The 576,716-nt window shown below is 39.3% G+C and overlaps 4 protein-coding genes and 2 long non-coding RNA genes across 10 annotated transcripts; 3 read left to right on the top strand and 3 right to left on the bottom strand.

Moving 5' to 3' along the window:
* Positions 1 to 172,371: 172,371 nt before the first annotated feature.
* Positions 172,372 to 188,271, top strand: IGFBP3 (insulin like growth factor binding protein 3). Its single transcript, XM_042806945.1, has 4 exons — positions 172,372 to 173,075; positions 177,835 to 178,064; positions 180,683 to 180,802; positions 185,460 to 188,271. Exons 1-4 carry the CDS (start codon positions 172,703 to 172,705, stop codon positions 185,583 to 185,585), a joined length of 849 nt encoding a protein of 282 aa, XP_042662879.1. The 5' UTR covers positions 172,372 to 172,702; the 3' UTR covers positions 185,586 to 188,271.
* Positions 188,272 to 195,674: 7,403 nt separating this feature from the next.
* IGFBP1 (insulin like growth factor binding protein 1) lies at positions 195,675 to 201,753 on the bottom strand. Its single transcript, XM_042806815.1, has 4 exons — positions 201,067 to 201,753; positions 199,327 to 199,505; positions 197,497 to 197,625; positions 195,675 to 196,310 (listed from the first exon to the last, which is right to left on the bottom strand). The coding sequence occupies exons 1-4, from the start codon at positions 201,539 to 201,541 to the stop codon at positions 196,179 to 196,181; spliced, it is 915 nt and encodes a 304-aa protein (XP_042662749.1). The 5' UTR covers positions 201,542 to 201,753; the 3' UTR covers positions 195,675 to 196,178.
* Positions 201,157 to 202,369, top strand: LOC122154810. Its single transcript, XR_006166891.1, has 2 exons — positions 201,157 to 201,239; positions 202,039 to 202,369. It is a non-coding gene; the product is annotated as an uncharacterized LOC122154810 (long non-coding RNA).
* An 11,825-nt stretch (positions 202,370 to 214,194) lies between these two features.
* LOC116963163 (coiled-coil domain-containing protein 201-like) lies at positions 214,195 to 216,021 on the bottom strand. Its single transcript, XM_032998854.1, has 3 exons — positions 215,985 to 216,021; positions 215,204 to 215,772; positions 214,195 to 214,281 (listed from the first exon to the last, which is right to left on the bottom strand). Exons 1-3 carry the CDS (start codon positions 216,019 to 216,021, stop codon positions 214,195 to 214,197), a joined length of 693 nt encoding a protein of 230 aa, XP_032854745.1.
* Positions 216,022 to 228,538: 12,517 nt separating this feature from the next.
* Positions 228,539 to 397,777, bottom strand: ADCY1 (adenylate cyclase 1). 5 transcript variants are annotated; one of them, XM_042806793.1, is made up of 21 exons: positions 396,722 to 397,777; positions 353,459 to 353,608; positions 333,907 to 334,025; positions 317,539 to 317,650; positions 300,856 to 300,983; positions 290,700 to 290,858; positions 288,861 to 289,002; positions 272,373 to 272,528; positions 268,417 to 268,611; positions 266,564 to 266,661; positions 263,073 to 263,157; positions 259,067 to 259,156; positions 255,909 to 256,165; positions 255,168 to 255,294; positions 246,580 to 246,696; positions 245,335 to 245,481; positions 244,849 to 244,947; positions 240,700 to 240,814; positions 238,937 to 239,061; positions 238,031 to 238,062; positions 228,539 to 237,740 (listed from the first exon to the last, which is right to left on the bottom strand). In XM_042806793.1, exons 1-21 carry the CDS (start codon positions 397,388 to 397,390, stop codon positions 237,638 to 237,640), a joined length of 3,225 nt encoding a protein of 1,074 aa, XP_042662727.1. In that variant the 5' UTR covers positions 397,391 to 397,777; the 3' UTR covers positions 228,539 to 237,637. The 5 variants fall into 5 exon arrangements, 4 of the variants coding, with proteins under 4 accessions (XP_042662727.1, XP_042662728.1, XP_042662726.1 ...); XM_042806794.1 differs by having other exon boundaries at positions 228,539 to 236,388; XM_042806792.1 differs by having other exon boundaries at positions 228,539 to 238,062.
* On the top strand, positions 396,855 to 399,633 carry LOC116963167. Its single transcript, XR_004407981.2, has 2 exons — positions 396,855 to 396,965; positions 398,544 to 399,633. It is a non-coding gene; the product is annotated as an uncharacterized LOC116963167 (long non-coding RNA).
* The last annotated feature ends 177,083 nt before the right edge of the window (positions 399,634 to 576,716 follow it).

Here is a 576,716-nt window from a genome sequence, read left to right as displayed (position 1 = left end):
CAGGGAAAAATATACACTTAGGGCAGATGATCTTCATTGCATTTCTAAATCCAGCTTCAGAAGCACACTTCCAGGCAGTTGGAATGAATGGAAGATGGAACCCAATGGAGAGAAGTTAGAAAAATGCTACCAGAAAAAAAAAAAAAAAAAAAAAAAACAAAAAAAAAAAACAGAAGACGTGAAGTATGACATGCAAGGAAACATTAAATCGAAGAAGTGTAAAAGTTTAAATTGCAAAAAAATAAAAATATGCAGATAAGCCATCAGAAAAGATGTTTTGACAGTTAAGGAGTAGTTTTGTGAAGGTAAAGGAATATAGTACTTGAAATGGCTGTGACACCTCTGTCATTGAAGATCTTTAACAATAGGCTAAGAAAATTTCTGTCAAGGGTAACATAGATACAGCCAATCTGCCTCTTGACAAACAAGTGACTAAGTAATCTCTTATGGTGCAGTACTGTCCTAATTATTTGTACTTTATTGAGTTTGCAGAAGCCTTTTATTTGACTCTACATTTCCCCCAAAGTCTTCCTTTTTCTTACAACTTCCATTCAGCTCTAGTTCCAAAGATTGCCCTCAGTGATTTTATCCACTCTTCAGCTAACTGGCAATAATGACTGTCATGTTCTCCTACTCCTACAAAATCATTGAAGCTAATTAATTCCTGTAGCTAATGTAGGATCACCCTTCTGATGCACAAACTGGGGCATTTATGACAGGACTTTCCTTGTGAGCAGATACCTGGGGGACAGCTTTTCTGAGACTCTTCTCACAGCTAAAGGAGGCATAAGCAAGGCCTGATCAGTGCTGTGAAGGACTGTTAGTACATTTGGAAATGATGAAAGCAAAAATAGTTTTCAATTTGCACGTTTGTCTTTTATTTTGGTTTGTTTTTTTTTTGTTAGTTTGTTGGTTTTTTTTTTTCACAAACAACATGATACTTAACAAGGATATTGAAGAACTGCTTCATAGGTCAGCTATTAAAAGTTCAGCACTTGCAGTTTCAAATGCTTGTCATAGTGTTGCAATATTCTGTTAGTGAGCTACCAAGAAGAGTACATATTTTTAGTCTTGTTGGTCTGGTCTTGGTGGGCAAGTAACTTTCTTAGTACAGACATGTGCTGCATGACAGATGGCATAAGAACAAACCTTCATCTTGGCAAGAGGGTAGGAGACAATTCACTTTGATAGACCCTAAACTTTTCTTTCAGCTTTGCAAATTGATAAGAAATGTCATAAAATTAACATTTCAAAATGAATGTGTCTACTCTTCTCTCTCAAAAACAATAAAAAATATTTATAGCTTGTATTTCAATTATTTTAGATTTGGAGTGGAGAAGAATCTAATTTTCACTGACCATAACGCCATTTATAAACTGTCCCTTATTAACCTCTGCTTTTATGTAACTTATTTATGTGTTTTGCTTGTATGTATATTTGTACCAATATTACAGAAAATATAATTAGCCATACATTCCCTCCAACTATACTACATGGTGGTCTACTATTGTGCATAGTTTGAACACCAGTTTTTCAATACATGGTGTTTCTGGAACCACATACTTAAATCCCTTTAGGGCTGACTCAGTCTTTAATGTAGTTCACTCAAAAAAAAAATTGAAATTAGTATCACCCAGTATGCTCTGTCTTTCATATGAGACCTTTAAAACTAAGGATGAGAAAAACATTCCATCATTTTATGTAAAATCAAAGTTTTTGTGGTCTAATTTGTACGTATAAGTGCTTTTGTTGTTGCTCAGTATAATGTCAGTTCATGAAAGTACATGAAAAAGGAAAAAAATAACAATCTAAGCCTAATTCTGTAAAACTGCTTCTCTTAAAATTATGACTTCACCCAATAACAGTTGAATACTGGGAGCAGGATCTAACTTATGGACTTGAAAGAAGATAGTAATATGCCCATGTAAAAACAAGTATATGTTAAGTGTTTGTGGTGTTGGCACCATTGAAGGCGTCCCTTCACCTTTCCAGTGGACATGGAGTCTTAAACACCAGTTATTGATATATTTCCAAATTAGTGTTCTAGTCTGGATACTTTTACAAGCTACTTTTGCTATTCACTGTTCATAAACATTTGGGTATTCCACATTATTCATGAAGCATTTACAAATCCTGGAAAATCCTTAAATGTTTAGGATGAACAGTCTTTAACATTGAGATGAAGAGTTCCAGCTCGTTCCCTCTGGAGTCTGAACTGATTTTTGGTCTAACCAGGTCCTGTCTCTTTACTCAAGGAAAATTCCATTTGTGTCAGTGGAAATTTTGATTTCCGAGTGCAGCTAGACTTGACTCATTGAAATTAAATAATTGTCTCTTTTGTTTTGCTAAGGCTAGAAAAATACCCTTGCTCATGCTTATTTATGTGTTGTGTGGTCCCATCAACTTCAGAGGGGTCATTCATTGAGTTGAAGTTTGTGTTTGCCATGAGGATGAGTAACAAGACATAGTCCTTATATAGTACGTAACTGCTGTGCCTAGTCATCAGACCTCCTTTTATATCACAATTAAAAGCAGTAAAAATTGAACACAGAATTAAGTTGTTTTTAAAAGCAAACAAGTGTGTCACTATCTCAGACTTGTTCAGATGTCTTTTATATGACATCTTTATGTTGTTGGGTAGTTGCTAATGTGTTAACGTGGTTAATCCAACTACTTTTTCCCAGTTTCAGTAACAGAGTTAACTGGGATCAGTTTTGGAGAGGTCTGCAGCACATTTGGACGCTAGCCATTAAGATCTGGCACTAAAACTGACACTAAGAAATTGTACGGATAAGAAAGGGTAGGACAAAAACTGGTATAACAGTTACTGCTAAAGCGCACATAGAACAAAGTGTCAGTCCTGGAGCCCTTAGTCACACAAAACCACACTCTGATATTAGCTCACAGGGCCTGTAGGAATTATGATCTGTGGGAATTATTCTTGAGAACCAATTCTACAAGAGAGACTATTTCTATGTCAGTGTTCATGTAGCCTACGCACTTTCATCTTCCAGTGTAGAAACAGGCTAATTTATTAACCTTGTACAGACCTGTTAAAACCTATTCGGATTCCCTGGGTTGAATGCTGAGTCAGTGCCCCAGCATAATAAAAATCTTGGCTACTATGCAACATTTACTCGTTTTAGATGTGTATCTCCTATAACAGATAAATACTTTTTAGACACACCTAACAACTATTTTTTGACTGCACTGCAAACCAAATTTTGCTGTTTGGCTTATACTTTTTACTGTGAATCACAGACCACTGTATTTATAAAGCAGCCTGTACTTCACAGAGTGACTGTTCTCAGTAGTATGGAAAATTAACTATTTGACTTCAAATGCATTGTCAATGTATTTTAAAGATTTTTATGCTCATACTGAACATTTCTCAATGCTTTCCATAGCTACAAACTATCCATTGAAATGTCATATAACAAATGTGGAGGGCATATATAAGCAGGTTTTAGAACATTAAGCCATGCATAATTGTATGTGCAATTTTTTTTTTTTTTTTTAGAGCTATTAGTTGTGATTCTTATCAAGTTTGTAATGTGACTTGTCTTTAAAAACATTGTCTCCAACAAAGCTTTGTCAATTTACACAAGTTGATAATTCACCCCATTACGTGATTCGTTATGTTCTAGAGGTTTAAAAATCATTTTGAGATCTAAATTTGAAGGAGTTTTGGATGTGTTCTAATTCATGAAAATCCAGTGTCTGGGATGATAGTGAAGCCTAGCCTAGTTTTTTTGTTCTTATAATTCATAAAGCTACATTTTTCCTATCCATGTAACAGTGCCCTGCCTTCACACCAACCAGCTCATTTTACTTCTAATCTGCACTGTATGCAGAACAATTTTATGCTTTCTATGCTTATAATATTATGATAAATTACAATGGTTATTTGTAGATTACACTGGGATTCTTGAAGGTGAATGTGCTCAAAAGTCTGTATGTGTTTTCAAGCAGAAGGAAACCAAGGAGCAATGGTTAGTGCATATCTTTGGAAAATTATTATTAGAATAAGGTCTCAAATTATTATTTTTTTTTCATAAGCTTGCTAATCATTCTAATTTACTACTGTGCATTTATTTCCAATTAGATTTCCTGACAAATAAAAAAATTGCCCCACACAAACCAGTAAATAATTCATATACTTCAGTCTATTTGGATCTGGATCAGTGGACCTACTGTACTGCACATAGAGCTGTAGAGAGAATGGACTACAATAGACAGATCTGTTAATAGATTGTTAAAGTGATTGTGTACTGGACAAGATAGAACAAAGTACTGAATAGCATGGTACGGGCTTCATATTAACGCATTTCTTTTCCAGCTTTCATCACCTTTGGAATAATGGGAACCAGCCACATACATGCTCCTTTTTTTAAAATTATCCCATATGGGAAATACCTTAAAATGCAATGAAAGTTGTTCACCAAAATGTATATATTTATACAAGTTCCATATATAAATTTGAATTAAATGTGATGGGAGGACTGTTGACTCCTCCTGCCTTGATACTACATTAAATCAAAGGATTAAGCTCTCTCTCCAGACATGACTTCAGGCTACTGCATCTGTGAAATGACAGATTGTGAGTGTTGAGAGCTTAACAAATCTATCATACTTGACTCCACCCAGAATTGGATTAAGCCAGGGAATTCAAACTAGCTAGGTTTATGGATAATCTCATTTAGACAAGTCTGAGACAGGCTTCTGTCAGTTCCTATTCTGAACCTATTTAAAATCTTTATTTTCTGGAGGCAGATATGGTTTCTGCTTTCCCAGTTACTGATCATTAGATCTGTGTGAAGCTTGAAAATGTTATGGTCTGAGGCATTTCAGGACCTATATTTACGATATTTTCTATTCACATCTTCTTGAAGTGTATGTTTTTTGCCTTAAATTTGAGGGTTTTGATTTTTCAGTCTTGGGTTAGGGTGTGAAGATTAAATGTAAGGAACATAAACTATTCATATTTCCCCAACTTTCTCAACAGTCAGCAATCTTAACATGCTACACAATCCTAAAAATTAAGAGATTAGCAATCCCTTAAAACTGATATAAACTTTTCTAAATTAAGAAATTCTGTTCCAAATTATTATCCTTCTTCAGATATGTTGTCCAAGATATATTGCTTGGTCTAAATACTTTTTTAATATTTATGGGATAAAATCCTGATCACATGAAAATCATCAAGAACTGATTTTCTTGATTTCTATAAGGGGAACAAAGTTTTCCTGTAATCTTGATATAAGATGGGATAATATGTATGAGGGTTACTTTATATAATACAAGGTACATAAACCACACAACAGTGGGAGGAACTACAACTCAGAGTCATTCAGTCACAGTCACTTCCTTGTAACTTTCTCAGTCTGCAATTGGAAGGGTAGGGGTAAGGACATGGTGGCATTTTCTGATTGTCCTATGCAAGTAATAAACCTGTTAGGCTGCTGTGGTGGACTGCAACAAGTTATGAGTAGTAAGTAGTAAATAAATAATAAAAGCAACCTAAATAGTGCCTTTCATCATGAAAGATCTCAACTTATTTCATATGTATAAGAAAATTTACAAAATACCTGTGATAGTACACATAGAAAGACAAATGCTGTAATTAGAAGAGCCTCATAAAATACATATATTACTGTAATAGATAAAGATGTATGCAAAAATTTTAATAATCTTATTAATATTTATACTACTTCACTACAATACAATATTTAATGGATGCACGCTCTGGATCTTCCCCTCTGCCTTTTGTCTTTCTGTGACTGTAAGTGCAATACCTTAGGAAAAAGAGCAAACTGAGGTATGCAGAAATTTTGAATTGTCCATCACACCACATAATACATGGCTGGAGAAACTAAGGCAATTAAGGTGAGTAGCAACGTGAGATCACTGACAGAAGAGAAGGGTCTGCTTGATTACTGTTGGGTTCATTTGGAGTAAGATGATTGGAAGGAAGGTACCTACATTATGCGGAAAATGCCAGAACGACTCTTAGCTTTCCCTTTTCTTATACGCACCAGAAGGCTTGACCTCTATCTAAATAAGGGTTTGACCCTAGAAGGCTGAATACAAGTTCTCTCCGTTACTTGCAGAAGATACAGCTTTCACTGATTGTGAAAGGTAGACAGGATTACTCTAAGAAAAAATAAATTATGGTGCTGGTCAGAGAAGCCTTTCTTAGATAAGAAAATAAGTGAAACAATTCTCTTGGGAGAGCTGCCTTCTTGGGAAAGACTGCCTTGAGCTAAAATTCAAAACATTACAAAAAAGTTCTGTTCATAGCCATCACAAATGCCTATAACAACTTCAAGAAAGGACTGGAATATGAACAATACTAAACAAAGCCATTCTTGAAGTCAAACAACACTCTTCTGTCAGGATAGAGCACATTCTTCAGTGATGTGCATCGTGATCATCATCATCACTTTGTACTTGTCCACACAGCTTGGAGTCTGTTTGTGAGCATTGGCTGCACACTGATACAGGTGAGGGCATATCACAATCAGCACAGATCTGAAAATAATTTCAGAGTTCTGTCCCTGCAAATAGCTGCACATGATGCAATGCATTTAACACCAGTAATAATGTAAGTGTATGTGGAAGATGAGAGAATCTACTTTATTAAGGTTATCCAGTCAAGGAGTTCTTCAATGCAGAGGGGGTAATAAGTGAAGTGGAAAGTGATAAACAAGAACACACAGAAACACAAGTCTGGTATACAGGGGATAACGGAGACAATGCCGAAGACCAGAAGTCTCTACCCATTGAATGATGGGCCATTAAGAAACAACAGGTACAGCTTTGGAGAAGGTCACCTGGATTTTCTAGCTGATAAGAGGGGGAAAACAAGAGAAACATGAGGATTTGGGACATTAGAGGGGAAATCTGTGGGGCTATGCAAAATTATAAAACAATGTTTAAGGGAAGGGGATTGGAAAGGAATAAAGGGAACACTTTTTTACTGTGAGGTTGATCAAGCACTGGCATGTGTTGCCCAAGGAGGTTGTGGAGTCCTTGAAGATATTCAAAAGCTGTCTGGACATCGTCCTGGGCAAACTACTCTACATGGTTGAGCAGGGTTGTTGGACCAGGTGACCTCCAGAGGTCCCTTCCAACCTCGACCATTCTGTGATAGACATAAAGAGATATAAAAGTGGCTGGACACATGCAAAAGGTGGCCGGTCAGTACACTTTCTGAGCCAGTCCTAAAGGCGATCGCTACAGTTTGTCCTATCTCCTTATTAAATGATTTCTTAACTATCTTTCTGTGTAATCTGTGTCATTTTCTGGTAAAACAGGCATAAGTGAATGTGGGTGTGACCGGAGTCAGACCAGGGATGTGAGCACCCCTAGGCTTTTGATAACACCAACTAATGCTAGGGGGTCTCAACATCAGTAGTTAGAGGGGCCATCACACTCTAGATTGTCTTTGTGGGTCCTATAGGCTTTGTGCCTTGAATGCCAGCTACACAGGGAAACAACATGAGTGGGATTGGTGCCAGCTGCTACAGACAGACCGGGGTGTAGGTGATCCAGGGCTGTGGTATCAGCTACTGGAGCAGGGTGGGGTCATTAGTTTCCAGTCAATAGGGTAGAGGAATGGTGTCTGTCCTGAAAACCAGCTACAGGGTGGGGACTGGTGTGAGGCAAATGCAGGGCTCAGTGCTGACAGCTCGAGTGGAACCACAGGTCACAGCACCAGTACCTGGTGCTGGCTGCTGGGGATGGACCAAGGGTCTGTATCTTCCCCAAACCAGATGAGCACGGGGCATGAGTGTGTGTGTCTGCTGGCAAACTTCAAGCTGGGTGAGCCAGTAAGTAGGAGACCCTGGGTCTGGGCTGGGGTATTGGGTGGGCAGAGGGGCCATACTGGTATCTGGGGTGACCTGTAAGCATGGGATGCTTGCGGTACAGGTGTTTGAGTGCTGTATATTTGCTAGTGATCACCAAGCTGAACCAGTCATGAGCATGGGAACTGTGGGGAAGGTAAGAGAGCCAGGATCCAGGAAGGGGTATTGGACATACAGAGGGACCATGCCAATACTTCAGGGATCTGCAAATATGGATGTTTGTGAACCTAGAGGGTGTCGTGTGTGTGGCTGCACTAGTGACCTTGTGTCTCTGCCAGCAGAAGAGAAGGAAAGAGGTATGAGTGTCTGTGCTTTTTTTTTTTTTTTTTTTTTTTTAAGTTGGTCCTGTATGCAGATGTTTTTGAAGGCAACCCCTTGTCTGAGTCAGTCTATGTGATCAGCTATGCCAGCATCCTGTGTGTGTCTCCAGGACACATGCTCAGTTTTGCTGCAAGTGGGAAAGCAGCAGGCACATCCATCAGCTTGTGGATGAGACCTCCAGGTCTCTAGGCTAGGCTCCAGCATTTGGGTAGGAGGAATCCACAGACTCCCCAGCTGCTGGGGGCAACAGGCACCTATAATTTCCCTTACCATGTAATAGTCTTGATATGGTACACGATTAATTTTAATACGTATTAATGAGGTCTACATGTGACAAACAGCTGCAGATCTGTGCACAGTAATCTGCAATCACTGACTGGATGGTAAATGGGGATCATCTGGGTTTGACTGATGGTCAGCAGGTACAGTTAGTTGGGAAATTGAAACATTTCTGAATTTTGTTACTTCTTTTTTCAGGTGTTTATGACAGTGAAAGGTTAGAAAAAGCTTATGATAGAAAGTAAATTGGTTAGTAATTATCCAAATAATGATTAGACAAACAACTTTGTTACCATTGTTAAAGAAGGAACAAGAGCAACCTCAGAGTAGCAACCTCAGAAAAGCAGGCTCAATTCAGCAAACAACTGGAGAAGATAATATAAGGGTTAAGGGGATGATGAGTAGCATCTGTCAGGCCTCTGAGCACACTAATATGCCTTAATGGCCCTGATCAGCCTCATCCACACCCATGGGCCCAGGAGCTTTATTTCAGATCAGCCTGAGGCCTTCAATCCCTGTTTGGGCTGTGTTTGGAGGCTGGGACCAGGATTAAGGCCAGGACTACTGGTCTCCAGCCCAAACATGTCCCTTTTAAATATGGTGCCTCTTGATCCAGATCTCAGCCAGTGGGTAGGACTCCTGGCTTGACTTCAGTCCTGTCTGGTTACTGTGGACCTGCCTAGTGATCACTTGACCTGATCTTAAGCCTGATCTATTGATTGACTTCCTGGCTTGGCCTAGGACATGCCTCATCACCATGATTGCCTTACAACCTCTCGTCCTGGGTGGACCTGGCCACTAGCTCTGGCTCCTGCTCATCTCTGTGCTATTATTTTAGTGACACCCAGTGACAGGACTAGAAGCAATGGACACAATGAACGCAAACAGAAATGCAGGAGATTCCCTCTGAACATAAGAAAACATTTTTTTTTTTTTTTCTGACAGGGTGACCAAGCACTATCACAGATTGCCCCGGGAGTTTAAACATCCTTAGAGATGTTTACAAGTCATCTGGTCCTGCCTGAGCAAGGAGGTTGGATGTGATCTCCAGAGGTCCCTTCCAACATAAACTATTCTGTAATTCTGTTCCCAGCTGCACCCCAATACCCCTACCACAGCTACTCCTCACTGGTCTCCAACAACATCAATCACCGGAAAATCATAATGGCAAGCTATTTTAATGCTGAGAAAGTATATGATATATGCTGTTGGAAAGCTTTTATTAGGGACCTCAAAATTGGAATTACTTAAAAAAAAAAAAATACTAATGATGAGTGTGAAGGAGTAACACAATCAAAATGAGAAAAAAACAGTGAATTTCATTAGAAAGGGCCAGAAAAGGCAACAAAATTTCTGTAATTTCACTAGTAGACAAATCATATATAAAGACCCATTACTCAATAGGAAAGAAAATAAAATAATGGATGAGGTACAGAAGGTAGATATGGTCCATTCTTTCAGGGAGGTTTGTTTGTTTGGTTTTTATTTTCTCTTTGCATATTAAAAAGATACAGCTATATAGGCTTCTAACACTTCCCAGGGTAAACCTCTGGAGCATGCTTAAACAAGCCAGTGCAATTTGGAAACCTTTGTAAATACCTTTGTGGGCTAACAGAGCATTAATGTGGTCACAGATAAATGGTAAAAGTGAGAAAGAATTAAAAGAAACCAGGGAATAATAACTCAGGCAGACTCACTTTGACAAAAGATACTAGAACAAGCCATTAAATAAGCAAATAAAAAGCATCCAAAAGAAAAGATGAAGCATACCTAAGACTGTAAAGAGAAAATCAGGTCAAATCTATATTTCAAATTTTTTGTAGATTAACTGTCGTTGTGAGTGAAAGATATATAGATGTAACATACTGCAACTTTAATAACACACTGAGCTTTTACTTACTCATTCTAATACATCAGGCCTACTCAAATCTGGGACGAAGACTGTGCTACACTGTCCAACGGTGCCTAAGATGTACCATCTGCTGTGCGATCTCTACAGCTGCTGCGGTGCAGAGTGTGCCTAACTTAGTAAGTAATAGGGATGCATAGTGAGCTAATGGCAAAGTTCAGATTCCTTGTCCAGAAAGTCAGCATGTGTTAAGTGGTTAGCTGCATCTTGGACACATGTGCTGCCCAACTGTAGTGCAAACCTGATGAAATTGGCGATGACAGTCAGCAGCTACGCAGAAGGCTCCTGTGTCCACCTATAGTAATCAGACTTGCTATGGATAGTGGCCTAGATGTCCCACCAAGGATCCAGGAGGCAGAAGATGATGTTGAGCAGGGAAGTATGAGAGAAGGAGAGGTGCTGTCAGGGCATGGTGGTGTACCAGTAGACAATGCTGGGTTATATGGTCGTGTACTGTAGCATCAAGTTTGAGTAGTGGTTCAATATTGTAAGCTGGATTTTTCTATGACCTACCCGTTAATTTGGTTTGAAAATGTATGCCTTAAACAAACTAGGGAAATATAATCTGTGTGGGCAATGTTCTGTCCTGAACCCAACTCTTCCATATTTTTGTTGACAGTTTGAATGATGGACTGAAGGTTAATTTTCAGAATTTTATATGCTAGGAGAGGAAACTTCAACAACAGTGACAGGCATGACAGATATTCAATGAATTGCTGACTAATTGGAATGAATTCAGAATTAGTTAAAAAGAGTAAATAAAAATAATAGTATATATATCTAGGAGAATTCAAATGTACAAAGACACAAGGAAGAAAAACTGGCTGGGCAGGAAGATATTTGCACTTATATTGGTTAAAAAACTATGAGTTAACAACATGACAACTAGCCACATTTCATGTTGGAATTAATATTAACAAAAAGAAATTTAATTATTAGCTAAAATAACAGCCAATATTGTTTCAGAGAATAGAATTCCCAAAATCTCTTGATATAAACTTGGTAGGAAAAGGTGGTTCCTGCTGATTTCAAGTTTATTGATTTGTATGTAAAGAATACATTAAAACAACAAAATTCTGGCTGTATGAACTGAGCATCATGTCTTTCTTACAGATAATTACAGTGTCATTTTAATCCCTTTCTCTGGAATTACATGTGATGGGAAAGAAATATCTAATATGATGCCAATGAGTGATTCCTGTATGTAAATGTGACAATTATCCATTCACACAAAAGCCTGCATTCAATAATATTATCAACACTTCTTTCACAGTATTTTGTATGAACCAATGACATTAAGAGGAATAGAAAGCACTCAACAACAACCCTAATGAACATTTGTCCATTTATGAGTATGACTAAATTCAAAAATTTCCATCAAAACTTTAAATTTGTAGTAATTTAATTTTTTCTCTGTAAAATGGAATCCTATCTTTTCACACAAACTATCTGTTTTTAATATTTTACTAAAAATTAGATTTTTTTACTTAAACATACTTGCCAAAAAATGTTTACATTAAAGTTTTCTTCAGAAACAAAATTTTACTTTCTGTAAAGCTATTCTTGAAAAACCTGGCTTCAGGAAGAAATAAATGCCATTTGACTTGTGTAATTAGTTGCATGGTTATATGAATGAATTCCAGATATTTGAAAACTGAAAGCAGAGGTACATCTAGTAATTTGATGGAAGTTTGTAGACTCAAATATAATTGCTCCACAGTCTAAGTTACTTTGTTCACAAGCTGTAGATATAAAGAAAAGCTAAATTGATAAGATTTTTGAAAGAGTATTAATTAGCCAGTAAAATTCAGTTGTGATCACATCAATTGTAAGATCTTCAGTGAATTAATACTTAAAAGTTAATCAAAAAGCACTGAAGATATGGAATCAATATCTCATACTAACTTCTGTTTCTCCTGCTATATTTACTATTGTCGATGTATTAATTCTGCTGAGTTTCATTAAGTTTACACAGTCAGTGATCTCTTTATCTTGGTGATTAATCACATTATTCTTCAGATTGCAACAGACTAGGAGAGGATACAGCCATCTTCTTTTTCTCAGATAAGAAAGAGTGATTTCTTAACTCTCTGTAGGCCAAGTGTTCATGTGCAAATACTCCAGCCCTTCATGTGGTCCAGTGAAAAAGTAGAAGCACTACTGTTAAGTGCAGTATTACTAGAATTATCTGCTTTCTTTGATTTAAAAGATGACCTGACTATGGTGATTTACACCCATCACAGAATTTAAGATAGGAAGGGATTAGAGGCCAGGTAAGCTAGCACTAACCACGGGGTCTTCCAAATGCCAAGATTATGTGCATTGAAAAGCCCTCCTTTCAGCAGATGCTAACTGAAGACTATTGAGAGATGTCTATTTTGGCATTGATAAATGGAACGCTCTGACTTCAGTAGTGTCACAGGATTTTGGTTTTTTTTTTTTGCTTGTGAAGGAATAGAAGGGAACTAAAACACAAAGAGAAGTTCTATTAAACACAAAATTATCATTAAATTGCATTTTAAGACTGGACTACTGATCCTCAGGCATGGCATACACTGCCTATCTGGGCTCTAAAGACAAATCTAATTTAGAAGTTATAAGCCACGTTTTTAAGAATGTAAAAATATGTGTAAAGAGGCATAATATATTTGTTTTGTTCACTGCTCTGTAAAATGAGAATTGGTTCCTACAGCTATGGATTTATAACCTCGCATTGAATTAGTATCTTCCCCTCTAAATGCTTCAGAGAGATTGTCATCAACAGTGGCTTTAAAATAGTTGTCTCTCTATAAAAACAAAATGGAAGAAAGAGGGCCGGACATCAGCAACTCTGTTTTTTTCCCCAGCAGACATATAAAATGTAATTTCTTGGTAGCAAAACTGTGCTTAGAAAAATATAAAATGCAACATATGAGAAAATTTCCTACCTGAGAAATTAATTTATGTCATGCTGACTTTTGGATTTAGGCTGAGATAAATAAATAGGTATTCAGAATACCACATCAAAGGCAGACAATTTAAAAAGGTGAAAAAGAATCAGACAGACTGTTTCAGTGTAAGCACTTTAATTTTCCAAAAGTTTTTGTCACATTCACTGTGTATTTTTAATGTTGATATTAAGTTAGGACACAATACCCAGACAATGGAAATGTGATAAATTTGCCTTCTCCAGCATTGCATCAGGTTAGATGAATGCTGTTGTACCTCAGTCATTCATGACATTACATCAGTCTGTTTGGTGTAACATTGCTTTCTAGTGACAAGCAAACTTAATTTGGAAAAAAATAGAATGTGGACCTTTGACAAATTTCTTAAAGGTCATATAAAACCATTTTGATGTAATTATAGTTCAGGACACTGGGAAGAATTAGTAGTAAACACTTCCAAGTCTCCATACAAATATATTACAATGATTTATATATATATATATTACAATGATTTATATATATATATATCTATATGTATACATATAGATAGATAGATAGATAGTGCGAAAAGAAGATTGAAGGTATAATTTGGTTAGTTCAGTGTCTATGAGTAAATATGCAGGTAGAGAATGTATTTGTCATAGTTGCTACAGGAATACAAACACTAATTGCAAAAGACTTTGAGAAGCAACAATGATGTGATATCTAAATGAGCCCTATGACACAGGTGGGAAAAAATATCACTTGCTTTTGATCCTGGCTTTCCACATCCCACTTTCACAGCCTATTCAGCTGGGCTGGTGGAGTAAAATGTGAATTCTCTATTTAGGTTGAATCTTGGTTTTGACATCTTTAGGCGCTACATAATCCAGTCTAACATATTTCTTAATATGTGCCCAAATTGGGTTTTGATTCTGAAGTTTCATGTTAATGTACTGTTAAATTTTGACTTTACTCTGTCCTTTCCAGTCTCTCAGACTCCTTTCTAAACAAGCAAATGAGCTTATGGTCTTCCTGGCTGCCAGGTTTCTTTATATCTGGAGTCATTACTGGACTTTAAGCTTCCATGCTGTGCTTGATGAAGAGGAACAGACATTCTTCATACGGTTAAGAAGGCAACATGTAGTTCTTGCCCATCAAACATTTGACTGTATCTGTGGGAGGTACACCGTCACTATTTTTTTGAAAGAACCACTAAATATATCATATTCAGTGATACAAATATGGCCTAGCAAATACGTAAATATGGTAGTGCCCATGTGAAGCAAAGGAATGCAGTGTGCCTCCACGTGATGAAAAACAGTGACAATTGCACTCAAACGTGTTACAGGAACAGTTTATATATATAGGATATATGGATTTTTTTAAAAAGGAAAAAAAGGAATTTTCTTCTAGATTGGATATTATAGATTGGGTATTATTGTGATTGTCATTAGCCATCCATAGCAAAAAGTAGCTTTGTTCAGCGGAACCTCTCTGGGAAAGCAAAATTATTATCCACTTTTCACAGATAGGAAGCCATGGAAGGGAAATCAAATGGTTCAACAGATGTGTCAGAGAAAATCTGTAGCCAAAGTGTAAATTAAAGTCAGTTTTTTCATGTCCTTGTCTAAGGTGAGTTCCTTCTTCCTTGTTATGATTCTCATCTTTACAAAATACTATTCTAGCCTTATGGAAGGCACTAGAAAAAGTGAAAGAGAGGAAAAGAAAAAGACATGACCGGGAGAAGAGAAGGAATGTTCTTTGTGGTATGTTTTGGGAAAGGAGTCCAAGAAGGACAAATATAAACAGTCATTTAAAAAACAGGCTGCCTGCTTTTCTTGCTTTGTTCTGATTCCTCCCACTCATCAGTAAAATGAAAATATTATACAAAAAAATTCCAGGAAAGTGATTTCAAGGAAAAAAAGAACTAGTTGGCAACTTCTATAAATAGGCTTTTTTATTTCTTTCAGCTTTTCTGCTTTGTGGTCAATGCTTCTCCCCCATCAAACAGGTTTGTTTTCCCCAAGCAATCTGCTTTAAGTACATGAAAATTAAGATTCTAATGCAGATTGTTTAAGGACATGACTGTGTTTAAAGTTTGCCTACAGCTTACTTGGCGTCATTGTAGATAATTTCTATCTAAACCAGGCTTAATGTTCGGACACATGATAGAAGGCAACTGTTAGCAGCAGGCTGACAGAACACGGCTCGCCCGCAGAGTGTCTGTAGGATCTGAGGCCTGCGGCTGCTGCGCCCCGCAGCAAACAGCTGCCAGCTGAAAATGGGAATGACCTCGGCTGTCTGGCCCTCCAGCCGGGCTGCTGCTGCCCTCACGGAGCTGGCAGGAGCTGACGCTCGCTTCCTCCTCACTCTGCCCCAGGTCACACACTACTCTTCGGCACCCAATTTCCCTGGCAGTTTGTGTGAATGCAGCAGAATATGAAATGGTGCAGCTAACGCGTGTCGCGGTTTCCCCTCTGCTGCTCTTTTACCTTGGATTTGACCCATAGCAGGGGTTCAGACAGGCAGCCTGGGGAACCGATACCTTCGACCGTTGCAGCCATATCAAGTATCACCCACCTAGGAGGACCCTTGGCCCAGGTCAGTTATGAACTTAAAGAAAAAAGGCAGACATTTGTTAACATTATACATTTTTTTTCCTTCATAAACTGATATAAGGCTATGAGATAATAAAATGCAATAAAATGGAGGTGAATATGCATAAGGAAATAAAAAACCCTGTGGTTTAAAATATGTTATTATTACTTTTTTAAAAAAATCATAGTATATATGAGATTTTAAATTACTTAGCTTATCCTACAGCTGAAGTTTATAATAATTTATTTAATTATTTTCAATTACAAAAAATATTAAAGTGGAAACATTGATTACAATTTTTTCTGCTGTTTATCAAAACGAAGTATCAAATAAACTATAAGACAAGATTTAGGGCAAGTAAGTTTTCCATAGTTATCAAACTAATGTTAATGAGAAAATAATTCAAAAATCTGCCAATAGAAAACAGCAGTAGAATATACTTAAAATTTAAGTAATAATCCTTGCTTGATTGATAGTTTCAGTTGAGAATAGAAGTAGTCATTTATTTCACTTTGATTCAGAGAAGTGGTTTTCAAAATATGGTCCACAGATCTTTGCTAATCTCCAGGTTTTTTTCTATCAGGCTTCAATGATAATTGAGAAAATAAATCATTAGTAGGCTTAAATCTGGCTTTTAGGGTCTGTATTCATGGAGAATTTGAAATCATGTGACTGGTTGACTAAGAACTGAAACTAAGTCTCTGGGACTGGTGCTGGAGAATAATAGCATTGCTCTGAGAGAGATGGTGCAATGGTATGAGGGAGTTTTTGGAGGTGCAAATAAGACCCGAGATGAAACCAATAGGTGATGTTTGATGACTTTTCATGTTGGAATTCTGATACTGTTACAGAATTTGAAGATAGCCCTGTAATTTATACTGACAAAAGAAGACTGGTCCTGATTTTCATCCAACTTGCATTACATTACCACACTAATTCCATGAAGTGCCATGTTTACTTCTGGTTTATATGACTGTAGGTAAGGCATGAATGTAGCTCACTCAGTGAAATGGATTCTGGCAATAAAGTTCTAATAAATTTTTGTTGTTTTGTATATCCTATGCTTGTTTGGCTGGTGACTAAATTATTTGGGGCAAAGAATTGTTGTCCCACATGTTCATAGATATCGCCAATAGAGACTCCAACACCTGCTCTAGGAAATCCCTTCCCGTGCTTCACCATATTTTCAGCTAGGCACTTTTCCCTTATACATTTTCTTAATCTGCTTTGCCATAAATTAAGCCATTATATCTTTGTTTATCCAGCAGATACGAAAAACACTTTATTGCTTTATTTTTGCAGCAGCTTGTAATCATTTCCTCCATCAATTTCAACTTCCTTCAATTAACCAGCCACAATTTTATACATCTTTCCTTGTAAGTAATTTTCTTGAACTAACAATTTTTGCTTCTTTTCTCTGAACTCTCTCCATCTTTGTTAAACATGTGCTGTCAAAACTTGGATGCTGGATTCCCACTGATATCACATCACTTCTGCACAAATAGTTACTGCAGAACTGCTACCTACTTTATATTCTATATTTGCACAGATATTATCATATTGCAACATTTTATTGTTTCATCTTTTTTTTACAAATGTCACACCAAGCTGACAGGAACTCTTTAAATTGTCTAAAAGTAGGCTATTTTTCCTAAAAATGTGAAGTGTATTACTGTAGTTCAGCTTGGTCTCAGTAACTGACTGCAATTATATTTGGTATGTTTCTTGCTATAAAAAAAAAATGTAGAGATGATCTTATTGTCTACAGCTGATACAAACAATTCTTGTGAAACAAAGCAGCATTAAGAAAATAATCTAAATCAGATACAAATATTTGTTTAAAGACCCATTTTACATTTTGATAAGAATACAATGGAAAATAAAAAAAGCTCAGTCGTTCTCTCGATGACTTTGAGAAAGAGGTGCTCCTATATGTAATTAAGGTAATGCTCCAGATTACGTTTTCCTGGGGGCCTTCCTGGCTAGGAAACATTCTCCCAGTAAGTAGAGGCATTTCAGACTATCCTAAATGTCAGCTCTGGTGTTGCTTTCTCACTTTCTATGGAAGTTAGAGTTTGCCATGAAAAAAAGCACTTAGATCTTCTTCCCCTTCCTTTCAGCAGCTTCCACAGAGTTTTTCTCCCTTCTCCTTTCCTTTATGTAAATTCTAAGATGGCTATTTTCAGTCCTTTCCTCTCCTTTCCTACAGCTTTGGAACTAGACAGGAGAAAACCAGGCTCAGCTGATCATTTCCCATGGTGTATGGAAGAAAGGGAAAAGCTACTACAGCTCCTAAAGAAGCAGAAGTGACTGCTTGTGGATGGAAGTGAACTGGAAGCCAAAAGAGTGCATAAACATGTGATGTTGAAGTTGAACTCGAATGAGTACTGGGTTGATCTGAGAGTTGGAGGATGCGGTGACATCCTGAGCTGAGAAATGGAGAGCCGGAAAGGTTGGGTACACAAGCCGTTCAGTTAAGTAGACTATTGAACTGCTAGGGCTTCAGAAAGATATTTTTATATCTTTAAAATTTGAAAGGCTTTAAATTACAATTTTTGAAAGCTTTTAAGTATCTGAAAAATAGGCTATCCTACTGATTTCAATGGAAATTTCAGGGGACACATGTAATTTGAAGGTCAATGAAAAATTGCTTCATCTTTTCAATTGTAGTTCTAGTTTATTCTGAAGGTTTACTTAGAATTTGGGACAAATACTACAAATACTAGTGAGTCTCTCTATGTAAGTGTTTATTTCAGGGAAAGCAGTTGAATTGAAAGAAACTGTAATATGATTTTTTTTCATGTTTATAGTTTTTATGAATTGGGGGGGGCTAGTGACTGTTATAAGGCTTTCCAGGTTTCTTTCCTCTGTGAATATGTACACTATCTCTGTGTGATGTGAACATTAACCCGAAATACTTCAGAATTTATATGGTTTCAGTTTAACAATCAAAAAAAATAAACAAAATAAGCAAAGTTCCCAAATTTTCATTTCCCTTGAGATATTTTTATTCCAAACAAAATGTTCATTGTGCCTCATATGTTGCAGTTATTAATTAATATACGTATTACAACTTGGTCAGGAGAATACAAACAGTAAGAGGCCCCAGTTAGGAACAAAGGTTTTAACTTCGTAAGGCTTGTATTCATCTGTCTAACATTAGGTTTCTTTAGAAACTTTGCTGTAAACTGCTCTAATCAATAGAGAGAAAGGCACTGCCATTTATTTCAGAAATAAAGCTGCTTTTGAAATTGTCTGTTGTTTTTTTTCCTACTCAGTATAGAAGGAATTTAGGCTACTAAGCTTCATAACTTGGATATCTCAGTTGAAGTCTCAGATTCAAATGAATCTGGACATCAGATTTTTACTTCCAGTGAACTATTCTGATAGTGCTGATGTAAGAGGTAATGAATTGGTCTACTAATAAAAATTTTGAAATATTCAAGTGCCTTGTACAATTAAAATTGACAAGACAGCTGGTATTTAGAACAGTACTGGCACATGGCATCATTCAGCAGAATCTATTCCAAACTCACTTGGGATCTTAATCTTAAATTAACTTTTGTATAGATATAGGGTGAAACTTTGTTAAATTCTTGTCACTTCCCATGTATATACAATAGTCCATTCCACTTATGTTACTTGTTTTCTGGTACTTGGGGCAAATTTTGCTTAATTTTCAAATGATTATATTTCACACAATATCTGTTGAAAAAAAATAAGGGATAATTGTATCATTTGATTCCTATTGGATTTCTAATTGGAGAATACCCAGGTATTCATTCAGATAAAACAGTGGAACTACTTCAGCATCATACTTTTGAACATTACTTAAGAATATGAGATAGTAATTTAGAAATTTCTATTGCTTGCATGTTTTACTGGCATTTTCTACAATGTAGTATTTGCACTGAGAATGTTAATGTATAACGTGACAGATGATTATGAAGAACCCATTGCCTTAGTGAGCAGTACCTTAATACATGATTAATTTCACTGAAAACAATCTGTATGCTTAACACATTAACAAAGAATGAGTAAGGGCAGCACAGGTGAGTTGCGTATTTTGAATAATTTTATAGAAAAAAATATAAGATAAATGTTTGTTCTGCAGTTATTTCTACCATGAGCTAACACTACTCACTACAGTAATTCAACTACATTTTCTAGTTAAATTGCCATGATAATTACTGATAAAGAAACTGAATAATCTTGAAGGTTTAAGTCAAAATAGCAGGACCTGCAAAAGGAAGTAAAACATGGAAACTACCAATGAAGTGAGGAAGGATTATTCAGTGCCAGACTTCCAGGTACAAAAAGCAACTGAACTATAAATTTTAATAAGAATGTCTCTTGATAATACCTTGTTCACATGGAAGTCAGTCAGTTATTTTCCTGTTTTCAAAGCAGAGAGTTAAAATACCTGAAATGAACCTCATCTTCTATTCTCTCAGTCATTTCCATCTCCCATTCCCTTGCTACAATCTTGGACCCAAATAGGCAAAGAGTGAAACTGGATAGCAAAGTTTCATAGCATTGAATCCATGTTCTACAATTATTTAAAAGAAACTGTTACTACTTTTTCCTAAGCACTTATTACTTCAAAATACTATGCAAGTGTCTGATATTTTCTGCTTTTTAAAACCCCTGGGTAGATCTGCTAGCAGTTTCTAAAGTTTCCTTTTTAGGTTAAGTTTGATGCCCACCCTGAACGCTAATCTGATAACACTGAGATATCACTTGTCACTTGAATTGGGCCTAACACTTGAAAGGATGAAAATTTTGGAGTCAAATTTCTGATTTTTAATCACAGAATTGCAGCTGAATCAAGTAAATGCATATCTATGTTACTGTAACCATGATGGTGAATGGGACCTGTTAAAACCATCAACTTACATCAGAAATTTTCTGTGGGCCAGATGCTTCCAAGTATGGCCTTGCTAAGCCATTCTCAGCAGAAATCGATACCACAATTTCACTATAATGTTAATCCTACACTTATAGTCACATAGAGAGACTACTAATAAAAACTGAACACGAGCAGGATGCAGTTATGCAGTTCGGATTGCTTTTACCATGATTGCTTATTCCACAATCTCACAATATGTACACATTGTGAGTTATGTTTTCTTACTATCAATTCCTTTGTCTTATCTAAGAATCCTTCTGGAAGCAGGAAGGTGTAAACCTCACTGTTTCCCAAACAAAAGTGGCTGTATTTCGCTTGAACTTAAATCATGTCCCACAAGTTGTAGGAGGTTTCTTTTACTGCATCCCCACTCTTTCATTGATTATGCTTGGTCAGGTTGCAGAACCTGCTGGGAGACTACATACAAACTGAAGTAACACAAGTCATAAGGACTAATCTGTAGAGGTATCTCCCTTCTTGCAAAGCTAGGTAATTTAAAAAAAAAAAAAAAGAAAAACAAAAAGAAAAAAAAAATCTTTAATTGTTCTAATGTGCAGATGAAGGCAATTTCCTTATGTTAGATGTAATGGAGAGTAAAAACCCAGCAGCACTTGCCAAGAATTTTGCCTTTGTCAAGAATAATATCAGAAAAATACAAAGTCTTTTCACATGCTTTGATTTGCAAGACTGACATAGCTGAAGCATCTGAAAATGACCACTGGAGGAGTACATCCTTGGCACAAAAGGGAACCATCATCTGAAATGAAGTACTGAGATCACCCTTTGGTGATCTTGTTTAGCTTCAGAACTGGTGATTTGCAATTTGGCCACAGGCAAAAGGCCCAGTTAGATTGTATCCAGAAAGCTGGACAAGGACCATGACCAGACAGCTAAAACCTCCTTCTTCTTAGAAGTTGTTACAGGCCTGTCTGTAGGCCTTTCAGCCTGTCAAACACCTCAGGCCAATCCACCACTCCAGGAAGAAAAGCTGTATGGGTGAACCTTGCAGAAACACCTTTTCAGTTAGGGGAGAAGAAGGTCTTCCCTTCCAGGGAATAAGTAATAGGTCCCAGCTAAGATTCCATGGAGAGCTGGAGTCACCCCTGCGGAGCATAACGGAAAGTCATCTGCTCCCTTTACTCTCTTGTAACCTACTTCTAATGGAGCTTTATTCATAGAGTAGGATAGTTTAGAGCTGCGTCTCCTGAAGGACTACTCACACATACTCTTGGCTATTCAGAGTACAGGTCTTCAAAGAATCTTCTAATTTTATTTACCCAACTGCTCTGTTCAGTCTCATTTTTGGCTGAGGACATACTTTTTAGCTGTAGATTTAATGTTGTGGTGAGATTCTGGAAACTTCTTGAATGTTCTGCACAAAGAATATATGACTGTGAATTTTTTTCCATGAATTGTACTTTAGGTTTTAATTAATGACTGTATTATATTAAAACCTGATTTTGCACAGGGTAATTACAACAGATGAATGAAACATTTTACTGAGCATGAGGTAATGGAAATTGCTACGGTGTTTATGAGAGAAAGGCATCTCTTTTCAGAGGAAGAAAAGGAAGAGAATCACGAAGGCTCTCAAGACCAAATTATTCTGACACAAAACAAAAACCAAGTTTATATGGTAATGCAGAAAAATCAGAGGTGGCAAATACAGTACTAAAGGGAGAGATAAAAGTTTCAGAGAATCAGTGACCAGTGACAGACACATTTGAGAAAAGTGCAACAAAAGCTTTGAGAGAAGTGGATTTGTGTCTGGTAGTTGAGCTCCAGCTTGAAGTCTCTGATGCCTAAGATTTAAAGTTTGAACTCTTGAGTGCTGCCATTCCCTCAGTGTAGGCACTGGGAGGGTTAATCTTGTTTACACAGAAAACTGTTTTCTTGCAATGTGGAGGAACACTGTACTCTGGAGATTTCCATATCATTGGTCAAATTTGTCTGATTTTGGTCCAGCAGTTCAACATGTTAAGAGTCTGATTTTGACACAGAAGGGAAAAATGAGAGATCGTATTAAGCCACATTTCATTAATAAACCAGGCTAAAAATAGGTGAGAAAGCTTTGACACATGAATTGTGAACTAATCAGATTTTGCACCTTGCAGGTAGGTCTAAAATGCCAGTGACACAAGACACAAAAGAAAAAGTCAGAATTTCTTTAAGGCTATAAATTTATTTAAGAGGGATATAAAAGAAGTCAGCCTTTAGAAATATTTTTTTTGAAGTACAAATATGCATACTGCCCTGGCATAATGGAATTTCTTAAGATTTGCTGTATCGCTTATGCCCTATTTGGTGAGAAGAGTGCATGTATTGTAAAGGTAGACTGTGGTCTAGTTATCACTGTGCAATGAGAACTAGGCAGATGTCTTAAAATTGAAGGAGTTAATGGGAAAAGCAGCACAGAGAGGAAAGGAGAGAGAAATTGTTTATGGTTACTGAAAAGCATCTCTTGGTTAAACTCTTCTGATAACTTCAGGACAGTGTATCTGTTGTGATTAATTCATTTTTATGTCATCTATAAGGGAATTATTTAAATGCATACAACAGAACAAATTAATAAAGATTTTTCTAACAGTTGTAATCCAGATTGCATTAACTACTAAGGAAATAATCTCCTTTTACCAAATTTTCCTTAAAATCTTCATTTCCTTTTCAGAACTCTGTTTACAAAAATGGCAAGCCCAGGACATTCGGCATGAAAATTCTACTTATGCAGACATCTAAATAAGTGGTTAGATTTTCAAAACTGCCAGGTAATCTAACAAGTCACCCAGAAATGAATGTTCAGTACTTTAGAAACTGTTTAGCATGATACACAAATATGTAATCTGGAAGTATATATAGCAGCATGATTTAGGGATAAATATTTGATTAGCATATTCTAACATTTAGATTTTTCCTAGTATTCTGAAGATCTTTTTCTAAGGATAGCAAAAAATGCTGGTTTGGAGCAACAAGAGAATATATGAAAAGAGATCAACTATGCAAAGTTATAAAGAAAAAAAGATCTATTCTTTAAAAATAATTTTTGAAAGGATTTGTAAGTAGTAGGGGAGATTGATTAAAACCCTTTCTTAAATTCAAGATTTTGCATTTGCAGAGCACTGGTGTATATGCAAAGATACACAAAATACAAATTAACATAGAAATTAATTTAGAATGTGGTAAGTGATACATAAATTTGTCAGCCATGGTAATAAAAGACAAAAAACTTCAAAGGATAATAGCTCAAAATTGGACTCACATTCCTGTTTGTAGCATATTATTGAATTATTTTTTGCATATCACATGTGTTGATCTCTAAAATTTTTGGAGACGTAAATCAGTGTAGAAAAGCACAAATACATAGCTATGAAATAATCAGACTGAAAAAACAGTGAATCTCAGTCAGCCAAGAACATAAAGCAAATTTAAGATACTACAAAGTATATGTAAATATATATATATATATTTTTAAGTAAAGAAATAAAACCTAGAACATTGACATGGTACTGATATGGACATACGTTAACATGGACAAGAAAGAAGCTGAAATACAAGATGTTTTATCTCCACAAAGAAAGTTAATTTGACCAAATAATTACTTTTAACAAGTAGATGTCAATTGAAGCCAATGAATATTAAATAATATTTAGCCAAGATAAACCTTCAAGTTGGCATGTTCTGATGTAATTTATACCTGAGTACTTAAAGAAGTAGATAAAGTAATCCCTGAAATTCTTCATGATTGTACTTCAGACTTGTGAAATATGAAGAGAGGAGAAGATAAGGGCAAACATTTTTTATTTTTATTTTTTTTAAGAGAAAATAAAGAATGTTAGGGATTGTATTTCAGACATACTTTGACATTCTCTTAAAGATGTACCATTCAATTATAACTGCTGGAAAGAAGGTGGGAATAGGTTTAAAATTACTTTGACAGAACAGACAGACTGAAAGGACATCTGAAGTGGTATTTGTTCACATGCTTTCTCTGTTAACTCAAAATGGGGAGTAATTGGTTAGGCAGCTAAAAATGATGTCCGCGTTGTTATCCAAGGGAGCATACATTAAATGTAGAACAACAGCGTGAACATACTGGTAAAATGTTGGCTTTATTCTGGGCTTCATTAACAGGAATTTTTCTGTAAAACTATGAAAGAAGTTAAGAGGCTTGAGTTTGTTTAATCTGGAAAAGAGAAGCTGAAGGGGCGTCACGGTGACTGTTTTTCCTGTATGTTCTCCATTGCCACTGAAAGAAAGAGGAGAAAAGATTGGGTCAATTTGAAGAAAATTAGATTTTGTCTTGTTATTAGAAAAACTATCTAACTACATAAGGGTAGAGAAACTGCAGAGCAGGCTAGGTCTGGAACTTGTAGAATCTCTTGGAGATTTTTAAGACTGGAGATTGTGTACCTTTTGAGAATATGCTGGTAAACTGTGACATGGTGCAGACAATCAAACTAGATACTCCTTGAAATGCTTTCAGAATCGACATTTCTGTGATTCTCTAACTCAGAACTGCCATATTCAAGACAATGATTAAGAGGCTGCAGAGGACTATTTGCAGGTGAAGTCATGAGGCTACTGACCATCTTACGGACATTACCGTTCAGGTCTTTAGCAGAACCAATTGACAATTTCCCTCAGTGTGCTGAAAAAAAAAACAGAAAGCAGTGCTTGGCAGAATAATAGGACCTGCCACTCAAAGTAGGAATGAGCATATAGTCTGTCTTCTGGAAATCCTGATCCCTGACAGCTGTAGAGAACAAGCACACAGAATATGAAGTAGGATTTAAGAAGTCACTTTTTACAGTGTTAATCAAACTTTCATGATGATTGTACTTCCTCTGAAAGCAAACATCCTGTCTTCTGGAAGTAGATGCTATACTCCGAAAACTGACTTACTGGATATTATGTGAAGTAAGACCTCATTTCTTTGATGAAATAATTTTATTTGGCATTTAACCTGTATATTGTAATAATGTATTTTGTAACTCCAAGTGTCATTCTCTCAGTGCAAGTTTTTGTTTCAATGTGTTGAATACCCTAAAAGCCCCACAAGACACATGAATGTTTTTTTTGGTAATGTGGGAATAAACAATTTAATGTTTATAGACTGATGTGGTTGTAGATGATGATGAACGTGACAGAAATACTTTGGAAAGCTGCCTGTCATTGCTGCATTTGACCAGACACAATCAGAAATACTATGTGACACATGATGCCCCGAATAATTTTACATTTTGAATAAAGAAATGAGTAATTTATTGAGTAATAATAATTATATTTCTCTTATATCTCATTCAAATTAGGTGTATGAACACAAAAAAACTTAACTAAACCCTTATTTTTTTGTAAAATACTTTCATTCTTCATGTCCAGATGCAAACTTAGTTTTTATTACATTTTTTTACAGAGAAATTAATCACCTGATATTGGCCTCTTTTCCTGCCTGCTCACTAAATACAGTACCTGATTCACTGTGTAGTTATTATAGAATTTTTGGTTTGTTCAGTGTTTGGGAGGTTCAAAAAAGGAGGGTTTCCTGATTTGTCAAGATTCTATTTTATTTATAGTCACAGTGTCATAGTGTACCTTTTCTTAATCTCGAGTTTGCAGAAACAATCATTTTTTTGTGGTACTTTTACTTTGCTTTCCTTCTGCTGTAAAGTTTTGGTGAGGGAGGCTTGTCCTTCACTTGTGTTATAGCTCTTTTCAGTCTTTTGTTATACACTATCACAGGTATTTAATGAAAAACATTTAATTGGAAACTGTACTTTTTTTTTTTTTTTAATCCATTAAAAAATATAAAAAGCCAGAATAATACAGTAAAGAATTCCATGTGTCCTAATTAGGATGTAACCCATAACTCTTTTTTTTTTGGCAATTTATCAACGGGCCATTCATGATTAATGAATACTCTCCTTAAGCTTGGCACAGCCTAAATGAAAATGCTGTGACACATAAGTGAAATATTTAATTATTTATTTTTTAGAGCTCTTAGGAGCATGAGGTGCACTGCAAACAGATCTCTGATTTCCAGACTTGTTACTTATCGGTCTGATATAGGTACTTTTTGAAAAGAAAAAGATATTTAAATCAGTCTTTATTCTGCTAAACAAAACCAACCAACCAAACAAGTGAATATAAAGTTAAGAGATATAATTTGAGGAGGGGGAAGTTTCCTTGTTCTATGAATTTACAAAAGTAGAGGCTAGCAGAAGGCAAATGAAGGCAATGGAAGCACATCGGTAAGACTTTAACATCACTGATGGTCTGACCATCTTCTTTAAGATGCCCCTCTCCAAGCCCTGGGACTCTGTCACTCTTACTTCCTTGCAGACAAACAGCAGTTGTTATTTCAGCTTTGTTAAATTGCCAAGCAAAATTTGGTAGGCTGGATGTGCGTATAATATGCCACTGTAAAACGGTCTGCTGTTTCATTCAAAAGTTTATTTTCCCATTTATCCTGTTTATAATTCTATACATTAATCCTTTTAAAGTTCAATTCCTTTTTTTTCCCTCTGGACAAAGTATGAAAACTTGAGCAGCATGGCATAAATAGATTCAGGGTTTTTTAAATACTGTGATGCGCTGGCTGATTGCAATGTAATAATTTATTTAGACAGATTTTGGGATGAGTATGATGAGGCATTTCACACAAGAAACCTTTTATTTCTGCTGAAGGAAAATGAGTTATTCTTTCTATACTTTCTTCTTCATTACTATTCTAGCAAAAATTTCTGAGTCAAAGGGGTAACTCCAGAATAATCATATTCTCTCAACAGAGTCCTCATTGTCTCTCATACAGATTTGAGGAGTAAGTCCAGAAACCCCATATTGGTTTAAGGTAAAGATACAACCCAGTTCTTGTGCATAGCTTCATAAGCATAAGAAGTTTTGTCTTAGCTTTGTCCATAGCTGCTGCTCACTCCTCCTTTCCCTCTAGTCCAGCCCCTTCTCAGCACTTGTAATTTTTACATCCTCAGTTTTGCATAAAGGATCAAGACATGTTTCTATTGTGACATTCTCATGGTTTATCATCTGATTCCAGAAAGGGACTGAATAGTTTAGGAGAAAAAAAAACCTACAACCTGATGATAGTGATCTGTCTGAATGCAAAATACAGCTTATTGGATTTGAGAAGCTCTGTTACAGTACTCCAGAAGGTAGTGACTGTTGCCCTTGCCTTTTGCTTAGTCTAATATTTAGCACTTAATCAGAAAATGGAAGCTCTAAGAAAGAACTGAAGTTCTCAGAAGAGAAACCTAATTGCCAAGCTATTGGCAAGACCTTCGTCTTTTTGGCACAACTTTAATGAAAGCAGCTATAGAAGCACTGGAATCCATTGCACAGTTGTTAGGACATTCTGCTGAGAGAAGAAAATGAGAGTCTAGTTCCAAATCCTGAAACAAAATATTCCTTTTATCAACTTAAACTAAAATTTTCTCAAATACAATGTAAAAACCACCCATAGAATATACAGGAGAATCCCTCCCAAGTAAACTCATAGGAACCCTTCTTTATTCTCCTGTTGGTCAGCATATTGAGTGTTCATTGGGAGAGACTATCGTCTTGAGGCATCTCATTCTTCCCCTTCGTTGTGGTAGAATTATAAGTGTTTAACTCCTAGACTTTCTTACTCAAAGATGCTGAGGCCCTAAACAAATCTCCCTGAAACTGGGTGGTCTCATGGAGAATCAGATTTCCCTTGGCTGCTTTAGAAACAGAGGAGGATAAACATATATATTTTTAGCAATAAGTCCTCTGTCACTCTCCCATATACTAAAATGTATTTTCTGGAGACTAGAGGGTTTATAACCGTCTCCTCTCTCAGATCATTCTGCAGTTCAATACGTACTCCATGGTTCACAATGGCAGGGGGAGCTGGCTTCTCATTCTCTCCTCATCAACACATGCCTGGATACAGCAATGCATGTTTTCCCTAAAAGTCATTTGAGAACATTAGGAATCACACTAGGAGAAGTCTGACATAAGTTAATATTTCCAAAGACAGGCTGAACTCCAAAGCCATATGGGTTATGAACCCTAAAATCTGAAGGTGGTGACAAGAAGAGATTGTCTGTTCACTAATAGAGATGTTTTTAATAGCTTCTCAAGAAATAAGCAGAGCCATTAGAGGACTAGAGGAAAATGAACATAAATTCATTGTTTAAGTAAGGGATTAGTGAGGAGACAAGAAACCATAGACGAATAAGTCTGAGTAATAGACATGCTTCTAATGACATCAATAAGCTTCTAATGAAAAATAAATAATGTTAAAATAAACCAAAATAAATACTGTTAGTCCAGTTGTCTGCAGCAATAGTTTCAGAGGGGAAAAAAAAGGGCCTGTGAAATTCTGTTACAGCAGATCGGATAAATGAACACTGATCTCAGGATTAGGGTCATCTTGGTAAGACATAAAATAATAAATTTCCTGAGTAACATCCTTTCCTCCCACCCTGTTTTCCAAATGTCATCATACTTCTGGCAGATGACACTGAACTTCCTGTGGTCTCTCCATCTCAGTGGAAGTTATACACATGTGCACACTGGACAATAAGACCTTATTTTACAGACCAGCTTGTGTATGGCAGATTTAAACTAAATACTAGTAGAATCATTAGGAGATTAAGACATAGTTTCACTGAGTAACTTAACTAATAAGTAGCTCAATATTATTATTGTGGTTTGAGTTTAGAGGGCAACTGATCATCATACAACTGCTCATTCTGCCCTTCACCCTAGTGCTGAGAAGAAGAAAATAAGCTAAGGGTTGGGATTTGAGATAGGACAGGGAGGGGCAAATCACCCTTTCTGGTCATGGGCAAAAGGCAGACTCGTTAGGGGAAGAAAAAAAGAACATAGATTTATTACAGACACTAACAACACATAACAGAGTAGGACAGTGAGAAGCATTGCCACATCTTGAGAACACCTTCCCCCCACCCCTCCCTTCTTCCCAGGCTCAGCTCTGCTCCCGATATCTCTACCTCCTCCCCCAGTGGCGCAGGGGCAGGGAATGGGGGGTGCAGTCAGTGCTGCAGCTTATTCCATCTGTGGTGGGAGGATCTTCTGGAACTTGTTCTCCCTGCTCCATCGTGGTGCCCCTCTCACAGGAGACAGTCCTCCACAAACTTTCTCTGACTTGAATTCCTTCCACGGGCCACAGCGTTCCCCACACTGCTCCGTCATGGGTCACTAACTTCCTCTGACTGGATTCTCTCCCACAGCTGCAGCCCTTCCCGAGCTGCTCCGGCGTGGGACTCCCCCGCATGCTGCAATCCTCCCAGTGCTGAATTACAGCAGCGGGGCTAACTTTTCCCACGAGACCCTGGCCTTCTTTGGTCACAGAACCTTGATCATCCAAGCCGAAGCCACAGGCCATAAATCAGTGTCTGCCCCACCGTAGATCTCCATGGGTGGCGGGGGGGGCCGCCCTGCCATCTCCCCACAGGATCCAGGGGGGTCTCTGCTCCGGCACACCTCCCCCCTCCTTTTTTCCTCCGTTCCTCCACTGACCTTGGTGTTCACGCAGCTGCAGCAACTCCTCCTCACAAGTCCAACTGCCTGTCACCACGTCCCTTCTTAAATACGTTATTGCAGAGGCGCAGCCGATTGGCTCAATTTCCCAAACAGAAGTGGATCTGACGTGGAGCTGGGGGAGCTTCGAGAAGCTTCTCACAGGGTGCCACCCCTATAGTCCCCTCCCCTGCTACCAAAAAACCCCACCATTCACTCAAACCCAGGACAAATATGAAGGAAAGCTAGAAGGGAAAATAGGTTAAATAATGAAGTACTACCTAGGGCTTCCTGTTAAATCATCTCATAGGAGTAAAGTGATGTCTCCATAACCACTGTGGAAGTGGGAATTCTCTGATCTATAGAGGCTGCAGTATAATATACAGTTACTGCTGTTCTAGAAATTCTTAATTTAAGCTTAATTTAAGATGATTTATATTGCATTTTTTTTACTGGGAAGAAGTTTTTTTGTTCTTTGTATATTAATATTTTACTTCTTTCTCTGTGGACTTAATTGGTAGTCTGGGGAGAGTTATGATGATATATATAAAAAATAAAGAGTACTATTTAATGGCTCATAGTTCCTTTTTCAGAAAGATAGTTAAGGCCAGTTTAGTTTTGGCTCAATATTGTATTTATTCAGTAAAGTACATACTGATTTTTAAATCATTAGGTTTTTAAATGTGTTCAGAGTTGAGCATTGCTTACATCTTTTGATACATCAATGCTTAGGTATGAACTACAAACTCTGTGGTTAAAAAGATTAGAAAATTACGGTGAAAGGCATAATTCCTTCTCCCTAACCTACCTAATATACCACAGTTTAATAATACATCAGGGTAAGGTGTTTTCTTTTCTGGATGATGTTTACTGTATGGCAAAGTGCACTGGGAATAGACTGAGGAAATATGAAATATTTACTTTAAAACTTATTGTCTAATTTTGAGGTATTAGGTGCTTGGTATTTTAAATAATTGTTATTGTCAGTGTAATTGTCTAGGTGGTAGGGTGTCTGAAATTTGTGTGACTATCATTGTCCACTAGTCAGGACTTCTCAGACGAGAAGAGCGCTGTAGAAAGGATGTCTGGGGGTGTTCATTCATTCAAACCTCCTTTTAGAGTGTCCTCTTAGATGTTGCCTGACTGTTGGCACAGAGAAAACGCTATTGGTTGTAGCTGTTTTCTTGGTCAACTTAATGACTTTATTACCTCGTCTTTGTGGATGAAACTTTGTAGTAAACTCTTATAACAAGGAAATCTGGTCACTGGTAACATTTTTTATATTTTCTGTTCCAGTAGTTGCATTCCTCTTATGTTCCCGCAGTCACACAAACTGTGCTGTGCAATAGTGTTGAAGTAGACATGTTTTTCATAATCAGTGACCAGGTTCTATGCAAGAGGCACCCTGCTAGAGGTTATCTACCCTTAATCCAGCCAAAAGTCTATAATCTGGCAAATTATTTTTAACTGTTGTATGGCAGCATACAATTATGAACATATGAATGTGAAGATTTGTAAGAGAAAAGGTCTATTCAACCCAGCACCCTGTCTCCAACAACAGCTATCAGCCTAGGAAGGAGAAAGAACAGTGCATATATGTACAATAGTACTCTGTAACGTTGTACCAGTCTCCAAATACGTTGAGATCAGGGATATCCTAAGACTGATGCATCCTCTGCATGTTTAGTTAAACATAGCCGTTTCCTTTTCCATATTCTTCTCAAGTTTCCCATTTTGGCCCATGTAAACCTTCAGAATCCACAACTTGCTTTGGCAAAAACTACAGATCTGTATGTTGTGTCAGGAACCACTTCCTTCTGTTTGAATTTGGCACTTCCTGGCATTATGTGATGTTCCTGGGGTGCTGCGGGAGAAGGTCTGATCTTTCTACTGCACAGAACAGAATTGCTTTGGGGGCAAACCAGAAATGCTCTGTTGAAATACCTAGAGAAAAATGGTTCATATCTCATGAAGCTTACTGCCAAATCTAATGAAACTAAGACTTCTGTCTTTATAGAGTTTTATGTGTGCATCATCTTATGAAGGATTGCTTATGATAAATACTGCATCAATCTTACACTTGAAAAAAGCAGAGAATAAAGTAAGTATTTCAAATGCTGTGTTATAACCGTGATTCTTTGCTGATATATGTCATGGGATATTTCAGTGTACATTTTTTGGTCTATTTCCCTGGAAACATATATATTTTAAAGTCTAAGCCTCAGTTTGCAAAACCAGACACACTTTCAGAACCTTTAAGAACATAGTCATATTTAAGCATGTGCTATAGTTATTCTTAATCTCATGTGCAGGATTCCTCCAAATCAGGGCCTTCCACATCTGTCAAAAGTGTTCACTGAACAAAGCCTAGTATTCCCACTGAACTCAGAGCTGATGTCTATTGTACTCAAGTGAAGTTTTTGGAGCAGGCCCTTAAGGTTTAGGAAATTCAGTGCAGAACAGCTCAAATAACAGTCACCAATATAACTAAATCAGAGTCTTGGTATATTTTTATTGCAGCAAAAAAAAATCACTATCTTTGTGGTTAATATTTTGCAGTCTTCCCTTTTCAACTGTAACTGTTAGCAATTAACTCCAGTAACAAACATTGACTTTTGGTTCTGGCAGAACTTCAGTTCCCCTTTTTCCTCCTCCCCTGTCTGTTTTATGCTCCGTGGCATAGTTTATGCCTTCCCATTTGAAAACTTTGCAAAGCACTAACTTACTGTTACAACACTTGCAAAAAAACTTAAAAAGCAATAACAATCCAATCAGATTTTTTTCCCCATTAAATAATAATTGCCCTTTTTCTTACAGACTTTACAGATAGAATAATAACTTAAAAATCTCTTACCTGATCTGGATATAGGTAGTAGTAAATAAACAGATGCATTCACTAATCTAACAAAATGCAAGGCAGTTGTTTAAATACAAAGTACTCTCTGGAGATCTTTTACTGGCATAGCTATGTGTTTTATTTCTACTTAAAATTTTTTAAAATTGCTCCATGAGATGAATACTTAGTAAATACTAGTGTTAGATTATTTTTTTCTGTAGCATTTGTATACAGAAAGTTCTAGTTTTTATCATGTTATATTACCTCCCTCGAAATCCTCTTTCGTCATGTATTTTCCATGGAACTAGTCCTAGTATTGACTTTAGGTCTAAATAGTTTCATTTTAAGAGACCACTTCCTCTATTACCATGACAGACACAAGTAATTAAATCTACCCATCATACTTTCTATACTGTTGCCATAGGCCACAAAGACTTCTGAAAACTTTGCTGGAATGTGTGCATCCCTATTCTACCTGCATCACACAGATTTCTTTCTACTTGCTAAATTTCATGAGCAAGAGTCCATTTCTGTAAGTGCCTGGACCCTACATATCTAAAATCTTACTTTTCCATGTCAAATCTCTACATCTTTCCCTTCATTTTGCAAGATTCTTTTATAATTCATTATTTATTTCACCTGGATTATATGTATGAAGGTTATGCAAGGAGGTCACTCAAGTTTCACTGTTCTCCTAAGCATGGTTCCTCGATCCTCCTGGAGAAATAAGCAGCTGAATAATACAGGTGCAGAGCAGTGAACAACACACTGGTTCTTATTCAGCATTCTAGGCCAACTGAACTGCTCTTCACTCTTAGACCAGTCAGTTCACAAGAAAACTTTGAATAGTTACTGTAGATATATTGTAGCTCCTGTCTGTACTGCATTGCATCTATCTTGGGAGAACGGCTGGAAGAGACATCAGCATGAAACATATGAAAGTTTGTATGTGGCCTAACAGAACCTAGCTTTGATTTTAAAGAGATCAAGTAGAAAAGCTATACCCTAAATTTAAGGGTTAAACTGAAGATATCTCTAAAGTTCAAGGTCTTGGGCTTAAATAAGATAGTGAATGGATAATAAGCAACTATGAATAAAATTGGGATAGATTTTATTTTTGCATGTTGTTCTATTTTCAATTACTTGGATTGATTTGGTCCAGTTATAAATCGTATCTGTTTGACATATTCAAGACAGGATTAGGTCAAGAAAAGTTGGTTAAGAATTTATTTTTTTTATGGAATTGCTTTTTCTTTGTTACACAAAACTCTGAAGAAATTTTCCAAATGTCTAGTTTTACTAGAGCTGTAATTTAACCACATTTTAGCCAAACACAATCAGAAAAACAAGTATGAAAGAGCTGATTTTCACTAATAAATATTTTAAACTAAATGATATTTTAAGAAAAATCTATTTCAGTAGTGATATTTTGGGAAAGGATCACAATTCATATTTGGTACTATAAGAACACATTTTGATGCAAAGGTGAAAAACATTCACATACACAATGACCATGTCACATATAGTAGACAACATTCATCTGTTATGTTCCAAACATAATCTTATTATTCAAGCGATAATTGTAGGTGTTTTTGAACATGCTGAGTACTGACATATTCCCTCCAATATGCCCTGATTGAGTAAAGACTTGAAATTCTACACTGAAAGGGGGACAATTTGAAGAAGTTTAATTGCATTGCTGAATTAACCTGTCAAATATTCAGAAATAAGCTGATTTAATTCTTTTTTTGTTTTGTTTGTTTTTGTTTTTTTGGTTTTTTTTTTTGTTTTTTTTTTTTAATATTGCTCAGAGCCTGGTCCAGTGTGAATTTCTGCTCTAAGAAACTGTCAACAAAACATTGGATCAATATAGGTGAAAAATATTTTTTTTGTAGAATTATGTAATCCATAAAGTATGACTATTGTTGTTTTTTGCTCATCTATGCAGTGTACCAAATCTTCCTGTGTTTCTGTTCACCATCACCATCAGGCCATAAGACCTCTGCTGGATTCCATACAGTCTAGTTCCTCTCCCTCTCACGTCTCCCCTTAGACCTTAGTACAGGAACCCTTAACCATGCTGAGTATCACTTTCTGACATGAGTAATACTACTGATTTAAGTGTTGATTAACAATAGTAAGAGTTTTGTTTTGGCACACCTTGATTCCAATTAAAGATACAATCCGTCTTCAAAAGCAGTTAAGCACACAATCAAAATGCCTACATCTTCTTTTATGAATGCATTGCTGTGTTTTTTTCTGTACCTGGAATTAAGACATAAAGGATCAAAGGGTAAAGTCTTGTTCTCTTAGTAACAAAACTCCTAGTGACTCAACAGGACCATTATTTTATAGCTGGGCCATCTCTATTGGTAGTGGTATTCAAGGCTGATATGTTTATCCTTTCTATGGCTATCTCTTTGTTGCCCTTTTCATTTAGTTTTAATGTTAAAATCTTCACTGTTGATATTAAAATTGTCCTAAAACTGGAACATACACAAGTATATGTGTGTGCTTAAGGCCATAACTTCAATTTTCCTTTGTTCATCACTAGTGAAAGAAAAAAAACATCAAACTAATTTCACGTGTGAATGAATTTGTGTGTATGTTTCTGGTATCCAGGAAACAGTTGAGAAACAGATTTTCCGAATCAGTTGTGCACAAAAAAATACCTTTTATAATACTATTAGAACATCAGATATAGCTAACATACATAGTTTTCCATGTAAGGATCTGTTTTTGTCAATATCCAAAACTGTGCAGCTATAGAAATAAGAACATGTAATACCAAATTTCTTCTTCCTCACTAATTCGCCACTGCCAGTCACCAGGCATCATACTTTTCATCTCTATTCTGAATGTGATTAGGAAGATTAAAACTGGAGCAGATAGGGCACTAGACATATTGGCAGGCAGTTTAGGCTTTCTTCTTAGCACTTCCATGGACCTACTTCATGCTCCTGGGAAAATCTCTGATTTTTTTCAGGTCCCTATTTTCCTTCTGACTTACATTATCTCTTTTATTTAATGCCATAAGGTCTTTAAAGATCATCTCTTATTGTGTTTGTATAATGGAAGAAAAAATGTAGTTCTGATTTTAAAAATCATGCTGAAACATCATTGTCCTAGAATTTCCTTTCCTATAAAATCTGTGATTATTTCTATTTGTGATGATACTGATTCCTAAAGATTTTCTGGAATAGGGTTAAGTTGCTCTATGCTCCTCAGTCACTTTGTCGGTTTAACACATTTTCACACAGAAATCATTCACTTCTGCATTTTATTTTTTTTTTTTTTTATAAAACACAATTTCATCATGATTTTCAGAAACTTTGTTTCATGAATCTCTCTGAGACACCTTGTTAAGATAATGATTTTAGATATATATTATAAAATATATTTTTTTAAATTTACATTTCAAGTGAAACTTGCTTCCTTGTCCTTATTATGAAGATACACATTCAATTCTCTTTCACTTTTAATTTCAGTTGCTGAAATCAGTGATTAAAAAGTTGATTTGCAAGTCTTTTTAAACTGAACTCCCTTTTTTTTACCCAGCATTTGCACATTGAAGATTTTATTCTAATGCATGCTGCAGCCATCATTCACAGCTGTTCTAAATTTAAACTATTGAATACTGTTAATCATGTTTGCAGCCTGTAGCTTTGGCCTTTATTTGAGCTAATATGTTATTCAGTAAGACACATAGTTCACTGTTCTGGTGACATCAGAAATTTTCATCCCTCCTTCTTTGGAAAATACAAGTCATGAAAATACCGACATATAAAGAAATCCTTACAACTTTTTCATCACTGAGTTTTTAGTTTCTATCACGTGCACTGATTTTTTTTATGTGAGTACGTAAGGCTTCTGTAAAAGGTCAGTACAGCAGCTCAGATGCAGAATTTCATTTTCTAGCAGATGTACTGAGCTTTTACCAGTTTCCAGGAAATTATCTACCGTTCCTTTTCTCTTTGTCTCTTGGGAATTATGGATGTAATCCAAAATACATTGAAAGTCAATGCCCCCTCTGTGAGGCAATTTCAAGGAACAGGCCTTTTATACTAGGTCTTTTCCATCTCTAATTACCATGCACCTATGAACTCCAGGCCCATGGTGAGGTCTACCAGGTAATCTCTAAATGGCCTAAATAGCTGTAAGCTATTATTTTTCTTGAAAACAAGAGCTTGGGACATTTAAACTCACAGCAGTATATTATTATGACAACACTGGCATGTTATCTCCACTGTATCTAAGCATCAGTGAAACAAATAGATCAAAAACTGGCACTGATTTATTTACTTAATTAGTCAGTGCTACTTTATCATGACCCATATTGAGACGCTCCTGCATACTCTATTAATCTCAAATGGATGGTCCTTTGTCTGAATGTCAGTTTTGCACCTTTCATCCTCCCAGCAGGATCAGCATTTGATGAGAAAAGAGCTTCAGTGTTTTCTGAAAGTCTAGGAAAGGTATTTCTAACGTTGCCTGTTTGCTCTTGCCAGCATGTAAATTAGTTCACAGCACACAAGAGTTTTAACAATCCCTGCTGGCTATTCAGAGATCCTTTGTATAAACAATTAACTTGTTTTCTTTAACCCTCTTGTCCTCTCTGTCATGAGAAGAACAAATAAGGGCAATACAATGATGACTAAAATTTGCAAATGCTGCTCTGTAGTGAAGAAGCCAAATAATTTTCTTCTCTTAAGTCTGGAGAATGAAAAGTAGCTAACTAAAAATCAAATGTTCCTTAATTTGGGAAAGATACAGTCCAAGTAAAGCTAAAGCAAGGGCATTCTGTGTATTAAAATATTGGCACATTAATAACATGGTTTGAATTTTTATATATAAAATTTAGGATTGCCCTGTTCAAAAATAAATAATGCTGCCAATCCAAGTAAGAGAACTGTGAAAAGTGCACTGAAGTGCTGTTACTTTTCCTTTTCCTACAAGGATGTTCACAGTGGGCTTGATATTTTTGGATGCTGAAAGTCTTTTATCCCTTGCTCCTGATACAGGGAGTAATATGGTCAAGGCTATACAGGCAGTACTGAAAGAAAAATACAATTTCTGTTCTATTCAACCAGTTTTATTAATAGATAGCTGTCAAATATTTAAAGTTGGAATAGATTAATAAAATTTAGTGCATCGCAATATAAAAATAATTCTTTGTACAGATGAGACTCGCCTGAACCAGAGAAGGAATCTCAATCTGTTGATCAAGTCTTGATTATGTGTGAATCTGCTAGTTGTGCCCCATATAAAATTACTTTGTGTAAAACTGTACAGTCTCCTTTAAGGTGGTTTGGTAGTCTAGAGAGGGATATGCGTTATACTATCTGTTAGCAATACCTTGCTATTTCAGAACACATGAGCAAAAAGTCCCTTTATCTTCTATGAATTTTTTTTTTTTTTTTTTTTTCTCCCATATCAGGGGGATGTTTTCCCAGCACACAATATTTACTGCCACAAGCTAAATATCTGGGGAGAGATCCTGTCAGATGCAGATGTGCAAGTCCTGTCAAATAGGGTCATAGGCAGAATTGTTCAGGCTGAAGAACTATAACTATTCACGGGTAGGAGTAGTCCCTTTTCTCATCTTGCATGAGTGAATCACCAAAACTGATGCATTTGTACTTGGGGGACAGCTGGACCATGTTATGTTCCACATCCTGGTCCTTGAGCCATTCACACATCAATTGTGTTTAATGTTGCTTCTCCACAGGATATATGCAGTTATTCTCCATTTATTCTCTTTTCCCTGTCTACAACAAAACAAGCAGAATACTATTCATATTGAATGCTAGTATCTTTTTGATGGTTACAGCAGAACTACATGCAGCAAACAGACATGCAATTTAAGTTACTTGCTGTCATAAGTCATAGTGACACTTTTTCACCAATACTAATTTGCTACTGTGACTGTATTTTACTACCTGCTCTCACCATAATTAATGAATCACACCTAAATTACATAATAATTAAAAAATACATGGGAAATTATGCGTTTTATCCACTTTTCATTCCATATATTTTGTTAACAGATCAATCTAAGATTGCAAGGCAATATGTGGAAGAACTGATATTGGCAATGTTGATGCTGGAGTACAATCAGACCACTGAGTTTGGTAAAATGGTTCACAAAATTTGATTTTTCCTTATAATTTGACATTCTGTTACAGACACCTAAATTTTGTGGCAGGGCCTGGAACACAAAGCCTTTTCTTCTTATTAGAAAAATTTTGGTGGACCTTAATTCCAGTTATTTAGTGACTGCACAAGGTTTTAGTGGAGATAACAGTACATGCTAGTGAATTGTTTCTACAAAAAATTACTAACTTTGTCAAGAAGGTGCTGCGCAAGATCACAAGATGGTTACTCAGGGCACTAGCTTTTGAAAATAAACTTGTATTGAATATTGCAGTCTGAGCTGTAAAGTTTCTATACACCCTTGTGCAGGGATCTGTTTTTCTCTTGGGGAAAATAATCTTCTGTTGATGCTTGGTCTACATGGCACACCTCTGTTATGCATCAGCTAGCAGAACGCTGCTGATTTTACTCAGTGATAAGGCCTAGTTTAACAACTCCTTGCTCATAACCAAATAAGTTGCTTCACAGAAAGTTCAAAAGAACAAGCAGTTGCTGGAGAAAAAACATGAAGGGCCTGTATCTGAGGCTGATTGCTGTTAAGATTGCAAATGGAGGGATTGTCAGCTCTAACTTGGCCCTGTACTGGCTTAAGTGGGAAATTACCCATTTAACTTCAAAAATGTTTCACAATTTATATAGGATGAACTTACCAAGTAACTTTCAATGGAAAAAAAATGTGTTCTTTTTTCCTAGAATGGCAGAGAAGACTTCCTGGAATGCTGGGAGAACTGGAAGAACTCTCTATAAATCTGTTACTAGCATCGAAAAGCAGCAGCTGAAAATCTGTATGAAGTATATGCTTGATTTTCACACTATCTGTATAAAAGGATCCATGTTGAATGACTCCAGAATGTCTTAAACATCCAATAACAATGGAAACAGCCAAGTGGGATCCCCCTTGAAATAAATTAAAGTCCCTTCTCGAATATAAAAATATTCTTGGAGAAAATTGTCATGCATTCCTTCCAAAGCAGGACTTCTGAGGGTAAAACATATTCAGTCCAAGCGTCATTCCAACTGCTTTTTTGGACTGTTTTGTTGCAGTATCCAAGGAAAAGCAAAGATAGATACAGTACTATTTTGCCACCTAATATCCTGCAATTTATTCAATCTGAACATAAACATTTGCTCTGGACTGATGTTCTGGCAACATTTGCTGACTGGCCCAAATAAGACATGCTTGCTAATGGTTCAGAGTCAAGTTATTTTGCCCATTCATTCCACTTTAAGGTGGCTCTTTTACACCAGGGAATGGTAGTTAAACACCGACACCTGCTGCCTGCTACAAGCCAATTAATCAATACTGTCCCACCACCATTTTTTTTTTTCCTTTCTTTTAACTTGTAGCCTAAAATAGATAGCTAAGCAGTTCCCTTTCACAAGCCAGACTGATATGAAAAAAAAAAAAAAAAAAAGGCTTACAAGATGTGGAATTCAGTTCAGCAGAAGCTGGCATTTATAACACAACAAACCGAGTTTTGTTCTTGTTCACGTAGATGGGAAGCAGTACTATGTGGAATCATAAACACCTACTCTCAGGAAAGTTGAGGGTGCCTAGCTCTTTGCCTTTCAAAAATCCTTAACGGATTCCATCAGCTTCAGTCAAGTTTCTGTATTTATATCAGTGTAACAAACTGGAGTCAATCAGGCTCCAGTCCAAAGCACACTTAACTAATTGTTAGTGTTAGCATTGAATTTAATTGGATTTGGACTGATGCCTAAGAGAGGATCCACAGAAATATGTTAATTTTAAATGTATTTTCCAGCTGTCCATTTTCATTTTATCCTTTGTTCATATGTCGAAAGTTTAGCCCTTGAACTCTGTATGTTTTTAGAAATGATCTATTATAACTTAATCGGTTGTTTATGGGTGGTTTTGCATTAATTTTTATTCTGTCTCAGTTGCCCAGATTGTGTCCATTACTTGGTTTGAGTATTTGACCCAGTGAGACTGAATGAGTGACCATGCTTCGGTTCACTCATGGTTATTTTTAAAATGTGTTCAGTAGGGAGGTAAAAACATCTTACCTTACACCTCATAGTTTTGTGCTTATGGCTTTTCTCAACTCCTGTATTCAGCCCCATATTTTGTAAAGCAATTTAGCTGGCAGGATTGGAAACACCAGCAGATAAGGCAAGTTCCACTCTATACAAGTTCCTATTAAAGTCTGCTTTATTTAATTAAAAAAAAAAATTCTAGGATCTTTGGTCACAATTTAGATACTAGTAAGGTAGTTTGTGACTAGAATATTTAGCTAGAGTATTGTTAGATGCTAGTGGATTTTTTTAGACTTAATCCTAGAAATAAAGATAGTAGGATAAATGCCAGCCATAAATGAAACCTTAGCATACACATGACACCAGATTGAGTTCTAGCCTAATCTTTTTACCTGTTTCAGTTCCCCTTAGAAGTTTATAACGATGAGATAATTTTTTTGTTTTCTGGCTTTTGGAGCATTACTGTCTGCTGGAGAACTATTAACTTTTTGATATAACTCATCCAAATCTGAGGTGATATTTTGTGTAGTCCTGTAAAACTGATCTGTATTTTGCAAAATTTGTGTTTTACAGAAGTACTGTAAATCTGCCTAAGCAGCAGCAGCAATTAACTATCCTGTCGTTGCAAAACTGTCTTCCTAAAGTGTGTCAGTACCGAGTTTGTGAATTTGGCTGATAGATTACATCTTAAGGCATCCTTCTGACATTTTTAAATTCCAGAAATTCTCCTAACAGGCCTATGCAAGATCGAGACTCTTAAAAGTAAGCAGCCCACATAGTCTATAAAAAAGATCAAAGCTGTCTTCTATTCACCCTATCTTTTCCACAAGAAACAGGTGCAAGGGAGTTTTTTCAAAGCATTCATGGATTCAGGCATGAAAATTAAGTATGACACCTTTTCAAATATGTCAGTAATTCACACATTAACTAAAGTCTTTGTGTTGTTAGAACTGGTTTAATAAGTATAAAGATGATATATAATGATCAAGATTTCTTGTGGAACTGTTTTTCTTTTGAGAACACAAAATCGAGAAGCGTTGGGTGTCTTGTTTATTAGGGTTGTGTTGAGAGAGAGAAAAATAAATTCTGCTTGAATTCTGCTTGAGAGCATTCCATTCTATACTCTGTTATGAGACATGGAAAAAGCAACTGGGAGTGAAAAGACTATCATCCAAGAGAAATGATGCACCCTTCTATAGTTTGGTTTTGTTTTTTTTTTTCACTTTTAGGGCTGTGTCGAGCATGAGCACACATGGCTGTAGGGGATATAGTTGGAAATAGGTGTTGAACTCAAGCTGATGGCAGTAAGCTGCAAGCAGCTGACACCGAACAGCAGATACACGCCCTCTGTCCTCTCCGACTGAGTCCATCTGTAGTTCTGCTTTGTAGCGCTCCTTTCAAATGCTTCAAAGATCACCTGAATAAACAGTTTTTCCACTTTCATCGTGACATATCCACATTGATCTACTAACCTGTCTCGGTCACAGACTTCAAGGTTATGTCATTCCACCCAATAACTTTGCTGATGTTAAAAAGCAGCCAGTATCCAGAGCAGAAGCAGGCACTGGCTTTCCAGACAAACTGGCCAGCTGTTATTTCCCTCCCTGCTCCCACTGAGCACTCTGTGTGTACTTCTGTAGTACAAAACAAGCCAAACCAACTTTCTGTTTGTTTTAGAGTAATCCTCTGTTTCACCTATTTGAACTCTTCTTCACCATGACATCTCAGATGCTTAGGCACACCCATTGCTGAGTAGCTCCAGCCTGTCCTTTTTCTGTGTCTCGGTGAGAGTGATCGGTTCTGTGTGGTGGTACAGCTGCATGTAGAACAAAGTCACGCAATAAAAAAAACAGAGTTAGTCTTTGTATGTTATTACTATAAAATGTGGTCCTGGACATCAAAATTGAGGCCCGAGAGGTTGTTGCTCCCATTCTGTCTCTTAATTACAAGTAGTCTGGCTCGCATAACCCAAGGCATAAAAAACAGAGGGCATCTACCTCATGGTTCAGTCTAGTCTCATATCAGCTCTAATGCCAAGTTAAAAAAAAAAAAAAAAAAAAAAAAGAAAGGATAAATGCAAACACTAGTAGGTAGGCTACTCACATGTTAGATACTTACAGCCAAAAAATAAATTTGTTGTGTGTAAAAGACATTTAACTAACTGTAAGAAAATTACAGGTTTCAGTAAGTTGGTCGATTTCAACAAGCCCTAGTTATCGGAAGTAAAACTTAGTCAATAACTAAAAATTAGCAGAACCAATGAAATAAAATAACCTTTTTTCATGCAGAAAATGATACTTTATTGAAGTCAGTTTCAGAAAAACATGTTGGTTTTTTTTTTTTTAAAAAAAAAAAAAGATTGCTTTTGCAGTGCTGAAATGCTCTTTTAAAAATGTGGGGAAAAAAATGGAAACTTTAGTATTTAATCCAGTTACTAGAAGTTGAAATCTGAAATACAGTCTTTCAAATGCATCAAAAAAGATGTTTGAGCTGGTCCCATATTATATACGTATATACATTTTTGAAGCAGTTGGGTTTTGGAATGATTTGTAATTCTTTTTGAAAACAAAGGACAAAATACAGGTTTTTCCACAGTTGTGGCATTTCTATTATCATGCGTCTCCATTAAAATGCAGATGATACAGAATTAGTATGTGAAACTTCTTTGGGAAACCAAACTGACTCTGTTTTTATATAGGTTAGATAGGTCCAAAATTGAAGACAGGTTCAAGAAAGACAAAAAGGTCTTCAGAAACTAATTTAGTAATTTATGGTTTGACTGAGTAATCGAGAAAATCTGGTATTTTTGGCAAGGTTTAGTATATGAATATTATTAAAACAGAAACACTGAAGTGAAATGCAAATGAAGAGTGTACTTATGAAGCTTATACAGCAATGACCACTGTAGTTGACATAAGTCTCAACCTGCTGAATTGTACTGGACATCTATGTCACTGTATCAGAGGTTAGATTCTGTAGAACCTATTTCATAGCAAAATTTAGAATGTTTGTTATGTTGTGGCAAGCCAACCAAAACGCTCTTGAGGGTGAGGAAACAGGAAAAATAATACAACCATCAATCAGAAAAAGGAGGGGTGACAAAGGAAAATAATTAGGCTGTAGCTTCAATTGTGCATTCCCGTGCAAGGTGCCCTGACTTGTCGCAGCGATAGCAGTTGATGGTCTTGCTGGTCTTGCTGCAGTTGATGGCTACATGGCCAGTTTCACAGCACCTATAGCATTTCACTTTGGTGCAGTCTTTTTGAATGTGTCCAAACTCTTCACAAGAATAACACATCTGCTCATCTGCATGGATTATGTATTTAGCAGGTGTTAAAAGAACAGAAAAAAAGCAATGTCATTTTAATCAGGTTCAAAGCCTGTTCTGCATAAGTGTGTGCTCTGTTGGTATATACCATCTTAGAGCAAACTCATTGAGTGTACTTTTGAGCATTCTGAGTTCACTTCTCTGATTTTTCCCAAATGAAAAAATTAAAAATAGGAAAGTAGAGGAGAGTAGACATGTAGGAAGACTTGATTAGAGTGAGGTGGAAAAAGGCCCTCTGGATTTACACACTCTGCCACTAGAAATTTGCAGCTGTTACCCATTTCACACTAGGTCTTTTTACTCATTGTACTCATCTTTGGAATTTATCTCTTTTGTCTTGAATAATTTACATTTGCACATGTTTCAATTTCAAGATGCATGACTATTTCCATTTGCTCCATATTTGCTATTTTAGTCTTTCCCATAAAGCGTATTAAAATTTAATCCACTTTTCTTAGGAGATAGTATGCCTGTTTTCATTAGGACATGTATACCTTCATTCCTTCACTAGATTAAATATTCTTTACTTATTACTGAGAAGAACACACACTGTAAACCAATTGACCTTTTATATACAAAGTAATTGCTCAAATAAACCCCAAACCGCTTTTCTACGTAGGTCCATATCTAGTGCTCAAAGTTGCAGAGTGTCTTCATTTCAATGTACTTTTCACTAAGATATTTATTAAGCTGAAGATTAACTATAAATAGTGCTCACTGCAAAATTGTCAGCTTTTTTTTCTGGCTGGTAAGTCTGAAATGTAACACAATTTTGTGTTGCTGTTGTTGCATGCTGAATAGTCAGGACCAATAAACTAAGACTGGGTTTTTTTAAACTTCTTCTTTTATAAGGTTTCTATCCTCTTATACCGTTCATCTTTCCCATTTCCTTTCTCTCCTCTCTTCTCCTGTAAGGTATATCTTCATCCCTTTAATTTTGCCTTTGCAAGACAAACTACGTGGCTACACACTAACAGAAGAAAGAGGGGAAAACATGGACAATGTTACTTTTTAAAAAACAAAAAACAAACAAACAAACAAAAAAAAAAAAACCAAACAAAAAAAAACCCAAACAATTTCCAAACTTATTTCCTGATGATTCTGTTGACAATGCATGATGAGTGACTATACTCTGGCAAAATTCTTTACCCATGTAACTATTATATAAAGCACAAAAGATAAAATTTAGCAATTAACCTACTCAGTTAATATTTTAGATCATTTTTATTTTCACTAAAATTCATTAAAATGTTAAAATTCTTTATTTTAATCACTATTTCATTACTGTCTGCTGTATGTAATATTTGTATTTAACAGTTCGGTTCACCATTGCTATGAATACAAAGCTACATAACATATCCACAAAATAAATTTAGACTCTTTTTTTTTTTTTTTTTTTAATTCAGATCTAGTTGTTACTAATCTGAAGTCTGCACTGGCACAAAAGAAAAAAAAGAATCCCTCCTCCAAGTCACAGACATGTTGTGACAAGTCCTCATGGAATCTTATGTCCATATAGACTTCTAAGACTTTGATCCTCAAATGTTGATTGGCCTAGATTGATAAACATCTTCAAAAGTCCTTCAAAATAAGATAAAATCTCATTAAGCTCTTGAAGGATCCATAACTCTATACCTAGTCATGTGTAAATTTCTGTAAGAAGCCATTCCAGCTGCCTATTTGTGCTGTGCTTTGTGCTGCCTTTGCTCTTCCCAGTTCTGACCAGACTGGAAAAGAAGCATGAAAATAATGAAAAATAGACTGTTTCCATGGCATTTGAAGCCCAAGAAGAACAAGATGTACAGGACATTTTCTGGAAAATTGAGACATCTAGTCAAATTACACTAGTCACCTAAACAGCTCCAGCTGCACTGGCTTTTATTATGACTACAGTACATAGGGGCCACAACTAGTAGGTGTTCCATATATGAATTGTTGTAAGTGCAAAAATAGAGTCAGTGCCCCTAACAGTTTCATCCAAGCTAAATAGCATATGAAAAAAAGTATGCAGTGTGCAAAAAGAGGAAGTTAAAGAACTACAGACTACATTTATATAATTATTCCTAAGGTATTTCTATTATTGCTTGTAAATAGAGTACCATTTGTCCACCTTAACTCAGCTCTGTCACACTCTCAAGTGTTCTTCTATCAGTCTGGCACCGAGATACAATTTCAAGGAAAGGAAAAAATATCTTGCAGATCCTTTCAAGGAATGTGCTAAGCTTCAAAATATTATAGGTAGGCAAATAAACTGAATGCTTCCTTATGGGGGTACATGTATGTGTATGGAGTCATGCCTGTCTTTGCTGGCATCAGGTAACCAGCTCAGCAGATAGTTGTTGGTTCTTTAACATGTATTAACTAATGATGATCATCTATATGCAAAAATACACATGCATATCTATCTTCTGTATATCAAATGAGTATTCAAAAACTGCTGTTAGCACTGAAGAATGTTAATATCAGCACTAAAGGATGTCTAGGTAAATTTAATGGATACCTTTTGATTGTTTGTGTTTTTGTGTTCAGTGTTATGATAAAATCCTGAACTGCTCTTTCACAGATTAGGGATTTTCCCATGACCTCTCACTTAATCATTAACTGTTGAGGTTTTGGTTTTTTCTCCTTCACTGCTACACTGTAGTCACCCCCCATTTTTGTGAGTTACTAGTTTTCAGACAGGCGTTGCTATGGCCCCCATCACAGTTAGCATTTTAGTGCTTCATAGCTATTCCTTTTTTTTCACAATGATACATCAAAGTAAGGCAGTAGTAATATTCCCCACTTAGAAATAGGAAGCTGAGTCAGAAAGAGGTTATGGTCAAAATTATTCCTTGATTCTGAGTGTTTAAATGAAATGTGAAGAACCTCAGTTATTTCAGCTGTGGCTATATAACTCCTTGTATATTCAAGAACAACTACGTTTGTGAACATGACAACATATGACTTCTGAAAATATTTCTGAAATCATCAAAGTTGCATGATTAATGATTACCTGTAAAATGTTTGGTTTGCATTTGAATTCTGTAGAAAAGATAAACAGGGAATACAGCACTCCAAGATATCATTGTTGCTTTAACCAGTAACCTATGTTTTCTTTTCCTTCTTTTACTCTCTTTATTTACTAACCCGTCTTTCAATTTCTGCAAATAATTATTGTTCCGGTAGAAATCGGTTTTCTTTCTTAAGCAAGCAAAATTTACTCCTGTAACAAATGTATCCTGTGACCTGAAAGATGTATAGCATCCATGGAGAGAATTAGTGGTCATAGTGGAATAATTAAAATTCTCAGAATAAGAATGCATTAGGAATGTAAAGACATCCTTAATATTGACATCCCCTGAATGATGCGTGCATAACATTTGTTAACATCATGTTACTATATAAATCATTCCCTAGTAAACTCAGAGGACTCAGCAAAGCTGTTAATGTGACACCTTTTTTATGCCCATACTGATGATCCTTGACATTAGGATCCTTAGGACCTCATCAGTCACACAGGACCCTGTCACTTGAAGAGGCTGTGTAAGACTCACCTGAGTAAGGAACAGCCATCTCCTATGTGCAATGCTACAAAAGAATGAAAAACTTTACTTTCAGATTTTACAGATATTGTGCAACAACAGAATTGTGAGGTTTCAGGCCTGGAGTTCAAATCCAAAGTAGTGTTCACTTCAGTGATTCAGATGGTTCCCTTCACTTTTTTCCAAGAAAGATTTTATCTATCCCAGCCAGTTTACTCATTATTTTTTTTGTCTCTGCCTCACTTCTATTTCTGATCTTTGTCCAACTGGTTTTGAATCTACACATTCTCAATCTCCATTGTTGTCCTGGTGTAGTTTCTGTCTTCTTGACCGTCAAGTCTTAGTCTCATCTGTCCAGACTCCCCATAACCTTTTCCTGTGCTTTAAGTACAACACCAGAAGACTGTGTGATACATTAAGGAGTTTTCTCTCAGCCTTTGTTTTTACCTTTCATCTCTAGTAGTTCACAGAGTCCTGTTTCCCCTTTGCTTGGATTTTGTCAAACTCTTTCTACTCCTCCCCACCCCCCTGGTTTCTTCTATTCCCAACAAATTCAATTTTGGTCCAAATGATGTCTGCAAAGACTGCCTCTGACTCCTGGTTACTTAAACTACAATAAGAAAAAGGTTGCCTTTGAGCAAGACTCAGCTCCACCCATCCAGAGATAATAACACTCCAGAGACACAACTGCAAGAACAGATTGTAAGAACATCAGTTCACAGTGTTTTGTAGATTCATTTCTTTTGATAAATGTAATAATATTACTTGTTTTGCTGGGTTTAACTTTCCAACCCAGCACATTAGAACTGTTGTTGTCTTGTTCCCGTGCTTGTCTGGATCTCTAGCTGCATAAAGTTTAACCCCCTGAGCCAGATCTAGCGTGTGTAGGTAGAGCTTGGGCATGTGAGGCCCATCTGTGAGAGGAACCACTCAGCTGAGGCATGCCCCATGCAAATCTAACTTTCTGGAATCGCTCCCTGTCCTCTCACAAGTTTGAAAAATATAAAAGACAATTATTTAAAGGTGTAGAACCTGCAGGAATGTGGGTGAGTTTGATAGCTTTCAAAAGGAATAAGTTATGTTCTTGGCCCATAAGATGTCATTCTGTAGCATGTCAAGTCCCTGCTCCAAAGAATGAGGACTCTAGTAAAAAAAAAAAATATTACCAGACTTTTCACACATGGACAAAAACTTATGTTTGTCACTGGCCTCATTCTTGGAAACAGCTGAGCTGGTTTTGCTGAAATTTTCCAAAAAAAGGTCATCCCAAGGCTAAAGCTCAGCATGGAGAATTTCAGTTCAAAAGATTTAATTTTTTCCATTTTATTAACAACTGAAAACTCAGTCTTACAATATGGACTACAGGCAATTCTAGAATATAATATATTACTAATCTTTTATATACATGTTTCTCCACATGATGATGGAACCTCTGGAAAACGCTCAGTTACTGCCCCTGCCGAAACCAATTCAAGTAGTACCTTCACTTTAGCAGAGCATGCTCAGACAACTGCTAAGCAATTGTGAATTCATCAATTCTGATAATATTTGCCAATGCTTTACAGTACTTTTTAATACAAATTGGTAAAACTCACAGTTTAAAGAAGTATTCGTATTTCCTTCAACTGGACTCTGGGCTAGTTTATTGAATATTACTGTCACAGTTTAGATGGGAGTGTTTTATGGTTTGAGTTTTTAAACACATGTAATTGAAGAGCAGATGACCATGTATACAGAGCTGTGACAAAAATTTAATTGTTGTATTACTCGACTTGCTTCAGGTAATAGTCTATTTCAGACTGGGAAAGATGTTTTGGAGAGCTGATCAGGAACATCCTGATGTACAGTAGAATGATTTACCAGATTTGTTATCTGGCAATGTTTACTGTGAAAGGACAGTTAGGTAATCTTCCTATTAGAAAATATAAAGGAACTTTTAATTAGGTCCTGCTTGCTTCTAAACCACTATGGCATATCTATGCTCACACACCTCATTAATACAGGTATTGTGTGTAGTAAATCAAACTGTATTCATTTGAGTAATCTAGTAATACCCACTTTTCTCAGCATGATTTACAGAATGCCATTCAGCTATGCTTATTGCTAAGAAAAATGGTGCCCTGTATATATTCATTTTTTTCCAGTATAATTAAGAGAACCTTGGAAGTGGAAAAGGTGTTTCACAAAAGATGCAAATTTTGGTGTAAAACATTCACTTCTGCATGAGTGAAGAAGAGAAGATCTTCACACCACCATGTTTTTCCTCATTTACAATGAATTAAGATGACCAGATTTTTTGATTTTTATAAATTGCAGCCTTTTAATATGCTATAAAGAAGCACACACAAAAATCATACTCACAATTAATCTAAAATTAATCCTATTCACAATTAAGTTTCTTTGGTAGAAATTAGAAGAGAAAAGGAATTATGTAATTATGCAGAGTGCAGTACAATGAAGAAAGAATTAGCAATTTTTTAACATTCATACATTCAGGTAATCAGTGCCTGATCTTGAAAACAACAATGGGTTTTTGTCCCTTAACTTTAACAGTCATCTCAATTTTAGCCACGTGTAGTCCTGTAGTTCATTATTTTCCAGTGTTTGCAAACGAGGGAACTCACTGACCACAAAGTGCTTCAAACTTTTCTGCTGTTGTGCTATGATAGCAGTCATAATAACTGCTGAACTGGTGGAATATTTTAACTTTATTTTGCTAGGTCTTTATCCTGCAAACACATTTACATTACATTTACACACATGCTTAATTTCTTCCATATAAATAGACCAATTAGTTCAGGATATGCTTTGCTTTAGTTTGTGAGTAGTCCCATTGCAAATATTTTCACAAGATTAGGGTCTGAAGCAGTAAAACATACCTTTTGTGGTTGTTACTTAGTCCCATTTCAAACTTGATTTAAGCTAGACATGAAGATTGATCATGAAGGCACGAACAGCAAGAATCAAATCAAATGCTCAGTAATATAAAATACTTCAGTTTAAATTTAAACTCTGTAGTTCTGTGTTTCCTGGGTGTGCTGTAAAACAAGAGAGAGCAAGGAGAAATGGGAGGTGCAATTAGGAGGGTCCAAAACCAGAAGAATTATCATTAATTTTATTTGTTTTGAAATCTTCTGGATGGTGCATAGCAAAAACCAGTGTGGCCACAATACACCCAAGCAGAGAACTTGAAAAGTTTAGTATTTGTTGTGGTATTATTAATCTTAGTCACCATGATGCAGCAGTCAATTGGCAGTGCAAATATCACAAACCATTTACATATCAAGATTCCATAAATGTAAGAGACTCTTCTGTCTAAATATTTGGATAACATGCTATACTTTACTCCTTCCTAACCAAATGGAGGAATTTTAAACAAGAGCAAGCTACAAATACTATGCCTTGGGCATTTTATGTGAGTAAGGAGGAAAGGAGGTGGAAAAAGTTCTAAGTTCAATAACAAAAATCAAGCATTTTAATTATTCATATAAAATAGAAGAATCGGCTTCTTCATCTATAATTTAAAAGCATATCTAATTTAAGACTATAAATTTAAAGCATACATAATTTCCAAAATAGTAAGTGAGAAAAGATAAAGCTTTGGTCTTTTCTCAGATTTTGTGCACACAAACATGTTTGTTGTCTCAAAAGATTGAAACTAAATTGACTTTGAACTAATAAAATAACTTCTGTAGCCCATGTAGTTGTATTCCTAGGGCTGAAGCTGTGGGGACCTTGTGCACCTGCACACTGTAATGTTCAGTTTACAGGCACCCTGTTCCCTCGGGAAGTCTGCTGTGTGGGGTAATCTGTCCTGACTCCTCTGGGTTCTACCCAAGAAAAGCAAAGACAGACTGCCTGAAAGCAGCTTCATCAGAATAATCCATGAATACGTTTTCACCCCACTGAATATGTGAGGTAGTTTCAAGTAGCTTGCACATGGGAGGAAAAATGCTTATACTGTACTAATTAGAGAAATTTCTGTAGAGCAGGTCTTACATGATGGTTTGGTTTGGGGACTGACACACCTGGGGACCTGGGAAGCTATAGGAGGCTACCTATATGACCATAAGTGCCAAGAAAACTCAGACAGAGCATAGCATGCAAGATGGAACAAGTGGGACTGGTAAGAGTCATGAAATAGTCAAGGAAAAATTAGGTATTTGATAAACTATTTTAAAAGTACCACTGTATTGTCTTAATCCCTAATTTACAAAGCAAATTAAAACAGAATATAGAAAAGATTGAATACTGAATATAGAATATAGATTTCTTTTTTTTTTTTTTTTTTAATGAACAAAAAGATGCTCTACTTAGCATCTTTTTAGGTTTTAATCAAACATGTAAACTAATTTACTAGCCAGGCTATCATGAAACCTTTTCAGCAGCTGGAATTCTCCCTGTTATATGTGTCAATGTAATTTCAATTCTACATGCCTATAGAAACTGTTAATACAATTTATTTATGCCATTAATGTGCTTTAGAAGTGAAGTACATATAACAGTGAGAACTTAGCTTCTATAGTTCTTCAGGGGATCTCTCCCTGGTATTTCTTACTCTGTTAACACTAATCTATCCAGTTTGAAGTGCTGAAATAAGTTGATGACCTTTGGCAAAGGGAGAGGCCTGCTGTTTTTCAGGTTTCTGCAGTGTGGAAAGTAAAAATGATTTTTTTTATTATTATTATTTGTTTGTTTGTTTGTTTGTTTATTTCAGACCATGATTCGGTAAATCTGACCTCCGTCCTGTTTTCACAGTTTTCTCAGGAGGCAAAGTTTTAATTTTTATTTTTTTTTTTTGTATCTCTGATCCTTAAAACCCAAGCTCATGTAAATAACATAACAATTGGATCAAATTGCTTTTGTGGAAATCACTGAGAGATATAAATACATAGTACTTAAATACATAGCTTTGTGGAAATTGAGTTGATGGAAGCTGAGCTGGAGGAATGCTTAAGCAATGTTTCATTCAGTGAAAATCATCAGTGTTTTCCATGACAATCTGTTTGAGAAATAAGATGTTTCGAAGATTTTACACTTCATCCCCTCAGGGTAAGATCACTTTCATCCAGAAATCTTAATGTGTTGCCTTCCATTTGTAAATATATAGTCCTTCAGTGCCTCAGCTACTGAGAAATGCATATTAGCTTTAAATTTATGAATAGTTAATTCTGCTTCCATAATCCATGATAACAGTTCCACATAGCGTCTTTCTGCCGGTTATTGATTCCCACCTTTCCTACAGTAAGACTTGGAGAAGTATGGATAGGCTTGGAGGGTTTGAGGACTTCTCTCAATAAGCAAACCAGCATTCACACCGGGATCTATGTATCTGAAGAAGTTCAAATTTAACTACAGCGTTCTCAAGAGATATACACAGTTAAATAAAAATGGTATAAAATGGTTAAGTGACAGTGAAAATAGAAAATGATACATGAATATCTTGTATTAGCAACCAGAAAATATACTTCCTAATTAAAGATTCTTCAGGAATTCTCCTTAGTAAAATATCTCATCCCCTACTTCTAAGAAAATGTAATCCATACACAACCCTTACACAGTGTTAATAGATTTATATCTCATTCCTTTATATATGTTTCTTAAGTTATTTCCTATTTATTTTAAAGTACAAGAAGGCTTTTTTTGACTTTGAAGCTTATTCAAATGAAGAACATATTTGTACCTATGTAGCTGTGCAAAAATCTTCATGGATTTTCTACTAGCAGTCAGATGTTGGTAGGTGGGGGGCCGGGAGGCAGTAAGAAAAGAGAGTAACCCCACTGATTTTAGTGGAATGAGGCCACCAGTATAGAACTTGGCTTTCTGTCTTTCAGTCTGCTTGTAAACTTGAACTGGCTGTGCTGACACACATGTTTTCTGAAGCTAGCAGAACTGCCAAATTCCCATTTCTTCCTTGGGGAACTAGACACCTTGTAGCTTCAGTATTTCAAAATGTAAAAAGAAAACATATCCCCAGCCCTCAAAACCCTGTACTCTTTAAAGTAGTCAGGGCTTTTTTAAAGAGTTCGCACCTAAGGCATGCAGCTACCACAACCATGCAGCACAGCTGGGAGAAAAATGTATTCCTCACAAAAAATCACTGTATACAGCACAACTTCAGTGAAAAGATTTGAATTTTCAGTATGCAGCTATGATGTTTCCGGGTTTCGGGTTCTTTGAAGCAAATCATTTAATTACTTCAGCTCACTGTATGGATTGAACACCTTAACCACTGTAGGAGTTCCAGCATAAGGTCAGGCCGCATTCATGGTTAATAGGGGAATAGGTATAGTTGCCCAAATACTTATATATCTGTATCAAACACATGCATATAGGTCTCAAACACTGTTAAGAAAGCAGTACATACTGAATATGCTTCTTTTACAAGTACACCTATGCAGAGAAATATGTATACCTAGTTTTACTAGAGTATCCAGTGTCCTGATATATTGCTTTTTAACATTTATATACTCTTAAGTTACACTACTGCATTAAGCCAGGGGATCAATTCCTGAAGAAGCCGGATCATGCTGAGAGCTTGATTTCTAAAAGTGTCTGAGGTTTTCTAAATGGTCTAATGTTAAAGCAGTAGAGAGAATAGGTTGTTAGAGTTAGCTAGTGATGACCGGATGATCAAACACCAGAACTGTTTGAATTTTAGGCTACAGTATGATTTTAGCGTTCAGGCAAGCCCAAGCCAAGTCTTGGAACTCCAGGAAACCACAGATTTACATTACTGCTGGACATTATCCTACAGAAAAGCTGTTTTGTATCTTCAGTAAGGTGGGACAGCTCTTTTTCTGGAAACATTTTTTAACAGTCACATAGGCCTCAGATGAGTAGCTGAGAAGAGAATGAAGAAAGCTCCTAGTAAGCCACAGAAGAACAGTATTAAGGGAAATGTTCAGTGTTTACTGCTTAACAACAATTTTTATATGTGAAAGATGGCCACTGCCACTCTAAGGAAATGTTGAACAAAAGTAATGTTCCTGTAAAGACAAGAGAGATGGAGGGCATAAATGTTCAGAGAGAAGGCCATCAAATGAGGTCCCCCTTTTTCATTTTTGCATCAGGATAGACTCAGAAGAGACTCTTGTATTTCAGTTGTCCCTCCACTGTCCCTTATCCATACCTGCAACAATTACTTTTGATGACAAAAATAAAGTTTATTTTCCACATTCATTCAGTCCTTGACTGAATTTCCAGGTGTGCCTGAAAACCAAGAAATTCCAGACAGAAAGAGCAAAGCATCTTTGGTTTCTACTTTCTTCTCTAGATATGTGGTGGAACTCATATCTTCAAATGTTTCAGTGTTCTGCTTTGAGATAGGACAGACTTTGTTGGTCTTTTGACCTTGACAGAAGTCAAACCGCTGGCCTCTTTTGGGAATGATTGTAATGCACATACTGAAATGTGTATATCTTGACAAGAGTGTTGAACTCCACAAATTACATTAAACCAATGAGAACAGAAAGATAACAATCAGACTATTACTTTGCCACATAACATAATCTAATAACCCTGTATAAAGAATGCAGAATTGGAGCATTTATGCCTTATATATCTTGGAAAAAATCTTTTCCAGTTATAATACTTTGACCTTTCAATGTTTTGTTTGCATTGTTGTTCACTCTTAATCTCTCTTGTTCAAATCAACAATATTCAGTAAGGAAAATGCAGAGTGACCAACAAATAGTAATGAGAAATATAAAAGTTATAAGCTAGTTTTATAAATTAATCGTATTTTATAGTCTTTTGTAAGGCATATAGAACTTCTATATCTCAATGCCTTACTCCCTTGAAGGCAATTGATAGCAAGGCTATGTATTCAACATTTTTATTTCCTTTTAAAATGTATGACAGAATCATTCACTAAGTATTCCTCACTATATGTCTTCAAATTGGTTTGCCTGGGGGAAAGGAAAGGCAAAATTGTGACTGTATGTGGTATAAGCTCATTAGATCCACAGCTAGATCTTTAGTGTCTGCAGTCCCGTTATTTCATCAAAATATCATTTTGACTGTCATCACAATATAACAAGGCCTGCTTTGCCACCTCTGCCTTTCCCAGTTAGGGAACAGGAATCCATGCAGTGTGGGTTTTGGACAGTGTTGTGGTGCAAGCAGAATTTCAGATCACCTGCAGCTGCTTTGGAAATGGGCATAATGAGCAATCTGAGACAGAAAGGGGAAGATTTTGCAGAAGTCTGTGGACAGACTGTGTCACAGACATGTAAAGACTTGAGAAGTCCGAATTTCCACACTCTAACTGGTTCATCCAAACTGTATCTCCTTAGATGGAATCGTAGATCGCTGTGGAAAAGATTGCAAGAATGGTAAGAAATGAGACTGAGAGAAAAAAAATGTCAGAAATCTACATTTTCCTAATGCTTAGCACAAGTGAATATGCAAGAGTGATCACCAGTGTTGATAGTCAGACTTTTTGGGGCCTCTATGTTGATTTTAAGCCGCTTACTTGCCCTTTTTGTTTTCATACAGAATAGACAAATGAACAAATAAATCCTCATTAAGACTATCTACCCAGCCTCTTGTCTTCTTTGTAGTGTGCTGTGCTGCCAGTGTTTTGAGAGAGGACTCCTTCATAGTGTTTTCCTCTTTACCAGATGTGCATGTCCTTGGAAAAAAAAAAAAAAAAAAAGAAGTCAAGAAAGAGGCTAGGTTTCCATTCCTTTCTGCTCCTATTAAAAAACCATGGGTATTTTTGGTCCTCTAAATCAAAACACTAAGCAAATAAACTGAGCTACACTGAGTTGGAAATGTTAGTCTGTGTTTTTGAAGTCTAATACCAACTATGCAGATGACCATCATATAAACTTGGACAGGGAAAAAGCCTACATAATATTGAGAAGGGACTCAATGCTGAGAAATAGTTTGAAGACAGTTATTTGGAAAACTTTGCTTTCCAAAAGCAAGCCTTTTCATATTCAGAGACTGACAGGCGGGAAACTTTCTTTTGTTTTCTCTTCAGAATAGTTTACTGACTGATGCTGGGAGTTTGAGTCTCTGGCTAAGTGGTTTATATTAAGGGCTCACTGATGTGGGGGTTTGAAGCCTAGGTTTGTCTTTAGTGATGTGAACGTCTTCTGTGCTTTATAATTGAGTTATGCTTATTTTCATTCTATCCTTCTGTCTTTATAATAATCATCCTGAAAATCATAATTCTTTACAGAAAATTCCAAGGGCACCACACATTTAATAAGTACAGCTAGCTGGTCTAAATATTTACCATGGTGTCAAAAATGACCATATCTTCTCAAGCAGGACAGTAATCAAAAATTAGTTTTCTAGCCACTGGCAGAGTGGTCTGTCTGGGATTTAATTTGCAAAGGTGAAGAAGCAAATCTTATTGCTTTGGCTACCTTATGGGAAAAGTCTGACACAGAGACAAAACTACAGAAAACAGTCCAGGACAGTTTTTGACTCAGATCCTCTCCTGAGAATTTTCTATGCCTAATGCAAGCATCTTCTTGTTCACTCATTCTTCTCCCTTTTATGTCCCTAATTTTGCCCGTGAATCTTTGTATCTAAGCTGAGACTTGTTAGGAGATTAAAACTAGTCCCACTTTAGCAAGATCTAAGATTTTTTCATCTCAGACTATTTTTCAGTAACCAAAATTCCTTCTTTGTACCTCAGCAAAGAAAAACCCCTGATCCTGGCTGCTGGCTCTTTTCCTGCAACTAAATCTGGTCTACGGTAGCAAAAGCCTGAAACAGCTTCCTGTAAAATCTTTGATTTTTCCTGAGTGAGGAAAACATCTACATGTGCTGATACCTAGTATTTCTACAATGCAACATCTCTACAGCAGCATTACATAAACCAGTGAGGTCATACACATTTTATTTCATTTTCATTCCCTCATTCTGTACTACTTTTGTCATCATAACACACAGACAATCATTTCCTCTCATTTAGAACATTTATCTTGGTACTTCAGGTGGGTAGACTGACCTGTTAGAAACTAAAAATGTGAGTACCCTCTATGTAAGTCGGAAAGAACTGGGATCTGCCTCATTACTGCAATATGTGACACCAGATCTTTGCTCGTATTAAGTTGTTAAAGTCACTGAAGTGACTGTCATTGCACTCATTGAATTAGATATTTTGGTTTATGCAAGCCCAATTCGAGTCCTGAATTGGAGCACAATTGTTGAGTTTTGATCCAGTGTTGTAGTATGACATTCATAATCAAGAACACAATATCCAGCAAAGCTTCTATCCAAAGAGATTCATGATAACATTAATCACATGGTGAATGAACATAATACAGGGCAATGCAGTTACATTCAATTTGAGATGTAGACAAATTTCAGGTTGATTCTTATTTTATCTGAACTGAACCCCTGAAGAAACACAGTAACTGTTGTAGACTATTTATTCTCTCATTTGGAAGAAATAATAAAAGAAAAGAAAAATTACATCAGTCACCAAAGCAGCACTTTTATTACACTTTTAAAGGGCTTGAGACCTTGGTTACAAAAGTGTTGTAAGGAGACTGAGGACTTTGTAATGCCTGAAGCACCAAGAGGTTTTATCACACACACATATACACAAGATCATTTGCTTTCAAGTTGAAATCTTTCCCTGAGACTGTGATTTATGGTAGGGTGTTGTCAAAACTCAACAGTTATAATTTTTTTCATACTGTTTTTCCTTGAGAGATCACAGTTCTGAAGCCTAAGCGTTTCGGGCTTCTTAGTGGATTTGCTCCTTTGTCTTCTTATAACACACCAACTCATTATAAAATCAACTGCCTGATCTTGCTCCCACCTGGGCTGCTCAGTTCACTTTTACATTATCTATTCTTCAGTCCTCTGACCAGATGTTACAGGCTTTACAGATAAAATTGAGAGCACATCTACACTGTATATGCAGCCAGAGATTTTATATTCTTTATTAGTGCTTTAATAGTTTTTCTTATCTCTTCCATAAACATTTGTATTGCCATTTCACAGATTAGGAAGCAGCAAAAATAAGTTTTTGTCAGCAGTGCCCAACTGATAAAAAGTGTGTGCAGTATTTATAAGTCACACTACTAAACATAGCTTTGACAAAGGAGTGGGGTTCCTTTTTCTCAAATAAATAAAATTAATTTTGTATTATTATGTTCTTCAGTCCTTTGACCTTTGGCATCCCCTTGTTATACATTCTGTCTTTCCTCCCAATGTAAAAGAAGCACAGACAAGTCCTCCTGACAACCCAGATTATTATCCCAAACAAAGAAAAATGCCTTCAAACATGTATCATAACACATAACCATCAGAATGCTATATACAGTCATTGAATTCTACACATGTTGCTTTAAGAACAATTTTACCATACAGAATTCTTAAATAGCACTTTAACTAAAACCTTCTCCAGCAGGACTCACTGGTGTGGAACTAAAGAGTATTCTTCTAGACATCCATAAGGTTATGACACACACAGTGTGTGCTGTGCTGGTTTAGGGGGCTGACAATTGTAAGGTCATTGTAATTACAAATATTTTACATGCAGCACCTGAAACACTCTCAAAGTTCACTTCTTATTTTGTCACTATTATTGATTCCCTGACAAAAATATCTTCAAGATGTCACTGTATTCTGGAGGTAACATCATGCATCAAATCAAGCTAAAATTTCCCTTAAAAATTTTCTTAGAAGCATTTTTTCCTCAGTAGCTATTTGCAACGTGGTCTAAAGTAGTGTTGCTTACAAAAAATACAGTAGAAAAAGAAAATAAAGTTTGGAAAATTAAGACCTCCATGTGTTTTTTTTCTTGGCTAGATCAAATTGGACTTTGTCACTGTTCTGTACAGTTTCATTAAGATACAGTTGGCTTTTAATTTGTAACTAATATAATTTTTTAAACTTATTGTCATTTGATATCTACATGCAAGAAATTTATTTTTGTGTAGCAAAACCACGAGAGTTTCTGTCCATTTTTTATTGACTTAGAGAGGATCATACAAGAATTTTATCACTGGGTTTGGGAGATCTTTTTGCAGATTCAATAGCTGATTTAATCAGTACTTGAATGATGTACTGTTATCACACCTGTATAACTATACATGAGTGAAAATAGCATTCAAGCTTTATTATTGGGTGTTTGCTCTTCAAAATAATTGTACCTGTTAAAAATTTCCATCAGATTAAGCAGGAAGAGCTCCACCCTTTACAGTCAAAGCCTGACATCAGCTCATTACATTAATAAAGATTTTGCCTTCTAGGATCAAAAGGTATTGACAGAAAAAAGTAGTCACTCTGCTCAGAGTAATTCCTAGGTTTTGGAATATCTGAATCACTACTGCGTTGCTGAAGGGAAGAAAATAATAGATATTTATTTGCTTATATAATATCTAGGAAAAATCATTGAGTGGGAAAGGAAGATTCCAGGGCATAGGGCTACATTGCTTACAGCCACTATAGACAATTTTCAGTTGCCTTAATGTTACCCATGCATCTTGTCATCCATCTTGTCCTTCTCAGCATGGTGTCAGGTTATCCACAAGTGTTACAAATAAAGTTTACCTTTGCAATCTCCCTACTTGCTTTACCTCTCAGATCATGATGATAATTTTTGACAAGTATGCCTCTCTATCCAGTTGCTGTTCATTTCATTATCTTCTCTGCAATATAAAAGAGAACATTACTGTGATCTCTGACATAGGAAATTTCAGGAAAAAAATAAAATTCTATTTTATTCCCAAATAAATTTCACAAGATAGGAATTTATTTAGGCGTCTCAGATGATACAAGGAACATATTGACAGTGATATCTAGGGCAGAAGTTGTGCAAAGGCATGGCAAACACTGCCACCACTTAAAAGTTATGTGGTCTCAGACTTTGTAAAGCAGTGGGCTGAGAAAGAATGTTTTCTAAAAATTATTTTTAAAATATTGGGGTCATACTGATTCCTTAGGTTTGCATGGTCTGCATTGCAAACAACCTGTTTTATTTCACTTCCATGCTGACTAACTGGATGGTGAGGTAACCTCTAATATGGCAATAATTAAAAAAAAAAAAAAAGTTAATAATAATTCAGCACATTCAGTGTGTAGCAGCTAATATAATGTATTACTGGGATGCCCATTCTGTTGAGATATCTTTCTTGTTGAATAATATTTTTACAATTGAGTACTTCCTGATATCGAAAACCTTTTCAACTAAGCAATGTGAATTTGTGTTCTACCAACACGTGTTTGAAGGTGCTCGCCTGTAAAAATGAATGTATGGACAAAAGCTTAGAGAAGTTTCTTTAAATCAGACACTAGATACCTGTCATAATATAATATATCCTCTAATAGGCCATATTCTTAAATCTCCAGGTGGAAGAATATAAAAATTGATTTTAAAAAGGCCCTGTAAAAATACTGTTTTTCTTACAAATGAAGATATCACCATTCATATTATTTAACGTAGCACTGAGGCATGAAAATGTAAATGTGCACACATATTAACAGAGCCACATAACTAGTTTCTAGATAACATATCAATTTAAAGCTTTGATTTAAATGCAGAGATATAAAAGCTAAGGGAGGCATGTTGCTTTGTTTTTAAATGAAAATGAAAATTCAGGAAGACCTAGCTTCTTGTCTCTAATGCAAATTATAGGACATGCAAGCAAAATGTTTTATCTATATAGTATGTGTCAAAATGGCATGCTATCCCTGAAGAGGAATCCGCTGGGCAAGTAGTTAGGATGTTAAATATGTTATTAGATTCAGAAATAATTTTCTTGGTATTAAGAAGCAACGTATTCCTGCATAACATCTTTGTTGGCATTAGTCCCCTTGAAGAAATTAATTAGTCTTAATGAAAAATATCTGTAGAGGAAACAGTGATGAATTGCTAGATGAAGTGATTCACAAAGAAATTATTGCTTACAGTGATAAGCCAAAGATCTGCAATGCGCAACAAGGTCTTACAGGTTCTAGTAAAGGAGACATCATCAGAGCAGAAAATTCCTCAACTCCATCTAGTTTTGCTCAGGGCTCTTTACCTACGTATCACAATATGTGAATTAGGTTCAAAATACTGATCTGATTATTACTATATATGTAACCATTGTCCATATTTGCCCTCAGTGTTTGGCTTTCAATTTTGGATTTTGAAAACTTTATGTGCTCTCTGCATGGGGGAATTCCTAAGTCTGAGCCACCTTTTTAACTGGCTCCAAGTGCCACAGCTCTGCTGGGGTTGTGGTTCCTTCTCCTCCCTTTTCAAATATTTACTTGAAGAGCAGTCGTGAAGCTTCTTGGTTTCCAGCTGGAAACAATGGCTTTCTCTGGACAAGGTTTAGAAGTAGATTTCTAGCCTTTTCTATAAAGCCATGATTGCTCATCCAGAACTACCACCTCAGGGAGGTAAATAGATTTTAGCAACCAAGACACAACACTGTTATATACAAAAAGGTAAGCAATGTTGCATTTCACAGCTGTGGACACTTACAAATACAGATTTCATTCCCACTCCCACCCCCAGTAAATTGGTTTCCTTATAAGGATCAGTAAAGTAAGCTAATACACATCTGTGTGCTTTTAGCTGTCAATTATCAAGTACCTTTAAAATGAAATTAATTTTTTTTTGTTAACCAGGAAACTCGAACACTACAAAATTGTTTATTAGAAGTTTTCAATGCAGCTTATGACATTTTAAGAGAAAGAGGTTTTAACCCAATTTTGAGTTTTGTAGCAAAAAATATTTTTTACTCAGCCACTTTAAATGCATGTTTCTGAAGCCAGAAGATGTGTCTTTTGTGCTCCACTGTCTGATCTAAGAGTAAAAGACTGACACAAGAATATGTTGCAATTGTTGCTTTATATTGGCCAGAGATTCTACTACAGAGTCTCACAATGGAATGTCTCTCTCCAGCAATATCTCCAGTTTGTATCAGTCCCTGGAATGAAAATGGAGCTGTAATTCAGTAAAGTACTGAGCGCTTGGATAACATTTAGTAATTCTTAGTCCCAGCAGAGTATGTATTTAGGAATTGTTTGGTGCTTAAAAATAAGTATTGCTGAACTTGAGACAATAAGCACTGTTTAACAATATATCAAGCATCATTATGGTGCTTATTTTATGCGACCTTGTTGTCCTTCCTTTCAGTAAGGAAACTGCAAGATCAGAAAAAAATCATTTGAGAGCATTCCAGTATTAAGGGCCAGAAGTTTATGATTTGCAGTTCATTATAAGTGTCTGGATGGATATCCAGTGCTGACCTGCCAGTATCATAAATGTTACACTGCTGAAGTCTAATGTGTCTTCTTGTGTGACTTCCAACCATATATCTGTATTGCACGATATAAGTATACAAGCTGGAAATTTCTGGTTACTGCAGAATTGCAACACGTTGTTTTGAGAAATACACAAAGTAACCCCACATCTTGGGCAAAATATCTTTTTGTGACAAAACTCCAGGCTATTGTGCACATGACTGTGACAAATGAGCTAGTTTATATTGATTATTTCCATCATAGCATGAGCAGTAAATTTATACCTGAGCACGAAACAGAATGTTCCTTGAGAACTGAAGAACAATCATTTTTATCTTCAACGTAAAAGGTAACCCGAACTTCCAAGAGCCATTAAAGAATAGTAAGATGTTTATGCAATGAGTATAGCATCAGTATAGATTATTACCTAGCCATTTAGAGCTATCACAGAGCTCCTTCAATTGGGGACCTCCTCAGCTGGAAGCGGAAAGTCTATGCTTCAGTATGATTAAAGTACATGCAAAGTCCTGAAGTTGACAGATTAGCTACAGCTGGAGAGATACCACTGGATACATGGTAGGTTTTCTCCTAGAACTATCAAAAATTATGCCCTGAGAAGGTTCTATTTATCCCAGGGGCCAAGTTCAACATTTTCCAGAGGTGATTTTTTTCTTTTAATGTTATTGTTTCTCTCATTCACGTTGTCTTCTGACAGAGAACGTAGCTGTGTTGTAAACACCTAGAAGTTGACACTTCTGGGGGTTCAGTGGCATGATGGAGCCTTCAGAATCCCTACAGAATGTACACAGGCTTCTCCAAAATGGATGATTTTGATGACAGGGACAGTGAATCAGTTATGATTAACGGCCATTGTATTTTTATTATTATGTCAATGGAATAACATGTCCCTTTGGGCTTCTGTGCTTGTGTCTGGTGGTCACAATGAGAAAGATTTATTTATAGGCTGGTAACAAATAAATACAGTGCTATTGCAAGGTCTGTTTTACTAATAGTCAGTTGGCTCTTAATTTCTCTAGGCTGCTCACATGTGGCAATAATCAACTTCCACATACAGCCCAGAAGCATCTTGGTTATCTGTAAGACAATCTTGCACGAAATAATTTTGCTCAAACCAGCTAGAGAGCAGCAAACTCACTGGAATCCAGAGTTAAAGATATCAGTGTTTATCATAGTTTGCATGGCTTCTTTTAGAAAATGAAGAAGTTACATTGGGTGTGCAGTTCTCCCTCTCTTTACTTAATGAACAGGCTTTATTTGCAAGAATCATGACGGTGGGGGAAATGCTGTGGAGTAAAACCATAGGGGGGTCCTGCACCAAAAGAGTGGAGATGGGGAAAAAAGGAAACGAACACTTGGAACAATTATCTTAATCAGGCCACTGCCTAGTTAGAAAAAGTCTCCCATGTCTCTTATTTGTTTGGGGGGTCTAGCCCAGACCGTGAAGGTAGGTTTCAGTTACCCCTTGCTTATGCTTACTGGAGACTTCCAAGTACATAAATAGATTCACACAGATCCACCCTTGACTGCTTTCTTCCTTAACAAGAACATATGAGCATCTTCTACACTAGGAACAAGTGGAGAACTGTAAGACTTTGCTGTAGTCTTCAGCAGGGACTTCGTGCTGTAAGTTTAGTTTTGCAAACTAACAGTTTTTCTCTCATACAAAAAGGAACAGAGTTTTTCTAGCACAGGCCTCATTCCTACTTGTGTCTGACTCTATTCTAATTTAAATGGGAACAAAATCCAACCCCTTACAGCCATCTGTCTTATGTTTTAAATGTATGACAAGTTAAGAGATGAAGCAGATGTACCAAAACAACACATACTAGCCTCTGTTGATGACCCAGATTTATTTCTTGCCCTATATTTCCTGACACTATTCACAGTATGCATTGCTCTACAGGATGCCCCTTCTGAGTACACTCAGTTCAAAAACGTCCTCTTGCTGAGTAACATGTGCACATAATAAATCCAGCTGCCAGATCTAAATTTTCTAGGAAATTTGTTGTTTTTCTTTTCTCTATGGAAATGTTCTGGAAAATATTCTTTTTAATCCAATGGATCTTTCAATACATTGGTCATTGTTTCTTTTTTAAATTTCCCTAAGGTTTCACAATGTAGGTTTTGATATCAAATATTCCACTGCAAAATCCTTCTGTATTTTGATTCACTTTGTATTCATTATTACTCATGAGTTTTGAACAATCAAGCAAAATAGAAAAGAAAGAGTTGGGATTTAGGAAAAAAAAAAAAAAAAAAAAATAGAATCTTTCAGTTCAATATCATGCATGCAATCATGATTTTTGTCAAAGCTGATATATGGAATACTTATACTACAGAAAGGATAAGTACTGCAATGATTTTGTCCACTGTCCAGGGTTGGAATAGTTGGAAAAACAAGCAAACAAACAAATAATTCCTTAAATCTTTGCCTAATATGATTAGTTTAGGTATTTTTTCAGTAGGTTCCAGTTTGCAAACTTAAAGCACCTAGGGAATCCCATGATTTTGATATGATTTACCATGTCTTTAAGTTCAATAATAGGGACTATAATGAATTGTGGTGTGCTTTCTCCTTGCAATGCCTGTCATCACAGATGTATATGACTGAGTAGCTTCATTCAGCTTTACCTAAATTATGTGCAACCAGATTTTAACCTGAGAATAGAGTAGTAGACAATACATGTCCAGTTTGTGAATTGGATTATTTAATAAGAACTACATAGGACATGGCATTTTTTCAATAATGAGTTTCTGATATTGAGAACTCCAGAAATATGCAAATTCTAAGAATTCATGTTTCTTCACTAACATTATCTGTCATAATACATATTGTTTACTCTCTATGGGAAACAATATGTGAAAATTTATATTTAACAAAATGGAAAGGTAAAAGAATAGGCTGTGAACCTGCTATAAAAAACAAAGAAACAAATTTCTGATTCATACATCCTCTGAAGAATGAGTTGTTCTGTTTTAAAGAAGCTTTTTTTTTTTTTTTTTTTTTTTTTTTTTTCTCCAGAAGGCATTCCTAGACCTTACTTTTGAGTAGTTATTGGGTGCTTGGCAATTGTTTCTTTCTCATGAAGAAAAAATGGAGCAAGGACTTCCCATAAGTATCTTATTTCTTTGACACTGTGTACTGACAATGAGTAAAGTGGCCAAGACACATTATTTCTTCAGAATTTCCAGATCTTTGAGTGCTTAATGTCATAATATTCATGATAGGACTTTGTATTTATTTCTTGGAAGTGTGCCTGGGGGATCTCTTTATTTTTACTTTAGAAAAAAGGTAAGAGAGATTAAATTATTAAAAACATCTGGCATTAATTAACTTATAAAAGTTCCTCATTAACTCAATATCTATGTTTCTTTCTCAATTTCTACAAGATATTCCTCTGAAACAGATTAAAAGTCTCATTGGCTCCTTCTTTTTCATTATTTTTTATTGAGGTGGCTATTTGTTTTCTGATTTTGATTCATGCATGATCAATCTTCACAGTTTCTGCCTGAGTTTTAGGATCTTGTGAACCTCAGGTTTCTGATGAAGTTCAAATGTTACTTTAGGATCTTACCTCCTACCGAAATTCCCTTCCTTTATATCAACTTTGATAAAGTTTCAATAAACTTTGATAAGCTTTTATCAACCTTAAGAAGAAAGACTGATTTAATCTCTAATGTTTCTACGTTGCCTGAGCTGAGATGGGCCCTTCTTTGTTTTTCGTGATCCATCCAAAAATTTCTGCAACCTAGAAATTCTGTTGCTTCCAGGAGGTGCAGAAGTAGCCGGAAGCTTTTGTCTTTAAGATGGTGAAGTGCAAACTTATTCTTTCTCAGCTATCACCAAGGACAGAACTAGAGTTATTTAAGTGCCATACTGATTTTCTGGCCCTCCCCAGACTGTCTGTCACATGTCATACTGCACTAGCTGACCCAATAACTACAATAAAATGCATCAGAAAGTTCCAGTACTGTGAAAATATAAAACAAGTAAGCAAGAGGCAAAATTATTAACTGAACTACAACAGCATTTAAAGGTCCTTATTTCATAAATGCTAGATCTACAAACAAGACAGTTGCTGATCCAATACATTATTGGGCCCTACAGTTGTCCTTCATATATGACTATCCTTATTATTGAATTCCCCTAAGATACAGTCTGGCTCACCTTCTTACTTCTTTCAAATTCAGTATTCAATTGTTTATTCAGAACTGTGCAGATTTAATAGCAGTGTTTTATCTTCAGACTAATGAAGGGTCAGTTGTCCATCTTATCATTAAACACCTCTTAATAAGAGCATTTACTCAGGAAATGGGAATCCAGTCCCAGTGCCATCCTTCACCTGCGGTTTCTTCTTTCCTGCTGGTGTAGCGTCAGCAGGAGTCATCTCTACCCTGGTGCTGACTTGAGATATGGATTTGATATTTTGCAAGCAAAGGAAGGTACTGAACTATTTCTGAATGAGTGTTCCAAGGAATATTTTGCTGTAATAGAAGATAATCTAAAAGAAAGCAGTTGTTATGTTCTTGGAGGATCCAACAGGACAGAAAAGTCCCTCAGTGATCTGGCTGCAGACAGGAGATATTTATGCTGTGTTACTCAGCCTACAACAGTTCCTAGTACTCCCAGAAGCAGAAAAATTCAGAAACTTTAAATCCAACAAGGTGGTACACAGGAAATGTACATACCATTGGGATAAAGTAACAGGTGGGCAGTTCTGACTGCTCTGGAAGTCAGACACCTAAATTCTTTGTTGAATTCAGCCACAAGACCACTTTATCTGTGTTCTGTGTCAGCGTCTTAACCAGAAATCTATCATTCCTGATTAAATATCATCTTGGAATTGATTATCATTGTCTCACAGGGGAGTTAAAAATATAGGATTTTTAAATGCTTGAGTGTTTCATACTTTAATATTTTCCCCATATTTAAAAAGTTGGTTTACTATTGATAGCATTTTTTGGCCTGAGTGCTAGATCAAAATTTTTCTCTTTTGTAACTTTTTCATTACATTTTTGACTCTAAATATTTTAGCTGATAAGGTTTGGAAATAAAATAATCTGAAAAGTTTAGCATTCAGAAAGACTATTACATAATGCAAATCCTAATACTGCTAAGGAAAATTAAATGGCAAAGGTGCTGATGTTAGCATATGCAGAAATTTTAAAATTGACATTCTCAAAAAAGTAAGTTATTTGGAATTTGAGCACTTATCCTTCTAGGAATAATTGGGAATAAAATATTAACAATTCTGGTCTATTAGTTAGTTAAAATTGTACCAGCTAACCTTTAACATGTATCTTAAATGTATATTAATGCACATTATAGGTTGTGTTTGAAATCCTTATGAAATAATTAAATACTATATCAAATTTGTCCTTTTCGAATACTTAGTTTGATGGATAATAACTGGAACATCAATAAAGGGATTCCAATAAAGCAGTGGTCTCTCCTATTCCTTTTTACCATGTAAAAATTGCAAAAATGGTATATTTAGCAATTAGAAGAAAACTTAACCTTTACCTTAAAAGATGTAACAGTTTATTTTGAAAACAAGATGCCAACTGTCAAGACTTATATTATTAATACAGGAATAAACTTTCTTAAAATTTGAAAAATATCATTTGAAATAATGTTTCTTCTAAGTACTTTAAGTCTGAAAAAAGCATGCATCTTGTTTGAAGAAGTCAGAGTTCCCAAGGCTTAAGTATGGTCTTCAGATCTAGCTATGACACCTAGAAATTGCTGCTGAAGGAAAACATGCTTACCCAGTATTTCTGAGATATCGGTGAGCAAACTTTGACAAGTAAAGCTCTTCTGTGGTTTATTAGTATGCCTTGCCTGGAAACAGGATGTAAGTAACATTGCTAGTTGCTATTCCAAAATCAGGACAGAGGTTTGCTCCCTGATACAGAATCATAGTATTATAGAGTCATAGAATCATTTAGGCTGGAAAAGACCTTTAAGATCATTGAATACAACTGCAAACCAAACACTGTCAAGTCCACCACTAAACCATGTTCTTAAGTGCCATATCTACACATCTTTTAAATACCTCCAGGGATGGTGACTCATCCACTTCCTTGGGCAGCCTCTTCCAGTGCTTGATAACCCTTCTAGTGAAGAAATTTTTCCTAATATCCGATGTAAACCTTCCCTGGAGCGACTTGAGGCCATTTCCTCTTGTCCTATCACTTGTTATTTGGGAAAAGAGACTGATGTCCACCTCGCTATAACCTCCTTTCAGGTAGTTGTAAAGAAAGATAAGGTCTCCCCTCAGCCGCCTTTTCTCCAGACGAAACACCCCCAGTTCCCTCAGCCACTCTTCATAAGACTTGTTCTTCACCAGCTTTGCTGCCCTTCTCTGGACATGCTCCAGCACCTCAGTGTCTTTCTTGTAGTGTGAGGCCCAAAACTGGACACAGTATTCAAGCTGTGGCCTCACCAGGGCCGAGTACAGGGGGATGGATGATCACTGCCCTAGTCCTGCTGGCCACACTATTTCTGAAACAAGCCAGGATGCTATTGGCCTTCTTGGCCACCTGGGCACACTGCTGGCTCACATTCAGCCATCTGTTAACCAATAGCTCCCCCAGGTCCTTTTCCACCAGGCAGCTTTCCAGCCGCTCTTCCCCAAGCCTGTAGGGTTGTGTGGGGTTGTTGTGACCCAAGTGAAGGACCCAGCACTTGAGCCTTGTTGAACAATTGGTCTTGGCCCATTGATCCAACCTGTCCAGAGCCCTCTGTAGAGCCTTACTCCCCTCAAGCAGATCAAACTCCTGCCCAATTTGATGTCATCTGCAAAGTTACTGAGGGTGGACTCAATCCACTCATCCAGGTCACTGGTAAAGATATTAAACAGAACTGGCCCCAGTACTGAGCCCTGGGGAACACCACTTGTGACTGGCTGCCAACCGGATTAGCTCCATTCACTACCACTCTTTGGGCCCTGCCATCCAGTCAGTTTTTTACCCAGCAAAGAGTACACCCATCCAAGCCATGAGCAGCCAGTTTCTCCAGGAGAATGCTGTGGGAAATGGTGTCAAATGCTTTACTAAAGTCCAGGTAAACAACATCCACAGCATTTCCCTCATCCACTAAGTGGGTCATAGAAGGAGATCAGGTTGGTCAAGCAGGACCTGCCTTTCATAAGCCCATGCTGACTGGACCTGATCAGCTGGTTGTCCTGTCCATGACATGTGATGGCACTCAAGATGATCATCACGTTCCACTCTAGATAACCATTTAGGTAACTAAAGCTCCCAGTCATGTTGTATAAGAACTTGATAACAGACTATAGGGAGGTTCCACAGTAAAATTAACAGCTCCATAGAGAGAATTTTAAAAGTGTCATGAATGGAGGGTAGACAGAAACTCATTGTGAACCTCCATGTAATGTCTGTAGTTTTGGTGATAATGAGATACTGACACATTAAGAACAGACACAGTATTTGGCATGCTAGTAGAAAGCATCACTAGTCACATGAGTTGTTATCCATCTGTAGTAATGAGAGCTGTCAGCATTTCTGACACTAAAATTTCATTTATTCATCTCTTACTGAAAATTATGCAAAATATTTGTTAAGAAATATCAAGAAAACTGGTGGAATTCTTAAAAAATTCAAAAAAATCTTAAAATTATAAGGGTGCACTGCATTAGCAAGACAAGCAAACTTTTTTAAGGATTAACTTTTAAAAGAATGCTTGTCCCAGGCAATGGGATTAAACACAGTGTCCGCCTCATGAAGTTTTCCAGTTGGCTTTTCCACTGGAAATGATAAAATGTTACAGTGGAAAATCAAAAAAGTATTTTAAAAAGGGTGTGTGTGGAAAATGTATCTCTCTCCTGTAAAGAGGTTGTTTTGTCATTGTTAATTGTATTTGACACACTTATAACTAGATCTTGCATTTCTTTTTTAAAAGGATAACTGAGTTATGCTGTGCAAGTATACCACAGTAACCACCTACTTGTCTTCAACTAAAATACCACAACAAAGCAGTCTCTGGCAGTGTTTCCACTTAAATACCACAGAAATGATCCTCCCTGTTGTATTTAGGTTTCTGTAAAAGTGGAGTAGCCAGAAGTGTCCTACTTTTGGAGAAAGAATGATTTTTCCATTCATTCTGATAAGTCACTAGAGGCTATTGCAGAAGGTAGTATAAACTCTGATTTTGTTTTAGAGTTGAGACTTCCCTTTTTCTCTGTGATCCGCATACATGGCAGTTCTATTACAGAGGATATTCCATAAGGAATTGTACAGTATATATGTCATGGTGCTGTGAGTTGCAGTGAATCCATTGAAAAACCTGAGGCAAAACAATCTTTTAATTAGTTAGAAAGCAATACTTTTTTTTTTTTTTTTTTAACTGCTTATTTCAACCTCATCATTATGACTCAACAGTCTTTTCTTGAAGTAATAAAGAAAAAAAATAAAAGGAGGATAGCTGTGTGCACTCTTTGCAAAACAAGAAAACATGCCAGTATCTGGGCTTGATAGTGTAGATGAGGCAATTAAGTGTTAACAGTTATGTAGATGCCCACCTGCTGGGAAAAGGAGGCCAAAATTTGCAGCTGAATTCTCCTGTATCACAAGAGTGATATTCCCATGTGCTTCATCAACTCCAGCATTGATAAAGGATCTAAACATTGCTGACCCAAGATGAGACATTATTTTCACCTTTAGATACTTTGGCATCCTGCAGGGATAGAAAACCAGGGGAAATAGATGCAATAAATGATGACTTGAGTAGGGGAATAATACATTCTATGTTTATATACTACCTATCATACAAAGGTTCTTGCCCTAGTCAGTATTTTTGATTACTGCATCTAAGAGAAAGGCTTAGCATTGGTAACAGAATGAAGGGGAATGTTCTGGAGAGTTTGGGAGAATTTGAAAAATTGAAAAAAACCCAGATGAATGGCTCAGAAATAACATAGAAAAATGGATTTGCAAGACACAGATGAATGACAGTCATTCATGTGAGGTCTTTCAGAATTTAGCTGAATCAAGACTTCTCAAAACTTAAAAGGTGATATGAAAGCATGTAGAACTGAAAATCTGCCAAACTAACTGTTAAACTGAGATTGACATTGTATTGGTGTGGGAGAAGAAAACTGCAAAAAAGCTTCTCCTCATCTTCTAATCCTTCACAGACACTGGAAATAATCCATGTGGATAGACAGCCTTCAAACTACAGAGGGAAAAATGCTGGAGAGGAGGTTAAAGCTGGTGGTCTCCATATATACCAGCATAGCAGGCTGGTGTGGAGGGGGAAATATGCTTCTGACAACTACCTATAAATGATTAGCTGACACGTTCTAGATATTTTTTACATTAGAAAAACTGCTTTATACATGCTTCTTTGAATAAGAACTGGCAAAAGGTACTGTAATTTCAGGCACGTCTCCTGTATTTCTAGATAGTTGTATTTTATTCATTACAGATAATGTGCTACAAAGAAAGAATTTCTGGAATACCTTTGCTTTTCTGGCTTTTTCTGCTAAATTTATTTGTGTGGTCTCTTTGCTATTTGTCTACAGTACCTACCTAGCTAGCTATCAATAAAACATCTGGTAATCATCGGAACACTTGCATCATTCGATTTTCCATTAAAACAACAGCTACAAATTTGTATTGGAAGATGCCCAATGTTTAACTTAAAACAGACATCTGTAGCAAAAAGAGTGCCAAAATGTGTTGTAATTGGATTAACATTTTCACTTATCCAATTTTGAATACACTTTGATGTCCTTTAATTTCTATTATGTCCTTTTGAAATTACAGGTCTTGATGGATTTGAGAAATGATAGTATGCATAGCTATGACAGACATCATAGCTAAAAATTCAGGCTTTTTATATCATACAAAATTTTCTCATCTTTACCCATACAAGAGGAGTAATCTCTTTGCAACAGACTAGGGCAAGTCAATGCTTCCTGAACAGTATATCATGGAAGACAGGAGGGGAAAGTGTTAGAAATTGTAATGATAGTTTGATTAAAATTCACAAGTGAGATAAGTTACTCCAAGGTGGGGCTGGAGAGGCTGTTAAATCCTATTTGAGATGTCACAGAAGGGATGACAACTTCAGTTCATCCTATTTGTAACTCTGAGAATGATGCTTAAAAGTTTTATCTGTTAAATCCCAAATAGCAAGCCACAGTTCTTGAGTATTTTGGACAGAAGTGATCCAGGCATTTTCAACAGAACATTTGGTCAATATATGAACTTTGTTAAAATCCTTCATGGGAAAGATCATCTCAACAACAAAATCTTAGAAATTGCCAAATATTCTTTTTGATTCTTTTAAATATTTTCACTTTTCATTCCGCACCACATTCTTCAGTCACAATTTTTAGTTATACTAAAAGAAGTTAAAGAGAATAAAATATTTGTTCGGATTTAAATTTTTTTCCAGATGATCTGTTTGCAAGACTATCAGGTTATCTTTTTAATTTCTTTCCAACTTCCATACAAACTCTGGATTATAACTGCAGAGCAAGTTCTGCCTTGTGAATTCAGCTAGCTATAGAGAAACTTTGTCACTCATCTATTTTTTTTTTTTTTATTTATTTTAGAATATCTTCTTTGTATAGATAAGCAAACATTCAATATGATAATGGAAGCCAGATTAATAGTCAAGCACTGAGACAACATTTCAGATATTAGGTACATGATAGAAACCCCTGCTCCTATGAACAAATTATCATTAAATGCAAAGCTAAAGAGTAAAAGCAGGACAGAAGTTACTAGAAGGCTAATGTTAACATTTTAGATTTGTGAATCAGCTACAAAAAACCTTTTTATGCCATAGGAAGTGATGGATGTTTATATGTAAACATGTAGAAAGCCAAGTGCATAAATATCCTACCTGAATCTATAGTCTGAAACTTTCAAGGCCATATCGTCTTAATTTCTGAAACTACTTGGTCCTCCACCAGCACTATTCCACAGCAGTAATGACAAGAGTTACAGCTGCCTGGCCTCATGGGGATTTTGAGAGGAGTCTGAAAGTCTCAAGTGAGCCATTTAGCACTGAGAACTCTCATTTTAAAGATCCAGAATTCTTTTGACTGAAAAACATAGTCTAAGCTTTTCATGTAAGTAACAGTTTATCAAAATATCTTCAAGGTCAATTTTCTCTCAAATGGAAAGGTAAAATGTTTGTTAAAAAGTTTACAAAAAAATTTATATGTAAATAATAACAATAAAAACAACAACATATATTATACTGGGCCCATAAAAAGCCACAGATACCAAAATTGTGCCTAATTGCCATCACCAAGTCCTGTGCTCTGTGGCTCCCAGTCCTGAAAATGCTGAAAAGTTTGATGTCTAACCCAAGCTATGGAAGAATTCGCAAATGTAAGGACTAGAGGATCCAACCTGCCAATCCCATTGCTCTCCTACTAGATGGGGTTCTGAGCCAAGGGGTAGCCACAGGGAAAGCCATCCCTGTTTTCTGCCTGAGGATGTGGTAGCAGGAACCTTTGTCTTCCTCATGCAAATTCCATCCTTCCATAGGGGCACTGTGGCTGCCTCAGGGATGGCCTTACCTGACATGAACTAATTGCAGTTGGGGGAGAGAGAGAGAGGAAGTATACCTAAGGAAGCACAAGCCTTTGACTTCATCTTTAGTCCATTAATGGAATAGCTTCTGCGAGCATTTATATATTTTATGTTAAATAGTGTGATGCAGATATTTAACTATTTGAAGTATGTTGACAATTCCAGTTAGCTATATGTTTCAATGAAAGTGTTCTATGGGAGTGTACTAGTAAACGTTTTCTTGTTTCTTCTCCTTCAAACAACTGAAATGAATTTAGCTGAAAAAAAAGTGAAAACATTTATTATCTGAGATATAAATTAAGAATTTTTCATGGAACTGACTAAATACGGCCTATAAAGTTGCATGCAAAGTTGTAACCATAGCTGACAACCAAAAGCAAGTTTAACTTTTTATTATTAGTGTTCATATGCTTCAAAATCTGGTGGAATTGGAATGATCCAAGATATATGCACCTTAAAAATACAACAGCACTATAAATGACTGTCTGTAAAATTTAATTGCATGGCAAAGATATTATATGGAATACGCAGTGTCTGATATTATAAAAAAAAAAAAAAAAAGCATAATCTAATAATTTACTAGGTTACTAGCTACTTAAAATCTCTATCATTGTAAAAGTTTAAAATGTCATAATATATTGCCAAAACTTGACAATAAACACTCCAAAGTTATATTATTTTTAACTATCTTTTTTTGTTTGTTTGTTTAATGCTAGTCCTCTAAACAGAAAGTACTTCCTCTGGATCATGAGTGAGGCTTTGGATTAAATCTCTAACCAACAAATACCACTATTAGAGAGCTCTAAGAGCAGATTCTAACACTTCTGAACATTTAAACAAAAATCACATTAACTTCAGTGGATCAAAATGCTCTATCTAAACTCTTTGCTACTACTATGCTATAGATCGATCATTGGGACATCCACCTAACGTGCTATTACTTGCTGAAAAGGTCAGCATATTTTAAAGATGATGACAGGAAAGCTAGATGACATTGTAGATAAGAAGAATTGGATTTTTTCCGTAGACAGGGAACTACTCATTATTTAAGAAAGCTGGAAAATTTTTTGTGTTACACTTAGCCTGTTTCTCAATCATTAAAATAGTAACTTTCCAATTAATTACTGTACAACCATGAGTCATTCCTTATTGGATAAAAAAACCTGGAGACATATGGTCACAACCACTTTCATATAACAGTTTTCAGACAGATGTTGATCAAATTCAGCCTAACACAGCTACAAACTTATTCATCACCAAATAATGGAATTAACAGTGAAGAGTGGTGAAAAATTTTGTGAAGCCACTGTAATGCTTTGTGAATATAGTTGAACACAATTGTCATTTTTCTTTGGAAAGTAGTGAGATGTGATTGTACAAAGTATCAAAGGTTGAAATATGGACTTTGGAAAGACCAAATGAATGCCTAATTTGATTTACTTTGTGTTTTCTAGTGATTGAAACAATGTATTTTAGCCATTGGAAATGTCTCAATACACTTTCTAAAGAATCATCTCCCATGTTGGAGAATTTTGCAATAGAGCTTTAACTAACAAGTGACTTACATGGCATTTTCTATGAGAACGACACTCCCCTGTGTCATCTATTTCAAGTGCAAGCCAGTCTTGTGTAATACCATTCTGTCGTGTAAGATGAAGCACTCCAAAAGACACAATTTATCTGTGGATACTAAGTAATGATTGTTATTTACAATTTGGAAGGATGAGCAATATGTTCCTTCTGAAAGAAAGAGAACAAAGGAGACATGCCCTCACGGACATAGTTTCAGATCTCGTGTGCACACTGATTGTGTTTGTTTTAGAATTTAAATTTGTGTTTTAGTCTTGTGTTTCTTCTTGCCATTTGTTTGCAAGTGGTGTGTAAATATTTCCAGAATTTCCTAGTGTCTAAGCCTTCCTTACTCTTTAATATTAAACAACATTTTTTTCTTGCATGCGTGCAATGCAATATATGTTACACCCAAATATGCACTCCTGATGTTTTTTATAACAACATTGCAGTAACTGATCATATAACAAGCCACATGTAATTAACCTGAACTAAAAGAACCTGTGTGTTCTACATAACACCTTATAACCTTTAAAGAAAGACGATTGTGAAATGCTAATAAATCTCTGTTTGAAAATCATTAATATCTAGCATAAATCTATGCTGAATTACCTCATATATAAACACGTAGGTCTTCTAACTGCCTGATTGATTGTCTCTGATGTCATGACAGCTGAGGTCACAGTTGCAATGATATATGGAATATAACAATATTAAATGAAGTCAGATGATCCACAGGACAATGGACATCATTCTGCAAACAGGTAGAGGTGCAATTAAACTACCAAAGATTTTTAAAAATTGCTTTTTGATGCTAGATATAGATTTTATGTTGTGGTTTTGTTTGCTTTGTTTTTCAAATGCACTGTAGGAATTTTTTTTTCAGTCATTGACTTGCAAATTCAGCATTTTAAGCCATACATTATCTTGCCTTGTAGTAAATTATATGCTTACCTGACTGAACTGATGCTATGTGTGCATCAGTCCATGACACTGATTGCAGATTAGAGACTACAAGGAGATCACTTATAGGACAGATTCTGATTGTATGTTTTCTTTTAGATGGCTTGCTGGTAACTGGATTCAGATGACAAGGAAAGTTTCCTAGACTTCTTACTTCACAGTTCTCTCTCTAAACAACATAGCAGAGTGGGAATTGTTTCTCAAAATGGTCTCCTTAATTTCTGTATTTAGGGCTATGCTTCAGATTCCCATTTATCAGGTTTGGAGAAAGATGGAGCTTTTCTGTGAAACAGATAATGCCCTTAAGTAATGTGACAGGGAGATTAGACACTAGGACTACAGACAACTACCAGTAAGCTCATACACTACTATATTGTTTGGGAATTTCCTTGTTCTGCAAAAGATTATGCAGAGACACGGATCTGATGGATGGACCACACAGTGGATAAGGAATTGGCTGGATGGTTGCACACAAAGAAATGTGGTCAACAGCTTGATGTTCAAGTGGAGACCAGTGACGAGTGGTGTTCCTCAGGGGTCAATGTTGGGACCAGCACAATTTAACATCTTTGCTGGTGACATGGACAGTGGGATCGATGCACCCTCAGCAAGTTCACCGACGACACCGAGCTGTGTGGTGCGGGGACACGCTGGAGGGCAGGGATGGCATCCAGAGGGACCTGGGCAGGCTGGAGAGGGGGGCCCGGGCAAACCTCATGGAGTTCAACAAGGCCAAGGGCAAGGTCCTGCACATGGGTCGGGGAAATCCCAAACACAAATCCAGGCTGGGTGAGGAGGAGGAGTGCATTGAGAGCAGCCCTGTGGAAAAGGACTTGGGGGTATCAGTAGATGGGAAACTGTCTGTGAGACAGCAGTCTGTGCTCACAGCCCAGAACCCACCCGTGCCCTGGGCTGCAGCCAGAGCAGGGGGGGCAGCAGGGCCAGGGAGGGGATTCTCCCCCTCTGCTCCGCTGTGGGGAGACCCCCCTGCAGTGCTGGGGCCAGCTCAGGGGCCCCCAACAGCAGCAGGACACGGAGCTGTTCGAGTGGGGCCAGAGGAGGCCACGAAGATGCTCGGGGGGGCTGGAGCAGCTCCCCTGTGAGGCCGGGCTGAGAGAGTTGGGGGGGTTCAGCCTGGAGAAGAGAAGGCTCCGGGGAGACCTTACAGCGGCCTCCCAGGGCTTAAAAGGGGGAAAGGAAAGGTGGGGAGGGACTCTGGGTCAGGGGGTGTGGGGATAAGATGAGGAGTAGTGGTTTTAAACTGACAGAGGGAAGATTTAGATTACATATAAGGAGGAAATTGTTCCCTGTGCGGGGGGTGAGGTGCTGGCCCAGGGTGCCCAGAGCAGCTGTGGCTGCCCCCTCCCTGGAAGGGTTCAAGGCCAGGTTGGACGGGGCTGGGAGCACCTTGGGCTGGGGGAAGGGGGCCCTGCCCGGGGCGGGGGGGGGTGGAACTAGATGGTCTTTAAGGTCCCTTCCAACACAAACTGTTGTATGATTCTATGATTATGCATTGTACCATGACCTTCTCTCATTTTCTGCTGGTTGATTATTATGGGAACATACTGTTGCATTGGGAAGAAGATATGTGGGGAAGCAGAGTGTCTAACCACTGCCTATTCCTCTCTCCCACCTGTGCTTGTGGTATAGTGAGGAAAGAAGTGGTCTGAATGCACCACCTTACTTAACTCTTCCTATCTTCCGCAGCGAAATGGGAAGGTTTCACAAAAGATTTCTCTACTCTCTCTGCATTCCTGTAGGACATGATTTGGCTTCATGTGAATATAACAACAAAACTGCTTTGCTAGCAGATTATAGCAGAACATTTAAATCAGGGCATGAAACTCATTTCAGAGGTCAGCTGCTCAGCTGCTTCTTCTTGTTCTCTCCAAGCAGTGTGTATACTTTTCTGGACTAAAAAAAATCAGAGATCTACCAAATAAGAAAGGCTTTCTGCAGAGGTACACCTGCCTGTACCAGATCTGACTTTGACAAAAAGCTGGTAAAGCAATTTACCATTTGGTGAAAAAAGTACTTCCTAGAAATCTGTTTCTAAGGAAACTTTTCCATATTTTATAAACTGGACAGTAAACTGCATGAGTGAACCAGCTGGAGACAATGTACTGCTGTCTTTCCACTGTGACTGAAATGAAAGTTTAAAGGTGTATCTTATGAACATGATTTTTCCCAGACAATAAATTTATTTTATTCCCACGAGTCATGGAAGTCTAGAATTTTATTCCCAGGTTTACAAATTAAAACCAAAAAGTTACAAGCTTCTTTTGAACAGAAAATTAATTTATTTTTTACATGTAGTTTTTAAATACCTCTGCTAGGCAAACTTGAGTTTCCAGCATGACACAAGTATAGCTCTGAAAACCTGTGGTGAAAATCTCTGGTTGTGTGCTCAACATACTAGAGCCTTTGGACCATGGCTGTTAGGGAATTCCCATAAACAGTAATGGCTGCTGAATAAAAGCGGATTGCTTTGATATTGTTTCCTATAAATAATGTTGGAGTTGGTTTGTACACAACTGCAAAAGACAACATGAGAAGAACAAATTTAGCCTTTGCAGATGTCTCATAGAGAGGTATTAAGGTGCAGGTCTGCCAGGAAATCTTATTCCAGTCTTCTCTTTCCTATCAGGCTAGAAGTTGACCTACAGAATAATGCTCTTATTATCAAATATATAAAATCAAGCCTAAATCTCATGCCATCCTCTGGTTGGGATAGAGTTTGTACATCACATCCTGCTTCCTCCAGTCAGACCCTTCCGTGTCGATGATCTTTTCTAACACAGATCTCCAGCTATCTGTACGCAACTACAGTATTGCATTCAATGAAAAACTTCACTCTATGTTTCATTTCCTCTGGCCTGAAGTACCATATGGAGTTTTTGATGAAATAGAAAATGAATAGTGAGCTGGCTGAAACTGACAGGTTAAAAAGTTTTATTATTTTAATGAAAAATTAAACAGGGCTTAGAAGTGTAATTGGTTTACAAAGTCTTTATTTGATCATCACTTTCAGTTTCTAGTTCTTGTTTTTTGAAAAAAATAAATTTAAACTTTTTCCCCAGAATAGTCAGATTACAGTTTCCAGTTTTGGAAGGCACAGATATCTTTCAAAAATTGGTTAAAAAATATCTGAAATAAAGGTGGTAGGCAGCAATACTTGCCATCGTCTCACAGAATAATGCAAATACGTATGTAGGGATCAGTTTTATGGAAACCTACTTTAAACTGTGTTACTGACTTCTTAGTTTGTTTGGATGCATCATTTTACTCTTTCAACACCTTTCAAATTTATTGTACTATTGTTCATGTTAAGATAATTTAAGTCTAACTGTTTTAATCATCAGTTGGTACAACTTAAGCTCACACAACAACATTAAGACAAAATGTATGTTGCTATTAAAATTCAACCAGTGAAAATAAGGACATTTGAAATTTCTTGCATACTTTTTTCCTACCTCATTTTTTAACCAAAACACAGTTCAGAAAAGGGAAAAGGTGAGAAAATAATGCATGTACTTTGACAACAAGATTTAAATTATCTATTGGAGCTTACAATTTTTGCTCAATACTAGCACTCATTAACCATTTCCCAGTAAATTTTGAGAGATTTATGTATCTGGGCTCAGTAGCTCTCACCGAAGAGTTGGATGTTGTGAAAACCTAGACATAAGCAGATCTACCTCTGTTATCTATACCCAGTAAGTGCAATGTTGCTCAAAAATGTTGGAAATTTGCCAGCTTATAGGTTTCACACTGGTTAATGAGACTACAATATCTTTCCTGTAATGCAGCACTTGCCAGAATTATTTATTTATATGTTGAAATCTGATCTGAAATTAAATCTTACTGATTTACTGATAGACATAGCAACAAAATTACAGTCAGAATAGTATGGGCATCATACAGGCTATGTACATTGCCCACAGTGTACAATTTAAGCAACACAGAAGCTCATGGGGCAAGTCAAGTTCCAGATACCATTTCCCTCCCCATTTCTCTTACGACATCCAATCATTCAAATAAATACCCAATTATTTTTGGACACCAGGTAACACCTACTTTTCTGGTCCTTGCTATTATTAATGGAATTTCACTAGAGCTGCTGGAGAAATCTCTCCAATTTGCAAAACTCTATGGTGATTTTTGTTAACATTTCTCCCTTTTTGTTCTTTTTTTTTAACCTCTGATGACTCAGATTTTTTTTCATTGAGTGACTTTTGATGGTTCCTTTGGGTGCTGCCAATATAAACTATATTCATTTCAAAGTTTCAGCATGCACAATTTGGGCAGTGGAGTCACACTCTGAAATCCTTCAGAACATTGTTTTTAAACATGTGAAAGGCTTTTAAAATGGATACCACTCCCTTGCCTGCACACTAGCTTCCAATCATCTGGAAGTATACTATGTGAAGAAAGAAATGTAGCAATTGTTTTGGACACAATAGTTATTGTCAGCTGCAAATACAGATAGGCCACTAGTGAGATATCTAGTACTCCAGGCACAGAAAGTTCCTAGAAATGTTTCCATCTGAGAATGATAAATTGTCTGTAGCCTCATGGAAGTATTGTTTGTTGGAGGAAGGAGCCCCCACAATGACAGATAGCAGCCTGGCACAGCCCTCCCTGTGAATCACTCATGCTTCAGGGCATCCAGACCAACTCAAGCATCTCACCCTTACCAAATGAATTCAGTTCCTTTCTCAGACACCCAAGCATCAAAGGCGTCTGGCCTTTGCTACCCTGAATCCAAGTGTCATATATGCTTTCACACCCACACATGGCCCTAATTTTCTAAGGTTGCAGGTTTTTGTTTGAGAGCTGTGCATACAGGTGAATGTATTCCTATAGCAGGTGTGCGATGTTAATGTCTGCGTATATTCACAAAGACCTGTGCCCTCTTACAGGGCAGAACATGTTACACTCCAACCAGTGTTGCTGTGACCGCCTGGGATCACATGTGTGTCCTGCTCCAGAAATCCAGAACCAATATATATCACATTTCCTGTAGTGCATCCACAGGTACGAACATCTGCCATCAGCCAGACCACGCAGTACAGCAAAGAGGATAGAAGTCAGGTCTATTAGTGCCCAAAAGAAAGGTCTTTGCCATTTGAACTAAAAGAGAATTAGAGGCTGCTTGCTATAGAATAAAGATGATTTTTTTTTTTTTTTTTTGTTCACCAGCCAAATGAGAAAACTTGGAATAAAATTTAATTAAACCAAAAGATTGTGTTCATTGGTATATGACATTCTCCTCTCAAGAATTCATCTCAATATTACTACAGATTTCAGTCCTTTGTTTCAAGAAGTCATTGGTGCCTGAAAGACTTTCAAAGGTGCTGATTCTCTTCTTACTCTGAGGTCAATTTTTTGAAGCCTGAGGCCATACTATGAATATCTGTTGCAGGTTGCCCAGACTCTAATGGCAATTCCCATCATTGATCAGTAGCATTTATGTAAAACCTTGCTCCGAAAGCCATGTTTAGGTAAAAGAGGAGCAAACAGGAGAAGCCAGTGTTTTCCACTCTTCACAGTGGCCTGGCTACCCAAGACAAAAATTTACCCTATTCTCTGCTTCTAAATTGTCTTTGATTTTCAAAGGACTACTTCAGCTACAAGAATGGCAGTTTGCAGATGGGGCTATATCAGGGAGATAGGTGAAGAGTTGGAGATTTAGACTGGGTTATAGGCTCAGAGGGCCATCTAGATCCTGTAAATACATGAGAATTAGCCAAATCCAAGGAGCCCTTGAAGGTTTGCAAAGCACTAAGGGAAAGTTGGAGGGAAAGCAGTAGGCCCATTTATTTCCTATGAAGAGGGCTGCTGCTGCTGAAAATAGAAACTGTTACCTAGGTGAGTGCCTAAACACTTTCATAGAAAAAGGAAAAAAATGATATACTTTTGACCAATAGCCTTCTTGGATTAAGCAGAATTGATGACACTCCAGCTTCATTATTAAACCTTTTCTATGTAGACCCAATAATTCTGTAGTGAATCTCTCTGCAGATTCTGCTTCCTCACCCCTCCTTTGCCTGCAACCTCTTCTTTATCTATGCCCTTAACTCCCTTCGTAACAGCTGTCCCAGCTACAATCCTCTGGCTGAGTCACACCATCTATCTTAATCAAAAGTGACCCTGCAGCAAAGAAACATGTTCAGTTTTTGTCAATCTGCCGTTGACATAATGATACCACAAAAGTGGTCCCAGCTAGGCCCCAGCTGGGTTTGGGGAGGGTGGTTTTGTGCTGTGTACTTTGTATGGATATACTCGTCAAAGGTTTGGGAGGAACAAGTATAAATTATATTTAGCCTCATTACAAAAAGGTTTGTAAAGGATTAATCAATAACCAGGGGATGTTACTATCAACTTTTTCAACTTACACAAATAGATGACAGACAATATCTAATCCTATATTTAATACTTAATAATTTATCAACATAATACTAATAAATGAAACCTTTGTGTGTGTGTGGACACTGTCTCAGGTCAGGGAAATCCATAGTGAGAGAGGAAATCAATTTTGTGGTCACCAAACTATTATTAAGGAACCATCAACTAACATTTTAAGAGCAATTCATTATTTTTAGACACTTATAGACAGCATCTTCCAATTTTCACCATTCTCACAATTCTTGCTGTTGCAAGCTTCCTTCCCATTTTCACCATTCTCACAATTCTTGCCGTTGCAAGCTTCCTTCCCATTTTCCACAAATAATATATTAGAATTAAAGGAAACACCTTACTGATTCCTCTTTTCTTTCACATACTTTCTTAGTGATTCGACATCCACCATGTTATTATGGAAGGATCCCTCAGGTGGATATTATCATACACAGTCCTGCAGCATTCAAAGGCACATAGTATAGGATGCTCATAGGCAGTTACAACAAACATCAGCAGATTTTCTCTCCTTACGTCTCAACAACTTATTTTGCTCTCTGGGGTCCAGAAATTTGGTCTGAGATTCCAGAATAAGGTTTTTCTGTGCAATTTGTGACCAGATCTGTTCAAGAGTTATTGAATGCAGTGTAAATAAATGAGTTACATCAATCAGGCTGTACTCCACACACATTAATCTTCCACTAGATGCTCTGTCCTGAGTGGCTGGAAAGGAGCCAAAGCTCACAATAATCCGCTGGTCTAACACTGGCAACCTGGAGTTAGTCCCTCTCTTTCTTCTTCTTATAAAGTTGGGACACAGAGAGAGATAGAGTAAGTCTTACTCAGTGTTTTCAACCCTAACTGCACTATGCTTGAGGATCATCAATGATCATTTGATGCTTTCAAGCCTGAAAACTTAATATTCTAATCTAAAATAGAATTACTGAGAAAGGCACATGTATTTTATTGACCAAGGTCTGCTAGTGAAGAACACTGATTCTCATTTTTTTTTTTTTTTAAGAAAGAAAATAAAAGGAAAAAAAAAAAAGTAACTCCATTAAACATTATCAAAATAGTGTTTGAAGCAATTGCAACCTGGAGGTTGGATGAGTGAAGGAACGGAAAAGGAACTAGGCTGGTGGCTGGTATTTGACCAAAGCATTTTTTTTCCAAGACTTGGGGTAGATGGAAAAAGACAAATTTCTTACATTTTTATAGTCCATATTTCATTTGACCTAACAGGTGAGATTTCATTTTCAGATTTAGAAGATCTTTTCTACATTTCTTATTTCCTCTTCTTAAATTTTACCTCATTTTCAAAAATTAACATTTTCAATTTGACTCAATAGTCAAAAAAGTATGATAAAACCCTGTTAACATTTTCACTTTTGGAAAACTGCTTTAATACTTTTTCAAAGTTTTCTTCTCTCCACTTCTATACTACACTTTCCTTCCTTTCACAACTGAACTATTGTTGAATTCAGTGGAGATTCATATATGCCTTTGCTCCTCTTTGCCCAATTCTACACATTAAAATATTACACCAAATTACAATATATTTTCAATTCATTGCTATTATGACTTCATGACAGTGACCACTACCATCAAAAATAAATTCCAATAGCGTTTAAATACACTTATCCCAAATTTTATTAACTAGGCAAAGATGACATGCAGTTTATTTAATTTTCAGCTAACAATAGAGAAATATATTAGCAATATAAAGTTGGTTGCACTGGGGGAGGCTAGCCAAGTAAAAATGATCAGTGCTTTCTTGAATCCTGTATTATCCAAGTTGCTAACTATCTTGAGTACGAATCTTTGAATGTTCTACATTGTTGAATAACAGAGCAAATTTTTGTTGGTTCAAATCACCCCTTAATCAGATTGTATTTCTACTAAACGCTGTATGACAAAAGGCCTATTTTAAGTCCACAATCACCACAATTTCTTAGAAATTGTACATCCCAACTTTACCTTGAGATAAATATGTAAACAATTTAGATATCTCAAAGGTATTTTTATTAACAGCAGTAATCCATATTCAGTTTTATTTTTTAATTCACAGCTAAAGGCTTTTCAGCTTTGCTACTTAATCAGGGAGGAAAAGTGTCACTTTAATAGCTCACTGTTATTCAGAACACTGCTCTTTACTATAAAGTCTAGGGCCACGATGTTTTGAAAAGTAGCATAATGTGAACTGACTGGGCATACAGACAACTGTAGATTGTGTGTCTTGGACTCAGCCACTACCATCTTCTGTTCCCCTGGAAATTCTTATTGTCTTGCCTCTTAAGAAAATAACTTCTGATTTGTAACTGCCGATTGACATGTGCACATGTGCACAGGTACATGTGCTGTGAAATGGTAATTGGAAAGAGGAAGAATAGGGCTTACTGCTGAAAGCTCTGGTAATGTCTGCTTGCATTAAAATTTGATCTCTGTCTGCTAGGCACTCATGATTTCCATTCTTTTGGTGTTTGAGCATGTGACAAATTTAATGTGTATATGCTGGTAGGTAAGCATTTTTAATCCCCACGATACAATTCAAAAGCTAAGGCACTCAGAGGTTAAGTGACTTGAGCATATGTTACAGACATAAACTAATTATGAGCTCCTTAAATTAAGAGAAAATTGCACAGCTAAACACACTAATAGTGTATTTAATCACTAACACATTACTCTGATCCAGAACCCACAAGATAATTTTAGCTGTACAATATCTACACCATATGGAATTTAGCAGCGGCCTCTCAATGTGGAAAGCTGATTGAGAGCAGGATAGGAAGTACTGCTGTCACTTGAAAAGCGCGGCAGTTTGCCACAGCATGACTTGACAGATAGCATTTTTCAGGCTTCCAAGAAAGCCAGCACTTAAAATGGTAATGTTAGTTCCAAGTGTAACTTAATAGCTTTCTCAAACTCCTTCTCCCGTTGTGGAGGGGAAGAGGAGGCTAGGTTTGCACTTGGTACTTCTGCTTGTTTAACAAAACCTTTTACAGCCATGGCCTGAGTATCCATGTCAAAAGGCAAGCATTTGGTGCCATTTCAATTTCAAATGAAACTATCATCTATCTTTTGCTGTTCATCCAACTCTCGGATGAGTATTTTAAACACTGGTTAAAAAAGAAGATTGTGTGCCTACCCAAACCTGTGGGACTGAAATAGTACAGCATGTTTGTACCATGCTTAAAGCAACCCACTTCTACTGACCTCAGGTGTAGACCTTTCTTTCAGCTCAAAATGACTGCTACTTGTGTCTTTCACCATGGGCATGTCTTATTTTCCACAGTAGATTTACTGAGGTAGGAACCAGGTTGACAATCTGAAAGACAACTGAAGCTAAATGGCTTTCACTAGTTTCTGCAGTTGATGTATCCATTGAAAATATGATTGAAGGAACAGAAGCTTGAAGATCTCAATATGTTTGCTGAAACTTCACTGCCTAGAGCCGCTAGAGAATTTCTCAGATAGATACCAAAGCTGTCTCCAAAATGGGCACAAAAGTCTTGGAGGACCTTCAGTCTTGAGCCCTGGCTGGGGACTGGGTGGGATCTTTGAGCATCTCACATGGTACCAGATGCCTTCCAGGTTTTAGGCCATGGAATAAAGCCCTGCACCACTTAAGCTACAGATGTTTTCTGTGGCAAATATCTTCTTTCCTCAAAATCTCTGTCATTTTAAAATGGCCTAAAAGATAAAACATGTTTCTTCATTGTTGTGACATAAATTTGATAAGGCTAAGCATAAGAATGACTTTTGTTTGTCATAACTGAAATATTACTTCATACGATATTTCAAATTCACCATATGATATGATATGAAGCTCAGTTGTAGTTGACAAGCTGAACTGTCATGAGTTAAAACACTGTGTTATTTCTAGATATATCTCTGGTGTATTTTTACTCTGCCTACTGGAAAGTTATAGTACATAACTATCTTTTTCTGCTTGTTAGATCACTGCTATTATAATAAAGATTCCTCTGATCTGGATAAGCCAATTCACAAAATGGTTTCTAACATAAGTAACGGCAGAATTTGGCCCTTCAAATGAACAGTTCATTCTTTTTGATTAGGGATAAAAAAAAAAAATTGAATTTAAGCACTTGACTTTTTGTTCTAAGATGTGGAAACATATCTGTGGAAAGAAAATAAGCATATTTGTCCTCAAGTAACCCAGGAAAAGAATTGTTGATAAAGAAGGTGCTATTTGTACTCGTATATTGTCAATGTTCTAACTCTCAGAACATTTAGATTACTTTTAAAGGAAAACTTGACATCCAAGAATTAAGTTCTTTTTTGATGATCATATCAGTATTAAGACTGTTTGAAGTTTATAAATTATAGGAAAATCCTAAAGCTGAGATAAGTGGTTGCAGCCTTAAGTTGTTGGGCAGACACAATATGCCTTTAGACATTTTATCAAGAAGTTTATTTCCAGTGCTTGGTGACACCAGAAGAATTTCCTATTTTACATCAAAAGTAAAAGTTTGGGATATAAACTGAAGAGCTTAAAATGTAGAACAAAATTCCTAGGAGAAAAAATATTTTTAAAGGCTTTTTTTTTTAAACAAAAAAACCCCCAACATTACATTCTGAAGTCTTATATTTAAATAGCTTGTAATACAGTAGTAACAATAGCTCCTCAAAATTCGCCGTAAATAGAGATACCTAGCAAATAGAAAACATATGCCACTAAGTATCTTCTTTCCCTCAAGATGCTTCATAAAGTTTAGCATATATATGTTAAAGAAAACTATAGTTTTAGTTTAGACAAAACTGGTGGCAGCAGGAGAGAAGCACAGTTCCTTAGAACCCCACTGAAAAATGGATGTGAAGTTTATCTGTCAGTCCATAAATAAGTCAGTCAGTCAGGGATAATACAGCAGGTGAGTAAACAATTTTAAAGTAAGAGTCTAGGGACCCAACCTTGCATGTGTTCAAATGCCTCAGCTCTCAGGAGCTGAAGCTGCTCAACTTCATGAAAAGTGGGAAATAACATTTTTTCATAAATTACTCTGTCCCTCTGTCTCTTTTGCTGCTGTACAGACTTTATTTCTGCCTAATCCATTTTACTGATCAGCAATCACTAGAAGGGTAGGAAAAGGTTTTGAAGACCTCTGAGCTGAAAGCTTTTTTGTTGTTGTTTGTTTTTTTTTTCTTTTTTTGTTAGAGACTGAACGCTTTGTTTTATCCTTGACAAGGGAAAAAAAAAAAAAAGTAGAAATAACATGGAGACCATGTGAAACAACTTCAAAATTTACCACAGTCAGGCATGTCTCAAAGTCTGATGGACTGACAGCCACACCAGCAAAGCCTTTGGAGTCTCATTTCCCTTGTTGTAGAACATCTTTGGTCATACCTCATGGGAAAGGTTTGGTCTCTCAGACTGATACTTGTTCTTCTTCCTGTAAGTGGGTGGGTATTTTCCGCATTTATGCTAAGTGTATAAACTGGATAACCTATCACATACACTGTGATGCTTCACCAACCACAGAATAAATGGGGAGCTGGAATATATTTGTTTATTTATATGTTTATGGGAATCATTGAATTCCAACCTTACCAACATGGATCATTATTTCCAGAATAACTAGTTCTGGAAATGCAGTGAAAGGGAGGAAGAAAAGCTGTATGTGGAATATAGGGAAGAAACAAAAGGGACTTAAAACTCACACACAACATATAATATGATGAGAAGGAAAAAATCAAACACAGAAAATTTCAATACAATATGGGGTAGGTAACTTCACAGTTTTCTGGGGATTTGCTGAAAAGTACTGTGCAAACAAACCTGCATAAACTGGTTCATTCCTGAATGTATTTTGAGCAGTGAGGACTTTGCTTATTTACAGTATCTAATTTAATTCCCTGAAAAACACATTCCAGGTTTGATCTGCATGTTATTTAAGTCCATAGAAAGATTGCCTTTGACTGTGTCTTAAGCCAGATACTTGTTTTCCTGTACAACCCTAATTAAATCAGATGACCAGTTTTATGAGCCATAAACCCCCCAAAACTTGAGTTGTCTACTAAAAAAATATTGTATGGAAATTCCATCACATAGTGTGTATTTACTATTTACACAATGTCATAGAACCTGAGGGGTTCATATTGCAGATTTGTATTCATCTCTCTTTCAGAGAAATGCAGGGTCATTAGGGAACTTCAATAATGCTTCAAATCATATGGCAGTCATAGCCTTCTGTGAATAGCAAACAAGGAAAAAAAAAATAATTTATAACTTTATCTCTCTTGTCATTCTACCACCTGAAATAGCAATTACTGGAGCATGTGGTCAGTTGATTCTAGTCTGGTCATTATGGGTCACATCCCCAGCTGGTGAAAGGTGGAAGAGCTTCACTAAATTAATAGATCTGTTTAGATTTATAGCAACTGAGGATCTGTTTCTTGCATAGTTTAATCCAAAGCTTTTTTTTTTTTTTTTTTTTTTTTAAAGTCAGGATATCACTGAATTCAAAATTATGCTTAACTCATTTTGCCTGGGTGCAAACTTCTTCATGCAAACTGTTTCTGCCACTTACTTGCTGGAAAACAGTACTCCTGATCTGTCAGCACAGATAATCTTGCTTCTTAAAATGAAGACTCCTTTGTAGCTTTTCCAGTTTAACACTCTTTTATTCCACTTCCATGCAGTTATGCATTTTTCAAAGGGGAACAATCCTCATCTGTAATCTCAAGGGTGTCATTATTCTACCTAATTTTCCTTCAAATCTCTAATATTCAAACAAATGAAACATAAAATCTTCAGGCATTATTTTAAATTCCTTACATGATATTTGGTCTTTCTGAATATTTACATTGACAGGATTAACTCCCTCCTGACTTTAAAATATCAGTACTTTTGAAAAAACTTTGTTTAGCCCCATTTTGAATAAGGATGTGCATTTTCTGTTTACAGTTTCATATATATTACAGTACTTGTGGGTAGTGAAACAGACTTAAGAAGCCAGTTCCTGAGCTATGAGTTTGTCCATGCATTGGGTAAGATGATGTATCAGTGATATCTGGCTCTGTATAGCTTGCTACACCAGTAAACTTGCTGATTTCAAAATCAGTGAAGCCATTTTCTGTGCAAGTCAAATTAGGGATGATATGGATTTAAAGTGTTTGTTTCTGAAAATCTGTATTCAGTTGTTTGGAACAGGACCTGTTATTTAATGGTATTCAGCTCCTGACATTGTTCAATCTAAAGTAACATCCCTCCAGTTGACAATTATGTCATGAAAGTGGGGTGTGTTGAGAGGGTGGAGATGATGGAATACATATATATATATATATATATATAGTTAACTTTGGCTCTTGAGCCTTTTGTGCCCATTAGAAAATAAGTGTCTGCAATTTTCTTTGGAAAATACAACATGAAAGTTTGTATATTTATGTCCCTGTGCAATGCTGTTTGTTGAAACTCTTTGGAAAACATTGTCATTGGTAAGTTTACCTTCTTAATTGTTATGACATGCATAATAGTTTTAAGGTGCTTTTAATTTAATGTTTTCAGTTGTCAGAAATTACAGAGCAAGGAAATTAAGTGGAAATTTATATATTAAAGTAGTTAACAGGTACAAGTAAGGTCTTATTTGTGTTTCAGTATTGCTTTCCATTCAGGCAAGGTGAATAAGTCATTCAAAGATTTTCTTTGGTTTGCAGAAAGAGAATAAGTGTATTGACCAGGTTTAGAGTGTAAGTCAGTGCTTGAGTCAGGGACACAATCAATGTGTCCTGAGTCACGTATTTGTGCTTGGCAACCTGATTCATCATTGACCATGGCTGTTAGTGGCTCCAAATGTAGTTTTAATCTGTAGCTGTATAAATCAAAGAATAATTTCTTTGTTATGAAGCCAGAAGTAGGGTAAGGTTATTAAAGTTAGGTTATATTTATTCTCTGAGGCAGACTGATGCCACTTATTTTGACATAGACTTTTTCATGTATTCCCCCACTGGTAAGAGATCGGGCCAGTAATTCACAGTGCAACCAAAATTCATCCAGATTCAGTATGAATGTAGGTTGGCCAGTATGTACCCCATTTCTTTAACAATTAAGGAATTGCTATTGACATTCAGCTTCTGAATAGTTCTGTTAATTTGGGGCTAAATCTTGAATGGTGATTCAGGTACAATGAATCCTAAGGAAATTATTTCTCTTATATTAGACATAACAGTTATGAGTTACCACAGCTACACAGTATGAAAGGAACATCAAGTAGCCTGAAAATAGGTTTAACAGATTATAACACATTGAGAAAGAAGGCATGAATGAGGAAGGAGAGAGAAAAAGTCAGGCAGGCAATTTATAACTATCAAATATAGGCAGGCAGCTTGTCTTGTGGGTCCTCAAGCCATGAACAGTTCTGGAGTCAGCTGAGATCTTACAGCCCTTCTCCTAGGATGTGGGAGGCTGGTGCTCAAATCCTAACCCTGTCTGATGTAGAGGAGGAATAAAAGTTTCTATATCCTGGGTGAAGGCTAACATTTTTTGATTTGTAAAGCAATAACTGTCGGCCACTCTTTAGCTGCTCTTCTATGAAGTCTGACCCAGGCACGTATGTTCTGAGGTGAGTCTGGTAGGTGAGGTGAGTGAGAGAATAGTTCATCTGAAGAATCATATATTGGTGCAATAACTCCATGGGGTTTAGCGTGTCCAAAAGCAGTAATGAGGAGGCTGACAGAGCAGAAGACTATTGGGATTAGGGTTTCAGATTCAGAGCAGGGCAGCATTTGAGTATCAAAGCTGAAGATTACGCTTTGGTCTCTCAGGTGCAATTCATCGCATGAATATACCATTTCCAATATTTCAGTCCTGTCCCTTTTTAAACAATCCAATAACATCAGTAGTGAAATCTATGGTAATCATCTAAACTTTAGTACATATGTCATGCTTCTAGTTTCAACCTAAATGGCTGTTATAGCAGAAGGTTAATGTTAGAACAAATCTTAAATTTATCGGTTTAAAATTGAGTCACTCCCTATATCTATTTCTCAAAGCTTCATGGATCACATAATTGAGAGCAGTTGGCAAATATTAGAATAGAGACCAAAGAAACAGTAGAAACCTGCCCAAATATCCTTCACCAACAAATCAAAGTTTGGATTGTATCCCACTGGCAGATCCACAGGATCTGAAATCATCTCATGGCCCTTTTTCCCTTCCTCCCTATGAATATATGCAGGCGATCAATCCATGGCTGAAATACAGCTTGCTAGTGAAAATGCATGTATCTATCCTCATTCTACCAAGGGTTCTATGCTGCTTGAAGTTTACTTCTGCTGAGCAGAATATTATTTTCAAAGCAGGCCTCCCATGTAGCAACTCTGAGTAGCTGTCTAGATCTAGAGTTCAGAACTGATTATATGCTAGGAAGACAGCCTCCTTCTGTACAAATGCAGAGGGGCTGCTTCTCATGCTGCCAGATGAGGAACTCACACCCATAACACATGCTGTGTGAAGCTTAATAATCATGGCTGTACAGGAGAGGACAGGTGTTGGCTGATAAAGTCAGACTTTTACTGTGAAAAAGTTAGGGACCTGCACTGGGTGCTTCTATTCTGTTTCCTTCAGTAAGATAGTCAAATACTAGAAAGTTTTTTTCCTTTAAATATATAGCATTTTTATTGGGTTTGTGCTTAATTTCATCTCCCTATTAGTATGCTATTGTAACTCATAGTGAAAGTAGAGGGAAACTGTCTATAATAAATTTATTTGGTCTATCTATTTGGTCTGTTTATCCTTTTGTTTTTCCTATCACAAGTTTTTTAAGGGAATTGCAGCCTTCTAAGACACAAAGACAGGCTTAACAAGCTATTTACTGTGACTTGGTTGAGTGTCTGTTGTTTCTTCAGCCCTCTGTTTTTTACACATCCTGCACTGCTCTCTCTGTCTTATCAATTTCTTGTATTCCTCCCTTGCAGTCCATTCCATACATCTGTGTTCTTTGCATATATTCCCATTTCTCCATTTTACTCCACTTCCCTGTGTACCATCATCAGGTTTTTGTGTAAACTCTTTTTTCTTCCTATTCCTGGTTCCTGTTCTAATGGGTAGTCCTCATTTTTTCCTTCTCCTTGGGTCAAATCTCAGTGTCCTCTTTTGCCCTGGCTCTGTGTGACTCTTTGTCCCACAATAGCATATTATTTTTCTTCTTTCTTCATTGTTGAGGGTGTTGGTAGGAGGATAGTCAAAGAGGAAAGGCAGTTTTATTCTGGAAGATGATACTAATTTGTGTCCTCATGTGAAAACTGGTCCCTAAAGGTGACTGACAGCATAACACTTGCAGCTATTAAATTATGAGTTCTTCCTCTAGTCTGATTTTTTCCAATAATCCTTCAATAAGTCGGTTATAACCATTGACTCCTAAAGTATTCCCTGAATTTTCAAAAGTGAACAAATAAAACCCTAAACCCCCAGGAGTGGCATTTCAGTATTTTTTCATTATATCTGAATTACCAGAAAAAATCAGCTAAGTGAAATACAAGACTACTCAGACTCACCCCCCCACAAAAATACAGCTACATTTGCACATGTATACAGTGTTTAAATCTACTGTTCATTTAATGATAGCAAAAGTAATTACTAAAGCTAGTGACTGAAATATTAGCCAATATAGCAAAGAGATACCCTAAACTGAATCTTGTGGTTAAATTAACATAATGACCCTCTCATAAGAAGCCATGAAGCACAAATAATTTCTTCTCTGTATTACTCTTCTCTAAAAAATACAGTTATTTTGCTAGTTAACCTGAGAGAAATTGTGCTGTTACAGCCACTAATACTGATACTGATTCTGCTAATTTGCCTGCATTTCTCATACAAGCCAAACTGCTGTGTAGTTCATAATCAAGAGTAAACATGAGGATTAAATCCTTTGTTCTTATTGATTACCAGCCTGGTTTTTGCCTGCTAGAGAGACTAGTATTGTAAACAAAACATCTTATCTATGAAAATCTTTAGTTCAGTTTAATATTATTGATATTTGTGAAATTGCCAACAGTTTGCTTGGTACTATACAAGAGACAACATACAAGACACATGCTGCCTCGAAAAACTCACAGGGTAAACAGTATAAGTTTTCTAGCTATTCAACACATAATTGCTTCTTTCCATTATAGATTTTGTCCTGAGCTTGGTAAAGTGGTTATTAGTTATATAGGAGTTGCCTTGCTGTTAGTTATGACTGCTTAATTTATTTACCAATTTTACTCACCGATTATCAGCTCAAGCAAACTGCCAGGCATTTGTGGGTTACAGCTGATGGATAGGCCCATTCTGTAGCGTTCTTTTCAAGGCCTTACATTGGGCTCAGAGGGACATTTTGACATTTGCTTATCTATCCTGTTTTTCTATCTCTCCTGAAAAAGAAAATTATGATAGGAAAACCATAAATGGATTTCATTTTGCACAAAGTACTGCAGACTAGGTCACTGCCCTATTTTTTTCAAGTAAAATCAAGAAATTATGTGTTTTTCTTCTTCCTTTCACTTTTTCTCCTGCTTTCTTAAACTTTATTTTTCTCTTTTCCAATGTTTAAATCAGGTTAGCATTTCCTTTCTCTTGCTCTACCACTCAGAACTAGCTCTTCATTGGGCAGAGGACACTAAGCTCCTCCTGGGTACAAGACAGGTTACCCATTTCAAAATCTACCTCTGTCTGAGTTTGCACACTCAATATAAAGACTGTTTTACACCAGAAGTTCCTTCTATACTCTCTCCCTTTCAGTTACCCTGCTGATTTTTTATGTTGTGTTATATATTAGTACATGGAAATGTCATTCTTAAGGAAGGAAAGTTCCAAAAAGGGAGGGGGGAAAAGATGTATGATATGCTAAGCATTTAGAAACTTAATTAAGATAAAGTACCTGTAAAACACATGTCATTTTCCTGCATTTAAGAGGAGTGAATTTTCTTCTTGTTCTAATACTTTAACACTATACAGGGGATACAATACCAGGAATGGAGTAAGAATAAAACAAAAAAATTAAGTTGCTGGGCTTGAAACCTCAAGGGGCATTCTCAAGCTTTTTCTTTTTTATTTCATTTTATTCTCCTTCGATTATTTTGTGTGTGTGCATGTATGTTTTTATTGTTACTATGATAACTCCAGCACACAGAAAAAACAGCCCTGTCAGTATCCTCAGAGCAAGCATTTTCTAAAGAGGTTTGGGGTTTTTTTTTAAGAAAAAAAAAAAAGGAAAAAATCAAAGGAGAGAATCGAAATCCGTTAGAAAAAATCTAGTTGGCATGATTCCCTTTTTACATGAACAGGCAGGTATCTGAAAGCAAGTCCACCGTTAATAGATGGTACAAACAGGTATCCTATTATACTGTTTACAGAATACCAATAATCTCTGTTTGCTAATTATTAAATACAGATAGGATACAAAGTTGCTGGAGACTGGAGTCACTCTATGATAAACATCGAGCCTTCCAAGCCTTGAGGCTGTAATCACTTGTTATGGATGCACTGAACAGGGTGCCTAGATATGTATTTTTTTAAATAAAGTATAAGCAAAGATACCAATCACCTGTAAACTGCACTAGGATTGATTAACTCAGTGGTTCTAAAAGCAGGTAGTATGTTTAGATGTCTTAAATTTGCATTTGAAGAATATACTTTTGGGTTGCAAGCTTGAAAATTCTGACTATGAACAATTTAAGATCTGCAATATGATTAAGTTATATACTGAGTTCTATGGATTAAAAAAGGAAAAATGCTTACTTATGTAAAATTTCTATCTAAACATGGTTATCCCCAGTTTATTAGGCAGCCAACACATTATTATTTTAACAAACAGAGGCAAGACTGATTGGAGCCTTCAATATACAAATACGTAATGAAGGGATTAGTAGACTTAACCTATGATTCAATGTAAGACATGCACTGGATTAGGTGCAGATTTTAGACTCTCTGGTAAACAGTATTTGAAGATTAATGTATCCAGTTTGTTGTATGTTAAATTTTACTGTGTTTTAGCTGGAAGAAACTCTTCTGACTGTGCATTTCTGGCAGGGCTCATATGTTCCATGAGCTGTGTCTTCCCATTTTTGTCAAGCACACAGAACATCAGCCCTGGTGATAAACAGCAAAATGTAGGTCAACTGCTGGGTTATCTTGCCCTGTCACAGAGGGAAATCTCTGAAAGGGTATGGGAGTGGGATGGGAAGGAAGCAAGGGGAGGACAGAATCTGATGGCCAGCTTTCTCCCCCTGTCTGTGAAGGCAGCATGGAGAACGTCTCCCTAATAGCACTGCAGTATGTATTATGGAAAGGTCACTGCAGGCAAGAGCTTGACCAAAGAACATTTCAGTAAAAATTAATCTTCACTGAGTTCAGATATTTCAGTGAAATATCTCTTTCAGCAAGCCCTGTCACAACAACTTAGTTCTTATGAAAAATTGGAAGAGAGGGCAAAAGGCAGGATAGAAATGAAGAAGTAAATCTTTACATGCAAAATTAAAAATGAAACATTGAATAAAAGGTTGTTTTTTTTTTTTTTTTTTTTTTTTTTTTTTCAAATGCCGTGCAACAGAAGGGAGAGTATCAATGATTTGAATGGTTTGTACACTGGAGCTTGGAGCACTGTGGCTGGAAGTGCTACACACAGATTAAGTGGCTTCTCATCTCATACTAGTCACTCAAGAATCACCTCTACCCTCCTGGCCTGCAACCGAATGGTGAAAGTAAGTATGGGCATCAATCTTAGTACTGAAACACAAAAAACAAATAAATAAATAAAAAGTTGACTTCTTTGACTTCAATTCCCTTATTTTGAGCACTTCTCATTATTTTTGCAGCACATTTCCAATGCGTTTAAAAAATTAATTGACTTCGCTGCTATGTGCTCTGTGTTAGGAAGAGTTCCTAAAATACTTCTGGTGCTAGCCACCTGTAGATAAGAAATGTATCTTCCTTATCGTAGAAAGTTTATATAGAAGAGCTGGATATACTCTTTAGGTACATGGAGGAACATAAAGATACTTTTATGAGACCTATTGGGTAGGGAGTGATCTAACCAGGAAAATCAGAAATTCTGTCAAATCTAGCTTAGATTCCAAAGAATAAAACAGACTTTGGAATGGTAATAAGTAAAAATGGAGAAAATTATGGCACATATGTAAAATATCAACATCAGTCCTTTGTCAATGAGGCAGTAACCTGCAAATGTATTATTATTAAGAAAATTAAAGTTGTTATTAAGAATGGCACACTGTCCAGCCAAACTCTCTGGTTTTCATTCGTTTCCTATTCCAGCTCAGTCCTTTCCTTATACTGCATTTAGTTCTATTTTTATGCCCTTTTGCATACTTAAGTATGTGTGCTGTGAGAGCAATTATCTTCTAGCATGCAGGGGTGCTTTTGTGTGCATATTTTGTGGCCAGAAACAGGAAGCAAAGTTTAGAAAATCCATCTCTAAATGTCTGATTGATAACATTAAGGAAAACATTGCCAGATGGCTGTTTTGAATCAGTCATCGTGAGAGTAAAATGATGATTGTTCCTCTCTCAGATTCTCTCTCATCCTGCTTTTATATAAAATTAATAATGAGTCTTCACATCAGTTTTTATGCCAAAATAATCTACCTATATTTAATGCAGCTAACCAGTTCAGAAGCTAAAATAAGTGGGAGAATCAGTTTACTGACTATAATCAGCTACCACACAGCATATGTTACACTACATATTGCTCAAGTATATTACTGTACTTTTATCACTTCATTCTCTGTAATTTTCAACTTAGTAAATCCACATTGATGAAAATTTGATCAGTGAATATGGTCTGTGGATAATTAGAGACACTAAAGCCTACCGTTCGGCAGCAGCAATGCACACAAATCTTAATGACACTCTGAGATAACTATTTTGTAGTATTTCTCATATGCAGGAATGTAAGTACTTGAAAAAAGAGCTTTGCACTTCATAGCTGAGGGAATAGTAGACAACCCCAGAATGCTCTAAGAAAATCTTAACATGTACAAAAAATTGGAAATATTTCTGGAAAGACAACAAGAATGAATCTAGGATCTGGAAAGTATGCATTATGGTCATAAACTAAAGAGCTCAGTCTCCTTGGATTAGCCAAGAAGAAATTCAGAAAGACAAGCTTCTTGGTTGCAGTTTTGAAGTGTCTACTTGTGTAAGGATTTCTGATAGCAACAACATTTTATTTTACCATAAAAAGACATAACAAGACCAGTGTTTGGAGATGCATTCAGACAAGAAGTGAGGTGTCAATGTTAGATAGCGTGAGTAATTTAACTATGGGAATACCATGACTAGAATGGATATCTTTCTAAAAAGATACTACTTGTCTACTATTCAAACAGGGAAACAATGAAGAAAATACTGATCTGCATCTACCACAACACAGGAAGTTCCAATTGCCTTTTGGACTAAAAAATTATCAGACTTTCCCTTCTCTATAGCATTTCCCTGATTGGACTGTATAATACTTGTAGTAACTTACGTTCAGGCTAGAGTGTAAATGTTCAGTATCATTTTTCTAAAACACCAGAATTAAGGGGTGTGAATGTTCACTGTCTAATTACAGGGGTAAGCTGTGAGCCTCTCCTTATAGGAGGTCCGTTGTTTCCATCAGGTATGAAGTGCTATCTAAAGAAGACTTATCTTTCTAATTGAGCTATTTTTCCATTTTTTTTTCCAGTGTTTTAAGCATTAGACGTCTTATCCAAGACTAGTAACATTTTTCTCTTTATCCCTACAGTGAAATGGCATTTGATTTCTGTGTCAATATACTAAAGCTGTGTCTATAATGCAAGGTAAAGAGTTGGCTCAGGCTTTGTACTCTCATTCCTGTGCTCTCAAGCAACTTGTACATGAGCTTTAGAGGGTAACTGTGCTTCTTAAAAGGAGCTGAGCTTTGGATACCTGCTTTTTGACGCTGATAAGCACAACCCCAGCCAAACTGATTCCAAAAAGACAGCATTTAACCTACAGCCACCACATTTCCTTCTGGATTTCTCTGAAGAATAAAGTTTCTTTGTCAGCTTTTGCTAACAGTAAGATTTAATCTAAAAAAAAAAAAAAAAAAGAAAAGCAGCAGCAGTAACAAAAAAAGTCACTGAGGCCTCTTCATTCAAAAGTACTCATTGGAAATAAAGATTTAATTTTGGTCACACACTCTTTAAAGAAACTATGTTGAAAGAATCACTTCTATTAGAAAAAAGGAAAAGGAAAAGGAAAAGGAAAGGGAGAAAAGAATAAAAAGCATAAAAAGAAAAAGAAAAAGACAAAGAAAAAAAGAAAAAGAAAAAGAAAAAGAAAAAGAAAAAGAAAAAGAAAAAGAAAAAGAAAAAGAAAAAGAAAAAGAAAAAGAAAAAGAAAAAGAAAAAGAAAAAGAAAAAGAAAAAGAAAAAGAAAAAGAAAAAGAAAAAGAAAAAGAAAAAGAAAAAGAAAAAGAAAAAGAAAAAGAAAAAGAGAAAAAGAAAAAGAAAAAGAAAAAAAGAAAAAAAGAATTAGAAATCAAATTAATTTCAGCCAGGGGCTGACTCATGATGCTTCCTTTTTAAAATTTATTTTACATAACTAACCAAAAGCATCATGCAAAGTTGATATGGACACAGAATTAATCCTGCTAAATTTTAACATGGAAAGTCATCTATGTGTAGAGAAAATAAAAATATATGATCTACCGTAAAGTATTTTCAGACTACTATATGTGGACTTGTAACTAGGGATTGTATTATTTTATAGGGTTGTTTTAAACATCATGAGTAACCATAAATGGACTTCTTTTTCTAGTTGCTGAGCTGTCTTAATGGATGTAGGCCAGAGGAGCTGACGCATTCTAGTAGGAGAAGAAATGTAGATTTTTTTGGCCACAGGTTTGCCTCTTGCAATGGAAGCAGTACCAATGAATTCAGTGGAATCACAGCATGATCAGATAAAAGACCTACAATTGAACTAACTTCATCTGGCAAATGTAGGGCACTTGGAGCTTCAACAGGTGTACAGAGACAAACAGGAGGAAGGGTGGGAAAGGGAAATGTGGAAGGAAAATGGAAGGACTGAATTCCAGCACATGAGAAAGGGGTGCAGAGACTCAATAGGTCAAAGTGTAGGAGGGTATCTGGCCCATATCATTTGGTTTTGAGGGTTTTTTGGGGGGTGGTAGGGGGCTGTGCTGATCCTTTTCACAGATTTTCCCTTTCTTTGCAACCTCTTCATCTTGGCATAAATGTAATAAACTGTATTTTATAGTGCCTTCTGTACAGGGATGGCAAAATGCCCGACAGCTAATAATTAATTTGACTTCACAACAACCCTCTGAGAAAGAGAAGCAGTATTTATAGATGAGACTCAGAGAGGTCAAGTGTCTTGCTCAAGGTCACAAGGACATCTATGGAAGAGCTGGGAATTTTACCCATGGCTCCTCACCCTTAACCCTCTGTCTCAGCCACAACGCCATCTTCTCTTCCAAGCATTATATGACTTATGTCATGTGCATTGCCACTTCTCCCTGACAGGCGCGTGAATAGCAGCATGATGTGATGTCTATAGATGCTTCTACAGGACTCTGAATTCAGAGTAATCCATGAAAAAAATATGTCAAAGTTTGAAGAGTTAAATAGATTAAACTGACTCAAAAAAAAAGTGCACGCCCTTTAACCACTCTTTTTAGTGCATCCAAAGTGCATTGCTACACATGCCAAAATCACATAAATTCCAAAGTTTTTGCATTTTTGAACCACCTCGCTTATGCTCCCAAGGAATGTCCTGGCCAAACTATAGGAATGTGGAATTCTTTCTTTTTTTCTTCCTCCCTCCTCCTTTTTTTTTTTTTTTTTTTGTTTGTTGGTTTTTCATGTGCTAGGTAGACATCAAAAGCAAAAAAGGAAGGGTGAGGAGGTTAAATTCAGCCTTCCAAAAGTCTGAATGTTTGTTCAGATTTTATTTCCAAGTTAGCCAAACTCCCCATTGCTTAAAAATATCTGTACTGGAAATCCCATGAGAAAAAAAGTTGCTCATACAGTTTTCTTCCATTCCCACTGAAAATATTATTAATGTTGTCTTAGTCATAGTATTTTTGCACTGTCTCTTCTGGTCCCAGACTGAGGAATTAGTGCAGATATGTATGAAACTGAAGAAAAATACGAAATTAACTGTATGCATTCAATTATCATAAAATCTCCATCTGCATTTTTAGTGAAGGTTTGGTCTGATCCCTATATTATCTTAACTATTTCATCCGTCTCTAGTATTTGTCCACGTTGTCAAGATCTGCCTCTCTCATTTGGATGCTGGTAAAACTTGAGGCTTTAAATTCTTTGTGGATTAAAGAAAATGAAGAAAACCTCTGTAAAACGGAGTTGACTGATTGACTAGACTTGATTTTGGCTTCTGTATCAAACTAGAATTTCCACATAAAAGGATACAAATGTCTTTTATACTTTTGTGATTTGGTGTGCTTTTAACACTAAGTTCTCCCTACCATTTTTAACATATTTCTCTTAATCTTTTGATGTATATGATACATCTCCTACTGTTCCCCTCTGTAGACATTTTAATGGGGCTTAAGCTTGCATAAAAAATCTTACACAAAGAGGCCAAAATATAGAAATTCAGAAGGTCTTTTAGTTCACAGTAGATCGTGTTTTATTCTCAGCAGAATGTGATTTTGCAAGCCTATGTGCCATGTTCAAAGCAGAACGGCCTGGGGAGGAGCACAGAACACGATGGCTGTTTTGCTCCACTCCTGGCCATTGCCCTTCTAAGAATCTCATCTTGACAGTCAGTGGTGTTGCTTAGCTGACCTCAGGAGTCCAGGGCACGAGCCTTTCTTGTCCAATTATTATGGTCCTGGTATGAATTATGTAGGCAGAAAGCTGCAAGGAGATAATTGAAGACTTTAGACTGGGCAATTTGGGGAATATGCATTTGTGTCCGTTTTCTGGATTGACTAAGACAACATCAGCAGCACAATTACTTATGTTACTGTAGAAAATGTGACTATAGTAATGCCCTTAAGACTGAAACCTGGGAAAGACTGACTCAGCAATAGTTGTATATAAAGTATTTCTCAATGTGTCAATTTTCTACTCAGGCTATATCACTGGGTTTCACTCTTTTCTGGCATCCCTCTCATTTTTTTCATCTTTGTTTTCAAATATTTACAAAGTTTCCTTGTTGCCTGTGTTGACCTCCAGGTTTATTTGGATAGGCTCAAAATGCCGTTAACTTTGCCCATTCTGGTCTCCTTATATAGAAAGTTACCCTACATCATATATCTAGTTTCTTAAATGTATAGTTTTTTTTCTCACATAGATTCTACCAGCTATAAAAGATTAAATGCTTTTTTGTATCTTTTCCTCCACCTTTAACAGGAATACTCTGTTACTGAAGTTTAAATGCTCTCTTGTACTATCTACACTCTTCTCTGTTTTCACACAGTTTTAAAGTGCTGCTTCAATATTTAAGTCTGCATACTGTGAAACCCCAATTCAAAGAAACACCCAGGGCTCTTCTTAAGCACATGTGAACGAAGGTGGAGATGAATTTATGTTTATCTTAAGATAGTATCAGAACATAAACATTTCTTAAATCGTAATATTTAAAACTTTGAAAACTTTACACAGATTGTAATTGCTCTGAGGCAGCAACTTTTTTCTTGGTTTGAGTCTGTAAAATGGTATATAGATTTATAGTAAGAAGATAACTCAGAACATCTGAATCTAACCTTCCCAGTATATTTTTCATGTTTACATTATTCTTTGTTATACAGTTGAGGAATACAATTATTTTTGTCTCCGTGAAATCAACCAAATTAGAGAGTTGTTACTTGTTCTAGTGACTTAGTTATTAATTTATAACCTAACAAAAGAATATGTTGTTAAAAATTACTTAATCTTTCATGAGATACGCAATAGCAACTAAACATTTAAATCCATCAAATATATTTCAGTAAGTACATTTTAAGGTAGTTCGGCACATGAGGAAGGAAAAAAAAAGACAAGGACAACGATTAATAAAGTGACTTATCATTTAATTTAACTGAAGATAACCATGTCCAGTGATTATGTTGTTGCATAAGGTCTGACTAAAAAGCTGAGTGCTATGGAGCCTTTGCATTGACCTCAATAGGTTTTGCCTGAGCTGAAACTTTAAATTCCAAGTCCATTTGTTAATGAGTCAAGTATTGACTCAGGCTAACAAATCACATAAATTTTAATGGCTTACACAAGTTCATTATATGTTCCATTTCAATACTTTAACTCACATATGGATATTTTTTTTTCCCCTTTTTGGATCTTTTGTGTGGCAGGATAGGTGCATTGGCTTCAGAGCTTTCACCAAAGTCCAAAATATGCAGCTGTTCACTGGCATCTAGTCAAGCTCTGACTGACACTGTACTTGGCTATGGATTTCAGACGTGGCCTGGTGCCTGGGGTATTTTTAACCATGTAAAGGAATGGCATAAACTGTAGCATAGTCTTGACGTTTTCGTCTCTACATATCCACCAAGAAACAGATGAAACAGTTCCCTCGCCCTGGTTACAAAGCTTCCTGGAAGCTCTGCCACTTGAAAGCTGTCACTGTACCCACTGCTTTTGATATCTGAAATGCTGCTTAACTTCTAGGCCACACTCACCTCCCCAGCTTCAGCTTCACAGATAAAATGGGGGGACTTTGTTCTCAGTTGGCCAGATTAGTGATGGTGCAGACCCTTAAATACTGAAATCTGTCTTTAGGCACAGGAACTTTAAAGAAAAAAATGGAACCAATATTTCAGTTTAGGGCAAGCAGACAGAATGGCGTGTGACCAAAACTGAAAGCAGGAGTTCAGTTTATTCTGTCTGTATTCAACATGGTGGTTTTAAAAAAAATGGAACAAGATGGGAATAAATGATGATGAAAATCACATACATACTTTAGAGACTGGTGAAATGATTCAAAGACAGCTCATCTTTGGAGAGACATTTATGCCATCATGTTGATGCAGTAGTTACATCAACATGAGCAATGGACCATGGCCCAATGCCTAACAAAGCCAGAGAAATCGGTCTGTCTGTGGAAAGAGTTTCATTCAGGTCGTGAGCTGGCAGAATTGTCTCTCAACACCCTGTGGTGATGCAAAATTGCAGCTACTCCAGTTGCCCTTCCTTCTGCTTCTTTATGAGGGAGAGAGCTTTGGGAAGTGGACATCCATATTCACAGACTCAGTGGTCAGCTATATTCCTGCATTGGTTTTGTTGGGATTTTGTTTATACTGTAATGAATCAAGGTCCACTATATCCTTGCTCCAGGAGGTGCTTTTTTCTTCCTACAATGAAGTATTCATGATCTTCTCAGTTTTCACTTCAATCAGGTATTTGTGTGAATCAATACGATAAAGTGGTATTTTAAAAATTAAGACCTGACTGACTGAAAACAAGTAAATTCCTGAGTGCAGAAAAAGGTAAAACCCCAACTAAACATCAGCTATTAATGTGTCTGCATAAAGTTATTTACTCGCAATCTGTTGAAGCAAAGATATTAAATGATCCATGCTTATCCTTTAAAATAATAAAATAAAACTTTAAAATAAAAAAAAAAATAGAACAAAAAAACCCCACACAATCTCTTTTCTTTAAAAACACAGCCTGACTCTTTGGTGTCAACTTATCAGACTGAAAGGAAAGTCTGAATGTTCTCTTGAATTTTATTTTTTTTTTTTTTTTTTAAATCTTGTCCACTGTACACAGGGACTTAGCAGGAAACGCATGCAAGGAAAGTTAATGGTAAAATAAGCATAAGCATGGTGAAATATATTGAAACATGGTAGTCTTATTCTTACTGGCTGTTGTAATAGAACAAACATGTTGGTTCTATTTAAATTTAAACAAGTGACACATAACTAAAAGAAAATAATTTTATGTAGAAATATAAAAGAAGGGAGCAGTGAAGCAAAGTGGATGGCTAGGAAGCTATGCTGGGGGTTAAGATACATAACAAGATGGAGTCCTAGACGTAGTCTACACAAGATGCCAACCCAGGGAAGTCAGTAATAGGATCAGGAGATGCACTGGTACATAAAACAAAAGGAAGTCTCTCCTGCCTTGGCTTTTAACACACAAAGATCTGATGTAGAGTTAGAACTAATGATGAAACAAGGAACTGCAGCTATTGATAAGAAGAAATAACTTCATGATTTTTCCAAGTTGTTTCCAAGATAAAAGTCCAGTTATCTTGTAGTAGGTAAGGAATAGCGATGAAAAAGAGATGTTCATGAGAAGCCCATGCACACAGTTACCTGAAAGCTGTTTTTTTTCCCCTGATCCCCATGATTCTCCTTATTATGAACCACCTCAGACTGTTAAGGCTAGGGGAAGACCAAGTGATTATTTAAAAAGTGAAATAACATTTACACTGCATTTAACCAGTCAAGAATATCTGGGCCTTATTTCATTATCTTCACATTTATGAGTACTTATATTTTTTCAGGACTGTTCAGACTGCATAAAATTTCTTCATGAATACCAAATGAGACGATACAAGAAGGAACAGGCAAAAAGGTTCTCCTGTTCACAGAGCTTTACAAAGCACAAAGTTTAGGTTTCTTGGTACAATGAGACCTATCCATAGCTCTTTAGCCCACCTCTTTAGTTTAAGTAATAACTATTCAGTTACGAAACATCTCATTATGGCTTTGAAGAAATTACCTAAGATATGAGGCAGCAGCAGTGTTCATTGTGTCCCAGGGAATTAATTAGGTGTGAGTATCCCCTAAATGCCGTTGTACTATAAACACTATATCTTACTAGCAGAGGATTAATCTACTTTGTTCTACCACACACACCTTTGAAAGGATGACTCAGACTATTGATGCTTTGTATTGCTTTGTTTAGTATTAATCCTTCCTTTTCTTATCAGCTTCCTTAGTGTTCTTATAATTTAAGACACATTATATCAAATCGTAAGTAGTCATATCAAGATTGGGCCTTATTATGATAAACACAAGGCAAATACAGTTTTAGAATTAATTCCTCTCTCAAGAGCTAAGGTGATATATACCCTACAATGGACTATAGCTGAGAAGAAAATATACGTATGATAGACAACTTATGCACAAACGAGCAGGTTTATTTCCTTGACTTTGTATCTCAAATGTCAGTTTTAACACAATGCCCCTAAAACTGTTATCATTTTTCAGGATGACTCTTCCTAGAACACAGAGCAGAAATGGGTATGATTCTGGAACAAAATTCCAACCCAAAGAGAATGTAATTAATATCAATAATTTGAAGACCATGCTGCAAGGGATTTGTTTTCTTAGTGGTTTTTGGTTCATTTCTTGGTCTGTTTCTTCTTTTTATAACCGTGGTTTAACTAGTCTCTTTAGAATTCAAAGGCCAACTGAAGTCTGAGTAAAGAGACACTCTGACACGCTTTCAGAGACATCACAATCTACTTCTGCAAAACCACTTGGCAGTGTTGGGCAGATGGGTGCAAATCATCAGTAGCACTGTAATGAGATTCCAAAATGTGTTCCTTCTCAGTGGAATATGCTGACTGTAGTCATTTATTTGGGGCAACAAAGGAGCAGTAAAGACCCATCCAGTAAACCAGTCTGAATTATGTGAAAACCCAATAAAAGTCCAGCTAGACTGACAAGTCCTTTCAAAAGGACTCACATGCTGTGGAAAGGAGGAAACATAGATACACATATCGAACAAAATAAATCTGAGAAATTAGTGCAATAGGAGTGGAGAGGAAGGTGATGATTCCTGCTTATATACTTATTCCACTTTCTTTCTGAGTTACTGACTTCAAAAGGTGCAGAGGAAATATAAAAGCATATGGCTCTTTCATGTATTCCTCCTATGACCTGATCTGTAAACTTTATGTGGTCAAGCTGATTTTTTAACTCTAAATACTATGTGGCTGTTCTGAAATGATCTGTTAGAATCATACTGTACCTCTAACTAACTGTTCTTAACAGCTGCTGTGTATCTGAATCTGAGGACCGCACAGCCAGGACCAGCACATAAGAAATCAATAGGTCATTGAGATGTATGTAACCAGACTGGCAGAGCACTTAAACAAAACTATATAACTGGAAGACAATGCAGAGAAAGTAGTATGGGAAAATACTGTGAGCTGTTATCAGACTGAAAGGAAAGAAAATGGAGTTTATGGTTGCTCTTTGCAAGAACCGAACATACTGATGATTAAAAAAATATGGTGATTTATCTTTCTTCATTAATATTTTGGCTCTTCAAGGTAGAAGGCAGAAACTGTAATGGAGTGTTGTTGACAAAATATGTGTTGATGCAGAAGATTTAAATATTGTAGTTAAGTTATACAGAGAATTGCACTCCCTGATTAAGTTGTAGATATATGTGCAGAATTCACTGAAACAATTAACTAGTACAAATGTAAGAAAAGATACATCGGCTCTCAACATGTGTTCAGCTGAGAGCCAGAAAAAACATGCTCATGCCAGTGTGAACCATAGTTCAAAGAGCTGGAAAATTCAAAAGACTTTGCCTGAAAGTTTCCACTATTGTTTTTGCTAAAAATACTTTTGTTTAAACTGGGAGTATACCTTATTATAAGGTACACCATTTCTTTTTTAATTCTTTCTTTGATTTAAGAAAACATATTTAAATGTCATATTCTTCTGCACAACATTAACATGCAGTAAAACAGCCAGTTAGATAAAAGACCATGTTTGACGTCAGTCTTTTCTCTTGAGTTTACTACTCTATCTTTAAACCATTAAATATGTATTCATCCACATTATTTTGAACCATATCTCAGCTATGGAAGTTAAATAGATGAACAACATGATTTCTAAATTAACAAGAGCTTTTGCTGTTTTCAGAGGCTAAGATATAGCTAAAACTGATTCCTCCTACTGCTATAATTAAAGAAATCATGCTGAATTTTTGTGTTAAACTGCATGGCTCTTGCTAAATGCCATTAGTATCATAGTGGCAGTTTATTTTTTTTTTAATGTTTCCTTCAGACTGTTTTCCAGTTATACTACAGCTACAACTGAAAGAGGTGAACTTTCAGCTGTCATCTTTTTTTGCACGCAATTCTCTACACAGTATTTTGGAAAACATCCACGTTCTGTAGGAAATAATCCAGATATGCAATGTACTCTCTGCGTTTTTCAATACTGTCTTCCATGGACATCAGAAATTCAACTGTTTGATTAAAACAGCTTAACATCTAGTGCACTCGTGGCATGAATGGATCTGGAGGAGGTAATTCTCAACAAAGGTGGAGATACTCACTTCTGCGCATAGAATTTTTTTAGTCTTTTCGCCCCTATTGTCATCCTCATCTTTTTAACAGCAGTTTTGGAAGTTGTTCATCCCACATTAATAGTTTGAGTTGAGAGAGCTTTAATTCTGGAAAAGGCAGATCCTGTGGATGATAATGCATATAAGACAGGGCAGAAAACTCTGGGAAAATACATTGAAAAGATGACAATTCTTGTTTATTGTGATTTTAGCTCCTTGCAAGGGTACAAACCAAATGTAACTGTAGGGAATTTAGAGAAAACTTATGAATCTAGGGAAACTTGGAAGAAAAGTGCCTTAATAACAAGTAAATTAAAAGATATATTTCTCTGATTCCACATGTCCATTCTTTGTGTGACTGCATATGTGTGTCCATCCTTGTTTGCACGCTTATTTCTGTACGTGTGGGTGCAAAAGAAGTCAGGCTTTCTATCAAAAACATGCTTTGGAATGAGTAACTCTTGTGCAACATTTTTTAAAATTATATATTTTTAAATAACTTGTTTACCTCACTTTGTTTTGAAATTGTCTGAGAGTCAAACTCATTGTTGGGAAATTAATTTAAATAATGATCCAGGCTAACTGATTCAAACACCTAGAAAACATGGGCAGACCATATTATTTTTAACTTTTCTTTTAGGGTAAAGCTAGGAATAAATATTCAACTGAAAATAAAAAGTTTAAAATAAACCCAAATGCAATTAATTTATGTAAACACCATAAACCAGGATCCAAAACTTTAAACTATAAATCACTAAATAACAAGAATCGTGCCAAGCTGGGTAAACACAGTAATATTTGAATTTCATTCTTTCCAAATTTCCTTTCGCTCCAAGCTCCAAATGGAACTTGAATCTTAAAAAACAGAAAATATTTTACAGCATTTTATTATTGGAAGGTGATCAAGAGGATGTAGCCTAGCCTTAACAGGCTATGACTGGCACCTGAGGTTAGACCTTCAAAGAACAAACTATTGGCAATGACAGCAAGAACACAAAAGTGAAATGTCTAGCGTACAAGCTTTGGATTATAATTATTTCATAAGTATTTTATGTCCAAAAGGAAACAGAAGAAAAATAAAAAATGTACTTAGTGGATACTTTCACATTTATGGCATTTCCACCCAAAACCTGTATTTGCTTTCTGTCTTTTATTATTTTGGGGTTTGTTTTTAGCTTAAAAGATTAGAGATGTTTCTAAACATGAAAGTTTAAGGAAAAGAATTATATTGTTGGCATTTATTTGCTTTCCTTAATTGCTTATGAATTCAGAAAGTATTAATTGCATGTTTCCTTGATTTTGCGTATTTACTGAAGTGTTTATTTGCTTCTTCTCTACATATAAGATTGCAGCTCTATTTCAGACACAAATTCAAAGTCAGATGCTCTTGTTTTACATAATTAGAACACTTGTTCAGCAACGTACTAACTGTAGTTTGGCCAAGATCTTCTGAAGCCATTAAGGAACACTCTTCTATTAATTATTTGTGTCTTATTTATGATTCCCATATGATTTCTGCTGACATTTCAGGGATGTGGTCAAGATATACCACTACTGTGTGTTGTATCACATTCATTTCGATCATTTTGCTGCTATTCATCTTGTCTTTTTCATTCCTGCAGAGCTTGTTGTGCAAGGATGACATATGGAATTTGGTCTCTGAGGATGCATCTGAAACAGTATGCTCCTGAAAAAGCTGAGAACCTCCTCTGAGTGAAAAGCAGTGACAATCTAGAATATAGCAGCGGCTTTAGACAAAAAGGAGGGAGCACTTATTCTGCTCTAGTCCATTGAGAGAGAGAGATGGAGAGTCTTCCATCAAAAAGATGAATTACAGTAGTCTTAGGCAGGCAATTTAGCCCTTGCCTTACCGCTCTTTTTTCCAGCCTCTCAGCTGGACAGCCTTGAGGGTGGAGTGTGTATGGTTGATGCTTTTTGATTGCAAGGGCTGGAGATGCAGAAGAAGGGATGCCTTTCTTTGTTTCTAGAAGAAAGGGTACTGCCAAAGTCAAGCTGAAACTTTGCAGCATACAGAGATAATGGGAAGACGCAGCCTTGTGAGGCTCGATATGTGTGCATGTGTATGTCTTTCCACACAAACATACCCCACGTGGTGACCAAAATTCTATTTGGATCCATGGGGCTGCCACCCATTTGAGTAGTAGATTTGAGGAGCTGCAGCTCCTTTTAACTGCAGCTGATACTGGTGTATTGTCAAGAGCAGAGGGAGGGAAAAGAAAAGGACCAAGTGTCAGAAGAAAGAATAGAGAATAGTCAGCTGTTGTAGATATAAATCTCATGTTTCACACAGGACTTATTTCTGAACATCATCTAATCTAGAGTCTACTCTATTTCACATACACCCACAATTTCCCAATGGCCAGGAGCTTTGCAGGGAGCTTCTGCTTGCTTAAGCCATAACTCATCAGGCCATTTATAATACAGAGCAGTGTAACATCCTGTGAGCTGAGCAAGGCACTCAAGTGACTGTCTCTACACTGCAGATAGAGGTTCAGTCTCTCCTCTTTTGCCACTTCACAGCAGGGACTGAAAGCTCCAGCCACAACGCAGTAAGAAATAGCTGAAGGGCAGGAACATCTGAAACTACTCCAGCTGTTTTCAAAATGATCGTGTGCCTACATCCTGAGAGAGCTGAACACGTGATGGCAGTAGGATGCTACAGCTGAGTGTGAGTGGTGGAATTCCAGGACTGTAACAACATGCTGCTAACTTCCTTGGCTATCTCTGGTAGTTTTATTGACTTGTAAAAGGGGATAGTTGTAGAGATCTACCATGTTCTAGGAACTGCTTCTAGCTTTCAAAGGTCACGACAGTAAAAATTCACATTAAGTTCATCACATCCATGGAGACATTTTTGTGTGCTTGCCACCAGGTCCAATTTACAATTGGGGCAGTGAGGAAAAACTCTTGCCACTGTCAATAATGTGAGGAATCTGGTCAGAAAGGATATCCCTATCTCCATAAATGCCCATGAAGCAAGCTAATCTTTGAAAAACTTCAGAATATAATGAATGAAAATTAGACTGGCTATAAAAGGTCCTCTTTATTCTAAATCTTATCTGTGATTATTTCAGCGGTGTTTCTAAGTTCTCAGGGAAAGTGTTATGACAAATTATGAAAAATCACCACTTAAATCACCTCCTCCATCATGCATTACAACTTTTTTTGTCAGCCATGAGGAGTCCTATACAATCCAGTCTCACTTGATACAGCAGCCATCCTTTACACCTCATAATACTCATAATCTTTCTCTCTATCCTTTATCCTATAGTTCTACTATATAGAAAAGGTCACCTCCTTTGGGTAGAGTGAGCAACACTGCAGGGAACTTCTAACAAAAATTTAAAATGTTATCAAAATTTTAAGTATAAAATGATGACTCACCATTACAATTCACTCCAACTGAAAACCAATCTTATTTGTCTATAGGATTTCTTAATCTGTAAACCACTTAAGCAAACAGCTAGGAAGAGAGGAATCTTGTTGCATGCTTCCAGGCTCAACGTCAAGATGACTTTCAAAAATCAGTCATGGAGAATCTTTGCAACTAGCCTCCTGTCATTCAGTCTGTGGGCTTATTAACTGTAGATTCCCTGCCAGGTGCAGGTACATCAATATTGCCTAAATACAAATGCAAAGCCACATTTTCTCATGTTGCAAACTTTTTTGACTTTTATGAGTTAAAAATCTAAAATTTCTACCTAGTTACCTGAAAGTCATGTGCAGAGTTTTAATTACCCAAATGATTCCATCATATTGTTAATTGTGGAACATATGGAAGAAGCATAAATTTTGAGGTAACAAAAAGAAGATATCAAGAAACATCTTGTTCTGTAGAAGAATCTGAGGATCCTGAAAGACTGTAGGATTTCTAAATCTGAATAACAAGTAACAGGGAAATATTATCAGATAAGGTGGCTGATCTGTGACTTTTCTCCTTGTTGCTGCTTCCAAACTGATAATATTGCTTCCATCATGCCCAAATAAGTTCTAACCAGCTAGTTTTGATCCAAGACTTAGTATCCCATAAATCAGTCTGTTGCAGCAATAAGGCCAAATGAAGACTGTAGCACCCATTACAAGGAACTGTTTTATTTCCTTCTAATGAACTCTAGAATGTTATCAGCTCCTCTAAGTATCTACCAAAGAGACAGTTGGATCATTCAGAATGGAGAAACAGGAGATCCTGTTTAGAATTTTTTAAAACTGTTGTGCAAACACATATATCATCTGTAAGATGCACAAGTTCCCTGGCCTAAGGAAAAAGTAGTTTCTTGAAGAGCGGCACTAAGGAAACTTGGTTTTTATTAAACAAAAGTCTGATTAATGTTTGTCCCATTCTAAAGGTTACTCTCAAGTGTGTATTCTCTAGTGCCGAGTAAATGGGATGGACCTACATTTGCAGTAGTTATGATTCTCTCCATCATGCCTTATTGCTGTCTTTCCCACAGTTACAGAATAACCAGCCTTGCTGCTATCTGCCCGTTCATTTATGGACCAGTAACTTTAAGAGTTTCATTCTCTTCAAGGTTCCCACTGTTACCATTCTAATTTGGCTTAAAAATTGACTAATACATTTTCAATTCCCCTTTTTTAAAAAGTTTTGGAAGGCAAACAAAGTGACCATACATGACTTGTTTCCACAAAACAACAGGATAAAAATAGTTTTCTTTCAAATTTTAATTTGTGTTTTATGAAAACAAGGCCTGGCTGATAGTTACACAAAATAATTTTCAAGCAAGAACAAGCACTCTGCTAGAGATTTCAGGATGAGTTAACAGCATATGGAAAGGTGTGATTGGGATATTTAGATTTCAAAAAGCTTTTGAAAAGATCCTTCACTAAAAGGACTTAAAATGAACTGAATCATCACAGAATGGTGTCTTCTTGTGGATTAACAATAGCAGAAAATAGGAAATAAAGGGTAGGGTGAGAAAGGTCTGGTTTTACAGTGAAAAAACAGTTATTCATGATACCCCTCAGGAATCACTGTTGAGACGTGGATACTTTAATTATGCATACACAATCCAAAATAAAGAGGTGAGAAAGTTTTCAAGTCATGCAAATTATTCAGACTTGTCAAGCAAACTGATCAAGAACTATCTCACAACAATAAATGACCAGGCAAGGGAGTGGCACATACAGCCTGATCGTGATAATTTTAAAATAGGATCATAATCCTAATTACATATCCCCAACAATGTGTTCTGTATTATTTACTACCACTCAGGAAAGAGACCTCGGTGTAATAACAATGATCTACGCACTTATTAAACATTGCATGCAATGTTGCTCACTTTATCCCAAGGAGAGGAACTTTTCTTTATAGAAGAAGGATTTTATTATTTTTTTATCTTTTCTAGAAGAAGGATGCAAAGATTACGACATTACTACGTACACTCAAAAGAAATATGGATATACCCATACGATTAATGTATATTTGTTGCTTGTCATGTCACTGTGACTCCTTTAGAACGTTACTTGCCCAATTTCAAACAAATGTTTATCTTCATTTTTAAAGCCAGATAAATGCTTCTCTTTTTTCTTGGTAGCTTCTGGACTCCCATCTCTTCCTACTGCACCAAAATTCACATTAGGCTGAGAGAATATTTTGTCCCTCACCACAATCTAAATATTATGCCCGATGACTTTCAAATCTAGAATAGGAGGTTTTCTCAAGGTAAGAAATTTTGCACCTTGTTTTAATTGATTTTACAATAATTGACTGTGAAATGGATTACAAATGTGAGTTGAATGTTTGGTATTTAGGTGAACTGTATTTGGAATGACAAATTTATCTGCACTGGAAAGCTGTAAATAATGTATTTACTGCCTTTTGGTTTCTCATTAAAATAAGACAGGACATAATACAAGATACAATACAATAATCAATAAACTATTTAAAATCTTACATTTCCCTACTTTTTTTTCCTGATAACTGATACAGTTCTTTAAAAAACAGTAAGATAGATTTTGTGTTTATGGTCCATAGAGTCCAATATGAATATGAAGTGTTATACACTGCCTTTCCCCACTGTTGTTATTGAGAATTTTACACAAAAGTTGAGTGATGATACATTCTTTAAGTAACAATCAGATGTTACTGTTTACTTTGGACTTTCAGAGTAGGCTTCTCACATAATTTTACATGTCTGAGCATGATATATTTAATAGTCAAAAGTTAGATACAAAGTTAGACACACTGGACAAAGCTTTATGTGACCTACTTTAGTTGTCTGCTTTTGGATGACATATATTGCTTCCTGGAAGTGTATCTTTCCAGTGACTATGAAGGGGTGACTAATTCATAATTTACCATACCCAGTGCAGCTTTCTATATTTGGTCAGTGCAATAACATATTTATTGTCACAATCCCAGTCAATGAGTGAGAAAAAGCAATTCCTTCTTAAATTCCTAGTTGATCTGAACTTTGTTTCTTCTTCCTTCCTTTCCTTCTTTTTTCTCTATTTTCCTTCTTCTTTGTCTCATTTCTGACATGTCATCTTATAAGATAATATTGTAGTGCTATTATATAATAATTACAATTGTTTTCAACTCCCTTTCTCCTCCTAATAATAACGTATGTGGTGGTCTAGAGAAAATCCATTTTCTTAATCAAAAGAATATTCTCCTCAAAGAAGACACTAAACCAAGTTTCATTTCTGAAATATAGCAGCTCTGTTTAAACTCAATCACAAAGGCAAATCTATTACATATTTATGTGCTTAAATCATTAAATGAGTATAATTAGGTGGACATCCTCCTTTACAGACTTTCATGAATCCTTTCTCTTCTCATTCAGTAGCATCCTCCCCTCCCTCCATTCTGAGGGCTTTGCCTTTCATTCATAATTAAAGTATTGAGGCCCCTTTCAACCTGGTATTCTATTCCCTAATGTAGCTGGGCCAAAAATGCTACCTTGTCATAACTCTAGTACTTTGTGTAAAATGTGCACAGCATCTGATTTAAGCTTTATAAACAATTTAATTATGCTAACCAGTTGGCCAAAAGCTGTCCCACTGGATCTTGAACAACATGCTTTGGTAAATCTTAATCTGATACTTTTACTGAGATTTACAAGATATCAAGGTCAAGCAATATTGCTTCAGAATAAAGAATGCAAAAGTATTTGAGGGACCTCACTTGGAAACATAAAAATGTAGTTACTTTTCTATATTCCTAAATTAAATTATTTGCTCAGTTAAGGCTAACTTGCTATTCACCATTTCACTTGTTATTTGTCTATAGCCTTCACCCTATAATTTAAAGGGAACATTACGACATCTAATTTTCAATGTCATTTTTGGAGCAAGACTCTTATTGCTCAACATTTCCTGTCATTAGTACGGAAACTAGCTCTTGGCTCTAAGTATAGTACAAACACAAGAGCCTTCCTGTTTTCTCTGCTGTGCTCATTGACCAGTGACAGTATCCTCATTCCCAAGACCTGTGGGTGATACTCAGTATCTTAAGAGGAAGCAGCAAACATCTTATTGAAGCATGTACTCATACTACGTAAGAATCTATATCCTGACAGCTCCATATCCTTAGTAGTAAAGCTCTTTCATTAGTCTTATAGTTTATTTGTATGCATTTGCTGTTGGGATATTAAAGTAGTTTATTGAGGAAGAATATGATAAGATTGAATATGAACGCATACTATAGTTTCTGAGGTACTGGGACACCTGTATGGAAAATTAGGAAGGATGCATCTACCTCTGACTAGGTGGTGAGGTTCAGAGACACACAACTATGCCAAAATTTCTACCCTCATCTGCAGGACCTTGCTTTGCAAGCCGAGATCTAGGCTACTATAGAAAGAACATACCTAACAGATTATCAAGGCTTATTTAACTCATGTGATAACAACCATAGTATTATCATGCCTTCAGTTATGAGCTTTCTAAAAAAAAAAACACAGCCCACATTCCCGTTTGAATTTTGCATGACATTTTGGTTATAATTTACAACCTCGCCTAGTTGAAGAGGGTATCATAATTCAGAAAGATTTTGGGCAGAATTGAGGTGTAAGGTAATCTAAACTTGGCTTCTTTTAAAACCTGTAGAGTTCGCCTACAACATCCAAATGCTTTAAATTTTGCAAGTAATTTTTCAGGGCCTGGGAACTTATGTATCAGCATAGGAAGTGAAGCCTAAATATTCAGCTAGGAAGAACTGTTTAAATTACTCAACCAACTACATCATCTAGCAGTAGGGGGCTTTTTTTTTTCCCCACAGGGCCACATAGTGGGTTGGATGGAGTCTGGTTGGATTTTCTCCAGATTGAAGGAAGTGATGTCGGGCAGGGGGATTTTTCCAGAGAAAAGAGTAATTATTTGGATTATATACTGCATTAAAAAGAAGAGGTTGTTGGGAAATTTAGGCTTTTCCACCCTCACGAGGAGACAGCCTGCTCTCAGGGTTCCCATTCAGCCTGACTGGTGTGTGGCCAGTAGTTAACTTGGCAGACTGCCAAAGGTCTTACTCATTATGCAAATACCAGGAAGGAAATGGGGATTTTCAGAGAGGGATGAGGATTTTTAAAAGAAAATGGGTATTCTTATCTCTTGGCCAAAGCCAGGCATCATTCTGTGGGACAAAAAGGGTGAACACCTCTGAATATCGGCTTTCTATCTGCCGGATTCTAAAGCTTCTTTACACATGGAGTGATAGGGTTTATTAAAAGGTTTACTGGGATCTTTACACTGTGCTGTGTTAGAGAAACTAAATAATTACAGTTCTTTGTATGTATAATATAAGAGGCTGTATTCAAAGGGATCAAATCAGCAAGAACTGTGGACAGTTTAGAAGCATTGCCAACTGTTGTGATAAAATACTTGTGATATATGTTGTTTTTTCTTACGCCTCATTTCTTCAACTCATCCTGTTATGTGAGAATGTCAGCTTTTGTTTAAAAACAAATATGTCTTGTCCTTGTAGCTAAAGCGATTAAGTAAAAAATATGACATTCAAAAGGTCAACATAAAAAAAAAAAAAAAAAAAAAAAGAGAAGTCAAACTAAAGGCAAACATTTTTTATTCACTGAAACCCCATGATTATAAGGAAAGAGGCTGACTCACTATTTTTCAGTACTTAAATTTGACCATCCTGTTCTGACACAACGCATTATACATATTCGAATACAGTGCATGGGGTGGAAAGTTCAGAGGCTTTGTCTTTTGCTGGAAGACACCAGTGTGGATCAGAAAATTGTGCTTTAATTCTTTCCCTTTCACTAAAAATGGGGAAACAGGTTATCTGATCTTGTTATTTTTCTTCTCTTTTAGTCATTTTTTTCCAGCTCTAGTGACATTCTGTTGGAAACCTGGCTTTGAGACTTGGCTTAGTTTACACATCAAGAAAGAGTTAAAATTATTTTTTAAAACTCAGGGCTGAAATTCAGCCCTATACAGATGGCAAACAAAAAGACTTGTGAATAACTTGCATAGGACCTTGTACAGGTGATATCGTAATGAAAATGTTCCAAAGGAAAGGAATGGTAAAAGCTTCCTGTGCTTAATACAATTCAAAACATTCACAAATGTGTTTCTTAGTCATATTTGAAGAGGCAGTTTTCAGGGAAGCACTGATCCAAAAAATTATGCTACATATTATAAGGTGAAGTAAGTGAGAGATTTGCCATTGATTTTGGAGGGGCAGAATTCAGGGTCACTGTGCTTTCTCCATTTATGCCGGTGGAAAAGCTTTCCTTGTTGCAGTTGGGCAGTATGAATCAGGCGGTGGTTTTTCCCTCTTTACACAATAGAAAGAGTACACACAAATCAACTGGTTCAGAAGCTGGGTCGCCAGTAATCCCTGTCTTTACTAAGACTACATAAATGTTTCTGATTTTCTTAAGGTTTAGCAGCTTCCAAAGGAAAAAAGTAACAGTGACAATACTTACCAGAGATATCAGGAATACTGAAAGGACTATAGGATTATTCTTTTGCACCAATATTAAAGCCTAGAAGTAGGGGTCAAGGACAAGCTGGTGCTCATTTTATACTAGCTCTTATAATACATCAATTATCCAGTTAAGAAACTGCAGTAAAATATGTACTTTATATATTGCCATTGGGCATCTGCCAGTTAACATGGACCGTCTGAGTAATAGTTCTAAGAATTGCATGAAAGAAATCAGTAGGGGCTGAAATGTTGAAACTTTAATAATACCTTGGGATTAGAACTGCCTTTGGCCTAACACCATGTACTGTATATTTGTTTTGAGAATTCATCACATCTTTAGTTTAATGACCAAATGAATATTAATTTTCCTTGGTGTGCTGGTGAAACGTGGAGATGTTCTGCTACTAAGTGCAGGCAGTTCATTTGGTTTCCAGCAGTGTCCTATTACAGTCACAGGACTAGATTTTGAGGAATGATTTTGAGTATGCACCTGAGCCCCCTGAGTGGGAGTCAATCAGCCTGCATTAAGCCTGTCTGCAATACTGCAGCAGCTGATTCAGACATCTTAGAATGGGGTCCAAAAATTACTAGAGGCCTGCCAGGAGGAATCAGCACTTTCGGCCACTGGTGGCTAGCCAGTAAGAAATACTCAAGACAGAGATGGAGAGGCAACTCAGGATCCACAGCACGGAGTGGGCAAGACCCCAGTTTTGTGGGTACTGACCTGGGAAGAGGGAATCTCAAATTGCAGTCCAAGGACTGCTCAAGTATTTTATTCAATGTCTGTTTTATTTAAAGTACATAAAGAGTGGTAGAATCCTCCATCACCAGACACCTCACTGACTCGAGCCACCTTAACTTGTCTTTTGCAAAGCAGAAAAGCTTCCAAAGAAAGAACTGAAAAGTATTCTATTTATTTTATCTCCCTTCTCTAGTCTGCAGGATCACACCAAGCACATAGATGGTTAGGACACTCCAGAGTATGGTGCAGGAGCAATGACCCAGTCAACCACACTGTGAGCCTCATATCATGCTTGTTACATTCTTCTTGTTGTATCCTGCCTGAGATACGCAGGCAGGCTCATGGCTGCAAAAGGGCAGCAGAAGTCCCTACCCCTGCAACTCTCAGCTATTTTGAGTTGCTGTGCTCTTTTTGAAGTGAATGTCCCTGTTTCAAGCCTCCTTGCTGACACTGGGTATAGAGGTCTGATTTTTGGAAAGGAGTGGTAAGGGAGGAGCCAACAAAAAACATAAGAAGAATGTCAGTCCTGGCCTCACATATTCCCCCATTTGCTCCTGGACACTTAGTGAACATGTCTCTCTTTCACATTCATTCATTTACCATCTCTTAGCGTATGGTTCCTCAGCTTCATTCAGCATGTCTCCATGTATGATTCCTTTATACTCCCGGTCTCCATTATCCATAAATTCTTTCTTACCCACTTTCCTGTCCCCTTTAAAAAATCATGTCACATTTGCAGGATGATCTGTACAGAAGTCCCTTTTAAATACACTTCCCAGAAGTGTATCCTTGCAAGATAACAGCCCTGCAGATCAACCATTTGCTGGCCATTCATCTCAGGAGCCACCTAGAAGGATAGCTAGTGGTGCTTCAGGTCTGCAAGTACTTCTTTTGAAAATTTATGACCAAGGACTGGTTATAAAGAAAACCCACAAAAGTTTCTTCAAAACCATTCTGCCCTCCCAAAGGTGAGCCAAAATGATCCCCAGAAGTAAAACCACGGTCCAGCTAATACTGAGAAAGAGATATACAAAGTTCCCTTGCTATCTACCCACCAGTATACATCCTACAGGCCTCTAATCCCTGATGTGAAGCAACTAAATTTCAGTCGGTGCAGGCACATACCTGCAGTATCACCTGCCTTTGCCATGTTAACTGCCAACCTAATCTTTTGCACTGAGATATCTATAAAGCAGCTGTCCCGGCCTCTCCAGCAGCTGCTTAGCTGCCATTTGTGCAAGCTGATGCATATTTTAGCTTTGCTAGCAATAATAAATCATACAGGCCTTCCATCACTGCATTAGGAAAAAAAAGTTCAATTTTTCACCATCTACAGTTTCAGTTGCCTACTTTTTCATTCTACCCTATTCCAATACTAGGCAATAGACTAATCAGGGATTTTTAGTGGCAGTTGGTACCAAATCACATAACTTCTACCAGTTACAATGAATCATTCAGTTTTAACAATCTCAGCTTTTGTTTCTAGCAAAGTTACTTACTGATTCCCGAGTTGAAATGTTTGGAATGAAAAAGCTGAAAGGGAATGCTCAAATTCAAAGAAAAACTATTTTTCTTGGATTCATAATAGTTATAGGAAATCAAAGTTTCCTACTGAAGTAGTGACAAGATGTCATTAAATATAAGGCCTAAGCTACCTGACAGCAGCCTTTGAAGTAAAATATTTTCTATATAAACAAAACAACAATGGCATAAAATATAAAAATTCCCTCTGAATTTCCATAACTGTGCATTCCTTTCTATTTTTAATAAATAATCCTCTGTATCTTGTTACAGAAAGTTTGAATCTACGTTATAGTTGTCGGAAGAAATCTGACTTGGGAATCTTTGGTGCAATTTTTCCAGCATGCCACGTTTTCTGTGTACCCATTTTTCAACATATCAGTGATTCAACAAGAACATTTCACTAAACTGTAGCAAAGACTGAAGATGATTAATAAGCGCAGATAAAAATTCAACTGCACTTTTAAATCTGGCAGATAAACAGCAGCCCCCTCGCAAAAGGGGAAACTGCTCGACAATAAATGGTAAAATGCATCTTCTCCCAGGAACCAGTTTTGCCCACTTCTCTTCAGGTAGAGGAGATAGATACTTTTTAATCTCACTTGCTGAAGCCTTGTAGGTGAACCGCATAATTTGACACAATTGGCAGTTGTCACTGAGGATAAGCCAAGACTGGAACAGCAAAGCTGTTGTGTAGGAAGTGCACTGGCAGAGAATATGTGGAGAAACTAGAATAATGGCAGGCTGTGTTATACTTAACTTTAACTAACACACTGTCTTTTGCTATAAAGTTCAAGATGTACTTTTTTTTTAAAACAAAACAAAACAAAACAAACAAAAAAAAATCCCAACCCCAATTTATTTAAACAGGAGTATAGCACTTCTTACATCAACAAAAGGTTTCCATACACAGGGCTGACCAAGATGTATTTTTGATTTAATGCCCCTCAAAAAAATTAAATGAGGAAATATTTTTACATGTGCTTACTAGGCTTCAAACATTTTTCCTCAAGCAAAGAGTATGGATTATTCATTAAAGTACTTTAAACAAATTGCAAAATGGTTTTGCTTGCCCAGCTAAATATTAAGGTTCTCTGGTAATTTTTATCTGGTCCTCATACAGGAATATCTGCATAGGGAATAGGCAAAACTTCTATTTCTTCAGCAGTTAACCTGAATAATTAGCACCTGAATAGGGCTAGTCTATGCCTTTGGACAGAAAAGCTGTATTGTGTTGCTAGAGTTCCTGCCTGTGGCAGACACTTCCCGAGGGTCACAACTGTTACCAGCTGCATGAGCTCTTCTCCTTGGCTTCGGAATAGGGAGAGTACGAGGGAGACAAGACCTGTGATATTGCCCGAGGTGTGCTGAGTAACTCCAAAAGATCAGCGGCAGGCAGAACATAACCACATGCCAGCACACGCAGCCCTGGTACTGAGCTGCAAGCTCTCTAACTTGGATTTCTGGGCCCCAGTCAGGGTTTGTGATTGACACCCCTTCAGTGCTTCCTTTGTAGTGACTCCCATATATCTCTACATACATACATGCATGCACACATATACGTATATGCATACGTATATCCATATGTGTGTGGATGTATGCACATTTTTCTTTCACAGAAACAGAAGTTGAAAGGATGATGTATATTAGGATTATGGCTGTTGTCACAAGCGTATTGTAAAGGACCTCACAGGTCAGATCTAGTCCTCCACTACGTACTAGGCCACGCACTCCCTCCATCAGCCTCTGTGCACCCCAGTGCAACTGTGGTCTGGAGGTTTTTGGCCAGGTTAAAGGAATGCAAACAATGTAGAACAATTCAGAGAAATCTGGAGTAAGATCTTCATACTTCCACTGAGCCCTAGCAACTTTGAGTTTTCACTGTTACCTTCCCACCCTCCCATTGCTGGTAGTCTGATTTTTTTTCCTGGTCTTCACAGCTCTTTGAAATAGAACTTATTGGGGAATTTTCCCAGGAGCATGCCTTTAGAAATAATCAGCTATTGTAGCCAAACTGTTTTAACCATTTGAGTCCTATAGAAAGAGTGGAGATAGCTCACTTTTTATTGCAAGATTTAATTCAAGTTTCTTCTCGGCAAGTCTGTTCTCAAACATTGGGATACAAGTGTGAGCTTAAAAAGTTGAAATAAGTTCTGACATTTTATATCAACTGAAGATTCATCCATAAAGTTGTAAGATTGAATAGACTTACATCATTTCTACAAATTGAACTACTTGAATCTACTACTTGATTTTGAGAAAACATTATTGGATGACGGATGAAGGAGAGGAAAGGGAAAGAAAGACTATTTTCTTCTTCTTTTAAAAGAAATCTCACTATTGAAAACTTGCAGCAGCAGTTCAGACTCCAGTGCACAGTGCCAGCTCTGTGCCCTTCAACAGCAGCTTTCAGGCTTGGGCTTTCATCACAATGCAACAGCAGCTTTTCCACAACCATTTCCATAGAAACATAAAGTAAATTCTTTCCCTGGGATAATAGGTTCTGGTGATTCATTGGTTGCAGAGAAGACTTGTTTCCTAAGTCTTCTGAATTTCTGCTGAAAGGTTTCCCTCAGTTTGCAGAGGGAAATCTTCTTGTCCTCAGACATCGGCACTGGCCACAGGGCCGTTCAGCGAGATTAAGGGTGCTCATGACACTGCTGACCTGGTAGGCTTTATTTGTTTCACCCAAAGACCTCTACTGCATTTTGTCTGTGTTCTGCAATCTCCTTGTTTTCCTTCAGATAGGATTTTTTCCCCCCACCCTTGCTACTTTCTTTGTGATGTGACTGTGACTTCAGTAGCAGTGGGCAACTTGAGCCTACCAGCTAGGTTTAACAAAACTATTTCACATTTCCAAAGCAGTGATCCCAAATTAATTTTGCACTTTCAAAATGCTGTGAGGTATTAGCGTTACAAGAACTCTGTGGTCTTGTCACTTGCAAGAGGAGACATGAGTGCAGAACTACTGGTATTTGAGCGCTTCATATCTGATGAACTATGTTAAAGTTGGGCCAAATTTTGTGCCCAGCAGTTACAATGGGCTTTACAAGCCTGCACTAAACCATTGACTTCAGTGCTGTGACTGTGGTGCCACTAAGAAAGGGATTCAGTGATGGAAGTAAGTATTGTATGGCTTGAAGTTGGACACCATGTTTGTCACTGTTTCTTTATGATACGTGGTTGGTGTTAGATGTCTCAATTAACAGTGGGGAGGGCGTTCTGCTTTAAGACAAAATTTATCATCATTTTTAACAGCTGTATAGTGGCAAAATTCAGTCCAATAAATTAGCTGTGCAGATTTAGCATTTCTTTGGCTTCAATTTAAACTAATCAAAGACTTGTTTAACAACTATTTTCTTGTTCAGCAAATTCCCAGGAGCTGAGGAACAGAACCCTCCTCTTGCTTTTCCTTGTTGTTGCTGTTATTCCTCAGAAATTTCAAGTGCCTTTCCTCCCCTGCTATGCAGTCTCACTGAGGGTCCTGCAGTGAAGACCCAGCCTCAGAGCAGCTGAAAAAAAATCCAAAGTTTTCCAAGTAGCTAGAGAACTTTATATACCTCTGACATGTCCTGCCCCTACAGACTGGCTGATTACAAAAGCCTACCCGCCTTGATTAATGCTGTCTCTTCATCTTTACCTTGTTTCAATTTATACTTGTCTCCTTAGTTACTTGTCTTCTGCCTTATTCTACCTTTAATGCCTTTTGCTTTTACATTCTGTTTCAGTTTTTTTTATTCTTCACTTGGGGTTTGTGCTACAAGCTTTTCTCTTACCTTGTACCAATACCAGCTATTTAGACCATAAACGCTTTAGAGCAGCTCTGCTCCGGGACTTTGCCGTGCTATGAGCAGTTCAAGCACATTGAGGGCAGATGTTTAGTCACTAGAACAAAAAACGCTCATATTTTTAAATGATAAAGCTGTCATATGGTATATTGAAACCTGTGATGATTTATTTGCTTGTGTATCCAGAAATAATCCCTCCAGCAAAAAACGTTATCTGGAGCTACCTGGAGCATATACTTTCTGCAGAGCTCCTGCTTGAAACTCCAAACATTTTAGCCAATCTGTTGCTTTTGGACAATGTCTACTCCTGCCGCTCTTTTCCTTTGCCTCCCCCAGAGACCTAGGAGAAATTGTAAACCCGCATTACAGGACACAGAAAAGCTCTTTTCAGATTCAGTGAGGTTTGCATTTCATGGGGTTTTTTTCTATGGGTTTCTCAAACAAGTGAGACTTAAAAATAAAATTTAAATTAAATTAAAAATTTAAATTGATAATTTAACATATATTGTCACTGACATACTGTTCCAAGAAAAGTCATCTTCCTATTTCCATTGTACTCAAGCTTTTCCCTCTGTTAAAACAAAGTATCTCTATAATTCAAAAAAAAAAAGAGAAATATCTACATGTGTTTAAAAAACATACATGCACAAACCCATGAGATTGACTGCAAGCATGCAAGTCTGTTTCAGAGTAAGAAATATCATCAGTAAAACTACAGTATTAGTCACATTAAATTTGTCCTCCTTTTAAAAAGATCTTTTAGTTTTATATTTGGTCTGGAAAGCTGGAATGCTGGAATTTCCTAAGGTCAGCAATTGAAGCTGGTTGGAAAATTTTAATGAAAATTTTCTGTCAGACAAAAGATAAGCATTTCTGAGGGAATTCACACACATTTTGATGAAACTTCACACATATATTTGACTCTTTTGCTTTGGAAGAGATGCTAAATCACTTTTTGTGTGATGCTCTGTCTCAAAATGTATTTCCTTTTGACTTTATTTTCTCCTGTGTTTACTTAGTGATAATGTACGGAGATGTGACAAGTCATTTGCTTGATTTTTTTCATTTCAGTTACAACATATAGAACTGTTTAGTTTCAACATAAACAACAAACAGTCTAATTTAGTAAAATAAGCAAGGATGGTTTAATATTAATTAGAAGGTGTTCTTAATGCCTTCAAAATTAAAAATACTATAAAATAAATAGATTAACTATTAAAACATATTGCTTGTCACCTGCAATATGTCATACCTTAACATATATTATATGTAACCAAAATATTCACTGAAATGAAAATTGCATTTTCATATTTGAAAGATCTTTTCTAAACTGAAACATTGCAAATAACACCTTTTTTTGCCAAAATTCCTTTTTAAGAAAATTATGCAAGTTGGAATCAGAACCCAGATTCTAAATGCTGGTATTTCATGAAACAGAAAGTCCAAGTTTGATTGGTTCTGTAAAGAGGCACATACTAATTGGGTATGGTCCAACATTCATAGTAAGTGGGAATGGATGCTAATTTTAAGACTCTACCTATTAAGAGAAGCACCTCCTGAAAGATGATGTCAGGGTTATCCTTGAAACTGACTGCTGGACAAACAAATTTTAATTCAAATATGCCTTCAGAACCGAGCACTGATTAATAACTAACAATGATTAGCAGGAGTAAATTTTTCATTTTTTTCCCAGTTCTTTAACTTGCACTGACTTTAAGATGCTATAATTCCATTGATTTCCATGCTGAAGTATCTGATTTGTAATGATTAAAAAAAAGCAAAATCAGGATTCCTGAATAATAAAAAATTTAACTTCTGGAGAAGATTCAACATTTAGAAGAAACTGAATATTGGCTGACATTCACAGGCAACCTGACTGCTGTGCATAAAAGCCTAGTACTTTGATTACGATGTCTATGTTTCCTGAGTGCTGGTCTGCTTTTAACTGTCCATGACTCATTATATTTCAGAATTTCAGAAAAAAATAAATAATTATACTTCTCTGAGGTCTCAAATCTCTGCTCAACCTCAGGTTATTTTAGTTATCAAACGATTACATTCCTTCATCATCTTTGTTCAGCTGAAATTTATCTTCTAATGTCCAGCAACGTTAAACAATTTGGGAATCATGAGACTTGACTTTTAGCAGAAATTGAATTCTTTTAATGTTTTCATAGCATTGCATTGTTTTGTGTCGTTATATGGAATACAATTAGGTTGATTTCCCTGGAGGATTTAGAATACCCTTATCACACAATCAGGAAAGCCTGGTCCTATCCTTTTTTCTATATCTAGGTTATAGTTCCCTTCCCTTGAGTCACCACCAGAATTACTTACCCTTTATTTCTGACAACTCCCTTCCACTTCACAGCTGGTACGTGTAATTGAGCTGGTGACCTACATTGCGCTCCTCAGGGCTTTGGATACTTTTTTTTTCTTTCTTTCTTTTGTGTCTCGTCAAAGTAGAGTTTAATCATAGGCGATCGTAACTGGTATCCGTCTCTTGTATTTCCTACACCTCTTTACCATCATTGGAGCCACATGCCTTCATGTGTTATTATTGTTTTATCAATTTTCACTCAACCTGTCTTTGTTTTTATTTGCTGTGTCTTCCCAAGGATCATTTCCTTTGATCTAGGCTTCCTGGTAGAACAGCAAGTATATGCTATGCCCATTTATTTTTCCTTGAATCTTTTAGAAATAACAGCCATTGTCAGCTTTGTATTTTTGATAATCCTGGAGTATACAGAGGTACAGGAGAGTTCTCAATCACTGAGCTCTTAAAGAATTTTTTTTTTCAAAAGTTTGAAAATGCTTAATTTTTCTTTATCACTTAATAAGTGCTACCTTCCCAGAAATATACAACTTGCACATCTTAATCAACTTCTCAACCAAAGGGACTCGTAGGTGTACTAGTTGGGAATACCACATGGGCAAGCTACATGTAACTAAAGTACCTTTTTTGTATCTTGAGGGCTTTGTTGAATGAATGTCTAATGTAGCTTATGAACAGTAAGAAATAGAGGCTCTAAAAAAGAGGCTTCCAGAAAGTTCTGCACTAACAGGCCATGTCCCTCTTAGATGCATATATAAATTTGTGGCTACTTTCAAGGTTTCCCAATGTTTCTACTCTGTGCTGGAACAGAAACAATATGTTTTAAAACTTTGGCAAAAATTACATTGTCAAGCTGTCCATTTTCAGAATTAAAATTGTAATTTTGTGAATTTTGAAAATTTGTCATTCTGACTTCATAAGTCAGAAACCTTGACGGATGCATAGGAAGATAAAAAGAGGGGAGAGAGAGATTCTTTTGTGTAACAAATCTGTTTAAATAGAGCTAAGATGTTTTACTATGACTGCATGCCATTCTGTCAAAAATATAACAAAATTTAATATTGGTATGTGATTTGCATACCCGTGTTGATCTTCCTCCAAAGATTGATATCGATTTTTATGAAGCAATTTTGTCTTTATTTGAAAGACAAAATGTTGAAGCCTTCATAATCTCTGATAGAAAGTGCTTGGACTGACAGTGTTGAACTTCTGGTCTGCAGACCCTGACTATCAGGGACTAATTTTCAGGCAGTTCTGGATATTGGTTAAGCAAATCCAGTTTGCATGTGACATTTTCAAATTCTTGCTTTTATTTTTCTAACTGCTATGAAACTCCTATACAAATGAAGTCTTTTTGATATCTACCTAAGTTTAGATAAGAAAAAATTGTTAACTTGCTAGATTCTTGTGCAGAATTGATGGCAATCACTGGATTACAAATATTGGGAATTATTTTATTGAAATGTGGATATTCACAGATTCAGATATTGCCCCTGGAAAACATATCAGCTTGTTCAGATATGGATGGAATATGGCTTGACATAACTCTCTTGTTTGAAAGCTTTTTGTTATATAAAAAGTAGTGTTTCAAATTAATTGCTTTTATAAATATCTGACATCACATATAAGTACTTATTTGATCTAAATAAATGTCATTTAAGTCATCTTAAGTCACGAGGAATACATTTTCCAATCAAAAAAATATATAAACTCTATTGTAGCTTACAATATAATCACCAAATTCATCTCAAATGAAGGTTATACCCAGGGAATTCAGACTTAAATGTACATGAAGTAACACTATACAAAGAATTTGAAACTATATTCTACCTTGAAGCAACATAATAAAATAAATGGATTATTATGAAGGCTTGTTCTTATTTATGGTTCTGAAGGATACATGATTTCTAAATCTAATTTTACTGAAGACTATAATATATTTTCTTGCTCTTTTTTATTCTTGAAACATAATCTTTTCAAATACGGAAACTTACTTCCTTAAATATTCTCCATAAAACAGTATTTCATATGGTTTTAGCCCATTTTTCAAAGTAGAGAAGATCTGTTGAGTTTTGCAAGTAATTACTTAGATTAATCATTTTTCCTTTTTTTTTTGTTGTTGTTATATCTGTCTTTTATTCTACTGAAATAAAATTAAATGCAATTCTTTTTCAAAATTGCAGTTGTGCCATTTGACTTACCTAAATGGCTCTGAGTAAGTCAGATTTAGCGTAAATGATGGCTTATTAACTGGAGTAGGTATTGTTATTGTCAAAATAGATGTGTGATCCCAAACCCACCGATGAGTTTTGGAAGAGTGTAATTCTTTCTGACAATTTCTGAAGGTTATTTTCAGCTTCCCCTGAAAGACAAAATTTCAGTTAAAAGCATGAGAATGAAAGGAATTACTAGGTTTTTTAGGCTTTACCTACAGTTACATACCCAACACTGAATAATCCTTGTATTGGCTCTGCGAAGAATCCATCATTAAGATAGCCACGGACAAAAAATGCAGATCTCATGCAAGACAGTAAATTGCTTAAAGGTAACATTTAACAAGCTTGTAGCTTTGTTGGTATAATTGTGAAAAGCGTTCTGTTGCCAAGAACTATAGAGAGTAATTTTGGAGAAATAGGCTCCTTTTGTCATACAAAACAGTGTGAAAAACTTTGTCCTCCTTCTAGCTGCCAAGCCCACCAATGCTTGCTTAGTTAATAATGACCACAGTTCTCTAACAGGGGATTTGTGAGCAGTCATTTGCATTTATATTCACTCCATATGTATTAATGGGCTTCTCAGAAGCAAAAGGGCACAGTGTCTATCTGGGTAAGACAGGGCCAGCATGCATAACAGGAGCCAGGTATTACTGCACTAAGAACTTGAACTAGTTTTCACTTACCTGGGGCATCAAAGATGAGCTACATGCTTGTTTCAGTTCCAAGGCTTTGCACAACTGTGCCTTCTGTTTACATTTCTTCTCTCATGTTCCCCAGGGTGCCAACACCTTTCCTACCTGAGGCAGGATCCTGTTCTTTATCTGCTCCTTTTTCACCCTTCACACACACTCCAAAGCTTGCATCTTGCTCTGCATTGCCCAGTTAGCTTGGGGGGAGGGCAAACAACAACAATAACAACAAAAAAAGCCTCCCAAAAAATCTCTGTCAGCCCCTTCCTCCCACTCGCTTTAAAGCTCCCAGATGGAGAGCAATTTCTCTGACATTCTCTGAGGTTTTCCAGGGAAGAAAAAGAATGTCACATCTGAATGCTCCTCAGCTGAAGGTAAGGTATGTGGCAGTTTCAGGGAGTGCCTGGTAGAGCCCATTACTACCTCTCCAACTTGCCTTGGCATGAAAATACATAGTGGAAGTTGCATATTTTTTCACAAGGTGAAGATTTTATTTTAGCACACAGGCCTGAATTTGGACATGTTACTTTATGGGCTCTTGAGGTGCTGGAATTGAACAATGAGACAACAAAACAGGTTGTCTAAATTAAGTCTAGGTATTCATGGTAATCCAACATTATTGTAGTGTTTTCTGATGTGTTTTATAGGGTAAAGACCACAGAGGCTTTCCAAAAATTATTTCATACTATTTTTTGGAGGCCTGCACTGCTTTGAATTGCATAGAAAACATCAGTAACTAGGATACACAAACTCATTTTTCTGCTTTTCAGCTTCGGAAAAGGTCTTACTCAAAATGAGCAGTTTCTTACCCCTCAAAACTTTCTACCTGTCCAGATAAAGAATTCCTACAACCTGAGGAACCCTATCGTGAAGGCAGACTCATCCCCACATAGCTCTTCTCTATTGCGAAGAGATTCACTACCTGGCCCCGAGAGGTGCTGTTTTTACCCATACAAGTTAAAATCACTTAAAAGCATTTAGGAGTGCCTAAACTGTGTTGAGAGGAGCCATGGGAGGCTCAGAAGGATTTTGTCAGGAAAATTTTCTCATGGTCTGCTTAGGGACCTTACAGAGCCTCCTACGACCACATCCGTGCCACACCTTGGCAGTTACCTCTTGCTCACACTCTTAACTGCTGTTACCTCTACTTAAGCAAAAGGAAAGGGAGAGAGGCAGGATGGTATAGGAAGGATTGGGAGAGATTGCTATGGAATGAGGAGAACTGCCAGGAAGCAAAGGTAGTAGGTTCTGGATATTTTATGTCATCTGGTACCAAACAGGCCTTGAAGGTTTTATCCATAGTTACTTTAATATCACTGACTTACTTAAGTTACCAACTTCTAATGCTTCTCTTTCACATAAACTCCTTTTTTATCTACAGGTGAATATCATAATTTTGCCCTCCGAGAAGAGTGAATTTGAAATGTTAGATTAAAATCTACCCATTCAGCTTTTACTTAGTCTTGAATAAAGTATTCCTGCAAAACAAATGTATATAATGCTTTCCTATCATGAATCTAATTAACTTGCTAAAATACTCTGTCTAGGTAAACTGCCCTAGCACATGGTGCACTTAACAATTTGGTTCATTTAATAACATATCATCAGGAACACTGAAAAACAGTATTGCCACAAACTTAGAAGTTTTAAGTGCCTACTTGTCAAGAAGAGAGGAAAAACTTTTAAATTATTTTCTCCAGTATGACAGATTTTGTTTAGTCTTGGAAATTGTATTATTTAAACACCAGGCGAGCACCACTGGCACAAGTCCAGCTATCAGTTATGTTGTAAATACTGAAGATCCTTCAGGACAGTATCTTTAAGATCTCTCTGCTAGCAACAATGAGCAAGTGAAGACATGCTTATGTGTGCTGATTTGTCTGTATTTCTGCTCTATATGTGAACTCACAGTCATTCCTTTTAAAAATGTCAGACTTCTCAAACTTTTTTTTTTTTTCTTGCAACATGAAGACATCTGTGTTGTGTTTAGTTTCCTTTCCGAAGATTTCCATATTTCCAAAGAAGAGATGACAATAAGACTGTGTGTCCATGATCTTTAATACTGGATCTTAGCATTTCTGCCATCTGTGGCAGTCCAAGTTCAACCCAGATTTCATGTGAATCCCCATCATACCCTTTCATACTCAATTAGCATGACAATTCCTGTTCAAAACAGTATTCATCAAGGGACTAATGCCCCATATCCCAGAGTGTATTGTGTCCACTTTAGTTAATTTATTTTGTTTGTTACTTATGTTTATGCATAGGAATGCTAACCCTGCTGCTTTGTGGGGATGATTCCCAAGGAAGCTGGCTTTCTGATTTTCAAAGGTTACTGAGAGCCACAACTGTGCATGGGGAGGAAGAATTTACAGTGTGGAGAAGGCAGGTGACTGGAGATGACAGGATGTGTAGACATGCTCCTAGGGATGGTGAGTCAGCCAATTGGAGATAATCATTCTTTGCAGACTAATATTCTGCTGGGTAGTGAGGAGCCAATCCATCCCATTTCCAGTCAGCAAAATTTCCCCTTCAAGCCGAGGGACCCCCCAACACATGCAGTCTGATACTTTTATTTCACATTATATTTGTGTATGCAGTGGAGTCGCAGACTTGTGCGGTTACAACGTAAAGGTGGTGCTATTTCCCTGGCTCGTGCTCAGTTCTTTAATCCCTAGTGAAACAGCTGAGATTAGAAGCATGATTCACACTTACCCATTTTCTGGAAGATGCCAAGGAGATGGATAAAGGCCATTGTTCTTTTCATTAAAATCTCTTTGGAGTAACAAATGTCTGATTCATTGTCAGTGCCAGTATCTGCATTCTGAAAATTGCTACCATCTGGCTCAATTATGAGTTTGGAAGATGCATCACATCCCAGAGCACAGAGGTACCTGGATGGAGACACGCTTACCACCGTGATGAGGTTGGTCATGTGTGTCAGCCTTTCAGGGTGAGTTTGGGAAACGTAGATCCACAAATTAGGAGCAGTTTCCAGCAAGTCAGGAATGCTGTGTTCCTGGAAAATTACTTGTTCCACACCCACTTTCTGACTTTGGCCCAGTCAGATGCAGTGGTCTGATAATTTTCCTCATGCTTTCCACTTTCTCAAGAGGGGTCTATTGTCATTACACAAGACACAGTTCCTGATACTTCCCAGGAATCCACCTGGTATCTGAAATCTCCCAGCTCAGGCTGCAGCCAAGCTCCTAGGAGGCAGAGAGCACCAGCTGTGGTTCCTCTAGGCTGACCTCAGATTCTTACTGTGTTCTCTGTGCTTGGTAATGAGTCTGTAATAGATGGGATTACTCCTTTTCACTGAGGACCTCTGTACGGATGCTTTCTCCAGAATCTGAGCAGGTCCAATGCCTCTGTGCAGACTGGTTGCACAGTTCTTCATGGCAAACAATGCCTGAAGAAAATGGTAAAACATCACTTTGGGGCCAGCGCTGACCAATCAATGATGCTATGATGTAGTTTAACACAGAAGAGACAATTTGTCAGGTTTTGTGGAGATCTGCATGCAGGGAAAGAAAGATCCAAGGTGAAAGAAGGATAGGATGAAACAGAAAGTATATTGTCCCAAGTCTGTACATCAGGGAAGGCAGTGATCTCAGAGCAAGATATGAGGACAGCGGTCTCATAACAGTAAGAGTAAAAAGGATAGACCATCCTGAAAATCTTGAGATAAATGCTCACTCACAGAGCAATACAGAAGTGTCATGCCCACTCAGAAATAAATTCTGCTGGACTCAGAATAACAGATTTAGAATTTTTAAATAACTTTCAAACTGCTTTAAACCATGAGTGGGGCTCCGTATTGCATTTTCTGTTTGCATTACATGTGACAGAATCCAACACAAAGACCTCTCAAAATTACTTTATCAGTAATTCACCATAGACTAAAAATGTTAAGTTCCCACACTTAGCAGTATCAAAGTAGCTGAAACTATTGTGGATTTCTGAAATCATTGCATTTTTTCTTGTGGACACCATAGGAAATGCTTTGCAGCCAGTACTCCCCAAAAGATTTCAAGTGATACATTCTATACCATAGCCCAGAAACTGATACCTAGAAAAGTGGTTTCTTGTCTCAAAGGGACTGGTCCTCCATCACTATAGTGTTCATGTCAAGACTTAAATATTTAAAATATATGAATGTGGGGAGCTGCAAGATCAGCAAGGCCACTTTATTGTAGCTATACTTGATGACAATGGCTTGTCATTGTTTGCTTCAAATGTCTGTAGCCTGTGCTTGGTGTCTTCCAAATTATGAAGGTATAAACTGTGCCCTAAAACAAAAACAATCCTATGTCTTGTTAAATTAAAATTGCTACCATGAATTTTGGGTTCACTCTGTTTTAATTGAGAATTGGTATCAGTGCAGCATGAACTGAAGAGCTGCTGAAGGGCCTAGCAATGGAACATACTAAGACATGTAGAGCACCACTAGATTTCCTTGTTAGGCAGGTCACAGAAGGTACATCACGACAGAAAGAGTCAGAAAATGAGTCCCAAGCTGTGTTTAAGGGTAACTTCTCTACCAAATCTATTTCACCATCTGCACAACTGAAAAGCAGTGAGAAAGGTGGCTTTAAGCAACTTAAGTCCATTCCTCTGATCCTAGGCCAGCTGGGGACTGTTTAACCCTCTGTATAATTCAAACAAGCCTAAGGCAGTGCTTTCTGTCCTGTGCTGACATGTCTTCTTCAGACGAGGTGGGGAGAGCAGGTGGTAGGGAGTAGGCATAGCCCTGCTTGGATTCTCCTCTGTCTGGAATGGCAGAGCTGCAGGGCAGCTCTCTGCCTGCTTTTGTGCTGTTGAGGCAAATGTTACACCAAGTGTTGAGTCTGCTCTGCATGGAGCAATCAGTTAACTTCAGAGATCTATTTATTTATTTTAGCATAAAACCCTCTTGAGGGCTTCTGATCTAGATAGGTCATGAATCAACAAATGCTTTATTTATTCCAGTACCATACCATGTTGCTGCCCTGGGCTTGTTGCTGATCTTAGGCACTTTAAGTGGAGCTTCGATAGCTGGGCAGCTTTCAAAATTGGCAACTCAGACAAAAGAATAAAACTAACGAAGGCGCAACACACTCATTCAGCATAATTGTCTGACATCTGTAGCAGTTAATTGCTGGAGATGAGAAGCAAATAAATCTCTGTTTTATGACTACACAGAGATCAGCATTACAAAGAAGGGTCTGTTTCACATAATGCCCAAGGAACAGGCACAAATTGATTTTCATTTGCATTGTAAATAATTTTGCACTGCTTTCCATAGCTCTTGTAAGACAAGGAGTTGGGCTCAGCCCAAGATGCTTTCAACTTTTCTTTCTCCAACTACGTAAGTTTAAAGTGCAAAGAATGACTAACCCATCAAAAGGACTTTGCTTTAGTCTCTGACCAGAGACTCGGCTCTAACCAACCATAGTAACAAAGTTTATTTATAAAGTAAATTTTGTTGGAGAAGTTCAGCAACGTCCTAGTAAGTCAAGCAGAAAAGGCTTACAACGTGTTAACAGGCCCTTGCAGGAAGGGGAGAGCTAAGACAGTTGCTCTTTCCCCTGCTATTTTTAAAGCATCTGTTGCATACAGAACAAAACTGCATGCTTTTTACGTAGGCTGAACTTCATTTCTATCAGCACTGTAAAGCCAGTCACGCTACTGCTGCTGAAATGGAGGGAGTCTTATCCATTGAAATCAATGGGAGTCTGTTCATGTACATGAGTAGACTTGAGGTTGAAGAAGAATCAGGCACCATATGTCTCATCTATTATTCTCCCTCTCTAAATATAGCCCATGTTATTGCTCAGAAGCTATGTAATGGGCTCATGCAAGCTGGGCAACCTTCCAATCTGATCTCATCACATAGGACATCCTGCCCACCACAGTGGGGGCCTTGTCCAGCCAGCTGGCCCTGCCATTCCCCTGCACGGGTCTCCTCCTGGAAGTGAGGGCCAGCATTTGCTACCATACTTGGGATCTCTTCTCGTGGTTTTGCTTTCCCTTCCTGAAAAAAGAATATTCTGAGGGACTATGGACTGCACTGGAAACCACTGGAATTGCTAGGAACAAAGGCGGCCTGTTAGCTTCCCCCAGCCCAGATGTCAGGACGAGTTCATTATAAACTCCATACCCCCGTCATCGAAATTCCTGTCAGAAAAAGAGGTTGGAAAGGGGCCCAAGCAGCTCCTCCAAAGACTATTCACAGATTGGCAGCCCCAAGTGTTCACTACTTAGAAATTAAGCCTATGAAACCATGTAGTTACTAAAAATAACCTATCTGGGTATCTTTCTATTTATTTTTCATTTTGAGGGGCATGGCAGGTATGTGTCACATTATAATTTTTTGGCTATGCAGTCTTTTTTTCAAGAGAACATGAGTTCCTTGCATAATAACTTGACTCCGGGAGCTGGGATGCTAGAGAACAAATCTACTCCAGTTACGATTCTCATGTGGCTGTGAAAATTGATTACCGTAGTTATGGCCAGTGCCTTGGTACAGTCTCCCCTTGTCAGGTGATCAACTTGTACCAATTTTGCTAATCAGAAGAACAGTAACAGAAAGCAGTTGGCTGGCCTTCGTAGCTAAAAGCTTGGATGTATAAGAGTAGGAGATATAGTTAAATCACCAGTAAATAGCTCAGTTTTTTACAGGAGCTACTCTTCAACACAGTGAGAAGCCTACAATGTAAGATTCCAAAAGCCACCTGGAGAAGTATCTTGTCAAGATGTTGTCTGACGTGAGCCACAATCTCATGTATACAGTGTGTGTATCTGGTCTTACATAAAATTGTTAATTTACATAACATTACTTTTTAAAATTTAGATATACCCTTTTTTCTGGCAGTATTCTTAAAATATGTATTTTAAAACAAGGCAATCAACTATTCTTAAGTCAGAAACTTTCATGTCTGACAAAGTGTAAATAGATCCTAAAGATTAAATCCTTGATCCTGCATTTATCCTTGACTTCCTGTATCCTAGATATCCTGTATTTATCATAGATGTCCTTTACACACTGGAACAGGATCTTTTGTTGTGCATTTTGTTAACAGCAAGGATCAAGAGAATTCAGAGAATGAACCGTCTCGTGCTAGTTTAGGTATGTTTAGAGTAGGAGGAATTTTCCTACCATGACTTCAATTCAGTAAGATGTATCATGTTGTTTCACTTGGGAAAACTCAATGAACAAACACAGGCTTTAGCAACCTCTAGTGTTTCAAGTGTAGTGCTGTGATTGCAGTCTGCTCCAGAAGGATCTTGTGGCTGTGGTGAATCCCTGTAGGCAATCACATGAGCCACCAAAAAAAAAAAAAAGCAGAAAAGTGAGAATGGAATAGGAAAATTGTGGAGAAGATGCCCTTGCATTGTAGAAGGAGTTGTGTAATTTATACTGAAATATAAAATAATAAAAAAAAAAATAATGAAGGAGCTAGAGCTGGCGTTATATTTTCAGATGTGAAGAGCTGCAAAATCAATAAATTCTTACAAATGCATGGTGAAAGATCGTTGTATTTTCAGAATAAATGTGTTAAAAATAGGTCTTAAAAGTTTTTCTCATTTCCCTATGGCTAAGGAAAAGGGAGAGAAAACTAGGGTGAGGTGTGGGATCTTTACTGAGGGAGAATTAGTGGCCCAGGAGGAGAGGAAAAAAAAAAAAAAAAAAAGCAACAGTAGAAATGAATGTACGTGCTTGCCACTTTCATCCAGGGGTGTACTGAGGAGAAGAAACTGTCAATATTGCAAATGTCCTTAGGGATAATGGGTTTTGGTCAGCAATCAGACCTCTGACAGAGTGCCACAAAGCAAGTAACGATTGAGAAAGAACTCTTTAAATGGTAGACTCAACTCTGCTGCGTCATCAATATAATATACGCAGTATATTGTCTGATTTTAATGTGTATACACCACCAGTAGTGAGACAGCTCAGTATCAAGGGATTTGAGGATGCTTTACTCTGACATATACTTTGATACTCTTATCTGCTCCCTCTAAGACTACCTTCTATTCCATAAACACTAACCCTTCACCATGTAGCATTGTTGCCATCCCCTTGCATTTTCACAGGCACAATAAAGGGTAGGAATGTTTTTCATGCAGAGTACAAGTCAGCTTTCAGAGTTTTTCATTCTCACTTTTGTGCCTGCCAGGATTTTTCTTCTTTTTTTTTTTCCCCACTCCTTTCCTGTCATGCCTTTTTTTTTCACACAGCTTGTGCATTAATCACTATTTATTGCACACAGGAGGTCTGAGAGAGTACAAGTGGATCACTCAAGGTGAGCACAGCCAGTCTTACCTGAACACTTCATCTGCAAGTGCCTTGACATCCTTGTAAATTAAAAGCAGCATTCACCCTGCTACAGGCAGAAGAGTTATGGCTGACAATAATCACTATGCAGGATGTACACACCCAATCAATCAATCCCTCAGCTTGTTGACAAAAATGCTAGGTATGGTAATTTACTGTTTAAATATTGTGAAATGAGCTGGTGGTTTCAGCAACTCCTAGTCAGCAGGTCTTGCATCACACACATGAACAAAATGTCACAATTGCTTCTAATTGGCAACCTTGTTGACAATCTCAGCAAAGGCTCCGGGTAACATGGGCAGAGAAACTTGACTGTTCTCTTATCACAATAATGTGGTATCTTGGTAGAGACATGTGGAAAGCTGTCAGTGCTGTCATCCATGCTAGTCTTCACCTGTGCTTAAAAATCTTCAACCTCCAAAACAATTAGTGGGTCTAGAATCCATCAGAGGACAGGCAAAAAGAGAGGAGAAAAAGGGTTGAATGAGTTATTGACCATATAAATCTTATGTGTAAAGTTCATTCATATATTTGAGCACTGCTTGTTTTCAGCAGAACACTGCAGTGTGAATTAATTTTTTAAGCTTGAGTACTGAAGTGGAACAGCCTACATATATATATATATATATATATTATACAGTTACACAGTCACTAAGTCTTTAGGGGCAATGAGTACTGAACACTTCTAGAAATCAAGCTATTTACTTGACCACATCTGAAAATATCATCCAGCAATGACAGCATACCAATTTTGGCAGTTAACCACATCACTAGATTCAGGTGGGTATCTGAGATCTTCTTCAAAGGCCTTTAAGCCTTTGAATTTTGGATCAGGCCTCAGTTAGTCCCAGGGGATCTAACCTGGTATAGCACCTTCTTCTGCCACGCTCAGCATTTAAAATAAACTAGCTTAAACTTGCTTGGGCTTGGTAAGAATCCCTAAGCCTTGCATCCACTCACTGATAGGGATCTTGCATCCACTTATACATTGCCTCTCAATTTGGCCATTGAGTCAAAACTAGATGCTATCTGCTTTACTCTCCTACCTTTTGGGATACAGAAAAGACTAACAAAAAAGCAACAAAAGGGAGCATGTAAGTTAAACTAGTGGGCAACTCTCAGAGAACAGAAGCAGACAAACTTGTCTTTCTGGAAAGTACAGGTTTTGGTTTGTTGGTTGTTTTTTTTTTTTTTGGTTGGTTGTTTGTTTTTGTTTTTTTTTTTTTTTTTAAAAAAAAAAAAAGCAAAGCAAACAAACAAACAAAAAAACAAACAAAAAAAAAACATAAAACCTTCTAAGGTCTCGTCAGATTGAAAGTGGGGAAGACAGGTGATAATTTTTGAATAGTTTAGGAAATGACCGGTGATGCTATCAATAAGCTTTCATGGCTGGTAGACAGCAATACTGAAATGATCACATTGATTCTACACATTTTGTATAACACACTGAAATAGTTTTAATTTCCTGCCAGCATGAAGAAGGGAGGGAAGGTGGGGGAAAAGGAGACGAGGGAGTGCTGACTCAGGGCTGTTTCCTCCAAGAGTAGAACATAACTCTCTGAAGATTTACTTTAATATGCTTCCGTGGCATAGAAGGTTCTTTGTTTATTGTTCCATTTTCATGTGGATTACCCTAGAAGCAAAGTAATAATAAATGACAAAACAAACTCATAGCTAGGAAACTCTAAAGGAGTTATAATTTCTTTTCAAAATGCACAGTGACATGCTGAGTTATTTATTCACAGATTGTCTATTATTTTATTATATTGTTATGTGTTCTGAAATGAGGAGATAAATAGTGGCAGAGAGAGCAGTAAATTAATCATAATTCTACTTCTGAACAGGCTGTGGATCAAATGTGATATTTAGACTTGTCTTGACCTTAATAAATTCTCTATCTGAAAATTGCATGGAGTCATCTAGTCACATCCCTCTTTGAAATCTGTATTCCAGAGACTGAAAGATTGGTGAAATTGGTAGCTTTGTGGTATCTTAACCACTTTTAAGCAAAAATATCACTGTTTTTGTTTATTTCGACATTTAGGCTTATTGCTAAAATTAGAGAACTTTGATTTAAAACAAATGGCTGTCATCTATGATGGATTACACCTTCTTTTCACTGTTCCTGTAAGTCAAACGGTGCTGGCATGAAGTTCAAAGACAAAGTTCGAGTGGCAAGTTACAGTTACAAGACTGGAGTCTGCTTCTTAAAAATTAGAAGCAAAAAAAACCCCTCAAAACACAAAATTCAAGATGACTTAGAAGATCCAGAACACTACCATGAAGTTAACTGAGAGTAGCTGGCAACTATTTTTTAAAAATTTTAAGACAAGTTCTTTGGGATAGGATAATATTTTGGCACAGTAATAGAGTCACACAGAATATCTCTTTCTCTTATATACAGTAATGACTTTCACGTAACATATTTGTTGGAGAAGTCTACTTCAAAATCAATGGCAGGACAGGACCTGCCATCTCTGTGGCAGTAGGCAAGATCATCAGTCTCTTTACACCTAGACTCAGATTCTGGTTCTAACTTGTAGACGAGATGTTGCCAAAGCAAGTAAATGAAATATTATTAAAAGGGGTACTATACATTAAGAATGTATATATAACTCATTGTATCATATGGTCCTTATTTTTCCACTACTTCCACGCCATGAATGGCTTTGCTAGTCGATTTTATCAAATTAATATGACCCAAATTAATATTATAACTGAAATTAAATTAATGTTATCACTGTGAAATGAAATATTATCAGTTTGTGCTTGGAAAAGGAGATCCATAACTATAATTCAAAACACATACATTTAACCAAATGGTTGATAAATTAGGGCCAAATTGTAATATTCCACCTTATACTGAACAGTAATGAATCCTAAAGTAGTCTTGTTGAAATGAGTGGGGTGATCTGGAGTAAGAGGAAAGTGATTAAGGACACAAGTGTCATTAAGACTCAGTGCAATTAAGGACAACAGAACACAGAACTCCTACCATCAGATGTCTTAAGATTGATTTTTTTTTTGTTTGTTTCCCACAAACATATGACAGCATTGTACAATTTGCCTTTGCACCATCTGCATTTCCTGTTTTGAAGTCCATGTCTATATAGTATTATTTCTTCTACAGGAACAGCTAAACAAAACAGTATTTGCGTCACTGCTATTTGGTTTCGTTACTGCTGAAGAGATTTGAAACTTGACTAAGTCTGTGAGCATGTATGAATGCATGTGATGGAGAAAGAAGGAAGATCTGGAAAATTTCCACATTCTTTTCAGTGAGATCTTAAAAAAAACTTAAGGATTTTAACTTTACAAATAAGGTCAGAATTTAATGACTGTGTACACAAGGGCTCCTTAGTCATTACTATTAGTATTACAAAGTTATCTCTAACTATTACAGCAAGGTTTTAGACTGAAAAGCTATAAAGCATTTTCTTGGTCCTTTGTTGCTCCATTCAGGAGCACGTCCCTGAACAGCAGGGAAACACAGAAATTTATTGATAATTCTAAGCATCCAGACCAACATAGATAACCTTGGCCTTCAAGATGTGAGTAATGTGCTTAATAAAAGCAGCCTAACGTAACATACCACAAAGGGAAATAAGATAAAAAATTCTAACACAGATTAAATTTCTGTGAATCAGCATACATTGTGTTGATTTACAGAACTATAAAGCAAAAGACCGAATGATTTTCAAATTAGGGTGCAAAACAAGTGACATGACCTGTCCTTGGCTGTGAAGACTTACACTTCTTAACATAGCTGTCACTGGCAAATTTGCCATTATAGATAAATATCCTCCTTACTCTTTTTACTACTGAAATAATACTGACAACTTGTTAGTCTGAGACTTACATATTCATCTGAAGGAATGGAAGATGGTGAAGATCCTTTCTGCTCTTAGCACAGGGTTGCAAAGCACATTCTCCATGGCACATGATAGGGGAAAAACAGTAGTCACCGTGATCATAGATATGTCCAATCCTCCTATACTTACACTAGTTGAAGAATCAAAGGGAGAAGCTTCTGTCCAACAGAAAAGCCTTGCACAGATTGCAGTGTGCTTCAAGAAATTTCCATTAAAAAAAATAAAATGTGAGATGATGTGGGGTCAAATTAACCCCAGTGTAACGTCATATGTCTAGAATTCAAAGACCCACAACACAGTGAGATGGGTTTCAAACTGACATATTAAAAAATCTCCAGATATTAATTTTTAACATTTGCCTTGGGATTTGAGGCATTTAGGGTTTTTCTTGTCCGTATTTTTCTTCATTATCCCTAAAGAATATATAACTTACAAAACCAGAAGCCATGAGTATCACATAACGGACAGATCTTGGACATGAAAATTCTAAAAAACATGAACATGCTAGGATCACAAATGTTGAATCTGACAGCTGATTGGTTTCTCTGTTAATGAATATAATGGTTCTGGCTGGGATGGAGTTAATTTTCTTCATAACAGCCCATATGGTGCTGTGTTTTGCTTTGTGTTTAAACCAATGTTGGTAACACACCAGTGTTTTGGCTATTGTTGAGCAGTGCTTGCACAGCATCAAGGTTTTGTTTTTCCTGCTCTGCACCCCCAAACAGGTAGGGCAAGAGGTGGGCAAGAGACTGGGAGGGGACACAGCCAGCACAGCTGACCCAAAATGACCAAAGGGATATTCTATACTCTATGATGTTGAGTGGGTGGATGCTTACCTGCTGCCTGGGGTCAACCCACCTCAATGAGCTAACCAGATTTCATACTAAACTTATTTTGGAAAGCAAAAAGTATCTCATAGAAGAGCTGGTTGTAGGAGGTAATGCTGGACTAAAGTGATTGAATCAGATCACTTTGGATTATATGACATACAAAACCAGATTTTTAGTTTCATAGGAAAAAAATTCAAGGAACTGGGTCCAAATTGGTGAGATTGACTAGGAAGAGCAGTTTATGGACTTGAATACAAGCAGAATTACATGAGGTCTAAGTGCCACTGCTACCCAGAGCCAGACTTCCAAGCAAAGAGAAAAAGATTGCTAGGAATGGGCTACAGACCTATCAAAGTGAATAAAAATACCAGGCAGGATGTTAAAAGGATAAACACAATTGGAGCACAGAAAGAGTGTGATAAACTAAGAGGGCTCTGTCTTGAAGGTTAGGAAAAAAAAAAAAATTAGTTAAAAGGAGAATTAATCTTTACCTTGGAAGGAAAATAAAAACAAATGCAGATGATGTCTTCACAAGCTATACAAGGAAAGAAAGACAGGCTGAGAAGAGAAGGATGATTAAAGATGACTAAGGGAATGTCTTATATACTAAATTAATACTTTTGTTTTCAGTAGAAATTAAGACTAATGACAGGGTACCTAATCAGGAATTAGAGTAGATATGGTAATTTCATTACCATATTCAAAGTAAAAGCAGAGTTTGGGCTGCTGACTGGTGAAATGAAGGAAGGAGAGAGGGAAAAAAGGACCAGCTAAAACACTAAAAGAAGTACTCATAAAACTGCAAGTTCAGTAGCAGACATTTTTAATGACTCTATCAGTTTGGGAATGTGTGGTGTGAAAATGAGAGAACCTGTCCTCTGACTGCAGACAGAGTATCTAATTACAGAATTTTTTTGTGGAGGGAACAAGTGAAATGATCTAGGTGGCTGTATTCCCATCAGTTTAGTCACCCTTACAGAGGCCCTTAGCACAGATTTTTAAAGTCAAGAACAATGAGCTGTGGAGGCAAATGGAGCTAAACTGTAATGTGTTTTTTTTTTTTTTTTTTAATCAGAGGTGCATATCAGGTTAGTCTGAAATAATTTACATTCAACAAGATAACTTTCTTGTAAGATAAGAGTAAATGTCATGATTCTAAGAGTGCGGATTATGGTAAATCATTCGATAGAGAGAGAGAGAGAGAGAGAGTAAAAGCTAGAATACCTAAAATCTAACTTTCTAATCACAAGTGCTGTGAAGTTCTTTTTCAAACAAGAGGGATGGGAAAAGAAGAGCCATACTCGATCCAAAACTATGCAAACATGTTGAAGGGCTCCATGTAACAGTAAAGGATGAAAATGGGTCAGTCAAGTTAGTGTCTTCCTATCAAGTTCTTGACAGACAAAGAAAAATTGCTTTATTTTTTGATAAGGAAACATACAACATCTTTTTGCAATGGTACCACTAAGCTATTAAAAGCTCTAGTGATTCAGGCCACTTGGGCACTGTGTTAAGGTAATAGTGTTAAACTGCATCTGGAATAATACTGGCTCGTATTCAGTCAGTGTCGATACTTCTCCAGTGTACTTACCCACATCCAGATCTGGGGCTAGGACAGGCAGAGGGATCTTGGGTGCATCTGTACCACTCCTGGGAGGGACATATCATCTGTGGGACATGCGAAGACAAAAGGGATCAACCTGAGCTGTGGTGTCAATGCACATAACTGAATTTGTGTTCAATCGCTATATAGACACACTAACTCAGAATGCAAGTGTCTTAATTTGAGGTAGTTTAATTCGCCACTAGGTTTGAAAGCACTTTAAGCATATCAATTTCATACCCTTTGCAGTTTTTCTTTGCTTTCCTGAGCATCTTTGCATCCTGGGTATGACTCCTTCCTTGGGCCTCCAGGAACATTCCTGTGAACATCTAAAAGATGTGCGGCTTTCTTACCACTCTGCATCAGCTGTGTTCTGCCTGCCCACTTTTTGACAGGGCAGAGCAAGAGGTCTTAGATCTCCCCCAGCTCCTTCTTTCCTCAGAGGGAGAAATAAACATGTTTTTCCTGCCTTTGCATTCAAGACACATTGCAGGGAGTCCTTCTATGGCTGCTGCAGTGGAAAGAGTAACTCACTGAAGACTCTTCTATTACGTTCTCTTGATAAGCAATACAACTTCGTTGTCTTTTGATTTACCTTTTTGCTATCCATTCTCCATGTTCTGTGCAAATGTTTATCCAGATTGCATATTTTAAATGTTTAAAACTTACGAGTCAAGCTCTTCTGACACATTATGGAATTAAGGCAAGCTGAAAACAAAAAAACAACAAAAAAAAGATCTTGGAGCTGTTTGCCTTTAGTTTCAGAGTCTCCAGATCTCCTTCAGGACATAACACCAAACTATGAAAGCTAGAGCTATATTTCTGCCTTTCTCCTCTTTTTAATAAAGTGTTGTTTAATCATTTGCCTAGAGGAATGAACGCTTTCAAATACAGCATCAGTACTGAGAGATTTCCAGATCAAACTGCAAAAGCTGGTGTTGCCCATTTAGTCATTCTGGCCTTTTCAGACTGAAGAGCAAATGCAGAAAGCAGGAGCAGTTCAGTCATCCTTGTGTCCCTACAGTGCAACAGGCAAAGGAGTAAAGGCAACTTGCCCAAGCAGACAGCCTTCAGTGGAGCAGAGCAAAGCCACCTCCATGCCCTTCCCCTTCCTACCGCAGCATCTGACTGAAGGCTACACAAGGAGAACAGGGGGTGAGGGGAGCTGGTTTTGAGCTCGCACACCCTAAAATTATTCTGCTCATTTGTGATTTCAACTACTGCTTCTGTGGGTTGGCATCGACATGCACAAGTTGTGCACATTCCCCTTTAATGGCAACCTCTTGTCAAGGCAAGGTGAGGAGGGGACATGATTGAAATTTATCCTCCTCTGTGCAGGCAAAGCTTTTTATTTTTTCACTAATGGAAATTCATCCCTCTTTCAAAGTATTTATGGTGCTATAAGTATTTTGGGAATATTATTCCAGCATAAATGAGATTTATCTCAGGTTAACTTTTCACCTAGTCTCTGAACTAGGTTCTCCATGAGACAAATGTAACATTATCCAAACCAAGTTTCTAAAATTCTTGACATTTGCCATCACTTTTACCTTTCCACAGATGACTGAAGCATATTTTATTTTAAAACTATAAAATCAATAAATTGGGTATTCCATTTGTTTGTGAGCAGTGGAACTGATGCAGACTGAGCAATCTGGTATCAGCAGAACATGGAGCTACAAATAACAGACCCTTCTTCTGGTAAAACACATTTTACATTCAAATATTTCTATTGACTACTGAATCCATTTGGAAAAGATATCTGAAATGTACCAGCAAAAAATTAGTGTATAACTACATTAACACGAATGATCTTTACTCACATAACTATGGCATCTCAACTCCGTTTTGTATACACTGTTACTGAGGAACAAGTGAGTACCCTACCACCAGCTCCTTCCATTCTTCGTGAATTGGCCTACCAGTTGGTAAGGGTGATGGGTATTCTGACTTGGATATATAGGTCAGTAACTGGGTAAAGGTCAGTCTCACACAAGTCACCTTAGTATTCATTCTGGGTAACAACTTCTGATTTGAGTAAGTCTGAAATTAGGTAATAGTTAAAGATTACCAAAACAGGACAGTTGTTCGGATGTACATTCTTCTAAGCTGTAAATTCTTAGGATGAATTATGTCTATAGAATCTCGTGTTAAAAGCCCATTTGCTGTGAAAAACAAAGAAGAATTTGCTATGAAAAACTCTCATCTTTGAAGTTAAACCAGGGATAACAGATTAAATACTTTGCTTGCTGTTTTTATTGGCTATTAGAAAGAGGGTATGACTATTTTAACTACATTCATCTGTCCAACAAATTCCCTCAAATAATTTTTACAATAAATGCAAAATGGTTGCAATGGACATTTTCAGTCCAGCTTGAAAGTAGGGCAGGTCTCAAAAAACCTAAACTATAAGTTTTGGCATCTGCAATGAAAAAAGGTGAAATTCAGCCATGACACAGTATTTGACAGTGCCTGCTAATCAGCATGTATGAACAATACAACCTGTCCAGCCAATCAAAACGAGTAATATAGGACTAGCTAAGAATGAGAGAAGTGTCTTAAAACATATGAAAACACTAGCATTATTGCTACGATTGTAGAAAGAGTAGAGTTTTAGTGAACAAAAATACAAATCTGTGAGGAAAAAAAATAATTGGTTTAGCTGATCATAGAGCAAATTCTTCAGGTTTTTTTAATACAAATGGTCTAAATCTTAAGGATATTGTGCAGGATTTTTTTTTCCCCAAAAGAATCTCTCTGCAGAATGATATTCAGTAATCGTATTATCCAACTGGTGTCAGTTTTCTTGAGAACCAATATGTCTGTCAGATTGATCTTTGCTAGATCACTAATATATCTTTAACTATATAGCTGAGTTACCTTGACTATTCAGTTAACTTCCCAGACTTATTTTCATTTCAGTTTTACCCAGCAAAGGTACAGAATTACAGTTTTATACTGTTTAGGTATTCTTATACAAGTATCCATCCTTCTCTCAGTTTCATTCTCAGATTTTAATGGTTAGTTTTTCAGAATTAGGAGCAAGAGCTAATTAAAACTAATTTATAATGCCAAAACTGAAATGTGTGGAGGCAAAAGTATTATTGAGTTTCATTAATGTAGATCATCTTTGGGTAACTTCAGCACATAAGCAATTAGGAATTTAAAGATAAGACTTCACAAAGTTATAATGCTAATTCATGCTAAATGTCTAGTAAGCCGTTTTCTTTCCCTTGGAAAACAAAGATAGTGTTGTAAGCACCTATGACTAATAAGGATCCTTTATGTACATTTCCAAGTTTTTGGCTATTGAATTGTAAAGGCTTTGGGGATTTGTAAAAACAGGGAATTAACTATATAGCCTACTGCTTCGCAGATTAAGATAGGAGGGATTTAAGGTTTGCCCTCCAATGTCTCCGGGTAGAGAAAGAGCGACTTTTAGTCACCAACCACTGACTGACAGGTTTAGCATCGCATGGGTGGGGATCAGCAGGAATCTCACCAGCACATGGGAGGCTGGGCAACAAAGGCAGAAGGTCCAGGTCTCCATTTGCAGAAGATTGCCTAAGAAAGCATGGGATGTCTAAAAGAGATCAGAGGAAAAAAATTAACTAGAGACAGCTGGACATTCCCATTTTTGACTCTTTACCCACCAAAAAGGCTGCATATGTTCTACTGTCCATTTTCAATACAATAAACAATTTGTTTATTTGGGAGAAGACAAAGAAATTCCTATTCTAGTCCCCCCATCTTGACTCTAAATGTTCCCTAAATTCACAGCCAAGGAACATTTAAAAATCCTCCTTATGTTTATGTGTGGTTTACATTATCATTTTTAAAATATACCACAACATGCTATTTGCTTTATTTTGAAATTTCGAGACCTTTCTGTGGCTTTTCCACGCCCTAGAAATTTCACATATAAACTATAGGAAAAAAGGACAATCTTCTCCTGTTTTCCTGTTCAACGTTTGAAAGAAAACAGTTAGGAAGAAAGTTGCCAGTCGCTAATGTAAACTTCTATGCCAGATCATCTCAATTATATCAGTTGGTAGGCCTGTGTCTAAAAATGGCAAATACCTGCCAACTGAAAATACAGTTTACCTAAAATGTCCCAACCTGTGTAGATTAAGGTTAGATGCCAAGGGAAATTGCATAATCTAAAGACAAATATATTCACTTATTTAAATTCCATTAAATTCCCCATGCCCAGTTTTTCCTATTGGCTAGACCTTTATGGCTCTTGACTTTGACTCTTTCTTGATTATTGAAAGCCTTCAAAAAGGGTGAGCAAGTGTATTTTCTGCCTTTGTTTCTCTCTTCTGAAGGAGCAAAGGCAATGTGCCCTTTCATTGGGTCTTCTGATATGGCTCCAAAGGAACCTTGCTCCATCCATTAATTCAGTGCAGGGCTTAAGTGCATGCCTGGAATGTGAATATGAACCACAATTAGATTTTTTACAAAACTTTAGATTTGGACAGTCCGCTGAAAAAATTCACAAGCTGCCTATCTGCATGTTTACATGTCCAAATATTTTCAAAACACTGAACCTGAAGACCAAATTCAGTTACCTACATTACTTATAAGCCTGACTTTCATATATGTCAAGTAATAGGAGGTGGGCACTTAAAAAAATGTGGCTAATTATGGGCTTAAATTTAAGATCAACTATTCAAGTTTGCAAATATTGCAGTCTGGTCTGTAGGCTTACACACACATTCACAGATGCTTATCAGGGAACATGCTTTTGTTTAGGGTGTAGTTATTGTGCAGTGTCATAATATGAACAAGTTTCATACAAGTACTGGCTTGTCTACAGACAAAGCTTGCAGTGATTATACAGTTTTTTTATGCTTTAAACAATCATGGCACACTGAACAGAGTATTAATAATAAAATTATTAGCAAAGTGAAAACAAATTACAGTAATAGTCTTAATGTCATACCTCAGTTTTATTGGTGTAATTAAAATCCCTTTAGAACACGCCTGTTCCTTATGCATCTGTATTTCTGTTCTCCCCTTATTAGTGCCATTTCATGGAGAGATGTCACTCATGTTGGCTCTTAGGGGAACGATTTATCATCTCCACTGTGAAGCTGAGCACGGTGAGTGGTGACTGCTGCTGAAGAGCAAGGGGACTCTGGGGGAACAGATAGCCAGCTGACTTACACCCTTTTGGGAAATATCACTTAAGGACATGGGCAGCTGTGCAGGATGCTATGGCAGTGTTGGTAGATGAGGTTATGTCCAATAATTTAATTTCAGCTGCTTTTAAGTGGTGTTTGCATGTAGCTTACTGATTCCCCAGCCCCTGGAGGACACATAACTGTTCCTGAGTCCACTTGTGCCAAAATGAGCCCCGTTACCTCAAATAACTGGTTTGTTACATCTTTGCTCTGGCTCACATTGACTGAGGTGAATTACTCCTAGTAAGAGCAGTTCCACTAGCAAATATGAGTTAGTGTTTTCAGTCATAAGCAACTACTGCAGAAAGGAGCTATGTCCAGAACAGAACACTTATTGAAAGCATAAGTATTTACATACTATTATCATTTATTAGTCAAAAAATGCAATTAGTTCAGAATTTAGAGATAAAAAGGCGAACGTGCATCACATTTACTGTCATAAGTTAAATATTTCTGAAGAAATTTGGGATTGTATTTAGTATCTCTTTTTTTCTCTAAGAAATGCAGCTCTGAATCTATCCTCACTAAATATGGCAGTTGAGTTAGTGGAGTTACTGCCATATAAAAATGATGCAAAATCAGAATGCTGCTACTATAATCGCTCTTGTCACTATAGAAAAGTTTCAGCTAATGCTTAAAGACCTATTAGAAAACCCAGGGCTACCAATTTACTTAAAGATCGCTTGTAGCAAGTGCCTTAGTATTGTCTACCAGTTGGACTGGAAATGTCACTACTGGAGTTGAGTAAATAGAATATTTTTTTTTTCTGTTTTAATTGTAATCAATAAGTCTACATTCTTCTGCCAGCCAGAGTGGATAAGAAATTAGACATTGCCTTCCCACCCTATTACACCTCTCAAAGAGATGGAAATATTCCTTCTCTTTCAATAAATTTCAATTCAATTCAAAACTCAATTCAATCCAATTTCAATACCTTCACATAAAGAAGGCAGAACGTAGGTTGGACATAAAAATATATACACACATACATCTTTCAATCAGATTATCTTGGCATATTTGCCTTTAATAGTTTGGTTGCCTCCTTGAACACCTCTGCTTTGCATACCTCCTGGGCTGTCAGAACTAGGATGTATCTATCAATCATACTTTACCTGTTTATACTTTCTCCTCTGAGTTATTGTTACTAAATGAGTAAAGCAGTTTCTGAGGCTCGGTATGGTTTTGCTTTATTTAATATTTTGAAAATGATAAATATCAGATATGACTCAAAGATGAGTTAAATGCCATGTCTCCAAATTTAATAAAGGTGTTTTGTTATTTACTGTTTTCTGTAGTCACTAAATAGTGGTCTGGTCCATTAAAGTGCTATGCTGTGTTTGATTCACTCTGACAGATGAGAATAGTTGCTTGCAGCTGGCAGTCTTTAGTTGTGATGAAAGTGTCATGCAGGGGTTAAAGATATGCTGGAATCAATTTACTAAGGTTAGATTTAACAAAAGAAACAGGTATGGTATGCAGTAAAGCACAAAACTTTAATGCATAGTCCAGAAGTGTTCTATGCAGGGTAAGAGAGGAATTGGGTGAATGCTTTGGTCCAGATGCCACTGGGATTAAGGAAGTGTAAAGGGAAGATAATGAAGAACAGTTGATCATTTGTCATCGGATAAAAGTTTAGAAGGAAAATTAAAAAAAAATGCTGCTGACTATTACTAACCATGGAAAATAAAACAGGTAGGATTTTGTTTTCAGAGACTATAAAGGCCAACAGCTCAGACAGAAAACATCTCTGTTTTCAGAAAATACCTGCCTCTAGTGTTGATCATGAAATTCACAGGGGTCACAGCGTCACTGAACAGCTGAGGTTGGCAGGGACCTCTGGAGGTCACCTGGTCCAACCCCCCTGCTCAAGCAGGGCCACCTAGAGCTGGTGGCCCAGGAACATGTCCAGATGGGTTTTGAGTATTTCCAAGGAGGGAGACCACATCCTCCCTGGGTAACAGTGGCAGTGGCAAGTCACCCTCACAGTAAAAAAAGTGTTTCCCGATGTTCACAGGGAACCTCCTGTGTTTCAGTTGGTGCCCATTACCTCTGGTCCTGTCACTGGGCACCACTGAGCCTGGTTCCTGGGAGCTTGGCTCAAACTCTTTGTACCCTCCCTTCAGGTATTTACATACACTGATAAGATTCCCGCGGAGCCTTCTCTCCTCCAGGCTGAACTGTCCCAGCTCTCTCAGCCTTTCCTCACACAAGAGATGCTCCAGTCCCCTCATCACCCTTGTGGCCCTTTCCTCGACTTTCTCCAGTACACAGCCCAGAACTGGACACAGTACTCTTAAGTTGTGGCCTCACCAGTGCTGAATAGAGAAGGATCACCTCCCTCGGCCTGCTGGCAATACTTAGCCTATGGCAGTTGAGGATACCACTTGCCGCCTTTGCCACCAGTGCATGTTGCTGGCTCATGCCCAGCTTGGTATCCACCAGGACCCCCAGGTTGTTTTCTGCCAAGCTGCTTTCCATCTGGGTGGCATCCAGCATGTTACTGGTGCATGGGGTTCCTTGCCAGATGCAGGACTTTGCACTTTTCCTTGCTGAATTTCATGAGGTTCTTGTCCGCTCCTTTCTCCAGCCTGTCAAGGTCCCTCCACATGGCATCACAACCCTATGTTGTATCAGCCACTCCTCCCAGTTTTGTGTCATCATCACACTTGCTGAGGGTACACTTTGCCCCATCATCCAGGTCACTAATGAAGACATCAAACAGAACTGGACCCAGTTTGGAACTCTTAGGTACACTGCTAGTTACTGGCATCCAACTGGACTTCAAGCTACTGATCACCATACGCTGGGCCCAGCCATTCAGACAGTTTTTAATCCACCTCACTGTCTCCTCATCCAACCCACACTTCAACAGCTTCTCTATGAGGATCTTGTGGGAGAGAGTGTTGAAAGCCTTACTGAACCCAGGCATAAAATATCCACTGCCTTCCCTTCATCTACCGGGCCAGTCATTTCATTGTAGGAAGTTATCAGGTTGGTCAAGCATGATTTGGTGAAGTCATGCTGTCTACTCCATACAACTTTCTTGTCCTTCATGGGCCTGGAAATGGTTTCCAGGATTAACTGCTCCATCACCTTCCCAGGGCTTGAGGTGAGACTGACTGTCCTGTAGTTCCCTGGGTCCTCTCGCTTTCTCTTCTTGAAGATAGGAGTGATATTTGCTTTTTTCCAGTGCTCAGGCACCTCTCCCAATTGCAACAGCCAATCAAGTATTACCGAGAGTGGCCTCGCAATGACAAAGCCAGCTCCTTCAGTGCTTGTGGGTGCATCCCATCAGGGTCCATGGACTTACACATATCCAGTTTGCTTAAGAATGCTCTGACCTGATCCTCTTCCACCAGGAGAATGTCTTCTCTGCTCCAGTCTTTCCTCTGGTCTCTGGGGTGTGAGATTCCTGAAGGCCAGTCTTCCTAATAAAGACAGAGGCAAAGAAGGCATTGAGTACCTCAGGCTTTTCCATGTCCTGTGTAATCAGGTCCCCTGTCCCATTCATCAATGGGCCCACATTTTCTCTAGTCTTCCTTTCGTCATCTATGTATTTACAGAAGCCTTTGTTGCTTTTGATGTCACTGTCCAGATCCAGTCCCCCTTTGACTTTCCTAACCACATCTCTTCATGCTTGGAGAGCATCTCTGTATTCCACCCAGCCACCCAGGTTACCTGTCCCTGCTTCCACCTTCTGTGTATTTCTTTTTTTTTTTTTTTTTTTGAGTTTTGCCAGGAGCTCCTTGTTCATCCACGCAGGCCTCCTGGCATTTGTGCTTGACTTCCTGCTCATTAGGATGGACTACTCTTGAGCTCGGAGGAGGTGACCCTTGAATATTAACTAGCTTCCTTGGGTGCCTCTTCCCTCCAAGCCCTTATCCCATAGGACTATACCAAGCAGATCCCTGATGAGGCCAAAGACTGTTCTGAAATCCAGTACTGTGATCTTTCCTTTTGCCCTGCTTCCTCCTCTCAGGGTCTGAACTCCAGCATCTCATGATCACAGCATCCAAGGCTGCCTTCAACCTTCACATCCCTGATGAGCCCCTCCTTTCCTGTTAGGATGTCTATCCATAGCAGACACCCACTACAATGCCACCAATACTAGTCCGCTTTTTAATCCTTACTCTTAAGCGCCCAGTTGGTTCATAATCCATACCCAGGCAGAGCTCCATGAACTCCATCTGCTCTCTCACGTAAAGTAAAACTCACCCTCCTCATCTTCCTGGCCTGAACATCCTGTATCCCTCCATTGCAACACTCCAGTCATGGGAACCATCCCACCACATCCCCAGGATCCCAACAAGATTATAGTCCTACAACTGCACACAGATCTATAATTCATTATGTTTATTCCCCATGCTGTGTGTATGAGTGTCCAGGTGCTTTGGAGAGGCATCCTAGCACGCTGATTTCCCAGAAAGGGTTTTGGGCACTTCCCCATTCCACATAATGGTACCTGTAGGCACTTCCTTGCTTACACGCAAGTGCTGGAGGTGGCACTCTTTCAGCCCTGTTCTCTTAATTTTGTGATCTCTGTCACATCACTCTAGGTCCTTTGCTCATCAGGCCTGTCCATCACTCCCTCACCAGGCTGCTGGTAAACATCTCCCTCCCCATCACTGCTAGGTTAAAGCGTTCCTTACTAGGTCAGCCATTCAGCTGACAAGGATGCACAGAAAGGCTGACAGAAAACAGCCAGTTCTGTGTAACTTTGGACTTATATTTTTACTGAAGAGAAAGAATCTAGTTCACATGAAAGGGATGTACACAGACTTCAGACAAAAGAATTTCCACAAATACTGGAAAAGCTGTTACTTAAACATGTGCACATATTTCCATGTTAAAATATGAGACAAAATGAAGATCTTTATAAACTACTATCTATTAAAATAATAAAATAATAGATCACATTTCTGATAGGTGAATATGATTTTTTTATGTTTCCAGTCCTTAGTGTATTTTGTGTTTGTTTATTCATATAATACTATTATAAAAGTTACTTATTTTCTGGATCTTGTTCAATTTCTTTCTCCATACAGTAGCACACTTTTGTGTCTACGGTTGCATTTTACTGTTGCTACCTTGTCATCAAGAGAAGCATCATGTAAACATTTTGGGAAGATGAAGGCTTTCTGTGTTATGCTCTTGCCAGGGAGAAGTATAGTCAGCCAAGGAGTCAGCAACAGAAAAAAAAATTATACGTGGCTAGGATCATTTTGTTAATCAAATAATGAGGAAAACGCACTGCCCATCTATGTAAAGCAGAAGGCAGGCTCCATCTCAGCAGCAGTTTAGGAGCTCTAGTTTCATATTTTAATTGATGTAACTACTCCATTGACAATTTATACTTTACCTTGAACACAATGCTTTCCTAGATAATGGCAAATAGGGCTCTGGGCAACACTCCTCACCCATGGGTGTTAATGTCTTTGTATCATGCCCTGATATTATTAAGAGATTTCTAGCCTTTAAAGATTTTTTTCACAGGTGGAAATTAAATTATGACATTGTACCACCACTTTTCCAGGTGCTGCATTAATATCCTTCTCCAAAACCTGACTAGCAGCCCCAGACAAGTGTCCAAAACCCATTGTACACAGTACAATTGATCTCTCACAAGTATTTTGTTATTATTTTTATTACTCCCATCCCCAAGGGGAGTGGCTCTGTGGGATAAACTTCAGGCTAGAAATATGTTGACTCTCTGGATGCAGCGGTTTGGACTCAGACCTTCAGCTTTCTGTATTCAGTCAAGAGGCTATCATGCACTTCATTCTGTGTCCAGATAAGCACTAAAAGACAAGTATTGATACATCTTCCAGGATTGCTCATTGACATTTACTTTGCACGAAGATTAGTGGTGCCTTGGAGAACAAAACTGTCTTCAAATTTGCCCACAAAAACTCAGCCTTTTTTTTTAAAAAAAAAAAAATAATAAAAAAATAAACTGCTGTTCAGAAGTTTACTGGCCATTGTTAGAGAAATAAAAACTGCACGTTTCGTCAAGCCTGCTGGTGAACACTCGCTGCACCTGCAGGACACGGCAGCCACAGGGATGCTCCATCCATGGGTGGGTTGTAGATCAAGAGGAGGTCCATTTAGAGCAAAAGGCTTCCAGCGGTGCAAAGGGAAGATTAACCACGATCTTTCATGCTAAAAGACGCATCCTGAAAAATCATGTCACTCTGCATGAAGGTCGCACCACAGCTCAAACACTGGTGAGATGCAGCAGCAACCTGGGGAAGAAAGCTGTGCCCTTCAGCGTCGGAACTGCAAAGTGGAGTAAAAGAAGTTGTGCGTGTGGCCAGTCCTGCCCCGGCTGCTCTCCGCTGGATCCGATTAATTATTAATCACCTCAGTGGAGGGGACACGGGGTTTATGGGCAGTCGGGAATTATTGGAATGGGCAGGGCTCGGCCTGGCTCGCCTCGGCACTGTCCAGCCCGCCTGGTTGGGCTTGGCCCGGCTTGGCTCGGCCCGGCCCGGCCCGGCCCGTCTCGGCCCACGGCCTCCCCGCCGGCGCTGCCTCGGGGAGCAGGGGGAGGCGATGCTGGCAGCCAGCAGCACTTGGCCAGGCTCCCTGGAGTCCCTCGGCCTTGCACTGCCGCTTCAGCGAGAGGCAGCCCCGGGCGCCCGGCAGTGCCGCCCTTCCTCTCGTCCCAGGGACTCACCTCCCCTCTTCGGGGAGAAGGGATCTCTGGAAGCCCTACACGGTGCCAAAGTGGGAAAGGTGCACAAATGATGTCTTACTCCATAGCCAGGTGTTGGATTTTTCTTTGGGGAATGATTGGAAGAATAGCATATTGACGTGAGTTAATTAAACAAAACCGCTAAAACATGACATTTTTCAAGCGGGTCCTCATCCTTCCACTCTCTCCACTTTCATAGCACATTTCCCAGTGTCACCAAAGCATTCAATTCCCTGTCTTTTCTTAATCCCAACTTAAAGTTATTTTATTGCAAACAAATGTAACACTCTGATGTATTTCTTCCTGATTTATGTGTAGGAAACTCAGTTAGGCTCAAATTTTGAACACCTGGCTGCAGCTGAGTACAAAGGTCCCTGCTCTGGTCATCTGCCTTTGAGATCAATGCCCGGATCCTCTGTGATTTCATGGTATCCTTGGTGAGAAGGAGGGGGTCTCCAAAAAATAAAATAAAAAGAAAGGTAGCAAATGCATGTATCTACACATACGTATAAAGAGAAACTCTCAGGCAGCTGAGCTCAGTGCCGCACTCACGGCTGGTATGACTCTTGAGAGCACAAGGACCAAAGGTCTGTCTGTCCGATTTCTAAGACCGGCCATTGAGTTCATTCCCAGGGAAGAGTGAGAACAGGACAACCATATATGACACATCTCCTGACTGTTCTCCTAATCTCTGGCTGTTTTTAGCTCTGGATTTTCTGTAGCTGATGTGGTTTCATTATTTAGCAGCTCTCGGTAGACCTATCTTCCAAGTACTTGTCCAATCTGCCCTTGAACCGATGTAACCCTTTTGTATGCAGAAGACTCTAAGTCTGTGTTTATACTATTAAACTAAACAGAGCCAGTTCACAAATACAAGCCTTGTCCTGTGGTGCTCGATACTGTCAAATTGCTAAGACGGGCTGTGGCACAAGCTGATCCTTGTTCCCCCCAAACCAAGCCTGGGCAGTCTAAATTATCAGCACACAAAGCACTCCCTGGTCTCCCCCACATCTGGGCCAGTAAGGAAATTGTCCACTGGAACCATTCCTGAAACTGTGATCACAGCAAGGCTCGGTGGTTGCCTGAAGGAGCCATACTGGGCAGTCTGGATGTGGCTACTCTGTTTTAGGGGATAGGAGAGCTTAGCACTGCAGATGTGAGTCTTGTCATACAAGTTAGTCTCAAGGCCAGAGAATGCTTCCTGGCCTGTTTTACTTACTAGCACTCATATAGCTAAAAGACTGGCATCATCTTTTGTGCCACAAAGGTGCTGGGAAACTCTGTTGCCCTCAGGACAGGAGCAGAATATTTAGTTTTGAAAGCACACAGGTATTACAAGCATCCCAGGAGTTTTCATGTCATGCCAGAGGCCAGTTCTCTTGATTCTTTAAATAAGAATTATTTCTTAACCCCAATAACAAGCCCTTCCTGTAGTGAGGGGAGCCCATCACTGGCTATAGCACGGGGAAGGGGGTATCCTGCTCAGCCCTGTTGGTATTCTTCCTTTTCGTCTTGCTTATTGCTTAGCACCTCAGCTCCCAAGGAAATACGAGCCCTCTAACCTCACTGCTGCAGTCCTCTGGGTGGCTCCCCAGATAGCGGTGCTACAGAAGCAATCACTCAGTTTTGCTGTTGGCTTTTTTCGTTGTTTTATTTACTTATATTAATAAAATACTTAGGCCTACTTCATACCTCAAGGTGGTTGAGACTCTTGTCTTTGCAAAAGAAAGGGACCACCACAGCACCCGTGCCTGGGTGGTAGAAGAAGGATCCTGTAGGAGGTTGGGATCCTTGTGGCACAGGGCAAGTACAACATATGGTAGTAGCTCTGCTCTACTAAAGGGCCTTGTCTTTAACGTGAGATCACATCAAGAGTGAGAAAAAACCTCACTGTATGCATACAGTGTTTGTTCACTGTTATGATATGCCAACAAAGATGCCAGTCAGATTTTCGCTACATAGATGTTTCTTAACTAAAATCCGAACCTTGTTGACCAGCAACTCCTTTCCCGTATGGCTCCATGCTGCCATCAAATAATATAGCTTTATGCCTGTCAAAGCAAGACTCTGCAAACAGAAGTTAGCCTATGACACTGTGCTAGTGTAAGAAGACAGCATTTTTGTTTAATAGAAAAATTTCACACATCGTGGCTGACACAGTTTTGTTAAGGAGAACCCCTGGTCTGGTCACAGCCATGCTGACAGAAGGCAGCTTTTGTCAATTCAGGTTAAGTCTTTTGAGAGAGCTAGTGTAATCACACTAGCAGAAAAATTCTGTTCTGTGGTTGTTTTTTTTTTTTTCTTTTTTTTTTTCTTTTTTTTTTTTTTTAATATATCTATACATACATATATACATATTTTATATATATATAAACCAAAGGTGCAGTTTAACATTACAGCTCCTCTGGCAGTAAAGCCTCTTTATTAAGTTCCTACCCTAGCAACCCCAGCACCACCACTGGGTTCCCCCCAAGCTGTGCTGCCAGAAGGGAGGGCAGACCACCCTGTAAAGGGACCGGCTGCTTCGCCGCTGCACAGCCTAACTCCCCCATCCACCCACTCAGCAAGATCCTTTTGCCCATCCACTTTGCCGTGTGAATGCACGGTTGCGTTGGTGCTTCTGAGCAGCTGACAAACTGCTCTGGATGCACAGAAACAAGGCTTTGCTAAGGAAGTGAATGTTTTATACAGGGAAGAAAACCTTCGTACAACTGTATGCAAAACCTACTCTCTGATTTAGAGTTTGGGGGACTCCAGAATACAGTGGACCACAGGCAACTTCTTTAATCCTCTTCATTCTGTTATTTGTTGGATGCCTGTGGCAAGGACTCTTTTCTTATGTTTGTACATGTACCCACACAACCAGGCTGCCTAGTTCTAGTTCAGAACTTTCTGTTATTGTTATGGAAATAATAATCATAGCACTATCATTATATCATGTAGCCAGGATGGCAAGATTAGGTTGAATGAAATGTTCTGCTCTTAAATCTCTCTCTTGCTAATACGGAAGATGCGGCAGACTCCTGTGAAAATAAGCCGATGCATAAGATTGTACAATTTGTAAATAAAAAATACAATGTTCCAAATTTTGGTGCAAGTACAACAAAGTGGTATATAAGCTCTGTCCGTGGAGTGAATTGTCTCTTTCTAATGATGTTTGTGGGCAGGAGCTCCGGAGCTCATGGTGGCAGCAACAATATGGCACAAATTAAGATAATTTTGCAAATGCTATTTTACATATCCTATTGAAAAAAATCCACAGACACAGAAACTGTGACAGTTTCATCTTTACTACATTGATCACAAATAACCTGGCCTAAACAGTAAATGCTAGCTTTTCACTTTTTTTTTTTTTTTTTTTTTTTTTGTGGGGTAGTAGTTTCATACTTAATGTAGGTGATAAAGGTTACTAGCCAATTTCATCTGCACATATAGTTAGAAGTCCAAAGTTTTTCTCTTAACAAAATATTATTCTCTCCAGAAATGCCACTCGCAGTCATTTCCAAAGTCTAACAGCAATTATCAGGTCCAAAATGTATGAGACGAGTGGCATTAGCATTTCAGAATTTCTAAATAATCCAGTATTTTGCCAGCTATTGATATGTTTAGTCAGGAGAGAGATTGTTTAAAACTGAATCTTACTTGGCCAACTCAGGGTGAAAGATCCTTATGTAACTTGGCCATAAAATTGTCCAGTCATCTCAATTTATGACACATTCTTCTGTCAATACCTCATCTAAAACCACCAACTTGCATGAATTTCAGAGCTGTGTAGATTTGATCCGAACCTTTTTTCTAAATATCATTCTGTACTTAGAGACTTTGATGTGCAGCCATGGGCTCAAAATTATCCACTTTCATTGGCTAAGTAGAAAAGGGCACACCTTAGCCCTAACCTAGCAAAGTCTGATCCCCCAACAAATAAATGTTGAAGTACTGATGATCTGTGGGGGATGACTTTGTAAAAGTTTAACAGAAGATTAATGGATAAATTATCAAATATTATAATTAATTCTCAGGAATTGATAAAAGGCAGCTGAACTCCTACAGACATGCCTTAAAAACGCCCTGACTCTAGGAACAAAAAAAAAAAAAAAAAAAAAAATCCTGCCGTCTTTTAAAATCAGTCACTCCTGAGCAGTTTATTATTTGGTAGAGGACCAGATGGATTTGTGGGTTACGGATGTTTTGGCTGGCTGACAATTCTTACTTCCGAGGCCCACGGAACTACATCTTTTACTATTTTGGAATTTTACATTTGCTCCTGTAAAGAAGAAGACGAGGCTATTTTGAAAGAGCTCGCCCTTCCGCTGACCTCCGTGGCCATTATGTGCCACACCTTGCACGATTCCCCTCACTGCCCCTGGGTCTCTGCCGCCATTTCCGTGGGCTGCTTGTTTCCCGCCCCAGTGCGTGCAAAACCTTGCTCCAGCAATGCCCAACCCCTGTGTTTGTGTGCAGCTCCCAGAGAAATCCCTCCACCCACACAGCTAAAGTCCCACCAGCCGGGCATGGGGCCTGTGTTTTGGGCGGTGGCTCCCTATTGTTTCAACAGTTTTGTTGAATAAGGCAATTTAACTACTCTTCATGTGTACCCCAACAAAGGGTGACTCCTCGGCTCAGCAGCTTCAGCTACATTTCATTCAGTGCTAACAGTATTTTCCATTGCGAGTAATGCAAGGATTGTTTGCTTTCTTATGCTTCAGCTTGTTGTTGGTCTTTTATAACAATGGAATTAAATGATATGCAAAGTCAAAACCAGCTCCCAGCTGCTTGGAGGACTGTAAGACTCTCTCTATTCTGTGCTGAACTAGGGCAGTGTATGAACAGTATTTATGGGATCTGATCCTTGGTATTTAAAGGTGTATATTATTTAGATGCCTGTAATACAATAAATTAAAGTAGGCATGGTTACCATGGCAATCAGTATTACAGTATATCATAATAGTGTGAAAGGTATTGCACCATATGGAAATAATAATGTCTCCAGAAGACATAAAATACTGCCTTCATCTTACTACTACTAGCATATTTTTAATGCACGATTGAAAATCATGGTGCTGTTGCTTTTGAAAGTGCAAAATTCACAGTTTAACAAATTAATTCCAAATGTAGATTTCTTCTAAGAACTTTGTGTTTTTCTATCGTCTGTTATTGCCACATCTTGCAGATCCCACAACATAGGACAGCAGATGACTTAGTTCAAATGATTCTCCATTGTTTTTAATATTTTTAACATCCCAAAGGGGGTGGGGGTTATTTATATGTTTAATAATTTCCAGATTTTTGAGCTGCTAGTCTGTTCAGTTGTCTGGAAAAAAATATGATGGCTATTATTAATCTTTTTTCAGTCAAAGATGGTTTTAGACCTCTAGTTGGATTGTTAAAGCAAAACTGCTCAGTTTTGTTCAGGCGTATTTTCACTTTTTGTTTATATCTAATTGCAAATAATGAAAAAGATAGTTTTTAATAGCATTCCATTGAGTTCCTTCTTTCAGTCACACATATGGATATGGGAATGACTGTATGGCCCACGTTTCCTGACGGCAAGTTTAATATGATTATATATGTCTATATCTGCATACATTTATCCATATAGTTATTTCTTATTACATAGCATTATTTTATTATATATAATAACATGCTATTCCTATAATAATAAGTATTGGGGGGGTCAGGTCTTTAGATTAATACTGAGGTTGCCAAGCTTAGAAAATATCACCTAGTCTCTCTCTAAAGTGGCTTTAAATTAATCCAGTCTCATCTGAGCAAATTCTCAATGTAGACTGTTATAAGGCAATTCAGTCCTTAAGTGGATTTAACTTAAAATACTAAATAACAAAAACTTCGATAGTAAAGAAGAAAAATATTTTTAAAGTCACACACTGCATTCAGATAAGCTGATTTTTTTCAGTGCTAAGAACATAAAGGAGCAATGAGGATTTTACAGGGGAGTATATACTGAATGAAACTGGCAGCATTAGTGAAAGTCTTGGGGTATGTTGGTATGTGTTATCAACAGCAAGGCTGCAATAGGCTTTTTCTTGAAGTTACTGTTCTCATAATTTGGGGTTTGAGAAGTTCTGATGCAGCCTCATCTGTCAGTAGACCAATTATCATTTATATTAATTATAAAATGCTGCTATGGCTTACTCCTTTCAAAACCACACTGAGCATCTATTTTTTATTCAAATGAATAGGGACAAAATATGCAGTTGTATATGCAGTCTGTGGAAGAAAGTGACTATAATTGTCATGCTGGGGTTTTCCTCAGAGACGCATTTATGAACTAGAAGCAATTTAAGGCTATTAAATAGGCTGGTTAAAATGAAAAGTAAACTTTTTAATGGGAACATGGAAAGAGACAGCCGTTTATCTTTGGCTCACGTCTGGAAAAATAAAAACTCCTGTTAGGAAGTTTGATTGTGGATGGGCCCAGAAAGCTCAAGAAGCATCTGTTTGAAATCACTTTTCTAGTAGACTGAAACAATTGTACATCATACAAAAATGCACGTAGAGCGGACACAGCTGCAGAAATAAGGCTATTATCATTACAACCCTTTCCATGTGCTCCTGTGATAAGAAAGCTATATGTGAGCATTTAAAACTATATATATCTCAGTAAAAATTGCTGTCATCATACTTCTGACCAATCTGGCCAAACTCAAAAAAATATTTTTAGTGTAGAAATAGTCTAAAGAACAGACCGAGATATAGAAGGCGATAAGGACAGGGGTGGCCTGATCTTTCTGCAAGTCTGGGAAATCTTTCCTGCTTGAGAGGGGAAGAACTGTTGGGCAATATGAAAAGTTACATCAGATTCTGTCAATTTTCATCCATCATTTAGTAGTTTTCTCAGGGAGACTTCTAGGACAGCTTCCTTCAGAGTTGAATTCTGGATTCAAAACCATCATCCCATACATAACAACTTCTTGAACAGGTTGTACTTTGAATAGCAACATGTAATAATAATAATAATAATGCCTAGTGTCCTTTACATATTCTAGCTAGTGAGGTGAGAGATGTATTCATACTCTTAATCTCCCTGTGAAGTGTTATTTTCCCAAATTTACTGCCCAGTGAGCTCTGATATGCAAGGCTTCATTCTCTTTCCCCTCCTGCCAACTTTTCACTGTTCTAGTGCCATTAATTTCAGTGGAGTTGTTCTTAATTCTTAGCAATGCTATGAAAGGGCAATTAAACCAGTGAGAGCTCAAGGTGAAATGGATTCCACAAATTACTTGACTGCCACAGTGTGCCTTCCTAAAACTAACTCCCCATGAGAAATTATTTTGTTTAACTGACAGCTAGTAGTGCTTCCTTTGTACAAACGTGCTCCACAATGACTTCTCTTCAGAAAACACAGAATCATTTAGGTTGGAAAAGACCTTTAAGATCAAGTCCAACTGCTAACCCAACATTGCCAAGCCCACCACTAAACCACATCCCTAAGAGCCACATCTACACGTCTTTTAAATACCTCCAAGGATGGTGACTCCATCACCAAACTGGGCAGCCTGTTCCAATGCCTGACGACCCTTCCAGTGAAGACATTTTTTCTGATACCCAATCTAAACCTCCCCTGGCACAGCCTGAGGCCATTTCCTCTCATCCTAAATGTCATCAGGTGAGTCCCAAGTGCCCACATTTTCAAGTGACTTTAAATATAAGGTTCAACAATAAAGAGACCACAGTGCTTTTCCTCTAATAAGCAACAGAAAATCTCCAAGGGATTGTGCTGTAACTTCAGGTGCCTATAAAAATCTACATTAACAAGTAGCTTGTTGCGGTGCTATCAGATCAGTGAGTTGAAGCAGTGAGTATAGAAGCTCCTATTTCTGCACTGGGTTCACGGTGGGGCTATATTTTGGACAAGTCCAATAGTCCTAATGTCTTTTTATGCACATGGATCGAAGGGCCACTTGTTAGTTCAGGCCCAAATTCCTCCAGGTCATCGGGAATACTGCCAATGACTTCAGCAGCAGGAACAGGATTTGATTTAGCCCCCTTGTTTTATGGTCACATCCACATATATGACAAAGAGATGTACATATCTTTCCAGCATCATTTGTGACATTTATCCTTCTGAGAAACTACTGTAGACAGAAGAAGCAGAATGTTTGTTTGTATGCTGTGATTTGACTTTCCAGATTCTCCAAAGAACTGACAGAGTATGTGGCGCAGAGCCAAAGCCAAGACATGCAAGCAACACTCTTGTGAATTGCAGAGATAGGCTTCGTGCAAGGATAACTATGCTGAAATTTGGAACCAGCTTATTTACCAACTTTTTTTAAAAAATCACAATAATTTTCTAACTAACCCTCAGGGAAACGGAATTTTGAAAAACAGGACAACAACAAGAAGCATCAGACAGCATGGGATACTAAGCATGCGTCATCAAATACGTCATATGTATTTCTGTTCTCTTTCTAGGTATGGCTTCCCAGACTTAAGAATGTGACTATACTAAAACAAAACAAAACAAAAAACAGAACTGTTTTTCTGTTGTGTTCCTGGGAAATTCTTCCTTTCAGTCTATAGCAAATCTGAGGACCCCTTTCTGCAGTTTCCACATCCAGTGAGAAAATTCATGCACGAAACTATACGCCAGCTAGAGACCCTAACTAATGTCTCCTAAAAGGACAGAGATTCCTATTATATTTGATGGATTTAGGATCAGATCGCTCATGGTAATACTACTGCCCTGTGCCAGTCTTCTGTCATCAAGAAATACTTCACTGTATTTCCCAGCAAGTGTTATACTCAACCATGCTTTGATTTTGTTATTCCTGTTCTGCTTTGGGAAAAGGCTGAAATACCCACCGATGATTTATTTACAACCAACAAAGCATCCATCAAACGAAACTGGCTTGTGAAACACCTCTTATCCATAAGATTTTCTCTTACATTTTCAAGTGTCTACACTAGTCCTAATAAGTATTGCAAACTTATTTTTCCTTCAGGAAGGCACAATTTTTGTACCCCGATTTTGCTCCTTTGTAATTCTGTGCATGGTCCTGCACTACTCTTGTTGCATAGCATTGTAAAGATAACAGTTTCAGACTGGAAACCTAACAGGCCTGTTAGGCATATATTGTGCAATAAGCACGATGAAGTACTTAAAGCTTCAGAATCTACAAACTAGTATCTTTTACTGAAAGTACACCCTGCACGTCCAATAGAACAATATTATTTCTGAAGTCTTCTTTAAAATATGGCCCTACGTTGGGGAAAAAAAAAAAAAAAAAAAAAAAAAAGACCATTGATTTGGTATTGATATTTGAGACATTTTAAAAGGGGTCTGCTGATCAGAAATTACTTATTAATTGGGTTCTGTCAGCATTCTCATGGTGGACATCAACATTATTTAATTAATTAGCAGAGGTACTGAAAATTATGAGTTGCTTATAAAACGGACAGTATGAACAACTAACTGTTGTCTTCCAGATTAACATCCTAGTCAAATAAATGCAGTAGGTGAGTAAACGTAAGTATAGTGGGAACTGATGGTGATAGAGTGTTTTTCCTGATATTGTTTGCATACCTGACTTACTGGTAAAAGTTTTGTGCATAATAATTGGTTTCTGTAAGATCATAACCTACCAGTTCCTTAGGCATTAGCACCTGGAGGGGTGAGATACATAACAGTAGACATTCATATAGACCTGATACCTGCCCAGTGTGATCAACAGAAGACAGGACCTTAACTCCTGTGAGGCCAGAGAGGCTTTGGGTATCCCATGCTGACCAACGTTAGACTAAAATGCATATAGTCTGATATCCAAGATAAAGCAAAACAAAAATGCAGAGTTGGAGAGAGAGAAAGTATGACAAACCTTGCCAATTTACAATCAGGAGTTCAGTGGCTAGGGCAATACATATGATGTTAGAGATGCCATTCTCAGCTGGAAATGGTTGAGACTTGTGTGGTTTTAACTTGGGTAATTAAAACAATGGACTTAAAACTATCTGTCTTCTTTTGCATACAGCTTGCCTCAGAAAGCTTCATGCTTTTGGTAAGGGGAAACTTCTCAACAGAACGCACAGCATATCCTTTTATCTCGAACACCAGTCTGTGAGAGATGATTTTAAAACTTGGTATTTTTCCTGCTTGACTTACATTCTGAAAAGTTTTGAAGATTTTCTTTTCTTTGTGACTTATTCTGAAGGTCACATGGTAACAAAGCCTCTAGATTTGCAGGCATTCAAATCACTGCCTTTTTTCTATAACACAGGTAATAGAGATGATATTTTATAAATATAGTGAGATATTATTATACTGGAGCACAGTGTCATTAAGGGATGGGATTGCTGAATAGAGAAAAGAATAAACTCATGCTAAATTAATTGCTCATGTATTTTCTCATACTTTTTGTCTTCCAACCCTGATTGTATGTAAATCAACCTTAACATGAGGTGTGTTCATGACCCACTAATTTATCAAATGACTCAAATCTTAATGTATTCATTCAAAACCAAACACACATAAAGAGGGTCAGATCTCCATGCACTCCAGTCTCAGCTGCAGTCTGCTTCCAGTAATCCAAAATCACTTATTTTTCCACTTCAACACTTCACTGAGGTTTTAAGGTAGGATGGTTGGTTTTTCACTTGCGGACAGAAGTTAAAGTGTCAGTAAATCTAGCTCCATCAGACAACACTTTTGAAGCAGCAGCATTTCTCCTTTTACCTCTTACGACACCCCCATTTTGGAACTTGCACAATACCCAGATTGATGGCTGTGGTGTGGGTATGGAGAACATCTGGTCCAGCAGCAATCTCTTCTCTTCTTATGAAGAAGTCCTGAGAGCTAGAACTTCTCCTTCATTTCCTCCTCCCTCTAATCCCCCTGTTCTCTTTAAATTCCGTAAGATTTTTATTGCCATGACACACTATATAATGTCTAACTAGTACATAAAAGAGATGAACACCTCTCTGGATAAGAGCTTTGTAATGGGAAACCTATCAGCTATCTTCCCTTCTTCTGTTATGGTTAACTAGACATCTCAATTAGTGGAGGGAAGTGTTTGGTAACTGTTTCTGTAATACCGTCAATATAGGTCCTTTGATTACATATGCCTCTGGTGGCAACAAAAGGAACAAATCCTGAAAAGTCTAATAATGTGTAAAATGTCTCAATTCAGTTGACTTCCCCACAAAGGATTTGTTATTTCTCCTTTGGTTTCCTAATTTTATCTGCTTCCAAATTCAGTTCTCGTTTGTTCTGTCACATTGAACTCAGATTGCCACCTTCAGTCAAGGAGCGCAGGGTGGCATTTGTGAGGGATCCAGTACAGTTTTCTAATTCGTAAGCCTGAACACTTGGCTTAAAAGGGGGAACTGGAAAACACCCGAGATGTTCATTTCTAGCCCCAAATCAGGAACAGGTCTGCAGGAAATTTTCATTAAACTATTTTTACAGACAGGTGACAAATAATGCTGAAGTCTTAATCCTCGCCTTTGTGAAAACAGTGATTTAGAAAGTATCATTTAAATTAAGTTTGAAGTACATATTGTGTCAACTGACTTCATGGTAAATCTGAGTATTCTTCCAAAAAACAAGAACATATTGAGGAAATGCTCCTTTCTGCTGACTTCAGAAGTTTATTGTACATAAAACTCCAAAGTCTGCAAAAAGAAGAGCAGAGAGACCCAAATAAAAGGATGCTTTGCAAATGTGGATTTAGCCCTCAACCCAAGATGCGCTACGTATCTCTAGATTTCTGTGAAGGTTTTGCTTTGGTCTGAACAAGGAAAAGAGTTGAAAAATTATACAAGTTTTAAAATGGCATTGTACAGGGAAGCTCACATTCTTGATAGTTAAATTTTGGGTAGTAAAGCCATATGCAGTACAATGGGACTATACTAAAAATTCTGGATTGCTCCAAAATGTAATGTGGCCATGCAGCGGAAAGTAGAGCTACTTCAACCACAACTCCAGTTCCCATGACTAGTCCTTGTAGCAAACAGAGCCACCAATAAACAAGTACACGGAAGGTGTGAGCTCAGCTAACGGACCAGAGAAGAGAGGGAGCTGAATTACGAAGGAGGCAGGAGGATAAAGTGGAAGGGGAAATAAAGCGCATCCTTTTTGTGCTTCCATAAATTGCACTTTCACTCTCTAGAGCAATGGGAGGAGTACGTGAGATTCTCTGAAGCACGGCACCTTTCGGTTGTTCCTCTTCTGCTCTCCATCGTCTAGAACAGATGGTAGAAGTTCAGTATAACTCTATATGACTTTTGTCTCTCCCTCTTCCCTGACAAAACTGAATAAACCAGAAAAAAATTGTAAAGCCTCTAGAATAGTAAGCGCGGAAGTTCGGATTTTGTACAGTATTATAATCATTGCTATGTTGCATATTTAGCCCTTGGCCTTGTCCACATGGGAGAGTTCCATCAATATTACTAAGGTTTTGTCTGTAAGTATAATTCAGCTGTTAACTCTGGGTGTGCGTTGGGAGGTTTTAGGGTTTTTCTTTGTAATTTTTTTTATCTGGCTTTCCAGATACATTGGTATTCATCTTCTGATTGCCAAGGAGGGCTTTGAACCAAATTCTGTCATTCAGATAAATGCACTGTCATGCAGTGCCCACTGGTTAAGACAGTGCAAATAGCTATTTGTTTAGCAAAAGCTGTTAGGCTGACCTGATCTTTGGCACATCGCTGGCTTTCTACTCACTTACTGCAAAGGTGATTCAGCCACATCTTTGACAGTGTTAATTTTCCATTTGGGTGCCCTGATGTTTCATTAACTTGGATTTATGCTATTTCAAAATATATACTAGGTTCACCAACCGCGTATTTAAAATAAAAACCAGAGCACTTTTATTTGGTGACATTGCAAACATCTCCTTCTACTAACAGGACTCCAAAATGGTATACCACAAAGTTTGTGGAATGTTATAAAAGAAAGAAAAAAAAATCTTTTTGTTGGTGGGAATCAAATTCCAGCTTGATAAAAACAGTCATGCCACAGTTTGAAATACAACTTACACTGGTATTAGCATGTAAGTAAGAGGTGTATGACTGTGGTGAAGGAAAAGGGTTGCTCTCTGTCATCCCTTCCATCCCCTAATTCTCTTTGCCCCATTTTACTTATCTTGTCAGCATTTCCCCTGCATCATCGTTTCAGTTTTGAAAGCAGTATGCTGTAAAAGCTCACCCCAACTGCAAAGATGCCCCTATTTATACAGTGTACAGTGCTACCCTACCGTGTTGGTGCTAGAGCAGAGAGGAAGAAGGCCTTCTCTTTCTGCTAGACCTAACCTGAGTTCTCATGATGCACACCACCAGACAATCCCGGATATTTTCAGACTTCACCACCTATAAACATTTATTAAAACCAAAGGAAAATAAAAAAAAGTGACAGCAAGCTTTCATGCAGTAGTCTAAAAAAACAACAACAAAAAAAACAAACAAAAAACAAAAACCAAAAACCAAACAAAAAAAACAAAACAAAACAAAAAAACAAACAAGCAAACAAAACCAAAACAAAAACAAAACAAACCCAACCCACATAACCAAACCAAACCAAAAAACCCCAACCCTGAAGCCAAACATGCAGTACATTGTGCTTGATCAATTCCTCCTTTGTAGATGGGCTCACACAGATTTCTTGAGTCTCTAATTCAATTCTGGACAACCTGCGACCTCTTTTGGTCAGTTAACAAAATGAGCAAGAGGACAAAAGAAGGCTGAAAAGCCTTGGTGCAGTCACCCTTCGGGTCATTGAGCAAGGCTGATCTCTCTTCCAACACATCTTTAATTTCCCGAGGAAAAGTCTCGACTCTTACACCATATTCTTCACACATAAAGTCAGATATTTTTTTATCCTGCTACGTACAGTGCCTCTTTCAAGATGGTATCTGAAAGGTATCATTACTGACTAAAGATCAGAGAAAACAAACTGAATAGCTGATTCTAATTATCTAAAAATTATCTGATTTGTAAAAAATGCAGTTTTCGAGATTTGCAGTATCATGACTAGTACCTTGAGCAGTAACGTATATACTCCACTCTTCCACTTGAGTATAGACACACGAACAGCCGATGAATTACTGGAAGGTGCGCTTCAAGGGGTTGAAAGCAGAGCAGTAGTCTGGCTCTTGCAATTCCCACGGCACAATGTATTTGTATAAACCAGTATCTGTAAGCATTATTGATTTTATTTGGCATGAAGTGCAGGCTCCAATGGCTGAAACACCAGATAGATGTCTACTGATATGCCTCAGCAGCCCCTTCTGCATCAGCTCGCAGGAGAGCTTCGGAAAGGATGGTCACAAATTTTGGCATTGCCAATTCAGATTTTCTCCATCAAAGTTAAGCCACGTTAAAGGGGGGTAAGGAGTAAACCAAGCAGAACAGGGGGGCTGAATCTGCAGTGGCTACAAACAGAATGAAAACGCATCCGCTGTGCAAAATCGACGCAGCATTTCACTGTTGGGGCTCTTGGGGGTTGGTTGGTTGGGTTGTTTTTTGTCTTCTCCCTCCCCCCCCCCCCCCCCCCCCAATAGAAACCGTTTTCTTACTGGACGGTGGGAAAAGCTTTAAGAGCTCAGAAAACACTTACAGAAGGATAGGGAGGCGCATCCCCGGGGCTGGGGCACGGCGTGGACCGGGTCCTGCGCCAGAGAGCAACGCCTGTGCGAAAGTAACGCACTTGGGCGCGTATGCCCCGCTCTCCGCACCCTCCGGGGGAGCGCAAGCCGCGCTGGGCACTGCCAAGCCGGCCCCGTGGCGCGGCCCGAGCCTCGGCGGGCGCGAGTGGGTGCGTGGGCGAGCGCAGGCACGCCTCCGCGATGGGCCGGGGCTCGCAGCCCCGAAGCGGGCAGGGATTGCAACTGGCGGTTCAAAAAAGGGCACCCTCCGCGAGCTTCGCTCCCGTCTCCTCTCCCGGGGCCAAGAAAACACACGCACACACGCACCCGGAAAGCACTTTTTCTCGAAACAAAAGGCACACGACGTACCCCCCCCACACCCTTCCCCCCTCCTCCTCCTCCTCCTCCTTTTCCTCCTCCCCAGGGCCATACCCCTTACAGCTGATTTCTAAGAAGTGCCCACAAACCCCCGGCCCCGCCGCGCCCCCCGCCCCCCCCCCCCCCGCACCGCCCTCACAGCCCTCCCTGACCGAAACCTGGATTTGGCGGGGGCCGCCGCTCCCCGCCGCGCCGCGCCGCTCGTTATTCATGGCGCGGGGCGGGCCGGCGGCCACGGGCCTATATAGGGCGGGCCGGGCGGCGCGGGGGGACAGATGGGCGCGGAGTGGCGGGGAGGGGGCCCGGGCGGAGAGAATAAAAAGAAGGGAACCTCGCTTTAATTTTTTTTTTTTTTTTTTAACCTCCTCTCCCTCACCTCCGCTCTTCTTTACTTTTCTGAAGCGTTTTTTTGGACCAAGTTTTCTTCAGACCGTGTGGGCTTAGCTTTAATATTTTTTAATTTTTTTTTTTTTTTTACTTTTGCAAAGCTTTTTTCTTTTTTTTTTTTTTTTTTTTTTTTGCTTTTTTTCCTGAGTGTTGTGTGTGGCCAAAAAAAAAAAAAAAAAGAGAAAAAAAAAAAAAAAAAAGTTCGTGGCGGGCCAAGTGATCCAGGCGCTCTGCAGGCTGCAGGGAGGGCGGTGGGGGAAAGAAGGAAAAAGTTGCCTTTGTTGCTCGCGAGCTCTTAATTACCTTGATGTGATTAAGGGCAGGCGGCGGAGGAAGGAGGCGCCGGCCGAGGGGGGGGTCCGAGCGGCTCGGGCGGGCTGCGGGGCTCTCCCCGGAGCGCGGGGGGCGGCCCCCCCCCCCCTCCGCCCCTCTTCCTCCTCCTTCCTCCTCCTCCGGCGGTTGCCATGGTGCCGCGGCCCGGCGTGCTGTGGGCAGTGGCGGCGGCGCTGGCGCTGCTGGCGCGGCGGGCGGCGGCGGGGCCGGTGGTTCGGTGCGAGCCCTGCGACGCCCGGGCGCTGCAGCACTGCAGGCCCCTGCGGCCCGACTGCGCCGAACGCGTGAGGGAACCGGGCTGCGGCTGCTGCTTCACCTGCGCCCTGCGAGCCGGCCAGCCCTGCGGCATCTACACCGAGCGCTGCGGCGCCGGGCTGGGCTGCCAGCCGCGGCGGGAGGAGGCGCGGCCGCTGCAGGCGCTGCTGGAGGGCCGCGGGCTCTGCACCAACGCCACGGCGGGCGGCAAGCTGCGGGCGTTCCTCCTGCCCGGACCGCATGCTGCAGGTAAGGACGGGGGGGGGGGGGGGGAGCCTGCGCCGCGGGGACGGGGGGCGAAGGAGCGGGAGGGGGCGGGCTGCGGGCGCGGCGCTTCGCTGGCTCGCCGTTCCCTCGCTTTGCCCTTTTTTTTTTTTTAAAAAAAAAAAAAAAAAATTAACTTAAAGTCAGGCGCGGGCAGGCTCGCTGCAGAGCAGTGCCTCCGGTTTCTCGCCGCTCCCGCGGGGGCTCCTCGGGCAGCCGCGTAGCCGAGATGGGTTGGAAGGAGGGGTGCCTTTGCCGAAGGAAAAGGCGAATTACCTGTTCTACCTTATTTACGTATCTATCCCTTTCCCTCGGCGCCGGCGCTAAGAAGTAGCTCCTCGCAAAAGTTGCTCTTTTTTAAAAAAAAAAATAGGGGGTATGTGTGTGTGTGTGTGTGTGTGTCGCATGTTGCTTCTGCGGGTGCGTGGGGCTGCCAGGCTGCAGAGCCTGGGTGGAGGGAGGGTGACATCCCCGAGGTTTGTCCCCAGTGTTCCTGGAAAGAGGGCGCGAGAAAAAGAGAGGGTGACATCCTCGAGGTTTGTCCCCAGTGTTCCTGGAAAGAGGGTGCGAGAAAACCGGAGGGTGTGGGCTAATTTACGCGCGGCAGCGTGACCGAGTCAGGGGAATGCTCGGCACAGGGCGCGGGGGAGGGGGGAATTAAAAAAAAAAAAAAAAAAAAAAAAAAAAAAAGGGGGTTAAATATTCCCCTGGCCTGGGAAGGTGGTTATTCAGAACAAAGAGTTTTGCACAGCAGTATTTAAGAGGACGTTGGGTTTTTTGCCTGCACTGCAAATAAATCTTTGGTCAAACGAAGCTTTCCCGTACCTCTTCCATGTCTTGTAAATGAGACGTTCACAGAGCGGGTTTTGTTTTGTTTGAAGAGGAAGGGACGGTTGGAACAAGTTCTGTTAGCATGCACATTTGGAAACTTAAGACAGGGAAACTTGGGATTCCGATCAAGAAAGCACAGTCCCTCTGTGCAAACATTTCATCAAACTGTTTGCTAACCAGCAGCGAGTATGTTAACATTTATTTAATAGAAAAGTATGTCAAACGGCTTTTCCACTGTTTGCTTTTTAAAAAGGCAGGAGTTTTTCTGTTAGGTTTTAGGGACTCTTTGGCTGGCCTCTCCTTAGCTGAGGAAGTGGCACCAGTGCTTCAGTTCACTGGCTGCTATGAGAGTAGGAGATGCCTTATTATAGTGATTTATGTGCTGCTCCCAAGCTGTGACAATTTGAATGAGCATTCAGAAGTGCTCGCCGGAGTTTTAAATCTCGTTGGAACGTGGGAGCAGCTTCCCTCATCACATGAACTTGGCTCTGCATATTCATCCTTCACATGAATAAGAAACGAGGGGCCTCTCCTCCATACTTGAGAGTTAAAGGAGGGGTAGTGCTTCTCACAGTGACTGTTAGAGAAGGGGAAAGGGGAAGGCAGAGCTGCACTTTGCTGAAAATCTTCCCACTTTCAGCCTAAAGAGTCAAAACGCCGAGTTCCTGTTTCTGAATTCTTGGCTGAGGGACAACTCCGATTTTTGAAATCCGTGGGAGCTTTGATTCCTTAAAAAGTGCAAAGTTAGGACGCTGACGGCTCCCATTCAAGTAGCGGAGATTGCAAACCTGAGGTGCCGGAAGGAAGAAGTACGCGGAACGTCTAGTGCCATGTAGTGCCCACCTCCCAGCCGGGGCCAGTTCCAGCTCTAAATCCAGCACTCCCTGGCACGCACCCTCCCGGAGCGGGATGACATCATCTCCCTTACACACATCTAGGTCCTGCATCACACGCTGCACTTTGGGTCGTTCCTAGTTCACCAGAATTGCTAGAAATCGGTATGAGGCGGTGTATATTACAGCAGCTCCTTTTGAGTTGGAAAAAGAGGGGCATTCCTCAGAGAAAGATTGTCGTCGCTTTACAATTACAGGCTAATGTCTACCCAACAAGGGAATTTCTAGCAAGGGGTAGGCAAGGGACACAAGTAAGATCGTGTCATCATTGTGGGGCGGAAATTGAGAGCTGTTCGCTTATCATTGGATATTGCCCGGTGGTGCAAGATGCCAGAATAAAAAGACATAATCAAATTTGTGAATTACTGAGTGAGGAGGCAAAGAAGAAGGAAGGGATTACATTCCAAGAACCGTTGATTCGAGACGAGAAAAAAGAACTATTTAAACGCGATTTGGTATTTGTAAAAGAGGAGACAGCAATTGTAGTAGATGGAACCATTAGATATGAAGGCAAGACAACATCCTTAGAGGATGCTGCAAAAGAGAAAATTTAAAAATACCAGCGTTTGAAAGATCAAATTCAGGAATTGACTAACGCAACAACTATTAAATTCGTGGGCTTTCCCTTGGGGGTGCGTGTGGTACCAGGGCAATTACAAATTGTTGATAGAATTGGGACTCTCTGGTTCTCGGCAAGACAAAGTTGCACGTCCATTGTCCAATTGTGCATTATTTTCCTCTGTTGATATTGGTCACATGTTTAGTAGTAAGGTAAGAACTGTAGTGAATGTCTAATTGGATTATCACCCTGTAGTTGTAATGTTTGTACACTGTATTACTTTTAAACAACAAAAAAAAAATAAAATGGTGGGAAGAGCCGACATGGAAGGATCGTAGAGGGATTAGATCAGGTGGGAAAACGATCAGAGTGATGGAAATCTAACATAGTATGTGGGGACTTGTTCTTTTTATGACGCGTCTTTAAAACTGGAAATGGACATTGATTATTGGATTGGACTAAATTTTTACCAGTTTGAACGCAGGTGGACGGGCCACCTATACTTAACTCGGAAAAGAAACGTACTTAAAATTATATGTGTTTGAGAAATAGCAACTACAGTAGGCCACTGACTTTACTTTCCAGTTGGGTTTTTTTAGTCACGAAAGTGTTAAGTGGTAGTGTGCATGTGCAGCCCTTCTAATCTGCTTTTTAAAAGAGAGCAAGTAACTCTCATAGCAGTTTTGTTGCTGTTAGGAGGGTGTAAAGCTAAAGTGGCACCACGTTTTGTGAAACTGACTTAATCAAATATGCTTTACAGTTTAAAATGTGGCATTACAGCCGTTCCAGATTGAAGTGTAAGAAGTGCTGTTGAAACATCATGGTCTGCCTAAAACTGAAAGGACCAGTCTGGTAGTTATTGAATGCACATAAAAATATTTCTACTTATTTTTGGTAGAGGGGGCAAACTAATGAAATGAACTGATTGCAGAAAACCTAGTAGACATAGTATTTACATTTAGGAGATTTGGGTTTATAACGTTTCGTTGTGTCATTTATTGCAAAATTCATTGAGAATGTGGAAAAATACCACTGTTTAAAAACAGGACATTAAACCACCAAAAATATGTTCAAATACCACCGAGAGTCTGAGTTAAACCCACAAAAGCCAGGAAATTTAGTCTTAAGACTTAAACTTCCTTAATCCATTTGCACTGGGAGTTGGATTTTCTGATCAATTATGTCCATTGCCAGCAGCGGCTACACAGAAACCACAGGTACCAAGATGTTAACTCGGATCCTTCCCCCTGTTCCTCCCCTGTCCCTGTGTATTGGCAGTGCCACTGTGCTGCCTGTGCTGAAATATTTAGTCGGTGGGCTACGTGAAGATGGGCTTTCGGGTTTGGCACTGAATTTCCTGGCTTTTGCCGTTTTTCAGTGAGCCATCAATGACCATACAAATTTCCAGGGTGTTCCTTGCACATCAGTTATCGTTGTGCACTCCCAATATGATTTCCTTGTAACAACAACAAAAAAAGTGGCCAGCAGCCAAGGCAGCAACTAGTGGTACTTAGTTACTTGGCTGATAGGAATATCCAAACTTGAAAAATTCCCTGGAGGAAATGCAGCAGTTACAGTTACACGGCAGGAGTGTTTGGGAGAAATGCAGTGTAGACAAATACCTTGGAGGGGACAGGAACACTGGGTTTATGCAGTATTTTGGAAAAATGTGTTTCTCCTGTATTTTTGTGGGTGGTAGTTTAAAGAGAAAATATTTTTGATGCTCGTGGTGAAAGCAGATGTTTTACCTTTGACACCGTTACAGAATGAAGCGTTTTTTTTGTCTTGTTACCTTTAACGTGTATTTTGTACACCTAGGAATGTTTCTGATTTTAATAGCAGAAGAATGAAAACATGCTGGGGTTTTGCCCTTTTTTTTTTTTTTTTTTTTTCCCCACTCTGCCTTGTATGTTGAATAAGATTAAGTGTTTAAAATAGCTAACAAGAACCGTGAAACAACGGGGTAGAATTTATTATATTAATGCCTCTTTGTGAAAAAAAAAAAAATAAAAAAAAAATTAAAAAAAATTACCTTCCCGGGGAAGACAAAGAGTTACAGTACAGCCCCTAAGTTACCCAAGCCAGCCGCGTTTCAGTGAAGCTGAGTCAATCAGCCCTCGGTCAGCAGCCGCGGAGGAGAAGGCTCCGCGCCCGCGGCGCCGGTGGGGCTGGGGCGGGCGGGGCTGCGGCGGTCCCGGCGGGGGGGGGGGGGGTGGCGATGGGGGGCACCTTGCCGGGCTACCGGCGGCGAAGGGAGGTGGCCTGGCTTGGCGAGGAGGGGGGTGCTGGATGCGTGCGGGAACGCTGGGCTGCTCATCCATTCTTCCCCCAACTCCTGTTTTTTGTGGGGGCGGGGGGAACTAAGCACATGGGCTGGTGCGGTGGTGGCTCGCAGCCCCTTCCGGGCACAGCTGGCAGTTGATTAACGCAGTTTCTTTCCTGCATTATGTTCTTCTCGAAGGAAATTCCAGTGATTCCGAAGAAGAAGACCGGAGTGCCAGCAGCATAGAAAATCAGGCCATCCCCAACTCTCACAGGGTGCCGGATACCAAATCGCATCCACCGCACATCAAAATAGATATTATCAGGAAAGTGCAAGCCAAAAATACGCAGCGCTATAAAGTGGAATATGATTCTCAGAGTACGGATACACTGAATTTCTCTTCTGAATCCAAACAAGAGACTGAATACGTAAGTACTTCTGTAAATGGAAAGGCATTTCCCAGCATCTGAGTGTGCGTGTGTATGTATATGCATGTCGTGTTGTGCATACGACAACATAAATAACCAAGCGGTGGTAATTGTCTTACCCATTTAGGGCATTCTAACTATTTCACCAGTAAAACTGTCGCATATGCAAATGCAGACAGTAGCAGACCGAGCAGATCACGTTCAGACAACACAGAGGCCTAACACAATGACACTGATACAAATATGATTTTCCCTGAATAATTTCTTAGCTATAGAAGGCCCTTGTTTCCCTCCTGTAATTGCCCCTCATTTGTGCAAGTGGCCTCAGGACACGTTTAGTAGTGTCATCGGACAGTTTGGTTGCAAACAGCGTTATTGGGTTGCAGTAATGGAAAAAAAGATGTTTCACGTTCAGTGTAGTGGCACAGTGTTCATACTCCGTGGCACAAGTCAAGGGAGGCACACTTAGGCCGGGATTAGGATCTTGACTGGCCAGTCACTGTTCATGTGATGTGCTGAGCACCACCTCCACTTGCAGGCCCTGCTTGGTGCCACTGCCTAAATGCAGAAAGCTCCTGGGCATAGGAGCTGCCATTCCTCCCGACCGACTGTGCCCAGTGGATTTGCAGGGCAGCCGGAGTGCGCTGAATCTGAGGGGAGAAAAATCCTTCTTCCTGGACATCCCAGCTGATGAGCCGGTGGTTATCCTTGTGCCTGTGCCAGACGTCTGGATATATGTTGGCGTTCTGTCAGGATGGTTGTGGTGAAACCAGTCGTGGCTTTCCCATCTGCAAAGAAGGTTTTGAAACCTGTATGTGGTGGAAAGTTGTGTCTGGAGAGAGCGTGGCCTCCAAGTTAATGCAGCAAGGGTGGCGAAGCTGCATGTGCAGTTTGTCACTGATGTCCAGCCACCTAGGAAAAACACTTCAGTATCTGCCTTCCAGCTTGTCCTCCTCCCCAAAACATGCAGTAAACTGCCCTGCAATAAAAGAATGAACTTCGGTAGCTCTGATGAAGTGGGGTCATGGTCTTAACTAGGATGAATGTTTTACTCGTGGTAGTCTGGTCCCATGAGCAAAAGCACAGCAGTTTAGCAAGGTTCCTGGTGTCTGCGAGAACCAGAAGTAAGTTTGTCAGGGGCAGGTGCCTTTGTCAGCAAATGCCCTTCTGGTTGTGTCTGCGTGTTAGCTTTTGATATCGATCTCTGACTTTGGAAGCCTGCTTCAAAATAATAATTAAAAGAAAGCTGTTGATCTTTTTGCAGGCCTAACTTGGGACCAAATATTTGAACGTGTGTGATTTGCAGTCAGCATGTCTGAGCAGTTTGGGTTTTTTTAAGGAACTGCCAATAAGAGCAGTAATATAAAGCGCGTGTTTGGAGCTTGTGAGATTGATACTGAAAGAAAACATATGAATGCAGCAAGGAAGGTCTTTGCTAACCAAAAAAAAAAAATAAATTTTAAACTCCAGTAGAACTGTGGAGTCTATATGCTTTCAGACACTCACATGAAAGGCACTTTGCGTGAGCAAACTACTAATATTACGTCTTGAAAGTATAAATGTCATTACTTCGCTAATTAAAAATTGCACCAAACGAGTCTTTGTGTTGATACAGCAACTTAAACATTTTAAACCCATGCAACCATGCAAAGGAATTTTTTTCGGGTCTCCGCTGAAGAAGTGGGACCGAGTCAGTATCGTGCCCAGGCAGGAGCGTAGGTGAGCACAGAGTTTGCAGGCTGCGACTCTGGGATCCCCATCCCGCTGCTGACACAGGCTGCTGCCTTGGCCCCTGGCAAAACGTGAACTCCTCCGTTCCTGGTTTTCTGACTGCAGAGTGGAGCTTGTAACACCTTACTCCCTACCCTGAAGGGCTGCAGTGAGAAATAATTAGCTGGTGTATGAGACATGCTCTTAAAAGTGCTTCTGGAAGTTCTTTTTGGCTCCTTGTCCTCGAGCTGATCCTCACTATGTTGTTGTTGCCTTTTGCAGGTGGAGAAAGTGAGGCAAAAAGTGACATGCTTACCTAATGAGACTGTTGTATGTAACCAGTGCTTTTGCATGGCTGCTTCCATTTAGTCCAGTTGAAATTGGGGACTGTTGTCCAAAGTTGCAGTACTTTTATACATATACATTACGCTAAACTACTTGTTTTCAACTAAATCCATTTCATTTAAACTTTCAAATCCAGCAGAATCGCAAAAATCAAATGCCATTAGGAAAAAAATCTACCAAGTATTGCAATTCTAGTTGCATACCCTTCTTTTCCCACTTGATGCAAGGCCAGCTTTTCCAAATCTAAGTTATGTTATATATGCTTGATTTACATGCTGGTTAAGCCTCCCTGTATGTATATGCGCCTGTGATTTCAACTGGAAATGTCAGTCTGTGCCTCAGCATAGCATAGGGCCTTCAGTGTTTAGAAATCAGTTCATCCTGAGTGAAGCAGAAAGTCAGAAGAATAGTCTGCCTTTTGCTGTATCCAGCCATCCCTTCGTTTTAATGTGTTTGTTTGGGTTTGTGCTTCTTGCCCTTTAAAGGATTATTAACTCTTGTGTGAAAGAGAGAACTTGGGAATGAAGTTTCATCTGTGCTTTCTAAAATGTGCTTGTTAACAGGGTCCCTGTCGTAGAGAAATGGAAGACACTTTAAACCACCTAAAGATCCTGAATGTCTTGAGTCCCAGGGGCTTTCATATTCCAAATTGTGACAAGAAGGGGTTCTACAAGAAAAAGCAAGTAAGTACAGAGTCTTGATCATTTCAATGAGTGTGCTTCACCTTTTCTGCATCTCTGCTGAAGGATCTTGCCTTCAAGATTCATTATCTATCATTTTACAGGGGAGCTAGTTCATTGCCAGTTTTAGGACCTGATCAGATAGATAGTGCTGAACCTTGTCAAGTGGGGACAGTGTTTTTATTTTCTGTTGGTCATGACAACAGATTCATTTGAGAAACTTCATACCTAATCACACATGGGTTGGCTGGTGTCCTAGATACCAATGCCCTTTGGTTTAAAAAAAGCAGTGCCTCTGTAATAACCCACAGAGCTAAATGTTGCTGTTACCATATGACTGCAATAGATCAATGCTTTGGCTTGTAAATAGCTGCTTGAGTGTTCCTAGAAGAACTGCACTGGATCGTATTACAAAAAGCAACTTGAGAGAGGTAAGTATCTGTCCTGTATGTGCTACGCAGATCGTTTCCAAAATCCAGGTCATGTTAGCGTGAAAATGATATATCTGGTAGTTACTCTGCAGCAAGGATGGCTTCTCAGCCCTCTTTGGTTCTGGTTTGTGACCTTCCTTGACAGATGCAGACTTAAACTGCAGGTATTTCTGCTTCGGTTGTGTTGGGTTGAGCTGGGGCAGCATTCTCCATTTGGTGCTGCCCTCGAAGCTCATTCAGGAACGCGGGGAAGTGCAAGACGTGCCAGGTTCTTTGCTTAGTGTGCACATCCCATCTAATTCCAGTGTTCAGTTAGTGACCTCCCTCCAAATGCGCTTCTTGGTATAATTCCAAAAATTCCTGAATTCAGAAGCTGCTCCTAAGTTTTTCCTCAAGGCAAACCCTCTGTTAGCACAGATTTTGTTTGTTGGACCATCTTGTCTTTCCCATTTGGGTTTACACGAGTCAGCTTCTGCTAGTAGGAAACAGACAGTAAATCCATCAAAAAAACGAGTGTGAGCTAGGCGGTTTTAATTCTGGAAACAGCTGCCCAAACCACTGCCTGGGATGATAGTGTAGATGGGTGTGTGATGGTAAGAACCCGATAAATTATGATCACCTTGGAAGCCGTTAAAACTCATTCAGGAGGCTTTTCACGTGTTAGTGTATTCTGCCTTCCTGGACACCTGCTCTTCCAGTCAAGTTGAAAGCAATTATTTTTCACTTGTGGATATCTAGAAATTGACTTTTCAGGAAAAACCATACGGGGTAATTTGCATATGTGAAGCCATTTTAAGAACATAAATTTGTCTGTCAGGGTATAACATGAAAAATATTTCACACTTTGTGTTTATATATAAACTTTTTTAAAATCAGACCTATTAAAGTAGAATTCTTTGTCTTAATAAATCACACATGTAAGGTTGTACTATTCAGCTGTGGTGTATAGGTATATTTACGTGGAATAGGTTGATGCAGGCACGTTTCTGCCTCAAGCATGGAAGAAAAGGTTTTGATGAAATTAGAATTATTATATGGGGCAATTACTAGAATTACCCCATATTTGTGTACTGGAGCCAGATACTCACCTAGATGCGAGTTGGCATTGTTCCACTGAAAACAGAGCTGGGCTTGACGGGAGCCAGCATGGCCCGAGGTGTATGTCAGTGCTGTCTGCAGTCTGTTCCAGGAGACCACAGTTGTAGCTCCACGGAGACCTCTGGGCTGACCAGGAATTTGGTGGGATACCATATGCTTTGCTGTGCCCCACGAATGCCTCTGCGGCACTTCTTTGTGGAAGGGAGAGGGGCAGGTGGCATGGAAGCTGGCAGCTGGTGTTTCTAGCAGAAGTAATTACTGGCTCCACCGCTTGGGCAGTCTTCCAGCTTTTCGGACTTCTGAAGCCATACAGAAGAGCTGGGCAGAGCCTTGAAATGCATGTGGAGTACAAAATTCGGAAGAGTGGATATTTATATTTTTTTTTTTCCATGCAAACTATCCACCACTTCTGCAGCGAATGCAAGCTAGCTACTTCAGGATTGAGCATCAGTTTCGAATCAGAAGTGCTTTCCTACTGACAGCATGGCTGAGCAGGTAGTACAAAATTGCAGATTGGAAAAGGTAAATTGTTTCCTCACAGCGCATTATTACAGCTGTAGAAAGATCTAAGCATTTTGTTTTCCAAATGGGTTGTCTGGAAGAAATAAAAATAGTAGAAATAGGGAACGTGTTCTGGCAGACTAAATTCATGTTGTAGTTAATTCCAAAAATTGATTATGCAACTGTAAAAAACAATCAAAACCTCCAGCAACATGAGATAACTTTAATTGATCATTTGTTTTGAGAGTGATGCAAGCCTATGAATCAGCAAGAGTTGTGTAACATATTTCATACAGTACTTCTAAAAGGGGAGGCTGTGTTACTATTACTAGCAGAAGTGTAGTTTCCTTGCTGGAGCATCAGGCTGGCAGCCAGAAGCCCTGTGCTCTAATTCGGGCTCCATCTGTGCCTGCTCTCTTGGGAAAAACAGCTCAAGAACTGCTGCCTTTTTTCCTCGTAAGTAAAATTTGAACTGTGGAAAGGCTGTTGTTTATGAATTTCTCAGTCACTAGATGTCAATACCACTTAAGTTGCTACCAAAATTGAAGGAAAACTTCCCATGGTTGGTGGACTGTGAGCAGCCCGTCACGGAAATCCCGGAGAATACGTGCAAGCTCTAGTCAGACTTTTGAGACAATAAAAATAAGTTGTAAAACTTACATTTAAAGATACAGTCCAAGAAAACCAGCCAAACAGGTAACTAGAACTCAAATGCAGCTAGCCACGTAGTTTAGCAAATTATTAATGTAGCTGTTCTCTCAGTAGGTTTGAACTTTTTCACCCTCTCCAAGAATAAGCTGGTATGTACTTCAAGCATGATCCTGCTGCCGTCCATTTGTATAGGGCTAATGCAGAAGGACTGCAAATTCAAGGAAGAGAAGGCATTCTATTATTTCTGCATAGGACTCGTTACTCAAAAATATATCACAAGGGTAATTTAACTTGCAGTTAGTGACGAACATTATTTCATTTGCTCTAAAATAAAATAAACAAGATGGAAGCTGGTTCAAAAATTAGTATTGAATGTGTGATAGCTGCTCCCATCTCTCATTCACAAGTTCCTAGTGTCCACTGACCGTCTGCCCTACTCCCTGCTGCTGCAAATCAGTAGCCTCAGGGGCCAGTGTGCTGGTCCAGGCTGAGTGTCCCATATTGACAGTTCTGTTCAGAATGCCACCCTTTCGCCTGAGGTGCTAAACTAGATGCAGAAAGGGTCAGGTGAAGCCCAGCACATGCTTGAGGTTTCCTTCAGTACCTGCACACGGAAAAGACACTTGGCTGTGCGAGCCACTGATGTAGCCACGTGGGAGATGAGGACGTGCCTGTTAGGTTCTGGAGAACAAGCAGTTGAGCAGTAGTGGCAAAGTTCACCTGACTTGTACCGGCCTGAACCTCTGGAATACTTGAATTGCCAGGAGTGTGATCTCAGGAGGCATTTACTCTGCTTGCATGATAGCCTTTATGGTGCTGAGGGCCGTAAGTGGCTTCAGTCTAGCCTATCTTCCTTCATGTTGGTGAGGCAACAGATGAAACCTTAGTCTTTGAAAGTCTTAGAAAAGTGAGGTGTATTTGTGTCACTGCCTCCTTTGTAAGTCTGTCTTGACTGAACAGCCACCTCTCTTACCATTTGCAGCGAATCCCGCGTCTCCAAATCTGAAAATTCAGCTGACACGGAGGCTGTGTGTCTTGGCAGTGAGGTTGACACTGGCAAGCCTAGGGAGATAATCTGTGTTCTGGACACACGTGTCTTTCAAATGGGTGAAGACCTTGTGGGGTCCTAGAGGTTCACAGTATGTAGCTCTGTCCAGGGTTGCATATTGAATGCAACCTGCAGGATGTAATCTCCTTTTGTCTAGTTTTTACCATTCTTGGTTCTTTGGGAAGAGCATTACTTAGCACATACTAGACTTCACAATGCATTTTTATGGCATTGTTGTTCCTAAAGAAGCTTGGTGTCGTCGCCTGTGGTAGTTTCAGGTTGGTCAGCATTGCTAGCAAATTCCACCAGGCCACTTCTAAAGCTGACACAGGTTATAGACTGTAGCCTATAGTCTACAGTATATAATCAACCTTATTTATAGGAAAATATACATGTAAAGTTCCAATATGCCTAGCAGTTGTTGAAGTGATAACTCTATTACGGAAGGATTATGTATCTGTTAATAAATGTCAACTACGGTATTGAAATTCTTCCAGCAAACAGATGGAAGCCGAGGGTGTTTATTGCTGCAGTGGCCGTCTTTGCCAGACCTGTGCTTGAGCGTAGAACAAATGTGTTAACTTTCTTTCCCAAACTTGGGCCCCAGTCATCAGCCCATACTGGTGTAAGTAGTCCTGGTATTCAAAGGGGGCAACTGTGCTGCCTAATATAATAGCGGGAGTGTAGTTCGTAAGGCTGTTTTCTGATAGTTCCCTGAGCAGCTTTATGGTGGGGTAATTAGACCCAAAGGAGTTGACAGGCAGAGCAGGGAATCTTTTTATTGTAATACCTCGTAGTGGTAATAAATACTCTGATTCTGTCAGACGCAGCCAGGATACGGCCAGCTATCAAATGAGCAGGTATCCCTGCTATAGAACGCTTAAGAGGGGAAAAAAAAAAAACGTTAATGGGGTCTTTTATTGTGTTTCAGTGTCGCCCATCCAAAGGCCGAAAAAGAGGTTACTGCTGGTGCGTGGATAAGTACGGACAGCCGCTTCCCGGGTACGATGGGAAGGGGAAGGGGGATGTCCACTGCTACAACTTGGAAAGCAAATGAGGGCGGGGTGCCAGCTCTTCTGGCATCTGTGCGTGGCCACCGGACCTCGCAGGGACCCCGGGGGGGCTGGGCAAAGGCCGCGGGCTGCGCTGGGCGCGGAGGACCGAGCTCTGCCTCCCGCAGCAGGCGGCTGGGGAGCCACCAGCCTCCACGGGCACTGGGCTTCCCGTGGGACACGCAGGGAGCTCCGAATCCCGACGTCAACCTGCACTATTGACACCCAGAGAGAGAAGAACGAGAGGCACTTCGGAATGGATTCAGGGAGTCTCCACTGACTTTTTAAAGAACAGCCTGTGACCAATCTGATCCCGAAAGATACTGGGTTTTTTTTTTCAATTGTAAAGAATTTATAGATTGTAAGCTTGTAAAAGTATTTAAAAAAAAAAAAACAAAAACAAAACAAACAAAAAAAAAATAAAAACAAAACAAAAAAAAAAACCACAAGGATTTAAAGGTTAAGCATTTTTTTACAGGTCTGAGGGGAAACTTCACGGGTAAAAAAGTTTTATAAAAAAATCTCGAACTTTTTAAAGAAACGTATTTCTAAAATAAAGACATGGGTATTTTTTTCTGTAAAATATATTATGAATATTCTGTTAGTCTGTATTTAATATAATTGTTTTTTAATAAACCTTATTTAAATGTCACATGTGAATACCAAATACTACACAATAATTCTAGTGTATACTTCTGTATGCAAAGAGAAAGTTAAGGGTATGGAATGATTTACAAATATGTATAGATCCATATGCATACTCGCTGACCTATTCTAGATAATAGAAATGAATTTGTGGAGCAAAGGAAGTGTTTCCAGAAGATACTAAGTTTTGTTGTTTGAAGTAACTACACATACCAAGATAATATTTTTTTTCTAATTTTTTTTTTTATTGGTATTTCTAATGTACCCATTACTGAATTATGCCACTGGAAAGGATAACAGTTGCACTGAAGCTCTCAGTAAAGCATTCTTCTGTCTGTCCTTCGCTTCAGTTTGTGCAACAGGGCTTACATTTCCTGCTCTCACACCAATAGAGAATATTCATGGACGAAAGATTGCCATTACAGTACCACCCTTTCTATTTGCTTATTTATTTTGAAAAGCTGTATCTATTCTGTGTTGTACACTCTACCAAAGCACATATTCTGTATGAGGAACTCCTGTTTGTGACAGTGCTGACAAGATGGGGGGGATGGTGGACCTGGGTGTTGAGACCCATGTGCTTCATTTACGCTGCACACAATTGTTGCTTGCTTTGACTTTGGTAGAAATTATTTGCCTGCATCTAAGCATAGAGTAAGAACCATCAGGTTTAAATATTTAAACCAAGTGTTCTGCCATGATATTATACGTCCTTTTAATTGGAAGGGAAGGGATTTGGTTTTGTGCTGGTATGTGATGCTTTCACATAAGGAAGACTTTGGCAACTTTTTTTTTTTTTTTTTTTTTTTGAGGCTGATTGTTTACTGAACTTCATGACAAATTCTGTATGACAATGAAATCTGGATAAGGAAAGGTGGCTTGTGAAATGTAACATCTCTCTGGAAAGTAATGCCATATTTTGTATATTTATTTATATATTTTATATAAATATTTTATATATTTATATAAATATATAATATATTCTTATATGTGTCACTATAAATGTTTGATGTCACTGTAGAAAAAAGAAACGATCAGCGCTGTTATTTCCTGTTGGGTTGGGAACTGAGGGCAGTGGGTTTCCAGCCTCTGGGACCAGGGCTTGTGCTGATGGAGGGGAGACTGGGGGGCCGAGGAGCCCATTCCTCTCCTGCCCCATGAATTGCAACCACCCTTGCTCCTGCCAGCAATGGAAAATGTCTTGAAACTCTGACGTGGAAAGGTTTGGATATGCAGCTTGCCAGGATTGAGGCAGCCAGTCACCTTAATGAGATGTTTAAAGCTGTACCCTGAAATGTATTAGCTGAACAGCCCTGTGTGTATTCTTGCACATCTTCCTAATTTCTACCTAATGAGTTCATATCATCGTTAAAACTGAATTTTTTTAACCTTAAAGAGTAAGGAAAAAAAGTGTACGTGAAGTGATGCTTACTCCAGGCTAATGCAGATTTCCTGACAGATGGCTACAGAAAGCTTTGTGAGGTCAAGATTCATTGCAATACTTTAACTGCTAATGCAATTGTAATGCCTGCAAAGATTTGTTGGCAAAAAAAAAAAAAATAAATGCTGAGCCTTTTTTTTTTTTCTAAAGTTGTAAACCAGTTCCTTTCAAATAGTTTCACAGAGGGAAGAAAGTTATATATACACCAATAGCTGGTCATGTAACCATACATAGGAAAATAAGGGTTGGATTCATGAAAGTGAGATAGTATTTCACCTTGTGGGTTTTTTTTAATTGCTATCTCATGAGCCTTCTGAAAGAGAAAAACAGCATCTCACCGAAAAGGTAGATAGCTGCCTTGCAAGGCACATTTTGCCAGTATGCAAAGAAATGCTGTAACAGCCTGTGGCGGTATTTCTGTTTGGTGTATTTTGTCAAGTTTTTAAGCTTTTTATGTTTTGCCCTACCCTTAAAAACAAATCAACATAGAAGAAGCTGGCTAGGACCTTGGGTGATACTCTGATCTGTGCAGAGCACCATCTTTGAGTTCCTTGAGATGTAGTATTTTTTTCAAAAATAAACTGACTGAAGCAAGCGATCTCCCACATGAATTACTTAAGAAATTGCATTCAGCTCCTTTACCGGTACTAATGGCTTTTGGTATGTAGCAGAGAAGACATACAACCATAACGAGAAAAAAAAATAATGATGTGGTTGTGCAAATCAGTTTGGTTATTTGGCTTCCAACAGATATTTAAAACAAAAACTGTGTCTAAAAATAGCCAAAAAAAAAAATTCTTGCCTGTAATTTAAAGCTTCCCCTTTTTCAGAAGTTGCCTTTTAGATATTTTTACAAGCACAGTTGCTAGCACTAGTATTGGATACTTCCTGTTGTCTATCTGGTGTTCTGGCATTCTTGGTATGAAATGCAAAATAACATTATTTTCCCCCCCCAAAAAAATCACTCTTCAAAATGAAAAGAATCAGAATCCTTTTTGTTTTTTAAACATTCCTATTTCTATGAAGACAAGTGTTCAATTCAATAGACAAGTTACTTGTCATTCAAAGATTTTTCTCGTGGCTGTGGGAGCCAAGCTGCAATTCAAACAAAAATATTTGTGGGCTGCATCCAAACAACATAATGTGGGCAGCACGAAGAAATTGTGTGGGTCAGTATCAGTTCAGGGCAAGATCTCCCTCCCCACACAGATTAGAAATGTTTACTGCTAAGAGCTGCATTGAGTGGAGGACTTTGGTGGCAAAAAATGGAACCAGTACATGAGAAAAATACCTCCTGTTTTGGTGCCTTCACTGCCTTCAGCTCAGGTGGCTTATTTTTTTTTAACATTTGTCAGCTTTTTGAAGAATCTCAGGTGCTCTGAGTGACCATTATGAAGTCTCAGAAAAATCCCTGTAGCTGCTAACATGTAGATGGCAAAGATTTGCATGGGAAGGCACTACAAAAGCTTAATGTACGTACTGCAAAAGCTGATAATGTCTTTTTGAGCCTATTTCATCTCTAGATGATACATGGTTACCATATGTAGCCCAGATTGATGTGGTAAGTACTTATTTTAACCAGTGTAATAAATAGTTGCATGTAATTGACCAGAATGCAAGTTAAAGCTGCCTGCAGGCAGCTCTATTATCTTTTGAACTATTTGAGAGTGTTCCCTTTTTTAATAGACCTACTGTGCTATAGTCTTTTCAGCTCAGAATATCCTTTTCCACCTTTTTGGCATGCACGCCCTTCAGGGCATAATGTTAGCTATTGGCACACAGGGGAGAGAGCCTTCAATGAATACCAAACCCACAGAATTAATTAGTTTTTAGTACAGTCTGAACTTTTTATTACTAAATTCCATAGAAACCGTAACACAGCATAATTCTTTATTGAACTGAGCCCTAAATTTAAGTAATGGTTTTGCAGACCTTTTGGGAAATCATTTTTTGGTATCTCTAGACACTCTCTTAAACTGTGTAAGCAAAGATGGCTCCATAGAGATTTTATGTATTAGCAATAGGAATTATATTGAAAGTATGAAAAGTGCTGAGCAATTTTCCTGGATGCCAAAGCATGTTAGTATTCAAAATGAAATGTTTATCTAGGTAGCTGTTTTGTATGTGGTCCTGCTGTGCCGTAAGGAACTCCTCAGATCTATTCATTTCCATCAGAAGAATATGTTTGCTTTATATATTAGAAATGACCCCTTTTTCTTCCCCTACTCCTTTTTTTTTTTTTTTTTTTTTTTTTTTTAAGAGAGCCAAAAATAAAATCCAAAATGAGTATCAGAGTATTCCAAGGGCAAGGTTTTCGTGGTCAGTATCGGCCATGCCTTCATCTGCAAGTGTGCAAAATTAATTTTGTTTAAGGCCATTGGAAGAGAAGAGTTTCGGTATGTCCAGTGGACCTGGTTATCCTCTTCCAATTGGAAAGTATTTAATCTTCATTTGATTTTGGAGTCTGCCCTTGGAGTTATTCAAAAGCCACATGGCCATGTTCCTGGGCCACCAGCTCTAGGTGGCCCTGCTTGAGCAGGGGGGTTGGACCAGACGACCTCCAGAGGTCCCTGCCAACCTCAGCCATCATGTGATCCTATGAACCCCTCAGGATGTGGTGGTTCAGTGTCCAGAGTTCCAGCACATGAGATTGTCTACATTATACAACACGTGGACTCAGAACATGCTACATCTGTTTATGTAATTTCCTCTAAAAATGGCAAGTAGTGTAAAGTTGTTGTTCACTCGAAGTTTTAGTTTTAAAACTCTTCATTTTATGTATTATTTCTTCCAGTTCAGATTTTGCAGCTGTAGAAGCATATCCACCAGCCTTAGAGAAAATCCCATTGTAAAAACCTTTGCTTTTGCTTTTGCCCTGAACAGCTATTAAAAAATGCAGATGATCAAGGCTGAAAGTTGCAGCTGAGAAAGACTGGAGACCAGGTATTAGCAGAAGCAAAGAGTAATGCTGCAAATCTCAGTTTATCCTTCCAGAATGCATGTCCTGCTGCAGTCTGTATCCTGGCTTTCCACTTCTGCTGACCTATCCAAATTCCTTAAGAGCCTTTCTCCGTCATGGCTAATTTCACCCCACTGCTCTCTCCATGAGTGGGGAATGGAAAGAAAGGCAGCAAAGTTATTGCTGCAGACAGCAGCTGAGATTTCCTCCAGAAAAATCTGTGAAGCTGAAGAAAATGTCATTGGGAAGGACTGCTTCCCACAGCCACATGTGGTAAGGCCTTCCAAAAAATGGGGTGGGAGGTGAAGGGATTTGCGTGTGAGAGCCAGGCTGAGCGTGCATTTCCCTCACTCCCTGCAACTGGAGAGCAGAGGCTATTTTTGCCAGCTTATGCCACACAGAGAATATTCAAGGTGAAGACTTGTTTCCTGTGTCTGCTATGTATCACATAACTTGCACCCAGTGAAAAAGACGTAACTGACAGAGCTTAAGAAGTTTATTATTGCTTTATCACAGGGGTGCCACATGCAGCCCTCAGCCCCCAGATCTCGCCGTACATTTCCACTGCTGTTATTACCCTGCTACCACTGACGTGTTGTTGCTGCTCTTCTTTTTCTGTTCCTTTGCTGGGGCTAAATGGTGAGGGCCCAGCTGCCGAAACAGCAATAAACAGAAGCCGCTGGCAAAGAGAAAATATTGAAGAAGATGATGATATAGCCAGCATTTGCTCTAGGCCTCCAGAGACATCCCACATTAAGAACGCTTTTCCAAGAAACCTCAGCATCTACACATCAGCCTGCTGAACTACAAAGCACCACCAGCGAGGTTGAAAAAAATCGCACGTCACCACTGTCACAATTATTCCATTAAAAACCTCAGCGTAGGCACAAATGGGCTGCTCTCTGAACAGCAGTTGGAGGGGACAGCACAGGAGGAAGAAGACTGCAGCGGGGTGGTTCTGCAGCTGGGAAACGTGGTTTGTAAGGAAGCAGCGAGGAGCTAAGTGTGTGAGCATCCCTGCCTTCCCCTGCGTGCCCGTGTCTCTGCTGGGCAGTCCCTGCTGCCGCGCAGAGGCGGGGACCCAACGCAGGGTCCGAAAAAGAGAGCAGAAACCTTTGCAAAATGACACGTCCATGATAGGGCATGGGCTGAGTTTGGATTTGTTCATTCGACGACCTTATTTCAACAGCCACGAGCACCCTTGCTCCCACGTCTCTCCCTGGGCCCTCGCAGATGAACTTTGCACCCTGAGGAAGGAGGTAGGTCAAGGGAGGAGGAAAGGAGGGAAAATAAAATAAAGCCCTTGTTTGTTGACAGAGCTATCATCACAGCTGTTTTCATTACTCGGAGTGCAAGCACTGGTATGTCTGGGCTCCTGCTCGACTGCTGGTGGGTTTGGTACTTTCTGGTAATACAGAACTAACTGTCTGAGCTCCCAGCAGATCTTCTCCTTCTTTGTCCCCTTCTGCCTTTACCCAAATGTGACTAGGTAATAGAGGGTGCCATGTCAGTAAGAGAAGACCTCCGCTTGCCCCAGCTCTGCTACTGTTGCTCACCATACACCATCCACACTAGTCTTAAAGAAGGAAAATGTGCTGAACACACGTGTTTGTTAAGATGCTCATACCCCACTTTCCTGCGCGGTCAGAATCCCTGCCTGATCCTCAATGCAGTGCACAGCAAGAGCATAAAATAATTGGTCAATAAATAGAAAATGTGTTGTCAAACAGAAAGCCAGGGACTCGTCTTCAGTGCAGCCTGCGGAGGCTGTTTAGTCTGGTGGTTTATCAGTGAAGTGATAGCCGAGGAAAAGTAGACCCATTTCAAAGGTGGTGTCTGAAAACAGAGACAGGACTTGTCCATTCGACGTGCAGCATGGACTGAGAGTCTAGCTTGGATTGGAATGAGTCACTTGGATTCTTTTCCATCCCACTTTTCTTCCCCTTGAGAAAAGAGAGCTATATGTGACACATTTGCTATTTGCTTTATTATTTTGTTATGTGTTTAGGACTCTTGTTAGCAAGTGCAAGGTCAAGGGAACATACTGGTTTTGAAAGGGAAAAGGCTAAATCTTGACATGCTTAGTATCTCATCATGTTTTGGGTTGGGTCTGTAGAAAGCTGTTCCCTGCCGAAGTTTTGCCTTTGCAGAGCACGTATGCTTACGGGACAGCAGTGACAGAGATGCTGATGAGCTTTCAATATTAGCGTTGGCTGCCCTCCACCCCCATTTTCTTTCTCTCCTTCTTTTTCTCCCCCCACCTCCTGCCAGAACTAGCCAACACAAATGTGTCTCTGCTGTACTCCAAAGCGATGAGCAGAATTGACTCAGCATGAGCGGAGCCCAGTGCCAGGTGAATATAGGTCGTCTTGGACAGCTTTAGGGGAAGAGGGGAGAAAATAAAGTGCAGAGGGCAGTGACCTCACTTCTGTGCTATGAGCGTTTTACAGCTGGCAGTAGGCCAGGGGCAGGAGGAGGCATGGCTGGAAAAAAACCCTGCTGCAGCAAACCTGGCCGGGTTTTGGCAGGAAGAAGCACAAACTGAGTAGGTAGTGTTCTCAGATAACGTGAACCAAACATTACACATGCTCACCTAAGACCTTCCCACCGATTAATTTTTTTTTTTTTAGGTGGGGCAGGAGGAGTGCAAGAGGGTGCGAAGGGAAGGAGCTGAAAGAACAAGGAACAGTACATCCCCTTTACACATCCAGCTGCACACTGAGCGACCTGAGCTGCTAGCAGCATCCTGCGGCACCTTCCCGGTTTCCCCACTCATTGCCGCCAGGCTTGGCTTGCCAGCACGGGGGGGACCACTGCAGCAGGCACACACGGAAGCCGGGATTGCCAGCTGACACATGCCACTAAAAAAAAAAAAAATTAAAAAAAAAAAAAAGGACAGAAAACCCAAAAGCCCCACAGACAAAAAAAAGGTAACCGAAACAAAGGAAAACTACAGACCTTCGATTTTTCACCCTGTTACTGGGGCTGATCACAAAAATCAGGACAAATCATAATGCGTGGCATCTGTGGCCTAAATGTAGTCCCAGCTCCTGGCAGCACTGTGACGGGAGATAAAATTTCCCTTCCTGGCTTCTTTGCATTAGTCCTAATCCCAGTAGAAGGAAGAGTCTGGCCCAAGTCAGACAGCCCATCCCAGAGCAGCTCAGCAGAAATCTGTCCTAGTGTGTTCTGGCAAGATGTCACACAAGGCCAGATTGCAGATAAGGCGGCACCCCACCCATCCCCTGTTGCTTTCAGTGGGAGGCAAGGAGCTAAACCCCTCTAAGAAATTGGTCTGTCATGCCTGAATGCTGTATGAAGCAACTTCTGCTCCTGGTACTTAAAGGAAAGAGGTCGCCTAAAACCCCGTTCCTGTTAAAAACTCTAATGTCTTGCAGCTAGGATGGGAACCTGCCAGCCTGCAAAGCATTCCAAGTAGCTATCCACTGGCTTGCTATACTGCAAATAGACTGTGCTACTAATAACAATTAACATGATGAACATTCCCCCTATGTACATAACAATCCCAACAAAAAGAACCCATTTCTGCTCTCTAGAGACCAACTTTTACACCAGGTCTATGGTGTGAGAGCAGCCAGAGCGCTCTTAAGCACCTGCTGTAGTTGTGAGTATATGCTTTCCCTTCCTTTCTTCCCCCTTTTCCCTTGGCAGTGCCGCATGACAGTTGTTCAGCGCTGGGCAGACCCCATGAAAGGACTCTAAGGTTCTGCCCAAATTTGCTGCTGCTGCATGATTTCAATACGATGGTTGCCAAGCGTTTTGACACAGCGAATGCGATGGTGTAACACGGTTTTAGCCAGGTCTCACTGTAAATCATTACAGGGAGCTCAGTTGTTAATTATGATACTAATGCCATCAACTGCTTTTGCAGTGCTTTTCTTGGGAAGATCTCAAGACACTTTACAAAGCTCCGTTTAAATCTGGAGCAGTGGATTAGACCCCAGTGGGATCCGCTGGCGCTGCCATGCAAACAGAGCCCACGCACCCAGCAAGCACGACGTGTGATGCCACAGAACCGTGATGCGGGGAGCAGAGATCTCCCCTCTTTGGCTTTGCAGTTTCTACAAGCCGCTTCTCGCTCCCATTTAAAACCCAAAGCTTGTGCCAGCAAACGGCAGGAGGATTTTATGCCGTTTCCCTCCCGCCAGGCTCTTAGAAAATGTTATTACTCTCCTCTCAGGCTGTTTTCGCAGGCAAGGCTGGTGCAGCCTGTTCCTACCCCTGGACTTGCTAACTCCCACAACAGTTTCTCCACGCACAAACCCAGCTTGAAGCCAGCAGGCCAGTCACTTGTTTTTTTCTCTTTTTCTTTGCAACCACTAAGTTGAAGGAGCATGAGGGGCAGGGAGAGGGACCGCACCGCCAGCCAAGGGGACCCTCTTCTCTGCTTTCAGTGAAAAGAGTAAGGCTGGACTTTTCCCCAGCCTCCCTATGACAACCTCTGACTTTCTGTGCGGCTCATTCTAGACTCAACGTTATCTTTTAAATGCACTAATATTGCTGCCTGGGGCTTTTGAGCAGAGAAAGGCACCCAGCTCTCCTTCCTACCGCTGGGACCGGCGAGGAGGGGAGAAGGGGAACAGGGCAGGGAGAGCAAGAGGAGAAAACTGATTGCAGGGAAACAGAGCGTGGGGTTCAGGAGGCAGATCTGGCAGAGGCACGTTTGGCTCTAGGTGCCCACCCACTGCTGCGCTGTCCTGCTGGGGTCAGGCTGGGAGAGCACGCAGAAGGCGAGAAACCAGGGCAGGGCAGAAGGCATTACTGATCAGCTCATCTTAAATAGCAGGGCAATGCCCACGTATGAACAACTTACACCTGTCAAAGGTGGCACAGAACATCCTGTTGTGTTCTGCCATTTATCCGCTGCGTATGTTTGGAAAATAGAAACAAATACTGTCCCATCAGCAGCTTCAGCATATAGTCGAGGTTTAGACTTTCTTTTTTAAGAAACAGCTTGACATTGAAACAGAGGTGCAAAAGCAATGTGATATATAAACAAAACAGGTTTTAAATAAGTTTCTAAGTGTGTTCTCTACCCAAAGCTATTATTTTTAATTCAGTTTTACATCTATAAATACACAGTACAAAAATGCAAGTTTACAAGCCATTTTTCCCAACAGAGTTATGCCATTTGAAGTTTTAAGTAGCAATGCTCCTCCGACATAAGATGCATATATTTTAGAGCAATAATATTAAGTATTTACACATAAAGTTATGAGGTGTTTGAGGATATAAATTAGTAACAACACAGAGAGACAAAAATACACGTACTGTGAAATAAATAATTCAATAGCTTTACATATGAAGGTATCCATAATATTATATAAACAAAATATACAAGACTGCAGGACTTGATCTTGTAGTTGCTCATATCTGTCACTTGAGCACCTGAGTAACCCCACTGCAGAAAAAAAGCTACTTTAAGGGGTTACTCATATACTGAAAATCGGGTGCACAAAACCACCTTACTGAAATGGCTCCTGACTAGATTAGGCTCCACAGAAAACTTGGTGTGAACGAATATGTTCAGTTTTATTCTTGTGAGTTGAGATACTGCTGGCAGTCGAGGTCTCCTTTCATTTCTGGAGCTCCAGAAATTCTTCTTCCATTTTTCGGATAGACACACCAGCATCCAGCAGCCTCTCCATCCAGTGAAGTTTCGCACTAGAATATTATTAGCGAAAAAAAAAAAAAAACAAAAAAAAAACCCTCCACAATTAGTAACTGTAATCAGATTACCTGTGAGATACTGTAAGTATAGGTGCTGGACAGAACTAGGATCAGAATGTGGGGGTCTGCCATGCACAGATTTCTTTTGACTGCAGTGGTTTCCGCTCTGACAGAGCCTCTGACCAACCACACTTGGTTAGGAAGCCATGGCCCAAGCTCAGCTACGACAACAGCAACTTCAGATTAAAAACAGTTTGCCCACTCCTTGGTAGACAGAGGTATAAACCAACAATCTCTTCCAGCATGAGAAACTGAAGGAAGGCAGAACAGACGAGCTGATCAGGTGAAAGCAATGACTGGATGGTGTGGCTCTTCACACAAGGAGGCAAATAGGGTGGGTTTCTTTCTTGGGGAGGGGGTTAAACAGATTTCTGTTTGGGCCTGATTAGATTCCAGGTCACCGTGTTTGCGAGTCACACAGCCGTGCCATGCCCCAAAAACAAGGAGTCTCGCTGACACAGATTTATGCAGACCTACTAAATTTGTGTGCATGACCTGTGGTTACAAGGGTGTGGCTTGAGGTTTGGAGCTTTAGTTACCTTCGCAGATTACTCTCAGTGTAGCTTGCAATGGCTTTTTTTGAGGCTGTAATGGAAATGAGCATATAACATAATCCATAGGCAGCACAAATCAGTATTTTTGTCCTCCTTTCAGAAGGCTAATTTTGCTCCAGAGAATTTTTTCACTGCCTGTGTGAGTTTTTCACTGCCTGGGAGGTGAGAGCCTCCTCTCTCCGTAGTGATTATTCAGCAGGCTCTGCAGGCAGCATGTTGGATATTATGAATTAATGTCAGCTGGGAATATGCTAACAAACCAGGTAGGTGGAGCTTGATTTGGCCTGGGAGCAGACAGGGTTAAAAGATTTTGGAAGAGGCCTTGCGTGCACCTGTTCCGTGAATGGAAAAGCCTCCTGCCTCCATTGCTGTCATCCCACCGCGTGCAGCTCACTTTTAAGAGAAGGACAAACCATCTGCTCCCACTCCTAAGTATCCCTGTTTTCACAACCTGCTTTCCCAGCAGCTGCAAACTTGTGAGTTTGGGAGCGGAGGGCAAGGAGAGAGCTGGCTGGGTCAGGCTAGTCGCAGCGCTGCTGCGAGCAGGCAAGGGAAAAAGCACGTACCTGTTTGCTGTGGTAAAATCCGTTCTTGTTGCAGTTGGGCAAGTAGAACTTGTAAATCTCCCCTCCGCTTCTCTGCTGAGCTTTTGCCAATTTATACAAGGCTCTGTAGAGCTCCTTCTGACAAGGTCCCTGCAGGAATACCATGCAAATGTTGTCAATACCAAAATCACAAAGAAACCAGCTCAACAAAAAGCGATTGGTATAAAGCTAGCAAAAAGCTGAAAATACTTATTAGTCATATAATCTGCACCAGGCTGCTTTGCATGTAGCCTTTACTTGTTTCAGCAGGAGCACAGCCAGAAAATTCTGGTGTTGCATTTAGGCCTTTTGTTTTTATTCTTTGAGGTATTTTCTGTCCTCAGAAACATGAGGATTTAAGTCCTTAAATTGCCACACAAGGAAATTTAACCTGTACTAAGTAAACACATTACTGCTCAGAGGGTACAATCTCTCCTATTATGGGGAGGTGCACGTTAGGAGGCTGGTGTACGTGAGACTAGCCACGTTTTCTGGGTTGCCATGGCCCTGCGCTCTGTTGATGTATGGAGAATAGGTGCAAGACATATATAGACTGTGCAAGAACAAACATCTGAATGTTTGTTATCTTTTGTGCAGGACAGAGCTGTCGCCAAAACAGAACAGAGAGCACCCCCGTGGCTCGGAGACCCAAACCCAAACTGCCTGGAACTGGCGATGAAGAACTGTTTGAAATATTCATGGTTTTCACAATTTGCTCGCTTCCTTTTTCAAAGTCACAATGCCGTGCATTAATAGTACCTAACATGTTTAAATGAGTGAAAGGGGAGGAGGAGTGACTGAACAAATATTTTTACTTTAGAGTGAAAATAATCATACCCTCTGCTTTTGTAAGACCTCCCTGTGTCAGCCCCTCACATAAGCGATCCTATTCAAGACAACACCTTTATCTCTGGCTCCGAGTGAGAAAAGCAGAAGCCTAAAAATCAGAACTGGAGCTAACAGCTCTGAAGTATAATAGTTCAAACTAAATCAGTGGTTAAGTCCTGTTCTGGATATGGAATGAGGCTTCCTAGGGTGGGGTGGCGGTTAGTAGGTTTTGGTTTTTTGGGTTGGTTGGTTGTTTCTCAGGGTCTTTTTTTTTTTTTTTTTGTGTTGTTTTGATTTTTTTTTTTTTTTTGTCTGCGACCATTATGAAACAGGGCTTCTGTGGTGCCCAACTTCAGGTCCGTGCGTGCTGGCTGCCAGGGACTGGTCTAACTGTGGTTCTCTGGTGCCATCAAGTGGAACATGGACCTGCTTGCAAAGGCCCCACACCCCCATTACCCACTGCGAATTTGCAGTGCCAGAGGTAAAACCTTTAACTGCTGAGCTTTCTGTCTTTGTACGTGCACCTACTTCATAGTGTTTCCTTGTGACCAGAAAGTCACATGTTTTGGTTTGGTGTTTCATCAAAAACTCTACGTAAGGACTCGTTTTATTTCGCTGAGCATTGAACCAGTGACAAATGCCTTTTATTTTTAAAATAAAACAGAAAAGGAGTCCAAGATTTTAATAAGGACACCTGCAAATTAAGAGCCCCTGTTATAACCTGACAGCAAATGCAGAGAAAGATTCGGCCACTGCATGGACTCTGTATAGGACATACCTGATGCTCAGCTGTTTTTTTTGCTTCTGCCATTTTGCCCGTTCCTCGAGCATCTGATGAAAGCATTCCAAAAGTCTGTTTGCTGGCTACCCAAAATACTGACATCCCAGTGTTGCTGCTAGAAATTGATGCACATTTTCATTTTGTGTTCTAAATCTATAGCATCTATTGAAATGGTTTCTGAAAGGTTTGCAAAGAAAACCCACCTGCTCTTTCCATTTCTTGAGTTCAGATATTCTCTTTGCTTTCATGTTTTCATATGCAGTGATGGCATTCCAGGGGATGGATTTGTCCTGGCCAATGGGAAACATCAACTGATAGTTCAGCAGCTGATCCTGTGTCATTTCAGTGCTTTCCAAAGGCATATCTTCAGGTTCAACAGAGTCTGGAAAGGAAAGATATTAAGGTGAACATCTCCAGTGAACATTTGCATTTATTTCCGCAAGTTAAAAAGGTGAAGAAAGAGAAGAAGAATCGACAACAAAAAGTAGCCCAAGACAGATCCATTGCAGTAGCTCTTGCAGGAATAATAAATGGTATATGCGGCACAGCAAATTAAACTTTTGTCATAAATTCATAGGAGGATGCATCAGCTGTTCTCTAACAAGTTGGTTATTTTACGATCCTTTGAAATCACTCTGATCCCAAAGATGAAGCTGCAGCCAGTCTGTTAGAAATGAAAAAAACTTTCTTGACGACAGTGGGTTGTCGAGACTTTGCTAAATGAGGAAAGCCTAGAGTTAAAGTTGTAATGAATTTAGATTTTTGTCAGCACGATGCATTTCAGTTTTTACTCAGGAGAGGAACTGGTCCAAACCTGATGCTGTGGCATTCTGGACTTTGTTCCGTGGCTTGCCTCCCACATCAGAAGGGATGGCAATTCACAGGAGCCAGCAGCAGCTCACACTGGCCTGCAGTCCATCAAGGAGCCAGGGGTTGGTGGGAGCTGTTTTGGGCTTGCCCGATCCGCAGCGCAGGTGAATGCTCACACTCGAGCCGACAGAAGCTCTTTCCAGTCGCAGGGACTCATCATGGGCTAAAAACTTTGACACATGGCTAAATAACTTGTTGGGTTGAAGCTGTAAGCAATCATCCAACGGACTACAAACCACCCGTTTTTCCCTTCGACTATGTTTAAGAACAGATGGAGGTAGAAAATTGAGGAGGGAAGGAAAGAAAGGAAGAATAAAACCAAGGAAAGAAGTCAAATCAAATACTAGACCTTTGTAACTGCAGGAGGCTTAAACACTCAGTTTAGTCACTGTTCTCTCCCTTCTCCGCCCCCTCAAGCACAAGAGAAACTCCACTTAACTGCTATCAATGGCCATCGCTATTTTGACCCAATGATTATTTCTGTGATGTTACTGAGTTACCTTAATCACCACTGCATGACCACAGCGGCAATGATGGGGAAAATAGCAGTAAGTTGTAAAACAATGAAATAAGACTGAAGAAGTTCCTAAGCACCATACAGCATCAGATGCTTGAGACATCTTTTTTTGCTCAAAGACAGCTTGGTTAGCACTGCCCCACTTCAGACACGTTATGTTCTTGAAGGGAAGCCAGGCACAAAGCCCGTATAGGGCTTTTCGTTTTCTGTTGTGACTTTTGGAGATGGACATAAAGTCTAGGAAACGCCCATCCGACTCTAGTTGCTGCTTATTACTAAGGAAAAACCTCCCGCAGCTTCCCCGACAGCTTGTTCTGGTTGTGCCGCATCGCCCCATCACTACACTTTGGGGTTCCCCGAAAGGAGCAATGAGGAGCCCGCTGCGGACGCCTCTCGGCTCCGCACCAGGCCGCGTCTTCCCTCGCCCAGCTCAGAGCCCGTTTCCCTGGGAAAATAATAATAATAATAATAAAAAAAAAAAAAAGGCATCCCTGTTCCCCCCGTCCTTCCCGCGCCCGCCCCGCGGCCCCGGCGAGGGGCTCCGGCCGGCCGGTACCTGCGGGCTCGGCCGGGCGCGTCCCTCCGGGCTGGCTGGCGGGCAGGCACGTCCCTCGCCCTTGGATGAGGGCGGAGAGAGGCCGCGGCTCCCCCGCGGGGACGTGGCAGCGGAGGCCGAGCCGGCAGCGAGGCGCGTAGACCCCGCAGGGCTGCCCCGGTCCCAAGGCGCAGGTTTGGCAGCAACCGCAACCGGGCTGCCGGGTCGCCTCCGGGCAGCCGGGGGCGAGCGGCGGGCAGAGGGCGAGCTTCTCCCGGGTGCAAGGGGAGCAGTGGAGCGGCGGCGGGGCCGGCCCGGCGGCCAGCCCGGCGGCCAGCAGCGCCGGCAGCAGCAGGCCCGGCGGCCAGCGGCGGCGCGGCGGGGCCCGCGGGCGGCTCATGTCGCCGGCCAGAGCGACCGCGGCCGGGGGAGCTCGGGCGGGCAGGGACGGGAGCCCCGGGGCGGCTGGCATCCATCCCGCCCGCCCGGGGGCCATTTATACAGCGCCGTGCCTGGCTATCAATCTTTAACGCCGAGTTAACGATTATCCGCGCGGGAGGGCTGGAGGAGCGGCGTGTCACTGGCGGTTCAAGTCCCTGACCACTCTTACCCTCCCCTTTCACTTTCCCCCCTTTGTCTTTTTTTTTTTTTTTTTTTTTTTTCCAGACATGCAGGAATGCTTTTATTCCCTCACCCCCTAGCACAGTTAACAAGGAAAAATGTGGCGGGGGGGTGGAGGGGAAACGGGCTGAGGGGAATGGATGAGTGGGACGGGGGAGATCCCGTCCCTGTTTGCCTGTCAAAAATATTTCCTGCCTCCTGTTCTTGACATTTGATAAAAATGTAAAAGTTTATTGGGTTTTTTTTTTTTTTTTTTTAAAAAGCGGGGTGGGGGGAAAGGGAGGACGGAAACCCCATTGCCACTGAAGCAACCGGCTTCATACTTGTACAGCAAAACAAACCCTTGTGCAATTTTCGCCCTGTTGGCTGCAGGTGAGGAGGACACCCACGTACCGAAGAGGAGGCCCCGAGGGCAGCAAAGCCACCGGGCTGGGGCCACCTCCGGCCTCTGGGTTCAGTTCTGCTGCTCCCGCCGGGATGAGGGGGGTAGCAGGCCTCAGGACATGCACCTGGGGGGAGCCAGCGTTTGACAAACAGTCTAGAAATCAGTGAGGTACCCGCTTTTCTGCCTGTCCTGTTACCCTCTCCATCTCCTCATATTTCACCTGGGGGGGGAACAACAAACAACGAAACAAAAACCACCGTTTTCTCTTTTGCATGCAACAGTTGTCACTACAATAAAAGCAAAAGTATTCAAACTTCACTGGGCTGAACAGATTATTTTATCGTGGTATTTGCAGTATGTACTGAGCTCAAAATAGCAAATTCCGCTGTCAAGTCATCTAATATAGCATGATTTTTGGTTGGTTTTGTGTTTGTTTTTTTGTTTTTTTGATTTTCATTTAGTTTTCCTCTTTGGTAAACACATCATTTGTGTGAAAGAAAGTGAAGCAGAACTGCAAAACATTGTTTAACATTCTATTATTCACTATTATTTGTTTTCTGGTATTGATGCTAAAGGTTTTCTTTATAATGTAGTGAATTTTTAACCCCCGATATCAATAACCCAGTTCTTAAAAGTATTCTCATTGGTTACAGTCTTTTACAACTTGAGACATTTTCACTTAACTAATCTATTTTTTTTTTTTTTTAATTCAGGTTGTTTTAGGGATCTCTATAGACAAAAGTTGTCAGCGCTTAAAACTCACTAGTGTTTTTAAGCATTTTAAACAAAACATTTTACAGATTTTTAAAAGGATTCTGTGGACTTCACATATCTGACTAGGTCAAAATTTGGCTGAAAACCTAGAGCATGACAATTTCTGCAGATAAACACAGTTAGACTTTTCAAGCTCTAATGCTCTTTTCCCTCTTTCATTTCTAATTTTTTCTTGCACACCTGTCTTAGAAAATCATGGTTCTCTTATCATTACACGTGAAGTGAAAAATATACAGAAATAAGTCTTCTTTCCTCCCTCAAAGAGAAGAAGAAAACAATGCAAACCAAAGTCCTTTTCATGAAGAAACATGAAAAAAAATTACAAATGAAAAGTAAGGCCAATTGTAAAATGACAAAGACCCAAAGATCTCATATGCATCTCTATATGTTTCAGCATGTATTCATTCGCTTATCTATGTATGTCTCTCTGCTGTGTTAGATAGCTTTGTATGAACAGAATTGAGCATCATTCAACTACTGACTGATTAAGGTAAGCTGCCTCCAGTTTTTCAGTCTGTAAAAAAAAAAAAAAAAGTGAACTGAGAGGTAATAGCTTTTAATCCTACACGTGAAATGTTTTTGAAAAGGTTTTTTTAATTCATCACCACCACTTTTAAGTAACCGGATGAAGAAAGACACTTAATGCAAGAACAGAGTCCTTGTTTGACACACAGGCCCATGTCGCAAAACTTCCATTAGTTTCAGAAGAATCTCATTCTTCCAAAACACCATCACGTTTTCAGGTCTTTGGCGTGTTTTCCCTTGCTGCCGGGCAGCTGGCAGCGTCTGAGCTGCCCAGGCAATCCCTAACAACTGGCGTTGCTCAGTTTACCCAGTAAGATAAACGAAAGATAAACAAAAAACACCCACAGATTATAAAATGTTTTGAAGGTGTTTTTGGTTTGTTTCCTTTATATTTGCAGGTCAACTCTAAACGATGGCCCAGGCTTTTTTTCCCTTGCTGTCTTTTGTACAATCAAACTGAGGAAGCCTAAAACTGCTAAAGCAGACTTTGTGAGCAGATGTTTTTCTGCAGAAAAAGGTAGATAAAAATCAGTCACTTCATATTTCATTTATATAAACGTAATGAACGCACACTAGACCAGGTTATGATAATTTAGGGAAGTATCAATCAGCAAGGCAATGCTTTTGTGTAGGCCATGGGACTTCAATGAAGTGAAAGTGGTGTATATGTTTATGTAGGCTCTGTTTGATGTAATACTACAACTCATCTACTGATCTCCATCTCTGACCCTGACATTGCTTTAAAGAACACAAACAGATAAGAGTCAGGAGGTTAAAAACATCCATGATGTAAAGTTGTGTTTACTGAAGACTTTTGACGGTAATTTTTAGGTGTCTCAACTGTTGTCCCCTAATTTGAACCACTTGTCAAAAGACACCACATGAATCCTAGGCAAGGGTCACTTTTCTACAAGACTTTCCACACTGGGTTCTCAGTAATTATTAGCCAATTACCTCGTTTTGCATGTTCAATAAAGTTTGGGATTTAAAAAATTTTTTTCTTTAAAGCCACGTGGAGTCTGGGTACAAGTCATCTTTATCCTCTAATCGCCAAAAGTTCAAGTGACTTGCCAAATAATTTCCTACTGGGACTGCCGCTCTGGATTTCTGTAAAAAACCCCAAAAGAACAAGTGGAATATCCTCATTATTTTTCTTTAGGTAAGAAACTAAGCCTGAATTGTAAGCTTAATATCCAAAACTACTGTGTGATACACTCATACACACATATATAGCATCAAGCATATGAAGAGAAACAGCCATGATAGAAATACAAAAAATCTATCTCCTTCTCTGTCGCTTATCCCCTATCAAAAATGCCTTATTTCATCTCTGTGGATTATTAGGAATTTATTATCCAAGTAATAGACAGTGCTTAGGTTATTGATGAATAATTGGATGCAAGCATTTATTGATTGATTGTCATCACTTTGTAGCAATGACATACATGCCATTTGATATTATTTTCCTATTCTGGTTGGGTAAGCATGACTTTTAGAATTAGGTTCTGGACACAGATAATGAAATGTTCTAAGTTTGTGTTTCACTAACTTTTGTAGAATGACTTTTGCTAATTTTTTCTTCCCAGCAATTAATTTTCCTAGGATGTGAAAAATATTTTAGAAATACCTAAAACTGCAGAAACTCCAGTGAGAGAAGAAAAGTGAGAGGCTGTCTCATGGCAAGTCTAGCTAGGGAAGGTTGTGGACTTTCTGCATCAAATCATGAGTCATTAGGTTCAAAAAAAGAGAGGAAAAAGTAATTTATTTCATTAGAGACACCCAATGTGTTTGGGCACGGAGTAAAACACTTTGTTCACAATCTTGTGAGTGCATAGACCAGCCAGATGATTATTTTCTAAGAACTGTTGAGCTCTTCTGACAAGACAGGTTAAAGTCCTTTGGTTATCCTACCATGGGCCAGCTGGTCCATGCAGCGGTGCACAAGTGTGAGTTTGTCTAGGTAGAGAAATAATCCAGAACCACGGGCTTGCTGTGCTATGACAAAGCTGAAAGCATGATGCAGAGTGTGAGTTCCTGTGCAGAGAGTTAATACAAAAAAGGCTTCTGCTTCACCCCTTCTGCTGTAGTCATCATTATTAACCCCTGGTAGCAGTGGAAATAAAGGCTTTTTGGTGCTTGCCAGAGGGAGCTATCAGGGACTTTGAAAAATGTAAATGATCCCTTTAGCACTGGCTCCAGGCACCTAAACTAGTATCAGCTGTTTAAATCTCTGTGTTCTTCAGCCACTGACTCTCAGGAGCACCCCCATGCAAGTAATGTGCCCTTTATGGCTGTGCCTGAGGGCTGCAGGCACTGATGACAGGAGTCTCCAGCCTTTACCACCATTCAGTTCACTTTCTTAAGTGGTTGATATCTTATGCTGATAAGGGAAAGGGTAAATTCTGCAGAGATTTACTCTAAATGTAACAGGGCTGTCAAATATGTATTAAGGCATCTCATGTGAAGGGCAGTTGGAGACAGCAACAGAAGGCTACTGCTTACTGTAATGTCTGGGTCTGTCAGATGGGTTAAATGCCAGGATGCACATGAAACTCCCCTTCCCAAACTAATACATGGCTTTCTAGGAACAAGCCTTTCCACATGCATTAGGGAGAAAAGGAGGGGGTACTGATGAAGAAAAAGTGAGATCCAGCTCCAGGCAAGGGGCACCATAGTTGCACAATTTAGGAGAAACGTGCCCGTGGGACAACAGCCAACAATAATTCCTTTTTATTGGCTTATACCTCACTACATGTAACCATGGATATTCTCTTTCCCAGGAGAGAGGCTGGATTTTGAAAGGAGCTTACTACTTAACCCAAAAATGGAGAAGACCCTGATGTTTCAAAGTCCTGCTCTTCTGAGGCTTCATGGAGGCTTTTCTCCTCCATGAGTACCTTTGGCTGTTAGTTCTAGAATCTAAAATGCCGTTCTTTTGCCTTCTTACCCTTCTCAAAATTACAATAAAAATAGGAATAAGTCATAGGACCCAGACCACAGTAAGTTAAGAGGTCCATTTTCTCTGGTTATCCATCCTATGAAGTGGGAAGCCAAAACTGGGGGACAAACATGCCTGAACTTTGCCTGCTACAGGAACAGGGGCTGGGCTGCAGGCAGAGCAGAAGGCAGCAGCCCAACATTCTCAGCAAGAGAGCAAGAAGACTGTTACTGACAGCAAAATGATACGCTGTTAAAACAGGAAGGCACTTTTCTCTGGATCATTCACAGTTGTTTTCCACATTCACTTCGGCACTTGTTCTTACAAAAATAAAAGAGTTTGCCCACCTGCTTTTGTCAATGAATCTATCCCTGCCTTTTGTCCTGGGGCATTTCTGATTTCAGCAATGCAATTACTATTAATTGCTGTTATAATATTGCTGCTAGTAATACCAAGAGTACTTTTTGTCAGGTTTCAGAGCCTCTACTGTTTCCCCAGAGAACAAGACAGGACTCTGGGACTTAAGTCAGTTCTAGAGAGCTTGAGGATTGCACCAAGAGCTGAAACCAGGTAAGCTGCTGCTGGGATTCAGGGTTGCCTGAGCTATTATTCAAACATCACCACTGTTGAATTAGTGTCCGGTAGTTATCAAGTGTGAAAGCTTTTGATGCTCACTGCAGCCTTAATCTACATGTATTTACTATTTCAGACTCTTTGCAGGGGATCCACAGTGAGGTATGGTCAAGTTCACACTGTCCAGAGGAACAAAGATTCTGAGAGGTGGTGGCCTCTTCTTGGGACCCCTGAACCTTTCTGTGTGGGGAGGGCAGGGCTTGTTTCTGTGGGAAGAGGTAGGAAAACAGCATGAAGACAAAGCACCTGTGAGACACAACACCCTTGTTCAGGCAGGTTGCTCTGTGGGGCACCTACTCTTGGGTGAATACACCCCAGCAAGCATTTTAGAGAAAACTGAAGCTGCTAACTCTACTTGTCAGCAGTTTTAAGGCTTCTTGAAGGAGAGCACGTTTTGCAAATAGAGATGTGAATGGGTTAATCCAACCTGTTATTATATCAAAATCACACTGGAGATAAGCTTGAATGTCACATGAATATTTGCCTGACCTACTGTATAAATAATCTCTGCCATCAAACACAGAGATCACACAGAGTTACTGGATTAAAAAAAAAAAATCAATATAATTAATGTATAATGAAACAAAGCAAAAAGCCAAGATTAGTTTGTCAAAGCACTTTGTTACAGATGAAAGCAGAGTGCCTCTCTTTACAAATAGGAATTTGCATTCAATAAATTACTGTGATTTTGCCTTCTGTAGCAAAGCCACATGGAAATTCATAAAACTTCTCATGACCCACAGCTTGGTGATGATAGGTTAGTTGTAAAAACTAAAACAGACACAGAGAAGCATTATTAGATGTCTCAAAGCTTTTCTCATGAAATCTGATTAATGGAGCTGTGGTAGAAATGCTTATATGATTAACTATAAAAGTAAGACTTTAATTTTATTTTTTGTTGTTGCTGTTGTTATTATGAACAGTGACTGGTTGACCATGACATAGTCAACATAACAAAAATAAACAACCCCCCCAACACCACCTTCTTTTTCATGTATTTTTCTACATTTTCATATATAGCACTTTTTTTTCTCACTTTGATTTGGTAATTTCTCAGTCTCCAAGATATATAGCTAGTGAAAACATGTTCTGCAGACTTATTAAGCATATACAAAAAAGTTAGACCTTTTAAAATATCAGTTCAAGTCATATTTTCCGTGAACTCCACTGATTTTGCCTTCTGAGAAACTGGAATGGCCAATTGACCTTTTTACGTGTCATGAGTCTCCTATTGTGTTTTTGCTTGCCTTGTTCATCTCTTCTCCAAAGGTAGTCATCACATTTTGCCAGTCTCATATAGGGGTCTTGCTCCGTGTTTTGTCTTCTTTAAGCAATTTTTATCATCACCCAGTTGTGGCCAAACTGCCACCCCCACCCCCCCCCCCCACTGAATATACACATCATATATGCTTGCATCATAACCTTTGTAGTATAAATTCCAATCCCACACCCTCAAGTGGACTTTTTCTCAGCTAGCCAGGGGCATTCAGGATGCCAAACAGCACTTCTTCCCCATCATCCCAGTTCTGCCTCTTCTTTGTTCCCTCTAGCAGTTACAATTATAACGCATATCCACTTAGCATGTGTTGTAATCTAAAGTTTTTGACTGCAATTGTAAACCTTCCATCTAATTGCAATGGCTTCCCTCCCATGGCAGCAAAGACTGTTCTTGTTGTTGAGTTATGGTTTGTACACGTTTTGGGGTTTTTTTGTGTGATTTTTTTCTCAAAGAGAAGCAACGAGTGATAAAGCACCCACCTCCTTTGTATGAATATTCTCATGCAGCACCAATTTGATTTAATTGCATGTTGTCTGATACAATAAATTGCTTGGTGCTATCTTGGCTGGGATGTATACTTTGAAACCCATTTTACCTAGGCATCTTGTAAGTGATTTTTTGGATCTAGTTCCTCTCTCAGTAAATTTGTCATCAGCACTGCCCATACTTTCTTTCCTATATCTGAATTCACTTCATCTTTCCATACTAGAAAGTCAGATTATTCCATTTCTAGGAAGAGAACCTTTGTTTTCCTATCCTAGCGGTATGAGATATTTCTTTTATCCTTTCATTCCTGGCATCTCCTCTTTAGGAGAAGATGTAAGATCCGAGCTTTAGGAGGCTTACAGTATCTGCCAGTAGAAGAGGGTCACTAGAGGGGCCAAACCTGCAATGACATGAAGATCTGAAAGCAGAAGCCAGTTAGAAGAGGACATGTAGAGGTAGGAAAGGCCAAAAGAATGGAATAGAGGACAATAAAAGGGATCAAAATGGCAGCGACAATAAGAAGCAGTGAAGAGATTACTTATTTCTTTATTTTTTTTGCTCCCTGGGAGTAATGAAGGAGGTTCCCCTCCTTCTTCTTACAATTTCTTCAATAAAAATGAATTAAAGCAGAAAAAATCCCACCGATAGAATACCACAGATGCAAGACTGTGAGTCACTCACCTACCATGCAAGTTCAGTCTTCATTTGTAACGAATAAGGCCGAGTAGAACAACGTTGACAGGTAACACCTGGAAGCCCTAACTCCACGATAAGTCTGGAGGTGGTGATTACTGCCTTGTGACCTGGGACACTTGGTTCCAAGGTCCTGTCTCAGATGAGAAGGGGATTAGAAACGCAGCCTCCCGCTTCCCAGAGTTTTATCGTGAGGACTGCTGAAACTAAAGGCAGATAGCTATACCTCCTGCCTGGCCGGCATCTGCTGCGCCCCTCCTGTGCCCGTGTCCCATTTCGGGGTGGGACTGACGTAAAGCACCGCGAGACCCTGTGCGTGGGCAGGCCCAGGAGGACGGCAACCAGGAGCTGCTGCCAAGCTCCAAGGGCCTTTGCATGCCCACTGGGACTGGCCGCACCATCAAGCAGAATTTTGTTGTACAGGGGCATTCGGTACCTACATAGCAATACAAAGGCTGAGCAGGAGATCTGAGGTTTTCTGGAGGGGGTGGAAGGGCATACATCCTAGGTGGGGTCCTGGGATCTGGGCCTAGGTCTAGTTTTTAATAACATTTGAAAATATTACCCAATAGCTTCAACTGGTCCAACTTTTCTAGGTGCTGCTAGGCTGTCAAAACTGCAGTATGATTGTTCGTTTTTTTTTCTCTAAGTCAAGTGTTGAGGAGTGAGCTGTTTTAATAGGCATTGCGGACTGCAACAACAGATGAGCTAAGGAAGACTTTTGTGCTTGTATATCTTATAGAAGAAAACACACTGGAGTGCAGGTCAGTGCCACTGCTGTGTGATTTGTTACTCAGGGTTTTGTCCATAGCAGGACTGTAACTATGTTTTGATTTGGAGAAAAAAAAAAAAATCTCTTTTTATTTAAGAGTTTTCCACTTTTCCTAGTTATCCTAAAATTGTCCATCTCTTATGAGCAAAGAAGTCACTCCGTTACCAGTTCTCTGTTGTTTAAATCTGAAATATGTTAAATATGTGTGCTAAACATTTTTCTCTTCGATCTGACCTCCTAGAGAAGCACTGCAGCTGGGCAGAGCACTCCCAGCTCTGTCAATAGGAGTGTTACCATTGCTTCAGTGGGAACAAGGCTGAGCTCATAAATCCAGGGTGAAGACATTTCTGTCTCTTCCCTCTGTTCTTAGTAGTGTTTTTGTTCTTCTCCATCCAACATCATGCTTAGTCACCATCAGCAGGTAGATTGTGTAATATCCAGAGACAAGTGTACTGAAAACAGTTCCCAAGGTCAAGGTCATAGCATAGCTCCTAAAGGAAAAATACTGCCCTAAAAGAACACCCTCAGTGGGGAGGCTGTTCTGAACTTACAAACATGTTCAGAGTTACATTGGAAAGCCAGGACAAGAGCAAGGCTCAAGAACCTGTCGCAACTCTGATTCACATTCATCCATGCAGAAAAGGGGCTTTTTATTTTACTGAACCTGGTGCCTCGGGGATTATCTTCTCATATGAATCTGGTGTCTGTAGTCCCTAATCTTTCCCAGACTCAGCACCTGCAATCCATACTCAAGGACGCTAATAGTTAGAGAGGCCTATTTTTTGGAGGTGTTGGACTCTATGGTTCCCTTTAAGATTTTTTTTTTTTTTTTTTTTTACACTGTGGTGACATTGCAATATAAATATGCATAAAAACACTTTGCACATGAAGAGAGTTGTTAACCAAAGAGTCATGTGCCATTGTCTGTACTAGGGGATGAACATTAAACAACATTGAAACTGCATACTACTTGTGCCTCTCTCGAGGCCTATTCTTTTCAAAGTATATGTATATACTGTAACAGAAAACTAGCTGTATCATTAAACTCCAGTAAACTTTAATAGATATACTTGTATGTGAAGTGCAATAATAGCAGTATAGTTTTGTATGTGTAGTTTGATATATGTAGTTAAATATTCCTTAACATCCTGGCTTTTAAAAATTGGGGACAAGACTTTATTTGGGAACATCATTCACTAGGGGATAACATGTAGTTTAGTACTATGTAGGTCTGGTTCAAGTCCCTTCATATTCTAACCTATAATTAGCAATAATACTGTTGAGGTAGAGTATCAGACACGTTTCAGAAAATCCCTGAAGCACCAATTAAGTGTATTGATATTTTCTCATGAAAGGCTATCAGAGCAATATTTAGGAAATACATGAACACCTAAATTACTGTGACATAAAGGCTATACAGTCTTTTGTATTTCTTTTTAAACATTCCGGAGAAAGAAAAGTGATTTCCAAAATCCCAAAAGCCCTTATTTTTTTTTGCATCTGTCTGTCTGATACTGCTTCAGGACTTGCAAAGACCCAAACTCAAACTCAATCCTGTGTTACCACTCTAGGCAATTTGTTTCCCTCCACTGAGGAAAGTCTCTGGGATTTTACTGGCACCAAGTGGTTCCATCAATTTGGCAAGGTGGCAGCCTTGTTCCCTGGAACACTTTCCCAGCAGTTACTGTGTTCTGAACCTTAGAAAGTTTTGCATCGCACTTGACACAAACCCAAAGACTTCTTAGATGTTAAGCAGCCCTATTCCCCAGATTCCTCTTGCATTTGATGTAGCCCAAAGCAGGGCCTGAGAAGGACTCTCCCAGCAACTATATCCCTGGCCTGCTAAGGGCTGGAACTTGGTCCATTTAACCTTCAATGACCTTTCCACTTGGCCTGGCATCGTGGAGGGGGTCAGCCTAAGTGGACAAAGGCACTTCGGGGGTACAGTAGCTGAGTCTGAGTTTTAGCAGAAGGCTGACACTGGATATCAGAGGGTATCAAATGGGCAAGCAGTGAAGAGCAAGCATGGAAGACAGGTGACTTCTGTGTCTTATTAGGAAGGAAGCCACTAGAGGCCAGATTGGAGAAGATATTAAATAGAGACATTTGAAGACCAAGGAACTGGATGGGCTCAGGCAGGAGCCAAGAGTGACTTCAAGAGGTGAGTGGGAGAGAGAGAAGCAGAAGCAATATCAAGACTTTCTGAGACCAGGATGAGAAGCCTGAAGAAAGAACAAGTGGAGCTGGCTATCGGGGAAGGTACAAATAAACAAGAGACAGAACTGGGTCATTTGGATTAAGCATTGGGTCATGTGGCCAGAATAATCTGTGCTTGTCCCAGGGGTAGAGGAAGGTTTTACTCTAACCTTGCACTTGCCTGATCTTAGTTCAGCCCCTGGCACAAATCATAGATGCTGATGAAATGCCTGCAAGCTCAAGGGGAATAGCAGCACATCTGCAACCATGCCTATTTTATCTCAAAAGCAGCTTGGGATCTACATCAGCCAGGAGCTCCCTGGTTGCCAGAGGAACCTGTAAGGGCCAGACAAGCAGCCTGGGTAACACATACAAACAAATACCAGAACATTAACTAACCATCAAACCGAATGAGCATGCCTTGTCTGGTGACCTGAGGGGCAACTTCACCCCTCTGTCTGGCTACCGCAAAAAGCCAGCTCTGAGGACAAGGCTGTTCTCCTGAGACACTTGGAAGAATTTGACTTCAGGAATCATCAGCAAAAACATCCTAATTCCTTTTAAATCCTGAGAGAGGTTGTAAAATTCTTGCATATCTGAGCATAACACAGCTGCTATTGGTTAGCCTGTCTCATAATGTTGGTTTGGGCTGTGCTTCTGCTTCTCTGCTGTCCTGGACATGAGATACTACAAGATTCAGTGTGAGAGAAGGAAATGCAAAAGCTTCCCTTGCCTCCATCTTTAATTTGCAGCTTCTTTTGAACAGGACCTCTCCTCTTTGGAGTAATTACATAGTGCCTGGGACAGGCTACAAAATGCATATAGCCAGGAAGGTGCATGTGCTAGAGCCACACATGTGCAGGAGTATGTGCATGCACATGGTAAATCTATTCTGGATCTCTGCTGCTGACACCCCACAGATCACGCAGAGGTGTTAAACCCTGACTAAAGAGTAAATAACAGATACCAGTAGGACCTAACATAAGCATTATGCTTTTCGCATGACTTTTTGACCGGTGCCTCAGAAAGCACTGCTGTGAGCTAAATTGCCCTTTGCCAGTACAACTGTCAGGGAAGACACCCTTCTTCCCTCACCCCTCTCCCGGCCTCCATGCAGCAGCTACAGGAAAAAAAAAAAAAAAAAAACCAAACAAAAACCACCAAAAAAACCCAACAAAAACCCCATACCCCCTCAGAGCACACAGCTGAGCATTAAGGATCTTCAGTGCAACAGCAAGGTGCATTTACAATCCAGGGCTGGGGCAAACTCATTTTGAGCCAAAACTCCAAAACAAACTGTCATTAATTAGTAATCTCTAGAGAGTGGCCTCCCTCCTTGGTGCCTCTCGCTATTTCTTCATCTCCCCAGCTAACAGCAAAAACATTACCGATTGCATCAGCTCTGATTACTCTTTAGATGAGGAGATTCTCCTTTGGCTAACCAGGATTACACTCTGTATGGCCACTAGGACTTTGTCACTTAAGGAACATTAGCAGTCCTAGAAGATTTGAACAGAACACAGAAGAGTATGGTCAGGAAGAGCTGTGGCAGGATGAAGGATGATTCTTACACCAAAGTTCTCCCTCCTTTCTTTGTTCCAGGCCTTCAGCCATTATAAATTAACATTGGCTCTCATGTAGAAGCACTTCTTAATTTGTACCCAACTCCTCCTAGATTTAAGGGGGGGTGTAAAAATCATAAACCAACCAAACAAACAAGAAAATAACATTTTGGAAGGAAAGAGGAAGTCTAACAGGCACTATAGTCAGGTGTGTGATTAATAAATCCTAGAACCAGCTATTCACACAAGAAGGATGTAATAGCACTAATTCCATAGGTAGTTCAGTCAAGCTTCTTCAATTGTCAGTTCGTGTTCAGTTGCTTCCTCAATGTTTTTAAGTTGACGAAGCACCCATTCTTTTTGTCTCTTTCTCTGTTACAGGAAAGAAAATATTATTTAGTCAACCTAATCCATTCAGATGCCACCTGCTTTAAAAAACAAACAACATATACAAAGGCATTATGAACCCAACTGAATTTTGGCTGGTTTTCTATTTGTTTTAAGCTAAGAAGCCTTAGCTTAAAGCTAAGAAGCCAGAGTGGGTGAGTTTTCCTGAGTTTCCAACCCACCCATGAATAGTATGGTACAAGGGAAGAACCAAACCAGAACAGAATTTGATGTCGTCACAGCAACGTGAGCTGGCTTTCAGAGTCTAACTCTGCTGCCTCCCTTTTCTTTTGTAAGCTTTCCACAGGGTTCTTTCCAGTAATCAGAGTTCTAGAAAACTGAGTTCTTGTGCTCCACAGAACAGAAAAATAAAGTCCTGCATTAGGTCTATTAATCTAAGCTTTCCTCAGGAAACCCTATGCTAGTCAAAGGACTGCACAGATGCTCCCATTTGCAATGACTGGCATTCTTTTTATAAAGCACTAAAATTCGGATTTAAACAATGAAATAAGAATATTATTTGTTTCTCCAGTTTTAGTTAATTTGCCAACATTAAGGAACTTGAGAATTTAAATCACTGATTTCTTCCATTCTTAAGTTTCTCTTAAATAAATCTATATTTAAAAAATGTACTTTTGCACTTGTGTACACAACTAGTCATGCAAGCTCACAAGCTGAAGCAAGTTCTAGTTTGCAAGACTGTATCCCATGCAGTCTGTGATTAGGAATGATACCACAGAGTCTAGCAGGCTATGATCCAGTTCATAAATACTGATTCTCACTGGTAAAGCTGTGAAAGTGTTCCATAACTACCATTTTCCCACATTACTAGGAAGACTTGTATATATTCAGCATTGGTAGGAAATTGTATAGTTTAGCTATTTCATAACTAAGGGAAAGCCATTACCACAAGAGCTTTATCGGTTTTCTTCTTTCTATTTTTTACTACTGGGACATCTTTTATCCCTGGTATTCCAGTAACAAGCCATGAAGGTCCACTCTTGGGGCTTACTGCAGCGTCCTCATATGCTTTGGTGGGAGCTTGAGTTTCCACATTTAGAACAACCTTGTCACTTGGCTCTTCATTTGATTCATCTGAGGCCAACACCGTGGAAAGCCTCCTTCTAGAAAATACAACCTGGGAGCTTTGGCTTATCTCTTGGTTTAGTTCTTGTGAGTCAAACACTGTTGAAAGCCTTTTCGGGGACATATGAGGGATGTATGCTTCAGCACCTACTAATGATACCCGAGATAATGATCTACTTAGATTTGATTTTGGCACTGGAGATCCATAAACTCTCTTACTGACATCTTGGTACTTGATTGACTGATTTGTCAGATCTGTAAGAGATGGCATTGTTCTTGAAAGCATCGAGTCCACTGGAGTGCTGTGTTTCACCATTTTCTTTTTCAAAGATCTTTTAACATTCAGAAAAGAATCTTCTTCCTCTGACATTTTGAAGTCAAGGTTATTGCCTTAAGAAAATAAGAAGATAAAATTATGTCATTGCTCACATAGCAAGAGATGCTGTGTAAGGTGTTAAGCTCCTGCAAAACCAAATTCAAGGTGTTCCTATTTTCATGTCTGCATTCTGTATTTACATGGAATTTATCCTTTGCATAGATCAGTGTTCTTCAAGGGTTTGGAAGAGCCATGTTGGAAACAGTTTGTTACATACAACACTTACTCTTGTCCCTGCTCTCTGCACGTGGAGCTCCATGCATGCTAGAGTTTTTTAAAGATATATCATTAACTGCAACATCATTAAGACAGTGTTTTCTCCTTCAGAGTACATGAATAATATACTTGCAGGGTTGCAGCTGCTAACACTGGGTAGGTAAATGAAAACTGTTAGATGCCAGAGGAATTACCATAGTATAGCAAAAATTGAACTGCTTTAGGGATGGGGGGAGAAGTTCTGGATTCAAGCAAAGCAACTTAGTCCAACTGCCATATTGTTTCTCTTATTTTCTTAAAAGGGAGTTCACAAACCTCTCACTCTCTCCTACTTACTTGACGTTTGGCTTACTTCTGCTGATCCTAAACTAAGAACTATGTTCTGTGCAAGCCTGTTTTCAACTGAATCTACAACAGTGGCAATGTTGTTTTTGTTGTTAGTGTTTCCCCTACCCACTTGCCAACCCCCAACAAAAAGGCACTTGATTTCTTACACACGAAGAAGCCTAAAATAAATATATTCAGTTTAAGATACATTTAACATACATATCTTAATTAGATGAGCAGTTAAGCACTCCTAGTAACTGTTGAACTCTACTTTCATGAAGCAGTTCGGATATTCCATGCAGATTGATTGCATGAAGTTCATCAAGGGGGACAGTATGCTTCAAGTGCCCCTGTTCTAAACCCTGTTGATCAAAGGCCTTGGCAGGAGTTGGGGGGGCAGACATGGGATGACAGGACTATGATGAAAGGGGGTACAGCAGGACGGGGAGATGCGTTTGCTGAAGTAAAAAGCATCAGCTCTCCACTCCTTGTCAGTGTTTTTCACCTGTGTAGGGTCTGAGTTTGTTTCACCTCCCCTTTGTATTTCTAAAGAACAGGAGGCAAGAGCTAGAGCACTGAATCTTTAATACAGTGAGAGTCAGGTGTTTTGAGTTTTTTTTGTTTTGTTTTTTTTTTTTTTTCCTTCTTAGAAAGATATTGGGGGGGGGGGGGGGGGGGGGGGAAGAGGGAAGAAAAACCCCTTGTCACTTTTATTTAGATACCCATTTCTCCTCTCCTTAGCAGTGCTAGCTTGTGTGACACATTATAATCAGCACTCAGTCTACAGACTCTGCCTTTTTCCTTTCCTCTTCAGCCAGACTGACATCCCTTGGTCTTTATCACAGAAGCTTACTGGCAGTAAACTTGCATAATTAAACTTAGAGAGGGAATAAGGACCTTGCAAACACCCCCACCCCTCCACAAGCCCATCCTCAGTTATACATTTTAATGCTTACTCATTAAAGTCTAGATGGTCAATTAAAAGCTATTTTTGATTTGGAGTTAGTTTTTAAATAATGTTTTCAGCTAAAATTTCTGAAGAAAACAGCAAAATGTATTTTTTTTCCACACCTTCCTATGATTTAGAAATATATTTATAAGCAACAAACTTTTTTTCTGCTCAGTTGTTTTAATAACACCATTATAGTTAAAGGAGGGGAAAAGCCTAAAAACAACAGAGAGATAAACCATTTAAGAACGTCAGAGTCTACCGTGGAGAACATAGCTTGCAGCAACTTTGACAAAAAGAAAACAGGCTTACCAGCTCTCCCAGGTTCGTGTCTGATACCTCCCTCAGGTGATCTGGCTTCAGGTGCTACCTCACTTTTTATAGCCCTGCAAGCCTCCCAACATCTTTTGCTGCAGAGACTCCCTAAATCACACATACAGCATTATTTAAGGAGTTTCAGTAGTGCTGCTGACTGAATAAACTACTAAATAGAAATCAAGGATGAATTAATCATAGGAAGATGGGCTAGCCAGCTTATCTATTTGCTGTTTATTGCTATTTAATCTCTGCTGCTTGCTGCCTATTTCACTCACAAAAATACATCTAGTGGTTAATTGGCTTCACATGGCTGCTTAAGGCACACTGAGGATCTGTCACAGGGTGGATGGATGGTGATGGATGTATGTATGGTGATGGAGTGTATCTCTTCCCATCCTGATTTTATTTTCTCACTACTTTTCTTGCCCAAACAGTAAATGAGTAAACAAATGTTAAATCTGCCATGAAAAAGCTCTTCTTTAGGAAAACAGGTAGTGAGAATAAACTGAAGATTATTTTGCCGCAGTCTGAATTTCACGGTGTTTGCAGCTAACAACTGTGGAAATGGCGGAGTTTGATCTTGAAGCAAGTGGCTTCAAAACATCCGCTGTCAGACGAGGGTTGCAGGGGTTAGAAATGGTATGGTTCAGGTGCAATTTTTGTCGACAGAGAAAAGCAGCTGGACTGCACCAGCCCCGCTCAATTGCAAATCAGTTCTGTGGTGGGTGGCAGCAGACAGCTGCTGTCACACGCTGTGGAGCAAGCACAGGCGTGAGGGAGCACATATTGGGGTAGCCCCTTTTGACAAAGCATGACCTGTGGACCTTTAAAATCTCAGCTGATCAGACAGACCTAATTTCAGGGCTTTATGGGGGTAACCCGAGGGTGTAGAGAGCAGCTGGTGCAGACAGAGAGGCTAAGGGCTGATCTCACTGGGATTTCAACTTGTGGTTCCAGGGAGTCTGGGCATTTCAAACCTAATCATAAACCCCCCTCTCTTGCTGAATTAATAATTGCACTATGAATAGAGAATTGGAGCTACCAGTTCAATATTTAGGAATAACAGTCTGTCAGTATATGGGGAAAGTTGCTAGGTTTAAATTATGTGCCCCTAAGGAACTGAAAGAGAGCTTGAGAAATGGAGGCACTTTACAATCACATGGATTGCACAAGTAAACATCCTGGAAATAAATAGGCTCTCCAGGATAAGCTATTTATTTCCTAAACTCCCAGGGGAAGTTCCTACAGGAGTATTTTGAGAACTAAACAAAAACTATTTTGAGATATTTGTGGCTAGGCAAAAAAAAAAAAAAAAAAAAAAAAAAAAAAATTAAAAATCTCAGTCCTTTATAAACACAGAAGAGGCTAGACCAACCCTTACCTCATTTTGAATATTAGTAGTTAGTTTTCAAACTAGTGGCCTTGTGGCTTGGTGAGCAAACCCACCAGGTCAACCATATTGTACCTTGTAGAGCTTGACAAGCCAGTTCCTTATATAGCACGGAGCCGAGAGTGATGTCTTGGCACAGTGGTGCAATGTTTGCACTGTCCTGCTATGTCAGTGGGACATAACACTGCCTCTCCCAGCAAGGCAGTGGTGCAAACAACTCTGTGCAGCACAAACCTGCATGGGGAGCTTTTTGGTGGGTCTGAGCAACGTTGACGTCATCTCACTGGACCCCTTCAAAAACTCCTGGCCTTGACATCCAGCCTGTGCTTTTCCCTCCTCACCATGCTTGCCCTCACTTTCTAGTGTAGCCTTTTCATGTCATCTCACAGTCTACCAGTGCTGTCTGTAGCTGCATCGACTTTATGCCTACCTTCTACGGTCTTTTCCTACAAACCTCTTAAAAAATAACCTTTTCCTGCAAAGCCATTACTTGCTGTTTCCTCTGGTTCCTTGTCAGATGTTCTCGAGATATAAATTAGGAGATTTGCAAATTCTTCTCACTGTTAACCATGGCTTCTCTTATGTCCTACAGATTTAGCTTTTTATGAAGTGGTGTCAGGATGTTACGGGGAACAGGAAGGACATAACTATGCAGAGATCAGACAGAAAAGAGTCCAAAATGAATGTAAGTATGCAGAGCTCAGCAGATCAGCTGCAGTGATGATATTAGTTTGGCCTTGGTGTATTTGTAGCCCGGACATGAAACACCCAAGCTCTGGCATGAGTGGTACTTTGAAGGCTTCTTGCATCTTTCAAAGAATGACACATACTGTGTCCTGCGCTCACACCTCTTCATTGTGAACCATTCCTTCATTAAAATGACAGTCCTTGATATGACCGTCTTCCTTCTCATCAGTTTCTACCTGATATTTTGGAGCAATAACTCTATGTCTGGATCCAGCTGTTTGGTCTACGTTTACACGTCTTCCTCTTTTTTGCTACGTGATGCAAGATGGCACACAATTCTAGCAATATTATTATGCACCTCTGCATATACTATATCAAACCTCCCACTGCTTTATGTTTATGGCTTGAAAGATTATTTTGTTGATCTCATTTTAGGAGATAACTTCATCTCACTTTCTAAATTAGTTCAAAAAATACAAAAACTACATAGGAAATTATTTAAACTTTTTTACTGTGTTCCCTTGTGGGAAACATTAATGCTTAATATTTTTACTTCCAAAACCAACAGAAGTGGGAAAAACAAGAACAGCACAGTGTTTTGTTAAAATTTCAGCCCTTTCATTCCCGTTCAAATGCATGAATTCACTTCAAACACATGGGAGTTTGAGGAGGCCTCATCTGGAAGAGCGCGAAACTGGAATTATTTTTCAGTTTACCAAGGAGTAACATAAATACAGGGACATAAAGAGACACCTAGTATTCTGGTCTAATCTGAGAGACTGTTCTTCTTCAATTGCTGCTCTATTAATTTCTTCATTTCCCACTGTGATCATGTTGCCAAACAATTCTCCTGAAGGGAACTTGGATGCTGAACCAACCCTTGGCTCATATGCTTCCCTAACACATTATATTGAATTGTATATTAGTTCTAGTTTGTGAAGTCACAAATCTTGCAAAATTGTCCAAGCAGTTAGGAGCTAGGGGCAGTCTTTTGTGGGCAGAGCAGTATCAGGAATCCTCCCAGCTCTTGCAACTACTCTGGTGGTTTTGGTGGAGAGGATGGTTCCACAGAGAACTACACAATAGGCAGTAGGAGCTGGTAAGTGGAGCTCAGCACCCTACTCCGTCTGATGACCCATGGTAGGGCGGCTCTTTTTTGGAGAACTGGAAGGAAGAAAGAAGAGCCAGGAGAATAGAAATGGTGGTGGGGAGCAAAAGGAGGGTAAAAAGAAGAAAAAGAAATGAAGAGAGGGACACAGAGGTGAAAATGCTTTCCTAAATTTAGAGCCACGTGGAAAGAATACATTGGAAGAAAGATTAAAGGAATAGTCAAGATAAAAAGTAAAATGAAAGGAAATTAAACAGTATTTCCTAAATGAGTTAGAAGGCTTACACCCAGATTATGAGTTGTTTATGGATGAAAATGCATATCTATTAAAATGCAAATGTGATTCAAATTCCCATATCCTATTCTTCCTGTATCTGTGTTTTGTCTATAAGCAAGTCAAACAGGGGTGCTGTAAGACTGCTGATAAGGGTGAACTCCTCAGTAAAAGTAGAATTGGAACATCTCATTTGTTGACATGAAGGCTGAAACCAGCATGGAGCCTCATCATGAGCTCACTTTTGCAGAATAGTGCCTCCTTTGGTCTTTCCAGCATTAGGTACAGTGAAGCTTGCAAAAGGAGCAGACCCTGTGTCCCTGTGAATCGTAAGCTCCTTGGGCAGCCATGGACATTGAAATGAAAGAGTCCAACACTCCCTGTGGATTTAGCCTCTTTAGGTACATAAAGCTACACAGAGGAACTCAGAGGGTCTTTTCAAAAGCACCTTAACGCTTTATTTCCACTTATTTCAGTAGGAATTACATGCCTTGGAAGTACTGAAAATCCTGAAATTTGTGATAGGAAATACAAAATAAACATTTTATATATGTGTTTTGAAGATAGGAAGAGAGAAAATGAGGGGAGGGGAGGGGAGGGGAGGGGAAGGGAGGAGAGGAGAGGAGAGGAGAGGAGAGGAGAGGAGAGGAGAGGAGAGGAGAGGAGAGGAGAGGAGAGGAGAGGAGAGGAGAGGAGAGGAGAGGAGAGGAGAGGAGAGGAGAGGAGAGGAGAGGAGAGGAGAGGAGAGGAGAGGAGAGGAGAGGAGAGGAGAGGAGAGGAGAGGAGAGGAGAGGAGAGGAGAGGAGAGGAGAGGAGAGGAGAGGAGAGAGGAGAAAGGAGGAGAAAGGAGGAGAAAGGAGGAGAAAGGAGGAGAAAGGAGGAGAAAGGAGGAGAAAGGAGGAGAAAGGAGGAGAAAGGAGGAGAAAGGAGGAGAAAGGAGGAGAAAGGAGGAGAAAGGAGGAGAAAGGAGAAAGGAGGAGAAGAACACAATGACCATTGAGACAACTGCTGACCACTTCGAGGCTGACCAAAAGCTAAAGCAGGTTATTAAGGGCATTTTCCAAATGCCTCTTAAACACTGACTGGCTTGGGGTATCAACCACCCCTCCAGGAATCCTGTTCCAGGGTTTAACCACCTTCTTGGTAAATAAATGCTTCCTAATGTCCGGTCTAAACCTCTGCTGATGCAGCTTTAAGCCATTCCCACGGATCCCAGGGAGAAGATCTCAGCACATCCCTCTCCACTTCCCCTCATCAGGAAGCTGTAGGGAGCCATGAGGTCACTTCTCAGCCTCCTTTTCTCCAAACTAGACAAAGCCAAAGTCTTCAGCTGCTCCTCAGAGAACATGCCACCCAGCCTTTTCACCAGCAAACCTTTGCTGAAACCTTCAGAAACCAAGGACTATATGAATCCTTTGTGGTTTGTTAAACAAGCTTTTCAGTGCCTGAAAAACACTTATATACATTTATGAACTTGCTCTCCAGCAACTTTAAAGTTTTCACCTTTTGGAAGACTTTCCTCATAGTTGGTAGAATTCTGCTGATTAAGATCACTGGAGAAAAATACAGCATTATTTGTAGTGGTAGTGTGGAAGTCGTTCCTTTTCAACTGTTGGAACGTCCCATTTTTCAGAGTGTCAGTGACCTTTTTTCTGGCCAGAGTCAAGGTCAGTGTCTTTGGCTGCAGTGTCCAGGAACAGACCTAAGTGTGGTATAATTCACACTCCAAGTCCTGTTATACGAGCATCTCATAAGCAGCCTGAGAGGAAGGCTTTAGGGAATCCTGGACAGATGGTTTGGGGGTTTCATAATCTATCTGAAAAAAAAAATGGTTTTGTACTAATGATACATGAGTCATGACATGTGCTTCAGGTTATATATTTTTTACAGATTTTGGGTAGTGTACCTCTGCTATGACTAGATCTGTCCAGCTGGACAACAAATCTGATTTTTCACACTCAAAACCTCAATCTTGATATACTAACTGTGTTTCACGGCTGCTCAGAAAGTCAAAACCTTATTTAAGAGACTTGAGAGGTGGGCCCATGAAAGCCTCATGAAGTTCAACAAGGCCAAGTTCAAGGTCCTGCACATGGATTGAGGCAATTGAGAGCAGCCCTGCAGAGAAGGACTTGGGGGTGCCGGTGGATGGAAAATTGACCGTGACCCAGCAATGTGTGCTCACAGCCCAGAACCCACCCGTGCCCTGGGCTGCAGCCAGAGCAGGGGGGGCAGCAGGGCCAGGGAGGGGATTCTCCCCCTCTGCTCCGCTCTGGGGAGACCCCCCTGCAGTGCTGGGGCCAGCTCGGGGGCCCCCAACAGCAGAAGGACACGGAGCTGCTCGAGCGGGGCCAGAGGAGGCCACGGAGATGCTGGGGGGGCTGGAGCAGCTCCCCTGGGAGGCCGGGCTGAGAGAGTTGGGGGGGTTCAGCCTGGAGAAGAGAAGGCTCCGGGGAGCCCTTCGAGCGGCCTCCCAGGGCTTAAAGGGGGGACAGGGAAGGGGGGGGGTGGACTCTGGGTCAGGAGGTGTGGGGGTAGGACAAAGGGTAATAGTTTTAAACTGACAGAGGGCAGATTTATGTGAGATCTAAGGCAGAAATCCTTCCCTGTGCGGGGGGTGAGGCGCTGGCCCAGGGTGCCCAGAGCAGCTGCGGCTGCCCCCTCCCTGGAAGGGTTCAAGGCCAGGTTGGACGGGGCTGGGAGCAGCCTGGGCTGGGGGAAGGGGGCCCTGCCCGGGGCAGGGGGGGTGGAACTAGGTGATCTTTAAGGTCCCTTCCAGCCCAAACCATTCTGTGATTAAATGTCTGTTTTACCTTCCATATGATTAATTTCAGGGATGATGAAACTTGGCTCTTTGTCTCTGAACCATTGCAAATATTCTTAAATGCTTTTAATTTAGATTTTGATGTTATAAAATTTTCACCGAGGTCCACCAATTGCAAGGAATTGAAAGTAGTATTCTAACTTCCAAATTTTCTTCTTCTTTGATGTAACGTTGGGACTCAGCAAACAAAAGCCTTAAGGAGCATGCCTTTATCCCTTATAGACAAGTTCAGTGCCACTCCCTCTCTCATCATGGACCAGCTATTCCCTCAGAGACAGTGCTTCCTGTCTATATGAGAAGAGAATTAGGTTGTACATACTTAAAGATGCTACTATCTTAAGATCAATTATAAAACCTTAAGGCATTCAAAATTGTTGTCTGTCTTGCTTAAAGAAGGTTGTAATATACAAGTAGCCACTCTAAAACCACTGTGGGGAATGCCAAATTGAGAAGAGTATATTTTTTATCTAAATGTCTGGTGGATTAATATTTGACTTCAGAAAGTCTAATTACCTCAGTAGTAAGAAACTGGGTACACTTTAATAGCATGAGGTCACTGACCTTGATAAAATCAATGTGCCACCACCTGCCTTTGTAATTACGTCAATGACTCGTCTTCATTATATGCTTATCCACTTCAGTCTTACCAGAGTGCCACAATGTGTTCTATCTGCATGTTGTTTATTCACTAGAGAGTGTCCTATACACTTTCTACGTGTTTCTACACCCCTGAAGTCAATCTGAGTTAATATTCAACTGGGACCTTTCCTCAGTGACTCGCTGTGTGTTTTGTGATACGACTGCTCCTTTCTAATTATGTTGGCAGTGCTGCTGAGGAGCACATAATATTATTGCCAAAGTTCAATAAACATACAGAGTAACTATAGAGTTTGGGGGAAAACAGTCGGTGGTGCTTTCATGACCTTTGGCAACAGTACGAACACAGTTTGGCCAATGCCAAACAAATGTCTAACTTAAAATCTCTCAGCGACCAGAAAATGATGGATTTGCTTTACTTTATTACATCTAATAATAAACAAAAAATGCTGTGTTTGTGCAGTGCAGTGCAGTAGCGTGGCCAGACTGAGAGTAGTCCTGTGCAGCAGGTCAGGCCGTATGAATATCAGTGGCTCTTTCTTCTCTTGGTGTTGCACAGATGCATCCCCAGGTGGTCTGAGATGAGAGATTGCTAATGAAGTCGTTGGAGTCCCACTGATTTAGCAAAGCACAGCAGTTGTGATAGGGAAACTCATTTGCTTTGTCTGTGGTGGTGTAGTAATTGATACGTTACACTCTCGCTATGAAAGCCCTCATTGGCATCTTCAGACTATGCCTAGTAAATGGAAAGGCAAACGTTCATAACAATCATGACTGCTTCTTCACCACTAGCTCCTTCCACTTCTTCATTGCTAGCTCACTGTAGCTAAATCTAATAATAGTGGACCAATGTCTGGTTGTAAGTATAGAAACAGCATAAGCCTGGGAGGCTCATAGCAACATAATATTAAAAGCCAATTTCTATTCTCTGAGCCTTGAGCTTGAAAACCTATGCAAACTACTGCTGCAACTGATATCAGAAATAATCAGCACAGGACTGGATGTTTAGGATCAGATCAGGACTCCTAAGTAGCCTGGCTGTACTGCAAGATCCCCATCCTCAGATGCTCTCTCCATAGTTCAGTGGGTTTAATGAGAGCCAGAATTGTCACAGATCATTTCCACTGCATGGCTCACTTTCCAGCTGTGGATTTTTTTCCATCAGAACAGCCCAAATGAGAATATGGTCCCTGACTGGTACCTGTATAACTGTTTGCTTCCACGGAACACCATGTTTTGCCGGCAGGAACAGTGCATTGTGTGACCCACTGCCCAGGGAATGGCTGCAAAACTGGAAGGCTTTGACATAGACGTGATGGGAATGCACCAATAATGCCTGGATGATATACACAATGTTCTAATTTTCCATTCTCCCTTTCCCCCTATTTCAAATCAACAATGTCCTCTGGTAACATTTTTTGGACAAGAGCACCAGTTCCACTCCTGAGTGGTTTGTGCTATAGACATGCAGTCTCTCTAGAATTCTCATTCGAGGACTGCATCTCTCTAGCATAAGCCACCCGCTACTGGAAATGGTGTTCTTGTCCAAAAATGTTACCGGAGGATATAAGCAACCCACCACTGATACTACCTCATCCTTTAAGCAAAATGAATTCCTATACTCTGTGATTATGCCTCTGAAGCGATTCAGCTGTGTAATAGGGCATGGCAGAAAAATGTTTCCAAGTACCTGACCTGGGTCATTAATTCAGAACGTACACTAGCTCATTAACATATGTGTGTGTATGTACATATTTTATATACGAGTATATATAGCTCTGTGTGTATTTATATACATAAAATCTCCCAAAACAGCACAGGGAGGGTTGAACATTTTGGTATTAAGAGAAGAACTTAAAATACCAATGTGGCAGAATAGGTCCAATGAAAGGTGAAGGCCAGAATTTCAGTTTATTTATGTCCTTTAGCTTTAGTGGAGCTATTCTGATTGACAGTTATGAAGATCTGGCACGCTGTCTTTCAGAGGAGAAGAAGAAGACAAAAACTGGCTATATAAGGCCTCAAACACTTCTCCTCATTGGTGTGAGGGCAAACCAAGAACAGTTCCATCACACCCACTGTCACCACAATAATTCTGCACAACTCGCACTTTGCTCCCTAACCTGCAAGAGAGACAGCTGGGGAGCCTTAGTCTAGCATTTGGAATAAAACCCCTTTCATCTGAGCCTGGGCTATTTTCCATTGCAGGGGACGCTGCGTTTCCAAGTTACCTCAGGGCATATCTGCACGGACAGGCGCGAGGGGCCCGAGTGCCTCTGCTTTCGCTCCGAGCTGGCCAGAGGGGAGTCTGCTGTGATTTGGAAGCGATACAATAGAATTGCTTTGGTCCCATGCCCAAGCTTACAGAGTGTCTTGAGAGACACTTGATCAGTTTTGAAATAAGTTTTAAGTTAACCTATGGAGTTTTGCACTTAGGTTGGTTCTGTGTCTTGCACAAGATAAACTGCCTACGCAGTCTACACTTGGCCCAAGTTGGCCAAATATTTCTGGCTTGTGGAAAGAGAGAGATGTGCTTCCTCTCCCCGTCTTCTGGTCTGTGTAGCCAGTTTTTCGCCAATATTTTCACATGTTTACTTTCCTCTACTTGCTCAATGGATGGAACACTTGGCCCAACCTGGCGTCCACTGTGGTCAATGCAGAAAGTCAACATGACTCACAAGGGAGCTGAGTTGTTCCCACAAGGTTCTTTAGTTCAAAGCAATTGTGGAAGTAAAATTGCAGGATTTCTAGATACATGTTCTTAGCCTTCAAATGGAGAAGCTGTAGTCGGACCCTCTGAAAGGCAGCCTGGTATAGATTAATGAATGCAACTTGATTTAAAAAAAAAAAAAAAAATCAAAACAACAATCCGAAACAGCTGTTTATTCAAGCAATTTTTTTCCTTTATTTTTAATTAGATTCCAGAAATTATAATAGTGCAAACACTCAGTATAAAAGTTGCAATAAGAAATTTACATTCACATTTAACATTTCAGTCCATTCACTTTTTAACATAAAAATAGGACAAATATTCAATTGCTCTTCTCAATTTAACAATCCTGAAAAAGACTGGAAGATACTCTACAATATTCTATTTACATAAAAATAGACCCGTATTATTAATGCAAATCTATCATTGGAAGTTACCCAGTGTGAAGTTATTGTATTGTACTATGTATATACATACATATATATATAGTGTATAGGTATATAGATATAAAAAATATTTATAGGTTCAGTGGGCTACAATGGTTGGAAAGATGACATCTTGACTTACTAGTTCATTCCTTAAAGTTAGGACTATTATTTTTATTTACTTATGTAGATGTTTCTGTTGAGATACAGTGGGCCTCCTCCTGGTCCCTTTGAAGTCACTGGCAACACCCCATTTGACCCCACCCACTGGGAAGGGAACAAACATTAGAATAAGGCCTGAACCAACAGTTCAGCAATCATTGAAGTTATTAATTCCATTAAATTTACTGGGCTGTAACTCGGACTAAGATCTTCTGAAACCTCGTATGCCAATTAAACAGAAAGAAGAATACATTTGGTTTACCCTTTGAGGAATGGAATGTCTCTACTAGATGCAAATTTTTTTTTTTTTATTTTTCAAAATCTAACGAGAGTATTCAAGTTAGTTTGGAAGCAATGAAGAATTTGCTGCAAATATCTGCAGGTTAAGCAGATGATAAGATTCCTCTTACACGGTCTTCATACTGAATACTTCAATTCCTCCAGCCTTATCAAACGCCAAGACTGTATCTTTTCTTGCTCTTAATTTTGAATATAGACTGACATCCAGACACACATAACGACCACCCTGGAAATGGGTTTGCATGTATTTAGTAAACCGCTAGGGAATGTGAATTAGGCTACCCTAGTCTTGTTTCTCTGTCCTTCCTCTGGGGACACGAGCAGACGCTGCCCTGCCCGCGGCTGGCAGGGCCAAGCCTCGCTGCCCACCCCACTGCTCATGCCCATGCTCCCACCACCCTGTGCGTCTACTCACTCTTTTGGGTTTGCTGTCACATACTGCTTCCGAACCAGATTATGGCAAAGCTATTTCTTTCCCCCGAAACACCTATTATATGAAAAATCTGGGGTTTGAAACATTTTTTTTTTTTTTTTTTTGAAAAAGAAGTTTGACAACCACGTGGTGGAGGACCTACAGACAGAGGTGGTGAGCAGGCCTGAGCGGACGGTAACCACCTGCAATAAAAATTCGATGGCACTGAACAACTGAAGGCAAGTTAAGGGCAGCAGGGGCACCAATTTCTTAAGAAGCAGTGTTTTATGAGCTGCAGGTCACATTTTTACATCTGAAGAAGAATTATGCGGTATTAAGAGGCAGGCAGGCATACCTAGACCATTTTCCTCTTAGGGCTATGGTGCTTATTACATTTAAATATTTCTTGCGTGCTTAAAATTATAGGTAAGCCTACAATAGACACTGTGGAGGAAGATCAATTTTGATTGTAGAACACATGCACCAAGTGGTTTTTTGCTTCTGACCTGAGGCTGCTGAACATCTAATTATAAAAAGAAGGAATCACGTACGCTTTTTAAATCTTTTCAGTTAGCAGATCAGAAAAATACTTCACATCTCATTTCCAAGTAGAAACTTTGTACTTATACCAGCAGGGCAAAAGTGAACCTTTTGACAGCAGAGAGTATAAGGATTATTCAGCAGGAGAAAATCCAGACAGATCTGAGTTGCAACAGAAGTTTTAGTGGCAAGGATTTTAAGAGATGGGTCAAATGTGGCTGAATCTGCTTGAAACTGTGAAATGTGTCTATTACTACTGTTTTGCACCATTATCCACATTCTGTGTATTTGTCTGTGATTTGCACACAGACAAATCTACACACAAGTATATTATGGAAAAAGAACATCCAAGAAGAGGCTTTTAACATCTGTCAGAATTTCACTGAAAATAATATTACTGCTCTAGAATTCTCTGAATTGGGTTAAATTACACTAGAAACGGTAACTGCTCTTGGTCTCTGTTTTATAGACCAGTAACTCTGAAGCATTACTTTCATTCTTATGGTATTCTGTAACATTTTCCAGAGCTATTTCTGTGTAATAACCAGCTGCTTGAATGCAGAAAAGAAACTCAGCATTTGCTTTGTCTAAGTCCAAATTTGTGCAGACAATTGTACTTGTAAATGGGAGCAAGTTACACAATCACTTTATTTCTTTTTTCTTAATTGAACCCTAGTAATGTTACTGTAAAAAAAGCAGGAATTCTAAGTGAAGAAGGATTTCTACTGGAACAATTTAAAAATATAATTATCATGAAGCAATTTTGTGATGGCACAGGTAAGTAATTTTCATCTACATCTCACTCAAAATTCTTAATACGTTTCTCAAATGGCATTTAAAATGTAAGGACAGCCTTTGCACCCGTGTGCACTAAGGAGTAAAAGACACGAGATATCACCTACGTAACTTCAATGTGCCAGCTCAAATTTTTCATAACTGATGCCACCATTGACAGGTCTAGGATCAAAGCAGCAGGTCAGGCACTTGAAAGTAAGACACAATAGTCTGCACAACTGCAGTAATTAAAGCACACTGTAGCCTTGCCCACAATGAGGAGTGTTAGCTGTTTTACCACCAGCAGGCTAAAATATGTCTAGCAACTGTGGCAGTGCAGTTACAAGCCATAGGTAAGTGTTCTGGATGTTTTTAATCAACGTGTTGTATACGCCTGTTCCGAAGAGAAGGACAGCCAGCTTTTTCAAAGGAGCTCCAAACTCTCTGGGCAGATTTTCTGCAGAACTCAGCTCACTCTGTGTGCTGAGCTTTCTAGGAAATCTGTTCTTATTTAGCTTGGACCCACATGTGCCTGTGTATGGCCTCCCTCCATAAACACTTGGAGCACTCCTTGCACCCACATAGCTGTGCTGGTAGTAAACCAAAGTAGGAAAGGAAGTAGTAAAAAAGCTTCACAGTGATGCAGCACTGTTTGTTCCCTCAGTTTTATGCAGGTGTGGCATGTCTGATGCCACAGAAGGCATAAAACGGGGATCCTAATATAAAGAAACAGATCCTCCAGCATGCAGTAAGGCACAAGCAAAACCAAGTCCTTCCAGCACATAGGCTATGCACGTTAACCAATGCTAATTCAAATTTCAAGGTGCTTCCGCATGATCCGAAAATAGGCATTAAAGGTGACAACCTCCAACCATTTCTAGGAAGTCCTTCTGAAATTCTGAAAGCAGTTCACCAAGAGATCTTCAACACTCTTTGTGAATGTAGAGAGAAGTGAAAACTCAGAAATTAATCTGGCTGTGCAGTTAAACACAAGCCTCATTTTTGTTGCACTAGGAATCTGGTTCTGCCAGCTCAGATACTCAAGACCTGTCCCATGTCACTGGGAACTTTACCACTGACTTCAGAAGGAGTACTGGCTTTTCACCTCTTCCCTTCAGCAACTGCTATCTCAAAAGCTTATTTTCTTTTTGTTATTTCATACTCCTGCTAAATTTGTGCTTTTTTTTTTCTTTTTTCTTTAATTCTTTTCCTGGTTTTGCCCTTGCACCAATCAGATTACAAGTCATACTCGGCCTCCCAAGCAGTGTGACATTTTGAAGAGTACTTAAAGAGCAACAGGCAGCCCCCCTTTATACGTACTTTCTCCCATTTATTTACATTTATATATTTATTCATGATTTAGATCTGGCCTGAAAACTCAGTGAGAGATGGGATTAAAAGGAACAAAAGGCTAAAAAAAGTCTACCCAGAGTTCTGGAAGAAACCAATCATAAAGAGGGTTGGGGTAGAGAAGCAGAGTCCACGTTGTCATTGTCACAACAACTATGCCACACTGAGATGGAAATCCCACTACATTTGAGATGAGTTAATTGATGATTGTTAGAAACCCTTAACTGCTGAATGAAGCAGTTCTGTACAAGGTAGTGGTTCTTATATGCAGGCAACTGGGATACATTGTATGAATCTATATCTTATGACCACAGAAGTACTTCCAGAAGCTGTACTGCTTAATTAACCCCACAGTCACCTGATTAAACAAACAAATTAACAGATTTCTAACTCCTATTATAAAACTAGCTCAAATCTGTAAAACACAAAATGTTATTAATCCATAGTAGAAGGTATTTGCAGTCCACACCCTTTTTCCTCTGTCACCAACCTCCGTCTTACGCTCCTACAATACTCCTCATTGATTGTACAGCAAGTATATAACTAATTTGAGAAGCAGTCCTGAGCTGTAGTGACACAGATGTGACAACTTTAAAAATGACGCATGCAAAATACCCCCCGAATTTAAAGTTTTGTTCAGAAGCAACATGGGAAAAATCAGCTAGAGGGCTGGATATTGATTCCTTATTCCTATGTCATTAACTGACATGGGCCTGAAGTGGTGGGTTAGGCTGTGATGCCCGAGGGAGGCATCCCTGTAAGCGTGACTTTAGAGGGAGCAGGACTAGCATCAGCACAGAACCTGGACGGCTCAAAGCCAGAGAACCCAGTGAATCTTCTCCTCACAGTTCTGTTACTTTCTGATTAGCAACAGAAGTTATTTGAAAAAAAAGTCAAAACAGCTAACAAAAATAAGGCAACAAAATTAATTTATATATATACATACATATATATACATATGTATGTATCTAGGAAAACAATCTATTTGCATTGTGTACCTTTCACATACAATAACTTATTACCACATTAGAAATATACTCTGGGTAACATCAATGGGACAAATTCACCTCCTTTACCTTCCATAGTGTTGCACCTGCATACAGCAATGATGGGTTTGACACTTGGTCCTTCTTGATGACAATACCACATCAAATGCAGTATCAGAGAATACCCACTGAATGTCAGATATTACACCATTATGAACTAGAATATCTGCTTGCTTTTTAGATTACAGTAAGTAGAGTTTATTGCTTCTAATGACCAGAAGGTACCTTATGAAGACAGCATAGATGTTGATAACAATTTTCATATACGGTATTACGGATCTTGGAACACTGAGGTTGGCAGATCACAATCATAAAATTATTTTTCTTCTTTATTTGCTGTTTGCATTTTGATTTTGCTTTGCTGAATGCACATGCAACTAGTGGATTTAACTCTGTGCCAGAAGTGATATGTCAAAAACATTTAGGAAAACTTACTGTTTTGTTTTGCTTTACTGAAGTCAGGCATGAGTGGCATGCAGTAGATTGTAAGGAAAAGCAAAAGGACGTCCATTTCCAAAGGATTTATAATCTCCATGCACATGTAAAACGTCTCTTACAAAAATTGTTAACATTTGTTAAAAGTGTGCCTTTTTGCCTCTTTTTATACAAGTGTACATGCAATTACCTGTCCGAGCTAAAACTATTTACAAAATTTCATAATACAATACATCTTTTAAAGTGAATAATACATGAAAGGCCAATGTTTTCTGTTGTTTCGTAACACTGTACAAGATTAAAAATAAATAAGGCATTATAATACAGGTTTATCACAAATTAAAAAATGTCAGTTTTCACTGTAATACAAAACTCTAACTTGAAAGAACATTATGGCTAAATAGTCCTCCTGCCTGGGCAGAACACAGAATCGGAATCTGGACTTGCTGATGTAAAGAAAACGCTTTGTTTCTGCTACAAGCAGGAATTCAACACATGAAAATGGTTCACGCTACTTACTATGTGTTCAGACTCCTCAAAGCACTGAAATGGCACAGGTCATATACGGTTTCCCTTCGAGCAGTGACTCCCAAGCACTTTCTTTTGCCTTGCGGATAAATTACAGGCAAAGTGTGGAAGAGATTTAGGCGCATGACCTACTTTCAGTTACAGTGCTGTAAAATACTCAGTTCAGTGCTGACGCGAGACATCGGTGTAACCCAAAGCAGAACTTGGCCCGCAGAAGCTCAACTCCTGACCTTCAGAAGCATGCTGAACCCCTAGTGAGTTCTGCAGGCCTCGTGGGCACATAAGGGATGCAGGTTCAGCCCTAACGAGCCAAAGCTTTTGGCTCTCAGTCTCACCTAGAGAAAGCGAGGGAGAATTTGCGTCTGTTTTAGTGAAGACAAGGGAGTGTGACTTGCCACAGCAGGAAGCAGCTACAAAAAACAACGCATTTTACAGGCTGGATAAAACAGCGTTCTAGTCAATGCAAATGGAAAATGCTCAGAAATATCTAGCCAGTAATTCAACTGAATCCCAGTTTGTAATCTCAGCAAAGGATAATAGGTAAAAAATCTTTTAAAGATAAAGGTAGCATAGGAACACTTTGAAATTAGTCTGAAGATCTCTGATACCTATATCCTTATATAAAGAATGAAAGACTTCGGTTATTACTATTATCTGAAAGAGAAAACGTGCAAACTGATGTGAAATATTGTGCTTGCTATTGACAGACACTGACACGCCAAAATGGCATCGCTTTGTTGTAGGGCTCGTATCTGTTAATTGTTTCAAGCTAACAGCTGCACAAAACAGTGAACAGAAGTGCAGGAGGCCATTCTGCCCACAGTGCAACAAGTTACTGTCCTCAGCTAAACGTGAGGGACTTTTGGGTACTGTGGGGCAGAACTGACTCCTTGCTGGGGCTACAGCAAGGTCACCCAGGCAAAAGTGACAGAGCTTGACCAGAATATTAATAAATGCAGGATAAGAAATACAACTGCATGCATGAAGATGGACACAGCCCAAATCCCACAAAAATCCAAGGAAATCCTTGTGGTGATTTTCAGGGATATTGGAGTGGGCCACATATGATCTTCAGCCAATTGCCAATAAAAATTTGATGACAACCTTCTCTGATTTGGCAGAAAATGTGCATTGGTGGGGTTATCAGTAGCATTACTACTACCTCTTTCCATGTATAAAACTTACTGAACATATCAAAGAATGCAGAAGAGCAGAGAGATTAAATCTGTCATTTAAAGCTATTGCACAAGGCCTGAAATAAAGCAAATGTACACAGAAAAGGAAGATGGGGAAAAATTATATGAATAGGAAGGTAAAGCACAAAGGCAAGAGCACAGCTTCATTATATCATGATTTCAACAGGCATTTAGTTTTCCCTGTTGGAATGGCTGCTGAACACTGCCTATCATTTTCACGTGGCTTTTTACTGGTTTGTGCCTTGGCTGAACTTTCTTCATGAATCTGTACGGCTCAGACCAGGACTACGTAGTAGAATGTAGTTTTCCCCACAGTAAAACCAGCAACAACCACCACAACAAATACACGAAAAATGTTAATGGGACGGCTTGGGTGAAGCCTGGAACCTGACTCCGAGTACACCGTCACACGCACACTGGGCAGGCTGGAGCACCAAGAAGCCAGCCCGGGCCCCAAAACCTGCTCATGGGGGCACAGACCTCCCGCAGGAGGGCCAAGCGAGAGGCTGATGATGGGCTGCTCCTGCCCATGTCCCTCCATTCAGCACGAAAATCGTTCTTACAGAAGTCACGTGCCCCATTCGGCTGTCGGAGAGAGGGATCAGGCTTAGAAAGACTTCGGAGTAGTCTTACTAGCACCTGATAATCTTTTAAAACATGAGAACGAGTGATCCAAATGTACCTTGCTACATCACATTCCACTGACATTACTCCAGGACTAGGCTGGGAATAAATCTGGGAATGAGAACGGTCCTGGAAGTATTAGCACAGGGGACAGTTCGTTTCTGCTCACTGTCCACTTAGTGATAAAAGAAACAACGGCAATATGCCTCTATCTTGGACCTATTAAAACAGTAACAAAGAAATAATTTTTCATTGCGAGCTTTTGGTGTGGGTAAATGGCTGTATTTGGTCTATGTGTTCATGTACTACCAGATCTCCTGCTAGGGTCTGAAGATGCTTTTAATAACTGCTTTCATTATTATAAATGAAATTATACCAAATTCGCTGATTCAAAAATTGTGTAACTTGGGCTCTTTGTGAGTGGAACTGAGTGATTAATGCTATTGCACATAATGTTTTCTGTTTTGCTTAAATATTTAACTTATCTGCGTGATGATTTAGTTCTTACAAACCAACTAAACCCCATAAATATGCAGTGTATTTTACATGGATACCACTTATTCAGTTTAATTATGCAAATATTGTTCTTTTAAATCTGTATACTCTACATGTATTTATTTAAATAGCTTTGAATGCCTCAAAACTAGAACTGAATTTTTCTGGACCTGGATAGCTGTAAGGGAGATAAAGAAATGCAGTGAGTTTCCACAGATCAGCCAGAGTGCATACACCTAGTACAGTTAGGAAGCAATACTCCTTTTTTTTGTAGTCACTTTACTCACAACACTAATTTTGGTAGCTTTGTAATGAAGCACCTAGCTGACAGGGTACATAAAAATTAATTAAAAACCCTGCTGAAAACCACTGGAGTCCCACAGCAGCCTGATGTGGCTTCATGGAGAACGGAAACTCCTGCAGCATTTCTTTAACCATTTGCATCTGTTGACACAGTATTTGTCCATACGCTTTTAACGCAAACAGTGACTGCTCCAAAGCAAATGTTGATTGCAGGAGAATTGCTCAGAATCTTCTTTCCACTGAAATCAGCAATAAAATAGGCCCAACCAAGGGAAATGGGACATTAAGTACATGCAAGTTTTCTACTGTACAATCTGGACAACTTCTGTAGTCTCGGGAGGGTTTTTCATGTCTGTTTTGGTTTGGGGTTTTTTTTTGGGGGGTGGGGGGGAGGTGGTTTGTTTTTTTTTTGTAGTTAAAGGGAAGTTTTGCCTGTTTTTAGACAATGTAAAGTTTTGCTTCTGTTTTGGAAAGCAGTGAGGCTGGTTAGCTTGTGCATCCCTACCAGGACGTCTCCCTGGAGCACATGTCGCTCGGCAGGATGACCTCCAACCACCCCCTCCTCCAGCACGGAGCTGCACTCCACGTTTCACACCCAAATCAGCGTTTCAAGATGAAACCATGAACAATAGGATGTGGACTGCAATAAAGAAAAAAGCAGTCAAAATATGTTCCCTTTTATGCAGATTAAGAGCAGGCCTCACAATCCCAGCGTGTCTGCCAGCGTACTCATTTGGGCAAAGTTTGACTGCTCTTGTTTCTCAGAAGCTGTAAAGCTTTCTATAATTGTACAGCTTTGAAGAGTGAGCCTGGGTAGAATCAAGTTATAATAAAACTGTGGCTTAAATTTAAAAATCAACTAAGACAGAAGACTATGCTGGCAAGCATACAAATGTCACAAAGCTAGCAACAGCATGTTTGTCACCAGTACAGGACTATTCTTTGAGCTGTTTAGAAAGGTAAAACTAAATCCTGGAACTGAGCCACAGGACCTGTGCTGTTTGTAAAAGCCTGAAATAATATCAGCCTTCTACTCTTCAATAAAATCAGCACTGTACATAAAGGAATGTTTCTATATTGCATAAGCATATTGCTGTGCTTGCAGGGTAGCTCCTCTGTCTTGCACAGAGTCAAATGCCCTGTGAAGAGGCAGCAACTTCTAAAGTCTACCACCCTTTTTTTTTTTTTTTTTTTTTTTTAATGGAAAGAATATATATTGCTCTTCTGCCACACCTTTAAGCTCTGTGGTTTATCTACTTCATATCTCAGTGTTATGCTTTGAATTGGATTTTTTTTTTAAGTTTTTGGAGCATGCAAGGAGAATTTTTAAAAAAATAGGGTTTAGCAATTAGCTGAATCCAGCCTTCATTAATCTGCCACTGACAGCACAATGAACACTGTTCTCATTGCTTCAACTTACGCACTGGGAGCACGGTTTCTCTAACTCTTGCTGTAGCCTTGGAGAGTCTCCAGCTGCCCCACACTCCACAGTTAAATGCAGTTTAGCTAATCCCAGACCCAACAATGCTGGCTATGACAGCAAGAGAAATCTCTTTGCTATGTCATTGCAGGTGGATGTGTAAATAAATGCTTATTTTTATCTCTATAAATCTCTAGTAAGTCTACACAGGTCTGTTTGTATATGTGCATATATAGATTTAAACATATATATACACACACACACATAGATAATTGCTTGCACGTTTATCTCATTTTTTTTTCATTTACCCTTTAAAAATGCCAAGAAAATATTCCTCATTTCCAGAAAATCAGTTTTGACTTTTCCTAACAGAATTGCTAGCCCTTATATGTTCCATCCCAAGAGTTCGTTACGCAGTCCTCAAGTTCTCTTTGGTTGGATTGTAGTGGTCCTTGGTTAATGCCATGGCCTATGACCTCTGATCTCTTGGTAAAAACGCAGGCAACCATTGCTCTCCAAGTTCACTGCAAATGGCACAACCATATCTCCTTTGCTCTATGCCTCCTTCACAGCTGGCACAGAAGGAAGATAATGCAGTGTTTGATTTGTGTGACTGGCAGGCACTTGACCTGCTCCAAGCCCAGCGTTTGCAGTAAAGCTAGCAGCTGAGGACACCGACGGACAGCTGGTGCCCAGCTTTGTTTGAATGTTTGCTCTCCCATAAGGGTACATTTTCCGCTCTAAGTTTAAAGACCGTGTTTGTGAATTATTCCCATCGGCCTTTCCTTCCAGGAAATAGGTCAACATTTCACCTTTTCCCTTTACACTGACTTTACCCCTGCACACGAATTCATAACTGCACCTTTTTAATATCCGCTGAACTTCTTCCGTCACCTGGAGACAGAAAAAAAAAAAAAACTATTAGTTTTTCCTGTTCAACTAAGGTTATTCCTAGAACTGCCCACCTCTCCCCATTTTACTTCTCTGTCATGAAATATGCAGAAGCAGAATGAATTAACACATATGGCTGCTCTTGGGCTCATTTAGAATTTTCTTAAGAAATTAAAAATTACTGACCAAACTTGAATCTGAGAAGCACAACTTCTGGTCTTGAACTGAGGAAGTACACAGCCAGAGTAAGCTCCGTCTAACTGAAATGTGTAACCAAATTGTCCACTGTTGTAAGCTGGATCAGTTCCAATGATGATAATATACTACAGAAGAACTTTTGGTGCCTGAAGACTATACAGGTATTTTGGATAAAGGACTGCAAGAGTTCATGAGGATTTTGAGAGGTTCAGCATAGCTTCTAGCCAAACTCTAGCAGAAAAACAATGTTCTCTGCCTGTGTAGCCTGTCCAATCCAAAGTATCCAAGGAATTTTTAAAGCTACATAAAATGCAGCAGGATGCAAATGGACACAGATCCTTTCATTGTAGTCCTTATTCAGGCAAAATTCCTGCAGCACAAGGACTGGCCCATGCAGTGTTGGCATTCTCAGGCTTGTCTCCAACTGTGTGCAATGCAGCAGAGAACTCTTGTTTCTTCTGATGGGAAATAATTTGTTTGAGCATTTAATTGCCTCCGAGTAGTGAAGCAAATATAATGGAAAACAACTATACCTCTGATGCTTGAATCATCTGGAGAATGTTGCCCTTTTCATAAGAACCACAAGATTGAGTGAGGCTGCGTTTTCTAAGTGGTCTTGCAAATGTAACCACATTTACAGGTATGTAAAGTTTGCAAAATTGTCTCAGAAGGCACTCACCTGAATTTTTCCCTGCACTCCAGTACTATCCATCCGGCTGGCAACATTTACAGTGTTTCCCCAGATATCATACTGTGGTCTTCTGGCTCCAATGACTCCAGCCACTACAGGCCCAACATTAATACCTAGAAACAAAACAATGAGTTTGGTTTCAAACCTTACAGAATATTGTCCAAGGGAAACATGAATCCTGCAAAATAGATCTAACACAAATGCCTTAGAATTCTTCTGGTCATAGAATATAAGATATGCTAAATTAATGCCAACTGAACTTCTGTATTTGTAAGAGGAGTAGAAACAAAATAAAGACATAATCAGAGGTATCTTACTGGAAATGCAATATGATAAACAACATAAACATTTGGCTCATCTGTGGATTTTATTTTTTGTCTGTTTTAAGAAAAGAATAAAAGCAGTGGTAGTGCAAAGCTTAGCTGAACAATTAGCAGAGTTTAGTAGAATTCAGGACAAGCTGTTAAAGATCTTCAGTTCTTTGCTATGCCTTCCACTGTGGTTACTCATATAAAGCCTTTTAATGGAGGTTTGCCAAGAGGAACAGAAATAGTGGCCTGGAACATGCAAGGAATGGGGTAAGGGAAGCATGGCACACTGGTTGTCAGTATTAGACAACTAAGATCAGGGAGACACTGGAAGAAGACAAGAGCATGTGAAAAAGGCTCAGGTGTCTTTTTTTGGAAACCACAGGGCTTGATTCTACATTTCTGGCTGATTTTGGCACCTTGCTTGGAAGATAAAAGAGGATGTTCCTTCTTCTGATTGCCTTGAAGAGCTACAGATGCTAAACCCTGCATGAGGTTCTGTGCAAGAGAGTTCCCAGGCAAGTTATGCAGAAGAATGGGGGTTAGACACTTGTCTTTTGCCCCGTTGTGAACCTGGAAAGACCAGTTATAACAGAGTTCAAGGAGAATTTGGGGTTTATAATTACTAGGGTGTACAGGAGGGCAAGGATGTATAACTCTCCTATTGCTACCCTTAATGTCTTTGGTCTTTCACAATCTTCCGCTGCTAGCAACCTCACTTTTCCCCTTGTCTAGCCCATTCTCACAGTTCAGCCAGGAAAATATATAGAAAAAGAAGGTGGAGAAAATGGTTTGTGTTATAGACTATGCAATGAAATGAGAACAGTGATGGAAATACCATTGGAGAGGAGCAGGATGCAGGGAGGGAAGGGAAGAGGGGAACTTGCTCTCTAAGAAGGCTGGGGGAAAGTACTCTGAGAGGTAAGACATGTAATAACATGTAAAAGATTGCATGGGAAGGTTTGTGCTGTGAAGACCAGACTATTTTATTTGTTGGAGAAAACAGGACTTGTTTAGGTGATTTGGCATCTGTGGACAAAAAGCTCCCATCACACTTTTAATGCCAGCAAAGCTTTTGCAGATGCAACTTAGCTTAATAGTTAAGCACAGTCAGACCCAGTTTTCAGCAGTTTAGCAATGCAAAGCAGTGTAATCCACAAGACTGGGTACACTAATAATATTGTATAAAATTATTGGTGCAGTTTCCTTTTAGAGGTGTGTAGATTAAGTAAACACACTGGAATTGGACACAGTTATAATTCCTTAATACAGATGCTCACCATCCAGACTGCTGACCTTCTACATGGATGTGACACTCCTACTAAAGGAGGATTTTTGGTTTTAACCATGAGTGCAGGACAGGCCATCTTTTGCAGACAGCGTATGGAAAGCCAACAAACAACAATGTTCTCCTTGGGTGATAATTGTAGAAACATGACTTACCAACTCGTAGGACAAAGTCGTTGTAAGACTGATAGTTGATTTCATCAAGAACGTCAAACATCTCTATTGCAAAATCTGCCAGTGTACTCAGATGGGAATAAATTGATTTTTTAGCCTAGAGACAAAATAGTATTGCACATTATATTTGTATGGTACTGAGAGGCAGGTGAAATACAGAAGTGAAGAACAACAAAAAGCTCAGACTGGATGGCTTAGGAAAAGAATCTAACCCATTTTGCTGTTTGTGAAAATAGACTTTTGATGGTGGCTACAGCACATGCATTCTTTTCTCAAGTACTGAATTCTTGTTGTTTTTTGGTTTTGTTTTTTTTTTTTTTTTTTTTCTCTCTCTCTTTTGATTTCTGGGAAGAATGGAAAGCTAAGTTCCCGTGGTAAAGTGGTTCTGTTGCTAGAGAGCTGCAGATGTTTGTTGTGAGTGTGGCAGGGAATATAACCTGCTTTCTTACAAAACTGCTTTGCTTGATGATTATTAATAACTATAGTTTCTGCCCTCTTCTCCCTTTGGGGCTTTTGCTAGCTCCCGGTTCCATGGGGTGCATGCTGTTCCCATTGACAAAATTCCCGTTAAGTTTAATCCTGTGAGATGCAGAACGCCCCTAGTTTCTTTCCTTTCCAGGCAAGCTGAAGTGAGTTGTAAAACGTATCTAAATTAACTAAAGCAAAAGAACCAAAAGGGGTCAAACGAAATGCTGAAGTATCAACTCATTAAAAAACCCCAAAACATAAAGAAATAATTTTTACAACTTCAGTCCAATTAAACTGTTGCAACTCCTTTTCAGAGGATATTGTGGATTCCAGAAGTTAGCTAGGTTCAAACATAATTACTCAAACTCATGGAAGAAATATTTGCTACAAAGGAATAAAAAGGTACTATCTGTAGATCTACCTTAAGCAGCATTATATTAGAAAGTAGAAAAGAGAGGTTTGCATGTTTGTCCTGTAACTCATGCCCTTGCCTCAGGATCTACCGTTGGCTAGTTAAAGACAGGTTACTAGAATAGACCTTTGACCTGGTTCAGTATGATTGCTCTTAAATTGTGCTCTAATTTGAATAATAAATATGAATTCTTGAACAGATTTGAAAAGTGAAAGTGGGTTAAAGGTAGAATATGGTGAAAGAAATGCAGGGTCAGTGTCAGTCTAGCTTCAATAGGGTGTTGCACAACAGGGCTATGACAGCTGGCATCGGATGAGAGCTCGCTGTTTTTTCGTCATGATAGTGAGATTTTATAAATGAAGGACTTGACAGTCACTGAGGAACCTGAGAAACAGGTTGCTATTTGCTTTACTGGGTTCAGTTTGAAAGGTTTCCTTCATGTGGCTGGAAAATTTACAAAAATTAGAGCAAAGTGCTAACAAAAAATTATGAAAGTCATCCTTAGGCCAGTCCCAGTTTTTAGGAAGGATATTTTTATTTACCTGCCTGGGTCTCTGGCATTCTGCTTCTTGCAATGCCAACTAGCTTTACTCTCTTCCAGCCTCACCAAGAGAAAGGAAGAACAGGAATTAAGTTTAAAGAGTTGATGGCTACACTTCCAACAGAGAAGGAGAAGAATTTTGTATGTCTGGAGGAGACAGGGAGGAGTATATAGTTTTATTTAATCCTCTAATCTTTAAATTCCTTATCCTTCCGCCTCTTTGTTGCCTGATGAATGCTTTGATTTCCTGCAATGCCCTCAGGGTTGCAGGAGAGAGGACTGGTGACAAATACTGGATGTGCTGCAGGTGACAGATGCCTCTCAAAAGGATTACGGGCAAACTCTTTTGAACCTGCACTGAAAAACACCACGAAGTTAGGACCCCGGTGAAATCACAGACGTAATTTCAAAGGACTACACACGCATAATGAACTTACATTGTGCAAAAGGTCTACAGAGAGCTTGGTTTGTGTGCTGCCGTGATGGTGTAACTGGCAAGCAATTATTTAAACATCAGAGGAATAGTTACTGGAAAGACTGCCCAGAGCATCACAGTAAAGCCACTCTGACAGAGGCAATGCACATTTACTATAGTAACCTGCTGAAGTCAAGCTGCAGAAACAACAGATCTGTAAAATATGGGACTTCAGTATTTAACTTTATCAGGGTATTGGGTTCTTATGTGGGTAAATATTCTCAGTTAAGAGCACAGTTAACCCCATCCACTGCTCTCTGCTCATGTCCAAATCCTAGTATGAAATTGGCAGTTCACAATCAGAGGCTGTGCCAGATTTTCTGATGAAGCTGTGACACCCCTGGCAGAGGGCAGACCAGAAGCACTTGAGTCTCTTACGGCTCCCCAGGGTCACATATGGCTCCGTAGGGCAGCCTAGGGACTGTAGGACTGCTGGCAGTGATGCTCTGCGCATGACGGGCTTCCCAGGACCAGCGGGCTTCTAAAACGTTGCTGCATGCTGAAGACCTAGTGGGAAGTTTCCAAGAGGATGTGAATAATTTCTACTTGCTTGCTTCTCACAAGCAGTGGGAAGAGATGACAGAAGAGCTGGCACCTCAAGTTAAAGTAAAAAAATATTGTCTGTTTCATACAAGATCTTTAGGTTTTCTGGAATATAGAAAGTTAAACAAATTCTACCTATACAGAAAAGATCAACATTTGCCCAAGATTTCAGAGAAAGGCAGAATCCTGTACTAGACCTTCTGCAGTGATTTAAATGCATTACTATCATAAATTCAGAGCAGTATCTTCAGTACTGGGCTAACTCAGCTGACCCTTCAGTTAGCAACTATAAAATACAAGAGATAAACACGTTTAGGTTTTGGAACATATGCTGTCAAAGTTACCCAATAACGCACTTGTTTTCAGGATTATAGTTCAAAGAGCATTTATAGCAGACACACAAGTATGCCGTTGCCTGTTTGCCTGAGATCACACTGAACAAAATTCAAAGGATCAATTTTTTTGCCTGTGTCAGGACCTAGGAGTCAAACATTTCAGCGTAAACAGAGTTTTAAAAATACCTTTTTGTAATGTGTAGGTTGCTAGGAATGACACAAAGGAAAGCATCAGTTGTAAATACCCTGCAGACCAGAAAATTAGTGGCATGTGATACACTCCAACATGATTCTAACAGTTCATTTCAATGTGGCCTTGTTTTTTATTTACTTAACAAGGATAACTGTTGCTAGAAAGTTCACAGGCCATCTTCTGGCACTTTTTGCTTTTGCCATCTAATTCAGTGTTATTTTCCAGTGCTAAACCATATGCACAATTGTACCTCTACAACATGCATACATCCATATCAGAACAGGAGAGAGGTGTCTCAAGATTTTGGGCAGACTAGGTGCGTGGATTGCTTTCATTTTCATTATAATCCTCATGCTATTAATTTTATTTGTATAAATTATTTTTTTAATATAATTGTTAAAGTGCATAGTACTCTGTATACAATATATTCAGTGTACTGTCCATAGGCTTTTCTGCCTTTCTAGGTGATGCATGAAAATCTAGGAAATCTCTGTCCCAAGACACAAACTTAAGGTGAGAAACACACTCAGGAGTAGTAATGAGGACACAGAAGAAGAATTGTTCCCTAGAACTAGTGGGTCTGAAATGACTTTGATTTTTTTATTGCTGAGTAATTACAGGTGTAAAAAGAATGCTAGCGGTAGAGACAAAGAAGAGCTGATTTGGAGGGACCAGGGTAAAATACAGCAATGTACCTAGCACTAAGTTCCCATCCATGATAGGGGCTGGGACAGGCTGTTTGTTTTGATTGTGGGTCGCATCCAGAATTCAATATAAAAAAAAGATTAGTCACATTTTAATATTCTCATGTTAGTTTTGCAACAATTCATTACATCTAGAGTCTCTCTTTCCCTGCATCTTACAAGGTCATCCTAAGGTAGCGGGTTTAAAACACTACCACTACCACTCTGACTTAGAAGCTTTATACACCAATTTGCAGAGAATTCAGAGCTGCAGACAATGCAATCCCAAATGAGCAACTGCTAGGATAGTAATTTTTCTCTTCAGGCTACAGCTGTTCTTTTAATTTCAGACTTAAATTGTTGTAAAGAAGTAATACAAGTTATCTGTAATCACACAGAGTTTGTTGTGTTTCTGATGTTCCTCTGGAAATTGAAGGAGAATGATTCCTCCACAAATGACCGTCATGTAAAATCTTCTTACCTTAGTTCCTGAAGTAGGTACGAGTCCCACAGCTGCCATATACGTACTTCCAATTGTCTTGATCTTTTCTATGTCCTTATAACATTCTTTGTCCATAAGCTTTGTTTAAAACATAAAACTGTTAAATATTACATAGTATTTTAGACAAGCAACCATAGCTATCACATAATATGTGCAAGTTGATTAAACCATATTATTTTTGGTTAAATTGAGGCTTGCCCACTTTGAAGTCATTGAGATAAACTATCATTAATTCACATTTTAATACTCTTCCTATATTAGAGGTATTTGAGGTCAGACTTACGTGCCTGAAAGTACAAACTGGGCACTTTGGAGAAGCTACAATTACCAGCTACAACTAAATAGGAAGTTTACAGTCCTCTTTTATTAGGCAGTTCAAGATGCGCTGAGTTGCTATAGAAAATCTCTGTTGGTAATAATTTGGCAGAACCAATATGGTCAAAATACGAAGTGTTTAGACCTTACCTCATCAAAATCAGCAATAATTTCATTTAACAGGCGTAAACATTCCACTCCCATATTATTGCCATCCAATTCGATGTAGAAATCATTGAAATTTGGTATGGAAGCAAACATCACTCCCACTTGTGAATATGACTGGTAATAAAGGTCCTGCAGTTCATGAGCAGATACAAATTTTATTTTAAAAGATTAATCTAAACCAGGCATCATTATTGTGATATCTGTTATACTACTAAGCAATAGCTACGACAAAACCCATGATTTCTGGTAGAGAGAAAGCCAACGTTATCAAAAAAGTGTTGAAAGATCTCGCCATTCAAAAACACAAAAGAAAATTAACACCTAGTTTATTAAACCTATTTAAAACAACTTAGTCTTTTTCTCTGTTTAGACATGGAAGCAGTGAGTAAAAATTCTGTAGAAAGTCTTAACAGTTGTAGAACTTTCATTGTATGAGAAATATAATTGCATTTTCTCAATTAGGAGATGGAACCAGTTTACCCTGTGGCACAAAGCCAGCCAGGCAACTCTTTCCCTGAGTTGCCGAGTCCTGTATTCAACATTTACAATATAATGATGTTCTGTACAGTAAGGTTTCTGCTTAAGAATTTGGAGGGGTCATGGAAAGTAAAACCACTCTTCCATGGTTCAAACACATTGATCCAAACCCTCCAGAGCAGTATCATGGCCGTTCCAGCTACTCCAGTAAGGGCTTCCTGAACCAATCTATTTAATCACTGCAGCCTTTGATGTTAAAAGCTAGTGTCTCTCTTGGGTGTGTACAATTCTCTGTTTTTAACTTTAAATGGATGGGTTGGTAACAGTAGCGTATTTCCAGAACTAGAGTGGTTCATATGGAAGTGTCTGGCAGTTCATAAACTTCATCATTCAGAACGAAACTGACCTCATAAAATACTGTGATAAATTCCAGTGTTCTAAGTTGAACAACAACAACAAAAAAAAAGTGATTTGCACGCAGATACTTGGCTGCATTGATGTGTAATGACACAAAATTCCCTTATCCTGCTTTTGTTTAACATTTGTCAGAGAAGGAGGTCACTACAGCAAACTAAATAATCCCAATCTAATTCTTGAACACAAATTTTTACAAAACTATTCCTTTTAACATGAATGGAATTTTTTAAGTCCAAGTTTTTTTTTGAAAACATCCAGTTGAAGGGTGACCCAACCTACACACAGTCACCCCCATACATGATCACCATGTATTTAAATTTTATCTTGGTTTACCATATTTCTTGGATTAGACATAAGAAAGTGCTGTGCAACATGTGCTGGCAACAGGTTGAAGAGAATTCTTTTATTATCCAACTTGACTCTCTCCATATCATCTCTCTCTTCTTCTGCCTGTGGAGATAGAGGAAAAGAAAAAACTTTACAAAAAACAAAAAATCTGCTGAAGCCATCAAACAGCTTCTATTAATTCATCATTTGAAATTAAACTGAGCAAAATAATTCTTGAAAAGTAGAGTGGGAACAGTTCTCTTATACCATGCTTCTACACTGGGGCAAAATTCCTTTAAGTCTTCAGTAATTCAATCTAAAGTCTCTGGGCTGATGACTACTTTCAGGGCTTGATCAGCTAAGTGTATTAGTGTCTTCTGTAGTTCTCCGTTCTTTTAAAAAGGCCCTTGATATTTTTACAGATTAAAAAACTAGAATAATCCCACTTAAACCACATTGGCCTTGGAGGCCAATTACTTCCCAGATAGGAGGAGAGAGTGACAGCAGTTTAATCCACTTTTCAAAAAAGAGAAGCCTGGAGAATTGCTAGTGTTTAAAACAAACCTACATCATTTTGCAGTAAAATGGAATCAGACCCGGTAAGACAGTAACTTCAACAGAAAAAAAGGTTTTAAAATTGAACATCTTTAAGAATGATACGCAATTAAATAAAAATATTTTAATATAAAAAATAAATTGCATTTATAGAGGTGGCTTTAACTACTCTGTTTTTTGTCATGAACACATATATAGTTCCTACACACAGAGATTTCTGTGCACAACAGCAACAGAAATTCTATCATTCATGTGAATGACAGCATTCAGGAAGAGTGCCCAGGAGCTAACACAGCTGAGCTCCTTAACCCAAGACACTGGTATCTTATTACAGGTGTCTTGCCTCCCAGGAATTAGTGGCAGTCAAGCATTAGGAAACAATTCTAGAAATCAGACTCCTTACAGGAAAAATACTGTACATCTAGAGATCTTATTTGGGACTCTTAGGTTTCCAAATTCCAGCCTAGTCCATTGTACTCTTCAGCAAAATTACTTCTCTAGAATTTGTTCCTTGTTGTTAAAGTGACTTTTGGCCTCACATTATGATTTCAATTAGAAAATAATTGATCAGCACCATATAACTAATCTCATATAAATCACAGCTTATTCTTTGCTCTTCAATCATACTCATAGACCTGTAACACAAACCTTCTGCTATGATCCCAGTATGTTTTTTTTCATCTAGTTACAGTCAGCAGAAAACTGGAAAGTAAATTCTCAGGCATTGTTGAGAATCTACAATCACATAAAGCACTGAAGAACCAGCTCTAATCTTTGTTGGTATCCTGTTTTCTATCTAGAATTTGCTATCCTGATCTGTCACAAAGTCCACATACTTTTCTCACTATCCATTCCTGTCTAAGTAGGAGGAAACCCGTCACCTCTTGCCTTTGTATAGTCTTATAATATTCTTTTAATGCAATTTTTTTTTTTTTTTTTTTTTTCCAGGAAGCTAATTTGTGCTTTCCATAATTTCCTTGCTGTTTACTTCTGTATTCGTCAATTTCTTTGCAAGTTAAAAGAATGCTGAAAGAGAACTTGTTTTATAAACATAACATCTTCAGGAAACATTCTTTTTTGAAATAAATTCTCAGCTTCTTTGGATTGTGTAATAAGAATCAGAATTCACTCCAGAGCTGAAATATCAGTAAATAAACGGCCGTTAAGCTCTGCAAGAAATATACCTGAAATTTTTATTCTAAGCAAGTATTTATTTCCTTTTTGTGAGCTGTTCTCCCGACACTTTTTGCTGTTTAGATTTCATATGCTGTTTTCTTAAAATATACTTTCGCTATTTTGGTGGTATAATTCTTTCTTATTGTTGTCTATAAACATGTGTAATGGCCTCTTGTGTTGTGTCTGACTGTTGGAATTTAAATATTCTAATAGTAAAAATAAAAAGCTTTTTCCAGCTGAAAATTCAAACCAAGGTTACAACTCTGTTTTACATCATACTGGAATATGGGAAATTTTATTCTGATGACCGGAAAGAGATTTGCAAACTGAACTCATGCTCTGAATAAAAAAATCCATTTGGGACTTGCTTATCCAATTCCTCTATTTTTTGAATATGAATTTTTTTCCTACTTTCTTCTTAGGAACACTTAAGGTTCTTAGTTAAGCTCCCAATACAATATGGGGCGGCATAGCAGCCTAAAGAACAATACACCTTTGGGCCAAGGCGTAGAGATTTCTGGACAAGTCAATGTAGTCAAGCAAGGGCAGGTAAGTGGAGTAATCAGTTTGATGCGTTGCATGGATACTGATGTTGCTCAATCACTGGCAGCTACTGTTCATTTCTGATCTTGAAACGTGATCAGATTCCTCTGCCTTGCCTAGTCATTGACCACAGCATTCATTTTGGAAGACATGATTGAGAAGGTTCATCAGCAATATGATGTGTTTCCTACCACTGCATATGATTCATATCAAAGATTTCAGAGAAAGCCACGGCACAAGAACAAAGCTGCCAGAACTGAAGCAGATGCTTGTGACCTTGGTCATGTTGCTAGACTTCTGACCAGCCTTTGATGCACAGAAATAAAAGACAATTCTAATATAGCAACATAAAATGAATGAGAAAGGACAGGCTATCCTATTGGTTTTCTGGTTATTTCCTTCTGATGGAACTTTAAGGCATGTGATTGCTTTTCTCCTCCTTTCTGTCTTGCTTCAATAGAGTCACGAAGCTACTGGGAGAGAAATGCCAGTGCCACTACTGTGTGTGTGCAGGTATCGGTGTGACAATGTTCACAATGATGGGACCACAGCTGTGACTAAGAGGCTGAGAACTGAGCTCTTCAGTGGAGAGCTAGTGGCTCAAACCAAACCACCAAAGTCATGAGTGAAGGGGTGGCAAAAATCTGTAAGAGCAGGGAAGGGCACCAAGGATGTTGCCATTTGATAAGAAACACGGTAGAATGTTTAATTTCCAACACACCTAGCAAGTGTCTCTTCTCGTCTTCAGATGCAAAGCTGTTAACTACAATTTTGACTCTGAGAAGCTTCAGTTGCCAGAAATGAGAAGAAAGCCACTAAGGTTATGCAAGGCCCTTGAATCGTACCATGGTGGGTAAGGGTAGCAAACACTAAATAGAGAGAAATTATGCAAAGAGCAGAACAAGGAGAAAGTAGGCCAAGTGCCCTTAGCTTTTTGTGCCCTGACCTATTTCAGGTCAGGCACTTCCTAGCCAACAGGGATCCTCTCTCCCTGTGGTTCAGGAAGATGTTTGCCTATGTGGACCAATGCAGTGCCATGAAGAATAAGTTGCATTAGTCTGACCTAGCCCCAGCCCCAGAAGCATGGAATTAGCCTAGCACTCCTTCTAAGCTACTTAGTCATGCTGAAAAGCAAGGAATATTAGCTTAGACCACACACTGGTTAATACTGCTATATTGTTGCTGGTACCCTCGCCAGAGTCTCTGCACAGACTGCACTTACACCATCCAGACATACCCAATGTCTCACATCTTGCCTTTATTAAAGTGATCTTCTAGGAATACGAACTGAAGTGTACCTTCTCTGCTGCCACTGCATGGCATTTGAGTACCCATCCTCTCGCCCTGCACTGCCTAAGACAGCTCTCATATATGCAACTGCTCAGGAGCTGCCCGGGGAAAGAGGAGAGATCTCCTTGTGTGCCTTGCAAGGGAAGATAAGGAGTGAAGGTGAGGTAAAAAAAAGACACGGTCATGTTCAGCAGTGAGGACTCTAAAACTATCCCATCACACAGCTTTGTGGGTAGGGAAGTAAACCAATTACTGACATTTTCCAGACCTTTTTTCAGCTTCCTGCTTTCTGCCCTTCAGGGGAAGTCAATGAAAACTGTCTTTCCTCCTTGTGACTCATGAACTCCTAGTGCCTCCTCTTTGAGCAGCTGAGATAAAAGGATGTGTAGGCATCACCCTTTCCCAGGCAAAACAGACACCAAGAAGTGAGAAGGAGAACTTTGGGCTGGAGAAAGAAGATTAAAATAGCACAGATTGCAGGTATTTACATTCCTGGTGGAAATATTATCCAGAGAGCTAAATAGTGTCCAAACTGCCGTCTATTTGCCCCTATTACTATTGGTTAATTAAGGAAAGCTGCCAGCATGATATTTATGCAGTAGCTGCAAGCTCAAAAAACAAGGCAGATGACAACTGTGAAAATAAAGGAAGAAAATACATAAGCATGAGCAACATAATTTTTCACATTCTGCTTTTTGCTTATATCTGTGTGGTATTTGTGGCAGCTAGGCAATTTTGCAGAGCTTAACTGTATTTGCAGAGCTGCAGTATTTAAAAGCAGGCTTTGTTTTCACTTCTGACCTGGCCACAAAATTTCAAGTATTCTTTGGTACTATGGCTTTTGACATCAATGTAATTGACAGCTACTCCATTTTACAAAATTACACAGCATCCCACAGTTTTTATAATGCTGGTAACTGGTTACATGTCCTCTGTTCAGGAAGTGGTCTGAGCTCTTGTATCACATGAGCCGTCAGGTGACTGTTTAATAAGCATAAAAAAGCTGTAGCAATGTCAATGACTGAAGAGTTATCACATGAAAATCCACTGTTTCAAGATGCAGCTAAAAAGAAGCTGGGCACTGGTGCTGCAGAAACATAATTTTTGTACCTGAAGGTGGCACTAAGCCCACAGGGAAGAGAACTATGGCTCTGCTTCTACAGGGCCATGTTTTAAGAGGAAGTGCAAGCACACCTGGCAAAACTTGCCTGCCGACTCTAAAATACATATTTCTTACGAGTATCATGGATTAGCACAGACAACTGAATAATATTCTAGTATCCCCTAAAGAATGCAACAGTCAGTCGTATCACTGTATTATTCTTATTTTCCTCCGCTGACAAATCCTGGGTGAGTGAGCAACTCCATTTTTTGGGCAGTTTTAGCTTCTTCATAAATCTGTTGCTTGTATTTATTTGTCCTTTCCTCCTTACCCTCCCCCGCCAGTTTTGCTGAATAATCTGCATAAGCAAAAGTGATTATAAATTAGTAAAATGCTCCTACATTTGCAATCCACAGTTATTGTCATATAAGGCACACAGAATTACGCAACAATGTTATGTAGAAGATTAAATTCTCCTCCCATTGCCTGTTAAAAATCACAACAACAATCAACAGAAATTTTCTGGAACTACTGTGATATTCAGAACGGTTAAATTTGGCACAGAAAAAACCCTAGCAAAATCAACAAGAAGCTATAACACCATGAATGTGTGAACAGTAAGTACAAATATAAATGTTTTAACAACTTATCATCAACCAGAAAAATGTTTTTTTTTCCACATGATGTACATAAATCATACTGTATTATCTCCATTCTGATTACGTAACCCAAATGCACAGAAATTAGATTAACTTTTCTTGAAACTGTATCATTTTTCTAAATCAGTTTTTCTTGTCTGAAATCTACTCTTCCTCAAAACACATTTTTTTCCTGATGTGGCAGACAGAATCTATGGAGATGGGTTTTCCTCAGACCTCAGGATAGACCACTGAGCATCCACATATATATTCTTATTAGTAACGGTATTATTTGCAGGATACTTTCAGTGTTTAAAATATCATTTAGTTAGTACAAGACTGTTTGTTGTTCATGATGAAGTAAATGAAAATATCTGTGAAATCCTTTTTATTGCAGCTTATGCCACAGCTGGTTTTATTCATCTGGGAGCGTTTTTACAGGATTAGCCCCACAATGAGCCTTACTAACAGTATGCAAACAAACTGCTTACGGCTTTCAAAATAGCCCTTGAGTCTGCAGTTCTCCCAGTTGCAAGCTAACAGTTGAGAAGCTTCCTAAAAATACATGTTGTACCATCTTAGCACATCTTTCAGATGGCAGCAGCTGGCTACCGGGAGCAGTGAGTTTCCAGCTCTAGCAGTGGTTCATGCAATTCAGTGTCTGCACAAAGAACCAGCATACTCACTCTGCAAAACAGAAGAAAATCTCCGCAGTCCCCTGTGCACTAAGTCAATGGTGTTTCTCAAACTCCTGCTACCAAGAACGTAACCAAGTTAAGCCAATGTGGTTGAATGGTAAGTAGCACTGGGGCTGTAGCGAAACGCGACCAAGAACACTGTTTAACCATATACAGGGCTCCTGCAGTCCAGCAGTTAGAGAAAACTGTCACTCAGAAAGGTGGGTTTTACCCTTGTCTGCTCTTAAAGATTGTTAAACAATTAGTAGCTTGGAGTTTGTTAACTACTCAAAGGCAGTTTTAACATATAGATATTTCCAACCAACAGTCTTCCTAGAGCTTTTAATACTCAGATTTTTACTACGCCAAAGAGCCTAATAAGTACAAAGATAATGTTTGTTTGTTTGTTTGTTTGTTTGTTTGTTTGTTTTTTCCATTTGAATAGGTAAGCACCGTAAGCACTTCTGTAGCACCCATCACAATGGTACTTCTGCATGTTATGTTAATTAGCCCTTGTATTCAATATCATTTACAACCCATACACAGAGCGGAAAATGGGACAACCTTCCTCACAGCCTGTTATCCACTATTATTTATTGTCAGGCAATAGATCTTCCATGTGGGATCGAGAAGAACAAGGGTATATGCCCTGATCATCAAAGAGACCAAGCATCTACCCAGCATACTGATTTCAAAGAATGGTAGCTATATTGATCCCTGATTTCTGAATTTTCTACTTACACTGATTTTTTTTCCTTTCTGCAAATCTCACAGACAAGATGATACCACATAGATGCTACCTGATTTGCAATTGAAAAGATCTGAAAATGGCATTTGATCTTCTCAGATCAAGAGCACTTTTTGAAATGTACCTAGGCATCCATATCTCTTAACTCCCCTTATTGTCCTTTGGAGTAAGTGCACAATGGTCTTAACAATAGTGGTAGATGACTAAGTACTGTAAAACCTAGTCCCAAGAAAACAGAAAAAGTTTGTATTTCTTCCTTCACTCTTGTCCAGTTCTGGTCTTTCAGAAGGCAAGCATCCCATTAGTTTTCTGTACTTGAATTTTAAAAACTAATTAAGAATCTTTAAGCAGTACGTTCCTTAGGGTTGCACAATTCACCGTGCAAGTCCTAGTAGCTGGAATGATGAAAAGCATGTAAGATGCTGGAACTCAATCTTGACGGGTTTAAAGGCCACAGGATAACAAAACAGTATCTCCCCTCTTGCTACTCTTTTTCATGGTTAGGAATAACATACAGGTGGTCTCGTATTCATGGATCAGATGGCACTTCCACACCTCCACCATGTGCCAATCTATATAAAGGTAACTGCTATACAGATAATCATGTGCTGATCTGTGTTTCAAAGTCAGGGGATTTTTTTTTTTTTCCACCTGAAAACTGTATTTGGCACCACAGCAAGCGGAAACTATTATCAGTTTGCCCAAAACAAACTCCTGACAGTGTCATGCACAGCACCTATCAATACTGCAGGTCAGAGGACAAAAATTAAATGAAGTGATCACACGTTGTTGACTCAGTTAAACAGCACAGAGTTCACAGAAATTATAGAACAAGATAAACTTAAATCGTAAAGGAGGTGGACATAGTCTTGGACATCAAGACAAACAAAAAATCCTAACAGAGCTTAAATGTTAGATAGAAAATAATAGAGCTAAGCCATTCCTGATTTCTCCATTCTAGGTAACACAGTAGATCCAGGGATGCGTTTAACCCATGTGTTCCAGTCTTGATCTCACACGTAAAAGCAAGCACTGTGACGATTTATACAGTCCTCTTAACAACACAGTTAACAGGGTTTAGGTGAGAATATAACGGGACCTCTATGAACTACAAGAGTGTAAGGTTTATCGTAAAGGCAACTTCCAAATTCCACCAAAACAAACTTACATCTTCTTAAACTTTCTCCTTATCTCGGGGGCCAGTGTGAAACACTTTGGAGGTGGGAATAGGACTGCTGAGAGGCCTGACAGGAGATAGACATTTCCTAATGTCCCTGCTTGTTTCTATGTGTTTTGCTGTGATTATGATAGTTAGAAAATATATTTAAAAAAAAAAAAAAGTCCATGTACTTGGTTTCTAAATAAATTTCTGATCTTCCTTTGGGAAAGAGTTTCATAGTTTCGTTGCATGATATGGATGCAAGTATTTCCTTTTTTCAGTTTTATTTGCTTCTTTTCAGTTTACCTGAACTTCAACCTATTCTCACCCCTTTTTGTATTATAAGATGAAAAAAACCCATGGATTTTATTTCTTTATCTCAAGGTAATATTGCTAACAGTCATTTTCCCATGGTTGAAATTTTCTCCATTCATAATGCATCTTATATATATTACTTCATTAATGATGTAGTGTTATGGAACAACTTGAAACAAAAAACCCACAAACTTCTCCAGTGCAAATGAAGTTTATAGGTCTGTGGAAAGAAAGCTCTAACAATTTTTCTCTGTAAAACTCATCAGACATGAAAAATTTTGAAAGTGTCTTAGTCCAAATAATTTGTTCCTAGAGTAATTGCAAGCCAATTCAAAAAGTCAGACATCATTTTGTGTGCATGGAAACTAGAAAGAAAAGTCCTACGACTGACCTGCACAGCCCAGAGGTAGTCCAGACGCAGCTTCAAGTCCACCTGTCTGGAATGCAGTGCCAGAGCACAAGAAAATAGCAAAATGGCTAGTATTGGTTCATAGCCACGCATATAAAAGGAGCCACCCCTTAAAAATAAAAAGAAAGTAAATGAGTTATTCCAGTTTTTCTAATATGTAACACTGCATATTTTTAATATCAGATCTTTAGTTTAGAACACGTGGGTACCCTCTAATCACTAACCTTTTCTGAAGAGGTTCATACAGGCAGGGAGATGGTTGACAATAAATCTGATCACGGCATCACACAACATTCAACTTCTTGAGGATTTTATAACATTATACATCATTGTAATGTGTGTGCAGGCTTTTAATTAGGAAATATAAAACCACTCAAAATCTCAAAAGCTTAAATGAAATTTGAATTGAGGGCTGCTGAAATATGGAAGTGAAGTTTTTAACTTTGTTTTTCTATTTCATATTATAATTAGACTGCAGTGTGTTCAGCTGAGGTATGTTAGCATAAAAAAAATGGGGCAACAGTTGATAGTTCCCAAAAGCTGATCTCCTGTTGATGGATATTACTAGACTCTACAGTTGCTGGGAAGAGGGTGGCTTAACGGTCTGCTGAGTATATCGCCCTAAGCAGCACTGAATGCTAGAGGACAATTCACAGATGAGTAGTCAATGTTCTGACTATCTGTACAGAAATACCCATTGCTTTAACTTTGCAAGATACCTACCCCACTGCTTTTCTGTAACCACTGAGTTCCAGAATAACTATGTACAAAATTGTAACAAAAAGCAGGAGAATCATTTTTGGCAAGGAAGATACACGTAGAAATATTGCCAAGGTGAGAGTTCCCACTACACAGGAAAGGAAAGCATAGTGGGCTGTGTCACATGGAAGTTCATTCATTGTTTTATTTGTTCCACCAGGAGAAATGATAACTATTGAACTGCTGGAATTGGTATTCCAAACCCAAGGCATACAGCCAACCTAGAAGAGACAGGAGAGGCAAGAAGGGGAGAAAGTTAAATATGAAATAAACAGAAATGCAGCTGCTGTGGGGGCTGACTGTAGTTCATTTCTAACTGGGAAAATATGGCCGTGGAGTTCCCATCCAGCTCATTGCTCTAATAAAATCTCTCTCCCTTTCCTGTAATGCTTTACTCAGTTTTAGGTGGAGACACACTTTTTTCATTAGATACCAGTAAGCCCAAACAATTAAAGTCTGGGCTTAGTTGAATAGTTTCCCTCTCAGTGCTCAAAACCAAGAGATTCTGAAGCCATTATATTCCTGCAAAATTAAGGAACTTCAGTAAAAATTTTATGTGGCCATGCAGATGAGAAATATTCTTAAACAATCACAGAAAGAAATGTGCTTGTTTTATTGACTATGTAAATTGTATCAAATTCAATTAATCAAATATAAAATAAAATGTATTTTAATCTTTCACTGAAAAGCTAACCATGAATAATATATTTTCTCCACCTCAGAGCTACTTCTGTTATCACATATGATTCAAATATAAGGCCTCATCTTTAATTATCCCTGCCATTTCAGTTATCCAAGGAGATCCATTTCCTCCTCAGACTGGGAAATAAAAAAAATGTTTTAGTGCATTTATTATGGGAAATTTGAGGAAATTTAACCTGCTTCTTCCCAAGGCAATGTCATGTACACATCTCAGAGCTGTTACCCAAGGAAGGGAGGATTTTCTGGCAAATAGTCCAAGTCCCTAGAGCTCCAGTTTTAATTGCACTCCAACCTTCACCCCTTGCAAAGGCAGAGGATAAGAGTTAGCATAAAGGGAGTGAGTGGGATGGTAATGTGAAATTGATTTTAACAGGCAGTGCTGCATAAGCCCTGCCCTGTACTTAAGCTTCCCTTTTGAAGTGTTATTAGACCTTTTCATTTTATCCTAATCACTGATAATGAAATTTTATAGCATGCTGTAAAATAACTGACAACCTGAAAGGTGATTAAGCAATATATTTTACAGGGGGTTGTAGTCATTTAAAAAGATGAGACATAACAGATAAAATGTGAGTTAAACTCATAACGGCTAACATTATGAAATGAGATGAGAAAGAGTGTAGTGAAAACTCTATTTAATGTGATTTTGTTCAATAGCCTTAAAAATACTGTTCTTACTAAACTCATCTGAAAACACAGGCATGCATGAGGGCTTCATAAATGATGTGCAATCCATGCAGGAAAACACCATCTGCTCTACAAGAGTGAAACCTCAACACATAGCTCTTCTAATAGTTGTGAATTCTGGAGGCATTACTTTGCAGGAACTAATAATTTCTGTTGATTAAACATTTCTCCCAAGCATTTAAATGGTTAAAGGCTATTTTTGCTTCAGTATAGGATAAAGTTATATTTGTGACCTATTCAAAGTTGTAACTGAATGATCACTGCCTTGTTGGAGGCCAGAACTTCCGAATTCTAATCTGCCTTCTTCCACCAATGTTCAGCGTTGCCTTAGGCCTGGTGATGTCTGTTACTCATTCTCACTGTCTTTAAGTGGTAACAGTGATACTTTTTTTCATTTGGTCAGAGTAAGTGCCAGATCTATGGGGGGCTGATCCACAAAGGTTCCAGCTGTCATAACACTAATCTCAATCCCGAAGTCAGATACACAGAATTTGCAGAGATGCTAGCGAGCCTGGAGGCACTGCACATCTCAATGCATTTTGGGCTTATATGCACCTAAGGAGCCACCTATGCCTGTGTGCTATTAGGGCCGTGTGTTACTCACACAGCTGACGTTCAGGAATTCCCAGAAAGGTCTGAACATCAGTAATTCTTGTACCTCTCAGGACATTGGAATTCGCAGACAAGGGATCCTCTGCCCATTCAGTTCATGGAGATCAGCTTGGTAGATGTTCTCAGGGCAGGTCCAAGGACGAGTGAATACACAAAATACAAAATAAGGGGCTTTGCACCTCAGTTAGCACTGTGAATTGCTCATGAAATTACTGTCTTCTGGTAAGAATACACTGTCTAAATCCTGCAGAGAGGCACGATTTGAGACATCTGCCTCCTCAGCATTTCCAATTGTGTTTAGCATGCTATTTTTGTGTGGATTCCTTCCTTTGGGTACCCTAACATGTTTAATTCATTAGCACTAGGAGCCAAAATGCTGAAATTGAGTGCTAGGAATTTGACAAGTCAACAAAATGCCAAATACTTAGGTGGAAGTTTAAATCCCATTTGACATTCAAGTCCACCATGAAGAACAAGCTGCTGTTCTACAGTAAAAGAAGCTCAATTTTCAGAAGTATTGAGCAAGTTTCCTTCATACAAGAGAAGCTTCAAAGACATCAGGTGTGAATGGATCATATAAGTAGCACAGTGTAAGCACCTCTTCTTGTTATGCAATAGTGTCCGTATTTTAAGATCTCGTTTTCTTTTCTGATCTGCCTGAGCTAAAAATATCCCCCTGTTATTACACAGACATATGTTCTGTAAGTTGCCACATAGAAATAAGTAATGTTGCTTGATGTCTTGCCTTGTCTGTCACAACATATTAGCCACTGAACTAGTAAGCATGCTGAACATTTAAAATTAGTTTTCCCATAAAGTACATGACATCATCAGACTCTGTGATACTAAGAACTGACATAAAAATTTCCACAGGTGTTGACTAAGTATTATCTGTGTAATTTGCTGATAGCTTTGCCATTCCTAATTCAATACCCTGACTCAGGGCAGTGGAAGTTCAAAATACAGCAAAGTGCTTTAATTTTGAAGAAACATGCTCTGAAAGTATGAATAATAAAAGCAATAGGAATTCACCAGATGAGAATATGGTATGTGTTTAACAGATCCGTACCAGGCTGTTCTTTAAACAGAATGCTAAATTGATGCTTTATATAAATACTCACCACACATCCTTGAGCCACGGAGTATATTAAGATCACAATAAAAATACACAAAATGGTACGAATTTGTATTGTCAGGCACCCTGGAAAACACTAAAGAAGAAAAAAAAATTAAAGATTTAAAAATATTTTTTAAAGTGCGCTTGTTATTATTTAGTAGTCTATGAAAAGAAGTGAATGAGGGATACGGAAATTTTGCCTGCACTGCAAATGAAGAAACAAGCACACAATTATTATTGTGTACATGCGTTTTAATGGTAATTCCATTTTGGGGGTTAATAAATATGAAATTATTATTACTATACATTATTTCTCACCGTAACTAACAGTCTTCAAAAGATTAGTAGGGTGTTTGCTCATAATGCAAATAATAAATTAGGACGGCATTTGATTTTATTCTCATGGGGAAAATACCCAAAGCATCTTTTGCCTTGCAAATTATCCGCTACAAATAATGATCCAAGAGAACATACTGTGGAAGCATAGTATTTTGGAGTGGTATTTGTGTCTTCTGCTATAATAGTCACGTTAAATGCCAGGGTAGTTTTCATTATCAAGACTCATTAAAAATATTGAATTTGTCAGAACAGAAAGAATAGTAGAGAACAAAAATGTCTGATATAATGGAGTCTTGTAAATCTCTTGCTCATATCCATTTTTAGCCTCATTCCATCAATGCGAAGTGTGAAGTGCTTGCTGCTGTCAGCATATATGAAGCCAGTGACAGAAGGTGTGAGAGTGAGGATAAGTCTGTCAGGCTCTAGTAGTTATGCTTGTTCCAGCCATACTGACCTACTCTGGTTTCAGTAAAAGCTGATTTCTTTCTTTTCCCCTTTCATTATGAATGTTTGAGGCATCTATTATCTACTGGATCCACGATATGTATTTCAGACCACAGGACTTCTTCCAGTGACCTCAAGGGGCAAGAATCAACTCCAGGAAAGAGTCAGATTTAAAGTGAGAACAATCCTGTGTCCCTTAAAAGGGGGGTGCTCAGATTTATCAAGGCTGGATTTGACTTAAGATCAAATGGAGCAAGCAAACACCTAAGTTTTGGATGAAAGTCACTAGTCACAAACATCAAATGCATAGCTTCCAGCAGGAAGCAGAGTACCCACAGAGAGGGGCTTCTGTGTCCCTGGCAGAACAGAAATCATGTATTGAAACTCCTCCCCTTCCTTTCACATATGCAGAGATATTTCCCCTGTATGTGTGACCATGAATTAAAAATTTGAGATTGTTACACGTGAATCATCTTCATCTGGACTGTGAGACATGAGAATACAGCAATTACAGAAAAAATAACCCACGTGTGATCTGCAAATACATTCTGGCTTCAGTATGGATTAAGTCGATGTCAATGTAGGTTGGGAACAACCAACATAATTTCATTAGTAGATTTATATACGCATACTATGGACCTGAGTTAACTGGCTTTTCCAGAAACCAGTTTAACTATTAGTCAGCATCAGTAAAATATATTGGGATACCTGAGGTATATCACTTTTAATAAAACAGTGAGCATATTGTAGAACAAAAACCTTGAATTGTAAGGATCTCACATTGACAAGCTGTGTCTCAAGGAAGGGGATACAGCAGTGTCCAAAATTACACTATGAAAAAGAGATAGACTATTTCTGCATTTATTCATCACTATTGTACAGTTCAGGTTGGAAGGTACCTCAAGGGGCCCAAAAGTACTGTCTGCCTTGACCCCCTGAACCATTTTTGCAGAGCTGGTCAGTCCCCAGCCTGTGTCATTGCAAGGGGTTCTCCCTTCTCAGGGCCTGGACAGTGCATTTATCCGTGCTGGAGGTCATAAGATTTCTGCTAGCCCATTCTGCCAACCTATCTAGGTCCCCCTCAGTGGTCATCCTGCCAGTGTGTTGGCTGTACCCCAGAATTGGAGCCACCTGAAAACCCGACATGAGTATATACCACATCCTTCTCCAAGTCATTGTTAAAAATGTTTAACAGGACAGGTCTCAGGATAAACTCCTGTGGTTTATCCCACTTATTATCTGCTTCCAGGTAGAGTATGACCATTAACTGCTATGCTCTGAATGTAATCATCCAGGTGGTTTATTACTTATGAAGTTGTCCACCTAACTAGGTCAAAATCCTATGCACATATGAGGTGGAGCATGTGTGTTTTTATCCATATAAATAAAATACAAAATAATATTTTTTTTCTGAAGGAAATATATATATTTCATTAATTCAGTTTGCAATCAAATAAGTTATCTAGTGCTAGTTAAAGAGAGAATCCCCATAGTTCAAAGACAATGCTGACATTAGTAGTGTTACTAGTGACAAAGCAAAATGCAGATTCGAAGACAATGTGTCCTGACACATTGCGCAGACATTTTTTTTTGTGTGTTGTACATATATGTTGGCTTCATATTCCAAAGGACAAACAAAGCATAGGGTTAAAAAGGAAAATAAACCTTTAAAGGATAAGATATGAGACATATCTGAATCAAAACTCTGACTGACACAAGATTTATACTTCTGACTTTTGGTCATTCTAAGATTGAATCTGATCTTTTCCGACAGCATAGAATTTTGGGCTTAATTTTCTTTGTTTTCTTTTATTTGTGGAATGTGTATTAACTAAATAAGTACTGTCAGATACTCAAAATTCTAGGTAACTGGTACAATAAAGCATTTTTATACTGGTTTTATGAGTGAGGCATTTGATGTTAAAGCATGGAGAAATTGAGTCATATGTCCAGTGTAAAATAGCCAATGAAGTGCCAGAAGACTGATTAAAATAGGGGAATGATCAGTTTAAAGTTCTATATTCATTCTACATAGCATAGTCATTATCTTTTATCTATTATATAAGACAAATTTTCACCACAAAATTTCAAATGGCAATATTCTGAGTTTTTATATTTCTTTACTATTCTAATTCTGGAATGGATCTTTTAAGGTACTGAATCTCCTGAGGAACCTGGAAAAATTAAAATTCTGTTTATTGCCGAAACAGTTGGAACAAACCTTAAGTTTGCACTAGCCCAGGGAAATGGCATAAAGAAGAGTAATTTCCTACAAACTTCATCTATGTTTCTACCATCCATAGACAGAACAACAGATGATAAACTACTGTGCTTTTCTGAAATGAAAGAGATCATCAGAATTACTCCCGAATAATTGCATAAATTTATAAAGGTCTGCTCTGTACCAGATACTCTGCTAATATACTATTTACATTTCCATTAAAACAATTACTTTCCTCCTGCCAAAGGGCATTTTTTCTTAGCTAAAAATTAGTGTGTATGCTAGTCAGCAAAGCTGATTAACTGTGTAGGTGTTTTCTCCTGATATTTTCTGAAAAGTGTAAATTTAGATTAAGCCACTAAAAGTTTATTTCATCAGAAAATTAGTCCGTAGATGCTTTATTCTGATCTGGCAGGCCTAGTTCTCTCCTACAACAACCAAATGTCCTTCTGCATCATTACTGTTGTGAAAATGTAATGCAGGAGAATTAATCATTACTAAAGGTTTTGAAAAGGCCAAGGGTTGCGTGTGCAAAACATCGTGCTTTACCATCAAAACAGCTGCTGTTTGGGCAGGAAATCTTTTGAAAACAGAGGGGAAGTTAGCAGGACTTTACACCCAGATACCAGTTGGAATGGAAGGGAGAACAATGTGCTCTGTAGTCCGAAAAGTCAGGTTAAAGCTGCTGTTTATCTGAACACTGGAATTATTCAGTAGCTCATGGCAGGTGCTCAGGGAAGACGTAGAAAAAATGACAAAAAGCATAGCATTAATGGCACTGAATGCTACACTGCTGTAACAATTACTCATGCAAAAAGTCTATTTTCAGGTGAACCATCTTTGTTTTCAAAGTGCCTAATACATTCCTTAGCAATGAACTTGAAAAGCATATAGATTTCAGACTCTATGAATCTGTGAATCATGCACTGATGGCTTCATATTCCAAAGGACAAACAAAGCATAGCCACCAAAAGGAAGAATAGTCATAAAATCTTAAATCACTTACTTGTACTCGTGTGACATGTAGGTACATAATACAAGCCACTAGGAAGCATATGCAGAACACCAGAAGAACAAGAACTACGGTACTCCTAGAATCAAAACACAATGGAAGTAAAGCAATGCAACTTGATAAGACATGAGAACAAACGGAACAGGGATCATTCCTAAATGGTATTTTGGATGAATGATGGAAGATCTTCCCCTCACCCTTGCTGTAATACTAACTGTCACAGAGGAAATTTCACAGTGAAATGCACTGCTCTCAAGAACGAGAAATCAGTAAACACTCTTGTATATGGCGCCCACTCTGACCTCAGCAAGGAGATCAAAGCACCTCAAAAATTCAGTTGTATGATGTGTCAGGAGAGACACTTTCTAATTGTAGGCTAATGCAGAATATTCAGCATGATGACTCTTATAAGTGGAACCCAATAACTTGACCTTGGCAGCTGTGTAACAGTTACCAGATGCTTCTCCTTTCTAATCTCTCAAAGATTCAGAAATCAGAGGTCAGTCAACTCAGTCACTTATCAAGTCAAATAAAATCAGGCTAGACTGTGATCCCTTCTTCTAATGAAGCAGAACAACTCCTTGACTCTTCCTCAATGGTTAGAAAAATCTTAGGTTTCACAAAGATGTTGCCATAATTCTTTTAATTCTTAATCTTCCCTCTCCTGATCTTTCAAAATAGGCTTGCTCTTCATGAGGAGTGCAGACCAAGCATTTCCCTCTTCCAGAAAACCTGTGTTATTGGAACAGTACCTTACGGATGTAAGCAAGCTGGCAAAAATTAGTCCACAAGTTCTGGTGCTCTGATTTATGCTCAGGGACAGCCTGGCCCCAAGCCAACCATGGAACCAGGGCTGTATGACAGCAGCATAACATGATCTTCACACCTTCTTTTCTAGCCTTGTGAGTACAACCCAGCTAGTCCAGAAGATGTGAGCCACAGCTGAAGGCATATATGTATCTTTGCCTTTGATCATCACTGGAGAAAGATTGCTTATATGGGGTTTCTAATAGCAGAAGAGCGCAATTCTACTGCTGTTGAATTTCTCAGTATTTGGCTTTGATTTCAAATTCATGTAACAATTCCCACCACTACAGAAACAGGGAAAATTCTGTGGTGTAGTATCTGTATCCAGAATGGGGAGGTGACATTAGATGCTGTCAGTGTGGATGCTGAATACAAGTATTAATAGACAGCAGGCTCTCCTGTGCTTTTAGAGAATTGGCTTATATTCAGGATGGTAGCCTGCTAGGAAAAAATGCAGGGGACATGATTGAAACAGTGTCTTTTAAGGCAGCAACAGCCAACAACTGACACCAGTGCTGAGTGGGACCCCGACAGAGATTTGGGTTGGCACCAGTAACAAAGGGCTACCTTGTTATTTAAAAATAAAGCCAGCATAAGACATCAGAAAGGTTCATCATCAGGAACTTTAGCGGTTATGCTTCATGTGTACCTCCATAATTGGACAGCTTAGGTTGACAGGAACATATCCTTACTTTCACCAACTCCATCTGGGGATATAAAATATGTCTTTAGCTGAGAAGCTGTTTTGATCAGATGATCATAGGCATTGTGAGAATGTCAAGCCCATTGCTTTCTGTGTACTTATGCAGCAAATGGCTTTCTTAACAACATTTTCTTGACTCCAGATTTTGAATCTCCTCCTTGGAATATTGTGATACATGTCAAACACTATTATTATCACTTCTCCCATGATAGTAACATATTACATTTCTTCTCTTGGCTTTTGCAGTCTCTTGTCATACTTACAACTACTTTGGCAATCTAAGGAGCAACTTAAAGCTCCACGTTCTGTGGAGAAGGAAAATTTTCCAATACTTCCAAAGTTTTAGTTTAGATCATGGTCGCATCTGTGTTACAGTGAGGGAAAATCCCTAGAAGACTAGTAATTGGGTTATATGAAGCCACCACCAACAGATTCTGGAAGAGAGAAGTTAAGACAATTCAGTGGGAGGCTTTTCTGACTAACCGAGTGATGAACCAGTCCATCTGCATGGCCTTCAGTGGTGATGTTCTGCTGGAACTTGTGTGCCTGTCAGATCAGAGCTCAAACTGAATCTATGTTCAGCTGCTTCTTAAGTGACAGTGCTTTTTGGAAAGGTTACCAACTACTATACCATACGATTCTTGGAAATTCATTCTAATTTCAACTACTCCAATACTCTCTGTCTCTCCTTGTTCAAAATTGCCATGTACTGCAGCTGGGCTTTACATCAGAAGTAGGTGAAAGAGTTCTTAACTATGCTCCAATTAGTCAGCAGAGGTCACTAGTCTGGCACTTAGATTATTTTTGGAAGCGACTTTGAATTCTTCAGATGAAAGTTATTATATAACAAATTATTATCATCATCATCATCATCATCATCATCATCATCGTCGTCGTCGTTGTTGTTGTTGTTGTTTATTGTTGTGTTATTATTATTAATGTAAAAATGGTGTTTCTCAAACTTTCAATTAGAAATAATAGACTATAGGAATATTATTCTGACTGGGGATTTGTGAATAGAAATGACCAGAATTTAAAATGGGATTTGCAAAAGCATTATCCTGTGGCCAGTTCTGTTTCTACTGAAATCATAATATTTAGCAACAACGAGTGAAGCTTATTTTGAATGTTTTGATATTCTCATCTGAAAAAGCTCATTACTAGTTTTTTTTATACTCTGAACACAATTATATCTACTCATTACAACTCCTAGATTTGAAAGTGATGTCTAATTATTTTTTTTATTTAGTAAGAATTCACATATAATTGACAAAATCTGAAGTAATCACTAAATTATATCACTCAACAATACGCATCAGAGACCCTTCAAAATACATCATAGGTATTTGGTTATGTCTGCTTTGGTGCAGCCAAGGTCTGACTGCAACTCTGTGGAAATGGCCAAACTATGCACTAGGCAGTCTGTGCAGTGTTAATATTGGTACCAAACACCTCAATGCATACTATAAATTTGTGTTGAAAAGTTGGATGGATACTTCCGTACTTAGTTCCCATTAAGCTCTGTACAGTTTTATCTATGTTGCTATCAATACCTGAAGTACTTTGTCCAAAGCCAGAACAAATACATTTAGAAAAGCTGAAGAAACACCTTTGTAGTGTAGAAATGCTTTAAATAAGTTTAGCAGATTTCAGTGTTTTTGTCTTCTAAGTGCATCCTTCTACCAAAAAAAGAAAAAAAAAAAAAAAAAAGAAAGAAAAAAAAATAATAATACAAACCAGAAAAAAATTTAGAACAAGAAAGAAATTATTTTAAATAAGATAGCAAAATGTAGCTCCTTTGGACAAAAGGAAGAGGTAACAGTTCAACTGAGGGTATACCAACAGAGAATCTCCTGTTTGAGAAGATATGGGCCTGGGTGCTAATTCCCATTCCAAAGACATTAATGTTTTGACCTGCGCAAAATGCTTAAAGATGTTCCACTTTGAATTATAATGGCTAAAGACCGAAACTTACTGTGGTATTATTAGAAGGTAGACAAGGCCAAATAAGGCAGCTAGAATTAGTGAGAGAACTACAGCACTGGTGAAGTACTCATCCTGAAGCTGGTGGTACTGTTAAAGAAAGGAAGAAATGCAGACAATAAGCATTTTATACATGCCCAGACACCCATGCGTGTCCATTCTCAACAAGAAAGAACTACAACCTAAACCAAAACAAGGCCTTCTTTTGCAAACATACAAATAATCATTGCTTAATTCACATGAAAAGAAGATGAGGCAAGTCTACACAACATTTTCCTTAACAGCCTTCTGTTTCAGCTGCTCCTGTTGGCCTAGCTGTTTAGTTTTCACCCTGTAACTAATCAACTGGGGAGGGGGTCTTTATCAGGGGGTGTAGGAATAGGATGAGGGTTAGTGGTTTTAAACTGAAAGAGGGGAGATTTAGATGAGATCTAAGGCAGAAATCCTTCCCTGTGCGGGGGGTGAGGCGCTGGCCCAGGGTGCCCAGAGCAGCTGTGGCTGCCCCCTCCCTGGAAGGGTTCAGGGCCAGGTTGGACGGGGCTGGGAGCCCCCTGGGCTGGGGGAAGGGGACCCTGCCCGGGGCAGGGGGGGTGGGACTGGATGAGCTTTAAGGTCCCTTCCAACCCAAACCATTCTGTGATTCTGGGAAATTTGGGTTAGGCTCAGACATAAGTTTATCTTTCAGAGGAAAAATGATTCAGCCACTTCGAACCAGAAGGAGGTGGCACTCCCTTCCTCTCCACTTATTTATCACAAAAAAAAATGGCCAAAACTCCCTTGGTGCTGCCTTCAAGGAGTCTTGTCACCTCAGCTGCTCTGGACAGGACACTAATGGGTGGGATGAAGGTAGCTGCTAATGAAAGATACAGACTCAGTTTTGAGCTGTTACTGTCCCCGATTCCACTAAGCCACAGTCCTTACAACAGAACATTTTTCAGGGGTGGAAGGGCACAAGTGTTTTCTCAGAAAGATCCAAATTTCAATCTCATTTACACCAAAAGACTTTCTTATTTTGAAAGAAAATAATTACAAATAAATAATAAAACACTGTGGAAACTTGAAATCAAAGTTGGTGCTTGAGACCTTAAAAAAACTGAATCCAGTGTGGCACACAGCCTTCTGACTTGAAACACTAGTGACATGGAATTTTAGACTACAAGGTGACTTACAGTGGAAAAATAAATGCTACTGCCAAATTAATCCAAAAGCATATAATTTTTGCTTTTTCAAACACATAAACTAAAGGCTTTTATTTTTTTCCAATTAAAAGAATTTGTATTTACAAACAAAACCCATACAAGGTAGGAACAAACATCTCTACTTTGTTAGCCGATATTCATGTTTATAAGTAAGTCCACTGCTTTCAACACAGTCTCTCTGTCATAAGATCACAACCTTGTCCAGAGATTGAAGCATTTTTATATTTTCTAGGATTGATGGGATCAATACTTATCAGGCTACATATGCAGAGGGGAGAATTCTCAAGTCATTAAAGCTTTTCCAGAGCAGATGAGTCAGTAGGCAGCCACATTGCCAGGAGACAGCATTAAACAGGTGGCATGGTCAGGCAGTTTGCAGAGGCAAAAGAAAGGTCAAAACACAAGATGTTTAACTTTATGGGGGAGGACCTTGATAAGTAGAAAGGTACTGATCTTTCTTTTTATCCCCTCCAAGTGCTTCCATGGAAGGTGGAGATAATGTCTCCCTCTTAACTGAGCCACAGTGCAGGGGATTATTTAAAGATAGGAAGTAGAATTTAAATATCGTCTAAAACCAAACAAAACCCCCAATGCTAATTGGCTCATGGTCAGTTAAGTTAGTAAAAATATTTTAAAAACCCCTTACTTTATTTTCACGCTCAATTTGCTTATACTTCAGGGTAATGAAGTTCAAGTCAGCCATCTCAGACTCAGTTTGCCGGGCCTCTATCAAACGGCTGATGTATCTGTTTACTCGAGTTCCTGGAGTGTTGTATACAACATTGGTAGAAAAAGAGGAACGATTCCTGAGTTTTTCAGAGGCTGTCCTTAATGCTCTCCTCTGTAGCACAGATGAAGAAAGAAGCACAGATTTTATTAGCATTGAAATTTTTCATTGCTGTTCATATTATCTCAAGCTCAAGGTCAGGTTGAGGAATTCATTAAGCGGAACAACTACAAAAGACAGAGATCTTATCTCTGTGTGATTGCTATATTTTAAAAACTCCTTAGCTGAAATCCCGATCTAATTAAAATCAATGAGAAAACCCCCACTGCATTCCAGGATTTCAATCCTCTTCTGCAAAAATTCTCTTCACATACTGCCATGACACTTCTCTGCCACTGAGGAAATAATCAGCTTGATCCCAATCAGTATGACTTTACCTAGAAAAATACTTAGATTTTTTTTTCTTGATGGAAGACACAGGGCTTTGGACATCCTGAAGGCAAGATAACCAGGGTCTTCATGATACAAGAGAAGTCTTACTGTCCAAGACTTTCAAGGTAACAATAAATATTTTGAAAAGATAATTTTCCTTAAGCTCTTGCACAGTGACCATATGTACCTTCAGAGGGTCTGAAACCTTAAGTGTTCCTGTCTTTAACTCACCCAAGTGGATATTGGACCTCTTGGATATATCTTAAACACTTGGAGATCCAGAAGGATCAGTCCAATAAATTATCAGAGCTAACCTGTGCCTAACTGAGGTTAATTCCTCCATGGCTACGATAGCACAGTTTACAAGATGATCACTCATTGTCCCTTTCAGTGCAAGGGATTTGTCACAGAGCAAATCTGAAAGGGATTTTAGACAATCAGTCTGACTTTTCACAGAGAACACTCAGAAGATGATGAGCAGCATCTCAGCCACACTGATGGTAGCCTTCACTTCAGGGCACTGTAATCTAAACTATTATGGCTAGATCTGCACTAGTATGACCGACCATGCCCCAGCACACTGAAAGGATCAGGGCCTTCACAAAATACTCTTGTAAATGCATCATCTTTTAAACACAGAGTGAGAAAGATGTGGACCACTCTTGTAAAAGAAAAAGCAGTCACCTAATGGTTAGCATGCTGAGCAGGAAGAAAGAGACATTAATTGAATAACCTTTTCACCTCAGAAGGGGTCAAGCCTTAGTTCCCAGAAGAGTTTTGACAACCAAGCTCAGGCAAGTTGTACTATTTTTCTACAGTTAAAGAAATACTTCTTTATCTAACATCTGCAGGGTTCAGGAAGACAATTCAAAACATTATGAAATGACAAGTCTGCTCAGGGATAAGGAGAACTTTGGCTCAGGATATGATTGGGAGAGTCTGTCAGCAAGCTGTTACAAAAGCACACAAAATTTCTCTCTTCAGAGCAGTCAGTACTTAATAGCCCACTCTTTAAATGCTCTGCTACAAAATACCCTCTTAAACCAGATGGTAAAAAGAAGTGGTGATCACTATTTAAGTAATTCTGCAGGAATGGCAGTTTCCTGTCTTATTCCACAAGAAGTAGTTCTCATGAGGTCCTCATCAGGGAACAAACAGTGGACTACAGCAGTTCATTATCTTGCAGAGCTTACGTTATATGTATATTATAACTGAATACTTATGAACACTGGGAAGGGTTAACTGCTGACTGATACTTTAGTTTTCTGATAATAAAGAAGAATGAACCTCCATGAGGATGAAATAACTTTCCAAGCCCCCATTTTTTCTGGATTTATATGTAGAGAGCAGGTTATACCAGCATTAAACAATGATGAGGCTATGTGAGACATTTTTCTCTGAACTGTCATATCACATCACTTGTTAAGGTGTCTGTGGTGTAAAAACTAATTGTTTCAACATGGAAAATAATCTTGTGGACATACATGGATTAGAGCTTTCAAATCTGAGCTTCCGGGTTCTCTTAGCTGTAGTAGAAATCTTAAATTGTTAGCCACACAACTTTTCTGAGTGTTTCTAAACAGAAATAAAGTTGTTGTCTTGCAGAAGACATTTGTTCCACAAGTTTGTAGAGAAACAGAGTGCTTTCAGGAATAATGTTAGGAATACACCATTTTACTCTTCATAAAGATAAATAACAATTAGTTAGCATATGTATTGCTTAAGGTGTAGCAGAAAGTACATCTCTGGGGATTTTTTTTAAACCAAATTAAAGCCTATAGCATAATAGTAGGGGTGAGCAAAACAACATTAAAAAAAAAAAAAAAAGAAGATCTTATTTGCTTAAAAATGGAATGAGGGTAGATGGGAGTTATTGTGATATGTGGAATAAATGATATTATTTATTCTGCTATTTTGAAATAGGGTTAAAGTTAATGTGCTTAATCAAAATATCTGTTGCTCACATAGAATTGTTTTCACTGAGTCTCTTAATTTTATCTCTATTATTATTACTTCACACAGTAAAATTTTACTATGCCTTATTTGTGATCAAGATCCAGTGTATTTCTCAGAAATTAAATAAATAAATACATGCTACAGTAATGTGCTTGATTCAGAGCCTTTATAGTCATAGCTTGTTTTACATGTTTTGAGGACTGATATCTCTGAAGAAATCCTGCATTGCAACACAGCGTATTTACATATAATACGTGTAAAATCATATATCGTGCTCCATGATGAATGTTACATATTAGGTACAAAAGCTCAGAACAACTTGTTCAGTTAAAGATAGCATTGTAGAACTTCACTGCAAATGTTCTGACATGAGAAAATTTTTATCAGATCCCTAGCAACCCCATATTCGTATTTTTGGCATATAATACCATATTTATACATACATATACACAAGACACATTGTAAAGTATTGCATATGCTTCAAAGAATGTGTGGGTTACTTTTTAAAATACTCAAAGAACAATACTAATTCACAAATGGAAGGCCTTATATGCAGCCAATTCCAAAATAAAATCTGGAGCTTCTGAAAGTCTTCAGTGAAACTGTGTTTTAAAGGTACTAACAGACTTTTCTTCCCCTTTCCTGCAGAAGAAACACAAGGACATGTAATTCCAAAATATAAAAGTTAGAATGCTTTCTTAAAGTTAGATCTAGACCGAACCTTCAATAAATTCACATTATTTTTTTAAAAAAGGTGGAAAGCAACCAGTCCAGATGAATTACTGATTCCAATGCACACGTGCCTTGCTTTGGAGCACTGGTGGAGTGACCTATGTAATATTGCCACCTGCTGGCAAAGAAAATGGAATAAGTAACTCTTCAAAAGTTTTTCCTCCTTAAATTTCTCGGTAGATCCACACACAGAAAAGGAAGTAAACCAGGCTACTAGTATGTAAAGCAATTTTGGGTTATGTCATTGCAAGCCATTCAAGAAAGAGGTACCCATATTTGTATTAGGGACTTTGTATTTAGGATCTGTATTAGGGACTTATGTATTTAGGATCTGTATTAGGGACTGAGAGGTTTTTTGGCTGATCAGTTGCCTATCATTTTATAGAGAACTGTCTAGAGATACAGTTATTCTGTTATCTTGCATTTGCTGCCATCAGCTTCGTGATCATCAGCTCATGATACAAAAGAACAGCTCTTGGTAATTGCAGAAAAAGCCTCAGAAACTCTGATTTCTGTGAAGGAAGCCCTTAACAGAAGCCACGTATGCCACCTGTTCTGCCTTGTCCAAGTGTGAGGCCTGTTATAATTAAGCTTTGCCTTCAACTGTGAGAAGGCTGTGGGCATTAGCTAGTTCTAGATCCAGAAGGAACATCAGAAACCTCTCTATCAGCTGGTCAACTCATCCCATATGTTCTCACAGTGGATCTGCTTGATGCGGCCCTGGGACTGATGCCCAAAGAGCTTACAGGGATTACCTTATCATCATCCTCACACGTCATGACATTGGAGAAAGGGATCTCTGCTTTGAACATCTTACGGCAGTGCATGAGCTGAACAAGCAGGTAGCAGACTGTCTTAAACTTCATTCTTTTGGCAGGCTTAATGTCTGAGAGAATCAGTCCAGGAAATATCTGTTGGTCAGAAAAATAACATTTATAACTGTATCATTATGTTCCCATGTAGACATACATACCTGCAGACATTTACACCATTTAGCGGTCAGAACAAAGCACTATTCTAATCAAGAAGCAATACATTCTGATAAACAACATATATTTGCAGATTAACATTATTTCATCTTTTTTTAACCTGAGATACAAAGAATCTATTGAAAGGACAATATTTAAACACATACTTAACATTTTGGGAACTATTTTCTATATAGAAAAGTAGACTATAAAAAAGCGTATTAATGACAAACTCATAAAAGAGGCAATATTTGTATTTCTTTAACCTTAAAATAAATTCTGGAAAAATAGAGGAAAAAATAAGGAGAAAATTAGCATTTTTATTAATTGGTGTTAAAAATATTATTTCAGTCATCTTATTTCCTCATTTTGTTACTTCAGCCACTGGTAAGCCCGTTAAAATTAGAAAAGGATAGCTTTTGTTTTAAAGATACACTTATGCACATGCCCTAAAAGGAGACTGTGAGGCACTGAGGTTATATATTACATCTTATTTCTTCAAAGCAAGAAGTGTTATACCCCAGAGAAATATTCTCAAAGGGTTGGGTATAATCTTTTCCTTTTACCGTGGAGCTCCCAGTTCAGCAAGGACAAATATTTCCTTGGTTAACTCTTAAGCATGTATTTAACTCTTGCTGACTTTTGTAAACCCCTGGCATGTGTTCAGATGCTTTCACAGATCAGAACAAGAGTGATCCTTTATTCTACCCTCAGTATTTATACCAATTTCACTCATGCTTCTGGCATGTGTAATATGTAAAGCAGCATTCATGGTTAATGTGGAAGGACCCCATGCCACCACAGTAGGGGGATTTAAGCTTGTGAAATTATTCTTTTCTGGAACAGCAAAATAAAGAAACACAGAGGATTTGCTCCTTCACGTTCCTAGGTACAGAAGACAGAGCAAATCACACTCCAAAAACTTTATGCAAATATTCTAAAACAAACAAATGGCACCGAGGATTTGCTGTCCAGTCTTCACAATGCTATGATTTAATAGAGCATTTTACATCATTACAGGAATGATCAAGGAATGAAGGAGGAAGTAAACTGGATGCATTCATTTAATACATGTTTTCATGGATACCTACACATTTAGAAGGATAGGGAAAATGACACTGCTTATATTCTAAATGGCATCTCAGGTATGGGTTTGCTATGCTGTTTAATGCATACAGCTATGCATTTTCATTTTCTGGAGAAGCAAGGGTATATTCTATTGATCTACCAATACTCTGCTCAGTCAGTTACACAGCAGAAACAGAAAACACAGAACAACAGAAACACAAAAATGACTTGTGTATCAACAGTTGCACATTTTTTTTATTTGCAGATGGCTATGTCAGAAACATCTGACATGTCTGAACGTGGAATGGTGCCTAGGTATGCAAATGTGCTTTACTGTACACTGCAAGGCTGACTGAAGCCAGCTAGCATCGCTGGCACTGTACTGCATAGTCATCAACTGGAATCTAAAAGGACACTTGTGTATCATCTAGTGTGCAGTCACCTGAGTTTAACAAAAGTCTCCATGAGGAGATTCCCAATATGAACCCTTTCTTTCGAGGGCTTTCTGGCAGAAGACTTACCAGTGTATTGTAATGACTGCATAGAAGATACTGTACAAATGATATTCATATACAAATCATCCTTTAGGTATTCCTAAGGACACCAAGTAGATAGTTGTTAGGATTGAGTATGGCAGATATGATCAGCTTTTGAGCTACCATTCCGAACAGCTAAAACATATTTTTTGGACAGGTCCTCCACTTACAAATTTTCCTAATGTAGCCATAATTCCTCTAGAAGTACTACATATTTTACTCGGTCTCCCTACCAACCTTTTTGATATAACAAAAATGAGCAACTTTCTTGACACTCCCTTCAGTTTTGCATTTTGCTTCAGTTTTTTTAAGACACGGAGATAAAAAGGGAATACGCAGAAGTTTACAGGTGGACCATATCTTGAGAGAGCACTAGCTCTTTCTTTGCTTAAACCTTTCACTGTGGACTTTCCATTAACTAGGTTAACAACTTTGGGTTTAGGTCTCCATTAGATTGGCTGGAAAAGATGCTCTTAAATAAGTACCGAGAACTACAGAGGCTGCCTGGAAGCCTTCATTATGGAAATGCCACTGTAAAGGTACAAGAGTGGCAGAGAATAGGTAGACCATCTTATTATCAAAAAGATTCAAGAAGGCATGATTGAGAAAGGTGAGGGCATGACTATATCCTCCTGCAAGGATTTGAAGTCCTGTGAAAAGAGAAGAATTTAGACATTCCTTGATGCACATTTCATATAACAGACGTGTTTCTGAGAACAACCTGCAACTTGAAAACTTGGAATGGACAGAGTTTACCTCAGGCAGTGTGGCCCTGCCACCAACATGGCTTTTCCTCAAACATATATTTTCATGCAGTCTCCCGACTGTATGTTCAAAGAAGTAAGTAGAATATTTTTAGCTCATACTGACTGCTCTTTTCATTTATAAATCTTATCATCAGATAATATATCAATAGTATGCACTCCTTGTATGTTGGAAATACAGGGGAGTTTTCCAGCTGTCCTGGAGTCAAAGAGAAGATTTTTAACTCAGGTCACTGAAAAAAATGGATTAGTGTGTCTACTTCTGGAATCCCCAGAAGGAGACAAACTGGAGTGAGTTCAGCAAAGGTTCACCAAAACAATTAGGGTTCTAAAGCATGTGACATGAGAAGAACCTGAGGGAATTCAGTTCAATGATCTGGGAAGGCTAAGGAGGGATCTAATTGCTGTCTTCAGCCACCTAAGTAGTAGTTAGAGAGAAGAGAGAGCCAGACTCATCCCCAAAATGCCCAGAAAAAGCACAAGGGGCAATAATCTTAGTCTGTACCAAGGGAAATTCCTATTTGATACAAAGAACAGAAGTTTTAACTGTGAAGATGATCATGCACTGGGGCAGGCTGACCAGAGAGGTTGCCTAATCTCCAGCCAGGGAAACACTCAGCGCTCACTTAGACGAGCTGCCCTGGGCAACCTACACTTTCAAAAGCAGATCTAACTGTGAAGCTGGCCCTGCTTTGAGCAGGGAGGTCGACCACACGACCTCCAAAGGGTCCTTCCAAATTCAGTGAGTAGGTAATGCTATGAAAACATGTGGAACACATACAGCTACTGCTCTTCATGGTTGGCCGAGAACTTAACCACTCAAAGGACATTGCAATACACACAAGTTGGGCACACTGGCAGTTCTCAGATGATGTATAATTTTTTTTCTTTTTCTTTTCTTTTTTAATCCAGTGGTTGTAGGACATATAGATTCTGCACTGGAACTGAGGATTTTCCATTCTACTATTAGATATACACAATATCAAAAATACAAACAAAGGAATTCTCTCACACTTTCATCTCATAAATCATGTCCCTTTTTTATTATTACTTTTACAGCAGAAAAACACTTCTGACACAGTGAATTTCTGAGTGGAATATTTAAGTAATCTCACCTTGTGATTTAAGCCTCTGATAAAGGCAAGAAATGCAGTACAGTCTGTTAAAACAGACTCAAATCCTCCCCCCCAAAAAACAAAAAAAAATCCAAAAACCACAACCCCAATGTCTGTCACTCTGCCTTTTCTCTGAACTTGCTCCAGGCCAGAATCTAAGGCAAACTGGACTGCAGCATTCTCATTCCAGCTCATTTTACTTTCACACTTCTTTTTGACCCTCAGGATCATGTCCTATTCTGTTCACTGTTAATTTGCTTCATAATTTTAGGAAAGGTTGGTTGTTTGCTGCAACACAGCTGGCAAATAAGGTTAAGAGCTGGGATTTTCTAACAGAGCACTCTGAAAGCAGCCAGACTATCTGCAGCTTTGTGAGTGTCTTTAAGTATGCAGAAAACAAACATGTGCTGGTTAAAATTCTGAGAAAACACCCCAGTGTTTGAATCTCATGTATTACATGAGATCCATGTAAGGGATTCACTGGTGCTTATCTGGGATTCTCAGAAACAGCAGCAGACTGTTGTTCCCCTGACTATATTCAACTGCAGTGCTTATAATGGCATGTGAAAAGAAATACTAATGACATTCAAAACACATTTACAGAATCCATAAATGCTGTAGCACTATGTCTGTCCGTGCTTTCTATCTTCAGACAGGCAGGACCGTGTCTCATGGTAGTAGTGTTTGTTCCATTACTATCTGCAAGCCATTTTGTCCTGAGGTAGATGAGCAAATCTTATTTGGCTTGTTTCTTCTTACAGTTAAAACCATCAGACATTTGTTTTTCCATCATTTTCTACTGCCCTTATGATACATTTTGCTTATCACGAGGCAGCTGTCCATAAGGAAAGTATATTAGTGATTTTTACCAGTAAATAATACAGCTTCTGTAAGACAAACTCTCAGCATTCAGAATGGCATGGCCACTTTCTCAACACAGATGTAGAAAAAGCTTTTAGCAGCTGTGAAGACTAAAACAATCTCTAGGAGATCAGAAAGAGATAAAATCTTATACCAATGCCCTATGTTTCTCCCTTCTATAGATTCCACATTTCTGGAGGAAGAAAAAGAAGAGAGGAGAATGAATTTAGAGCACCTAACTAATTCCACAATCGCTGACAGCCCAAACTGCAGGCCATCACATTAATGATGGTGCACTAGCAGCTTCAAGGCAATTGTAGAAACAATCCTGACATTGTAGAGCAACATGCTCTGCAATACAGGCATCATTCCTGTCTGTGCTGGGTGGCAACATAAGCGGTTTACTTCTGGTGTTGGGGTGCGTGTATATTCCAACAACTTGTGCAATGCAGTGTCTCAGGCACAGAGCAGCCCCTCTTCAGATACAAGCTAGAGCTACCGTCAAGGGCCTGTGTGTCTGTCTATTAAATTATATCTGCTAAGGTATATCTGGGATGTTAGCACTTGAAATGCCCAAGTTATGCATTCAGATCTCTAGTTAAGGTCATCGGTAGGAGCTGTCAGCTATTGAGAGCAAAGACCACCTTGGACTCTCCTAGTCATTGTGTGATGGATGCACTCCACCCTCTTAGCCAGAATAACAGTAGTTTGGTAGAGGCTTCAGAGGAGTTAAAGGCCTGAGACGTAGCCAGGCCAAGAACTCCTCTAGGAAACCCATAAAGGGACAGAGTGACCCAGTGAACATCGATGCATATGAGCTTGGATCACCAATCATATGATTAACACATGAAAAATGGGTGTTCTTTCCAAGACTCATTTATCAAGAAACAAAGGAAGTTGTGGGTACAAGGAGTCTCTTTCCCCCATTCCCATAGTATGCAAACTGACTACAAGCCAACTTCCCTACCCCATCCATAAATATGACAGCCTAAGGGAGACTTCTCTGAGCTCTCCCTGTTAGGCAGCATGGCTGCATGGTGGTGACCTCCCCTTGAGATAAAATGCTTCTCAAGGTTGCTTGTCGAGGCACAGAGACCTTTACCAATGACAGATCATTGCATGAACCCAATTTGAGTTCTCCCTGACGTGCAACTGGCCTGCACACCAGGAGACTCTCCCCTTGAGCTGGGACGCCTCTCAAGATTTGAGAACTCGTACCTGAGACTAAGAGGTCCTTCCTTACCCAAGGTGGAGAGACCCCTTATTTACAACAGAACCTTGGTAAGTGACTGATAGCATACAGAATTAATACTAATGAAATCTGTGTAGCTAATTCTGTTAGACATAAACCATTGACCAAGTCTGAGATTGGACCTGGTCACACCTAAGCTCCACCAAGGATCAAGGGGGTCCACTCTGAACCTCGTGGCTCAACGAGAGGGTCTTCCTTACCCTTTTGCGTCTCTTGTCTCTGTGTAAATCATTCTAGCTCGATTCTAACTTGATGTTCCTTTGTACGTTTCTTCCATGCAGTAAGTAATAGACTGAACTTTGTCATCAAACTTTGTTAAGTTGCACTTTTACAACATATTAAAATCACTTTTGCTAATACCTTTGGCAGTGATTCTTTAAGTGTTCTAAATCACTCACCCGTGATACATGGAAGCAGTTGTAGCTACAGGTAGTCATCCATTTGAAAGCAGAAATCATCAGTGTGTGCCCAGCTATGGACTCAGATGCCTAACCTGGGGCATTTCAAATTAGAACAGTTTTCTCAAACACATTTTTGCTTGATACGTGCTAGCAAAGGAGAGAGTTTGTCTGAGTAGTTGAAAGAGTTTTCACATGCCCTGTTGTGTTGGGTCTGGGTGTGTGGCGGGTTTTTTGGTAGCAAGGGGAGGGGCTACAGAAGTGCCCCCTGTGATAAGTTTCTCAAAGCTCCCCCAGCTCAATGTTGGATCCACCTCTGGCCGGCGCCAAGCCAATTAGTCATGGTGGCTGCATCTCTGTGGTAACATATTTAAGAAGGGGAACCTGGGAGGAGGAGATGTGAAGGAGATAGCTACGCAAACACTGAGTTCAGTTGAAAAAGTAAGAGGAGGAAGAGGAGGAGGTTCGCTGGAGCAGAGACTCCCCTGCAGCCCATGGTGAGAGGGCAGGCTGTGCCCTGCACCCAGGGAGGTCACTGGTGGAGCAGATGCCGACCTGCAGCCCATGGGGGACCCCAGGCTGGAGCAGGGGTCTGTGCCTGGAGAAGGCCAGGACTGTGAGGTCAGCCTGTACTGGAGCAGTTCAGAGCTGGGAGGACTTCAGCCTGTGGACGGGACTCACACTGGAGCAGTTTGGGAATAGCCCATGGGAAGGACTCAAGTCAGAAAAATTTCATGTAGGACTGTCTCCCATGAGAGGGACCCCACGCTGGAGCAGGGGAGGAGTATGAGGAGTTCTCCCAGTGAGGAGGAAAGAGTGGCAGAAACAGTGGGTGACAAACTGACCACAGTCCCATCCCCTGTCCCCCCTACACAGATTGGGCAGTGAAGGTAGAGAAATCGAGATCAAAGCTGAGTCCAGGAGGAAGGGAGGGGTGATGGGAAGGTATTTTTAAGATGTGGTTCTATTTCTCACTGTCCTACTCTGTTTGATTGGTAAATGAAGTGGTGATGGTGGTGGTGTTCAAATTAAATTGATGGGTTTTTTTCTTCCCCAATGAAGTCTGTCTTTTGCCTGTGACCATAATTGGTGAGTCATCCCTCCCTGTCCTTGTTTCGATCCTTGAGAATTTTGCTTTATTTTCTCCTCCTCATCCCTAAGGGGGAAGGGGTGAGCAAGCAGTTGTCTGGTGCTCAGTTCCCCTCTGGGTTTAAACTGTGACATATGCATTAACTGTAAAGCTCTCTTCTGTTACTACTTAGAATTTAGGAGTCAGAGCTCTAGCACTCCATAAATGCTGGTAAGCATATGGTCACTTAAGTAAAAATGTCCTCAGAATGAATTAGTCCAGAAAACTGACAATTTACAATGACCATAAAAAGTTTAGTGAGACAAAGTGGACTAGGTATTTTTAGAAAATTCAGATGCAAAAAAATGCTAAGGAGCTGCCAGCCGTATGGATGGATTTATTGGGCCATAAGTGCCCTGTGGAAAACACAAATTCTACACATTTGGTGAAAAAAGGAAAATCTGAAAACAGTGTGGCATGTTCATATAGACCTAACCAGAGTGATTAAATCAAATTAGCTTTGCAGAGAATGAAATTTCCTACAAATACAGACAGAACTTCAATTTGAATGGAAATCATAAATTAAAAATAATTAAATGCAGTAATTTTAGAGCTATTGTTTCACTCAGTTTACTATTTTCTTTCTGTAGCCTTCTTTTTATTTTTTTATTGTTCACATAATGATGCCAAGATAACATCTTTTAATCAGGTCAGACAAAATCCAACAAACTGTTATCAAACATTCTAGTAATACATGGATTATATACAAGAAATTGCTTCACTTCAAAACGTTAGATGAAAGTATTATTAAGACATGATAGAAAGCATCCCAAGAGTGTATATGAGCAGTTATACTTGTGAAACACGCTAGTTGCTAACAGGTAAAAGTGATTCACCAATAAAGTCAAGGCAAGCACATGTAGTTACGATGTATTTCATCTATGCAAAGCAAAAAAGCCATCACAAGTCTATGTTGTTTTCTCTGTGCGATATTGCATAAAGTTAATTCCACACTGGAGAAAAAAAAATCAAATCAGCCACAGGAAAGACATCAGCAGACAAAACCTGTTGGTTGTTGGTGGAAAGATATGAAGCCTAGTAATTTATTTTAATGTAGAAGGCAGTTCACCTGCTTTGTGCAACAAAGCTATGCTGATTAACAGTAAAGGAGGATGTTGTACTCCAAGTCAAAAATCCTTTCTTTTCAAGCAGCAGAGTAATAGAAAATTTGTTTATTTTCCTGTTACTCTTTGGTGACAGGACTGCAATGCAGGAAATTTGAAATCACATCTGTTTATGCTAGATGAAGCAACAGCATATGAAAGTGATGTGACAGCCTTTGCCGCTTTTCTTGCAGCTGTTGTCATGCAAGTAAGAACGAATCTCAGGTTGCTGAATTTCTGCCTATTTGATCATGAGTCAAAGAAATTAACTGATCAACGTTTTGAGCTGTTAAACCCATCTGCAGTTCACAATAAATTAAGCACAGGTGTGTAGTGTAGATAATTGCTCTAGATATTTCTGACAGTTGCAAGAGTTTTTAGATTTAAAATACTATCTGCCAAAGGATGCTCCTGAGCTGTGTTTGCTTATTAGCGAGGATTCTTGAACCTTCAAGCCTTCAACTGAGTTTTCCTGAAATTGTACGACTGACAAAAGTGCTCTCCTCTTCCTCAACCTTTGCTTTAACTGTTTTTTTTTTTTTTTGTTTGTTTTCTTTTTTTTTTTTTTTTGTGTGTTTTTTTTTTGTTGTTGTTGTTTTTTTTTTTTTTTTTTTCAAATAGATTGCTGGTATTTTGGTTTGGCTATAATTATTTTTTGGACAAAAATAAAATTGAAATTTTAGCTGCCTGTGTTGAAATGTTTAAGGCATGATTCAACACAGCAAACCAGGCAGGAGACAGAACACCATACCTCTAACCAGCACCAATTCCTTCCATCTGGATAACTAAACAAAGATTCAGAATAAAAATATTAGACCCTTTCACCTGGGATTTTCAGGATGGTCATAGCATTACTCACAGACTTCAGGTAATAGAGCAGAGCTGTCCAAGCTACCAAAAGGATTTTCTGAGACTGATTGGCAAGGCTTTGTATGTACATGGTAAGGTAGGAAAAAGAAATGTCAGCCCTTTCAGAGAAATAGCTAGTTTCCAAAGGGTGAACAGATGTGGCACTCACGTCCGTGGACTTTTCATGAACGCCCATCACTGTGTGTTTTTCAAACAGTAGATGCAGATACCATGTGATTTACATCGCCACAAATAAAAGATAACTAGTACCTTTGAATAAACAGTTGGTTGGTAAATAACTCACTAGCACATTAGTAGAAATTTTGCAGATGGTGATTATCAACCTACTAGAAGCATCATTATTGATTATATTTGAGGAATGCTGTAAAGTCCATGAGACACATGAATATATAGGAATAATTTATAAGTTGTATCTATAGTGTTTCCCTATGATTTTTTTTTTTTTATTTTATTTTTATGACTGCTGTTCCTGGATACAGCTTTCTTGTTTCCTGCTAATGGTCTACAGCATTATTTGGTTTTGCCTTATCTCTCGAGCTGGCAGAGTTACTCAGTGAAGCAGGTTCCCTTATGCTGACAATGAGTTACAGTGATGGCAGGCCCACTTCTGTAAATACAAAAACTAACACATTCTGAGAAATCTTTCCCCTCACAAAAACTTGATCGCTTCTGACCACCGTTTTGCTATCTGAAAAGTACTTTAGGAATTTTGCTTAATTGTCTGTGCTGGGCTGTTTTCTCAGCTGGTGAAATTAATGAGCCTTTTCAAAACTAGAGAGGTGCCATCAGAGAGTGAATTGCTGCACCAAATACAAAGAAGTAAGCCTAAGCACAAAAGCACCCGCTATCACTGAGGTTGTGGTCAAACCTGAGGAGGTGTTCTACTGCAGGAGAATCATACTTTCTAGAGCACCTGCAGAAGTGGACAGTCCAGCTAAGCTCATGACCTCTACTGGGCTTCTGGAAGCCAGCTGTGCCAGCTGTAAAACTGAGGCAAAGATACTTTCGCTAACATCAGTGCTGACAGTGAAAGAACAAGGAATTCTAATGAAAGCCAGATCTGCTCCATTAGAAAAATTTAAATTACATTTTAAGCATACAGTTTGAAAGTTGTAACAGGATTAGTCAGGTAGATAACTGAGTAATAGTTAATGGAAAAAGTTATTTAGCTGGGTCTAAGCAGAGTTATAAAGTTCTTCTCAGGGGCTCTGAGATTAACAGATCTGGCCTGATTTTTTTTTTTTTTTTCCTGAAATAATATCCACATACAGTAATATATATACAATACTTCAGAAAGCTAGAACATTTTGAAACTAAGAGAATGCCCATGTCTCTAAAACACAGAGTATGGATCTTGTGAATATTTAATATATTAAAAAGAGATCTGCTTTTCTAACTGGATCAGACCTGTTTTAAAAGTCCAAGACATTCATGTGTGGGGTCAGACTTGTCGCTACTTACATTAATCAAACTTCTCAAACCTTGTCTCAGTGCAATATTTTAGTCACATCACTGTAAGTTTTAGTACCAATATAAAATATTATGAATAAATAAATAATTAAACTTTACTTAAAGGATATGTGCTGGAATTTTCAAAATTAGAAACCCTCAGGGCATTATAGTATTTTGTATTATATTTTAAAAGCATATTTGCATAAGTTTTTAACAATGATGGCCAGTAAATAAATTTAATTTAACTAAAAAAATTTCTGTATGACTTTGGAAATCAGATGAATTATTTAAATATGTTTAGAAGTTGAATTTTATGTAGTCAAACATGCATAATTATTTTTTATTATTATATTATTATTGTTATCATTATAGTTAATAATTATTATTAAAATATTATAATAAAATATTATTATAATATTATATATAATAACAACAACAATACTAATAATAATAATAATAGACTAATATAATCTCTACCAAAACCTCCCCCCTGTAAGAAAACAAAAAGAAAAGTATTCTCTTAGTGGCCACTTAGAAGTGCTCTCACATATATTAGCCTATGCACCAAACTAGCAATTAGGTCAGATCACAGAATTGTGGCTGATACAATAAAAGATTAAAAAAATTTGGAATATTTTACAGTTTGTTCACATTTATAATGTCACTGGTACGTGAATGAGTAATCTTATACTGTTATTCTTGATTTGGACAGTATTTGTGATGAAAGATTTTCCTGTTAGACCAAATAGGGAAGAATATGGAGTATGTGTCTTCTAAATAAATAAATAAATAAATAGATTTAAAACCCCAAGTGGGCCCATTTACCTTTCAAATTCAACAGATTCTTGGCCGTCTGTTGCTCATAACATTGATTTTCATTCCTCTTGTCATTATACCTGCTAAGGTCAGTTCATATTAATGTCAGAGATCATGCACAGAGAATAAAAAATGTGTCTGTATTTCAGCTACTGAGGCTCTGGAGGAAGGAATACGATATGAAACCAGCAGATACCTGAATTCACTTAAAGAAACTCCATCTTTTCTGTGCTTCATGGGTAGCCTTCTGTTTCTATGTTTCCAGAAGAATTAATGACTGAATCAGGGCAGAATGGGACAGTGGGTGTTTATTTTGAAGGTAAATATACTATTATGTGTCTTGTGGTCCAAGGATCAGTATGCACGTATACCATGACTGGGGATGTCTGTGATGTACTGTGACAAGGAGCAACATGACATGCTGATTGATCTGTGAGCCCAGTGGAGAAGCCAGACAATACCAGTAAAACATTTCACAAAGTGTTCATTTCTGTCAGTTTAGCTGACACGCCACTGATGTGTGTTGGAGAGCTAATATCATTAGCCAAACTATACTGAGGCATCTGTACATCAGCATCTTGCTCACTGGAAAAGGGGAAACATAGCCCTCATTTTAAAAAAGGAAATAAAGAGGACCTGGAGAACTACAAGCCAGTCAGTCCCACCTCTGTGCCTGGCAAGATCATGGCGTGGATCCTCCTGGAAACTACGATAGGGCACATGGAAAATAAGCAGGTGATTGGTGACAGCCAACATGGCTTCACTAAGGTTAAACTGTGCCTGACAAATCTGGTGGCCTTCTACAGCGGGGTTACAGCGTTGATAGATAGGGGAAGAGGTTCACCCACGTAAACCTCACGAAGATCAACAAGGCCAAGGGCAAGGTCCTGCACATGGGTCAGGGCAACCCCAAGCACAAATCCAGGCTGGGCCATGAGTGGATTGAGAGCAGCCCTGCAGAGAAGGACCTGGGGGTGCCGGTGGATGGAAAATTGACCGTGACCCAGCAATGTGTGCTCACAGCCCAGAACCCACCCGTGCCCTGGGCTGCAGCCAGAGCAGGGGGGGCAGCAGGGCCAGGGAGGGGATTCTCCCCCTCTGCTCCGCTCTGGGGAGACCCCCCTGCAGTGCTGGGGCCAGCTCGGGGGCCCCCAACAGCAGAAGGACCCGGAGCTGCTCGAGCGGGGCCAGAGGAGGCCACGGAGATGCTGGGGGGGCTGGAGCAGCTCCCCTGGGGGGCCGGGCTGAGAGAGTTGGGGGGGGTCAGCCTGGAGAAGAGAAGGCTCCGGGGAGCCCTTCGAGCGGCCCCCCAGGGCTTAAAGGGGGGGATGGGAAAGGTGGGGGGGGGGACTCTGGATCAGGGGGTGAGGGTAGGATGAGGAGGAACAGTTTTAAACTGACAGAGGGCAGATTTAGGTGAGATCTAAGGCAGAAATCCTTCCCTGTGCGGGGGGTGAGGCGCTGGCCCAGGGTGCCCAGAGCAGCTGTGGCTGCCCCCTCCCTGGAAGGGTTCAAGGCCAGGTTGGACGGGGCTTTGACCAACCTGGTCTAGTGGAAGGTGTCCCCGCTCACTGCAGGGGGGTTGTAACTTGTGGTTTGAACCTGGCCAGCAGCCAAACACCATGCAACCGCTTGTTCAACCTCCCCCAACGCGGGGAATGCGGGGAGGGAATTGGAGGGGTAAAGGGAAACTCATAGACTGAGATAAAAAATTATTTAGAATGGTAATAAGATAGAAGAAACAAGCAAACAAACAAAAATGTACAAATGTGTAATGCACAATGTGATTGATCACCACCCACCGACTGATACACAGTCCGTTCCCCGGTAGTGATCCCAAAATACCAAGATCCCACAATTGCAATTCCAGAAGAGAGAGAACCCCCTCATTCCTGGTTGACCCTCCTTTATATACAGAGCATGGCATTACATGATATGGAATATTTCACTGCCCAGTTTGGGTCCGGTGCTCTGGCCGTGCTCCCTCCCAGCTCCTTGCGCACCAACGCATGGGCAGGATACGGGGAGGTGGAGAGTCCTTGACCTCTTAGCAATAACTGAAAATATCAGTGTATTGTCAGCATTCTTCTCATCCCAAACCCCATACTGAATCCAAAGCACAGCACTATTGTAGCTACTAAGAAGAAAAATTAACTCTATACCTGCCAAGACCAGGACAAACTAGATGATCTTTAAGGTCTATTCCAACCCAAAACACTCTATGATTCTATGATCTGCTACTTCCACAGACCCATCAGTGCCACCCATGGGTAAGATGGCATTTGGTTTATGTAGCTGATAAACCCATCAGTCATTTCTCAGCAATCACCAGTGGTTTCTCAGCAGTCTTGCAAAGACAAATAAATGTGTTCACACAGTAGTAAGCTCTTATCCTTGCACATTAAACATGTGCTGACCTGTTTTACTTTAATATCTGAATGTCAAGCTTCTCTTCCTCAATCACTGGTTTATGCAGTGGAGATGACACTGCACAGTTTTCATATGTAATAGCCATATTTATCCCCTTTTTCCTCCACTTGTCTCTGTGGACCAACCTATCAACAATTTCCTGAAATTCAGCTATTTCTCTTCTCAATATGAAATGAAACCTGATACATAATAACATAGGAAATGAAATTATACATAATGTTGTAGGAATGAAAACAGCAGAAAACCAAGACAAATCTAGCAGCAATAAGCAATGCATCTACCTTAATTAAACCCTCCCTTACGTTTTCTTCTTTATTGGGATTGATTTATTTAGGAACTAATTCTGGTTTCAAAAAATCCACCAAAAAATCTCTCACTGACTGCCAAAGCAGAATCTAGCCCACTAGTTTTCTATCTGTTCTCTTTCATACTACCTAAAAATGAATCTAGTCATATATACCAGCAGAAGAACAAAACATGAGATTGCATGATGTTCACAGTGGATGAAAGCACTCCATCTCTCTAATAACAACATGCTTTAGAGGAAGTACATAAAAAAAACACCCTTGCAGCAGCTTTTCTGGGCTAAAATAACAGGAGTTTTCACTCCCGGATTCAAATTCCCCTGGTGACTGGTCTCCCTATATTTCCATAAAAACACCCTGAGTCATCAAATTCAGACCAAGAAACTGACTGTGAGCATGGAATTCAAGATGACCTATTTTTCCCTGGTTACATTTTTGTCAAATAGCAGCTGGCTAACACATGGAGCCGTGGAGCTTTGACATCACTTTAAAACTTCAACTGTATTGTTTTTCATACTTACTTTCAGAATTGGATGTTATAATTTTCCCTCTAAAGCTCAAAATCCGTGAATGAAACTTGTTTGGGCAGACTCTCAAAAGGTAAAGGTACAAAAGTCTGTATCCTGAGTTGTCTGGCTGAGATAAAGATCAATAAAGTTCCCCTTGGACTATGAGCATCTTATGGCTGATAACTTTTAAGATAAGCTTCATTTGATGTGGAAAAGGTTGGGACAAACTGAATGTATTTAAGTGATGATTATGGACTTTCAAGACTCCTAGTGAGTTCACAAAACACTTTGTAGAAGCACAAAAGGCTGTCGTAAAGTCAGTAACTGGTTGAGGAAGGAAGGTATGACTACAGATGAACCTGTTGGAAAACCACTGTCAGCACCTTCACTGCATGTTGAGACTCAAGATACTACTGTCATACTACTGGGCCTCTGATCTTATCCTAAAAATATGGTTAGATGGTCACACCCATCTCCATCAGAGTTGGCTAAATCCAGAGCAACATCTAGGAAATGAAGTTCCTTCTCAAATGAGCTAAAATCTTCTCTTACCTTATTCTTTCCACACTTTCCATTTTCTGTTCTCCACCGAAAAGAAGGAAAGAGCAGAAAATGTTATTGTCCCTCAACAGCACTGCTGACTTACTCCTCTTTCCCCAGTACATCTCCAGGGGCCTGACAAAAGGAAGAGGCTGAGGGGAGAGGGGAACTTTACTAAATTTGGAGAGAAGGGCAGCTAAGATAAGAAAAGGATGAGCAAAATCACTGTGAGAGTCTGATGTGAAAAAGCAAGCAAGGGAAATACTAAATTTGTCATGAGCAGCTAAACATAGCACGAGAGAAAACCAGGCGTATTTTGGACAGAGAATATATTATTCATTGCAATAATCTTAGAAAATTTACTCAGCTTCAGCATAAATACCTGATCTGTGGCACAGTGGTATATACATTCAAAAGCAGGATGGTTGACTGCAGCCTCTTCCTCTGACCTGGATAAAAGGGCTTGTGTTGTACAGCTGGGCAACATGGCAGCTTTTCCAGACTTCAAGGGGATGTTAATTCAATCACTGTTGAATTCATTTCACTAACTTTTCTGCTGTGGGCATGATATGGCTATAAATACTACTTTTTCTAAGTCAATTAATTGGGGAATTCTTGAGGCCCAGTAAAGGAGTCACCGATATCACAAGTGGTTATGGAAAGGGTTAAGAGAGCTTCAGTAAAATGGCACAGGAATATGGGAATGAAACAGTAAAGAAAACTAGAAGAAAAATAGCCAAGCTGTGATCATTAATATTTTGAAACACCCTTTTGACAGGAGGAGAAAGGGAAGAGTAAATTAAATTTTTGGAGTAATATATAATTTCTGATAGAATGATTACAGGATCTGAATGAAACAACAATTTTCTTTTTTTGAGGGTAAAGGGAATGATAGTTTTGTTTCTAAACTTCAAAAGTAAATTGATCATCTTCTCTATCTAATGTTCAAGGTTAGTTTTTTTCAGCATTCCTGCCTCAGTCAGAACCAAAAGATCTAATTTCAAGAGTGTTTGAAGAGCTTTTAGAAATAGGAAATACCAGTATTGCCTCTGCTGTCAGAATATCACAGAACTGTTGTTATATTATTAAAACATATCACAGAATAAGCTAGAATTTTTGGAGCTTACCTTCCTACGATGGGATGGCACAATAAAATACGTTTCAATATTATGCTTCTTCAAGAAACTGTTCCTTTCATGACCATATCCTGGTTCTACCTCGTAATCCCCATTTAGGCACTCTAAGGTGGTCTTTGTAATGTGAACTTTCCTGAAGAGAAAAATTGGACATTGTTGTTTGAAGCAGACACATTATGAGCTAGTTGCTACTGAAATACATTCCTGTGCAGAATCATAAAAAGGTCAAGTTACATACAAAACCCCATTTTTGTTGTCAAAAAATTACTTTGTCTTTTCAGCTAAATAGAACATAGAATATTTCTACTACATGCATTTTCTAAACTTGAGCAGAATGAACAGAAAGAGAACTGCTGACTGTCCAAACACTGCAGATTTGTTGATTTGTACAAAGTGAAAGTCTGCACGTCATCTTCCACATTGTGTGGCTTTCTTAAGGGTTTACCTCACTGCCTGCTTGGAAAAACATCCTGCTATTTGAAACTTGGGAGTTCACACTCCGAATCTCTCCTGTGCATAAAGCAGAAACTTCTTTTCCTTTTCTTTCTTCTTTTTCTTTTCCTTTTTCTTTTTCTTTTCCTTTTCCTTTTCCTTTTCCTTTTCCTTTTCCTTTTCCTTTTCCTTTTCCTTTTCCTTTTTCTTTTTCTTTTTCTTTTTCTTTTTCTTTTTCTTTTTCTTTTTCTTTTTCTTTTTCTTTTTCTTTTTCTTTTTCTTTTTCTTTTTCTTTTTCTTTTTCTTTTTCTTTTCCTTTTTCTTTTCCTTTTTCTCTCACTTTTCCTTTTTATTCTTTTCTCTTTCACATTTCTGACTGTTTCATTTACTCTGTTTTGTACACAGTTTTCTAATTCACTTTATTTTGGTAACTCAACCATCTGTTGTTTTCCAATCCCGAAAACTGTCTTCACATTTTCTTCTGAAAGACCCTTTATATTTGAAATGTCTTCACGGAAGATATCTGAGAAGCTATTACTGCTTTCCTCTATTAAACATGTGTTCAGATTTTTTTTTGCTGGAAAGCCTTAAGGTAAGGAACATACAAAATACACTGTCAAAATTGTCTAAGGCAGATATATGTAACAAACAGAAATTCACTCATCTTAACCACAAAAATTAAGAGGTTCCATTGTCCCCCTGTTCAGCAAATCATGATCTTGTAAAAATCCAAGAGGATGGTAGGTTCCAGTCCAAATGTGAGTTGCAGACAGAAGTACACCTATGCACCTCTGAACAGTGCACAGTGTGTGTTTAAATTGGGCTCAAGGAGTACTTAAAAGTTCCAGGATGTGCCCCCTTGGTTGGCTGCAGGATTATGTACTACCATATCATATACATGCACATCATCAATATTTGAGTGCATAAATAAGGATTTCAAGATCCCTAAAAAAATCTAAAAAAAATTTACAGCACAGTACTAGTGTTGGAAATCTTGCCATGTAAAAGGAGTAAGGCACCCCCCCACACACATGTAGAGGTGCAAGGGTAAAAAATTATTGGAATAACTAGGGGGTTTTACTTTTATAACATGAAATAATGAAAGTCTAGCATTCCTACATTCCTAGTATTGCCTCATTCCTACTCTTTATATGTGGCAGCTTCTAATAAGGATTTTGTTTGGAAATGTTTTGCTTCTAATCTAAGCTATTACGAATGTAAATATTAAGATCATTTGGAGAATTCCATAGGATAAATCACATAATACATTGATTGCTCTTACTGAACACAACCCTCCTTATCGACAGCAATTATGTTGCAAATGCCTCAAAGAAGGGAATAAATTCTTCACCCATACAGGTTTCTGTTTCTTTTTCTATGTTTCTTTCTCAGACTTACCCAGGTAGTCCTCCAGCTTCCATTACATTAGCTAAAGTCACATCATTTGACCAGACATCATATTGCCATTTTCGGAGACCCAGGACCCCACAAAGCACCCTGCCTGTATGCAGTCCAACTCTCATGTTGAGATCAACCTCTGTGGCTTCTGCAACAGATCTGGAAAAGGCAGCATCAGAATATTAGTCTTTACACAATGACACTTCTCTTGGTTTTCTTTTTCTCTCCTTCCCCCAAAGTTAACATATATACACATGACTGAACAGACAGTATCTTTTAAAAATCTCAGATGATATAGTCAGAGACTGTTCTTTTCTTTCACTAGTTTCAAATCCCCAATTGTAATTCCAAAGAAATAATTTTCTTGGTCATATTTTAATTACTGTTCAGCCAAAATCTCAGTATTTCTAAATTTCTTAACCTAATACATGAAATTCAATTTTCCAGTTTTCAAGGAAAACCAGAAAATGTTATGTTTCATTACCTTTAATAAAATAAAAGGAAAAAAGAGGATAATATAGCAAATGTAGTAAATGGCTTTGTCACAAAACTTCCCTAAGACTATAACTTTTAGGTTTTATTTTCTACTTTTGCAGTATTTGCTATCACGGTCCTACATAAACTTAGATATTTTACTGGGGGATAAACAAATAACTTTCTGTCTGTAACTCAAATAATCAGAGACAGGCAGATTAAGTTCTGCACTTTCCTGTTTATCTTGCATCTCACATGTATTTACTTTTTTGGGGTCATAATTGTTCCTCTTCCCAATGAGCATTTATTTCAGCAGGATGACAAGTGACCACACAGTGATTGCTGGAATCAAAAGAAGATTTTTGAAACTATCTTATTAAGCTTAATTTTAACCTGACATGCACACAAGCAAACATGTTTATATTCTACCACTACTTCAGACTACTTTCAGCTCAGTATTAAATTGGCCCACCCGGCTTCTTCTTTTCACCAAAAATCTCTGTTTCTCCTTATCCTAGCCTTGGGTTTACTGGTTGGTGGGTTCTTCTCTCCCTAATTCTTTTTTACGCCCATCACTTCACTCATATAAAGACCATGCTTGATCCTATATGGGTTAACTGAATTTCATCATGAAGGAGTTTAATATTAAACACTGAGGAAAAGATTGATCTTGTGAGTGAAATATGAACTTGAGTCACTCAAGACTTGCATTTCATTTCTCTCCTCCTTTACCACAGTTGCTGTGACTCAAAGTAATTTTATCCTTTTTTAATTCTCCATCTGTAATATCAAAATAATACTTTATTTTCTTTACTCCTTTCATTTGCAGTGGCATGATCTCAAGGTAATAGTGTAAAACATTTAATTTGTAATTAAAATAATACAAAATAATCTGGAAGAAGACCATAGTATGGACCCCAACACATCCTCTCTGTGCAGCACAGAGGGTTAAAAATAATTTTAAAAAAAGTTATTGTGACAACATATATGTTGTCACAGTTTAGGTTTAAGATGTTCTCTAAGTTCACCATTTAATCACAATTTCACTTGAATAAAAACCTATTTAGTTTTAAATTAATTTCCCCCCCCCCCCCCCCCCCCGTCTTCTTGGATGATACTTAATATTTCATTATATTTTTTCAACTTATATTTTCACCTTATGCTACTGCTAGGCACCTGTTGCAACTACTAGTAATCACACAGAGCTATGCCTCGCCTTCACCTTTATGGTATGCTCAGCTAAGCATCATTTCCTATGGTAACACAGAAAGGGCACAGACATATTTAAATGCTCTTACAGTTTCTGTGAGAAAAGAGGTATGAAGAGGTACTAGTTAAGAAGGCAAATGGATAAGCAATGATTCCACTTTACTATGCTCTAATTGGTTCAGTTACCCAATTACAGAAGTACAGAACAAAGAAAATGATAAAACCAATAAATCAGTGCAAGAACAGCAGTTGAAGAGTGATTATAAACACTAATATCTTTGCAAAGCTCCTGAAAGAGTGGCACAGAAACCACCTGCAACTATGGACTTACACCTGTAAATGAAATGCAACATTCAGAGATTTTCATTGTGCAGCTGGGAAAGGAGGAATTAATTGGCAAAGTCATTATTAAAAGTATTTCTAATTTTGGTGCCCCAGTAAAGAAGGATTCTTCATTTCTGTGAATGAGGGACATGGTATAATTCACACCCTGCACTGACTTGTTAACACTGAAAAGGAGCCTTGAAGCTAATAGTCTTACACATTACATGCAGAATAACACTGTGCATAAATCTTTGCAGCTCCTTATGTGACAGAGACACCTGGCATTCCACAGTTAAGCTGCAATCCAAAAAGAGAGAATATCAGTGAATAAATGCAACTGACTAATCAGTGTAAGACTTGATTTTCATTAGGTTTTAAATTTAAATTTTCCAGTGCATTTAATAGGAGACCTTAAACTTAGGCTCTGGCTGCAGTTTTCCCTTGATCTTCACTGACCAATACGTTTTTTAAAGTATAGTCCAACTACAGCGGATTTGGCAGAGAGGTCTTCAGCAGGACTTTTCAAGTATTTCAGGAGTAGTCACTGTATCTGTCTCTTGTATAGCTGTACTCATTTAAATACAATTAACAGAAAGGGCAGCATAGGTCAAGATGTGGGGTGAGCAGCGCAAGATACCTGGCGTTAAATTAAGTCAGGAACTCTGCAGCCATGAAGTGCTGAAGTATATATCATGTCAGCCATCACTAATGTGAGTAATGTGGAGACCTCTTTTGTCCCCATAGGGAATCTGCACATACCACATTTTTCCAGTCATATTTTATGCAACAGCACAGAAAGGCTTATGCACAGGTTTCTGAAAGATTAAGTATCTCGTCCTATTTCTACTCACTGCAAGTCAGCTTTCCTTTATTCAGTATCTGCCTCAAAAATGACTCCAAGGAGTCCAAAAAGGACTCAAGTGTTACAGGGTTTGTTGTGCACACTGTCTGCTTGACAAAGCCTTGAGGAAATGAAAGCAGCTACTAATATAAGCCACCTAATGATAACTTAACCTTTGTATCTTCACCTGTGCCATTAACAGACTGACCTTACACCAAGACCATACCCTGCAAGCCAAAGCCCTTCAGGATTACACCCTGCTTGCCCATCCATGTTCTCCTGCATAACTAAGTACCTATGTAATTATCTTCATTGGCAAACCTGCAGACATGTGAGCTTCTCTATTTGCAAATGAATGTTATTTTTTTTTTTTACCCATTAAAAACAGTATATAAAGCCTCAGGCTAAATGTAAATGGAAAGAGTGAAATTCAGACATTGATAAAGACCACTCCAGACCTTTGACCTTGCTTTGCCACAACTAGATTGAGAAAGGGGGAAATTTAATCGGCTTTTAAAATTTGAATAGCATAATAAAAAGTAAGTGAAAATAAATGAGCAGAGAAATACAACATGGCTGATCGTACTCCTACTTAAATATGCTGGACTGTATAATGTACCAATGAATCATGAAGCATAATCTGAAAACACTTTGTGTTTTGAACAAAAGATTTTCAGAAGTAGTCAGTAAAAAATATAAATGAAGAATACATTTTTACATTTTTCCCAGAAACTACAGTGTGTTTCATGGGTGCTTTCACCATTATTAAAACTGAGTAGGAAAAAAAGCTCATGAACAGTTCACTAAACCTTTAAAATTTACTTTGAAGACCTGTGTGCCCTTTATGCAGTTCGTTTACATAAATATACCCCACTGATCTATCAAAAATGAGGAATGTTAAGGAATATATAAAGAATAGGCTTTAAATACACAATCAGAGCAGCACCACAGCCGTAATCCCAAATAAAATCAACATTTCTGCACTAAAATATCACAAAAGTGTCCAATGATGCATTTTAAATTATAAAAACATTTCTGAAAAAACACCAGCACTTCACAACCAAGCCATGAATAGAAAAATAAAATAAGTTTCTCAAATAAATTATTCATCATAACTTATTCTCTCCTAAATTCAGATACAATATACTCAAGAGTTTTCCAAATGTTAACACAGAAGTAGGCCCAGAAACAAATGGAAATTGAAAAACATTTTCTTTCTAAACTAGAAGCATGCAGAGTCTATGTAAGTGACTAATAAGATAATGATCTACCCTGACAGCTCAAGTATCCTACCAAGCCTTTAAAGTTTAGTTCTCCTTAGCTATAAATATTTCATGGGCTGCTACAAACCATCAAAGTCATTTAGATCATCTGCAGAACGGATCCAGACCTGTGCTGCATATGAAGGGGAAAAAAAAAGCTCTGCCTCCCATTTCTTATAAGTTATTTAGGGCTTTTCTTTAGGTCCAAAATTATCTGTGTAGAATTAGATGTTTCCCAGTTAAAGGCACAGACAAGATTCTTCATTCAGTTACATACGTTTGCTTTTTAGATACGCATCGTTGTAAGGCAAGGGTGGCCTTCAATTTTGCATGTCTCTCTAAATATTTCTGTGCCAGTTCCATTCCAACTACATTTAAGAATTGGTCGGTTCATGGATGTTAATGACAGAAACTATTTTTCTGTGAACCTGTCTGTCAGACTGTCAGGGCACAGGAGGAGAGGCCATGGCCTAGAGCACCAAGCAGCACCTGTACACCAGGCCCCCTTGCCTCCTCCCTGTTTGTCTTCCCACGAGGCAGGGGCCATGATAGGCCTCTCAGTCAATTTTTTGTTGTCTGAAGACCTTCGCTGTCCTGTTCCAGCAGCTGTTTTTCTAGGTCAGGAGTGTTTTGTTTTTTTTTTTTGTTGTTGTTGTTGTTGTTGTTGTTGTTGTTGTTTGTTTATATGCTTTTTTGTTTGTTTGTTTTTGTTGTTTGTTTGTTTGTTTGTTTTAAAATACTGGCCAGAGCTGCAAGCTTTCCTCAGTGGTAGACAGCTTCCTCTGCTGCTGAAAATGCAATTGCTGTTTCTCCTAGAATTCAAGGTCAACTCACTCCTGCTAATCCAAACTTTCCCATATCCTGGACCTCTGGAGGACCAGAGGAAAAAATATTGACAGTGATGACATCAGGAAAGTTAGTGCTTCTACCTTCTTCCTCGGACAAAAGATCAGAGAAGGGAAACTTGACATTTCAGTTAGGCTTCCTCAAACTGGCTACCGTAGTTCTCTTCCCCAGTACCTTTGGACAGGCGAGAACCAAACCCATAGGAAGGAGACAGTTCAAGCATCAACCTCCACAATGTCCCATGCAACCAAGCAGCAACACAACGTGCAGGTGCAAAATAAGCCTAACTTCTATCTATGAGGTTTTACATGAAAGACTGGTGGAGTCATCTATATTAGATGGAGTCATCCCTCTGGGATAAACTCACCTATGTGACACAGAGAAGAGCTGACAGACCCCACTGGGGGTGCCTGGTTTTCAAGAAGCAAAGGTTCATGGACACTTGCCTTCAGACCTTTTCAAACCCCACATGCAGTAGCAACATTTAATTCAGGGGGCCAGACGAGACCTATTCTATAGTAACCCTCCTCCCCTCTCCCCCATAATATATTTATGTTAAACTTAAGTAGTCAGCAGCAGTTGTGATGTACTGATGTGTTCCTACTGTGCCATGCTACCTGCTAATGCAGACATAACCAGTGATGCAGCTAGCGGTGCAATTCCCGCTGAGTCAGTACTAAAACGGCATCCTGGTAAGATGTCAAGGGCAGGAGTATCGTGAAAATGTACCATTTATATGACGACATGAATGATTATGGGATCCCATTACACTTTTGACAAGTTTATGAATGTCAACCCCAGTATTTTAGCCCAGTCCCAAATCGAGTATTTAAATCCTGCTTACCTAGATTCTCTCCTCATTTTCAATTGGAAACATTACAGTTCACTTCTTGCCCTGTGAATTTATCAAGTGCATTTTAAAAACTCTCTAATTTCATCACATTTAATCTCCTAAGAGGTTACATTTCTGGACTGAGACAAAAAATTGTTTAATATAATTGATATCAGTTGATGAAGTGCTCTGTAAGGAAAGATGAACTATTATTAAGAATGTATAAAATTGCCCTTGTAATACTACCTTAAACTAGAACTCTATCCAGTTTATGGAGGAGAGAGGGAAGAGCTTAGATAGCTGGGCAAAACTTTCCTACATGGAAATTAGCTAACAAATATATCTATTTAGAAGGTAAAATACTGCAGTAAGTAGAGTGGAACCTTCAAAAGTGGCATGCAATTTAATTAAGGTAAAGAGTGGACTTGGCCTAACACACTGATCAAAACCAAGGTGAGGACAACATCTGCTACATTAGAGCAACATCTGGCACATCAGAGGCACTAATGAACATGTCTATTTAAATTATATTACTAACAAAAACCTGATAGTTAAAATTCACCTGATGAAAACAACATCGGAAGTATACAACACTTAACTCCCACTTAAATACTGCCATGATGGTTTAAGTCACTGTGAACTAGAATAAACACCTGGCCTGTATCAAGTACTGACACAAAACTCATTGTCAACAGAAATTCTTTTGGAATAGAAACAGAATATAACATTATCTGTTTTGTTGGGGTTTTTTTAAGAAAAAAAAAGATCCTCCTATAATGAATCTAGTCTGACTTTAACTGTGCCATTGAAAAAAATACATTGTAGAAGGCAGATGAAATTTTGAAAATTTTAAGTATTTTATAATATTCTTTGAAAAATACTCTGAAAATCTCAATCAAATTGTAATGAGGCAATATTCTCAGATGATACTCACACGCAGCATCATATTCTATGATACTTAAATAACAGTTAGACAGAGCATTAAGATAATAGAAAGTATCAATTTATATGAACTCATCATAATATTCAATTTATACAAATCCCAGATCCATCAGCCAGACACTAGAAGTTTCTATTCCTTGATTTCCTGGAAGAAGCACATCTTGGTGATACATATCTCTGGGAGAGGCACTTTTGATAGATACATCAGATGAATCACAATTCAAGTGGTATTATTTATCCCAAGTAACATGACAAACTTGTCACTAGGAATGAGAACTTCCAAGCATAGATTTACAATGTCAAGACCTGATTTCTGCAGAAAAGTGAATAGACTTTTAGAACATAGCTGGAATCCAACTCTGGATGAAAGAGGGAAGTTTAAAAACAAAAGTGACTATAAATCTCATAAGACTCATAAGCAACATCTAATAATCATACCAATAAAAAATAAAATGTTGCATTCCAACTTTACCATCATAAGCTCTTCACTTCTCCTTTTCATTTGCTCAACGTGTTTTCAAACAAATTAATCTGGGGAATCCATCTTCTAACTTTGGTCTCTGTGAAGGAGTGAAGCGTTTTTTCCTAATCTTCAGCAGAACCTATTTTCCTGGTTTGAAGGTCTTTGTGCAGTTGGCTTAGCCACATACTTCTGTCAGCAGAAGAACCTCATCCAGAATCCAACAATATCTGAACGAATGATGCTTCATTTGGAGTAAAAGAAAAAAAATAGCACTGCCATCAAGGGCAAGGGTACTTGGAATGCATCATCTTCCTGTATCTTAACATAAGCAGAACAGGAATATTCATTTAACTAAGAGAAGAAATATATGTTGAGCCTGGATCTTACAGTCCTTACTCACACTACTACTTCCTCATTGAAGAAAAAAAAAAAATGTGGATTCATTAATTATCCTTGTGTACAAAGGATGCAGAATAGGTCTCTATCCATTTAGCAACCCTATATAAATCGGGCACTCTTATCCATCTTGCCCTCTCACTGTGCTCTGACCACTGACTACGCTAAAGACTTACAATTTATGAATTCTTTAAAAAATAAAATGCTGAAACTGTCAGTTATCTTTTACCACAACCTCTGAATGAACATGTCTAAATAACATACTACATCCATTGTATTTCACTTTGTGCCCATTTCCTCTTGTCCTGACACTGGATACCACGGAGAAAAGTTTGGCTTTGTCCTCTTTACACCCTCCCATCAGGTATTTGTATGCATTAGTAAGATTCCCCCTAAGCCTTCTCTTCTCTAGGCTGAAGAGTCCCAGTTCATTTTTAATTTGACTCCTTTTTCAAGTTTACAGTATGACAGCAGCCAAAAAATAATAACATAAAAAGGGAACATGTTTCATTTCCAATATTAGTAAAACTGAAACATTCAAAAAAAGGAAGTTCAGACAGTTCTATCGCTACCTTATTTGTATACATGAAACACAGCACAACTACTGAATTAATGATTACTTCTAGGTTTAAAAGAGGATGAGAGCATCAGCTACTGCTTTTGAGGGATTAAAAAAAAAAAACTTTGGAAAATGTGTACAAGGTCTGTATATCTAACTATGCTTCTACAGGCCAAGGCTTCATTTTAAATGGAGTATCCATATGCTGATGGAAGAATGCACATATAAATAATTTGCAGGCTTAGAATATTCTTCTAGGATTTTACAGTATCATAGACCATCATATATTATCACAGATTACAAAGTCTTTTATCAATTTTACAAATGTTTACAAACACGATGAACTTGCATTGAATAAGAGGGAGAATATAGATTCATTTACCCAACTCTTCACACTCTGAAAGATTTTACAAATGAACATTATAATAAAAACGAATGGATTGACCTAGAAAGGAGAATCAGCCTTCAATTGCTTTAAGTACTTCTCTCCTTTTTTCTGTGCTTTTGAGTCCTCTGTAAAGAAAGCTCAATGAATCCAGGCTCACAGAAGAGTTTAAGGTTCATATGAACCAACAAAAATGTGTGGTAATGTCCACGTTCTCCTAAGGCATTAGCAGGGTTTGAACAACTGGCCATTACTTCTGTAGAGATAACCATGATAAATTGCGTGAGCAAAACCTACAGTGAACTCTGGTAGAGGATCACAATACTCATTCTTCTACAACACTAAGACTCTCCAGAAATAAACTCTATTTGGTTTTGGAAAAACAACTTCTTTGTGTGAATATATGTGCATAAAGATCCTCACATACAAATGGAAGATGTTAGATACATGATGTGGCAAAATCTTTATTAGAAACAAGAAAGAAGGTGAAATGTTCGAAATAAAAAATGCATAATTTGAACTCTTAAGCCTTATGTTTGCTTATTTTATAATATTTTTCTTTATTTAATAGCTTACTATTCATTTTAAAATTGAGGTTACACTGTGCTCTATTCACCCTCAAAGAGAAGGCAGGTCTTCTCTGTTTAAAATGCAAATACTTGGGGATTAGCTGAGAGGAAGCAGAACCTCGAGTCAACTCCATATTCCCACAGTCCAGCTGACAACAGATAGAAAGAATAACTTGCTACTGGAAACAGAGGTCAAACACTTTGCAGTATAGAACAGGATAAGGCCCCTGATGTGACACACTTGTGCAAGCTCATTCCAAATGTAATAGCACTGTGCTGACCAGTACATATGTACGTACAGAATTAATACAGGTGTGCACTCCCTCCTGTAGCCCTCCTATAAAACACACACACACACAGAGCAATGCAGGAGTGAAGACACTTCCCATCTTTATCTCTTCCCTCCTATGTCATGAAATAGATCTCCAGCTCTTGCTAAAAAGCTCATTCACAGTTCTCTCACATTCACATTTTCTGCCTTGGTAAAATAATGATCAACGCAGAGCTCTCAAGCACAAAAAAAATCTTCTGATCAGCAAAGTGAATTTCACATTGTGTTTTTGAAAAGCGGAATATATTAAAGGTTTAAACAGGACATACAGAACGGAGAAATCAGCAAGCTATCATTTTGAGAATACAAAGACATATACAACATGCATACATCAGGACTGGCTTTGAGTTTACATGCTGATGTGCAAAATGAGCAGTGTTTATCACCGTACAATAAGAAATTGGACTCCTTTCCTTGTGGCAAATAGCAATAGGAATATTTCTTTATTTCCCAGTGTCTTTCTGTCCCCTAATCAGTACACATATGTTCCTCTACATACTCATACTTGTGCAGTTTTTCCTCACAGAGATTAAATGGAGTGGAAAATTGATGTCTAGAGTGACCCTTCCTAAAGCAAAGATCCTATGACCTGAGTGCAACAGTGTGAATCGCTAGGTGGGCCGTGCTAGCAGACACTCATGTTTTTCTGAGAACACACTTCCCGAATGCCCCACGGAAGCTGTTGTAGCACTCCTGTCCTGGTTCACCATGAGCAGTACTTACGTGATGGTGTCAATCATATCCAGTCCCATTTCCACGCAGCAATGGGCATGATCTGTTTTGGGCTGAGTCAATCCTGATACACAGTAGTAACAGTCCCCTAGGATTTTGATTCTTCTGCAGTGGTTTTCCTTTAATAAAAACAGAATGAGAAAAGTTTTACTATTGATATAAATATTCCAATATTTACAGGATAAAATCTTCACTAATACTATGCAATCATTCAGAGAATCCTTTTGTGGTCAAATGAAATAATCTACAGTTCATGAAATCTGGGTTCCCTGTACAGAACAGCTGATATACACATATTTGTTTATTTATTTATTTATAAACACACACACATATACTGGAGTTCAGCCCTGCATTGTTCGACACACATAGGGTAACACACTGCTTAAAACTATAATTCTGAACAAATTCCCTTGCCCTCATATTAGGTCAGTATGAATTCAAGATTTGCAATGAGACTTCATTTCTGTATGAATTCAAACCAAAGGACTGAAGCCAAAGTACTACTGAGTATCAGGAAATGTTTGTGTTCTGAGAAGCTTTTGTTTCAAATCCAGTTCCATCTTACCAGGAAAGGTGGAGTATTTGTCTGTAAAGGTACACAGGTTTGTATATTACTAATTCATTAATCAAAATCTATAATACAGCATGATTAGTGTAAATATGACACACTTGCAGACCAGAAGATATAGTCAGTTTGCATTACCATCAAATTTATCTCCTGTTTGCATACAGTTTAATTTCTACGGTCAAAGAGATCTGTCTAAAAATCTCCCATTCTGAAAAAACAATGATGGCATGTGACAATTGCTACACTGGTCTGAGCAGAAAGTTAATTTCTGAACAGAGACCATATAAAAAAATGCCTTTAACAAAGCAGTGCCTTTACCAATAAACTATGAGGAGATGACTGTATCCTTTGCAGCTAGACTATGGCAACTTCTACCCATTTAGAGTACAGCACAGAAAAGTAAATAACCTGATTAAATGAATCCAACGTACACAGCTGGGACTATGCTAGTAAGTGCCATGGAAGATTAGCTGTTGTGAATATGATGAGAGAGGATTAACAAAAACCTGATTCCTCCCTCTGCAGTGTGCTATATAGACTTGACCTCAGTGGCACAAAGAGAGGGCAGTGCAATGGGTGCAATTTAAAATTTCTGAATATTACCTAATCGTACTGATTCAGCTTCTCATACGGGCACATACTCTCATCCTGCCTCCTGCCTACAAGAACCAAAGTCTCCCTGAACTGACCACGCTCTCCAGGTCATTACGGGCACTCCAGCCCAGAAGCGATGCTCATGCCTGCAGCGAGCCCTTTCCCTCTGACATGTCATACACCAGCATTCGGGGCTTGTTACTGCACACTCTTCCAGCTGCAGGCATTCCTATGCCTGCTGTCTTTGTAAATGTTTCTGAGTATTGAACAAATATCATGAAACGAGAATTACCTCTGTTCAGGCATGGAGGAAGGCACGCTAACACTGTTTGGTCTACTTCTTTTTCTAAATTAAGCAGTAAATTTCAATCTTGAATCAAAGAAGAGAGCCATCTTTTTGGGTATGCTTAACTAGTAGAAACGGCTTTTCTAAGAGTGACTACTTAACATTTCTTCTGCTGTACAGCAGGATTTTAAAAATATCACTAATTATCATTGCTAATATATTTTAATGAATGTAAGCATGATTATTCTAGAAGCATTATCACCAGGGTCTTAGAGTATTCCCTCACCCTGTAGCCACAAAACGCCTTACCAATTTTACTCCGAGTTTTAACTGGGTATTCTGAGATCCTTGGCTAAATGGTATTATATAAGTAAAATAGTTATTGATGCACACAAAGTAATATGCAGACCTCAAAATATATCCTGACACAAAACAGGCCTTCCAACTCAAGGTTTTTGGACAGAAACCACTAAGTTTTTAAATAGAAACCACTAAGATTTTTAGTAGAAACCACTCACTAACTTTGACTGCCAAAATAAGCCTTTTTTTTTTTTTTTTTTTCCCTAAATTGTGGGCAATCTTGAAGCAGCAGAGGGTACTCAGTAGTTAAAGCTGGAACTTACTTTCCAAAATAAATCCAGTTTTAGTCCACCTTTCAATCTTCTATAAAGCCCTTTTCATCTTCAAATTTGGTATGCATGATTTGTGGCCAGGCAATGACTATTTGACCCAGCTGAAAGTTATTCAGAAAGGCCATTTCAGTAACCCGGGGTGGACAATAAGTATGTGTTAATCGATCAGTGTTCTCTCCTATTCAGTGTCTACCTCCAAAATGGCTCATTTCTAGTGACTTATTTTTCTTAGGCAGCTTACTGTGCTATAGAGCAGTACTGCACATTTTATAACAGGATACACAAAATTACTGTCAGACTGGCACAGCACAGTCTAGGAGCATGGCAGATAGTTTAAGAAAGGAAAAGAAAATCAGAACAGAGCTTGATCCATTACCATCTTTCCAAGTCAGTTTATTACTTGTGCAGGATAAAAAAAAAAAAAAAAAAAAAAAAAAAAAAAAAAAAGAGAAAGAAAATATGGACTACAGCATTTTCTGGAGAGGTATTAGTTCTGATGGAAGACATATGGCTAAATCACCTGCTGTTTTTGAAACCATCACTCTGTTCCTTATCAGATGGCATCTTCACTGTCCTTATTTATAATAATCAATTAATATACTGTAATCTCTAGAAAAATTGTTTGCTTTCTTTTTCTCAACATATGAGTCAGACTTCCAGGAATGAGATGCAGTGCAGTTTTGTTACAGCAATCTTTTTAAGGATTGATATGCAAATCAGCAAAAAATCCCCTTTCCCTCTCTTTGTTTTATCTCCTCAGCAACTCCCAAAGAAGCCCTTGACTCAGCAATATTTTTCACATTTGTGAATGGTGATGAATTCAAGTGTGATAGTTACAAATTCTAGTCACAGCAATGGCTGCTTAGGAACAGCTGATAACTTGGTTTTATGCACGGGATAAAAAGCACCAGAGATTGCTAGCGCTGCATTAGCCAGGCAGCTTGCCCACCTGCAGTGCCTCGCGGAGACGTTCCCAAGCAGATCTGCAGAATTCCCCCTGGCACAACTGTCGCTCACAGGGTTTCTCAGCGTGAGGTGGAAGCCCAGTTCGGAAAGCAGAGGACACTTCGAAGTTGCTAAGAGCTTTCATTATACTTTCAGACAAGCATTTTATAAAGCAGTTCATTCTGTTAGGTAGAACGGGGCTGGAGGAGGCCCTTCTGTTTCAGACATCTCTGGGTTTTTGTTGTTGTCGTAGTTAAATGGATTTTGCAGAAAGAGTGAAGTCTGCCAACTTATTTGGACCATTAATTCCATATTCTTCCCATACATTTCAAATATTATTCTGTATACTCAGGATAAGGTTGGGGTTCTTTTAATAAAATGTAAAGAGAAAAGAATTTATGGTTTGTTAAAAAAAAAATAATAAAATGTTGTCTGAAAGAAATAACAAGGTTTAAGGAGCTTTCAGACCTCTCCCAGCAGAATGAATAATCAGACAGCTAGGTGTTCTCTGGAACAGAGAGGTTGTACTGGAGGAGTGCAAAGGCTTTTAAAGGAGGATCTTTCTTCTCAAGTGTCAGATTGTGACAATACTTATTGTCACTGCTGGATTTTTTGGTTTTGTTTTGTTGTTTTATTTATTTTTTTTTTACAGGCTATCCAAGTAAGTAATCATTCGTTACATGAATAGATCCAAAGTTGGGGATGATCAGTACAATATTTTCATTTCTTGTAACACTGTCTGGCAGGAGAAGAGCCTTTTAAAAGCTCTTATTTATTTTAGAGATGGTAGATGCTAATGCAGGAAAGAGTCCCTGCTCTGCCTTCTGTTACTGCAACAATCTATGTATTTCTACATGCTCATGTGTCATCATGGTATGTGAGTACCTATTGAAGTGAGCCAAAAAGGAAGGTCAGATAGATTACAGTTTTAAAAAACAAGATTTTAAAAGCTAAACATTGAATTTCTGTCCCTCATAACTCCACTAACTGCAGTGGAATTACACCAAGGATGGGTCTGACCCTATGTGACTCAATTATAATATATTTTATGCATATTATACACATCCATCTCTTTTTCTGCAAGCCTGCTAGCAACCTGATTTGCAGGTGTGTTCTTCAGACTTTTACTGTCCTGTCCTCCTGGATTTACCAATTTATGAGTAGGAGGGATTTTATTCATCCATATATTCTGAAGACACTTTTTTGCCATACCTACTAATAAAACCTGCCTCAGCTAAGGTACATAAAAAGATTCTTTACCATATTGAGACAATTCGGATTTAGTTATGCTGTGCAAAGTAAGAGTAAAGCTTAATAAGGCCTACAAAAAGATGCATAAGTAGTGATTCCCATTCCCCCTAACTCTGACCCTAGCAGTCTTACACTCTCCTAGTATACTCTTGAACATGAGCAGTAGCATGTAACTAAAAGGTAAGTTAATACAGTAAACTTAACAGTAACTAAAAACATTTAGTTTTGTTCAGGCTAGAAAAAATGTGAACAGGAGTTTGGTCACTACCTATGATGCTTAGGGATTGCAAAGCTAGAGTCTTTAAAAAAAAAAAAGAGAAAAGAAAACCAAAAGAAAACCAAAACCAACTTACGTCCCTGTTCGGCTATTTAAGTGTTGGGGTAAAAGGGAGGAGATCTATTAGGCCTGGACGTGCACTGAAGGCTTTACTCTCTCAGGGGAAGGCTGTGGCAACCTCACCAAACCTCAGACTTCAGCATTAGTGAGACCTCTGGATATCGCCCCTGAGTAGCTGCAAATTAGTGCAAGAGCAGCGCTGCCTGCAGCAGAGAAGTGGCAGGAGATGCACTGGCAGCACTGTGAGCAGCGAAACTGTTTGAATATGGGGAGGAAAAAAAACATCCCTGAAAAAATAGCTGTTAGCTCAATGTTTTCTTCTCATATTGAAGAGGAGTCTTGGGAAGAGGGCAGCCACCAAAATGCAAATCTCTGATGGGTCAGTTTTCACCGCGAGTAGAATGGATTCTGGGGTGGGGGGCAGTGGAGAGCTACGAGGGCTGAAGAAGCCCTCTCCTGTCCCTGCCACTGATGGAAAGAGCTTCGTCACTGGGCCAGGCAGTGCCACTGAGGGGCACGGGTGCCCTCCCTTACAGTGAGCCAAAAGGAGTATCAGTGACCCTGAGAAAAAGGCCCATCACAGAAGTACTTTTGTGTTTTATTCCCCTTCCTAGTTCACCTCTGTTTTCCTTCCTTCCTAGTTTATCAGTCATTTTCTTTTGGAAAGTTCCATTCCAGCAGCTTCCTCTGAGCAGCCTGCTGTGCTCAGAGCTGAACTGTTTGTATCAGATAGGCAAAAGGGATTGAATTTTAGTTCATGTTAATCAGCATGGCATTGTGGGTTTCAGGGGAACTAAACTAATTTATGCTAGCTGTCCGTCTGATCCTCATGGACCTATAATTCAGCCATAATTCAGTAATCCAGGCTAACCACACCACAATTACAGTCCTGTCTTAGTTATTAGAGTATAAAATGACTATCGGAAAAAAAAAAAAAATGCACAGCACCTCTAAAACTCCCCACGGATGTAAAATAACAATAAAATGCATTCCCTATTTACCTCTCTTCACAAACCTAGAACTTCATTCTGCTTCCAAACAGTCGAGAGAGGACGAGATAGGATTCACCACTGTTACCACTGCAGCTTATTTTCAATGTATTTAGCATGTGTAGCATTTTTAACATTTACAACACTTTACGCCAAAGTGCTATTAATCTCAACAGAAAATTGGATTAGAAAGCTTTGAATCACTTTATAAGTTAACATAAATTTATCTATATTACAGATGTGTATAGAGACACAAAAGAGACTTGAAGGAAGAATAGTATTTTCTACTACATCCTCTAAAGCTGGAATGATGTTTCTATTCAATTTCATTAAATTTGTACATTAGATTGGAACAGAGGTGGAAAAAACCTACATTTTGGCTATCATGCTGTATAAATATATGCATCCAAAAAATACATATGTGCATGCACAACATGCACAGACACACTGTTCTGCAAATTTACCTATGCCCTCTTGCATACATACACAACTGATGTGACAAATGCAAACTTTAACATTCATCCTCTGGAGTACTGATACACTGACCAAGGTGGCTCAGCCTGACAGTTGTGATCCAGACACCAGTTTGAGCCCCCCTTTTCAATAGATTTGAACACAGATTGGTTGAAGACATCTGGGTGTTGATACGTGTTCCTGGCACTACTAGTGTACTACTTTCTTTATGCAGAGGTACAGCGAATGCCTTGCTGCTCCAAGTGCCTTTGGAAGGCTATAGTACAGTGTTCTGCTCTTAAGGAAATGGTGAAGGACAAGCCACCCTCCTTCAGGGTCATAAAAGAAAAGGCAGTGAATTGGATGGGGTTAGCTGGAAGACTGTACAGAGCAACTAAGCAACAGCATATTAAGATACTAATTTAAGTTCAGTGCGTGGTGAGAGGGAGAGATCCTTTTGATCAGTTTACATTTTTCATATTTACACTTTCCTACTGTCTTTAATCTCCTTATAAAATTAAACAAAACATAGATCTTTCTGTTTCTGTTTTTTTTTTTTTTTTTTTTTTTTTCCTCAGCTGTATAACTCCATTTTGTACACCAAAGAGCTTCAGAGAAAAAAAAAAAAAAAAAACAAAAACCAAAACAAAACAAAACCAAAACATTCCACAGGAAGGACAACTCAGTGAAAGTCTCTTAGACTGCAGCAGTATTTACAAATGATGCAACTAGGTGCAGAAAAAGATGAAGAGGTGTTTAGATTCACATGCAAAACACTCTTCAGAACCCTACTTTGAATCCTCTTTGCAAGGATCCTGTTTCTGTGCCGATGAAAAGTGAGCTGACTTGGGCTAACTTCTAACAGGCAAACCTGGACAATCTCTTTCAGTGTCTCACCACCCTAATCATGAAGAATTTCTTCCTTACATCTCCCCCAAATCTACCCTCTTTCAGTTTACAACCTTTGCCCCTTTTCCTATCACTACAAACCCTGGTAAAGTCTCTTGCTGACTTTCTGACAAGCCTCCTTTTATATATTGAAGGCCACAATAAGGTGTCCCCAGAGCCTTCTCTTCTCCAGGCTGAACAACCCCAACTCTCTCAGCCTTTCTGCACAGGAGAGGTGTTCCAGCCCTCTGACCATTTTCATTGCTCTCTTCTGGACCTGCTCTAACAGGTTCATGTCTGACTTGTGCTGAGGGCCCCAGAGCTGGATGCAGAGATTACTCACACCATCTTCAACTTTCATTAATGACAAACAGTAATTTCACTTTTCATTTTACTTTTTTTTTTTTTTTTTCCAGTAAAACAAAAAGATTTAGCGACATGGTTTCTCTGTGTAGTACACAAATCTATTTTAATAACTATGCTGAATGTGGGCCACAACATGTGAGAGATTATTGAAGCCAGTTTATCAGATAAACTTCATAGTCAAATCCTGAGTGTAATGAAGTGACATGGAGCAGCAGCTCCATTATATTGAAGTGTGCCAATAGTGATAATACACTTTTGAAAACTGTCTAACCCATTCGAAAATTTCATTGAATCCTGTCAATTAATGCATATGCATTTTAACGTTTCTTTCACCCAGGTTTTGAACCGTCAGTTTAAAAATTGAAACAACTATTTTGATAACATCTTAATGGAATAAAGTCTGCAAATAGTAACTTCAGCAAATTCTTGCACCTCTGCTCATACCAGCATAAAAAAAACCTTGAGAATGTCCTAACTGCAGGGGTAAACCTTCAGTTTAGCAGGGTATATATACATACTCATAGCAATACTGGTTAGTATAGGCTTAAGAAGAGTTCTACAGAGTGGCGCAAATAAGGAAAGGAAAACAAATCTGGTTACAGTATAGGAAGTTGTTCTGGTTTGGGCTGGAATAGTTAATGTTTCTTTTTGGTAACTAGAATAGTGCGGTGTTTTGGATTCAGCTTTGGGTTTGGTATGAGAAGAATGCTGATAGCACACTGATGTTTTCAGCTGCTGCTGAGACTCCAAGGACTCTCCGACTCCCCCTGTCCTGCCCGTGCGCAAGGGCACAGGGAGCAGGGAGGGAGCACGGCCACAGCACCAGACCCAAACTGGCCAGTGAAATATTCCATATCATGGGACGTCATGCTCACTGTAAAGAGGAGGGGTGGGCGGGAAGGGGCTCGCTCTCTCCCTCACTCTCTCTCTCACTTCCAGGATTGCGATTGCAGGATCTTGGTATCTCGGGGTCGCTGGCCGGGAACGGGCTGGGTATCAGTCAGTGGGTGGTGAGCAATTGCATTGTGCGTTGCCCGTTTATACTTTCTATTGCTGTCATTGTTCTCATTTTATTACCATTATTAAGCTGTTTCTATCTCAACCTGTGAGTCTCCCTTTACCCCTCCAATCCCCTCCCCCATTCCCAGGTGGGTGGGAGGGTGGGTGAGTGGCTGTGGGTTTGACTGCCGACCAGGCTCAAACCACAACAGAAGTACCACAGAAAATGCCTTTGTAGGCTCTGACTGAGGAAAGCTGGTCATCTCCAGATGAGCATATGTAAGCTTCTAATTTAGCAATGTATTTGTGAAGTCATGACAAATTATCTACCATCGTGGGATCCTTATATGCATAAACAAATGTAGTGTTATTCAGATAACTATAAAAAAGAAGACATTTGCTTCAAATGCTTTCCCTCAATTTTATTGGCAATTATATATGCTGACCTGTAGTAACCTATCGGTTCTTGGCCTACCCTTTCCGTGCATTCCCTTTCTCACAATAAATTCTTTCCCTACTCCACATGGAGAGTAATTTTACAAAACGAGAAGGTTAAATGTTTTTAGTCCTGGAGAGTCAGAACATATTTAACAGTCATATATGTTAATTTACTTGGAAAGAAAAAAAAAAAAATTTAGCCAGATGTATTGGGTCTGGATGAGATGGAGTTTATTCTCCCCACAGCAACCCTCACAGTGCTGTGCTGTGCTGTGCACTGGTGGCTGGGAAGGTGTTGATAACCCCCCCAGTTTTTTGGCTGCCGCTGAGCAGCTCTCACACAGCACCAAGGCTCTCTCCAACATCCCCCTTGGCAGTAGGCTGGGGGTGGGCAGGATCTTGGGAGAGGACATGGCCAGGACAGCTGACCCAAACTGACCACAGGGATGTTCCAGACCATATGATGTCTGCTCAGAAAGAAAAGCTGAGAGAGGGGAGGAGGAAACGAGGGGCATTGGTTATTACAACATTACTCTTCCAGAGCAACCCCTACACATACTGAAGCCCTACTGCCCAGGAAGTGGCTGGATGTCGTCTGCTGATGAGAAGTAGAGAATAAATATTTTGTTTTCCTTTGTTTCCCTGTGTGGCCTTCGCTTTTGCTTTATTAAAGTGCCTTTATCTGGACACATGAGGTTTTTTTCCATTTTATTTTCACCCCACCCTGTCCTGCTGGGGAGGGGAGTGACAGAGCAGCTTGGTGGATACCTGGCATCCAGTCAAGGTCAACCCACCACACAGGAATATTTTACACAATGATGATGACTGATAGGCATGCTTGTCTCCTTCCAGCTCTCAATAAGTATCCTTTAAGATGCTGTCTTATTATGAAGAGGGATATCCCAGGAGAAACAAGCCAAATACACTATAACATGTTGACAAAGTAAGCTCTAAATTTCAGGAAATGGATATTTTTCCAGACTCTTCTGGAAAAAAACATGACAGAGAGGATTTTTAAAAACTTTTATGTTTGTGCACTGACAAACATTCATACTCCAAACAAAAAAAAACATGAGAAATCTTCAAGACCTAATTTCTGGAAATGGCCATTTCCCTTCACTTGGCAGAATTACTGAAAAATGACGGCATGAGAAGAACTAGCAAGATATTGTACACAGCTGGCTATAAAGAAAATAGTTTCCAGAAAGGTTTCCATCGACTCTAAGGAGATAAAAAGTCTGGCTTGCGAGCAACAGAGCTGTGCATAGGAAGAGGACTCCAGGTGGGACTGTGTATGCAGAGTACATTAGACAGCTAATGTTACTTACATATATGTTAGCATGTACATACATTAGACAGCTACTGTACACACCTGGGTCATCAGTCAAACAGCCTCTATGACAATGGAGTGAAACAGGCACTGCTGGAGTGCAATTAGACATCCCCCTTGGCTGACACACATTGAAATCCAGAAATACCTTTCTCTGTGCTAACTGTATAAGGAGTCAAAACAATTAGTTTCAGTACAAATGCCCACACTGCAAGCATCCAAAGCTAATCAGAATAATCCAACACAGTCTTATACAAAGGTGCAAATCTCAGATTTGCAGAATACAAACTAAGGAAGAATTTGGTAATTTACCACAAGCATGTAAATCATGACAAGAGTCGTGACAGAGAATTGGCATACCAAGCACAGTATCCTCTTACTTAAAAAGTACCATAAAGGAGGTTAGGCAAAACCTAACTTCTGTGATACCTGCCCATTTATGTATTCCTACATTACTTAAAGTGTGCGACATTATCTTCCCCCGTGGAAAACTGTGCCACAGACACTTACTTTAGCTTCACACCATACACACGTCATTAGTTCCTGATCCTATTGAGTTGCAGGCATATTCATTAAGACCACTTTAATTTAAGAAAGCTTACTTCCTTTGGTCTCTCTAGGAGATCTCTCGAGATGGCTGTTCAGAACCAGACTCAAGTTTACATGCACGATCTGCTTCAGTGGGATCCTGTGTCTGCACTGACTGTCAAGGGAACTTGGGGAGACAGGTCTCCTTAAAATTAGCCTTTGTAAATATCCCCCCCTAGTGCACACTTACCATTTTCCACAAAGAAGGGTTAGTGCTATAAGTTTATATCTATGTTTTTCAGCACTGATTTTCCCATCTTCACCAGTCCACAAAACTTTATTCATTTTATATTTTAAAAATACATAATTATCTTCATATAAACTAAAAGCATTCCATAGGTTCAATAAATCAATTTCTTAAAGTGATGCTTCTAAGAATAGCTAGTTCAAAGAATGACAAAGAACTGACTGTTCTTGACACTGTTAAAAACAAAAACAACACAGAAGCTGATTAAAAATATTACTTGCTCACTCTTTGCCTAAGGCTCAGAAGCAATGTTGTTATGTTCAGTATCTTTGAAGCTGAACAGGTACAAAAAGCCACTTCAGTAACATTGAAATTTGGAAATTAAAAATTGTTAAAAGCAAAGAAGGTAATTAGGAAAAGATGCTAAATTAAAATGTAAAGAAATAAAAATAGACTCAACCTACAAATACTGACAAAGCCTGAAGGTATACATAACTGAAAATGGAAGGAACAAGAAGTGGTTTGTGTCAGTCTGGCTAGTAGATGAGATGCTCAAAGTGGCACCAACAAATAAGATCTTTCAGAATATCAAAATCCTCTTCCAGAGATGTCATTTGAAAAGTGCCTGAACTTCATTTATCCTTTTCCACTTGTAAATGGAAAGTCTGAGAAGTCTAAGATACGGTAACACGGAAGCTGAAAGGGAAATAACTGAATCTGTAAAAAAAAAATAATTAATTTTCCACATAGATTAGATGCAGGAAGTATGTGAGAAAAATCTACCAAAGAAAAGAAAAATTAAACAATATAAAAACTTCTCTAAAAATTCAATCGGTTTTATTACGATGCAGGAGGCTGGAGAAATGCCTCCTCTTTGCTATTAGGATGACTTACTACAGGTAAAATATCTTGGGTATAGCTGAACTGTATCACAAGACAGTGGAGCTGTGACCATTACAGCACCCGAGCAGGGGCATGTGCAACTCTGCGTGATGCCGCCTGCGTAACCACAGTTTTGAGAACCTTCCTCATTCACAGTAAGTAAATCCATGCCACAGCTAAAGCATGAGGAGAAATTGCACTGAAATATACAGTCTCGTGTCCAAGAATTACTTGGGAACATAAAAACAACACAATGCAAATGATTATATTTATCTCATTAAAATTTGTCACTGTTACAAGTAAGCTGAAGAAGGACTGTGCTGGGTTTGTGTATGGCAGGGGTTTTGGTGGCAGGGGAGGGGGCTACAGTGGTGGACCCTGTGAGAAGCTTCTCAAAGCTCCCCCAGCTCCAAGTTGGACCTGTCTCTGGCCAGGGATGAGTCAATTATAGACGGTGGCTGCACCTCTGTGATAACATATTTAAGAAGGAGAACCTGGGAGTTGTGAGGAGTTACAAGAAGGACACCTATGGTGAACACCAAGGTCAGTGAAAGAAAGGAGAAGGAGATGGCGGGGGAAGCCGTGCCAGAGCAGAGATCCCTCTACAGCCCATGGTGAGAGGGCCCAGGGAGGTCACTGGTGGAGCAGACGCCGACCTGCAGCCGGTGGAGGACTCCATGCCAGAGCAAGGGGCTGCACCCAAAGAAGGCCGGGACTCCATGGGAAACCCCTGCTGTTGTAGTTCATCACTGGGAGGACTGCAGCCTGTGGGAAGGACTCATGGTGGAGAAAGTTTGTGTAGGACTATCTCCTGTGAGAGGGACCCCATGCCGGAGCAGGAGAGGAGTGTGAGGAGTCCTCCCCCTGAGGAGGAAGTGTCAGCACTAACTGCACCCCCCATTCCCTGCCCCCTGAACTGCTGTGGGGGAGGAGGTAGAGAAATTAGGAGCAAAGCTCATCCCAGGAAGAAGGGAGGGGTAGGGGGAGGTGTTTTAAGATGTGATTATACTTCTCGCTGCCCTGCTCTGTTTGTTGAGTATTGTTGCTGTTAGTGTTTGAACTAAATTGATGTTCCTTTTCTTCCCCTGTCTGTCTTTTGCCCATGACTGTATTCGGTGAGTCACCCTTCCCTGGCCTTGTCTTGATTCCTGGGTCTTTTGCCTCATTTTCTCTTTCCCATCCCTGAGGGGGAAGGGGTGAGTGAGCAGCTGTGTGGTGCCCAGTTGCCCTCTGGGCTCAAACCAGGACATTGACAAGCTGGAAGCTAGCTATAGTGGTTGAAGGTTAATTGCAAGGCATCTAAAGACCTCATGCAAAGTTCAGTCATTTAAAGCATTCATTGATAATATGTAATGCAGAATGACTATAACTAGGGAAAAAATCTGAAACTGCATTTAATCAAAACTGGAAGAAATTCAGAAACTCAGAACAGCCTCAACTAAGTAAACTAAGCCTGAACAGCTGATAAAATCCAGCAGAAATTAATGCAAAATCATTCTTTCGATCTGAAGTATTCATAGGCCTTATAAGAAACTTAACTAACTGCGTAAGTTCAGGAAGGTAGTTTGCTATTGTGTACAGTTGCAAAGGAACCTCTGCATGGGCAAACTTATCCGAAATGCTTATAGAAAATCAGGGTGCCTGAAGACTGTGTCATTACAAGCATTTCAGTAACCAGACATACAAATGAACTCTGAGGCACTCATAACAGTGCCTCTCCATGTGGATTCTCTGATGTCTGTCTAGGATGAAATTACCCTCCCACAAGGATACTAATATTGCTATGCATTTTTGTTTAGTTTTACATTTTTGAGACTCACTCTCCTTTCTTCAAAGTGACTGAAGTTGGCCCACAGACTCAAAAGTTGTTAAGGGGACCTCAAAGTCCTATATAAAATATGACTACCTGAGGTTGTTTCTTTAAGAAACCAAACAGTGCTATTGTGAAAACAGAAAACATGCCATCATTTTAAGTACTGTATTCTAATCACCTCTTCTCCTATCAGAATTCAAAGATTCAGTGATTTACAAGGTAAAACAACCAGTACAAGATAACCATTTGAAAAACTTATTTTCTCTAGAGGTAAATAAAAAAGAAAGCACATGATAGAATTACAAATAATTTCTAGTAGGGAGTAAGAAGATCAGGAATTTTCTTCCCTCTCTATTAACAGAATGCACAAGCAAACTTTCAAAGGAGTTGAATGACAATAAATTGTAACCTAAGATTTGCCTTCAGAACTTCCTGCCATAATCTGTAACTATATTTGAAGCTGTTGTGATTTTTAAAAAAGCACAGCATTCTAAAAAGAGCAAAACTATTTGCTCTACCAAAAAAAATTAAATCAAACAAACAGCATATATATAGAGAAAAATCTATTGCTAAAAAGCATAAACTAGCTTCTAGATGTCAGAAGGACAAACTTTAGGATTAAGTTGTCCCAGATGTCTCAACAAGAATTTTTTATGTTTGTCTGAAGCGCCTGGTTCTGGTAAGCTTCAGAGCTATACTGTCAAAACCCAAAGATTTACTATTCCTACAATGTGTCAATGTGCCAGAAAGCCAAGACCCTTCATGAGACTCCCAGGAAATATATGCTGCTTTACACTTACTACACTTCCCACAGTGGTGACAGGGATTTTTTTAAAGCATTACAGTTTTAAAACAGGACAACTGTTTTAACAAGGATTGTCATAAACTGCCCCTTCCAATTGACATTGCCTCCCAAGAAGCAGAAACACACAGTGAGCACACTCATAGATCACACTTTAGTAGTCACAGGGAACATACCTATCATCATTGCATTTTTATTTAAAATGTAAAATTCCTGCAGTTTCCTCCTTCATCATTTTGAATATGAAAGCACAGCACTGTTTTAAAATCATACCAGTCCTTAGTTTTACCTGATAATGAAAATCTAGAAGTTGTTTTAACTAAGAGATCAGAATCCTTCTGAAAAATTACATTTCTCAGCACATTTATTCTGACTGCAGGAGACAAGAAGTCTCCCTTTACCACATCACAAGGCGCCAAGGAAAGCTCATACATTCTGTCCTTAATCACACCCTGATGCAGCAGTCTCAACTAGAAGCACAAGTAAACAACAAATCCCCCTCCCATGGCTGAAAGAAACCATAAGATTTATTTTCAAATTTGGAAAAAGAATGCATGCAGGCTGAACAAAAAAGCTAAGGTTTTTTTACCTCCTCTGCCATCTCCAATCTGCTGCTTCCCTGAACAACAATGGACCTCGTACCAAAAGCTGGCACCTGCCTGGCATCCTGGCGTCAGGAGTCGCTGGCACCTCCGGTTGCCTGCAACCGGCCACCGCGACGGGCGAAGGGTGGTGCGGCCACCATCCCCTCCCTTCCGTAACACGTCACGGGTCGCAGCCACGTGCATTTCTGTGCGCACACGTGGGATCCTGTGTTACATCACAGTACTCCCGTGTTATTACCCTGCCTTGTGTTTCATGGCTATGGTGATTTCACAAATGACAGCATTTTAAGTCTTAAATGAGCTTAATAGATGGCTGGTTGACATTTGGAGGATGAAATTCAGTAATGACATCAAAGTAAGGAGACTATTTGAGCTTTTTAAGCCATTTAAACTCTTGCCGGTGATCAGCTATATGGCAGTCCTTTTTGTTTCTAAGGTATACATCTGTGCAGCACTCTGAACTGGGGACCGGTGCTCTCAATGAGGCACTGCCAGTAGTTCCAGTAATGAATTGGTTACACAAAGGCTTATGAGTGTGTTAGGAATTCAGACCAAAAAAACATATCTCCATTGCCTCTCTACTCAGCATCTAAGTTAATCTCCTGTTTTCCTTGGAAAAAGGAAACACACAACAGTTCCTCTCTGTTACGACTTGAACATCTAGTGCAAATCAGGACATAACAAACTATAACCCTTTTAACTAAGAATAGGTCTTCCTCAAACCTGGCATCTTATGGAGCAGAAGTTTTCTTTCTCCTTGGCGTCCTTGAGAGCTGTTTATCAAGAGGGATGCAGAGATGCAAAGTGTTCACAGACTTCAGGTCTCTCATGTGGAAGACCGCATCAAGGAGAAATGAGTTTGGAGTGAAAAAATGTGGATGCTGTTTATGCTGGGGACCTGAAGAAATGTGTTCTTGAGGCTGCTGCACGAGTCTGAAGACAAGATAGCTAAATAACGGTGGAGCATAATTTATGTGGAGGTGACACTTCTCAGCAATGAAGGCTTTGAGGACATGGCTGGCAAATAAGACAGATTTCATGAAGTTTTGCTTTGTTCAAGGGGAAAACACATTTTCAGCATATTGTTAAATGTGATTTGGAACAAGATGTGTAACTTTTTCAGGCACATCCATCCCTCTTATTTCTTGTCAAATGCTTGTGGTACCATTAGACTGCTAGGAGTTATAGCAAGGAACATTTCTCTCATCTGGCACAATGTAAGTGCAATGACCAAAACGTAAGCATCAGTGGATTCCATTTTGCCTACAATAGCCCAACTGACAAGCTCCCATCTTTCCTGTGACAAGGAGTGGTCTCTGTGAAGAAATAATTTTACTCCCTAGCTTCTTATTACCACAGAAAGTAGTTTAATGCCATACTTCCAATATTCATATTTTCCATTATCCTGTTTTTTTCCATGGGGGACAAAAAATGTAAATATTGAAATATTTTCTCTATTTTGTGCAAACAAAACCAATGAAGAACACTGATGGCCTCCAAGGAGGAGGAAGAAAAGTATATTTTAAAATAACAGCCAATGCTTCCTTCCTAAACAACTGTAACAGACTGTTTTCACTCCAGAATATTAATAAAAAATGGAAGCTTTAGAAAATCATGACACACAGGGCTAAATCAGTCTATTACAGATTTATAATATGTGTAACTCATGCATCATTTTTCAGAAGGGAATTTAAATTAAATTGAAATAAGATTGTACTTACTGTAGCTAATTCATCAAATTTGCCAAAGAGCTCATTCAGCAGCTTCACCAGCTCTTGGGCTGTACACTGTGATGCCAGACTAGTGAACCCCACAATATCTGCGAACAAAATGCTGTAAGGAAGGAAAGACACAGAAATATCAGTACAGAAGACATCTTCACAAGCTTGTTATCGTCGTTCATATCATGAATGTGACTCAAAGCACAAACTCAAACAAGCCCTGAAACGCTACCAAAAAAGTGCTAGTTGGAACAAAAATGGCAAAGATTCAGACAAATAGTCATCAGTCTGGTGCTGCCAACTGTTGTAGAGATCCCTGGGACACTTTCAATCCCTATAGACCTATCCTACGTACGTACCAGGTGTAGATATAGCAAAGCACCTCATTCATGAGGTTCCCCTGTGAGCACTGCAGGAGCACAGAGAACACTTGCTTCTCCTCTTTACAGCTAGGATCTTCTCAGCTTGTCTGGTTTCAAGGACAGTTTTTGCACTGGTAGAGTTCCACAGCCAAATTGATAAACCTTGCATGTGGTTTACTAAGTACCGAAAGACAGGAGTTGATAACTTGTGTATGATAACTCCGTGATGTGGTCTTACTGCTCCCTGTGAGGAGATAACACCCACAGTGTCGGGCCAGGCTTCTCTGCTCTGTGCTTCGTGGCCCAGGGAAGTGTCCAGTTTCCATCAGTGTTAGCAAGAGTTTAACGTCCAGCAGTTTAATCTGCTTTAACAATCCCTACTCATCTGTGATGACAAAGGGAGGTAGCTGAAAGAAACATAGATACTACTGTGACAAAGAGAATAAATATTCTTGTGTAGATCCCAAAACTCAAGAAAGTATGGAGCTATAATCCTTTTAATTATTTAGGTTCCTTCATCTGTTAACAGAAACCTGGAGCCCACTGCAGAAACCTAGTGCATTTATCTCAAACACCTAGACTATAAATGTCAAACAAGTCTTTATTTATGCAAATGCTGACAGACAGCCCCACACTACGTGGCCTAGGTATACTTGACATAGTGTAAAACTAAGTTAAATTAAGCATTACATACTCCCTTTACCCTCAACAAACCTTCACTCTACAGATAAAATAGCAGATGCTAGAAAACCAGGACTAACAAGTCTACTGCTTCCCATTCATTATAAGCAAGTCTGAACTCTCCCAATAAGCGACAAAAAAAGAGCAAATGCAACTCCTGACTCTGACCGTATTTCTATAATTTCATTTAACCCAGTTGCTAAAATCCCTTGTCCACCAGAGCAGGTTAGGTAACCTATCCCAGCACAAAACCGACTCATTCAAAATTCAATGGCTTTAATCTACAAAAAAAGCCTTTATGTTGTCATCGTAATCCTTTGGGTAGTCTCCCCACTCTCTTCTCCTTTGAGCATGATTTATGAGACATTGCTAAAGATGGCCTCAATTCAGGGAAAAAATAACTATTTCCATTCCTATGCTGTTTAAACACAACAAAAAGTCTTCTTAAAATAAAGCATTCAGCTTTTAGTTATTTTTTTGATGTGTGTCTCTGCTATCACGAATGTGAATCAACCAAGTGATGGGTAAGGTAAAAGGCATTAAAAGAGTGCAATATCACCAGCAAAGTGCTCTGCATATTTGCCCACGGAGATCTACTTATTTTCTTAATTGACATCCCTGTTGTTTGATAGACCTGGATTGGTCTTTCTGGAAATTCATAGGTTAATATGAAATTTTCCTCCTAAATTTGTTGAAGATTTTCAATGTACTTAAAGGTGCATCAAGGTCTTTCATACAGTTTGCTTCATAACCCATTTGCTTTATGACCTAAATTTGCATCAGAATTCATGCAGTTGAGAAAGACACAGTGGGAAAAAACAACTACTACAATTGTTGCAATCCAACATGTCATGTAGTTTTGAGTTTTTAATTAGATACTGTTGGTATGAAGAGGGAGTATAGATAAGATTTTATAATAACAGTTTCTGCTAGCCTCTCTGCCATTTTAACATCTGACATTTTACATTCTACATTTTGATTGTTTTTATTTTGCTATTTCCATTTTAAATGTCAGTCCACTTTTATTTTCCTCTCTAACCACATTTGCAATAGCAGTAATAGCTCCTGTAGCACCAACAATGTCCACTTGAAAAAAATTAGCATTTGGGATAGGGGGTTAGGCCTTTAAGATAATAACAATGTTATCTATTTACCAAGGTATTTAACAATGAAGAGCATACACATACACACAAACCAGAAATGTCCAGTATTTGTGGAGACTATATAGCAACGTCTTAACAACTAAGAGAGCAACCATTACACTGTCAACATATACACTTATATCAAAGCTTCTCAATTAGTTAAGCACAGTAAATACATTCATGTATAATTATTCAGTTAAAAAGAAATTTATTTTACATACAACTGCCTTAATAAGTAAGCACAGGATCCTTGCTAATCCTTTTAACATTTAAAAAATAGTTAGCCCTCAGCATTTCATTCAAACCACTGGTAATTATACAAAAAAGTGAAGTTCATAAAAGTACCCACAATACATAACTGAATAAGTAATTACAAATTTAGGTAAAATATGTAATTATTGTGTGCTGAGACATAGCTGTAGTTCAGTTATGCTTGTGAACTATTTCATACTGCAGTTAACTACATGTATATATTTTAAAATTAATGGAATAGGTGAGGTAATATGATTACTGTTGCACTTCCTTGGCATAAGAGTTTTTAAAAAAAATTGCAACTGCTTTCTTACAAAATATGTAAGTTTTTTAATACAATATTCTTAAAATGTGCAATGTATAGCTCCCGTGTCTGGACATGACACAGATGGGTGCAATGCCGTGAGTACAAGCCTTGCCTTTTTTTAAGATATATTCTACTCCTTTCTACCACCATGAAATGGTACAACCATAGCTGCTGCTGCCTTTCTTTTTAAAGTAGGCTGAAATATATGTGACCAAATGTGATTTTTCAACAGGGATAGTAGGAAACAGGCAGTGGATGGGCAGGGGCTTTGCAGACCCAAAGTGCAACTGGGACTGCGAGCCTATTGCTTCCACGGCCTGTTGTCACACAGAGAGCTCTGATATTCTAAAAATGGCATTGAAATGCATTAGCTGGATCATTTTATTTTAGCTAGGGTGCTGACCAATATCATCTCTTGTACTTCTTCACCTATCTGCGTCCATCTGTTGCCTCTTTCCTTACTACTTGGACTACAAGTATTGTGGGGCAGCACCAACACTCACTCTTTATTGTACAATGTCTAAAACAATTTAGAGCAGCATCTCGGACAGTGACATGGAGTTCTGACTATGGAGTTAAATCACCCATCTGATGTAATAAACTTTTTCTTCCCCTGTTATGTCCTGCTCAGGTTTTTGGAACATAAAGGACACAGAAGGTCTGTATCAGGAGGTGGCAAAATCTGCCACAGGGGGTGAGAACAGAAAAGATACTATAATTTTTGCTATGGCCATGAAAATTGTAAGGATACTAAAGAGAGAAATGATAAAATACACAGTGCCAGAATTCCAGTGATATGCCTGAGGTGCTTCCAGGTCCAAACCATATTTTCAAATACATTCAACTATTTTCAAAGTCCAAGTCCCCACCTCTTTCTCAGTAGAACACAAATTAGCACTGAAATTCCTTTTTATACTATATATATTATATTATTCACACAAAAATAACAAGAGTTTTAAAAGTAGGCCATGTCTAACATCAATATACTTAGAAAAGTTAAGACAAAGCAACTTCATTGCTGCAGCACATTAATCAATCCTGTAGATGCATTAATTCAAGAGCAAAATAGCCTTGGTTCACTGTAACTTAATTGCTAATTACCATGGAGGTTCACATCCTCAGAGAGGATTAAACTAGAGTAAACTTGGGCTACCTTAGTTATGCATGAAAGAGTCCTCATAATGATATGGTATACAAAAGGATACTTCACAGTGATTGATAAGTAATAGTATTGTAAAAAAAAACAAAACAAAACAAAACCACATATAGAAACAAGAAGTGAGAAGATATCCATTAACAATTGTTTGTCTTAACGACCATTCAGGGATATGACTTTCCCTGCTTTAATTCCACAGAAATCCTAACTATGCCATTGGGGCTTTCTGGTGAAAAAAAAAAAAACAAAACCAAACACAAACAAACCAAACCCAATCTCAAACTGCAACTATTAAAGAGAGAAGAGAAATGAAAGTGGAAATGAAGTGAAAACAAAGGGCAAAGGTTACTTCTGTTTGTTGAACAGCATAGCTTGCACATGATTCAAGCGCAGCTCTCCGTGAGAAGTGATGTAAAAGTGATGGTTAGCAAGGCTAAGTAGTTACTACAGTGCTAAACCCGGTGTTGCCCCGCTGCCCAGGGGCTCAGCAATGCCCCGAGCCCTCTGTCCCACAGCTGAGCAAAGGGACTCCAAGGAGCTATCATTCTCTTGGCTTGTGGGCTATACAAAAAACTACAATCCCGATCTTTGAGATATTCAGCATCTGCCCTGTAGTTTTCAGTCATACCAGGATTTTACCGGTAAACTCACAGGATCAGGAATTTTAGCTAATCTGGTAAAATCTTAACCCACTTTGGTGTTTAGACCGACAAGTTATTAGCATCGTAAATTACAACAGCATGTCAGTATTCTAATTAAATCCTAGGGGGGGAAATAATCAATTCCGGAGCAGAGCTTTGTCAAACTTCTTCTCTGCTCTTGATTTTGAAGTCTGCATGCTGCCGCTGTGTTGCAGGAGCAGCGCTGTCCTGGGTTAGAGGTTTCCTTACACCGCTGCCTGCTTGCTTACAGATGGTGGAAGGAACATACACTGAGTATTGCTAAAGCACAAGACAGCAGCAGGAGACTGGTTTGAAATCTTTCTTTCTGATCACTTTATCTGAGATGCAAAATACACTTTTGCCAGTGGTTTTCTTTCTCAAACTAACAGCCAGAGTTACCCTTCCACGACTTAAAACCCCCATCTTTCCTGCAACACTTTCTGCTCATAGCTAACAACTGCTCGTTGGTGCAGCTGCACCAAAGGCAAGGCTAAAGCCCAGTTTTGACTCCAGCTTTTCTGTAGCTATTTTCTGAAACTTTCGACTGATATTACTCTCATTTAGTGAAATGAGCTTAAAAGTACTTTTTTTTTTTTCTATAATAATGTATTAGTTTTAAAGTTTATTTTAAATATATTGATTTCTAGATTGTAGACGAAGTAGTTCCCCCTGAAAACATGGCCTGTCTCTAACATTTACATAGTCAGCTTTCTATATTCAATAGGAAAGTTAGCTTATTTTTGACAGAAAGCTACCCATTTTTTTCATTAATAATATTTCATATATAAATGTCTTGGTTTAGTTACTAATACTAAATGATCTTACAACAGTTATGTCTAAAAAATTTTGAAATTTACATAATCTCAAGAAGTTATCTGCAACTGCAAAAATCACCAAATTTGCAAATAAATTTCTTCAAATGAGCTTTGTTTGCTGCAGAGCATTTCCTGTTACAACTGCTGTGCTGCATCTTTCCCTCTGATCTTAGAGTACTTCTTCCTTTCTTCATGAAACACACCTAGCTTTCTGAAAAGATAACATTTTAAAAAAAAACTTGAAAAAACAGTTCCTCCGATCACAGTGTACAGTAATTACATCTACAAGTACTGATGAACAGTTCCTGCTAGACACTCCACACACAGACAACATACCCAAATTCTAATGTCCATGTAAATTTATTATAGGACTGTACTATGCCCCACAGACTACTGCAAAAAAGCTTATGTGATAGATACCAATATCATAATGTGTAAAAACAGATTTGTAAGCATTGAAGAGCAGTGTTTTTCTTTTGACTATTTGTTTCCCTCCTGATTTATTAATGACATAGCAGGCACGAGCGCACCCTCAGCAAGTCTGCGGATGACATCAAGCTGTGTGGTGAGGTTGAAATGCTACAGGCAAGTGATGCCACCCTGAGGGACCCTGACGGGTTTGAGGAGTGTGGGCCATGTGAACCTCAGGAAGTTCAACAAGGCCAAGTGCAAGGTCCTGCGCATGGGTCAGGGCAATCCCAAGCACAAGTCCAGGCTGAGGGATGAATGGGTGGAGAGCAGCCCTGCGGAGGAGGACTGGGGGGTACTGGTGGATGAAATATCGGACATGAGTTGGCAATGCGCGGTCACAGCCCAGAAAGCCAATTATATCCCAGGATGCCTAAAAGGAAGCAAGGCCAGCAGGTTGAGGGAGGCGGTTCTCCCTCTCTACTCTGCTCTTGTGAGATCCCACCTGGAGCACAGCATCCAGCTTAGGGGTCTTCAGCCCAAGAGAGACTTGGACCTGTTAGAGCAGGTCCAGATGAGGATCACAAAAATGGTCAGAGGGCTGGAACACCTCTCTTATGAAGAAAGGCTGAGAGAGTTGAGGCTGTTCAACCTTGAGAAGAGAAGGCTCTGGGACACACTGTTGTGGCTTTTCAATATAGAAAGGGGGGTTATAGGAAAGGCGGAAACTTTCTAGTAGAGGCTGTAGTGACAGGACAAGGAGTAATGGCTTTAAACTATAAGAGTGTAGATTTAGATTAGATACAAGGAAGACATTATTTACTATTATTATTTACTATGAGAAGCTGTGGATGCCCACCTCTGGAAGTATCCCAGGTCAGGCTGGTCAGGGTTTTGAGCAACCTGCTTTACTGAAAGATGTCCCTGACCAGGACAGGGGGGTTGGACTAGATGATCTTTAAAGGTTTCTTCCAGCCCAAACCATTCTATGATTCCATGATTTTAATTTTTAATGGATGTTTCCTAAGGGATTTTTTGAAAGTTACCCGGATTATTTGATTTGATACACAAGCAGCTATTTCTAACTGCTTCTGGTATAAAAATACTGAATAAAAGCAAAGCAACACTGCAGTGAGCAACTGCATTATAAACAGGTATTTCTCTCATCTCTGCCACAAACAATTAGTTGAGCCAGTTTAGCACAGGCATACAAGTTACATACATCATTATCTCATATTCCTTGACTATCTGTCTGGAGCATTCCTGGGTTGACAAGCCCTGAGTCATCCCAGCAGGACCTTCTGTATTGCTGTTTTCTCCCCTGTGATCCCTGTAGGCAGGCATACCCAGCACTGCCCAGTGCCCGCAGTCCTCTTGCAGCACTGCAGGAAGCTCCTGCACCTAAAACGGAGTGTGGAAGGCCTGTTTCTTGGTTTAAGAGATTTAAGCTGCTTCCCAACCGTGAGCGTTGACGGAGCAAACCTTTTCTATGTCACTCTGTAGGGTGTTCAGAAGGAGAAATACTGCCAGGGTACACAAGAGATTTAAGAGCTTGTAGGTGGTAAATGTTCACTTTTAACAACACTCATTCATGTGCTTTGTGCACTTGAATAGTCCTGCTGGTTTCAATAGATCCACTTGTACAAACAAATAATCAGCAAAATAAGGAGGGGTTCTGTGTCGTGTTTTTTATTTCCACTTGGGTGGTTTGTTTAAATAGAGTACAACTTACAAGAAGAACGATATTTTAATGGCATATGTTGCCTTAGAAAGGAACCTATAGGGTTTTTTGTTCTTAAAGTTCAACCATAAGGGTAAATTATTAATAATTTGGTCTATAACTCACTGCAGTGATTAAGAAAAAACTGCTCTCAAAGAATTAAAAAGGGCCGTTAAAACTAAAAACAAATGGGGGGTTGCTTTTACAAAATAATCATTCATGAAAACTAGTTGACTGTGAAGTCTTACAATCTCAGCAAGACTGCATACAAAGCCTGTTCATAGGCATCATGATTACAGCTTTTTAAAACATTGGAATGGATAAGTTAAATTCAAAATTTTTTTGAGTTCTGATGCTTTCTAGAAGACAGGACAAACCAGAAATACCTGCATATAAATAGCCTCAGACTGGGTCACAACAACCTCTAAATGTCCATGAGGGATCTTTTAACTGATAGCTTTGAACGAGGCAGTGTGTTGCCTGAAATTAATATTTCTTCTTACAAAGCAGCCAGTTTTATTTCACACTTGTAAAAAACAGGCTAAATGAAATTGCCATACCAGAGGTTCACAAAATTTGTAGCAGTTCAATGTTCACTTTCTGTTTCTCTCTTGAATGATATTTGAGTTACGGAGCAGAGAGAGAAGTTGTCTGTTAACATGCCAAGTCAGCCATCCACTTATTCATGTATACGTTGAAACAGCTTCATTAATATCTAATGGAGTGGGAGAAGTCCATTCCAAAAGCAAAAAACTACAAAATGTGTTGAGGGCTCCGTACAGGGCATATATTTCAGCTGAAACACAATTTGAAATTACTGAATTGAATTACAGCTGCATGGAGGGATTCAGTCAGGACTAGTGTGGTTTTTTACAATAGCCACTGTACATATGTATGTAATCTGTAAATTCCTCAGCCCTGTAGGGCCAGACAAGGGATAAGAGAAAGAAATATTAATCCTACATTACTTAACCTAATTTTAGGAAAGAGCTGTCTCTTCTATGTTACAAACCTGAGCATAGAATCAATTACAGAATGGTTTGGGTTGGAAGGGACCTTAAAGATCATCTAGTTCCAACCCTCCTGTCATAGGAAAGCAAAAATCTAGCCTCTTTCAGTTTACCCCTCATCCTACCCCCACCCCCCCGATCCAGAGTCCTCCCCCACCTCCCCAGTCCCCCCTTTAAGCCCTGGGAGGCCGCTCAAAGGTCTCCCTGGAGCCTTCTCTTCTCCAGGCTGAACCCCCCCAACTCTCTCAGCCCGGCCTCCCAGGGGAGCTGCTCCAGCCCCCCCAGCATCTTTGTGGCCTCCTCTGGCCCCACTCGAGCAGCTCCGTGTCCTTCTGCTGTTGGGGGTCCCCGAGCTGGCCCCAGCACTGCAGGGGGGTCTCCCCAGAGTGGAGCAGAGGGGGAGAATCCCCTCCCTGGCCCTGCTGCCCCCCATGCTCTGGCTGCAGCCCAGGGCATGGGTGGGTTCTGGGCTGTGAGCCCACATTGCTGGCTCACAGTCAATTTTCCAGCTGCCAACACCCCCAGGTCCTTCTCTGCAGGGCTGTTCTCAATCCACTCATGGCCCAGCCTGGATTTGTGCTTGGGATTTCCCCGACCCATGTGCAGGACCTTGCCCTTGGCCTTGTTGATCTCCATGAGGTTTGCCCGGGCTCCCCTCTCCAGCCTGCCCAGGTCCCTCTGGATGCCATCCCTGCCCTCCAGCGTGTCCCCGCACCACACAGCTCGGTGTCGTCAGTGAACTTGTTGAGGGTGCATTGATCCCACTGTCCATGTCACCAAAGATGTTAAACAGCACTGGGCCCAGCATTGACCCCTGAGGAACACCACTTGGACATGAAGCCATTGACCACAACTCATTGCGTGCAAACATCCAGCCAATTCCTTATCCATTTGTCAAATCCATGTCTCTCCACTTTAGAGACAATGGTGTAATGCAGGACAGTGCCAAATGCTTTTCACAAGTCCAGGTAGATGACATCAGTTGCTCTTCCCCTATCCACCAACACTGTAACCCTGTTGTAGAAGGCCACCAAATTCATTAGGCATGATTTTCCCTTAGTGAAGCCATGTTGGCCACCACCAATCACCTCCTTATTTTCCATGTGTCCTAGAACTTTTTCAGTAGGATCTGCTCCATGATCTTGCAGGACACAGAGGTGAGACTGACTGGCCTGTAGTTCCCCAGGTCTTCCTTTTTTCCCTTTTTAAAAATGGGGGTTATGTTTCCCCTTTTCTAGTCAGTGGGAACTTCACCAGACTGACACAACTTCTCAAATATGATGGATAGCGGCTTAGCCACTTCATCCTCCAGTTCCCTCAGGACCTGTGGATGCATCTCATCAGATCCCATGGACTTGTGCACCTTCAGGTTCCTTGGATGGTCTCAAACCTGATCACAGTGGGTGACTCTTCATTCTCCCAATCCCTGCCTTTGCCTTCTGTGTCTTGGGCAGTGTGGCTGGAGCACTTGCTGGTGAAGACTGGGGCAAAAATGTCACCGAGTACCTCATCCTTCTCCATATCCCAGGTAACCAGATCTCTCCTGTTTCCTTCTGAAAAGAGTCCATATTTTCCTTCCTCTTCCTTTTATCACTGATTTACCTACAGAAACTTTTCTTGTTACCCCTGTCATCCCTGGCCAGATTTAATTCTATCAGGGATTTGGCCTTCCTAACCTGATTGCTGGTTGCTCAGATGGTTTCTCTGTATTCCTCTCAGGCTACCTGTCCTTGCTTCCACCCTCTGTAGGCTTCCTTTCTGTGTTTGAGCTTGTCCAGGAGCTCCTTGTTCATCCATGCAGGCCTCCTGGCGTTCTTACCTGCCTTCCTCTTTGTTGGGATGCATAAATCCTGAGCTTGGAGGAGGTGATCCTTGAATATCAACCAGCTTTCTTGGGCCCCTCTTCCCTTCAGGGTTTTATTCCATGCTACTCTGCCAAGCAGATCCCTGAAGATGCCAAAACCTGATCTGCTGAAGTCCAGGGCAGCAAGCTTGCAGTGTGCCCTCCTCGCTGCCCTAAGGCTCTTGAACTCCACCACTTTATGGTCACTGCAGCCAAGACTGCTGTTGAGCTTCACATTTCCCAACAGTTCCTCTTTGTTGGTGACGACAAATTCCAGCATAGCACCTCTCACTGACTCCTCTATCACTTGGAGAAGGAAATTATCATCAACGTATTCCAGGAACCTCCTGGACTGCTAATGCCCTGCTATGTTGTCCCTCCAAAAAATATCAGGATGGTTGAATTCCCCAATGAGGACCAGGGCTTGTAAACGTGAGGCTGCTCCTATCTGTCTATAGAGTGCCTCATCCACTTGGTCTTTCTGGTTGGGTGGCCTGTAGCAGACCCCCACTATAACATCATCTGTCCCTGCCTGCCCTTTAATCCTGACCCATAAGCCCTTGGCCAGCTCCTCATCCATCCCCAGGCAGATCTCCATGCCCTCCACCTGGCCATGGAACAGAAAGCGCCCCCCCCCTCCTTGTCTCCCCTACCTGTCCTTCCTACAGAGCCTGTGGCCTTTCATCCTAACACTCCAGTCATAGGAGCCATTCCACCACGTCTCTGTGGTGCCAATAAGATCGTAGACCTGCAGACGTGCACACATCTCTAACTCCTCCTGTTTCTTTCCCATGTTATGTATGTTTGCATAAAAGCATTTAAGTTGGGCCCCAATGAGGCGTAATTACTGGCTGGAACTCCTTTGTGCTGCTCTTCAGGTGCTCTCCTGCTGCCCTGTGACCCCTCTCCAGGCTCTGGGCACTTATTGCTACCACCGGCATCAAACTGGTAGGAGTGGGATAGATTGAGGCTCCCCTCCCCTGGCAGCTTTAATTTAAAGTCCTCTTCACCAGTTTGGCAAGCCTGTGGCTGAAGGTGCTCTTCCCCTTCTCTGACAGATGGACCCTGGCAGCCCAGGTTTGTCAAAGTGAGTCCCATGGTATAAATAGCTGAACCCCTGGCTGTGGCACCAGACCCATAACCAATTGTTGATTTGCCAGATTTGACTGGCCCTTTGAAACCCCTTCCCTTTGACTGGGAGGACTGATGACAAAACTACTTGCACTCCAGCATCCCTTGCCACCGCTCCCAGGGCTGCGTCATCCACCCTTCTTGATACTCCTCAGCCTGCTCCTCGCTGTATCACTGGTGCCCACGTGAACCAACAGCAACAGATAATAGCAGTGGACTGTACGAGGTTCAGCAGTCTCTCTTATCCCTGTCACGAGCATCCAGCAAGCAGCACTCCTCTCTAGAGTGTGTCAGGTTGGCAGATGGTGCCTCCATGCCTCTCAGAAGAGTCACCCACCACTATCACCCATCCCCTTCTCTTAATTGCACTAGCTGTTATACAGGGAGCAGACCAGGCTGCCTTACTCAGCTGCAGCATCTCCCCTGATGTGATTGGTCTTTCCTCTTCAGTTTGCAGGGCAGTGAAGCGGTTCTGCAAAGGGCACTTCAGCAGGCTTCAGGAGAAGTCTTCCTCTTGCAGGTCCTTGAGATTGCAAGCTTTTACTCCTCTGCATTATTGCCCCCCTCTCCTTTCCGTGTGTGTCAGTGCGGGAATTTCTGGCTGTTTGGCTGTGGGTGCATGCAGACTGCACTTGGAACCAGCTTTCTAACTCTTTCTCAGCCTCCCTGATGCTTAGCAGCCTCCTCATGACCTCCTGCATCTCAGCTGCCTGCTGCAGGAGGTCCTCCCCCTGGGCACACCTTCTGCAGGCATCACAGAAATGATGCTCTGTTGGGGAGTCTTCACATGTAAGCTGTCATCTGGTCCTCACATCCTTCATGGTGACTGTGCATAGGGTCGCCCCCGTAAGAGAAACACCTGCACTGTGTTGAAATGGCTCCTGAACTGCATATGGACTATTTCCTACTCATGAGGCACAGGTATTATACTGGTTGTGATGATTCTACCCTCCTGATGCTTGAATTTAGTGTCCTCACTGGGACATATATGAGATGTGTATTTGTATGTCTTGTTTTGCATATTGCATTTACATTTGCATTGTTTGTTTCCATTTAAAACACATGCACTCATTTCCTAATGTACAGCAATTCTGTAAAAAAACTTTACAAGGTAGCAGATGTACAAAAGGCCTCATTTCTTTCTCTTTGACAAAAACAGGACTGATTTTCTTCAGTTTGTGATGATTCCTTTTGATGTTTTCCTTGTGAAGGTTCCACAGATAAATATATTCTGTTTTAACCACTATCCTTTACACAGCATACACAGAAGATAATAAAACTTGCCTGGGAAAGATCTCTTGGGTTTTTTGCGCAGGCACAAATACATACAGAGGGTTGAAATGGATAACATCCTTTTCTTGTAGCATTATCTTCTTTCTAAAAGTAAGGGCCTAGTGATCTTCCTCTTTGAAGAGCTTGTACATGTCTTTCTTAGCAGGCATCTTTCATTTGCTAAATGTGAGCATTTTGGAAGAGAAAAGGGCTTTCCCACACAAAGCACTACAGTTCCCATGGCCCTTACAAGTTCCCGTCATTCTGCGTAGGACGCCATCTATTCAGTGCTCTTTTATGGACCATATTCATTGATGCCCTCAGAACAGTCTCAGATGGAAATATAAAGTAAGCTCTAAACTGATCCCCTCTCCACACAGGAATCTTCAATGGATGTCAGGAGAGTTTAATACTTTCTACTGCAGAAAGAAAAATTAAATCCTGCGTACTAAGGTGGAGGTCAAAAGTGATTTCTAACTGAAGAGAGTTATCTGTGAGCAACTTACTACAGACCTGGGAAGAGCTCATCAAAGCATGACACAACACTGAGGGCTCTGTGCTTAACATGGAGATGCATGTTTCCATTCCCTTCCAGAGGAGCAGTCAGTGTCAGCTGCAGGCAGTCATTCAACAACTATTTGATTGTTGGTAAAATATTTACCAACTGATTGATAAACCAGGGCTGTTGTCATGGTGTATCTGAAATGCCAGTATCTTCTCCCAGTCCGTCATTCACTTCTTACAGGGATATGTATATCTCCACTGTAGTGTATACTCCTGTGTTTTTCTGGGATAAGGTAAAGAAGGTAGCTGCATGAATGTCTTATATTTCATGTGCAAGATCTAATGCTTAAAGACTCTTTTTTCAAGCAGCTATTTGGAAGATAGGAAAGATGGGTGTTCCATAAGACGGAAACAGATGTGTTTTGTTACTGGTGAGGGTTTTTTGTTGTTGTTGTTGTTTTTGTTTTTTTTTTTAATAGGCGGGGAGTGGAAAAATCATGCAGCTTACTAATTTCATGCCTATCTCCTCCTGTATATCTTGGAGGGTAATGCTCTGACATTCCCAGATATTTGCTGGGAGAAGAGAGAAAACATTGAAATAAGAAAGGTAAAAGTGTGGTCTCATTTTCTGTTTTCCAGTGTCTAGATTTGGGGTTTAAAACTCCAAGAATCTAGAACTATAGAGGGGCCTTCTGTTTCTTTGTTTTAATAGTGGTGTTTTAGAGAACGCTCGGTGTGATGAGGGCAAGTCATGAGAATATGGGAATGGTCTCTCAGGTCTGCCTGAAATAGCACTGAACTGCCACTACTCAAACAAAAAAGAGTTGTTTTCATCTCCTTAAAAAGGTAAAGCACGCATCATCCTATTGGTACTGACCACCAGCAGCACTTCCTGGTGGGATGCTGTAGTGCTGTCTCCCACACTCGTGTCGGGGTGGCACCTGCAGCGGCTTCCCCTGCATCCTTCAGATCTCCAGTGTCACAGAGCTCCTGGGGTGAAACTCCGGCCTACCAGGACCTGGTAGGAACATCTTGCTGGGTATTTACTGGGACACTTTCCCCCTCCCTTCCCCCATCTTCTTTTTTTCCATACAGTAGTTGCATTACTGAAATAAAAGGTAATGCAGATTCTTACAGTACAGATGGTGAGGGGAGGTCTCCTGTTTTCAGTTCTCTTCCCTTTGACATTAAAATAAAACCATTTTACTTGGCCTCCATTTGCCCCCAAAGTACCTTTTTAATGTCAAGGAATGAATTCACCTCTCCAGACAGTGTATTCAGGTTCAAAATCTTTTATGAACTGCCCATCAAAGCAGTGAGTAAACCACAGCTGCCTTAGTGGTTATGTGAAACACCATTTAATGTAGAAAAAAAAAAAAGGTACTCCTGAGGTTACATTTAAAAAAGATCTCAGCTCAAGAGAAGACTCAGAAGAATTATAATCAACTAGTGCAGCTGCAAAGCCATGGTGTTTAAGAAGCCTACCCACACTGTAACCAATGCAGAGACCTGTCACACATACTTATCAGGATATAATTGTAGTTGACTCACCTTGAACCTGAATCTAAGTGTAATCAAAAGTAGTATACATGCATTTCATAGCACTGTGATGGCATAACTAGACACAATTTTTATAAGTATATAGCCATTGTGCTCACCAGTGGGTCAAACAAAGACAGTAGAAGGCACCCAAGCAACAAAAATCTGGCAGGCAGCAGACAAGATAAGCACAAGTGACTGCAAATAGTCAGGACATCATCCAAGGATGGAAGATTGGCAAGAACAATAAAAGAAGACAAATGGTGTTGGTGGGGGACAACAGCACAAAAGCATGAAACATAAACAAGGAAAATTGGAGAAGGAAGACAGCCCACTTTGATCTTGAATTCTCTCCTGCATGAGCTCTCAAGCCTGACTTTGGCAATTGAGAACCATCAAAGACTGTAACCAACAATGCTAACTTTGCAGCATCAGCTCTGGGGTTCTGTACAATTAGAGCTAACTTTAAATTGATTGTTAAAGACCAAGAGTTTTGTATACGTAGTAATGGTGATCAACATTATGTGAGATTTAACCATCAGCAACAAGTGAGCTGCTAATGAACAAATTTGGTAATGTTTAACTTTACATTGTAAAACTGACCTAATTTGTCAGTGTTTGTCTTCTGAACACACTGATCACAGCCATCTCTGATTCCCTCATTGGCGTAAATGCTTTTAGTTGCACCAGCTTGGTCACTAGGAAGCAGGCCTTGCAAATATTAGTCTCAGCTCAGGGGGAGGTAGACTGAACCCCAAGAGAAGGAACTTACCAGCGGATGAGGGTGAGGAGGATGTGCTAAGGGAATTTACTCCTTTGTCACATGAGTACACGGTGCAAATCAAGGCAGCTCTGTAGCATCACTTACTAAGCCTGCACCTTGCCTAGTGCAAGGGTGGCACCAAGTAAACCTACTCGACATTGGTTTTGGTGTGGAAGAAAGGCACTTGAAGAAAAAGTAGCTAGAGGCAGTATGGTAAAACAAACACCATTCAGACAAGGCCTTTAAGGAATTTGTTTGGGGGGGCAGAGAAGAATAGCAAATCAAACTGCACTTTAACAACTACCAGAATAAGTGAGAGCACTTGCACAACAGTCTTTCACTAAACAGGAGCAAGAAGTAGAATTGAGCCTCAGTCAATAACCTCTGAGGAGGAATGCTCATATGATGGGGACAAATACACATTTTTTTAAGTGTACACCACACTTTCTTTCTGCATTTTTGTATTTCCATGCTATTACCCAGAAATTTTACTGCATTAAATGTAACCCATCTTACTATCAGGAAAATAAAAATGTGTAAAAGTTACCATGCAAAAGAAATACTCCTATTCACCCAAAATGTAATACAGTACAAAAAGAATAACTACTCACTTGCATAAAGTTGTCTGCCTCCCAGAACTACTACTCTAAGCCATTTACTGATTCACCATTATCTTCTGAGAAGACCATTAAGTCTTCCCAGTGTATCCATTCTCCCCCTCTGAATAAATGCCAGATCTTCACTGTACTGGTACTAAATATTCTCTGCTTTAAATTATTTCATGGGGTACATCAATCATACCTAACGTTGTCATGCCTTTGAATGTAAATCTTGTGGAAAATCCTTTCAGGAGGCTTCAGGAAGTCTTCTTTCATTTCCATTGCAACATTCCTGGGCAAAAGACTCATCAAGAGACGTTCCTAAAAGAAAATGTAAACAACATCAATTTTGTGGCATAATGCATGACCATGATTCAGAATTTTTAAACTAGCAAACTAGACAATCTTTTTCTACTGTAGTCTGCTTCCTGAGAATTTCTGCTGCATAAATAATATGCACCATTTCTCTCAAACTTCTGCAAACTGCGTGGGTGTCTTTTTTAAGACATCTGCACCGAAAAAAAATTAAAAAATCAAAAAACTATACAGAAAAGGAAGAGCTAGCTTCAAGACCATGTAATTGTCCATAATTTTCATTAACATCACAATGCTAATAATAACAACTTACTTTATTGTTAGTAGCATTTATCTGTCTGGGGAAGACTTCTCAGGATCATTTGCTATCCTTTTGTGTGTCCTATTTCTGAACATAATGAAAGTGTTACATTACAAGGACTATGACAGCTGGTTATTAAGTAGCAAGAGTGGATGATAGATTTATCCACTGTCTGAATTGGCGGAACAGTAATAAAGGTACAATTTTAATGGCATCTTATCCAGTGTGGCAATGTCTGTTCCAGCCAGCTCAGTAATGGAATGCATGAGTACAAGCCTCTGGTTAAACACATCTCTTCTTGCTATATCCACAGGGAGATTTTTAGCATGAGTCACTGACATGCAGAAAAAGGACCTCTCATGTTTTGGATCTTGTCAGTATTGACTATAAAGACCTTAGGTTGTTTTTCCACATATTCTGGCCCATTCACAGGTATCACCTGGAAAATGCAGCAGGTCTTCTAAGATGTTATAAAGTGTCCTTAGATACCTACTTAAATTTTGTTTTCACACAGAAAACACCTGCCATTTAAAATGCAGTTCCAAGATTATCCATCAGACCTGCTAGCTTCAGCCATGGCAGCAGTTTGAATGAATTCCCATAACCACATACAATCTGACTCAGGAATCCCAGGTTCTAGAGAAGCTGAGGAAAAGCTGGAGCAAGGCAGATGTACCCTTGGTGGAAGAGGATCTGGTCAGGGAATACTTAAGTGAACTGAACATATGTATGTCCATGGGCCCTGATAGAATACACCAAGCACTGGGGGAGCTGGCAGATGTCATTGCAAGGGCACTCTTGATAATCTTCGATCAAACAGGGAGGCTGGGAGAAGTGCCTGAAGACTGGAGGAAATAAAATGTTACTCCTATCTTCAAGAAGGGCAAGAAGGAGAACTCAGGGAACTACAGGCCAATCAGCTCCACCTTGAGTCCTGGAAAAATGATGGAGCAGCTCATCCTGGAAACCAGGGTGGTTGGACCAGATGACCTCCAGAGTTCCCCTCCTACCTCAACTATTCTGTGATTCTGTTATCTGATGATGGAGAACCACCATAATGGCAGCTGCCAGACATCACAGAAGTGTGGATCTTGGCCAAAACACATCTTCTTTTTATTTAAATGACATTAAATCAATAAAGATCAACAATTAACACTAAGAAGAGGGTACATGCACAGACAAGTGCTTTGTGTTGCTCACATGCAGACATTCACCAGACAAAACCTCCAAATAATACCCACGGGGGTTCTAATTTTACAGTTTCTTCTGGAAGAAGACACATTGAATATTTATGTCACTAAGGAATAAGTTAAACTTTGCAGAACTGCCCTGGTACTTACTTTCGACTAAAGTTAATCATGTGTTTGTGGCAGATCATGTGGACTTGAGGCTAAGGATCATTAACTATTTTCTATTGTTCTTATATATATAATAAGAATATTACAAAGAAGATGATGGAATTAAACATTTTTTAACAGTTTATGCATCTATCAATTTCAGATTAACCAAACAGTCTCACATCTTGGCAGAAAATGGTTAATTACTGTAATTATTTAATTAATTAATACTGTAATTTTTATGACTCATATCTTACAGCTGATTTACTGCTTTAACCTAAATATACTGAGGTTGTAAAATGAGCTGACCACATATCATACAACAGATAATCCACAGAAGAGGGAAGGCATGGGAAGGGATGGGATGGGAAGGGAAATATGGATTACTGAGAAAGAATTGTAGAGCCTTTATAAAGAGGGTTAGCAGCCTCAGACTCACTGAGTGAGGGAAGACTCAATAATGTCTTTCTCAAAGGGCAGCCACTGCTGACCTTTCAGGTCAAGAAGGGAAGCAGCATCGTAGCTGTAAAGAATTGTCACTGGAGGACAGACTGGAAAATGCACGAAACAACCCCACAATGAAAAGTATAGTATCACTGAAAATAAATGAAAGAAAGCATCTAGCTCTCTACAAAAAAATATAACAAAAGTCTCTTTTATTTGGGGCAAAATATCATCTGTCAAGCAAAGTGGTATTGCCCTACAGGTCAGACTAAGGAAGGCTCAAGGATGCAGTGATCTGGAGCTGCAAAAGTGAATTTCATGCACACCAAAGACAGGTGTTGGAATGTTTGGGAAAGGGCTGCCTGGATCTCTATTCAGCAAGTCCTAGCATTGTTGTCTGATCTTTTTTATTTGCTCCTGTACGGGTAATCCAATTATAAAAATAAGATGAAAAACAGACTAAAAGAAAAACTAGATGTGCTTGGCTGCATAGTGCATTGAATGGAACAAGTGACAGCACTGAGCAAGGCTGGTCACATTTGTGGTGACATTCATGCATGAGTGGTTGTTGCCTCTGACAGGGATGGGTGGTGACGGAAAAAAACTGAGACACTGAGACAGGGAGCACTAATCAATTAGCAACAACTTTGACTAGAATAAAACAACACGCGTGCTGCAGACCTTCTTACTGATGACAAATGATGTTGTATTGAGGTAGCCTCAACATGTGGCATATTCCAAAACTCAGGTCCTAGTAGAGAGAAAAGTGGTTCCACACCTTCACTGATCCACAATGCTATTTAGGCTTCTTACAGATGGCTTCTATCCAGAAAATGAATTTTTGCCCTATGACCAACTTATGCTATTTTAGGAATTTGTACTCTCTTCTCCTGATGTAAATCTTCACTCAGCATTAACATGGTCTGAAGTGAAATCACATGGTGAAAAAAAAAGCCTATTTTCAGAGATTGTAATTGTCTGTCAATGATTTTGCATTCCCTGCACAAATCTCACTAAGAAAATAAAATGACAGATGATTACATATACCTCCTTCATTCACGGGACTTTTCATTAAATTTGTATTTTAAATTGCCAGTCCTAGCCTGGGATTTGGAATGCTAAACTGGGCTGCCTCAGCTAACTGACTTATCCTCATTAATGAGGATTTCTGCATCATTAACGAAGGCTTAATTAATTTTGAAAAGGACACTTGATTCAGAAAAACATCCAGATTTCTTTCTCTCACAGCAGTGAAGCATTGCGAGAAATATGAGAAGGAACAAACATTCATTTGACTCCAAGGCAAGTTAAAATGTGCATACCAAGCCAATTAGGAATTGCTTAGTATTACCTTGGCACTATTCAACAACTAGCGCCATTATGCACATGACAAAGAAGGAAAATATGCAAAGGCAGAGAAATGGTAGGAAAAAAAATTTGTTTCCCATTGTTAATGGACAGAATAAGCCTACATTACTGATCGTTGTTTGGGACATTCTCAACCCTAAATGCAAGCACAAGATCCTGTATTGCAATTCTCACTCTGGGTTAGACCGGGAGAAAAACTTTAATAATCTCGCAGTTATTCAAGACTTGGCTGGACAAATCCACAGCTGACCAGGCCCGGTGTAGCTGGCAGTCCTGCTTTGAGGTGATGGTTGGACTGGAGGATCTCCAGAGGTCCCTTCTGACCGTTGTGTACCAAGGGGGACAACAGCACAAAGATCAGAAGCGGAGGGTGCCCGTGGCTTCCTGGGGAGGCCTGAAGCCATCCTGTCGCCTTAACACACGCAAGGGTGGCTTCTGTAATAGCAGCAGAGCTCAAGGTTCCCACCCTCTAGCAGTTGTGTGATTCCTTAGAGGGGAAGCGGAAAGAAGCAAGCAGACAACAGAGACTGTTTAACCAAGAGTTTCCATCATCTGCATGTTCTACTCTGCCTCAACGCTCTCTTCGGTTTTCTCCACTTTGGAGGCTTCTCAGCACAACTCCCTCTCCCATCCCCATCCCTGGCCTGGACAGTTTCTCCCACCTGTGCCCCAGCTCTGCTTTTATGGGAGTCCCCAGTGCATGCTCCTAATACACTTCTTGTGCCTGTCTCCAAATGAAGATGCCTGTCCCCCTTCCATCTTAAAAATAATTGTCTTTCTTATTTTACTGCTTCTTCCAAAAAGTTACGACTTTCTCAAAGTCTCTTTGAAGTTTTCACCTTGATTTATAATAATTTCATGCAGGTCCCCAAACAATACTATCCAGTTCAATACCACATTCTATTCCTATTTTTAAAATGATTTATTTTCACATCTGTATGGGGAATGACTGTGATACTTTTTAAAATTCCTTCAGCGAGTCGTAAATCATTTATGAATCCACTCTCCCTTCATCAGAAAAGAAGGCTGAAAAGCAGAAAAATGTCTTAATGCTCCCAGCCAGCATCCTCTCCTTTCTTTCTCACTGCCTGCTGTGCAGCTGCATGGACCCTTACAACTTTCTACCCATAAAGTGGATATATTTGCTGTGCTTCTCCATGCTAAATTGTATTCCTGTAGATTACCATATGAGATACAGAAAAAAAAAAACCAAAACAGAACAAAACGAAAAAGGAAATGCTATTAGTAGTCAGTGCAGACTATTTTATCAAAGGGAACAGTTGTCATTTTTTTCTGAGACACAGAAGAGAAGCAACCAGAGGAACTAGCATTGCCTCAAAGCTGTGGGCTCTCATGTTTCTCTGGTTCTTTGAATCTCATTGCTCCTTGTCCTCTCACGCGGCTGTGTATGCACATCTAGTGGAATTCATTTTGAGAACGAAATTGCAGTCTGGACCTGCTGAAGGGCCGTGCAGAAAAATTTACTGTTTTGTATGCTTTCCAATCCCACGAGCACAGGACAGTAATGGGGCTGCTGCCTGGGCCCGACCCTGGCCTGGCAGACACCTCTGCCTCCTGGAGCTGCTCAAAACAGGGCTCAGAAGTCCCCAAACTCATGCTGGGGAAAGCACTAACTCTGGACGGCACTCCAGGTCCTGATCCTTTCTCAGACTCCCTGGCACTGAACCACATTATTTGGAATAGACTGCATGCTCACGTTCCACTGCTTTTTGCATTTTCATAGAGACTTTAAAAGAAAGGAGAAGCATGCAACAAAAACAGGTTTGGTACTTTTGTTTCCTGGCTGATAAAATATGAGTATTTTTGTTTGTTGTAATAACACTCCAGCAGCGATGATTATCAGGAAAAGGAGCTCACAAAGGAAAGGAGCATTTTGATCATCTACTCTACAAGGTTTTTTACAGTACAAAACATGAAATCTAACCCACAAATTTTTACAGTCTACCACAGATCTTTTGTTATTGCTATACTTAAATGGAAAGTGCCACCATATTTAAAAAGCATTTTTTTCCTGGAGAAAACAAGCATCAGACATGCATATAAAATATTAATAAGACTGTTTCAAAGTCTACTCATCTATATAATTTTGAGGTTCAGCTTCTACTTGGTCAGCAGGGAATCCAAGGTACCTCCTAAATATTACCACCTGCTACCTAATTGTACCTTGATAAGTTCACTCTTGTATAATTTTAAAAGTTACTTCTTAGTGGGTTTATGGTCTCCGCCATCCCTATATTACACTGCACAGCCATTTTAATTCCCCCCCCAAAAAAAACAAAAAAAATGAGAGAGAAAAGAAGCCTAGTGCAGTGCGTGGAAGAACAACTTTGTGTAAAACTACTAGGATTCATATATAGTTCCTGTAAACTGGAAAACAGATTTCACTAGTGAATTATTTTAAATTAAACTATGCTATGCCCTTTCTTCCAAATAAGTACAAGAAAAAACACCGTTAAAGATGGTGATTTTTTAAAAGCCACAAGGTGGCAATGTTTCAGAACGTTCCTGATATTTCTTGGAAAACTATATTTATCGGTAAGTCATTATTACAATCATAATCATAAAAGGTCATCCATAAAGCTGCCTTTTAGTGCACAGATTTTGAGTATTGAGAGGATGGCTAACAACACAGTGGTATGGTAGATGATCAATATACCATGTATGAACTGCAAGATGGATTCAGGATGAGTAGACCTGTACTAGACCACTCTGACATCTTTTTATGGTTAACTGCTTATTTTTGTTTAAATAAAAGAAAAGCAGGATATATCATTCAGCATAGTGTTTAATGAGGCATCAATGGGTTCCACAGGGAACGTTGTTAGTTACAACAGAGAAGGTAAGACTTTGTGAAAGAATTAGGGGAGAGTGAAGTCTTGCCTAAACCAGAGAGATCAGTGGGCAGCATGGAGTGCAGAAGTGTCAGTCTGGAGAGTGGCCATAAAGAGACCATAAAACTGCTTGAAGGTACAAAGTTCACAGGACAGCATACAAAAAGTGGAATGATAAGAATGGGAAAAACTCAGCAGTACGTTATGTCGTTTAGGTACTCATTACAAAAGCACATGAGATGAAACAAGTTGGAAACCCTCTGCATGTAAAAAAGCCCTGGATACCCACTGACCATGGAATGGCTACAGAGTTATTTATGTGACGATACCCTAAAAAGGCAAGTGTGATTCCAAAATGGACTGAAAGATTGCCAGTAGGATAACTTGAGATCAGCTCCACAAATCTTGTTCAAACAGGAACAAGAACAGAGAAAGGCTGTAAGGATAAACAAGGAAGCTAAAAGTATAAAAAGCATAGCCTGTTTTCCTGGATGCCTTCATATCTATTAAATCAGAATGCTCTAGAAATATATCAGCAAGGATTAATCTTCAGAAAGGCAAGCTAACAGCATTGACACCAGATATAAACTGGCAATGAATAAATGACTGCAACATCAGCCTACCATTAATCTTTTTACTTTCATCCCATATCGTTAGTATTCACTCTCTCTGATACCGAACTGGCAAAATTCAATGTATCCACAAAACTATCACAGAAAACTTGACAGGAAAAGATGGTATTCATTTCAGTTAATGGAAATCTTCCTATTGGAAGCAAACTTGAGCAAGAAGAAGCTAAATTCATGCAAATAAACTGCCTTTATACTTAAGGCATCTTTATTTGCCTCACTATTGTTCAGGCAAGTAGACATACAGAAATAATCAGACCATTCTCTAGAACAGATAACTTGGAACCCTTCTTTTGTGTTGCAAGGAAGAAGGAACAGCATTTCTGCAGTACTGGTGTTTCTCAACTCCAGCAGTGATTATCTCTTCAAAGCGACGCCTTCAAACTAGGTGTGGAACACTGCATTGTTTGTCTCTTCTGCTCGCTGAAGGCAGAAACAGATAGAGAAAAACAAGACAAGGCAAGGAAAAAAAACAAAGCAGTAGCAAAATCCTTTGCCTTTCGCAATGAACATCGGGAAGGAAAAGAGAGGTCTGAAAAATTCCTTGGGTGCAACTGCCAGTGACAAAAAGAGCAGCAATTATGGAATCATATCCTCAAAACACAAATTTCAAATATACTCAAACTCGGTGTTCTTTTGAGGAACTGGAGTTAGGAGGTAAAGCATATAGTCTCAACACAGCATATTTTGTTCTTGGATCACTGTTCTGTTCAAAAGATGTATGGGTCAGCAAAGACATGATACCAACCATGGAAACATTTAGAGAAGGTTAGTGGGCATGGGAAGATTGTAATATGGCATACATGAAAATAACAGCTAGTAAAACAAACAAAAAAAAAGCAAATGGGAGTTTTTGAAGTTTTTCTTATTTATTAAATGTTAGTTTAGTAAGTGTCTTTGTTTCTATCTATCAAGCTTCAGTAGGATTTTAATAAGTGAGTTCTTGAGGGCATACTAATGAAGATTAAACTTTTTTTGGCACATACCATTTTAAATCTTCCTATATGGAAAGAAAACATTTGCCTATTCTTTCGCAGAGTCAAAAAGGCCAGGTTTCACCTTTCAGTGAAATGATTCCCTCATAATAGCACTGACAGTATGCTTATGTGTTGAGTATATATGTTGAAAACAGAAAAACACACTTACAGCACAAGTTCCAAAAATGTAGTTTCTTTATAAAAAGCCTTTTCTGATTCAAATAAAGAGGGGCCTTAAAAACGATTAGAAAGAGTACCAATCATCTGTCAATGTTCTGATCAGAGGGAACACAGAAGTGCTAATGGAATTCCTAGGCAGGCCTGCAGCCAAGACACGTGAGCTCTGTTTTGATGGAGGCTGAAGTGCCGCACAGAGCGATGTGAACAATCCTGTCCCTATGTCTCTCTCCGTTTCTCTTGAAGGTGCTAGGGAGATGGCATCACAAGCAGCATCAGCTTCACGGATGCTACCCGCTTCCAGGGTAAATGGAAGATCAGACAGAGCCTCACTGGCTTATCCCCGCTGTACTGAGCTTCCTCTGCAGTTACAGGTTCACCTCTTTCCAGTCCACAGCCATGTCTGGTTTGATTCACCAGTGTAACACCAAATACTTGGGCTAGGCACATAGGTATTCCTCAGGAAGTGAAAGTCGTAGAGCTCAACCTTCTGCAAGGTAGACCTATTGCCCTCTTCTGCCTTCACTAATCCTCCAGTCCCTGGATAGTGGGATTTTTCTCGAAGAACATTTCTCAAAAATTCTTACAGATCTTTGCTGGTGGTGGAACAAGCAAGAACTCTTCAATGAAGGTAAACTTTTTGACTGCTAGTGATAAAAACTGAGCTCACTAGTGGGTATAAGCAGACTAAGGATTTTAACAAACCAGGAACCTGAAGTCAAACGCAGTAATTTGAGAACCTAAGAAAGACACATTAAGTGGTGAGCAGTTAGCATTTTCTTTTTCAAAAACCACAGATGCCTTTAGCAGTATGAAAGCAAATGACAGTGCAAAACAACAAAATGAAATAGGTGCCAAAAACTCCAGCGACTGAGAATACTTTCCTTTGAAAAATTTAGAATTTTTATAATCTAGGTTAGAAAAAGCATTAGTTAGCTTTTTGCTATGATTTAGACACTTCTATAAGTGAAAACAATTCTGTGGACAACAATAAAAATACATGTAAGACATGTCCTAATGACATTTTAATCTAGATTAGAAAAATCTAAAAGCCCTTGTCTTTTGCTACTTGTCCTTATTTTGTCTCCACAGAGCAGGGGAGTGAACCTAACTCATCAGCAGAAAATCTCATTGCCTTCCAAAGAAGGAAAAATAAGGACCAACCAAAAACATACTAAGGAAGAAATAAGTGTATTCACTCACTTAAAATAACAAGCGTGACTCAGATTTAGCTCATTATTACCTTGTCCAACTGGGAAATTCCTAATCAAATGTGTCTGAAGGGAAACTAAATTCCAAATGAAATCAGTTTATATTGAAGAGGTAATGGGGAACAGAAACCTTGGAAAGAATTTAAATTACATGACAGACAGATGTTCACTCTAGAACAGCAATCCTGAGAAAAAGATTTACCTTAGAACGCATTTTTTTTGCTAGTTAATGGGATACAGTCTAGCTCTTTTCTTTCACAGAAGGTTGACCAAAAGGAACAGGCAAAAACATTGATGAGAGTACATGTGTGCAAACTGTTGCACACGGGAATGAAAGCGAAGTGCCTAGCTTTCCTATTCATGGAGATAATCTATGCTTAAGAAGTAACATAACAGCTCAGGAACCATTTGGCTAACTGCACATGTGGCTGGGTGAGATGCTGTAATAATAAGCACCTACGTGGCGGAGCTACTGGTCTATGGTGGAACTGCATTGCGTCTGCAGAGTGGCACAGGAAAAGTGTCAAACTCATGTTAAAGCATTAGTTAGATTTTTGTTATAGTTAAGACACTTCTAGAAGTGAAAACATTTCTGTGCACAACAATAAAAATACATGTAAAACATGTCCTAATGACATTTTAAACCTCCCCATGGATTCCTGTTGCTGAGGGAAGAACCTCAGGAATCATTCCTAAGGTTGCATTATTTATACTGTGGCATCACACTAAAATACATAAAAACATTGCATGAGTGCCCACACGGCACTGCTGTCATGGATATTGCTCTGAATTTAAAAATCAGCCATAAGAAAATACTTCTGAAGTATTTGTCTTACTATTTAGCTTAATGATCTGATGCACTATACCTATGACAATTTGCCTTAGCAACTGTTATCCATGATGTTATTTATTGAAAACTGTATGGTAGTATATTTTTAATCATCTAATGATGTGATTGTGTGCTCTTATTTGTTCCTCCTTCCACATTCTCTCTAATGTAAAAGACTCTGAGCAAGTATGAAAAATAAACTGAAAAATTCACAAAGAGTCAGAACCACCATCATGTTTGAAGCAGAACATATTCAAAATTTCGCAATATTTAGAATCACAGAGTCATAGAATGGTTTGGGTTGGAAAGTTTTAAAGATCATCTAGTTCCACCCCCCCTGCCCCGGGCAGGGCCCCCTTCCCCCAGCCCAGGGTGCTCCCAGCCCCGTCCAACCTGGCCTTGAACCCTTCCAGGGAGGGGGCAGCCACAGCTGCTCTGGGCACCCTGGGCCAGCGCCTCACCCCCCGCACAGGGAACAATTTCTGCCTTAGATCTCATCTAAATCTGCCCTCTGTCAGTTTAAAACCACCACCCCTCATCCTATCCCCACCCCCTGATCCAGAGTCCCTCCCCACCTTTCCTGTTCCCCCTTTAAGCACTGCAAGGCCGCTGTAAGGTCTCCCTGCAGCCTTCTCATCTCCAGGCTGAACAAAACATTTTATTTCAAAACTCCTAACAGCCAAAGTATCAACAGGTTTTAGAATGATACAACTACTATTTTTTAAATCTATTTACATTTGTCTACTCTACTCAGTGGAAGCCAGCATCCATTACAACATATAAGACCTTAAAGTAGGTGGGATGACTTTATGTCATACATACAACTATGCAAAAAACCAAACTGCAATAAGCAGCAGCCCAAGGCATCCCACCATTAGATTGAATATGGGTGACTACATAGACTTATACTAAAAAGCAAAGTTCATGTGCCGTATTTTCTTCTTCAGAAATCTGTTCAATTGCCATAGTTCACACCTTGTGCCAAAAAATGCAATGGCTGATTATCGACTTAATTGACATCCTTACCAACATCAGGAAGCTTTCAGGGGCATGAAGTGAAGTAAAACCACATTGCTATAGTACTGATCTGGCTTGCTGTTGTAACTGTGGATTTTAAGGGATTTTATAGATTTTTCTGCATTACTATGTTAGATTTTGCAAATTAAAGGCATGTGGGTAGAGTAATACAATTACAGTGCAATGGAAATATGAACCTTGTATGATTTACAGCTGTATGGTTTTTCTTGTGTGTTACTGAGTTTCTATACTTTGACATTTGAAGTCCAGTTGCAAGGAACCTCTCTCTCTTATCCTACAGCTGTGTAGCCCTAAGCTTAGGAGTCCCCCTGTAACCACTCCCAGGGAAAAACCTCATCTCATCTTCAGCAAGGCGCGAAGGATAGAAGGGATGAACTACCCTTGCATGTGTCTATTACTACTAAGGATTACGGTTTATAGGTTAAAAGGTTAGATTACAAGCCTCGCTTTTACTTGGCCAAAGATAGGCAAGAGGATTCCCAATGGCATGCCAAACACAGCTTCTGGCACTAACTGAATCCAGATGAGATGTTATTCTGCATAAAAAGAGGTGCAATAGGGCTGTAAAATTAGAACAAGTTTATTTGTTTGCTATACCCTGACTTGGAAGACGTAACAAGCAGTTCCTAATGGCTTCAGGCCGAAGCTGAAGCCTTCTACCTGAAGGCTTGCCTTTAACCTGAGTAGCCCTCAGATTTATTATTTGCTGTATGAAGGAGAGACATGTGCATGACTATTGCAGGACTGTGGACTAGCAGATGTTAGTCAGCAGAAAGCTTCCGGGCAATTATTGCTGAGTGGGCGAGAGAAATGTGCCTCTGCAACTCCTTTTACCTGAGAAAGGTGGAAGGTGGACCAGTTGTGCCACGCAGCAGGATAAATGTAGCCAGTGGTTCATCCTAGCTCTGTGTAAGGATCTAATCAGCCACTGGTGGCAAACGAAGCAGAGAGCAGGATGAGTTCCCATCTCTGCGGCTGCTGCTGTTTGACAAAGATATGCTGTTGGCCAGCCAGCACCAGCGGGTGGGAAGCCCAGCCGTTCAAACTGAGAGCCTCAAATTGTAATGCTCCTTATTTTTCTCTTTTCCCTGATCCTAGAAAAGAACACATAAATGTTTAAGGTGGATTTTCCTGTGTAAGGTTGTGGTTCGATGACACAGTAAATTCAATTGTAAGCCTCCTTGTAACACAGAACACAGCACTAATGTGGTACAGGCTGACCCTATCAGCTAAAATTAGTTAGTCTGCCAACGTTTTTCAGAAACTGTACTGGCTAGCTTTTGCAGAGGATCAGGTATCATCTCTCGCCCTGTAATTTGTGTAAAATCAGGATCACCTCCCTGTTGCACACTAGATAATTTGACAAGAACATGTTTTTGTGCCCACACATGATCCAGATGAAATTTTTGCTGCAGGGCGATTTGCTGATGCGAGGAGCCAGTATGAATGATTATGGAAACAGGGCCTGTGTTTTAATGATAAAATTCATATTTTCTTCTGCACTGAAATGAAAAAAGATGCAGGATTCTGAGAATAAAAAGTATGGCAAATATGAGGAGAACCCGATTATGCATTGATAAGCAAGCTGTCAGGCACCCTAGAAATTACTTCTGCCTGGGGCTATGCAAATAACTAATTTTTCAGTTTGGTGGCTGAATTGGAAGGAAAAAAAACACCCCAGAAACCTGTTATCCATTACCAGAAAGAAAGTCCAACATGGTTTGCTTTATTCAAACATAATGCTGTATTTTTTCCTTTTCATAAATGCTTGAAATTAAACATAACGGACAAAACCACTGAAGGGTTGCTGCAGGTGTCATCTTTTTACCCAAAGGTACAGGAGGTAGTACACATATCTAAAATGTGTAACATCTAGGTTAATTTGTTTTGAAGGGGGATCTGAACCCAGCAGGGAATTTGAACCCCAGATGCCCTAAACAGCAGTTCAAAGTATTCTGCACTAGAAGTCATGGTATCTTTTGCTGACATCGTTTCATTTTCCATTAATAGTTATTAATCAAGTCTCTGACTTGGTGATGTCCCAGTTACCACCACAATGTTAAGGATATTGCCCTAAAATGCAGCAGACCCTTGGAATGCACACATATATACAGGTGAACATTTGTATACACAATTCAGCATTGCATAAAGAGAATTTAGCTAGCTTCAGGTGACCTGCTGAACACGTCTGGAAGAACTGCACAGCAACACCAAGGTGATAGTCTGTCTCCCAGAACCAGCATTCCTGCAGTACCAGCAAAGGGAACAACCCAACCTCCCAGAAAAACTAATTAGACTACCTGGAGTGCCATGCTCCTGGCCCTGAAGCTAGGCACAGAGCTGGCTGTCTCAGCCCAGTGCTTCCTAAACTCACCGTTTTTAGTGCTTCCTTCAGCTTCATATGTTAAAGCCTCTAATAAAGTTAAATTTCATGTGTTGTATTGGAGTACACACCTACTTAATGAAAGGTGGGTCCCACCACTAAATAAATTTCTCCAGTCCCAGTGGTTTGACGGACTAAATGTGAATTCATGAATAGTTTTCAAGATTGCCAGTCTTCCATTCTGGAGAATTTGCTATTCTCCAGTTGTTTTCCCACCATCATGTTCTAACTGTGAGCAAGTACAAAGGTAATACGTAGGTGGGAAGGAATAGGCTACACAAGTGGCTTGAAAGATGGTCTTTATTTTGCAAACAAATTGGCATGTACTTAAGCAATTTAAAACCAGTAAAGATATCTAAGCTGGTTTTGTGGGCTTTGGAGGTTTGCATTAAGTCATTTTTCCAGCTTTCCTCATGAAAACAACAGGTACTTGTCACATCAGCCTGTGCTGCAGCAAGTGCATTTCGCTGATGAAAATTATATGCTTTATCTCTAAATCCAATGCATGAATATGCATAAAAATATTCTTATTGTCAGAGGGGAAGGAACCCTATGAGTAAGATTTGTTCCAAAGTTGGCAAGACTGGGGTAGGAAATAGCTTCCATACATCAAGAGACTAAACAGGCTACAATTCTTCAGCCTGTAAAGAGATGAGTAGTGTTATGACAGAAGTCTGCGGTATTGTGAGTGGCATGGAAAAGGTTACTGTAGAATGATTACTCACAATTTATCACAAAACAAGAGCTGGAGAGCACCCAATCAAGAAAGTCTGTGACAAATAAGAGGAAGTTCTGTTTCACAGAGTGCATAATTAGGGTGAAATCCACCATCACAACACTGTGGAGAGGAAAAAACTATACACATGCTGAAGGACAGACTAGAAAAATGGAAATTGGAAGTCTACATGCCTTTAAACACAGTGGTCTAGTTGCACTTCAAATTCAGATGGCCTCAGAATTACAATGCTATCACTTCCTTGGAGCACGGCATGACTTCAGGAGCTGCCACACTAAGAATTAATATACAGTGAGCCACAACTTCGTACTGGTTTCCCCTCTGATTGAGATGGCAAGCTGTCTCAATCAGCAGCAGAATCTGTTGCTCTCCACTGAATGTATCCCCCATTCCCCATCCCTGCTTGCTCCTTTCTCACTCACTTGAGAAGGGGTGAAACACTGCCTGAAGGCTGCTCCCAGGATCCGTAGGGATGTCTAACACTGGGAGTCATCCAGGGAGCAGGGTGACAGTGCCTTGCTTGATGTATGGGCGAAGGATGATCTGGAATTAATGAAGTGGACACAGAGAGGTGGTGCAGTGGGAGTGAAGGGGAATTACCCAGATGGTCTGCCTGAGCAGGAAGAGAATAAGTGCAGTTCCAGGGAGCAGGAACCACCTCACAATATTTATTCCTAACTTGGTCTGCAGAGAATGGTCTTGCTGCTGAGATTCATAGACAACGAGAGAAGGAGCTTATCTCATCTGAATCATTATAATTATTCAACCTTGGTCTAAAACTTATTTGGCTCTTGGCCTTCACTTCTGGTATTACTCTGGAATTGTAGTCTAGCACTCAGCAACGTAACAAATGGATGACCAACACAAAAACAAAACAAAAAAACTTCCCCTCAGCAAAACAAAAATAATAATCACAATACCAAAACACAATCCACACAATTCCACCTCCACCGCAATTACAACAGAAATTCCCATGATTATTCAGCTAACAAGGTTCAGTCTCTGTTTTGCCCATTACCTCTCACAATTACTATCCTTATCTCACATTCCTCTGCCCCACATTGAGCGCCAAAAAGGACTGTCCTGATTTGAGCCCAGACAGCAACTGAGCACCACACAGCTGCTCACTCACCCTTCTGCCTCAGAAAGGGGAAGGAGAAAATTAAGGAAAAGGCTCAGGAATTGAGATAAGGACAGGGAGGGGTGATTCAGCCACTATGGTCATGGGCAAAAGACAGATTCCTCAGGGGAAGAAAAGGAACATCAATTTAATTCAAACACTAACAACAACACCACTTAAACAGAGTAGGGCAGTGAGAGGTATAATCACATTTTAAAAACACCTTCCCCCACCTCTTCCTTCTTCTTCCAAATATCTCTACCTCCTCCCCCATAGCAGTACAGGGGCCAGGGAATGGGGCCTGCAGTCAGTACCTCACATGTTGTTACTACCGCTCCTTCATCCTTAGGGGAGACACTCCTCACATTCTTCCCCTGCTCCAGCATGCGGTCCCTCTTACGGGAGACAGTCCTCCACAAACATTCTCCAACATGAGTCCTTCCCACAGGGTGCAACTCTTCCCATGCTGCTCCAGCGTGGGTCACCCCTGCATGTCGCAGTACTCCCAAGGCCAAACTACAACAGCAGGGGCTTCCCTCAGAGTCCCGGCCTTCTTCAGGTGCAGCCACTTGCTGTGGCATGGAGTCCTCCACAGGCTGCAGGTCGGCATCTGCTCCACCAGTGACCTCCATGGGTGCAGGGAACAGCCTGCCCTCTCACCATGGGCTGCAGGGGGGGTCTCTGCTCCAGCACACCTTCCCCCTTCCTCCTTTCTTCCACTGACCTCAGTGTTTGCAGATGTGTCTCCTTTGCAATTCCACCTCACAAGTCACACTCCCCCTCCCAGGTTTCCCTTCTTAAATACATTCTCACAGAGGTGCAGCCACCATCACTGATTGGCTCGACCCTGGTCAGAGGTGTGTCTGACTTGGAGCTGGGGGAACTTCTGAGAAGCTTCTCACAGGGCACACTGCTGTAGCCCCTCCCTTGCTACACACACAAACCCAACACATGGCACCATCGAGGCCACCTATTTGTTGTGACTACTGAGAACAGATAACAGAGTGAATATCAAACTGAATTGTAAATTAAACAGAGTCTGTCTGCTCCCCTTCTCCCCCACAACACCTTCAAAGCCTACTTGCAAACTACTGCATGTTGTCACGCTGGAGGGAAGGGATGCCATCCAGAGGGACCTGGGCAGGCTGGAGAGGGGGGCCCGTGCAAACCTCATGAAATTCAACAAGGCCAAGTGCAAGGTCCTACACATGGGTCAGAGGAATCCCAAGCACAAATCCAGGCTGGGCAAAGAGTGGCAGGAGAGCAACCCTGCAGAGAAGGACCTGGGGGTATTAGTGGCTGGAAAACTGATTGTGAGCCAGCAACGTGCGGTCGCAGCTCAGAAAGCCACCCATGTCCTGGGCTGCATCAAGAGAAGCATGGTCAGCAGGACAAGGGAGGGGATTCTCCCCCTCTGCTCCACTCTGGGGAGACCCCCCTGCAGTGCTGGGGCCAGCTCGGGGGCCCCCAACAGCAGAAGGACCCGGAGCTGCTCGAGCGGGGCCAGAGGAGGCCACGAAGATGCTCAGGGGGCTGGAGCAGCTCCCCTGGGAGGACGGGCTGAGAGAGTTGGGGGGGTTCAGCCTGGAGAAGAGAAGGCTCCAGGGAGCCCTTCGAGTGGCCTCCCAGGGCTTAAAGGGGGGACAGGGAAGGGGGGGAGGGACTCTGGATCGGGGGGTGAGGGTAGGATGAGGAGGAACAGTTTTAAACTGAAAGAGGGCAGATTTAGATGAGATCTAAGGCAGAAATTGTTCCCTGTGCGGGGGGTGAGGCGCTGGCCCAGGGTGCCCAGAGCAGCTGTGGCTGCCCCCTCCCTGGAAGGGTTCAAGGCCAGGTTGGACGGGGCTGGGAGCACCCTGGGCTGGGGGAAGGGGGCCCTGCCCAGGGCAGGGGGGTGGGACTAAGTGGTTTTTAAGGTCCCTTCCAACCCAAACCAGTCTATGATTCTATGACATTGAAAATGGTATATGAGATTTTTGCTCCTGCTCATAAAAATAGATTTATCAAAATTATCATGTGGGACTATTACTACAAATGTGTCTCATATGAGGAGAATCACTGTAAGTAGGACACAGAGAAAGAAATCTCACTTACAGTTTCAACTGTGGTATCTGTCTCACATAGTCAACACTTTAACTCCAGAAGTCTGTATGTTCAAAAGCCAAGAGCAAGTTCTTTCCTTTCCCATTAAAGAATTGCACAGAAATAAAAGGGAAAGATTTTAGCATTTTGGATTACAATTCTCATTGTAAAAGGGCTGCGGTATTTAGGTCAGAGCACTTGAATGAGACAAGAAAGTCTGATGAAAAAAATTCAGTCCTTTTTAACATGTAATGTTGGTACTTTAGAGAACAAAAATACAGGAATGATCACAAAAATTGAACTAGGTCAGCAACGTCTCTTTTCCTCTCAAACACTCATGAGTGTTGCCAGCTGGAAACTTGGGCTACGATATGCCACAGCAACTGCAGAATAATTTTGTAGCCTGTAATCATGTCTTAATTCTCACCCTGGTTTTAGAGGTATTCTAATATAATGTGAGAGCAGCCACAGAAAGTATTTTGCTGGTACTTTTGACAGCTAATTAGCATATTTCACCACTGTATTGAGTTTTACCCTGTGTTGCATAAAGTTAATTTCACAAGTGTAGGAGAAAAGTGTATTCTCTTCACTGACCTGTATACTGCATTGAAACATTTGCAGTGTTCTCTAGGTATACTATCAACAATAATGGTACTTATATGTAATGTTTTTGGTTTTTTGTATTTCTGTATGCATGTATAAAATATAAAATAAGACAGTTTGCTAATGTGCTAATTAGAGAGTAACAAAACTCTCTAAAAAAAACTAAACTAGAGAGCTAACAAAAACCAATAATGTGCTCATGTTGGATCCCAGAAGTGAGTTTTCAAAGGCACAAATAGGAGGGCTGTGTAAATCCCATGGAAATTCACTTATGGCACATTCACGCCTTTGAAACTCTGCAGCTTTGGATTACAAAAGACCAGAATCAAACCTAAAGGCTTTGATCCTAATACCATTTTTACACAGCCAGCGAAGATATGCAGTTGTTCAGATAAGACATCTACTTATTACAGAGTATGTTCAGGTCATAAAAATGCATTCACTCAATTCATAACAGAAAGTACTTCAGGACCTGTGTTATTTCATGCATAGGAATAGACTTGTTAGAGAAATTGCAGGTGAAGGGAAGTGTACAAGGTACACAAGCTTTGAGGACCCTGACATCTTGTATATCAAGGTTTGAATACCACTTAAGACCTTTATTGGCATAAGTTACCATCATTCTACAGAGGTCAATGGAGTTATATCTATTCCAGCGTAGCCCTCTATTATCACCTAGACAGAAAAATCTAGTCCAAACCTTACAGATGAACAGATCTTAATAGCTTTAAGATTCAGACCTGTGAGTAACAACTAGCTCCACAGTATAGAAATATAGCAGTTTTTCTCACAGGTTTCCAAATCTGCTTGGAAGATTGATTGATAAAATTGTGTGAAATAACCATCAAAATACTAAGGTGGCTTTTGAGAAAAGGAATGGATTGTTATCACAGTTACTCATGTATATCAGTGCAGTCCCTTGTCGCCAAAATGTTGACATCTGCTTATAAGCGTCATGAATGTAAACAGGTTATAGCACACACAGCCAGAAGAGAAGTATTTACAGCATATCTAACAGCCATCAAAAAAACATCCATGCAGAAAAAACCCCAGGATCTTAGATTGCAATAGTACGTTAGCTTTGCCTCAGCCCTGAAATACATCCCCTCTGCTGCCGGAGCTGACAGTAGCTGTAGGGCCAGCCTGCACCTTCCATGTGCTCTGCAGATGAAGAGTGAAGAGTGTGCATGCACTGGGGAGGAAGAGCTGGAGGGAGGCAGCACCCTTCCTTCACAATGGAAATGCACACATGCCCTGTCACGCACTCGGCAGCAAAGTCCTGACCTGCGGTTCACATAACTACAGTCACCTCAGAAGAAACAGAGAAAAAGAAATAAGGCTTAGGAACTGACCTGTTTTTCATTTTCATCCTCCAGCCTCAGCCTGTCCTCAATGCAGTTCCTGGCCTGTAGGAATGCCTTCCTCTGAGCCCTTTCTGTCAAAATCCTCACAAAGACCCCATACAAATTTACACTGACAAAAAGGATTGCATTGGCCACAAGCTGAAAGAAAGAAAGAAAAATAAGTGAATATTTTAAAATACAGATTTTTATTTTACATTTCTACTCAGAAAAAGAAAAAAAGACAAAAAAAAGCACTGTCTTTAAAAATTCTGCCTTGCTAGCCATGTCACTGACACCCCTTCCCACAATCCAACTGCAGAGAAACAATTACAGCAGCTACCAGAAGTCCAAGAAAGCAGTATTGCATAACACAGAACTTCGCATCTGTTGAAGTTAATTTCTCTCATAATGATCTGTAGTTTATCACTTTCATTCAGTTTTGGTTCTTTCATCAGCCCATTGGCAGATCAGTCCATCTAATAAGGAGAGCAGTATCTTCAGCATTTGTTCAATGGCGAGATGCCCAGAAGGCTGAAATTATTTTCCTATGCCTTTGTAAAGTAGGGATATTATTGTCCCTTTTTTCATAGTTGAGTAGCAAGACACTGACAAAATCTAACTAAATCAAAATGTGTGCCTAGGTACCCCAAGCTTTCATATCACACAGCATCCCCTTGGAAAATCTGCTTCTCTTCCATATCTATACTCTTAGCAACCATACCGTATTTCTTGATAAGTCATCCAAAATCCTGTTGATGCTATCCTGCATCAGACCTCTCAGAAGGTGCTGAGTGCTTTCAAATGATGGCCCTTGGCACAAACCAAGCCCTACTGCAATGCTATAAGCAGAGACAGCTAATTACTTTGGAATTACTGCTATGAACAGTGCTTTGATGAAGGACACATAAATGACCCAATTGCCCTTCTGGGTTTTTAAAATGTTATTACAATATGTGATAAGGTTAGTTAACTAACCTAAACAACTCAACAGTGGTTTGCACACAACATCCCTGTCTAAGACAATCCTGTCCAAGTTTCTCACCGTATCTCTGATGTCTGAAACATGTCTCCAGATGGTAAATTCTGCAATGCAATGTAATGTTTGTTTAGAAAGGAGGTATTAAGGCCTGTTTACCCAATAACTTTTCGGTCTCATGCTACTACACAGCATCATGATAAGGACTCACAGGACTTATAAATTCCAACATTTCAGACATCAGCTGGCACATAAATTGGTCAAGATTGGGTTTAGGAGCAAAGAAAGACATTACAGCAAGTAACTCAATTCATGTTAAATTCCTATGCATCTAAAATAAAGGCCATTTAACTGACATTTATTTCTTAATTCAAGGTAAACATTTCAAACCAGTACATGTCTACCGCTGCATGATCTGCTACTGTAAACTGAAGAGACCACAGCTCTTGTTTGTACTGCATAGTGAGTCCAGCTGTGCCAGCAACACAATGAAATTTTAAGGAAAATAAAACCATTGACATCATTGTAGAGGATGCTTACTGACTAACAGGACTAGCATTGAGGGCTTGAATGAGCCGAGATGGTAAGCAAAGATCCTGACGATTTTGGAGAGCTTTTGGGAAATGTTTCACCCTACAAAATTAAGAAGGAGGTTTTTGATGTGTGTTACTAATGGCAATATACATCTCTACCTCCTGTGATCTCAGTATAGTGAGGAGAATTGAAAGATTCATTCTGGGTGGGTTCTCCAAACCTTCACGGATTCACAGATCATCTTTTACCTTCATACCTGGTTGTTATTAGTTAACAGGACATCAACAACTTCCCCGCAAACATTTTCACCAGTACAAAATCAAAAGATACTCTGTGACAGTGAAGGGAGCTGTGCTTAGCATTAGTGTTTTCTTTCTCCTCAGATATCCGGAAAGAAGCAATTATGTCACAAGAGCTAACACCAGTGAAGCATTGAAGCATGGTGTTACAGCTTCCTCTAGAGAACTGTAAAATGTGGGTTCAGGTGCCATCAGTCTTTCAGCCTAAGAATCTCACATATCAATTACTTACGTGTCACTTCTCAGAGATGGCAATACAGATGGTAGAACTTTGAAGATGAAAAGCAGTACACAAACATATTATTTCTAGATACAAGCTGAGCATAAACAGTTTGCAATTCCTATCTTGCTTTATTTTGCTTCATCACAGGGAACTGTTTGAGGTGTAACAATTTTCAGCAGAAGTTAAAGCCTACTAAAATGAAATTACTGTAGAAATTTCAGTAGAAACCTATTTTTAGACACGAATGCGGCTGCACTTGCCTTATCCCTGCCTTTTATCAAGCTGAAGTGTAATGACAACAGTGTATTTTCAAGCTAATTCTTAGAAGTGCAATGGAATAAAAATAGAAAGGATTTGTAAAGGCCATATTCAAAGGCAGTAGAGAAATCCCACAGAATAAACAGTCAAGACAGTTACAGAGAACGCAACTTCTCAACCCTGTCGATACACAAAACAGCTGTTAATAACACAGGGTGAAATCTAATACTATCTCTATGTGTTGGTATGAGAGTGGCCTGACATAAATAATTACCTCTAGAGAGAACAAAAAAGAAAAAAAAAAAAAAGTCAACTCAGTTTCTGGTCTTCAACTGGAAGCAGAAAAAGACCATGTATTGTAACAATCTGCCAGCTGTTCTGGGACTATCATTACGATTTCACTCAAGCGACAGTGATCACCTGGACTGGGGGTAACCAGTATGTGGGTTCCTGCAATCAGGCAGCCACTTTCAGACTCAGCAGGGTAAGTAATTTTCTGACATGCTTTGAACAGTTTAAGATAAAACAGAGGCTTAGGTGTCAGCTCTGGCCTGCAGGGAATCAGGAAAAGTGATAAAGCAACTAAAAGATTCATAGATTTCAAAATGTGAGAAAAGAAAGTAGGGCAGATTGTCTCCTGAGGTAAGAGTTCCTTCCCTCCACAACCCGTTTTCTGCTTAATTACTAATTTTTCCCAATTGCAAACTACATACATATCTCTCTCTAGGTTTCTCAAATGCATACCATTTCCTGGTCCATTTCATTTTAATATGTAAATATGTACCCTTATATACACACACGCACATACATATATAACTTACACATATTGTATGCCATAACTTCAGGAAAGACTGAGAGACTTGCTGTTAAAACTAAGGATCTTTGAAAAGGTACTGAGGCATTCAGAATTGCTGAACTATTGAGGAACTCAGTTTTAAATTATTCACTATACTACTGCTTAGTAACAAAAATATTGTTCTTCAGGTTTCACCATCACCTTCTATTTCCAGAACTTCCAAAGAAACAATTTACCTAATGCAACACAAAGTGACTCAAAAACATTTTATGCTGCAACCTCTTTCAAACAATGTTATTCTCTCATTTCATAATGAGATTACAGGTCAGCCAGAATAAAAAACAAAAGGGCATCAGGGACATGAAAGCCTTTTTTAAAAAAATATTTTTTTATTTATTATTTATTGCTATAATTGAATCTTGTATTGTGCATTATGCATAATCTTGTGCACTTCAGTACCAACATCCTGACGTTTAAGCCTCTCCAGTCCTTAGTAGGGTACACTTTCTGTCACTCGATGGAGTCTGGCATGGTTCCTTGTGCTGGCTCTAGAGGCTGTTACCAAAGGCAGATTTCTAACACAGATAGTTCTTGTGGGCTGCTGAGACAGTGAAGAGGGATTGGCAGCTCCAGCAGGTATTTCAACTAAATTTCTGTCTCTCCTGTTTTTTTTTCTCCATTGACTTTCTTGGGTCTTAACTTAATTTTGGTAGGGAACTCAAACTGTACAATACTGCAATGCCTCTGAAGGAGTCAGCAAATAATTCTGGAGGTAAGGAGCATGTAACATGCACACACATACAGACGACTTGAGGAGTTCAATTAAAATCTCATTTTTTTTTTCCCCAGAATAATCTCTCACTTCTTGAGTGTCCCTCAGGATTAGTTGAGAGACTCTTTGAAGAGACTCTCAAAACTTTTCTCTCCATTCCAGGTAGGATTTATTCTCTACTTCTTCTTTCAAAGCAAGAATCCTCATGTGTGTATTCACGTGTGCACTTGCTCTCTCTCAAACAAATGGTGAAAAATTCTTCTACATATTATTATTTGCCTTTTGAGAGGACTCTGATTACTCAGCAGACTAATTCTACTATCAGGTAAACAGTTGTATAGTAGATGGTTCAAACCTGAGGCTGGTTTTCATTGTGGGGTAGCTTACTCTTTGTCTCACAAAATTGCCTCAGAAAAATGTGGCTATTTCACAAACATATAAATGACTTCTGGATCACTCAAAGACTTTTTTACAAAGTGACATTTATGTGAATGGATATTGAAATACCCAACTGAAGTAGACTAAATGAGAAATAGGTATTACCAGAGAATAAAACTTCAGGAGACTCCCTCAGAACTTCATTGTGCTTTTTAAAAGCTGATCTTGTGGACTGAAGGGGACTGAGAAGGGATTTCAACAGTTACCACTCCCAGGGTTATCATTTAGTGGCTAATATCAGTGTTTGATTTATTCTCAGCAGCATGAATTCTCACAATATCCCATGAAGTAGAGTGGAATATGTAGGCAATATGGCCAGCATTTCTAGGTAAAGGTTGAAATTTGCAGAAAAGACAAGACCAATGTGTTTCTTATATGACTTAATCCTTGCATACATGATACGTTGAGAGGTATGGAGGGCCTGAATTCTACTTCTAGATTTCTCTGTTAATTGAATTTTATTGCAAGACATTTCTGTGCCACTGTTCTTGTTCCTGTTATGCAGACAATGTAACATTTACTCATTCTGTCAAAATACTTTGAGATATGGCAATGAAATGCTTTATTGTAAAATATGAATGTCTATTGTGAAGCACGCCTCTAAGGAAAGAGTCATGAACAGATTACCAAGATGAGTCAGTGCTTCCACCATTAAAACCCTTGAGGAGCAAGGCAAGACTGCTGTTTATGACAAGTGCTGGTACCGTAAACAAGACCTTTTACAAGTTTAAACAAAAATAGTTACTCTTTTTCTTGTTATGGAAAATGTTACCATTACAGAAGTGCTTTCTTAATAGCACAAGAGCAAAAAAGTAATAGCAAAAGAGAATGCACAATTGCCTCTTGATCCTGACACAGTTTTATTAAGTTTAGTAATTCACTTAATCAACTCACTTCACAACCTTTTGAGAACACTTAATTACTACATCTGCTCCCTCTGTTTCCTGAAGTGGTGTAACACAGGAGCAGAGAACTTCTCCTTAATTACTGACTGCATCCCAAAAAGCATGCCCTCCTACCAGAGAAGGCAGCCAAACAAATCTCCTCCAGAGTAAATAGACGTATTCCCATTTTGAGTAAATATCCTTCTGTTAGTTAGTTCTTGTCCTAACAGGTTTATGACATATACAATGGAAATTTTGTTCTGCCGTGCTGTGGTTTGTGTCTTCATTCACACCCCTCCTCCATCTACAGCATACTCTGAGAGGGGATTAGTAACTACTTATTTCAGTGATAACGTGTTGAATGAGAGCAGATGTCACTGTTGAGGAAAAGACACTGGGGTGCCTATAGCCATATAAGTGAAGAGAGGCTTTTAGGATCTCAAGAATGCTATGTTCATTAACCACAGCCAGATTTTTTGAAGAGTACACGCACAATGTGTAGTTGCAGAAATCTACTCAATGTCTCTCCCTCTGCATACCCATTTGACTGAACTACAAGACACAATTTATAACCACTATTTAAAATACATGCCATAAACCTTTCTAAAAAATCATCCCTACAAATGTAGAGTCATAGAGAGCCACTGAGCTCCCCAGTGTTGATAAGTTCATTTGTTATATCTTTCTCCAAAGGACATGACCTTTTAACTTGGAAACATGCACTGTGAGAACAGTGAGTGCACCTCCCTCTCACATTATACATCGTTTGTTTATCTGGTGTCACAAGCACTTACCTCTGAGATTAAGCAGCAGAGAATTATGATGGAATATCAGAACTAGGGCTGATTGAATCATAAATTTTGAATCCTAAAACTTATGTAGTACTGCAGCTTAAAAACATGCTGATAAAGAAATCTGTGATTACATAAGATATCAAATATTTAGCTGAAGTCCTAGAGTGTCAATTGCTTGCCCATCAATATTGCTTGCCCATCACTCAGGTGTGTGGTATGAATCTATGACATTAATTTCAGGCTCCTATTTTTGAAATTCTGAGCTGTTGTACCTTTCTTAGTAAACTTCTGAAAGTAACTCACAATTCCATCATTTTTACCTTTCATATCAGCAACAAATTAAGCCTTTATTTTGATGTACCAAGACTTCTGGATTGTTTGTTTGTTTGTTTGTTTGTTAGGAAGACAGAAGCACTTATGCACAAGAATTATCACTGATATATGAAATTTTAGAAATAAGAAATAAAAGACTGGATGGAAAATACTGCAAGCAGCATACAGGCTGAAATACCTTCAAACAACTTCCCAATCACTTCAAACCATTCCAAATAATGAAAGACTTCATTAAAGCTGTATTTGGGGGGGGGGGGGGGGGGGGGGGGGGCGGAAATCCTAAACTCATAGCAGTATTCTATTAGAAATAGTTGGCACAACTGCAACAGTAATGTTTGAAACTTGACAAGTATATCACTGTTGCACTTCAGAAATTCAAAAAAGCAGTAAGAGAATGACTTGATTTGTCTCCGTCAGAAGCCTGGATTTATACATAATGTGTGCATACTGATACACATTTGTGAGTTGGTTCTTGACAGCATGTGAGCACTATTAATTATTTCTCTTGGTTTCACATTTGTATCCATTAATTCCAGCCAATGTTAGTATAGGCAATCTTTCCACATATCTAACCAGACCTTACAAACAGGTTACCATTAGATAAGGCAAGAAACTTTCCGAAGTTCACAGAAGTGATGGGGCTGTTGCAAACAGAAGAGAGTATCTGAAGACTATTATATGTGAGGCAAAAATAATTTCCCTGTCATCCATATTAACCAGTGAAGTCTATGTACGCAAGAGAACTAGCTGACCTCCGTGGTTTTTCATTATATGAGAGACTGTGAATGCCTCTCAGATAAGATATGAGAAATATGATATCTCAGATGTAGCTTTCCCTTGCTGTTACATTGTGGAACTGCACCCCAGAATGTGTAACAGGTTCACAGCAGAACATATACCTTAAACATAATACTATGCTCTCAGTCACTTCCATGTGTGGAAAACTGATGCGGTGAGCTTCCCAGGAAAAAGTCAAAATATTCTTGCTAACTGGCTTACATGTCACATCCCACAAATTTCTTTGTGCTGAGAAGAGACGGTTAAATGTTACTTATATGTCTTTCCTGATTCAACTGTTGCATTCTTTTACAGTGTATTGTAAATCACCATAGAACAAATAAGCCTTCAGTTCCGTGCTTTTGGGGTGTGTTGTTATGTCTTGGGGTTTTTCGGACATTGCAATTTTCCCACGCATTATGAATAGCTGCTATCTATCACAAAAGACTTAGAATATGTTGCCAAAGCCATCTGAAATAATTTCTATCGAAATTATGGCCAATATTTTTATTTCTTTGTGCACATTATTTACATGCTTGGCAGACCCCAGGTGATCAGCCCCTGAAGCTGTCCCACATCAGCGAAAACTCTGCAGCTTTCTCCTGTTTTCCTATCAGTTAGAATAATGCCGTGTTGTGCAATTAAAGCATAGTCCAGCAATCTGTTGTCCAAACTTTGTTTGCATTTGCTGTATGCAACACATGATTCCTTTCCAGTACTTGCTCCCCCACAAGAATCCATCTGAACATCTTAATTTTTAATTTTTTTAAAAAAAAGATGCAGTAATGAAATACATAAAGACTTGTGTGGAGACACAATCCAAGCTAGTTTGAAACCTTTGGTGGGACTAGAGTTGCTAGGTGACTGGACCTTCAGATCTTAAATGTAATTTTCTTCCATTTGAGTCCCGTGCATGCCTGAGAAACAGCATGTAACAGCCTCAGCCTGGTGCCTGGCTGCTGCAGACAGGCAGTATTTCTTACCTAGTGTGCAGCTTTTAAGCTACAGAGACACAAAATGAGGCCATGGCTTCAGTTCAGCAAGGGGTGACACGTTTTCAGGTTGCTCCTGTAACAACCCCAGAGGAAGACAGCCCAGTCTGAGTGGGACAGCCTCCTTCCCAGGCTCCCAGCCATGCTCCTTCTGCAGCCCACTGTGTAACTCCCTGCTCTCAGATGTTCCTCCAGCATGATTTGGTTATATCCATAAAACATGCTCCACAGTGTGCCTCAGAAGGCACCTGGCTTACTGAAGACTGATAGCTAGGCACTGAGCTCCTGCACGTTCCGGCAGCTGGAATGCTCTTCTAGCTTTTCACTCAGGACCTCTCGCTCATCAGCTTCAGTTTAGTTGTCAAAGCATTTTCTCTAAAAACCCAAAAGCGCTTTACAGACAAAGCTTTGCCAATAAACAGTGCTGGAGCGGAGGGCTCCTCCTGCCAGCCGGTGACGGAGCTGATGACAAAACATGGGTCTTCTAAGTCCCGGCTCTGTTCTCCAGTGGTTTAAGCTCAGTCTTATCAAGCCTAGGAACTGTGCTGCTGGGGATGAAGTACCATCCCCAGGGCTCATTATACAGGCTGCACAGATGCTGCACCATCTATTTGGGACTGAAATGACGCTCCCCTTGGCTGAACACAGACTCCTTCCACAGGGGGCTTGAACTCTGGAAGGTTCAGTGCCTAAAACCGAGGAAATGCCCCAACCATCCTTAAAACCTCTAAGTGCTTTTCAAAATTTAGCTTCAAGGGACTTTCTCAAGACCTGGGAGACAGCCACGGATCCAACCAGGTTCCCAAGTCAGCAATGTCAGTTAGGTGTAATATAATCACTGGCATATCGCAGATGTGAAAATAAACACATGTTAAGTTCAAGCAGCTGTCCAAATATTACACCGTAATGAACTCATCCTTAGGAAATCAGGCTGAAATGCATTACTTAAGGTTCTATATAGCAAATTCAAGTCATTTTTGGCGACTCAAGCAGTATCAGGTATGCATTTTTCATATCACGCACGGGACCTCATATTTTTTTTATGCCATTAAAAAAAAAGTTTACCCCAAAAATGTCAAGAAGTATGCAGAAGTCTTCTAACGAGTCACCTGCAAATTTAATGGAATGACTAAACTGTGAGGCCTTGGTTCTCACTCTGCTGAAACACCTGGACCTTTTTCAGATGAATGAAGGCAGCCAGAGATAAAGAGAGGAAAAAGTGCATATGCTGTTGCTCTGGCTGCCTGTGTACTGCTAAAGGAAAACACGACAGCATTAGGACTAAACTGATCTCAGCTTCTTTCCCTTCCCACCAAAATGATTGCCTGCTAGACTTGACAAAAATGTCCTCTTGTATCTCTTTTCTCTTTTTTTCCTCTCCATGCAGATATTTGAAGCAGTTGGTGAATGATGTCACTTCTGGTCAAATGTCCTGAAAAGATGAAAGTGTTTGCCTTGAGGAAACTATGTTCTATTACACAGAGCCCATTTACTTTCCTCCTATTGTGCTTTACAACTTGCAAGAGCTGTCTCTGCAGATAATAAGATTTTCACTCTGCGGGGTCATTTAAGCTATGGTATCTTCTGTCAGTGTTGGCATTTGAGAGCTTTAATACTGTCAAAGTTGCAAAGGAACAATTTAAGCAGAAGAGGTACAGAATGCTAGCCATTTTCTTGTTCAACTTTGGAAATTATTTTTGCAAAGAGAAACCAGCTATACAGTATGTCACTAAGCAACAGATCAAACAAGAAACTGATGGAAGATTTAAAAAAAAATTTTCTGATCACATTTGCATCCAGTTAGATTTGCACTCAAGAAACTTATTAGGAAAACAAGAGGATATACCTGTGTTTAATGAGTCAATTTAACAACTGAATTAATTACTGAATGATTTCAAGAGAAGCCAAAGAAATTCTACAGATTCAGGACCAAAGGACCAAACTCTACTCATTTTCAGTTAATGATCCTAAAAATCAAGTTTTTTGTTAGAATCTCTATGCTGTATGATTAAAAATAGTCTGAGTGTGCTAAAAAATTAAGGCATGATTCTGTGGTTGGGAATTTGCGTAGTATTCCAAACTGATTCATACAAATCTCATCACTGGATCAGGACATTAGAAAGAACAATATGCCAAATCTGTGAGCAACAGGATGCTTTTAAAGACATATCATGAGAGCACATGACTAACAACTTCTTGCATTATATGATCCTCTTGTCATGTGTAGGTTTTTTGGTTCTGTTTTAATGTAACACCATTTAAATGCAAAAAAATTATTCTGGAAAAAAGGAACAATATTGTGAATGCCAAGCATTTAAAAACATGGAGTTGAACTGCAGAAATAAATCAAATTATTAAACCACAAACCTGGAGGAATGTAAGAGATAACAGGACATAGATATATTTTTGGAAGAGGAGGAATAAACGGAGGCAAAAGGAAAATAAAAAAAAGAAGGAAAATGATGATAAAAAGTGGAACTGAAACATGCCTACTCTGAGCAGAAGAGTAAAAGTATAATAAGGGGGCTAGAACTACAGATATAATACCACATTTAGAGAAAATGTAGCACAGTCTTGAAGCGCGTGTTAATCTCTCCTCTCCTCTCCTCTCCTCTCCTCTCCTCTCCTCTCCTCTCCTCTCCTCTCCTCTCCTCTCCTCTCCTCTCCTCTCCTCTCCTCTCCTCTCCTCTCCTCTCCTCTCCTCTCCTCTCCTCTCCTCTCCTCTCCTCTCCTCTCCTCTCCTCTCCTCTCCTCTCCTCTCCTCTCCTCCTCTCCTCTCCTCTCCTCTCCTCTCCTCTCCTCTCCTCTCCTCTCCTCTCCTCTCCTCTCCTCTCCTCTCCTCTCCTCTCCTCTCCTCTCCTCTCCTCTCCTCTCCTCTCCTCTCCTCTCCTCTCCTCTCCTCTCCTCTCCCCTCTCCTCTCCTCTCCTCTCCTCTCCTCTCCTCTCCTCTCCTTTTGCCATATTTTGTTCTGCCTCATTAGAAATGGGTTTGGGCTTTTTTTTTATTTGAATGAAAGAGATGTTAGGTAAGGATCATGAACTGATATTATTTGAATTGTGAATGAGGTGCCATCCTGGGGTATTTTTTTTTGCTCCTCTAGCTACCAAAATACTAAGAAACTCATTCCAACTTTCATTTAAACAATGGAAGTCATCCTTCCTACAAACTGTCTGGTGGGTCTGTTTTCTGCTTTGAATGTCTTGTCAGTTCTGTTTAGCTTAAGGCTGTTCATCAAATTAAGAATGTGCAATCTTAAAAGAAATGGTGCTATTTCCATGTACAAATTATAAGAGATTGCAAACAGCAGAATTTTATGACCTGGAAAAGACAAGAGTGGGATTCAACTGAGTTATTGAGAATTCTGAAAATTACAGAGGAAAACAAAATATATCAGTAATTTCTTATTCTGCTTCAAAACAAATAAGACAGGGGAGACAGTATGTTAAGCCCCAAAGCAAGCTGTTCGCTGGTAAAAAAATAGTAAGAATCAATTGCAAGTGCTGTAATATGTCATATTATGTCATATTACATCTCTCTTATGTGTACACTAATTCCCTCTTAAGGGTTTGCTGACTGCACTCTTTTTTGCATGAAGAAATGGAAAAATAACAAGTATGGAATAGGACACGTACTCTTCAGTGCTGCTGTATTTTTGCGTTCCTCTGGCATGGGCTCTGCATGTTCTTTTTCACACCCAAAGACTCAAGATAAATCAGGGACTGTATTTGATGACATTTCCAACAGCAAGAAAAATGCTGGGCAGGTGTGGACCTGCTGCTGGAAAGAAGAGGTGTGCAGGATGCCCACAGTATGTGCATTTTTGGCAGAGGTGACTGGATCAGCCCACTTTCCACTGCAGTCTCCCGTCTAAAAGGCACAAGATGCGTTACCAGAATACAGACAAGAGATTCAGGCTGCTTCTTTCCCCTCCCCCCCCCCCCCCCCCCCCCCCCCCCCCCCCCCCCCCCATACAGCAAAAACTAGTGATTACTTTTTTGAAATGATCTACTACCCTGTAAATCTCAAGGATTTACAGGATTCCCTGTAAATATCATAAAGCCTGCACAGGTACAGGAAAAGCTGGCACTCAGTTCACAGAGATATGTACTGAATCATGCTAAGCATGAATGTGTATAAAAAGGGTCCATAATAAAACCAAGCATAATACTGTTGTTTATACTATATGTAAATGAGCAAGCTACCATATACACAGAAGTCTGGCAGATGCTTATTACTCCATGAAAAAGCTTTGATACCTACAGAAAGATTAAAATATTAATCAACTATTCATTCAATAACACGTCAACCATTTTAATATTTTCTAATGTCTCCTGATAATAGTAGTCTCCTGAAATAAGTAGCTCCTAAATCACTATAGGATGATGTCAGAAACAATCCTGGAAATTACTAATCTATAAGAGGGGATTTAGAAATGAGATACATGGTATTGAATTAAAGCTTCATAATAACTATGCAGATATTTAGAATTCTTTTAGACCAAAAATGTAAGTAAGCAAATATAATCTCACAGTACACTACAATTTCTCCATTATTCTCTTTTTTTTCTCTTTCTGTACTTAAGCATAAAAAGAGATGTGAAACATACATTCTTGAAAAAACAGCATAATACTAGTTATATTCATTTTTATGACTCTGTAAATAATTGTACCTATTAGATTATGCTAATGAAGAGCTTGCTTTACTGTTATAATTATTACAGTATTTTTATATATGTTTTTAATGTGAAGATAACAACAATATTTTTTTAAAAAATATCTTATGTCAAATCCTTCAAAAATTTTCTTGGCCAGGTTCTGATACACAGAGTATTCCCTTGGGTGATTGCCCCATATGCTGTGACAAAGTATCCATGTTAACTGTTCACAAACCCTTTTGTAAGAAATCCTAACTTAGACAAACAGATTCATTAGGGATAGTTCTTCTGCCTTCAGAACTAAATACCAGTGATCTGATCCTAATTCCCTCAGTGAAGTCATCTGAAATACCTCTTAAAAGAACATGACATCAAACACTGCGTCATGGGGTATTTGGAAGTTGAGGTGATAGCAGAAGTTCAGTGAAGACCCTTAAAAAAATGGAGGTGTTGAATTAGTAATTTCGGAAGAAGATGAGTTTTTGTAAGCAGGATGAACTTCATAGAATGAAAAACGGGTCAAACAAAACAAAGAACTGAGGAGTTTTGACAAGGTGAAGTTTTGACAAGGTGGAAGATCACACAGTTCAAGAATACGCATCCTTTGCAGATAAAGTAACAAAAGATTACTGAGACTAAGGACAGCTGCGGGCAGAAACAATGAAGATCATCTTGAACCAGTCAAGTCTCATCCAAGCAGAGTGTAGAAAGCCAGAGCAAACAGGTGCATGCTTCAATGCCAGTGCAGAAGGGGGAGCTGGGATGAATTGAAACTGAATGAGAAATACCATATTAGGAGGATAGTAGAAAAAAAAAAAAGTAATCAGTGGCACACTGCATTTCCAAGGTGCAAAATACATGGGGAAAAAAAATAGAGGCAAGGTGACAGGAGTGATGCTATGCATTAAAGGGAGCGTGCAGCCCAACTGTATTGAGATGTAACAGTATCTCTACGGGATAAAATTTTATACTTATGTAGGAAAAGCATATTAATAGGGCAATACTATCACAGCCTGAGGAGGATGGAAAGAGGGAGGATGGTTCGCTTGGGAGGTCTCAGAGAGGATGTCGCTGCAGAGTACAGACTAAAGGGAGGCTCCCGTCGCTCCTGTGCAGACTCACTAGCTATTACACTGGACCACGAAGCTAAGGCAAATCTTTAGATCCCATAAATGACTGCTTCCTGAAGCAGCTAAATGGGGAACTAACAGGAGGAGAAGCACTCCTAAATGTTTTTCTGACCTCTTTCCTAATCCCTGGTTCAAAATGCAACTGTCAAAGTACACGTAAGCACAAAGTACTTATGAGATACCCTTGAAGGGGAAAAAGAAAAAATAAAAAATCCCCACGAAATAAAACAGACAGAAAATCTATAGTGCTGTTTCATTTCAGAAGGAGGAACTATTGCTATTTATAAGGAACATATCAGGGAATCTCTCTTACATTGAATCATCCGTAAAACAGGTTCTAAAACAAATCCCCAAATGAGGCGGATAAGATTGCCAGGTCCAGGCCATATTCCACTAACCATTCCTACAAAACTCCGGCATGACATTACTGAACTATTCATTTTGTATTGGGCAAAGTGGTAAAAATTATGATAAACAACAAAATCTGTAGAAAAAGCATAGTCAGGGAAAAGTAAATACAGTGTTCTTAGAGGAAATGTATTTCTGTGAAAATTAAATCTGTCTCAAGAGGTATTTTTATTTAAACATTGATTTGAGCTAACACTAGTACCAGTGACAGCAACACTAATTCTGTTCTCTTTTAGGGGTCTCCAGCAACTTCTAGCAGTATTTTTCAGTAAGTCCAAATGCCAGCTAAAACACTAGTAACATAAAATCCATGACATTCATTCAAAGTTCTGACAACTTTAGACATACACCCTACTCTTTACATTGAGATGTAACGATTGCCCCAGTGCAATTATTTTTACTATCTCTAAAACCCCAAATGCATAGTTTATAATCTGCGGACTAAATTTTGCCAGTACTCACTTCATGCAGTCTGGTTCACTTGAGTATCTACATGAAAGTCAGAATGACAGTGTGCTTTCTGCCTTAATAGCTTAGGCTTCCACATGGTCATCTAAAGACATGAATATTGCAGCTATGTCACGATGGCCCACCTATCTATATGTCTCTAATATTTTGAAATTTATTTTAAATTCTGTGTTGTGTACATTTGATATATTGCCTTGCTTTGGCATGTTGAGAAAAACCCATTTCTTTAGGCAGATTTTCATACTGAGTCACTAAAGGGTCTATTTTAATAGTCAGAATTAAGTAAGCACAAGAACTGAGGCAAGGACTGAGATTAAAGTTTCAGAAAGAATTCTAAATAACTTTATACATATTAATATACATTTCTAATTGTGTTCAGATCATATAAATTATATATAATTCTACCCTTAGAGACCTGTTCTGATAGGGACATTGAATGAGACATTTTTTCAGTGTAAGGCACTGAGTAATTAGCTCAGTGTAGGAAATACAGCAAGTAATTACATTTTTGCTTCCCTAAATTACCCCTGTAAATTCAGTTGATGATATGAATCTGCCGGTTGTTAAGCAGATACTGTGTTTCACCTCAAGTAGCAGCTTTTCAGCAATGCACTAGGCAAAATAATTCCTCAAAGCCTGCAGAGCCTCACCATGCATTCGAATGGACTGATACATGTAAAAATCTAATTTATCATCTGTACAACTGCACATTTAGTGAAACCTATCCACTGCTGTCTCCAGAAATACAACATTATGCAGCAACACTCAGAGCGTTAGAGGTCACTATCGCGGTCGTCTGAGTTACTGGTTACTTTGAGTTACTACTACCATCGGTCCTCTGGGTTTTTTCAGTAAGTAGTGCATGCACAATATGGTATAGCATTTTAAGTAATCAAGACGAGACTACTGATAGGAGTAGGATACAAGCATAAGTGGATTGATACTTTGATCTGTCAATGCAACTTTTGATTAATGAGACACTGAATAATTTAATGAGTCAGTTTATATAGGGAGTGAGCCTTCTTTGCAGTCCAAATAGGAAGTCGGTTGCCTAACACTCGCTGAAGGCACATGGCCTAAGGTTCACCAGTGCTTGTTTGCCTCCTGAGCACAACACCGTGCTGCAAAGACAACGCCAGCTGAGCTCTGGAAACTGTTTATCCACAATAGTGCATCCTCTCTGCCCGGGAGACTTGAAACTCTCTCGTAAGAGAGCTCATCCTTCTGGGTGCAGTGCTGTGCTATTGAGGCCATGTTGCTTCTGGTTTCAGTGCGTGAATGGATTCTGCAAGCTCTGCGCTATGTCCTCATTAGTGATGCTACATACGCGTTAAATGGGGGGTGGGAGGTCGGGGGAACCAAGGCAGCCTGAGCCACCTGAAGTAGAGACTGCCCTGACGCTGCTTTCCCTTCTGCTGACTCTTGTTCCTATCCTGTGCCAGCAGTCACACGTGTAACTGGCTCTGGGAACTCACCTGGACAAAAATAACCCGCTATTTACAAACAATCTTATTTTTCAAAATTGTGCCCCTTGAGAGAGTGCATGTTTTTCAACAGTAAGCAGCATAAGATGTGCCACTGCTTGGAAACGTGTTCCAGCTAAACACAATTAAAAATGCAAGATGCCACAGGTATTTGTATTAAGTCATAAAATGTTGGCCCTGGTTATTTCCACAGAGAGGCTGGCGACAATTATGAAGGTGCTGACTTTGAAGATGCATGGTGCATTTAAGTTAGTTACGGTGGAAAAAGAACCTAGAAAAGGACTTCAAAACATCAAGTTTATTTAACAGCACAGGTACAAAACAGTATGATGAAACCAGTATTCATTGCTAAGCCTCATCTCTGTCAAGAACATCCACCTCAGGAGAGTAGCCCAGATGGTCTTCGATTAATAATAAACCTACATTTTGAACCTGACAGTGATTTCTTAGAGATCTGGTCACCGATCACACAGCTCTCATCCATAGTGCCTGTGTAGAATGAAGTATGATGGGTAAATACCTCCAGCCTCCAAATGGAGACCAACTACGGACTGAGTACAGTAATTGCCTACTGCCACTATGTTGTCTACAGACTGGGAGAGTTTGGGATCCACTGCACTGGAACTATGCTCTGAAAGGTTCTGTAGGTTCTGCTGAAAGGTCCTAAATATGCAGCAAAATAGTTCACTACATGGAGAAAGAACAGTTTGTATCAGAGGTACAGTCTGAAGGTACCAAGGGCTACAGCAGAAAACTCTAGGAAATTGCACAGGATTAGAGTACAAGGAAGAAGAACTGAGTAGTATTTCCTTATGAAAAGGTAGATGCTTCAGGGGAAAAAGCTCAGAGAAAACGTGTTAGATTTTCAATCTGTTGGGGGTTTTTTTGCTTGCTTTGTGTTTTTTTTTTTTTTTATCCCCAGCTGAATGCAGAGAAAATTTCATTACTGGATTACAAGGGTGAATATGGTTGGGCCCAAAGTAGAAATAAAGCTCCCAGGTAATATTTTATTTTTTCATAAAGACTCTAGATATTTCATACTGTTATTGTAAAGTATATACACATGAAGTGCCATTTTAATAAAGGTGAGCCATACTATAATATTAATAATGGTGTTTACAGGTTCAGTGAGAAAATATTAAAGGTGCACAAATTACAGACCCAAGTATTTGAAAGCTACGGAGACTACCATCAAGTCTGCAGTCATGAATCCACAAGTAAAGAAGTAAAACAGACAGTTGCAAAGAATTGTTCATGTCTGTGCTCTAAGCCTAGATAGGTAGACAAGCAGTAGACAGGCTGCTTACTTTGAAGGTCTTAAGCCAGACGGACAAGAGCAATACTGTCAATTAGCCAGTGTTCATTTGAAAAACCCGATCAGGTAACCAAAATCCAATAACCACAAATCAACTGCCCAATATAAACGATGGACACAGTACTGGTAGCAGCCAGCTAGGAAACAGGGCAAGTCAGCCATCACCTTCTAGGACTACCAGAACCGAACAGAAGACCAAGGGATGAACCAGCTAACGGTGGTACCTAGTGAACAGGTGCCCACCCACCACAGAGATCACATGAAGAGTTAAGTAGTGAAACAGCCAAACCCACAGGTCCCAGATGGAATAATTCTTCACAAAAGATCAAAGCTCAAAATCAACGTTTTCAGCAGTTGCTGAAGGTTATGAGTACTGTGCAGTACTTTGATAACATTTTTTTATTTAAATAAGCACCCCAGGAGAGGAGTACAAATATCAAATGTCTCTTGCAAGGGTATGTCATACAGTTCCAATTCAGCAGTGTTTAATTCAACTTCTTTTATTAAAAAAAAAAAAAAAAAAAAAAAAAAAAAACAAAAAAAAAAAAAAAAAAAAACAAAAAAAAACAAAACAAAACGACCACAACAAACCTTTTTCCATACCTCTGGCTTTCTTTGTCAAATGGCAGTTTAGTTTTCTCTGGAAATTTTTACCCCACGTTGGCATTCTGGCAAACCTGGTGAGGTATTCAGACGTGCTGTGAGACAGAGCTTGGCTTGGAACCATTAAAGAAAGCTAATGCCAAGCCCACTAGCTGTAACATTAAAGCTACTGCACAGGCTACCATGTCATTGTGTGCAGTTAAAAGTAGTTGATGAGGCCCATGATGAAATATGACCAGGAATACATGCAAGAACTTTGTATTTTTGCCTTTATCCAAAACGCGATTATGCGTTTGTCTCCTGAGATGGGATGAGACAGTTTCTGAACCCTGACCTGAAAGAAGGAGGCAGGCATCACAACACTGATGGCAAAACCAGCTGAATGGATCTCACAGCTCAAGTGATGGGTTTGCTCCGTTGCACAGCCCCTGCTCAACCATCCCGCTGAGTGAGAAAAAGTGAACTGGAGCAAAGCACCGGTGGGACAGGCTGAACCAAACCGAGCCGGGCAGAGAACTGCCCAGGCTCCCACAAGCCACTGTGGGGAACAGCAGCATGCCGTGCTCTGCACCATAGTTAGGCTGGAAGAATAATCTGTGGGAAAATGCAAGGTCTCTGCTGTTCTCATCGTCTCAGAGAGGAGGCATTTACAAAGCAACGGGAAATGGGAAAGGGATGTTGGGTGACCTGGAGGTGTGAGAAGGGGCTGATGCACACCGGGAAGCTGTGCACATCCCTGCCTGTGTGTCACTGCACAAAGCGCTGCAACGGAGCGGTGTGAGACACCAGCTCTGGAAAAAAATAATTTTGGTTTCACAGTGGTTTGTAAAGCCAACCTGATGTTTTCCTTGTGGAGATATTTTATATATATATACAAATATACGAAAGAATCCCCAAACTCCACTGTGAGACATTACATGGCAAAGGACCAAGACCAAAACCAAAAATAGATCAGGGAGAAAGAAATGAGGCTAGCCCTGTAAACCTGTTGAGTGATTTGAAATAGCACAGTAGGAAATCCATAGGAGAGCAAATCCCTTTCATCCTGTGCAGTTATCCCTTCTTACATCGTTGGTTTTGGTTATGTCCTTTCAAGCTGTAAAGGCCTAGATACTTCTCTGCAGAAATTAGAAGTTTACTTGGCTATAACATATTAATTAATAATTCTGAGTTATCTAAAATGCAAATTAGGCTGCCAGATATGTTTCATTAATGATCCGTTTAAAGTTAGAACAGCATTTTCAGAAAAATAATTTCCTCACAAATGTAGGTCAGTTACTGTATTCCACTGATCAGATAACTGGAATATCTTAACCTACTTAAAGGAGTTTAAATTTAAACTTATTTCCAAAATCATCCATTGCAAAATTATACATATATATGTGACATCTGTAGGTTATATATGTATATTTCATATATGTATATATCTACACATATGTTCCTAATTCCAATTTAGAATAACTGAAAAAGTAATACCAAATATTTTCATCAAATCAAAACATATAAAATACAAAACATCGATGCAATAGCCCTTGATTACTACTTACTACAACTCAACCCCAATTTTCATGCTGCCCTGCCGTATTGCCCACTCTAACTACATGTAGCAAATGTTTCACAGCTTTGCAAGCGAGCAAGAGATGCTAACGCTACAATTCCATACAAAATACCCCTTGATATGCTTTATTTGTTTCTCTAATTAAGTGCTTAGCCAACCCACACAACAATATGGACACATGTAACTCTGTGAGCGTACATCATGCTTCTCCACTCCTGCAAATGACTCCCACCTTCCTGGAAACACACATGCAAACCTCCCACCTCCCAAATGCAGATGGTATTAATTATGAGGAAGGACCTAAATGTTTACAACAGGGATTTAACATTTTCATCAACATACTTCTTTATTAAGTATTAATAAAAAAATAGGTGGAATAACGGCAGTGCTTGCCAAACTAGAACCAGAAGTAATGTGAATTTACAATTTTCATGTAATTCTGCTTTAAACAGTTGCTCAAAGACATACCCATTGCCAAGTGATTTACGATGTATTTATGATTAAATAAGGCCCAATTTTTATACAGTGCATCTCCACTCACTCAAATGAACCGTGACTCTAAGCTCTACCCTTGCTTCTAACACTGGAAACCAAAGGGCTTCTAGTCAGGGTGAAGAGAGCATCATTGCATCATCACCTGCAGTGAACTCTCCTGAACTCTCCAGTTGGAGTCTGTTCTGCTTAGGTGTTGGCCCTTCCAAGGACTTGAGAATTTGAACAGAATACAATCCACTGTGCAAAAAAAAAAAAAAAAAAAGCGGAAATTCACAGTACATCAAAAAAGCGTGAGCTGGTTTGGTAGTCCCTGAAGCTGAGCCACCGCAGGGCGAAGACAGTATCTGCCCCACAACTGAGCTCCATCTGAGGGGCAGCAACAGCCATGGCAAGCAACCTAGCCCCACAGACAGGTCTGATGGTCACATGCTTGTCCACTCGCCCTGCAGGTACCAGCACCCGTGCGGCCGGTCTGCAAGGGGAATGCCAGTTCATTTTAATTACTGGGCTGAACGGCCAGGACATGGTAACTGTGTGATAATTATGGGCAAGATTATCACTAAAACAGTCATTTCTTACTATTAGGTATGCAGAACTCTAAGTGCATGGAATTTTTGTTACCTTTGTAGATAGCAGTGCACGGTTTCCCACAGCCTAACATAACTCAAGGGCCTGAATTAACTTTGCTGAGAGATCATCCCACTTTGATATAGCGAAAAGGGGAACAGAGAAAAAAAAATAAAGTAGTGGGAAGCAATTTCCAAAACCTGCTACCAACAGCATGAGCATCAGTAAAATCTCTAGGAAAAAGCTCTATTGAGAACATCACTGAACGTGCCCCAGGCACTAGGCACAGTCAAGCAAGCGTAAAATTGTAAGTGAGTAACAGGCCATAAAGTAAGTGTTTCTTTGATAATTAAATGTGCCACATTCTTGACCATAATCTCCATGAAGGCAACTGTGATATGAAAGTCTAGATATCCAGACACATACCCAAAGGATAGCTACACTGACACGCACAGAAAGCACCGAGAGAGTCCCCTTCTGCAAGAGATGGGTAAAGATCTCCCTCAGCTGTTGTACACAGAGCAATTACCTGAGGTGAGGCTCACTTCATCCCAAGCAGAAAAACAGCAGAGCACTGCATCCCTCCTCTAATTCAGATGATTTCTTGGGTGCTTCCCTTACACCACTCTCAGTTTGGGCTCAGCTTTCCCTCTCTGCTACAATCCTCTTACACTCTATTTGGCCTCACTTTCTGCTGTATAAATCTCTGTATTTATGATAGGCAGCTGTGACCATTCCTTGAGCCACAAGGAGAAACTCTTTTCCTGGATTGTATCAGTGCTGGAGGCATACACATGCAGCAACCCCTTCAACAGGACTCGAAGGGCTCTGTTGCAGTGCTCACAACCAACAGCTTACCTCCGAAGGAAAGCAGGGGTGTGGTGTCACAGTGACTGGCAATAAAGGCAGAAAGAATTATTTCCAGAAGATATAGGAAGCTTTTGAACACATGGGACAGCTCCTTACCTTCCCTGAAATCAGCTTCTTTCTAAATGTAAGTATGTGTAACTTAAGGCAACGTGGATGCATTAATGGCACAATTACTATGATAATTTGTTATCCTACTTCAGTGCCTTAATATTTACTATCAAGCACAACAATAAGACATTTATCTGAGAGGAGGCAGGGACCATCTTTCTGTTTTGCATTAACACACCACCCAGTTCAAGAAAATCCTGATGCACGTCTTTGCTGGGGGATTTTTTTTTTTTTTTTTTTTGTTATTATTTTATTGAATGTAGTTTTCTGGGCACAAGTGCTAAAGAGGTATTGGAGAAAGGAGAGTGGAAGGTTTTGGGGGATTGATTTGTCTGTCTGATTAAGCTCTGCCAGACCCTCCCTTCCCCTTTTATTTCTCTACACGGCATACATTTTCACAGGGGTTACTAATATGAGGGGTGGTGCTCTATACTCTGACAGTCAAGTGAGAGGCAACTAAAGAATGGCCAATATTTTAAGATAACCTACATGCCATGTTGTCTTTGCTGTATCATAGCTTAAGAAACCTTCCCGTTTTAGGAATATATAGGACATAATGATGCTTTTAAGTGCAGCCAAAGAAAATTCTAATAATATTTTTTGTTCTTTTTCTAAAGGGAAAACATCTTAATACCAACTTAACTTATCCAGACCTCCAGTTCCCACAGATTTGTCAGACTTCTTAGCATGAAAACTTAGCATGTGCTTCTCATATTCTCTGTCTTCAGTGATTGCTAATGCTCTGGAAATCCCTGGCGCTGATGCTGTATTGCTTGTGCTCATCAGTGTGATTAAGAACGAAAACCTAAGCTGTGCGGTTGTAACCACATGATGACCCAGACACAATCCCTCCTGGTAACACATATAGCAGTTATGTGTGTGATTCTGTCCAACTATATCTTTTCTTCTCCTCTGTGTAAGATCTCATAATGGCAAACTATATTATTCTTGTCACTAAGCATATGGCCACAAGAAACGTCTTAAAATGCATCTTTTAAAAATATTGTCAGAGTACTTATTCAATGATGGTAAATGCATTCTGGGGTTATTTGATAAATAGTTATAATCAAATACAGAATTAACAAAGCAAAAAACATCAGGGGATAGATTTTCATTTTATCTAAACTAAAGTCTCTGGAGCTATGGTGGCAAGTATACTGTGGATCAAGGAATAAAGTTCAATACTTAATTGTGGAATTTATAAATAAACCTCTCTCTCCTGTTTGGGTAGGCTCTCATAATTAATGAAGCACCTATCACTATATTTTTACTGCCAGTGCCTGAGCAAACAGTTGCACAATCACACTGGTACCATTTTAGTATGCTCTTTTAATTGTCTGTTTGGTACCAGTGGTTCCTATCTTGACCTTTGAAACACAGCATCTTACTACAGTCTAATAATTAACAGAGGCCAATCACAAACTGCCTGGTTGTGCAGTGTGCAGCCAGTGTTCACATGCACATTTAGGGAACCACCAGCCTGCGGTATTCATGGAGATGCCCGTGGGGACATCCAGCCTTTCAGCAGGAACTCAGTCCCGTGAAGCTGCTGCAACCTTCTCGTGCAAAACAAGAGCTTAGGCTTATTAAGTCCTTTCTGCACTGCTCTATTCAGTTTCAAGAACTAATGCCTAGAGTTAGAGGCTTAATTCTACGAAGAGCATGGGGAGCTGCATGACTTGGTACCTTTCAGGTGTTTCAGCCCAAATTGAATTAAACAGATATTTTCAGCACGCAAGCCTGAAAGGTGTTCGGCCCAGTACTCCTGGCACAGCTGGAGCATTACTGCAACACAGCTTCTGCAGCACAGGTCATCCAGGGGTATCTACCTCAGGCCCAAGCTGGAGCCCCAAGATCTTCTGTCATGGAACAGGGAGAGTTGGACCTCCTTCTGCAGCAGAAAGGCAATTAAAGGCACTTCTCAGAGTTTAACCACCTTTGCTTTCCTGTGCCCAGCAAATGCCCAAGGTAATAGGGACACACTGAACCATTTCTATCTGCATTCATTCGTACTTCACAGCCTGTACGTGTCCTTCTTGATGTGGATCCTGACAAATGGCAAGTGATTACTGAGTCGACGTTCATCAAACTAAGCCCTACTGGTTAAAAAAGTGATTTCCTGCCTATTCTGAGCACTAGCTTCCCCGTGAACCAGAGCTTCCATCAGCATCCAAGGGTTTCACAGCGTCTGCTAGTAAAGGCCTCGTTATGGAGAAAGTATGATGAGGCAGATGAAAGCAGTCAACCATGGGTTGACATGGATGCCAACTCACACATGTATTGAGGTGCCTAACCATCTCTAAAATCAACCTAGGGGCTCTGAGACATAAATACTTGTGAGGACGCGTGCCTCACAGTTCAAGTCGCACTGAATATATGGATAATGTAGTATTCAATGTATAATATAGTCACCGCCATGTCTTAAGTTATTTCTAAAGGGATATTAAACCTTCATAACAGTGAGTAGAGGATACCTTTACAGATTTATGCTTAAATGTCTTTACATTTACTGACCATTTTGGTGATGAGACCTGAGTAAGTCACTGCTTCTCTGTGCAAAAAACCCCAAGGATTTGTTTCAAGCCTCAGAAGTTAAAATGCTTTAATCCATGAAAGACTGCGAGCAGCCAGAAGAGCTAATCTTGGAATTTCATGTACTTTACTTTTCCTTAGGCTTTTCTAGTCAAAATCCCCACTGAAGTCAGGCACAGAGCACATTTCTACAGATGGTCACAAACTCTAGTCCTGTACACTTCTCTACAGATTTTCCAGTTTGCTAGTCTTGTGTTAATCATCATCTGAGCAGTCTGCATGAACAGAGTGGAGTCAACATTTGTACCTGAGGGAAGCAAATAAATGAAGAAAATAATTAGTGTTTATTTTCTTTTGTCTATCACTTGCGAAAGAGAGAGAGTGAAAGAGATAAATATGGAAAGAGAAAAAGAGAGAATCAAAGTAAGAGGGAATGAAAGAAAGAGGGAAAGAGGGAACAAGAAAGAGGGAAAGCTAGCAAGTGAGAAAGAAAGAAAAAGAACAAAAGAAAAAAATAAAGAAAAAAAGCATTATGGGAAACAAGAAAGAAAAATGAGAAAATAAGAACAAAAGAAAGAAAGAAATGGATGGACAAACAGGTAAAAAAATAGGAAATAATGGAGCTCTAAACCTGTGTGAACTAACTTCACTGGAGACAGATGTCTTAACAAATAAGCACAAGTTCTCATCTCACAAAATTAGTAGAAAATGGAGTAACTCTTTAAAATGTACTAAATTGAGTATACATAATTAAAACAAGCTTCTAATCTAGGTCATTGTTTTGTATAGTACTCGGATATGCATGAACGCATTTGGTGCATAAATCAGTAAGAGTTATGCAAATATAGCCAAGGACAAGATCTGCTTCATTTTCCAAAATTACTGTGCCTAAAACACCTCTTTAGTTGCACAAGAAAACCAAATAACGTTACCGCAGTATTTACCATGTTCTCTAAATCTCACCAAGACTATTCACACTGCAAATATTGAAAATATATTACCCAAAGCACAATTAGAAAGGCACTCAAATAATTTTTTTGCATCTTTGTTTTGGAGTTGACAAGACATTTATTCCATCCAAATCAATTAATTAGCTGTTCATATGCTACATTGATTAGAATGTATAGGAAGGGTAGGGTTCACATACTGTCTGTTAGTCCTCCATTAATACTTAAATAGGACATGCAAAACCTAAGCTTGTAATCCCACTGAGTAGCATATCACAAAAAAGCAGAACAACAACAAAGAATTTGATTCAGAGGCTAAATGTTGAAAATAGTGTTGGTCATTGCAAATTGATTAAATGGTTCAAGGAGGACGTTAGTCAAGCGGTGTATGAGTGCATATGGAGTTCCTGAAACAAGCTCATTAACACAAGTGCTTTTTTCACAGGGAAAGTATATATGTTGAAGTCCATAGCCAAGTATACATTTTTTCACAGCTACAACCCAAATATATTCTGTCAGCCAAAAAAAAAAAAAAAAAAAATCACCCTTTCCACAACTGAATGGCAATAAAAGCCTCATCTGAGACTTCGTGACCTTCCAGCTGACAGGTGCATCAAAGCACACCTCATGGAGAGGGGGTTGTGTGCCAGCCCCGGCCAGGGGAGTCGGGGAAGGATACTGCTGCAGCACACGAGGACATCTGCCAGCTTTCTTATATCGCACTGGCCATATTTACAGCCCAAACCTCACTTAGAAGTGCAGTTGTACAATATATTTCCATGCCTTACTTTCAAGTAGTCCAGACCTGAATGAGAACAACAGAGGTATTTTTTCACAGGGGAAATACGATTTTTAAATTAACATGCTTAAATGTAAAATAATCTTCCAGCAGACAGACAAATGCTTCTGCTTGAGAACACAGCATTTATGAAACAGCAGGCCCTTTAGTTGCCCTGGAAACTATTCATAAAGGGCCACAATTTATATTGTCCCAAAGGTTTTTAACATTTGCATCAAAGATTCAGAAGATGAGAACTGTCAGTGAGTATTTATTTACAAAAAAAGCAAACTTCACTTTAAGAAGGTTGAGTGGTGTATTATTTTTGTTTCCCTGGCTGATGATAAATGATCTTTCAAGAAGCAAACCAAAAAAAACCATGAAGTTGTACCTTTGTGATGTGTTTATGGAAAGTCAAGAGCAACACACTTAGGTTGTTACACTTGCTGGTCAGGGTTACACAGAGAACTTCTAACCAAATAGAAGGAGGAAAAAAAAAAAAAAAAAGTAAAAGGAACACCAACATTTTAAGCACTGTCAGCATTTTCTGTTTACTACTGTGCAGTAATGACCCTGAGGTTGCATCCAGAAACCTCCATCAGATTAGGAGAGCTACTCTGTAATCATAGAGTAAATGAGATCTCCTCAGAAAAAGCATAAAATGTGGAAAGCTAAAATTAAGCAGGCAGGAAAACTTGAGTTTAGTTCAGATACTTTACTGAGAAAATGGTCTTAGCTTTAAGAGCAGGGAGAGCTTTATTTTTTCCAAGAACTCTGAAGAAAACCCAACCCTTCAGCTACTATCAGAGATTCAGAAATTTAAGTGGTACAAAACACTGTGCAGAAAGAGCCAATACACTTCCTACTGTTTTCTGAATTTAGATACCAAAAAACAGTCTACAGAGGAGTCCTGATGCTCACAGTCAAGCAAACCCACCACTGAAGTAACTAGTGAATTGCCTATTCCAGGATGAAGCAGAACAGTCAGAGAAATACCCTTTGATTTTTCTCATTTCTGCAACAACTTCTACTCTTGAAAAGTGCAAGGAATGGAAGCTGCACCAAGATTAATTCCTTTTTTGAAGGTACTGCACAAGCAGAAGCTGAGGACAAGATGCAGAAATTTATATTTATGGCCTGTGCAATGTAAGAATTCAGAAAAGATATTCAAAAAAACAGACATTCCCCTAGTCATAGAGATGCTTAGAGATGAGTTCAGGGAAAATCTTTGAGAGGTCTGTGCAAGAACACTAATGAGGAAAAGAGACAGACAGAATGAGAAATTAAGAGTCCTCTGACTCATTTCCTTTGGGAGGGAAAAACTGAATGAGGAAAGAGAAAAAATAGAAAACAGGCAGGATACTTCTTTCAATAACTTTCAGAATAAATCTGCTCTATCTTTGTGTAGGCGATTGTATACTTTAGACTAGCATTTGCAATATTCAGAAGTATTATTCAAATAGCAAAACCCAATCACAGTGAAAGTTTCACAAATGAAAGCAGACAAGAGGAGGAAAATGGTAATTTTTCACAATGTTTTATAAAACAAAGCCACTTATATACCTCACATCATAAACTTTTTATCTATTCTTTCATCATTTTGATTTGTTCTGCTAACGTATGCTTCAACCATGTGCTGTCAAATATACAGCTACAGGTAGAAGTCCATAATGTGCATGGCAAGACTTTTCTAACTTACAGTATTTGTGAAGCTGCTCCTGGGAACTATCCTCAGTTAGCAATGGGTTACAGAACAGCTTGCCTCTTCTTTTTGGTTTGACTAACCACTGACTCCCTCAAGCTTCCTCCCAACCTGGCCAGGTACACACATCTTACATCTATCTCATTTTATGTCATAGAGCAAAAAGGAACCAAAATCCTCTTCAGGTAAACCAGTGCACTGCCTCCAAAAAGCCTGTTAGTATGTCTTTAGAAATGCCAAACAGAAATTAAAATAATCAGCATTTAAGGACCCTGTTCGTTTTTCAGATGTCACATTGCTTAGTGGTAGTTTCTTACCATTATCAGAATTAAAGTATAACATGCTCTGGCATAACTTCATTCATCTTTATCTCAACATTATATCTGGGACACAGAATTACAATCAGTAGCCATTAAAATGAACAAATTATGGCTGGTTTCTTCTAAAATGGAATGCAAAAATGTTAAAAAACATATTTGTAGCTTCATTTTGCCCAAGAGAAATAAAAACAGAAGTGAAACAATTCTGACTGCTATTGGAAAAGATGTAGATAAATGTATAGATGAATTCTTGGCTGTGTACATTCATGTCATTGCTTTGGATAAACAAAATCAACCTTTCATCTACATCTTATGCAGTTAATAAAGTTTCTGAGGCACATATATTGAAAAAAAGTAAGTGGCTCATAAACATGCTCCATTTAACTGTAACATGAAACTCCTCACTCTTTTATGAACATCCTGCCCCAAGTCATGCAGACCAGAGGAAAAGGTTCATCTCAAAGTAATTGAAAATAAAAAAACATGACAGTATGGCTTAGCCCAGAGTAAATGGAAATATTTTAAAGTATTCCTCGGGGCATTATGATTCTTAAGATGAAGTCTTTATTTTATGAAATTCTTCTCTCTGACACCTGCAGCTGGAGTCAGGAGACTCACAATCTATTCTGATTGACCTCTCAGTTCTGGAAAATCATCTTGTTTCTCTATCTCTAGTCTTTTTTTCTGTTCTTTGCTGTGTCTAGCAGAGGACAATAGATTGCCTGTTATTTGTGCACTTGTACAGCAAGCAGCGAGTTGAGAAGCTAATCAAAGTTGACACCTGTAGGCATTACTATAACATCAGTGGTAAATAATAATAAGACAAGCTGAATTTCAGCCTAGAATTTGATATGTAAGGTTCGTGAGCAGTTCCTTGTTTGCTTTGTGTTACTGTTTTCTCAGCTGCAATGAGAAAAGTCATTGAAAAAGAAGCATCTTGAGCAAGCAGTGATTCCCTGAGACACTACTGCAAAGTGAGACTGGTTTCAGGATATACAACTAATGTATTTTATAGCACTGCATCATTAATTTTCAGCAAGTGCTTTTTTGTGTTTTCCATGAATTTGCTGCAAGACATCTTTATTTGAATACACGCAACAACAGTACTATGCAAGACCCCTTCCTGAAAGACACTACAAGACAAATTTAAATATATTGTGAATCTCTTCCTGCTCTTGACTGTGACTGGGTGCAGCAGTGCTGAAAAGCACAGATTATTACAGGGTATCATCTTTGCTATCAAAATTAAGGAGTTTTTTGAGTGCCTGCTTTGTAACTCAGGTACACAGAACCAAATGCAACCAAAGTAGTAATACAAGATAGAAACTGCCTATTTTGTATGCAGAGAAGATAGTTTCTGTCCATTCTGAAAGAAATAACATATGCAACTAACATTTCCATGCTAACATGCAAATGCCACTGATTTCCCATATCAAAATCCCATAATATCTTCTATATTTGGCATCAGACACATCGTTAACTGCTCCCGAACTAATTGGTCCCGTGATTCACTCACTGAGTCCACTGTACTGGTTATAAACATAAAACTTCTTTATGGACACTGAGGCAATTTTTAAAGTTCGGGGGCATTTAAAGATGGCACTTTGTAGGAATTAAAAATCTTTAAACAAATTTTATTTGCTTCTAGCCATTTTTAAAAGTAATTACCTTCTTTTGGCAGCATTTAACAAACTAGTCTCTCTATAGAAATGGCTTAAGTGGGAATCCTTTAATTACTTTTAAAGGGTTTCTGAAACATCTGAAAATATGATTGTTGGTCCTTAACAGTAGTTCATGTTTGCAAGTAAAATAATAAAGGTTTGGCACCTATGCTGAAAGCTGTTCCAGGATCCATCAATGAAAAACACTGGTTTTAGCAGCTACACTAAATCAACCTAACTTTTAGCTGCATCACCTGATTTACCTATTTTCCAAATATCCATATCTCAATTAATGAACATATGATTAGCTATAAATCAAAAAGTTAGGCTGCATTTACAAAAGATGTGATTGGGCCAGCGCTATTCCCACTGAAGTTCATGTAGCAGTGAAGACAACATGGCTGTTGTTACAACACGAGGACATAAACTAACAGAGCAATAAAAAGAACATTTCTGACCTCTTTCTTGCACTGTTTGCTTGTTGCTTATTCCTCTTGCCAGCCTTTTTATGCACAGAAACCTGTGCAGGTGTGAACAGGACTAGCAAACTCATCCGTCCCAGAGCTCAACCTACCAGGCTGGTTCTAACCTGCATTAGGTCCCTGGTCCATCCAGTGCAGGGCTTCATCCGTGTTTGGGTGGTGAAATGGCTGAACAGGGGTGTGTTTCCACATCCACGGGATTGGTTTTTCCAATGGTAATGATGACTTAAAATATGGCCTGGGAGTAAAACTAGCCCATTAATAGCAGTTTTAGGAAACCCAGAAAGAAATAGCTGGCCTTTGAATTATTTGTCTAACCCTAATCACTCACCTGTGAGACTTCCTTCCTATTAGACTCCGGATATTTGATGTTCCTGGAGTCCGAACAAAGTCTAGGCACTACCTTTCAACACTAGAGATTTCTGATTCCTGTTCAGAGTGCATTACTTGAGCATCAAACAACATCACACCTACTAACGGTTTCCGGGTTTGCTATTCAGGACATCAACAGCAGATGTGATGATATCACCAGTTATCACCAGGCTTTGTTACCTCTCTTGTTATCTGACCTGTGCATTAGTGCTTTTATACCACTTTATGATCCACACAGAGATGAGATTACAACCGAGAAGACTGTATTCCCAAAATGAACCCCGCTATGTGACCAGAACGTGGTACACCAAGGTGTGTCGCCAAGGCTCTTCTCTTCTGAATACAAAGACTTGTGTTCCAGTTTCCCTGAGTCAGAGGATAAAATGTATTACCTGGAGTTCCTGTTTGCACACATGATACAGCTGGCACAAACATGAGTTAGGGTTTGCACTGGGAGCCCCCCCCAACGGCACAGTGTGCTTCAGACCCCAAGGGCATCATCAACATGTTGATTCAAAGAGCTGTTTGCTTCTTGTCTTTGGCATTATGTCTGACACTGACAGTCTTCTGTGCCCATCAGTTTAATAAGGACTAAATTAACCCATAAAATGGAAAGTGGAAACAAGCCGCTGGTGTTTATTAATTGTTAAAACGAAGTCTAGAAGTTGTTTACATCTCAGTCATTTTGTCTTGAAAAAAAATTCCCCTCGTTCTTCACAACACTCAGGAAATCATGTGCCGGACTAAAAACTCGCTCACTCCTGAATAGAATCCAGGAGAGGTGTAAGACATGAAGCACTGTACCTACTGGGTAAAGACTGAGAAAGCTAACTGTATCTTGTTTTTCCTATGGTAGTCCTTTGTCACGTGAAACTCACAAAAGGAACTTAACCCAGAAACTTCTTACTCTAAAGACTGATACTACCATTCAACATCTACAGTTGTTGATTATATTACATCTAGGTATACAATACAGTGATATTGTACTACATCTAGGTCACCAGTAGACCTCTGACATCTTCACTGATCCCAAGAAGCTGTCCAACAGGAGATAGTTTAACAACTCTGAAAACAACTGTGAGATTTCCAGATGCTAGAGAGAGAAATATTTCTCCTGAGGATGACTAACCTGACCCCCAATGGTTTTCCCTTCCTCAGCTACACCAAGACAGCCTGCTGTGTGACTACTCTACCCAGTAGTTTCCAGATCACTAAAGGGTTCCTTAAAAGGAAAACCACATACCCTCAAAATACTTTCAATTCATTGAAGTATGCCACAGAATGAGCGCACACTGTAGCCACTGTCTGCTCACGTGTTGCACCTCTGTCATTTGCTGACAAGTCAAAGTCTTCGGTTCACCCTTGGGACTGATTTAGGGTCAATGTGACTTTTGCCACATGGTATTTACCCAAAATGTTAAGAGTCAAAGACAGCAGCAGGCTCTGTAATATCCTGGAAGGATGCTTGCTGCCGTTCTGTTGTTAAATATGTTAATACCACCAATACAGAGGCCATGTGAATGTCCATTACAATTCCATGTAAAACATATCAATTACATCATAAGCAATCTTAGCAAAACAACATTTGTGTTTGCCCACAGACTAACAAGACAACGTTAAGTCTTCTGGGCTTGCTGAGTTGCCAGCAGTGATGGTATATAAAAAAAACACATTTGCATCTCAGAAACTGGACTATCTGCATCAGTTTTTCTTACACATTTTGGTAGGTCATCAAAACATCTTTAGACTGTAAAAAAGCTTGAACTTTAGCAACCTAAATTTGAACTGTGACTCTAAAGAAGAAAAGGTCTTTCCCTCATACAGCTCCACTCTTGAATCCATTAGCTGTACTAAGGAAAAGCATATATATATATATATATGTATGTATGTATTTCTTTTCCATCTACATTTAGGACTGTGCACAGTAAGATTACTATAACTCAGCAAAGCATTATATATTTATATATCAGCTTTACGATTACTTTTTTTTTTTTTTTTTGTTTTTTTTTTTAATTACAACTTCAGAAAAAGTTTTTCAACTGTATTGTACAATGTAGTTTTAAGTCTTCTATTTTTCAGTTCTTGCCTTTTTTATGAATTGAGTGACAGCAACAGTCATATATAAGGGAAAAGAGGCCAAGATAGAGCCTGGTATCTCCCTGTGAAGAGAATTTCTTTGAGAACGTTAGATAATGGATTATATACGTATCAGAGGACCAACAACTCTAAATAAACTTCAGAAGACAACTTCAGGGGCATGTAAGACAATTTGTAAGAAAGATAATTTCTCCTTAGTTTAGGTATTATATCTTTTGCCTGGGAGAAGGAAAAATCATTATGATTAGTAGCCAAGCTCAGTTCTTCACTATATGATTGTGCTGGAGAAATGGGGCTTTTGTAAATGATACAGTAGAGATTTGGGACTAAGGTTCATGAGTATAGACTCACTGACAGGAGAGATGAAGTGCTGGAACTGAATGTTTTGCACCCTTAGGGAAATTAGGAAAGATCAACCTACAGAAAGCAGTCATCCCCGTCCCAGGAGAACGTTCCTTCTTTTGTATCTGGTTGATGTTCACTTTTGGGGGAAGTTCAATAGAGGTTACTGCACCAAGAACTGCAGTAGTCAGCACAAAACCGACAGGGAGTGGTTCCACAAAAGCAGCAGCAGAAAAGGAAAAAAACAAGAAAGCAAAACATTTTTTTTTTAATTATTAGGTCCTCTGATGATAAACTAGCAATGCTGCAAAAGTATCAATTAAGGATAGAGAATAATTCATAGCTTTGCAAGTGGTCATTACCCACTTTAGTACTTCTGTTCATCCTAACTGTAAAATACCAACTGTATATACCAACTGTAAAATTTTTCAGCATATTCTCCTAAGACCCAAGGGTAAGAAAGGTGCACTTTTCATGTCACTTGCCTATAGGCAAGCTAAGAAAATCCTATAGCTTACCCTATACATTGCCCATCAAACACATCTATTAACTACACCTAAGATTTGCACTAAATAGTCAGCAGGTATTCAGAAACTCATTCACAATTCCATTAATGTTTCTGTCAGATATCAAGTAAGGCTTAGAAATAATGCTGTTGAGGTAAAAAAGCCATGCCGAGCAATTTTATCAATCACTTTCTTCTAGATTTAGAATTTAGCAATAGCAGTGGAACTGATTAACAGCCTGGCAAATGAAGCTCACTCTCTCCACTTTAACATCATCATCCTTTTCAGTGAAGGATATTCCAGAAGCTGTTATAAGAAAAGCATGTCCTCTCAGTTAGAAAAGCACATTACCCTCCTACCAAAGCCGTTTCAGCCATTGTGTTTAATAATAAACCACATTGTGAAGTGCAGTTAAGAATAGGAATCCCCTCTTCAGGCTGTGGTCTCTTCAGAGGGAAAAATCAGACTAATCTTTCTAACAGTGTAAGCAAGAAGAAATGGACTATTGATGAAGCACTTTATTTTGACTTAACGGATGAGGCAAATTAACTCAGCTGCAATCTCCTCAATCTACTGCTGCCTAAAATAGAGAGGGGGCTGCATGGAGAAGGCCAAATAAGCTAACGTAAACTTTCCATCTGGGGGAACTCAAGCAGCTATCCTTCACCACTGTCATTTACATAACTGGGGGCGGGAAGAGGAAACTTGCATACTGAATATGGAGATAACACTCAGGATGTTTTCTCTGTTTTGAAAAGCATCATTATTCCTCATATTTCAAAGCACGGATGAATGACAGATAGAGCACTCATCATAGCTAATCTAACCACGGACCAAAAATCGAGGCTGCTTCAACTGATTTGATTCAATGCTGATTTGCATTAAATCCGCATGGGTCAGCAGAGACACCGGCATAATGGCGGCTGAGTCAAGCACCAGGAATCACGAGGGCCGCCCCTGAGGGCTCATCCTCAGCTTCCAGAGCAAAAGCATCTGAGCAAAGTGACCCACGGTCCCAGGTGAGGAGCGGCATCCAAATCTCCGACAGCTGTGACCAGGAGCCTGCGGAGAGCACTCCAGAGACAACCTGGAACTGCGGGAATTTCACCTTGGTGGAGCTTCTTTTTCTTACAGGCCCGCGTGCCCACGTGCCCTTTTAGTCAAATCATGCTGGGACTAAATTATTACAGGCAAGAAGGGTCTTTGACACATCACTCAAATCTCCCCAAAGCCCTGTGAAATGGGTTTTGGTGTTTAAAAGTGAAATGAGGCTCTGGCCTATATCCTTCACCTTTGGATGAGCATTGTTCACTTTACCTCTAAGCTTCATTTTGCCACAGTGTATTTTATAAAGATTAAGTCAAACTCTGTACAGAAAGAAAGACATTCTTTACTTAGAACATATAGGTCTAATCTCAACTTCATATGAATGAATTTTCACAAGTTCCGCTCAAGCACAGTACTCTTTTTCAGGCTGTAGATTCTTCACATTAAGGATATATTTTATGTAAATCTCTTTTACAACTCTGTTTATTAGTGTTATTTCATTTCCTAATTTTGTGGGGGTGGATAATTACTCTCATCTTCTAAGAGAGAATCATAAGCAGTTTTATGGAAATCGACAAATATTTCTCTGCTATTGTAGTGTATGAATGAACAACCTAGGCAAAAAAAAACCCTGTCAAGTTGGCTATAAGCAGCCTTTAATTTTACATGCTAACCACTGTAAAGAACAGTTAAGTATGTTTACTTCTATAAAGTTGTATAGGAGGATGCACAATCACTTGTTATTGAATCCAATAATGAACACCTTGCTGCAGAACGAACATCTGGAAGGTGGTGTTATAGTGGAATATTATTCTATAACGTTTTTCATATTAGCCATATTTAGATGATTTCTTGCAACATGCATCTGCGGATGACAAAGGACTTCTGTAGTTCCTGAACCACAACCAAAGAAATAACTCTATTTTTTACAGCTTTGTTGCACTTTATTGCCTGCCTTAGAGCCACATTAGATTCACATTTCTGGGATTTTTTACTATTTAAAAACCTACTTGAGAAAACAGGTTTTCCGTATGGATAATGTGTTTGGTGATTTTATTTCTTTCAGGAATCATGTGGAATGTTCATATGGAATAAACATTCCTGCATTATATTTATTGTACATTTGTGTGAATTAAATTTTATATTATATTAACCTGCATTGAAGGGAAGTGCTTTGTCCAGATTTCACTTGAGTAAAAGAAAGGTAATGTTACTGTCTTTGGTTATTCCAAACACAGGACAAACAGGTGGACAGAGTAATAACCGTGTTGTTTCTTCAAATTCCTCCAGGTACATACATCAAAAATTTGAAGCAAAGCAAATTTCTTTCATTAAAAGTTTCCCAGAGGAAGAAAGTAAGAAATGAAATCACATACTTCAGAAATTTTAAAAGAAAACATATGGGTTACATTATACTTTTTGATGGTATCAGACCCATCCATCATAACATGCCAAAGAGAGCACTCAGCCCCAAAGTTTGACCCAGCCCCTTCTGCTTGTGCTGTTTTCTCCCCTTCCCAACAGTTCATACTACCTTCTTCCCATCAACAGTGTCCAAGAGTTGTAAACCACAAATATTTTAAGTCCTAGATGAAATTTCTTATAGCATATTATGAATTAATCAGAACATGAAACCTACGCCATCCCTCTGTCATACTGATAAAAGATTTTCTAACAATTATTATATATCTATATAAAATATACATCACTCTAACAATTATTCCATATTGGCAAAACCAAAATCTTACAAGCAACAAGGAATGATTCTGTTCTACCTCATCTCCCTCTTTCCATATATGCCATCCACATTTGGTTATGTTTTGTACTACTTTATTCCTGGAGGAAGGAGGGAGAGAAAGAAGAAGGGGGGAAAGGAGGGAGGGAGGGAAACCCTCAATAATTTATCCCATAGAATCCTCAAATATCTTTAAACATAAATTGGAGCTGCACAAACATATATGCAAACTGCTTTTTCACACAGTAAGTATGTAAATTAAACGCAGTCCCTAATCACTAACATTATATACAATGTTTTGCTATTAACCAGGGTCTAGATAATAAAATTTTACCATTTGAAACGAAGCCACCATTTGGCCCACTTTGTTAGCATTAAAATGAAAGCAATAATAACTCACATGGAGACAGTGTAAACCATACACATATTAACAAGGACAGCAACCATATAGCCCTGTAATCCTGTATTGCCAGTGATATTTCTGTATTGCCAGTGCTATATAGAAAGCCATAAGCTTTGCACTGATTTTGCAAGACCTCTGGACTGAGCCACATCAGGCTTGCTCTGAGATAGAAGCCTAGCTTCTCCGGCTACACTTTTTTTGACCTCCCTGCACTTTGTTTTATCTGATTTAAACATAACAGCATTTTATTTTTTTCTAATTCACCAGATATCTGTAGCTATTTTGTGTTACTTTTTCTTATCTCTGTATGCTAGCACAACAGTTCTATAACATAGTGATGTAGTACGCACAGGCCTACGGAAACATAGCAGAGGCCCTGAGAAGTGGAGACACAGGAGATGGTGTAGAGGAGTACAGGCATGGGATTACAAAAGATGGGGCATAGGCTTGGTACTGAAGACAACAGCCATAGTTATAAAAAAGACTCACCAATGGTCACTTAAAGAAATGTGGACCTGAAGACAGAGAAAACTGGATTTAGGTGTAACAAAGAGAACAAAGAACAGGTATCTAACATACACAGAATGAACCATGTATAGTAAATTTGGATGCAACAGGGAGCTGTAGACCAATAGAGAGAAATGCTTGCTAGCAAACTGATAAAAATGTCCCCAAGTGGACCCTAGAACAAAGAAGAAGAAACCATTAACAGGAACATCACCTTCCTTCCAGGGAAGGACTCCAGATACTGCCAACACAGGTAACACCACAAGCAGAAAGAAGCCACCAAGCTTAAGACTTGAAGAAGCCGGGGAAGGATGAGCATAACATCAAGGAAAGATGGTAGAAACTAGGTGAGTGCATAACAGTGTTAGTTGCTTTATTATTATAAAAACATTTTCTGCATAGAAGCCCTCTTTTTCTTCAGTAATAATGTGATCTAGCTTATTAATGATTCTTCGGTTAGCTGGTTAAGATTTCAATTACACTAAAAAAAATAAATAGATAAGATTTTTATATAAGATGCATTTCCTCTTTGTCCATAAACAAGATTTTGAGCATAACAAGACTAAGATACGTTAAGACATATTTGCTAAGTAAGTCAGAGCTTATCATTAGCGAATTCGATGTACATTTCCCTGGGAAGTTTCATCCAAACGAAAAGTACAGAACGGGAGAGGAAGAAGTGGAGCCAAGGAGAAAGTCTGTCCTTTTGGCATGTATTTATTCACTGGACTAGTTAACAGGCATCCAGTCCATCATGGGGACCCACAGGTGTTACCGCAACACAAACAGCAATACACTAGCCACAGCTATCCATACAAAGGTCTTACGACAAATCACTGCAAAGAACTGCTACTAGAAAAAAATCTATTTCTTATAAAATTTTTACTATGGTGACATTCATAGGAGGGAAACTGCATTGTCCCCAGGCTGCTAAGTAGGAGAAAAACAACTAAACTTATCAGATAAATTATTTGCTATTTACTATTTCTCAAAGTCTGTATGATTCTTGCCAGTTTCCCAAAGGCTTCTTGTTTCTCAAGCCTGCAAAACCATCAGCATGCTGTTATTGTTTGGAAACCCATGAAGAGTAGCAGTGTCAGCAGTTCATGGACCCAGAAAACAAAGCACATATTAATCTCTATGTGGAAAAAGACACTGAGCTCTACATTGTATAGAAAACCATATACTTCAGCCCCTACATAAAACGACTGTGGTCAATACCTGGAAATCCCCATGCCACAAATTAAGATTAAAATCCCACTTTAACTAGGGCAAGAAAGAAAAAAAAAGTTTTACCAATCTTTTAATATAGACTAAATGTCAATTTAAGAGTTATATACAGATATTGAGAATCTCTAAGAACAGTGGTCTCAATCTTTGGAAAGAGAGGAAAACTGTGAATTCAAACAGATTATTAGTGCATATATATGTTTGCAGTACTAGAGGTATTATTGATACTAATATTTGAAAAGGACCACAGCGAATGAACTAGTACAATCCCTCAGCAGTACTTTATATACATGAAAGAGAAAATCTGAGATTTGCACCAAGTAATAACACCAATGGAGATGAGCTGTCTTTGATTTGCAGCCCTTTTTATTAGGCTGCTAGACTCTACCTTCTGTGTCAGAGACAAAGGTGTGGAGATTAACACTTCTGTCAGTGACATGTTCATTAATTACATTTTAAACACTAGCAGAAGTAAGATCGACTTTGGCATGATAATTCCTAGTGATATTCCAGCCTACTATCACACTAACCTGCAAAGAGTTAAGAAAAAATAAAATCATAAGTATTAAATAAATTATTTTAAATAACTGTTACCAGTTTCCTCCATGTTATCCTTCCCTGCTACAGTTTTGATACTTGCTGAATTAACAAAAGTGCTCATCATACAAATGAATAAATACATGCACAAAACCAGTTTTAAACAGTGCCAGAAAAATACTACGTTTATTTCACCACACTGCTGAAAAAAAAAAAAAAAAAAAATCACTAATCACTAATTTATGATAGCACCTTTCTTTCTGCTTTTTGTTACACATGTTGGAGCTTTGGTTTTCACAAAAGATTTGCCCTTTCACAAAGATTTCTGTGATATGTGAGGGCAGTTTGCTGGTGTATGACTTGCTTTTGAATTTTCTGGAAATAAGCATACATTTTTTTTTTAAAAAAAAAAAGGGGACAAAAATATTGAGAGGGACAAAAAAAAAGTTATTTAGCGGTAAGTCATGAAACTCTGCACATGCCACAGTGAGTAATTTCTGTGAGCAACCTTTGCCTTCCTCACCCCATCTGGCCTTAATGTCTCTCACACCCACTCACTGCATCACAGCAAAAATGAGATTAAGCTCCTCGGGGCAGGGTTCTCTATTTCTGTCACTGCTCTGAAGCACCTAACATATATCTGGAAGCTACAGGTGGGAAAAGTGAAAAAAAGAATACTAGAGTCCAAGCTGTTACAACTTCATTTGTAGATTCAGATGTCCATGGATACCTTGTCACATTGCGTGGCATGAGCATTTTGTTCCAGGACTCCAAAGGAAGTGAAAGAATCTGACTAATGTGACCAACAGGCTATTGGTTATAGACACTATTTACATCCTTATCACAGTGTCCAACGAGACATGCAAAATCAGCTGTGAAGTCAGCACACCTTTTGACACAAACTTACTCAAAATGGGGTCAGGTTGCCCATGAGTACTTTGCGTATTTTTAATATTACGTTTATTTTATCCATTACTAACTTTCTTTTAAGAAGGGAGCAGGACAGATTAGCAGATTGGAATGTTTCGTTTGATGAAAAAAACAGCTACTGAGTGGAAAGATGAAGCTCAAGTTCTTCCACATTACTCCCGCAGCTCTCTTTGCCTTCCTGTGCTTGTGTTCTTCCTCTCCTCTTGCTTTAACACATACCCGTGTCCCAACTCTGACATGACATGACATCTAACTGGGAAGAGAGCTGGAAGAAATGAGCCTGTGATCTCCACAAACCACCTGAAGACAACACAGTGCTGTCAGAAAACTACCACTTGCAAATTAAATGGGCTTTACCATGTAGACCTCATTACAAACTTCTTCCACATTGAGCTGATCTATTGATTTTAATATGCCAAAGTGTTTGCACATTTATATGAATGCAAATTTTAAGCACACCATGAAACCCACTCAGGGTCTGATTCAGCACTATTGAAGTCAGTGAGGCTTATGGCATTCAAAAATTTGCATATGGTGATTCCTCAGATAGCACAGAATAGGAGATGTGCGTCCAAAAGCCTACTTCAGGACAAACCCCTTAATTTGGCCATTTTATAATGGGTTGAACTTGAAACAACATGAAGTGCCTGGTCTCGATGACAACTTAATTTGCTGGTTTAACTTCAGTGGAGGTTACTAGATCTGAGCTCTCATGAAGCTCTGGCTAAACAAAACCACAACTGGTTCCCTGTCTGTATCACCCAAAAATCAAAGGCTTCTTTGACAGAATACAGGCCTCGGTGGTTGGTGCAGGTGCTTCTGCGTTTTTGGATACAGCAGCTTTCTAGTGAAGATTTAAATTCACCTGTTTGCTTGGGGCAAGGGCACAAGGAGTTGGGAGGAGGGAGAGAGCCCTTCCCGCTCCTGCAGCTCTGCCGGGAGCAGTCCTGCCTCCCCAGCAGCCCAACGGCACGCTAAATCCACGGGCACTGCAACCCAGTGCATGGCAAGCCGGTCCGGACTGCGAGTCAGCACCCATTCTGACTTTTACAGAAAAGGCTGAGCTGCTCTCAGGCCACTCTTGGGCTGGGCAAATAAATTTCGGATGACGCGGCCTTCACGTGGCCTTCATTTTCCAACCATCGGGAAATCATTCTCTGGAAATGAAAAAACAGCCTCTGTGTAGGGGAAGAGTCCCTTCCACACATCGAGACAGTCTTCAAAGCAGAAGACTTTTAGCTTGCAAATATGTCATAAATCAGTGCGCATTTCTGTGCGACACAAGTTCACCAACCAGTTATTTTGCTGGACTCAGAGCTGGTTTCTGCCTCCTGTTATCAGCAAAGCATACTGCTCTGGGGACTGCATACAAATTACTGAAATTACTTTGCGGGGGGGAGAGGGTGATGAAAAAGAAACATACGTGTGTTACATCAGCCGCTGGTCATCTATTTCTATGTATTTTTAAGACAGTTTCTCACCAGTTGAATAACTGAGGTAAACTAGTGTGAAGAGAGAGCTAGCAGCTTTCCTCTCTTCCAAATGTGTCACACTCAAGCCCTTGGGTAGATAACTTAGTGAACACATGTTATTGTCAGCTTCTTTACATTGTTTGTCTAGAACAGCAGGTGCCACGCTGAGCTGCAACGGGGCATCAAGGAAAACCTGCCTCTGTGTCAGGGCAGCCAGGATAGCCTGGACTTCCATAAGGACTAATTGGCACTCCAGTAAGAAAAAACTATCCTCAGCCCTACTCAGAGGGAAATATTGTAGTGTTTTTAGCATCCTTTTGGATGCTTTTAAGGAAGGCTGCTCTCAGGGCTCCTGCATTTCATCAGCTCTCCTTCTCATGGAAACTCTAAATCATGCATTTAAAAATAGACCACCAGATTATCTGGGTAAATCATAAAGCTCGGCTTATCTCTCTCTTCCCCTTCAAAATATACAATTTATTTTGTCCACCAGCTCAGCAGCACGAAGCCATGAATAATCCCGTTTGTCTCAGTAACCCCACTCTTTTGATTGTCCCTGTGTACCTCCATTACGTGCCTGTATTTCCCGCTGGGGTGTGTGTGTCTGTGTGGGCATGTAAGGAAGAAGGAGGAATTCACAGTTCTGGGCACAAAGGTGTACAATTCAGCGTATGGCAGGGTTTAAGCCCATGCCAACTGTGTGCGTTCTAGCATCGCAACACAGCCTTACACAGCCATGGAGAATAATACCAAGATTCAGCAGAAGTAATGTGCTAAGTACTTCAATTACGCATTAAATCGTTAACACCAACCTAGACCCCAGAACCCCTGTGGTTCCCCTGAGGGCAGACATAATCAATGCAATGTGAGGGAGGACACAAAAATTTTTCAATTTCTTTCCCATAGGCAACCACATAATGGCCCCTTAAGCGGCAAACCTTGACTCCCAGCCCCAGCGTTTCCCATTCGTGCATCTCCTCATCCTCATCCTCATCTTTCTTCCCCCCCCCCGCCAGTGCTGCCCATCAGGCCACGGGAGCTGGAGAAAGCCCTGCAGGGCTATAAATAGCTACTCGGGGGAGGTGGTGGGGAGAGTGCAGCAGCACGTTTCCGAAGATGCTTGCTGCAGAGGGAGGTTTCGCTGGATTAATTCAGAGGGGAAAGGGAACTGCTGGGAAGTTCACTGACATAGCAGTTCATGTCTGTGGAGGGGAGGCCGCCCCGGGGAAGCCGAAGGGGGGAATGCCTCTCTCGGTGGGAGGACAGGGAGGGGGTTTTACTCCTTCGAGCATCCCACCTATTTCCGATCGTTTCTGCAGAGCCCCCCACCCCCCCCCCCCCCCCACCCGTCCGTGAGATGGGCCGTGGGCACGAAGGGCCCACGGCGGAGAGAGACAGCCAGGAGAGGAATAAACTCGATGCTGGAAGTGTTATTAGCGCAGGCAGCTCAGTGTCTACGCCAAGTTTACACCGAGCCGAGCGGCGTTATTTGCACGCACTGGAAGTGCACCGACTGTGCGTGCGGCGCTCCTGAACCTGCCCCGGCGTGGAAACGCTACTGCTGGCTCTGGTCCCCCGCTCCGCTTCTCCTTCGAGAAACAAAGCCGAGAGGTCCCGTCTCTCAGGAGCCTCCGTGCCGTGTGTGTCCTGTGTGCGTCCATCCCCGTCCCTCCCGCCCCCCCCCCCCCCCCCCCCGATGCCTCCCGGAAAGTTTCGGGAACGCCGCCCGAAGCCCACCAGGTCGGTGCTCGCCCCTTCGCCGCCGGGGACACAGCGGGGCACTCCCCGCTCACGGACACCCCACCACCCCCACACCCCACACCCCCCCCCCCAGGGTCCGCGCTTCCCCTCCGCGCCTCTCCGCGCTTCCCCGCCCGCCGGGCACGCACCGCGCGGCTGTGCGCTGCTGCAGTGCCCGGCCCGGCCCTTTCTCACCGTCCTCCAGAGCCGCTGCCGCTTGGCACTGACGGAGGTGGCGGTGACGATGAGGTGGGAGACGGACACCACTAGCCCGAAGACGATGGCCAGCAGGGTCCGGACGGGCAGCAGCGAGTAGGAGACGAAGGTGACCAGCATGAGTTGCCACATGCCCTGCTCGGGGGCGCTGGGGGGGTCCATGCCGTAGGCGCCGAACGAGAAGGGGCAGCAGAGGAAGGAGAAGGTGAAGCTGAAGAGCAAGGTGAGCTTGACGATCTGCTGCAGCTGGGTGACCTGCAGGTACTTGACATTGGTGACGATGAAGAGGGAGAGGAAGATGATGCAGTGCACCGGGTGCGAGCCTTTGGAGATGGTGAGGCTGGGGCCGGAGAGCAGCTCCACCAGGGCCAGGCTGGCGGTGAGCACGATGAGGACGGCCAGAGCCTTGAGGGTGGACGTCTGCTCCAGCTTCAGGTTGTAGCTCTGGAACAGACCCTCCAGCTCCTTGCAGTCAAACTCGTCCTCGCAGGCGATGGCATCCAGCAGCAGCAAGGGAGGGGGGTCCCCCAGCCCGGCTCCCGCTCCCGCCGCCGCGGCTGCCGGCGGGGAGCAGCAGCAGTGGCAGCACTTCTTCCTCTTGGTCTTGACTTTCTGAAACGGTATTTCCTCCATGTCAGTGCCATTCATAAACCCCGGGGAAGAAATGCTCCTCCTGGTGTCCCCCGCTGCCGCTCCTCCGCCTCGCTGCTCATAAAAGAGAGAAGGGGGGGCTGCGAGCAGGAGCCGCGGCCGCACGCCCGCCAGCAGCCCCCGCCGCCGCAGCTCCGCGGCCGCGGGCACCGGGCGCAAACGCCCCCCCCCTCCGCTGCCACCGAGGAGCCGGGGATGGCTGGGACGGCGGGAAGGGAGCCTCACTCGTGTTAATATGCCAACCTTCCTGCCTGCTGGCTCTCGCTCTCTCTCCCCCCCCCCCCCCCCCCCCCCCTCCACCACCCTTCTCCTCCCCCTCCTTCTCCTCCTCCTCCTCCTCCGGTGTTCTAGGGATGTTAATCTCCTAATGACACCAAAACACCATCCAAAGGTTTGAAATCAAGCGGGGGGTAGGAGGGCAGAGAGGGGGTGGAAGTGGGCAGAAGTAGGTGGGGGTGTGTGTGTGTGGGGGCGATAATCAACAGGCGGGTCTCCCTTCAGACACCGATATTTGGAGGAGCAGGAGCTACGGACAGCGGGATGGTCAACGGGCTCCCAGGGAGTGGGCAGCGGTAAAATAAATAACTAAATAAATAACGACAAGGGGAAAAAAAAAAAAAATGAAACCCAGACAGGGGACTGGGTTAAAAGGAGGAAAAGTGGGGCAGAGAGGCCGGAGAGAAAAGCAGGAGGCAGGGAAAGGCAGGGCGATTCCCTTCCCACGGCCGAGCGCATCTCACCGGCGCCGGGGAGCGCGGGGCGCCTGCGCCGCTCGCTTGGGAACCCGGACACGTCCCCCGGCGGGGCAGCGCGGGCGCGGAGCGGGGGGGGGGGGGGGGGACGGGACCGTCCGCACCCTGCGCAGCGCCCGCGCCCAGCGCAGCGCCCGCCGGCTGCCCAGGCGCACAGACCTTGGAGCTGAGGCTGCCGTCTGGCTGCCTTGCCTCGCCCGCCCGCCTTTACATTTACTGAAATACATAGGAATATACAAAATCTGTATGTAAGGACACAGAAATGTGTGTATATGTATATTTACATTTACATGTAAATCTATAAAAATACATATACAAGCATAGGTGAATCCTGATTTGAGAAATAAAGTCTTATCTGCCTGAATAAACACGCTGATTTTACTCGTTTTGCCTTTCAGACTCTGAAGCAGTTGGAGGAAGTGCAGTGAATGAGGAAATTTTCAAGAAAACAGGTTTCTGTGCGCACTTCTGCCTGTCTGGGAGTACAAATTGGTCAGTGGCTGTGGAGGGCTGCTCTCGTGACAGGAGTTAATGATCATTCCCCATAAAATTGCATTCAGTGCCTCATCAAAAACTTGGGAGTCTGTGTGTTGGTTTTGAAAAAAACCTTCCAGCTCTGCCTATAATGCTACTACCATTAATACTACCACATACCACTATTACCAAGTTGCCATCAAAGAATACAATACTGTAATCTTTTCTGTAACCATTGCGTCTGATTTGGGGTTTATGAGACTGATTCCAAACTCACTGAAGACCAGAGAAAGGACTCCAGTGTTTCTTCTGGCTTTGGCTCAAGCATTTGTAAGAATCAGGTCTCCGAAAATGTCAAAATAGAAGACTTTAATAGGTTACAAACATTTGGCTTTTCAAAGGTAGTGCAGGAATACTTTCCAGAATCAAACCAGAATCACGGGTATGTTGAAGATCTAATTGCTGATTTTTGTGTCAGTGCTCCCAGATTCTGGTTCTGGATTTGGGCCGAAGAGCCTCAAGATCAACAGCAGGCAGGAATTCTTTAAGATTCGTTACAGCTGTGAGTTATGTTGGTACTTAATTTCTGTATAGGAAAGCTTTAAAAAAAATATCTCTGATATATGATCTAAAGCAACATAGTTTTTTGTATTAATATTTTAGTACTTTATGTTGATCTTAGCTCTCCAGACTCAGCAGTCATTCTTTTGAACCTATATAGACCTCATTAGAAAAAAAGGAATGAATCAGCATTGCTGGAGTTTGTGTGTTACAAGTTCAAAATATTTCACACTTGAGACAATGCCTGTTACTTACTTCGTGTTCACGTGATGCCACTCATGGTGGTTTCCTCGTCTGCGACTTAGGCCTTCAAACACTACAGAGCTGCAAAAATAGCTGGTATTTAGATTTCTGTAACTTCTTTCAGGAAGAAAGTAAAGGAGTTGGATCTGCTGGCCCGAGTGCTGGAAACAGGAAGAGATGTTTACCTGAAATTAAATTAAATATAACAAAGAAAGGCTTCCTTTGTTTTGCAGTATCTCTAGTGTGTTTGGAAAGCTAATGAAATCCATCTTCTTGTTCACTTTGGTGCATAAATTCACTTAAGTCGCACATATATTAGACAAATACGCATTTTTATACTTTCACCTGTCTTCAGCTTTCTTCTGAGCTCATACATCCTGCAGGATAAATGAATATTTCACATCTCACACTGCATAAAAGGTGGCAACTAGCTGCCCAGCCCTAGGAACGATCCACTGAAAGAGCTGTCATGCTAGCAGTTATCATTTCTTTCTTCCAGCTCTCAGCTTGCTGCTGGGAAAATGGAAGGTGAGTAATTCCCTACAAGGCACCCTGTGGTTTAGATTATTTTCGTGCTTCTTACAACCTCAGGTTGGATTAGTTAGTACATACATACAGCAGGGAAGGCCCATATGTTTGAGACATACACATCCCCATTAGGTCAAGGCTAAGCAGTGAACTGATGAAGCTTCGTTTTCTGTAGACACTGTAGGAAAATGGAAATGCCACACAGTGATTAATGAAACTCTTCCACCCTTTATGCGCTGTTTTACATCACAGGGCAAATACCTCACCTTACCCTGCATAGTGAAGAGCCCAGTTTTTACCACTTGATGTCACAAATACAAAGAAGGAACCTCAGAACCTTTGTCTGAAGCAGGCATCTCATTAAAGCAAATAACCAGCTATAAAACTGGAATGCACTTGACACAGCACTGTATTTTCTGACCAAACTTACCTGCTGCAAATGGCAGCAGCCTGGTTGGGGTTTTGTGAACTATGAACACCACTTTGTGGTCTGTATTACACTTCTGGTTCCACTAAGGAGGATACATGGTTGGTTTTGGTATATAATGCCCTCAAAGCTCTGGATGCTGGCCAGATCCAAGCCAGCTCTTCCTGTTGAATGCCCCTGCATTTGTAGCCAGAGACTACACTGGGAATAAATGTGGTATTGACAGGAAAGGGCGATTAGAGCCCAGCTTTATCACCTTTCACATTGCAAAACCTTTCTGTTTTTTCAGCCTTTTCCTAAGAGGTAAGTTGACTTGGTTGTTTGAGTCACTGGAAATGGAAAACACTTCTTCATAGAGAGTTGGGCAGTATATGGATCTAGGTAGCACTAAGAAGTCTCTCTACCTTTTACTAGACTTTAGGAATAGTCTTGAACTAAAGGGCTACTCAGAGGTTCAGAACATTTTTTTTTTTTGTTTGTTTACTTTGAACATATAGATTATCCATTTAATAATTATTTATTTTTCACTATCTATCTTGTTTTACTTTATTGAATTCGGTACTTGCTTTTTGTATCTCCTCACCTCCAACAGCTTCAAGCTCTCACTGCCTGATGCATTAGCTGGAGATCATCTTTGGAAGCAATACTTTTCATAGAACTAGAGCTTTTTAGATTCATGACAGTTTTTATAGTTAAGCATAATCAAAGTTTGGCATCAATAGAATTTGTGTCGGGTTAATTTCTATCTGAGTGAGAATTGCAAAGGTCATCTTTCACCCATGTTTAGGATTGCTTCCTTGTAAGAGAATGCCATGCTATATCATCTGAGACAGGGATAGAAATCTTTTTTCTCCCCCCCTCTGACAGTAAGAGTAAGGACTCTGCATAAAGATATTGAGAATTTTCTGCAGACTCATTCTAGCAGGCACAGCTTGTTAATGCCACCACAGAAATGTGTCTAGCGAGAGAAAAGCAGTGATGTGGGCAGGACAGAAGAGGTCCTGCAGAAAACGGTAGGAATGGTCAGACTTAAACATAAAAATTCAACGGAGCTTTTTGCTCCTCTCACAGATATCTGACACATATTCACTGTTTTTTCTATATTTTAAGTAAAACGAAGGTTTGAAAAAAGTGAAAGTATGTTTTTCCAAATCATGCACAGATTTCATCTGGAAACAGTATGGGGACTTCATTTACACTGGTACTTCAAGAAACATAGACTAGATTTCCGTAAGGCTAGTGAAATACCATTTGAATGGATCGCATGTGCATTGTAATAACTGTTCCTTGAAATTAATTCTAATTTTAAGGTTTGATTTATGTTGCATGCGTTCTGATGGAGAACAGATGAAACAGATAGTTCTGATATATACCACTTCCAGAGTTAAACTTTAGCTGCAAGTTTGAATTCACCTGATTAGAGTTTCTCCTACAGAGCTGAAATAAAATTTGTCCAGCAACAGCAAGTGAAAGCCTTACAATACTTACGAGTTGGGTTGTTAGGAAACATTAGTATTTAACCTCAACACTTTTCTCCAAAACAACTTCCTGGTTTAAACTTTTCTTTTGTGCTTCTTCATACAAGAACCAGTTTAAAGAAATGAGCAGTTACCTGAGGTACCCAGAACAGAGTTGAGTCTTTCAAGGGTAAATTTAGGTTATATCACTAATCACTCAATTACAAACCCATGCCTTAGCTTCTGCTCAGGTCTACCAGCAGCACTTTTGCTCACTCAGTTTACTCTGGACCACAGAGTGGTTTTGCACTCAGACTATTTTAATCACAATTCTATCTGTATAGAAGTCTATTTAGTTGTGTAATCTATTGAAAAAAAAAAAAAATCAGATGAGAAGAAAATTACATTAAGGCCTTGACCTGAAGTCACTTGTCAGACAAGACTGCCGCTGAAGCAATGAAGAGATTTGACCAAAAAATAATATGGTTAAAGCGGCTAATTTGCCAGCAGAGAATGGGATTGGGTTTCCTCCAGTCCTCTGCTGAGCAGAGAGTACAGACATTAAGAGCATTTGAATCCTTTGCCTGTCTTCTATTCTAAGCCTTCCAGGATAGCATGAGACTTCTGTGACCTACTGAACTTCTATATTAATACTAATGAATCTCTCCAGTGAGCAAGCAACGTGCTTTTCAGCCAGCATGGATTTATAGCAGGTCAGCTGGATCCTTCCAGCTTTTGACAAGTCATTCATTTCCTCTATCAGTACTGCATCAACCCTGATTTATCCTTCATCTAAAATTAGAGCCATCTAAAGTTTATTATATAGGCAAAATTTCAGGGAAGGGGGTTGGTGCAATTTTCATTGACTGTTCTTTTATGATCTCTAGTAAGACACAGTCCTCAGGAGCTTCCCCAAATACCACACCCCATCTGGCCATGTTTCTGCCTCACCACTCCCTACTGCATCCTCCCTGTTACCTCAGGGAAATGTCAGCATCTTTCCTTCAAGAGCCTGTGGACAGTAACAACATGGAAATGACACATGAAATGTTTCAGAGCTTCTTCAAAACAGTTTGCTGCGTACTTCACCAAGGGGGTATACCACAGTGATATATAATGATTTCAAAAAACCTATCAGCAAAACAAGAAATCGCGAACCATCTGCAGAACCGCCACGGCACTTGCACCCTCTGCCTCCGTTATTTCAATTTGGATGTCTAAGTCCGAGCCTACTCTTTTTCAGTGGAGAACAGTGTGCCGAGAGGGTGTGATGCAGCTACTGTCAGGTGGCCAGGAGTGTCCTGGTGTACCCTCGTGCTACAACTCGGCCCCATGCAGAGGTCCCGAAACCCGCGCGTTAAACCTGCGCGTTACGCAGCCTCGCAGCCGTGCCAGAGCATCCCAGCCCAGCCTTCGTGCTGTGTTTACGTGGTTGTGCAGTCACCAGGTCTGGAGACAGCTTGTTCAGGGTTGCCTTGGGATCTTTGCACTGCAGTCTGGAGACTAGAAATATCACATGTCAGCCTGCAGCAGCTGACAACCTTTTCCCTTCTTTCCTTGTAGTAAGGCAGAAGGATCTTCAAGTTCCCATCCAAGGGGAGGATACAGCCCAAGCAGTTGTATTTGATTGTTTCCTTCAATAAAGCTATTATTTTATCTTTCCTGGTCAGCCTGGTTAACAGACTTTTTCTGAGCCAACTCCACAGTTGATATCTCACAAAAAACACAGTTATATAAAGCTGCATCAGTTCTCAGGCAAAATACAAATATTTTTGAGTTCCCACAAGTTTCCTTTTGCAAATCCTTTCAGAAAAACAAGGGAAAGAAAACAAACCCAACCCTTCTCCCCCCACATCTCAGTACTTGTCCATGCAACAGAACAATTAATATTTCCCAAATCAGTTAGCAGATTCGGTAGCAATTTCTGTTATGCAGGTGATCTGATTGACCAAGGCATTCTTAAAAATCCCTTAGCTGTAAAAAACACTCAGTAAAATTGAGACTACTTGGAAGAAAATATTTTTAATTCTGCTTGTTTCCATGTCAAGCATTCAATTCTCATTTTAGGAATTCTGGAAATGTCTAGCATCAGGGTGCTGGCAGTGTTTGACAACATAACACGGCTCTGATCCTGCTCCATGAAATCAAGGGAAGTTTTGATATTCACTGCAGCTATATTAGCCCTGATATTATAACTGTGCTTATTTCCCAAGGAAGGTTTCTGTTCCTTTTCATCTTCATATTGCCATTGTCTAAGGTAAGACCATGGTGCTGTTCAAAGCCTGTAGTGTTCTTGTTTGCCTAATTAATGTAGTTTAGATGTATTTCAGAGTGTGTGTAAGGACAAGCATTTTGCTTAGTGTAACCCCTTGAATCCCCTGAAAAGGAAAAGCCAAGATGTAAGCAAAATAAAGACAAATTATAGCTGAATTCCGCAGTTCATTCCTAGCCATATTTCTGATATATCCATTTAAAAAAAAATATAAATTAAATAGCAATTCATATTAACCAGATCTGGTATCCACCTATTTTTCTCAACTCTAATTTATACTGCACAAGTATTCTTGAACCAGTTATGCTAAAACATGGTTTTATTATTTATGAACTGAAACTTTACTAAACAGCACTTTTTTCCTGTTTGTTTATTTATGTATTTATTTATTGTTGTTTTGTTTTATTTTAAATTCAGGCTATCAGTTGCTTATTTTTTTTTTTTTAATAGCATATATATTTTCATTATGTCAAGTTTTCACTCTTGGTAACATTCAGGATGTGCTCTGCTATGACTTTCCATCACAGTGCACTCATTAGCAGTTCTGTAAATAGCTCCTTCAAGTGCCAGACCTGAGGCTCCCTTCTGGACTTCTGATTTGGGCAGAACTCCACATTGATTTCATCTGGGAGTTTTTCTTGAGTAAGTGTTCTAAAAGCCTGCATATTTTCATTTGCAGAGCCTCCTGTCAAGAAGTGAAAAGTACACTGACAATATGAATTTAACAACAACAAAAAGTAATGTGTTTGTAGTCAGGTCTCACAGGAGAAAAAAGTTGCTCTTTTATACTAATTTTACTGTTTTCTGATTATAACTATGAAGCTAACAATAGTTTCAAGACACAGCACACTACAGACAACTGGTCTATTCCCTGCCAATTATTACTTGCACTTCATCACTGAAATATGAATTCAGATATAGTCCTTTGCTTTTTATAAACTCAAGGAAACAATCCCCCAAATCAATGGAATTTAAAAAAATCTTAATGATGCTTTTCAAACAGAAAGATAAGCTTGTTACAGAAGGTTAAATCACAGAAGACACTAGAGATTCACCTCTTTGCAAAGACCACAGTATCCAGAAACAGGATGTATCAGACATTAAACTGCTGTTCTACTTGATCTTCACCAAGGACCAAGATTCTCTCTATTTTCTATCTAATCTCTGTAATGAGATCCTTCATGCAGGTCCTGCAACTAGCAACAACTAATTAGGTCAAATTAACAGCACATATGTTACCAGATCTATTTTGAGCTTGAACCCTCAAGATGGAGCTACCCTCCTCTTTAAGGTAACAACTGCTGGGCGTTAAATGTAGAAAGACCACTTTATGTTGTGCTGTGTTTACTATTCCTTTAGTCAGATCATTGCTCCACGTTAAGACAGATTTCCGGTGGCCTTCAATGCTATATTTATTTTCTCATCGCCTGTGCTCCCCTTTCATCCTAAACAATTTGCATAAACCTACATAATGCTATTTAGCTTATGCCCCACTGTTACTATAAATAGATGAACTGGAAATTCAGCTTAGTAAAGCAACTTAATTCTTTTCTGGTCTCATTCTTTCTTCCTGCTTACATGCTGTGCGTGTGTCTGTGTGTGTGAAGGTGTGGAAGAGAGATCATGTACTTAAAAGAAATTTTCAGAGATAACTGTTATTGTTCTTATTGACAGTTAGAGGAAACACAACATTTTCTGAGCTGATGCAGAAGTAGGAGCCTTAAGAACAACTCCAAATATTATAGGGGTTCCTGTATATGTGCGTACATATGTGAGTGTGTATGTTTGTAAATGTAGAGAAGCAGGATTTTTTTTTTTTTTTTTAAAGTCTGAAACAGAAACATTTTACATTTTTCCTCATGTGAGACAAGTTGAGAGTTATGCAGTCAGGTGGTGATGTTACTAACACTACATCTTACATCTCATACCTTTCGCACACAGTCTTCCTTTGATTATTGTATTTTCATTTGCTTTCTCAACAACCTGTTTATTTATCAGTCAAAAAATTACAGTTGAAAATTGGGTTGCATCTTTAAAAACCTACAGGTGAAATTGAAAACCTGATAGAATATAAAATATCTCTAGAAGGGACTCACAAGGATCAACTTATTTTTTTGAAGCAAAATAAAAATGATGCTTAGATATTATTTAAAAGTAGGCATTTTTTCTCATGAGTTTTGTTTACAAAAATCATAAAAAATACAGTAGTTTAAATATAGGTCTGCATGCCTAAAAAATTAACTGTATATTTGGTACAGCTATTTTTGTAGTACTTTAGCAGTTAAGCCCTGAGAATGCTTCCCCTCCTCAGAGTTGATAGCACTTTAAAGCACAGAGACACATTACTCTAAGGAGAGTTTACCTTTGTTTTTAACGATAGACTGAGTACATACAAGCCTGACTACAGCCATTATAGATTGGGTCTGATCCTCTGGTCTGAAATAGATCTCACTTCTCTAAACAAGGTTAAGTGCTATTTTTCTTCCCCTAATCCTATTTAGCAAGTCAACGTGGTAGTCTGGGCAGTTTAAATATTCCAGTTAAGTGGGAGAAAGGTCACTGTGAGATTACTGAAAAGGTATCAGGTGACACTAAAGGGCAAATGCATTTTCCTAAAGGATTTCTTAATGGTTTCCAAATAGTTTTAAGGAAGGCAGTGCATTACTAACATTAAAATAAAAAAAAAAAGTCTGTAGGAATATCCAACTGCCCTCACAGTGATGAAATTTGTGCTTATTTTTGCAAGTAGGTTTTACAGTTTTGCCCAGCACCTACATATTCTTGGCCCTGCACTGAACTCACCAAAAACTGGGGGGGACTCTGACCCCTCTTTAGCCCCAAGTGCCACGCTGCAGAGCCCAGTGGTGAATTCTGCCTCATGGTGGCCAGCTCTGCTCATCACAGTGCCAAAGGAAAATTCTGATTTCAGTGGAAACGTATTCTAGAGAGCTGAATCCAGAGGTTAAGGAACTCAGCTGGATACTTTCCATCGGTTCTACAGGGTTTTATGCCTGGCTCACAACTTTTGGGCCTTTACATTCAAGATATATGTGTGACTGACTGACCTCTTCCGTGAGATTTGCAATGGCCCCTGCAGTCAGCAAGGTGCTTCCAGAGGTCAGTGCATCCACAGGACAGACTTCACTGAGCAAGTACTGAAGAGAAATGCCCTACTGACTAAGCATTCAAAATTCTCACCTCTAGGTATTTTATTTTTTTTTCTCCAAGAGCTCCAAACAACTTTCTCCAAGGACCTGGTGGGAAGAGGTGGCAGTGACAATCAAAAAGGTGATGAAAGCGCTTTCTGAGGATGTAGAGAAACTCAGGTACCTTCCCTGATGGTGCAGGGATAACATACCACCTCACACACCAGTATATGCTGGGGGCCACCCAGATGGAAAGCAGCTTGGCAGAAGTGGACCTGAGGGTCCTGCTGGACACCAAGATGAGCATAAACCAGTGGTGTGGCCTTGCAGCAAAGAAGGCTAATGGTGTCCTGGGTTGCACTGGGAGAAGTTCTGCCAGCAGGCTGAAGGAGGTGATCCTTTTGCTCTTCTCAACACTGATGAGGCCACCCCTGGAGTCCTGTGTCAAGTTCTGGGCTCCCCAGTACAAGAGAGATATAGACATACTGGAGAGATTCTAGTAAAGGGCCACAAAGATGATTAATGGAATGGAGCATCTCTCCTATGAGTAAAGTCTGCGAGAGTCTGGAGAAGAGAAGGCTGGGTGCGGGGATCTTATCAATGTGTATAAATACCTGAAGGGAGGGTGCAAAGAGGATGGAGCCAGGCTTGGTTCAGAGGTGCCCAGTGACAGGACCAGAGGCCGTGGGCACAAACTGAAACACTGAGCACTGGCACAGGTTGCCCAATGAGGCGATGGAGTTGTCATTCTTAGAGATATTCAAAAGCCATCTGGAGATGGTCCTGGGCAACCAGCTCTAGGTGGTCCTGATTAAGCAGGGGGGTTGGACTTGATGGCCTCCGGAGGTTCCTTCCTATCTCAACCTTTCTGTGATGCTGCAATTCTGTGATATGTGGGGGGAGAGGGCTGGAAACCACCCCAGTGCAACCCCACTCCAAGTGGCAGACTGTTTTACGTGCAGGAACTGCCTCCTCCATTTTCTATATTGTGTTAAAAAAGAAAAATAAAAATTATTCAGCCTGACAAAGGAAAAACAGATTGGAGAATCCAAGATCTGCCCTAAGAAACCTATCTGATGATTGCAAAATACAAAAGTATAACTGCATTTTTTATTACACCTGGTACTGCAGGGGTTAGTTGTATTACAAGCTTCTCATGGGATTACAGAACAATTAAAGGAACAATTACTTTAGAGATGGTAACTGGGCATACCTACGACTTGGGTGACAGAGAAAAACCCTCAACTCTGTCAAAACTGGGGTAGTTATAAGAAAACAGATGAAAGCCCCTGGTCCCTAGAAAATACGCCAAAAGAGGTATGGAAGCATTATTTTATCACTCCAGTTTTATGCAACAGTTGAATGGGAGATTTGAAGATTTAGTAATTTGTGTTTAGGTTCTTAATTTGGCTGCCTAGATCATTCATGGGATCTGACCTAGAGTGTGCAAATTTGTGTGCATGAGCAGAGAAGCAAGAAAAGTGCACTATCGAGCTGACCTTCCTCACAAACTTTGAAATATTCTGCCTGTAAATGAAACTACAGCATAGCTTTCAAAATTTATAACGTGTAATGATCTGATTTTGTAGCCTTTGCATTTTGCACAGAAGTGAGTATTATTTCCTCTTTTAAATATATTGTGATTTATGAAACTTGCAGATTTGCAATATTATTTTCCCCCACATCTTTAATCACTCACATGATCAAACTAACAAAACAATTAAAAGAAAGGAAACGTGAAAAGCATGAGATACTATTCACCCACCATACCTAAGCAGCACTTGTTTTGGTTCACTAACATCCTTGTGCTCATATTATTGTGTCCTTATGATTTCAGTGAAACTCTTCACAGACCCCTTTATATTTAATGTTTCTCTTCATCTTATATAGTATTTCAATTACACGCAGTAGATGAAATGCCCTCTGAAATTTCAGTATTTGAAATGGATCAACCTGTCTTTTGCATAGATTTCAAAACCTATTTATCATCAAGGGGAACTTTTTTAAACCTACGGAGTTTTATGCATACATTTATGGTAATGAGTACAAGCTATTATCCCTGTCATAATACAAAGCAATTCAGCTGGTATTATTTTCATAAATATTTAAAAGCTGACACACCTACAGTGTAGGCTAGAGGTGTTCTAGTAGAGTCATTAACAATAAGGGAAAAGCTATGTGATCTCCAGCTGGATAAGCTTGGTTAAAATAGAAGTGAAGATGAGACACTTGGGCTTTATTTTGAGTTAGCAGGTTAAACTCAGGTTTAGAGATAATTAGAATAAAAACCTAAGATGTCTTTTCTTCACTGCTTTTTTAATGTAATTTGACTAGATCAGCTTAGCCACTTCTACTTTGGAACAAGTTTTTCTCTGCAGTGTAAATACAATTTATGTGAGCATACATACATACCATATCTCCTAGGAGGCTGCAACCAAGATGCAGTCTTGGACATGGATTTGATCAACCTGATCTAGTGAAAGATGTTCCTGCCCATGGCAGGGCAATAGATGATCGCTGAAGGTCCCTTCCAACCCAAAGTATTCTATGATTTTGTGATTCTGTGTTCCTTCTGACGATTCTAATCTGCAAAGACAGTATCAAATTCAGTACCCCTGTACCCAAGGGTGAGAACAACAACAGGCACACCTGGGGTACTGAACCATGGCAGAACTGTGTGGAGGGAAATGCAAAATATATAGAGAAACAGTCAAGTACATTGCTCCAAAAGTACTTCCTTTTCTATATGTCCAAAAGTAGTGTTCAGTATTAGACCTTGCTCTTCCTTTTTTCTTGTATTTGTAAACTTCATCTGGCTAGAGTCATTGTAAAATATAATTTTTCCTGAGACAAGAATAGAGAACATGAGTTGAGGAGCCTTTCAGTTACCCTTTCAGGTGTCTCCATTTATTGGACACCCAACTCCATATTGCTTTGGACAGGAACTGGAAAACTCTTTTTAATCATGAAGATATAGCATGTAAATAAATGGAGTAAAGCCCTTTTCCTACCCCTCCTGCTTTGGTATCATTGCTATCTCTTGTAGGGAACTAGAATAGCCTGTTGGGAGCTTTTGCCAGAGGAACAACCTTATGTATATTTGATGTGGTTGCTAAATGGTATTGTGTTTATCATTTGTGAATCCCTCAAGCTTGCATCTGTTTCTTGTAGCTGGGGTTCGGGCCTAAAGCTTTATTTTAACGGCCCATTAAACTCCCACCTGGCTATTTTGTTGCTTACACTAATCTGTTTGTGCATTCATTTGTAGATTTTTCTGAGGCAGGTAAAAGCACATAGCCCTTTCCATGATCCACTTTAAGAGACGGCATCTGTTACCCATTTAAAATAAAAAGGACTCATGGTAATAAGCAACTAGTTCAAGGGACTGAAAGGTTGGAATTCCTCTACTTCCTTTGCTTCTACATCTAGAACTAATGAAATATAAGGATAACAAAAAGTTGTAGCTTCTTAAGAATGATGTGAAGTAAGAAGTACAGCAATAATTAACTTTATTTTTTCAGTCTTGGAAAAAAAAGACTTAGAATGTTGTTTACTGATACAAAAATGTTAGCATTAAACTATGGCATTATTATAGGTATTATTCTTGAAGATTAATTATTTGTACTTTAATAATACCAAAAGTAATATCGTAGAATCATAGAATAATATAACGGTTTGGGTTGGAAGGGACCTTTAAAGGTTATCTAGTCCAACCCCCCTGCCATGGGCAGGGATACCTTCCACTAGATCAGGTTGCTCAGAGGCCTGTCCAACCTGGCCTTGAATGTTTCCAGGGATGGACCATTTACAACATCTCTGGGGAGCCCATGCCAGTGTTTCACCACCCTCATCATAAAAAATTTCTACCATATGCGGGTTTAAAATTTAGTTGTGCAAAGTTCTATAAAAGTATATTGCATAATAATTCCATTCCTGAAGAGTTTATAGCCTAAATAAACAAGACTGAAGGAGACTGTAGAAGATAATGGGGATACTAAATGCAAAAAAAAGAAACAAGGTAAAATACTCAATTGGCCAAGGGGAATTTTGCGGACATGTTTCAACTGCAAGCAAAGTCAGTTTTCTGATTCTTCTTCTGAAAAAAAAAATTTCTTCAGCTTACAGGGTACTTACCAAGTGAGTCAAAGCTGATTTTCATCTGTGGCTTTATGTTGACTTTCCTTCATTTATATATCCTCATTCTGTAACATTACTTACTAGAAGAATGCTTACCTTATCTCAGTGAGCATCACATGCAGACTATTCATCACATGTAAAATTGGTCACATATATAATTTTTTTAAAACTCAAAATTTAATCTTATTTCCAATCTATCTAACCACATACTTTCACCTTTTGTAACTTCTACTTGGTCACATTAATAGTGCCCTGGAAGACTGCACAGATGACTACTCAGCTTCCATTGGTGAGCCACCCAGTCTTGACTTATCAGAAGCACAGACTGGTGAAATAAGCACATCACAGTGGAAAAAATAATGGCTCAGTTAGGAGTTACATCTAACTTTCCTGCTCATTACACTGGGTTAGGTTACATCTCATCTAAAAATACTAGTTTTCAAATAACCGTGAATGGCCAGTAAACATAAAGGAAGAAGTGTAGCAATGTACGTAGCACCAGCAGTGCACTTAAGCAGTATGATGGATCCACAAAATGAAGTCTACATAAGCAAAATTCAAGCACAGGATTTTCAAAAGTGTCCTAATTTAATCTCTGTCTGTCTCTGCTCAGCCATCACGAAGACTAACCCTTCCAATCAGTAAAACAGTTATTTGGAATATATGCTAATATTGCTTATCTCCTCCACCTTTAACCCTAATCCATTTACCTTTTTCTATATCTGGTTAATCGGTACTATTTTGCAAAAGAAAGATCCTCCTCTGTTGACATAACTGACACAGAGATAAAAGCCTTTTTTATCTTAGATATTGGCTGCTTGACTTGAGATCGACATTTCAGTAGCTTTAGAACTGAGAGACTGTCAGTACCAGTTTCATATCCATGTTGACAGCAATAGTTGTGCTGACACCATTGTCAGAAAAGAATGCACTGAATTTGTCATTTTCAGCTGCACATAAATTCCTGCCTCTGAGGTTTCTATCTGTTGGTCTGCCATTTTAGCACAGAATACTACACCTGCAAAAATCTAGTTACCTTTGGAGAGAAGAGCAAGATCCTCATCCTTTGAACAACAAACAACTTGCTCAAAAAACTATGAAAATACTTCTCAATGCCAAATTCTGTAATACTAACCAAACCAGAAACCAACATGGCCTAAGGTACAGGCGGGCAACGTTCATGAACATTCAGGCACAAGACATGCAGAATTTATGCAAAATTTGAATTTTCATGAACTTGTAAAGAAAATAAAAAGGAATAAAATCTTTAGATCTTCAGTGGTTTAGAAAGGTTTTGGATCACATCTAAAGAAACTGGCAGGCTGATGCCTTCTCAAGTGCATCTGGAACATCAGAATAAAGCTTGTCAGGAAGTTAACCAGAAGATTTCAGCACTAAAGGAGAATATATACTGTCTGGGTAGTTTTTAAATATATGAAAGGACAGTTAACAGCTGGAAATCATTGGAAAAAATACATCTTGGCTGGGAAAAAATTGTTTTGAAAGTGAAAGTGGGAAAAAAGTACTGCTGTAAACAGAAGGATTTTAAAGAAAAAAAAATGTGTTGGCTTTGTAAAAAAAAAGTATGAAACTGTTGAACAAGAATCAGAGATAGAGCACTGGTGACCTTCACACTATAAATTTAATTATCTGGATCTCTCATCAGATTTTAATTTGGAAACAGAAAGATTTCACCCCCACCTACTCATAGGAGCTGCTTAGCATGCATCAAAAGACCTACCCACAGTAAACAAACTCATGGGATATAATTGTGAGAGGTGATTCTGGAGACAAAAATAGACCCCTATTTTAGTCCAAAACATATTATATACATTGACTGGACGACACCATTTGTGCAATGTGATAATGTTCTGTGCGCAGCAGAGTGGTTGCACTTCGTTATCACAGACACAACAATGCATTAGGCTCTTTTATTCCATCATTGTAGATGAAATTCCAAGGGCAAATACTCTGTTTTTTTGAAGAATTTGTATACATACTTGGAACCAAACTTGTTTTAATAGTCCCATCACTGAAAGTATTTCAATGACATCTTTTGTTTTTAACTAAAGTAGACTTCAGCTAGATGAAGAGTAGCATTCAGGAGTGACTGCTGGACCCTAGATGGTGGAATTTGAAGAAACAGGGAGAAAAATGTCTGTTTTGTGTCAAATACCTAAACACATAGTTTGTGTTTCTTGAAAGAATGTAAGTAAAGATTTCTTTAGACAAAACACAAATCTCCACACAATCATCACTCACCAGAAACAAAAATCTCTTTGTTGTCACAGAAAATACATTTTGGACTTTCTTTTCACAAATCTGGGAAAAGAAATCTAGCTTTTGGTTGCTATATTACCTTCACATTCAGAACTGACTTAACGTTGATACAGGGAGGGGGTAACTTGGCCAAAATCAAAGAGCAGAGTCGTCTCCACTGACTGAATTGTCCATCCTGTCAATACAGCACTTGTACCTCATAACAGTGTTTTCTTGCCTAATTTTAAACAGCTTGAATCTCCCACCACACCTTCTCACTAACTCAAGAAAAGGCAGTCAGCATGCTCAGCTCTCAAAGTTCATCTGCATATCAAAGCAGAGACATTTTCATTTTCAAAATCTCCTTGGTAGGCCCAATCATCATTTGGTAACAGTGGCTAAATAGCTGATGCATACCGCTGCTTTTTCTTCCTTCCCCCTCCTAGATACCATCCATGTTATGGGTATGATGGCAGCACAGTCACAGAAACAGATAGTACCAATCGATATTTCACAGGTGTGAATGTGTGTGTTATTCCTTTAAAAATTACTGTGTTTGGGCTTTGAAGGAGTAGGAAGCACTGTCATGTCAAAGGCAGCTAATACAGAAAACAACCAGGAAGGGTGTCAATGAATATTCAAAAAAGGTCTGGCCATGTTTGATAAAAGAAATAAACAAGCTAAACATGTGATAATTTAAATCTCCCAATTAGTAAAGCAAAACCAACTACTTTACTGCATATCATCTAAGGCAACTGTATTTTAAAAAATACATTTATTTTCAGGAAAAAATATAATAGGTGGAAGTTAGCAGATATAAACCACAATCAAGCACCTTGAGTTTTCACTGAATTTGCGCTGGTGGAGGCTGGGTGGGGCCCCAGTGATATCAGTGTGCTTTTCTTGGCAGGATGTTGTCCTACAAAATAATACACTACAAAGAAAAAAAAAAAAAAAAAAGAAAAGATAAAAATCAGCAACGTGCTGTTTGTGTTATAGCTGGTAAAACAGTTGTCCAGAGCCTAATGGCAGCAGACAGGATCTATAAATCTTGTCACATATAATGAAAAGCAAGAATATAAAGAGGGATGTGAGCAATTGGTTAGAGTAGGCTTAGGTCATACATACTTTAATGTCCTTTAAATAATGTTATCTAAACGTTCCAACAATATTTCCATCTTAAGTTGCTCGTTATCAGTTTGCAACAGCTAATACATGTCTAAAGGAATATTCAGTTAAAACACTGGTTTTGTTAAAAAAAAAAAAAAAAAAGAAAGAAAAAAGAAAAAGGGAGTTCAGATAACATAACTTCCTTTTTTTCTGTGTTGTTTAGAGTCAAGTACTGATGGTAAAATGGATTAAAAACATGGGCTAGAATGACAGAGCAAGCAAGAGTGAGGTTTGCCATGCAAACTCACACTGAATAATATCTTCCAGTAAAGTCTAGTTGCATTGCAATCAATTGCTATGTGATTGAGGAAAGAAAGATTTAGAGAACATGATCTTTTTCACACACTGAAGAAACAGACCACAGGAAACTAAAAAAGTGAAGCAGTTTTTAGAAACACTGTCAAGACCATTATTTTGTTCTTTATTCTTATAATTGAAGAGTTTCTTTTCTTATAGTCTTATAATTGCCATGATTTTGCACTTGGACTTTCTTCCTTAGGCACTTCCCCTGGGAAGACAGGACCAAACTGGAAAACACCTTACAATTCTTATAATAATAAAGTGTTTTGAAAAGTATACCAATCTCCTCCTAATATGGATGTACTAAGATACTGGGAGGGGCAATGTCTTTCCCACTAGCCCCTGATAAATGCTGGAAAACCTGTGAATAGAAGGAATCTTGCAATCCTGTCCTCCAAGTCACCTGACACAGGGGAAGCCTTTATTTAATTTATACTGAAAATGTAATTTACTTCAATTTAAGTTTTGGATACAGGGACAGGATTTTTTTTAATTCATCAGTGATTTTACAGGTAGTGGCTGGCATCTTTATTTTCATTCCTGCAGTATAAAAAACATTACAGTTTCAGATTGCTGCAGTAGCCCCTCACCCCCATATCTCAGCTTGCATATCTAGTTCAATGTCACTTTCCTGGTTTCCAAAAATGCTTCATATTTCTGTTAGTTCATACGCACCCATACCTTTGCCAGAAGCAGCAATATTGAAACTATGTTTAGAGGTAGGGAAACACAGGGAAGGGGGTGTAGATTTATGCTGGGATGTATCACAGACAAGTAGGATAATGTGCAGCATGATTTATGCTACTTTTACTGTGTGCTTTCACAGAAGTACTATGAGCTACTCAGTGAAAGGCAGGAAAAATTAGAGTCCATTAATCTTTGGACACTTGTTTGATATAATGACAGTTCTTAAAATGCACTCATTGATATTTATTACTAGCAATAAAGAGATGGTTTAGCTGCTCTTTCTGTACGTGCATACAATTACATGAAAACTATCACAGGGATGTGTCCATGCCTATTACTCTAGTTCATCTCCAAAACTTCAGGCAACAAAGCAGCCTCTCTTCAAAAGAGCAGCTTTTTTCCTTTGACACAAATCTAATTATGCTATTATTTTATCTATAATTGGATGTATCAGGAAATTAAGAGCTGACATATTGGTTGGATTATTCTTTATGAATTTCTCAGAATATAAAAGACTGTCAGCTTTCATATTCATGTCTACTGGCAAAGACAACAAAGAGATCAGCATATATTCCCCTCTAAAAGTTTTTTCCTCCTCTGTTTATGTTGCTTTTTAAGACCAACAATATTCAGAAATCCCCAAACACTGTGTTTTTTTTTTTTTCTTTTATTTTCCTTTCCTCCCCTCTGCTGCGCACATTGGCTGGTGTACTGGAAAATGAAGTATTCTTTCCTCTGCTCACAACTACTTACCTTGGTGGTGCTTTGAAGATTTGTCTGCTCGGGGTACAACAGCTGGAATGTTGTGCTGGTGTTCCTGAAGACTGAGAGAGTTCTACCAGGTGCCAAGATGCCACGACTTTGCACCCAGACTCTCTTCCTTAGAAACTTCCCTTAATTTGCTAAAGGCCAAACCAGAAAAAAAGGTCTTAATTGGCTGATAATGTTAGCAAGTAGTGAACTGGCCAAATGAGACTTCATTAAACCTGAACCTCACTTGTGTTAAACCTGAATTTGTGTGACAAAAAGTAACATTACAATCAGAAGCAAGCTTTGCTGTCAGAAGAAAATCAATAGACTTGCCCACACTACTGGAAGTAGCTTGCCAAGGTGCAGCTCCTGGGGTTACAGCACAGACAGCAAAAATTATATGGCAACAGCCATTTTGACTCACTAACATGACTATATCATTCATGCATTTGCACTGGCTGGCACATATCCATGTTGAACCTCTGGCACAGCTCCTCCTTTATAGTTTCTAAAATGAATCAATAAAAGTGAAATACATTCATAATGTTATGATCTCTGTAATTTTAATAGTTTATCTTGTAGGAGAACAAGCAAATAGACCTTTGCAACGAACCAGTGACATGAGGGAAGAGCCCAATTACTGCAGTCCAAATTCGGATGTCAAAACTGCTGTCCTTGTTTCTCCCTTTGTTTTCATTAATTAAAACTGCAACTTCTGAATCTTAAAAAGGTTCCCATTTTGGCCACCCAACCTCATCGCAGCAGAGATACACATCTTGTCCCGCAACTGGGATATTTAAACACAGTGTGAAGCAACAATGAAAGACTGCACTAGATTTCAATTAACTGCCCACTGACATAGCTACAGGTGTTGATGATGTCCCTAGTGAGATGGAGCTACACTAATTCATCTGATGATGCAGAGCTGACCACCAGGTTGAAAGAGACCAATAAAAGATCCCTCAGCTCATCTCTAAAAAAGATGATCAGAAAATCACAAGGCAACAAAGCCAACAAGTTACGAATTCTCTTCTGATGGCAACTGGTGGCTTCCTTTTCTTTCAGTCTATCATGAGCTGAAGAGCATTTAATTTCCTACCCCTCGAGGTGGTGAAACTGATTGGAAGAGACATTCCTTTGGGAAATTCCATTACTTTTCAAGTCAGTGTAGCTGGCAGTAAAAAAAAAAATAAATATACAAGACAGAGCTACAGTTGCACCACTGAGTCTCTCTATATCCTTATGGGGTTTTTTAAGATCCTTTCTATGTTCACAGTATGGATAATTTCTCAGGCGGGCTGTACCTATAGCCTTACATACATAGGCTGTGCCTATGCTGTTATCTTCTTGCGTGCTGTACATACAGCAAATCTGTGGACAGGCTATCTGGGAATGCCTGCAGACATCTAAGGACAAAGTCTGCTCAGGCCCCAGGGTTGCTGCTGTAGATCTTGGAAAAGAATTACTGCAAAGCAATTTGAGCTCAGGCATCCACAAGTCCAGCATAAGTTGAAAACAAGCTGAGTAACCAAAGGTGGGTGACTTCCCTGGTCATGGAGGTGAAAGCTTCTCTTCCAATCAGTCTCTTACTCATCTTACTTACCTCTAGCTTTCCAGAGCTTTTCTGCTTGCTCTGTTATCCTGTCTAAAAGTGTTTCTTTAATTTTTCTCAAGAAGCTCCTTTGATTTTATTTTTTTTCCCCCCTAATACCTCCAGCTATATTACTGTTTATTCTCCATTATGATCCAGGGACAGAATTTTGTTAGAATACTTTCATTATTATTAGTGACTATTTTGTAAATGTGCCCATTTGTTTGAAGTTTTATTTTGTCCTGGACATAAGGCTACATGCTTACTTTATTTCTAAGGACATAAACAACTTCCCTCTTGTTGGCTAACAGAACAGATGCCATTTGCCCACACACTGATTAGCAGCAGTCATCATATTCTGCAGAATCAAAGGCACTACAAGATCTCTTTGCCCTCGGGCTTTATTCTTCACAACACAAGTACAGGTTAGGGGGTTGTTTCCTCAGCAGAGGTGGAGGGTGTATATGTGTGTGTTTGATTTTGGTCTGTCCTGCAGCATTACAGCTTTGAATTTCCTGCTGAATACTACATGATGACTCGAAGCACCACGGCTACTGAGCTTGTCTGCACTGGCATAGCAGAGAGATGAACCTGGGCTAAAATGGTATCTGTAGCAAACCGCATGCTGCTATCAACTGTGTAGTTTGCACCTTGATTGTAGACAAAAGAAATCAATATGGTTACGCGGGGAGGAATTTGGTCCAGTGTCTACTATGGCTAGAGGTACTGGAGTGGAAGCTACACCAACACAATTTGACTCAAACACACACACACAGTCAGGAGTCAAGGGTATGCATTTGAGAATACTGGAAGCACCAGGGAGCCAGATTTGTCAGCAGTCAGGGATTTTTTTTTCCTCAAGCACTCCTCTTGGTCACACTCTGATTAAGCTTCAGAAACACTCTGTTCACACTCAACGTGCTTGGAGTGAGTTTAGTGGGTCAATCCTTGTGGCAAGGATGGCATTTTTCACTTGGAGAAAAAAAAAAAAAAAAAGAAATTATTGGCTTCAACAGTAAAGAAAAGTACTAGGAAAGGCTTTAATCTAATTTCCTAGTCAAGATACCGCATCATCCTTATTTCTTCAGATACGTGGTTTTTAAGGTAACACAGAAAACGTGGAGCAGTGTGCCCAAACTGTAAGTTTCACACTATGAAGAATGTTTTGTCTTCTGACAAGAGCCAGGGGATAATAATGGTCCTGGATCAAACCCAGTGAAAAGTGATATATGAAACAGGATAGGGAATCCCAATCTTTCTCATATTATCTTTGGAGAGTTAGAAAAAAATGAAAAAAGAAAAAGGGGAGCATTTTGCTTACAGATTAACAAAGATGGAAGAAATTGTTACCCATATCCGACAGAATAAAACCCATGGATGAGGATGATTCAAAATGAAAGTGTAGTTAGGGCAGAGCATCAAAACACTGAGAGAAAACCTGGCTCCCAGTTTGGGAAAGGGAGGAAAAGAAGTTGACGGGAAGGTCTGAGGAAGTTTAGCTCTGAGGTTTCCTTTTAGGGATAGGCTGTTAAAAAGTATGAGATATTTTGTTAATAAACACATGATGTCATGTGTAAACCACACAGAAGTTGTAGACATTGACCAGAACAGAAACCCAGACAACTTCTGTGTTGCTGAAAATATCCCCAGAATTGTCACTTACTGGCAAAGTCTCCCTCTGTACAAATTCCCCTGCCCTTAAAAGCAGACTCTCCACTGCACCTCAGCTGACTCTCCACTATTCAGATTCCTTCTCTAAAGATCAAAATTTGGAGAAACTATGTGGCATTTTTCACTCAGTTCAGAGTTACACCTGCTGCAAGCCAACACACAGGGTTGTCAAGTATAATTCAGTCCCTCTGTGTCCCACCCATTCCCCCTGGGATACAGGTCTTGCATCCTTGTATTCAGCATATGCTTCAGTAGAAGGAAAAAAACCACCAGTCTAGTTCATTGACATAGGTAATCTACTATGACTGCACAAGTCAAACAGACAGTGGTAATACCAATTCACTCAGAAAACACTCAGAAAAGAAGTTATGGAAAGGAGAGGGGAAGAGAATTTAAGATGGGAAATTCTATAGAGCATAGAATTAACTATTTCTCTTCCTTTTTTTGCACAACATAGTCAATAGAGTTGACATATCACTAAAATATGTTTTCTTTTGAACACTAAATACCTTTCTCTGAACCTCTGGCCTGGAGAACAGGGTTCATTGTATGCAAAACATCATTCCATCACCTGGCACCTGCATAATGCATTCCAGCAGGTCTGTTTGGTGTCCCAAAACTGTTGTTAGTGACTCACATGAAGGAATCTGCTGGGACCCTGCCAGCACCATTACATTAACCCCTGATTAGCAGCTGCATTTTACAGGCTGAGTACACATGGGTTCTACGGAGCAGTACTGCCTGCTAATAAAATATATCTAGGAGCCATCTGCTTAAAAAGTTGAGATTATGGGGAGTTCCAGGAAACAGTGGACAAAATGCTGTCTGCTTCACCCTGATTCATCTTCTTTAAAGCTGAAATAACAAAAAGCAGGCAGAAAGTTGGTTTTGCTGACTCCATTGGATTAACTAAAGAAAGTTCCCTAAATGACAGGAGCAAACACTGTTATGTACTGTACTCTGTGCCAGGCAGCATGGATGGTTTAACAGAGGAAGAGAGTATAAACTTTGAATCCGAGTTATTTCTGGCTGCCAGAGTAAGTTTCAACTGATAATCCTATGTAAATTAGAGCCCTGTATTTCTTTCAATTTATAGAGAAGACTAAGTTAAGTCAAACAAAAAACCAGCAGCCTCCAGAGAGTCAGAGATCCGTTCCCCTCCTTACTGTACACACAAACCTACACTGAGTTTTTCCATGTGCACAGAGCATGCCACAGATTCTCCTTTGACAGCTGCGGTGGTGCAATCCTCACCCCTTGGGCAGCTCAGTGCTAAGTGTGATTCCACCCATCTCCTCCAGGACGTATGTCCACCTGGTGAGATAGGGACTGCTACTGGCAGTGAATCAGAGCGTTAACGAGCCTGGCTCCTGCTCTTTATCTTTCCCAAATTTAGTTGTACCTCTAGCATTAGTTAACTGTTTTTCTACCTCTTCCTAGTTATGCCAATTATTATGAGCCCAATCCTCTGGGAAGATAGGATTTGGTTGGATACCATGTTTCTGTAAGTATTCAGTGATTTTGCTTGTCATCCTGCTGACTACACCAATTTGTCTTGGATTAAAGTATTAGCACCGTGATGATTTAACAATCCTTATCTTTCCAGGTGGACATACATGCTGGGGGGGGGGGGGGAGGGGCGAGATGGGTGGAATCACACGTAGCACCAAGCTGCCTACGGGGTGAGGATTGCACCACCACAACAGCATGATGTTGAATGATAACATATATACCAAAAATTGATAAAGATATGCACATATTGTATATGTATCAAAAATTTTGTTTGTTTTACAGAGGCTTGAAGTACAGTTTCAGTGATGTGACTATTTGTTAAAAGCTTTAATTTTGCATTATTTTACTCTTTTTCAGTACCAGACAATCTTAATAGGCCAGCAACTTTTATTTTTTCCAGGTGAGTCTGATGGTGTAATCTGCTAGAAGAGCTATAGTGGTGTAAATGTGAAGATCCCAGAACCCTCTGTGATACAGTAATCAATAAAATAGACTTAAAGTGAAAGGTGAAAGAACCAAAAATCTGTCCTATATGTGAAATCAATTCATCAATACTTTCACATATCAAACCATGACAAACCTCAGGTGATTTTGTTACCTTCACCTTGTTTGGTAACTAAAGACTCATCAATCAAGTATCTTTCCTGAGGACAACTTTAATGGCAGTGTCACAAGCATGAATGCTTACATGTGCATGTTGGATTTTTCAGTAGCACCTACTTACTCCTACTAGTAGTACCAGAGATAGTCCACCATGTGAGGCTTAGAAAAACTAAATTTGGAAATGGTAGCTGAAGGGGACAAAAATTATTGCTGATTTATAAAGATTATATTATAAAGATTATAGTTGGTTATCACTATAACTATTCTGTTTGCCATCCTGCATCCCATACAGGTACGGGTACCCATTTGGCACTTTCATTTGACCTCTTTTTAAATTCATCAAAATGCCCTTACTTGATATTATTTTTAAATTTTTTAGAACAGCTTTGGAAACAAGGCTTCTGTATTCACTGTGTTGTTCACCTGCCTGTGTGCCCACAACCTGTAGTAATTTTGGATCATTTAACCATTTTAAACTTTGTTTGAATTAGAAGACTCAAAGACTACTAAGTTTCTATAGCTTTGTGGAATCAGGCTCCCTGGTGGCAAGAGAGACAGCTTGTTTAAAAGGTTTGGCTAAGGAAAAAAAGCTTCAATGTGACTCACATTTTAGGAGACATCAAGGAATACAAAAAAAGAGAAAAGAAACTCAGGTAGCATGCACATCTTCTTAGGTACACAAACTTCATCAGTGCTTACAGAAGTCCTTGGAGTCAGGATTTTGTTCAGAGTTCATCGTTCAAATGTTTTATTAAAGTCTGCTTGCAGATACCTTTATTAACCCAACAGTTGTAAGAATGAAGTCAAGTTTCTTTAGGACACTAGTTTTCAATAAAATTATGTTGCTGGTTGCAGCTATAGTCTGATCCCTTAATTCTTTATCAAATGATGCCCATATTTGCTTTTTCATTCCTTTGCCTGAAGTGATGACAAGCTTAATTCATTGTATCGTTTACCTTCCCTTTTTTAGCATAATCACAGCAGTAGTTCTTTTCCAGTATTTCAGAATTTACCAATTATTTTAAGATTTATGGAAGCATTAAAGTATTTCCTCAAGAGGCCAGAAACCTGCTCAGCCAGCTTGCATGAAAGTCTGAGGAACACCCCACCTGTCATTCCCAAATCCCCACCTTGGACATGCATTTTGTCTCTTCTTGAGATTGACATTTTGTCTCTTCTTGAATCACAGATGCATCAGAACAATGTATGTCATCCTTGTGGGGCAAAAATACATCATCCTGCTCCTTACAAAGAGCCTTCTGTGTTTTCATCATTGGACCAAGGCTGCTGAAGAAATTTCCATTGTTGATAATACATCAATAAAACATTCCCCCCCAAATAATTATGAGCTGTTTATGGCAGTACAGTCAGTGCTGCCAAACATGAACTTTTCCCCTCTGCCTCCAATCTTCACAGTCCCTTATCAAATCTTCTTCCAGGACACTCCTACCCCCAGAAAAGGTCCTTGCCTTGATCCTCTCAAGACACTGTGAGGAAGATGCTCTCCACTTGTTTTGTATTCTTGGCAGGTTATTCATAATCTGTCCCTGATCCAGACTAAAATTCTGCATTTCCTGGAAGGATATTCCAAAAGGGTCTGGTGTTTCAGGCAAGCACTGCCAAACCTACCATAAGCCCTCCAGCCCTCTCAGTCAACCTTTTGCAGGAGGGGGCCGAGCTCAAGAAAAACACATTGTTAACACTGACTAAAGTGCAATGGGTTGCAGCTCAGCATGAAACTTTTGCACAGTACTAACTTGACTGTACCAATCTGAAAACATGTTCCTTGTGTTTTCTTGAGCTTTAAGATCATGCTGCTACCATATGTGTAGGAGCACAGTCTGTTCCTGAAGGCAGCTGTTCCTTATTTTTAAATTTTTGTCCAAATTTACTCAACTATTGTTAGTACAGAATTAAAAGAAAATATCCATACATAGAAAAGTACACAGTAACTGTTTTCTGCTTGCCTTCTCCAAATCCCAGATCTTGCTTTTTTGGTATAGAAAGAAAAGTCTGTGATATTTTCTGTAACAGAAGAGAAAACATCAGGAGCTTGGTCATAACTATCTGTTGCTTGCAGCAACCTTTATGTTTAAGGATTCTCTTATAATGTAAGTTTCTGTGACACTGGTTACCTGTTGAAGTTGAACAAAAGCAAAATATGGAGATTAGAACACTTACTGCACAGTCTTGAATAAGACCCCAGAGAAAAAGCAAGAGTATTATTTTTTCCTGTAGGTTTTTCCTTTAGTTCCTAGGTGTGGTGAAATTGAGATCTAAACCAAACCCTGTAAATTCAACTCTGATTTTATTTGTAACATAGGAAATAAAGCACTCTTCTTATTTTTTAGCTCAACTCACAATCAGTCACAGAAATTAAAGATGGAAGAAAAAAAGACATCACTGCTATGACATTGCTTACACTATGATATGTAGACACTGAATAGCACAGATTTATGAAAGACAAAGTTTCCATGCTTATTCCTCTGCATTGCTTTCTGTTTTTCAGCTGATAGTGAAAGATGTTGTGGAGAAAATTTGAAATACTAGTTGCTGGCTGGTCCAGGAAGTTGAGCAAAAGATAAAACTGTTGTCAGAAGTGTAGTGTTATCTGTGTATTACTAATTTCAGAGCTGTGAGCATTTGCCTTTCAGTTTAGACTATATACCATGGAAAGAGAGAAAACACAAAGGCAACAATTTGTTTATTTCCCCTTTCAAGATTTTAATTTTCCTTAAAGTTCCAGTTCCTGGAGTCCAGTGGCTGCATAAACATCTTAGGTTTTATTCAAAACAAAAACCATCTAGTCCTTCTAGTGTCAAGGGAAGTTTGCAAACCTCCCCTAAAAACTCTGCAAATTAAGTTAAGGGAAATAGTAAGCAAATAAACAACAAAAAAATGAATCACTGTTTTGAGGTGCAATTTACATTATTTAAATTCTCCAGGTTGGCAATACTTATAAATACCTCTTACAGCTTTCTTTTATGCAAACACGTGACAAGTAGTCTTTTCTTCCTTCCCTCAATTCTACGACTGTGCAAGCCACAGTCCAATTCTGCTTCTTGTCCTGATGGTGAGATGAAACCATAGGCTGTGATGCGGGCTGTGTAGCTTCTCTTCCATCTCACCTGACATGGAACAGATGCCACAATGACTGGTGCTAGGGAGAGGCTGCAGTGTGCTGGCTGACATCCTACCCCAAGTATCCCATCCTGTCCTTCCACTTTTGTTTTCTTCCTCTTGTTCAACATGGGAATCAACTACTGCATTTTTTCATACAGACCTACCCATACAAAGTGGGTGTGGCAAATTAGACACTAATTCACCTCCCAGAATTAGAGTCACTGAACTGTAGAATCATTGAGGTTGGAAAAGACCTTTAAGATCATCAAGTCCAACATTAACCCAGCACTGCCAAGCCCACCACTAAACCATGTTCCCAAGCACCACATCTACAAGGCTTTTAAATACCTCCAGGGATGGTGACTCAACCACCTCCCTGGGCAGCCTGTTCCAATACTTGACAATCCCTTCAGTGAAGAAATTTTTCCTAATATCCAATCTAAACCTCCCCTGGCACAACCAGAGGCTGTTTCCTCTTGTCCTATTGCTTGTTATTTGGGAGAAGAGACTGACCCTCACCTCACTCCAACATTCTTTCAGGTAGTAGTAGAGAGTGATCAGGTCTCCCCTCAGCCTCCTTTTCTCCAGGATGAACCCCCTCAGTTCCCTCAGCTGCTCCTCATAAGACTTGATCTCTGGACCATTTACCAGCTTCATTGCCCTTCTCTGGACATGCTCCAGCACCTCAATGTTTTTCTCATAACGAGGGGCCCAAAACTGAGGCTGGTATTTGAGGTGTGGCCTCACCAGTAATGAATACAGGGGGATGATGCCTTCTCTAGTCCTGGTAGCCACACTATTGCTGAAACAAGCCAGGATGCCATTGGTTTTCTTGGCTTCCTGGGCACCCTGCTGGCTTATATTCAGCCCATTCTTTATCAACACCCTCAGGGCCTTTTCATCTGGACAATCAGACACCAGCAATACCAGCTGCTCTGCTGCTGCCTGGAAGCCTGCAGAACAACCAGTTCAAACCAAATGACACAGAGACAGTGAGTGCATTTAGTGTTGTCAGAGCCCACAACACTCTAAGGAAAAGGCAGGGAAAGATAATAATTTCCAAGTGGTATCCTACACAAAGGGAAAGGAGGAGTTAACTAACTCTCTTTCGATGACGATAGACTTTTCTTGAAAGTACTTTTGTATGCTGTCATGACAGAAGTGCAGTTTAGGTGCTTTGTTCTTTGCTGTGGGCATCCAAGAGTCATTGCTGATTTGCATTTAATGAAGCAGTGTTTTACTAGCAGTTCTGTAAGGGGTTTTATCCTTTTCTGGGGATGGGAAGGGCTAAGGAGATGACAGAAGCCAGGAAAGGAATGGAAAAGAAATGTCCAGATATCTATCCTTAAGTTTATATGTCTTTGAATAATCATGTATTGTGCAAGAATATAATTACATGTATTAATTTAATTATGCAATTATATTCATAGGAACAAAGTCCTTTATTGCATTCACATTAAATATCATAAATTGTTCTTTTAAGTTAGCATTACAGTTTGGAGATTGGTCTTCTGAGTCATTGGTCTTATTAGAAACAAAGAATAGTAAGATTATGGGGACACAGGACTTTGTTAGAAGTCTAGAACTGACAGAATTTGCCAGAATTAGTCTATTTCAGTCTGTGTCTGCTACATACTTTCATACCTCACCGTCTAAATAAATTTTGTGGAATATAAAGATTCTGATATCAGTGACATAGTACCAGAATAAATAAAAATGTTCTCAAACAGTTGTGTCTGTTGTAAATATCTTTCTTATTATTATTCTGAATTGGGTTCCTAGTTCTTCCCAGTATTCTCAACCTTTTCTAATTCTCACTCAGGCTTTGGAATCCACATACACGGTTTCCAGCCAAAAAGCACATTAAGTATGTTTATGAGCAGTTCCACAAGCCATTTCTGAAATATGGGCACTAGAAATATAGTTGTAAAGACCTGATCTGAACATTTATGTGCCCTCAGTCAAGAACAGCTGCAGTGGGTAACTTTCAGGTTCAGGCAATGATCTGGGCCTGCTCTGTTTTTCATGCACTTTTTTTCCTTGTGGCTACTTGGCAAGTTGGAGAGCTTAGTAGAAATTTCTAAGGCTAGATGGGTTTTGCAAGGTTTCTGAAGAGGGGCATCAGGCATGACAGATGGCCAGCACTCTCATCACTGTCACCAAGGGTCGAAGCAATTCATCCACAAGACAAATTTGCTGCTCTGTCTGCATCTCTTCTGTGGAAACCTTCTAGCACCTTTGGTCCCAGAGACAATTTACCAGCAAGACACAAAAATATACAGGTGGGCTGCAGTTAATATCTTGAAGGAAAAATCTCCCTATGTTGCCTACAGCAGAACTAGCTCCATTTTAGCATAAGACATCAGTAACTACCTCAGAAAGTAACAGTTATATCCCAGCTGTCTCTTTCACTAGGATAGGTTAAATAAGGAAAGAAAAATAATCAAAACAAACAGAAAATATAAACCAAATGAGCTGCACTGTAATGGTTCTCAAAACTGAGAGGAAGTATGTCTCCTTATTTCCTCTTCATTGTAGTAGGTCATACTTACTGCTGAAACATCACAGAACTGACAAATTCGACATCAAAACCTTCAGCTTTTCTTTTCCCTACAAATGCAGCATGTTGCAGACCGCAGAGGTAGAAAGGACATACTGAGATTCCCTCTCTCAACTCCACTGGTAACACTGTTTGGGGAAGGAGATTTTGTTTGGTTTTTATTTTGTGCTTAGCTGCTGTGGAGGCAACATCTATGCCTTTGTTTCAGTCACTGCCACGTGCACACAGCCATTACAACTCCAGTCCAGTGTGTTTCCAGGACCACGCATCTTGTTTCCCTCCTCTACAGATGCTGCCAAACAGCAAACACCATACCATGTAGGCAGAGAGCAAAAGATCCGAGTTGAACATTATTATGCTGGGCACACTCTTTCAATGTTGGCAGACAAACCATGACATTTGGGAGCCCAGCAGTAAGTACTGTTTTGTCTTGAGACATCTAGTGAGTGTGCAGTCCAAGACACTTTCTGGAGGTATTCAAATCCTTTCTATTTCTTTTGTGCCAGATGCTTTCATATCTATTACTTACATAATGGATGAGCTTCAGTTTCTGGGTCCTATTAACCAATGCTTGACCTACATGCTGCTAGTTATGGGCAGCTGGGCAGGATTATTAACCACTCTACATTTATCAGTATACCAGTGCCTTCGCCCAGCACAGCCAATGTGCCGTTTTCTATTTTCTCCTGTTGTGCATGACCTGATACAACCAGCAAACTTCCTGGTTTAAAAAAAAAAAAAAAAAAAGATTCATAGCTTAAGAGCACATTTAATATCTTGAACTTCCATCTTCCCTTTTTCTTCCTGACCAGTATCATTTTAAAGAATTATTTTATTTTTTTTCTATTTTCATAAAAACAGAACCATAGAACATCCCAGGTTGGAAAAGTCCAAGTTGGTTTCAAGCCCAGGACCCTGAAAGATCATCTGGTCTAACATTTAATTTAAATTTGAAGTATTTCACCAGCTTTATAGCTTAACTATTACTTAGTACATCAGAATGGGCATATCAATTATAGATCATTCTGGAAGCTTAACAAAAGACACATTGAAGTTTTACTTATAATGAGCTGAAATATCTACTGAACCTGCTTCTTCCCTCTCCCTCCCTGCACATACACTGTACTGCTTGCTGCTTACAGAGGATTTCTGAAATTTTATTTGCTGCTAAACTGTGCTCAACCACTGAAAGATGATACATTTACAATGCAAGATAGATCTATTCAGTGGATATCCTTGTTTAGATCCAAGTTTCTAACAGTTCACTATTCTCTTTAATTGAAATTATGTAATGTTTGAGCTCTTCACTCTCTGCATTATTGTAAACTGTGGTTATTGTGAATCTTCATCTATATAAATACAAAATGAGGCTAGGGAGTACTTCTACAAAAACGCATCCAGGGCTTACAGTGAAATGGCAGTCCAACATGAATTAACACTATTATATTTTCACCAAGTTTCCTCCCTGGGAGACTGGGATTATAAACAAAAGTTTTACATCTAGGATGTCTCTGGCCTATTTGAGCTTGAATACTATATACTCTGGGAAAATGCATTTTTAAGGAAGATGTGGAAGACGTGAAGAAATCCAGAGGAGGAAACACAAAGGCCTAATGAAGAGTCACAGAACATAAAGAGCAAAAAAAAAGAAGTCTGAAGATGAATGGGGAAAAAATCACAGTCTCTCTGCAAGTGCTTCAGAGGGGAAAGAGAATAAACCTCACTCCAAATCCATGACAATGGGCCAAGAAATAACAGACTTAAATACATTTTTTTTCAATAGTGCTTAGGGACTAGTATTATTAAACTGAGAATAGACACCTAACCATAGTTAGGAACTATACAGAATGACAATCTCTCTTCTAAATAGCTTACTCCTATTGACAACCCAACAGAAGAGGTATGGGTTAGGGGAGAAAGCTATGTATATGTACTGTAATGAAATGTTCAACCTCTTTTCAACAAATGTAATCAATACATTTTCACTCTGCAAAAGTATATGTAACACCAACTCTGCCACTAAGGAAGCAACACATAAAGTGGTTTCTTTATCTTCAGTTCTCTGTCAGGGATCCAGCTTCCATAATTGAAAAAGGCTGGTGGTGTTGGAGAAAGTGAAATGTCAAAGTTGAACATGATTTTTCAGTTGGAGGGACAATAAAGGGGAGTGGGAAATCAATAAATTATCTTTGATTTGGAAATCTGAAAGTCTCATTTCAGGCTTATGATAAAAAATGTGTCTTATCCACAGGCACTGGGGAGACTGAAATTAGAACCATAGCCTGCAGGCGGCTAGTCTTCCAGACAGAGAAGAAGATTACTTTTCCTCAGTGGTATTACAGTCTGCATTTGTCCCACCTCTCACACATTGTGCTGCTAGGAAAATATTATCTGCAACAAAATTACTCCCTCCCTTATTTTATTTCCTTTTCACTTGAACAACGAGTGATTGACAGTGGAAACCTCTGTCCCTTCCTTTGATTTTCCACAAACCCAGCAACCCAAAATAAGCCCCGTGTAAAAGGTTCATATGTTGTGCTGGAAGGCTCTTCATGGATATTTAGGCATTTCAGCAGAATGTTGCTTTCAAATTTGATCTGACCAAAATGGTGGTCACAATGCAGAGATATTCTGGCACCAAAATGTAGATAGTAGTCGTTGAGGCTTACTGACAAGGAAGCAGAAAAATGAAGAAAGGGTCCTCCTTCAGTAACAGTTACAAAATGGCTTTTGCAAGCTGATTTTCCTAGCAAGATCTATGCACATGCATCAACTTCACATGCAAGTTTTTAAAGAGGCCGTGAAAACTGTGGTGATGTTCTCTGTTTGATAGGTAGATTGGGGATTTCTATTTTATCAGTATTTGTGCCTAGATTTGAGGAGCAGAAAGCCAGAAATCTTCTGTGAATGGGGAATTAACTCCCACAGATTTCTAAAGGAAACACAGCTTTCTGAAGAAAATAAACTCTTAGAGTTGGAATTAGACCAGTTTGCTCATCTGAGCCTTAACAAAATCTTTCTGGTGTTCCACCAGACTCTTATGAAATACAAAATCAACCTCAAACCCAGGCAGTTGCAGTGAGATGGGCAGATTCCTATCTACCCTTGTGCCAAAGTGTACCATTTGCCTCATTTGTTTCTAGTATCCCTCTGTACTTGGCAGTCTGAACAAATCAGACAGACTTAGGTTGCGTCTTTGTATTCTGCGATCATCTTCCAGTAGGTATTTATTACTCAACCTGAAAAGTTTGCCAACTGAAGTGAAAATCCAACCAATAAAAGCAAAGCAAGATATTAAAGAGATAAGGCTGGATTTGAATTATTTTCAAGTGTTTTTTAACCCTAAAACATCTTTAAGCAGGTCAAAATATAATTATTTTGATAGTACTAAACTGTCCTTATACAGCTTAGAGAGAATACTGAGCAAGATGAACTAACCTGGAACAAGTCTCAAGAAATACTGACCCTCAAAAACTTTCCTCTGAATCATTGCTGTTTCTGGAGGGAAAATTTAATCCAACTCCCTCTTTTACAGTCATACATGCCAATTAAAATTGGAAGAGATCCAGAGCTGTGGATGTCACCTCGTGCACATCTCTCTGACCACCATATCAAAGTTTCTGCTCTTCCGCATCTCCCTGGAATTAGGGTTGTAACTTCCAGCACACAGCAAGGATTGTCACACTCAGTAAGAAAACTATCAGACCTCTGCAAGATTTTTTTTTGTTGTTGTGGGGTTGTTGTTGGTTTGTTTTTTTGTTTTTTTTTTTTTTTTTTTTTCACTCTTATCAGGCTACATCGCTATTCCTCTAAGGTTTTGCTAGATTTACATCTGCTACCAGTGCCTCAGTGCCTTGCCTTAAGAGTTTTCAACTATACATGCCTGCAGGTAGGTATACTTAAAAAAAATAATTACTGAATATAAGCAAGGTCCCTCCTCACTTATATCAATGTTAAGTGGAAACATAATGCAAGACAGATGGGGTGATCATTAAATTAGATTGAGGGATTCTTGCAGGTTTCCTGGTGTTTGAAGAAAATAAATGTGGGTTTCTGAGGGTGCATTAATATGAAATGAATGTGAACACAGTAACAACACTATGGAAATAAGATCCCAGGATTTTTTAGCTATCAGGTACCATATTTACTGTGATGACTTGAGACTAAAAATTAATTCCAGTTTACCATGATAAAAAGTCACTAGCATCACTGTAAGCTCATGACAATGCCCTTTTTTTCCTTCCTCCTCCATACCTTTTGCTATAAATACCAGCAAGTGTCTAGAAGCCTTGCCCTGGATATCATACAAGCCATGATGACAGAAAACTTTGCTAGGTGATTCACAGGTGGAACAGAAGATGTTAGAAAGTTTTCTGGGACAGCACTAGTTAAAAGCAAACATATAGTGTGGAACTATTCAAGCAGCTATCCCCTTTCACCTGCTCTACAGCATGGTTTAATGTTTAGAGGAGCATGAGGAAAAGAAGGTAATAAAACAGTCTTGTGCAGCAAAAGGGATGAAGGACAGTAGGAAGCATGGTAAGAGGCACACAGGCAGAAGGCATCTGCCAACGAGAAGTAAAACACTAAAGTGCTTTTATGATTTATGTGTTAGACAAACAGACCCAACCTGCCAGACATGACTGCCCATAACCTACTTGATAAAAGTGATATTAAAAAAACAATCTTTTTGTCTTCTTATCTCTTCCTTCCATCCTCAAAACAAACTCCTTATGCTCTTTAAAGATACCTGTGATTCACTTATTAGTTTATAGGAAACCAAAGTATTGCCCTGATTTCTCCCAGGCATTCACCCAGGGGAGGAATGTCAAACCCCCAGTCTGCAAGATGCTTGCAGTTGTGGAATGGTGTCATTTAACTCCCAGACTTCTTGCCACACCTTCATTGCATCTTTACTATACTAGGCAATGTCATGCTAACATCCCAGTAAGCAAATAGTACAGTGTTTACATAGTGATAAACATTGCTCTGAAGCACCCTACAGGTATATCAAGGAACAGGACTGACACACTGATATGTACCTCTGCCAGAGATTTCTTCTTTAGAAAACTCTTAGCCAGGCAGAGTGAAAGAAAGCAAGGGGATAGAAACTACCAAAGCAAAAGAAGTTTTAGAACAAATTGTTTAAAACAAACTGTTTTGTGGAAGAGACCATTTCACCATCTGCAAAGATCACTACTGAGGGTCAGGTTGTGAGCAGCATATCAAGACATCAAGGCAAGAGCAACTTGCTCAAACGTGCAGTTTCAGTCTGTCTCTCCCTCATCACCCTTTGGTGAGGCCAGCAATTGTACTTGCAGCTCAAGTTCATTCTGCACAGTAGGATGTGCATTGCAGAACCCCACCAGCTCTTCCAAAACAAAAGCTGAACAAAAAGAAAACCCAAGATATAGTTATCAAATCATCTTCAACTCACGTAAAAAATATGCCCATGTCATGGCTCAGTATTCTTTTCAGAACAGAAAAGTGTGGAGTTACATTCTCATCAGGCTGTGGATCACATATTTGCTTCTGTGCTAACTGATCATAATTCTCATTTCCTTCAATTAAGTGTCCATAATCAGCTGCTTTAATATTGTGCCAACAAGACAGCTGCATTAGAACTGTTTAATTTCTTTTCATATCTTTACTTCCAGTAATCACAAACTATTGCATGAATGTCATTGAATTAAGCTTCAAAAAATCCCCTGTGTTATGATTAATCATGTTCCCTAGGAGGGGAAATTGGGTTACAGAAAGGTCCTTTGCTTTGGCCAAGGTTATGCATTTGAACTGTGGCAGAGGACAGAAAAAGACCTCCACAATGCCAGCGCATCAGCCAGCATCACCCTTCATGTAGGATCATGCTCTTCTACACCTTGTACAGGCAGGGACAGTTTGTACAGGAGTTTCACTTCTTCCAGCAACTGGGAGAGAAGGTGGGGTGGGTAAAAGAAGGGAAGGGAGAGGAGAAGAGAGGGAGGAAGGAGAGTGGGGGTTAAGGGGGGCTCCGAAAGAAAATTTTGTCATTTTTATAACATAAGCAACAAGGTCTGGGGCAGCAGACATGGGAATATGAGTGAGGCTTGGAATCTATTCACGGTTTCTGCCCTATCTCTGTCTACACGGCTTTGAACAAACTAGGTTAGCTTTCTGTTTCTTTTGCAATTTTGCCTGTATTATCCTCAGGTGATTTGACCTGGGGATTGGAAATCATGAGATTATACCTCAGGTGGGGAGGGAGTTCAGAAGCTGCTGTTGGGCATCAGGGATGGATAGGTAGGGCACCTCCATGCCGGGCACTGCCAGTGGCAGGAGTGGGTGGAAGGGGTCCCTTACTGTCTGCTCGTGGGACATTGGGAGGCAGCGGCGGCAGTGTTAAAGGTTGTTTGATGAAATAGCAGGCAGAAGGCACAGTTCAGGTGGCTGCCTCGCTGTATTAAAGGTCTATTTTTATCCAGGCATTTTAGTTCATGGACATTTCTCCTGCAGTTTGGAGCTCTCTGTTAGCTATTTGCCCTAAATTATTAAAAGAGTAGACTGAGCCTCCTTCTTACAGACAAGTGCATCAAGTATAAACAAACTGTAGAACTGGTATGGGTGGCATATGTTTTTTTTCAAGGACAGATGCCTAGAGGAATGGTCCCTTGTATCCAAACACCCCCCAAAAAAAGACCATACCAAAGTGGCCATTGGCACTGCAACAAAAGGCTTTTCCACAGCTGCCTCTTCTGTCATCCATGCTGCCAGTGCCTTGAAGGGTGCATGCAGAGAATGAGGGACAAGTGTAAAATACAGTACAACAGCAAGCACTCCGGTGTCCCTGCTGAAGGAGCTCTGACAGGCACTCCACATTAGAAGTCCAGTTCCTACCCCTACGCCTAAGGCTGCTGCAGGCTGGATGGAGAGGCCTGAGTTTTCACAGAAAGTGTTACAGGGACCGAGAGCTACACACAAACTGTCTTCCTGGACTCATACATTAGATGAGCTCTTTCAAGCATTTGTAAATGTTCCTAAAGTAATCCAGAGAAAAATCTACTCGCTTTGATGTCTACAATGCACAACTCTCTCAACTTTTCCTTTCCTCTCAGTTTTGTTGTCTGCAATAATGCTGCAACATATATCTTTGTTTTCCTTTTGAAAGTGATGTAATGCTATGCTCATGACAGATAACTTCTTGTTTTTCCTTTGCTTCCACACTTTTACACTCAGATTTTTCTCTTGGAGCCTCCAGGAGAGAGTATTCATTAAAGTTCATATTGCCTTTTTTGGCTTTGTAATTTATAGACCCCCAAAGAACAGAAGTTACCATGAACAGCAAGGCAATGGCCTTGCCTCATGCTGTGAAATATTAGTAGTAGTCGTGCCTCTAATATATTTTCTAGAAGGCATCTTTAAAAGCACTCAGCAAAGCCTTGCTAAAAATTAACTCTTTCTTCTAAGCATGTGCCAGACCATCTCAAGCTACATCCATCAAGTGTAACTTCATAACACATATGAAATGAGACACTTATAATATTTTACTTAATTGAATATTGAGTTTGCCTTGGGGCTGACACATTGAAAGGTCAAAAGAACATAGAACATGTCCTTCGTTTTCCCTTTCTTTTTTCAACGTGGTCAGTATGAAAGGCCACTGTCTTAGTTCTGAAGCACAGAAGAGTTTTTTGTTACTGAAAGAGCATCAATACCAACTTAATTCATTATAGACACATGAGCACTACAAATGTGGCCTGAACAATTTATCATCTAAGCAATATGTAGAAAGAAAGGAACAGAATAAAAAAGACTGATGACTAAATGAGGACGGAAATAAATTTGTGCATGTATTTCTCTCTTCTTGGTCAGATGTCAGGTGAATCTCCAGACATTCACATCATCAAATAATCTACTCTCCTGTATGCTGGTAGGTGTGAGCATAGGGACAGATTTTAACCCAAACAAACTTGGGGCAAAAGGTAGGACAATCTCAAGTCAGAGGGTCATATATTGCTGTGGTTGGTGATGACTTGAGAAAGTGTGTTGGGTTTGTGCGATGGGAGTTTTCTTAGTGGGTGAGGGGGCTACAGCAGTGACCCCTGTGAGAAGCTTCTTGAAGGCTCCCCCAGCTCCAAGTCAGACCTGGCTCTGTCCAAGTCTGAGCCAATTAACTTCACCTCTGCAGGAATGTATTTAAGAAGGGGAACCTTGGAGGGGACGGGGACTTGTAGGAGGAGTTGGAAGGAGGACACCTAAGCGAACACCAAGGTCAGTGGAAGGAAGGAGAAGGACGTGGGGGAGGTGTGCCAGAGCAGAGCCCCCTGTATCCCGTGGGGAGACATCAGGGCCACCCCCCTGCCTCCCATGGAGGTCACTGGTGGAGCAGAGGCCGACCTGCAGCCTGTGGAGGAGCCCATGCCAGGACAGGCAGCTGCGCTTAAGGGTAGTCGGGACTCTGAGGGGAGAAGCAGCCCCCGCTATTGTAGTTTGGTGCTGGGAGGATGGCAACATGGGCGGGGTGACCCACGCCGGATCATCTCGGGAACGCCTGCATCCCGTGGGGAGGACTCACGCCAGAGAAGGTTCATGGGGGACTGTCTGCAGTGAGAGGGGAGCCACGGGGAGCAGGGGAGGGATGGGCAGCGTTCATCCCCACTCCTGAGAAGGAAGGAGCAGTGAGCTGGCTGTGGCCCCCATCCCCTGTTCCCTGCAGTGCTGGGGGAGGAGGAAGAGAGGTCAGGAGCAGAGTTGAGCCCGGGAAGAAGGGAGGGGTGGAGGGAGGTTGGTCTGGATGTGGTGGTGTTTCTCACTGTCCTACCTTGTCTGTTAAATGTTGTTTTTGTTAGTGTTTGAATTAAAATGATGTTAATTTTTCCTTCCCCTAACGAGTCTGTCTTTTGCCTGTGACTGTAATGGGTGATTCATCCTTCTCTGTCCTCATCTCAATGCCTGAGCCTTTTGCTTCATTTTCTCCTTTCCAGCACTGGGAGGAAAGGGGTGAGTGAACAGCTGTGTGGTGCTCAGTTGGCCTCTGGTCTCAAACCATGATATAGGGTAAAAAATCTTCAATAAAAGAGAGAAAGACAGTAATCCTATCTGAAAGCCAAAATGTCCATAATTTTATGCAAAATATCCTTTGCAAGTCATCCAATCCATGATTCATTTTCCCTAGGCAGAGTATAGGGGGAACAAATGCACAGATGATACCATAATAGGTGCTGTATCACTCACGTGCTTTTTTCTTAAGCATGAGTTTGCAAACGTGTCCTTCCCCTTGCATAGATATAACAACTGGCTGAAAAGGTGAAATGAAAGTCACTGAGCAGCTTCTAATCTCCATAAAGATCTGTGTCTTGTTGAAGACATGAGCAAGAATTCTTCCGTCTGATTTGCTCTTTGTCTGAACTATGCTGATGCAGCACTTTCCTTATGAGGAAACTGAGAGAGATGTGTTCCTGAGCACACAATTAGCACAATCATCTGCTGCTAGTTATGTCTTCTGTTTCTGGAGTAGTTTCCACAGGAAGGAGTCCATGTATCTTACAGACATAATTGAATTAAACTTCACTATACTTCTATTAAATGATGAAACACTAGCCCTTCCAGCTGAAATAGTTGGTACTAAAAGCTTGAGTTAGATGTCCAGAGCTGATAGATTTTTACATAACTCACTCTGTCTGGTCAATTCATCTCAGGCCATTTTCATCCTGTTGCCACTACACTAAGCCCAGGAGCTTTGTGCTAATAAAGCATGTCTTTCAGAGAGGTAGCCAGTGTCCATCTGAATATGTCAAATGTTAGAGAATCTATCACTCCTCTCAACATTTCTTCCTGTGGCTAAGGACCACCTCTGCTAAAAAAATATGGTATCTTTCCTTTTGAATTTGTAAGGCTGCAGGTTCCTTTTCCTGGCTGATCCAAAAGGCTTTTAGTAATGACTTCTCCCTATGGAAACAGGACTGGGATGGAGACAAGATGGCCTAGCTCATGCAGTGGTCTGCTTAAAAAGCTTTCTCCAGCAAACTCACCTCCCAGCATTCCTTCTTCCTCTCTGGGAAGTGCCACTTTACAGTAAGCACCTTACCTTCTTCCTCCTTCCACTCGCTCAAACTTGATCTGGAAGTGTCCAGGAATGATCCCATGTTTTAACCTTGTGCTCCAGTTGCTATTAGCTTGACGGTAGCCCTGAATGAAGCAATCTAATCCTGTCACTTTATGTTCTCCAGATGACAGTCTTCAAGTCTTTCTTCTTAAGCTAGTATTTTCTTCAAACCTCAAATCATATTAATATCTTTCCTTTATCTGTTACAACTTTTCAATATATTTTTCTCAAATGTTCACACAGGGATTTTATAGATTACTCCAGCATTACACCAACCAATGCATTTTCAATTATGTATGCAATAAGAAAAAGTATCTCTTTACTCTCCTGTTTATTCACTGAAGAATCTCAGCTGCAGTATTACAATGAAAGTTAAAGCTACACATAAAATGCTGTCATTTACAGCTGTTAAATCATGCTATGTCAAATAATTTGTAATTCATGTACTGCAAATACCACTCATATTAACTGTTCTGTTTAGATTACTAGAACTGAAGAAAACACAAATTGTTTGACTAAGCATTGCAGAGAGCGCCCTGGTCTAAACAATATTATAACAAATTTCTTCCTTTTTTTCATATAACTGTAACAAAAAATGTTTATTTTAACAGTATCTTCCTGGATACAAATATACAGCTCTACTGATTTCCAGTCTACTTGTATCCTGTCCTGTAAATTTACACTGTCTACATCACCTTGCACTAGAAACCAGCTCTGATTCCCGGTGACAGTTCTCTTATACTGGTTTATATAAATATATTTCACCTCAACTTCCTGATTACAGAAAAAATTATAGAGGATGCAAGCTAGAAAGATGTAGGTGATAATTAATACCTAAAACATTTAAATACCACAAATCCTCTTCTTGAATAGGTGGGAAGTTTATTTTTAAGCATTCTCTTTTCATATCTAATACACGTATATTAATATCTAATTCTAGATTGTTTTATATTAGAATATATTTTATATATGAATGTATACATATAAGTATCATTATATATAGATATATTTTCTATTACAATATATATATTCATATCTAATGCACATACATTCATAATGATACACAAAATCATTTCAATCTGGAGAGACATTTTTTGTGAACTCTTCCAACTACTAAAAGCTAGAGCAAGTTGTGACAGAAAACATGAACCTTGAACTTTCAAAGAAGATAGGCATCCAAATGAAAAGTCAAACTCTATACCATCTTTTACTATAAACTACAAGAGCAATATTTAGTTGAAATACGTAAAAGTAAATGCACTTATCCTTTTGTGTTTCTTGGAGCTGCGAAGCTGATGAACTGTTAAGAGAACAGTTCAGGTAAGAGTTTTATTACTGTTGGCCAGAACTGTAAAGTTCAAATTCAGGTCAGATAATCCTCTGATGTTAAATTCAACTGGCTGTATTAAGCACTTTCTCCACCTGCAGGAATTCTATGGCTTCACTCCATCATATCTGATAATGGAGGCAAGAAATGGCCTTAATGAAATGTTCACTTTTTACCCTTGTAGATGCAGTATGACATCTTTTTAACTTGTTATCTTCATAGTTATTTACTGAATTAATTGACTTTGTTGTTAAAAAGAGACCTTCTTGCACTGCTGCTACTTGCTAATGAGTCAAGAGTAAGTCTTCTGAACAAATGCAAAACCTCTATTTAGAAACATGAATAAAAGACAATTTATTAGAGGTGTTTCTTTTCTGCTCACTCCATAAGCCTGAGTAGGATAATTTTGGGATATAAGTGAATGAGAAATGCCTGCTATGCAGTATTCATGGTTAGAATGGTTGTGGATTTTGATGATCTAGAATGTAAGAGTGGAAGCTGGAGAAGTTATGAAGAAACCATCATAAATGATAAGTAGAATGGAGAAGCCATAGTGGGAGAAGGAAGCTTTTCCAACTCTATTGAGTTTGCATGGCAAGGTTTTGGTAGCAGGGCAGTCTACAGAGGGATGGCTTCTGTGAGAAGCTGTTAGAAGCTTCCCCCCATCTGATAATGCTGCTGACCAAAGCTAAGCCCATCAGCAACAGTGGTAGTGCCTCTGTGATAACATATTTAAGAAGAGAGAAAAAACCCCTGTGCAACAGCAGCTGAAGCTGGAGATAAGAGTGAGAATATGTGAGAGTAACAACTCTGTAGTCACCCAGGTCAATAAAGAAGAAGGGGAGGGAGGTGCTCCAGATGTTGGAGCAGAGATCCCCCTGCAGCCCGTGATGAAGACCATGGGGAAGCAGGCAGTGCCCTGCACCCAGGGAGGTTAATGATGAAACAGATCTCCACCTGGAGCCTATGGAGGTTAATGGTGGAGCAGATCTCCACCTGCAGCCTGGGGAGCACCCCATGCTGGAGCAGGGGGATGTGCCTGAAGGAGGCTGTGTTCCCATAGGAAGCCCATGCTGGAGTAGGGTCCTGGCAGGAACTGCGGCCCCATGGAACAGGTTTGCTGGCAGGACTTGTGACCCTGTGGGGGACCCACGCTGGAGCAGTCTGTTCCTGAGGAACTGCACCCCATGGGAAGGACTCACATTGGAGAAGATCATGGAAGACTGTCTCCCGTGGGAGGAACCCCATGGTGGATCAGGGGAAGAGTGTGAGGAGTTGATCCCTTTGGGAGGAAGGAGCAGCAGAAACAATGTGTGGTCAACTACCGCAACCCCAGTTCCCTGTCCTCCTGAACTGCTGCGGAGGAAGAGGTAGAGAAAAATGGGAGTGAAGCTGAGCCTGGGAAGAAGGGAGGGGTAGGGGGAAAGTGTTTTAAGATTTAGTTTTTATTTCTCATTACCCTACTCTGATTTAATTCATAACAAATTAAATTAAATGTCCCAAGCTGAGTCTGTTTTGCCCATGATGGTAATTGGTGAGTGATCTCCTTGTCCTTATCTCGATCCTAGAACGTTTTGTTATATTTTCTCTCCCCTGTCCAGTTGAGAAGGGAAGTGATAGAGTGGCTTTGGTGGGCACCTGATGTTCAGCCAGTGTCAATCCACCACACTAGCTTACCAAAATGAACACTCTCTGTAAGCAGTTACTGGACGAATAAAAGGAAAGCAAATAAGCTTGTGAAGAGTGCAAAGGGTGAAGAAGGAAGGGGCAGTAGATATAGAAGAAAAGAACGAAAAAGACCAAGTCTTTGTTAAGGCTTAACTCTCAAGCCAATGGTTACTTGCACCTAAGAACATTGCATATTCAGCGCATCTCTGTCCTCTCCACAGTTTGTCTTAAACCAAATGACTTTGTACAGTTGACAGCATATAAAGCAAAGGCCTGAGAACCTACATGGGTACTGAGTATACTAATATAGAATTCAGTTGAAAACCAAAGGTTGAAATGTTATGGAATATATCCTGTTTCTATTATAGCATCTGAGATTTTTGACCTGCCCTAGACTGTCTCAGTGTTTCTTTATCACCTTACACCTTCCTGATGGAACATTTGCCTGAAGAAAACAGTAATTCCCCAAAGAAACAAATTTATACATATTTTTTTTCCCTGGAAGAATGATACTTCTGCATCATTATAGTTCTGGTGGGATCTTTAGGACAAACAAAAAATCCTACTACAAGAGTGGCAAAAGGAAGATGCTTAAGGCAAGAGGAGAATTTGTCTAGATCTCTAACCTTCCCAGGTTTCTCACCATTCTTGGCACAGAACAATCAATCTCATCCAAGTCTTATATCATCCAAACCTCACAGTATAGAAATGCAGAAAGCATGCCTTCCCTTTGGTCTCCTGATGTTCCCACAGCATGACCAAATTGACAGTTCTAACGTTAAAATATCCAGGCTAAGAGTACCCTTTCTGCAGTGTAATAAAGTTGACACATAGCCATTGAAAAATTCCAAGTCCATACAGCTCTGCTGAGACCTGTCTTCAGAAATTAAAATGTTGCAGTTAGACAACAACTGTCAGATATGCACACATATAAGACATTATTAGGTGGTTAGCTTTTGTTTCCTGAACATACCTGACTTGCAAGGGAGAATTAATTCTCCTTGCTATTACCAAGTCATCACTAAATTCTCTCAACTTTTTTTAAAAAACAGAAATTAAATGTTCTTCGTCAGGGACCGGCTCAATCCATCACACCCCTGACATGAGGTGTGGTAGTAACAAAAACCATAGAAATATAAAATGTACACTGATGCTTTTCTACCTTAAAAAAAAAAGCCTTTTTGAAATGCTGGCACTGTACTGAAAGATAAATATTATCCTTAACATAGTTCAATAGTATTTATTCTGGAAGCATTGTTGAATTTATGAGGCTGCCTCTTCATATATTTTAAGGTGTTTTATCTGCCCAACTTAAATTTATGTTTCTTTCAGCATGAGAAAGTGTGGAGAATGAACTCAAGCAACTGTGAGTGCTTTCAAGCACTCTTACACGTAGAAATTTACTCTGAAAATAAAACTAGCATCGTTTGAACCCAAAAACTTTGTGGCTAGCTATTTCCTTTTGAAATAAGAGCAAGTAAATGTTTTATTATCAGTCTGTTTCTCATTAATAAAAACATTTGAGAGCCTCTGGTTGTTGAGCTTGCTCTTGGGAGTCTGTGTAGTAGAATTAACCGTTATTTCAGCAATATTGGACAGGAACACTTAATATAATGGATATAATGGCACCTTGGAGCATTTTTTTGCATGATTACAGAGCACTACTTTGCAATAGCAAAGGCTGAGGACACTTTTACTTTACAAGTTAATTGCGAAGTACCTTCAAATCACACTCTCTTTGGTCCATGGTGATATTTAGCATATCTTGGGAAGATTTAGAGTAGAAGGGTCTAAATACTGTGTCCATTGAGCAACAGGTTTCTGAAATATAGTTCAAATATTTTTTTTTTTTTTAAAAAAAAAACAACCCTCTTTTCATTATTTTTTATTCCCCTGCATGTTTTAGGAAGTAATTGCATTGCTCAGTGTGGCCAAGTTGACCACAGTGGCTCAAACATTTACTTTCAGGAAATATAGTAGGGCAGGGAGCTGGAGGAATCTTAGTGTGCAGGATTTGTGTTGCAGATGTTGTTAGGTATATATTTTTTTAGAGAAGTAAAACTGAAATATTCAGGGATTAGCTGAATGCTGTAAAAATTTTTCACTGAACATAGATAATGTGAGTTGGGTATTCTGGCAACACCTGGCCAGACCAACCATCACCCACCAAACCTAGGTACAGTCAGATGGAACCTGACTTTGGAACAAATTTAAACAATATCTCTGGTTTCCTGTTGAATCTTCCTGTTTAATTTTTATTGATTCTGGCTTCATTTTGTGAATTGTTTTTCTGCTGCTAGAGTACATACAGAAGGCATTTAGACTATTTCCAAACAGAATAAAACTGCATAGGTAAATTACCACCAGGAAATATAAAATGGGTGAGCATAAAGTTCTGGGAGGTAAAACTTAGTTACAGAGGGATCCTAAGTAGGGTGAGAGAGGGAGAGGAACAACCTTGGACTGTGAGAGGAATGTGACAAAAGGAAAGTATGGGCAGGGTGAGGCTTTGGAAAGGATGAGAAGATGTGGGCATCAGTCTGAGAGGTGATGAAATAAAACAGTGGCACCTCATAAACACACTGTGCTTTCTATCTATGCTGAGATATGAATGTTTTCCCCTTCCATGGGAAATTCTGATCCATATGAGCTTCCTACTCTTCTGCTGGCACTTGCGCAAGGATTTTGTGATAACTTGAGAATAGAAAAAGGAGAGACAGAAATACAGACACTTTTCTTTCTGTTCATCTGCTTAAAATTACTGTAAACACCTTCTAAAAAGATACCAGCGTTTGGAGACATGGGAGCTCTCGCTTGGTTTCTTTGCTGGACTTCTTAGCTGTTACACTGTTCAAATATACCAAAGTATTTCAGTCATCCTCAGTAGAATATATATATGCAATGAGTTATTTTCCCTGATCTTCTGAATTGTGGCTATAAGAAAAGAGGTACATGTGAGGAAAACTAGAAAGGAGTCCCATGGCACCCTTTATCTTGGTAGCATTAGTGACTCAGGTGCACATGTATACAATTATTGCAAGTACCTTTAAAAACCAAAATCTTCACTCTACTGAAAAAAAAAAAAACCACCTTGCAAAAGTCAGAGAAATTGCCTTATTGGCTGCTTAATAAGCTTGTTTTGTTCATGTCTAGTGGCAGAAAAAGGGAGACAAAAATCACCAGGATTTTAAGTGCAAAGAGTCCACTGAGAAGTGATACTGGTATAGTATTTATCTATTTAAGGTGTTCTTGAGGCAAAGTTTCTTGTAAATAATCTTCAAGGAACTTTTATCAACCCTCCTCCAAACTGAAGAAAGCAACAAATCCTAAACCAACCATTTTGTCCAATTAGATCAGTTACAAAGTTTGACAAATTAAGCAATACATAATACAATATTTTTCTCTACTACTCACCATTTCAACTACAAAGACTCTGCTCACTCAGCTGGGCAGGTGATTCATGAGAAGAAGAGTATATACAGCATGTTCTAAGAAGACCATGCAGATTTCTTTTTTGTTGTCATTTGGATAGTAAGACAATGTTACACTGACCCTGAGTAATGGGCTGTCTTTCCCTCTTCCTAGCTTTCTCTCTGAACTTTGCTAAGACAAGGTTTGTTCTGGTTTCATTAAGAATTTCCCAGTCAGACATTAGCTGCTCCTTCACACTCTTCCCCTAGACTTCAGTGGGACTTTCCTTTATATGGAGAGAGCTTATACCCACACTACTCTGTTCAATAAATGAATTAATAAATAGATAGATAAATAAATAAATTAAAGAACATGATATGATCAGAAACATGAGCTCAATAAAAATGAACCGTGGCTTCAATATTTGTATTCCTCGCACCATCACACGTTTTATCAGTTTCACATTTCATAGTTATTGCTGGATTTACTTTAGCATTTGACCTCTCCATACTATAGAATATTAGCAGTGTAGAAGTAGAAGAGAATTATTATAACATTCAGGTTATGCTCGCACCAGAGCAAACAGTATGTCCCACAGGCTTATTCCACCTGAGATTCTATTACAGCATTACACACCTTACATCCTCTCTAGCCCTTAAACTAAATTTTATAAAGCAGAATATCAAACATCTGCTGTATGGAAATGATGAGCATAAAGAACAGTTTGTACTTGTATAAGAAAAGTAGATAGTATGATATCTGTTTCTACTTTTCTACTGTTGTAAAGAAATAAATACTGCTTACTGTGTACCAGCTCTGATATTCCTTGGATTGTCCATGAACCAAAACATTTCACCAACTAAAAACTAATGACAGAAAAACTAATACAGGAAAAAAGGGTCCAAAACCTACAGATCATTTCCTGCTTGGTCAGTGAGTTAAACTGGTTCATCATGAGAGTTGGACTTAGTATATGTCCAGTTGCAGATGAAATGAGTTTAAACAACAGAAGTTCTGAGATAACCTGCCTGTTCAAAAAAAAAAGGTCTAAGTTTTGATTTCTGAGTAGGCTGAAGCACAAAGAAGTACTACTCTTATCTAGGGAATGAATTAGACAAACATTTGTCTTCTCCCCAGTGGTCCCTCAGTCCAGCCCTTCTCTCTTTGCTACATGGTCCTATCCTAGCCAGTATTTTAGTTCTCATACTAATCAAGTCAATAAACAAATCTTATTTTCTCTCTTTTTTTTTTTTTTTTTTCTTAACTTCTGAGTTAGCTGTCTATTGTGATAGTCAGTTGAATTGTCTGTTAAAGGGGAACTGGCACCAGTTGATTCAAGGCAAGTGAAGCTCTGCTAGCTAGGGCCAGGGATTTCTTTATCCCCAGCTCAGTACACAAGGTCTTACAGTTCTTACAGATATGCAGGAAGACAGGAAAAATCCTCCCCAAACATACATGCTAAGCTCATCTCATTGTAGCTCAGGCTCTACAACATTCCTAGATGGCAAGCACAAGTCAAATTGTTTGCTCTATGGAGATGCATCACCTTGACAACAATAACATTTCACTTCTTTGTTTTATCATCTACTCTCCTGCTTGCTCACTCATATCTAGAAACATTATTTTATTTTTAATCCAGATTGACTGTATTAGTCAGATGCATTTCAACCTACTTGGAAAAACATTTTTAGTTCTTTATGTTTAGCAATCTTTTATTCCACAGGGGGTTGAAAGACTACTTTGACATGTAATAAAAGACTCTCAACATTTTGGTTTGCAATTAACAGTGAAAATTCACAGAATGACTATTCTGCTTCGGTCTCAAGTTTGTGCTTTGTTCACAAGCAGAAATCACTCGTGTTTATTCCGAAAGCACTAAACCAAACAGAAACATTGTTTGTCACGCTACAAAAATTTCACAACATGTCAGACCTGCTATCTAGGCGTAATATCAACACTTCTCAGGGGAACTGCGAGGGGAACAGCCCAAATATCTACCTGTGCCCCCGTAAGAGGTGGGTGGAGGATCAACGTTACTTTCTGCAGACAGAGCAATGCACATCTCCTGCCTAAACACAGATCGGAGCCTTTTGGGTAACAAGTGGCTTACTCATGAAGGAGATAATTTGGCCTTCATCACTAGCATGTGTCTATTGGTGAGCCAATGTTGCAGCTCACAGCAAAACTACTGACTTAGGGTAACTTTCCAAGTGTTTTATTATCAAGTAGTCTCTCCCAAGGCAATTGGAGACAAAGAGTAACATAATTAAACTCTGAAGCTGTGTCACAACATCTCCAAGGAAGAAGAGTCTCAATGAGAACTTCTACTCAAATACAAAGGAGGTGCCGCTTAATGAACTCTGTCAGAGAACCACTGTAGTCATAAACAACAGGAGCAGATTACAGGTAAGGAATTGTGAACAAAGGCAAATAAGGAAATGCTGCTTTAAGGATGCAGATGCAAATCTGTCAAAATAAATGCAGAGGAAGGAGGAAAATACCTGTGTAAGGAGATGGGGAAGATCAAAGATACGCTGTAAATCAATATAGTTCTACTGACTTAAAAGGAGCTTGACAGATTGACTAGCTGAATAGATTTGCAGTTGAGAACTGTCATGTCACTAAAAAACTAGCTGTATCTGTAAACGTGTTTTTGTTTCTCCTTCAGCTCCTATTAACACTGTATCAAAACCAGCTTAAATAATTATGCTTATTTTAAAATAATTACACACAAGCCACTACACATTTCACCATTACAGTCTTAAAAGTCTTAATTCTAATGTGACATAAACTTCATATCAACTTTTATATAGTCTTTTATCACTCAGCATCACTATTCCTGTAAATTAACTGTTAAAATAGCTAGCAGTTTTTGCTTTAGAGGATAACCACACTGAGTTACCTACAGCAGCTTGGGAAATTCTGTTTTCTCACATTTCAATATTAGTATTATATCTTGAGGTCCCAGTAAGCATCACTATGTATTTCTTCTATCAGTAAGCTATAGCAGAGGACAGACATATAATTTTTCCATCTGGATTGCTAGAGTTTTGTAATTCTTTTAAGAGATTAAGCTAATATCTACTACTAACTGTTTCTCCTCTGACCTCTGTTCAGGTCTCCCTGCAATAGTAACAAGTTTGGGAGAATCTGAAAGGAGGAAAGCCTTTTCCAGCAGAACACACCTGCAGGGGCAAGGAGTACTTTTGTAAAGGTCAAATGAAACCTTGCAAGAACTTTGTTTAAAATCCCAAATGTCAAACTGTCCATTTTAATAAAATATTTCTTGTTGGGTTCCCTCAAAACTTCTTGCTAAAACTTACTGAGTTCCAACACAGTCCCACACTGAATCCCTTGCAGCTTTAGGCTGAACACTTCTCAGTGGCTCCTTTCACCATTTGAAAATTCTAGTGCTTTAGTGCTTAAACAAGGCATAGGAAAATAACAGTTCAGTGTTCCAGTGATTGGATATGAGCTAACGAAAACCGTAGAAAAACAATATAGATGATTGAATATGTGGGGATTCTGTGAGAGGAAAGACACTTCTTTTTATCTTCCTGCATGCACTGCAGAAGACCAAAAAAAAAATTTGCAACTATTATGCTTGGGGAAAAATAAGTGCAAAATATTTCCCAACAATGACTGGAGAATTATTATAATAATAATTATATTATTATAATATTATAATGATATTATTCAGTGACCCAGTGCAGCAGGTTACAGAGAGCCCTGGGTCTTTCTCCAGGTCTAAACAGCCTTCTCAGTGCAACACATTCTGCAGTTGTGGTCTGCAACACAGACACGTATTTTAGGAGTGGAGATGGAAGGGCTATTTAGGATGTATATATTCTGGTCCCATTCACTGAATGCATGGTATTGTTTGGAGGGTGTTATGTTCCAACCCTGTTGTGTCATTTAGTCCATGACTTTGGCCTCCATCTATTATGGTGGTTACACAGGACAGGAGAGGTGGTGTGTTGTATGGTTACTGGGCATCAAGGCCAGCTGAAGTCGGATCACTGCTGCACTTGCACTGCTTCTTGTAAGGCTTGTCCTCCATTGTTTTGAGTGGTTCCTGCTATAGTAATTCCTGTAACATGCAACTCAGGTCATGGGTTACAAAAATTTAAAGGTATTTTCACTACAGTCTTCATCCCCGGTCCCTTTGGAGCAGACCCTTGGGTTTAACATTGCAATGAGCTCCTCCCCTTGTCCATTCTCTGTCTTGGATTTATCCACAGACTGCAGTCCCTTAGACTTGTACCTGCTTCAGGCGAAGCCTTATCCATGAGCCACAGTCTTTCCAGGGCTATGCCTGCTCTGGCACAGACTTATCCACAACCACAGCTGCTTCGAGGTATGCCTGTTCCAGCATGGTCTTCTCCATGGGCCACAATGCCTTCAGAGATGCTCTAGTGTGGCCTTGCCCACAGCCACAGTCCCTTCAGAAGTGAATCTGCTCCAACATGGCCCCACCCATGGCTTCAGTCCCTCCAGGGGTGTACCTGTTCTGTTGTGGGCTTATCCACGGCCACACACTTTGAGATGCTCCAGCATGTCCTCTTGCACAGCCACAGATGCTTCAAGGTGTACCTGCTGCAGCATGGACTTACTCTTGGGCCACAATCCCTTCAGAGGCATACCAGCTGCGGCGCAGACGTATCCATGGCCACAGACACTTTGAGACGTATCTGCTCTGGCATGGGCTTATCCACAGATGCTTCAGGGTGTCCTGCTCCTGTGCGGACTCATCCACAAGTCACAGTCCCTTTGTCTTGAGTTTCCAGCCTGTCCAGTGCAGCAGCACAGAACCAGCAGCGATGCCCTGGCCACCTGCCAGCCCAGGCACATCGCCATTGCAGTTGTTATCAGAATGTTCCCAGGCACAGCAGAGTCAGATGATCAGCAGCAGAGCACCACAGCAAGCAGCGACAGCAAAAAGTGGACACTAACTCTTCTCTAACATGCAGTAAGGTAAGTAAGCCACGTGGCAAGCAGAGAAGCCTGTCCATTAACATCTAAACAGCAATAACAGCTATAAACTTGATCCAGCACATTACAATCAAACCTGTCATTATCTTGAATCCTTCAAGCCCCACATTGGGCACCAAAAAGGACTGTCATGGCTTAACCCCAGTCAGCAGCTCAGCCTCACTCAGCCGCTTGCTCACTCCCCCCACAGTGTGGTCTTGGAGAGAATCAGTGAAAGTGAGAAAACTCATGGGTTGAGATAAAGACAGTGTAAGAGGTAAAACAAAAGCCGTGCACACAAGGAAAACAAAACCAGGAATTCATTCACACTTTCCACCAGGCAGGAAGGTTCAGCCATCTCCGGGACACCCAGGCTCCATCACACATAACGGTGACTTGGGAAGGGAAATGCCATTCACTCCGAACATTGTCCCTGCCCTCCTTCTCCCCAGCTCTACATGCTAAGCATGATGCCATATGGTCTGGGATACCCCTGGGGTCAGGTGGGGTCAGCTGTCCCGGCTGTGCCCCCTCCCAGCTCCTTGTGCTCCCCCAGCCACTCGCTGGTGGGGTGGGGTGAGGGGCAGGAAAGGCCTTGGCTCTGTGTGAGCCCTGCTCAGCAATAGGGAAAACATCTCTGTGTTATCAACACTGCTTTCAGCACAAATCCCAAACACAGCCCCGTACTAGCTACTATGAAGAAAATTAGATCTATCCCAGCCAAAACCAGCACAACTCTGAAGAATGTCACTGGATGTGAGCTGAGACTGCTCTGTGATATGCCAGAAAGCATAGTGGATGAGGATGATGAGGAAATTTGTTTTGAAAGCAAACACCCAAGCAAATCTAAAACATTAATGTAGAGGTACCTTGGATACCCTTGCCATCACTGGTTTGGGATTTTGTAACTAAAGCAGCAAGACTCCTTTTCTATACTAATAGATGCACTGGGAGCATTTTAACATTGCACATGTTTGGCTAGAATAATCCCTATAGAGGAAAAAATTCTCTTGATTTGAACCATCAAACGCTTTAATTTGGGTGCTATATGGTTCTATGTCATAAATGCTGTAATCTATTAGAGATGCCTACTGAGGTATTTCTCCAACATCTATCTTAAAAATGATAAAAAGAATTCATAGTTTCCTGAATACCAGGAATAAGTATGTATAGTGGGTGGTTAACTAAAGACTATTATGACTTGCTAGTCTGGTTCATCTTGTGATAGCAGAGACACCCTCAGTTTACTTCCTTGCCTAACTTCTATATTTGTGGCTATCTTTGTCTATTAGTGGTTCTCTAAAGATTAATTTCTATAGCTGACAGATAAGCCCTTTTGACGTTCTTCATATCGGAAGATAGATAGCAAAGCATTATGAGGCAAAATGGAGTTCAAAATTCAAAGTAGAGAACAATTGATTAGTTTTTTTAAAACTTTGAACTACCTGGCAATCTGAGATTATCCGTTCCAAGAAGTGTTTCATTTCACAGTGCTTCCAACATGTTAAGTGATTACATCTTAATTGCTGAAAATTTAATAGAATGTTTGCTGACATTTATCAGCTACCAGTATCTGAGTTCATGGGCCAAATTCTGCACATGCACTTCATGGCATCATGTATTCTTAAGATCAGTGGTAAAAGCTACAACATCATTTTTGTATTCTTATGCATTTGTCAGTCCCTTCCCAGATGTTAAATAACCCTACAGAACTGAAGCTGAGTAGAGCAGGTTTAACAAGGTGGCACCATGAGTACATGAGGGTGAGATGACTTTATTTTAGAATAATTATTGGGGTGAGCAACTAAATGGAATTTATGGGATTTCAGCCAGACAACTAGAGTGAAAATCTGGGCTATTTCTACCACCCCTTCTTGGCAGTAAAGTCTAATTTCACATTTAAGGAAGGAGCAAAAATGCTAGTTGAGTACATTTTGCAACATTACTAGTATATGCTTTGTATTGCCCTAAGAGAAATTAAGACACCTGCTCTGCATAGTTAAACATGCTATTCCTCTCTGTTGTGACCTGACACAGTCTGTGGTAAAAATGTGTGAACTTGAGTAAGAGTTGCATATCAAAGGCCCTGCAAGTTTGCAGAGAAAGTGACATAGCTCTGATGCTGAATGTGACCGCTTGAAATGCATGCACTTGAAAAATGAACTTCTTTTCCAATAGCTAATTGTTCATTTTAATGCAACCTATAGTGAAAAACAATTTATCTGCTGCAATTTAGAAATGTAGAAGGATCCCAAATAAAAAAAGTAAAAGACATCTCTAAAGCGGTATTTAAAATCTGAAACTGATCAAATTGATAAAAAGAAAAAAAGATCAATGTCTCTCTGGATCATCAAGGGGGGCAAAGTGCATCTGTGATCAACACAAAAAGCCACCCTCACTGAGACACAGCTGAGCAGAGCCTTTTGTCGATACATTGCAATTGCAAATACATTTGGAAGGCTGATTTCATTCTGTTTCTTCCAGCATATGAGATCAGTCATGCAAAGTATACTGAAGGCTGACAGGCAGAAAGATAGCTTTCTGTCTCTCTCTCTCCCCCCAAAGCATTTTAATTTACTGGCGAGTCTGTCATAACTTTTTCCACACAGCTACATGCACTAGTATGACTATATACATTCAGAATTGATTGGCAGGTGGCCAAACATAGTCTCTGACTTTGCATTGTTCTCCTCAGTCTTGACTGGCTACCATGTTTGTCTGTGGCCCTCTGAAGGCCTTTCTTCTCAAAGAAAGGTTGGGTTAGATCAAAGACTTTAGCTGGAAACCTTACTGACTTGACACAGCTGAACCAGTCTTCCCAGTTCAGACCATATTTGTTGACTGGAACTTTTTCTTCTGCATGGTCAGCAGACACACTGGAAGCAGATGTCATAAGACCTTGCCCAGAAGCCTTCTTATAATTATACCATATATTTTATACTCAGAACACAAATCATGGTTTTTGTGAGACTCCAACCACAGCAACAACAGTGACTTGGCACTGCAGTCCTCAGGCATGAAGAAAGTGGAGAGAGTACTTTAAGCAACTTGTAAATTGCCCTAAAATGTGTGCTACTAAAAAGGTACACTTTTTCAGTGTCATCAATGTACAGAATAGTGAAGAAATTAAAAAAAACAAACAAACAAACAAACAAACAGCATTCTTAGAAACGTCCAACTAATTTTCAACTGGCTAAGACCCAAGTTTGCCAAACAGATTTGCACTTTATTCAGAACATGCGTGATCTTAACCATATACAGTACAGTCTATAAACCATTTTATGTTCATTCCACTGCCAGAAAATGTTGTGCACATAACACAATTGGCAAGATATCATTCACCAAGTATGCCCTCAAATACCTAATAGCTAGTTTTTCCATATAACCACATGCATAAAACTGAAGTTTGCTGTATTTAAACCTGCTCCCTGAATGTTAGGTGTTCCCTTTTGGGAACTACAAGAACTGGCCTGAAATGTCTGTGCATGGATATCCAGCATCTGTTCTTTTTAAAGTCTTGGCCTCATAAACAAATTAGAACTTCCAGCAGGAGTTTCATATACAAATACAAATCAGTAAGAGTTCCTGAGAATGGAAAAAAATGCAGATTACTCTTACTTTATTAAAGTTCCACCAATTCTGAACTTCAGCATATATATACAGACTCTACCAAACCACAGGTTTTAAAAGATTAGCAGCTACAAATAGATAGAAGGAATAAGATACAGAATGTCACTGTGGTACATATTTCCTATGCATCTCTTTGAAAGGCTTTAGGATTTTTTGAAGATTAGTCAGACTAGTATTTTCTTTTAATAACAGTCAGTTCCTTCAGGTGGCCATTACAGAAAGCTATTTAGAGCCTTCTGATGTACTGCAGGTTTTATAGCAATAGATAATCATTACCTGTGGTGAGCAACATAATCCACAGCCAGCCAACTAATGGTAAGGAAGCTTAGCACGCAGTATCAGAACAAGCAGCAGGACCCTTAAAACTGCTGGGTCTCATTAGCCACAATAACAGTTTATACTGTGTGATTGCCAATCCAAAAATATCCCCTTTCTCCACACATCCCCCATGCAAAGTGTAATTTAAATGCTTTCCAATGGATTTCATTTTATACTTCAAAGGTGATAATTTTAAATCCAGTACCATGTATACAAAGTATCAGTCCACATTCTGCAAATATAAATCAAGAACAATTTTCATCCTCCTGTAATATTAATATATTACTTCCTGCTTTTGCTGTATACAACACACCATGTGTGTCTGTGTACATGTGATTCATTCATTAGCTCATCTTCATTTACTAGAGGCTGGAATGCTTACTGATAGGAAATACATTCAAGCACACACCAGTTGACTTAATTAACATTTAACAGGCAGCCTATAGAATTGCAGATTAACTCATCTGTGACTAAAATCCTAGGTTTATATATTGTGTTCAGATCCACATGCTTTGCAATAAACTTTATGGTAAAAATAACACACAAAAATAGCCACAGAAGAAACCAAACAAACTTAACAGCCAAAAAAATTTAATTTCTACATCCAGATATTTCCATACATCATTTTGTCTCCTCTCTGAACATGATTTGTAACCAGCCTTAAACAGGGGTGAGTACATTAAAAGTCATGTAACCTTTAGATTTCAATATTACTGTCTAACTAACTTTGTGTTGATGAAGACATTATAAAAATGGTTACAATATATCTCAGTTGCCCATATGAACACATGTGAGTAAAGATAGAGAAGGATTTGATTAAACAAGTAGAATATATTAAACTAAACAATTTCCCTTATGAAAATTGTATTCAATACTTACCATGGTTCTAAATGTTCTAAGAGTTTGCAGGGGAATATATTTCTGGAAAAAAATAAAAAATTAAAATCAACAGAGTACAGGAGATTCCTACACGTGGAAGCTCAACCGCATGTGTTCTGTTCTATGACCTCCTCAAGAAGGGCAAGACACAGGAGAGAACAGGCTTCCCATTCCACCATCTGCAGTTCCTTAAAATGTAAAAACATGTCAACTTATCCCCATAGTGACCTCCAAAGAAAGAAATGTCAGCTAAGGGGAGGCTTTCAGCATAAAACTGAGAAAGTCAGTCAGTTATTTTTCAGAATTTTTGAATATAACTCCTTCCATGTCTGAGAGGCTTTTGGGTCAATGACAGTAAAGCACTAACAATATTTTATGTGGGGCTTCAACTTACAGGGAACTGTAAGGATACATAATTATTATTTTATCTTCATGAACGTGTGAGTTCAGTTGATAACAAATGTAACATTTATTTTGCATTGTTGAATTCCAGATTCCCAGGTGGAAGAAAAAGAGAGTTCATAAGTTCTTAGCAGTGTTTATGGATCTGTACAGGGGCGTTGAACTGGGAATACTGGAAAGCTGAGCTATTCTCCTGCTATTCTGAGATGGAAGACAGCATTCAGTGAAACCCAGGAGTCTAGTCTTACTTCTGTGCCTCAAGCTCTCCCTTTGACAAAGGGGCACAAGATTTCCCTGTCTTGAAACGATGTTCAGTTGATAATGGCTTGAAAGCGTCGCCATGCATTGCTGAAAAGCCCTACAACCTGCACAGCTGCCTGCCCCACGCCTTTCCTCGTCTCTTTCCCTGGGGTGCTTCTGCCCTGACACCAGCTCCGCTGTTCTCCTGGCTGCATGGTGCGGGGGTCCTGGCAGAGGGACATGGTCTGGCCCAGCACCAGAGTGCGGCTCAGTCACAGCTCAGGAGGCGAGAGGTATCAGGAGAGAATATGGGGATCACAACTGTTAACCAGTGATTAGTCAGAAAGCCCTAAATACAAAGGAAAAAAACAACCAAAAAAAAAATCTTAACAAAGACAGAAATACTCGATTTTTAAGCTTGCTTCCTTTCTAACTAGAATAGTTGCTTAAGTAATACTAGGAGGAACAAACAATCCAAAAAGTGAGAAAGTGAAAAGGGGATGTTCCTTAGTTAAGGGACAAATTGATTCTGGAGGAAATGCTTTGACTTGTTCCTCCTGCCAGACAAAGGTTGTGAATCAAGGGGCCTAAGAACAGAAATTATTTGCTTTACAGGAATAAGCAGTGCCCTTTGTCTCCTGTTGTAGTTAAAATATCACTGGGCAATTAATCCTTCAGTACCATCAGGCTAGCATATAGAGCACGTCATGGTTACAGTGCAGATCACTGGGGGCTGCGGAACAGTTCTTCCAGTTAGATTAAAATAGTCAGAGGAGATCTGAGACTTTTGAGAACATCTTTGTCCTGAGTGTAGTGCATGACCACACTCTTCATCAATGGCTATCAGTATAATGTCCGAATGTTTTTGGTTCTTCTTGTCCTAAGCTCATATTTTTTTCAGGGACAGGGAGCAGAGCCAGATCAAGGGTCTGGGATAAATCCAGACAGAACTTGGTTAACTCACTTGCCTCTAACTATAGTAATTATCATAATAAAGACTAATACATTAATTAATGTTCAAGAAGACAGAAAGAGTTTAGACATTCTTCAGTTCATAATGCAAAAACAAATGGATGTTTAGCTTTAGCCTCCTTCAGCTTGTGTATTAGCCTATGCTTTGGCCAACCACTTTTGGTCTTAAAAAATGCAATATTACTAACACAATGCTATCTGGATGTATGTTTGCGTGCCAGTGATTTAACAACACAACAATGTAAGGTCAGGCTTTCATCTTTATGTAAGAAACTTCTAAGAGTCATGGTGAAGACCCTGCTGCCATATTTCACTTAGGAAGGGAAAAACATCAATTCTGGCCATCTACTTTGTTTTTTAAACAAATTTAATTTCATCCATAAAGTAAAATATCAAAAGACCATAGCAGTTCAATTTTTTTCCCTAAGGTTCTCCCTAACACCTCACCTTGTGAGAGCAGAGAGCTGAGAGCTAATTGCTCCTGATTGACAGAGGCAAGAGAGTACTTGTTGGACCCCATCTGAATCCCACCAGGTAAATGGAAATAATCCTCTAAGTGCATGGAAATTAAAGTTTGTGAATGGTGCAGGTATAGACAGACTGATTTGAAGTAAGAATCTCAAATTGTCATTTTGTTAAAACAAAACAAAACAAAATAAACCAAACCAAAACAAAAAGCTTATGGGGAAGGGTAACTTCTGACCCCACAGTATGTGTTATTTCAACATCTCTGTCAGGTTCTTTCTCATAAAAGTTCCCTGCAGATACTTTTTTACCCCAACCTTCTTTGATTCAATTAAAATCCACAACTGTCTCAAGGCCTAAAGAATTTGCAGGCAAGGCGCTAACTCTGAGGTATTACTCACACAATGTTTACTTCAGTACCTAGCAGTCAAAAGATTCTACATGGTCATACTCATCATTCAAAATGGAAATCACGTATGCCTGTGGCAATATGTTGTGCTGTATTTAAAAATACTTCAACTCCTTACCAGTTACAGGCTACAAACCTGTGCAGATTGCACAGATAGAGTGAACTGCTTCGGAGTTCAATAGAGTGAACTGCTTAGGAAAGAGGGAGTATTTTTTACAAATGGATATACATGAAAAACAGCAATAAAAGGCTTCATAGCACTTTCCCCTTTACATATTGTAGAAGTATTGACAAAAATAATGACAGTACCCTAAGAAGATCTGGTTAAAGAACAGACGAGGAAATTCAGTGCTTGCCTGAAGCTTGGAAGACCTTAGTCTCATCACTTCTTATACATATTCAACGTCTCAAGCAGTCTCAAAGATTAGGCATTTTGTCTCTGCATTTCAGCTCCTCCACTTACAAAGAGGTGTAAAATGGATTTTTTTTTGCCCATGGACACACCTGTGATAAAACTATTCAAATATTTGAATCATTAGATATCTTAACTGAATTTTAGATATCTTAACTGCTAGGATAATGAGACTGTAGTAGATCAGCAAATATTCTGGCCAACTTAAAATTTTTAAGAAACTTTATAGGGTCTTATATTTAAAAAAATCTAAAGACTCACACAATAGCTAAGTAAATATTTAGGGCATAGCTTGGCTTCACTGAGCACCTGCAACTGACATTCTTCCCAACAGACACCTAGCAGGCATAACAAGCATGAAAGTACAGGCTTCAGACCATTTGTCCTTAAGCTCCCCATTTTGCAAAATTTTCACAGATCTTTGATTGTACACACTTTAGTAGTCTGATGGGATTTGTGCTTCAGTCTCTGTGATTAATGCAGTTATGATTATACAACCTTTCTAGAAATAGTTATAGAAGTACTTATAGTAGAAGATATATTTATTATTATAATACTTATATTAGAAGATATACTTACATTTACTCACTTTAAAGGACCCTTCTTAGATCATTTAAAACACATGTTTACATCCTAATTAATTTAAAATATTCCCTAGTGTGTTGTAATACTGTTCTTATCACAGGTCACATACTGAGGATGTATGTCTGCATTTGTTACTGTGGAATTAGGCAGACTTTTCTGGTACTTTCCTAGAAATACTAAACCCTTAAACTGGCATGTCCCACTGTAAAGCAACAAAACATTGAGGACCTGGAATCCTCTTTTCTTTATTGTTTCTCTAATATTTTTCAAAACTCTGCAGCTAGAGCAAGGTGTAAGCAACCCTAGCAAAGCTACTTCTATCATATCCTGGTAACTGCAAATATTAAAAAGAAGCTCACCCTACTGTGCTTCTCTCACAAGCTAGTTTAATTCAGAGAATCTCAAACACCAGTATAAATAAATATTCACAAAGTGAAAGCAGGCATTCTTACCTTTTTCACAATTTACAATATACTGGACACTTAGAGTTTTTAAGAAATCAAACTTAGTAACTAATAGGAATATCAAGTAGTAAAGATGTTTTCTTTTCATAAAAGTGTCATTTAAGTTAAAAGTAGCACTTTTCTCCACTTAGAGGTAGGAAAACTGAAGGCGAGTGCAGGAGAATGTGCAGGAAACACATCACAAGTGGTGTGTGGCTGCCTTCAGTACACAACTTTGCTCTGATTTCCTCATTCCTAAGCCCATCCATCCCACACGGAGGACATCTCATGCTACTGAGGCAGAGGTAGCTCCCAAAGGGTGCTGAAAGCCCAGTGCCAGCTAGAAACCACTGAATGCCGACTCTACTATGGGGCTGTCCCATACGCTGCCTCCCACCTCTTCCCCTGCACAACAGATCCCACCTGGTGCTGTGAAGCCGTCATTCTCCCTGCTTAAAAATCTCTAATCTAGGAGAAAGCAATTCATAACTGAACATCTCTGTGTGCTCTTTAATTATGAAGATGTATACTATAAACAAGAGGAAACTATTCTTGGCAATAACTCCATAAATATGTGATATACGTTATTGTGGTGGGACTACTAACTGACTAATTGCCAGAAATGATCTATTTGACTTCAAGAGCCAATATTAATTTTATGTCGGCTGGAGATAGAAGCCAGCTTTGTCAATATTAATATAAGGTGCAGAAAATTAGAAACTGAGAATATTTGATTATTTAACATTATTGATCACTGTTGATGACTATTTGATTATTAATCATTAAAATGTCAAAGCGTAATCATCCAATTTTACACAAAAAAATCCATTTTTGCTGACTTGTTGATTCCTCACCCATGTTTAATAAAGGAACAGAAAATTAATACAAAATCCATAAATATCTATATCCAGCAAAACTGAAATGTTAATCTAATAATTTGTTCTGTGTGATGTGTCTTTAGAGAGTCAGCTTTTTCAGAAAACTCTAGCTGAGTAGAAAGGCACCTTACTGACTAGCAGAAAGAAAAATGAGTTGGACAGTGAGGTCTGTTTTGCAGCAGATTTCACCTATGCTGCAGAAATTGCAGAATATCAGCACTTTAATATTACAAACATGTGCCACACCTGGTTCCTGGACAAACAAAGCACAAAATGGGACTCTCCCTTGATGACTTATTTTTGATGAAAACGTTAAGCCAGGACAGAAAGCTTGTGTTACAAAAGCATCAGCCTGAATAGGCCCCCCTTATTCCTACTTCAATTAATTCAGAGAAGGCAGCCTATTTTATCAATGGCTCTGTCAATATTTTAAAACCCCCTTAGAGTAATACGGATTGATGAATGTAAATAAGCCACCTGCTTTCAAAGATCAAAACAAGAGTTATTTATTTATTTATTTAAACAAATAAAGATGGGGCCCTGCATACAAATAACAGAACACTCCCCATCTTTTTCTTTATTCTCTGTTTTTGAGATATGCAGATAATGTTCTAACTGAAAACTTATGCTGGAAAAATATATGACAGCACAGGAACTTAAAGATGCGTGCATTTGCCTACACAACCCCAGAAAAATAGTGATGCAACCCAGAGTTTGATGTTTTGTGAATGTATCACCCAAACAGTTCACTGCAGTACAAGGGATCTCTAGGAAGGACATGACTGGATCCTATCCCAGGAGGTGGTGAAATCAAAGACCCCCTTCTCAGGCAATGCTGTCAATATTACAAGGCAGGAATTGCCACTCATGATGTCCCCTGGAGGACAGATCCACCTTTGGTGGTAGTGGCGTGCACTGAGCATCTACCTCTCTGCTCAGAGCTGGGTGAAGGCTGGGAGACACAGGGTCCAGCATGGCAAACATAGCAACCTATTCCAGAGGGTAAGGCTGTTTGTGTGACAGAAATGCTCACGCATGGTTTTGGTTTGGGGAAATTATACCAAGCTCCTCTTTCCTTCCCTCTCAACATTTTATGCTGCCAGAAGCGTAAATACAGACTCGAAAAGAAGACAGAAGTGGAGTATGTGTAGTATGACAGACTCATTAGCATAAGCATCCTTGTCATTTTAACCTTGTGCTGTCAGAGCCTGTCAAGCCTTATTTTCCTTTTGCCTCTTTTTTATGCTTTCTCCCATCTACCCTCATCTCTAGCTTTCCTGAGCAGACAACGGGTAGATTATAGTGCACATAAGCCAAAACCAACTTCTGAATTCTCTGGAATGCTGCACAGTACCTACAGATCTGTGCTTGACTGTAGTTTACTGACAGAAGAACTAATTTTTTATTTTCACTTTTCATTATCTTAGAATGTACAGCATAAAGCAAATCATACCTATTTTAACACTGAGACAATTTCTACCTGACTATATCAGCAGTACATTTTGCAGTGCAGATATGAGGAATTTCATACAGTTCTAAAAGCTTGCAGCCTCAAAGCTGGTCTCACAGCTGCCAGTGGGAGCTTTGCCATTGGCTTCAGCAGGGACAAGTTCAGGTTTTATATTTGTAATGCAGGCATCCATGAGAAATAATTTATTATCTTTTTAAGAGCTCCCCTCTTACCTTTAGTACAAATGAAATTAAATATATTGACTATATTCTAGCTTACACTTTTAATTATCTTCCAGCTGCCAACATTTTCTTACTATGTTTGTTTTAAGGTTTTTCTAGGAACACATCTCTCAGAGCATTCCTTACAAAAACATGCATTTTAAGTAGCAAGTTTTTGGTTTCAAGGCAAATATCATCTGTTATTTACTCAGTTTTTCCACTGACGTTGTTCAGAATACAATTTGAGATTTGATGGCAACACATATTCCTCTATACCTGTTTCAAACATATTCCTTTCTTATATGCAGCATGATCAAAATTATACATTAATGACAGGCAAACAACGCTTACGGGTTTCTCACAAGTGTTGGAAACACACAGACAACAATCCTACCACACTTAGATCATTGAGTGTGATTTAAAATGGAGATTTTGATATTTCTAGCATCCCACATGCTTTGGGTCATGTTCAAGCAATGTAGAAGCATCTTCTATAAGTTAAGCAGAAGTACTGTGAAAGATGACTGTAGTGTAATAGAAACTATATTTTATTATAGAAAACAGTTTCAGATAAGTAAAGGTTATGGATCAATTTAGGTGAACAGACCAGTCGGTGAAGAAGAGGCTCTTGAAAGAAAAATAAGCAGATGGTTCACTGGCACATAATATATCTCCATCTTCTCATCTCATGCTGGTGGGAGATGAGGGAGAGGGAGATTTAGAAAAGAAAAAATGTTTTGAAGGAAACCAAGAGCACAGATGGATATTTCAGTTGAAAACTGCATATAATCAGGTTCAAAATTTCCATTTGACTCCAACCCTTCACAATGGAGATACCTCCCCCTAACATTGTTAACTAACACATGACCTGCAGCATGTCAGCAGTGGAAGAGAAAGAGACGGGGAATTAATCTATTTTTCTGACAGTACTTCCTATCTGTTGAAGTGTTGTTTTGAAGATAATAGCAAAGGCATGGTAAGGCAATTAAGAACACGCCATACGAGAAATCTCAGCCATTTGTTAAATATTGCAAAACCAGTCCGGGTTACTGCCACATCTAAGCACCAGAAAACAGTGACTAAGGTCAAAAATTATGCCCTCTGACCTACTTGTACAGTTCCTATTTAGATGTACATTACTTTCAGAGGCATAATACTAGGTTGACTATTGGTGTTCTGAAGATGAAGGGAGCAAGGGAGGAATAGTGGTATATGCATCATAAATATACAATCTAGCCAAGTTTAAAGCTGAAAATTTTAAACTGCAGTGACATGCCTTGGTAATCTATTTGGCTGATGACCACAGCCTCTTTTTGTCACAGTTTCCTTGAAGCATTATTAGTTTTTTTTTGTTTTTTTGGTTTGGTTTGTTTGTTTGTTTGTTTGTTTTTCCTCCACAGATACACTTATCTAGAAGAAAGAGATAAAAAATTCTAAGCTTCTCCTATGAGTATGTAATGTTGCTAGGGATGAGCAACAAGTCCCAAATCTCAGTTTTAGTTGGAAACTGTTCTAGTAGATGTTGTGAGCTATTTTTGGAAGTACTGGCACAGAAAGAGAAGCTTTCTATCCAAACCTTTTCTAGCAGGGCAAGCCCAAATATTTGGTGGCATCCAAATTTTTTTTAAAAAAACAATGGAATAATGCTTAACATTTTTTTATCCATTTCCAAATCCTGAAATATTTATTTTCATAGAGAGATGGTATACCTAAGAGGACTTACAATAGTGGGATTTTGTGAGATGTATTAAAAATTACTTAAAGGCTCATTTGAAATAGATCAAAACAGCAGCAGCCTGATTTACAAAATATATTCGAAATGGATGAATAAAAAGACAATAATTAACTTGCCCTTTATATACCAATATTCAAAATTTAAACCTTAACACTCCTATTCAGACATTTCCTTGGAAGCATTTTGATATATTTCCTGAGGCAGAAATTTTATAATGTCTCAAGGCAGACCCAAGGCTCTCAAGGTGCAAGAATGTCATCCTCCAAATGCGTTAAGCTGCCCTGCTCCTAAAGTTCAGGCAGAATTCACCAATGAAACTGAGAATGACCAATGGACATCTGTAAGGCATGAGCTGGTGTGCACACTCTCAAAGGGTAACCCTGCTTTCCTGATCTCCTGACCTGCAGGCTAATATTTTTGCATATCCAAGAACCACAATATGCCCCACTGCATGACTTAGGGAATGGGACCTCTGGGATGATCTCACTCAAGGAATTAGTCCTCCATTGCTTATCAGCCCGTTCTGGGCTGGAATTTTAGATTGGCTGGATTATGAATTCTGTGACCTAAGTCCGCTCTCACAGCTGCTTTTTGGCTATGGATATATAAGCTTAACTGTCTTTTGAGTAGTTATTGCTCCTGGGTGAGGAATTGTAAAACATAGCCCTACTTCCCCACTATGGGTGCTCCATTGCCCTCAATCTCTCCCACACTCACACAGAGCTAGGAAAAGCTGCTCATGTCATCACTTAGAGCTCAGGCATTACAGCACTTGCTAAAATATATCTTTCAAGATATGCTTCAAAATTCCTTTTGGGCCAGGGGTCTCAACCCAGAGAGAGAATTCCAGAAGTCATCAAGCTATCTAATATACCGCTCAAAACCAATGAAACCATTCTTGTTTTCAGAAACAATTGAAGATTCATCAAAACATGAATTAGAATCACTCACATCAGCACTTAGCCACCAAGTAAGAGTTACTTTATCTCTTCCTCTCTCTGGTCTGCTGGATACCTAACTATCTACATAGAATCAAAGAGCTTCCTCAGGAGATCCTGGTGCACACTGGTCTATCGGCAGGTGACGACAGCACTCTTACTGGAAGGCCAAATTCAAATTCTTTCTCTGAACACAGTAAGATGGTTTCTCCAACTACAGGATTAATGGGTGCTAGCTTGACATTATGTTTTGTGTAAGAAAGGCTTAGATCTGTAACTCAGGGAGAAACACACAGGCTGTCGATACTGATGCAATACAATGCAGGCATCCCACTCCAGGTTGCACTTGGCTACTCAAGTCCCACTTTTACCTTATCATCTTCTACTGGTTACTTTAGGCAAGTCCCTCGTAGAAAGCATACAGGTTCCTAGCTTGGGGTTGGGGGTTATGTGCAGTAGTAAGCTTTGGGATATATTCAAAGATTTCAACTGCTGAAGGAAACTGGATCTGCAAATAACTATTCAGGGAGAATGTAGTTTAATCATCAGAGTGCAATTTCTAGGAAATTCCCTCTATGTAACAGTGAACCTCAAGGACTGTGACTCCTCACTACAGCAGGTTAGAGACAGCTTCTACTGTGAAAAGAAAGCACTGAGTTTCACATAATTATCCATGTTAGCATGAAGTGATGGCAACTGAGAATACGGAGGATACAGAACAGTAACCAAAACAAGATAAAAAACTCCTGTTTGACCTAATGAATGGCTAAGACAGCAGATATTTTTGAAGAAAATATGTTTGGCCTGAGTATGCACATAGAAACAGCTTTTTAATTTATTGCACCAAGTGAAGATACAGCAAGCCTTGCTGAAGGGCCAGATGGCTTGGGTTCTTAATTGGTATTTGCAGTTTGTTATTCTTGCAGATTAGATCACTCTCATCTTCACAAAATAAATTACTTTTCCGCAGGTTTCACATTAAGTTACCGGGAATGAATAATTCTTCACTGGGTAGTAAGAATACAATTACTGTAGGTGCAATGAGTTTCTCATTTTGTTTATCACTACCTTAATTCCAAAAATTCTACAATAAACCGTTTGTCTGGTCTCACTCTGGGTACTCCAGGGAGTCAGGGAGAAGCAATCTCTCAGCATGTAGGACAGAAGAGATATTGTGTCCTTAACTTACTCTACCTCCACTTCTGGGTAGACTGGAAAACATCTCTGGCAGAAGGTTTATAATGAATAAGAACAGGGAGCTTGATCTAAAAATCCATTGAAACACCAGCCTGATTCTGAAGCTGGCAACCTGAGAGAGCTCTCATTTCTGGATCACTCGTCACTTAAGAATAGCAGACCTTTCAAAAGTTTTCTAATTTAGTGTTGTTACTTTTTTTTTTTTTTTTTTTTGGTGCTTTGGCCTTAGAATTTGTGTATAAGGTAAGAAACAATAAGAACAATTCTGCAGTTGGTCTGTATCAGAACTGATAAGTAGAATCACCCTTAAACCCATGAGAAAACCTGTAACTCCTGACCATCCATGTCATAAACCTCATACTGGTGATGATTCCTTGCATATAGTTCCTAGCCTGTCAGATCTGTCAGGGTGTTTAGAGCTTAGCTTTAGAACTGGAGCTAAAAAAAGCTTGCCTGCCAGCAGAAATCCTACCATTCCTTGCTTGCTTTTCCTGTTATTTCAAGCAAGCCTTAAGAAGAGACTATACCAAGTACTAGATGACTGGTTCTCAAGGAAGAGGGAACTTGGAATAGCATTCAACATCTTGCTTAAGAAATAATAAGCCCAGGTAGAGCACCACCAATCCCAATTGTGGGAGAGTAAAACATATTTCACAGTTAATGTACAGTACTAATATAGGCACACAGACTCAGACATGTAAGAAAAACTGACAACACAAGCTCAACGCCCATGAAAATTATCAGAAACCTTCTATCAAATTCAGTATATATTAAATGGGAGGATTTTTTGTTGTTGTTTCTCAAGAAGCTTGCACTTTTGCTCTTCTGGTGCACCAATGGGATTCACTCTTTGGCCTCTCTCTGGCAAGATCTTCTGGATAAAACATTTATTTTCACATCCTGTTTTTTTTTCCCATCCCAGAAGCAATCTCCTCTTGCTGAAGGTAACTCTGCAGGAGTTAATAATCCCTAGATACATTGAGAAGTATTGTAAATAAACAGTACTATGAGGACATTAGACATGACATCAGTGGTACCTTAGGACAGGTCATCATATTCATTTCTAAAACCAGTACACAAAAGGGATCTCCCTTATTCTGAGAGCCTTTTATTAGGATCTTACTAGACTTCCACTGTAGGAGAAACCAGCAGGTTAAACTTCCACAGTTTTCTTGTTTGATTTTAATAACAGCGTTTTGTTCTGATCAGAGAAACGGAATATGAAGAAATGAGAGCAAAAGGACAGGAAGCTATAGGTTAAGCAATAGAAAATAATTCTGTTTTGCTTTGGTATCTGCTCTTTCTTCCATATTAATAGACTAAATAAAAAAGGTATAGTAAGAAAATGAAAACCAAAATAAGCACATACACTGATAAACAAAATACATGTTTATTTTTCCTGCTGAGATCTTAAGGCTCCCATTGTTCCACAGAAAAAGAGTTTTTAGTTTAAACCATTCTCATATACACTCCAAATACTTCAAAAGGAAACAGTCATTATTTGATCTTGGATGTCCTTTCTAAACAGCTAAATGGCATGATGCTTCTGGTTATCTTTACAACCCTCTTCCATGGGAAGCTGTTTTGTTCTATTCAGTTTAGCTAGACAGTATGTATGCAACTCTCTCTGGTAGTTCCTTTAACAGTGAGCCATCCAATTCCCAAATTGCTTCTTCCTCTTTACTCACAAGGCCACAGCATTGTGCATGCAGATGGTGGCAAAGTATGGATGAGCCAAGACACAGTAGCACTCCAGATTTTCTGCAACCCACATTTTCCCTATCACACAACAACAATGGCAGTCTTTGCAGTATGTTCTGTATTGCAATAAGAAGAAAATTTTTCTTTTCCAATATTAGAAACTCTCTTTTGCATACAGGTGCACAAAACCTAGCAGATAGACCAACTATTCCTAAACCTTGGAATAGATGCTATGCTGTCATCTGAAAAGGAAATGCTGGCACAGAAAATAAGATCTGGATTGATGAAATCTCACTCAGATCTGAATCTTGATATGAATAGTAATACAGATTGATGGTTCCTGGGGGGTACTGTTCAGCTCCTGACATACCTTGAAGCTTGATTTTAAACTGCCAAACCAATTTAATCTCGACATTTATCCTGATCATGCCCTACAATACCATCATCTCGTCTTTTACACAGATACTTTCTCAATGTACCATTTTATTGACAGAAACCTCTCACACAAGGGCAGTATACCTGCAGCAGGGGTGCTTTATTGCAACTGTGTCAGACTTTCATCACCTAACCATTATAACATTTTGCAGACTCAGTAATATAAGAGATGGTTGCATAATTTAGCTAGTCCATATTTTTCAAACAATCATTTTCAGATGTAACTGGAAAAGGAAAAATATTCCTCAAAAAAGGTTTTGAAATATATTCCAAAAGTTTCATTAAGACACCATGGAGGCCTAGAGAAAACGGCCAGCAAATAAATGTGGACAGATGAATAGTAATGTGAAAAAGAATTTCCCAGATCTTAAATTCCCCCCTCCACCACATACAGCAGAAGCATTTTGTGGACATTAACTTGGCTTGCACATTTTGATTCCTCTTCATTGCCCCTTTGTTCTATTCCTTTTTAGACCCTTAGAGCTGCATAAGAACATACATTTTTGGTGATGTTTATATTGCAGGGTTAGTGGGGGGTCTTAAGAGGATTTTTAAGCATACTACACCCCACAACCAGTGACTATCTGTCATTATTATGTTTATTAGATTAACTTGTATTGGGCTTTATGCATCCCTGTTGTGCTTACAGAGGTACAAGCTCAGAATACTCATTGACAGATTAAGTTATAACATGAAAAGCCTTAATTGTGCTGTGCTCAACCCCTCCAGAACTCATTCTTGACTCAAAGCATGCTCAAACCTTACAACCCTTGTGCTTCTGAGAAAGTACTAAAGACCCACCTTTATATACAAGTATATAGAAATTTGCATGTGTATATATATGCATGTAAGTGTGTATGTTTATATATGTAAATGTGCATACGTGAGGATAAATAATGCAGATAATAAGTCAGATGTGTGAAGACAACATACTCAATAACGTGTTCTGTCTTTGACTGAACTCTACACTTAGTGAGAACATCCCTCTTTGGAAAAGGCTGGCTTGGAAACTTAACAGCAAGAGGATCTTTCAACCCTTAGAAAAAAGACAGACAGAAAATGCTACTTCTGGCTCATGAATTTTAAACTTTAAAAATGTTACCCACTTTAGTTCCTTATTTCCAGAAACACAGAAGATTTAGACAACTTAGTTATTTTTCTCTTGTAAAATGGACATATTTTACCATAGGGACTTAGGGTCAGACTTTTAGCAGCAGTTGCACTTTTTATTCCTGGCTGTTGCCATATTTATTTGCACAACAAAAACTATAGTTAAAGCTGAGGTACTCAATGCCTTCTTTGTCTCAGTCTTCACCAACAAAGTCCCCCGTGCCTTTCTGCCTATAGATAAGGTTCAGGGAAGAGACAATCTACCAGGAGTAGAAAATGATCAAGTCAGTGATTGCTTGAGAAATCTCAACCTGTGCAAGTTTGTAGCACCTGATGAGATGTATCTGGGGGTGCTAAGAAAGCTCACTGATGTCACTGTGGCACTCTATCATCTTTGAAAGGTCATTTAATCAGGGAAGGCCCACAATGGCTGAAGAAAAACAACTCATCCTCCAAAAAGGCAAAAAGCATGACTCAGGGTCCTACAGGCTGATTTGCCTCGCTTTAGTGCCCAGAAAATCATAGAGTGAGTCCTCTTGACACACATTTCTGGGCAGATGAAGGAACGAAAAGGTAACTGGAAATAACCAGCATGCATTTACCAAGGATAAATGAGGCAAAAGGAACCTGATTGCCTTCTATGATGAAATTACTAGATTTGTGCATGAGGAGTGAGCAGTGGATGTCAATTACCTTGGCATTAGCAAGGCTTTCCACATGGTCTCTCACAGCATCCTGAAGACCAAGCTAGAAAGCTATGATCCAGATGGATGGACTACTAGAGAAGTAAAAAACTGTTTCAAAAGTGTATTGGTAAAGTTTGTACTCCTCTTGGACTCTGGTTAAAAGCAGAGTAGCACAGGAGCCTACAGTAGTTTAAGATTTTTATCAATTACCTGGAGGAGATGGAGTGCTCCCTCATCAAGTCTGTAGGGTATGTCAAACTGAGGTGAACTTTCAGTATGTTCAGAGGCAAGACAGAAATTTGGAGAGGGCAAGACAGGCTGGAGAAACGGGCCAGCAGGAACTGCAGGAAAGTCAACAAGGACAAATTTGAGTGGACTAGCCCTGCAGCAGTACAGTGTGGGGACTGGATGTCTGTGGAGCAACTCTGTTGCTGGTAGGAGATGGGAGACAACAGACAAAAACTGAAGCAAGACAGGTTCAGTTTGATGAATCTTTTTCCCTGTGAGGGCAGTCAAGCAGTGTAACGGGCTACCTGTAGAGGTTATGCAGTCTCCAACCTTAGAGGTTTTCAAGACTCAAGTAGACAAAGCCCTGAGCAACCTGGTCTCAGGTCAGTGGTGCCTTGCTTTGGCACCTCCTGTAGTGCCTTTCAACCTAATGGATTCTGTGATACTGTGTTTGTTACGTACACATGGCTGTGTAACCACCTCCACCCTTACACACGAACACATTTAGTCTTTCTGCTTGAAAACACAAAAACACTGAGAGACTGTACACTCTCTACAGACATCTATTGTCAAATATAATCCACTGACCTATATAGTGCCAGAATAAAGGTTGTCACTACTGAGCTGCTGTCCCCCTTTTTTAGAATTCCCTCTTTGTGCAATAAAAGGGTTATAAATTTTACACCTAAACTCAGTTGTTATTTTCCCAAGGAAATATCAAAGACTAAAGTCTTTAGAACTGACAAAGAATTCATGTTCATATCAAAACAAGTTTAATGGAATTTTCTATTCTTAACAGCAAGGAGGGGAAGGAGCTTTCACCGAATGCTCTATTTTGCTCCGCACTGATTGTGTCAGTCATCTGCTTCATAAATAGAGTAGGAAAAATGGAGGCATTTTGCCAGACAAAGATGAGCCATGAATACAGAACTACAATTAGTTTAATTTTAAGAAATTAACAGTAATGAGGGGGGTAAGATACATTTATTAAACATTAATGAAACTTTTGCTTAGCTATAATCTCTTCCTACAGGTCTATACAGTTCAAGGAGCCTACTCGCTTCCCCATTCACTTCACCTGTATGTGGTATCAACACTAATCTTGGTGGCATTTAAAGAGAATGTCTCCTGTCAGTGCAATATTGTGTTTCAATTAGTAATTTTTAAGTATTTGAGTGTAGGAGGCTTTGGCCTCAGAAATTCACAGGTTTGTCTGATCCATCCAAATATCTCAAGCGTGGGAGACTGGGCCAAAAAAAATCCCTAAAGACTGCTGTTCTCATGAAATTGCTACAGTGAGCTGTAAAACAAACAAACGAAAAAGGGCATGAGAATTCAAACGGATTTTACAAATTGCGGGTCAGAAAAAGTGTGGTTTCAGGCTCCATTTTTGTGATTTGCCCTCTTGAAAAGAGTGGGAATGTAATTGACTTCTAGTCCATCTCTCACTGGTAGGTAAAGCCACTGAGAAAGCAATTCCAGGAAAGCTACAGCAAAACAGCATGCCTGCCAAAATCCTGAAGCCTTTGCAATCAGTCTTTGAGCCAGGTCATGGCATTTAGAATGCCACAGCAGCACTAAAAGATTGTCTCCCTGTGGCAATAGATTGGCTATTTCTCATGCTGAAATTACTCAAACTCACGGTAGTCTCCAGCAGTCAATTCCTCAGTGTTGCTCTCCCACTTAAGTGACATTTATAAAGGTAGGTTTTATAGTTGTACAATGAGTTACTATTATGAGAATCCAAAGAGTAGTAATGGTAAATTGTTTCTCTGCTAAGGACTGGTGGACAAAATTAAACAGGGTTACAGCTGCACTTGTTTTAAGTGATGTATGGGTTTATTTCGGATTATGAGAAATCCTGTTCTACACTGGCTTGGGTTGCAAAGGAAAATGTGAATGTGCAAGCATGCTCTCTGTATCAGATCAGTTATGAAACCACCCGGCCATCCTCTAAGTCCGTCACGAGCAGAACCCTGCCAAGGTGCATGTGTGGACAGCCTGCTCCTCCGGGATCCAGCACACCACGGGCAGTGCCTGACTTCAGCAGTTAGCAACTGAAGCAGAGACAAGACCGAGCATTACCATTTCCTACCATAGGTTAGTTAAATGACAGTTAATGCATTTATAGAGGTTATTCTGGAAATTCTTTAAAAGTCTGTTCCATGATACAAATTTTGGAGTTTTCCTTGTGTCCTGGTTCTATTGTTACTCAGGAATGTCCTAGCATGTCCAGCCACAGTTTCTACTGTGACTTACCTGGCAGTCAAGTAACTTAAGGTAAAATTCCAGTTAAAAAAGTCCCTAGAGAAATGCAATTTTAAACATCATGCTAAATTGTAACCAGAAGTTTTTTGAAGGGAAAAGGAGTCACTTTATTTTTTGAGGTGAAAAGTGAAAATAATGTTATGTTTATACAGTAAAACCTCAGTAGGTAATGTTAGGCCTTATCTGTGTTAGAAAACAAAGACTAGAACAAAACCAAAAAAAACCCAAATAAATGTAACCAAAATCAGATATAAACACTATACACAAAATTATCTGGAATAATGCATTCAGTCTCAATTTTGAAAAATATTTAATTTCCAAAATCCTTTTTTTTTTTTTTTTGAAAAATCATGTCTACTTTCCAAATTAAAGAATGTTTTTCATAAGACAATGTCAGCTTGAGAGTCCTATAAAGATTTTGCTCCCTTTAATATTAAGAACATGAAATTTCCAAATATTTTATTCTCTGCATACTGTTTTATTTTGAGAAGTAGAGCAGATTTATAATAGCTTTTAACTTTTGCATATCCCTGCTTTTCACGTATAGACAAAAATTGTAGAATGGGATGGTCAGTATTTTAAGTATACTTTGACATGTCAGTGAAAAACCTGTGCTTGCCCTTTAGCCTTCTTGCATCATCACATGGCACTATGATGTTTAACATCTTAGATAGCAAGTGATAGCTTTAATACTGTAACTGAATTGCCCAGACTGATGTGGTTTCAGCCCTAGGAAGGAAACAAAAATATAGTTGAAATGTGGAAGACAGACACTGAAATATTTTAGGGATCTCTGCTCTGATCTCCTAGGCAGTTGAGAGCATATTGCTTAATATATATTCACTGCAGTTCTACATGTCTATAACAGAGGAAGTGTTTTGTTTCCTTTTTTTTTTTTTTTATGCCTCATTTCTACATTTTCTGGCAATCTGTGAGAATACTCCATACTGAATCATCTGGAAATCAGTACAATTTTTTAGGGTGCACCAAACTAGATGTCTGAGTAATGGCAGGTCTGTGTTAACAGCATTTTCTTGGTACAAATTTGCCATTGCTGGAATGAGAAAAGAATTCGTTCATATCCTGAGTATGGGTTTAATCTTGGAAACATCTGGATATATCTAGCTCTCTCCTGTCCCTGACATATTCTGCTGGTGTAAGTACAGTCTAAACTTCATTCAGTATTAGTTGGGAGTGAAATCTTTTATTGTAAACTTAAGAGAACATGATTTATTGTTCTGTCTATGAAAGACATCTGGTATAACAAAAATTCTGTAGTAGTCCATGCTTTTGGATACTTCCTTGATAAACAGTATTTCTAATATAAGACATAGGCTATAACAGAGTAAAATGATAGAATGAGAGATGTAACATCAGTGTTTTAAAACCCTATCAAAAAGGCCAAGTCTCTGCATTCACAGCCTGAGTCTAATGCCACAGAAGTTGATGAAAATACTCATTTATTTCAAGGATCCATGGTGCAGGTCTTAATAAATTTTTAACTTATCAATCTGCTCTTCGTTCTGGTTAATTCTAGATTTAAAATCACAATGAAATTTCTGAATATACGAATGAATATATGAAAAGACAACTACAAATACAAAATTTAACCACAATAATTTGCCCTAAGCAGTAGGCAATAATGTTGCTCTTCCTACGTATATCACTCCCTTTATTTCTATTAAACTTTTCATATTGCCAAATTAAGACAACTAATGGGATTAGATGGCTCCTGGCCTCACTGTCCAAAAACTTTGTTTTATTAGAGGTATAGTGCTCTCTCCATGTTATTACTCTGTACTGGTACTTCAAGAACAACTATAAAGTATCTAGCACATTACAGATTAATGTTTCTGTTCAGCAGTGTGTGAAAGGTTTATACAGAAAAGGAAGTCACCAGATGATGTTAAACAATGTTCTTAATTTTGATGGGGGTAGTGCACTAAGGCAACATTAGAGACTCCTAGTAATAGACTTTAAGGTCCATAATGAGTTGTTGGACATTTTTCTAAGCCAGGGGATCCTGACAGAGAAAGTCTTGTGATTTTACTGCTTGTTTTGCTCACTGCATTGGACTAAGGCAACCGCAACCACAAATATGGAAGCATAAATATTGTTTGTGGATTGCCACTAGCATATTGCTGGTTTTATGGACCTATATTACTGTAGTCAGATATAATATTCCCCAGGAAAATCAGCAGCTGGTGGAAGCATTGGGTGCAATGCACCACTGTGAGGATGCTCTTACTGTGTTCCTGTTATTAATAAAGCCTCAAAAAACTCCACGTGTTTCTTTAAAATCCAAAGTGTAGAATACATTCATGAAAACTATGCTGTGCAATGATCAGGGACCAGGTCTAGAAGGTACAGACAGCTGGGTTTCCTTCTACACTTTCTAGCCTATCCACAGTTTGACTCTGATGATCTGCTCATCTGTAGATCAGTCTTCTCCATTAAAAAGTAAATGTCTTGGGACAAAATCTAGCAAGAGGCCATCAAGTAAATGAAAGGGCCTTGCACACAAAAGATGAGTGACCAAAATCCCACTTAAATGTTCTTACAAGTTCACATTGAAGTCCATTTGTCCTCCAGAAGGCTGGAAAGACAAGTAAGGACCTCAAAAAAACCCAAATGACTCTCTAATACATGTTCTTAGTATTGTGTTAAATTTGTTTTCATTCTAGTTACCTTCATTACTTTTTCATGAACCAGATGTCTTATGTCTCCAAACTGTCCATGCCATCAGTTCAGTTACTCTACACGTGTCTTCTATATTTTTAAGTTAGTTCCTAAAAGCAATCATTCAATAGGAACAACTAAGGTAACTTTAATAAGGTCAGTGGATTTTGGTTCTTTAGTTCCCATCTTCACATTAAACACACTGCAGAAAGGAAAATAAGGCTTTGTTTATGCAGGTTGAATGTGGTTTTGCAGTCAGAAATGAATAGCACTTTCTCCTTCACTGTGAATTAAACACACACACACTTTGCATGGAATAAAAGTAGCTCAAGAAACAAGGCTGAAGTTTTGAATGTGAATGGAATCGCCTGTTCATTATAGCAATCATAATGTTCGCTAGTTTAAGGTGACAGAATGAATAAGGCTGCACTGTATTTGAGTAATACAACTTAATAACATTAGCACTGTTCTAAACATGCGGGATTTTGTAGTAGTACTTATTTGACTTATATTAAACAAAGACTAGACTAAAATACCTGAATGAGTAGATCTGATTTTGCATTCTGATATTACACTGCTAAAATCTCTCTTGTCTTCTAGAAGGTACCACTAAAATGAGTAAAATTTCAAGAAGTGAAATAAAATGGATTAAAGAGAGGATACTAGTCATAAAGTATGTAATCCTTCATCACCAGATACATCAGTCTCTCCCACTTTAAACAGACAAATTCTATCTTGGACAAAAATGTTAGCCAATGACAGAAATTGTTCTTCAAAAAAAGAGGAATATATTTGTGGATATGTGAGAATTACTCTTTGCCAACATGAGTTCTAGGGTTTAACAAAAAGAGAAAATATTTGTTGCCTTGGGAACTACACTGCCTCCTCTGCCTTTTTTTTTTCTTTAACAACTTGTTGCCTCTTCTACATATACTTACAGGAACAAAAGCACACATAAATAGACTTTGTACTACCATTTTCAAACATCAGTTTAAATGTGAGTTTAAAACAAGGGTTTAGCATTAACATGTTTTACTTTGCTCTGAAATCTCCTAGGGAGTGCTCACTCAGATGCAGAAGTAAGAAGGTTTAATCTACTGGTATCTTCCTGTTTTCATTTACCCTTTCTTATCTGAGGTGCTGAAGAAGACTGTACCATTGTGAATGTGTTTAGTATGCTCCAGCATATCTAATACGGCCATAGATTTTGCACATCTGATAGAACGGAAAGAATAAACTTGAGAGGGAATACAAAATATGGTTTTATGACACCTTGCATAATTCCAAATTTAAAAAAAAAAAATCTGTAAACATTAAAAAAATCCCTACAGACTCAGACTCTAATAGTCCCTCTTCTTCTCCACCCCAACTCTTGTCCGATTGTTTAAAAATAAAACAATTCAACAACAGAGTCATTAAAATAAAACATTGCAAACTTAAATGTCAAAATTTGGGACTTTTGTGCACTCCTGTGTTCACTCATCCCTTTCACATTTGTGCACCAGTGCTAGGAAAACATTCTTTAATCCTGTGTTATTTTCCTCACATGGTCTCTGCTCCTCCTCACAGTACCTGAAATGACATTCAGTACGATCGACTTCTTCCCAATGATCTGTGAGTGCTCCAAGCTTTTATTTAGCATTCACTGTGTTTTCGAAGCAGATTTCCAAATTAAGGTAAGAACACCAGAATTTACATCAAGACCTGTTTCCATAAATTCTAAATCTACAGATGAAGAAATGGTTTGGGTATTGAAAGCTTGGTCCCTTGCCCTCTTCAGTTCAGTTGGGTCCAAAACCGGAGTCCTTTCTTCCTGGAGGGGTCAGGTTTCACACTTGGGGTAGATGTTCACCTCTCAAGCATGGGTGTTTTACAAAAGGATGTAGTCTTTATGCAATTAGAGCACACATGCAGGTTCAGGAAAGCACAGATCCCATGGGCTGCAGGTGCAGCTTTGAGCACATCTCCCATACTTAGCAAGTAGAGCCTTCAGGGCCCCCATTGCAGCATCTCTGTCTACTCTGTGGGCTACAGAGAGAAGGAAACTTCTCCAGAGTGCAATCCAGTGCAGACACTTTGGCAAAGGGATTCTAATCTGGAGAAGTTAAGAGGAACAGACGGAAACTAGATAGCTAAATTAGTTGCCCAAAAGTGAGTGCCCTGGATATATGCCCTCACACCGCAATTACTTGTCCAGACTAATTTTGAATGTGGCTCTTAAAATGCCACAATAATGCACAATCCAAAAAACAAAATTAAAATTCAGCAGCTATTGCTACAAACTTAGTCTGCACTATATCAGAATACTTAAAGGAGAAAGCAGAAATGTCCACTCTCTGTCTCCTCCCTGTTCCTTCCAGGCCTCTTTCTATCTACCATCTACTGCTACTGGCATCACAAGCTTTTGTGTAACCATATGGTAGATTGGGGAAAAAAAAAAAAAAAAAAAGAAAAAAAGGAGAAAAAAATTGTGGTGAGGTTTAGCTCTTCTCTTTTCCCTGTGTTTGTTGGTGTTGTCAGATGATCCCAGAAGTGGTTCTGTTGCCACAAGGAAGAGAGACAGCACTAGGGTTAGAGTGGGGAAGGATTAAATGGCAGGGCCAGTGTAAATTATTTATGAAGTTATGATTGTCATTTTCACAGAAACAATTCTCTGTAAATAACAAGAAAATTGCCTTTCAAAGGCATCATCTGAGAAATAAGTTATAAAACGTCTCAGCAAATGTGAAGAATACCAAAAGGACAGAATCCCATGCTCATTGACTGAAAGCATAATTCAGCCATAACACTTCATAGTAATAACGACAACCTTTCAGTTTAGTACCATGTCATGACTCATCATGTTCGTGAGGCAGAAAATGCCAGATAGAGTAGTATTTATAATTACCATACAGCATAGTTCAAATGAAACTCAGCACTGTACTAAGTAAATATATACAAAAATCATACATATACATGGTCTGTTTATCCAGTAATTAAAATTGAGGTGCTTTAAAAAATAAAAGAAAAAATTATATAAGGCAACAACCCACTCAGTGATACAATCTCCTGAACTTCCCTCCAGTCTTCAGATTTATGCTTAGAAAGCAGAGAAAATAAGAGAGGAAAAGGAAAAAAATGATTTTGACAGATAAGCAATACATCTAGTAAAGGTGCAAGACACTGTATCTTCCTGGCCTCGCCACAGGCCACTGAGACCTTACACATTAGCACCTGCCTAATGCAGTACTAAAACTCTAGATGGCTCTGGGCATGGTTCTGGGCAGCCTGCTCTAGGTAGCCCTGCTTGAACAGGGGGTTGGACCACATGACCTCCAGAGGTCCCTTCCAACCTCAACTGTCATATGATTCCGTGATTTGAACAAATGTGACTTTTTAACACAACACTTAATCTTGTATCATGCTCTTACATTAAAGGCAAAGTACATTCACTAAACATCTGAGGCCACATTCCTCCTCACTGAAGTCAACAATAACACTGTTATTGCTTCAGTAAAGCTAAAGTTTCATCCAGATTTATATTTGGTCTTTTATTGAGGAATTTTAGTGATGTTCCTAAAATAGTAAGAAAGAATTCTAGTATTTCAAAGACTACAAGAATAACAAATTCTCTTTGGAAAAGACTAGTAACAGTAGCAGTAAGACACCATCATGATTCTATGTTATTTTTAACATTTTCATCTACCACTTCCATTGACCAGAAATGTTAACAAAGTCCCACTAGAGGCTGATCTTGTAGCATCTCAGTTAGGTGTTAGAGTAAGATTTTCAGTCTACATCTGCTGAACCAGAAAATACAGTCAGTTCAGATAGACATATTCAATAGGCCAAGAAAAGCATCAAGCCCCATTAGTAAACATGTATTAAAGAAACACATGTACATACAGCTTGTGATGGGTATTGATGAAACTGTCAGTCTAACACCAATGGGATCTGATGTAGTCTGTAAGGAAGGAGGATAAAGTATAGTGTTTAAGTGCTCTGTGAGGAACCCATTTAATTTCTGGTAGTGTTTATTGATGAATCAGAGTCTCTCAAAATCTTTTTTATGAATGCAACTTTTTAGAATGTATGAAAGTAACATTTTTAATTGAAATAAAAATATTCCTATCTGTTTTTTTTTTTTTTTTTATAGACAAGGAAGAAAAGTTCTTACTATTTACATTATGGATGCACACACATACATCTTTATAACCCATAAGACAATGGCATTGTCACCTGTTGTCATTTGAGCCTACTCAGCAGCTAAACGCCCCGCAGCCGCTCATCCACCCTCCCCCCAATTGGGAGTGGGGAGGGAATCGGAGGGGCAAAGGGAGACTTGCAGGTTGAGATAAAAACAGTTTAACAACAGTGACAGAACAATACGCTGACAGCAGTATCAATGGGTGATGTACCATACAGCTGCTCACCACCCACCGACCCACACCCACCTGCTCCCAGCTGGCGATCCCCAACACAAAGGCACTGCAGCAACGCTCCCAGAAGTGAGAGCCCCTCCTGGCCCACTCCTGCCTTTATATAGTGAGCACAGTGTCACATGACATGGACTATCAGCCAATTGGGGCCCAGCCCTCCAGCTGTGCTCCCCCCGCCCCCGCACACAGGTGAGGGCACTGGGACCTGGGGAGCCCCTGGGGTCTCAGGGGGCTGCAGCTCCTCCCGCTGCCAGACCAACGGGAGCTCTAGGCCAGCCTGAAGCAGGACATCACCGTGATACTTAACTTTTATTGTAGAACATGGAAAAAAAAAAAAAAAGGAACAAAAACTTTAGCAAGCCAGAAACCCAACACTTCAAATTCTTTCATGATTAAGCTAATATTGAGTTTAAAACTTTGGTAATCATTTTTCATTAATCAAAACAAATTTTCCATCACAGAAGAGGCATTTTTATATTGTGTTTTATTTAGATTACAGAAAGTTGTAGGCTATGACGTACTGACCCATACACTAGCTTAGTTTATCTACTAAATAAGGACATAGTTTACTCTAATTTCCCTCTTCCCCAATCTCTTTTCAGCAATAAATACCTTCAATAATAACTAAATATGGAGTAAAAAATAGGGACCAATAGATTTCCATTTTATAGATAATGTATTCTCTTTTTTTCATATACGACAACTGGCGATTAGTTTGGCTTTGTGCTAAATTGTTCATGTCATTCACTGCCTCCAGGTTTTCTGAGTATGATATTATACCATATTTCATTAAATTATGCAAAATAAATGTAATAAATCCATTTACAATCTCATAATCATTTACCATCTAGAATTACACTGAACCTCTGTTAGCAAGCCTTTTGCTTTAGCGACAGATTTCTCTAGAGAATCTAAGTTTCATTGATGCTGCACCATATTTCAAATACATTGCACACTTGGGATTAATTTTTTTTCCTAAGTGTACTGTATTATGAGTGTCCTGGGTTGGGCTGGAATAGAGTTAATGTTCCTTTTTGGGAACCAGAATAGTGCTGTGTTTTGGATTCAGCATTGGGTTTGGTATGAGAAGAATGCTGATAGCACACTGATGTTTTCAGCTGCTGCTGAGACTCCAAGGACTCTCCAACTCCCTGTCCTGCCCGTGCGCAAGGGCACAGGGAGCAGGGAGGGAGCACGGCCACAGCACCTGACCCTAACTGGCCAGTGAAATATTCCATATCATGGGACGTCATGCTCACTGTATAGAGGAGGGGTGGGCGGGAAGGGGCTCGCTCTCGCTCTCTCATTTCTGGGATGGCGATTGCGGGATCTTGGTATCTCGGGGTCGCTGGCCGGGAACGGGCTGGGTATCGGTCAGTGGGTGGTGAGCAATTACATTGTGCATTGCCCGTTTATATTTTCTATTACTGTAATTGTTCTCACTTAATTACCATTATTGAACTGTTTCTATCTCAAAATGAGAGTTTCATTTTATCCCTCCAACTCCCTCCCCCATTCCCAGGTGTGTGGGTGGGTGGGAGGGTGGGTGAGCTGCGGGTGTGGTTGGCTGCTGACCAGGCTCAAACCATGACAATGAGGAATAAAAAGCATTTCCACTTCCCAAGAAACAACAATTTAGTGTTGATTTTAAAAGATTCACTTGAAAATGTACACAAATTTTAAAGAGAAGTTATGAGAAGACAATGTAGAAAACAGACTTGAAGGGCAACATCTGAGAATGATATGTAGTGGTTGTCACTTCCAGAGAGTTCTCTGTTTCTACTTTACTCTGCTAGTATTACTTTCTCTTTGTTTTCTGAATACAAGAATAAGAAGATGGAATTATACAGAATATACAGTTTATTACAGCTGAGTGCACTACCCTCAGTCTATCAAACGAATACTACCAGTTTTACTTCTTGTCCCTGAATAGACCTAATTTTCATAAGTTTATTATTAAAAATTCATATTTAATGCAAGCAAAGAGGAGGCTATGTTATCTTTGTACAGATATTATCTAATTCTGGTCAGGTAATATTATTTTCTTTTCCTTGAACTAATGAACTAACCCAAGCAGGCAGTGTTTATGATTAGATATTATTTTTTTAATTCTTCAGTGAGTGGATGATGATGTGGTAAGAAGACTGGAGGATGCAATTTTTTTTTTTTTTTTTTTTTAAATATTGAAGAACAGAGAGGATGTGAGGGAACCAGAACAGAAAAGAGGCAGAGAACTACCAAACAGATCAAAAGCAATCAAAGGAAGGAAACATCCAATATTGATTTTACTTTCAATTGGTTTATCCAGCAGGAAATTAGAAGTATAAAATTGTTGATTCTGAATTTCATTGGATAAAAAATTAACTCTCTAAAAGTCTGCCCATAAATATTCTTATTTGAACTTGAAAATTAAACTGTCCCATTGCTTGTACATGGAACAATAAGAAAAGCCTGTTCTTCCACACATTGGTCCTTCTTATATGTCTGCTACTGCTGAGCTGACAAAAGGAACTGTGTCAATTTACACAACACGCCATGCCTTTAATCTCCCTTCTTCCTGACATCTGGCTGCTTTCTGTTACAATTCCTTAGGGCAGGTGCTATCCCTTCTTAAACAGTCACAAATATCAGGCTTTCCTTTTACTGCTATGATTTTGTAACACTGTTAATTTCACCTTATCAGTGAAAAATCAACTCTTGGATAGTAAAAAAAAAAAAAAGTCATTTTGAGTTCAGCTTTAAAATAATATCTGCTTGCAATTAAAAAAAATATTACAGTCAGATTTGTATTCATACAGATTTTATAAATCTCTTAGGCATTTGTACCACGGAAAACACAATGTGCAAAAATGCACACACTTTTCTACGCTGTCCTAAAAAACACGTCCCCAGAGTTTGAAAGCAGTCATCAGGGCTGTAACACTATCTGATCTTGTGAAGAAGATCATGAAGGTCAAAAGTCATGCAAAGAGTATATTATGAAACAAAAACAATAGTCTGTGACAGATCAGTAAATGGATATCATCAGCTTTGAAAAAAAACTATCATTCATTTAAAACAGAAGGGACTGTTTCTGCAAGAAAGTATTTGTTAAACAGGCTACTGTTTATGCATGATGATACAAGCTTAGAAGTACCTGAAGGCAGCCTAGAAACAATTAAGTTTTGTAGCCAATGCAGCAGGAAAAGTAAATTGATGCTGCTACCAAACTACTCTCTGTCCTCACATAGAGGATGAAGTCCCTTATAAATTGTATTGCTTGCTTTGATTCTGAGGCTGTTTTCCATCCTACAATGGACTCATAACAGCTCTGAAGTGTTTCTTGAGAATGGCCTTACATTCTTGCTTGTTTTTCTTACAATGTCCAGTTAACCAAATCAATATATTCAAACATAAACATTCTAATAAGACAATCAGTATTCACAGCCATTCACTTCTACCACTGTCACAGTCAGAGATTTTCAAGTTTTCTGGAAAAGATGCATCTTTTAAGTCTTCCCATAACATTTAACAAAGAATCATGTTTTTGGATAGGTAACATGAAATTCATAGTGCGCTTGTACTTGTGTTCCTTAGTCTTTGCATAACTTATAAAACGTTTGTTACTTAATCAATCAATATAACCTTAATTTCTATTGTATTTGAGACCTTTGTAACACCAACTCAAATTTAGAACTTAGAATGTAGAGGATGTTGGGTTTCTTATTTTACAGGTGAAGAGTAGAGGTGCAGTAGTCTAAGATTCAGACTTTAAAGGAATCCCTTGAGAAGGAAATAACTGATATAAGCATTGTCCCTCAGAAAAGCTATGATTTTCATTAGGAATCCAGAATCATTCCCTCCTCTGTACTTTTCTTTATTGATATATTTTTCTTTTTATTTTTTTCTTTCTTTGTTTCTTTTTTTTTTTTTTTTTTTCTGAGAAGCAGCAGAATACATTGACTATCTATCTGCACCGTTTTCTTCTGATAAATTAATATGGAAAGATAGTCATCAGTGTTTGGTTATTTAAACTAGAGCAACATTCTCTTTTTATTTTTATTTTTTTTTCAATAAAACAATATAAGCAGTGGACTGAATTTCATGTTCCAGACTCTAATGAGCATTTGAGGATACAACTGTAAATAATTATGGACTTTTTATCTACAGAACAGACACTAATCAATTAATCATTGCTTTTTTGGATGCCATAAGTGCTCTGAATAAATTGTTTTTATGAGATATTTATCACTTGTCAATCAACACTCCCGACAGGATTAGGAATAATTGTACTATTTGTAGCAAACCAGATAATGCAGTTCAACTTTGGCAATAAAACAAACCTAATGTTTAACAATGCTTTCATGATGTTCATTTTCAGGTTGGAACTTCTACAGGCTGGATTTAATAAATTGGCAAGAACAATAATAAAAAACCCAGTATTTCAGTCCAAATTCAGCCTTGAAAGGGCTATATTGAAGGGCATGAAATTTTCCTAGGAAGATTATTGACTTACTGCACATGAATATTAGAAGTGTAGTGTTGAGTTGACACAGTGATATTCTGCCACATATTTCTGCTCCAACAGAAAACTTTTTACAATAGTGGTGAAATCCTTTTCTCCATGAAAGAAATTTCCCTACTTTTCAACATTATGATTAAGAGTTTAACCCATTTATACCATTTACTGCTCTCTGTCTCTTCAGTGAGCATTTTTATAGGTCCACATTCAGTACTTTGAATAGGAAAGAAATACTTTTTCCAAAATAACAATGGTACTAGTCACAAACCTGCACCCTGTGAAGGAAACGACAGTGGAGCAGATACCCACACTGTAGCACGCATAGGAGTCCAAACTGGAGCAGGTGGATAATTTCCTGAAGGAACAGTGGCTCATGGAGAGCCCATGGTGGAGCAGGTTTATCCTGAAGGACTGTAGTTCGTGGAGAGGACCCACACTGGAGCAGGGGAGAAGTGTGAGGAGGAAGGATTAGTAGAGAAGAATTGTTAGAGACTGACTGCAACCTCTCATGGACTGACTACAATCACCCTGATGTGGCATTCAGAGTTTGGAGGAGGTAGAGCAGTCAGGAATGTGGGAGTAAAGTTGAGCCTGGGAATAGGATGGTGTTTTCATTTTTTGTGCTTTTCATTTCCATCTAACTCTACTTTAATTGTTAATAAATTACTTCCCCCCAAATCGAGTCTGTTTGCCTACGATGGTAACTGATAAGTTATGTCCCTGTCTTTATCTCAGCTCACAGTCTTTTTTACCTTTCTTCTTCTCCCTGTCCCGTTGAGGGGGTGAGTGAGAGAGCATCTAGGTAAATGTCTGGTAGCCAGCCAAGGTCAACTCCCCAGAACAGTTTACACAGCCTTTACTAGAGATGGATTTCTCTCTTGAGTTAAGACCTCAGTTATCAAAGAGATCCAGTCAGCACATCACAACTATTCATAGCATGCTGAGCAAATAATTTGGATAATTTTCTTTCTTGTTGCACAGGAACAGGGCTGTGGGACTTCCCCACATCACCTTAAAGAAGTGTTATGAAACAAATGCATTACAAAAACATGTACACCCAGATTGAAATAGGGAAATTTTTAGGTGGACTGTTTGCCTCACTGGACTGAACAGCAGAATCTGCTTTTCTTTTATTTCTGCCTAGGAATATATCCTCTTACAGTGAGTGCAACAGAACAGGTAGCATCCTCTTTGATGAGATAGGACATTAGACTTAAAGGTTAAAACAAGGACACTCTTTCCAAGTCACAGGCTAACAGAATTCCAGATAGCTCTATGTGCCTCAAAAATTAATGGCAACTTTACTTTCCAGGAAGTACAGGGTCAAACCTGAGTGGATAACATCGCTATAACTACCCATGAAGAAATAGGAACATCTTCATCTTCCACTGACTTGTGTGACTTTTTTCTGTGACTACACAGGCAACATTATATCTTGCCTCCTGCTCAGTGCATGCCCTCTTCATCCTGTGCTATCTTCTCCAAGCTGTTTAGCATACCCTAAATTTCCTACAGGAGGTTACTCAGTCTAGCACCTACTTGAAAAAGCAGTACTTTTTTTCTTCCATGTTTCATCTTTAATTTTGGCAGTACTGTAATAGCACAATGTAGACTGAAAGAGCTGAAAGAGAAAAGCACAGTACTTGCTCCAAGAACTTCCAATCTGCAACTGAATTGACTTTTTATTTCTTCCCACATGTCCGTTAAACATTTCTAAAGCTATCTGCAATTCTAGAAAAGCTGTCCTTCCAAAAACATATCAGAAGCAAAGAAAAAAAATCCAGACATTTCCTTCACACTCATGCATATCAGCCTTCAAGAAAAGAATATTTCAATTTCTTTACCAAGACTAGAGTATAAATCTTCATAATGAAAAAAAAGTATATATGTATATATATATATAAAAATATATATATAGCCTCTTCATCTCTGCCCCCTTTATCACCTTGCTCAAATGAAAGAAACCCAGAATGGTTGAAGTTGGAAGTAACCTCTGGAGATCATCCAGACCAATGCCCCTCATCAAGGCAAAGTCAATTAGAGCAGGTGACTCTGGATCTCATTCAGAGTTTTGAGTGTGTCCAAGAATGGAATACCCAAAGTCTCTCTGGGTAGCCATTTCCAGTGTTTGACCAGCCTCACAGTAAAAAATTTATTTCTTACACTTAAATTGAATTTTCTGTATTTCAGTTTGCACCTATTGTCTCTTGCCCTTTCACTGGACATCACTTGCAAGACTCAAGCTCCATCTTATTCACTCCCTCCCATCAGGTATTTGAGCACATTGCTAAGATCCCCCTTAGTTTTCTCTTATCCAAGCTAATTAGTTCCAGCTGTCTCAGCCTCTCTTCATTTATCAGATACTCTAACTCATTGACCATCTTTGTGACCCTTTAATGGACTCACTCCTGTATGTCCATATCTCTTATAATGGAAAACTTGCAACTGGACCCAAGCACTCGAGATGCAGTCTCACCAGTTTTGTAGAAAAATGTCTCTATCTTCCCCTCAAAACCCAACCTCTATTCGCAGTTGCAGTGATAAGTATTAGGTCGGCTCCTCAGCTCATGTACTGGAGTACAGTTCCACAGAAGTCAAGGGAGTCACACCAACTTAGCCTAGCTGAACAGCTGTCTCAAAATGTCATGATTTTGTATATTTTCAAGCTATTCCCTTTCTAGTCACATTGTGGCTGGTCTGCTTACAGCTTCAGTATATGCTAGAATATTTGAAGGCACATTTCTTTCACTACAAGTTTCAAATGACCTTTTAATGAAGAGCTGAACTGATTTCCAAACCCAATTATGTTGTTAATTAAACTTCTATTTTCTCCTCTTTCCACCACCATCACATTTTCATATCCCTGTTTTCTGGTACAGTCCCTGGAGTTGCTGCTTTCCTGAGCATTATGACAGTTACCTTTACAAACACTTCTGAAATACCACCTCCAGCATTAACTGTATTAGATTATTCTTGAAGCTGCAGTGGGCCAGTTTCAGCAGCACCATTCTGATCTCCTCAGCCAGCACCCTCAGGGCAGACTTATTTTAGTTTTCAAAATTAATAAAGTAGTAGCAGTGATCTTCCTGTTGGTGGATGTGCTAACTGACTTGAACAGGTTGCCAATAATTTATTTTTCCCTGCACTAATCTCTGCAAACAGTATGTCTGCTTAACTGTCGTCCTTCCTGCTCACAGACTGAGCTTCAATAACTTTGCTCTATCATTAACAATTTTACAGCCCAAAGTCTTTATCAGTAAATCTCAGATTGTCCATTGTCCCTGGACTGTTGCTGTCAGCTGTCCAGCAGTTTAAGTAAGTAACAAAACCGGATTTCCATGGAGCAGGGATTTCCACTAAGAATTTTGTGGCTTACTGCATAATTACACAAGTACAGTGCAATTCTGTCTGTTATTACAAAATTATATATTGACACCCATGTGTTTGATGTGTAGGGGTAACAACAGCAGCTAGGTTTTTTTGAAAAATCTGATATTTTTTGCTTTTGGAAATAAAAATTCCCCTGAGGGTAAGATATAAATTCTTGCATTTTTGAGTCTCTGACCTAAGTCACAGTACATTGTTTCTCTCCCCAGCGGATAAGCACCGAATCCCAAACAAGGGACATGATGTTCACTCTGATACAAACAAAGGCACAAAGAACTTTTCTCAAGATGTTGAGTGGTGCTGCATTTTTGCTGCACAGAGCCTAACTCAAGAGAAAAGATGACCCCTCTGGCAGTTAAAAACTATAAACACTTTATAACCATCCTATATTCTACCTATTTTGAAAGTATTTGAGAGAATTTTAATGTTTTAATTTCAACATTCATTATATAACCTTCCTACAAAGAGAGCAATTTTAAAAATGAATTCTGTTTCTCTTATTCACCTTAAACATTATCAGAAGGACTACTTGAATATAGAGACTCTAATTAACGTGGAATAGCAGATAAAACCTATCCTTAAAGAGACAGAAAGAGGAAAGGTTGTTCAGAGTGATGCCATAAGTGGAAGATTCTATGTAGAGAAATTTTTCAGTGAGTCACACATGACCTGCTGGTCACTCACAGAGTTTTTGCAGGACAAGATTTCCAGCTGCTATAAGGGTCACTGAAAGTCAATGAAAATCTGTCGAACATTATGGGCACTCCTTTTTCCCATGGACTTCATCAGACAGCTGTCAGTCCTCAAAACTTGGGAAAAAAAATCAAGATAATTTAATTTTAGTTTTCCAAGCAACAATTACTGTAGATGTTAGAGGAATGTTTTAAGGATTAGAACTAGGTAGTCTGGAAAGGAAGTAGGGGGAGAACTAACTTACAAAATAGGTTCGCTATTAAAGTGTCATTCATACTATGATAATTCCTGTTGTAAAGCACTTCTTCCCTTTCTCTGCTGCCATGGGAATCTTATGAATGTAGTATCCATAACCATAACACGTTTGGGAAAAATAACACAATGGGGCCTGGGCAGGAAAACTAGTAGCACCTTCTGTTTAAGATGTCCAGAACTTCAACTTCATTGTTCAGATGCATGACACTTAAAGATTTCTTTCTTTCCTTCTGTTTTCAATAGGCATTTTAATTTCTGCTGAAACTAATTACCAGTTGTGCATTAAAAGTTAGAGATGGAAGTCTTTCATTTTTCATTATGTTAGGCCAAGCATTTTTAGGGCTGCAGTTTCTGTACAATTAAATAGCTGGATCAGACCTAACTACCAATTCCTTTTAAACTACTTATTCCCACTCAGCTAGACTTTTTAATATTCAGGGCACTTTGATCCATGCTTAATTCAGCAATATGAATATTTATATAGGAAATACTGTTAGTACTAGCTGTTTGATCTTTGTTTACAGTATGTCCACTTTCTATGTACCTTAGCCTTTTTTCCCGATACACAGAAAAGAAACATTGGAGGAATTTCATGTTCTAGCTCAGAGTGAGAAAGGCAAACACTGAGATGTCACCAGATGTTTAATCTGCACAGCTGCAGTTTTATTGTAGGCTTGAGTTATACAAATGCAACATAAATTACAACAGAAAGACAACCAGGAGAAATTGCACTGGTGCAAATTGTGCTGTTACATACCATAACTAAATATTCAATGAGGAAAAAGCATGAATCATATAATCATAAAATGGTTTGGTTTGGAAAGGACCTTAAAGACCATGTAGTTCCAACCCCCCTGCCCCGGGCAGGGCCCCTTTCCCCCAGCCCAGGGTGCACCCAGCCCCGTCCAACCTGGCCTTGAACCCTTCCAGGGAGGGGGCAGCCACAGCTGCTCTGGGCACCCTGGGCCAGAGCCTCACCCCCCGCACAGGGAAGGATTTCTGCCTTATATCCAATCAAAATCTCCCCTCTGCCACTTTAAAACAGTTACCCCGATCCTGTCCCCACCCCCCGATCCAGAGTCCCTCCCCCCCTTCCCTGTCCCCCCTTTAAGCCCTGGGAGGCCGCTCGAAGGGCTCCCCGGAGCCTTCTCTTCTCCAGGCTGAACCCCCCCAACTCCCTCAGCCCGGCCCCCCAGGGGAGCTGCTCCAGCCCCCCCCAGCATCTCCGTGGCCTCCTCTGGCCCCGCTCGAGCAGCTCCGTGTCCTTATGCTGTTGGGGGCCCCCGAGCTGGCCCCAGCACTGCAGGGGGGTCTCCCCCGAGCGGAGCAGAGGGGGAGAATCCCCTCCCTGACCCTGCTGCCCCCCCTGCTCTGGCTGCAGCCCAGGACATGGTTGGCTTTCTGGGCTGTGAGCACACATTGCTGGCTCACAGTCAATTTTCCAGCCACCAACACCCCCAGGTCCTTCTCTGCAGGACTGCTCTCAATCCACTCATGGCCCAGCCTGGATTTGTGCTTGGGGTTGCCCTGACCCATGTGCAGGACCTTGCCCTTGGCCTTGTTGAACTTCATGAGGTCTGCATTGGCCCACATCTCCAGCCTGTCCAGGTCTCTCTGGATGTCATCCCTTCCCTCCAGTGTAAGCCACATTTAGCTTTCACCTGGAGGGGTGTCCAGTACAGCTTGAATCAACTGCCCAAGGGGTTGAAACACAGCCCTACCATTTTCCATGGGCTGATCCAGACTGCACTGGTACAAGGTGAAGCTCCAGAACACCTGCAATACATTTTATGACATCATTGTACAGGGTAATACAGAAGAAGAAGTTTTTGAGAAAGGTGAGGAAATAATCCACATCCTTCTGGGAACTGGTTTTGCCATAAAACAAAGTAAGGTCAAGGGACCTGTACAGGAGGTTCAGTTTTTAGGAATAAAATGGCAAGATGGATGTCATCAGGTTCCAATGGATGTGATTGATAAAATAACTGCTATGTCCACATCAACTAGCAAAAGGTAAACATGAGCTTTCTTACTTAGGTGTTTCAGGTTTCTGGAGAATGCATGTCCCAAATTACAGTCAGATTGTAAACCCTCTCTGTCAAATGACCTGGAAAAAGAATGATTTTACATGGGGCCCTGAGTAGCAACAAGCCTTTGAACAAATTAAACAGGAAGTCTTTCATTCAGTAGCCCTTGGTCTGGGCAGGACAAGGTGCTAAAAATGTTCTGTACACCACAGCCAGTGGAATGGCCCTACCTGGAGTCTCTGGCACAGAGCATCCAAGGCCAACCCCGGGGGTTTTGGAGTTGGGGATACAGAGGATCTGAAGCCTCCTATACTCCAGCTGAAAAAGAGATATTGGCAGCATGTGACGGGGTTTGAGCTGCTTCAGAAGTGGTTGGCTCTGAAGCACAGCTCTTCCTGGAACTCTGACTGCCGGCTCTGGGCTGGACATTCAAAGGGAGGGTCCCCCTCTACACACCATGCAACTGATGCCACATGGAGTAAGTGGGTTGCACTGATCACCCAGCGGGCTTGAATAGGAAACCTTGGTCACCCAGCAACATTGGAAGTGATCACAAATTGACCAGAAGACAGATTTTGTAATGTCACCAGAGGAAGAGGTGATGCATGCTGAAGAGGCTCCACCAGATAGTGGACTACCAGACAATGAGATGCAATATGCCCTGTTTAGCGACAGGTCCTGTCGCATTGTAAGGAAACGTCAAAGGTGGAAGGCTGCTGTGTGGAGCCCCATACAGTGGGTCACAGAAGGTGATGAAGGAGAAGGTGAATCGAGCCGGTTCGCAGAGGTGAAAACCATCCAGCTGGCCTTAGAGATTGCTGAGCAAGAAAGGTGTCCAGTGCTCTCTCTACACCGACTCATGGATGGTGGCAAATATCCTGTGGGAGTGGTTACAGCAATGGAAACAGCAACTGACAGCACAGAGGAAAGCCCATCTGGTCTGCTGAATTATGTCAAGATATTGCCACTCAGGTAGAGAACCTGGTTGTGAAAGTATGTCATGTAGATGCTCGTGTATCCAGGAGTTGGGCCACTGAAGAACATTGAAACAACCAAGAGGTGGATCACCTTGACTGAAGGAAAAAAAGTGTTATAAAACCAATTAAGTATCTTGAAACATGAGCCAATCTTTTTATCTGGAGAGGGAGGTTTTAAAGGCACCATGTTTAAAGAGTAAATGGGGGCTTAGTTCTAATCAAAACAATGGAGAGAGAAACAACCAAAGGCCAATTCTGAAAAAGAACTTAGGTTATATTTACAATGCAGATATAAAAACACGACTGTCAACATCACTCAAGTAGGTAGCTTAAATTTAACTTGTGTTTGTTTATAATATGTATCAGTGCTTTACTGTAATCACTTTTCAAACCCATCAGGTGCTTTCAAATGTTCCGCAGGATCCATACACCAAGGCAGGCTTTATTTTAGCCTCTTAAGGTGCCAGCAGCAGAACAGAAGTCTAGATTTCTGCATGTATGACAAAACCTGCCTGTTTTTCTGAGTTTTCAGCAAGTCAGAACCTGCTTTTTTCTATGACAACTAATGATCCAAGGTGCAGCTGGCCACCCATTCAAGGTGGGAGCTGTGCATTTATGTCCTCTTGAGCAGAAGTGGGAATTGAGAAAGCTGGATGCTCTCAAGGTCAGGTGCTCAGGTGCCCAGGATTAGAGATCTGCGTGTAGGTGGGATACAAGGCTTAGGGAAACGTAGCCTTGTGCAAACTTTCAGATCACAAACCAGTAGCATTTTAGGGTGTTAAGCAGTTAAAAATTTTGTTAGTTTGCATAATTTAGAAGAGGTCTAAGATCTGAGGATGAAGTCTTGGAAAGAGCTCGCATGTTAGATTAGAGGGTGAGGACATGAATCAATAAATATACTTTGACTTCAAGTGTTCGTGTAGAGTTAATACCAAGTATATTAACATAGTTGTAAAGTCAAGGATTGACAATGAAGGATTAAGTGGCTGTAAGCTTTCCACTACAGATGCAATGTTGTATAAGCTATCCCACACTATTTTCAAAGACATGCTTCTACTCAGAAATGTACGTGAAAATTGAACTGTTTTTCAGAGGTAAAAAGGACACATTTGAGGAGTTTGTGTCATATTGCATTTCTGAAGCAAGAGATTTGATATCTGTCATTCATCTGCCTCCCACCAAATTGAAACAGGTAGCAAACAAAGTAAGAAAATGCTGGAGGTTTTATATTGTGTTGAAATAATTCCTTAATTTCAACAGTGAAGGCTGTTAAATTTGCATCGTTTGCTTCTGCTGTTCAAACATATGATATGCTCTATAGACTGTAATAACTTTCAGGTGATTTTGTAGAAAGGTAAAGCTATTAAAGGAATAAACACATGTCCATGTTTTTCTAATATTGTGTATAACATCCAAAAATTCTACCAAAGACCCACTTCAGATACTTACTTCCTTTATTGAATCTAGTCCTGGATCCTAATGCCTTTTTGAATTTACCATCCTTAAGTTCAGAGATTTTTCTGCTTTAAATATCCAGACCATGAAACAATAACCTGCCACTCTATATGATAAGCTGCAACAATAGAAGCAAAAATAACTTTTTCCTTTTGTGGTGGTTCAGAATGCAATGCAGATGAGCTGCCTGCTACCTAGATTGAAGAATCACCTATATTTGTTGAACAGCAATGAAAAACAACCCAGATATGGCTAGTTATGCTTCCCAAACACTTACTCACTGTCTTTCAGCCAGAAATAATTTTTGCTCTGTAGTTCTATAAGCAGGACACTGAGACTTCTGAAACATTTTTTAATGATAAACTAAAAACTTTGCTTCATGCTTTATTTTACTTAGCTGAAGTATTTAACAGTTATGATCTTTTTAAAAGCACATATTTATTTAAATATAAATTTAGACACAACACAGAAATATTTAGGTAAAAGACCTAAGTTAAAGAACGTGGACAAAAGGAAGAAAAGGCAATTTCACCAAAACCAATGGTGTGGATAAGCCACAGGCAGGTTTCCACAGTTTTGACAGATTTTTTTACAAAAACAGTGAAATTTGAACTTTTTAAGAACTGGTTTTAAGCATTATATATTAAGTTCCAAATTTCGTCCTCCTCATCAGGAAATTTAGAAATATTCCTAAAATTAAAGTAGAAATGCTACCATAGTTATCTCATCCCACAAATTTTGTAGGTTTCTTCAAAATAGAATAAAACAGAACCTCCAAGAATCAGACTGCCATGATAAAGGTTGATAGCAATACCAGCAAAATATGCTTTCTCCCAACAGTAAAACACCCTGATAAATAAAGTCAGATAGTGAATTTTGTCTGATTGCAACACAATGCAAATGTTCTTTAAAGCTTTCAAAGCAGGCATTTGACATTGCCTAGAGACACCAGGAGTGTAAACATGACGTTTACGTAAACTGGGGCAAAATATCACAGTGCAGTCTTTCTCTTAACCGGAGATAACTACTAGTCTCCTTAGAGTGATGATCTCCTGCTGATTTTTCTTCATGGATTAATCAATATTATGCCATTTTCTACTTTATTTTACACTATTATTTATCATTGTTGCTTTGTTTTATCAACTGTTTCCAGAGGTCCCAGAAGAGGCAGAGTCCCTGTTTCAATCACTGAAAAAATAAAACCACTTCAAAAAAACTGTTACTTTGTGAGAACTCCCACTCTGTCTAGTAAGGTTTCTGCTGGGGCTTCTAACAACACTTTTATCAGCCTTGTCCCTCCCCCACTTCCCCTTAGTATCTTATTCATGATGCCAGTGTGAGCTGTCAAGCTTCTAAGAACAAATCAGAAAACTTATGTAAAATAATGGACAGACTGTTATAGTAAACCAAATTATATTTTGCCACTAATTTAAGGATAACAAAGATGGAAATATATAACATTATATACAACATCCAGAAGGAGGGACTATCACAAAATTTAAAGAGAGTAGTGTCATCAACATCCAAGCTAAAAATTAATAGAGTTAAGAAATTAAGAAATATTAAACCAATATCTGTCCATAATTAAGAGATTAGCTAATTATTTTGCCTGTTCACATGATATTAAGATTTCTTCATTTCCACTGAGGCCGTAAGGAGAACTCAATTGTTCTTGGTATCCTTATGACACTAAGATCTCTCAAAAGTAGCACCAAAACTTGTTCCGAAATCTAATACCATTCAAAGTACACCCATACATGACTCCATCTTCCCCTACCATTGTGCTAATAAATGCCATACCTTGCAGGTTTTAAACTACATGGTACAACAGGCCCCATGCATTCACATCAAGCTGATGTTAAAGAACTGTAAGTCCACTGCATGTGATTTCCTCATTCTCAACACAGCTATTGGGAGGGAGGATCTCCAACAGCCAGTGTCCAGAGTTTACTCTTCTGGCCCCATTTGGAATGTATGTGGCTCATCAATGTACCTTATGGGTTCCCATGAGCTGACTCCGCTGTGTCACTCTGTCTGTCCTAATGCCAATGATTTCACAGCAGCTTAAGGCTATTTACATCCACTGAGGATCTGCCCCCAGATAGAGAAAGAAAAGCTCATAGATGTTTGTGTCTAAAGGAGCCATCACTGACTACTAAAACAGCAGTAGAAAAGGTCCAATTTATTGCAAATTGTCCATTATCATATCTGCCCTTACTTTGACAATAAAAGAAAAAAAAATGTTCTACTCATGTAAACTTCTACAGAACAATAAACAGTTTAAGAGAAACGATGAATAACAACACCCCCCACTGCCTCAGATTTGTGTGTAAAAATCTGCTTTTAGGACTATTCTCATTTCTTTATGCATAATTTTCCGTTCTGGTGGGGAAAAGAGGAAGACGAGTGGCAGCCTTCTTAGCATGATGTGCTGAAATGTGTTTGTCTCGATGCAGCTAAGAGGTAGGCTTTTACTGGTATGCACATGTGTGTGTGAGTGCACATGCATATGAGAGGAGTTGGGGATACAAATACCTACCCTTGAAATCTAGGATGGCAAATAATAAAGGATGTGTATCTGGACATCTCATAATGAAAACATTTATTAAGCTTAGGTAGCGTCTGATGATGAACAGAAAAAAATCTCTCATGGTCTTGATGCATATAGCCAACTGACATGGCTCTGAAGATAAATATTGTGGAATGCCACTCAAATGAATCTTAAGGGTAGCATTTTCAGTGCTCGTAGGCAATGCTCTGGTGATTACAGGGCTGTCCTGACCTGGAAAAGTCTGGTCAGGGGAGATTCATTGTTATTCCCAGAGTGAGATTAAGACCAAAAGAGGCCAAATGCCATAAAGAAAAGGAGTTTATTAGTTACATCAATATTCAAGTAGATGCAAGAAAGAGAGTGAGGGATAGAGAGAAGGAAGAGGAAAAAAAAAAGAAAGTAAAGATGCAATAGCTACCACCATGGAGCTGTGGCATCCCGTCAGTCCGAATCGACTTCACATCATGTGGGGGATTCCATTTGATGCTGGTTGTCACTGCTCTTATATTGAGGTGTCGTTGCTCCTCCCGAGGATTGATTGGCATATCCTAAAAACTGTCTTGTTTGCCCTCACCCATCACTCAGTGGTGGTGCACATGACCAATACGGTCTCTATGGGGAGTGGTTTTCAGGGTCTTTTTTCTGTCCCCGGGTCTGGGCGCATGTGCAAGGGTAAGGTTATCCATATGCATTGGTTTTCTGAGAAAGTTTTGGGGATTTCCAAGAAATCATTTACATGCTCTATCAAATGTGGTGGTGGTCATAGTGTGTCCTTCGGTGGTCGACTGATGAAGGCTCAGCATCTTCCTCCTGATTGAGTGTTTGACTTTAATTGGATTCGCATCCTTAAGTGGTTCAAACTGGTCTAACAGGATTGATACAAGCTCAGGGTCTCTCTATCTTATCTCCAAGGTTGTCCTGCTTCCTTTATCTTCAAGGATGTATTGTTCTTTGTAGTGTTACATAGATGTCTGGGTTTATGGGGGTGTAGCAGTTTCTGTGACTATGTTTGCTAAAGCATTAGAAACTTAGTAGGAGGTGGGGTGCTCCAACAATGCTGAGGTAGACATCCGTTGGTGGTTATGACACCATCCAGTAATGTTGAGACAGACATTCATTGGTATAAGCATCTTTTAGACACAGTCCTTTACAAGGGCATCTTCTTAAAAAGTGAAAATGAATATGTGTGTTTTTAAGTGAATATAATTGCTCATTGATGCACATGTTTAAGAACAACAGATGACCTGTGGGCCAGATAAAATTCAGGAGTTCAGAAAACTGGAAGGAAAAATGAAAACAAACCTATTTTATTTTGTAGATTACTACTCTGGGTGCATTTACGGGCATAAGTCTGAACACACTGGCCATGCAGACATGTGTGAATATAGATTTGGTGACAATCAGCAAAATTAACTAAAAAAAAAAAATCTGCTTAATTGATTATAGTTGAGTTTGAGTTGTCATTACCAGACTATCAGTTCTATCAAGTCACATTAAGTGGTCTATGAAGCAATACTGATCAATGCACTCTGTGCTCTCAGTTAAAAGGTATAAGAAGTGTGGAAGAGCAGAGTTCACTGATCAAAATATGCTTGAAAGAACTATAACAACATGATATACAACACAACCACATTTTGATAGGATACTCATTTAATGTCAACCAGGCCCATGAAATGGCTTTCATTCCTGTCTAAATGAATGGGGTGCTTAGAAAGTGTAACAGTTTATTTGACTCCTGTGACTGGTGAACCATGTATCACTAGGACTAAATTCCCCCTTGCCCAAAATAATGGTAAAAGCTCTGCTGAAATGGTGCTGGGGTGACTACCCATGAAAACTAAAGAACTTGTTCAGAAATAGACCCAGATTTGTCTTTGTCTCTTAGTCATTGTCTCTGTTTGTAATAAATTGCCCTGTCTTTTTTTTTTTTTTTTTTCTTCTTTTTTTTTTTTTTTTTTTTTTTTAAAGGAAGTGGGGAGAAAGGAGGAGATTTAGTTAGAGTTGGTAAAACTTCTCCAAGCATCTATTATTATTACTGTAACAAGATTTTTTTGTGCTGTGGCACCTTGTCATTTCCCTCATATAATCTGAATGAGTTTGGGCAGGTGCAACTCCATGAAGTACAGTTAACTTATGTAATAGAAAAATTTATGTACCTATATTTTATATTGGTTCTTTCAAATACTTTGAATTAAAGTTGAGAAAATCTCCAGGGATCAGCTAACTGTGGTAAAAGACTGATCTTGCTTTTATACTTCATTGCTTTCTACTGTACTGCTAGAAAGCTATTTTTAGACCTGCTCTGCAGTTGCACAGTTGTTGCTTATATCTTGTCTGAAGGAAGTAAGGTTGCCCTATTGAGACTTTGCCCTTCTCTCAAGGGTAAACTGAAACCCATTAAACTTAAATATATGCTGTAAACCCTGCACATTAGTGGCTGTGATGGAAATATTATGTAGTTATTTATAACAAGATATCCATTTGGGGAAGTGAAATAGGCATATCTGAAAATTATGGCCTCTTCATTCTCCTCTTAAAGTCATTGTCTTTGTGCCTAAATCTTGAAAGTTTGTTTTGCTGGCACCATGACAAAGTAAGAAAATGTATCTCCATAGAAGAGATCACTGTTGTGTACAACTCCACAATAAATAACCTGGGAAAGGTAGCACAGACATTCAACCAGATCTTATATTGTTCCAAAGAAATCCACACAAATATTTCTGATTCCAATCAGAGAAAAATATTAATTTAATCTACCTAAATATAGTTAGATAAGCATATATCTATAATGATAGAGATAAGCAAATATCTACACATGCACGTGCACACACACACAAACACACACTATGTTATTGTAAAATTGACTATAGACATAGTGAAGGTGTCTTATCTTGACTCTGCTCTTATAAATTATGCAGATTCAGATAAATTTTATTTGACCGTCAGCTTTTGTAGTTGATGCTAAAACAGGGAACTGAAGATGGAGGAATGAGAAATGGATGAAATAGAAAATCTGAACAAGAGGTTCCTTTGAGACCTTCTATAACATATCAGTCACGCCATAAGATACAAGAACCCTCGAACTAAAAAAATGTATTACTTAATACTAGGTCTTTTAGTATTAAGTAATATTTTTCTCTGGTGTTCTAATAATCTTCTTTTCGGAGTCTATGTTATGCATCCAAATGTACGCAAATTAAAGGTTCTTATATCCAAAAGCAACACCCAATGACTTACATAGAAGACCTACCTAACTCTGGTTTTCCCTGCTGTTCTTTGGAGGGATCCTGTACAGTGCTCACATTAAATCCACTTTGATTAAATTTATATACACACTAGATACAGGAATTGACCTTGTCAGTCTTTCAGGTAAGCCATCTGCCTTCCAATTAACTTCATCAACCTATGAAAATGTCCCTTATAGCTTATGGAGAAAAAACAAAAAGAGATGTACTAACAGACAGCTAGTTGATCTTACAAGATTTGATGAGGTCTGCAGCAAGCTGTCTTATAAAATGTTAAGAAAACCAGCCATGGTAAAATTCTGAGCAGTAAGAGTTAAAGTTATTGTTATACTGAAAATGTAGCTTTAATTTTTCTAGCTCAAAATTCTGAACACAATTATGACTTCTCTGAAACAAAAGAATACAGAGAGCAGCCACATCTAGGTTTCTGGTCTGGGAAGCTGAATCTGAGTCTTGTGCCATGCCTTACTATAAAACAAGGCAGACATCATGAGTGAAAAAGATAGTATTAAAAAAAGAATGTGTGTGCATATATGTATGTGAAAACACGTTGCCTCTCTTCTTGCAATCACTTAGTGCTGATCTCCAGTCTACTTTAACCAAATCAGTGCATTATCTGCATTATATTCTCATACATTTTGGAAACAAAACAAAACAAAACAAAACAAAACAATAGATATCAACAAGAAGGAAGGCTACATAATGAGTGAACAGTATGGTATTGCTCAGTATGAGAAAGATGACAAACCAAATCAGGACATGGCACTTCACTGATTCCTGGGCAGCTTCTCCTACCTTGTTTCCTAGCTCACCTTCAATGTTTTGTGAGCTTGGCAACACAAGTGAGTCTACTGCTCCTTTAGCAGTGGGAAGAAAAAGCTAGGAGGTACTTCTTATTCAGATAATAACAGGAGCAACTCAAATGTACCCTTGAGAACATGCTTGTCCAAAATTAACAGCATTAAACAAAGATAATCCTGAATTAGAATGACATGTCAGGATATAGAATTATTTTTTCTAAGGTTACATTGAATTTCTAGACTCTGAGCGGCCATGTGGAAAAATGAAAAGAGATGTTTTGAAGATTTTAAAACAGTTATGATTTTACTAACATATGTCTGTTCTGGCAGACAGAAGCATATATGGTATATATAAATGCCCAGGATACGTTTTGCTTGAAGTTCAAAGCCCAAGCTGTCACATTTCTGTGGCCATTTGCAGTGTCTGAAAAACAGAGTTCATGTGCAAAAAAGCCTTGAGACAGACACCTTGAAACAAGACAGACAGATAAACAGGGATTAAGTGGAGTTTCAGAGATGCAAAACCAAAACATGCCAAGAGACTGAAAAAATTTGTGTCAGCTTCTGTCCTACTTTGCAATGCTTCCTTAATTCAAAAAAGCCAGTGTGCATAAACTGAAGAAAAACTTTCCCCCAAAAAATGATCACGCCCACCCTAAACCCAAGAGCAGCAAAGCCAATAATACTTTTGCTCCGCTGGTTATTTACCTTCTTTCTATTTAAACACACGTTACAGACAGGACTGTGATTACTGTGATTAATAACATCATCATCCCATCATCCCACCATCTTCCCCTCCAGTCTTGCTTCCCACACTAAGTTCTGTTCAGCACTTCCTTTGATGTAAGGATGTATTTGTTTCGGTGTGACTCTGCCCGTTCTGCATGCACACCACATATCATTGCTCAACACATCCCCCAAAGCATTCTGTAGCTTCCCAAGTGCTGTCTACTAGCACCTTATCTGTTGTTTACGTAACTGCATTCTTGATGCTGGACACACAGTACTCCTTTTGCTTGGTATCATCTCTAATTGAGTAGAGGGATGGAGAAAAAGTACATAAAACTTAAATCATCCAGCTGAATTTGAGAGTTTCCTTTGTTGTGTAAAACAGAGATCTGTTCCCTTTCAACCTTGGAATTGGAAATGCAGAATTGTTCCAATCGGTGAGACCAAGACCTTCCATGGTAGGGTAAATTTTGCCCAGATCCTGCCTGACCTATGCTGTAAGCAGCTGGAGCTTGCCTTAGTTCCCCCATGACCTGACTTTCACTAGGTCTGCACTCTAGGCAGCCTTATCTCTGTCTTGCCTCCCAGAGTGACTTTGGACCTATGTTACTCTTTCTGTTCCTCTCTGGGCTTCCTGGATTGACCCCGAACATGTCTTCTTACTTCACCTTGGCTGACAATCCCGGGACTGTTGACAGATCCTGTAACTACCCCCAGCTTGGCACAGCTCAGAGGTGTCAGGCACCCCCATCAGTGACCCCTCAGCTTGCATTCGAGTCACCTGCAGCTCCTGGTTTGGCACCCTTACGGAGCAGCCCTGTTTGCGTTACTCTCTAATGGGACAGCTCCTGCTCTCCCCAGGCAACTATGGGTGGCTTGTCATGCAGCAGGCACAAAAGAAGATCATCTCCTTTTCCACATGACCTACCCCTATTTTACTCTTGTGGCTATGCTCACAGAGCTGAGACTGTCCACTGTGCCATCACTGTATTAAAAAAAAAAAAAAAAAAAGTACATGAAACTGAAATACCAGACTGCAACCAACCAGTACACTGAAATGGTGTAACCATCTCATGAGACCAAAGAGTTCTTGAGGGCGTATAGAATGAATAAGCTCTATCACATTCTTTATCAGTTTTGATATATTGTATCCAAAAGGGACGATCTAGTAGAGCTTTTTTTAACCATGCTTCTATTGTGATGGTATTAGAATGAGGCATAAAATAGTTCCCATGACCTGCAGAAAATTTAAATTTTTCTAAAAAATCTTTATCCCAAACCAGGGAAAACAAAAAAGTCAAAATACACAAAATATTCACAGTGCAGAAGTCCATTCTTACGTATCCAAAGCAAAGTGAATTAGTATGTTTTGTTTCAGTAACCCATAATGTTCTACTTCAATAAGAATTACTTTCTATTTTAGTTACCTTAAGAATGAGATTTTTAAAAAATAAAAATCACTTTCTGCCACAGAACTGGAATTTTTCCATTTAACCGTGTGAAGTAGAAGTTTTACAAAACCAGAATGTTCGTCCTGTGTTAAATTATTCATTTGTTTTCTGTGCTGGAAGTTGGTGAAGACCGTTCTGTAGCACCAGACTTCCTCCAGACCCTGCATAAATAGCTTAAGGCACCCATCTCAGCACTGAAAACTCCAGGATAGAACCAAGCATTTAAAAGCTAGTTTGAAGGGCAGGTGTTAAGAGATGATGGAGACACAAGAGCTGTACTGTAGCCCCCAAATGACCACAACTAACTATCACAGACAAAGATTAAAGCAGTTTGTCAAGCACTTACACACTAAACCTCATCTTCTTTATATAGAAATACAAAATCAATGCCATGTTTCTTGTGCAAAGAAATGTCCCTTTGACCGTCTATTCTTTGACATATATACAGCAGTATCTATTTTATAAATGTCCCAATTTCTCTCCTGAGCAGAGTATACACTAAAACCTAGCAATGAACAAAGCAGATCAGGAAAAAACAAACAAACAAACAAACAAACAAAATAACAACATTCTGAGCAATCTTTTGTCAGAAGCCAGGTGAATCTTTAAAAGATAAATACATATTCTTTTAATGTTCTTCCCACCTTTTTTGGTTTTGGAGTGGCTGATTTTTTTTTTTGGTTCTTCCTGTTCAGCACTCCATGTGGCTAATCTCAGGTCGACTTCCTTGTGCAAAGCTTCTAGCCGAGGTTTTTTCTGAGGTTTGGGCTGATACTGTAGCTTCTTGGGATCCTTTCACATTTGCCACTAGGAAAAAAAGAAGTCTTTTTCAGGCCATATTTCTAATTACTAGCTTAGTTCTTTTTAAAATGTCGTTTATTATTTAAAGCTCTCTTTTTGACTCCTGCTGTATTTGAGTTGCATTCAAGGCCTGTCAATTAAGAATAAAAATTGTCAGTTGGAAGACAGCCACTGTTAGCTTTTAGAAAGGTTACCAATCCTTTATCTCCTTCTGTGAGAAAATACAACATCCAGGAATTTGGGAGGCTAAACCAACTGTGCTCTTTACTCATCGTGACTGATACGGTGGCAACTCTCTCCCACGTGAGACAACACTACGCCATTTACATAGAAGTGTGCTGACAAAAACAGAACTGTCACAACTGACACTGCAAGACCTCCAATGGGGCAGGCACTCACGAATCTGAGTGACTGTATCAGGAACTAAATGCAGACATAAAATACTAATTTATGCATTAATTAAAAGACATACTCCTGTAACTTCAGAAGCAGTGAGGTTTGCAGAAGGAATGAGAATCTTCTGTAATGGATTAATTCTTCTCAGGGAGAGGTTTAGTGCAGTGATGTTGTTCTGGGAAAACATTCTGCCAGATTTCTCTGGCATATGATCCCAATGTATTTGACCCAGAATTTCAGCAAAACTGATCCTGCAGTGGAAAATGCCTTTTAATTTGCAAAATCTTTCTCTTATGCTTGTAAGCTATAAAAGGGCAAACATAATTTCTATAGTAAATAGCATTAAAAATATTCCTCTCCTAAATAACCCAATAGCATTCTATACATAGATTTTTTTAAAAGCACTTAACGTTTCATAGAAATACATGCCAGCTGTCATAGGGAACAAAATACCTGTAGTACCTAAGGGCTGGAAAGTACCCTCTGTTTTTTTTACCTGCAATAACAAATGGTATTTTGGCAACAATTGCAACCAGTCCTTTCTTTGTTAATGAAGCTTTACACTGGAAGGCTTCTTTGTGTGTGGTTCTAAAGAGAAAATAAGTAGGAAAATGATGTTTGTCCTAATGGCATCTGAGGAGGATAATGCTAGACTACATTGTTGCTGGATGCTTTGTTGGGGTGGCAACAAAGAATAAATTCTATCTGTTTTTGTCAGAACCATTACCATAAAAATGAATCACATGGGTTAAGGAGTTTCTTCTCATCACAGTCTTTACTATTAAAATACACTCTATCATAAGACACCATGAGTTTTTCCAAAATAATTCTAATTGTTTCCTTCAAATATCTCATGATGTATCTGAGTCCTGGGTTTGAGTGAGTGGTGGGGGTTTTTGGTGGCAGGGGAGGGGGCTATAGGGGCAGCCCACCGTGAGAAGCTTCTTGAAGCTCCCCCGGCTGCAAGTTGGACCCACCTCTGCACCAAGACTAAGCCAATCAGCTGTGCATCTATGGTAACATATTTAAGAAGGGATGTGGTGATGAGCAGTGGGACTGGTGAGGAGGAGTTGCTGCAGCTGCGTGAACACCAAGGTCAGTGGAGGAATGGAGGAAGAAAGGAGGGGGGAGGTGTGCCGGAGCAGAGACCCCCCTGTATCCTGTGGTGAGACGGCAGGGTGGCCCCCCCTGCCACCCATGGAGATCTACGGTGGGGCACACACTGATTTATGGCCTGTGGTTTCTGCCTGATTGATCAAGGTGCTGTGCCCGAAGAAGGCTGGGGTCTCGTGGGACAAGGTCGCCCCACTGCTGTAATTCAGCGCTGGGAGGATTGCAGCACGCGGGGGTGTCCCACGCAGGAGCAGCTCAGGAAGAGCTGCAGCTGTGGGAGGGAATGCAGTCGGAGAAAGTTGGTGACCCACGACGGAGCAGTGTGGGGAACGCTGCGGCCCATGGGAGGGACTCACATTGGAGAAAGTTTGTGGAGGACTGTCTCCTGTGAGAGGGAGACCACAATGAAGCAGGGGGAACTAGTTCCAGAAGCTCCCCCCACTGAAGTTGGAAGAAGTAGCAGCACTGACTGCACCCCCCATTCCCTGCCCCTGCGCCGCTGGGGGAGGAGGTAGAGATATTGGGAGCAGAGCTGAGCCCGGGAAGAAGGGAGGGGTGGGGGGAAGGTGTTCTCAAGATGTGGCAATGCTGCTCACTGTCCTACTCTGTTATGTGTTGTTGTTAGTGTCAGTAATAAATGTATGTTTTTTTTCTTCCCCTAACGAGTCTGCCTTTTGCTCGTGCCCATAAAGGGTGATTTTTTCCCCATCCCAGTCCTATCTCGAACCCCAAGCCTGGCTCTCTGTCCCTTCTCATTGCAGGAGGGGAAGGGCGGAGAGAGTGACTGGATGGTGGTTGGCTGCCAATCAGGCTCAAATCATGAGAATCTGCAATATAGACTGCTAGTGAAGCACATTGCAAACAAATTCTCTTTTTTTTTTTTTTTTTTTCTTTTTTTGGAACTGGATATTTATGTCACATGCTATCGAGCACTTTCATTATATACTTTTTTATACAAAAGTAGAGGAGTGGAGACTAAATTTTATATCAAGCAATGCTCTGGATATGCTGTGTGACTTGAGTTTCTAGTCCTCTAGATGACAGGGTTGCTTCATTTGTGTGGGCTAAACTTTTTACAAAGCAACAGAGTTTTGCAAAAACAGGTATTTCCAGCCTGGCAGTAAAGTCACCAGAAGTGGACAAGTGTGAAAAGAATTAATAACAGCAGAAACACACACAAAAATGTACATGTGTCACTTTCAGAACAGCTACTACAGTTATTGTGTGTTTCCCATGATTTTTCTAAGGGTTATACCAAGAGAAGTTAACCCCTTGTATAAGGAGCATCACCTCTTGTGTTAACTCAAAGAAATCAAAATTGCACATAATGGTAATTTATCTTTTTTTTTAGCTGACCATGGAAACAAAAAGTGGCTTGTAATCACAAAAACACTGTACTTTACACTTGACATCACCATTCAGTTTTCTGGTGAACAAGATCTTACACGCACCTAATCTTGATGATGGCCGATAGTTTGTACAGAATAACAATTTCTAACAGCTCCTTCCTTTCCTTTGGGGTCCTGTTCAATCTCTTGAGTTTTCAATTTATTTCCTGTTTCAGACTGTAGTGTGCGGTTTAGTTCCCCATCTTTAAGGGAAAAAAAGTGTTTAATGGAACAGATGCACATAGTAGGAATCGCTTGGGTCTACTATTCCCACCTAAGTCTGTAACAAAATACTGAAGGGAATCTCTGTTTTAATGACTTTATAAATGGTGTGTCAGAATTAACAATTTTAAAATTCTTTCCATCTTACCTAATAAGGCACACTTACAGTGAGCTTCACTGAAGTTAGAAATAATTATAACATCTTGGTTTTCCTTGCAAATGTTTTTAAGACAACTTTAAAGAGACGTGCTTTGATCAGGATACATTTTCTGTGAATGCTCGTGTAATATATTTCCATTGACATAAATATGTACACAGCCAAAACAGAAAAGGTACTTTATCCTGTCATTTTCCATAGACAACATTTTGCAGATGGCTTAGTTCCAAAGTGCTCATTTGTGCTGGAAAGACTGATTTGTGTGTGAGTGGATACCAATACAGGGAGGTAAAGATCCTACATGAAATCAAATGTCTCTAGCTATTCTGGACATGAGGAGGCAGAATCAATGAGAATTTGGCTGTGTTTACCTACCTCAGAGTCAAAGTTCAAGTAGATATAAGAGAAGACTCAGTCAAAATTGTCGCAGAAACTTGTAGGTCCAGCACTTGGCAGTTTCCCCATACACTTCTTTTTTCTCTATTCAGGTAGCTCCACCTATATCAACGAAAACACAATCTGAACATTAGGGTTAAAACACTTTGTCAGACTCCTATTGATTTTATATACATGGTTTGTACTTTCACCTACACTTTTGAATTATTTAATATTTTGTGTATTGAAATTGAAAATAAAGCAGTTGTAAACTGAAAGCATCTAGTGACATGATTACATTAACTCTGACAGGTTGTGCTTTTCCTGCAACATCTAAATCCCACAACTCACTATTGTAATAAATAATTGCAGTCATCATCCCATTACATTCATTGTATGTATTATTTGAACAATTTTATTTTGAGTTAGGATGTTTATTCTAATTTATTCTTTTGCCAGCTTGACTACTGGTGCAATTTTATTCTTATTACCACAGCATGATTTTTATTGCTCAGAATTACACAGTACAAAGAATGATGCTTATTTTTAAGAGAAAGTAATTTCTCCTTTAAAGATTAATTTATAATGTGGCATAATAAATTGAAGGGAAAAAAAATTCCAACAACTTTCAGTAACTCTAAAATTAAGAAATTTTGTCCAACATCCATAAGGATAATGTGCATTGTAGGAAAAAATACAAGAAGCCTGAAATTATTTGTGCATAAGCAATTTTTACAGGAAAACACCATATTTCTGTCTTCACTGTTCCAAGAGGAACAGATGATTTCTCACTGCCATCTTTAGGCATTTAAATAAAGGCCTAAAACTAGAAGTGTAGGATTACCACATACTCAGAAGAGAGAGGCAGACATCTACAGAAAGTGTGTGAGAGCACCACAGCTGCAAAACTAGCTGTAGACTAACTGCAGCACTCTAAATGGCTCCTCAGAGGCACAAAGCTCTCTCTGTGAAGTGTTAGAAGATACTTGGTCCCTAAAGTAGGCATGTGTTTTAGATGGTATATATACACCTCTTTCTTATACATAATGTTAAAGTACAGACATTTGTTTCGACATACTGAAAGAGATGTTGCACTTAAAAAGTATTTGAACAGGGAAAAAGGGACTGTTGATTTTATCTCGAGGGATGATAATTTTTAGGCTAGTCAGTCTCTCCTCCAGAACTAAATGACTAAATCACTTAGTCTGGTACTCATTAACAGGAGCTGCAGCACCAGCTCATCCAGCCCCTAGTCTGTAATCTGTCAGCAAAGACAACAGGGAAGGCAGGCAATTTATAGTTAATACAGGATAAAAATTTAGGTAGAACTTCACAATGGCTGTAACATTGCCATGTTTTGTAGATAACGACACTATCCAAAAAAACTTCAGACAGAAGAGAAATAATTCCAGCAGATTCCTCTACTCTCTCTCAGTAGAGGCACCACGGTACCTCAGGTATTTCCCTGCAGCCTGTGGAGTGAACCACGCTGGTGCAGATATCCACACCACAGACCGTGGAAGGCCCCACGCTGGAGAAGGTGGATATTTTCTGAAGGAAGCTGCAGCCCATGGAGAGTCCACACTGGAGCATGTTTATCTTGAAGGACTGTAGCCTGTGGAGACATCACAGTGGAGCAGGCAAGAAGTGTGAGGAGGCGGGAGAGGAACTGTTATGGACTAACAGCAATCCCGCATTAACCATCCCCTTGTGCTCTTCAGGGAGTTAGAGGAATCAGGAATGAAGGACAAATTGAGCCTGGCCTGGGAAGAAGAGAGGTGGGGGAATGTGTTTCAGTTTTTGTCTTTGTTTCTCTGTTTGTCTTTGCCTGACTAATCTAGTGGCCTCCTACAATGGAGTGACTGTGTCAGTGGACAAGGGAAGAGCAAGTGATGTCATCTACTTGGACTTCTTCAAGGCCTTTGACATGGTCCCTCACAACATTCTTACATCTAAATTGAAGAGGTATGGGTTTGATGGATGGAATATTCAATGGATAAGTAATTGGATGGATGTCTGCATGCAAGAATTACAGACAATGGCTCAAATAGAAACCAGTAATGAGTGTGTCTCTCAAGGGTCTGTACTGAGACCAATATTATTTAATACCTTTACTAATGCCACAGTGAGACTGAGTGCACACTCAGCAAATTTGCAGATGACACCAAGTTCAGTGGTTCTGTTGATATCTTCGAGGGAATGGATGTCATCCAGAGGGACCTTGACAGGTTTAAGGAGTGGGCTGGCGTGAACTTCTTGAAGTCCAACAAGGCCAAGTGCAAGATCCTGCACATGTGTCAGGGAAAACCTCAGTATCAGTACAGACTGAGGGATGAATGGATTGAGAGCAGCCCTGTGGAGGACAACTTGGGGATACTGATGGATGAAAAATTGTATGTTAGCTGGCAATGTGCACTTGCAATGATGAAAGCCAGCCGTACCTTGGGCTGCATCAAAAGAAGTGTGGTCAGAAGGTTGAGGGAGGGGATTCTCACCCTCTACTCTGCTCTTGTGAGACCACCTCTACAGTGCTGTGTCCAGATCTGGGGACCTCTGGTGGGTTGACCCTGGCTGGATGCCAGGTGCCCACCGAAACCACTCTATCACTCCACTCCTCAACTGGACAGGAGACAGAAAATATAACAAAAGGCTCGTGGGTTGAGACAGGGACAGGGAATTCAGCAGTTAATGTCACAGGCAAAACAGACTAAACTTGGGGAAATTAATTTCATTTATTACCAATCAAACCAGAGTAGGATAACGAGAAATAAACCCAAATCTTGAAACACCTTCCCCCCACCCCTCCCTTCATCCTGGGCTCAGCTTCACTACCGTTTTTCTCTACCTCTTCCCCTACAGCATTGCAGGGGTACAGGGAATGGGGGATGCGGTCAGTTCACCACACATTGATTCTGCCACTCCCTCCTCAGGAGGAGGACTCCTCACACTCTTCCCCTGCTCCACCGTGGGATCTCTCCTATGAGAGACAGTCTTCCATGATCTTCTCCAATGTGAGTCCTTCCCATGGGGTGCAGTCCCTCAGGAACAGACTGCTCTAGCATGGGTCCCCCACAGGGTCACAGGTCCTGCCAGCAAACCTGCTCCAATGTGGGTCCTTTCTCTACGAGGCCACAGGTCCTGCCAGGAGCCTGTTCGAGTGTGGGCTTCCCATGGGGTCACAGCATTCTTGGGGCAGCCAACTGCTCTGGTGTGGAGGCCCTCCTGGGCTGCATGTGGCCATGGGCTGCAGGGCACAGCCTGCCTCACCATGGTCTTCACCATGAGCTTCAGGGGAATCTCTGCTCTGGTGCCTGAAGCACCTCTTCCTCCTTCTTCTCCACTGATCTGGTGTCTCCAGGGCTGTTTCTCTCACACATTTTCACTTCTCTCTTTAGCTGCAGTTGCCATTGTGAAGGTTTTTTTTTCCCTCTTAAATATGTTATCACAGAGGCACTACCATTATTGCTGATGAGCTCAGCCTTGGCCAACAGCATTGTCGGACTTTGGGGAAACTTCTAGCAGCTTCTTACAGAAGCCACACCTGTAGACCAGCCTGATACCAAAACCTTGCCATGCAAACCCAATATATTCCACCCCTCTCCCCTGTGCATCATGTATTTAAGAATTATCATTAAAATCCATATTCATCACACAACATTCATAAACTTCACTCATATCAACAAAAAAGAATTCCTCACACCAAAATCAAAGCAACATCATCACAACACCAAACAAAAGTGGACAATTTCCACACAGTCCACTCCTTGTCCCTTCACTACAATTACTACATCATAGAATTTCCCCACAATTCTTTTGATCTCTTAATATTATTCAATCCATATTTTGCCCATTATCTTTCTAATTACTATCCTTATCTTGAATTCCTCATGCCCCACACTGGGTGACAAAAAGGACTGTGCTGGATTGACCTTGGCTGGAGCCATGTACCCACCAAGGTACTCTATCACTTCCCTCAGCAGGAAGTCAGGGGAGAAAGTAAGATGGAAAAAAACTCATGGCTCAAAACAAAAGCACTTTAATAAATCAGAATTAAAGGTTGCACATGGAAGCAAAGGAAAGGAAAAGGTTTATTCCCTACTTCCCATCAACAAGAAATATCCAGCCACTTCCCGGGCAGTAGGGCTTCAGTATGTGTAGGGGTCTGGCAGGTGCACTCACCCAATGAAAATGTGGCTCCCTGGATGTTGAACCTTTCCTGTGCCCTTGTTCTCAGGACTTTATGGTAGTTGGGGTCCTTGGCTGATAGGGGCTGATATTGACCACAGATCAGACTCGGCTCCGGTATAAATGCAGTCCCTGGGGGGAGCCACTTTGAGCTCGTCCCGCCCGAAGCAGTGTGCTGCAGGTAAGGGCTCTCCCGTTGGGTTGGGACACCACCCAAGGAAACTCCTCAGGGTTCCTATGGGTTGGGACACTGCCCTAAGATGTTCCTTGAGGTTGAGAGTCCTTATCTTTTATTAGGTGAGTGACTGAGTGTTTTGGGTTGTCATTAAACCCCTGGTTATTGTTTTGGGTTGTTAAACCCCAGAAGTTTGTGTGGTGATAGTTTGTTCTCCTCTTACAGACATTTGAACCTGCTGTTTGTATGTTTGTGGACTGTTGACTGTGTACAAAAATAAATTTTGCTTTTTTTATTGTCAATTGCTTTGGGAGTTTCCTCAACAAGGGGTTGCTCTGGAAGACAAATGTCATAATAACAAATTCCCCCCTTCCCCATCTCCTTAGCTTTTCTTGCTGAGCAGACATCATATGGTCTGGAACATCCCTGTGGTCAGTTTGGGTCAGCTGTCCTGGCCATGTCCCCTCCCAAGATCCTTCCCACCCCCAGCCTACTGCCAAAGGGGATGTTGGAGAGAGCCTTGGTGCTGTGTGAGAGCTGCTCAGCAGCAGCCAAAAAGCTGGGGGAGGGGGGGGGGTATCAACACCTTCCCAGCCACCAGTGCACAGCACAGCACTGTGAGGTCTGTTGTGGGGAAAATAAACTCCATCTCAGCCAGACCCAGTGCAGGTCCCCAGCACAAGAAAGACATGGACCTGCTAGAGTGGGTCCAGGGGAGGCCACAGAAATGATCAGAGATCTGGAACACTTCTCCTACAAAGAATGGATGAATGAGTTGGAGTTGTTCAGCCTGGAGAAGAGAAGGCTTTTGGGAGACCTTATTGAGGCCTTTCTAAAAAAAGGCCCTAAAGGGGGATTACAAGAAAGTCAGCAAGAGGCTTTTTACTAAAGCTTGTAGTGACAAGACAAGGGGAAATGGTTTTAAACAGCAAGAGGGTACATTTAGATTGGATATAATGAAGACAGTTTTTATGATGAAGGTGATGAGACACTGGAACGGGTCACCCAAAGAAGAGGTGGATGTCCCATCATTGGAAGTTGTCATGGTTTGAGCTCAGAGGGCACTGAGCACCATGCAGCTGCTCACTTCCTCCTTCCACCCCAGTACTGAGAAGGAGAAAATAAGCCAGGCTTGGGATTTGAGATAGGACAGGGAGGGGCAAATCACCCATTCTGGTCACAGGCAAAAGACAGACACGTTAAGGGAACTAAAAAACACCATAAATTTATTACAGACACTAACAACAACAACACTTAACAGACACAGTAGGACACTGAGCAGCATTGCCACATCTTGAGAACACCTTCCCCCCACCCCTCCCTTCTTCCCAGCTCAGCTCTGCTCCCGATATATCTACCTTCTCCCCCAGTGGCACAGGGGCAGAGAATGGGGGGTGCAGTCAGTGCTGACACTTCTTTGGAAGGGGAGAACTTCTGGAACTTGTTCCCCCTGCTCCAGTGTGGTACCCCATCTCACAGGAGACAGTCCTCCACAAACTTTCTCTGAAGTGAGTTCCTCCCATGTGCCACAGCGCTTCCCTTGCTGCTCCAGTTTAGTACACCATTTTTCTCCAGCTGGAGTCCCTCCCGCAGGCTGAAGTTCCAGTGTGGGACACTCCCGCATCCTGCAATCCTCCCAGTGCCAAACTAGCCCTCAGCAAGGACCGATTCTTCCACAGGTTACCTGCTGCCTTCAGGTACAGTCATCTTAAATGTCATGTGGGGCCCCTCACAGGCTTTGTATCAGTGTCTGCTATAATGTAGACCTCCATGGGTGTCAGGGGGGGCCACCCTGCAGTCTCACCACAAGATACAGGGAGGTCTCTGCTCTGGCACAAGTTCCCCCTTTCTTTCTCTGATCCTCCACTGACCTTCATGTTCACTAAGATGTTGCAACTCCTCCTCACAACTCCAACTCCTCATCCCACGTCGCTTCTTAAATACGTTATCGCAGAGGCACAGCTGATTGTGTCAGCCTTGGTGCAGAGACAGATCCAACTTGGAGCTGGGGGAGCTTTAAGAAGCTTCTCACAGGGGGCCACCACACCACTGTAGCCCCCTCCCCTGCTACCAAAAACCTCACCACTCACTCAAACCCAGGACAGAAGTGTTCAAGGTCAGGTTGGAAGGAGCTTTGAGAAACCCGATCTTGTGAAAAATGCCTCATGACAGAGGAGTTGGGCTAGGTGATCTTTGAGCATCCCTTTCATCCCAAATCTTTCTATGGCCCTATGATTCTCCTCATTCAACTTTATTTTAATAGGCAACACATTTAAATAATTTTCCCCAAGCTGAGTCTGATGTGCCCATGATGGTAATTGGTATGTGATCTCCTTGTCCTTATCTTGACCCATGATCTTTTCCATCTTATTTTCCCATCCTGTCCTGTTGAGGAAAGGAAGTGAGAGAGCAGCTGGATGGGTATCTGGCAGCCAGGCAATGTCAACCCACCACACTATATCTCTTGAAAACAGTCTAAGTTGACCTTAGTTGATCTATCTGCCATTATAAACTTCAAATAAAATCTTGTCTGAAAAATATCAATAGGACTTTTGCTCTTTTTTTCATAAATTTCTGCTGCTCATCATGACTTTACTGTAACTAATCCACTGTGCTTTATCAGTTTTTGTTAGGAAAGGTTGCACCTTTTCTGCCTATAGGAAGTTGTAACACCTACATTGAGATTAACTAATATCGTCTGGAATAAAGCAAATAATTAAGGAAATCCTTAAGGGGTTGTCATTTGTTCCATGATTAAGCTGAGGAAAACTGTGTAATCACATGATTAAAGGCTACATGCATGTAATGTTGTTTAATGAATCTACATCAAGAAATTAAGATTGGCAGGCATTTTAATTTACTTACCCCTAAGTGCTCCCCTTTACATCTGTTTTTTTCTTAAAAAAAAAAAAAAAAAAAAAAAAAAAATCAACAATGTCTATACTTCTGTTAACAACCAGAAAAGAAGTCAGTGAAATTCTGTAGAAATTTCAAAGTCAGGGAATAGTATTATTTAATTAAAAAAACTAAGGCAAGGCTGCACCTTACCAGGAAAATAATAGTTTCTAGTGGTGGGGCATCCTGTAAAATTAATATCAACCTTGAATTTTATGGCATTCCTTGTGTCTCTGCTAATATGATTGTTTCTTCTTCTGAGAAGAATGTTGTTGCGTATGTATTGTTTTATATGTAATTGTACACACTCAGCGTTATTCTCTGGGTACTTTTATCATCCTACAAATGTGTAATTTTATTCTTAATATTTTATAGGACACATAGAAACAAGCAAAAAAACTTCATCTCGACTGTTCATGTTAAAACAGAGCCCTTGGGCAGGTCTTCGATGTATATTAATCTACTTATGATTATAATTACTCCAAGTTCCTGAAGACAATATATTTATACTAACTATACTTATTCTTGCACCTTTCCACTGTAAAAGAAGAACAAAACCAAAATGGCTTAAAATCTACAGAGAAGAGGGAATCACTTGATATGAGTCCACATGCACCGCCTGCATTTATTTTAGGTTCTTTATGAGTAGAAACAAAGTGAATGTAATTGAATGCATGAGGACAGAATCATATCACTGGGCTAGGTATATGACAGCAGGAGCCTGGATAAATTGACAGTGTACAAAGGAAGACATGATACTTACATTCTGACACATAGATTAGGAGGGAGAGGAAATTAATAATGTTTCTCTTATCTAATATTTTTTCCATAGCTGATTTGCAGGGTGTGTTTCCAGGGAAATGAAGGCTTAGAAAAATCATATTGGAAAGGAAAGGATCAAAATGGATGTTTTCTGAATAGTAGGACTGTCACATATATCAAGTTCCAGATTAGCAACAGACAAACTTTAAAAGACTTGATTTGGATCTTCTCTTTTGCATTTAGGAACTGATTCAAATCTGCTTTAGCAAATGAAAAAAAAAAAAATCACTGTTTTGTGCTTCAGTTCTTTAAATAACCCTCTCATATAAGAATCTCAACATAGTTTACTCACAGTTTTTATTACCTACAGTGAAGATAAGCATTGGGCCTTTGAAAATGAGGATGATCACCATGTAAATCTATGATTTTGAATGTCCATATTTTTAATACGTTCTCTGATCCAAAAACCTTGGAGTATGATTTTCAGAAACATAATTCTAAGTTCTCTCATTTGAATAATTTATAATTCTCTAGTTGAGTTTCTTCACTTTGAAAACCACAGTTTCCTTGAACTCTAAGCACCCAAATGCAGTACTGGCCTATGGAAACTAGATCCAGGCTTGCATGGCTAACATATGTTCAGAAAAGACCAAAAGTACAGATTACATTGCTCAGCCATCAAGCAAACATAAGAATACTTATGCAAGAAGGTGTGTAACCGCAGTATACATACATGTTGGAAAACCAGCAGTATAGACCTAATCAAACATCTAATTCACCTCCTGAACCACAATTTTTGAGGTATTTCTATAAATCATCCTGCTTTTGTACTTAAGGGACATGACATAGTTATTACCAGTGTTGTTTGAAAAGATAGACACTTTCTTTAGCCGTTCAGAAGAGCAAAACCTTCATAGCTTGTAAGTGGAAGTGAAGCATGCCATCCCCTCTCTGAGCAGCCGCAGCCCTGCATCTCTCCTACCCTGACCAAAGACAGATGCTGCCCACCACAGTACAGCTTTCTCATGAAAGGAGCTGTGCTCTGTGTGGTAGGTGTATGAAGAACCTGATCACAGCCAATTCTGTAAGGTGAGAGTAATTCTTCTGCTTGGGAGGGAGGGCAGAATTTCACAGAGACTGTGGGAAATCATCCCTAAATCAGTTCCTGCCTGGATAAAACCACACTAATATTAAGTACTTCATTTCATAATATGTATGTTGTTTCAAAATTCCTTTGACAGATCAAAGTTATTTTTAAGTTACAAGGTTTTACAGTTCTTCATAGCCCATAGAGTTTTTACCTCAACTGTTACAATTCTCAGTTTATTATGAGATTCAGTAGTTGTTAAAAACACTGTGGCTGGATACATTAAAATCTTGGTGAAATTAAGTCTCTAAGGGAATCAGGTGTTTCATCTGAGACATGGATAAGTGATCTAAAAATCAAGGGAAATTGTTCATTCCCTCCCTGTCCCTGTATTGCCCCTCACACTCACACATACCACTAACACATTATTTATCCTACAGACAGTTTGAAGGCATGACTATTCTTTTGTTAACTTAAGCAAAATGAGTTTAAACAGAAATGTAAATGAAGAGCAAACAGGTTTAGTTTTCTTTAATATATCAGAAGCTCAGGTTGCATTGCTAACAACTTTTTAATCCCATCTGAATAAACACATTTGTCTTGCAGCTCCTTAGCAAGATAGTTCACTGAAGTGAATTTCAATGGCCTCAAGCAGATGTTTAAAGTTCTGCACATACAGGAACTGAATAAATACTTACCCGAATAAGGATAGTTATACTCAAGAAGTTCCAAGTCAAATTTTGGTCTCCCTACTAAAATTGGTAAAGAGAATGGGACTTTCAAAATATTCAGAAACAGAAGAAAGAACTTTAAGAAATCTAGGAGTTACACAATTATAACAAATATGAAGTCTTTCAAATAAAGCAACTTTCAGAACTCCTAGGGAACATGTAGAGGAAGTCACTTGGAACAGTAGTGACAGCAGTATTAGTTATCAGGCAGCATGCAGACAGATCTTGATTAGAGATTAGATGCATCATCCTACACTCATTTCACCGCAAAGTATTGTTTTAAGCCATCTGTTACGAAAGGGTAGAGTTATTCAGAAATAAAGACAGAGCTATTACGTCGTCTTCTGTCAAACTCTTTTCTCTCTGGCAGTCCACACAGATCTGACAAAAGTAAGGCAGCCAAATAAATAATAAGACTACTATATTTCATTGCATCTTACTCTATCTCATATATTTATTTGGTTCAGCCACTGTCCACAGTCTTACAATTAGATTTTAACACATCACATCTGAATAATTCAATTCTGGCTGCAGCTGTAGCTCAGACCATTTGAAATTTTCTCGACTTTCATGTATTCCATCACCAGTGCTGTCTCAGAGCAATGGACTATGGGACTACAGGTGCTGACATAATCATGATATTTCATGGCCCTTGATACTAAATGGAGTCCACCAGGTGGGTAAAGCTTTAATCGCATCCATAGGGAAGCATGAAGGCAGAGCTATTTCTTAAAAGAAATGGTTTATTCAGCCCAAGTGGTGGTCTGTCAGAACCCTCCTGGTGTGCGGCTCACTAAATACTCCAGTTTCAAACAATTACCATTTCTGCTCAGCTCTAATTTCACATAATACACAGTGGTGACCAGGGAGATTTTTCTACCCAAATTGCCAGACTTGAGCAACAAAAGTCTGTGATTGTTTTGAAAAGCAGACATTTCTGAATACTGTTTGAGAAGAGCATATTCTTTGATTTGGGTGGTTACTCATGCACTCATAGAAGATGAGCTTAACATCCTTCACAGAGAGCACAGTTTACCATTTCAGCCCCAAGAAAAGCAGCAAAAGCAGTGCTATAGCATATGTCAACACTAACTTACTGTTACTGCTAAAGCCACTACCCGTAGCTCCTGATAAGGGATGTCTGAGGTTTTCTCATTAGTTGTTTCCTTTTTCTATTTTGCTAGACATTTTTGACGTTGAGGTTTGTTATTCATAAATTGCCTTTTGTGTAGGAGCTGGGGGATAAGCCTTTGCAACACAGACTGTGAAAAAGAGAAAGAGAGGAAATGAGTTAGAAATTAAAATGACAGCTTTGGTGATGGCTTTTTGTACATCTAGTCAACTGTGCTATAATGCAGTCAAATTAACTGCTTCCAGGGTACCTCAGAAAAAAAAATGGAGCAATGAGAATGTATTTCCTTCCTCCTTTTAGTACAGCATGTGATGTCTTTCAACTTGCTACCAAATGTTCCTTACAATAGAAGTTGTTATTGCCTATGAAGTTATAAAGTAGTAGTATATATAAAACCGTAACTTAGCACTTAACCTTCCAGGGAGCCACAAGTAACTCCAGGGAAAAATATCAGTATAAATAGCTCCTATCATGTCTTGCTTAGCTCAGTTTTTACACTACTGATGTAAAACTAGTTGTGTACTTGTGTTGTAAACTGCTTTCCAAATACAGGTCTTGGTATTTGATACTTTTGTTTAGGAGAATGTAGAAGGTGTATGATATGAGGAACCTAGGTTCAAACTGTCACAAATACAAAGAACTAAATATTTAAGAAACTGATTTAGATTTGCATCTCAGTATTGGGGGATTTCCAGAAACCTTGGAGCTTGGGTTTGCTTCAGGGAAAATAGTTAAAAATAGCAGTATTTTCTACTTTCCATGCACATACTTTCTTATTAGGGAAAATAATACGTATTTGCATATACATCTATATATAGAAATTAGGTCACACAGATGTATTTAATTAATAAATGTAAACATACATATATTTTTAAAAGAAAGGCTGAAGGAAATAGTAAACACAGGATTTTAACAATGACTATCATCCATATGATCTGTTAGGCTCCTGGAAATCCTGGAAAATCTATAGACAAAAGTAATTATAGACATTTGTAGTGATTATGATCAATGTTAGGTTATGTGACCATGGATCTTGATTACACTGGCTAAAATATTTCCTACAAGAGATGAAAACAGGAAGCAAACTGTAAAGAAGAGCACACAGCAGAGAGAATGGGAAACAATCTCAAATCAGTTTAGTTTCATTTCACTTTTAGTAAAAGTACTCAGCTTAGGCAGATACTTCAAACAGACTGTGTGTTCACGTGCAGGAGTTATGAAACCAACTCACACAGAAAATGGCATGGAATGGCACAATAAAAGGGATAATAAACAATGGGACCCACATCAGTAGTTTACACTGAGATAAAAGAACATACACAGAGCTATTGCTCATACCTCAATAGATACAATTTACTGAAGTTTAAAATTTAGCTATCATGTGGGTATAAACAGGGGGGCCATTGCATTGCTCCCTTTGTGTTCCTGTTGGTGTATGTTTTGCTTTAGATATTTTGAGGAAGAAATCTGCAGTCTCGGGGAAGGTCTCTAACTCTTCTATTTCTAATTGCTTGAGCTTTCATTGACAGAAACAAAAGCTAGTGATTTGCTTCTCAATTCTATCTCATACCTAATCAGGCATGAATTTCACATTTACGGAATTACACCTACTGCTTGCAATACTGTGACTTCGATGTATGAGACCGAAACAAAAAAGGCCCAAACAATAGGCCTCAGACCGAAGTTGACTTCTGAGTGAGTCCCCCGACCAGCAACCAGCAGCATGAAGCAACCAGCATCTTCTCAGCAACATGAAGCAACCAGCATCTTATCAGCATGAAATGCAACCCTGGGAGCAATCCCTGAAAACTGTAAGTAAACAACAGGAAGTAACTATAAATCCCAAATGTCAAGAAAACCCGAAACTGCTCAGACGTGCCCGGATCCTGGCCAGATCCAGCCATGCCTGAGTGAGGCACGTCAATCTACCAGCGATCTCCCCTGCATTTTGTACAGACTTGTTTGTTAAACTGTACAAAAGCCGGGCCCTCTCACAGCACAGACGCAGACCTCCCCTACGAGCGGACGCACTGCGTGGGACTTCCCAGCTGCCGGGAAAGGCTCTCCCACCCTTCGCTGTGACGGGGCTCCCCAGCTGGTGCACGGGTCGGGGTGATGGTAAAGTAGGAGGGCAATTGGTGATGGATCTTTCTTAATCACTATAGCTAGCTTTATGTAGTAATGACTAGGTGCATTAGCTTGCTTATTCTTTCTGCTGCTTTAAACTAAAGTGAAATAAGCCCATTTCTTTAGCTTGGTGTCTGTGTGCTTTGTGTTAGCCCCATCAATTGGCAAAACAGAGACAAAGGCAGAGACAATGTCCTATTTATAAAAATACACACACACGTTTGGTGTGTGTGTATTTTTATATTCATGTTTGGCCCAAGGTACTGAATGCTGTTCCGACTAGCTTGAAGAAATTACAGCTGAAATAATTTCTATAAAGAAATTAACATTTAATATAAAATGTGAGCTCTGATTTCTTCTGGCTTCAAGAAAGGTCTTAAAACACACAAGCACTTTGCATTCATTTAGCAGCACAAAACAGCACAGTTGGCACAAACCAAAAAAAAATCCAAAATCAAAATGCCCCAATCTGTCTACAAAAAAAGGATATAGTATCTGCCTAGAAATAATAGATGAAATTCGACTAAAGTAAATTTTTTTATTTTTCTTATTTTCTTTTCTTCCTATCCTTTGGGAAGACCATTTGGGATTTAGTGGAAAAGTAAGTTTTGATAGGTGAGAAATAGCTATCTGCTAGAGATTTACAATATTCTTGGAAAAATGCTACAACTTAATTCAATGGACAGGGAAATGGAAGCACAGAATGACAAAGCAAGCTGGTAGCTCACTCAACAGAGCAGTAACAGGAATAGAAGTCAGCAAACCCAAATCTCAGCTCTGAATCCTATCAGCTAGGACACACCATTTCTCGTAATTAATAGTGACACACAAAAATGCATTTTTCCCGTTAGAAAAATGCTTGTGGTGTTTCTACTATTATCTCTTGCTGAAACATTTGAACAGTGTTGTGGTTTTAATCCTGCTCTTAATAGACCAATGTAATTTTCTGTTACAGTGTAGAGCTGCACCCCAGATAGACATGCTATGGGAAGTCTGAGTATATTGGAATCTATTAATTTAATTTATAGCTTTAATGTTATTTGAATGCAAACTTTCATAGTGTATAAATATTGTAATTGATCTGCTGTGAACAAATTGCTTGAATTAATTTAATTCCTGCTGCAAAGCCTTGCTTTGAGATTTCAGGCCCCAGCATTAATAGATAAGTAAAAAAGGATTTAAGAACGTGGTAATGAGCAGATCAATAGTATGTGTATTACAATAGATACTCATTTTTACATGCATGCAAAATGAGTACAAGGTGACAAATTCTGGTTAGACTGAAGGCTGGGCTGATGCTTCAATTGCAAGGTGACACAGAATCTGTTTGGATTCTCTATTATCTCTATGTGAAACATGGACTTGGGAGGGGGTGGCCAGTGTGAAAATTTGGTGACCTCTTATGTGCACAATGCCTGACTCTCTGGAAAAAATATGCCAGCTGTAACCAAAATATCTAATCAAACTGCAAATCACTCACTTCTTTAGATGAATTACAAAACCATGAGATTGCTTATTGGCCCCCCAGCTTTTAAATTTTAGAGAAAATTGTCCTCAGAATGAAGGCCTAGTCCACCCCATAAATCCACTGGTGAGGGTGAATGGTTCCATGCTTATAAAGGGATTTTCCCTGTCCCTAAGAACCTAGAAATGTAGACTGAAATGAAAAAGCCTTATCACCCAGTGACCTTTCCAGCTCCTTGTGTAAATTGCATCCTTCTCTATAGCAGTGAACTTTGATCTACAGTCAGCCCCTACTTTGGTCAGTCCCTACCTCCCAAAGTTATTCTTTGTGTCCCCCTGAGGAAAGATATTGTTCATAACAGTATTCCACATGTAATACAGATTATACAATATAATACACATAGCCACTGGTACTGGAATACTTTTTGGCCCCAAGAAGTCAGAAAAACTGCTTAGGATTTCCCGGCTATCTATTGCTGAAATTTTACTATACTTGTATAGCAATTTCAGTTGTTGACTGACATATTACTTCAGTGTAGTGTCTCACCAAGCTTTGCCCTGATATTTTATGTTTTGCTTTTTTACTTATGTAAAACCTTGTGTACAATAAGACAGGAGTACTGGGTTTTGTGTTTTGAAACATTCTTATTCTTTTTCTCCTCTTAAGAAAAATATCCTCTATAGTAAGTAGTACAGTTGCCTGCAGCAGCATTATGTCCCATTATGGCATATTTAGGAGAAAACCTTTCTTGTCCTTTCCCAAAATATCTCTTGTATTTTGTAATTCCAGTTTACTTTACAGTGTGGAAATTACTTAAATTTAAAGTCCAAATCCAAGCAAAAGTTTTGATTGCTCTGAGTCTTTTTACTACATTTTTGGATGATTAGTATTTTAGAATTTCTTATTGTTCATTGAACTCTGGAAGGAAGCCAGCATAGAATTCACTTAGAAATCAACATAAATTAAACTGAACAGCAAAGAAATTTTACACTGGCTTCCTTCTGTTTCATCTGTATTGGTCTCATGTCATTCTCAGTTGTTTCTAGCACTTTGAAATATACAATGCATTTATGAACTTTAATCAAAATAAATTTCTGTAGAAACTTCATTTTTTTTGTTGTTTTTTACAAATTAATATTTCTTTTACTCCTACTAGTTGATTGTCCAGCTTTACTGTATTATATTCCACTCAGTATCTTCCTACCTGGCCTCCCTGTCACCTAACAGTGAACTAAACCTCAGGCCAGAGTCTTTTGTTCTCAATATAGGTAGAATCTCAATCTTAAGCATCCACATAATTTAAGAAATAAGATTAAACCCAGCTCTACTAACATCGATGTGACAAAATTATCTGTGATCAGTATTCCAAAATACAAAAATTCCCAGTTCAAACTCACACTGGCTTGCCTTTAATACGAATATATTTATCTCCAGTGTGCTGAGTGGGACCTGAGCCAAGCTGATTATGTGTTCTTTCCATTCAAGGCTTTTCACAATTCTCCTACTTTATTTTTGCCCACTTCTCTCAGGTCAAAATCCTAAATACTCAACAGTGACAGCTTCGTCTACTGGTACTATAACATTTCATAGATAACTTCTGTGCCTTTTTCTAAGAGGTCTTAGAGCTTCCATGGTGTTTGACACAGTCATTATATCTTCACTCACTCATGGTGTTTAACCTAGCCAACAGTATTTCTGTTGCCTTAAATTCTTCCATTATGTAAGATGTAACATCTCCAAGAGGGACTTAGAGGTGTACGTCTTATTGAAACCCTTCTACATAGGAAATATCAGAGTGAAAAGAGTTGTCATACTCCACTGCACAAAATTAAAAAGGAACTGAAGGATATATTGGGAAAGATTAATTTCTTGGTTCTGAATGGAAACATTATATACTGAAATACAACAATCATGGCCACCTGCCAAAGCATGTCTTCATATTAATCTTGTAAATAGCATTCAAAATTAATTAGAAGTTCAAGCACTATCATTCCTTCTGAAACACAAATGGTTTATTTCAGCTGTAACCAGAAAGATAATAACCAGCACAAGCATTTGAAGGGAAATTATGTTTTGAGATGACAGTGCTCAGAAGCTCCAGTGCTTTTATACTGCTAAAGCAGAGCAAAGTTTTTCTTTCACATGCTGGCCTGAATGAAAGCCATTCCTGGAAAGATGTGCATCTTGAACTGGCACAGTGTGAATGGCTGGCCTTGAATGTGATTCATATTTGTGTTAAGGTTCTGGCACGTCAAAAATTTTTGCTCCCAGCTCTTTGCCAAAAAACAGCGGTTGACAGTCAGCTGCTTTTTTCTCCCCCAGTCATATCCTAAAGTTTTAGAGAAGTTGTTTCTAAGGTTAAGCCTTTGAAGTCTAATCACAAGGAAAAATTAACAGTTTTCACATACTAGCCCACATTTTTTAGAATTGACTATTTGCTTATCTATACACACAACAATTTAATCTCCTTAATTCACATAGGTCAGATACTATCTTGGGCAAGACATAGCATAAGATTAACCCTTTTCAGGGATGTGTGACTAGTGCAGCACTGTCACAGTCAGCTATTGACTTCAGTGCTGCTGTAGTGGCTCAGAGCAGCTCAAGGTCCACCCTCAGTTAATTTGACAAGCAGAAAACCCAATGACATAAATTTTAGACCATGGTGCAGAAATTGCTGAAAAATAATTTAAAATATACTTAGCTTCTGATGGAATTCATAAGATTATATTTTTAAGTACCTGTCAGATTTCCAGCTACCTTGGGTACAGAGAAAATGAAAATGATAGGAAATTACATGAGAAAAGGTTTGCTTGTGAAATTGTGGGTATATTTGTATTTCCAGTGATGAAGAAAAAAACAATTACAGCTTCACTATGGGAATTTTGGCACTGCTGACTTGGCCAAAATATAGTTATTAGAGGACAGAGGTAGGGAAATCACTGGAAAGAAGAAATAAAAAGGTGGGGCTTTGGGGCTTTTTTTCCCCCAGCATTTTGGAATTCTTGGGAACTAGCATCTAATCTGTGGCTTTCATCTCTCTTCCTCCTGTACTTTTATGTATTAATTTCTTAATGGATATGCTTCTGAAGACTTCAGCCATTTGAAACAAAGGAAAAATGAATGGCATATTGTCTCACATATCAAGTTAAACATAATAATTAACCTTTTTTTTTTTTTTTTTTTTTTTTTTTAAATAGTATGTAAAAGGATTAATTTCAGAGTTTAACTCTCAGTGAAACAGACAATTCAATCTCTATGAAACTTCTTTCCAGTAGGTTTCTGGGGTGATAAAAGACAGAACCTGGGATATCAAGATGAGTAAGATTCTACTTCCAGGTTTACCCTTTGAATGCCTGCAGCGCAGCCACAGTGGAGGACTATTTCCTTAGCTGTGAATAGAAGTGATGATATTGCCTGTCAAAACAGACCATGGAAACACTGGATTATGTAAATTATTAATATGGACACAGCCTAAAGCAGGTAGCAAAATGTAATTTGCTATTGTTCTTATTCCCTATTGCCACCTTTAATGGCTGTTAACCCCATGCGGTACTTTCAAGGGCTCAGCTCTTCAAAAGAGCATGAAGCACACTGGTTTATGAACATCAGGTTCTGACAGTAGCAAGGATATTCCTCAACCATACCTTGGTCCTGTGGCAAACAGGAGTCTCTGGTCCCACAGATGGTTCATCAAGCAGAGTCTGCAAAAACCTTCACAGCAAGGGGTCAGGAGTTTGCCTTGCCTGACCTGCAGCCCTAGTTCATCCCAGAAGAGAGTGGGGGCCTTGAAACTTGAGCTTTTTGTTCAGTGACAGACTTGCTCTATTTCAAGATGGTTACTAGCCAGCAAATCAGGTATTCCTCTTGGGTTTCATTATCCTGAAACAAATGCACATTTACTTGAGTACTAAAGTCCTTATAGCTGCAGTCATTAACCTCTGCTTTATGTTTGCTTTCTGTGGCACTAAGAACCGATAAGCTCCCATTTGCTGCGCAGTAGCAGAGCTCTCTCCCTACCCCTCTTCTGTTTCCACACCTGGAAAGAAGGTACAAAGCTGTGCAGCTGTGTGTTGGGTCTGGCTGGCATGGAGTTAATTCTCTTCACAGCAGACCATATGGTGCTGTGTTTTGGATTTGTGAGTAGAACAGTGATGATAAACATACCAGTGTTTTAGCTGTTGAGAAGGAGTGTTTGCACAGCATCAAGGCCTTTTCCTTCTCCCACTCTGCCCCACGTAGGAATAGGCTAGGGGGTGCACAAGAGTCTGCGAGGGGACACAGCCAGGACAGATGACCTAAACTAACCAAAGGAATATTCCATATCCTGTAACGTGCTCAGCGATGAAAACACAGTGAAAAGAGGAGGAGGGACAACGTTGAGGGTTATGCTGTTAGTCTTCCCAAGCAGCCATTACGCGTAATGAGGCCTGGCTTCCCAGGAAGCAGTTGGACATCTGCCTATCAATGGGAATAGTGAATTAGTTCCTTATTTTGCATTCCTTGTGTGTGCAGCTTTGTTTCACTTATAAAAATGTCAATCTAAACCCACAAGTTTTCTCACTTTTGTGCTTCTAATTCTCTCTCTCATCTCACTGTGGGTAGTGAGTAACTGACTGGGGTGGGGAGTAGCTGCTGGCCCGAGTCATCCCACCAAAACCTGAGAGGATACGTTATGAACACATATTTCCATATGCACATCCTGACTCTTCTCACCTGTTTTCTTAAGGTTCAGGTCTCCAGACAGCCCTTTCTATTCATGGGACACAGATACACAGCAATAGGAAAAAATTACCTTATGCAGTTCAGGTCAAGGAAGCTTTCCACCCCATTCTGAATTAATATACACGTAACTAGCTTTTTTTCACTTGAAGGATCAACTCAAACAGCAGCTTAGCCCTCATGATACTAAATGAACTTGCATTGTTGGCAGACAAGTGGTAGCTGAGTTGCAGCCTTTCTAACACTTTATTTAGTGAATTTGCACACAAACAAAAAGGTCACGACTTTGAATTCTGTGAGTCTAAACCTTACTACTCTGTCTATCACCCCAGGGTGATACCACCTGTTTTGACCCATCCCATCATCTACACATGTAATTGTGTATTTTTATAGCTTAATGTTGCTTTAAGCATATGATTCTTACAAACTTATGTCACTCATCATATCTGTTCTTAAAATGGAAGAATAATTCTTAAACAGAAAGACTCCTGAAACAGTCTCACTTCACACTAATTGCTGTGTATGACCTGGTACAAGACTGAAATTTGTAGGCAGGGCTCTTACTAGAAGTAACAGTACAAATATTGGCAGAGGAAAGTGTGATACCAAATTTCTTCACACCAGATAATGATAACTTATTCACGGTAAGGATTCTTCAAGACAAAAATACCCTTGTATAATTTTTATAGCACATGTAGTCTTTGTAAAGAAGTTGTTAGAAATCAAATGAATTTATTCATACACCCCAATGCATTTGCTGTGATAGTAGTGAGCCAGATTTTCTGGTTTTCAAAATAATGTACTGGTTTTGACTGGGATAGAGTTAATTTTCCTCATGGTAGATTGTACAGTGCTATGTTTGGGATTTGTGACCAAGCCAGTATTGATAATACACTATTGTTAAGCACTGTTTACACAGCATCAAGACCTTTTCTGTTTCTCATGTTGCCTCCCCAGCATCTAAGCTGGGGGTGGGCAAGAGGCTGAGAGGGGGCACAGCCAGGATATTTGACCCAAATTGATGAGGTGACATAAGATGACGTGCTCAGCAAGATGAAGGGGTGACATTTGGAGGTATGGTGGTTTTCTTCCCAAGTAACCACTATGTGTGATGAAGCCCAGCTTTCCTGGAGATGGCTGAGCACCTCCCTTCTGATGGGAAGTGGTGAATGGACTCCTTATTTTGCTTTACTTGCATGCACAGATTTTGCTTTACTTATTAAACTGTCTTCATCTCAATCCATGAGTTTTCTCAATTTTACCCTTCCAATTCTCCCCTCCATCCCATTGTGGGGGGGAATGACTGAGTGGCTGTGCGGGGCTGAGCTGCCTACTGGGATTAACCCACAAAAATAATGATTGTTCTACATGTATGAAAACACATCATTCCCAGAAGCTGAAGAATTTAAGACAAAATTATCTTTTTTATTACCCTCTACTGACTTCTGGGGTTCCACATGTCCTCAGAATTTAACTACAGCCTTTAAGAAATGTGGGAAGCAGGTCTCAGCTGTAGTACTTTTGTTTCTATTTCTCAAGTTATAGGCACAGTGTTGTGGTTTGAGCTCAGAGGGCAACTGAGCACCACACAGCCGCTCACTGCCCACCCCGCCCCCTCCCAGTGTTGAGAAGGGGAAAATAAGCCAAGGCTTGGGATTTAAGGTAGGACAGGGAGGGGAAAATCATCAATTATGGTCACGAGCAAAAGGCAGACTCGTTAGGGGAAGAAAAAAAGAACATACATTTATTACAGACACTAACAACACGTAACAGAGTAGGACAGTGAGAAGCATTGCCACATCTTGAGAACACCTTCCCCCCACCCCTCCCTTCTTCCCGGGCTCAGCTCTGCTCCCGATATCTCTACCTCCTCCCCCAGCGGCGCAGGGGCAGGGAATGGGGGGTGCAGTCAGTGCTGCCTCTTCTTCCATCTTCAGTGAGGGGAGCTTCTGGAACTAGTTCCCCCTGCTTCATTGTGGTCTCCCTCTCACGGGAGACAGTCCTCCACAAAGTTTCTCTGATGTGAGTCCTTCCCATGGGCCACAATATTCCCCATGCTGCTGCGTCATGGGTCACCAACTTTCTCCAGCTGGATTCCCTCCCACGGCTGCAGCCCTTCCTGAGCTGCTCCGGCGTGGGACACCCCCGCATGCTGCAATCCTCACAGTGCTGAATTACAGCAGCGGGGCTACCTTTTCCCACAAGATCCCAGACTTCTTTGGGCACAGTCATCTTATTCATTCATGCGAAGCCCCTCACAGGCCATAAATCAGTGTCTGCTCCACTGTAGATCTCCATGGGTGTCAGGGGGGACCGCCCTGCCGTCTCACCACAGGATACAGGGGGGTCTCTGATCTGGCACACCACCCCCCTCCTTTCTTCCTCCGTTCCTCCACTGACCTTGGTGTTCACACAGTTGCCCCAACTCCTCCTCACCAGTCCCACTGCTCTTCACCACGTCCCTTCTTAAATATGTTATCACAGAGGCGCAGCTGATGGGCTCAGTTTTGGTGCAGAGGTGGAGCTGACTTGGAGCTGGGGGAGCTTCGAGAAGCTTCTCACAGGTGGCCACCATTGTAGCTCCCTCCCCTGCTACCAAAAAAAAAAACCAACCCACCACTCACTGAAACCCAGGACACACAGAGATAACATAACCTCAGTTAACCTGGTCACTCTCCTTATACGTTTTAGTCCCATTTTTGCCACAGCAGTTCAGCACAAGTTCATGTTATGTTGTTATTCTCAATGTCCTTATCAAAGATTTTTCTAGGATAACATCTCCCATTCTTCACATATAAATACATTATTTTGAGTATGACTACATCTCATTTGGGTGTAAACTTTACTCAATTTGAATACAAGTTTTTTATAATGTGCATGCTCATCTTTTGTCTGACTGCAAAGCAGCAAAACACAAAACCTTCAAAAAGCCAACCTAGTTAACAGTTTTAAACAAAACTTACAAATTTCAAGGAAAGAATTAAGAATTTAGAACATCTATTTTTATAAAACATTTTTCACTAATGTCAATTATATTCCTTTTGGCTTTTACATAAATACCATATCAGCTTGTCTGTTATTTTATTTGGCTAACAGTCCTGTAGAGATTCAGATAACTTTGTAAAATTGAAGAGCCCTGTTTATAATTGCTTGGACAAAGAGTAACAAAAGTGAGGGAGGGAGGTTTATAAAACCACTAGCAACTTCTGCTTATGTCTAGACGATTGCAACACAATGAGAGATGGGTAAGAAGGTCAACCATTTTTTTTTTAGTTCTGGCTGGAGCTGTCAAAGGTTTGTGTAGGTAAAATTTTAATATTGGAATGAGGGAGTATGAGAATGAAATTTCTGAAAGAGTTACCTAACTTTATTATGAGAGAATTCCTACCCCCCTCCTGTAAATAACAAACCTGCCTATAACTTATTCTGGTAATAAAATTGATGGTATTCCAATTGTTTCACTGGACAGCAAAGATGGCTCAAACTATGTCTGCTTTCCATCCTCTCAACTACATCTTCAGCTATGCTGATACAGACATTAAAATCCCTTGATCAGTTCCTTGATCTGTCTGACCATGCAGTTCTGTAAAAATTAAACCAGCACAACTGAAGGGATGACAATACATGGCTGCAAAGAAACATGGGAACAGAGAAAAGACAGAACTGTTTGAACTGGTCATGCCTCTTAGAAAAGCATTCTCTGTAATGGACTCCAATGAACCCAACAGGAATTGGTGAGAATTTTTTCCCCCAGCTGAATCCAGAGTCAATTTCAATTAGTATTCATAGCCCATAGCACCAGTGTTATCATCACTGCAAAATCACATTACAAAAGGCAGTGTAAGTTACTCAAAGTAAGATTCAAATTTTGCCATAGTTTCAAGAAGGAAACTGTAATTAGAGTGTATTACTAGAGGCTATTAAATTAAACTACACATTCACATTCCCTGTTGGAAAGTTGGTGGAGGTTTCTGGATTGAAAGGAGATGTTAGACGCAATGGTAACAAAACAACATTAACTATAGGCAGGTAAGAAGAGTAAACATATGAACTGGTTATCATGTCATATATATTCATTTATTGGTGTCAACCAAGACAAAGTTTAGAAGAATTTCTCTGCGGAAGAGCTTCCTTTTTATAGAATCTATATTGACTTAATAACAGTAATTCCTTAAAAATGCAGAACAAGTCTCCTCGGAAAAGTAATTATCAGACAATTTCTGGCTAAGTAAAGATGTTGGCATTCCAGGTTATTTTCACAAGTTTATTATCTTTAGGCTATGAAAAGAAGAATGTGCTAGTCATTTATTCAGTACCACAGGACAAAAAAGCCCAAAGTCAGGTAAGTTTATTAAGAAAGAATTAATGGTGAGAAAATAAAGCCAACCATTTTCAGAAGGAGCCTAACAATAATCTTCTCAGTTTAGAACATTAAACATACCTAAAGAAGCTGTAAACACCTAAACACCTACCCCTAGGTGATATGCTTTTTCATGTAGAATCACACATTGAGGACTGTTTGGATGATATTTTTTGAGTTTGGAGGTTTGGTTTTTTTTTTGGTTGTTTTTTTTCTGTTTGTTTGGGTTTTTTTTTTGTTTTTTTTTTTTTTTTTTTTTTTTACTTTGAAGACTTTATCAACATTTAATTGAAAGGAAAATAAGTGACTTTTTTTACAAGAAATCTGTGTCTTGTTTTTTGAAACTAAATGATCAAATGTCATTTAAAGACAATAACCAGAAGATACAGGCTAGCAGTAACACAATTATTTATAGAAGTGTTTATCGTCTATATAATACTTGTGAACTTCAGTATAAATGATGGATGTATATTCACCTGTCTCTGATAGACCCCTAGCTAAAAGGTTTGTCCCAGGAATCTATATGTATTGTGAACAGAAGAAAAATCTTGGCTTTGTTCCCCTCAACCTAAGAGCAGAGCTCATCCCCTTTCATAAAGTTCCTGTGGTTACAGTAAGCACCACCGTAACATACTAATAATTTACTACTGTTAGTTAACATCTCTGCTACACAGGGCACTAGTCATCTTGGAAAATATTACTCCAGTGTCTATGAAGGACAGTTCACTGAACACCTTTATCTTCTTTAGTTGCTTAGGGGTGTGGCATTAATATGTGATCCAGCTCAGGTTATGGTAGACCATGGTGTGGATCATGAATGTTTAATATATTAATAATTGTCATTTACAGATCAGTGTGAGAGAAATGAAGACCCATCCTCTAATTATATAGGAAGAAAAATCATTCAGTAGAGGGTAAGAGACTTTTCTCTTTTCTTCTATTTTCCAGGAAAAACAAGTAAAAAACTCCTTCAATCAAAAGAACTCTAAAGGTTGCTATACTCTATTGCTTTTGGTTGTTTTGGTTTTGGTTTCTTTTTAATTATTTTACTTCTTTGCTTTTTAAGAGTTGAAGCAGGCTGTGATATTAAGAAACACAAGTACAGTTCTTCTTGTAACAATTCCTTCATTGCCAATTCCTTAAAATGATAAATTGAGATTTTTGTAGTCTTAGAGGTATTAAGTATAAAATAAAATTCTAGCAGGAAATACACTAACAATCTCACATTGATTCTTACATTTTACAAAGATATTCCCTGATGATAAGTGTTTACCAAAAACATGTTTATGTTGAGCTATTCATTACCTGCAGTTTTTGCTTTGACTGAACAACAGCACTGGCATCTCCAAGTCTGATCTGCAAGAATGCAAATCAGGTTTATTAACCAACTATTTAATCACTGGCATTCCTCTGAAAAAAAAAAAAAAAAAAAAAAAAAAGGAACAAATGATGTTTACATAAAAACAGGAAAAAAAATGACAATAAGTACAAAAGAGTTGTAGAAAGTACTCAAATTAAGATGATGGGAAAATAGTTTCTTATACACTGTTTTGAAAATACTCTTTCTCTGAGACACAGCCCACTTCCACTCCCAAAACTTAACATTAGTAATTCTCTATTTTAGTTAATAGAAGCTATTATTCATGTTGGCAGTTATTATGATACTTTTTTTTTTTTTTTTGGATGCAGTACTCAGTGGAACCATTTTCAGTATAAGTTACTGCATGACAGTAAGGAGAACATTAACTGAGTATTTCAACACTGCATACCAAAGAAAAGATAGGAAAGACTTTTTTACTAGGGTAGAAAACAGAAATCCTGGCCAAGTTGGGAATTGCTGCAGGAAGAGTAGAAAGAGTTTCCTTGTATGCAAAAAGAAAAAAGCTGCTTATTTGAACTTGGTAATGTGCAGAAACCAGTTTTAGATGCATGCAGCACTATTCATCACATTAAGTGTCCACAGAGACAAAAAAAATGTGCTGTGCATTCATAAATTTGAAAGTATTTCAGCTTATTGTATAACAGTTACTTTTCCCAGGTCTCAGGGCATATTTACTTTTAGAAGTAGACTCATCAAAAGGGGAGAATAGTATTCCTTAGATTTGGTGAAGCTACACATTTCCTTATATGAGTGGAGGCCAGTGGTGTACTACTGGCTACACTAGTGGTGACTAATGGTGTACTCCAGGGGTCAATATTGGGTCTAGTCCTGCTTAACATCTTCATTAATGATGTGGATGATGAGGCAGAACGTATCCTCAGCAAGTCTGCAGATGACATAAAACTAGAATTGGCTGACACACCTGCCATGAGGAGGGGCATCAACTGGCTGGAGAAATGGGCTGACAGGAGACTCATGAACCTCGGCAAAGAGAAGTGCACAGTCCTGTACCTGTGGAGGAACAACCCCACACACCAGTACATGCTGGGGGCTGCCCAGCTGGAAGGCAACTGGGCAGAAAAGGCCCTGGGGGGTTCGGGTGGACACCAGGTTGAATAGGAGCCAGTGATGTGCCCTTGCAGTAAACAAGTTGAAAGGTATCCTGGGCTGCATTGGACAACATATTGCCGGCAGATCAAGGGAGGTGAACCTGCTCCTCTGCTCAGTACTGGTGAGGCCATGCCTGGAGTACTGTGTCCAGTTCTGGGTCTCCCAGTACAAGAGATATGTGAATATGTTGGAGAAAGTCCAGCAAAGGGTAACAAAGATGTTTAGGGGACTGGAGCATCGCTCTTGTGAGGAAAGACCGAGATATCTGGGATTGTTCAGCCTGGAGAAGAGACAACTTACTAACTTCTGTAGACACCTGAGGGGAAGTTATAAAGAAGACACAAGCACATTCTTCTCAGTGGTGACAGGACCAAAGACACTGAGCACAAATATAAACACAGGAGGTTCCTTCTGAACATCAGGAAACACTTTACTCTCAGGGTGACTGAGCACTCTGACAGGTTGCCCAGAGAAGTTGTGGAGTCTCCCTCTTTGGAGATCTTCAAAAGCTGTCTGGATGTGGTCCTGGGCCACCAGCTCTCTGTGGCCCTCCTTGAGCAGGGATGTTGGACCAGATGACCTCCAATGGTCCCTTCTAACCTCAACCCTTCTGTGCTTCTGTGATTCCATGCTTGATTCTGTGATTCTGACTGTTTCTGTAGCTCTAGGATATATAAAATCTATTACTCTCAAATAATTTTATGTGATCAACATAGTGGTGATTTAATATGGGATGTTTGTTCTTACACAAGCTGTTGTTCTTGAAAATTAGATCTACAAGAAGTGTAAAAAGAGATCCAGTACCCAGGTTAATTGTGTCTGAGGCTTTTAAAAGGGAGATAATCTATTTTTCTCCATTTAAATAACTGACTACCAGAAGATGCTCAACTATCCACTATTTCACTTATTTATATTTTCTTGTTAATATCCTAAACTAAACAGGAAATTTCAAATAGCATCTTCTCCCAAAGTGGTTTTGCATCTTTTACGACCTTACTAAAAAGACTGGTGAACACACTGACAAATCACCAGCTGCAATATATTCAATGTGATACTGACTGTTCCAGTCCCTTAAAATCCTAATGCTGAACTGTCAGCCAGCAGAGAAATTTTAGACTAGATTGCACAAAATATCAGCACTAAAAACAGACAGTTGAAAAATTAAAGCTCACATTCAAAACCAGGCAACATAAGTCTCTCTATGTGGCCTGACTTTCTATGGAAATTTACAGTGCCTTATGGGGTGGAATTCACTTGGTAAAGAGTCTGACAGACTTAGCAATAAATCATTTGGAAAAGTCATTTTATATCATGGCAGATAATGAATAGTTTAGGATTTCTCAAATATCAGTAACAATTGTAGGATAAAAATGTTATCTTCTATTTCTAGGTTTTTCAAGAGACTAACAGTTAAATAGTTCCTCCTACAGATATGATGAAAAAGAGAGCATCAGTTCAGTTCCAAATTTTCTTTCTGAATAAACACAAATACAAGCAAAATCAAGAAAGAACCATGCCCCATTCTTGAGTAATCCAGTTACTTGAGAACTCCAGTTACTGCGAAATCCAGTTACTTGGGAACAGTCAACTACCCAGAATGGATACAGGAGATACAAATGGACACGATGCAGATCTCATTTTTTTTGTGTGAGCATTTTGAAGATCAATACAATTTTAACATATATAAAGTAAATATGAATATTTTCTTTATTTTTTTCACAGCACTGAGAGTATGTGGGACTTGAAAAGGCTAAGGCAGTAGAGGAGAAGTCCAGTAATTAGTCCGATTTTTGCCACAAAGTTATTATGCAGCTCTAATGAGTTGTTCTTATTTTGGCTGGGATAGAGTTAATTTTCTTCATAGTAACTAGTGGGGGGCTGTGTTTGGGATTTGTGCTGAAAGCAGTGTTGATAACACAGAGATGTTTTCCCTATTGCTGAGCAGGGCTCACACAGAGCCAAGGCCTTTCCTGCCCCTCACCCCACCCCACCAGCGAGTGGCTGGGGGGGCACAAGGAGCTGGGAGGGGGCACAGCCGGGACAGCTGACCCCAACCGACCCCAGGGGTATCCCAGACCATATGGCATCATGCTTAGCATGTAGAGCTGGGGAGAAGGAGGAAGGGGTGGACATTTGGAGTGATGGCATTTCCCTTTCTAAGACACCATTATGTGTGAAAGAGCCTGGCTGTCCTGGGGATGGCTGAGCTCTGCCTGCCCATGGGAAGAGGTGAATGAATTCCTTGTTTTGTTTTATTTGTGTGCATGACTTTTGTTTTACCTCTTAAACTGTCCTTATCTCAACCCATGAGTTTTCTCATTTTTACTCTTCCAATTCCCTCCCCCATCCCGCTGCAGGGGGAGTGAGCGAATGGCTGTGTGGGGCTGAGTTGCTGGCTGGGGTTAAACCATGACATGAGTGAAATGAGAAAAATATAGAAATGTAAGAAAGTCCACTATTGCACGCTTACCTGAGAGAACTATAGCAGGCCACTGATTTTACAAAAGTTTAAAATGTCATCCTGGTACAACAAAAGGAAATATCATAGTGATAATTCTTGCCAATAACCATTTCCAAAAGAAATGTAATGAATCTTTCCATTCTACTGAGTACTTGCTAACATTTCTTGGACTATCACATCCACAATTCAAGGAAGAGATGGGTCAGAGTAATCTAGAAAATAAATACAGAAAGAATTGGGGGCATAGCTTAATAAATGGAAAGCCTGACTTACAAAGAAGGACTGAACTACCAAGAAAGAAAATACTACAAAGACAAAATTATAATAGCTTTCATGTATGTAAAGGACAGGGATGGGGGATAGGTCAAATTGTGTTTGTGGCAAAAGGATATTTATAAATCTTTATTTAATGTTAGTTTACTGGTAAGCACTAGGATAGTTTACAGAGGAAGTCTATGGAATTGCATCATAAGAGGCTTTGTTTTTATCTTCCTCTCTCCAAAGACCAGGTTAAGCAAATAACTGCAAGGAACAAATAAGAAGGAAGATTCTTTTTCAGGTTACAGTTGTAGAGCAGATTACCTTTGGAAATCCCTTTTAGCTATTTTTCCTTATGAATCTATGCTTCTACTTAATTTGTGAACTAAAACAATGAACAACCAACAAAATCAGCTCTGTATGGAACTAAAAGGTACTTTTAATTAATCTGATGCTGCAAAACAGATTGCTCAAAGAAATAAGAAGGATCAAAGTGTGCTTTCTCTTTACCAGCAGACATGAGCATTCCTGATCCTAATCTTTCAGCACAGTATAAATAAGGCCTATTTTTAGGCCTGAATTTCAGTTCCCTGTCCACCATGAGAGAGTTAAATGACATGGCTGAAATTCCAGAAGTTTTGACAGAGCTTAAAAAAAATGAAAAAGAGACCTTACAACACAAAAACTTCACTTTTCCCAGTTTTGACCCAAACTGGAACATGTGTGACAAAATCCCTGTCACAAACTTGTTGACAACTCAAGCTTAAATGCACTCACAAAAATGTATTCCTTCTTCCTGGCAGTTTAAACCTTTTATCTCCAGTGGATAAAAGGTACTAACTAGCTCTTGTCTGCCAGGAGTCTCCTTGATTTGCTCTAAAGGAATTCAACTAACAGTCAATATCTGCTCTGCTCTTACAAGCACAAACATAGAAATAGCCCTATACAGCTTGTTGTACACAAAATCAAACATGTTCTTGTTCTTTTATTTTTGTCCTAATAAAACAGCTTTTCAAAACAGAATCACATTTTCATGAACAGGTCCCAAGTGAGGCACCTTTGTTATATTTTATGTGATATTGAAATTCTTATGTGCTCTCTGACACTGTCATGATAGGGCACTTTGCATCAGACGGGAGGTTCAAGGTCCAAAGTCTCAAAACCAGTCATGCTTTTACCCACCTACGCACAGTTTTCTCTACCCAGACTGTCAAACCACTGTGACATGCAGAGATAACATGTAACGGTGCGACTACCACCAGTGATCCTCTTGCTCCACATGCTTCTCTACCCTGGTGGATTTTTTAGGCAGCTGAGAATGGACATTCCCCGGTGACAAAATTTTGTCACTGAAATTGTATTACTTACATGATCATGGCAGGACTTTTGACAGGTGCTTTTTGGTATGAAATATAAAAGGCACATCCACTATGGATTGTCATTATCTATGAGCTTGAATAACACACATTTTTTTTCCAACTTTGACATGTAACAAATGTTGAATCATACCTATAAGAGGAACATGGCAAAAGAGGCAAGGCAGGGAAGATTAGCCAGATGCTGACTTGTATTCCACTGAGTTAGCATTCACAGAGATGGGGTTAGAGAATTCACATCCAGTTTTAAATAAATAAATCACTGTTTTCCTTATTTCCAAGGGAGGTCACAGAACTAATTTCTCCTAGGGTCACAGAGCCACACCAGCATTATAGAACAGAACATCAGGGCAGGAACATCAGACTGAACACTAGACACTGATAACAGCTGCTATCAAGGACATTGATATCATCTCTGCATTCCCCCAGAATTACTGCTGGCTTCACCCTCTATGCCACAACCTTAACAGCAAGCCAGCATGTCACAGACAACATCAAGCCAGGCAAAACTGCCAGATATTAGTACCTGGCACCGTAAGCACGTACATGCATACATAAACACGTACACCACCATGTACCACAAGCTTCAGCAGCGCTTGCTTGAGCACTGATTGGAGATGACATGCCTGTATTACTTTTTGTTCCATCCAGGCTACTCTAAGTCTAGCTGATCCCATGGGGCCACTTTTTTAGAGCAGACTTTTTAGTAAATTTTTGATTGATGCTAATCGGTTCCATTCAAAAATAAAAAAGAAATAATACATTTCTATAAAATGCAAAGATCCAAGGGAGGAAGTACTGAGTTTTTCCTTCTCACATTGTAGACAGACAGAGCAAATCTTGAAATGGAGAAAAAAAAAATGTTCTTTTAGTAGTTGAATTCATTATCCTTGTTTCCAGCTATTTTTGACATTTTTTTCTTTCTGAGTAGTTAACATTTGAAATACTCAGTTATTCCATTTCATTTTACAGTATATATAGTTTTCACATAGCTTTCACAACTCTGTTAAAAACTATGGTGCTATGCTATGGGATTTCAAAAAAAAAAAAGTCAAGCCTTCACTGAGAGCATTGTTCCCACATTCTATTACTGGTTGGCAGGTGGGCAAAATACCTAGTAAGAAACTAACACAAATTGGAGAGAATACTTAAAAGGCACTAGAAGTCTCAGTAAAGCATTAAACGTTTTACAAAAGCTGTGATCTGTAGACTTTACCTTCAGCCAACATCCACTCAAAGTGAAATAGGCCAAAAAAAAACCCCTCTGCAATAAATAGCTACCTCATGGAGATATTCTAGCCAGCAAGCCTCTACCTTTGTGCTCTGAACAAAAGCTGCAGGAAAACTTTGAAAAATCCACCATGAAAGAAAGAAGAAAATGGGAGAAGATTTTTTTTTCCTCTCTTGTCTCAGTAAGCAGACTTTTTCTGGTTTGCCTCACAGACAATTTATTTTAATAGCAATGTGAGACCAATATGGTGTCTGAGTTCTGAACTACATGTTCTGAAGTGCTGCTTCACAATCCATTTCATGTTAGTCTCATGTGAAGTACCCTGTCAGAGAAGCATAAATACTTTGCTTGATCTCAACACAATGATAATGAACATTTGGGCAAAGATAGGATGTTGAGGAAAAAAAAAAAAAAAACATATATATAATTATTTCTATTTATATTTGTTATATATACAAATCATTTATAGTGGAGGTAACTGCAAAGGTTAATGCACTCATGTTGGGGGGATCTCTGTTTTCTGTTCTAGATGACAGAAAAACATTGGCATTTGAAATTTCAGGTTGAACAGCAACTTTTTAAAATTAATCCAAGTCAGATGAGGTACTGTATAACTGGAGTGTAGTAAAGGACAAGAAGTTACCTTCTCAGCTACAAATCTGTTATTTTGCTCTCAAGACAAGGTAAAGCTTCAGAAAATAGGGAGATAAATGGCAGATGAGATAACATAATATGACTCTACCAGAGAAAGATAATGCTGACATTATGTTCTTACTTTCTTCAATATGACATTTACTTTCATACAGGGAACTAGAAAAAATAATCTCTCCGGACATCTACAAATGTTTCCTATCATGCCAAATGGAAAATTATTATAGAATCTGGCAAGTATGGGTGTCAGAAGAACTATGAGATAAATGAGCAACTTGCTGTAGGGAAAGCCCCAAATTAGTCACGCTGAAAAAGGAGTTCTGAGACTGTAAGGCACTTATTGAGTTTTTCAAGAATAAAACTTGGGACTAATTTTGTTTACACTTCCATTTAATGATAGTGACACACAAGTCAATATGCACTCATGAAATTTGCTGACACTGTGAAATTGGGGAGCAGCCATCGCAAAGGAGTCTTGGAGAAAGAATAGCTGACCTTGAGAACTGAATCCATAGAAATGGAATGGACCTCTTTATTACAAAATACAAGTTCACACTCTTTGGAAGAAATAATAAGCTGTGAGATAACTAACTGACAGCAGAGGTAAAAAGAAAGATATGGACTTCTTTAACTGATTGCAGGATGTGAAATGATAAAGGTGAACATGGGCATGGTTGTAAAAAAGTCAAACGTGATTCATAACCACAATCAATATCCAGTAGCTATAGGGAACTGAAAGGAAAAATGTTAGAAAGATAAAAGTGGAAGAAAACAAGTGCAAGTAAAACGAGAGAATCCTTCAAACCTTCTATTAACAGAAGAAATTCAGGACATCAGATGAAATTACCAACAGAATTTCAATAAGAATATACATCTGCATGATATGCATAATTAATACTGTGGATTTTATTGCATCAATTGATTTTATGTGATATTGTAGATGTCAGAAATATAAAAGGACTATAAAATAATGGAACTGGATCCAGTATCCCAAAGAAAACTCCTTTTCCTCTGCTCCTAAAATCATGTACATTTCATGGCCTTCCCAGTGTTTGTGTCCATAGCCCACTCCCTTTCTATATTTTAAAATACAATTCTGGACATATTACTTTCCATATTATTGTTGTAATACAGTTATGTGTGTGTGTATATATGTATACATGTGTGTATATCATATATTTTAAAATAAAATATCTGTACACTATTTAAAAACCAGTCTCCTGGAAGAAATTGAATCATTTACTTTGTCAGACATCACAATCTAAAAATAGTATGCAGCATAATATGGAGGAAGTAATCTACAGCTAGAGATTATATTTCATAATTTTAAAAGAAATACTATTTCTTTTTCTAACCCTCATTAAAATAAAACCTTATTCTCACCTTCAAAAATATAGTTACTTGTAAAACAATAGTTACTTACAAAACATTAGTTACTGCAGTAACTAATACAGGGAAGACAAATGCACAAAGTAAAACACCAGAACACTGAACTGAGTACCAGAATATTAAATGTAGTACTAGTATCTTAATTAACAATGTATATAACTTACTATATACATTATTTCCTCCTCCACTACAGAGGTTGTTTCAACAAATGTACTAAATTTTTTTCTTTTTATATATTCAGCTAAGACAGCCCAGTCTCCTTATCCCACTCCTCTTTACAATGCAGCTCTGTTGTAGAGTTATGAGGTTTTGTGTTATACATAATTGCATTTTTCCAAATTAGTCCTTTAAATAATTTTTTAGTACACTCACAATACCTAGTTTAACCTACCAGCACACCTTCTAAGAGGACATGTTCTCCTGCTGAAGGCTTTAATATTTTGCTTTGAATAAATATGCCAATGATAATGTTCACTTGCAGTATTTTGTTAGATGAGGTTGCAAATTTCCTTTCAAATTGCAGTGCTTGCAAGTACACCCACATGCTTAAGCTGATAAATGAAATGCTTACAATACATGATTATTATGAACATTTTTAATGAGCCAAAACACAGAGGAGGATCAAGCAGTTCTGCAAAAGTCCAACAAATGTAACCACTGCTGTCTCCAAAGAATGTTATGGGTTTGGTTTTTGTACCTATCAAGGTTACAACAAAGATGGTAAGACATCTTAATGAGTAACTTCTTTGACCCTCCTGATCCAAGGGAGAGTTAAACTGAAAAATAAAGGATCATCAGACTTTGGATCAGAAAATATAATTCTTGTCTAACAAGTAACATAGTTCTTCTACCATAAAATCCACACAGCTTCCTAAAGCAAGTAGTGGGCGATATTTTACATACTTTATAAACCTCACCCACTTCCATCCACAATAAATCTTTCTTATTTAGTTAGTTTTAAGACCTTAACAAATAGGCGGGAGTCAAAAAGTTTTGGACATGGAAACAATATTGACATGATCATCAAAGTTTTAGCATTAAACCCTAACGTAAGATTATATCACAGTGAAAATTAATTATGTTGACAAAAAGATCTATGTAACTGTGTAACAGAAGAAACTATTGATTTTTGCTATGTGACATTAATTATTGTATATAGTAAACATACAGTTAGATCCTTTACGGAACAAATGAGGATACTGATGGTGCAGCAGAAGACATAACTGGAAACAGTCCCAGCAAATGTTTAGTTGGGGGGTATGTATTGTAGCATCAAATTCTGTCCTGATCATCAGTGTTAACAGTCAAATTCTGTCTGGTCTTTCAAATTCTGCACCTGGTCATGATGCAGACTGAGGGGGAGTAAGCAGGTAAATTTTGTCATTTTTGCTGCAGACTTCTGGCTTCTTATGTATGTGGACTAAGTGAAGCACAAAACAGTGCAACCAAGAAAAGGAGGGAGGGAGGGACAGAGAGAGAGAGAAAAGTTTCCTGAACCACCTTCTAATCTGCCTGCGGTTCCACACAACACAGAATAAACTTGGTTGGAATCTCCTCTGCTGAATTCCAGATTTTGCAATTACAGATGGTCACATAATACATGTTCAATTCAAAGAGCTGACCAAACATCCATTTTGATCACAAGCACACCCAAAACAATTCTTAATACCATACAGTGAGGACATTAAGGACAAAGGAAAGGAAGAAGGGATGAAGAGCACGCCGATTCCTAGGTCTCTGTAGTATCAGGGATTTTAGAAAATAAAAATCCCAAATGATCTTAAAGGCAACTACAGTCATGCTGGAGAAGAAGGTAGAAAGAAAATAAAAATAAAAGAAGGCTTTCCAGCAACCCCTGCCAATCTGAGATAACACCACAACCCCCCTCCCCCATTCAACTAATTCCCATTTTCTTTTTCAGCAGATAATGAAGAATGAGAAAAGTGCCTCAGAAAAAAAGCACGTTGAATACACCTAGATTTTAGGTTCTGGAACTCTGGGAAAGATGAGTACCACAGCACAATGATAAACTACAATAAACCCCTGGATAAACATGCTATTGCTGAAAGCTGCAGTTTAGCGTATATTAGAAAGATAAAGAATTCAACCTGATATTTAGTGTCCTGGGTTGAGTGAGTGGTGTTTTTTTTTGGTGGCAGGGCAGGGGGCTATAGGGGCGGCCCCCTGTGAGAAGCTTCTCGAAGCTCCCCCAGCTCCACGTCAGCTCCACCTCTGCACCAAAACTGAGCCCATCAGCTGCGCCTCTGCGATAACGTATTTAAGAAGGGACATGGTGACGAGCAGTGGGACTGATGAGGAGGAGTTGCTGCAGCTGCGTGAACACCAAGGTCAGTGGAGGAATGGAGGAAGAAAGGAGGGGGGTGGTGTGCCAGAGCAGAGAATCATAAAGTGATTTGGGTTGGAGGGGACATTTAAAGGTCATTTAGTCTAATCCCCCTGCCATGGGCAGGGATATCTTCCACTAGACCAGGTTACTCAAAGCCCTGGCCAACCTGGCCTTGAATGTTTCCAGTGATGGGGCACATACCACCTCTCTGGGCAACCTGTGCCAGTGTTTCAGCACCCTCATCATAAAAAATTTATTCCTTGTATGTAGTCTTGATCTACCCTCTTTTAGTTTAAAACTGTTACCCCTTGTCCTATTACTACAGGCCCTATTAAAAACTCTGTCCCCATCTTTCTTCTAAGCCCCTTTCAATTACTGGAAGGCTGCTATAAGGTCTCCCTGGAGTCTTCTCTTGTCCAGGCTAAACAATCCCAAATCTCTCAGCCTTTCATAGAAGAGGCATTTCTTTCATCTGATAATTTTTCTGTCCCTCCTCTGGACCCACTCCAACAGGTCTTTCCTGCTCTGAGGACTCCAGAGTTGGATGCAGTGCTCCAGGTGGGGTCTTACCAGATCAGAGTAGATGGGTAGAATTACTTCTGACACCCTTAGTAAATATTTTGTTTGACCCAAATAGATTTAGCTACCTGTAAATAAAATAAAAGTCTGGTTCTTAAGTAGGACAATAAAGTCTCATTACTGGAATAAGGGTTGTCCTAAGGGTTACTATTATCATTAATTATTGCATTACTGTAACAGCCATGAGTCCCAGCCAGAGGGTAGGAACCAGCCTTAGTAGATGTGGTATGAACACTGTCCCCCAGCTTGTCCCTGATAGTAAAGACAATGGGAAAGTGCAGAGATAAGACAGTCTAAGAGAGCTGAAGACCTTGATCTTGGCAAACCTTCAAAATGAATGAGACAATGGCCAGAGTAGAAACAAATCGACTCTGTGCTGCATGAAGGGCAAGGTAATGGCAGGCTCTGTTACCTTTCCTGTCCTGCCCATCCTGCAGAAATTTCAAAAAATGTTCCTAGCACTTTGGGACCAAGAGCAGTCAAGATTATAGATGTGTCCAAGACAGAAGCTTAAATAAAGCTGAATTTGTTGTGAGATCCACACTGAAGACAAAGAAGAGGATTATTGGATGGCTGCTAACAATGCCATAGTTTAACCTTACAAAGTTCCCAATCTGAGGAAATTCTTTGGAATAAGAAATGAATGGCTGGTGATAGTTATTATTACCAGTAAAGCTTTTAGTTTAAAACTATTTAAAGAAATTACCTCTCCTTGCATTTAATAGTCTTTAATTTTCTATGTCTTTTGTATCATTTGAAACCAATTTAAATATGTAAAAATATTCCTATTTTGTTAAACTAAAGTTTTTGCAAGAGACGGAAGTGTTGCTTGTTCCTACCATGCATACCATAGAGAGGCTTACCTCTCAAAGAATCTCAAAGAATACATATGAATATTTTACAGTTATAGTAGAATCCTACTTGACCCTTAAGACTCAAATTAAACCCAGTAGTTGTTTTACAGAAATCTATAGCATTTTTGTCTCCCTATTCTAACACAAAGCTTTTTTGTGCATACATATTCTTTCAGGAGTGCAATTTGCTTCTACCTCAGCTTACAGAAGTATATGCATAGTGACACAGCAGTAACTCATCTGCTGTAGGCAACATATCTCTGTGTTAAAAAAAGGTACATGTTAGATTCTCTTTGGAGAGAGGTTTTGCTTTCCATTTGCTGAAATTAAAGTTACAAGTCTTACTGAGAAAAAATAAGTTCTGAATACAATCTGTTAACTGGAACTTTTGGTTGTTTGCTTTCTTTCTACTGTTTCAGTTAGCATAGACCAGACATCAATAAATGAACAAGGATTTCTGCGGTATCTTCTATCTCTTTGTCTACCCACCCTCTATCTTCAACTTGTCTGTTGAGGAACTGTTACCACCAGCATGGCCTGTACTATATTCCAGATATTGGAAAGGTACTATGTTGTACCTGAATGTTAAATAAATCAGGACCACAACAAACAAGTGGGAGACAAGGAGCCAAAGACAGAAGAACATTAAAAACTTTTTTCAAAAGAAGCTCAATACCATGGGTTCCCTCCTATCACATGGCCTAATGTGGCTTGAGCAACAATCAATCCCCAGCGTCCTCCCTTTCCAAACTCACATTACACCAACATCCATATTCATCTGTTGTCAGAAGCCTGAGTGAATTCAGTCACAGTGTAAACAAAGGGATAGGCACTGATGCAGTCTTTCCCTCTGAATATGATACAGAACTATACCGAGCTAATTGGAGAAAACAACATTCCTCTTAGTCCCTTAGTATATTCAAGCTTGCAAGGAGGTACATAGCTTGCTATTTTTAATTTCAAGATAATTAAAATACTCCCCACAGTCTTAGATTCCCCAGTGTCTCCCATAAGAAAAATAAAATAGCCTTCCATCTTTTTAATTTTTAAATGTCACTTGTTACACTACAGGCATAGATATAATACATCAAGTAGAATAAATAGGCCACTACTGAGGACACAATTGAGGTTACATCCCTGGAGTTGACCTGTATTGTAAAAAGCCTCACTGACAGTGACATTGTCCCACATCTACAAGACATACTATGTTTGCTTATAAAGCAAATACTGATGCATAAATCAAACCATAAGGTTCACAGTATTAAATGAGATTTTTTTTTTTTTTTCAAATTGATTACGTCCAAAATCCTGAAAATTTTATTCCTGCCAGCTGACTTTGAAATACAGACAGAATAGAAAGAAGGATTCTTTGCCCCTTTCAATGTTACTCTTAGGAACAAGTAGAAAACAAGACCATTTGAATTTTCCATATTGTCAAAATAAATGCATTTGAAATTCAGTGAAATATGATATTCTAGGAGATTCTTAAATTTAGGAAAACAATGAATGTTATGAAAGAAATCAATCATTTTTCTTATTAACTTTAAGAACAATTGCACAAACATTAAGAAAACTACTTGCATTTGTCGTTAAGAAGTTCAAGTATTCATGCCAAAATCAAGATCATTAGAAGAATGATAAACCAAGTATTTGCAGCTCTTCTAGTTTGGCTTTAATCACTCACAATTTCATAGAAATACTGAATCAAATTAATTTTAAGTCATCCCTGAGGAACTTAGTTTGAAATGCCCCCATTTGACTAGTAGGCTATTGATAACTTTTCTCCAGGAGTGTTTCTTCAATTGACCATATACTCTATCACAGTTTTGCAGGCTGCGTTTCTCTTGTTTAAAGATTCATCTAAGATTGTATTCTTATAAGCAAAGTTACACTGGTGCTTCCCACTATTACAAAGTAAACAACAAGAAAACAACAAGAAAAAATATTCAGAACAAGAGGTGTCATGCACATATTGTCTTTTTATTTTTTTTTAAATTACATTTCTCTTATTTTTTACGTATTGATAATTCATATTGAGATCTTTCTGATACAAATCATGTCCTACAACAAAAGGTGGTGTGAAAGTGGAAGAAATTGAAGCAATTAATCTGTCTAGATGTCTTGGAATACCTTGAAGGGAAAGTGACATTTCTTACCAACAATCAGTTGTATAAAGCAAAATATCTAAAGTGAAAATCTTTGAAATCTAACACAACTGAAGAGAACATACATTACAGTTTATTTTTTAATTCCTGGTAGACAGACAATAAGATAATCTACATTTCATTTGTTTCTTCAAATTATTTGAGGAGAATTTAACCCTCCCCTGTCTCCCCCCAGTTCTCTTAGCATAGGTGAGAGCACCCAAAACCAGAAACAGGCTGTATGTGGGACAGTAGAAGGTTCCTGTCACATCCATATTCCTGCTTTTTGTTTTGGATTGATCACTTCACCTCTCAAGTGCTATTCTTGTTACATTCCATGTCTGTCTTGGTTCCTGTGGGGTCAAGCCCATAAAAGATAGCACGGCAACTATCATGACTGGGGTATTTGTTAACAGAGCTTAAAAAGCTAAAAGCTAAAGATAACACAGTCTGATCTGGACTGTGCTGAGAAAGGATCGGAAGTAAATTTATATAACCCTTAGCCTAATATGATCCCAAACAAAACCATTTTTGTAGATAAAATAATATTATCGTGCTTCATCATGCTTTCATCTGCAGGGGAACATGCCCTTTCCCTTCTTCCTGGGGACTGGGGAGAAAGACAATTATTCAGCTGAACCACATAATGGAAGAACATGCTATAGGCCCATATTTTTCTCTGGCAAACCTAGGTTTGTTAACAGACACACTGAATCTGTTCTGCTTAGGACACTGATGTTCACCTGTAAATAGAAAGTGTACACCCTTAACAATGTATTATTTTCTTTTTTTTTTACACAAAGACTTCCAGGTACTTGTCAGCCTCATCACAGTTACTGCTCTATGCATAAGGTAGCATTAAGGAAAGGCAAGAAGGAGCATGGAAGTGATCTGTGTACAGTATCTACCTGTATATGCGCAAAGTGAAGTAAAATCTCTTATACTGTATTTTGTTGTTCCACCCACCCAAAACTAGTTTTGAATCTTCTGCATTTTGATAAATGTAATTACTGAGGCTCTTGAATTGATAAGGCACATTTTGAATTCATATCAGAGTGGCTTTTGATCTCCATTTTTAAAATATAACAGGAGAGAAGGACTACATGCTCCTAGCATGACACCCTGCTATGCATTATGTTGATGTTTATTTGACTTCAGAGAAATAGCAAGATGGAATTAAGCAGAGAGAAAACACACTGTAATGGAATAAAAGGCATATAAAAGATTAAAAAAATGTAAGTAAAGCTAAGATCAGTAGTTTGTCTGCTCTTTCCGTGTTTTTGAAAATAAAACTTCATTCAAGTTGAGCTGCTAGACTTGCATATCATTTCATTGAATCCAAAAGTTTAGACCTCAACATAAGTGAAGAAATGCTTCAGTGTACTTCTGTCCCTGTGCAACATTTAAAGTATCTACTATGAACAGTGTTTTCTGGTAGCATGGGTATCGACAGTATTGTTTTTCAGACATTAGCAGTGGACAGTATTCTCCACTGGAGACCTAAAGTTTTTTAAATATCCCCCACCTCTTGCAGAATTTTTAAAGATCATTTGTTTCAAGTATCATGAAGACCACCAATATGATTTATGAACCACTAGCCTCTATCAGGACTGAAAATGTGGAAACAGAGAAAAATGTCCTATAGAAGAGAGCTCAAGGAAAGGAAGGTGGGAAGAAAAAAGACTCTCAAAACAAAGAGAGGTGCTTGGAGAAACGAACCAAGGGTCTGAAATAACACTAAGAATGTTGCCAAATTATTTGTTTGACATTAATTTATCTTCTGGTGATTCAGATGAGGTAATTATGTTTGGTAATTTTACTTCCATTACTCCAGTTTAAAATGAAGTAGTCTTTCAGGGTGTAGTTTTCATGAAGTGCTAAATAGGGGAGCTCAGATGCATTATTAAGAATCCACATGAATCAAGAAGGAAAAGATGGATAAGAGGATGGATAAAAATGTGCTACTGTGCAAATGCAGGTGTACTTGTACATGTATACTGCTATAATAAAAAAAAAGAAGAAAATAAAAAGAAAAATCAAATCATACTTTGAATTATCTTGCAACTATGAAACATAATTTGAGAAGCTCACATACTAAATTACAGATATTTCTGGAAATCATTTGTTTTATGTCCTAAAATATGAATGCCAGCATTGAACCATGTATACCAAATCAATATATCCCCAATATTAGAGTGAATAGTTACTTCTTACTTCATCAAGATATACATGGTCCTGAGAATGTTAAGTGAAAAATTCTTTTTTCCTTTGTATTTGATAAAAAAATGTTTTATCTGATTTGTTTCATGAAGCTATATCAGTTATTGAAGACTGCCCAGCAAAAAACTATTGAAATCTAGCTAAGATACACAACATTAAATTTAGAAATTCAGTACAAATACTTTTTTAAGACCCATGTTTTTTTTAAAAATTGAGAACATTAATCTTTCTGTTGCTAAGATTTCCTGTGAATAAGGAATCAAGATATTTGAGAAAAAAGGAGAATGGAACTCATAAGTTGTATCTATGAAGAAGAAAGATCCCAGTGTAGCAGACATGAACAAATTGTTTATTTATTACTGATATTTTGGAAGTCACTCTATAGAAATCAAGAATTCAAAAATAGAGATACTTTCTTGTTTAATAAATTTCTGCTAAGATAGAATGCCAATACAAATGAAAGTAAATAATAGTAAAGAAAAAGACTACAGTTGACACATGCTATACTTACATCACTCCACACCAGTAGCATCTTTCACATCACCACATACAGTCTTTGTTTACTGATGTTCAATGATGAGATTGCACAAGTAATTTTCAGTTTATTATATGTTCCAAAATGTTACTTTTGACTACTCACAATTTACAATTGCCGAACTAAATTTCATAGCAACTAATTAGTTGAAATTACAAAATAATCTTAAAATTTTCTCTGAAAAAAAGAAAAGGAAAAAACAAACTCTATGCTTGCTTCTTTTCCTAGACAATTAATCTTTATGACATGAGCTTTGAACTAAAGAGCAATTTTCTTCTCCAAAAACATTTGAATAAAACAAGACAGCTGATTGAAAAAAAATGCTTCTTAAAAGCTTAACCCCAAACTTGCTTTCATAACTGGGAAAACAGCCATCAAATAGGTTTGTAAATGTTGTGATGTCCTAGTTTTATTTGGGTCTAACCCAAGTTGCCCACTAGGAAGTTACAATGGAGTCCAATAGTCCTTTGATTCTATTCAGCTCTCTTTGTACACTGACTATCAAGATACAGCAACAAGCTGTATGGTGTCAGTGAATGAATGAAACCCCATAAGCAAAGAACCAAACAACTCCAGACATCAATCTCTACACCCCAATAAGTATTTAAGGGACTTGAAGAGAGCCCCCTGCGCTCCAGAAAGCTTGCCTCTTCCTCCTCCCCTCCTCCATTTTATCATTTGTAATAGAAATTTGCGGAGTCCCCGTGAGTCTCCTAAGTATCTCAGAAGACTACATCTCCCTAAAAGCAGTTTTGTAACAGTCCAATTCACTTCAATCATCAGTAACTTCTCTGCTGCAACAATTTTGGATTAAACTGTTCTCACCCTATAAATCTATATATTCAGAGAATATTGGAAATTCCATCTGAAAGAATTTTATCATAAATATAGGGAAAGTTAGATTTTATACTGCATTAATGCAACAATATTTCTACTAAGCAGTGAGAATAAATGTTTAGACAGCTACCTTTGAAATTTTACCCTTGATGTAGAGGATACAAGACCAGAGCATTGCCAATTCATAATACAAAATACTTAAATATTTAATCATTTAAATTTTAGCTTCACTTGGCAGATTATTCTTTGTCACTGTAATTCCCTTTGATGTACTCAGGTAAATTTTATCTCAAACTACATTGAACCTGAAAGAAGTATCAAAGTAAAGAAGTAGCCATAAGAGGAGGTAGTGTTCAAGAATAAATTACAGTCATTATCTAGGACATGAGAATCAATCTGACATTTAACTGAATTGTCTCTTGAGAACAGAGGTAACATGGGGTTCTGAGATCACACACTTAAGCATGACACACAACTGGGTTCACTGCAATATCTCTCCTTTCCAGTATATCACAACAGCTACTATTTTAGTCCATCCACACATACTGTGTAAGTGTGAATTTAGAAATAGCTGCCTGTTCAGTGAAATAGGGATTTGGGGTTAAGTGTTTTCTGTTTTTTTTTTTTTTGTTTGTTTGTTCGTTTGTTTTCCCTGTTTTGTTTTTGAAGCATAGACCTTTCATAGAGCTTTCAATAGTGCATGAGCTACTTAAGGGCTACATTGCTACTAATATTAGTGTGTTGTGCCAGTATAAAGCTGTCTAATACGCCTTGCTAAAACTTTGTGTACACACACACACATTATCATTTTATAGCTCCAATCCAAACATCCAAATTCTGCTAGAGACCTCTAACAACCTTCTCTTCACCGCCAACTCTGAAGACCTGAATAGAAAAGTAGTATGTTACCAGGAACACAAGTACAAGGGTTTGCCAATGATGAGTGAGGAGCACACCAGGCTCTCCTGAACCTCGTAGCAGCACCAGGTTCTTCCACATGGTGTTGCTGGGAGCCTGGCACAGGCAGTCAAATACGGAGCAGGTTCAGTCATGAGCCACTGAAAAACCATTCAAAGTCTTCACATAAGGTACACACTGAACCCCTGAAGATTGGTTGTTCTCCCAGATATTCAAGATCACCTTCATCTTTCTGAATTGCATTAATTATCAGACTAACTGCAGTGACAATCACAGAGTTGGAAAACTACTGTTGCTATGACTGATATGTCCTGACAAAAGAGACTATCAGCTCCCTCATGAAACAGATTTACAAAAAAATGTTATTTCTTTGTAGGTTCATTTGTTTGATTTTCTCAAGGGAAAGATGTCACTCCCATAGAGAAAACAGCTGGATAGGAGAACAATTTTTTATTAACGTTGTTATGTTGTTGCTGTTTATTATTATTATTATTATTATTATTATTATTATTATTATTATTATTATTATTATTATTATTATTATTATTATTATTACCATTATTATTATTACCATTATTATTATTATTATTATTATTATTATTATTGTCATCATCATCATCATCATCATTATTATTAAGTAAAGGGATTTAGCAAGGGTGAGTAGAGTGAGGCAACAGGCTAAGGTTAAAAAATGAGGGAAAATACTTCAAACCAGGAAAAGGTTGGACAAGTGAGAAAGGAGCAGCAGAGCTGCAAAGAGTTTAGGCCTAGTTTTTGAAAACTAACAGACAGGTGCATGTGGAGTTTGGTTTGTGTGCCTCACAAGGCCACTTCATGGTGTCATAGGATTTCTTACTTATTCAAGAGCCTTTTTTTAGCTCATGCATGACCGATATCTTTTTACGGACCTCTTGGTGCTGCAGCCCAGTCATTGGTTTTGACCCTAGCCTCCACACTGGGTGTTGAACAACAGTCTTTGATTTGACTTCCTTCATAAGAAGATTTTTTACAGGCTGAAAACAATTCAAAACCAAAACAATGCATAGTAAGTGGAGACAGATGGAGGAGTCACTCCAAAACTGCACTACTGGTCTGAACCAACTTATTAGTGTAGACACAGGCATCCTAAACAAGGCACTGATCCACCCCCCAACCTTGTCTGACCTGCTGGTCACCTGACTCATCAATGTAGACTACAGTTGGGTAATATGCTTACAGTCACAAGGGTCACTAGAACATTGCTGTTTAGAAAAATATGGACCTTTCTGAGCTTGCTTTTCTTATTTCTAGAAAGGCATGTCTTTGAGCTCTCACTGCTGCAGATAAATACTTCAAAAGAGAACATGTACATATAAACCAGTTGCTAAAACTGCCACACAAATAAACAGCTTCCAGTCTTCAAATTTTCTAATTTTCAACTACATCTTGGCTGAGTTAGCAATATTAAACATACTAACCCATCCACACAGGTTCATATGAAGTGTTAACCTTATCATACATTCCTTTAATCTTCTTGCTCAGCTCTCCAAGTCTAACCTAATAGTTCATGCCCACAGCTCTTCAGCATACCTCCAGCTCATTGGTGTCCCAGTGGTGAGCTGCTGACTGGTCATTTTGGAGACCTTTTGGTTAAAAACTTACTAATCATTTATCACACTCTTACTGCAAGGCAGCCCGTTCACCTGTCTACATGTAATCAGCAATAACTGTTATAGCCTTCTTTCAGTAAAAACAAAACCAAAACCAAAGAAACTCGCAGATATGTCAGAAGAAGAAAAGCTGTGTTTTGCTGATGATTTGCTTTAAACTTTATTTATTTGCTTGTTGAATGAAAACTGCAGCTACATTCCTTTTTAAATCAAAGTTGATCATATTGCTTTCACATGTGTTTTGACAGCTAATAAAAGAGGATTATTTTCCAAAGAAAGAGAAGACTGCATAGATTGACAACCCTCACTTCCTCCTGAATCAAATTTCTCTGACTTCAAAAAGAGAAGAGACTTGTTAGTCAACCTACAAGTTTTAGTATCTTGCAAAGAATGTTGCATTAAGATGTGATAACAAAGTCAATGACTATTGCCTCATGACATCTCTAAGGAAACTATGTACTTATGCATTCATGCCTGTGGCAGAAGTATTTTTCAAGACAATGAATACTTCAAAGTTGTTTGTTATTTAAAGCCAAGAACCTGCGTTTGCAGGGCAGAACCCACTGATAACAGGAGTTCCCAATTATAAAAACTGTTCTGCTTGTCCACCCTTATGCATTTTGGTTCACATTGCAGAGAAGTCTCAGACTGCATGGACTGATTTTTATGTATTTTTAATAAAAACAAATCAGAAGATGCACTCCAGAAATGGACCTGTTGCAGCAGCTGCCTTCAGTTCATGGGGCCAGACTAGATATAAGCTGAGGTAAAATTCTAGCATAGTGTCACCAAAACTCACTAGCTGTTTTACTCTGCAGATCCACTCCACCTGGATGGCACTCCTTACTAATGTAAACATAGCCACAGAGTATGAAAGGAAAAACAGTGGATGAATATCTGTCAGCTCTAGCAACTCTTACAGTATTCTGGTTCACAAAGACATTACTGTGAAAGTTTACTTCTGTTGAATTGACTTCTAAGGAAAAGATGCAGGAGAATTGGTAGCTGCAGTCCCTCTTTATTCTCCAAAGAGGATAAATTCTTCATTCTCAGCTAAAGTTAAAAGCATTCCATAACAGCAAGTCAAGAGCAAGACCCTTACAAAAAGAGATTCCTTACAATAATGGAGAAATAAGGATGCTTATATCCTTTGAGTGTGGAAGATCAGCAATAAAGTCTCCACAGATACTCTCCAGTATGTTCATCATTACTGTAATTAATTAAAAATGTAATAAACAAAGCATGAAGTGGCTCTCTGAAGCCTTTTTTTTTATTTGATTTTTTTTGTAAAGCAGAAGCACTCCCTCAGATATCATGTCTATCTCCACATTCCCCTAAGGTGTTCCTTGAAAGCAAAAGTCTGGCCAGGCAGCTTGCCATACATTACAGTTTCTAGGTACCTTAAAAGTCTTTATAGTTTGCTGTATTATCTCTTCATAATATTTTTTCTATTTTGTAATTAGGTATTTACTTTTTATTTTGTTAAAATGCCATCAACATCTTATCTTAAAACACACACCTAAATGGTTGTGTTATTTGTGTTTGATCTCTTGTGAATATGATATGTAGTACTCTTTTAAGGCCAAATAATGTTTCTAAAAGTCCACTGGCACCTATGTACTAGCTGGTTATTTCTTCCTACCACTGAGCAAAGGTTGTACATAAGACAGTGACACAACTTCTTCCTTCCCCACCTGACTGGGACCAGCTTGATTAGAGTAAAGGCCACAAAAATAGCAAGTAATGTTTTTTGGTTATTAAGAACCAATATCCCTTTGACAAGTGGCTAAAGAGAAGAAATATAACTAAATATTTTTTGTGGTTTAAGCCCAGAGGACAACTTAGCATCATGGAGATTTTTATTCACTCCTTCCCCCTCATGGATAGGGAGGAGAAAATACAACAAAAGGCTTGGGAATCGAGACATGGACATGGAGAGGTGACTCACCCATTATGGTCATGGGCAAAAGACAGACTCCTTAGGGGAAGAAAAAGAACATCAATCTAATTTGGACACCACCACCACTTAATTTACCAATCAAACAGAACAGGACAGTGAGAAATACAACTACATGTTAAAAAAACCTTTCCCCACCCCTCCTTTCTTCCCCGGCTCAGCTTTACTCCTGATCTCTCTACCTCCTCTGGTGGGCAGGAAATGGGGGCTGCGGTCAGTCCCTCACATGTTGTTACTACCGCTGCTTTCTCTTCAGGGACAGGGTTCCTCACACTCTTCCCCTGCTCTAGCATGGGGTCCCTCTCACAAGAGGCAGTCCTCCATGAACTTTCTCTGACATGAGTCCTTCCCATGGGCTGCAACTCTTCCTGAACTGCTCCATTGCATGTCCTTCCCATGTGTCGCAGTCCCACCAGCAATGAAGTACAATAACGGGAACTTCTTCCCACAGAGTCCCGGCCTTCTTCGGGCACAGACGCCTGCTCTGGCGTGGGGTTCTCCACAGGCTGCAGGTCAACATCTGCTCCACCAGTGACATCCATGGGTGCAGGGCACAGCCCACCCTCTCACCATGGGCTGCAGGGGGTCTTTGCTCCAGCACACCTCCCTTCCTCCTCCTCCTTTCTTCCCCTGACCTCAGTGTTTGCAGAGGTATCTCCTTCATAACTCCTCCTCATTCTCTCAGGTTCCCCTTCTTAAATATGTTATCGCAGAGGAGCAGCCACTGTCACTGGCTGGCTCAGCCCTGGCCAGAGGTGGGTCCCACTTGAAGCTGCGGGAGATTTAGAGAAGCTTCACACAAGTGGCCACCGCTGTAGCCCCCTCACCTGTTACCAAAACCGTGTCACACAAACACAGCACAATACTCCTCAAGGGATAGGAATAAATGCCTTCCAAACTTAAGATAACATGTCAATCAATTACTAATTACTTGCACTCTCTACCGTATTCAACAGCCTCATTTGTAAAGGTATGCTTTATTTACACATTTGAGAACTGCACAGTTGTAGAGTTTTTTAACATACATATTTCTGATACAAGTAAGGTATAAAAAGTCACAGTCTGATTGTTTTCTTCTGTTTTACCAGGAGAAGGAAGAGGGAAACTATTGCAACATTAAGAGATTAAAAAGTATTCTTTTTAGCCATCAGGTTAAATTTTATTTTCCTGCCTCTTCCAGAGATCATTCCGCTGACTTTTCCTCTTGAAGTTTTCTTTTTTGTACTTTCACCTTTGGCTTATCTAAAGATGAACTGAAGAAAATCAACAGATAGAATGAACTTAAGAAGTATGCACCTCTATTTTCTTTCACGAACTAGCCTCTACATTAGAAGTTATTTCTTGAAATTGTGCCTTTATACTACTACTACTACTACTACTAAAAATAATATCAATAATAATAATAATAGAAAATAAGCTGTTGTTCTATGTTGGAGAAGCCCTAAGATTTTATTTTTGTTTTTTTTAAATGTCATGGAACATAAAAGAACTCTGAACATTAAAAAAAAAAGTGAAGCAGGAAATACCATAAATTGTGAAATGTCTGTCAAGTTCTCTTTCAGTTATTGTACTCAAAGTGGCAACTAAGTGCTTTATTAAGTGACGCAACAAGCTATGCTTTCTTCATCTGTGAATTCCTTTCAGGCCAATGTCAAGGTAGAGGGCTGAAATGCAGATAATTCAACTTCTCCTCCTGTCTGGAAAGGCTCACTCCTTATTTACTCCAGACATTAACTAGAACAACACATCCATCTTTCTGGTTTGCTCAAGATGTCACTGTGGCTGGTTTACTGAGTCTGCAGATCCACCTACCTTGGGTCAGTAAATGCTGCTCTTGCTTTAGTCACTAGATGGCATGTGTTACATTCAGTGTATGAGGCATCAAGTACTACCAATCCCATTATCCCTGTTAAAACGTCATCCTTTTCCAGATCCTATCTGTAGCTGTTTTCAACCTTGGGCTACTGTACTCTACTCTTAAGGTGAAAAAGAACAAAAACAAGACAGCAAACTTTTTAAAGCGACCTCCATGCAAAACTTGTTATTTTTATTCCTGTTTGCTATTACTGACTAACCCTCAAGATCCTGTTACATCAGATATAGTCAACTCGATAGCCATTGCACATTTTATTTCTACAAAATTCAATGAGAAAGTCATCCAGTGCTACTAAGGTCCTTACCTATTTTGTTAGCTCTCATCTTTTCCTGTTGAAATATGAAGATACCATTCACCACGAGTAGAGAGATTACATTTTGTTGTCAGGAAATAAATACTCTTTATATGGTATAGTATTTGTCTTAATTAAGTCATGTGGGAAAAGCGCTTATTGCAAGAGCTCCAGAGCATGCAATAGGCTTATCAAATAGTATGTTTGAAGATGACAGTGTTTTGGACCTATTGCTGAAGCTCTGGCTTTCCTTCTGATGAAATAAGATTTTTTTCCAGCTCCTATACAGAACATTTGTGGAAATAAGTGTCTTTAATAAAAGAAGAAAATGAAATAGTGTATGCACCTGAAAGGTATAGGGTATGCATGATGACTTTTAGAGGCTTTTTCCAGCAAAATTTTAGTCAGTTCTTATTTTAGCTGAACACACTTATCCATCTTTAGATAAAAGACGACTGCAATACATGACTAAATCAAGAAATGCCTGGTGGGGTTTTCAATGGATATGCACTCAACAAAAACACATACCACCAGGTTCATCTCAGGCGAAAAAACCAGGAAGATGCTTGCAACTGTCATCAAGAATTGATTTCATGACATTGACTTTGCTGTCTAAAATCATATATTCAAGTCTCAGTAACCATGATTCTAGTGCTTGTGAACTCACTAGCTTCAACTTCTTAAGGATATTAAAACCCGGTTGCATTTTTAAAAAACCTCTATGGCATAGATGAGTCATTTCATTTTACCATTATCCCTCAGTGTTCTGGAAAAATAATTTCCAGTTAATAGCCACTGAACAGCTCAACTTTCTTTGATGACTCATTAAGCTATTGCAACTCTGCACTCTCATTTTTCTAAAACTAGACTCTTGCAAAATTGTTTATAAAGGTCTTTATCTCTTCACAATTTATATGCATGTAGAAGACACTGAACATTCCTGTGCCACCTAATATTCTTTTCAAAACCCCATTTTTCATACATCTTTGCAGATGTGTCTTTTTCCTTAGCATCAGCAGCAAAGCTGTTTCTCTTTTTATACTTAGGTAAGTAAATAACTATAGAGTCTAAGATGTTACTGTATAGTGACAAGATAAATGCTGACATGTTAATGGAAATTACTGCAGATGTTTTTATCTGTGCTTCAAATGGGTTACTGTTAATGACAGCAAAATTAAATGTTCATTTGACCAAAACAAAGAACATATACATAGCTTTTTCATTAACACAGTGATCAGGCTGCTAGCCTGAAAGATGAGAAATTGAAGTTTCAGACCTGGTTCCAGAAACCATGCAGTTGCACAGTGCAAAGTGAAACAGCATTGAGAACAGCACCGAAGTGCCTCAGTCCTCAGTATTCAACAGCCTGAAAGTTCTCAGAATAATGATCAGCTAATGCAATCTTTAAAGTAACAAAATTATTCATGACTTCCAAGCTTTCCATTATGGTGAAAATTATTGTGACCTTTCATTATATTTTGAGACTGCTGGACACCGGACCCAATAAGCAACCTCTACTTTCAGTGTGGGACAAGTGAGAAGAAATATCATATCGGGAGAGTTTAAACACCTTTTAAGACTCTCACATCTCTCATCTTTTTTCCCAGAGCAAACATCCAATACGATCCTAACTTTGCTTTTTACATGTTTCAAAAAGTTTACTGATTGTTTCACTATTTTTCCTATAAAAACTGTCAGCCATTTTCTGCTACTTTCTCCAAAACCTATCAGCATCCTGGTCTCACATATCTAAACATTTCTCTCATACCTTTACCCTCAGAGCAGGGTAAAGAACAGCCAGGCTTGGTCAGACAAAAGGTCCACCTAACTCCATGTATTGTACTATGACACAAATGGCTGCCAAAGGACAGGAAAATCTAGGGAAATAATTTACAATACCTGCCACTAATGTCATTGCAGTCTTCAGGTATTTTTACATCAAGATTCTCTGAAGGTTTCCTCATCCAGCAGCCCTCAAAGGTCCCTTCCATAGATTTCTCAGGGATATAAATGTAAATGTACGCAACTTCTACCATCTACAGCATCCAGCAGCAAGGAGGCAACAGGCTACTGTGTCCATCTCTCCAGAGAGTGACAGTGCCAGTTCCTTCTACCCTGTAGTGCTTCATAGGGGTTGGAGAGTGAGCCCTCTCCAAACTTGGTTGCAGACCCTGTAGACAAAATATATACTGTGCTATCTATATTCAAGGACTTGATCTCACTAGGATGAGATTTACAGGCTAAATATCAGATATGTCTGTTTTCTTATGGGGTGTCATCTGTTGCTCAGAAAGACCATTGTGGGGGCCTAACCTGGGACTGAGCAAACAATTAGTCAGGCCTATTCTTAATAACTTTTATGTTGTCAAGCTTTTGAATGAAATACAGAAATTTTTTAAAAAGTAAGATAAATAGAAGATTTTGTCTCTAAGAAGCCAAAGCCTTCCTGTGGGACCACATGAATCTGTAATTCTTCTGAGGGCTTATTCTATTCAAGTAGCAAGCTGCAGACTTTCAGCAGAGTAAGACGCTAAGTGAAAGACAAAGGCCTGACAGCTGCTGTTATTGCCATGAGCAGTAGGTAGGAATCAAAAACTAGCCAGCATAGTACCAGTTGAAATAAGCCTTTTCCTGATTTTTGCACCAGGTCATATTCCTTTATGCTCACATATACAGAAGAGGATTTATTTTAGTAGTAGGGAATTTTGTTCCCTCCCCCAGGACCTGTCCCAGGCAAGAAAAATGGAAGTGAGTCTATGTGGATTTTTTTCTGGGTTTTGTTCTTAAACCTGCTTCAAAAATTTCTATAAATGGCAGTTGTATTACCAGATCACAGAGCTCAGAATTAACCAACACTGGGTAGTATATTATGCCCACAGACAATTACACTGAACTAATAAAACTGCTAACTCCTTATTAATGCAATAAGGGAAATCAAGCTACTTCTAATCATTTCAAGGCATCATAGGTATCATGAAGATGCTGATCACCACACTGGTGAAGGGATAAAAAAGGACATGAATTCTGATATGTCTTGAAGAATTCACACATACCTATGTAATTCTGCTCCTTTCCCCTTAACAAATGGGACAAAGAGCTCCCAGCTATGGGATTTAATGTAACTGCATCCTCTTTCATGTCTGTATCATCACTCTCCTTTTCCAAACATACATTTTCCTTCTCCAGGAGACCATGAAACAGCACTAAAGATAGTGTGCGATGAATAGACTGATAGAGAAAAACTGTGGTTATTAGGCGGATCTAAGCTGCTTGCATTATTCTCTTTGTTTTCATCCTTCATGCTTTATCTTTGTTCCTTTAGAATGTTTTTCTGTTTATTGATTTCTTTAGTGATCAGACATTTCAAGTCCAATATTTTTTTCAATTTATTTCCATGTTACACTTAGTGTACTTCAGAAACGAAAAAACCTAGGGACACGTGAAAGTTTGTTTAGTAAAAAATCCATTCCCTCTATGCAACTTTTTTCTATACTCATGATTTATTTTGAATGGTGAAGACAATTAATAGTAAATTCAGCACAAGCCTGAATCCTCTCACGAGGCTCTACTCACCTCTGTTACAGGTAGGAAGTATACATTGTCTAAACTGCTGTTAAAGAGTGGAAAGACTCCTACAGTCTCCCTGTTGCTTAACAATATCTTAATAAGACCTCATTTTTGACAATTACAGGAGATTCCCTTGATGGAGTTTGTTCTCCATCTGAAATAAATTTCACTTATATTCTTAGCTTCAGATTAGAGGGCAAAGGCTACCAGGAAGACATGCCTGTGCTGTGGGAAACATTTTCGTAGCTTGTTTTTGAATATAAGTAGGAAAACACAACAAAGTAAGGCCTTAGGCAACAAGAGAAAGTCCAACAATTTTCAGTACTATTGTTGGAAAAAATCCCTTTGGGCCCCACCTTAACATTCTTCTTCAAAAAATGATTGTAAAGGTATCAGTTCAGAGTATTCAGATAGTAGGCCAAATCTGCAGCTTTTCGCCTAGCCAGTTTAGTGTCATTACGTTCTCTGTTGGTTAATTTGCCTGTCCTTTCATCCTTGGGGAAAGAACAGCACTTGTGTGTCGTGGTCTGCTCAGTAACTAACAGTGCAGGTTTAGAGAGGGGGACCTGTCAAGAATTATCACAAAGTGTCCAGTTTGCTTCTTCAAGAACATTACCAGAATGTTAAAGGCAAAAGGCAAAAGAAAAAATATCCAGTCAGAGTGACCATACTTGCAAGAACAAAAACCAGTCAAAATAATATTCCAGATGGTCTGCATTTCTGCTACCTTTTATCTACCAGTATAAAAATACAGATTACATGAAAAGCAGTTTTCCATCAAAGGCCGACACAAGATAGTTGCTGAAATATGAAATATGTCTATTACCAAATGTCAGGTAGAAATTCTAACACCTAATGAACATCCTGCTACTTAAAAAATACCTAAAGATCACACAGCATTTAAGTTCTGTTTGCAAGAGAGAAAGAAAGAATGTGCCACATGTGATGAAATGGCAAGTTTCTCCCTGTCATTATGTTTTACTCATGACTTTGTCTAAGACTGCCAAAAATGTAAGAATGGGAACTGCAAGACACTTCACTGTACGTAGCTGACACATCTCACTTAATTATGGGGGTTTTTATCAGCAAGACAGAAGGAGGGACTACAGAGAGGGATATGAGTGTGAAGAAAAACAAATTAAAAATATCCATGCTCTCATTTAACAAAAGCAAAACCACTTCAAAGAACATAGTTTTTTTCTTTTGGAAAATATTTCTTTAGACAAAAACAACAAAACGAGAACCACAATCTCAAACAAAACAACAATTTCCCAACTGACACTTGGCTTGTTGATAATTTTTCACATTTAAGGGTACTGCATTTATGTGACATTTCTCTAGAGGAAGAATAAGGACTTTAATGATTGGTGTTAGAAGAAGAATAGTCCACATAAACATTTGCATCTCTTCCAAAGCAAATTCCTTCCACTTGTACAATATATGATGCTGTGTTTCCAACAGTATTGTTCAGATGAGTAGAATACAACAGCTGGTGATTGTTATTGGATGCATCGGACCAACTAGATATCTAAAAGAGCACCCTGACAATGCAGTGAAGAGAGAGGGACAGATGAAACTATTACAAGTAAAACAGCAACTATCTATCACCTAACTTCTATATTATAAAATTTGTTAGTAATTTCTAGAGAAGGATTTGAAGGAATGAAGAAAAAGCCTCTCATACTCACCTGAACTTCATAAATAAAAATGTTTAGACTAAGTAATCATCAAATATTGTGCTTGTGGGGCAACAATTATACCATGTGCATTTGTTTTTCTGTTTCATATCTGAAAGACGTAGACCAGCAGTGCCCATTCAGTACCCTATAGCTTTATACTAAACTACATTTATTTGAAACACAAGGCAGTGGTTCAAGAAGCCAGCAGTGACTTCTCAACAACACTGCCTTCAGTAGAGTCATGTTTCCATTTACAGTTTTTAGCTACTTTTATTGAAAAGAGTATTAAATAAATATAAGAAGGGAATCAGTGGGCGATTGTGCTGAATTGTATATTCACCATAGCTAAATGTGCTAAATATTTGATGAAGGATATAAATAATTAGTAGCACGCACATATATTTTAAATGTTTCTTCTGCTCAGGCATGCATATATCTGACATCTGAGTTCAGATTGGCACAGTGTGCTTTCTCTGCTGTTTCTCCTCCCTAGCAGTTTATGTGCCTAACCAGGGAGCCACATTCTTTCCCTGTGCCTGCCAAAGAAGCAGTGGCCCATCATTATCCTGTATGTTCTCTAATTCCCTCAACTATATCAGGGAGCAATTGATGTTCATTACTTGCTTACTGGGACTTGCATGTAGTGGAACATGACATAATCCATTCATTCACATCTCTATTAATGTCATTCTTGCATACACATAACATCATACCCTCATTCCCCCAAGCCCTCTTCATTTGCCTACTCACACCTAGTCTTCTAAATGACTTTTAATCTTATCAGGCCTGAATTGGGAAAATATAAATTCTTTTGATGATAAAAGGAATATGTATGTATGTATGTATACATATTACATATTTATAAAATTGGTATTGCAAAATTCACTACCATGTGACATGCAGATATCCTGACAAAAAGCATATTTTAAGGACTGAAATAGAAGAGAACTGTAGACATGAAAATATTAAGGGTACACTAGAGTAAGCACAAGTGTATGTGCTAAAAATAGGGGAATCTACCATGTACTTAGTCTAGCAATATTCGTATTCAACATACAATGCAAACACTAACTGTAATAAACCTTCTAACATATAAAGACTCTAAAAAAGATGCATATTTACCACAAGTTAGTATCGCCTTGATCTGACAATGATTTTTTTAAAGACAAAAAGGAGCCTCCTTCAATAAGGTATTCGTGGTTTATTTTGGTTTGGATGTATTTTTTTTTTTTTTTTTAATTTAACTATTTCAGAAATTGCACTTGAGTGCAATCTTTAAGTGTTCCAATTGCAATCTTTAAGTGTTCCAATAAACCTAGGTTTAAGAAAAGGAACCCTAACCAATCTCTGAACAATGAAATTAACTCAAAGTTCTCAAAAATGAAAAAAAGATAAATGTTCTTTTTCCTTATTTTTGTTCTAGTGAGATGACAGAGTCCAGATATACTCTGACTAAAGGACAAACAAGCAAATGCTATACAAAGAAGATGTGACTGTTACCAAGAATGCTTGTTTCCCGTTTATTTTGTCTGCCTACAGCTGAAGGAAGTTCTCTATGTCAGTTAGACTATGCTAAGGGAACACTTCAGGTCTTGTAAACAGCAAGGGAGGTTTTCTGTACAAGCAAAAAACCTAACACCTCCTCATCACAAATGCGAAATATTTATGTCTACAGGGACCATGATTAGAGATATCTCACTATAGTATCATTCTACAGCAATGAAACTTGATACTGAAACCCATAGAGTTAGTGGGTCAGAGTTACTTTTTATGGATTTCCAACCACAGAAAATTATTTGAGCTATTGATTAGTCTATTAGGTGAAAAAAGTGATTGAATAGACCAGTTTGTTACCAAATTGATTATACCAGTTGTATAAGCACTCTCACACTTGGGAAAAAATAAAAAACCCCAATTTTTTTCTTTTTCTGCCTGAACTCAAACAAAAAGCTGATCATTAAGTTTACAGTGCTGCATAGAATACAATCACTATTTACATGTGTGTATGCAACCAGACATTAAGTCTCCAAAGCTTTAAGAAAAGTTAAAATTCCTCAGAAGGTTTCTACCTCAATATGTAGATTTAAAAATCATAGTTCAAGGCTGGATCATTTTATAATTTTAAATCATGAAAAAATTAAAAAGACTTTATAAACAAAAATGCATCAGGGAAGTGAACAGATGGACAAAAAAAAACCCTTATAGTAAAGTTTGAAAGAACAGTCTAAATAAAGAAACAAAGTTAATGAAAAACCTTTGGATGCACCATACCATCAGTTCCTTTATTAAAGAAGATAATGAAGACCAATACCAAAAAATTTTTACCTCATTTAGTGAAGAAATCCTTTTTCAGTGTGTAAAAAAGCAAGAATAACCTACACTAAAAAAGCAATTCCATAAAGAGTGCTAAGATGCAGGGGGTGAGAAGTGAGGGTGGGGGTGAAATACCAGTGTTCTGTTTTGATTCTAACACCTAATTTCTCATCAACGTCAGGTTGGTGTCTTTGTCTCATGAACAGGCTCAGTACATTGAAAAAGTGATGGAGTTTGCTCATGCCTTAGGGAAGCCATTTCACATCTGAAGGACATTTGTGAAGATCAGAGGTGAATAATGGACAAAATATATCTGTTTCCAGTCAGCCAGAACGTACTGTAAGTAAGCAGCAGAATTTCATATGAAGATTGCTGAGCAAGAAAAACATTGGGAAAAGGTAAAGAAGGACATGTGCAAATACACATCAGCATCCAACTACCAAATTTCTATCTTTCTTCTATCACAGTGCAAAGTCCCCAAAGTATATCTTTCTCTCCAACTCAAGAAGTGTCCAAGTTAACACAAAAAAAGCACGATGTTAAAATATAGCGAAGTGTCTGTGATTTTCACTTCCCTCTGGAGGGAACAGACTGGAGGATTTTTCCTTATTCAACTTAATCCATCCCTCCATGATCCATGCCAAGTGGCCTGAGACCAACTTGAAGCAAACCCCCAGCCATTATTAGCACAAAAATGTTTAATACCATGGATGGAGCACCTTATTTACACCACTGTGGCCACCCTGAGGCCTGGACATTCACACAGGGCAAACCAGACTCTAAGCTTAGCAACACCAAACATGTCTCTTGGCTTCTGGACATCACAAACAGTAACATATCAGAAAAAGTCCTGAAGAGTACATCCCAACCAGTAACATATGACATTACAGATGAGATTGTCAGAAACTTTCTAAGCCTTAATATTCATTCAAACAAGATGTCAATATCTTTAGCATTCATAAAATGTTTTCTTCAAACCCTCTGAGAAATAAGTTAGTGAAAGGGAGTGAAATTTTTTTCTATTGTCTCTCTCTCTGTAAAGTACACATTAAAAACCAGAAAAAATGTGAGATAATCATGAATGTGCTTCAGAGTGAAATAGTTACTACAGGAAAAGAATTACTCCCTCACCCCACAAATGAGTGAGAATCTTCATGTTTTCTGATTTTATTTCCACCTCATGACTTTTGAGGTTTTTGAAGATAAGAAGAAACCCAATAATGTAGAAATATGTCCATTTTGATCTAGCAAGTATGCCACACAAACTAAAGAGATGTTTTTAGCCTGTGCATGGTACAAAATTTTGCCCCAACGTGGCAGACAGGTGTGCTCTCTGCTGAAATTTTAGCAGTAGTGCTGCTCACATTCCATCCATTTGAATTCTGTGAAAGCACTTGCAAATGCATTTGTATCCTGTTCATAGTCCTCAGGGGGCAGAAAAATCCCTCAAACTTACACAAGTTTATCAGGTCTTTTGAATAACTTCAAGGACTGCTGACCTTACAAGATTCTTCAGTTTCATGTGATCAATTTAGTGATCATCTCACCTGAACAAGTTTCTAAAAACATCTGGAGATCAGGCTGCTAGCTGCACCTCAAACCACTATGTTGAAATTTCTTATATTATAATGGGTATGCAGCACATGCATAGTGGTTAAAAGATACTGGATATTTTATGATATCTCACCAGCATCATTGTCTTGGAGATTATTCCTCCTCAGCTTTTGGACTAGAAACTCCATCCTTTCCCATGGCAGTGCCTTTGAAACACAGAGGAAGTTACACTTTTCCCCATAATTAGCAATCTAATTGCAACATATGCAATTAGAATGAGTTATGTGGCCAGACATCCTGCCTCCTGGTAACATCAGATGAACTCAAAGAGAAAAAACAGATGCATACTGGAAGAAATTAACGTAATTCTTCATCTGAGAATTTTTAAATAGATTGAAATGTATGCTTTGAGTGATCACTTGAAGTCCCTGGAAAAATCCTGAATGTATCTAACTTGAACACATTTTTTTTAAATGTACCCAAAAGTTAGGCTTCTGGTATCTGTTGCTTTCCTCCTTACTCCCACTTTGAGGCCCAAGACTTATTTCAGCTCTCTGTCATATGAACAAGGCAAACAATAAAGAAACTGTGACAATACTTATGATCACTGAATATGAGAAACTGTGACTCATTGCTTTCTGAAAGCAGGTATATAGGTTTCAAGTGTGTTAAAATACCGGGCTCTTGAGAAATGTAGGCCAATCACATTGCATGGGGAAATTTGTGAGCTGAATCAGCCCCTTAGGTTCAAGGTCAAACATTATTATTTTAAGGACAGTTTGCCTTCTGTTTAAGATTCTGTACAACAGAAATAAAAAGCAGCAGCAGCAAAACTTACTAAGACAAATTCCCCTATCACTAGTTGTGTTATTATTTAATAATATAGTATCTCCCTCAACTTCATAAATACAGAGAAAAATACTGACTTCCACTTCCACAGTACTTATACTTTGATCAATATATTTTGTGTTATCCTTAAAAAGAGTTGACGTCTGCTTATGTTTTTTCTGACATCCATTCCAGTACTATTCAATCCACAGAACTTCGTAAGGGTAATGCAGACTTGATTTCCTACTAAATTAGTTGCATTGTAATGTATCATTAACTCATGCCCTGAGAGCTTGGAAGCTGCATTTCCTAAACTAAAGAAGTTTCATTGTCCATTGGCTTCACAGATCTGCCCTGTACTATCTTTTATTATCTAATCATAATTCATGAAGTTAACTTTTACCAGCAATACATTTGCTATCCCATATTTCTACTTCTATGTTCTGATTTCTGTTCATGACCTTTTTTCTTCCCTTTCAAGTCAGCATAACTAGTCTGGGTAAATATTCCCCCATGCATACTTCTTCCATGCTGTTCACTTTTTACTGATTTCTAAAGTGCCCAAATTAACAACCCATGACAAGGCAATTCTTTTGCACCATTAGCTCTGCAGGAGTTCCATGCCTGTTAAGAGATTACTTGCCAAAACAAATAATGCAAATCATGTGCAGTACACCCATGTTTTTTTGCCTATAATGACAGCATCGGTCCTCAGCTTTAAGCAGTTCTGAACAAGAGTGGATACCAAGAATCAAAGCTGTTCCATCTCTGCAGCTTTTTTGTATATCAGAAGCTAATTTCTTTATTCTGTCCAAGGTTGTTTTCACAACTACAGTAACTGAAAACCCCAGGGTTTTTAGAGCCACTCCCCTGCCTCCCCCAACCATCATAAAAGCCAGAGAACTGAAACACTGCTCTGATTTTTGGAGCTGTCAGAAAGCTACAGTTGAATGAGAAACTGTCATTGCATAGCTGTTTTGTAAATTAAGCTATGCTACTTACCACAAACACAACTGCAAGAACTGCCATGTAGTAAAATTACTACTGTGACCAGAAAAGAAATACTGTACACTGCTTTTTACATTTCTTATTTCTATTTTCCATCTTCACAAATAGTCAGATAACCTTATTATCATCTTTCTTTTGCATTTCTTTGAAAGGATCTTTTCTTTTTCATTTAAACTACTATTTAACATACCATATTCCTTGTTTCCCTGTCTTTTATTCTCTCTGTCTTCTTTAGCAGTTCTTAATGTAGGTTTTCCTGATCTGTGTTAACATTATGTCAGCAGGAAACTCCAGCATGAATGTTAAAGCCAGCTGTGACACTGGTCAGTCACTCCCTTGAACAAAGCACTCCTACTGTTTTTTTCCACCACAGCTGTCTCACTAGCAACATTAGAAAACTGCTGTTTCTCAAAGGCCATAAACATACCTCTTTCTACAAGTTAGGTCAATAAAATCTTGTTGATGTTCTCTTTGTGCCTTAAAATTTAAATGTAGTAAACATAAACCAAATTATGTGGTTTATATCACAATACTGATACATAATTGACAAGTTAAAGAGATTAGAAGAATTTATAGTTTCTTGCACAGTGACCTTTTGCTATGAAAGAACGGTTAGCATTTGGCCATCTCACAATATTGACATTACTGCCACGCTGTGTGCACCAGTACGGACTATGTAAACTTCTTTACTGTCATTCTGTCATTGTATTCAATGAGTTATCTCAATAGTAGAAAGGATACATTCTTTCTTCCCCTTCATACTTGTCATGCTTATTAAATCATAGAAACTGCAACAGAGAAAGTAACTTCAGATGTTTTTCATTATCATGATAAAAAGCATTTGTTTCTGTGACTTGCCATAATGAGAAGATTTATTTATTTTTACAGACAGAAAACGGTTTATAGCCCCCAAAACACCAATTAACAGTGAAAATCAAGACCATTTATTGCATATATTCAGTAATTCTGCTGACTGATACCTCTGAGATATTTTAGAGGCTCTGCTTTTTCAATTTTATGGAAAATATGGGATTTAATTATACTTTTAAGTGAGATGTGATTGTGTAACATCAATCTCACACCAGGTACTAAATAGAAAGATTTCATAAGAGACAATTCCAGCTACATTTTTTTTTTTGCAGGGCAGCAGGAGGATGGTCTTGAAAAACACAGCAGTAATGATTTCCTTGACTATTAATGTAAGGGTTTGCATTTTACCAAGGAATGACAGCACTTTAAGGAAATACAATGGCAGCAATTTTTAGTGCTCTAAATATTAATAGCTTTATTTTCAAGTCATTGTCACTGTCACATTCTGTAATTGTGGAGACAGATTCTACCACCTACATCAAAGAGACATATGCTGTCTTCACTGGAAAAGCAAATCCCAGGCATGTGTACGGACAGAGCTGGGAATAGCGTGTATTTAATCAGGGCAGAAAAGAGAAAGAGGAATCAATTTCTTTAGTTGTACAATTTGAGTATCACAAAACTCTTTGCGAACTTCTCCTTCACTGAAGAACCTTCTCAGACCTTTGTATGTGCTCTGGCATACATTTAAACTGCAATCCAGACTGCAGTTAAACAACAGCATTAAGTTGCCACAGACAGAGAATAGATGTCACCAGCAGATCGTTTCCTGTTATCCTTTCAGTAATAGCACTTGACATCAAATCAGGGCACAGCCACTTTGCTGAGGCTGCTCTACAGTGAACTTTCTAGAGTGGTGCCAAAATAATGCCGCAGAGGACATTAAGTCAAATAAAAATATGACAGTCATATTTCACAGGCTGTGGTCTGCAGCATTTGCAATTTATTAATCCAAGACTACAGGAAAATAGGTGAACACACTTATACATAAAGCAAAGAAGGAAGAACCATAATTATTTTTTTTTGCTTGCTTGTTCATTTTGTTTTATGGTATTCTAAAATATGTTCTTATTCCTGGAAATTAACTGCGGAGGTATGTACAGTATTCTGCAGTTTCAGGACAACTCATCCAAGCTTTCATAGCCTGCTACTGCTTTCAGTAGAAAAACAAAAGAAATGTTTTCATAGACCCCATCAGAAATAAAATTCACAAATCTTGTGGTCAATAAGTGCTGTTAGTGACTTGAAGTGAAGAATAATCCTCAATAGTTTTTGAAAGAGATATTGACGCAGTTCAGAACATCAAACTCATGAACTACTGACCAGGTTATAATAGGCTGTTTCACACTGTTGATACTCAATTTCCAAAACTTTTGTTACTATTGAGGCCAATATACTGCAGAAAGACAGCAATTATAAAGTTAAGAAAATGGTGAATAAATGCTCAGCTGGCTTGAGATTCCAGTCAAGAGAGGCACACCTGCCTTCCTAGACTGGTAGAATATCACTCAGTTTTACCTCTTTAACACTTACGGCTTGTACCAAGAATGTGATATTTTAAGTACAGAAACAAAGCCAGACCAATTAATAAATGCAGAATCAAAAGGAGCATAAGAAGATATCTATATCCTCTAAAATGTGCATGGAGAGACTCCTTGATGGCCTGAACTTCCTAGCATCAATCTTGACCTGATTCTTACAGGCAAAAAAGAGTAAGCTCCTTTGCAGTTACAGAGATCTTCCATTTAGGACCCAGTTTACAACTGGGGACTTCAGTTTACAGTAGTCTTATGTGCTCACAATGGAAAATCTGAAATCAACTAATTTTAATCAAAGTGAAAGAGATTTACTTACATCAGGATTCATCTTCAAAGAAAATAAACAGGTAGATCTTTCTGGGGAAGAAACTTCTCTTTTGGTTTCTCTATTTCTCTTTTAGAAAAGGAAATATCATGAAAACTACTTGCAATTGTCTGCATGCTGTAACAAAGTTTCTGAACTAGTAATTTCAGCATTATTAATAAGCACTATCCAAACAGCTGTCTACCTTATATGAATAATTAAAGGAAAATTAGGAGCAGGGCTATTTGCCATCTACTCAAATTTACTTAAATTTCTCTCTTCATTAGAAACAGGGTGATCAGAACCGCTGTAAGACTCCTGCATGTCTGCTTATAAGACTTCTTTGATAACTGTTATCTTAGGAAAGTGTGCCCAACACAGAATCCAAATACATGTTTGGCAACATGTTACTGGTCAGTTATTTATATAACTGTAGTATCCAAAAGCACCAGTCAGGGTCATAACATCCTTAGATATCGGGCGTCATATGAAAAGACTAGCAAATCCTCAAAAGCTGAATCTGCAAATTAGTGTCAAAACACTAAAATACCTCAGTATATGGTGACAAAAATAGAAAGGCAGGCAAATTTATGCCAGGCAAACAAAAAAATAGTGTTCTGTGAAGAGAGAAAACAATATGATGTTTCTGTATATTATCTATTTTTGTTAATAGTAAACTTCATTTTCTTTTGTATGAGCACCTGAAAATCGGGTTCTGTTCATATTGGTAAAAGGAAGATGAAAATGAAAGTAGGTAACACTAGAATAAGTGTGGTACCCACATCTTTCAAGTGACCGAGAGAAGAATGGGAAAGAATCAGTTTGTATACAACAGGGGAAAACAATTCAAGTGGTGAAATGAAGGCAGTCGTTGCTGCTCACCCTTGTCATGGATGGAGGGACACACTTCACTCGTAAGAAAGCAGTAGCAATACATTTATTGATATAAAACAGTGATTTAATGAAGTTTGATAGTAAATGCAACAGTGGTTTAACAAGATTCGATGGCAAAGTTCACTCGTTATTTACTGCATAGAGGACAGCATCAGACAAAACTGTCAATGAGACCGTCCCGTTGAGTCATGAGGTTCAGAATGGACCCCCTTGCTTTCTAAACTTCTCAGAGAGGAGTCTAGGTGTGGCTGGATCCACCCCCAGTCCCAGACTTGGTCAACGGTTTATGTCTAAAGGATTATATAGCTGCAATCAATCCTTTATATCACTTAGCTAAGATTTCAAAATTTAGCATGCTGTTATTCACTAAACAAGAATCTGTTGTGGCAATGACCCTCTCAAGCTCGAGGAGTGACCTTGCAAGGTGTCCCTACTGAAGAGGAGATCCTGGCATGCAGCCTGCTGCCATGCAGGAGAGAGCCCAACGTGCCCTGGGCTTTCTGCTATTTATGGAGTAAGATAAATGACTTATAGCCATATTTACATACTGACTACAGAAGTTAGTTTCTTCTAAATTTGACTTGAGCTGGACATTGACCATAACTGCGGTTAGGTGGGCTCATTGTTCAAATCAGCCCTTGGCTGTTGTATTGTAATCTGTCTAGCCCGAATCTGCTTTGAGTCAGATGCAGCTGTCACGACCAGACCCATCCATTACAATCGTTCACCACTGGTGGTTATCACTTGAATAGGGTTACAGGAAATACAGGTCAGGTTGAGGCGGGGGAAGCACACCACCACAACCCTTTCCTCACTTATATGTAGAGACCAGCATATAACAGTTGACATATGTAAACACAAAAATCTCCAATAAGAGTTAGAGGGGAGGAATACTGAGAAGTTTGTAGACTACTGGCAGTATGGGCAGAGGTTGGGTGTCAGATTTAATCTTAAATATAGCCTTCTTGACAGAAGCAACAAGACAAGCAGAAAATATATTAATCCTTATTTAAGTAGCAAACCCTTAAGAAAATGAAATTAATAAAAAATTTCCTCAGCCCAAGAGGAGAGTGGGGTAGCACATCCAATAAAAATGTTATGACTAGGTGATAATCATTGAAGAGTATCACATAATATATTAGTCAAAACCGCTCTTACTTCTAGTTTTCTTTTTCACTGAAATTGAAAACATACTTAAAGAAACACATGGAAAATTTCAGGGTTTTTTTTATAAAAAATATCTTATCTTGTTAAAACATGTTCAGAAATATCCTTCTGAAAGTTTTGCTACAATACCACTTCTAGATCAAAAACTCCATGTTTCCTGAAGAAATAAAAAGGCATTCAGAAACTCCCATTCATTTTAGTGAACAGAGGATGAGAACCTACAGAAACGTTAACAAAAGATGTATCGGTACAATACAACACATAATACATCCATATTAATTAGAACTGAAGTGTATTTACACTGTTAAATCAATTACTACATAATTAAAATTACTCATTTAACTAGAAGTAAGAATTAAATGCCTGAACTACTCAATTATAAAACAGAAGGGAAAAGACTAATACATTTATTACTTCCTAGCAATCCAAGACAATAAATTTAAACTGTAGGGCTATTAAGATGTACTTACATACATGCAACTGATGCAGTTAAACTACTCAGATTAATTATTTAAGTCTAAGCTTGTAGTCATTCTTCTACCCACATCCATACTTAGGCTGCATTTCTGTACAGGGAATGCAGTAGTTTTAGCTGCTGTCACTTTTTTTCGTGTAATTATATAACATTTTCAGATAAGTACTCCACTGCTATAGACATTTATATAGACTTCTATTTAATTACAGGGACATAAATAATTTACATAACAAGCCCAAAGTCTGGTTCAGATCTCGTGGGCCTTTGAGACAAGAGGAAGTGTATACTTCTCAAACAGTGAGATGACAGGGCTTAGGAATCATCATTAAAATCTAAGTCTAACGTTGATAGGAAGGAGTGGAAACAACCACATCTTGTTTCAGACCCATTGAAAACACACTGGCTGCAAACACAGTTCCTTTGTTATCATCCTACCACAAATCATGGCAACACAATATTTATAAGGCAAAAGACATAAAGACTTCCCTGCCATTGCACGTGTCTACAGGTGGGAAACACAGGTGAATAATTCCCACAAGAAGCACTGAGAACACCCACACAGTAAACAAAGAAGCTGAAGGTGAGATTCGGTTTTGAGGAAGGGTTTACTGGAAAGTGAACACTGGGATTTATCTTTAGGCTTTTGCTTTTATTTCAGGTATATCTTACTCAGTTTCATTAGGGATGTGAAGACACTTTGCAAAGGTTTTCAGATGCGCAAAGTATGGATAACTAGCAGAGTTTCCAAGAATAACATGAGTGCTGGGTAGTTAACCTAAGGGCTTTATATTTCAATCCCTTGCAGTAAACTCACTAATCAAAAGTACTTTCACAAACCAAATAGAGGGTAATTTTATTAGCTTAGCAGATCATAAAGAGATAGCAACAGACTACAACTCCTTCTCCCAAGCTCTTTTTAAGTTCGATGGAGGGGACAAGAGGCAAAATATTGGTGATGACACCAGTAGATTGAGAGAGCCAGGAAACATGACATTATGCAAGAAATGGGCTGACCTTCAGATGGTGAAAGCAGGTGCTTGCAGTGGGCATCAGCGCCCAGTCTGGAGTGGGATGCTTGAAATCACAGGTGGAAGTCAATCTGGCCAGCCTGCCAGTGCTGCTGGGGACAGATATTCTGGGAGATTTAGAAGACAGTACCAGGGCAGCCCAAAGTTACTGAAAAGTATCTTTATACAGTAGTTCAGATCATTAACCATTCAGATCTTTCTCATGAAGACTCATATTTAAGTGAAGTATACGAAGACTTAAATCCAAAACTGGTGGGACAGTTGGAAGGGGGGTCTGGCTCTCAGCAGGCATGGCATGAAGGCCACTGCCATTTGCCATCTCCAAGAGCCTGAGAGGCACAAAGTGAGGAAGGGGGGACAGCTGGGGGTGAGGTCACATGGGTGGTGGAGGGTGGCTGCTAGACGAGGAAGGCTACAAGCTTGTGACTGAGGGCAATGAGGGAAATCCACCTGCTTCACCTGCAAATCACAATGGCTACAGTGTGCTGGGCATAGGTGGGCATGAGCAAGACCCTTCAGGGAAATTGCCAAGGCTGAGCACAAGCCATGCACCTACATGAAGGAGAAAAGTGATATTTATAGGAGGTTCCCCCCAATGCATGCGGTGGAGGCATCATCTCATGTCCTGAGACATCAAGCTAAGATGCTTGTTGCTTGCCGGGGGCCAAGATGTTGCAGAGGGACTGCCAAGGCTTGTCTGGCCTTTGGACTATTATCACTTGCTGCTCTTCCATGTGGGCATCAGGAATACCATTGGGATAACCCAAAGCATATCAAGGGTGACTTCAGAGCTACAGGAACAAGGATGAAGTTCCTGAGGACCCAAGTAATGCCTCCTTTATCCTGCCAGCCAGAGAGAAAGGCTGAAGAAGTGGACTCATCCAGTAAAACAGTAACTAGCCATGTGGATGGTTTTTCAGGCAGGGCTTCAGTGATCTCAGGACCTTCCTTGAGGACCAAGGGCTACTGAGCAGAGATGGGGCACATTTTACAGTGGGACATGAGTGTCTTCACAAACAGGTTTGATAATCTTTTAACTACATATGTTAGGGGAAAGTTACCATAATTGGAAGAGAAGTGAGGACACATGGGATAGAGCACATATGTCTGAGGAACAGTGTAAGAGGGGAGTCTCTCACACTTTCCCTGTGAGAACACAACTTGGGTCTGTACACCAATGCATATATCATGGGGAACAAGCAGGAGGAACTAGAAATTTGCAGAGCTTTAAATTTAGTGGGATTATAGAGGCATGGTGAGATAGCCCTCATGATTGGAGTTCTGCAATGGAAGGATGAAGTTTCTTTAGGAAAGGTGATGGGCAAGCAGAGGTAAGGTTGCACATACTGAAATGCATGAAGCTTTGTATTGGGGCAGGTGACAAAGCAGTTGGGAGCTTGTGGGTAAAGGATTAGAGGATACACAAGAAGAGGTGATGTGGTAGTTAATATCTGCTACAGATTTCCTGATCAAGAAGAGGAGGGAGACAGATGAAGCCCTCTTTAAGCAGTCAGAACCTGTGGTACTCATGTGTGGTGGGTTGACCCTGGATGGATACCAGGTGCCCACCAAGCTGCTCTATCACTCCCCTCCCCAACAAGACAGGGTGGGGAGAAAATAAGATGAAAAAACCCTCATGGATCAAGATAAAGGCAGTTTAATAAAGCAACAGCAAAGGCCTCACATGGAAGCAAAGAAAACCAAAAGATTTATCCTCTACTTCCCATCAGCAGACGATGTCCAGCCACTTCCTGGGCAGTAGGGCTTCTGTATGTGTAGGGGTTGCTCTGGAAAACAGATGTCGTAATAATAAGTGCCTACCCCAACCCCCCCCCCCCTCCTTTCCTCCTCCCCTCTCTCAGCTTTTCTTGCTGAGCAGACATCATATGGTCTGGAACATCCCTGTGGTCAGTTTGGGTCAGCTGTCCTGGCCATGTCCCCTCCCAAGATCCTGCCCACCCCCAGCCTACTGCCAAGGGGGATGTTGGAGAGAGCCTTGGTGCTGTGTGAGAGCTGCTCAGCGGCAGCCAAAAAACTGTGGGGGGGGTTATCAACACCTTCCCAGCCACCAGTGCACAGCACAGCACTGTGAGGTCTGCTGTGGGGAGAATAAACTCCATCTCAGCCAGACCAAATATATTCAGGGAAACTTTTGCCACCCTATTATCTGCTGAAAGGGCAGTACAGCTGAGCATAAACAAGACAAGAGACTTCTAGAATGTATTGAAGGCAATTCCTTGATACAAGTGGTCACTGCACTGACTAGTGGAGATGCTGTATTAGACCTGTTGTCCTGGGTTTGAGTGAGTGGTGGAGGCTTTTTCGGTGGCAGGGGAGGGGGCTATAGGGGCGGCCCCCTGTGAGAAGCTTCTCAAACCTCCTCCAGCTCCAAGTCAGCTCCACCTCTGCACCAAAACTGAGCCCATCAGCTGCGCCTCTGCAATAATGTATTTAAGAAAGGATGTGGTGATGAGCAGTGGGACTGGTGAGGAGGAGTTGGGGCAGCTGCGTGAACACCAAGGTCAGTGGAGGAATGGAGGAAGAAAGGAGGGGGGAGGTGTGCTGGAGCAGAGACCCCCCTGTATCCTGTGGTGAGACGGCAGGGCAGGCCCCCCTGCCACCCGTGGAGATCTACGGTGGGGCAGACACTGATTTATGGCCTGTGGCTTCTTCCTGGGATGACCAAGGTTCTGTGCCCAAAGAAGGCCGGGGTCTTGTGGGAAAAGGCAGCCCCGCTGCTGTAATTCAGCGCTGGGAGGATTGCAGCATGCGGGGGTGTCCCACGCCGGAGCAGCTCGGGAAGGGCTGCAGCTGTGGAGGGACTCCAGTTGGAGAAGGTTGGTGACCCAAGCCGGAGCAGTGTGGGGAACACTGCGGCCCATGGGAGGAACTCACATTGGAGAAAGTTTGTGGAGGACTGTCCACTGTGAGAGGGGGACCACGATGGAGCAGGAGGAACAAGTTCCAGAAGCTCCTCCCACCGCAGATGGAAGAAGTGGCAGCACTGACTGCACCCCCCATTCCTTGCCCCTACACCACTGGGGGAGGAGGTAGAGATATCGGGAGCAGAGCTGAGCCTGGGAAGAAGGGAGGGGTGGGGGAAGGTGTTCTCAAGATGTGGCAATGTTTCTCACTGTCCTACTCTGTTATGTGTTGTTAGTGTCTGTAATAAATGTATGTTCCTGTTTTTCTTCCCCTAACGAGTCTGCCTTTTGCTCATGCCCATAAAGGGGGATTTTTTCCCCATCCCAGTCCTATCTCAAACCCCAAGCCTGGCTCTCTGTCCTTTCTTATTACCAGAAGAGAAGGGAGAGAGAGTGGCTTTGTGGTGGTTGTCTGCCGACCAGGCTCAAACCACGACACCTGTTACCACCAAGGAAGAACTAATTTGGATGATGTAAAGATCAAGGGCAGCCTTGGCTGCAGTGACTGTGAGACTGGAGTTCAAGATCCTGAGTGGAAGAAAGATAAACAGCAAAATAAATCCCCCTAGACTTTAGCAGAGATTTATTTTAGGATCTGCTTGGCAGCATCCCACAGAAAACTGATTTAGAGGCTAAAGGGGCCCAGAATAAGCTAGCTAATCAAGAATAGCCTCCTCAGAGCACAAAACGGTCAAGTCCCATGTGCAGAAAGTTGAGCAAGCATGGCAGAAGGCCAGCATGGTTGAACACATTGAGCTTGACTGAGCTCAAACACAAAAAGGAAATTCACAGAAGGCTGGAGCAGGGACAGACTGCATCAGAGGAATACACAGATGTTGCCAGCATGTGTAGGAATGGAGGAAGGAAAGCGAAAACTTTCAAAGTTGAAACTATCAAGGGAGACAAGTAGCAACAAAACAAGTGGAATGCATGCAAGTGCATGGGTGGTTAAAGGAGGGTTAAGAAGAATGTCAGCCCTTTGCTTAGTGGGGCAGGGGACCTAGTAAAAAGCAATAAGGGAGAAAGCTGAGGTACTGATGGAGCAGCCACAAAGATGACAAACTAAACATACTGGCAAAGGGCACGCACAGGTAAAGGTTCATAAGTATATACTTGCTTCACTACTTGGAATTCTTCACTAACTAGCAATATATATATTTGCTTTACTTTTGTAATATATACTTGCTTTCTTACTGGTAATTTTCTAGTGGCTTATATATTTACTACTATTAGTAGAGAGTGTGTATATATATATGTATATATATATATTTGGGTTTTGTTATATATTTTTAATTTTTGTTATATATTGTGTATACATATATATTTTTATAGATATAAATTTGTTTATACTAATAGTAATAAGTTCATTTTGTAGAAATTTGTAATAAAGACATTCTCAGAAACCCAGACCTCCATGCCCTTGTGTATTGCAGAATTCTGAAATAGCCCCAGTCACAATCTATACCCTCAGGTCAGGCAACCTTCACAGGTCATGACTGTGACCACTACAGGTACTTAAAGCTGCCTTTGCCTCAGTTTTCAATGGTAAGGCTATCCTCAAGCAATGAAATATTACCCACAATGAAGGAAGAAAGAGTTAGGGACCACTTAATCCACTTGGACATACAGCAGTCTATGGGACCAGAGGGGATGCACCTGAGGATGTTGAAGGAGCTGGCCACTGTCTATGGTCTTTGAAAGGTCATGGGAGTTGCGGATGTTCCTGATGACTGGAGAAAGGCAGATGTTGCATCCATATTCAGGAAGGGAAAGAAGGGGATTTCCGGGAACTACAAGCCAGTCAGCCTCACCTCAATCCCTCGGAACATTATGAAGCAAATCATGTTAGAAGCTATTTCTTAAACACATGAAAAACAAACAAAAAAAAATGATAGAAGTATCAAGTATCATGGGTTTAACAAGAGGAAATCGTGCCTAACCAACCTCCTTGCTTTCTATGACAGGGCAACTGGTGGATAAGGGGAGGGCTGTGAATATTATATACCTTGATTTAGCAAGAACCTGGTCATGTTATTCTGTACTATCTATCACCAAATTGTTGTGATATGGGCTGGATTAGTGGACAATGAATGAAAGATTGGCTGCATGACAAGGTTCAGAGTTGTGATAAGTGGTTCAAAGTCTGGCAGACAATAACCAGTAGGGCTCTTCAGATCAGTCCCGGGACTTCTATTGTTAGTGTCTTCTATGACTGCATAGTTGCAATGAAGGGATACAGACTCTTTAAGAGGGAGGGAACATATTGGACAATCAGAAGAGGGAGTTGCCTTTCATGTGAGAAAACAGGTGGATGTCTGGCAGTTTCAGGACAATTAAGTTAATACTGATTCCAGTGTTCCCTAGTTAGGGAACAAATTAGGCATAGACTACCTCAGCATATATGTAAGTACTTGAAGAAATATTTTTGAAGGGTCTAATCTTTTCCAATATTTCAAACCTGGATGAAAGACAGTTGCCTGAGTTAATACAACAGCTATTAATATGTCTGAAGAATCACTAGTTGCTTTAACTTGAATGTAAAGTCAGTAGAAGAACCTCTCACAA

The sequence above is a fragment of the Tyto alba genome, unplaced genomic scaffold, assembly GCF_018691265.1.
Source record: "Tyto alba isolate M040663 unplaced genomic scaffold, T.alba_DEE_v4.0 Super-Scaffold_48, whole genome shotgun sequence".
NCBI lineage: Eukaryota > Metazoa > Chordata > Aves > Strigiformes > Tytonidae > Tyto > Tyto alba.
Note: the sequence above shows the minus strand (reverse complement) of the source record. Positions and strands in the feature narration are given on the sequence as shown.

What these genes read in the sequence shown, in the direction of transcription:
- IGFBP3 (XM_042806945.1), top strand. Translation starts at nt 172,703, where the DNA reads ATGGTGCCGCGGCCCGGCGTGCTGTGGGCAGTGGCGGCGGCGCTGGCG. An exon ending in GCCCGGACCGCATGCTGCAG is followed by an intron (nt 173,076 to 177,834) that starts GTAAGGACGGGG and finishes TTCTTCTCGAAG; the next exon opens with GAAATTCCAGTGATTCCGAA. An exon ending in CCAAACAAGAGACTGAATAC is followed by an intron (nt 178,065 to 180,682) that starts GTAAGTACTTCT and finishes GCTTGTTAACAG; the next exon opens with GGTCCCTGTCGTAGAGAAAT.
- IGFBP1 (XM_042806815.1), bottom strand. Translation starts at nt 201,541, where the DNA reads ATGGCCCCCGGGCGGGCGGGATGGATGCCAGCCGCCCCGGGGCTCCCG. An exon ending in GCGCCCGGCCGAGCCCGCAG is followed by an intron (nt 199,506 to 201,066) that starts GTACCGGCCGGC and finishes TTTCCTTTCCAG; the next exon opens with ACTCTGTTGAACCTGAAGAT. An exon ending in TCAAGAAATGGAAAGAGCAG is followed by an intron (nt 197,626 to 199,326) that starts GTGGGTTTTCTT and finishes GTATTCCTGCAG; the next exon opens with GGACCTTGTCAGAAGGAGCT.
- LOC116963163 (XM_032998854.1), bottom strand. Translation starts at nt 216,021, where the DNA reads ATGCATGGAGCTCCACGTGCAGAGAGCAGGGACAAGA. An exon ending in TGCAGAGAGCAGGGACAAGA is followed by an intron (nt 215,773 to 215,984) that starts GTAAGTGTTGTA and finishes TATTTTCTTAAG; the next exon opens with GCAATAACCTTGACTTCAAA. An exon ending in AAACCGATAAAGCTCTTGTG is followed by an intron (nt 214,282 to 215,203) that starts GTAATGGCTTTC and finishes TTCCTGTAACAG; the next exon opens with AGAAAGAGACAAAAAGAATG.
- ADCY1 (XM_042806792.1), bottom strand. Translation starts at nt 397,390, where the DNA reads ATGAATGGCACTGACATGGAGGAAATACCGTTTCAGAAAGTCAAGACC. An exon ending in CGTGTGAGGATGATGATAAG is followed by an intron (nt 268,612 to 272,372) that starts GTAATCCCTGTA and finishes TCTGTGCTACAG; the next exon opens with AGGAGAGCATTAAGGACAGC. An exon ending in ACTACCTCTGGGCTGTGCAG is followed by an intron (nt 246,697 to 255,167) that starts GTCAGTCGTAGG and finishes CTATCTCCACAG; the next exon opens with GCAGAAGAAGAGAGAGATGA.